General features: G+C 40.9%; 33 protein-coding genes, 1 long non-coding RNA gene and 10 other non-coding genes across 76 annotated transcripts; 15 read left to right on the top strand and 29 right to left on the bottom strand.

Annotated features, from left to right (window-relative positions):
- Nucleotides 1–13,585: 13,585 nt before the first annotated feature.
- On the bottom strand, nucleotides 13,586–119,878 carry LOC107226660 (acetylcholine receptor subunit alpha-like 1). Its single transcript, XM_046743041.1, is given in 8 exon segments — nucleotides 13,586–15,152; nucleotides 16,238–17,179; nucleotides 19,050–19,230; nucleotides 23,962–24,071; nucleotides 36,173–36,217; nucleotides 54,027–54,203; nucleotides 54,206–54,314; nucleotides 119,656–119,878. Coding segments are annotated over 8 exon segments (1,794 nt in total). The 5' UTR covers nucleotides 119,682–119,878; the 3' UTR covers nucleotides 13,586–14,948.
- Nucleotides 119,879–178,772: 58,894 nt separating this feature from the next.
- On the top strand, nucleotides 178,773–195,511 carry LOC107218677 (acetylcholine receptor subunit alpha-L1). Of its 2 annotated transcripts, none has more exons than XM_046742947.1 (8): nucleotides 178,773–178,879; nucleotides 179,700–179,917; nucleotides 187,744–187,788; nucleotides 189,769–189,878; nucleotides 192,037–192,217; nucleotides 192,318–193,011; nucleotides 193,851–194,080; nucleotides 194,160–195,511. In XM_046742947.1, exons 2-8 carry the CDS (start codon nucleotides 179,738–179,740, stop codon nucleotides 194,361–194,363), a joined length of 1,644 nt encoding a protein of 547 aa, XP_046598903.1. In that variant the 5' UTR covers nucleotides 178,773–178,879; nucleotides 179,700–179,737; the 3' UTR covers nucleotides 194,364–195,511. The 2 variants fall into 2 exon arrangements, with proteins under 2 accessions (XP_046598903.1, XP_015512113.1); XM_015656627.2 differs by having other exon boundaries at nucleotides 178,773–179,049.
- Nucleotides 195,512–195,890: 379 nt separating this feature from the next.
- Nucleotides 195,891–208,733, bottom strand: LOC107218675 (acetylcholine receptor subunit beta-like 2). The gene is made up of 12 exons (XM_015656624.2): nucleotides 208,576–208,733; nucleotides 208,104–208,261; nucleotides 207,957–208,001; nucleotides 207,637–207,746; nucleotides 207,246–207,426; nucleotides 206,990–207,146; nucleotides 205,788–205,915; nucleotides 205,526–205,701; nucleotides 201,426–201,578; nucleotides 199,145–199,269; nucleotides 196,790–196,902; nucleotides 195,891–196,179 (listed from the first exon to the last, which is right to left on the bottom strand). Exons 1-12 carry the CDS (start codon nucleotides 208,625–208,627, stop codon nucleotides 195,967–195,969), a joined length of 1,611 nt encoding a protein of 536 aa, XP_015512110.1. The 5' UTR covers nucleotides 208,628–208,733; the 3' UTR covers nucleotides 195,891–195,966.
- A 548-nt stretch (nucleotides 208,734–209,281) lies between these two features.
- On the bottom strand, nucleotides 209,282–212,811 carry LOC107218676. The gene is made up of 3 exons (XM_015656626.2): nucleotides 212,554–212,811; nucleotides 210,330–210,566; nucleotides 209,282–209,483 (listed from the first exon to the last, which is right to left on the bottom strand). The coding sequence occupies exons 1-3, from the start codon at nucleotides 212,636–212,638 to the stop codon at nucleotides 209,377–209,379; spliced, it is 429 nt and encodes a 142-aa protein (XP_015512112.1). The 5' UTR covers nucleotides 212,639–212,811; the 3' UTR covers nucleotides 209,282–209,376.
- A 2,766-nt stretch (nucleotides 212,812–215,577) lies between these two features.
- On the bottom strand, nucleotides 215,578–221,306 carry LOC107218674 (conserved oligomeric Golgi complex subunit 1). Of its 3 annotated transcripts, XR_001525575.2 has the most exons (9): nucleotides 220,882–221,306; nucleotides 220,427–220,594; nucleotides 220,022–220,310; nucleotides 219,729–219,930; nucleotides 218,173–219,493; nucleotides 217,214–217,493; nucleotides 216,612–216,830; nucleotides 216,340–216,434; nucleotides 215,578–215,826 (listed from the first exon to the last, which is right to left on the bottom strand). XR_001525575.2 is itself a non-coding variant. In XM_015656623.2 (8 exons), exons 1-8 carry the CDS (start codon nucleotides 221,151–221,153, stop codon nucleotides 215,710–215,712), a joined length of 2,868 nt encoding a protein of 955 aa, XP_015512109.2. In that variant the 5' UTR covers nucleotides 221,154–221,303; the 3' UTR covers nucleotides 215,578–215,709. The 3 variants fall into 3 exon arrangements, 2 of the variants coding, with proteins under 2 accessions (XP_015512109.2, XP_046600052.1); XM_015656623.2 differs by lacking the exon at nucleotides 216,340–216,434 and having other exon boundaries at nucleotides 220,882–221,303; XM_046744096.1 differs by lacking the exon at nucleotides 216,340–216,434 and having other exon boundaries at nucleotides 220,427–220,608; nucleotides 220,882–221,302.
- Nucleotides 221,307–221,524: 218 nt separating this feature from the next.
- LOC107218678 (tyrosine-protein phosphatase non-receptor type 9) lies at nucleotides 221,525–285,781 on the top strand. Of its 2 annotated transcripts, none has more exons than XM_015656628.2 (10): nucleotides 221,525–221,639; nucleotides 240,901–241,134; nucleotides 246,114–246,203; nucleotides 247,572–247,712; nucleotides 276,235–276,498; nucleotides 277,093–277,493; nucleotides 279,137–279,376; nucleotides 280,232–280,382; nucleotides 280,998–281,205; nucleotides 281,288–285,781. In XM_015656628.2, exons 1-10 carry the CDS (start codon nucleotides 221,529–221,531, stop codon nucleotides 281,515–281,517), a joined length of 2,070 nt encoding a protein of 689 aa, XP_015512114.2. In that variant the 5' UTR covers nucleotides 221,525–221,528; the 3' UTR covers nucleotides 281,518–285,781. The 2 variants fall into 2 exon arrangements, with proteins under 2 accessions (XP_015512114.2, XP_046600054.1); XM_046744098.1 differs by lacking the exon at nucleotides 221,525–221,639 and adding an exon at nucleotides 240,028–240,161.
- Nucleotides 285,782–286,597: 816 nt separating this feature from the next.
- Nucleotides 286,598–306,841, top strand: LOC107218680 (sorting nexin-27). 2 transcript variants are annotated; one of them, XM_015656630.2, is made up of 7 exons: nucleotides 286,598–286,930; nucleotides 303,679–303,816; nucleotides 304,177–304,401; nucleotides 304,788–305,098; nucleotides 305,653–305,891; nucleotides 306,277–306,558; nucleotides 306,651–306,841. In XM_015656630.2, exons 1-7 carry the CDS (start codon nucleotides 286,608–286,610, stop codon nucleotides 306,717–306,719), a joined length of 1,587 nt encoding a protein of 528 aa, XP_015512116.1. In that variant the 5' UTR covers nucleotides 286,598–286,607; the 3' UTR covers nucleotides 306,720–306,841. The 2 variants fall into 2 exon arrangements, with proteins under 2 accessions (XP_015512116.1, XP_015512117.1); XM_015656631.2 differs by lacking the exon at nucleotides 286,598–286,930 and adding an exon at nucleotides 301,885–302,031.
- Nucleotides 306,842–309,226: 2,385 nt separating this feature from the next.
- Trnak-uuu lies at nucleotides 309,227–309,299 on the bottom strand. Its single transcript has one exon. It is a non-coding gene; the product is annotated as a tRNA-Lys (tRNA).
- Nucleotides 309,300–317,060: 7,761 nt separating this feature from the next.
- LOC124295180 (basic-leucine zipper transcription factor A-like) lies at nucleotides 317,061–319,674 on the bottom strand. The gene is made up of 5 exons (XM_046744071.1): nucleotides 319,077–319,674; nucleotides 318,690–318,997; nucleotides 318,316–318,568; nucleotides 317,764–318,242; nucleotides 317,061–317,661 (listed from the first exon to the last, which is right to left on the bottom strand). The coding sequence occupies exons 1-5, from the start codon at nucleotides 319,256–319,258 to the stop codon at nucleotides 317,324–317,326; spliced, it is 1,560 nt and encodes a 519-aa protein (XP_046600027.1). The 5' UTR covers nucleotides 319,259–319,674; the 3' UTR covers nucleotides 317,061–317,323.
- Nucleotides 319,675–319,909: 235 nt separating this feature from the next.
- LOC124295179 lies at nucleotides 319,910–322,074 on the bottom strand. Its single transcript, XM_046744070.1, has 2 exons — nucleotides 321,150–322,074; nucleotides 319,910–320,444 (listed from the first exon to the last, which is right to left on the bottom strand). The coding sequence occupies exons 1-2, from the start codon at nucleotides 322,072–322,074 to the stop codon at nucleotides 320,026–320,028; spliced, it is 1,344 nt and encodes a 447-aa protein (XP_046600026.1). The 3' UTR covers nucleotides 319,910–320,025.
- A 5,702-nt stretch (nucleotides 322,075–327,776) lies between these two features.
- Nucleotides 327,777–333,756, top strand: LOC107218679 (eukaryotic translation initiation factor 2-alpha kinase). Of its 2 annotated transcripts, none has more exons than XM_046742954.1 (12): nucleotides 327,777–328,080; nucleotides 328,284–328,410; nucleotides 328,492–328,666; nucleotides 328,786–328,942; nucleotides 329,198–329,381; nucleotides 329,584–329,848; nucleotides 329,959–330,259; nucleotides 330,496–330,601; nucleotides 330,812–331,023; nucleotides 331,110–331,515; nucleotides 332,012–332,353; nucleotides 332,429–333,756. In XM_046742954.1, the coding sequence occupies exons 1-12, from the start codon at nucleotides 327,941–327,943 to the stop codon at nucleotides 332,636–332,638; spliced, it is 2,625 nt and encodes an 874-aa protein (XP_046598910.1). In that variant the 5' UTR covers nucleotides 327,777–327,940; the 3' UTR covers nucleotides 332,639–333,756. The 2 variants fall into 2 exon arrangements, with proteins under 2 accessions (XP_046598910.1, XP_015512115.2); XM_015656629.2 differs by having other exon boundaries at nucleotides 331,110–331,851; nucleotides 332,429–333,755.
- A 14,059-nt stretch (nucleotides 333,757–347,815) lies between these two features.
- LOC107220291 (39S ribosomal protein L43, mitochondrial) lies at nucleotides 347,816–350,261 on the bottom strand. Of its 2 annotated transcripts, XM_015658829.2 has the most exons (6): nucleotides 350,071–350,261; nucleotides 349,065–349,224; nucleotides 348,747–348,909; nucleotides 348,563–348,669; nucleotides 348,150–348,355; nucleotides 347,816–348,026 (listed from the first exon to the last, which is right to left on the bottom strand). In XM_015658829.2, exons 3-6 carry the CDS (start codon nucleotides 348,881–348,883, stop codon nucleotides 347,916–347,918), a joined length of 561 nt encoding a protein of 186 aa, XP_015514315.1. In that variant the 5' UTR covers nucleotides 348,884–348,909; nucleotides 349,065–349,224; nucleotides 350,071–350,261; the 3' UTR covers nucleotides 347,816–347,915. The 2 variants fall into 2 exon arrangements, with proteins under 2 accessions (XP_015514315.1, XP_015514324.1); XM_015658838.2 differs by lacking the exons at nucleotides 349,065–349,224; nucleotides 350,071–350,261 and having other exon boundaries at nucleotides 348,747–349,023.
- A 1,953-nt stretch (nucleotides 350,262–352,214) lies between these two features.
- LOC107220264 lies at nucleotides 352,215–353,788 on the top strand. Its single transcript, XM_015658795.2, has 4 exons — nucleotides 352,215–352,236; nucleotides 352,460–352,785; nucleotides 353,038–353,472; nucleotides 353,537–353,788. Exons 1-4 carry the CDS (start codon nucleotides 352,215–352,217, stop codon nucleotides 353,786–353,788), a joined length of 1,035 nt encoding a protein of 344 aa, XP_015514281.2.
- Nucleotides 353,789–354,676: 888 nt separating this feature from the next.
- LOC107220281 (aldo-keto reductase family 1 member B1) lies at nucleotides 354,677–366,485 on the bottom strand. Of its 4 annotated transcripts, none has more exons than XM_046743913.1 (6): nucleotides 366,157–366,485; nucleotides 364,933–365,014; nucleotides 364,071–364,356; nucleotides 363,517–363,917; nucleotides 363,131–363,279; nucleotides 354,677–354,926 (listed from the first exon to the last, which is right to left on the bottom strand). In XM_046743913.1, exons 1-6 carry the CDS (start codon nucleotides 366,288–366,290, stop codon nucleotides 354,890–354,892), a joined length of 1,089 nt encoding a protein of 362 aa, XP_046599869.1. In that variant the 5' UTR covers nucleotides 366,291–366,485; the 3' UTR covers nucleotides 354,677–354,889. The 4 variants fall into 4 exon arrangements, with proteins under 4 accessions (XP_046599869.1, XP_015514304.2, XP_046599870.1 ...); XM_015658818.2 differs by having other exon boundaries at nucleotides 365,948–366,299; XM_046743914.1 differs by having other exon boundaries at nucleotides 364,071–364,340; nucleotides 365,948–366,299.
- Nucleotides 366,486–366,638: 153 nt separating this feature from the next.
- Nucleotides 366,639–370,389, bottom strand: LOC107220305 (aldo-keto reductase family 1 member B1-like). 9 transcript variants are annotated; one of them, XM_046743921.1, is made up of 6 exons: nucleotides 370,255–370,389; nucleotides 368,865–370,067; nucleotides 367,906–368,191; nucleotides 367,417–367,817; nucleotides 367,055–367,203; nucleotides 366,639–366,952 (listed from the first exon to the last, which is right to left on the bottom strand). In XM_046743921.1, the coding sequence occupies exons 2-6, from the start codon at nucleotides 369,072–369,074 to the stop codon at nucleotides 366,916–366,918; spliced, it is 1,083 nt and encodes a 360-aa protein (XP_046599877.1). In that variant the 5' UTR covers nucleotides 369,075–370,067; nucleotides 370,255–370,389; the 3' UTR covers nucleotides 366,639–366,915. The 9 variants fall into 9 exon arrangements, with proteins under 9 accessions (XP_046599877.1, XP_046599878.1, XP_046599872.1 ...); XM_046743922.1 differs by having other exon boundaries at nucleotides 368,865–369,646; nucleotides 370,255–370,387; XM_046743916.1 differs by lacking the exon at nucleotides 370,255–370,389 and having other exon boundaries at nucleotides 368,865–369,195; nucleotides 369,436–370,145.
- A 42-nt stretch (nucleotides 370,390–370,431) lies between these two features.
- Nucleotides 370,432–372,904, bottom strand: LOC107220274 (aldo-keto reductase family 1 member B1). The gene is made up of 5 exons (XM_015658805.2): nucleotides 372,736–372,904; nucleotides 371,479–371,961; nucleotides 371,144–371,350; nucleotides 370,801–370,949; nucleotides 370,432–370,565 (listed from the first exon to the last, which is right to left on the bottom strand). The coding sequence occupies exons 1-5, from the start codon at nucleotides 372,805–372,807 to the stop codon at nucleotides 370,523–370,525; spliced, it is 954 nt and encodes a 317-aa protein (XP_015514291.2). The 5' UTR covers nucleotides 372,808–372,904; the 3' UTR covers nucleotides 370,432–370,522.
- Nucleotides 372,905–374,058: 1,154 nt separating this feature from the next.
- LOC124295125 (aldo-keto reductase family 1 member B1-like) lies at nucleotides 374,059–378,572 on the bottom strand. The gene is made up of 5 exons (XM_046743924.1): nucleotides 377,727–378,572; nucleotides 376,037–376,322; nucleotides 375,532–375,920; nucleotides 375,167–375,315; nucleotides 374,059–374,817 (listed from the first exon to the last, which is right to left on the bottom strand). Exons 1-5 carry the CDS (start codon nucleotides 377,796–377,798, stop codon nucleotides 374,781–374,783), a joined length of 933 nt encoding a protein of 310 aa, XP_046599880.1. The 5' UTR covers nucleotides 377,799–378,572; the 3' UTR covers nucleotides 374,059–374,780.
- LOC124295126 lies at nucleotides 376,337–377,685 on the top strand. The gene is made up of 2 exons (XR_006905031.1): nucleotides 376,337–376,791; nucleotides 377,551–377,685. It is a non-coding gene; the product is annotated as an uncharacterized LOC124295126 (long non-coding RNA).
- A 139-nt stretch (nucleotides 378,573–378,711) lies between the features above and the next one.
- On the bottom strand, nucleotides 378,712–381,708 carry LOC107220331 (aldo-keto reductase family 1 member B1). Its single transcript, XM_015658892.2, has 5 exons — nucleotides 381,548–381,708; nucleotides 379,980–380,462; nucleotides 379,674–379,880; nucleotides 379,389–379,537; nucleotides 378,712–378,899 (listed from the first exon to the last, which is right to left on the bottom strand). The coding sequence occupies exons 1-5, from the start codon at nucleotides 381,623–381,625 to the stop codon at nucleotides 378,857–378,859; spliced, it is 960 nt and encodes a 319-aa protein (XP_015514378.1). The 5' UTR covers nucleotides 381,626–381,708; the 3' UTR covers nucleotides 378,712–378,856.
- Nucleotides 381,709–384,832: 3,124 nt separating this feature from the next.
- Nucleotides 384,833–398,763, bottom strand: LOC107220339 (aldo-keto reductase family 1 member B1). 4 transcript variants are annotated; one of them, XR_006905030.1, is made up of 9 exons: nucleotides 398,582–398,763; nucleotides 393,222–393,389; nucleotides 392,788–392,904; nucleotides 392,219–392,608; nucleotides 391,950–392,098; nucleotides 391,595–391,866; nucleotides 386,887–387,013; nucleotides 385,674–386,165; nucleotides 384,833–385,486 (listed from the first exon to the last, which is right to left on the bottom strand). XR_006905030.1 is itself a non-coding variant. In XM_046743912.1 (6 exons), exons 1-6 carry the CDS (start codon nucleotides 398,654–398,656, stop codon nucleotides 391,824–391,826), a joined length of 942 nt encoding a protein of 313 aa, XP_046599868.1. In that variant the 5' UTR covers nucleotides 398,657–398,763; the 3' UTR covers nucleotides 391,535–391,823. The 4 variants fall into 4 exon arrangements, 3 of the variants coding, with proteins under 3 accessions (XP_046599867.1, XP_015514401.1, XP_046599868.1); XM_046743912.1 differs by lacking the exons at nucleotides 384,833–385,486; nucleotides 385,674–386,165; nucleotides 386,887–387,013 and having other exon boundaries at nucleotides 391,535–391,866; XM_046743911.1 differs by lacking the exons at nucleotides 384,833–385,486; nucleotides 385,674–386,165; nucleotides 386,887–387,013; ... (3 more) ...; nucleotides 393,222–393,389; nucleotides 398,582–398,763 and adding an exon at nucleotides 387,123–388,640 and having other exon boundaries at nucleotides 391,595–391,810.
- A 739-nt stretch (nucleotides 398,764–399,502) lies between these two features.
- On the top strand, nucleotides 399,503–404,129 carry LOC107224600 (E3 ubiquitin-protein ligase RMND5A). 2 transcript variants are annotated; one of them, XM_015664710.2, is made up of 7 exons: nucleotides 399,503–399,663; nucleotides 400,334–400,617; nucleotides 400,700–400,837; nucleotides 400,959–401,257; nucleotides 401,361–401,463; nucleotides 401,545–401,699; nucleotides 401,759–404,129. In XM_015664710.2, exons 1-7 carry the CDS (start codon nucleotides 399,513–399,515, stop codon nucleotides 401,838–401,840), a joined length of 1,212 nt encoding a protein of 403 aa, XP_015520196.2. In that variant the 5' UTR covers nucleotides 399,503–399,512; the 3' UTR covers nucleotides 401,841–404,129. The 2 variants fall into 2 exon arrangements, with proteins under 2 accessions (XP_015520196.2, XP_015520197.2); XM_015664711.2 differs by having other exon boundaries at nucleotides 399,504–399,663; nucleotides 401,777–404,129.
- Nucleotides 404,130–405,937: 1,808 nt separating this feature from the next.
- On the top strand, nucleotides 405,938–407,623 carry LOC124295178. The gene is made up of 6 exons (XM_046744069.1): nucleotides 405,938–405,948; nucleotides 406,034–406,105; nucleotides 406,204–406,762; nucleotides 406,938–407,070; nucleotides 407,169–407,261; nucleotides 407,394–407,623. Exons 1-6 carry the CDS (start codon nucleotides 405,938–405,940, stop codon nucleotides 407,549–407,551), a joined length of 1,026 nt encoding a protein of 341 aa, XP_046600025.1. The 3' UTR covers nucleotides 407,552–407,623.
- Nucleotides 407,624–407,633: 10 nt separating this feature from the next.
- On the bottom strand, nucleotides 407,634–439,502 carry LOC107224609 (synaptic vesicular amine transporter). 3 transcript variants are annotated; one of them, XM_015664727.2, is made up of 12 exons: nucleotides 439,370–439,502; nucleotides 428,540–428,672; nucleotides 423,726–423,926; nucleotides 423,448–423,601; nucleotides 422,507–422,649; nucleotides 415,494–415,676; nucleotides 415,273–415,374; nucleotides 414,850–415,024; nucleotides 414,206–414,257; nucleotides 413,898–414,081; nucleotides 413,134–413,267; nucleotides 407,634–412,588 (listed from the first exon to the last, which is right to left on the bottom strand). In XM_015664727.2, the coding sequence occupies exons 2-12, from the start codon at nucleotides 428,655–428,657 to the stop codon at nucleotides 412,517–412,519; spliced, it is 1,518 nt and encodes a 505-aa protein (XP_015520213.2). In that variant the 5' UTR covers nucleotides 428,658–428,672; nucleotides 439,370–439,502; the 3' UTR covers nucleotides 407,634–412,516. The 3 variants fall into 3 exon arrangements, with proteins under 3 accessions (XP_015520213.2, XP_046598892.1, XP_046598893.1); XM_046742936.1 differs by having other exon boundaries at nucleotides 428,540–428,668; nucleotides 439,374–439,484; XM_046742937.1 differs by lacking the exon at nucleotides 407,634–412,588 and adding an exon at nucleotides 412,785–413,041 and having other exon boundaries at nucleotides 428,540–428,668; nucleotides 439,374–439,484.
- Trnah-gug lies at nucleotides 413,392–413,463 on the bottom strand. Its single transcript has one exon. It is a non-coding gene; the product is annotated as a tRNA-His (tRNA).
- On the bottom strand, nucleotides 413,759–413,829 carry Trnag-gcc. Its single transcript has one exon. It is a non-coding gene; the product is annotated as a tRNA-Gly (tRNA).
- Trnak-uuu lies at nucleotides 414,667–414,739 on the bottom strand. The gene has a single exon. It is a non-coding gene; the product is annotated as a tRNA-Lys (tRNA).
- On the top strand, nucleotides 415,775–415,845 carry Trnag-gcc. Its single transcript has one exon. It is a non-coding gene; the product is annotated as a tRNA-Gly (tRNA).
- Trnag-gcc lies at nucleotides 418,701–418,768 on the top strand. Its single transcript has one exon. It is a non-coding gene; the product is annotated as a tRNA-Gly (tRNA).
- Nucleotides 418,846–418,916, top strand: Trnag-gcc. The gene has a single exon. It is a non-coding gene; the product is annotated as a tRNA-Gly (tRNA).
- On the top strand, nucleotides 418,994–419,064 carry Trnag-gcc. The gene has a single exon. It is a non-coding gene; the product is annotated as a tRNA-Gly (tRNA).
- Trnag-gcc lies at nucleotides 419,142–419,212 on the top strand. Its single transcript has one exon. It is a non-coding gene; the product is annotated as a tRNA-Gly (tRNA).
- On the top strand, nucleotides 425,028–425,099 carry Trnaa-cgc. The gene has a single exon. It is a non-coding gene; the product is annotated as a tRNA-Ala (tRNA).
- An 8,238-nt stretch (nucleotides 439,503–447,740) lies between the features above and the next one.
- On the bottom strand, nucleotides 447,741–449,809 carry LOC124294935 (odorant receptor 49b-like). The gene is made up of 5 exons (XM_046742536.1): nucleotides 448,830–449,809; nucleotides 448,638–448,737; nucleotides 448,445–448,540; nucleotides 448,196–448,351; nucleotides 447,741–448,115 (listed from the first exon to the last, which is right to left on the bottom strand). The coding sequence occupies exons 1-5, from the start codon at nucleotides 449,684–449,686 to the stop codon at nucleotides 448,065–448,067; spliced, it is 1,260 nt and encodes a 419-aa protein (XP_046598492.1). The 5' UTR covers nucleotides 449,687–449,809; the 3' UTR covers nucleotides 447,741–448,064.
- Nucleotides 449,810–450,980: 1,171 nt separating this feature from the next.
- On the bottom strand, nucleotides 450,981–451,790 carry LOC124295177. Its single transcript, XM_046744068.1, has 3 exons — nucleotides 451,450–451,790; nucleotides 451,274–451,373; nucleotides 450,981–451,091 (listed from the first exon to the last, which is right to left on the bottom strand). Exons 1-3 carry the CDS (start codon nucleotides 451,788–451,790, stop codon nucleotides 450,981–450,983), a joined length of 552 nt encoding a protein of 183 aa, XP_046600024.1.
- A 2,572-nt stretch (nucleotides 451,791–454,362) lies between these two features.
- On the bottom strand, nucleotides 454,363–456,077 carry LOC107224599 (odorant receptor 4-like). The gene is made up of 6 exons (XM_015664709.2): nucleotides 455,889–456,077; nucleotides 455,298–455,791; nucleotides 455,038–455,137; nucleotides 454,757–454,855; nucleotides 454,522–454,677; nucleotides 454,363–454,458 (listed from the first exon to the last, which is right to left on the bottom strand). The coding sequence occupies exons 1-6, from the start codon at nucleotides 456,075–456,077 to the stop codon at nucleotides 454,399–454,401; spliced, it is 1,098 nt and encodes a 365-aa protein (XP_015520195.2). The 3' UTR covers nucleotides 454,363–454,398.
- A 3,320-nt stretch (nucleotides 456,078–459,397) lies between these two features.
- LOC124294969 (odorant receptor Or2-like) lies at nucleotides 459,398–462,042 on the bottom strand. Of its 2 annotated transcripts, none has more exons than XM_046742762.1 (6): nucleotides 461,908–462,042; nucleotides 460,759–461,339; nucleotides 460,570–460,669; nucleotides 460,380–460,472; nucleotides 460,144–460,299; nucleotides 459,398–460,055 (listed from the first exon to the last, which is right to left on the bottom strand). In XM_046742762.1, exons 2-6 carry the CDS (start codon nucleotides 461,307–461,309, stop codon nucleotides 460,008–460,010), a joined length of 948 nt encoding a protein of 315 aa, XP_046598718.1. In that variant the 5' UTR covers nucleotides 461,310–461,339; nucleotides 461,908–462,042; the 3' UTR covers nucleotides 459,398–460,007. The 2 variants fall into 2 exon arrangements, with proteins under 2 accessions (XP_046598718.1, XP_046598717.1); XM_046742761.1 differs by lacking the exon at nucleotides 461,908–462,042 and adding an exon at nucleotides 461,726–461,789.
- A 1,192-nt stretch (nucleotides 462,043–463,234) lies between these two features.
- LOC124294968 (odorant receptor 49b-like) lies at nucleotides 463,235–465,935 on the bottom strand. Its single transcript, XM_046742760.1, has 6 exons — nucleotides 465,881–465,935; nucleotides 464,693–465,270; nucleotides 464,465–464,564; nucleotides 464,257–464,355; nucleotides 464,019–464,174; nucleotides 463,235–463,932 (listed from the first exon to the last, which is right to left on the bottom strand). Exons 2-6 carry the CDS (start codon nucleotides 465,139–465,141, stop codon nucleotides 463,885–463,887), a joined length of 852 nt encoding a protein of 283 aa, XP_046598716.1. The 5' UTR covers nucleotides 465,142–465,270; nucleotides 465,881–465,935; the 3' UTR covers nucleotides 463,235–463,884.
- Nucleotides 465,936–468,422: 2,487 nt separating this feature from the next.
- Nucleotides 468,423–470,572, bottom strand: LOC124294948 (odorant receptor 49a-like). The gene is made up of 6 exons (XM_046742631.1): nucleotides 470,244–470,572; nucleotides 469,453–470,030; nucleotides 469,227–469,326; nucleotides 469,047–469,145; nucleotides 468,814–468,969; nucleotides 468,423–468,741 (listed from the first exon to the last, which is right to left on the bottom strand). The coding sequence occupies exons 1-6, from the start codon at nucleotides 470,430–470,432 to the stop codon at nucleotides 468,694–468,696; spliced, it is 1,170 nt and encodes a 389-aa protein (XP_046598587.1). The 5' UTR covers nucleotides 470,433–470,572; the 3' UTR covers nucleotides 468,423–468,693.
- Nucleotides 470,573–471,350: 778 nt separating this feature from the next.
- On the bottom strand, nucleotides 471,351–473,897 carry LOC107224598 (odorant receptor 49b-like). The gene is made up of 6 exons (XM_046743338.1): nucleotides 473,622–473,897; nucleotides 472,515–473,092; nucleotides 472,289–472,388; nucleotides 472,101–472,193; nucleotides 471,875–472,030; nucleotides 471,351–471,790 (listed from the first exon to the last, which is right to left on the bottom strand). Exons 1-6 carry the CDS (start codon nucleotides 473,808–473,810, stop codon nucleotides 471,743–471,745), a joined length of 1,164 nt encoding a protein of 387 aa, XP_046599294.1. The 5' UTR covers nucleotides 473,811–473,897; the 3' UTR covers nucleotides 471,351–471,742.
- Nucleotides 473,898–478,314: 4,417 nt separating this feature from the next.
- LOC107224597 (odorant receptor 43a-like) lies at nucleotides 478,315–481,613 on the bottom strand. 3 transcript variants are annotated; one of them, XM_015664706.2, is made up of 8 exons: nucleotides 481,454–481,613; nucleotides 481,166–481,373; nucleotides 480,257–480,834; nucleotides 479,697–479,796; nucleotides 479,544–479,636; nucleotides 479,305–479,460; nucleotides 479,038–479,209; nucleotides 478,315–478,850 (listed from the first exon to the last, which is right to left on the bottom strand). In XM_015664706.2, exons 2-7 carry the CDS (start codon nucleotides 481,364–481,366, stop codon nucleotides 479,162–479,164), a joined length of 1,176 nt encoding a protein of 391 aa, XP_015520192.2. In that variant the 5' UTR covers nucleotides 481,367–481,373; nucleotides 481,454–481,613; the 3' UTR covers nucleotides 478,315–478,850; nucleotides 479,038–479,161. The 3 variants fall into 3 exon arrangements, with proteins under 3 accessions (XP_015520192.2, XP_046599292.1, XP_046599293.1); XM_046743336.1 differs by having other exon boundaries at nucleotides 481,166–481,613; XM_046743337.1 differs by having other exon boundaries at nucleotides 478,315–478,847; nucleotides 481,166–481,613.
- Nucleotides 481,614–484,597: 2,984 nt separating this feature from the next.
- On the bottom strand, nucleotides 484,598–490,261 carry LOC107224601 (ADP-ribose glycohydrolase ARH3). Its single transcript, XM_015664712.2, has 6 exons — nucleotides 490,090–490,261; nucleotides 489,775–489,932; nucleotides 489,104–489,322; nucleotides 488,861–488,973; nucleotides 488,441–488,669; nucleotides 484,598–485,594 (listed from the first exon to the last, which is right to left on the bottom strand). Exons 1-6 carry the CDS (start codon nucleotides 490,259–490,261, stop codon nucleotides 485,430–485,432), a joined length of 1,056 nt encoding a protein of 351 aa, XP_015520198.2. The 3' UTR covers nucleotides 484,598–485,429.
- LOC124295194 lies at nucleotides 486,620–488,296 on the bottom strand. The gene is made up of 2 exons (XM_046744230.1): nucleotides 487,494–488,296; nucleotides 486,620–487,339 (listed from the first exon to the last, which is right to left on the bottom strand). Exons 1-2 carry the CDS (start codon nucleotides 487,878–487,880, stop codon nucleotides 486,752–486,754), a joined length of 975 nt encoding a protein of 324 aa, XP_046600186.1. The 5' UTR covers nucleotides 487,881–488,296; the 3' UTR covers nucleotides 486,620–486,751.
- Nucleotides 490,166–554,712, bottom strand: LOC107224608 (dynein regulatory complex subunit 5-like). 6 transcript variants are annotated; one of them, XM_046744227.1, is made up of 13 exons: nucleotides 554,586–554,610; nucleotides 553,685–553,789; nucleotides 546,614–546,746; nucleotides 545,801–546,073; nucleotides 545,330–545,521; nucleotides 545,076–545,237; nucleotides 544,872–545,010; nucleotides 544,042–544,279; nucleotides 543,821–543,976; nucleotides 543,354–543,468; nucleotides 541,339–541,526; nucleotides 539,647–539,806; nucleotides 490,166–490,297 (listed from the first exon to the last, which is right to left on the bottom strand). In XM_046744227.1, the coding sequence occupies exons 3-13, from the start codon at nucleotides 546,658–546,660 to the stop codon at nucleotides 490,234–490,236; spliced, it is 1,734 nt and encodes a 577-aa protein (XP_046600183.1). In that variant the 5' UTR covers nucleotides 546,661–546,746; nucleotides 553,685–553,789; nucleotides 554,586–554,610; the 3' UTR covers nucleotides 490,166–490,233. The 6 variants fall into 6 exon arrangements, with proteins under 6 accessions (XP_046600183.1, XP_046600181.1, XP_046600182.1 ...); XM_046744225.1 differs by lacking the exon at nucleotides 490,166–490,297 and adding an exon at nucleotides 502,489–502,596; XM_046744228.1 differs by lacking the exon at nucleotides 490,166–490,297 and adding an exon at nucleotides 502,491–502,596 and having other exon boundaries at nucleotides 545,801–546,088.
- On the top strand, nucleotides 494,967–550,555 carry LOC107224606 (Kv channel-interacting protein 4). Its single transcript, XM_015664725.2, has 5 exons — nucleotides 494,967–496,620; nucleotides 547,217–547,286; nucleotides 547,368–547,438; nucleotides 548,581–548,853; nucleotides 550,127–550,555. The coding sequence occupies exons 1-5, from the start codon at nucleotides 496,456–496,458 to the stop codon at nucleotides 550,172–550,174; spliced, it is 627 nt and encodes a 208-aa protein (XP_015520211.1). The 5' UTR covers nucleotides 494,967–496,455; the 3' UTR covers nucleotides 550,175–550,555.
- Nucleotides 554,713–555,709: the final 997 nt, after the last annotated feature.

Here is a 555,709-nt window from a genome sequence, read left to right as displayed (position 1 = left end):
AATTAACAGACAAACAGACAGACTAGCTTGCGAGAAGGTAATTCTCGATGATTCGTTGTTTATTCAAAACAAGTATTCTTATAATATAGATATAGACCAATAGTTATAATGTATTTTAAATTTTTTTTTTTTTTTTTCTCATCTCCTTCTCCTTCTTCTCATGTGTTATGTACATATGTATATATATAATATCTCTGTCATTAAAGCATCGGTAATTACAATTACGTTAATATAACCATAATTTCAATAATGTAACAGTAATGATGATAACCGTCGTAATAATAGTAATAATAATAATCGAAATAATAGTAGTAATAACGATGTTAATAGGAATAATAATAACCACAATAATTATAATTGGAGTGGTAATAACAACAACAACGATTTAGCAATATCGTCGAAATCAATTGGTAAAGCGCCGATGCAGGTGTACAATTTCACAAATCGCATTAGCTGCAGTAATTTCGTGCATAAACAACTCGAAAGTAAATTTAATTATTTATGAATAATCGGCACTGTCTTACAGACAGGATTGAAAACGATATTTTTAACGGTCTCGCCGACAATCGGATGATCATACGACGGTCGATCGAGCACTTTTACCTGACAATAAAACATTGCAAATAGCGGTACTTGGAACTGATCGGCCGTCCCCATCATAATTACGTATAATAATGACACACGCTTCATATAATATCAAGTATTACGCTCAAAGCACCATGTACCTCTTTTTCCTCTCTCTCTCTCTTCCTCTTTCAGCAATTTCTCTTTTACGTATTCACTTCATATGTGGTATAATATTCACATATCTATTATATGAAGTTTATATTTATCATATCATAAAGTTTTCTTCGTCTCCTATTATTCTCGGCATGTTTCTTCTTTCTCCACATTTTCTCAGGTTTTATTCTTCGTTTACATCGATGATGCAACCACTTCGCGCTGTTATACACGTTAACAATTGTATACAATACATTATATCCTGCGGATGTTCGGTTTACACACATGCAAATTAAACACGCGGTGAAAATATTTAAAAGCCCTTCGAAGAACCAGCTACGCAACAATGAATTTCTTCTTCTCTTCACAGTTTATACGCACGAATGTGTAATATATATCTATGTGTGTATGTATAATTTCTTTTTTCATTCAAAGACAACAATTACATACGGTTGTGCTTTTATCGCGCCACGCGGAGCTTTTCCCTTCCAAAATTCAAATTCGAGGACTTATCAATCCTGAGAGAGAGAGACAATGGTTTTGGCGTTCCCGAGTCTCTCCGACAGACAACAGCTCCGACAACTACGATAACTATCGTCAATGTCGGCCGATAGTTCCTCGCTTATCTCTAGAGGTTGGTTTCCCGCCTGCCTTATTTATGCCCCGAGCCATCATCGCGACGAGTCTGCGTCGCCTCTCCAAGTTTCCGCAAGACATGGAATAATCTCAACGATCCGACATTTCACAGCGCGAACTCGATTTTGCATCTTTCCTCTCGAAGTTTTTCTCCCTCGATTTTCATCATCATTAGGTTAAGTTTCTTTACGTTTCTCATTTATTTTTCTTTCTTTATCGCGAGGTTTTCTTTTGCATATCCTCGCCACAAATTGTTACTCTGCATTGTAATTTCCCTGTATCGCACAACAATTTTTTATTTATTTACTTTTAATTTTACATCGTTAATTTTTTATTTATTTTTTTTTCTTCTTCTCCCGTCTTCAGTTTATATAATTGTACAAAGAGTTTAGTTTATTTCTTATTTTCTTCACATCTACGTTTATTCTTTCTCAGTATCCAAGTTTCGTTGAAAAGCCAATTTCCCGTTCGCTACAATATATATATATATATATATATATATATATATATATATATATATATATATATATGTATGTATGTATGTTTATATTATATACCCCGATGGTAATCAATTGTACAATTTTTTAACAGCAATAATATATTACTGTGCACCGGTAATTAAAATAACAGTTTTATACCTGGAACAATAACAATGTCGACAATAATAATAATAATGTTATTAATAATACTAGTAACACTAATAATACACAATAATTATAATAATAACGACGACTGTATAATAATAATAATAACGATAATAATAATAATAATAATAATAACAACAACAACAACAACAACATTCATTATTGATATATACGTACAACTATATGTAGAATACTGTACAGATTTATAGTCCTATATTTTGCCAGGTGAGATACGCTGCGTGATAAGCACAGAGTTTACGTCACTTTTCGATTTTCATGACTGGCATCTAAACACTTTTCAATTTCTCTCGCTCTTGAGATCGATGATTTACGCCCGTCGCATGATTATTTCCACTAATAAAATATAAATGGTGATATCAACGTAGGTTGACAAAAATGAAACTATTCGAGCATAAGCGAATGTATTTTTATTAGCTAGAATCCGAACGGACGATGAGAAGAAAAAAAAAAATGACACAGCAGGGTAAAAAATCACGCAGGCTTGTATTGGCCCACACATTTGCATAATTACAGCTAATTGATGTCGAGGCCTGAATGTTTGGATGTAAATTGATAATTCCACTATCGCAAGTTGATGCTGAGCTTTTTTGTAATACGATGATTACCGTGGCGTCTTATTCAGATTTGATTTTTACAATTGTCACAAGAGCAAGAAACTCTTCACATTTTTACCGAAAAAATTACATTCGCGCGATATATCGACTGGCAAAATTAGAGTTGGTATATATAATTATGTATAATATATACGTACGTGGCAACTATTACCGTCGAATAAATGAGTAGAAAAAATGTGGAACTCTTAATTACCCGTAATTTTATCGTAACGATATAAATATATGGATACGATAACTTATGTGTATAATATATATTCATATATATATATATATATATATATATGTGCGTACACACACACACACACACTCACATGTATGTACTTTTTGCCACTCCGTCAAATCCCCTGATCTCTCGGGAGATAACGGAAGAACGAATTTTTATTTTCATTAACGAGATTACTCATCACTCGCTTATACCTACACGATATAAGGATAGTCTTACACGATGTAGATATATCATATATTTATGTATGTCATATAATATTATATGTGTGTGTGTGTAATGGAGAAGAAGCCGGTTTTAACATCGGTATAGCTTCGGAAGTGTTCGTCACCCGCTGCAAATTGATGATACAATAATAATAGAAGAAAAAAAAGAAAATTTTGGCCATCCTACCGCCGAATATATCGCAATCACGTGGTAGAAAATGATGCGTAAAAAATTCATTGTATAATTATATCACGCAACGGTGTACAATATCTATCGTAGCTTGGATTTTTGCAAAGTTTGTAAAGGAACCAGCATCCTCGAGGCTGGGTGGTGCTCAAGTTAGCTGGCAGCAGTAGTAGTCTGATTGTCTTAACAATACTATCAATTTTAGCTTTATTATTTATTTGTTAGAGTCTATTTTTACTTTTCGTTTTTTTTTTTTTATTCTTTTCTTTTTTTTTTTTACGTTTTCATACAAACTTCCTTTTCATTTCTGTTTCGTATCTGCGTGATAATTAGCGTTATTACATACAACGCCTTTCGCTAAGATGAACAATTTTCTATTTTCCTTTTTATTATTCATATGTTCATTTAATCAAGTATTTCCTCGCGCTATATAGCTATGTCAATTGTTCGTGGTGCATGTGAAATCTTTCGTTATTACGGTTATGCTTGTGTACGAACTGCAGCGATCGGGATGCCGGATATAACTAGCTCGTGTTAGTTATATAATATTTGTATGAATCGTGGTGAACGTGATTGGTAAACCTAAATACATTTTATATTTCTTCACTTAAAACTTGTGTATTTGCAATTTTTCAGTTTATTTCTTCTTTAACCAATTAAATTTAATAATAATTGTGATTTTAACCTGTTTCATTTACATACTATATTTATCGATACATATATACCTATGTTAAATAGGTGCGGCGTTTACTCTTGTGTTCAGTAATTCTGTGATCCGTGGAAACTCTTGTTAATATATACATATACATGTGTGTGTGTGTGTGCGCGTGTGCAATGTTTTATTTACAGATTTGTATTATTATTATCACTATCATTATCATTATTGTTATTAATATTATCATACTCCTAATACTGCCATGTCTAATTCTATTATAATATTACATCATTATTATGTATTATAAATTCATTACGTTTCAGCCTTAGCTTTGTTTTCTTCTATTTTTTTTTTTTTTTTGTTTTGCTTTCTTTTCTTTCTTTTATTTTTTCACTTCATTCTCTTATTATAGCTACTATTCATATCATGACGCGTTACATCTATGTGCAGCTTATTCATCCAAAAAATGTCACCTGTTTCGCAATTCTCCCTATCAATAGATACGCGCATATGGTCGTTTGATCGTGAGCATCAAGCGAAAGTTTCCAATTATCGTATAGATTTATCGTATTGGATTTACCTGATCATTAATTATATTTATATTTGCCTCAAAAGCGGGAGAAAAATCGCGTCATTATTGTTATTCATAATTTGTTCTTCCTGCGTCAAATAAAACGATCACAAGAAGCAATTTGTTGTGTTTCTGATTGCGTTGAAAGGGCCTGCCATTTACTTTGATCAAACTGTATAATAAATATTACGTATATCCATTTGCCTCCTCTGCTCGTTGACAAAAATTTTAAATTTCACGTTGCTTCTAAGACGACTTAATGTTTTCGAATATACGTATCAGTCCAGCGTTGCCTCAAGATTTGAAATTATTTCACCTCGATTAGGTTAACAACTCGCAAGCTGCACTTGCCTATTCAGTGTGATAATTAAATAAATTCATTCTGTAAACATGCAGTGGGTATTTTCAATATATTATACGTATATTACGTTATTATTTTACAGAGTTTTTTTATCAACTAAAAACTGTACGTATGTATCATACTTCATCCTGATTTAATTATCATTTACAATCAATTATCGTAACTCAATTCCATGCATTAATTGTGCCGTTGTATGCGGTGTTTGGAAATATTTTAAAGAAGCTGGAGTTCTAATAATTATCCCTCCCCCTCCCCCCCCCCCCCCCCCGAGGGCGATCAGCTACACGGGTATAATTATTAGGATACGTAGTTCTAATTTACTTTTACTTGTTACTTCACGTCTATTAATCGGCAGTTTTTATGTAGCAAAAAATGTTTCTGGCCGTGCTTGAATTGTGCTTTGCGTTCTTTTTATGTAAGTATATCATATTTAAATTCTCGAGTAGGTCGGGGTAGAAATGGGTGATTATTTAATCCCGAGCGAATAGTTAAATAGTTCCATCAAATTATGACAAATCTTAAGACAGCTATATTTATACTATCTATAATTATTTATATTATATGATAACGTTATGTGTTTTATCGTAAGTATATTATAATAATATAATGATTCTTTAGTGCCGTAAGAAGAATGTGGTGGTTAGGTAAGCTGTGGGTAATTATTGGCGCAATTATCTCAAAGTTCGTTCAGTTTTCGCGTTACAACTCAAGGTAACTATACGTATATCACAAGCAACTCGGCACTTTAGCTCCTGATCGCGTTATATGCGTAAAAATAACAGCTAATTAATGTTGTGTAATTACATGCCGGTGTAGTGAAATTAGTTAATAACCACGCAAAAATTGAACGCGGATAAAGATTCGCGCCGCATAATATAGTGTAACTCCCAGGAAGACATTCGATAGTTTAAGTCGGTGGCTGTCTTTTTAATTTTTAAGATGTACAAGTAGGTATAACTTATGGCTTACGTATGTATACGTTATATAGCGATCGTGTGAACTAATTTATAATAATGTAAGTTATCGGTATAACAATATACGCGTAGGGTACAATTTCTTTACTTGAATTTTACCCCGTTGTCGGTAATATCTAAAAAAAAAAAAACAAAAAAAGCAGCATTTCAACGGTAATATTATATGTAATAATAATAATTAGCACGACGAGGTGAAGTTATCCGCGAATCACTCACCGCGCCAACGATGATAATAATTTATAGGGGTGCAAATAGTTTCGCGGGGGGAGCCGCGACTCGACGACTGCATTATACCGCAAACGCGGGCCGAGCCCCGCTCAGATTTCGGAAGTCAAGAGTTTGGTACGAAATTATTTTCCTGCTTATCCGAGAAACGCTGTGCTGTCGTTATATCGATCCTGCCGAAAGTCGGTATGAACTCGTGACGTTAAATCCACCATTCCCGAACCTATCCCGTGGAACGCTTCGTCTACCTTCTACGAAAAGGGCGAAGCGACGCGACGACAATGAGATTGAAATTTTCCTATTGCTCGAGATAAGAGCAAATCGCTTTCGCAAATTTTAGCAGTTACCGATATAATGATCCTCGATCTTGCGTCGTTATAATTTTTTCTAAATACGCTGCAGGCGAGTGTTGCACCTTGTTCGTCTCGGGTGAGCAGAAAATGCTCAGATATACCCTTAAAAGTAACGATTTAAAGCTGTGTCACCATATCAAAGAGGCTCGGCCCGAGATTTCAAGCATTTACGCGTTTCCTATTTGCGGCAAGGGGATTGGCCGATCATAGATATTCATCATCACGCAATTTAAATTGATTCGCATGTTACATTCGTTTGATATCTACCTATCTATCTATATACCTACCTACCCATCTATCTATGGATTTATCTATCTAACTATCTATCTATTTACCTATCTATACATTTTATATTTCTTTCTATGTATCTCATTCGCGCTCCACAGACAATCGATTTATTCTATTTGAAAATAGCCCAGCCCTCCAGATTTTGACATCCTCCTACAATTTAGAGGATTTAAAACGAAACTTCGATCACCCGAAAAGCCCAAAAAGTCTCTTCTACAATATTATAATTTCTTGGAGATACAGTATTTGGTAAAACCAAATCAAGTTGATATATGATTACCGATTAACGATAATTAATTGCTTTGTGTAAAATAATTCTAATTAACAAACAAATAATAAAAAAATATCGAAATCATCCAAAGAATGCACACCATGTGAATAAAAAGAAGAAAAACAATATTGAGGAAAACTGGTCAAAAACTTAAAAAATGTTTCAAAATACTAATCGTATGAATATTATAACTCGCACGCGAAGCAAGTTTCACCTTCTTGAATTGCGTCGGGACGGGTTTCAAATGCGATGTGCGTTTAAGCGATTCTTCCGGGTGCCGAAGAATTTTAAAAGTATCCTCACATTGCAGAAACTATAACCGACATGAATTTTTGTTTCTGGAATATTTGTATTTTTCCTGTGCAATGGGCTGAGCTTCGTTAATTGGAGATGATCTTCTTTGATACGTTCTTACAATCGCATTCATACGTCACAATATTATCATACATACTGCACTCAAGTGTATTTAACATATGAGTAACGGTACGTATAACATATACATATACTACATGTATTGGAGTGTTTTTTTTCTCTGACGTTACTCTTCGAAAAGTTAGTTTTTGGCCTCAAACGAAGCCCTGTGAAACCGCAACTCGGTAGAAAAATCTTAAAAGATGCCTCATCCGATTTGAATTTTTCAAACACTCTAACCGAAATATCTCGAAAACTACACAAGTTATGAAACTGTTCTTGGTTTCATTTCGTGGATGATTAAATGTTCTTTAAGAAAATGTCGTGACTACTACGTGACATTATATTTATCAGTTTAGAAAACGGGTGAGATAAAATTCACAAGCTAACAAGCATCTTCATTCGTTTATTCAATGCACTTTAAACGTTTGTAACGAATGCAAGATGAACATTTAGGTGTACAGTAGTCTGGACCTTTTTCATCGAAAATACAAAAACAGTTTCCCAACTTCTATAGTTTTCGAAATATTTTTGTTAGAGTGTTTGAAAAATTCATTAAGAATTTTGCTACCGAGTTCCGCTTTCACGAGGCTTCGTTTCAGGCTGAAGACCGACTTTGCGAAGGGTGCGTAGGAGAAGTAAACGTTAAAAAAAAAAAAGAAAAATACCACCCTATACGTATATATTATTAAACTGTTACAACGCGCAGAAATATAAAATACAAACTGAATATTTCTGTTCTTTTTAATGGTTTCCTCTCTTCTCGAGGTTATTCCTGAATGATAAATAAAACAAAGCTTTTCCATTCACGTCTAGCCTAGAGAGACAGCTATAAAGACGTGCGCGGGCGGGTAGCTTTACCTCGTCGCATATCGGTTACCGATTTATTATACTGTTAAGAATTAACCGGTTACCCGCGAACTTCCCACCCTCACACAGGAGGGACCGACACGGCGGCGGAGACGGCCCATCCCCTTTGCCACGACGCGACGACGATGGCCGCTTGAGAAAAACGGCGGGTGCTTTTTAGCAGCCTCGTACAGTCGCCGGGTAATCCGACGAGTAATTTACCCCTTGCGGTGAAACCGGGATGTTTTTAATTTTCACTCATGCACCGAGAGAAATTTCTGATTATGGCTGACGTACGATCTTTAAATATTTTCATTCTTTCCAGCGACAGAAAAATATAGCTTCTGAATACAAAATTGATATCAGCTTTTTACACGTATCTTTCAAGATTTCAAGCAATTTTTAACTAATTCAAGTGATTTTCAACCGATTTCTCTGGACTCGTTTCACACAAAGTGGTTTGCTATTTTAGGATGTGAATATTTGTCTCGCAACTATTGTGGTCGCATGAAGTTGGTACAACAATAAAATGATCTTGGCACCTCATTTGACCTAGAAAATATTAGGTACAGTTAACTAAACGGACAAATTGAATGTTTTTTAAGCAATCACAAAATGAAGTATTGGCAAATATAATTATACTAAATATTCGCTTTGACCATATCTTCCTGTAATTCTAAGAATACTTGGACAATATTCAAAAATTTCCTTTCACCTAATTACAATAAGTGAAATCTCTCCTCGGTGTGCAAATGCACAGTGATCGCGATAATTGTAAATGATTTCGCATCGCGGAAGACCGAGTTTGGTGTACATATACGAGTACGTATACGTACGTGAAAATGATGAGCCGGGCTCCCCTAACACGCGTGCATATTCATATATACCTACTATGTAATAATTTATACTCGTATAATGATTCAATATATGTTACACGTGAAATCGCACGCGCGATTCTTATAATTACCTGCATTCACCTCCGTATATTACGTGTCCACCTATGTCTACGTGTGTTAATTGTAAAATATATATATGTATATATACATATATAATATATATATAATATATATATATTACAATCGTTTATATTTTATCGCATGTGTACGCACGACCAACAACGCAATGGTTTTCTAGCTATGTACAAATTATCTGCATTATATTCGTACGGTAAGTGAGTGAGCGATGAGTGAGCTTATGGATGATATATTAAATGATGAGGGACTTGAGTGATTACACAATCAGATGCCCGCCGGAACTTCACGAGACCTAAAGTTAAAAAATTTGATTGAATTTCCGCTCTCCAATTCGTTCCCTCGTAATTCTCATTTCGAGCAGATTTTACAGTATATCGCATTATCAACAATGTAATGTTGTCGCGCATTGTTGTTACTGTTATTAGTATAATAGTAGCAGTATTAAAATTATTGTTTCCACTATCGTTATCATTGTTAACTTTTATTATTTTCATTTTTTACTCTTCTTTTTATTCCCAGAATTTTTCCGGCCGTAACGTTATTGAGGGTCACCGATATCGATCAAGAATGCGTTTCCCTCATATATAATATATATTTTATTACTCGGTCAGGGTAATTACCGTTATCGTCATTAGTATGATTATTATTGTTATTGTTATTATTATTATTATTTACTATTATTATTATTAGCATTACTAGTACATTATAGTATCGTTTATATTCATGATTTTTATTTTTATTTTTTATTTTCCATTATCCTTATAATTCCAAAAAAATGCTGCAATCGAAAAATAAAATGATATTGGAGAGATAATAAATGAGAGAAATGGCACGTAGAGTTACAAAAAAAAAAATCATATTACGAACGTTAAAAGTATAACAATATAATATGTATCCGATACGCAAATTTGTGGTCGTAAAAGGAGAAAAAAAAATTAGGCTCGCGTACAAAAGCCAACTGCATCAAATGTTTCACGTTCTATTTGTTTCGTGTGGTCGCGTGTAGAATACGAAGTTAGGGAAAAAAGGGGAATGAAAGAAAAATGCAAATACGCTGTGAAAATTGAAACGGTAACTTGGTACGAAGATTTTCGAATCACGATCGCGATAGATTAACGCCTTGCAGGCGTACCGTGTACAAAGCGTGGGAAAGATAATATAAAAATGTAACTGGACGGTGAGAGTAAAAGTATGAGAATATTTTTGCTATGATTCCGACGGTACAGGTTGTTGGATATGGAAACTTCGAAGAGATTCTTGCACTGTAACGTTTTCGTTGTAGTTTGTCGTGCCAAATTTTTTCATTGCGAAAAAATACGTATTTTACAATATTTTCAAGATTGAAGATTTATTTTCATCGAAAATTTTATTCCTTTATAGAAACCATTGATGCACAAGAATGTTTTTGAATTTTTCATATCCATCGACTCGTACCGACGAAATCATTCAGACCGTAAGGCGCAACAGTGGCCTTAAAGAATCCCAATAAAAATAATAAAAATGTAATTTGTCACAGATAATTTTCTTGACAAATTCTTTTCTTACTTTTCAATGATCAATAAATAATGTGCAATTAATATTCAGCGTTATGTTACACAATATACTGGGTAAAATACAACCGTACAAATATCAATTTTCACTAGTGTCGGAGGTATCTCCTTAAACTAACCAGGGAGAGAGAGACCAGAGCGTGAGGAATGATTATGAAATATGTGAAGGCTGTAAGAGGGGCGGGTTGTCTTGCCGAAATGAGACTAGGCGGCACCTTATTCTTGTGGTAGGAAAAAAGGCGAAAAAAAAAAAAAAAATAGGAAAGGAGCGTGGAGAATTTATGACCTCGAAAACACACAACAGATAGGAATTATGGTAAGGTAGAGTGAGTGCGCGCGAGAGAGAGAGAGACGCGGCAGAAGGCATCTGGTACCTGTGATACTGAACAGAATTTTTTTAGAAGAATATCCCCAAGGTGTTACACACGTTGTGGGATAAATGCGAATGAAAATGTTGTGGGAATGGCCCGAGAAACAGCCGGAGACGAGAGCCAGGTGTATCGACCACCGGAAATCGTAATTATAAGTGGGGCGCAACTGGGAATAAAATCGCTAAAAAATATTCTTTTTCTCGATAATGATTGCGAACGCGCAGTGAAATTCAAATTGTAAAAAATAGAATCGTTATCACGTATATGACTTGCTGATAAATTTTTAATGCCGAGAACTTCATTGAGGACCGTCTAACAATAAGTAACATATAAAATAGTATTTAAAATTGTTATTCATATCAGCATTACAATATTATACATAGTTGTCTTATCAGTGTTGTTATTAACATTCGATTATTATTATTATTATTATTATTATTATTATTGTTGTTGTTGTTGTTGTTGTTGTTATTTAACTTTACCTCCGTAATCCTTCTATTAATAACAATATTCAATATTATAGGATGTATTGTTATATCAATTCGTTTATATTTATTCAGCGGTAGCATTGCGAAGAATTGTTGATTAACCGTTTTTTCTTTTACTTGTCATACACCACCGCGAAATGATTTTCTTTCATTATATGAGATGTAAACGATGCAATGCGTGAATAATAGAACAATGTACATACTCAACGATTATTGTCACGTTGACGCGTGAAAATAATTCGTCGGGAAAGATGATTTTTATCTATTTACGCATATTATTATAATATTATTATGTATTCCGTGTGTGTGTGTGTGTTTGTGTGTTTTTAATATAAAAAATTTTATATCACGTACTACAATTATGGCTACTTAGCGATTGATTAAAATTCAAGGGTTGAATCGTACAACGCAATTTTGTGCATAACGCGTACACCTATAATTATTATTTATACTTGTTAAAACGTAATCAGAGTTCCCAGCTATCCATCTTTACACAATATGTATTATACCTGTCTATCAATTACCTTACCTAAACTTCGTACATGTCTGAGCAGCCTGGAATATGATTAGTAATTTTTTTTTTAAATTTATTTATCCATTATTATTCTTTTTCTTCATCTTACATTAGGATCATCATTACTTAATTAATACTTCATAGGTAATATATTCAATTAACATAATAACTTCCTTTCATTATTATCATTAAATACGTCATTTAAAGTATGTATGTATATCCGTCTCCATCTCCGTCCGCCCTTTGTCCGTTTTTCATTATATATTATACGTAATGTAATGTCCCCTGCATTCGTCTTTTACACAGCCCCAACCGTGTATTAGGTATACGATTTCCTCGCCGGAGTTATTCAAGTTGTATGCAAAGCAACTCCTCTATCATATCGTCCTCGGCTTCTTCCTTCCTCCCCTGCGACGCCCCGTCATTGTTGTCTTCGAAGAAATTATTACTTTTTCATCCGTAACGTTGTTCTGGTTGTTGTTGTTGTTGTTGTTGCTGTTGTTGTTGCTGTTGTTGTTACTACTTTTAACATTATTATCATTAATATTATTATTTTTTTTTTACCGTTATTAATATTATTGTTATTTTTTATTATTATTATTATCATTACTACTATTGTTATTATTTTTTATTTTTATTATTATCGTAGTATTTAACTATAGTAATTATTCATCCATTTATTCATACGTTATTAAAACATTACCGTACAATGTTATACTTTATTATATGAGCAAATCAATTTTCTTTATCACTACTTTTTCATTATACACCTATCCCAAAGATAGCTCGAACTCGATGATTTCCCAGGCGTCTTCTCGGCTTCTTGTGTTATGCGATCATATAACGCGACATACTCAAATCGTCGTAACATATCGTTGAGAATTGATTATAATTTTATTGGCAATCGTCAGGTCGGTAAAATATTTCTTACGCTGCACGTGCGACATATATTGCAGGTATCGCAAGCTTCGCAATTATATTTCAGCGAAGGATTCGTTTTTAGCTCAATCATGATCGTTTCGCTTCATCGGGTAAACCTGAAAAGCCTGGCATCAATAGATTGTCATCTTTTGTTCTCCCAATTTTGCAGTCCGCGTAACGAGTAGTTTTTCTCCACTTCATCTCTACGTTCCTTCCTGCGTTCTCTTCTATTCTTCCTCACATATACCTATCATCATCCACTTGATCGGCGCTTATACATTTATAATCGTATGGTATTGGTATTATCATTATCATTATTATTATCATTATTATTATTACTTTATTATTATTAATATTATTAATATTATTAATATTATTTATTTTATTACTTTATTATTATTAATATTATTAACATTATTTATTTTATTACTGATAGTAATAAGATGGTTATCGTTATCGTTATTATTAGTTTCATCATTATTATCATCAGTGTTATTCGTCACGTTTTTTTTTTTTTAATTTTAATTTTATTGTTATTAGTGTTATCGTTATTATTTATTATTAGTATTAGTTTTAATAACTATATTACTAGCGTTATAATTATCATTGTTGTTACAGAGACGAAAAACACTTTGCGCAGAAATTCATGGATCCAATCTCGTGGTATTTTGTTTCAAGAATGAAGCAGCGTCGTTCAATCAATCCGTTTTCACTTATCGAATATATGGGATATTCGATCAATGCACGGTGATCAACGTTGCAAGACCTTAAGGATTGGAAACAAAATAGTCCGAATTCATAACCCGAGGCTGAGGCGAATGAAAAGGTTCCATCATTCTACCCGACGGAATTCATTCGTTGGTATCGGGTAGTTGACCGATGTTACGAAAGCCTTCCGATCGAAGTGATTTCCGCCTCTGACGATAAAGAAGATGACAATGCTGAGGCAATTTCCGTGAATGTTCCGTACACTTCCGGTTGATCGTGCCGTGTTTTTTACATTATTTTCGTTATTTTATTTTGTTTTATTTATTTTTTTTCAATGATTTAGTCGTGTTTTTCATTTTTCAATTTTAGTTTCTTACGTATACCGTATATGTATATACCGTCTTGGCGAATCATTTTCGTCCGCGTCAGGTCGGTACATTCAAGGCCTTCTAATAATTTGGCACGATTCTCCCCTCATTGAACTGAAAAAATTGAGCGTTGAACGTTGACGAGTCGTTTGGCAGCGGCGAGGCCAGACCTTGTAGTTGCAAATCGAATTTTGGCAAAACTGTTTCGTTTTCCCACCTTTTAGCCCTCCCTCTTTCGCCTCTTCCCCCTTTCACGCCGTTTAAGGTATATATGTATTATATATGTATCGTGGAAGTAGAGGCCGTTTCAGAAATCGATACAGATGCTGCTCTAACGTTGCCTCGAGGCGATTTAATTCTTCTATAAAACGGCAGTTTAAATAGATAAGCCCCGTTGAAGCCAGGTCTGATCTCTTTGCGCGAATTTAACCAGATTTACAAAAATATTCGCTCGCCTCCGAGAGTTTGGCACTTGTAATCTTACACGTTTATAATCACGTTTTCAATTCAGGTATGTGTGAACGGATTCAAGCGAGTGTGCGCTAATGACCGAGAGAATATCGTTTAACGAACAAGTACCGACGCAAGTACGAAACGCGACCACGCAATTTCCTCGAGAGACTTTGCATTTGCAATAATTAAACAGCTGACAGATTTCTTGTTGTCCAGGTGTTGTTCGTCTTCGTTACACGAGCGTCGACGCGACGACGATTATTCTCCGCATACAACCGCTCTCCGCGGTTCGGAATTACGCAGCGCGAACAAAAAACCGAGAGGATATTTATCGCTCTCCGAATTCTTCAGGATACATCATCGCTGGCTTTGACAGCGTGGATTTTTCACGTTTAATCCTCTTCGGGGCCCATGTTCATCAGCATCATCTTCTTTTTCGCTATTTTACTGTACTTTATGTCGATGGGTTTCGTCGTGTCGTAGAGGCTCGGCGCCTGGAGTATAATCAGGGCGGTACCGAGGACACAGGCAAGGGTGAACAGCCAGAGGAATATTCTGTCCAGTACCATAGCGACGTATTTCCAGTCTTCTTCAACCTGGTAACAGACAACGAAGTACACTTGAGATATCCGGCAAAACGCATTGAAACACCACCTTTGACGGTGAAGGAGGTCCCGCTCACTTCTTCAATCGCATCTCAACTTCTACGCGTAATTCGAATTATGGTATTCAGAACGCGCCTCGCGGCGCCAAGTTTCGTACCCCTGAGACCCTGCCGGAGGAATTAAATTCCCACAGATGGATTTCAGTCTGTCATGACGACGAGTGCTCTGCTCACTTGCATCGAGTTTCGGTTGAAATACACGCACAGAACCGAAGTGGTGGGTAAATTTTTGGGAATTTATCGTTCTTTTATTCAAAATTTACGTATATACGTATACGGAGCGCTATTCGCGTAATCGATTTGATGCGGATTTTTCCTTTTTTCACAGCATTCTGTGACTGGTGAATTTGAAATTCGATTACTCGTTAGAAAATCATGATTTAAAAGAAAATCCAATTAACAATATAAGATGTGAAAGTAAAAATGAAAATTGGGATCGTGGCAACGATCGACTATCTAACAATACTGTTCACAAATATGAAGTAAGTCGGTCGAATTATTTCTGTTGACGCGAAATGATCGACGTTATTGTCAATAAAAATGCTTCCTATCGATTGATTCTATTGAAAAAAAAAAAAAAAAAATGTAACTAAAGCTTGGTCTACATACTTCTGGTCATCGAGCTTTAACGAGTTCCACAGTAACCCAAGAATTCTGTATATCTGCACGAAGTTATCCAGAGTTGGCAAAGTTTTACGTAATACGACAGGAATAGAGCAGTGCGTTTAATGAGTGTAAGTAAGAAGGATATCAGGTATATCATTACCGGATTCAAGATAACGCGACAGGGTGTAAAAGTTACGTTCGTTTTTTGTCCCGCAAAGAGTGGACTTCCGGACATACGTGACAGGATTTCTAATTTCCGTTTCCGTTACGGGTATGCGTTTGAAACTGGAAACGATTACCGCTCGAAAACGAGACGAGAGCCGGAAGATGATGGAGGCAAAGCGATCCAACGTTAAAAGCACAAGAGGGTTGACGTATAAGGTAGGAAGGGAAGCCGTCGGCTAGACTCACGCTTTCGAATTTGTCCTTGTTCTTGGCGTGTTGAGCAATGAATCTGGCGTCCTCGACGGTCTTCTCGATTTCCCGGATCATCGGCTTCTCGAAGGTCGGACTGACGTCGTCGTGGCCGCAGCCGGGACTCGCCGGGCTGAAGAGGTCGTCGTCGGCCCCGGGTAAAGGCAGCGCGGGATGAGGCTCGTCGAAGCACGGCCCCATGGTGGCGACGACGGCTATGGGGGCCGCGTCGAACCTCGTCGTTGGGACGGAGGGCACGTCGTAGTCGGCGCTGTACCTTTTCGCGCCGTACGGCATGTACTTCTCCATTTCGGCCGGTAGGTGAAAAACGTCCGTGAGAATGCCGTCGGAGGGTTTGCCGTCGTCGTCGCCCTCCGTCGGGTCGTCCTTCTTCGGCCTCTCGATGAGTAAAAACTTAGGCAACACTTGTATAAACACAACGCGCACCCACTTGGCCATCCTGTGCGTAACCGGCGAACGGAAGTTCACGTTCAACACAGCTATGGTCACGACGACTGAGAACGTCACTAGCACCATAGTGAACAAGAGGTATTTACCTAATAGGGGAACGGTTAGGGACGTCGGCGGTATTATCTCCGCGAGTAGTAAGAAAAACACAGTCAACGACAGGAGGATCGATATCGACAACGACACCTTCTCACCACTGTCACTCGGCAGGTAGAACACGAGCACCGACAGGAACGAGATACCCACGCAGGGTATTATCAGGTTCACCGTGTAAAACAGCGTCTTTCGCCTCAGTGTTATGTAGAACATTATGTCCGGGTAGGGCTCCTCGCAGCATATGTAAAACTTCTCGTTCCTAACCGCAGGCACTTTTATTATGTCCCACTCGACGGAGATGTAATAGTCCGTCAGGTCTATCCCCAAGTCGATGTCGTTCGAGTCTTCCGACTGCTGAAGATGACGGAGATCCACCTGCGCACACAAACGTTCCAATTTAGTCGATTTAAATTTCATTCGTGTAACAAGCTCCTCACCCTTCGGCTCAAAGACAACTTCTGCAAATCTTTGCGCTCCGACATCCGGCCTTCAGCTTCGCCCGTCGTCGAGTACATATACATGTATATATACGCCAGCCTTCGGTCCTTTACGCCTCGGAAAGGATTTCCCCGAGCCAATAGAAATGCAAAGGGTAACCTAACGACGTTTATATCGATGCAATTGAGAAACGGATCGCTCGAGCGATACGAATCTACTCTACGCTGAAAATGATTTGCCTCCGAAGAGGTGGCGCCGAAACGTTCCGGCAGCAGCCCCGCCCAGACGTCGCTGGACCCAGTCAGTCGGACCCCGCGGGAACCGGCATCGATCCCAAAGTCCTCGACCGCAACCCGCTATTGTTTTTCAAGAAAAAAGGTAAGCTCCATACGGAGGGCTAAAGGGAGCCGGGTAATTGTCAAAAGCTCTTATCACGATTCGTGAGTTCATTGTTTTAGATATTCTCAAGTTTGAAGTGAGCGAAGAAAATTCGGTTTTAAGGAAGAACGGATGCCGTTCTACACCTCTGAGATACAGGTCATTCCACGTGTGATCGACCTGACCGAAATCCAGATCCTTCCAAAACCGGTTCAAACTTTCTCAAATCTTTCTGACGATCGATAAGAGTGTGTGCGATCGTTGTAAATTCTTATTCAAACCCGTTTATACGTGTGTAACCTGTAGATTATCAGCGAAGAAAAAAGTTTCAGTGTCAATTGAATTTCGAAGTCATGATGTGCAAAAACATACGGATATCTCTGAAGGTTCATGAAAAATCAACAGAAAGTTAGTTTCTTAGGTTTGTCAAAAATTGTGCTACGAATTTCTTCCACTCTCGATTTTTCGTGAGATTGAATACATGTGTTATATAAATACGTAAGAATATTGTTCAACTAGTTAGTAAATTAAAGTTTTCTTATTTTTAAAAACTCTTTTAAGGGCATCCATATTTTTTGCATTTTACAATTGTCAAAGTTACCTGAATCATTTTTCGAGTTGTATAGTTAATTGAAACTCGGACATTGTCAATTTTCACGTATTCTAATCGGTTGTAGCTAGACGTCTAAGCGCTTTCGATTTATAAGTCTCCGAAAAATCAAATATCTCACGTTTCGCAAAATTTCAATCGTTCTTGCCGGAGTCGGCTAGTTTCAGTCAGATCAATTAGACGTTAAATGCCCCGTACAAACGTATCACGAAAAAAGAAAGAAACGTTTCAACTTAATTAAATCCACAGCGATTTTTCAGACCTCCGAGTAGCCGCAGAGCCTGCAGCGATAGTTCCAGCGCGTATTTTAAACCTCGTTTTCATCAGGAGTAAAAGCTTTTCGCGACCGACGTGAAAGAGCCGGTTACTCGGCGGCCACTGCGAGCCGGAATACGTGGCTGTATTTACAAATTATTGTCCCGGGGACAGGTAACAAGTTCACCGGGCTTACTCCGGCAGATTCGATCCGATCCGAAGGGCGACAACGTCGGATCCAATCAGCCGTCCAACCATTCCAAGTGGTCCGACTCTTCTCGGCTCTTTTCCGCCGTTCCCCACAGGCTGCAGAGGATGAATATATATACCCGACCCGCCCGCTTCACGGCTAGCCGGTAAATCTAGGAGAGAAATATCGCCAATCGACGACCTCGTCGCAAACTTTCGCAACAGCTGTGATTAACTCCTGCACAGTTTCCCTTGTCAATGTTTGCTCACGGCGATGAGATTCTTAACGCTGCCTGATTCTACACAGCGCACGGTAATTGTATATGGTACCTTTACGTACCATTCCCACGTCTGTTTTCGTGCGTATAAACTCACCGTGTAACCGTCGTACGTCCAGGAGCCGAACTTCATGAAGCAGGTCTGCTCGTCGAACGGAAAGTACTCGACGTCTATCTCGCAAAAGGACTTGTAGATAGCCGGAGGCTTCCAAACGACCTTCCCGGTGTGATGAAGAATCGCCTTCGTCATGATGGTAACCTCGTAGTTGCCGTCGGCGCTGAAAGTAAGACGAGTAGCTTAACGTTTGTCTTTTGAGCATCCTGCGGCGGGTACATGTTTTCCCCCGCGATCAGCCCTGGATGAACTTCGGGAGGTATAAAGAAATACGGCCACGCGGACGGTAGTTTCGAGCAAGAGCCGCACGCCGGGTAATAAGAAGTCAATAAAATCTTGGGTCACGTATTAAGCTTTCAGATGGTCTGCCTGACTGGGTCTCGTCGCGGATGGCGTTCAGCTGCAGAGGAAAAAAGGAGGGGGCCAAGGGGACGAGGTGAAAGGGAAAGGGGCGCGGGGGTCGAGCCAGGATCGATACGGAGTGTGGGTACAGCTGCGAGTCGGGGCCGCATCCCGCTATTCCTTAAAGCTGCAAGTGTGCTTTTTCTTTCCCTTTTTTGCAGTAAAGGGGCAGCGAGTCGAGGGGAAACGGCACGTGACCCAACCCAATTAAGATTGAGATGCTCATAAATTTGACCAAGTTATTACGCGGCTAAGTAAGGCTCGAGCTACCTATAGACGGATTGGTGTAAATCAAGCGGTGGATTTCGCTGTCGCAAAGTAGCCGTGGATCGAAAATTATACAGACTCGTGGTCTGCGCTGCTGCTCCGTGCCGCGGAGAAATTGAGCGTCCTTTTTTTGCAAAGAAATAACGAAAGGGAACGATGGTCGATGGATAACCGTGACAGTGCGCGATGCTTCGAAGATTGGAAGACGCCGGGTGATCCGCGTATCGGTAGAACGAACTGGGATGGCTCGTGGTGACGTCAGCATGGAGACGTAATTTAATCAGTACGAGTCAACGGGCCTTGGATGCACCGGTGTAAGAAATTCGAACGAGACGTGTATCGTGGAAGAATAAAGTAGCCAGTCGCGATACCGCAGTGCCGGGAAAAGCCACGCACGACCTGCACCTTCGGGCACCGAGCGATGCTGTAGGAATTTGACGTTCATTGAAATTTACACTCTCTTTACTACGACGCACGTTCTTAAGATACCGCCGAGTCGGATCTACGGAGCGACGGCTGGATTACTCGTAGGAAATTGGTAATTGGTGAAAATCATAAGCGCAGAGGGAAATTTCTAGGAGGACGATGGTACAATGTTGGAATTAATACCGCTCGTTTGTATCTCCTTGAAGTTTTCATCGGTCGATGAAGGTTGAATGAAATATCGGTACGCAGACGTGCGCGGCTTAGAGATAAAGTTAATTACCCCGAAAGAGTACAAATTGGCAATCGAGGGTAACCTGACACGAGTGAAGCCTCGAGTTTAACAGAGAAACGAAATTGAGTTTTCACCAACCGCCCTATAAAGCCTTCGCCGACAGTCGCTCGCCTCGGCAAAAAAGGAGTGTGAGCCTAAACTGAAGTTATTGATTTTAGAGAAGAGAGCGGCGTGCCGTCACGCATCTCCGAAGACAAAGATGGCTCGCAGAATCTTCCCTAGTTCGTATATCTTTCACGGATAAAAAGGTTTCAACCGTAGAGCCGATTGATTAGCCGCACCACTTTCTGCGATATCAGCGTCTCTTAAGCTTCGGTCCACGTTCGCAAAGCTTCGGTCGTGTCCGAACGAAAGTACCGTGCCAGCTACGATCCGCCTCTATATTCTCTCCAGGGGATGGACTTAAACACGAATAGCAACACGGATGACCAAACGCAGGTTAATCGGTGGCAAAAGTCAGTTGCCGCAGAACCTATTTCGAACTCCGGTTTCGGCCTATAACGTACGAAACAGTTCGTAATTGGCGAGCCCCTCGGACGTCCGAAGTCTAGGGTGCGTCGTACCTTCGTCAGAGATACGTAAGTGCGCCAGGCCGCGACTCGAGGCACGCCGTTTATCCATAAATTTTGATCCACCTTTCGCGGGGGAGAGTGAGAGGTCGAACGGAGCCAAAGGGTCCGAATAACCACCGATCGCCGTAGTAACCTTCTTCGCGTGACGCGGAGCTTTCAGCCTAGTCAGAGCACCGCGCCGAAATCAAAGTTCGAAGACCAGTGAAATGCAACCGTTTCCACATCCACGTGAGAATACTTCAAGGTCCGGCCATCCGTTTATCGAGTCTTGCGGGAATTCGGGTACTCGTGTAACCCGTTACCTGCACAGCCGCCGGTGAAGTCGAGGACCGAAAAACGCCGTGAGGGGGCGAAAGCACTGCACGTAGACAGCGGCGTAAGAGGGACACGCTCCTCGTTCGCAAGGCGGCGGCGTCTGCGGGGTTCGAGACGCGGGCGGAGGTCAGGAAGGGTGTAAAAGCTTCCAAGCAGCAACAGGGCGACTCCCTATTCGCTACTTGGTACTCGGTTCTTGGGCATATATTAGGCCACCGTCACGCTGTCCGTATCGCCGTTGCCGTGTACCAAGACAGATATAAGGCACGGAGTTCTCCTTGCGGTGCGCGTGGAGTAATAAGTTTTGCGTCTGCGTATCCATCCATAATAATAAACCGAGAACACGCTACGAGGCCGCGGAGTCTGCAGGGCTGTTTGTTACGGAATATCTCATCTTATTCAGGGCTCTTCTAGCTCCGGGCTCGCGTCGCGCAGCCCTGAGGCCCACGGACATTCTAAAACAGCTTGAAATTTACTTCACGTTTCAGCGTTTCGGGGTATAATAATAATATTATAATCACAATTAAAGCTGTAGCAATGACAATCCATTCGCAACGCATCCATATTCAAATATGGGCGTGTCCACGGATCGAAGCGTAAAAAGTCGAGATACAACGGATAAGTTTCAGGGGACATTATACCGGATAAAGGTTGATGTATTTGACTGATTTTTTTATTTCTTTTATTTTTTATCCTTTTTCCAGTCAAATATACGGGGTCTTATATGCTATCCAAACCAGACGACGGCTGCACGGGAAGGAAGTGAGGATCGATAAGTTATACTCTGGAAAATATTTCGCGTCAAGCTTCGAAGGGAGGACTCGCTCAATCCTGAAAAATCCTACGCAGTGCCTTGTAGGTATATATATATATATATGTATATGTATATATCGAGCACGAGATTCTTGAGGTCAGCATTTTATTCTCCGACGACGTCAGGCGCCGTTACTAAAACTGGGAAACGAGGCACTGCACAGGCCGCATTAGAGAAGCGAATGTAGAAGATAAAGAAGCGAGACAGAGGGTCAAACTGGTTGGAGTTGAGTGCGGGGCTTAGTGAAGTAGGTTAAGATTAGTTTACTTGTTACTTTTGCCTCGGAGCGAACCGGTCACTCTGAGAAGAGGTCGAAAAACGCGCATCCCCGGGATCACCGAGTGAAAGATGAGATTTGGATTTTTGTATTTCCTTCGTCGCGACGTCTCTCTTGTCGTACCGTGTAGGCGCTAATGATGTTTGCGAACCTGCTGCATGTTTGATGATATGCTCACGGTACGGAAGACGTCGTAAACAATTAAGGAACTAAGGTTTCCTAGTTCCGAGTGAAACAATTATCAAGATTTGCAGAGTCTGATGAGCAGGAGTGTCGGGCTAATAATTAGGCGGAGTTGGATTTACTCCACTTATTTAATCCAAGCTGCGGGAAATGTTTGCCAGCGGAATGAAAAGCCCCGGTATACGTCAAGTTTTGCAGTTCAACAAGCACAACTAGGCTGCATGAATTTAACCAACCAACTCCCGGCAGACGTGTCTATCGTTTTTCTGTTCACTCACCCAGAATTCTCCAGCTAGTGCGCAGGAGAATAACAGCGATGAAAAAATTTAATCACCCTAACGTTTTATTACAGCCACTTATATACCATGTACGAATGTTGTACGAAATCGAGGAGCGTGTAGAGTAATATACGCTCGATGAGACGCTCAAGGTTTATTGCGTTAAAATGTATACGGGAATACATCTCGCAAATAGATTCGAATATTGACAGAAATAAAAGACACTATCTCGGTATCGATGCCGCGATGCCACGGCGTACAGAGCATAAATGTAGTCCCGTGGCAGTAAACATTTACTCACTTTCCTCAAATTCCAACAGTCTCATATCTCAGACTACATCCCCAGACTCGATGCGATTCAAATACTCGAAGGTCGAGAAAGTTCAAAAATATCGCGACGCACTTTACACGCGTTGCTCGAAGGTCGTTTTAACAAAACCCCTAGATGCTGGAATTTCCCTAACGCCTTCGTAAGTGCTTCGATGCATCGGACGCCGCGTTTTCGTAAACTCTTATCGCGCACGCACAATGCGTAACAACAAGCGAGTAAACGGTTGTCTAGACCTGAGACAAACCAAGGAAAGGGAATAGGTAGTGTACCGAATCTCTGTTCGTAACAGCCGAGAGGCTTCTGACCTCCATCTTGTCTCCTAGTTTCTGAATAAGAAGCAGTTCGTAGCAACAACAACGGGGTCTAATCTCCCGCTACTGGGAATGACATAATAGGCATGTTTGGCTGGGTGTTATTGTTCCAAGATGCCTCTGTGCGAGAACAGTCGGAACCCTTCGAGGCAAAGTAAATTCCGAGGACGAATACACGCTGTTTGCATTGCTGACATAACATCGCCACCTCCGCGTTCCATCATTACTCAATTGTTCCGAGATCCAGAGATCCAGAATGCTGATACGAGAAGTCTGAGAACGAGCCTAAATTTTTTATCCTCGTATAGACTCGATGTTTGAATATCAGTGACATTGCGAAATAAGCAGAGTGATTTTCCCGCTTGGTCTTATCGGTCGGTCGAGTGATTCGAACGATGCATTGAAAGTAATTTTCTGGATACTCACTTGTTGTAAAGAACGATGTCGGGAAGCCAGATGTGCTCCGACGGAACGTGAAGAGTGTCCACCCCGCCATAATCGTCCGGATTCCACTTCAGCTTGTAGTCATTCCACTCCTTGAACAAAAAATATCGATAACGTTAATTCATCTCGAATCGTTATTTCTTTGAGAAATTACTCGAGTGGAAAACTTGAGCAAAACACTCTGAGACCGGTGGATCAAAAGTTGGCGTTTTTAGGCCTCAAACTTTGGATATAGTTCGGATGAAGAAGCAAGGGACAGATGAGCTGGATTAGAGAAGCTAAACTCCTATCTCGATCGCACGCTTTCACTTTTACTACTATATAATGTTAATTTGATTAATCTTGCGTGAAAATTGGAAAACTCTGGATCCAATTTAGTCGGTCTAAGCGAAAGGAAGGTCGAAGATCACCCTTAAAGATAACGAGTAAGCGCTTGTTTGAACATTTGCAAAAAAACTTTCTATTCGAAGTTTTACCCTCGATAAGAAGAAAAATTTTTCAAGATTCTCATTGGGATGGAAAGAGAACGAATATAAACCAGACGGCGTTCAATGACAGTCGATTTCATCACCGTTATACCTGCACTAACCTGAGCAATATCGAATTCCTTTCGAACTTCGTCCAAACATAAATTGAAATTGCGACAAGATTTGACTGACTTGAAATTTTTCTCTAATAGCGGGGTGAAAATTTTATCCGCACCCGATTCGAAGACGGCAAGTTTCGCCAAAAGCAGAAAATTCGCGAGTGAGAGTCACGTTATCACCGAATCACATCAGTTTCGAATACTCAAGAGGGGCGATGAAAGAAAAAAAGGCGAGGCAACCAGAGATTGTATTTCGAGCACATTATTTGCGAGGAAATACCGTCAGGCATCGATTTTCACATCTCCGTTTCTTTAATTTGGTACGCAAATTTGATCAACGAAATGAAACATACGGGGTTCAGGGCTGAATTTAACGAAGCAAGATTCCGTTTGCCTCCACATTCACATCAGTCAATCGTCCTAATATATGCCAGCCTAATTGACTGCCCATCTTGTTGACGTCGAAGGTTTCACGGTCGGGGATCCTCGGCCAGTTCACAAGTTAATTGATTTCCCAAATTCCTCGTATCGTCGTTTCGGCTATCTGGTGATTAATGTTCATTGGTAATGCAGAAAACGGGATCGGGTAGAAGTTTGCGGTCATTACACGCGAAGACTTTTGTGTATATTTAATCCAGTCGAGAGTCCAGCAAGAGTATTTCGAGCTTTCATGTTGCACACCTAGTGAAATTCATTCTCGATCACCGCGACTTTCAAGGGATGATTTTGAATTTTGAATCACAGAAAGGTTCCGAGCATTCTGCAAGGATTGGCAATTTTATTCGAAGAATTGAAGGTGGGGGCGGTCGGCGCAGTGCTTATCTCCCTTTTCGCAATTTTCGGGTGAAAATATAGGGAAATCTTGAGGGGTGAAGAGAAAAGGACGAAGGTAGTCTCCGGAGGTTGATCCTTGAAAATTCGCGGGCGGATGATGTAGTGGCCTACTTGGCTCGAGCGAGAAGACAAAGAGCAGGCGTAGGCCGCAGAGTTCGGGGACCTCGGATAACAAGGAGGGGGAGACAAGCCAATATTTGAGATCTTGATGGCGTAGATGTATTTATTTGTAAGTCTAAGAAGAGCCGCCGGAAGTCGCGGGGCCCGAAGTGACACCGCGTATATTACAAGCGGGGCGAGAACTCGGGTTCGCTTCGAATCCCTGCCTGCAGGACGGTTTGGAATTTCAAAGGAACTGATATCGTCCCGCTCACTTGTTGACGACGAAATCCGGATCGCAGAAAACTCGGCGAGAGAGCCGAGACCGAGACTGAAATGCGACGAGGAGGGCTGCCGGGGGCTGTGGGGTGGAATTTCGGCGGGTAGTTGGTCTTTATTGGCACACGGCGAGGAGCGCGTTTCTCACTCGTTTTCTCCTCAAGTCGCGACGAGATGTTTCGCGTCCTTTTGTCGTCCCTGGGTGAAATTCCGCTCAGTTTTAACCTGCGGGGTGATGAATTATTTTGAACGTTAGATCGGCTCGAATATCGACTGCGCGTCGAATTACCAATAGATTCAAATTTCAGAACAGAGAAAAGAACGCCAGGAGCGACTGGTGCACGTAAGGAATCCACGTAAAGACGGCTACCGTTGTTCTGGAACTCATCCTGTATTTAGATTTAGGTTCATGTGAGAATGCACAGATCGATGGTGGGGGGTGAGAATGTAGAAGAATCAGAGAATAGAAGGGTCACAATAACGAATTTTCACAGACGCAAAAATCTATTTCATAGAAGTTCGAAACGCGGAAAGTTGAGAAACTAATACAGCAAAATGTCAGAGTGAATAAGAATATTGCAAGTGAAAACGCAGATATAAATAATTAGCCGAATTCTGACGATTTTGTATCTTGGTTTCCTATATCTAATTTACCTTTCCAAGTGTCGAATTTTATGTATTTCGATTTTCTACACTTGAGGATTATACGACACAGGTCTTCTCATTTTTAATAAATTCGACGTTGTAACCCTTCGCTATTTTCTAATCCTTCTGTGCTCTCAGCTTCGTTCTTTTTGCAAAAGCAGTACACAAGCGGCGAAAGAAAAATGAAAGTACAAATATGGCTGAGACTTCTTGGTTACAGCGATTCGACTCAAACTGTATATACAATAGTTTAGATCAGCTTACCGGCTGCTTCGGAACGAACTATATTGCCAGTAGCTGATGGCGCTTCACTTTTCTAATACCTGTTCACCGATCGTTATTTATTCGTTTTATTTTACTTCACTTTACACCCCCGGCAGCGAGGCCGGCTGCTGCGGCGCCCCGGCTTTGGCCACCCAAAGGCGATATTAAACTTTTATCGTGGCTCTCGCTTTAAGTACCTCTCGGTAATAGTGATCGGGAAAATTTCCATATCTCTCAAAGCGTCACGCCTCCGATCTGGCTTATATTGTTAGTTCAAGGCACTCTCGACAGAGACCACGGGCCTCGGGAATAGCAAAACTATCTCCAAGTCTAGTCGGTAGTTGACGAGTATATTTCTCTGACCGTTTTCTATTTCACCTTCCACCGAACATCGTACAGTGAGGGGTTGACACCTGTCGGCCGGAACTCGTAAGGGACCCCAAATCAAAACTGACATCGCAATGTCGTACGCAATATACGGCGTATCTTTCGTAAAGTGAAGAAAAAATGAATAAATAATAAGCTCCGTTCATCCGGCGCGAACTTCCCTCCGTACTCGGTTATATATTTCCTAAAGCGAGAGTGACGTTGCTGGCAAAAGGAATATAAATATTGTCAGTAAGTGATAAATGAAAATTTGTTATAACCGTAACTGTATAACGGTGTCGATGTATTTCCGATATTTTTTTTCATAATCACGGAGTACAAAAGCGAAAGCACGTGAAAATAAATAAATAACACCGATATAATCACCAGAGAAAGGCTGATTGCAACGGCCAAGCTGTTTCGGCTTTTGAGTCCAAATGTCTAATGTCCCGGAGGGTATCGGGGTTAAGTCATTCCGAGATACCGGCCAACTTCTTCGGGGGAATCGCAAACTCGACCCTGTCGGGTCGTTAACGATTGGATCGGGAGCTCCGGCTGGTCTTGTTTCGAAGACTTTTCGGTCGCCGAGTTTAAGTGGCGCCCGCCTTAACCTGCAGGGTCTTTCTTGATTCAGGCTGTTTCCATTCGTTTATTTGTTTGCTTTCGCTCGCCTCCGCCGAACGATCCACGTCGAGAATTGTTTATCCTTCGGACGCTGGCTAGTTTGTAAAATCGACTGCGCAAAGCGCTGGAATAAGGATATGAAGCCTCTCGCGATTATCGACGAGCCAGGGTGATAAAATCCAACGCTGCGCAATGTTCACCACGATTTGAATCGATAATTACACAGGTATTGCAGTCGCGATTTAGACGTCAGTTTGACGCAAGGTCTCGTCGCTCAGACGGGTACACCTATAACGCAGGGTCCCCAGAGCCAGAGTCTAATTGACAAATTATATCCGCGTTGTGTCCTCCCTTGTTGCAGAGGGGCGCGAGAAACCGTGAAGAAGCTACCTAATTAATAAACTTACCCCTTCAGATGCTTAGCCCTAAGCGCACGCGTACGGTAAACGTGATTAATCGACCCTGTGCTTGATTGATCGAGACAAGGATGTTGTCGCGGTTACGTATGCCACATATCCTCCTCGTAGTTCCCCTCAAACGCAGTATGGGCGCAACTCAATCATTCAGAGATCAGAAACGTGGTAAGCAAATGTCAGAATTATCGCTTCCCACGTATTCTATAACGAAAATATCAACGACTCTGGATCGACCTGCCCGATCGTCGCGGATTCTTCCTCGTGCAGACCCAAATTCCGGCATCTCTACCCACGCTTTTGTCTATTCCCTGACTCTTATCGGCCTCGGAACCGTCACGACATTCCCAACTGATTCGGGAAGCTAACGAGTGTCGTTCGGGGGGAACGAATTCGGGGGCACGCCGGTGTTATAGAGGAAGAAAGCTCGCGGGGAATGCGAAATAGAACATGCCGGGAGGTAGGAACGGACGTAAAAACTTCTCGGTAGGTACGACGTGTTCGTTATACGCTGCGTGGGGGTTGAAATTGCGGGGGTGAGATAGCTCAGATCGGATTATATCGGTCGGGGAATCGCGCGGTGCTTCTCCGTGTTTTATACACGCGTATGGTATGCACGGGTGTAACTGCGACAGTCGATAAATTTTTACGGAAAAACAAGGAAACTAAAGTTTATTTACAGGGCTTGGCTTTCGACAGCCCGGCATAGGACGCCCCTTCTCTCGCAAAACGCTTTCGAATCCCTTCTTTCGCCTCGTTTCTTCCAATCCCGCCAATTTTCCCCCACCAGCCTTTCGAGATAAATGAAAATAAGCGACCCTTTTGCCGTTTTATACCTATGCGTGTGTATCGTACGGTACGTACAGTATCACGTATGCTTTACGCGCGATGTTCAATACGAAACTGGATATTGGTGATAATGAATCTAGAATATTTTTCGTTTTATATACAGCTTTCTTCTGACCGTTTTGTATTTCTTCATTCTTGTTCGGCAGAAAAAAAAATTAAATCGGTAATCGGATCGAGTTTAAAAGTTCGGAAAGAGCCTTGCTAAAGCGAACGCGAACGATCAACCAGTAGAAATATATCACGTAAATGTATAAAAATCGTTTCGCATCGTCGGAATTTAAATTGGAGTTAACGTGTATCATGAATGTCAGAGTTGAAAACAAATCCGGGAAGTTCGAACCGCGTGATTTTATTGCCGTTATTTGCATGCAAACAACGTTCGATGGGAGAGAAGTTTTATTTCCATCGATCATCGATCCCACCTCCACCAATGTTTCGTTACATACTTATCCGTGTAATCGATATTCGGCACGTTTTGAAATAAAAAAAAAAAAAAATATCACACAACAGCGCGAAGTGTGGCATCGAGCGTCACGTGATACGGACGTAAAAAAAGGACGGATAGAGGCTTCGCTTCCGCGTCAATGCTCGCAGGCAAATTCCGCGGTATCAGACAATACGGTTTTCAGCCGGTTTACGTACACCTTGTCTCTCCAAAAGTGAGATCCTGCGTTAAATTCCGGGGGATGAGATAATCTGCAGGGGAAGGACCGGGTGTTATTCCGCCAACTGCTACTCGCTCCGCGGCTTGTAGATCGTCTCGGCGTAGCTGCTGCCAGCTGCCAATTTCGACACCCGCGGTATCAGCGCTCGGTTTTTGAGTTATATGTATGTGAAATCACCGCCTACCGTTTATACCGCGAGACTCTTTCATACAGAGTTAATTTATCGCATATAGTGAACCCGGATGAAAACTTTCCACATTTAGCAGCCCGCTTCGTCAACCCTTGATTACGACTCATTGTCGGTCGAATTCACGAAGAGACTGAAACTACCAACTGCCGATACTGATCGCATCGAGCATTCTTTCTCTACAAAATTAAGAGCTGTCGCGTGATGAATATTACTTCCATGTTTGGTATTTATTTGGACCAGGGAAGCTGGTAAAATGATTAAGTATACAGATCGGGTTGAGTGAAACGGTAGAAAATATTAATCGAACGAGTTCTAGGCATGAGAACAAGGCGTTTTACATAAAACAAACTCTCGTCTTCGCTGTCGAACAAATATTATTACCCGGGGGTAAGAATATATTCACATATTCACTCATTTAGAATTCAAATGTATCCCGGCAGGCGTGTTGATTACGTCATAACCTACACGTCGTATCGAATTAACCGACACGTCACGGAGAGCAAAGCAACCCTCGGAACACTCAGATTTCGGATATTCTCGTCGTACGTGAATTGTTAATTTTGTGCGAGTAAATGAAAATATCAATCGTTCTAGTAAAAGAAGAAAAAAACAAGGAGAACGGATTCAGGAAAACATATTACATACGAATCGTTGAATCGATGAATTGTTAATTCGTATAATCTTATCTTCGCTTAGAGTTAGGGATCACGTATTGTATTTTGAAAGGATCAATAACACTGTTACAGACACGTTGTCACCTTGCACAGTTTTCACAACTTTAAGACTTAGGTATGTAAAGACAATGGCTTCCGTCTTGCCCCTTGGGTCGCAGTAGTAGGACGTACGCAATTCGACACTATTGAGATAACTATTCGCGGCGTGTTCGGTATTCAAGTACGCGTGCAAATGTGAACTAACCGCAAGCCCACGTTTGGCTTTTCGCGTCTCTAGTAGGTAGCTGTTGCAAATCTTCATAGTAAACTAACGAAAATAAAACATCTATGCTCTTGAATTTTGTCGAACTTTTTCTACGGTTTCTATTTCCTTCCATCAGCTGAAACGCTTCGTTAGGTTTTGCTTGCGATTGAGCTCGATGCTGAAATATCGCGAGAGTGATCATTAACGACGATTTGATCGATGCCAACTTTTCGTGACGACTATATAAATTCGCAATTAATTCGCAACACCTGAGTTTGAAACGCAGTGAAAATTTGTGCCCGTGATGTGCATCGCACCGGATCGAGTCGACGCGTACTCGTGAGGTAGAAAAGACGCAGGAAACTCTCGCTGCGGGAGCTGACAACGAAGCCTGCCGTCCTCGTCATACGTGAGTAACAACCCATATACTTACCTGTTATACGTGTAGTGTAGATAATGCTATTTATTACACTCCGTACACACGCTGAGACTGCCGTCAACGGCGACAATTGATTGGCAACAACGAAACCTTATTTCACGCTACATTGGCGAGCCCCTGATCGACGTTAACGATAATGCTTCAGCTACCGGCTGCACATCCTCGTAAAGCCTCTCGGTGTTCTCATCAGCCTGATATAGTCTTTCCTCGCATTTTCTCACGTATTTATTTACCGCAATGCGGTGTAATGCGAGTAATCAGAGACGCCGAAGGCAGGTAGAAATTGGCTACTTGTTACGAGCTGATATTTTCAGAATTCCTTGCCGACGAGTTAGACATCGCGTGTAAAGTTTAGAGTATAGGCGGAGAGAGCTGAATCTTACAATCAACTAGAAAATGATGAAAAGAATGCAGACACGATGCGCAATATAACATTGCTGCGAGATGATACGTAAAGTTCGATTCGGCGAGCTTTCGCGAAGACGCGAAGCCAATCATGGATGGATCGTACCTCGTAATTTTCGATTAGATCGGAATGCTGATGAAGTTTGTTAATTGGTTGCTGAATATGTATGCTTTCATCGTCGGAGTAGTCCGCACAGACGTAAATACAAACATGTTCAGAAACGTGTATAATTTTAGACCGGTTGAATACGGGGCTTGAATTATTGGAGAGTAAATGTGTATTTTATAGGCAGACCGCATGTCCTCCAGTTGGAGCAGCGGAGAACGGACTAATTGTCTCGGTTTATTTCCGAATCCTGCAGTGTTACCGGAGCCTCGGACGAATATTTGCATCTGTTTTAACCCGTATCAAACATAAACTCGTCCCCGCTCCTGTGGAAGCAAAGTATTATACGTGTAAGCTCCGCCTCGTCCGTTTAATGCTTGAAAATTCGTTAGCACCTCTTTCAATTCCGCCTCACGCCTCCCGCCGAGTGTCGTCCTGAAGCAATCATCTTTTAATTGTATTTCGTTCAAGCTACCTATTCAAAATCTTGATTATTATTGTTTCAAAATCTGCTTTTCACCCTGCCTCTTACAAATAGAATTACTCTTGTCGACTTTGTTGGTTCGTAAACGCCGTCCGTTCCTATTTCCTGTTCCTGTCTCTGCTTTTCTCCTCCTTCTCTTCTCTTCTCCTCTCCTCTCTCATTTCCTTTTCTACCCTCTTCTTCTCCTCGACTCAAGTTCAACCTAATATAAGTACACGGTGAAGGGCTCCGTGTATAAATTTTACTCAGCCTAAGTGAACTTAAGTTCCTCCCATTAAGGTTCGTTTAGCGCTACTCAGCGTCACTTTCGAACTCTAACTGCGTTATACTTCGTCTGTTTTAAATGGTAAAAATTTGATATTAATTCTTTCGGACTCGTGTGGATCATCATCCGACGACTCTAGCCGCGACCCAAAGGCGAGTACGTAAGAACTGAAACCTTTCACATTGTGGGATAAAAAGTATTTCGACCAAGTCGCGTGAACGGTTGTAGAAGCTGCGAAAAGCGCGGGATCGATCCTTGACTCAAAAAAGAAAGTTCCGGTCCTCTGTAAGAGGTTACGCTTTTCGTCGTTTCGTTGCAATTATATTATTTCACTCTCGCTTCTTCTTTTCCCAAAACTTATCTTCGCCGGCGTAAATCCTTTTCTCCGACACTCGGCATCGATATTGCTATCGAAGCAGCCATCGCCTGACGGGGCGAAAATTTTTTCCCCGAACACCGACTCGCTGATTCTTACCACACGTGAATGGATAAGCCTTCGTTTTTTTCTTTTTTCACTTTCATAAATTATACTCCGAGGTTTTCGAGATTCTTTGACTTTTATCCTTGGCAAGGTATTCTTGCTTTCTTTCCCAATTACGCTGTTTCTAGACTCACGGGAAATTTCACTCGCCGGATAATTGAGCAGACTTTGGAAAATGTAAAGCCTCTACGAGCGGTGCTGTCTTTACCGCGTTTCTCCATGACGAACACTGATTTAATCTGATTCCGCCTTTCTGAGCGGGCAGAGTATACTGTCAGTAAAGGAGTGACGCTTCAACTTAGTAGATGTAATAGCTTCTAAACATGATAATTCAAATTAATAAACATTCCAATACCTTGTTGTTTTGAAGAAATTACAATCTTGCAATTTTTCATGATACTATTTTATCCTCAATTGTGTTTTCAAGTAGGTATATTATCGTTGCCAAGATTTCGTTGAAAAATCTATCGACATAAAGTGCAGAGCGGTGAAATATTGATATGATAATTAAAAAGAGAAAATGATAGGTACGCTCGCAAACACACCTTGAAATTAAAAAAAAAAAAAAAAAAAAAACAACAACCAAATAAATAATAACAGAAAAAGAAAAAATACAGAAGCAAATGACGCGGAATATATGCGTTGGGCACCAAATTCTAAGTTCGAACGATACGAAATTTAATCGACGCAACAAAATAACGTGAAATGAAATAAAATTACTCCGTTAATAGTTGGTAGAGGGAAACGTGGAGACGTCGAGTGAAGACACAAACGAAAGCAAAATAGTAAATAAAACAGAGATTCATTCGGGGCTGGTGAGACTGATCGGGCTGGTCTCAACTACATATACTGCTCTCAGACTGTCCTGCACAAACAGCCCGAGAAAGTCGGTAACGCAGATTTAAAATATACCGCGTCGGCCGCGGCAAAGAACGCGGTGGAAGGTGTGGGGATAGGCGAGGAAAATACGACAAGTTTAAGATACCAGAAAAATAACATGATACAAGCGACTTACGATAGATTTTGCAATAAAATGACGGTATTTTACAAAAATTGAAGTCTGACGAGAAAAGTAGAAATTTGAGTCGTAATAACAAACTGTGTAGTATCATTTAGGTCTAACACGTTAGACGCGATAGCAGACAAGATAATACAAAAACAAAGAAGGATCTTGATATTTTGTACTGAATCATCAGTATACCTAGATAAGAGAGTTTTGAAATATTAATCGGAATATAATAAGAGGGAAAATATTCAAAGGATATAATGACACGATAAATGTTACACTAATGCAATGAAAAACCGGAAAATCTCGAGTGTTTCAATTCGGTAAGTACCTAGATGGCCGTTAGGTGGCTTGACACAAGGTGTCGCGGTGCTCAGCGGTTCCGCCGTATCTCTGTCGAAAGCTTTAGGGCGACGGAAAGCTCGGCGAGGTGCCAAGTTGAGCGTCGTCGAGGCGGGAACAGTTCCGATACAGTTCCGGTAGATGTGGCTGGTTTTCATCTCACCGAAATGCACCAGAGTGAAAGTGGTAACCATGTAGTTCAGGCCAGTTGTCATTACACATTCCGACAATAGTGTTGACCAAAAGTGTCGAAACCAGTACCGACTGACTGAATCGCATCAGCCTTGACCCAACTGGGTGTTCCTAATCAGCTGGTTGGCGCAGTTGAGCGGCAAACAACGGTAGTACCGTTATTAATGACGATGATCCGGAACTGATGATGACAGAGACACAGGTACCTACTTCCGCCGAAGCGCCAACCACCTGCTACGGATGTATCGACGACAGGATTTCGGTAACGGTAGAGCTTTGCACCATGTTTTCAAACTGGATACAGATGCAACGATAGCTCATCAGGTTTTCTTTCGCTGTCTTCTTGCACATCGCTGGTGGGAAGGTTAGGTTGGATGGGACACGGGTTCAAATGTAAGAAACAAAGAAATGTCAAATATTTCTTTCAGTTGTCAAGTTTTTACCATTTCGTGAGCCTTGACCTCCCGTCGTTTCTACTGGGAATTTGCGATAGGGTGAAGGTGGTGGTGGTGGTGGTTCGTAACATGCGTAAATAGAACGCAATGTTGCAATGTGGATGAAATTCTTCCCGAGGATATCCCCGGCGGTGTCGGAAAATGGATTAATGTCGTGGAAGACAAAGTGGCGAGGTATGTTATGGGCTGCGAATAGTCAGGCTCAAGGCTCCCAGCAGCTAAGGGCAGGTAGGATCGCATCTGGACGGGGATTCCGTACAAAAGAGGAAGAAGACTCGAAAGGATCCGGGAGTCCGAAAAGGGGCTGCCCCTCGGCATGCGAGTCACGCCTTCCGCGCCCCGGCTGATCTCGCTTCTTTTCTCGTCCTTTCTTTTCTCTTCTCACTTTCTTTTTTCTTTCTTTCTTTCTTTTCATTATACGTACCCACCTAGCTCACTCCGAATCTAAGGGACAATCGCTTTTCTGAAACCGCGGGAACACTTCGACATTATAATGGAAAGTGTCGATCCGATCCCACTTGACTTGTGGATTCGAAGCGATCGCTGGCACGTATAGAAGGAGGTGAATCTCGAACGAGAATATCGCCACGGTGTCACGGTTTCAAACTACGCGGTTTTTCGGCCTTAATCAGGTAGGTTGACTTTCACTTAATCGTGACCCTCGTATCCACAAGTCAAATTTGCCTCTCGCTGACGGAGTTCATCGATACATGTTGTTAGGCAAATTTACCGGTTACGTTATGACCGGTAAAATTGGAGAATAACGATTGAGTGAACGGAATTCAAACAGTAGTAGGAGGATTTTATGGATGTTCTGGCAATAAACTCGGCATACGGCTGAAAATAACCCGGTTATAACAACTGCTGAACATCGCAATTATCGGCTTGTCATGAAAAATTCATCTGATACGTCGTAGTAATAGTGTATACAGATGCGAATGTCTATCTGTAGCAGAAAATTTTTTCATCCAACTCCTCCGCCATCCATTAAGACTTTTCATTTTTAATGACTTCCGGTGGTGAATGCAATACGGTATAATAGCTTCTCTAAACTGTACCGGTGGGAAATTTTTGTTGACTTTACACCTCGGACAAATATGCAGTCAGGTTTGCCGATCGGCATCACTGAATCGATTATTTTCCTTTCCATTTGTTTTCTCTGGCTTTAAAACTAGATTCGATGTTATAATAAAGGAAATAGAGGTTTTAACGTAGTTCCGATAAATTCGATTACACATTATTTTGCGCTTAAACTTGATCGAGAAAAAAGATAGACAATTGCTTACCTGCTCCACCCAAACGTTCGTAGTCATGATCTGATTCTTCAAATTCTGCAAACAAAGAGAAGAAAAATTCGGGTTAGAAGTATTTGCGAGAAAAAGTCCATTTAGTCTGTAAGAATACAAGTGGAATTATGGAATATACGCGTAACTATATACAATCGGGAAACTTATACGCTTCAAGTTCAAGGATTCCTCTCGAAAAGACATTATCTGCACGCTGGGCTCGTAACCCTGACACCTCGGTATATATTTTTGAGATCATAACTCCAGTCGGCGTAGAAGGCAAGCGAAGATGGAACAAAAAATAAAAATGCGCATGATCAACGGGAGGAAAGTAAATTCTCCGATTTACGTTGAGCGAAGAGAAGGAAAAGCAATTAAACAAAGCGTAATGGCAACACGAATCGTCTACACTGCATCCCTAATAATTTTCCCACGTAGCTCGCAAAAGTTTGTGGTTTTGAATTTGACTCGAAATAATTGTTTTTTATTTTTTTCTTCTTTTCCGCTAAACTTCGCAACAATTTTTTATCCAAGTTTTCCATTTTCACGGTCAGTCTTTCCAAGGTTAATCTATCAAGGGTAAGCTGTAAGCTGAAAGATAATATAACACAGCACGGGAAGAAAAACCGGACGTTTGTTATCTCTCAACCTGTAGGATATGCTGCGTCAGGAATCACTGGAACCTTTGTCCTCCCGAAGTTGGATTAAGGCTAATGATGATAGTCGGGAAAAACGAGATAAAGAGACGGAGGATAAGAAGGAGATAAAATAATGGGGAGGAAGAATAGGAACTAATGTAAATATTTTACATCCGTCCTGGTGGACGGGATGATGATCGTGTCGGCTAGGCTCGACGATGTCCTGGTGAAAAAGTGCCAGTGATTACGGTGGCAGGTTCTTTCACTCTCTTCGGGAATAACAATCGGAGATGTTATAAGAAAGAAAGGCCAAGAGGCGACAGTGCTCGGGCGGAAAATGTCACTTGGCAGGACTCCTACTGATTGCGAGTCAACATCTCGGGGGTAGTGTTCCGAGGTCGCGATCCCACGCCCTCGCCGTAGGCGGCTTTGTACCGACGCGTGAAAAATAAGAACGCCGTTGGATCCGAGTCGCCTTTTCGCGAGATAAAAAAAAAAAATTCCACCTTATTGGAATTGTCGTTTTTTTCCGGCTGTAAGATTAACCTTTCATCAAAGCTCGATTTAGGCCGCTGTTTGTGTTGGTTTTATTTTTCGGCAACTCATTTATCGAGCATATGTATTATTTTACACCTACACAGTGAATTTGTCGTACGAGTATGAACAGAAGAACAGCAATAAGTGTAATATTTTGATGGAACTGTATCACGTCTTTGTAGCTTTAATCAACCGTAGATGTCGTTTTGTCATGCAGGATAAAACTTTAGGATGTACTAATCATTTGACTCGACATTGAGTGGGAAAATAGTGCGTTTCTTCATTCTCAGAGAAAGTATAGTTTGACTGTACGATGGCTGGTTTTGAACTGCTGGGGAGTGTCCCTTTTTGAGGGTGTTCCTTTGGGCCATATCACTTCTGTATACGTCATTGTATTCCACCAACTAATCGTAAAGAAAAAAAAAATACAGAAAAAATACGCGGTATAGACTTGTATGGAGAATAATTTGACGTCAACCCAACACTATCTGATTTAAAATTTCCGAATAAACCAAAAACATCTGTGAACTCTAGCACGACCATGTCGCTCGATCTGCGAATATCATACTGAACCGTTCCTGTTATTGTAATTGTTTTCCGTTGAGATCTATTCGCGTCAAATAGCTTCGTAGCAAAGTACGAGTATACTCAAGTTCAGCCGTTTCACCTAGGCGTCTCAAAAATTGTTGTACACGCAGTTGCCAAATCCGCTTTCACTTACTCTTCCCTTCCATGAGGCACGAATACCGCGTTACATGTTACGGACATATTGAATACAACCAGCAGGATTTACCTAAGTACATAAAAGGCAGAAGTATGAAATCCGTGTAAGCCATTGCAAAATCGTTAAGGCGTGATAAGATCGTTTACCGTAGCAGCAATCGGGTTGTTTAAGCTGCACTCGGTGTTGAAAATACGTGTCGTATTCGAAGGGTGAGAGAGTGTAAACTTGACGACGCTTACTGCGGACATAACCAATCCGGTCTGCGGCCTCTCCGTTGTACGCAAGCGGTGTAAGCTGGCGTGTATAAGCACACCCATATTTACCGTGTAAGAAGCGTCGCGGCGCCGGATGACGCGAAGTCGCCTGGTCCGCATGGCGACTGTATGGAGGCTAATGTTATGGAAATTGGATGTTGGAAGAAGACAGGTGGATGGATCGCGTACGGCGAGATCGTATCTCTCGTCTCTGCATCCGCTCTCTGCATCTCTGCACCGAGAAGCGAAAGACCGGATGACTCGACGGCTGCAAGTGAGTGCACCCTGCACCCCGAGCGAATAGCTATAAGAGATACACGCCGCACCTCGACGCGCATTCCCAGCCATTCCTCTGCACTTTTGCAACAAATTCTAAACCCCCCATCACCCTTTCCCTTCCGACCCCCACAGGCAGCCCGTCAGCCCTCCTGCATTGCCACTTATTCAGACGTCCCTGCGGAATTTCTAATTTGTTTTTCTGTCTCGCTTTTAAGACTTTTCAGAAAACTTCTCTGTGGACCTTATACAGCTTAATATATCTTGCACCTTCGTACCATTCGACGAGTAACACTGAATTTCTCTGTGTTGTATACTTTTGACTCGGTTTTCGTTTAACTTGGGAAGTCCTGAACGCCGCCTAAGATCCCGTATGTATCACTATAACGCGTCGTTGAGGATCTCGTATTTATTCTACGGTATTTTCCTACCCAATTTCAGAAACAAACACACAAGTCATTAAAACTCGATCGTACTATCGCGCTCGACGAGTTCCAAATTCCAGCCGGTTTTATAAAAGGATTGATACTGACACCCTTCAAAATCACTCGAAATTTCGGTAGTAATCAAAAAGTGTCAGTCTCGGTAATTCTGAAATTTTCTACGTCACAAAAAGTTTTTTGCCGTTTCTAGAAGCTTTTTTCCACCAAGTGCGATCTCAGAAACTGATTTTAACTTTCGATAGGTGAATAAACATTCATCGAATTCAGGACAATTTTATTGACATACTATATTAATTTATTTACCCAAAAAAGTTGAAAATAAGTATTGTATTATGATGCATTCATCGCACAAGCATGAAGACTATCGATACATAACATTTGTCTAAAACGTACGCGTGTTATGCATGAAGCCTGAACTTGATGACACCCTTTGATCGATTGCGCACTACCGAAATGAGTTTTGCATAATCTAATGCTGATTTTACTAAAAATATAATACACTGACTTATTGTACAACCTGAGTAAAGTTAAAAATATCGTAACCACGAAACCCGTTCGCATTGTATGCTCCCACATTGAAAGTGTTTCTATTTTTTATTTTTCTTGTCGTGTATGAATAACTTGCCGTTAAAAGGCGTTGCGCGAAAACTCGTTCACCGAAAAATTTTCCGTTTAGTATATTACTACAGTCAAAGTAATGAAGATCGACGACGTCTTGTATTTGACCTCCTTACCGGTGCCACAGTATAAATTACGGTGAACCCAAAGGCACCCTAAGTAAATCGCCGGCGATATGTGTACCAGCAATAATTCAAGATGCTTACCGACGGGGTATTACACGTCAGAATAATATTCAGGAGTGGCAAACACTTCCAAGATGCATTGATGCTTGTTTAATGCTAATATAGCAAATGAAGAGTCGCCTGATCCTCGCATGATATATTACGTGTACACACGTTCGGATGATATTAATTTGTGCTCTCCGAAAATCCTGAATCTGTACTGCTGCATGTTATATAATACAGGTATAATCGATCTGGCGAGTTTTCACAACTACGCCTTATCGCATGTGAGAGTCTCATTTATGCACGCGGAAAGCAATCGTACGTACTCTGTTCATCTCCATTTTTAAAATGACACGATCCGTATGAATTGAGATCGCGCAATTGTTATAATGGAACTCTAATCGTGGCTAAAAAATTCTAGAATAATTACGTCGTTCTACTTCTTTGCACTGTTACTATATATTCACAAGTATTATCAAGTACCTAGGAGGGAAGTTATTAAAAGAAGATGCGGAAACTTAATGACATTTTTTGAACGGAAGAGGTCTAAAAATATTTCGGGGCAAATTTCTGAACTGATATGCATCGGCTCATGTCAATAAACTTGAAACTTTGGACATTTTTGTTAATTGCCGGTACTTTAATGTTATAAACGTTGCGCTCCTTGAAGTGGCACACAATCAGCCGATTTCTCGCAGGTATAATTGCACGATTTCAAGGCATTGCATATCAAGCTGGTTCCAGCTTTAACGTCTACGGCAAAATGTCCCGCAAGACGTAGGCAGCATTTAAAAACTACAAGAACGCATTACGAACACATGTATAAAGTAGAGGAATGGGGATGAAAATGGTAGGAAAAGCGGCCAAGTGGTTTTGAGAGGCTGCCTGTATCCAGTGGTGGAATTTTAAACGCGACACCCTGCGTGGACGACTTGCGTCGACTGAAATAATCTGGCGCGAAAGAAATAGATGCACGAAAAATGTACGTTCGTTACCGACTTTTACTACTTGCCAGATTTTGTTCGCTATCGATAAGGTGTGCATCGACTACATTTCTTTTGTCACTTTTATACGGATAAAGAAGCGAATCGATGCTTACGCGAATAACATACCACATATATACATTTGTGTGTAGGTAAGCCCGCAAAAGAAATAAATATAAAATTTATCAAGTAAATTGACCAGTGTAAATCTCGTTTTATACGCACATCAACGTGTGAAAATCATATCTTGAAAGTATACATTGTTATACGTAGACATGACGTATATTCCAACACGTTCAACTTGTGCGCGAGAATTTACCACGCTTTTCATCGTAAAATATTTTTCACTGCTGTAAGTTTGTCTCTCTTATACTTTCCCTCCTCCAGTTTCATCAAATTTCGGAATTTGTTATTTTCGCAGCTGGTCAACGCACTGTAACAACTCGATCGTAAGGCGTGAATAGTAACCGACATTTCACCTTGGCTTTAATTCGTTGAAATTGCACCGCAGTCAAACCAGCGGTAATTTTATAGAGGAACTGAAATACTAGAATCATAGCAACTATATTGATTATTGCCAAGAACTGGATATAAATGGTAAATAAAAGGTAAAATTCTATTCATTCTCGATGATAACCAGTAGATTGGTACTTGCAAGTCGAAGCGCAACGCGTACGCAAGGAAAGACAGTTTACTTCGACGTTACATCTAGGATACAAAGCTCCTCTTATACTCGTATTTCCGTAGCGATTTCGAGCCAATCAATCTACATCCGTTAAAGTGCGAGTCTTCGTCGGGATGCGAAAGAGATAAATGGAACCGAAAAATCAACGTCATCCGTACCGTGCGGAAAACTATCGAAATCCAAAATCTAGAGGCATTAAGCGATTTTTAAATATCATCATAGCCGGGCTGTCACTCGATAGGGTTTCAGGATCCGACTCGTACATCGTACGCATCCTTCGGCTTATCTCAAAGCTCGTGGTCCCTTATCCAACGCCGGGCTTTTCCTTATTCCCGCAGATGCCGAGACAATGCACGAAAGAGTAAGAATTCGTTCCACCAAAAGATGTTCTTTTCTTCCTCATCTTCTTCTCCTTCTACCACTACTAAACGTGAAAGCGGCAGATGCTGATCGTCGCGCGTTCTCCTCAAATCGGAGATATAATTGACGATTATTGCGACAGGTCTTGTGTCGAATGGACCGGCGATTTGCTCCCCTGATGCAAATTGCCTCGAGTGCGTCAATAACGTTGAGAGCGTATATGGACTCTGGCTGCAACGATTATGGCGGGTGCATGGCTCTGCCATTATGTCGGTTTGAGTAATATCTACTCCGTTCACAGATTGCTCCGCTTGACAAATGACGAGGGTTATCTGAGGTACGTAACGCCGAATGCATGCGTTTTACGCAGACGACTTCAACGCACTTTCGGAAAGAATATACAGTGCGATATGTGTCAGGATATTCGCGTAAAACGGACATTTATTGCGAGTTAATCAAGAGATGTTGTCATCGCGAACTTTATATTATATGTATATACAGCTGCTTTGATTAGCTAGCTAGCTGCACACATTTCCCTACCATCATGCAATTTAAGGTAACGTCTACACCAGCGATCCGCTGCGGGAATACATACCTATACGTTCCTATACGTACCCGTATGCCGGAACGGAAGGGGGAGTCGAAATTGTGCTTCCGAAGGTATCAGATGTAATACCAGATAGCTGAACCGTTGAGAATTCGAGATTGTGTGGAGGATAAGAAATTCAAGTCTCAGCTCTGTGTATCCGCGTCGAATTTCGATATTCAACCCGACTACGTACCTACGTATATGAGATTTCCAAGCCTTAGAGCTATTCAACCCTACTTTTGGCGATGTTTGTCACTTTGACTCGGTCACGTTTGGGATTTTTACATTGAAAATGTTTGAGAAACTACAAGGATGACGCAAAAATTTTATGATTTAAAATGCAGGTTGAATGACGTAGTTGTGTAGGATTATCTTAAGAATGTTACAAAATATGCCAAACGGGGTTCGTAAATTTCTAATCTCTGAATTTTCTTTGTTTAAAAATGAAATAACGCGTAATTTCAGTTCAAACTGACCATGTGACAAATATGACGAAAATGTGTGGCGAAAATGACGAACGGACAAAAGAGATTTCCTTTTAGCGCAGCTTCAAGTTATTCGGAATTTCAATATCCCCGATCGTTAATTTATCCAGTGAAGGGACTTTAGGAAAAATCATCGGATACGTTATCGCAGCGAACGAATCGCGTGACTTTTCGAATCATAGCTACTTGAAGAAAATCTGAACAAAAGTGTACAGGCTCGTTATTTATTTAACCGAATTGTTGTATATTTGCGAAAACTGTGGGCAGATTTTTGAAGGTAACGTAAAGAAGAAAAATTTCTTCAAAATGCATATCATACAATACACAAGAAAAAATCAAATGAACTAAATTCACCAAGGTTCGTTAATCTTACGCGAAGTGACAGTGGAGAATGAAGAAGGGACAAGCTTAACGAAGGACGTCGTAAATAAGGTGTACAAAATTAAAGATCGTAACTTAATGCGGCTAGGATATTATTTTTCTGATTTATAGCGGCTCCCTTCTCGCCTTCGGTGTACGTCTACATGTTAGGTGCGCGTATCGCTGTACCCCTTATGTGTATAATATGCTTGCCCACCTACAGAGCTAGGGTGTCGGCATATATACATATCAGACACGCACGTACGCGTTGAAAAAGACGTCATTACGGAAATCAAATGCTGCATAACACATTTTCGTATGTATAATAATGAGTTGAAAAAAAGACGCGACAAATCGAAGAAGTAAAAGGAGCCGAATATGGAAATGGAGGAAGAGAAGCTCTTTGCAATGATCCCCGTAAGGACATGAAAGAAAATAATCTTATACCGATATCCACAGTGCAGGCGATAAGTAAATCGAACCTTTCTCGATTCGCTATAACTCTGCACTCTGGGGGCGAAGAGAAGCGCAGGGATAGATAGCAGCGATGCGAATACTTGTATGTCCGCAGTGGGTGAATCCGGCTGCTGGAACCGCATAATTTTTGTGTGGAATCGTACCAAAGCGAAGCCGTGCTGCAAAGGCGGGGAGAAAAAAATTCACAGTCGTGAATTTGATATTTATTCGTGACGTTATTGCAGCTTCGTTCTTATGTTTGCGGAGCGTGATTTTTTCCTTTCACCAGGGCGGAAGAGGCTCAGCTTCTAGGCTTTTTCGTGCGTCACTTTCTCTCGGAAAAGACGTAAGGTTATTTCAACTGAAAATCTGCATTTTTCAATCAACGAAATTTTCTCGTCTCTTCTCGCGTGTACGCATAGCTGGGAATACTAGATAGAACTTACCGAGAACTGACAATGAGAGTGTAAATTAATTCTTTGTACACGTCGTGAATCCAGCGATGCTTCGAAGCGTGAGAAGTGGGAAAGAAAAGGAAGGGAAGGAGGGGGAGAAGGAAGAAGGCGAAAAAGGGGAGGAGAGGAAAAAAATGTGAGAAATGGTGTGCCTAATGAATAATGCAGGATTGGTTTCATCCCCGGGACTGCGGAACGGACGGAGATGCCGACAACGCGACATTAAGGGGAGTCGTTCATAACGGGTATAACCCAGGACAAAGACAGATTAACCGCAAGAAGTAGAAAACTTTTAATTGCGTCAGCCGTCAGCCCGGGCCGTGCCTAAACTCCCCGCGAATACCGAGGGGCTAAAATTCTTTCGCGGGTAGGAAGAAAAAAACAAAAAATTTGAAAAATTTCACCCCCTTTATCCGAGCTCTCTTGATGGAAAAGGTTGAAAGTTTTGTCGCTCGCGAAAATATTTGCCAAATTTGATTCGATTTTCGAGGATTGTGAAATGAAAGTATGAGATGTCCTCTTCCTGTCAGGTGAACCATTTTCAAGAAATGTTAGACGATGCGATGCAGCGTTACATGTATTCACGATTGGCAAGATTGGGAGAAATTAGCTGTTAAATTATACTGCGCGATTAATGAAAAACAGAAATTCTTGATGGTATTCCGCGGTATTCAAACGAAATTTGAATATGGTAACGAGATTAACGTTATACATACGAAGCTTTTCTCCCTGCATGTATTCACAGTTACGAAGTTATACGTCGAGGTATATTAACATACGGCTAATTCGAGGAGACGACGGGCTTGGAGAATTATTACGAATCACTATGAATCGAAATTGGAAAAGTAATTGCTTCTTCCTACGGCGGGTGATTACATCTTCTTGTTATCCTTCTGATCTTCTTTCTCAAAAAGCGTGACAGGTCATCTATCGAGTACAGCATGAATGCGAATAAATTTGCGGATGCATACATCGGCACGTGCGAATTCAGACGTTTAAACATCGTGTGTGACGTACGCGTCTGTGGAAATACGAGGCATCGTCTCTGATCGGATTCATTTTCTACTTTCACGAGTAAGCAGAAGAGGATTCCAATCACCGGAGCCGGAGGACTTGCTATTTCTATTTCAATTTCACCGTTCCAATTATAAAGACGACCTCGTTTGCAAGAGATTTTCCCACATTCCATCGAGTTCTCGTTATTGATACAAGGAGAAAAAAAAAAAAAAAATCATTCCCGCATTATTCCAGGGAAATAAAGTATCGAAGAATTGAAATATCGGGAGGGTTCATGTGCGCAGAGTTTCAGGAGAAGACGACCGTGCGTTTTTTTCAGAATCAATCAACAATCCATTCCTCGCGAAATTAGGGCTATCGGGAAACTCGTAAACGTCTTCTGTGTGTAGGTGCGCGTGTAGGTGAAGGTACACCTGCAGAACGGACGAAGCTCAGGCGGCACATCGATATATAATCGCGGTCTGAAAATGGAAAGAAGAATTTTCACGTTTGTCACATATAATATTGCCGTACGATGCGACGTATTTTTAGACCATTTCTTCTAAAAATTTCCAATTTCTTTATCGTTATATTAACTTATTATTGTTTCTTCTCTTAAATGACGTCTTCTTCGTTCGATAATTATTTATTACATCTTCCGTCGCATCCCCTGTATATGCGTATATACGTACAAGTGTACCTGTAAGCACTTGGTCGAGTAACGAAAAAGTAAATGAATTTATTTACCCGGCGGCAGAGGAAAATTGGAGAGTAGAAAGTTGGTCGGTTTTTCCTGGACGGCGCGCGGACGCCTCTTTGGGAGGAGAAAACATATATCGTCGAGCTATCTATGTATACTGTATGTATATATATTCCGAAGCCTGGGGTCGTTCTGGGTTTTTGAAGGATTCTCTGGCTTCGTGGAGTCACATGATACTTTCTCTTTCAAAGACATTTTCATCCGTACATGTAGGAAATACCGTAACTTACGTGTGTGTATATTATACAGGCGATGTATATATTACATACATACATTCACCTACACGTACCTATCCAAATGCAATATGAGCGGGGATATCGTGGCGTTAAACTTTTTCATTTTAACGTCGGAAAAAGCATTGTTGTACTTCTTTTTATTCTTTCAAACTATAGCATGGGTTGCAGAGGAGTGAAAAAGAAGTTATACATAAAGAACAACGTTACAAATACGTATGACTGGAAAGGAAGGGAAGGAGAAGAAAGAAAAGATGTAAGATGGATTGACGATGTAAACTCAAGATGAAGAAATTCGTAATAAAGAAGAAACGGAAGGCAAAACTCGGCGAAATTTCATCTCAAGTACATCATTGTTGAATACGTGTAAGAGAACGTTCGGAATTGGGCTTCCTACAAATTTATATTATAATCAACGCCTTTAAGCCGTGTATAACAAGCTCTCCAGTTTTCAAACTCGTACGCCGCTTAGTCTTATATTATACAGACGGGATGGTTCGTCCGCTCATCACGTGCCGACGAGATCACGCAGGCTGCTTGTATCTAGGAGGGCGTGATTTGCGGATCCGTAAAAGCTAATCCCACAAACAGCCGAACCCTGCGGTAATAAAGCGATCTGTTTTCAAACCGAGGGATGAAAATTACGAGCACCCCGTCAATCCCCTTTCCGTCCTTCTTCCTCAGCGAAAAATGTCGATTAGACGGACGTAAGACGGTAAGACGCGTTGTCACTGGCCTTATTATTGCACACGATTACAGCGACGCACATCGTGTTGGAAATCTCACACCCATACGTCAAGGCATGCTTGCAATATACCGCCGCATACACTTCGTACCTGTATGCGTGTCACTCGTAAAAAATCTAAATCACCGTCACATTTTTTTCCTCCCAGCCGGCTCGCGTGACGCCGTGTAGCGAATATTAGTTTCATTATGCAAAGTTTTTTCATTGCCCTGATGGGGGTTTGCGTAACCGCGGTATAAGGTACCCGATGAATACATTATTTCACGCGGGTTTTATCACAGCCGAAAAAGAGGAGGAGTAGGAGGAGGAGGGGAACGAGCAGACCAAACTTCCTGCCACTCCTCAAAGACGCTTCTTATCCTCATCGTCATTGTGAACACGCAGGTCGTGTTTCTTTGCAGAAAACGGGTCGCAAACTGCAGATCGCATAATAGGAACCTGAAATGAATTTGTTCTTTGGTACTTTTTTTTTTATTAACATTTCTTTTCTCGTTCTTTAATTTTTTTTCTTTTTTTATGGTTTCAAATTTCTATACCGAATGTATCGCCGTCCTCGTCAAGCTACAAGTATAAATCCAATTTCTCATCAAACAAGTTGCGAACTTTTGTCAGTTACCGGGCACTGTCAGAGCTTCTTGATGTGCTTCTTGACGAGCGCTGTAAGTCGAGACGTTCCCTTTGCGTCAACAAGTTGGTCGACCACTTTCTCGGAGAAGCGCGTACCTGAAACCGTGCAATGCCCAACGATATTCGAAGAAAAAGTCCCTGAGGACTCGAACTGAACCAGATATGTCACAAAGTTTTTCTTACAACATTTTTTCAAATGTTTACCAAGTAATTGCATGTATAAGAGCTAAAGCTGTCTTATATAATGCAAAATATTAATTTCGACAGCGACAAGTTTTAACCGTAAACGAAACAATAATTACCGATGCATCCACTACTTTTGCGACTGACATATTTTTGTTTTTGACTTTACTGCATTTTTTTGTAATTGCAAATTTTCTTCACGCGTGGTAAATTAGACCGTCTATCTGTAGTAACGCGCAGTATAGCTTCAGTAACTTTAACAGAAAACTGTAGTAACTTTAATGGAAGACTGCGCCAGTCCCTCGACACTTTGCCAAAGTTGTAGTTAATCCAACAGAAATTTTTTTTTTTCCGTACAGACAATTTTTCTTTCAGGGCTTTTTACTGACTGGAACAATTGCGTCGGGAAAAATAACTATAAAATGTATAATGTGGTACAACTAGAATTATTCATCGGCAGATTGATCAATTTTTCGTTTAGTTGCACGTATCATATAGGTACAAGAATTTAATTAATCTCACAGCTTTTTTTCTAACGTTTTCGCTACACAGAAGGACAACGCGTATAACATGAATTCTAAGTTGTACTTGAACACTCCAAAAGAAATAGCAAATTAAAAACTGTGGAAACACTGCAAGAGTTGATAAGACGTTTGATTTTGAACTATTTCTCTACACTCTTTTTAATTATAATTAATAACTTGACACCTATATATTCATGGGTAACCGTAAGCCATGGAGAGAGAACCTCACAATTGCCACCCTAACCCAGAATTTCTCGTCGCAGGCCGAAATTAACACGGGTTTTCAATTTTCGACGTATTTATCATTCACCTGATAAGGGTTGATAATTTCAATGGTTTTTGGCGCTTCCGCTTTCAGGGTATTTATATTTGCCATGTACTCTGTGTTTTTCTGTATTTGCCCCGTGTACATATAACTTTCAGTCCCGCGCTCTTTTATACTGCCTTTTTTAATTTTGGAACCCCCGACGTTGTGGCATTCTTTCACTTTTTAATGAAAAAAATTGAATGGAGATTGGGGAAAAAGAATTTCCGCGTGTAATATGATAGCTGCACATATTTGCCTTCAAGATTCGAACGTTGCCCACGGACGAGTGGCTGTGATAAAAAAAAATTACTTCATGCGTGGTAATTAAAAATCTTAATTGAATTCAGTGAATGCGGACGTTCGGTTGACAAATTTTTGTTCCGGTTTTGTCGCCTTCACCTTCGCAGCCACTGAATTAAATTCTTAATTGAATGAATCACTGAAAATATGGGCTTGAATAAAATACGAAATACCGTGCCTTTTTTCTTTCTCTTCTTTCTTGCCAACAATACGCGTAAAGAGTAGAGAATAATTTTGGTGAAAATTAAGCCTTGAAAGCCGTCTTGGAATCGAGCAACCGAATCCAGAAGGACCAAGTGGATATAACGAAATGGTATTGTTGAAAAAAACTGGTTCAAAACGCTAAGTTGAAGCGGCGATTATTCGTTGGTGAAAATAATGAGAAATAATAATGTTATAGTAAAAACGAAAGCAAGGGATAACGGCACGGGGCGTCGCAATGCGGAAACTAATTAAAACCACAACGTTATAAAGTAATTGCTCAAAGAGTAAACAAGAGCGCGTCTCCTCTGCCGGGTGAACTAATTGTAAAATAATTATAATAATTAAATACTGTTTAAGATCCATGCGATGTATGTATGCAAGTAATCATGTACGTGTGTACATATATTTTTCGAATATAAGATGTAACGTTCAAAACAAGGAGAACGCTCAAGCCTTGGGTCGCGGAGCTTTCTCGAATTTTTTTTACAATCTCTGCCCGAAGACAAAAGAAAAACCTTTCACCGTATAATTATTTTTAATTCTCCTCCCGTTTATCTCGAGTTGCCAAAGTTAAGTTCCAAAAGAATTTATCCACCGCTTCGCCGAGCTTAACGTCATAAAAATCATCTTTAATTTCAAAGTAAGAACTTTCCGCGACGCTTCCAACGTATACACTTCTCAACTTTTGAAACTATTCAAAGTCGCTCACTTATGCTTGAATGCGTTTCGTATTATATACTCTATTTCAGAACTTAACATAAATTGAAGAGAATTCTCCACGCCTTTGGAAGATTCCGTTTTATACGTCAGAATGGCCTAACCAGATAACAGAAAATTTATTATCATTGCATTAGACAAAATTCCTTTCGTTGAGAATTTCATTCGGCAAGCCTACATCAAATTGAATCGAATATCTCTATACAGCGTATATACATGTAAGTTATACCTGCGTACACAACCGAACATACCGCGATTTTATCGCCTATAAAATCGACGTGTATAGCTTTACGATCCTGGAAGCTGTCTCTCTTTTTTCTTCCATTCCCGCCCTACATACACGCGACTATGTGTATGCGTGAGTGTGTGTTTTTTTTTTTTTTTATTGTCTTCGTTTTCCTTCTCTTCGCATCTCCCTTCTCCTTCCTTCAGGACTCAAAGACACGGCAGGCGCGTCGCAGCTTCGAGGGCCGGGAGAGGGTTGAAGGGTCAAACTTGTTCTCCGCAGGGAATCGCTTTGAAGCTTGGCACGAAGAGTGAATAGAAACGAGAAACGTTCGAAAAGCTATTTTCCACCGGAGACAGGTTGTCTCGTAAAACTTTGCGAGGCTAAGATAATTTATTACGCCACTCAGGATTTCTCCTGCAAACTCATATCCAAACTTTATATACATAACAAACATCTATACGTGCTTTGTTATATATTATGACTGCAATAAACACAGCTAATGTAAATACAAATTCACTGGATTGGAAATTCTATGCGTACAACTTAAACTTTACAGTTATAAAAATCCACCCGTCACTTGGTAAATTACACCACAGAACGAAATTATTCCTAGTCTCTTTTGTTATTTGTCCTTAAATTTAGTCGATATTTTCGTGCTGAAATAATATTCTCAGAAAAACATGATGTCTTATATAGTAAAAATATCTATTTCTCGGGGTGAAAATCGTCAACCCTTCGCTAAGCTCACGATTTTCAAGGAAAGGACGTCTACGCCTCAGTCTCTTCTCTGTCACTCCGTACGAGCTGATAAAATCAGAATGAGATACAAAGAAGGCTGCGCGTCCATCGCGAAATACGGAGAGCTAATAACGATAGGTGAAAATGTTATCGCAGACGAGTGAGTTCCGCGATGCAAATTACGGGCCCTCGGGTGCGTTACGGTGCTTTTAAGCTCGTTACGCCGGTTCTGATTACTCGTGGGGAGGATGCATTGCAGGTGGGTTCCACAAAAGGCGAGAATTTATTCGCTCGTGTGAATGCAGACGCGTGTGTGCGTGTCTGGCAAAAATTCCGGGTAAAAGTTCACCTCGATATAATTGGCGCGGCGCTTAGCTTGCCAATTCCGCGGACATAACCGCTGCATTTGAACACTGCACGATGAGATTTATCATTGGGCAAACAATGCTAGGCGGCGGAAAACTCGCGTACGTATTTTGGCACGCAAGTATTGAGCAATTATGTTCAGTTTCTGACCACGTAATTTTTTATCCGCTTTTAGAAAAACGATATAGATTTCAAATCTCTGAACTTTCGCCTTTCGATCATCCGTGGACACTGATATTTCGGAGGACCGATGATGAGGGGAAATTTCATCATCCGTACTGACCTCGGGGTTGAGACGGCATTATCAATTCAAGCTCGAAGTTAGTCGGAAGGAAAGAATTTTGCGACCGTGTAACGCCAAAAACTCTGCTTCGACCTCGGCTAAACGCTATCTAGATTTGCAACTTAAAATGTATTGTACGACCACCGCTACGGCACCCCTGTGCCATGGCGGTATGGCATGGGGTGGTATCTTGATGGGACTGCGCCACCCCGCGTGGAAAACAACCGCAGCAGTTTGCCTTGGCGTTGTTTCGTTGATATAATTCGCAAGGCCATTAATATGAGGCTTATCTGTACGCGAAGTCCGTGTTATATCCTTCTTTGTATTATCTCTTCTATTTCACGTGGTTTTTTTTTTTCGTTCTTTTTTGTTTTTTAATCCTTTTTACGGCTTCTTTTCTCGGGGATTTACTCTCATTTCTTTAGTTTATTCGTTTGGTCCAATGTAAGCTTTTTCAATTGCTCTTTTTTAAATCGACAATTCTTGTACTTCTCTGCATTTTTCTACTCTTGTAGCGATTTTTATCTCGAGATTTACAAACATGTTTCTAGAAAACAGGGGGATTCCGTTCAACCACTATTATAATTCTACAAGTATGGCGTATGTAAAACCCTTCTCGGATTACTCGTTACTGCTGATAAATTCAATATTCTATCTGTGTAACGTGCGAATGAAAATTTGCAAGTCAACTCGATTACCTTGTAATGAAATTCATGACCAAAGAAATGAAATGAAATAAAAAACCGTGTAATATTTTCAGAAGTACAAAAGTAGGTTTAATCGTATCTGCATAATATTCAGACTTTAATAAATAATTCAACTTCTTGTTTTACCCTTACGTATTAGATTGCGAAGAATTGACATATTTTCATTTCACACGCGCGTTCTGATATTTTTGTTCCTATTTGTCGTCAGTAGTCATCACCGTATGAAACGATTGGAGCTTTAGAAAATTGGCGAATGTTTTGAATAAATATTAACTATTATATCCATAAAGCTTGAGAGAGTAAATTGAGAAAATTATGAAAACGAAAGGGAAGTATAATCAAATCCAATTCTTTCGATGGCGGTTTTTCTACGGGGATTCGAAGCGCTCGGGGAAATCTGATGGAAATTCATTAAAGTACAAAGTTGATTAACCCAGTCGGCTGATGTTCGCCATTATGCCACGGATGGCCGGATCGGTTTCCCCTCTTCTGTTCTCCTACAACGGATTTGCATATAAGAGTTACGGTACGTCGCGCGAACGGCGAACGACGAGCGACGAGATGGCAAGCCTGCAAAAGTTAATAATATCGACATATTCCCTGACAAAGGAAGTTAACTTTAATAGAAAAAGTAAAGCGAGCTTCTCTGCTCGCGTTATGTAATGCACGTCACGTTTAAGCCGAAGGACGCTTTTTCATCTCCTCGCCCCGCGGAGCATTCGATAATTGCATACCTGCAGGGTGTACACGATTCGAATTAACACCGCCTTATCTCTGCGTACATATATATATATATATATATATATATTACTAAAATCTCTCTCTCTCTCTCTCTCTGAAGCTGCATTGTCATTTCGCGATCCTGTGGGAGGCTGCCCTCGGATTTTCCCGCAGTCGTGTATAATCCTCGGACGTCCAAAGGATTGTGGAATTCAGGAGGAGTGGTAGTAAAACTTTGGCGACAGAATAAAACATCGATTCCTTACTGCAAAACTGTAAATTAATTCTATGCAGGTTGGGAATAAATTGATGAGAAAAAATAAAGTCGAGGGGATTTACGCGCGTTTATTATTTCCCGTGGGAGTCTGCACGTCGGTTAATAACTACAGAACTAGGTAAGCGCCTTTGTCATATACTAGGATAATTTCTATGCCACCTTACCACGAAAGCAGCAACACAATAGATCTCTTGCCCATTATATAACTCGGTCACTCTTGCAGTGCAAGCAGCATCAACAGCAAGGACGCACATTCATGCTTTTCACACATATGATTCGTGTATGTAGGTACGCGATTCATCCCGTCTTCCTCTAGCGTACAAGCGTACGTGTGTCGATGGACCCACAACAATGGGATCCGGACAACAATGCGATGAACCTGGCATCCCACCCGCATGTTTTACACCATGGGTCATTTCTAATTTAACACGAATACACTATCGAATCAGTAACGAGTTGTTCCATCTTTGTTTCTTTTTCAATTTCTTTCTAATTACGCGCTTGAATCATTTCTTTTGCCTAACACGATCTTCTCGGTAGTACACACTAGTAACATTGTTCTGAAACTTAAACTAAAGATCTTTAGCTCCGAGAATATCCGACGCTTTTAAATTTATATTCTCGTTAACAACCGTCTATCTAAACATGAAGCTAGTCAACAAAACCAAAACTGTAACTCTGCAAGCAAGCCATTTATTTCTATGTTATATTTCTCTGAATTAATTAATTATCAGAATTGCAGGAGTTCACGTTGCACAAGAGTCAGTATTAATAATTGTGAGGCGGACGCGAGGTTGTTCTCGAACTTGAAGAGTTAGCGACGCGGGCTTGAGGCGGCGGTTGCGTCGGTAAGCATATAGCCGGAATTACGAGGTGAACGAGTACTCGACTCGAGAATCTTTACTTACTACATCGATCAGTTGGGAGAGCCGGAGGCCCATCTTGACTGTGAGTCGGTCGCTATTGTTGCCGACGGGGCGTATAAGGCGGTTGTAGTTAGAGAGGAGGTCATCGTAGAGTCGCTTGGCATCCGGGTTCGCCTCGGCACCCGGGATCGCCGGAACGAGGCACGACATCGCCATCGCCATCGCCAACAATCCCCCCAGCCTGGTCCACCACCGCCCCCAGATTTCACCACCGCCATCCCGACCGCCTGCCGACCAAACATCTCTATGCATCGTACGCCTTGTCCACCCCTGAAACAACCGATAAAAAAACTTTTGTCAAACTCGTGACCGCGGTACCAAATGCGGGATATTATTAACCACACCGGATCTTTGTGCATCAAAAACCAGTCACGGTATTCATTGCGCAAAGTATGTCGGAGGGGTGCGTTCGTGGAAACTTCAGCCTGAATTGCAATGACGATGAAACGAATTCTGGCAAGGGCCAAGGACGCTGTGCGTTACACGTATATTGGGGGACATATAAATGCGGTTCGTTATCGCGAGTTCGTCTCGCCTTTGGTTTGGACAAATTGAGGTTCGAGGTACATAACGGCAGGAAGTAAGGGTTGGCTGAAATTTCTAGGATATCTCTGCAGGATGCGGGGGCGGAGCTCAGCTTTGAATCAGCGGTGATTCATGATTGGATCCATTCTTGGAAACGGATCGCTGTAAACAATCTGATGAGCACCTGGTATTCGTGGAAAGAGGATATTAACTTAATTCAAATAACATAGAAATAATGAATAAGTAAACAGTGGGATTTAAAGACTCTTCAGGGCGGATCAGCTTTCACTTGAATTTCAGCTCAAGAAATATAATAACCCAGGGAAAAATTAAGCCCGGCTTTGGTCTATCGCTCAAGTCAGAATGGACCATCTTTCTCTGTTACCCGATGAAAAATGGATCCCTCTCGGATACGGCGTGTCGATTATAGGTATACACAGAAACGCGGAGTCGCTTCATTGCCAGGACTCGAGGTCCTCTCGCCGGGTTTCGGGCTTCCTTCTTATCTTCTGGAGTCGCCGATGGGGCCAACCGTTCTCTCCCGGAGATAAGACAGCCGCCCCCTTTTTCACCCCCTTGCACGGTGGTCATTACCAGCAACCCTCGATCCTCGCCTAGTTTCGCACCGCAGCAGCGTCTTTGTCCTCTTCGGCTAATTGCGAGAGAATTTCGTGCAGCGCATGTCACAATAGTTTCTCAATAGCGGAACTCGGATTCGACGCTTGTGCGGTGGAAAATCTGACCTGATCAATTTTGTGCGAATCGCTTTGCGCAAATGAATTTACATTCTTGTGACCTTGTTGCTTTTTCTTTAGTTATCATTGTACACGCTGATGTGAACGCGTTATTGCTAGAGTGTATTTCTTAGCCACAAGTGATCCTTATCCGTCTCGATTTTTCCAGCATTTTCAATCGACGTTTTAATTTGTCGCTTTAATATGTCGCATGTTGCCTGACTATTTCGCTACCGAATAGAGGGAATCCTTGTTTCTGTTACTGCCAGTTATACGGGGTTAAAGAAATAGCATATGAAATAAATGACTCCGTACACAGTATCGCGAATGATATATTTCAAGCGTTTCCATTATCCATTCGGCGAATCGTGGAATAATGAAAAATCGATTCGAAAATACCCTGCGTATCATCGTTAATGGGAATATTCAATATATCACAATATACGTGTACGACCACGCAGAATTATCCCCCTTGAGATTCTCCTTCGAAGAGTGCAGAGGATTTTTCCCTCAGCGACCGATTATTTTCCGTCCTGTCGACGGTCGCGAGGCGTCGACTTCAGAGTATAATTGTTTCCTGCCGTCGATGTATCTCGATCGTTGAGGCAGAAAGAATCACGCTCCTCGCTCCTCGTGTGCCGTTGCCTGTTGGATGGGCTCGGGATTCGACGGGTCGTTCGGGTCGGATGCAGGATTGATGGATGGTCGCGGTTCAGCTCATTATCGGTGCTATTATACCGACTTCCCTAGGATCGTTCGATCCTCTGACAAATGACAGGATATAGAAGCTGTCCTCCATCACTTAACCGAGTGGTCAACAACCCAACGAACAAGCTCATCTCCCTCTCTATCTCTATCTCTCTCTCTCTCATACTCTCTCACTCACTCTCTCTCTCTCTCCCATTCTCTCGAGAATTAACCGCTTGTTCTTCCGTGTATCACGCAACTGGTTCCTTTTTACTCCCCGATATGATCGTCGATTTCCCGAGTTACCGACTCCTGGTGATTCTTGCAGATACCACGGATCACTTGCTATTGCAATCAAGTCGAATTGCTATCATGTAACGAACGTAGTTCAGAAAACGTAATTCATTCTGATTGTGCCCAAGACAAAACGTGGAATTTTGTTCGGGGAAATAAATTTTTCCCCACCCACATCACTCGTCATTTAATGAATATTAATTGTTACATTTTTACTTCAACTATGCTTGACTCAATTTTCTTTCTCACTTTTATCTTTGCCCTTTGAAATACTGCGATCGTTGTAACGTTCTGCCACCGTTATAAATTATCTACACGTACAATGAACATATATTAATACAGTGGTGCCATAATCTATGTTGGAATGGTGGTGCACATCCAGTACACGTATTTACAGGTCCACGTTATCACTATGTGTTGTCCTGAATGCTTTGAATTACCTCTCAAAAGGCGTCCACTGCAGGACGTGTGGTACAAATGAAGGATTACCGATCTGCAAACAGGGCGCCGCAATAATGGGCACGTAATTATCGATTCAGTCTGATCTGATAGTTCCATACACCGATGATTCGCATGATTATCACATCAATACAGCGTTCAGACGGATGAAAATCCGACGGAGGTGAAAGGCCGACGAATTTCTTGAATTAAAGTTGCATTGGGTACCAAGCTTTCAAACCTCTAGACCATCGATGGTGGGTTATGATGATTTTCGAATTCAAGGGGTGTCTATTCTAGTACTTCAACCCCCGAAAATCATTCAATGGTATTCAAAGTTTCTTAGAGTAGGAATTTCGAGTAAGAGACCTCGGTAAATATACCAAAATTTTCAAATTTGTGGTCTTTTTACCCAAGTACGTGATCACGTTTAAAATTTCTTCTTTCGCTATATTTATTATACCTTTAAGAAGAAGTGGAATGACATTTCTGTCTACAAGTTTAAATTTTAGAATCCAGTATCCTTAAGTATAGTTGAAAATCAAACCGAGCCAATCGTGCAGCATAATTTAAGTCTCAATTCACAATTGGACTGGATAGATAATTTAAAATCGCTTCGGAATCATACGATTGATCAGTCGGAAAAAACAAGGCAATCAATGAACTCGGCACATCTGTTAAGAAGTCGATTTAAGCTTCGGCTCCAAGGGTGCGTGAGTAAAAAAAATATAGGGGAGAAATTAACCCGATGAAAAATGTTTATCGCGTCAAGCGCATAATCACAAATAAAACCTATATACAGATGTCACGGTGCAATTTATTTCTGTATATTTCCGTGAAGAAAAAAAATAAATAAAAAACGTTTAAATTACGCATGAAAAAAGATAAAAGTATCGCCTGCTTTACATGTAATAATATATTACTGTATCATGCGTGCACCGAAAAGCCGGTGTATTTTATGCGAATAATGCAAACTTTGAAGTGGAAATTACCGGCGTCTCTTTCAAAGCGAGCTGCCTGCGTGCCCCCGTCGGGGATTTGACCTATGAAAATGTAAGTGTGCCATATACACGCGTACATAGGCTCGTAAGGGGGATGAAAAAATTCGCCCTTACTTCACGGCTTATCCACATACTATATATGTAACAAATATATGCATGCACACGGTATATAATATACGTGTGAGTGTGTCTGTGTGTGTGTGTGTGTGTGTGTGTGTGTGTGTGTCTGAATAAAATTTCTCTTTGACGTTCGGCGACGATGGCGTTAGGCTCCCTCAACACGTTTCGCATCAGGATGTCCACTTTTTCGCTACCAGACCAATGAATATTCATATGGCTTCAGACACTCGCATATATATATATATTGTATATATATATATATATATATATATATATATATATATATATATATATATATATATATATACGCGGTTGAAAGTACGAACGCGGCTTCGCGGATCGTCATTCGAGGTGGATATATCCGCAGCTGGCGTTCGGATCATTGACGGAAGGATGAGTGGCGTTTGCGGTGGATGAAAACTCGGCTCGTCGCATCGGTGTAAACAAATTCCGTCTCAACGATATCCGGTTTCTAAGGGTGACTCAAGACCGATGCAGCAGATATTGTCCCGATATACCCGCGGTCATAATGAAATGTTCAATTGGATTTGTAACCGTGCACCTTGAATCGCAATCTGACTTCTGCTCCGTGCTCCGCGGTTCACAATGGTGGCTAATTCCATTGAGTTATGGAGGACCGTTTGATACGCCAAGACTACTCGGTTCCATCCAGCCGAGGCAATCTATATCATGTACAAACCAATCGCTCGTTGGCATCGACCACGTCGCTTCACAATACGGTGAACCGAGGCCGAGCCTTGTCGACGTTTCCATTCCCCAGACTAGATTCCCCCTTCCAAACCGTCAAACCGAGGCCGATCCGCGAAAGCTCGAACACCAAAGCTCGACGGGGGTTGTTTTCGAGGAACTATCACGCCGAGGTGTTTGTACGCACAGTTTCTGTGATCCAATGACGACCGTATTGCCAATGTGCGATGCAACACCAACTGCTCGAGGAAACCGGAGTTCAGCTGGTAATTGGGGAAGTCAGTTTTCGCACAATTCTGTAGGCGCCGCGTATAGATCGGTGGGTGAAACGGAGGGGACCGCGCTTCTAGTTCAAACAGACGACTTTGATCAGAGCAATTACGTCTAACGCTTACGGAAGTCAGGTACTGGTAGTTCGTCTGTCAGCGAGAGAAAGAGATGAGATCGAGGAGGACGTAGGTTCGGAAAGGGGGGAGGAGTTAGGCAAGTTTGCTAACTCAATGCTTACTTTGAGTGTACATACGTACCAACGTCTAGATACGCGGGGAGGAGATCCATCCGGCTCGCAGGACGCCGGTTCGATCGAAATCTCGATCTCAATCGTCTTTGCGGAACTTCGTCTGGGTAAGGTATGCGAAATGACGGCGTTCGTTTGCCGTGTACACAGTATGTGGGCAGATGTGATACGATGCGATGTCGGTAGCGGTTATCTCGCGTCTCATGCGACGCGTTAATTCCCCCAATTACCTATCCGAGTTTACTGTCACGTCTGGAAAAACGTTTGGAATTTTGCAGCGACGTCTTCTCTGATCTCCGTTATCTCGCTGCATTCTTCCGACGGATCAGCGGTACCCGCGAGCTTACTCGTCATCGATAAGGACACTTCGCCGCTGCCTCGCAAGCCGTAATAACGATTCACGGATGACAATATCAATTATAACGGTGGATCGTTAATAATGGAGATTAAATTTTGACGCGTTAAAAATTGTCGTTAAAAGTTTAAAATCTTATCGCTACAACGTTACCGTCAGCCAGGACGTTTCCTATGTATACACACACACACACACACACGTCGAAAGCTTCGGTGCACTGCGAGGTGAATGTGAAGGTTTGACTCAGCGAGCAGAGCATCGCCTCATTAACCCAATTAGCGACGTGGCTTAATGACACGCAAGTCGCTTTATCTTACACACTAACCTGGGTTGAGCTTTCAAATAAAGACAAAAAAAAAAAAAATTAAAAAAGAAAGGAATAGCCCCGAGATAGAATATAGCCTACAGGCGTAAAATGAACACGCCAGTTTCTGAAAATGCAATTTCATTCACTTTACAGACGTTGCTAGCTCGTGCCCTGTGCAACACCCGATTATGAGGCAACTGGCACGAGCTTACTTTGACGAATGGATAAAATTCGAATTTTTTCAAATCGTTGAACAGAAACAAATCGCTGCGATATGCCATTCAGAAGTTTGAACCCTTTACGACTCATTCTATATAACTTCGTCACTGATCGGAAATCGACGACGATCGTCGCGGTGGAAGTTATTCTAAGACTCGATCGGTTATCACGAGTTTGAAAGCTGAGAAATTGGTCTAATTTCTAATCTGAGAGTAACGGCTACAACATTTCGGAAAACGCAGTCTCTTCTTCAACAAGGGGGTCAGAGAGTGAATATTCGGCTGCAGTGGTACACGTGGCTCGTGGTAGTGGCCGTGTCACCGAGTCATTAATACGGGATATTCCATTCTCGGACAGGTTTTTCTCGGGGCGGCAGACTCTCACTCTCCAGGGGCAGCGAAGGTGGATTTGCGCTGAGCTTAGCCCGTCGTCTGACGCCCACGAGATTATACGTCAAATTCTGAGCCACGTTGTATAGCACACGTCTCGTCGGGCGTTATACGTTCTTCGGCTGTACCACTTGGTGACCGACTTACCTCACGGCGAGTTTGATATCCTACCTTAGTTTCCAGAGCGCGCCGTAGAGACGACTTTTAATTAGAAAGAAGCCCTGAGACGTTGTTGGAAATTTTTCTAAGCTCATTCAATTTCCTTCAATTAAACTTCATTCGATGACTGAAAAAAAATTTACCCCGCATCAACCGGGAACTCATCGTCAAAAATAACGATAAGAACCGATTTTCATTAGGTGCTTATTGCAATTACAAATTGCAGGTGAGATTTTGAGATTCGTTGGTCTTAAGTGCCCGATTATATCGATGCGATGGTTACTTTTAATCGCAACTTCAGGTTGATCTTCTACCCTTAAAATATCGTCAACTCCCGAATCATTGAATATTCAATACAACGACACGCCGCAGGCTCTTCCTCGTCTCGAAGGCCGACGATACGCGACGGCTTGCAGGACTTGAAACAGGAAGTTTTATCGCGCGCATTTCAATGAAAGCTCTCGAGGGGATCGCAACGCCGTTGCGTACCTGTTCAAGTCGAGCGGTTTTCGGGGCGTCGGCGTCGTCGCGAGGAGTGTCACCCTGTGTACTCTCTCGGTCCCTTCCTCCTCCCATTTCGCAGCGACAAAGTGCTCGGAATAAAAAGTGTAACGCACAGTTATGGACGATCGTCCTCGTTGTGGGTGGCAAAAACTAGCCACTACGGAATTCACTTTGCAACGACGTCGACCACTACGACGTGTCCTGTGATCGTTCCTTGACTTCAATTGACTGCGGCCCGCGGTACCTATCTGGTCCTCGAACGTAGATTCATATACGTACTTTCGTACTTGTACGTCGACGTGAAACACCTGCGTATAGGTGTATATCATAAGTTACGTGTATACGAAGCGTCGGGCTTTTTATACGTCTCTGAAGTAACGATAAGAGGGAATTCTCGGATGCAGCATCAAACTTGCACTTTATTATGCTGGCATATATAGGGATGTTAGGGGGTTGGTATCGCATCTCAAGAGCCACTTTATACGTAGGTACCTTATCGTTTTACGATCATGGCTGTGTAATTGAAAATTGTACAAGAATACACGACGCTTGCGGTCTGTTGTATGGAAGAATGTGAAAATCTCCTGATTCTGCTATACAATTTTTGATATCCTTTGAGGTGAACTTTGCGGATATCGAGTTCTGGGAACCGAAAGTTTGAGGTTGGTGTTTGCGCTTCTCCTATTACGATTTAATCGCCCCACGAGGCGGGAAAATTCGGGCTTGAATATCCGCAATCGGAAAAGGCTATTAAAAATATCGAGCAGAAAATGCGAAAGGGGCTACAGAGCGCCTCGCCGTCAGATCCAATTATACCGTGAGTTATCTCAAATTGAGCGTGACGTCATTCATTAAGATAACGGGTGTCGCGAGTCGTGCGGCGAGATATTCGGGTGCAGCCCTTACAGTACCGTAAATAACCTCGGCCCAGCCAGCCCGAATCGTCACAGGCATGCAAGCTGTATACACACAGTAACGTATTACCGGCAAAAGAGGGGGAGGGGGAGGGGAGGCAAAGAGGACACGAAGGGAAGGATTACCTAACCTGTATGCATATAAATCAAGGGGCTTAGCTTTGGGTCGAGTTAATTATAACGGTTTTGACACGCTTCGTTTTTGCAACGGTCCACAGCCTGGATGCTCAGGTAGTCACTTCTGTCCTATGCAAATCGCAGGGGGGGGGGGGGGGCAGGGGAAGTTTTTTTTTTCACTAATTCTCCCTTTTCACCTTTTTTCAACCCTTCAAGTATATCATATCACGTTTCATGTTTACACATCTTCAATCTGCCACCCCTTCGCCTTTCATTCTCATACGGTATACGTAATATATTTTTACGTCATACTGCGTGGAAAAAGTATAATCCCGACCAATTTTCAAGCTTATTATACCAACCTTTGCGAACATGATTCATCGACAGCGGACGCGTCGCGCTGAAAACGAGATTTGCAATTTCATACCGAACTTATTTATACACGTACACAGATTTCATTATTTTGATCAAAGAGCTCTGAATCAACTCTGGTAATCATCCTGGGTTTATGTCAATCCGATTTTAATAATTAACGTATGCAGCAGTCGATTATCACCAGATTAAATCTTGCGATGCAGTAATTTCAGAATAGTCCCAATTACTTTGTGGTAGCCTTTAAAATCATGAGCCGTAATGAGGAAACCGAATAAAATGTCATAAAAAAAAATTAACGAAGCGCTCTCTTTGTCAAATGTTATAAATATTTTGCTGCCATCGTAAATATGGAGGATGAATCGTCACGTGAGCTTTAGGATTGTATGTAATACGTGTAACGAGCCTCGCCGTTTTTGTCGTACGCGATCTCGCGCGTATTCAGATTAGCCGCTTATTTATCGCGTTTTTTTTTTTTTTGTTTTTGGTTGAGTTTTCAATTTTATTTTGCTGCCTCTGAAGTTTTCATCGGGGGGGGGTTGACAACGATGCTATATATTATACTTGATGATGAAAAAGTGGGGGAATGACCTTATGATATTATTTTTTTACAGACTGACATTGACGAGGGGTGGAAACACTAGGCGTGATTTATTCCTCGTGCCTCAGTAATTGTTTTATCCTGATTTTCAACACTGCATTGACCCATTTCTACTCGTACCTAGCCCCGAAACGTTGTAGAAAATCGTACCGAAGTAAAAAAATTCAAGTAAGCTTGGCCCGCGCGATGTAATTGATGAGATATGAACTTCTAGAATAATGTTCGTTCCTTCAATGCCGAAAATTATTAAACGACAAGCAACTAGAATAAACATAATGTTTTTTTCTTTTTTTTTCAACTGCGAATATGAAAACGACGAAGCGGATATTTGAAACGCATCGTTGGGCTACTGTGATAGTTTCAGAAAATTTATTAACCTCCTTCGAAAGCCGTGTAGGTGTAAAAGTTTCAAGTATACACCGGATGTATACTTAAGGGATCGAGGAGAGCTTCTTAAACTAGCTTAAAACGAGTTTCGAATTTAGATTTACCTGGAAACGAGCTTGCAAAGTTTCATCAAGTTTCATCAGCTACATTTGTCGTTGTATCGTCGAAAATAATGGAGGAGAAATTTTTTTTCCGACGCCCCTCACCTGCACAATCCCTTATCAACGAACCGAAAACCCTACATTACATTTGTACCCTCCGTAATCGCGGTACTCCCTATATTATAATTCTTCACCCCCACGGGGGGTGGGCAGAAAAACTAGGTAAGATATCCGTGCCGTAGTTTCAATTCTGGAGCACTCGAACCCGATCAGCTTACACGAATGCGATTACAGCAATTTCGCCAACAATTCGCGGAACATTTGGTATAATTATGCGCCCCGAAGCGCAGCTCGGCTGATCCGTACGGCGTGGCGGGTGCCAAGTGGCGAAGGCCTCCAAGCCGAGCAAACTGCATTTCAATATCACTGTGTTAAAACGGGTGTGTGTACGCGTCCCGCTCAACTTCAACTTGCCCGGGGTAACTCGATATCGTTACCCCGGTTACCGGGGGATGCTCGCTTTTCCCCTGGCGGTGAGAATTCCGGCTTATCGCGCACCCGGAGTGATGGATAGGCGACTGGCAAGGTATCGGTGTCGATGAAATCGCGCTACAGGGGAGCTGCTACACCGTTACCACGAGATACGGCTATTACCGTCGCACCGAGGTCTATTATTCGTTAATTAAGGTAAGGGGGGCCGCCTTGAGCCTACGGAATTAGGACCATTCTCGTTCGTTTAGTAAATGGAATCCATCTTCATTCGAGAGAGAATGTTTCACTGTTTTTCAACATTTCGCTGCCAGTTTCTCGAAGAAAGTCATCCCCGTATAGCTTTTTATGCGAAACAACGGTAACGTTTGGAGTATTTCCATTATGGATGTAACCACCTTTCAAAACTCATCTCCACTGAACCTTGTTCTCAGTTTCGCCACACGGAGAAAAAAATCTGAGAAAAATTACCCTGCTGTTACTATAATCGTGATGTAAAAGACACCTAATGCAGTTTTTATTGATGCGTGTTACAAAAATTATGGGTTTTTATGAAAAAAATTACTACCTTGCTTAGAAACTATGTATTTTGGCAGCACAAAATTTAAAATGTGAGGACGCATTTTTCTGATGCAGCACCGTAAAAATGTGGACCTTGTAATTTTTCATCTGCTCTCACAAAAAATTTACTACGCATTTAAAAAAAAATATCTCTCAGAATCATTGAATTTTAAATGTAATAGCGAATTTTTCAAATGCAGCACATTAAAAATTGGAGCTTTCAAATTTTTCATTTGCGACCGCAGAGAAATTTATGGTCTCATCGGAAATAAATTGAAGACAGCGGAGAAATTTTACCATGCTCTCTTAGCAAATGCTTTGAGGAGGGTGGTGACCGTCGATACAATGTTGCCATGCTAAGCCATGTTAAAAGGAAAAAAAAAGTGTGTGTGTCAGCTCCGACGCACGACTGGAGTTTGTTCCTTACGAACGATAATTATGATATATATTAGACTTGTCATGTCCTTAAGAAGGGCAAAATCGAAATTTAATGGTGTTACCCCCCAAATTGGTTCGTAATAATTCAAAAAAAATGTCGGAATTTTTTAAAATTTTTCCCTCCATATTTACCGCCCGCTAGGAAGCCTTACTTTTTCCCATAAGAAAAACATTGGTTTTTCGGGTTTTTTAATCGTTTTTTTACCGCTGCCGTAATTATCAGCTGAAAAATCGCAAATTCTCAGAAAATGTTGACAGTTATGTTACCTTTTTGTCCAATTTTTTGGAATTCGATACAACATTTTTGGGCTACATTTTTACTCTCTGCATGTTGCGAAAACGCGGAAAAAAGTCGATCGATCCAGCCCAAAAATGCGAGTATCGAATTCCAAAAAAATTGGCCAAAAAGGTAACATAACTGTCAACATTTTCTGAGAATTTGCGATTTGCGAATCATTTTGCGGTCTTTCACAGTTTAAAACTAAAGACTGGTTGGCCAGCCTGCGAGAAACAAACGAAGAGCTCGAGTGGGTGCCGAGTCGGCGGTGACCGAATTATCGAATAAGAAGAAAAGAAAAGATTCAATTTCTAGGCATGCAGGTTACTTTAAATCGTTTAAATACAACCCGTAATCACCTCACTGTTTGAAAAGAAAACAAATTTGTGCGTACGCGACGAGTTTACGATCCATTGATGCGGATCATAACATTGACGCGAGTTTCGAAGGACGCAGCGATGTAAACACGCTCGAAATGTTGACCGACAATCGGTGCTTTCCTATCAGTGTTCGACGGAAGCTGGCTTCGAACACATGTAGGTACCGAAAATTATTCTCGTACTACGTGACTGTACAAAAACGGGCCAAGTATATAAGTTCAACGATTTCTGTTACGTTGTATTACGTAATTGAAGGTGAATTTCGTGTCCCGAGTTTTCATTGTTTTGTGCAACTGTAAACCTGAGATGCTTCGAGAACTACTACATGTAAAAGGTGGAGCAGCCCAGATTCCAGGTAACGATACTCACTTTAATTATTGATTGATAATTCGATGTCGTACATTTGAAGCCGAACTTTTGTTACAGCGTGCAATGCGTGAATATTAAACTAGACAACGGTAACAATTAATTTGAGAAATGAAAAGCCGATTTGCTAAATTAATCCGGGCGTCCTTTTTCGTTCTACCGTGCAACTTCAGGTCTTTGCGAATTCGATTCTCGACTCTCCGCGTCGCGTGTCGTTTGTTTGTTATTTGTTTGTGCGGCCGACCTTCGGTGAGTGCGTAGCTGCATCGTTGACAAATTCAACTCACAATCAGTCCTTTTTGCAAGCAGCTACGACGCAAAAAGTGGAATCGAGTTTAATTATCACACTGCAGATTTTTAGATTTTAGCTTTCCGAAGCTTGCCGTTTTGAGACAAGAAAATACTCCGATAATATTCCGTTGCAGTTTTCTTTCTGATATTCTGAAAAAACGAGCCTTGCGGAAGGCGAGCTTCGTTTGACAATGAGTTCGTAATGCAATTGTAACGTGTTCATCAGTGAGTGGTTCATTTAGGCGGCATTCTTTTTATATAAAAATAAATTATCCGTTCGCTAACCGAATACGGAAGTGTGTTATTATTCACGCATGTCGTTACATGTTCGTCACTTCGGAGGTTTGTCTTTCGGTTAAACTTTATCGGTGTTCGGTCTTTGATTATGTTTTGTAAAAATGATCGCCAATTTTCAATAGAGCGTGAATTTATTTGGAACATGGAATACTAACAAAATGTTATCTCTTATCTGACTACAGGGACGAACTACATTTCAGCGTGATTGACCAAATTTAGCAACGATCCGAAAGAGTCGGCTCGATTGATTGATCTCAGGAGACGAGGTGCAAACTAGACGATCCCCTACAGTGAATAAAACCGGAAGGTACGTAATAAATATGATTCTTGATTACATTGTCGCTTTTGGTCGTAAATAGTGGTAGCTGTTCACAGGCCTTACTCATATATATTCGATACTTGTGTCTATTTAATTAGCTTTCTATCATTCATTTATGGAGTTCATTTATTAACACATCGGAAACCACTGAAATGTGAAAAAAAAAAAATTATTATTTTGACACACGCAGTTTATAGGGACATGAAATCTGATCCAAGTACGTACAATGAGTAACATTCTATTATATTCTTATCGCAGTGTAAAAAGTGCGACGCTTCACCATTCGACCTGATTGTGAGATGCTACGCGAACTACTACATTTCAAGTGTGGAGCAACCTAAAGGAGGTAAGAATACTCATTTGATTAATCGTTTGATTGTTCAAGGTGGCACATTTGAAGCATAATTTTAACCCTTGCGTAATCTGTAAACAACGGTGATAATTAATTCGAGAACTGACAATGCAGCTTTATATATAAAAATTAATTCTGGCCTCCTTTTTCGCTTTTCCAGATTTAAGCAGAGACATCCGAGCAACTTCTCCATTACTCGGCAACGTCGGTGAGTTTGCACGTATTTAGGTTACGGGTATTTCCCTGGTATTCCCCTGTCACGTGGCGTGGCGGTAACAATTGTTACACAAATCTTGGATTTCTTAGCTGCATGGATAGGCTCATTCGCGATCGCATCGTGCTTGACTTTCGGTCGAATAATTTTCGCTTCGCAATTCAATTAACCGTAGCTTACTTGAAGTTGGAAATTTTACACGTTGCTAAAAGTGGAATGAGCATCGCGACAGGTAACCATCGCTTACTCGGCACTAGCGAGATCGAATTGTGTTTCGCAACTGATGTAATAATCTACGTTTCAATTTACCGACGATGTCGTTTAAGCGGTGGTTTCACCTGAGGTTTTAACGTATTCAAATATTCACATTATTGTTGTATCGATAAAATTCCAAAGTCTGGCATAACGTAACGTAATCAAATTGCAAATCTTATATTATACGTCATTTTCAATATTCTAACATTCAACAAGTATCGATCAAATGCTTTTTTTTCTTAGCTCGCTTAGAAAAATGCTGATTGGCATACAGGATGTTTTTAATCACTTTTACAAAAGGTTGATGTACCGATAGTCTGCCAACATTTACTAAAATGATGCATACGATACTAGGGTTGGCGGAAAACAACCGCGATACTATATTCTGAGTAGGCAGACCACGATACAAAAACATTTTGCTCCCAACAGGTAAACAACGAAAATGTAAGTCAGTGACCACGGCGCGAATGACAAAGAATGACGTGTGTTGGAAAGAATGGAGAATCGTTTAGATCGAATATAGGTAACCGGGTAGGTAGGCGAACGTTTTGGGATCCGTCGCGAGGTTTGTGCGTGTGTGTGTGTGTGAATCTCTCTTTTCCGTTGGGTGGCTTCGTTGGGAAACAGGCGAGGGTAGGAAGGTCGCGATGTACCGTGATGTTACTAACTTTTGTAATCCACAGCGTCAAACGAACACAGAAATTTTCCCAAAAGACTCCGTATTCGAGTCTCTCGAGTATTTGAAAGCATTTGAATATAAACGAAATTGAATTTTCCATTTCTTGTCACTCTGCAGCTATTTTTCAATCGTTATTCAATTCAATTATTTAGTCATTACCGATCGTTATTCCATTCGATTGATTTCTGTGATCGTCCGAATGGGCAAAACGCATCTCTGGACCATCTATCGCGTTCCGTGGTACGCTAGATGGGGAGAGATGCTGAGCTCGAAGACGTCGCGTCGAAGAGGAACGCCGACCGTCACGCCACACAATATAGGTAATGCATGCCCTCCAACCTCCCTCCCGGACTTGAGCCGCATCTCGGAAGAACAATCCGCATCGCGACGTGTCGGATTCGAAAAGACGCGGATGCGGATTGGGTTTCTGCAGAATTTTGCGACAAGTTCTAGATATTTAAGGTAATTTGACAGGTAAATCGGTCGCGCCCTTATGCGCGTGTGAATTAATCACGGGAATCGGACGCGCCTTTTGCGCGATTATTAATAATCAGGGTGGCGACAAACCGGGAAAACCGGAAGTAGTCGGAGAATTTTGTCTATCGGGAAAAGTCAAGGATTCACGACGAATCATTGGAAAGAACGCACTTTTCTATGAATTGTTTTCAAACTTCGGCCGTGCTTTGTAAATTCAGCCAAGCTAAGTGCCAGAAATAGAATTGTACAATTTCTAATTATTCGTGTGAGACGAAGCGATATTATTTGCGTTTTTTAGATCCAAATTAATATATTCAAGATGTATATTGTACAACTCCCGGAGCTGTGAGATCGTAAAAGCTGCTCAACAATATTCAAGTTTCCTGGGAAAACGTCAGGGAGTTCTGAATTTTTTTACGGGAAAAGTCAGGGAATTTTATTTGAGCACAATCGGCGCCATCCTGCAAATGATCCAACGATCCAGTGTTCGAGGGATCGGTGGGATCCGGTAATCGACTCCATCCAGTGGTTAAGGTGTCCAAGGTGATCCCAGTGATCGAGTGATCGAGTGATTAGTCCGGGAGGTAACGTCAGATTTCGTTGCACAATTTTCACGAGCTTCATTTTTTTTGTCCGAGTTATCCGTGTTACATACAATAGAGTAGCACGAACGTCTTCCAACGCGCCCTTACGACGGGGGATTACACGAGGGTTGGTCTTACAGCAAAAAATGATGAAAAAAATGCTTGGCGGAATACGCGAAACTTATCGTAGGCATATTGAAACGTAAGATGCTTAGAAAATGTCATGTTCCGCCTGAATTCCACGACACAACTCGTCTTCCACCCGCATAAGTGAAGGAATAAAAATATTCAAAAAATATATACCCTCAACGATAAAATTGATTACAACAATTTTTTTTATAGTAACAAACGCAAACATAACAGTCCTGTATCTATGAGATACAATAGGACAGTTCGAAAAAGAGCCTCTTTTAGATTTCGCTCTTCTCTTAGATTCTTCCACTCTTTAACAAAAAAATAGCTCACGCGAAAGGGCTGGGCTGAAAAAAATTTTCTACTACCCGCTCAAGGACGTTGAAATTTCGAAAAGGACTATTTTCGAAAATTTCAAAATTGAGATGTCCTTAAATCTTTCTGTGACTATGTTTCGCATGACGAAACAATAGTTTTTATAAAACCTGAGATGCGTGCGATGTTTTTTAGTACCGAAACATCTACGTTGAAATTTGCGAAAACCAATTCTTGATAACTTTCAAATATTGCAGTGCATTTCAACATAGATTTTTCGGTACTACGAAAAACCGCACGCATCTCAGGTTTTGTAAAAATTTTACAAAACATAGCCACTGGTGGATTCGAGGATATCTCAATTTTGAAATACCTGAAAACAGCCTTTTGCGAAATTTAAACGTGGTTCAAGCAGTAATGACAAATTTTTTCTCACAATCAGTCCGTCTCTTTCGCGTGAACGATTTTTTTCTGTGAAAAAGTGTAAGAATATCGGAGCGAAGTAAAATATACAAAAATGCCTTTTCCGAAGCATCTTATTCTATCTTATCGGTGGAAGACTGTTACTTTTTTGTTTTTCACTATAAAAAAAAAACCATAGTAATCAATTTCATCCTTGCGGGTGGGAATCTTGTAAATATTTTTTTCCGCCTACTTATGTGGGTGGAAGACGGTATCGACGGTTGCTTAGAATAACCGGCTATCTCGAGTAAAGTTCAAAAACCGGCTATTTCACGTTTGAAATTTTTTGGCCGCAAATTAAATCAGTAGCACTGTCGGGCTGAATACGAAATTTGTCAGCGCCTCAAAAAATTCATACAAGTTTCATTTTGTGAATGTAGGTATTATATGTTTATCTACATAATTATAAATCAGAAATGAAAGTATAAATCACAAAACGGAGCTTGTATGAATTTTGTGAGGCGCTGGCAAATTTCGTATTCAGCCTGACAGTGCTATCAACTTAATTTGCGGCCAAAACATTTCAAACGCGAAGTAACCGGTTTTTGACCTTTCTCGAGATAGCTGCTTATTCTACGCAACCGTCGATATTCTCTAAGCTTCTTATGTTTCAATTAATGCGTACGATAAGTTTCGCGTACTCGGCAATACGTTTATTTTTTTAAATTTATTTTACTGTAATTGTAACCCTGCCGCAAGCCCCCGCCGTGAGGGTGATTTGACAGACGTTCGTATTAATATTATGTGTTACACATTTAACTTAAAAAAGATGAAGCTTGCGGAAATGACCCGCGAATCTTTGACGCTGCCTCCGGGACTAATCGAGTGATCGAGTGATCCAGTGGCCCAAAAATGGATGATCCGGTGACCCGAGTGATCTGAGTTCGGTTCGAGTGAGCCAGTTGAATCGAGTGATCCAGTGATCTAGTGATCGAGCAGCGTGGTGAGAGAATTTTAAAACCGGGAAAAGTCAGGGAGATATGATCGACCAAATGGAGAAACGTACTTTTTTTTCATAAAAATCGTTATCAATCTTGAACTATGCTTCATAAATTCAGTTACACCGACCATCGGAAATGGAAGCGTTCAATTTCTAATTATTCGTCTCAAACGAAGCAATGGTACGTGTTTTTTAGATCCAAATTAATATATTCAAGGTGCACAACCTCCGGAGCTGTGAGATCGTAAAAGCTGCTCAATAATACTCAAGTTTCGTGGGAAAATGTCAAGGAATTTGAAATTTTTTACGGGAAAAGTGAGGGAAAAGTCGAGGATTATACTTTAGTAAAATTGTCGCCACCCTGATAATGCGAATCGAACGATCGCGCTTTTTGCCTAGCGATTTCGTAAACGGTATATGAAAAAGTAAAGAACTTTCAATGTCTTAAGTCTGCAGCTCTTCGATCAATTTTTTTTTACTAACAACTGAGTTTTCAAGCTTCAATTGACCGCGCTTGTTGCGCGTCAGCTTGATAGTTTTTGGTTCGGAGAGAAAGCGCGGCGTTTCCAAGCCGGCGGCCAATTCACGGGGGTAAAAATCGCGGAGTGTGTAGTGATGGTGAAGAATCTTGGTGTAAGTATTTATGAAATAAATCTGAAATATACAGAAACACTCGTTTAACCGATCGTATTATTTTCTGTTTCAGGGCAACAAAACCAATTTTTTTAACAAATGCACTGACAATGGGAACTATAGAATGTTCAGTCGAAACGGATATTCACTGTAATAATTTAAAGCACAAAGGGATGTCGATTCAAAATATTTAGAATGTTTTTCATTCATCAATACAATTAATAATCGAAGCCACGAATATTAAAGCGCATATTATGTTGGACTCGATCCATTTTTTGTCAGTGTATGTAAGCTAGGTATATTTTTATCTCTATCGACATATGTCACTTATTATATTTTCCTCTGATCCAGGTGACTGAGTTTTATTGACTATGCTGAAAAATTAACGTTTCATTTCTTGGGTTAAAAAAAAAAAGGTTTGTGTGTCAGCTCCGACGCACGACTGGAGTTTACTCCTCACGAACGATAATTAAGATATATATCGAATAGAAAAAGAGGGTAAAGGAACGCATCTTCCAAAATGATAAGAGAAACAAACATATATCTGCAATTATTCGGATTATTTATAAAAGCGTCGTACATAAAAATACACATATCAATGCATAGAAGTACAAGAAAACGCTATGCGCCGTGCTACAGCACGGTAAAAATTTCTCCGCGCAGAAGAAAACAATCATGCTATAGCACGGTAAAATTTTCTCCGTGCATGAATATTTTTCTCTGGTTAATGCAAACAATATTGATCCTGTATGTCGAAGAATAATTTTGAAACCCTCCTATAATTTTTCTAACGCTGGCAGTTCTCATCACGTTTATTGGAAAGCACGGTAATATTTTCCAGAAATCTCTGTAAAAATTCTAAGTTTTTTCTCTCCGTACACTGGAGTCGATCCGGATGGAGTCCGAACGAGGTGGGAAGGAATTAAATATTCGGGATAAGTTTACTCGCCAAACGGCGCCGGCGTTATCCGAGTTAGATCGGCTTCGGTGATCAGAGAATAAGCAGGAATAAGCGGAAGCTTCGGGGGCCTGAAATACAACGAGATTTCATAAAACGAACAGCTAAGAGGTAGGCTAAACAGAATACGCTTGCGTATGCATGGAATACATTCTTTGCCCTGGTATTTTAATGAAAGATTCTCGCGCTGTTTGGGTTCGAAGCGTGTCGCGTATTCGCCACAGCAAAACACGTCCTCATTCCTTCTACCCCCGAAGCTCTGAAAGCAGGGGAAAAATTTGACCGTAAAACTCGGAGTTTTCATTTTCGGATTTCACATTCTCGGACCTTTTATCTCGTTCCCCTGTAACGCACTCTCAGCCGAGACTGTATACCACCCCGTGCCAACATTTTTGCATCAAAGCGGCTTTATCGTTGTCCCCTGCCTCGTTTAACAAACTCGGGAATTTTCCTACGTCCATTCGCGGCCTGTGTTTTACCTAACTTTTGTCCCTCCCTCTTTGATTCTTAGTTCCAATCGAGGATTTCAATCTTATCTTGCCACTGCGAATATAAATCTATAATTATACTCTGAAGAGGATTTTTTCTCGCATGTGTGAAATGTATGTAGAAATGTTTTTCGAAATCAACGATCAATGAGAGAAATTATTTGTGAATTGACGTTTCAACCATAATGGGGGGGAGGGGGGCTCATCAGACCTGAAACAATTTATTAATGAAACCGATTGAAAGAGAAAAGGAAAAGAATAGAAATGTAGTAATATGTGACTCACATTTCGTTACAGATAAACAGTATCAGTGCCAAAAGTTATAACTATATTTATATACATAAATTATAACTATATTTGTAGTACCCACTGCAATCGAATGAGAAAATTTTCACCGAAATTAATATAATTCTCTATTACATTCGACGATAACTCGATGAGAAACGTTACCGATATTCGAATACTATTCTTATTTCTGACCGTGCTCGATGGCGAGGCAATTCTGAAGCAGATAGAAAAGCGCATAGACATTTCGGATAATACCGCGTGATCACCGAATAACGACGGCGTCTGACAGCCGTGACATTACTGAAATAATGGACTTAAAACGGCTTCAACAAAACATCGGTACCTACACCTTTATTTATTTATTACACACCCTGTCGGAGTGTAACGAAGTCGATTTTATTCGAATCGGAATGAATATATCATTCCAAAAACTTGAAAATTATCAAACGGAGGTTCGTAGCCTTAATTTCGACTTTTGGATTTCGTTGTCATTCTTTGATTATCGCTAATGTAATCCGTCAAAATTTTTCTCACAATAAATTCTATACACTCTCTAATAATTTTTTTCGATTTCTTCGACATCTCTGCAAACGAATGACCAAATTCAGGGTGACTATACGTACGTAAAGTAGGTGCGTGTACATCGATTCGCCATTTGTTCGTACGATGTCGCAGTAATACATGATGCAGTATAGATCGTTAGGCCCGGCGGAAGCCTAGGTTTGCTATCGGATAACTGGCGACGAGGCATGCCGGGAGGACGATAAATCACGAAGTTATTTCTCTGGGCATTTAGCAGCCATAGATTCGCCGTGTCGATACCACACAGTTGTGTACACACGTGCCTAGAACTTGATCCCTCTCGGTGTCCTGGCCCTGCAATCTCTTTGTTGGCCAACCGACCAGAGCCTACGGCGTACCAACTTGTCTTGTTTGCAGTGTGTATGTACACAGAAGGATAAATACCGCCAACAGGCTTCATCAATTACCCGAATACTGCAGGACAGAACTGCAGGAGTAAAACAGGAGAAACAAAACAGATATCAAGATTCCTTAATTAAACATGCTCGGCATCGTTCGAGAGACGTGTTGCTTTTTTGCTTTTTTTTTTTTTATCTTGTTGCTGGATCGAAGCTTCGTTTCATGTTCACTGAGACCATTTCAGCAAAACTTGAGGGCAGCTTTATTCTCGAACGCTTCTACAGGCTTCGCGCATCTCGTTGCAGGTGATTATACGGACCACCCACATGGGACCGATACGTTTTGCGGAGAAGACTTTTTACCACCGTGTCTTGGGTATGTACACCATGTGTATGGACGTTGGCGGGTATGAGGTGTCGGGAAGACCAAAAGGAGTGAAAACTTTGTTAGTTGGTTACGATATTTGGCGAGCGTAGAAATCACGTACGACGTTCTCCAAAAGTTTCCTCTCTTGGCTCGCTACCGCAGCTGTGCGGAGGGAAAAGTTAACTTGAAAATAAACGGTGTTTGGGCAAAATTTGTGAAAAATTTTCTTCCCAGAGTTCTTGAATCTCGTATGCCGGAACGATTTTGCACAAATCCTTGAATACTTTTGCCTATTCGTACTGAATTACATATGATATTATTAAAAAATGAACGAAAATCTTAGCAAATAGAAAAATGGTTCACTGGGAAACCGTATGGAATTTTCGAGTTCTCTGAGGCGGTGAAAGAATTGCGGTGTTCAAATATGCTGCATAGAGCTGCACTGGCGACTTTAATGACGGCGACGAAAAGGCGGGACTGGATTCTGATGCGAATTGGTTATATGCGGTACTAGATTTCCTAAAGCTGTATAAAAATACAAACGTAAACTCGTTTTATTACGCAAACTAGCATTGGGTAGAGTTTCCATCTGTGTAACGCGAGTTTCTGCAGCTTTGGTTAGATGGTTATATTCGAAAGGAGGGTAATATATAATATATATATATATATATATATATATATATATATAATACGACTGCAGAATCTGAGTATATTTATTAGTGCCAAACTACAGTGTTTATCCGGCAAATATTAACTGCGACAAGTGTTTTTGTTTTCTCGGCCCTTTGCCGTGATGCGCTTTTACGTATAAACCTAATATACCTTTTGAATATATAATGAAATCGCGATGCACGGAGACCGAGTCCGCTTTTATCTTTGTAGTACGTGGGTTTGATTTACCGATCGTTTTTTACCACGGATTATAAAACCGGATATCCGTTCTCCGAGGCTTCATATGTCCCCTCGTATTGTTACCACGTTGTAAACTTTATGTATTTATTATATTCAAATAAAGATCTGGACATTGCGAGTTGTGACACCGAACACGTTTATTCTCTCACAAACGCCGGTATGTTATAACACGTAAGTAAAATTCGTTCACGTATTTGATAAGTGACGAAAAATTTTGCGAAATGCAAACAACTTTTTCTTTTGGGAGCTTATACTCCATTTAACATTTCCACGAATTTCTTTATTCGCGTTGTGAGGAACGAGGCAAATGGCGCAGAATCGTTTTCTCGTGCATGCCGAGATGTTTCAATGGAACTAATAAAGCCTGGCAAAGCATACAAAGAATCTGCCAGCAAAATAGCGATGATTCCGTCATCCGGAGAATCCAGCGAACGAGGTAGCTGCGCGATTGTTTTCATAAGCGGTATTTAATTTCCTGTAATTACCGTGGGGAGGTTCGCTACAGCTAGGCAGCTTGTCGTTTAGCCACCGCCTGATTACCGATATGCACTTATATCCACTGCCCAAAGTTAAACAATGCGAGCTTTTTCGTTTTAGGGCTTGAGCATTGGCAACGATCGTTGTTGCGTTCAGTGAAACAGCGAGAAGATTGAGGTTCGCTATTATTTTCGCTCAAGGAGTCGGGAAAATTTAAAAAGAGATAGAACAAGACAGAGAAGGAGAGAAGTAAGGGAAATGAATTGTGCAAAACACAGCCCGGAATATCGTAGGTGACGCGGCGGCGAACGGGTTGAAACCCTGCCAAGCATTGGCTTTTTTCTCAATCAACTGTGAGCCTGAAGAGGTTTGCTTGCTGCTGCAGCACTTGATTTAATTCCCTGGAAACTTTGAACGGGCGGAGTGCAAGCTACAACTGTGTGCACTGCACCGCTGCTGCTGCTGCTGCTGCTGCTGCTTGCAGTTCGTGGTTGGGTTGGTGCATTATATAGCTGAACGCCTGTTGGCTTTTGCTTCTTCTTCTGCTTCTTCTGAAACTTGAGTTACATCTCGAAATTGCGAGAGAATCGGAGTAAGACTGTGTAATTAAAAGCTTCGCCACACCGCGCGCCTTTATTAAAATCATATAATGGAAAAGTCGTTCGTGTCAGTTTAGCTGCAATATCTCTTCAACAACGAGCATCACCTGCAGCTCTATCTCTTCAATTTTTTTTCTCTCACCGATTATTATACTCACCCGCTAGATTCAATATGCGGTTGAAACTCTGTTTCACGAGAGAAATATTCTTCCTCTTTGCAACGCCTGTAAATTACTTGCTTCGTTTCATTTTAAAACTGCATTCAGCATAAAGGACGAAAATTGTCTTTTGGATTATTTAGCCTCCCCTGAAATCATTAGCATTTTTCACTGGGCCCTGTAACTTTGCGGGATTTCAATTACACGATGAGACGAATTTTCGCCATCTCCTTATATCCGGAATAGAAATAGACGAAGAAAAAAGTCAACGAGTTGGACGTATGGAAGAAAGTAGGTACGTTCTATTTTTTTCGAGATAAAAACCCGATTCGAGTGAGGAGGAGCGCCTTTCTTTCATCCCCATTCGCAATAATAAAAAACTTGGGTAATGAAATTCCTAAAGCGTTTTGAAACCATCGAGACTTTGCTTCCTGAATCATATCCTCGGCCTGGTTTCCCAAGGATTTTCCGCGAAGAAGGGATCGTATTAGCAATATACTTTATATTGTGCGAGTGTGTGTGCCTGAGGGACCAAACCGAGAAGCACTTGTCATATGGCGGCAAAAGTTCTTTGAGATTAGCCAGTGAGACGAATCGGACACACTGTCAGCAGGATTCCATTTTCCGCGATAAGACAAAGAGAAAGACGAAGAAGAAGAAGAAGAAGAGAGAAATGTCGAGGACAAAAGTATCAGCCAGTTTTCCCTTTGTTTCCCCGGACCAAAAAGCTCGGTGATATCCGGTTCTCGCTGACTGACTCGAAAATATTTTATCATCGTCGCATCCTAGATATGAGACTGTGAGAGATTTTGATGAAAATTTTTCTTCCGAGCCGCCTATTCAGCGATAACAGATTTCTTAGACGTCGTCGAAAAGTGGCACGGACAGAGAGAGAGAGAGAGAGAGGGAGGGAGGGAGAGAGAGAGATATATCGAGCTTTCGCCCGCCCAGCATCCACGAAAGGGTCACATATTTGTGGTTGAAAGTTAAACAGCGCGGGATCGCTAGACTTGTATTGTTCTTGCTGACCATGATCAAAATAGTTCAATTTTCACCCCATTCCAACAAACTAGAACTTGCAAACTGAGTCCCTCTTTGAACACGACGCGAAATAGTTTGTGGTTCTCTGTAATAAAGCTTACAATTTATCGTTAAATAAATACCGCCGTGCGGTGTACGAGCACTTTTCTTCTCATGAAACCTTTTCATTTCTTTCAATTATCTTTCACCCACGTGGTTTTATCTGTGACGATAAATACTGGACTAAATTTTCGGTTCACTAGCCGCAAGCTCGCGCGGAGACCCTGAAATGATATTTCTCCGAGGCGGCCGTTCCGTTGAAATCAGGCAAGAAGATATATGCCATCGAATTGCGGTATTAATTGTCGGTCGGTCGATATATGGCCGTCCTTTTAATCCACCTCGAAACGAAGAAGGATCACCTCGTTGCTGGAGTACTAAATACGGCTACCAAAATGCTGATCTAAAACTTATCGGACTTTCAGCGATATCGTCGTGCAGCGGTGATCGCGAATTATAGCTGACCAATATTTACGGCCTGGTATGTAGGTGTGCACGCAATACTTGGACCGTCTATTGCAGGTCGAACCGTTTTCCTTTTGGTAGGGCGTAAAAGTCGCGAGATCCGGTTGGAGCCGGAATGAAGACACGTCTCAGTAGGAACGTGATTAAGATATAGACGAGGTCTGAGCGAGCGAAGGTACCTCCTGGTCTTTCGAAATTAGCGATTGCTCGACGCTAGTTCAAGTAGAGAGAAGATCGAGTGAGACGGTGAAATACGAATCGAAGCTAGCACCGGCAGATATGGGGATTGGTGGCAATTTGTAGGGCAGTGATCGTCGGCGAAGGGCGAAGAGAGATGGCCCGAAGTTGCCTCGGCAGGACCCTCACGTCTCGACTCAATTCAGAGCTTGAATACCAAAAACTTGGCCGCCCCTTCGTCGAACTAGCAAGCCGGCTTTGCTGCGGTGGAAATTGTCCTTCGGAATCGCCGATCTGCGATTTCGGGGAGAAAAATGTTCCCGAAAAGTGCCATTGCTCTCCCTGATTTACGAATGAAAGCTCGCTTTCGCGGTCCGCGATAATATCCCTTGCCTGCTGGAAATATATCGAATCCTCGCAGGTATCGGGAAAGTATGAGCGAGAAGAAGAAATAAAAAAAAAAAAAGGAAAGTAAGAAATTACAGTATACGATTTCCAGGAACGGTTTCACTCTTTTCTGTCATTTGCCGCCCCGCGTGTCTCCTTTGTCACCCCATTGCCGTGGGGATCTGCGAACTTTGACCCTCAACCACTGGCGAACTTACTTACTCAACTTCCGCCCACACACATTTTCCCTGGGATAAACCACGGTGGTGAATAGTGAAGTAAAAAAGAAATATACGTAAAAAACAACAAACAGTACGAAATAAAATACGAATACGAATCGGAAAAGAGTAAGAAAGAATACGTCCAGCGACACAATTGTGCTGTTTCGTCGCAGTTTCGCGACACAATCGAAGTTTGTTACACAACTTCAACTTCAACTTATATTTCGATGCCAGATGGACAAGAAATATTATACAAAATCGACGAAGACGCCCGAGGGGATTTGAATACACTCAAATATCAACAACGGACATTGAAGCACTTTCTATATACTTTTCTTTCATTACTTTCCCTTGCCTTGTTTGCCTTCCATTTAATAATTGGAGTGTCAATCGCAACGGACTAAACGAGCAATTGAGATATAAAGTTGAAAAAATTCGACAGTTGCAGGATTACAATAATAATTCCTCCCTCTCTTGCTGAGCATTTTATACACCTGTAGTGAAAAAAAAATTATCGCGCAAGCAGGTCTTCCCATAATCTGCTTCACATGCATCTGATTATCAGAGTAAATGCTGTTGAAAAACCGCGATTAAAAATCCTGCGAATCGTGGAAGCGTTGAATAAAAATGAAATGCGGAACAGGTTGAAATTGATTTTATATACTACGAGCTAGCACTCAGAGGTAACATTGTCAATTTTGAGAGAAAACTTCGTGCCCCGCGGTACATTGGATTTTTATTTGAACAACCGGAATAAAAGAGGAACTTTGAACAGCGTCACCTCGTCAAACATTTCACTCGGAAAGATTTCCGGTATTCCGCTGGTATTCGATATGTTTTATGGGAAAATGAGAGCATATAAAGTAAGAAGAAAAAACGAAGGTAAAAAAAGAAGCGTCTCACCGTGAGTAGGAAACACGTTTTTCGACTCATCGTCAGCCGAAGTGCCAGCAGAGCGGAACCTGCCGACGCGATTTTACACTCTCGGTGAAGAATTATTGCAGAATCTGTGTCACTATACGCATCCTTCCAGCACTCGATACCCACGCACTTTTAAAGCAGGCTACTCACACATGCACATTTCCTGCACGCGAGCGGTATGCGCGCTTTTCGAGTCGCAGCTTCTCAACGGTACAGCGACGAAGGAGAGAAAAGTGGATGAAAAAAAATATTTCCCCAGCGTATCGGCTCGCGATACGTAAAAGATTCAATTTGCAAATCCCAACGAGTACCTACGCATCGATGCATTCGTAATAATGGGACCGAAAGTGGTTTTTCTATTTCCTTTTTTTTTCTTTCAAGCCAATCGATAAGGAAGATGAGACACAAATTCCACACTTCATCGGCTAAATTTCACAACTAGAATAATCGCAATTCAGACATAACCTGTCATTTCTTTAATTATTAGATTATTACTGTTTTCAGATAATAATAATACCTTTTCGAGTTGGAATTCATTTGAAGAGTCATTAAAATTTTACTTCATCGACAGATAACTATTTTACATATCGTTTTAAATTCAGATTGAAACTCTCTAAAACTTGTGCTCGAAGACTTTGGTGTGTGGACAAACAAACGGATGAAGTAAATTATTGCCTGAGTACAGATTGAATCGTATTTTCAATTATTCCATCATCGTTTTCCTGCGGGAAGTTCGATTTGTTCAATGAGCAAAAAATTATTGAATAATCATTTCAATGCATGTATCAACGCACGTAAACCATAGAATTGTTTTATCGGTTGTCCAGTGGCGTTCAACGGCGCAGAGGCGTATTTAGATGTAAAGATTATCATTTGACAGGCTGCAAATCGGCAGAACGGAGCGTGATCAGTGGTGACCGAAGTACATCGGAAGAGGGGGGGAGGGGGGGGGGGGGGGGAGGGGAGAGCGAAATAAAAGGAAAAGAAATAATAAACCCAGAGCAACAAATCGCTGTCACATTGTGGAAAAATATTTTTATCTCGGTGTACTCACATTGAAATTTACGGTAGCCTCACGGGATCCGTGTAATTATTTTCGCATTTGATTTGGCGAAAAAAACGTTGTGTAATCGATTACTTTTTCATACCACAGGAGGGTTGCCTCCGATAAGGCTCGAGTTTCGTCCTCATCGCGCGTACCTAAGCGTGTGCGGTTCGCAAACTTTTTGTCTATGAATACGAGATTTGCTATAATCTAAGCTGAAAACGATCCCTCGAATTTAGGTGACAGCTGGGCGCACACTGCGAGCACAAAAAACCGCGATCCGCGGTTTCGTGGAGGAAGGATCGTGCAGGGGACGGAAGAGGAAAATAGTCCGCAAATGGAAATGGAACGAACGAAATAAAAGGGGAATTTAGAATGCAGAAAACCAGAAGCTCGGAGAGTGCGCCCGACGAAAATCGTACGACTGTAAGTGAAAGGCAATTCAGTCCTGGATGAGAATCGATCGTTTTGTCAAACGAGTCTAACTAACTTTAACATGGCAGCTGCGGCTCGGTTCTGCAATTTTTTTTATCATCGATTTGGCTTTAATCGCGAACTGAAGAAAAAATGCACGGTCCAGATGCCCAGCGAGCCGCGAGGATCTCGTGGACGGATCGATATATGTAAGCCGAAGCGTAACGGCGACGTGAAGAAAGTGCCACGAGATCATCAATTGACGTTACTACACTTTGTGTAAGGTGGTGGGAGTGCCAAATTCGGCGGGTAGCTACTACCAGTGTAATGACCATCGCCACTTACCTCCAGTCAATTTCTCTCGCGCTTAAAACGTGACCTGGATACGAAAATTACGATCAATTTGCATGATTGATTACATCAGCCGAGAGCCACCAACACCCTGTATTCTCCTTCCGCGTGTCACGACTGTCAAATTTTTACGAACTTTGGCTAAGAGTTCTCGCAAAAATCAAGGTTCGATAGTCGTCGGATCATCGTATGGTAAACTCCGGGCAACAGCCTCGTCGCATGTCTTTGACGCAGAGTTAACCTGCAACACGGTTTACCCGAACCACACAACGAATAGCGATTACTACGAGGTTTTCAACCGGTACGTGACGAGAGCGGGCTTTTCGCACCTCGGTTAATTTCACCTATATTTGGATTATGCGGTATCAATGTTGGCCCAAGCCATGGCACGGTCGGACGCTCAACGACCTGCTGGGATTAGGCCAATCGGCACTTCGCGGACATCAGCTGGTTAAATCGCGTTGCGGTTTTCTGCACTGCGTCTGGCTGCTGGTCAACGTTCCCACAGTGATTCCAGCAATCACTCCGAGCGCTGAATTTGTATACCTATGGCGTCGTTGTCGCCGAGATCGCAGGCCACCCAAACCTGAAGCACTCCGATTTTGCGATAGTCTTTTACCAAGTACCAGACTGCGGCCAAAGCTCAGATTAGATTTTTCGCCTTTCCTTTACGGGCCGATCTTGAGCTCGATTTTCAACCACGTGCATGTACCTTGGAGTGTTTTCGTGCACCGGACTTAAAGCTACAACGAGTTTCGGAAGCGTCGTGATACATCTAACACCTGAGGACGGTCTAGTGGCTCGGAGGAGGCCCGGGGTTGGACTGGGATCGTGGCAGATGGGACAGAGTGCTTTTTAATTTACTGCCTCCAAGACCGGAACGTGTGCAGGTTGAATATTTACACCGCGATGTTCAAGGGCCAAGCAGCAGGAGTTGCTGGAAAATTTTTACTGCCGAAAAGATTATTCGGCCAAGCTTAAGCGCCGGCAAAAGGATGACGTGAGAAAAGTGTAGGGAATTGGAAAAAAAAAACAAAATGATTAAGGATACATTAAGTACGCATTTTACGAAACTTTCATTGGTGTGCTTGAGACTGTTTTAAGCTTCTGTCAATTACTTAATTTCGCGGTTTTTACACACTTTAAATTTAGTCTTCTTACGTGCGGGCCAAATTCTTCGCCCATATAAACGGTTAAGCGCCAGTTTTGTGCTTTATAAATTGAAGCAAGGTAACGAACCTTGGAATGGCAGGATTAAAAGACGCGAAGATGGGACTTAATGAATGGTTGTAATTAATTGACACATTTCATCCTCGTCGAAGTTTCTACAGCGTATACAATAATACATATATATATATACTTTGGGAAATTGTCATCGTTAAAAGCTTGCTGTAATAAAGTGAAACGTTAAATTTTATTTAACGAAAATTTAATTCACGACCGTGTCCCGACTATTACCAACGCCCTCTCATAATAATTTAATCGCGCGTCACGACTATGTACGCCTTTCATAAATTTCAATTGGATTAATCGCGCGCGTTTTTACGCACGATTAGTCGATGATGCACTGCCATTTTATCTGTCGCAGATATAATTGACCAGATCAAATTATCACGTTCTAGAGTTTTCACATTATATCTATTAACGACGTAACATTTCGTTGCAGTCGATGTATTAAGTAATTACCGTACATTCGACGTAAACTGCACACCCACTTGCGGGCAAAGTGTGAAAAAAGTTCATCCTCATTACTTTCAACTTCCTCCGTGCAGTCAACGTCGCGGCATTGATTCTACGATTCAAAACTTGCTCTGCAGGGATCGTCTCGCGTTCATCGTTGCATAGTTGAAAAAAATTTTTCACACATGAATAGCGACGCGATGTAGGTATAACCTCTGCAGCAGATATCTGGGTGCGAGGCTTTCGTTCGCCAGCAGCGATTGTGTAGATCCCATAGAGGAGAACGAAAAAAAAAAAAAGAATAAAAATTCCGTCGGTTCATGACCCATTTAGTATACGGTATTTTCTCTCCTTGAATGTATCTCACTCGGTTCGACGTGGAGGAACGGACAATGACCGTAGTGAAATGCACAAATAGATGTACATGTGAAAAAATAAGGTGCGAATACCGTATCAATATTCGTTCCCGTCTTTCCTACACTGTAACTTATCGCGGATGAGACAATTTCTCCCTGCGGTTTCATCCCGGTTTTAGGTACCGTCCTTCACTCACCGCGTGACGAAAAGTACAAGTGTCGGTATTTTATTGGGGGTAAAAACAAGTGACGAGATAGTGCGGGGAGAACGTAGTTGATGGTCCGAGAAAATATTGCTCGCGTTCGTGTCGTTTGAGATAAGTAGATAATGTATGGATAGAATATGGAAGCGCCCAGCGGAAGCCGAAGGTGGGCTCGGGGTTGTTTGTGTATAAGAAGCTGGCGGAACGTGACTTTCTCCGTAATAGATCGGGCCACTTTTCCCCGTTTTTTTCCCCGCTCGAGAGGACGAAAATAGCCCACGTGAGGCGTCACTGAGGGTTGTTATTTATCAGCGAATCGGTCGGTGACGAAGGAACACCGAAGGTGGAAAAATAATTTTTCATATCGATAGATCTGTTCTCGACAGGTCGTCGGATGTCTTGGATCAAAGTAACGTTTAACGATTCTTCGTTACCGTTGAGACTCGAGTTTTGTAAATTAATCGGATTGGTTAACGACCATGAAATTCAAGTTCCGGGCTGAAGCTGCGATCAAGTGGGGTATCCTTAATGATTTGAACCGGCGAGTTAGGCCCCCGCTGCCACGTGAAATGGAAATGAGGTTTCTCCCCTTTTTTTCCACGGCAAGAAAAGTGAAAAAAAAAAAAATCTAAATAAGTTTACCTTATCATTTCACGTAAACGGCGAACTCAAGGATCGTTACGACAAAGGCTTGAATTATGTTTCGTTAGCGTTGGTTATCTCTTCGGATATGACGGTACCTATACTCGATCCCATTTAGCATACAGCTAGCGATACAACCCTCGCGCTAACGAGATGATACGGCTTACTTGATCCTCAATTAACAATTCATGAGTATTTCGACGGAAAAAAAAAATATCTCACAAACCCTTTATGATTCGTTCTACTTACCAAACTGGCCGTTCAAGTTTCGCGTTACAAAATCTCTACGAAATTACGTTAGTCATACTATATGCAGTGCGGCGTGATAGTGCGAAAATCACCAACGCAGAAGGGAACAATCCTCGTTATTGCAGCCGAGAACTTATATATATATACGGCATGGATATCGGTAATCCGTTAAATCCCAGGAGTGAACGGCTGTATTATACGAAGGTTGTGAAATGCGGGCGTAAATCGTTTAATTTAAAAGCCTAAGGCAGATTAATTATTATTTATTTATACACGAGTCACGACGATTATTCGTACGTAGGCAAGGATGAGAAAAAAAGAGAGAAACGGAAAGAGGCAAAAGACGAAGATGAAGAAGAAGAAGAAGATAAAGAAGAAAAAAAAATACAGGAAAAAAAGGAGAAATGCTCGCTCCCTGAAAAGCGAGGGGTGGTGCGCTCCTTGCTGTCGCTCTTAACACTAAGTGGAACGCTTTCATTTGCATTCTTCGTCATGCATTTTTTCGCCCTCCAAATTCAAAACGGAAATTCACACAGCGGGACGCGCCTCGCCATGCGTCTATCGCTGGCGATCAATACACAAATAAGTACACGCAAACGGAACATCTCGAGATCCGTTTCAACGTTTATCAGTCAAAAATTTGCTCCCCAATTTTATTCTCTATTACATTGTTGAAGATACGTATAAAAAGCAACTCTTTAACCAATTTGCAAATGGTGCATTTCCGGTAAGAATGTAATCTTTGACAGACGCACGAGTGTGAAGATCAGGCAGGAAGTGTTTAAACGTTGGTGATCCGCGATCGCGAGAGGCGATGATTAGCTTTGTCTATTTCCACCTTTCACAGCTCCATCAAAGATCAAATTTCAGCCTTTATTTACTCCGGAAGCAATTAGCCGAAGCAGCCACGTCGTCTCCACTCTCGTTCAAAGGTTGAAAACACAGGTGCGATTACCGATGTTTCAAGATCAAAGAACTAACTCTGCGCGAAATTATCAGCCTAGCCGCAGCTCCCGTAGGAATTTGAGGAAAAAGAACAGGGTGGAAATAAAAGACGAAAAGGAACCTTGAGCCTCGGTAACGAACAACGGTCACCTCACGTTGCGTCGGGGGATGATGAAGCGGATCCGACCACCGAGTCTGCGGAACGTCTGCTCTGAAATTAAGAGCCGGTGCTAATTATTCCAGCATGGTTCTTTTCCCCCGCTGTACCGGAGGTTTAGTTGGAAGGTAATACGCTGAGTCGGAGTTATAACAGCGCGGTAGGTAGGCATTCTTCTCCATCGCTGCTTTGTCCGGAGGCGTCGCGTCGGGTCCGCGGAATGATGAAACAAAAATTCCGCAAAAGACCCGGAGAGACCCGTTCCAAGTCCAACATTCTCCGGCTCTCCCCGGGAACTCCCGCTCCAAAGCTCCTTGAAGGCTGCTAACTTTCTAATTACCCGGATTAGAAGCCGACAGCCGCTGACGTCGCGGCACCGTCTGCCATGAAACCACAATTTACCCAGCAATTTCATTTCTCTCTTACCAGTTATAGCTCAACGGCTCTGCAGCACGGCGCAAGGGGTGCGGCCGACTTTATTAGCACCCACCCACCGCCTATCCGCTAATAGCTGCCCGAAAGGTTCGCCGCTCGAATTTGGCTCACACCCCGAATCGGAATCGCCGATCGCCGAGCGTCAACCCCGACGGAGAAAACGGGATTCGAAACAGGTCGTCGCGGGTGAACGACGCCCGTAAAATCGCAATCGAGTTGCAAATATCGCAGATCTTGAGGCGCGCTATCTTGTCGGCGAAACTCCGACCGCGAACCCGCGTTGTGTGTCCGCTTCTGCTTTCCGCAGGGCATCAAATTTTATGGAATTTAATGCTCGTATATACGTACGAGAAGTTTGGCCGTATAATCGCGGGATCGGTACGGTTTCCGTGGTGTTTACAACGGTGGAAATTTGGCATGCGGAGAATCAGTGCTTTTCAATCGTTCCTTATCTTTGTTCCCGGCATCGATCCTGCTGCAGTAAGAATGATTATTTCTCTCGGTCAATTGGGCTCGTGCCGAATGAACAAGGAAAACCTGAATGCGAAATTCATGTCTTTAGCTCCGATTCGATGCGCTGTTTTTGCATCTTATTGAATACGATTACAGCTTCCAGTTGGAACGATGGACCCAACGCAGGGTGGAAGCGGCGCTGCGAGGGGGAGGGAGACTTGTTAAATTAATTCAAGTTATTTTGTTATTATCATTCACTTACTTATTCATTTATTTATGTATGGCGATGGAAATAGCGGGAACGTGGCCAGATATAGGTTCATTGAATTTTATGGGAATTTATCGAACAGTAGGGAAAATTAATTACCGAAAGCATCCACGATCAATATCATGCGAATCAATTCAATGAGAACGTTTATTGCGAGAATATAATAAGTATGTTAAAAAATAAGCGCTATCAAAAAAAATGCAATAAACAAACCAATACGATAGATACGTGGTAAATTCTTTCAAAATTAACTCGGTGTGCCATTATGTGCATCTGAAGGAAACTGAGAAGATGAATAAATGAAAATGTCAACAAAAAAAAAAAAGGATCCAATCGTCTCTTGGACGAAGACGGAGCCAGCCTCGAGGGATTTGGTCACACCGGCGAACCGATATCGTCGTACTGCAACTTTTTAAAATAAGAGGAAATATTAACGGGGAGTAAGATCGTCGCCGTCCTTCGTCGCGTCGCATCGGCGCCAAGTTTTTCTTCTCTCGTTTCTCGCTCATTAAAAGAAAATACGGACTCGCAGGTACCGATAACGATGCCTGCAGTTCAACCGCCTGCTGCCTTTCTTTCTCGCTGCGCATTGTTTAATAATAGATAGATGGAACCGCTCCTCGATACGTAATTAAAATATTTCACTGCTCACAACGATCTCTCTCTCTTTCTATTATTCGATGTTAAATATTATTACAAGCTCACATTATTTCCAACTTAATCATCGAACTATATTGAAAAATGGAAATCAGAAAGAATATACTCAACCTCTCTGAACGTTGTTAAATATATTTTATTCTGTTCTGATTCTTTCCTTTGTTTCGCTGCATTTACTTTGTCATCGGAGAATGAATTTATTTTCTAGTAACTCAAAGTTACAATATATGTATACATAATATCCATTTAGATGCAGTTACGATTGAAAAAGCTTCATTGTGGATAGAAATTGTTTTTTAGCATCAGGAAGAACCAGAATTCTTCCCAACCACAAGTCAGAAGCCTCGCGCTTCCTTATTTTTCATCACTTTCTCGAGAAAACAAAAAACATCGCAATCCGTCATACGTGCAACGACTTACTTCTCGTGCCTTGTTCGTAGTCTGTTATAAATTGCCGAAACTCGGGGCATTAAATAACGAATTCCATGACCAGCGACGCCGCCATTCAGCATCTGCAAGTTCGGAATTAATCTCTAAATAATCTCCTTCAACCGGCCACGTAAACGGCCGTAAAACACGGGGATTCAGCTGGTCATGCATCTGCTCAGATCTGCAAGCACGATACAGTAATACGAACGCGTAACAACTCTGTCCCGGCTTATAATAGAACAGCGGAATAATAGTTGTGCCAGCGTTTTGCAACAACTCTGTAATTTCAAAATCTGCAGTACGGAACCAAGCATCTGCGTTCTGAAATACCTTTAATCAGCTGCCGAGTTCCCGGCCGCCGCAACGCTTCCTCAATTGGCAGCCGCGATAAGCAGGAGCGGGGTTGAATTGGCGGATTTGAAAAGTTCCGAAAGCACCGAATTCCGATTTTTTTCCGGTGAAGCATAAAGTAAAGAAATCAAAACTTTGACGAAACATGAAAGTTTCGAATGGTCCGAAACCCGACGCTCAAAGTTTCGAAAAGGAAGAATTCCGAAAGGACAAAATACTGAAAGGGCGTAACTGCGGCAAGTCAAGGGAATATGAGAAGATTTAAAAATTTGAAACATCGAAATTCCGAATAATCGAAGCTTTTCAGTTCTGTGAACTTCTGGCTCGGTGAAATTGCACCAATTGGATCTTTCTTTGTTTCTGAATTTCGATATTTTTCTTTCAGAATCTTGGTAATTCTGAATTTTTGGTTTTTCCGAATTTTCACACCCGCTCGTTGACTAAACTACGCCGTGTGAGTATAATTTAATTTTTGGAATTTTACTCTATCGTAACTTGAATTGTCAGAACTTTGAGCCGTCGGGTTTCCAACCATTCGAAACTTGTTGTTCCGTAAAAGTTTGATTTTATTACTTCAAGTTTCGCTACCAAATAATTCGGAATTAGGCGCTTTCAGAACTTCGGAACTTCCACCGCGTCCGCCGATAAGCGCTTGCTAGTCTCACAGAATTCCGTACGGACGTGAATGAATTCCAGGAAATTTTAGTGGAAAAAAATCGCGACTGGCATATGTTCTAGCCACTAAAAGTGACCCAATCTGTCCGTGCAATTTTCCAGTCATTGCGTCAAACAACTGTGTAGAGATCCTTTGGGAATAGAGAGTTATTCGAGGATGTAAATAGACGGGGAAAACAAGCTAATTTGGATTCAAATTTTACGGGCATTGAGAATTAATTCGATACCATTATACAAGGATGCAGCTCCAAGCAGATCGCATTGATTCAACGCAATTACGAACAGAGTGCCGCCAACCGTCGAGCTGCCGAAACAGCGCTGGAAGACTGGGAGAATCCTGGCTGGTCACGCATCGGCTATACGCGGGTTTCGAAGCTAGGGACGATAATTGAATGGCTCGGACACGGCGGTCGGTGTTGACTCACTTTGCCATCGCCGAAGAATTCGAACAAAGATATTTATGCGCCGCTGACAATTCCGTTCGCACACATGCACACCGCCCACGCCGCTCTTCTATTACAGCTGAGCTTTTTTCGCGAATAATTTTATTCACCTCCTCGCGGGCTCTACGCCGTATAAAAGACCTCGTTTTTTTTCCACTCGAGAATGGCGACGTGGCGCCGTGCTGTTCGGAAAATATTATTTTCGCAAATGCGGTGTTGTGCACGGTTGTGAAATCGGTTATTCTAGGATAGACGACGGAACTCGAGCTACTCGCAAATGATACGCGGTCCAGTGCAGAGAAAAGTTTAATTGTAATGTTTCCTCATTTGAAAAGGGACGTGGCATCGGAGTAAATAAAATTCAAATAGACGATGTAATAATCTGTGGGTTAAATGCGATATATTCCGTAATTTTCAAGCCTTGACGTGAAGGATTGCTGGATCGCAGATTAAAAGCGGATTGATTGCCCACTCGCCCAATAAATTTGCAATAATAAAATTCCACAAAATCGAGCTTAGCAAATTAACAAAGAACAAGGTAGAAATTATGAAGTTTAACAGGATATTCTTCTCGTGTTTCAAAGGTGGTTTACGATATTACGGCACTAAACTTCATTCGCTGATGTGACTTTGCACGAGACTCGCAACTTGCTTCGTTGCGAAGCCTTGCCGGACGAGTGGGGAGAGAATAACTCGGTATATACGCCGATAAGAAGGCAGAATGGACTATACCTGACGGTGACAGCTGATGAGCGTTCCGAAGTGACAATAGGCCGTATTGACTATATACATGGAATAGGCTGTATATCTCGCACAAGATCACATTATTTCGATTTTATCTTTTCTCTCTTATCACTGACAACAGAGTTTTCGCTAAATAGCTATCGCGTATCGTACGTTAATACTCTTTGCGGTTGGTTTCCCACCAGCACGGCTCTCTGGTTGCTTAATAAAGTTTCGGAGCAAAACGTGCGCGGAATTGAAGCGTACAAACATTTTCGGATAAATCTGGACAAATAAAATTTTGTCGACTGGTAAATCAGGACACCTGTCTGATGTCAATGATATACGTCAATCAGTAGGTATATTTCGGCAATGTTAGCAGGAAAAATGTGCCCTTTTTTTTATTATTAACTGCTACGTGAATGAGTTCTCAAAGTATTTCAATAATCGATTTATACGAATATGCTGTGGTAACATACATGTTCTCATACAGAAGTAACAATTTATCGGAGAGATTTCTCCCGTGTCTCGTAGATAATCTTCCGTATGCAAATAATCGTTAATCATGACTGAAATAATATTATAGTAACTAATAATTATCATTTTCGCTCAATTGATATCCTTTCAGCGGTCAATATAATTTCTCTACAGCCAAGGCGTCGAGCGGATAACCTCGTAAGGTTTAAACCCCTGAAGCTGGCGGCTGAAACTTGAGAAATCTTTTCACGACGCGAGTTCCTTTGGAAAATGAGCACAGCCTGCAATTATAGGCTGCCCTGCATCGCGCAGGATTTGGTAAAGTGAATGAGACGAATCAGAGGTGAGGCATGAACTGGGAGAACCTGAAAGGGTAGCGGAGTTAAGCGAGAACCACACGGTACGGTGAGAGAGACGAGGAAGTCTGGCCTGGCGTTCGCAAACTAGTTAACTCTATCAATGGGTCAATTCAGTCGTCTTAAGGGTGCGAAGAACCGAGTTATACCAAGTGCCGGCTTCTCGGAAAGCTTGGCGAAAATTTCTAATTGAATCATCTTAGTTTACTATTGCCAATTACTCGATGGCCTCCACACTCCATCCTGACAATTTCATCGGCGAAAGATAAGACGCATACTTTTTCCTCGTCACTCTTTAAATTTTAATCAGTGAAAATTCACTGATTCCCGGTTACGAGAAAGTATACCAGAACATATGCACTGACGATTTACTGATTTTCACTGATTTTCAATGCATATACACTGATTTTTTCCAATAGTATACTTATAACCGGTTCATATTTAGCGAGCACGCGTGGTTGTGACATTAATAATTATTTAACTCCGTTTTGAAGAAATCAGTGAAATTAGTCGGTAAATCAATTTTCTGTTGACTGGTGCCAGACCCGGTAATTGCTTTCAACGCTTGACAGAGGAACATAAACGACAATGCTTCGGTTCATTTGAACCGTCTCCTTCGAAATTGAGATAAAATTTTGACGAGTTCGTCAGTGATTAATCCTGATGGATTCTATTTGGAGACTGATCGATCGGCTCGGAGAGTCAGCTTTGGTGAAATCAATGTAGAATAAGCCTCGCGTTTGGTCGAATAATAAAATCACTGACGATATAATCAAGCCGAGACAAGCCCTGACGGTAAGGCATGAAAGTAAATATTCAACAGCCAAGTGACCCACTGGCTTTAATACATGCTGTCTGCCACCGAACTTAATCAGCTAGTTAACTGCCAACGGCAGGCTGTTAAATTTAGAACCGGCCGCAAGTTTCTCTCTAGAGTAGCTAACGAGGAATTAGTGATCTCAAGTGCACCCAGCGGCGTCTTGCAACTGCAGGGCAAATATCAAGTAGCTCAAGTCTAAGGCAAAACGCTCCCGGAGTTTATAAGCTCGAAAACGTTGTTACCTTGCGCCGTTCCAACGAGGCGAAACATAAAAATCACGACGTGCGAAAAGTTTGTTTTGCGCCGTTTGAACTCTGCGAACGTAAGACGTAAGACTCTCGATCAAAGACGAACGAGCTTCACTTGCAAGCCCCTCGCGCTGCGTGGAAGACATTCTTGAAGCTTCTCCTTCCTCGGTTACGTCGTCTTGCCGAATGCCGGGATCAGCCGAGGGATGAACGACGGAAGAAAAATGAGGCTCAGGGGATGCGAGGAAGGGTATGGAATATTTTTCGTAGATTGTTTCGAGCGCGGCTCAGGGGGTGGGACAAAAAATGGACGGAAGTTGAACGGCGTGCTAGACGCACTGCATCTAGTACCACCCGCAACGCTTCGTCAAGGGACTTTCCGGCTTTGTGAGGCGAGCCGCAAGAACGAGCTCATATTTATCATCCCTCAAATTTTGCACATTCCTTGCCAAGTTAGCCAGCTTTCTCTCCAACTGCACATTTCCGTTCCAACGTCGAGGATTTCACCTATTTTCATTCCTGCGGATTTTACGAACGTACGTACATAGCGATGATCCTGACGAGTTATCATAGTTTGAAATTTACTCAAAGAGTTGAAAGAGTAATTCTGCTTCGATGAGTGGGTTTGGAACTCTCGGAATAGGTATGAACAAAATTTACTTAGAAATCAGAAGCCTTCGTCGTAGCTAAAAATCACGCGTTGCTCCACATTTTCAGTGATGCCCACCGATGAGCGAGTTCTTCAACTTATTGTCATTCGCTGTGCCGACGTCTGAGAAGCGGACAATCCGGAAGACAAGATTGTTTTATCGAGAATCAGCTCAGACACACCTTCGAAAAACTGAGCACCTTACCGTGTTTATTCCATCAGTGATCCGTTTACTCCCAGTAAAAGCCGTGACGCGTTGTACAATGTCTAGTATAAATCTATCCACTCGTGTTTAAAACGTCGAGAGGTATCCCGACTCACGGTTTGACTATAAATCGCGTTCCTGACAAGGTCATCAAGCCGGGTTCAACCCCGAGGCTATAGGGATGAAATAGGAATAGCGTAAAGATGAACCTGGATAACTCCTTGTTGGCGTTCGTGCGGCGTTGCTGACCCGAATGCCCCGGGCTATGCATAGTTTTACGAATATTTCGCCTTGTCGCTGCTTCGGAGACGACATTCTGCGGTGCGGTGATGTTGAGGGTTTCAAAATTACACCGGGAAAATAGCTAACGGTTTTACCGAGGCGGGAATGCCGGCTCGGGTTGCCGCAGTGGTATAACTCTTACGGAGTACCTATTAAGAGGACACGGTATACCCTCCTTACATGGATAATGTACCTATATACCCATAACGTAGTCTGCAGGGTCGGCAGGCGTTTTCGCCGGCCAGGGTACAAGGCACGCCAGGCTTGCAGGACTTGCTCGTCAAATCGTTCGATGAACGAAAAGCCGTTAACCCTGGTCCGATATAACCTGGCAATTTACATGGGTGTGGCAAAATCGCGCAACCTTTTATGTTTCAGTCCTACAATTAGATCAAAGACGTTGTACGGTGATGTACCATCGATCCAACTTACAGTTACAGTATTCGATTGGCCAAATGGTTGCAATCGTCTCTGACCACTAAAACGAAACACCAGAGTTTTCAGGGCCTTTGCATATTTCAGTGAATTTGTTTTCATTTCACTGAAGATGGGTGTCAAAAACTGTAAATCACACGATTAGATTCACTATATATTTTCACATTTACTCCGAGTAATTTGATTGTTCCAATGTCGTCTGAAATTTGGAAATAGAATTACTGGTAATTCGAATAACGAATCGTCACGATTGTCTAATTGACATCGTGTGCGACAGGAAATTTCCAGGCTTATCGACTACGTTAAAATTTTTAGTATCATTGTCAGTTTCACGTTAAGTAGTTAAATTTGCCTCGTGTTATCAATCGGTAAAAAAAAAATCAATCTCCATAACCGAACGTCAATTAAAATATAATGAGAGGATACGCGATTGCATACCGATAAAATACACTCAGTCAACTCACCCAGTTTAGCCATGAATAAATAATATCGGGATTAGCGATCACGGGAGAAAAAACCGAAGAAACACAATTCATCGTAAACTTTTCTCAACCAGTTCCGTATGAAATTTGTCGAGAAATTTTTTCCTGAAAAAATGGTATTATGTTCGGTTGAATAAAGTCGCCAGAGAGGCGCGTTAACCCAATTAATCCACGTTGGTATAATATAAACAATATAACCAGCGAGAAGTGTAAACTTGAAACGTATACACAGTGAATATTTCAGCGTGGTTTGGTATGGCACATGACGCATACCATCGCGGCATCTCTACGTGTAGTTTCATTTTTCGACTTGTGTACATACATCGCGAGGTGCGCTGCACCGGAGTCCGACCACACAGATACATCCACATTCAGGCACCGCCCGAGCTTCTATATTCTCTTACAAAAAGCTTCAAGAGCCCGCGGGAGTTTTCCGTCCTCCTCATTCTCGGCCCCGATAATCCCGCTAACTCCGCCTAGTCCTTTCAGTTTTCGTCTATGCCTCGTTCCCGGCTGCAGAGCTTGCGATGCGAATGCTCGAATGGATTCCCGTCCCTGATTAATTAGCTCTTATTCTGAGATATGACATTTGGGACTGTAACCTAATTTCAACCCTCTTTGGGGCAACGCTTTCAGCCTTAATCATTTCAATCTTTGATCAAAATTTCACTTCATAGGTTTCGTTTTATCGAAATTTTTATATCTCGACGACGCGACACTAAAATTCATCACCGTTCGTACAATTTTTCTTTGTTCTTTGATGTTGAGCAAAATTTCTCAATTAAACAGATATCTTCCCCAACGCTTTTTGTAATGCAAAAACTAAACCAATTACAAAATCGTGCGGCGACTATTTTCACATCCCTTTGATAATATCAATTTCTGCAGGTGCTGATTAAAATTAATTTTCACGACAATGGCTTGCCAAAGAAGCTTCACGGGACTCCGAATCTCGTCCCTTCGATAACGTAACGCGGTAACTTTCGTACAATTTGCATCCGCCTGTGCAGAGTAACTGATATTCAATATTACCACCGTGTTGAAAATATCCCTCCATCCATAACAAATTCTTTACCATGCATCTTAGGTGATACATTTTGACGAGTACCATTTACCGCAGTATCAAAGTCTGAAGGGACTAAACGAGTACTATACCTCGTCGCTACAGAAGTAATTACATGAAACTTTTTGTCGCTGCATTTTTTTCTTTTTCTTCTTCTTCCTCTCAGATTGAACCCTTGCAAGCTTTTACGCCGAGAAGCCTTCCATAAATTAGGTATTTCCATCGCGTGAATGAATTTTACACGGTCGAGCGGGTCTCCGAGGGGTAAAAAGAAGCTTTCCGCCTTTTATCAACCCTGTAGTATGTTTATAGAAATAGCATTTATTTGTGTTGATCTCAATCTGATTTGCATTCACTTTTTATAAAGCCGGGGCTTATGTATACTCGACGCTTATTACGTCACGCTCGGTGCCTGCGCGCGTGTGTAACTCACATGGAATTGAGAATTGGGAATTTCTCATCTCTCATTTCCGGACATATCACCAACGGAATACAAAATTTCATCTTACCAGTATGTAACGTGAATCGATAAAATTTCCTACCATATACCCGTAATATAGGCAAGATATTTCCACGCATCCTTTGCTGCAGGACCACGTTGCCGTGCTTCCAAGAATTTATTACCTCGTATAAATTTTCCCGTAGTGAACTGTTTTCCTGACGCCCTCTGTATGTACCGTCGCTACGGGGAAAGAGAGTATAAGAAAAAAAAAAAGAATAAACCTCGACGCTTCCTCCAAATAAAATCACTTCTTCAACACAACTCGTCTCGATGCCCTGCGCTTGGAATAGTGAACGCAGAATTCAACCGGTTTTTTTATTCTCGAGAAGGTCGAAATGTTTGCCTTCCCTTTCACCCTTCTTTTCCCTCCCTTTGCTGGTCTTCTTGTTTCTCTTGGTTTTTTCAAAAAACCTTTTTAGATAAATAGCCGGAAGTAAAGACGCTTCTTCAATCCTCCCTACGATCAGCTTCCGCTGTTCCTGTATATAAACCGTTCGTCGAAACCTCGAAATGTATCGAAAATTCGAAGCCGCCTGCACTCTCAACTAAATACTGTGAAATCAACCGTCTATCGACGTCGTAAACGGAAGACTTTCGATTTTAATTGACGTCTTAAACCGACGGCCGTACGGTTATTAGTTATACATGTACCTATTTCTAACTACAGGATGAAATGTTGGCGGTTTGGTACGGAGGTGGAAGAGGGATATTACCTGCGAGGTGAATGTTTAGCCCACGACCTAATTACAAAGGCTTACCACAACTTCACTCCCCCTTTTCGTTGCCCCACGGACCTTTGAACAGAACGCGTAAGACCGCGATTAAGATACGCCACGTACACTGCGACGAGAACTCGCCCTCATCCTCGTCCTCGTTCCAACCCCCGGTGACTTCTCGTCGAAAACAATTAACGACCAAAATACCTAAGAAACATTCATACCCACTTCTGTGGCTTGTTATAATCGCGCGAATGCTGTGTGTTGCTCTGCATGCATAAGTCACAATTTCTTTGGAACTGAAAACAAATGCTTGTGAAATGAAATTGAATCCTGCACAGCGATCTATCGTCTTTAACATCGATCAATTGGCTGAACATAGATTAGGTTTCAATGAGAAAATTACTTTTCATTAGATTTGCTAGCAAATAAGTTATCGCTTACCGGTTACCGGGTTTTCTGTTGTGAATTACAATTTTCAGCAGAATGGCTTGATTGTAACTGTTAAATATTGAATTACTTCGAGACGTCGCCGCGTTGGTCACAATTTAATAATTATCAGACCTGAAGAATGGAAAAATTTTCGTCGGTGAGAAATAGAATTCACGAAAGTTGTCATATATCTTCAATTTTCGTCAAAATCTCGGCCCCGCAACAGTTTCATAAACAATTTTTTCAATTGATACTATAAATACCTACTATATTTTGATCAATAATTTCTATGAAAAAATTATCAGCTATTAATAAACAGCGAACTAAAAGTATTTTACAGAAAACTTAAATCGAGATTCGTCCGACTGATTTCTTCTGTGAAATAAAATAATCGCAACGTTATCGAATCTGGTTTCTCCTTATTCATAAATCAGTGGTAATAGTTTACTATTGCCACGTGAGGTAATTATCGAGTTCCGATGGTGACACGCTTGACGAAAGACCGTCGTCGCATCTTTTTATTATTATTAAATTGGCTCTCGCGATGGTCGATCTAGGCCAATGGTTCGGTACTCGATTGAAATTAACGGCGAACAGCCGGGCACTGGCGGAACAATCTTTCGAAGTAGGAATTGAATTGGGTGACGTGATGATAATAGGGCACTGCGGGCCGGACATACGAACCCGTCAACGCCATTGTTAATCACCGCTTCATTCGACGTGCCAGATAATTAAACGAGAGATTCCGCTACTGAGTTCAGGGTCCGCTTCGTTCCCAGGACGAAACACAATACCGAAAAGGACCGAAGTTCGCCGTGTTTTTCTTTTGCTTTTCTCCTCTCTGCGTTTTGCTTCTTTTTCCAAAACCCCTCTTTCGCTCTTTTTCTCTCTCAACGGGTCCGAGCTCCAGAAATTTGCGGAAAGTCGCTACGCCAGCACTACTTACGTATACATATAAAAGCCACGGATTACGCGAGAGAAAGTTTTGAAAAGTTTCGTCTCCTCCAATGGCGGAGAGGGGCCAGCTCGAATTCTCTCAGAAATAATAAAACTCCGAAAATGTATTCGACTGCGAGTCAGAATTCACCATGCATGGATGGGCTGCGATATATGAAGGTTGGAAAATCGTAGTGAACATTGATCCGATGGAGTATAATATGTAAAATACGTCGTGTGTGAAATTGGAACCACAAATGAGACTGCCGCAGAGCTTTGTGCGTGGTTCATAATTCGGATCAAATTAGCCGGTCAAATGTTTTGATAGCCCGGGGCTCAGGGTAAGCAGATTTTTATGCCTCTGTAACCGAAATTTCACAAAAAACAAAAACAAATAAATAAATAAAGCGCATACGTTATTTGGCGGCGGGAATCAGTCAGCATCATTTTGGCGGGCCATCGCTCTACTCGCATTATTTGTCCGATCAATATTAACGGAATTAAACGCCACTTCAGCCGCGTAGCTTTGGCCTCCAGTCACCCGGTCAGACCTCGTTGTTAACCCAGAATCAGTTCGCAGCTATCAGGTGCCAGCTATACAGGATTACATCATCGATTGTCTCTGAATTCGATCAATAAACAGCTTATGCTCACCACTATTACGGGATCGCAGCATTAATCGCTTTATGCCTACTGTTTGCGAGGATTAACTCGCCGTCTGTATACCTGCCGACATAATGCCGACGAGCCGATGAAAGGCCTCTCCGCGTGGATACGCGAACAATAAGAGCTTCGCTAAACTTTCCCGACTTCGAGACGGGACCGAGAATTTCGATCATCACGCACGCGATAGAACTTGGCGGGGAATTGGAAACGAAGACGGGGATGATAGGAAAATCCACGCGGTATATTCAATGTACGAAGATGCAGGGATGAGGCAACGATGGAAAGCGGTTAAATATAAAAAGTATCCCCTTTCGAATTAACACAATCGACCGTTCAGATGTATAGATTCGCAAATTTTCACAACCTTTTCAGCCATCCCATACCCGAATACAGGTACTTCTCCAACGATACTTATATTCTGACCAAGAATCTACCGTCCAGAAGTCATTCGTTACATCCTAGCTACACGATGAACGATATTTTTTTTTTTTTTTATTTTTTCTTTTTCGCCTTCCAGAAACTAATTACACCGTGAGCGAAAGCGTATATTTCTTCCATCTGTCAAAGTAAGCTCATGGCCATCCCCCTCGGAGAGACGTGCTCGGGAAAAGGGTGCAGCCTATAGGTAGTCGTCTCGGCTGACGATACAGCGACGAGATAGGCGATGGCGGCTCGGCTCGACATTGCACACCAATTTTTTTTTTCTCCCCCCTCCCCCAGGGATTACGAGCGCGTGAAAAGAACTGGAGGAACCTCCCCCGCGGGTCGGACGATCCCGCGCTTATTTTCCGGCGTCGGAACCGTTTCGGGTTCTGCCCAGGTCAGCTCTATGGGAACGTTCGCGTCGGGAGCAGCTGAGAGAAAGAGATGTGGCCCGTGGCTGGGGAAAAGGAAACGGGAAGAAAAGAGCGTGGGCTGGTTTTAATTAAGTAAACGCAGAGAAGGAGCGAGTCGAACCCCTGCGCTTTCGGTCGTTAAGCTCGCGCGGATGCCCGGAGCTCGGTCGAGTCAAGTTTTACTCTTTCATCCCCTCGCATGTTATTTCCTCCCGGACTGCCCTCCCAAATGATACGATGTTCCGAACAATCCGTTATACGCGTTACACCCGTTCTCTTTGTGTCGGCCAACCCGGTCTTTATACCTCTCTCAATTTATCCCCGTCTCTGATTCTCTTCGAGTAATTAACCCCGATCTCTTGTATCTACACGGCCACTAAACTCTGCTACGCCTAAGCTCCTGCGCCCCTGAATATATTTTCTCTTCACGGATGTAATTGTTTTGAACGATCAAGCCGGCGCGGTCTCACTTTTCGTGAAAAAATCGGAAAAATAGTTAGCGTTGAAAACGGGGTTAGCAAAAAGAGTTGGGATTGACGCTTCGAGTGTCGTTATATTTCGTTGCTCAAGTGCAATTTGAGAAAGATTCAAGTGGCCGAGAATGTGTCTTCAGCTGGTCAGACATTGTCGTTATCTAATTGTTTGGTCAATCGAACAAGTATTACCGGTAACTAAATTTGTAGCTGCCATTCGAGTTGCATTTCACTGCACGCAATATGCACCGCTGACTTTTCCGTTTAACGAACTAAGCTTAATTGAAACGTCAGCGAACTTGACCCATGACGTGACACGGCAAATTGTTACTGATTTCATCGGGCAATTTTGACTCTATAAAATGATTCGATTAATTTTGGATCCCCTGCCGATGACAGGACAAGCTGCAAGTTTTTAAAGAGAATCAAATGTCGGGAGACTGGGAAAGGATCCTCCCCTTTTGCCGGTGAAAGAGAAGGCTCGAAGGGCGTCTTGATATCGATCCTGGTGGCGGTTGTTTGAAGCGGGGTTCAAACGATTAAGGGTAGGCAGGGCTGGTGGCGTGGGGTTGAAGCCTTCCCCAAATACCCGACGTCTGCCTCTGCCGCGTCTTTTGTAGCTCTTACCTCGTCAAAGATGCCTTCTTGAGCACCAGCACGCCAGGTAGGCGGGATTCGTTGCGTGCCCTTATACTTGCTCTCAGCCAACTGCCGCAAGCTCATCTACCCGGCAGTGCATACTTATCTTCACAGGATTTCGCAAGGAGTTGTCAATTCCCCTACACGAAATCTCGCGAAAATAAAACTGACCGCATTTCTATATCCCCCCCTCTTCCAGTCTCTCACAATCAGCAACGGGGTGAAACTTGCCACAGGGAAGAATTTGTCGACCGTTTAACCCTTTGAAGCCAATATGCACACCTTCGTTATTTGAATTTTTTGAACATGATTTTTCAATACATTATAATCTGTTGGTTTATGAACACAGGTAATCGGGTCGTTGAAACGCTGATTCGTGTACAACTAAAACGACAATAGCAGGATTATTTACGAACGAGATTCTTCGGTAGTGGAAAAGTCCAAATAAAGGAGCTTATTTAAAATACTACGATGTAACTTTTACCATGGAATAGACGTACGGTTGTTTGCATAATTGATTGTATTACAGGTCATAGACTGTAAATCACTTTTCTCCCATTTATGTGATTATTTTTCAACATGTACCTTTAAAATATACTTAAAATCGATCTTTGACAGTCGATCAATTCAACTGCATGCCGAGGACACCATCAAAAGTTTTAATGATCGTTGACCGTCTCGAAATGAAAGACGGATGTCTCAGCTCCTCCAAAATGCCATAAAACCTTTCAAACGATAGTTGCATTCATATAATTAATTCACGTCTAGCGATTTCACGCCTGATTAAATTTGGACTCTAAATTTGCGTCTTAGTCAATCAAATTGAACGATGAGCATGTTTCGGGAAAAAGTTGGTAATGGAATTGTGGCTTTCCAACAAGCACACAATACAACATAATTACCTTATTGGCGCGAGCTTGAAAAGGTAACTCTGTAATTGTGTTTCCGTAGTTCACCGACAGTACAGTGAAGTGTACGTACTGATATTAGTTCGTTTCACCTCGAATCTCTCACACCGTTACTGACCAAGGGACAAGTCCTGTTCAATCTCTACTCACTTATTTTCAGCCGTAACTCCGCGTTGCAGTTATCGACGCAATAGCGTTGAAGCAATTTATAAAAAGCCGCAAATATATCGTGTGGAGTGAAGAATAAACAAGATTCAAGATCCAGTTCCACTTCAGATCCACGTGGCACGTATACCTAACTTCAAATAGCTGTAAAAATTATCTACTCTGCTGTTTCCCATACGCGCTGAAGGCGAGAACATGGAGAACAGTTACCTGGAGTACAAATTGCTGAAAACCATTGCTGGCAGCACCGAGTGTTAATTTCTCATCGGTTTTTATCGAGAAAATGTTGTGTATCGAAAGGTTTGCTGATTAAATGAAATGAATCGGTGATAGGTATAAAATAACTGCCACTAGATATATTCAGCAATCATTTTAATCTTGTGCAATCCAGTGTGGCTATCCGTCCATTTATAGATTAAAAAAAGAACGTAAATGCCTGCAATTTAAATCCCAGTATTCCATGATACCCCCGGTCCTCCGCGAATGCTCTAATTGCCATTCACTAATTGCTCACTGAATGCGGATCGATCGAATAAAAAAATGACAACGGTCGTCGGATGGTTAATTGTGTTTTTCGCCTCATTATTCGTTGATATTTAAGTGCCTGACTTGTCAGGGGGGATATAAATTTGTGAGAAATGTTAAAAGCACTTTCAACTTTTTCTTCGAGTCGTTTACCGATCGCCGGTTCAATCTAACCAAAAGTTTTATCGTACTGCTTGGGTTGGGTGTAGGTTGTAGGTATAGCTGGATTCTGATTTGTTGAGAAATGTCTTTTCCCCGAACGACTGGAACCCTCTTGAGGAAGCCGAGGGAGGATGATTTGATGGATATAGGCCTGCGTGAGTCTCGACTATATGTGTGTATATATATATATATATATACACGTATATTATGTATATTGTGTGTGTATGTATACATATATACATATATACATACACATATATATGTGTGTGTATATATATATATACACACATTTATATATATATATATATACCATAAACGCTTGTACATAGCCGTGTGCGAACTCGATGCAAGATATACGGGCAAGATCTAAAGCCAACCGTAGCTTGCAGACGCTCAACCCTTAATCATAAGCGTGCCAAGATCCGGTATGTCGCTGCGGTGAAGTTTGGTCAAGCATAACTCGATGTTTCGTCGAGCATCCGGAGAGCTTGCAGGGCTCTCTCACCTTCGGAGGGGCGCCAGGCGGAAGCCAGGATGTAGGTTAGCTGCATAATGTAGAGTCGTTGTGCGCTCAGATCTCCCCGTACACTTTGTGTCCAAGCTTGTCCGGGCTTTGTGCTGTTTAGTGTGGAAGCGCCTTTTCTAATATTCACGAGCCGAGTGGCTTCCTAGGATGCCTACACTGTGCAGTCGTACCAACTCTCGGGCCAATTCGAACACTGATACGTGGCGCCACTCCGCCTTTCCCCACTTCGTCGGGAAGCCTATGACGTCGAAACGCGAGGTGAGGATGATATTCTTGAAACGTAATTTTCTCGACTAATTTTGAAAAAGCCGCTCGTACTATTTCTCTTTCGCACGTCGGTGAAAAGTTTATCCTTCTCATTGGCGGTAAGCGTGTTATATACCTAGTGTGAAATTGAGTTTCCTGCTTGCTCTTGTCAAAGTTATTGAAGAATCGAGGGAAGCTCCTCCCTTCCCGGTTATTGCCGGGGACTCTTTTTACCGCCTGGTATGCCTGCAACTGACGACGCAATAAAAATTGGAATTATTTAACGCGAGTGCGGTGAGAACGCGGGACGCGGGGAGGTTTCGAGTATAAAAAGAAAAGGGGCAAACTCGGGGGATGAAAGCTGTTTGGCTGCAGTCCAACTTTTTCATTGGCTCGCCCCGACACCCTTGATTTATTTTTATTTGTCAGGACGGATAGCTGTTACGCCAAGATGCCAATTGGGAAAGGTTATCGACGATAGAGATGCGCCGAGCCAGTTGAACGTGGTTTGGTTGCTCGTTTCTTTCCCTCGATATTTTATTTTTTTTACATTTTTTTCTTCATTCTAAGAGTAAAGTTCGACAAACTTTTGGATCTAATTTTTTTTATTTTTTTTTGTTTTTACCGAGAAGCACCGAATCGACTACGCGAGAGAGTAAAATCCTGTACATATATCTGCGCCAGGAATCTTGCGAGATACCAATGTTCGGAGTTCGCCACACAGTCTCTATTTGATTAACGTTTTATCTCGAAACAATTCAATTATCACGAGCCAAGATGATTTTCGTGAATCTGTGTTACACAGTCACACTTATCCTTGACAACCGATGTACAGAAGGTATACATACAACCGAAAGCTGGCGTTCCAAATCGTGGAAGAAATTCAGTGTCCAAGGGGAGCGCGTGTTTGATGACCAAACATCCAGCGGGTCTTCAGGGGCGGGATTTCTCGAGTTGATTTAAAATATATACGTTCACGTTTGTACGTACAGTGCAGGTCGCTGTCAGACCCTTGTCTTTTCACGGAACCTTCCGAAGCCTGGCTTGCCCAACGGTGGTTAGCGTTCAATCGGAGTCCAGTTAAATTGCCCGACGAAGCCGAGCTGCAGGGGTGAGAAAATCCGCGAGTAGCTCCGGGGGCAAAGCTCGGGGATCGTACGACGTGATTAGCTGGTCCGGTTACTTTTTATTAAATTCAATTAATTCCAAGGGATCACAGAGTAATCGCGAGATATCGACGCGTTACTCGGGGCGATAGTTGCAGCTTTTCGAGGCACTGCGGAGAGGGACTCCACTGCATCTGCACCGCAATCCGGATGGATCCTCGTGATCAAGTTACCCCCAGCTTCCGCCAAACCAATAACCGGATGGAAATGATAATTTCCTCCGCGACCCGATTCAATTTGTATCGTTTTCCCAGCCGGCAATACTCGCCGAACCCAATCCCGCACCGAAGCCGAACGACCGAAGGGTGGATTACGAACATCCATCGGATAGAGACGTGCGAGCTTGAAGCAGCCATCTTCCGACGCTTCGAGTCTTTCTCGAAATCACGCTACGTTGATCTTGATTAATTTCAACGAAAATAAATCTTAAGATTCACCGCTGGAACGGTGATGGTGTTGGTAAACTTTCCGCTTCCAATCTTCGCAATTGCACGTAATACATGTTTCTCGTGTTACTGCGGAGTTCACGACATTCCGAAACGGCAGCGACGAAAACCGTGATGCTTCTTCGGTGAATGAATCGTGAAAAATAGAGGGGAACGAAGTAATTTTGTGGGTATTTCAAGATATGCGGCGAAGATGTGGATATGTGTGCAGTAGTTAATTGCGCGCCATCGTCATCTCTTTACACTGCTGACGCACGTGTCTTTCGTTCCATGCATTCTCTCCGGTCTCTGTTTTATTTTTCAACCGTAGGAGAAGATATGCTGCGAAGGAAGAATCGTAAAAACCGGCAAACCGTATCGCGGAAAGCGCAATGGAGAACTGTAAACCTTAACACCCTGCAATTACGACGGCGATAAAAAGAAGTCACTGGCATGATTTCGTTGGGAGGGAAACTCTTCTTAGGATGATCTCTCAGACCGTTTAACGACTTTCGTATAGGAAATGACATTGAAAGATCGCGGCGTCAGCCGACCGTCGATCTCGGCACGAAACGAAGGGATGATATCTTTGCGTTTTCATTGCTTCCGTTTCCTTTACGGGCAAGTGAAAGAGCGAGTCGATCCTAACGCCGGCTACTCATTTTAATTTTCCTTAAATCCCAAAAAGGGAGACCGGCTCGCAATTAACTACAAGCAGCGAAAGTGTTAAGAAAATTTTAGAATGCGCCGCATCTTCGTCTGCATTGTTGCAGACTCTGCCATTCGATAGGTTCAAGATGGTTAAAGTCAAGGTGGTCAGAGCGAGTCAAATCCAATTTATCGATCCAGGTTGGAATAATTTCATTGCAAACTTGTTTCACAGTTTAACACCTTGTGCACGGTGTTAGGAAACGATTTACACGGCCACGTCAGAATTGCTTCTTCGCGACATCACGTCGAGCACTCACCAATCTAAATATAAAGTGCAATTATTGGCGTTGAACCGTAACCTGGTTTTCCGAAAGAGCGTTAGCTGCACGTCGATGTGTGAGATCCTGTCTCTGTGTAAACCGCGCCGCCCTGCACAGCCAGTATTGGAACCGAAGGTGTCGTCGTACCTTCGGCTAGGAAATACGGTAAGCTAATCTGTCAGCTTCAGGGAAACACGCTTAGCGCTGGTACATAGCCTGCATAGTGTACAAGCCATATCTAAGATACAGGTATTCGCTTGTATTGTATACATATGTACGGGGGTGGTGGCGCAGGGTGAGAAGAGTACGGAGGCTGGAGACATCTTGTCGCACCGCGGTTTATCTTAAGCTTTCCAGACGTCCTATAACTGTCTATAAAACCCGAGGATCGAAGATGCCGTACCTTTCATGTTGTTGTTTTTTTTTTTTCTTTTTTTACATTTTTTCTTTTCTTAACATCATTTTCCTCGTGCGGTTTTCCTTCTTATTATTCTTATTCACCTCAAAACCGCGGATCTCACTCACTCGATCAGCGAAAGTCTGGCAAGCGGCATGTATACTAGCGTATTTTTGAACGACTGATCTGTCTCGACAGAATTTATCACCGTGCAGTTGTGATAAGTCTTCAGACTGGGTGACTTGCAACTTTGTATCGTATCGTTGTGGTATATCAGATCTTTTACAGCTCGACGAAGTGGAAGATAGAGCATGGTGTCAAATCGGCTTCTGACTTTTTATTTCTAGAGGTGAAAATTATATCGCTTTGGTACCGCTGATCTGACGGAAAATGGATGCGCGTCAGCGAATAATCTCGGATTTTTTTATTTGGAATATGAAATTTGACTTTTAATTACACCCTCAATAAGCTCAATGAAATTTCACGACTCATCCGAAGGGGAAATGTATCTCCTGTTAAATTTCAACTCCAGCATCCTTTCCAATTATAACCCCGGTTACACTTCGCAGGATTCCACGTGTCTTGTCGTTAATAACTAAAATATTGTTGATTTATTAATTCGGTTTTGCTTTGAGCTGGCTTTACGATGCTATTCGTTGACACACTTCATTCCCGCCATTTCGCAGTTAAAATACACTTGGGAAAATTGATGCCTTCTTGCGGAAATCAGCGTGAGTGAGAATTCATTCGAGGAGGAATAATCCGGAGGCACGAGTTAAATTTTCAAGCAACCAAAAGATTCCGTACTTCAGCCGACGCAGCACCAACAATTTGGACAAAACACGAAAGTGGTTTTCGCCAAGTTTATAAATATTTTGCGATGCCTCGAGTCTTGTGGGGCTGTCAGGTCCAGAGCACACCGTGATTTGACAGATGCCATTATGCCTGGGTCCTGAGAGTTTACTTATGCATAAGTGTATATATATATATCATATTGCCAGGGGATACGAGAAAACTGCAACTTGGAGCGGTGGGGTATTCGGAGAAAGACTAAACTAGTTTATTCTCTAATCGCGAGATGTAACGTGTATAAGTTACCCAAATGCAAGTGTGTCTGCTTATGTAAAAATTGAGGAATTCTAAATATAACTTGAAATTTGCCTGCTCTGAAAAAAACATTAAAGGTGTAACAAATTTGCCTCGGGAAATATTCCTCGGCTGCATAATTTCGCTCGTTCGTTTCAACTGCATAAAAAATTCATCCACGCAAGAACAACGAAACCGTTGTAAAGTTTTACACGGAATATGCGGTGCAGACCGAAGGCATTCTGCAGCGCAGTTCTTGAGCTCAGGTTGAAAAAAAGTTGCGTCATTAAACTTTTAAGATATTTCATTCGGAACTGCCGTTGTTACAGCTGTTACCGGTCTAAGGATATGTCGAACATAAATACTCTTCCAGACGTCCGGGCTACCTAAGCGCCAACTTTTATCACAAAATAGCCATCGATTTATCCAACTTTTAGCGTGATCATAAAACTGCAAGTCGCTTTAACGTGTGTTTGAGACATTACGGATATAGGCAGCGAAAACACCTAGAATTTCTGTTCTATTTCCGTAGTGACAAATTTTGATTTAATGAAATGATTTGCGAATCTGATTCTCAACTCCTGTTCAGTTCTGAATCGAATGGAAAAATGTGTCGCTGGTAATCGATTGACAGCATTTCTACCCTAACTAACGGTCGACGGTACGTTATTCAACCATTCGTGGATAGTTGGGTTACTTGGTAAACAACTCGATTATACGTTGCACGAGAACTTCGTCTGAAGAGGAAAAAGTCGACGGGTGTCTGGAGCTGAGAACCCTGCGTAAGTTTGCAGTATCGAATTTTCAGCGTCATTGTTACCGGTTTATAAATCTGCGAGTGGCGTTGAGTGAAATTGCTCAAACCCTTAGAGTAGCTGAGCGTCGTCCCCGCGTCACTATAAGTTAGAAACTGGATACTCCGGATAAAATACAAGGATAGGTAAAGGGTTGGTTAGTGGGGAAACAGGCTTGTCAAGTGTTCGATTAACGCTCTTGATGTATCGCTGACGAGAACACCGCCCGACATCTGTTAAACGCTTGTCAATATATTTTACGAGGTTCGACGAAGCGTGGCCTACGTCTCCCCCTTCAAATTTTTACTCCAATCGAAATTTAGTCGGTCCATAAACCACTGGAAAAGGATTATTTGTTCAGGGTATCTACCTAGCGTGAGACTCTGCCCAGCTTCCTGAACGATTTGTTTCGTGTGTAAAAATATACGCGATTGCCATACGCTGGTTGAAAATAATTATGTCTCTAATTGTCTATAATTACTATGTATGTATTTTTTTTTTTTTCTTTCACTTGTGAAATGAAAGTTATATGTCGCGGTGAGGTTTTAAATACGCGTGATGTGCTCTTTGTCTGTATTTTTTTGCTTACTACCTGCACTGAAATTTGACGAAATGCCTTTATGGGTGAGATTTAAACTAGGAGAGAGGGAAATCCATGGTTCTTACTGGCTTTAACCCTGGAGTGGATGCAGAGGTAATGAAATTTCTGTCAGAACAAAGAGACATGGCGGGAATGTCGTTATCCTCAATTGTGGCTACAAATTTCCAAGAACTCAGAAAATACGAGATACTTGATTTGGAATGTTTTTGCTGAGCTGTTTACTAGCTGCTCGGTCACCCTAAGCTCTGTGATTAGCAAACATTTCTCCTCTTTTCTGCACAATGCGATATGTAAGTGGTCTGTGAAGTTGATCCAGTTTTGCCAAAATAATCAAGAAACGTCAAACCGTATGCGCAACTACTTGACCAGTTTGTTTAATTACAAAATTGCATTAAAAAAGACTGCGTATGTGTCGTCTATAATATTAATCGGCGAGTGTTCTAAAAAAAAGGGCTCATAAGTTTTTCAGTTAGCTTATTTCGGTCAGAAATTGGTTTTAGTGCCAACCGCTTCTGTTTGTTTATACTTAAACGTATCACGTGTTTAGTTGGGGCCAGAGTAACTTGGCATCGTAATTATTGTTATCGGTTGCTTATAGTGAACGAATTTAATCATCCTTCTGGAGTATTTATATTGCAATGACAATTCCTGGCCGTCATTTGCAGCTTCAAGGTAATTGGATGTCGTTGTAACGACGTGGCGGCACTGGGCGTCAGAATTTCTGTCGCACGCTGTCACGCTTCGCTAGGGTCATTCCGGTAATTCGCATACCTCACTTTATTCAAAATCACGGAGGGTTTCTCAGCCCCGGTGCAGAAGCTATTCGCAATTCGAAGTTTCGACCATTTTCAGAGAAAATTTTGAAGCTATATACAATATACCGTATACACGTACTCGGGAAAGTTTTCATATTATTCGAAACGAGAAAAATTTAAACAGAGAAAACATTTACAAGGAAATTGGGACTCGTCATAGCCGGAGTATTTTTCCGTAGAGGCGGTTGAGATATGAAAATACAGTCAACTCAATCTCGGAATGAAAATAGCAAGCTACAACTGTCCCCATGAAAATTCAAATATAATCATTCGAATTTTTTTCCCATTCAACCTAGCGAAAAATTGAGACAAATCACTCTGAGATCCCAGATATGACGAAACTCGTCCTCTCTTGCGGCAAAAAATATAAAAGAACCAAGGGAAAGTAAATAAATTGATACCGCTTCTTCATCAATATATACCTATGCAAAGCTTTGTGTTGGATATTACAATACCCGTGCATCTCAAGTGCGTCGAGAGCGCTCGTAGCATCTTCAGGAAATCGGAGAAATCTGTATTTTAAAGTCGCGGGGGTTGCTAAGCATTTCGTCAACCGAAAAAGTAAGGAACTGGATAGTGATGTTTTTATTTCAACTACTTGTACAGATTCAAGCAGAAGCAATCCGGGAGCATAATAATTTCGGGGTCAACAATGTGCGTATCGGAAGTTGGTCAATAAGTCTATATAGAAACTGAAGTAGCCTGAGACCGACTAAGTGATGCGATAAATAATTCCATACCTGTTCATCTCGACGGGATTCGAAGGACGCCATTTGTGGCTAAACTGCACACGAGGTCGGAGGATAAACGCCAGAGGGACCGCCGTTCCATCGGTAATTAAACTTCGGATGCTCATCCATCTTTGAGACGCCAATGATTGAAAGGGGTTACAAAATGGTACCGTTTTATCCATGCGATTTGTAATCGCGATTACACCGATGTACAGAGAATCGGAAATAACCCATTCGCCACTGAGAAAGTGTTCGGAAAGCTAACGGTTCTCTGAGAGAGGATCCCCCAGAGGCTGTTAATTACGAATTTCAAACTTATTCCTCTTTCAAGGCTGCCGTGTTCCTGACAAGTTGAACAATGAAATCGCAAAGTGCCCGGATAACGCCGCACCGTATCGCGGAAGAAAAGGAAGCATCTCTGAAAACGGTGTCTGTAATATTTTCAATTTTACCCCTGCGCGAACCCGAAACGATATTAATGGTCAAGTGAAATAAATACGCATCAGCCAAGGGCGAAAAACTCGCGAACGAAATCATTTACGGAAACATATGACAAGCGGAAGACTCGGTTCTCCGAAAACTATTAAGCATCGGGCGTAACGAACCCGAGATGTTGACCGGAGGGCATTCAGCCGTCATAGGTTGACTTAAACGATCCTAGGAGCGGGGGATTCTATGGTTAGTGGGCGGGTGGCTACCACAATGGGAGATTGTAATTTGCCGGCCAAGGATTGGGAAAACTGAACCGCTAGAGGAGGAGGTCTGTCTGTACCGTGACGCTGCCAACGCATGCGAGATTGTCCTCGAATCGGAAGAGGTGAAGGTGGGATTTTCCGAGCTCAGAGTGTCTTTTGTTCGACCTCAAAACTCATCTCCGGAGCCTGCAGAGACGACCAAATTTACATTGATACTTCCCACCTCTGTGCCGTTTCCTGAGGGGTGGTTATTCCTCTGTATCCATGTATCCAGTCCGCATCCTGCGGCGGACGGGGGGTGAGGACGGCGATCAGGGCCGCGGGATCCTGGCTCTTGGCGCCCCAAACCAAGGGGCGGTTCGCAGAACGCACTCCTCCCGTTATTACGGGGGTTGGTTCAGTGATTAAACTCTCACCGAGCAGCGGTTGAGGGTGGCGGATGCCTCCGCTCTCTCTTTCCTAGAGAGAGGGAAGATTCCAAAAAAGATGAACGGGGTAAAAGCTGGGGTAACCAAGAAGTGGGGGCGGTAAAGCTCGGCTGCGTTGGTAGCTAGCTGGCCTACGCGAATATTAATATGCATTGCGCACTTTCGGGGCGGTTCATAATCTTCCATCTGATCCCATTAATGGCGTAATGGCGGGGTAGGGTTCAGTAATAAAGGCCAAAAGAAACACTAGTCTCTGTGCGACCCAGAGAGTGTTTACGTCGTCTAAGCGACCCAAGGACAGTGCACGGATTTACCAACATTCATTTGACACACTGACGAAAGAAATGTGCAATGGGATTTTGACTGATTTTCGAAATTGTGTTTTGGCGGGGTAGATCGTTCGAAGGATTACGGAGGCAGTTGGAGACGGAACACTCTTTGGCACGAGCAGACGTACTCAAGCTTTCGAGCCTGACGTAGAGAAGGACAATGCCCTTTTTCAAGTAATTTCAGAACACGAAATGTTGGCCGATCGATGTCACGTTTTAAGTTCCTTGGAAGGTAAAGTTTCCTACGAATTCGGCAACTTTTCCGTTCCTGCATTATTTCCCGCAGGGGCGAAGCGGTGGTACATATCTACCCGTTCAGGCGAGCATCCTTTCAATGAAATTAAAAAAGAAAAGTAAACGAACCCGACTCCCTCGTGCGCTCACCAATTCGAGTCCGTCGCCGCCGTGATACTAAAGATCAAAGTATGCGGGTGCAAAGTGCACCAACGGGGACAGTGTTTTCGTGTTATCATGTACTGACGGTTGCTATTCGGCCGCGGGGAGAAACTCATTGAAACCAATGTTCAACCTGGAAGGGTTGGCAAACAATGTTGCAAATGGAATGAATAAAACAGAAGCCAAATAAACCGGTCAGGCGTAACGCATGGCCGGTCAAACCTTCGGTATAAATCAAAAACTAGGTGAAAGTTAATTTTTCCACGCTTGCTGAGTATAGCGGGGCTGTTAAACTTTTAAATTGCTTTTCTAAACGTTCAGGATTTATGGCTCGTCAAGTTCTACCGCAGGTATAAAAAACGATTTGCGTTTAAAGTGTCGGACTGTTGAGATTTTACGCAGCACGTGTGTGATATATCTCTACCGCAGCAATCAGAATGATTAATGATTTCCAACTCTGTTGTTATTACTATTATACGGAACAACTTACGTTAGCTCGGATAGGCGTACCTAATTTAAGTCGATGCAAATCTACACGGTGCAAGGACTCCGCGTGTTCCAAACTTCTGAAGCCAAAAGTCTCATTCGCGTTACTATGCGAACGCGAATCAATTACTCGCAATCGGGGCAAAAATCAAATTTTTTTTTATCAAGATAGGAGACGTTTAATTGACGAAACTATCGATTTTACCCGGTTCGTAACAGCAAGGTAGGGCTGAACATTTTTTCTATCTTTTCAAAACTGTGTGAGATTTTTTTCTTCGCTGTGGAGAAACGGGAAGAAACTGACAGCGAATTCAACGACGCTTCATTGAGTGTCATAGTCCCAAGTCCTGGATGAATTATAGTGACTCGAAAGTGTTTCCTTGTTGAGAAGAACCCTCGCGCCAAATTGCCTCTTCTCGCCGCAGGACGCGGCCACCACTGCCACCAGACTTAACTCGAAACACCACTGGAAATAACTCCGTCCTATACATGCTATAATATATTCTTATGATTCACAATAAATCATGAAATATATATTTTCTCCGGTATAGATTGCACCCGTATTAACTCCTTTGGTTTGACCCGTGCTGCGGATATTTTTAACAAGCAATTACAGCCCGAGTCGAGTGATTGAAACGGTATGTACCAGTTCGTCGCGTATATATACATATTTCGAACAAAATGTATCAGAGAGCAATAATTTCACGTTAGGTATATAAAGCTGCCGAAATTCTGTTCTCGCGTCGATATCAAGTTGGGGGGGAATTCTCATAATGCCTTCGCCTCTCCAATCAATCCTCAAATACCAGTTGAAATACGGTCCTTACCGCGTAATATTATTGAATATGTACTGATTTATTGTGTATGAAAATTGGCGATGGATTGGTTAGATAATGAATTATAGAATTATGCGACCTTACCGGGTTCACTTCAGTTGTGCGAATTTTTATAGCTCTTGCCAAATAATTGTACCGGCGCCTCGGAGGTTTGAAGAAACGTTACAATTCCGGATGTGAGATTAATTAGTGGACGGTTCAGGTTGCGGCCGTGAATACAGTATTGGTGACCCAGTTGAACAGCCTTGCGTTTTGGCACGAGCTGTACGTTTCCGGGCTCGGAAGCGTCGGAGCATAGTTTTGATTGGGGTTGCCGTTTGAATCCGTTCGCAAGCGTGCCCATACCTCTGGCGCAATGCGGTTTGGATCCTCCGGCGAAATAAAGTGTTGCCGGTGCTCGTATTGAAGGGCAGGAAATTCCCTGATCAAGGGAAATCGCATCATCAATTCGAGAGGGACGTGGTTTCGTCCGGGGAATACGCAGCGTTTCGAAGCTCACGTTCCTTCTGTATATCCGCTCTGTACTTCACTCCCGAAGCTGAAAACTCGCCGGAAAAAAGCTGCATAAACCGCGGCAACTTACTCGAACGCGAGGCGCGCTGTGCTGCGAATTACCGTGTTTGCTACACATTGACACACAGAGACTTTTCCCGAAGGTAAAAGTGCCGGGCTGCACTTCCCTAAGGCGGTTATAAAACGGCAAGCGTATGCCGCGTTGAAGCCGGAACGACGTGTATGGCATCTGGTGTTGCGCCGGTCCGATAAGAGCTTGCACGGAGTTGAGATGAGTGACGTTTGTCGACATGGTCCGGGCACTGAGAACAAGGCACGTGGCGTTTACGCGAAGCGCGCGAGTCCGACCGATACGTGCCTGGTATCGATCCCGTCCACCGGACAATTGAATTTCAACAGAAATTAATAATCATCGGTGTCAATGAAATTGTGACACGGGCAGCACGGATTTAATAACGTCGAAAAGGACGGAGATTACGACTACCGGGAAAATTCTACCCCTGCTCTGTGTTTCATTTCCAATTATACAGCTCGAGACTTGTTGACTCTGAATATACACAGCGGCGCGTTCAACCTGCAGGGTATAAAGTGTAACCGGATCACTAGGGGTGAATTATATTTTACCGTACACAAATAGACTATTCAGCTTTTTCCTTGAACCTTAGCTTTGAGCTTCTGAAACGAAATCCGAGAGGTGAATCGATGCGGTATAAGCTGCTTGATTGTAGGACCGAAATACTTTGAGACAACGAACGCCTTTATAGATCAAGGTATTCACTTTGCTCGTTCCCGGTATTTGCCCCTGAGATATTCGCATTGCGATCACATCGGAATAATGCGAAAAATTGGTGAATAACAGAAAAATCAAACGCTTATCTGGGTAAGCAGAAGTCAGCGTCACTGCGGCTCGTACTATCACATTGCCCGGCAAATTCTATCCTCGCGAATTTACCAACGTTAGATTTCCAACGCCCACGGTCTAACCGCTGCGATTTTCCGTATAGGTATAGGTATCGTTATCCAGTCTCAATTTATAAAACGTGCTTTATTCACGTGTAAAGGGATCCCTCAGTCTTTCGAATATCAGCTTTCTTGCCTTCAAAGTTGATGGAATAATTAGAATCAGAAGAATACTGTATAGTTGTTGTTTGAAAAAAAAACAAAAAAAAAAAAATCACACAGGCTGCAATGGAGGAGAGCAATTGTGATGATTCATTAATTACAAGTAGTTTCAAAGTCGATCGTCCCCTCAGTTATAAACTTTTTTCTCGTTTACTCGACCGAAGGGATAATCATTTGCTGAATTTGTAATTTACCGTACCAATGTCGTGTCGCATAATTTTCTAACATCCAATGTGCTCGTTACGTCTGCTCGAGCATGTCATTCGGCGAAAAAATGTCCCTGTCTACTTAACGAGCCAAAGAACGGTAAAGTTTGACAATTCTACTCTTGAGATCGGGAGGCCGCTTGCGCAAGGCTATACATACATATTACATGCCCTTCGAAACTCGAACGCGTGACGTAACGACGTGTTTCCGTAACGGAACGCTTCTGGCTCCAGCCGACGTTTTCATTTTTATTTCACTCGATGTCTTGGAATTTCCTGCGCTTCGAGGTCCCACCCTTTAACGTTTCTGTTTGCCACGCCACCGCCCCACGAATTCTAGGGACGCATTCTATTATTTAAGCTCGTTTGGTCCAATTGCTACGCGCCAGGCAGGCGACACCCGGACAGAAAGTTCACCGTCGTAAAACCGACAATAGAAACCCCTTGTCAGAAGATAATGGGAAATTATTTTCAACCTACTTTTCGGTATCGACCTTTATTCGATCCTTCTTTCGGCTCGTGGAAAAATATTCGCAGAATTTTTAAGTGTGGAAACTTCAACCTGAGCAAATAATTGGGTCATAAAATTTTTACGTAGGTATTACCAACGTAAGTAATATTCACTTAAACAATACAGACCGTACTATATTTAATCAATTTTTGATATCAGTACAGATTGAATTGCGATATTGAGAGTGCTTGGCCATTCGTCACGAGGTCACATAAACGAGGGGATAAAGATATCGTTGACAATTATTTGCCTGTAGACTTTCGGTTGAATGGATGAGAGGACTTTTATTGTCTGGTGAAATATTTCATTATCACGTTAGTAGGTGGGCACGATTTGCAAATGGATTAAGAATAAATCAGATCATGTGTGCGGATTATGAATTATTGATGTTCCCAGAGACGAGACCGACTCTATACGGTGCAGAAATGCATGAATATTCAAAAACATATATACCAAAACAACATCTGCAGCGAATTGTGAAGGGAAGAATAAACAAGTATGTATTACACAGCGAAGACGATGAACCCTGCTGCCAGACGCATGTTGGTGTCGCAAGAATCGGGGTCGGTCAAAGATCAAAAGCACAAAGGCAGCGATCTACCCCAGTTGACATCGTAACTTGACCAACCCCTTCTACTCATCAGCAAGCTCCCGATAATTAGCTTCTCTAAGCTACGTTCATGTCGGTAACGTTCAATGGTTTGGACAGTTCCCTACGCTGAATAGACGGGGCAAGAAGTAAAACAAGTTCTAACAATAGAGGACATTTTATCAGATGTGGAACTACACGTATAGTTTGGCCAACAGCACTAAATCCAGGGCTTTTTCCGAGGGTCCGAGATATGAACAAGATGAGTTTAATACAGTTTCGTCAGAGTCGTGAAATGCGCTACTGAAGCTTGCAGGTGCAGATCGGTCCTGATCAGTGCTCGGATGAAATTTTTTCGAACACTGTCCCACCCGTAGGATTTTTTTACCTCCACACATGAATCCGTCTCCGCGGGCTTCACTCTCACTCGTATAATCAACCGGATCAGTCGTTAAACAGAGACGACAATTTGATGTCCCCAGTCTTTCGACGCGATACTTCAAATGCTCGGAACAAACAAGGAAGACATAACCGTAATAAATAAGTCATACGTAGTCGTATTGTACGATACTAAACTGAGCCCTGCTGAGCAGAATGGGGACGAGTTAACTTCGCGCTGTTTTCAGCTCTACGGCAATTCTTAACTTTTGGTCGTAAATGGATGAAGGGAATGATTGTTTATCGAGGATAAAATTCCCCAACTTTGATTAACGGGCTCGGAACTCATCGACTTTAATAGCTGGCATACGAGTTATCTTTTTCACCGATGAGAATAATTGCTTGCCTTTGATCACCGGCTGGGGTATTGAAAAGGTGGATTGAAAAATAACCGAGGTTACTAGATAGAAGAACCTCATTAAATTCACTCTATTGATCGAAATGCAGATGTCCAAGTATCGCGGGCTTCCTTTGGGATACGTTACATCAAGTGTCATAATCAGGGTCTATTCCGACGTACAGGATCCCGAACAGTTATCGCACAAACCCGTTGGTCGTATGCGACTGGTTTAATTTGCGTCAAGCCGAAGCTCGTATTTTTAACGAAGGATATTCAGCGGCCCCTGGCTCGGCTGAATGTAAAACGGGTGACTGCGCATCCACCACCCACCTTTCTTGCTATTTTGCATCCACTATATCCCTGCAGCCGCGATAACAACCACGGTGCCGCACCTCTGCGCATTTCCGTGACACCTACACAATCGCCGAGTTCTCGGGGTCAGCGAACTTTGTTTACAAACAATGCAGCGGCAGTTTGTTCGCCCTGGAACAATCGCCTGCACCTGCGCCCTAACGGCCTCGGTTCATCTCTTCGAGTAGGGAACGTGTCACGCTTCTGCTACGAATGAGAACAATACCATTGACAGAAATTAATTCAAGACTCAGTGGGTGGAAGAGGGATGCAATTCTTTGGCTCCTTCTTAGACCAACGAATTTCAAGCAGTCAATATTTTTACACCTACAAAAAACGCTCCCGCAGAGTAGGGAAAAAGCTTTAACGCCCTGGTTCCTTTTTAAGTTTCTTACGACTCTGCCGAATCCAGCCCCAGCCTCCGGCCCATTTTTCCACTTGTTCGTATCTCTCCCCCTCCGGCTGAAATGTAACTGCGCCAAAGAAATGAACATGCTCCGTTATTTTCCCCTGAGGGTCCAATTAAAAGCTCCTTCGATACTTTCAAGTACAGATAGAAGAAGAAGGAGATTCATTTGCCTCTTTCCCGCTGATCGATCTGATTCAACAGCGCGGGTTTTGGGCTTGGCCACTGTACGAGACTTTCGACAAATTGCCATGGTAGAAAAGTGGCTGACGGTGAGAGGTAAAAAGACAAAACGAAGAGGTCGTGTGCCCACGTTCGACCGTGAAAGGGTCAAATGAGAAAATAATCATGTCTGAGTCCCTGCGACCGATGACAAATATCACATACTGAGCGACTCACGTTTATCCTCTCAACGTGCACGCCGCAAACTTTCAATTGACGAAAAACTACCCGCCCCAATGGAATCGATGAAGTGACTCGATGGCCTTGCTTTGACAGTTTCTTGTCGGACGTGGATCCTTCATCGGGGTTGAAGATAGTTTTATTATCGTTGGGGAATGCAAATAGATGGCAAAAACAGACAACATTCATTTGAAGGTTGAAACAAAACGGCCTCCATTTGACTCTCGATTAGCTGCGCAGCCTCGAGGTCTCCTTGGCTCGAGAGAGACTCGACATGTTTTTCATAAATAATGAATTACTTTAGGGGCAAAGTAAGGTCGTTGGTAACTAGATGCAAAGGTTGAGGCTGTTTAGCTAGAATATACAGTAAGTAAGGCGGAAAAGGGCGCTTGGATCTTTTGTGCTCAACGAAGCTAGATAACGGAATCGTTTTAAACGAACAACTTCTCTCCGCCATACAGCTGCGAAGTTTAGGTACACTTCCGTAAAGGAGACCACCTTGCCCGTTAAACGCGACACAATGGTCATAACCTCCATTATCCTTCGGTGAACATTCCTCAACCAGCACGACGAGTGATATCGTATTCTTGTTCCTGGAAACGCTTATTCCAACCGATTCAATTTCGTTTTGTGACCATTTCGATTATTACTTATTAATCCCACCGTAAACTTGAACGACGAAGTTCACGTGTCGAAGTTTGAACACAAGAGGAGAGGGTGGGTCAACAACGAAGACTGTGGAACGCTTGACTCAGCATCGAACAAAGGGACGAGGGTGACAATGACAGGACAGAGGGATTCCTCGTCGACTAGAATACCCTGAGCAATAGCTGCACGGTTGCACTACGTTGCCCTTCGGTCTCTCGCATCGGAAGCCAAGTTTTAAAAGCCGGAGTGATTCCTCGAGGGAAACGCAAACGGGGGGAAACAAAAACGAAAAGAAAAAGAGAAAGCGAGAGAGAGAGAGAGGGAGAAAAGGAAAAAGGCTCGCGTTAAAGAAGAGTGAGACGGGACTTTTACTTACGGTGTGTCCCCGACGGGTGGGCACATTGCCCGCGGGCGTCGAGGAATTGCCAGTGGTGAGCTACCGAACCCCCGGAGTCCTTTGGGGTGGGCACGGTTTCGTGCTCCTCGCCAAGGTAATATTAGCAGTTCGCAGCCCTCTCCTCCAATGACCACACATCCCTACGACTTTGTTCCCCCTGTAACCTCGTCGTCCTCGCTCTCCTTCTGCACTGTCCTCCACGCCCTCCACCACCCCCGCCACCGCCCGGCCACACTTTCAGGGTAAAAATACCACCACGGCGCCCGGAAGCCCCAGCACTAAACTGTTTGCTACCACAGCGTGTACTGCGGCACCCTCGAATCGACGCGTATCTTTGGCATGGTGCACTGCCGATCACTGTCTATCGTTGTTGATCAACTGATTTTCAAATTGAGATCGCCCGCTGCCACGTCCAAGTTCCGATTCCTGCAAAAATTTCGGATCGCAGAGTTGATTTCCTCACGGTTACTTGTTGAATAAATATTCGACCAAGATTATCCAAATTACATTTAAAACCGCACCGCACTCGAGTACTCGATTCACGTCCCGAATATCCGTAATCGGGATTCTTCTTCTCGAAATGCTTGTACTTCGAGAATCTCGAACGATGATATGCTCGTCTAATGTCACCCCCTGATGCGCAAGCACACTTCTCCTGGGTTATAACCAGGTTAGGAAAACAATCAACACTGCTACACGGTATCGGTGATGCGGTTTCCGATCGCGCACACAGAAGTCGCAACGGATAACCAACCGATAACCTCCGGCACAATATGATCACTTAACGTTGTCGACCCGGATTGCGGTTGGCACTAATTTCAGGATTTATTTCGCGAAGGTTCGCGACGTGTGTTACGGTTGTCAGCTATCTCTCGGTAAGAATATTCACAATCAGTCAAAGTTTCGACGGCGACGGAAACACTGTACCAGCCTTTCCCTTGGACGGCGCGAAAAACGGACACTCCCAACACATCCACGCACGTTCCGTCAGCCTCTCGTTTTTCACGCCTTTAACATAAACGGAGAAGTTAGGGGAGGGGGGTCGGCGCTGGATAAGCGAATTAACGGATGCGGAAAAGGCGAAACAACGACCAAACGGCCAAACGACCAAACCACCAGCCTCCTTGGCACTAGCGCTCCACGGCTCCAGCGCTCCAGCATCCCCGCCTGAACGTAGACGCAGCCCCGCCGCACAACCACCCTGCGCCCTGGGAGCCAATACCAAACCATGTGGAAGCCCCGACGCGAGACGTCGCGACGGCTCACGACGAGTCACGACCCCGTCCGAGCACGCCCGAGCCTCCCTCCCAACCCCAGTCGATACTGACAAGGGTGGTGCGAGGTCGGCTCGTCAGAGGGTGCTGAACAGGGTCGCCGGAATGCCGCTGCTGCTTATGGTGCTGATGGTGCTGCTGCTGCTGCTTCCAATGCTGATGCCGTGCCCTTGCCGGCGTCGCTGTTGCTGCTGCTGCTGCTGCTTTGGCTGTCGCTGCCACTGCCGCTATCCTGGGGGTGGAGAACTTCGCCCATGCCCTGGAGACTCGGGCGTTTCTCCGCTGCTCTCTCCCTCCTACGCATGAACAGAGATATAGGAATTTGCCCGAAAACCGTTCCTCTCGAGAATAGAATAGGCCAATTTATCACGAATCCATACAGATATTCATGCTTCGCGCATAACCCCTCGGAGTGGAACCCGCAATTACCCTGGTTAGGCTTAGTTTCAACTTTGTTTTGCTGCTTCCGTCCCACAACGCGATAGCTGTCAGCTCTCGGTTATTTTTTCACCATCCATTCAACCGAAAACTTGTTGAACTTCAGCAATTAACCATGTTACCTAATTATACGTCATAGAGATAAGGCGTGCCGTTATTTAGAACTGTTTCATTTCACTTGTATTTTCACGAGATAATATAATCAAGTGAGGTACTCGTGGTCCGCTCCTTGATACTTTCAACAAACAGCTCGTGAGTTTCATTCTCAATTACTTCATCAGCAAATTAGTTTCAATCAACTTAACTTGGGAAAAAGGTACCGAGTGTCTGAGGGCTTTTGTTTTATTTCTGATCGCTCCACCTCGCTTATTATCATTATCAGTGGAAGCTAACCACATAGGTAAAGAAGTTTGGTTTGCCAAGGAAAAAGGTGGGCAAAAAGTCTCTGGAAAACCACGCCGAAAGGTTGAGACAATATTGAATTCCATAGACACTGTACTTACAGACTATAGCCCACTTAATATTCTAAGAATAATTTAATCAATTTTACTGGATCACTGGATCAAACGTTCTACCGTAAAACTTTCATACTTTTATCGCGACGACTGTCCTTTTCACCCGGTGTCGCCTGAATTGACAGACAGAAACAGTTGCGACCGTAGGCGTATAACCTCGTACGAAACGCTTTGAAATTTTAGTAGACAACATTGAAATGGAACTCAACTTGTAAATTTCCGCGAGTGTGGGTTGTATATATTACATGCATGAAGAAGACGGACGCCCAAGAGGTGAGTCAAGGTACTTTTCTCCCGTCTTTCCTTCGGTGTCGGGGAGAAAAAAAGCTCTAGACATTATTCAACGGATCACAAGAAAAGTCATAACTACGGCAGGCACTCGACCGCAAAGACATGGCATACGTGTTAAGGATTTTTACGGATTACGAGGCGGAGAAAAAAAGGAACAAAGAAACTCCGTCGACCAGTGCCAGAAGCATCTTCCACGGTCGTGCGTCTTTACGATTGTATATATATTTCATGCAGGTACGGTATTATAATGCAAGCGGTGGATTTTGTCCATGGGTGCGCAATTTTTGTACACGAGTGTCTCACTCCGCGCGACTCGAAGTGTGAACAGATAAATTTTGTGCGAAGATAGCTATCGCGGAAGAACAAACATTTGGCCAGCTAGATTTCCCGACATTGCGGTTCAAGATCCAAGTTATTAGGGTTACTTTAACGGGAAGGCTGAACACTTACGGTACCCAGAACGAGCTTTGCAAACAGACCTTTGCCTCTTATCGGATAGCAGGACCTCGCAACGCATCCGATACTCTGGCTTTGGAAACGTAAGACCACCGTGGCCACGGGCGTGGTTCAATTGATCCAGATCTCACCGGTATCCTCGATTCATATATCTTGGGGAAAAAGAATCGTAATCCGATTTTGGGCCGAAATTCCCTGCCTCTACGACGAACTCACCGCGTTACCAAAAGTCAAGCGCGAGATATAAACCAAGCTCCAATGCGAGTTCTGAAGAGAAAAAGAAACTCGGCATCAAACGCCCGAAGCCTGACGTGAAATGAAGTTTGGCGTAACTTCAAATTTTCGGAATTCATCGGTCTTTGTTACCCTGAGCGGCTTTTTTAGAACTGCACGAAATTGTTTTCGTAATCTTTGTACCTTAGCAAAGTGAATCTCTACTTGTTGCTGTAGATCCTCTTGTTCGCCAGAAGCGTGTGATAATTCAAGTGGTCATTAGCTTAACGATTAGTATAGCCGTCCGGAAAATAACTGTACATTTTAGAGAACGCTCAACTTCCTAGTTTTAATTAAAACAGGAGAAATGAAATCCCTCCATTTAATTTGCCCCGATTTCTTGGAACTCGCCGTTTATCTGGATAGTATCCTTCAAGCGATATACCCGTACTGTGAATAAATCAGTGCTGGATCATTTACAAGAAATGCTTATCGCAAATCGTTGCTGGGCAATGACTGAAATATTTCAACGATCTTGAACCGTGAACACCAGAGTTTCAGGAATCCCGAGGGTAGAATGCGTGTCGAAGTTTACGCAAGGAAATTCTATCCATTCCCTGAACTATAATAGTTTGTTTCTGAGGTAGTAATACTCCAGCTCGGTTGTATACGGATGAAAAACGGAGCACTATTACAGAGAGATGCAACGAAGGTAGGTATGAGGATGAAATTCCGCGGCTGACTTAAGGCCAAGATACGTTGCTGCGGTTGAAGTTGAGGTTGAAGAATAACCGGAGTTAAACGGAACAGAAGTGAGGTCAGCGAATCCGGGCCACCGTCGCTGCAGGAAGAGGAGGTTTGGTTTTGGGGTTCGAGTGGATGCAGTGGATAAATAGAGGGATTAAAGAGGGCGGCAATCGTGGATGCAAATGCGCCGCTGAGTTCCGCCATGCGTGGCACCTCCACGCCGCTGTCTCTCACCCCTTCTTCGTCCCGGTCTCTCATCATCACTCCATCCGTCTCCCTCTCCTCCGGCACCAGTCGCAACCCACGGCGAACCCGATGCTTACGCTCTACGTAGTGCAAGTTTGCAAGTGTCGGTGAACCGCCACTGATAAACGTACTTGCACTTGTGCGTGACATCCCGCGCATTTGCCAATGCCTATCCCAAAACTTCAGCCTCCAAGAACCCTAATCCAGCTTGCCAGTCCCACTTCTGCACTTCGCTCGGCACACGCAAGCTTTCTCGTAAGAGTTGCTCTTTCAGGAATTTTATTTCAGTCGCAGGTTCAAAGGAGTAGATCGACAACTTTACTCTGACTATAAAAAAAAAAAAAAAAAACAAATCGTCGCCTATTCTATATCGGAGCAATAAGCTTTTCGCCTCGTATTATCTTCAATCTCGCAACGGAGTTCAAAGCCTTGCGCCCACGTCTCGTTAAGATAGTGAATCGTCCCGGTTCGGTTCCTCGTTTCACGGCATGGCATCCGGTATAATACCTCCATTCGTCAAAACTAAGTGCCCTGAAACTTGGAACAAAATGAAGACGTCCAAGCCAAACGTACGTCTCGCAAGCAGCCCTTAAACCGTCCCGTGATTGCGTCACAAATCTAAACAGAATTGATTCCCGGATCATTCTGGTGACTCTGTGATTACGAATACCGCTCGAGAGGCTCACATTGTTAATTGAAAGTACTTCCCGTTGAATTGGATACCAGCCTAACTCGAGAGAATTTCAATTATGGAAAACTCCGAGCAGCACTGCATTTTGAAAAATCGACTCCTGCTCCTCGTCGTGCGAAACACATTCAGAAGAATCGCATCCTGGGAACGTTTAAGTACCGTAAACACCACCAACGAATGGACGAAAAATGATAAAATATGAAGGACGAGAACCAAACGGAAAAGACGTTAGAGAAAACAAACCGCAAACCAGTTCATCAATATGTGATTAACACGCGTCTATTGAAAGTTGACGGAGTAAATATCCTCAAGATTTTACTGAATTGTCGGAAAACGAGAATACACATTAAAACAAATTCGAAAATTCATAATTTCACTTTTCTGCTTCACCTTTAATTTCGTGTTACTTCAATGCGGTGAGAGGTACGTTGTATCCGAGGGGGAAAAAATGGAAAGAAAGAAACGCGAAAGCCTAAAATGTAACAGCAGCACACAGCATTGATCCTTTCTGTAAGAGCTGCACCCAAGAACCTTTCCAACGTGGCACGAGATATTGAGCAGAAAGTCACGCAACGTGCCTGAAGCCGCCTCTGCACTACCTGACCTTCGTTACTAGCTGATATCTTCGACCCCGCTGTTCTCTAAGGTGAAAAATACGCTGTGCCTGCGGCAGACATTTCCGCTGCAAGACGTTCCCTGTATGTGAACGTGCTGAATGGACCTGTGCAGCAGTAAGAATGCAGCAGCTGCAGACTCTACACGGGTACGCGGTGCAAACCGTTCAGAAATACATTCAGAGCCCTCTCGGCTGAGTTATAATGTTCCAGTGAAAGCTTCTGATGCCAGGGACGAATTCCTAGAGTGCCAAATCCTTATCGAATAGTAATTTTCCATAAGCACTAGGAATTTTGGCGAAAAAATATTGGAATAGTGTAACATGATTAGGTACTTTTTTTCTATACCTACCTTATAAATCTTAAAATAAATTGACGTCATCATTTCTCGTTTCTTCTATGCAGCCAGAATTTGATTTATGGTTAATTATTTTCGAATTTTTATCGCATGATTTATATGCAGCAACAATTAAGTTCCTACTCACTTGGAAGTATATTTTCATCAGCTCCCACTCGTAATTTTATTTTGATGAACGTAAATCGGTTAATTTGAAGCGATAGCATAGTGAAACACGAGATTGAATTTGATAGCAAGGGATATCGGATTTTTACTTCGATATCACACGATACAGCTGAGCTTACGCTATTTCATTTTTATGAATTGTTATAGTGATATACGCTTCCCAGGTGTTTCATTTCTGCGTTAACTGAGACTATTTCTCATCCGTGTTCTCAGTTTCTAACGTTGCGAAACGGTATAACCCAAGAAGGCGAGTATTCGATCAGCTCGAAGTGACGATAAACAAATAGTGCAGTGATTACGATTCAAATATATCGATTTCAGCGTCAGCGTGTACAACAGGAAAATTATAAAACATTTCTCCAATTCTTTTCGGAGCGATGTGTCGGCTAGATAAATGCCTTGAAATTTGAACTTTAATTTTGTCAGCGTGAAATGTTCTATTATTTTTCATGTTTCGCCGGTACGACGATCACGCAAGACTAGACCAAGTCTCGATGAAACTGACGAGGTATTACTATCCCAGAGACCGAGTAAAATGGGAAAGTCCTTTCAGCTTCGCATCGCACAACATACACCCCTGGCAGATTTACCCTTTGATGTGCCAACGCGTGCGGATTGCGTTCTCGCAATAAACACAAAAACCAAGTATTCATCTACCAGCGAATACAAATGGAATACTCCGGCACCCACCCATCATTATTTGAAAACGCGCTGAATGTAAACTCTTTTCAGAGCTTTTAATCGGACTTACACGATCGCCGATATTTCATTATGATCGAGTAATGGGATGCCAATTTATTCAAAAGTGAATAACTCAACATCCGTAATTGCGATATGGGCTGGATGCGATTCGGTCACTGGTAAATGCACAAAAGCATATTTTAGATGCTCCAACAAAGTTGCAAGTATTACCAAAAGAGGATGTTAGAGTCTAACAGCGACCCCGCTCTCTTACCACCGTAGTCTGGCCACAAAGTGACTTTGACTACTGACCAGCTTTTAGGTAGGTAGTACACACGTGCAATTCGAGTCGTTTATTTACAATTGAGATTACGTATTATTCGAGACACACATTAATCTGTCAGAGGATGGAAAACCTCGCCAAAATTGACAAGCGTAAGTGTTGGATATCTCGTTGACTGGTTTTCTATGCATGCTGATATTAACTGCGAGACAAGATGTGAAACGCGGCGAGAACGGCTTCTTATACAGAGCCACGCCGTTTTCCACACTGATCAGCAATGTTCGACAGAGAGGAGATTCGGATTTGATGGTTCAACGAAGAAAGGAGAAAATCGGAAAATGCAAGAAAGGCAGCAAGGAGCGTGAAACGAGAACGGAATTTCGCACTCTTTTGGTGACGCGTACTTGCTCACACGCCATTAACCGAACGAAGTAACGTGACGTGAACGAAGTAATTAGTGTGACGTCACGGGAGGACCAAGCCTTCCTTACTGTATGTAGGGAAGTTGATGAAAGCTCTTGCACAAGATAAGCTGAAACCCTATTATAGTTTGTTGGAAATTGTGCGAAATAGTTGGTGCCTACAAGTTTTGGATAATAGTCTTTGCACCCAAGCCAAGTTCAAATAAACGCCGAGGGACTTCGGTCTCGCTTGCTTCCTTGCGAACCTTGATGTCTGGCTCCACATTCGAGTCGGCGCGTAAAACGACTCCGGCAACGCATAAGCTCGTAAACTTCTCACAAAAGGCTTACGCAGCGACGTAGATTACTCTTCATAGTCTAAATCGATGAAACACAGCCACGTGGCACTGTGCATGAAAAAATGTACCGCTGAACTAGGCGAATAGATTGGTAATGACAAATATGTTCATGGAGACATGAAATTTCTTTGACTTCTCGTGGAATTGGACTCGTCGAAGTCAATTTCAAAGAACTCTATGTATACGAGGTCAGAAAAGAAATATGGCGCTGCAATACTTTATACCGTTTCCGTTATTACGTGTGAGGAGTGAAGTACTTTCTGAGCCAGGTGCGTCGAGATGAAATTGCATGTCATTCAAGCAGCTCAGGAAAAAGCGTTCAAGATCTGTTTTGAAATGCTCATACATATTCTAACAAAGAGAAGAAGACGGGACCGTGAAAGGAGGAGAGGAAAAAAAAATTGAAATCCAGAGATAGGAGAATTTCCTCGGAACGAACCGGGATGAGGAAGATAATAAAGTAGTGCAGAAATGACTGGATTCTCTCCTCGGATAAATGGTATATATCTCCTGCTAAGCGCGTCGCGGTACCGTAGCGGTGAAATGTAGCCAAAAACGAGAAGCGAAGGAATCGGGCCCTGCAGGGCTTAGGCGAAATGAATAGCTGCGCAAAGCGTGCCCACGGAACGACTAGGTGCCTGTTTCCTTGGCCTCGGAGATACCCAACATCCACCCAACCGCTGTCGCAAGCGGATGATAAGACAAAAGTATGCAACGCAGTCGATCCCTGGGTCGTATGGATGCGAAGTGCCGGTGACGTTGTCACGGGTGTAAATAATTGTTTAGGATGCTTGTAATGAAAATCACCGACGTTGATGTTGAAAGAAGGAAGCAGCTGGTGGAAAAACAGAAGGAATAAAGAATGGAAGGAGAAGACAAGCGAGGCGAAATAGTTGAATGCGCTCGGATTCAAACAGCATAAAAGTCTTGAAGGATTTCTCGCTCACGCTTTTGCAAGAAGAAGAGAATATACACGAGGGTTGTGTCAAGGAGGTTTAACTGTGTCAAACGGCCACTCTAAGACTTGCATGTACACGTAGCGTGAAGATACAACTAGAGGGGACACTTTCGTTCCTTGACTTTTGAACACAGGGCAGGCGAGCTTATCGCTCGAATGTCAGGTGGCGGTACGCTTCTTGTCAGATTTACCTTGACATATTGCTGATCAGCCGGGCATGTTGTCCTATACCCACTAATGCCCCCTTCCTGAATTCATAACGAGTGATTAACGGCGCTGATATATCCAAGGGGCTTCCCATTCATCATTCAAGTGATTAATCGATTCCTATCAATTGGCGCAAGGTCGTCGCGGTCATCGTCCAATTGTCATAGATTGAATTCAGAGTTTGTTCGACCTCGCCTTCGTGCGGAAAGTTTTCCGTGTCGACAGCAGCAATGGCCGTTCGTGCAGCCGCTTGTCAGCGGTCAATTGCCACGTTTACGAACATTATACTTACACCTTAATGGTCTTTTACGTCGATGGCCGTCAAGCGGTGAACGAATTCTCCTCTTTACCGTTACCCTTTCTCGTTTGCGCGTTTGTCCGATAAAAAGGGGCGTATGAAACTGCAGCCCGGTATCCATAGCCAATGACAGAGAGCAGGTAAAATTCCGCTGCAGGAAGCGTGGTCAATCGAAGAGACAAGGACCACTCGGTCTGCCACAGTTTTCACGCTGCGGTGGTGGACTTTAACCGCATCAAATGGCGCGGAGGATTCTGCAAAATTTTGGGAAACTATCGTACATTTACAAACAAAATTGGCACAATGAAATTTGAATATTGTCCGATGTTACGCGAGTCTCAGGCGAGCTTTTTGTCACCCGCGTGTACGTAAATACGCACACGACCAACTCGAAGGGCGGTTCAGGTCAGTTACTTTCCAATAGTTCAACCGGCGAATCTACGGGATACCGATACCTGAGGGTTGGGATGAACATTTTTCACTCCATCGGATTGACCACTCAATATCGACATCGATAATCATTATGAACGGCGGAGCAACATTCCAGGTAACGTGCTATGCGAACTAAATCTCGTAAATTCTCTGCAAGCTGATATATCAGTCCGGTGGTATGGCGGTGAGCACCAATTTACGCAGTCGAAAACTAAGCTAATTTTTCTAAAATATTACGTCCAAATTTTTTCCAGCTCCGACATTCGTACTGGCAATTTTCACTACAATAATTTGAGCTTTTTCGTTGTTCTCAAACAAGCTGAAAACATGTTGACGCAGCAGCATAATCAGACAGCGTGAAAAAGCGCAGTCTTTTTCACCGAGTTACGAACGTCCGGGTACGTCAAGTATGGTAAGAGAAAGTGTGAGGCTATTTTTTCAATCCTGCCTTTCTTCGCGGGCCTCCTACCCCTTATGACTTAAATTCTCGGTTAGGGTAATTCGCTGCAGAATGATGCCTGGCTGTGCCTGTCGACCAGCGTTTCAATAACCAATCATTCTGGTTGGAGTAGTAGAGAGGGCTTTCGGTACAGGGACCTACGAGTACCTATCGATCGCTATTTGCGAGGTATTTCCGCAACGAGAGTGACAGAGAAAACGTAGAGAGGGACAGAGAGATATATAGATAGAGGAAGGCTTTGGCGAGAGAGAAATACGCGGAGAAAGAAGGAGAGAGGCGAAGGGATCGAGTGGCTTACGCTAATGCCACTACCGAAGCGATCTGGTGCCGGAGTAAAGGCAGCGTGCGACGGATTGCCGATGTGCGGGGAGGAAAACCCGTGCGGCTAAACAGAGCCGACACAACACAACGCGAATACCGCGGATCCATCTCGAGCCGCAACTTGTTTCTGTCAAAAATGGTGAAACAAGATTCGATAATTGTCATTCGCCGGCCGTCTCTTCCGGCACGAGCTTTTCGTCACTGGCTGCACTGCTACTCGCATTGGACAGGTTTGTGATTCGGAGTGATCGATGGATCGTAGCGCGTGTTACAGCGCCCGAGTGTAATTGTATGGTGGGCACTCAAAGCGGTAAGCTTGCAGCGATCGTCGGCATGAACGAGTTCCGATATTACAGCTGACCGGGTGAAAATGGAGGAGCGTACAGATGCGAAAAAGGAACGGACGCTGCCTGGACGAACACCATGGTCCGCGAGTTATCGGTAAGCCGGTATTATCCTTGGCAAGGACGAACCCAACGCGCCGCGGTGAGTCATGCGGTGGAAATCGATTCACCGTCGCCGCTCATGAGTTTGGAAATTCCTACGTACCGCTCATCCCCATTCTATGAACCTGGTTGCACCCAGCTACGTATCGTACCTGCGGACAGTTGCCGTTGACGAATGGCGAAATCGATACTATTGATCCGCGATACGCCACGAGCGGTGCTTCCGTCCTCCCAGGAGTCTCAGCTTTCTGGAAGACCGGGAATGATCGTATTTGGCCATTACGTACAGAGCGATCCTTGCGGGGGAGGATCGTCGAGGTAAAAGAGGGCGGATGAAACAGCTGAGGGAAACTACGGAGCCGAAATGCGGAGGTGAGACTGAAACTATAGTCGCGAATGTGAATGCCGATGTAGATGAGAGCACGTCTCTGCTTTACGAGATGACGTAAAATCTGGAACCTTCTTCGTAATGGGGTTCGCTGATCTCGCTTAACAATGACTCCTACTTAATTCGGTGGTCAGTGCAAAGGATCCGCCCACCTGATCGCGACTATCGAGAATCACCTTGCGGCGGATTATATCTGTGATGTGGGAAAATGTTTCTCAATTTCCACGAATAATTACCGCCTTTCAAACATCGCATATTGACTTTTCGTCGTGCCGAAAATGGGATGGGAAAGGTGAAAAATTTTCGGATAGAAAACCTGAGGATACGGAGGCTTTTAAACACTCCGAATTACTGAGAAAAACAGGACGAAGAGAATAACAAAGTTTATAAAACAAGTGAGCAGCTCAGCTCCTGATTCGATTTTCTCGGTGTTTATGGGCTCCTTCACTTTTTTGCCTTTCGGATATTGACTGGTACCGGGAAAACGGTTCAAAACGAGAACCCGAGGCGTTTGATCTCCACAGTTTCTCGGTTGGATTATGTTGAAAAAAAAAAGTAATAATAATAATAATAAAAATAAACGTGCTTCGGGAAAGAGTGCATTTTACGATCGCACTCGGCCATTATTTCATAACTCACACGACGCTAAGCGTCGAACCAGCGACGCAGGGATGATGGGGCGAGAAAGGCGAGTTGCCGGAGTCATTGATCTGTCAAATGACATTGGAACGTGGAAGTGGCATTGTTCGGCAACTTCCGGGAAAAAGTGAAAAATCACGTGCCTGTAGAGGAAATTGCGAAATAAAAATTTATCGATCACATTTCCACGAGACCTCGTAAATAGGCATCTGATTGAGAATTGAAGAATGGCAGTTGTCTCGGTTTGCACGCCGTCACGGCGCAATCGCAAAACTTGCTCTCACTTCTCAAGTAACTCCCGATGCATACGTGCCGGTGCGTAACACTCAAATTGCTTGCGTCTAAATGGTCTGAAATGTCCGTTTATTGCTCTGTCATCGGCGAGGCGTGGCTAGTTGCAGACTGCGGAAAGCTGCAGCTCGCAACGCTTCACAATTATGCATGCATCGTAGCGTCGTAAACCTTATCCGTATATAGTGGATTTCACAGGGAAGCTCCGACAAATTCCGAATTTGCATGCGCCCCAAATCTGCCACCTTTATTTCCCCATAAATAACAATTGTCTCGCAAAATTTCCGAGCCTGCTTGAAACATGTCGTATGGAAAGTTCACTCTGCGCCTGGTTAATCCAGAGGCCTTCAGGGGATAACGAATAGCCTCGACTCTCGGGGTACTGCGGAACAATTTTTTCCGCCCCTCATTAGTTACCGATCGTCCCGTGAAAACCATCAGTGCCCGTAACCATTTTCAGTCAAATTCCCGACGCTAATAGAAGTGGTGGCATGACGTTGTTGCTGTTGTTTAATCGACAAGAAAGATTTTATTACCTTTTACGTTATCATTTTGTCCTTTATCCGATTGACAAAATTCAAAACTCTAAATTATTTCAGCAGCTTTACCTGTAATAAATATGTTATATTGTATTAGATGTGCGTGTCTATAAATATAAGGCAGTATCTACTGAATTTGTTGTTTGCGCTCAGTTTTCATCTGGAACCAACAAAGACGAAGTGCCCATAATATAAGCAAAAGAGGCTATATACCTGTGTATACGGGAGCGGTGAACATTTACGAAATTGAAAATCCCCCTGGAAACGAAACGGCTGATAAAATATCGCTTCATCGCGTTCTTATCTTAAAAAGGATGGAAAAACAGAGAATCGCTCAAGAGAGAAAGGTGAAAAAGGGAACGAGAACAAGGAAATGATAATCCCCACAAGTAATTCAACATCGTATTCTACTATCAATGATTTTCGAAATTTTACGAATGGCCGCGAAAAATAAAATCGAAAATGATCCCAAATCGAATCAAAAGCATAAATGTGCCGAAGCGTCAAGCTTAAGAAAACATAGCGAAAAATTCGTAGTTTAATCGGCGCCTGGCAATTGATTATGCTCGGTATGTTAACCACGATTGTGTCAGAGTAAAAGCAATGAAAAAGCCAAAGATTCTAGTAAATACCCAACAAAACATGGTTTATCTTTTGAGAATAAATGTTCGTTGGACGAATTTTCCAAATTTTATTGAATAAATTTTACTATTAATTTGAAAGCGTAGTTCGAGATGAACGCCTAGCAGTCGAAATTCTTTGGTCACTTTTGGCCTGAATTTGATGAACTTTATGGCCATAAGTCAGATGCAGCTTTTTCCTAATACGACAATTTGCAGCACACTGATTAGCAGTTTCTCATGTTTTCCGCGCGTTCATTTACCATAAAAATTTTACATCCCTTCGAAAGTATCCATAAACATGCAACCGTTCGCTTTCGGCGAGATTTATGTACCGGGAAATCGAATACCTACATAAATAACAAAGGCGGTCTGATATGTAAAACGGTAGATTACCTGCAGTCGTAGATCGTTTTTCGCTGCCAGGCTCCTTGCCCCGAATTCCAGATTGGAAAAACGCACGTGGTCACGACTCGGCAAGAAGCTTGCGACGAAACGCAGGAAAAAGACGTCGGTACTGGAAAAAAAATATAGGCTGAGGAATGACAAACCGCGTATCCGACTGACGAGGTAATCAAATACGAAATTTTCCCAACGGGGCCGGGGAAACAGCGACGAATTGGCGAAGCGTTGGCGGATGAAAAAAGCGCGAGAAATTGAAGGCAGAAAAGTTTCTTCTCGTAGAAAATACAATAGACCGAGAGAATGCCAATATTTGTTGGCTACCATTTCCACACCCGTCCGCAACCCAAACGCGAACCCAAACCGCCCCCGCATCGTCGGCGCGGTTTCAACCTGCGGCTCAACGCCAAGGGAATTCTCACACACCTTGTCGGACGGTCTGTAATGGGTTGAGACGATAAGAAATATCGGTCATCATCAGCGCGTCGAATTCCCGCGTCTCGTCACTCTAATCAAATTAGACCTGATGATGAGAATCGATCGCATCTTTCTCCAGCGTTCTCATATATGTGTATATATATATATATATATATAATAATATATATAATATATATATTTTTTTTCCTTTTGTCTTTTTTCTTTTTTCGTTGCTTTACTCCCTTCGCAAACCTTCCGGTGATATATCTCAGGTATACCAAGACAATCAAGAGATACGAGCTATTCTTCGAATGGTAATAAAAAAATTTTACGTCGCCCGTTGGATGATATTGCCCACCTTCAATTTCGTTTCCACCTTCACTCGTACTCGCGGGTTACTTTAAATCGATATTCACACGTCCTCGGATGGGTATGATTATGATAAAGTGACTTGCTCACTTCTTAATTGAAAAAACATGGATTTGCTCTCCTCTATTTAACAGTTGCAAATTGGCACCAACACTCAAAGCTGAATCGTCGATTGGAAGCCACGTGGGTGATTTTGACGAACGTTTTGTTTTTCAACTTGCGAAGGTATACAAGGTGATAAAGTTTGGTGGTAAAATATGAAAATATCGTCAGGGATCCTACGAATAATTGAAAATGTGATAAATTCTTCATTAGGCTTACAGGTCTGCGACGATTTGATTCCTCGCATTGGTAAGAGTCCGAAAAATAAACTGACACATGTCAAGCATTTCTCATGCATATTTCGTTAAAATTTGGGCTCTCGGTCGTCAAAAATTTAAACTTCGTAATTTCGTATTTCAACCCCAGGCTACACCAGAAGCACAGAGCAGTGCGCTCAATCAATTTTAGCATGTTGTTCGTGCGACGAAATCAAGCACAGCGAATTCATCTTACCGCAATGCCGATATCTGCAACATGCACGAATAGTAATGACAAATCTTAGTACTGCTGGGGACGTGTGCGTGATGAGAGAAACGTGGCTTACGTTGGCTTACCCACGACTCAGACATCAGCCCCTTCGTTGTAAGGAAACTCGCGGTTAAATGCATCTCAGATTTTGAATGGTGTTTAGTGCCTACGCCCACATACACAGAGACACAGAGACACGCTTGCCGGAGGCAGTTTACTCCCCGTAATTCAGCCGTGGCCTGTTTATACCGAGGAATGGTCAGCTGGTACATTTCCTGAACGAAGATGCGAGCCAAGGGTTATTATTAAGACACGCCACCGGGTGAGGTTTTCCGTTATTCTATTTCCCCCGTAACTTTTCATGTGTCACCCGTGTAGGTATTGTACGTACAATACGAGTCCGAAAAGGAGTGCGAGGCAAACTGGCCGAGGACATGGAAATTTCCGCAAGTGACGTTGAAAAGTAGAAGGGCGTGTATTTAATACCACCGAGCATACAAAGTCGATACGGAACCGTGGCTTGATGAGAAAGGAAGAAAGGAGAGAAAGAAGAAAAAACGAGACAGGCAGTTTGGAATAGGGAAAAAACGACCCGGCGGTATGAACAGCTTGTGTGGTATAACAAGCAGCGATACTGTACCCGAGTTTAAGGGAGGACTGAAGGGATTTAAAGTCACGTGATACGGTAGCCATGGTGACGAGAAGGACGAAGATGATAAGAGGAAGAGCGTATAGGGAGGTCGGAGGCGCAGAGAAAATCAAGTGGAAATAGTACATAAATTGAATTACAAGTGTGCGAAAAAAATCGTGAGGGATTTTGAGAGGAAAAAGAGACTGTAGAGAGACAGGGTGGGGAGAAGCTCAGAAGCCAGTGAAATGATGCAATTGAATTGAGAATCGACAGAGTAGGAAATTAAAACGATGCTACGGTCGCTCGAATAAAAAGCAACAAATTCCGTTGAACGGCGGGAAAGCCTCCAGAGACGGGCCTCGATGATGAAGAATAAAAAGTAGAATGGAAATAAAAGAAAAGGAAAAAAACTTCACCCAACAAAGAAGGTCTTAAGAAGCGATGAGTATTTGTGCATTTGAGCGTTTCCAAGTAGCCGACCCTGCCGCAAATGCTTATCGTTGTTCTTACACGCTGCTCGACTTGTTTTATCCGGCCACTTTACCTGCGAATTGAAGAATAACAAGAGAATTGATAAAAGCAAAATAAAATTAGGTACGTTAAGAAAAAAGTTTAATGAAAATTACAATTAACAAGGCGCTTGATCGTCACGAGCCGAGAATTAATTGGTACCATTGAGAGTGAAATCCGATACCTGTGGATAAATGTTCGGTTATCAGCAACGCAGTTGTGTGCACCTCGGCATCTGCAGCGGTATACACGGTCGAATTTCAACTCACGTTGAATTATTGACGAAGGTTGGATCTCCGAGTACAAGCAGCGGTAACACTTCCTGCAGTGTGATAAAAATTTGTTACTTCGCCTCATAACTTTTGAGAAACGAGGCCAAAGTCATACCCAGCCACTTACACGCTTGGCTTTGGGTCGGTACTGCCACACAACTCGACTGGCCTCGGAAGACCCTGCCGAAGCATTTCGAAACTACACAACCGAGAGTCCGACGTCGACGTATCTCCTCCACGCGAACTGCGTCGGTGTACAAAACGCAGCCACTGCCAGCGTTAAACTGCGCAAAATGAAACCCGGTCCAATTCTCGAGGGACATTCAATCGCTTTTAATACACAGACAGGGATTCGCAGCTCGACTCAACTCGAGTATATACACGTGTATTTGTACATGAATATTCATGTATATGCGATTCGCTCGGCTTAATTCTTCTTTGAATGTTGCCACCAGACCCCGCCGCGCCTTACACGCTGCTGGCGAATCTTTTTATCTTGGCCTTCCGGCCGACTTGGAATCAAGAATCAATTGTGTCTGTGGCGTGGAGCCGGCTTGGCGCTTTACCTACAGCCACCGTCTTCAAAGTAGAGCCAACCCAAGAGCATTGCCTGTTTTCAGTCCTCTTTTCACCCTCCGTTGTATACTCGAGACGTGTAATTACTCCCGCAGGAGAAAGACAATATCTCGTTACTACGCGGGGATATTTATCAAGAAACTGGGCGGGCGAGCCTGCAGTATTATACATTATGTTCGAGGGACTTAGGGAGTTGTCGCGGATTGTCGCTATTTCCTATTTATTTATAATTATTCAATTCGCGGATTTCACAATAGCAATGATAACGTTGTCAAAACGGAACAGGATTATTATAAATTCAGGATCTTTCGCTGCGCGGGAGAGAAAGGAGTGTTTACTTTTCAACTCTCACTTCAATTCCCAGTGTTTTATTCAACTTCGAAGTATGTCGGGCCCTCGCTTAGGCTATCTTCCATCGCCCGTTACTGTTCCTGGGGAATCCTGCGGAGCCTCACGTACAAAAGGAATGATAAACGGTTTAGTTCCATATTTCAAGATAAGAAGAGGATTCGGTCGTGCCTCAATCTCCCCTCCTCCAAATTTTACCCGTATTTTTTATGAGCGGCGAATGATATTTAATCGCTTTGAAGGCTTACCTAAAATCGAAATATGATGAGTTGATCAATCGGTACTTACACTGTATCTCCAAAGCATCGAGTTGACTCGCGAATATACTTGAGTTCAATTTGAAATTAAGTGGAAAATTTACATTGCAAGGAAATGTGAATCGAGTTACTTTTGGGATTTAATGAACGTCAACGTTGCATGAATAATTAGACAATATCAATTCTGTATCAAATTTCTTACCCGAAATTGAGTTCAGTAATTGTTTTCAAACTTGTCGTAATAATTCGTTTATAAAAACCGGCCACTTTTGTGCTACTTTTTCTCGCAAATATAGGTATGTAATAGAAACGTAACTATTACCACTGAAATTTCGTGGCAGTTGATGTAGTTAAAAGGTAGATCAAAGAACAGATGGACTAATTTCTGTATTCCTGCTGTGTCATTTGGCTTTTTTTTCTCTCTTCATTCAAAAGTAGCTACAAAGTAGAAAATGCGATACTGTGTACTAGGCTGAATTTCTGCGACGAAACAAACCAACCAAAATTCAAGAAACAAGGAGTCAGTAAAATTGTGTGAAACGATAGAAAGTGGTACAACATCAGAGGTAGGTTTGCCCGAGGCTGATTCAGGGGTTCTCATTCGCTCTTTAAAATTCTATCTCCAAAAACGGCTTCTGATCTCCCAGTTCAATAATGACCGAAAAATTGTTCAAGATTTATTTGTTCAACATTAAAATAGGACGGTGCCGCGCAAGAGTAATCTGAAAAAGTGACCATCAATTTTATGTCACATCCGTCGTTTCGTCAACGATCAATGATTAGCTGAATCTGTGCACACATTGTTTCAACGTTTCTAATTTTTTTGTAATTTCACTAGAAAAAATGATGTAATATTCATATTCCAGGAAATAAGAGAAAGTCACTTTAGTCCCGTGATGACCCTGCATAATTCTTCTATATAATGTAACCAACTTTTGCAAGTAGTACGGAAAAGCTTTTACCTTGATGAATCTCATCCATATTTGGCACGGCAACGAGCACAACGTTTCAAATACTTTACCAAAGACGATTGGGTACTCAATAAATTTTGTAAAAATTCACGTGGCCGTGAGAGCTAAAAATACGCCCGCCAGAATTCACGGAGAATATTTGGGTTACGCTAATTTACCATCCGTTTTGAAGTCAAATTTAAATGGCGTAAATATTTGACGATACCAATAAACGTTTCGTCGCGTTAGTTGCCTGGTTTTTTTTTTTATTCAATTTATTACGACACTCGGTTTCGTATGCCAATGCTTTAAATGCATCTGCGAGACGGTAGTCTATGAAATTCTCATCATTTTCAGAAAAGGGTAGGTGAAAAAGAAGCAAACTATTAGCAGCAGTTGGTACCGTTCCAAGCTTTTGACTCCTCAACACGTCTCGAGGGTAATCTCGAAAGAAGTAGACCAAAGAGCTTTTGATCTTCGAACGGATACCGGCGTTTCTCCGGGCGATTGCCTTGTTGATATTTGAGCAGACAAAATGTGTAGTCGGAATTTTTCACTTTCTCCATCCATCCTTAAATCTCGAATAAAATAAATCAGATGTGAAAACAAGAAAATGCGCCCGTCTCGAAGAGCGGAATAGAACTCGAAGAAGAGGAACTCGCGCTTTCGATGTCACGGTGCTTAAGCAAACAAAAACAAATTCGAGCCAACGAATCGAAGCAAATTTTCTGACGAGCGGTACCTTTTCTTAACTTGCACGGGTTTATTCCCCGAGTTTCCGGATCATTTCCCACGGATCCACCTCGTCGGCCCAAAAATTCAGCCTCGCTTGAGATCAACGAATTTCCCTAAGACTTTTTACCTACCTCCAAATTAATTTCGAGCTGATAATATGCCCGTATTTGCATACGGCTTCGCTTTGCCGAATGCTAAATTGTAAATTAACCTTTGATTAATACGCAATAGGAACAGACGCTGCTTCGGGACAAGTATGCGTCGGTTCAAACTTTGAACAAGGTGAGGGTTCAAGCACCCGTCCAGCCGTTGCTCGAACCAACCGATGCTGGGAGTAAACCGGTGGCCATAGCAACAAACCAGTCTGCTACCGCCGTCACCCAAACTCAATACTTAAACCTGCAGCCTACGATGGGTCAAGCTTATCTAAACAACACCCTGCAGCCCGCCGCCTCCACCATATCTTTTCAGGCACGCGGGCGGCGATTATACATCAACCTATACCCACCTTACAAATTATCCGGAGGCAACGGGCTTCCGTTTGTAAACGAGCTTTAATTACCGTAATTAATTAACCGTTGAAATCCCTTTGTGATTTCATCCGCCAAGCTTCTTCTCTTCTCTCTTTGTCAAGTTCGTTCTTCTTTCTTTTCTTCTATGGCCATTACATGCTTTGTAACACTAACGTATGCTCACAATTTTACTATTCATCGTACATAGGAATGAATTAGTAAACGTAGATCGGGATTCGTCTGCCATGTAAGCTTAGCTGTACAATTTTTTTGTTAAACCAATCAGGCAGTCTATGGCAGTACTGCATTGATTTTTGTTGTCATTGTTGATTAACTTCACCAGTTTTCATTATTCTGTGCATCTGGAAAAACATCGTTCTGAATTTTTCTGAGATTGTTCGAGTTTGCAAGCTCTTAAACTAAACGCTGCGACATGTTACACGAATTCAGTTAACGATCGAAAAATCGTCGTTAAATTAGCTATTGTACGAAGGTGAAAATGAGTTTTATGTTAGAATCGAATGACTAAAATTTTGTTCCCGTTCGTGTTTCCAAATCGACGTCGTAGTCTAATCCAATTATTTCTAACTCACACAACAAGTTCCAAGGCCTACTTAGTGCACAAAGTTTCGATTTAGAAAACAGAACGAGAAGATTCAAGAATCCGATACGAGTGATTTGAATCGTGCGTGTGCTGCCACTCGAATAACCACTTTAAAAAGCTAAGGTTTTCAAAATATTTTTTCCTCTTGAAACGGACGTGCAATTTCTCCCGCGATCTCATATTTCCGATCGTAATCTTTAGCTGCAAGTGAGTCGAATGATGAATGAACAAAGCCAAAGTCTGATATATGCCATGAAATCATGGGAGGAAGTAATGCGAAGAAAGGAAACGAGTACTGAGGTAAAAAAGTAAGGAAAACTCGCCAGACTTCCAACTTTCAGTACGGAATACGAAACAAAAGAATACGAAAAAATATACGGATGAAAGAGGGGAGATTCAACTGCAGGTAATTGACCTCGACGAGATCGAAACATTCGTCAACTGTTTATACCGGGAATAATTTTCAAACACGAGGCCTTTCACCCTGCAGAGCATAATATTATTGTGCTTACAAGGAAGGTATCCAGGGATGATCTCTCCGATTTGATTTCTTTTGTAATATTTTATAGCAGACTAAAAAGTAAGCGACACGTATTTTGTTTTCTTTTTTTTAATTTTTTTGTCTTCTCTTTTGCCATTAAACGCTTTAAGGTGGTAAAACCACCCTCCGAAGTAAGGCATGTCAAGGGGTGATTCGGCAGTTTCACCCACAAGAACATAATATATTTTAACCAATCCAACCAAAAAAGTTTTCTCATAACGAGAAATGACAAATGTAATTTTCTCACTTAAAAAAAAAAAACATAACGAAAGCTGCCAAACCACCCCTTGACACGTCTTACTTTGGAGAGTGGTTTCACTCTCTTAAAGTGATTAATGGCAGATAAAACAAAAATATGTGTCACTTAGTTTTTAATCTACTATAACATATTATAAAACAAATCAAATCGGAAAAATGAATCTGGGATACCTTCCGTGTTAGTGGAATATCCTTACAGCCAAGTTATTATAAACTTTCGGCAAACGCAATGCATCTATTATCATGATAAAAAATGATGCAGATTTTTCGCCGGGTTGAAACCACCCCGCTAGCAGCAAAATCATCCGCAACTCGTGAGAGCGGCCGTGGCACAGAACACTGTCTCTGACCTCTGACCCCAGCGAAGGGGCGCCGTCTGGACGATGTGGAGTGACTAGAAATTATGCAGGAGCTGACGGTGTTCGGCGCTGAATCGTGTGTGATAGTGTCACAGGTGATACGGCTAGTAATTGCTGACGAATAACTGCGCAGTCCTCGCGTTGATTAATTAGAGATTGATGCAGTCGCAGAGGGTCGATTATCGAGTTGAATAATTGGCAGAATGACGAGAGGCGACGAAAAATATATTGCAAAAAGTGGGATGGAGTAGAGAGGTGGAAAATAAGGAAGGAGGAAAAAGCGTTGAAAGTATTTTCTTGCTTCTCGTCAACTTTCGTTCGAAGATATGTTCCACTAAACTGCACGGGAAATTCGCTTGCGGTTTTCACCGAACCGTGCAGGTCGACTATAGGGTGAGAAACTATCCCCTAGGTAGCAGGTCTGCTACCACAGACCGGCAGACGGTCTCACGGTTTGCAAGGAGAATTTCATTAGAAGTGAAACGGGACGAAAAGGACGATGAAAATTTCAGGAATTGCAGGAACGATAATACTTTCATCGGTAATAATCTTACCGAGAAGCTTCAACATCCCCGTGCAGCTTACACCCTTCTGACAAAGCCGTTTATATGTAGCGGCGTTCCATTCGACGTGCGCCAGGCGAGCGGAGCAAGCGAATCAAAGGAATTCTCTCAAGAAATCGGAGCATTGCAACGTTGAAACGGAAAGCTTTTCACTTTGAATACGTTTCCTTACCTTGCCGAATCCCGCGCGTCGAAATTGTGAATGCAGTAAACATTTTTTGCGTTATTCTGTAAACAGTTTATTACCGAAGCCGGTTGTTGCAGGATGAAGGTTTACAATCATGTCTACCTGAGTAACCTTACTCGCCCACACAGAATGAGAATATCTGTGTGAGTGTATTATAAACATTCTAGCTTTCGAGAATTGAGTTATTCGCAATTTATTGTCTCTCTTGTTCAATTTGACTTGAGTTGAAGATTTATTGATAACACTCGACTGGCCAGGTTGATGAGCCAGAGAGAGAAAAGGAATGTAGATATATTGAAGAAAGAGAATCAAGAAAAAAAATCAATCGAAACTTTGTGAACGGTGAAACCATTCGCCAACCATTACAACTTTGGAGTCAGTATACAATACCGAAGTATACAATAAACATTGAACACCCACAAATTCAAATCGTCCGCCAGTTTTGTTCGCAATCTCGAACAGTGTTTTAACAGATGTAGGTATAACGAATGTGAAGCTGCGCAGAAGTTCTGCAACGTTAACTGGACGTCAACTCTACTTTTTTTAATCGTCATTCATCGGGTCGGGAGTCGCACGATTTCCCATCCCTCGAAACGAAACGTTGGGATCGTTGCTCATTGATCGTCGTCATCCATCTTCGTTTCATTCACTTTCCACCATGACTTCATTACTCCTTCACCGATGCACATGGGGAGTATTCAAAGTTGATCCGTTTTTTTGCCGTTCTCTCAAGTTTACGCGGAATGGAAAATGGTTCGGCGGGTGCGAGTATGTATATGTATCCACTTCTGGCCCGAACTCCACACTAAACTTTGATGGTTTTGCAATTTTTTTTTTTTTTTCGTCTCTCGAGTGTCTTGGAGCATGCTTGGGAAAGTATTCTAAAAACCAATACAACATGCGGCGTGCTACGGTGCTACGGTGTGTAAAAACACATCGTTCGTGAGCGGTGTTGACTGTTTGGTGCCTGCCGGATAACAAGGAGGAGAGTGATATAGTTTTCCCGAGAAGAAAAACACGAGAGTCTATTATTATCGATCTTGAGTGGTGTGAATGGTGCGCTTGGTGGTGAGAGGCATCGTTTCTCAATCCTTCAGAAGCGCACTGTGCGTCGATGCTGTCGTAAAAGTTCAACAGTTCATCGACGAGAAGGAAAAATGTCGGAGAGAGGAGCTCTCTTTGAAATGATGGCCCTATCGGATCTCGCGTATTAGGTATGTACGTCGGTCGCCTCCTGAAGGGGATTCCACTAATCGACAAATCTACCCAACCACCTACAAACTAGAACCTACACCCACGCCTGCCGAGATATGGGTGAGTGTAACAAATTTGCCTCCTCTTGTTATTTCCCAGGCGCGTTGTTTAATAAAGATCGATGCGTCTCGGCCATTCCTTCTCGCAGCTCCGAGCTATCTCCTCTTATTTAACTCGGTAATAAAGTATGCTTCGTGTTACGACGCGGCAATACCCCCGTCATTCCAATAAGCAGACTTGAAGCGACTTCACGAAAATTGAAATTGCTTATTTATTGTTAACGCTCTACTCAGGTCTGAGCGCAATTATAAAATGGACGTGAGACACTTCTCGCTCTGGCAACATATAACAATGTCAAAATATTCTAAATTTGCATCGCATATTATATCTTTTCGGGTATGCAGCTATCGAGCTACCCGACCTTGTACCGATAATCGATCAATGTATGTAGATTCTCGAGTGAAACCCTCTGCCTATAAAGTAGATATCAGACCAAAGCATGCCACAGTTATAACAGGGTTACCATTTTTTTTTATTTATCTTGATCTGACTCCGAGATTTCCACGAATGCAAAAAGCAATGAGAGAAAGACAAAGCGTTTGAGAGACTCGTTGAATTTCATAACCATTTATCACATTCCTTAGACAGAAGATCAGAAAAAGTATAACGGAAAATAACTTTTCATTTCTAACATGGCTTTCGTCGAGTAAGTGCTTACCTGTCCTGTCCTGTACCTATATATATATATATATATACACATACGCATAATGTAACGGGTAAACTCTGATGTAGATTACAGAACAGGAAATGAACGAGACACGGATTGAAGAATGGAATCGAAAATGATGAAACAATTCGAAAAAAACAAGCAAGCATGAAAATAATTCGGACGCAATCAAAGTCTGTGCAATTCAACGGTATAGCTCACAGTTTGATTAAATTGACGTGTGCAAACGTGCTCGAGTGTCCATCTGCGGATGTCAGGTGGTCCAATTTTGTTCCAAACCCGGTCGCCCGGGTAATGATTGGCAGGAAAATGAAAAAAAACCAAGAGTTGAAACGTAAAAAAAAACATAAGAAAAAAAAAAATGAACAACGAACAACGCCAGCGTAAAGTAAAAATTGTGCCTGGGTAGCAAACGAGTAAAACGCTAAATTGAGTCTACGTGAAATCGATTATGGAGCCGGTTGTGCTCTGAACGCAAACTGTGGCGAAGTCGAGTGCATGCCTACCCACTTCAGTTTAATGGGTAAACAAAGACGACACACTTTATGCCGAGCTTTCGGTGGATGTATAAAACAAGCCATCAACCCCTAAAGGTTGTTTTACAATCGACTTTGCGGTCGTGAGACTCGTTAAACGAAAAACCGCCACGTTATATCTCTTCTCGGTAAAAGCCAAGACCAAAAACTTGCCTCTTCCTTCGCCAGCTATGGTGTGTATTTGTACGGATGTATGTACGTATATTCACATCCCGAGCTGGCGAGTCATTATTAATATCACTCAAACCGTAATCGGCGGGGAAGTGAATAGCTGCGAAGTGTTTATACTCCTCCAGGGTGTGGGTGAAACTGCTTTTTGTTTACGCAAACCGCAAGAATAATCAATCAGTTATTTTCTTGTCTGAGAAATGTTGAGGTATATTAGTCGTTGTCCAGTTCATTTGCCGAGTAAAGATCCAAGGATGGATCTTGTAAAAGAGGAAATAGATTGCGCCGTGAATCGTGAAACCTCAGTAACGCTGAAAAGCATCAAGCATAACGCTATTGCATCAGATTGTTCGATTGTTATTGTACCGGGTATTTTCATGGCGTAAGGGTGGTGCAATACCTCCGAATGGCGGGAAAGCTTGTCGGTAACCACCGCTAAAATACCAAGAGGATCGAGTCGAATTCAAACGGCAAACCACCGTGACGAGCAGCGATCGATTTTCGTCTGGATCCGTCTGATTCTCAGCTTTTCATCTCGTTTCGTATGCGGTGCAACGGGGACAGGGAGTGCAAACTGAGATTCTGGTAATTGAGGCTACATCGCCTTGCCATTCCTCCGCATCCCGATCCCCGCAGCCGTTTCCATCAGAGATCCAACGGATCCACTTTTTCCCGAAGCGCACTTTGCGATACGGTGAAAATTTTATTCGTCGGAAGATCGCAGCGCGCCAAATGATCGAAGAATATTCCCTTCGGAGGTGAAACGGATCGCTCATGACAAATGCAGGATCTGCACACTTTCCGGGCGTGTGTTCTCGAGCGTTCGATCGATAGTGGGGATAAATTATCACCTGCACGATACCTGTGCGATACCGCCGCCGTCACCCCCCCCCCCCCTGCGTATCTTCAATCGCGTCTTTTCTCGACGCTCGGAAGGAACTCGAGAGTAAATCAATTCCGCCAGGTATTTTACTGCCGGTTTATTCCGTAAGGAAACAATGAAACGATATCTCGCTTCTGAAACGCCTTACCGATTACACCCCGACTGCCAAACGATGACAGATGGTTCCGAGTTACGACCGGGGAACTAAAATTGTCTGTGGAAACTCAAGGCCTGCCTCGCGAGACGGTTAAGATTGTTGCTAAGCGGAGGGAAATAATTTTGCGGCAAAACCGCTTGGTATGCGACTAGATCGCAGGTCGGACGGTGTCACAGGCGAAGCACGTCTGGCCCCTGGCTTAGTTACACTCCTGGTATAATTGCTGCTAAATAATCACAGGGATGGAAACGCCTCGGTTCTAACGCGACTCGGCGACAGAAGGAGTGCCAGAATTCTTAAACAATGATGCGAGGCATGCAGGTGACACGCGTGCTCGAATAGTTGGAACAGAGCGCGTTAACTCTTGGGCAAACATCGCTGAGGGATCTTCCCACGTCGCCACTTCACGTGATAAGACTGCGAATAAAGTTTGAGGGGTATTTTTTATTCCTTGCCACGGTCTCTCGCCAGAAGGCTTTCCATAAATCGTACCTTTCCAAGCTGTTTGAGGCTGGTACTAGCTCAATAATTCCAACGGTGGCTAAGCGGGGGGAAACTTGGGTTCATTTACCCCCGAGATACGGAGAAATGACGTAGCTTCTTTGTACCGGCTTTCTCTTCTGCCTTCATTTCTCCTATTTCTCCTTCTTCTTCTTCTTCTTCTTCTTCTTCTTCTTCGTCTTTTTCTCCTTCGTCGAAAAACTTCGCCAATGCTCCCTCCCTGTTGGTTTTACGTGTGGTGCGACCGTCGTGATTAAATTCACCCTGCGCTACCACCGTATCTGCAGACGGAGCCGGGTGGGACGGATGGGCCGGGAGCGCCCACTTCCGCGATTACATTCGCGATCCGATGTAAAATTTAGATCCCAGCCTGCGTAAGGTCTGACCTCGAGTATTCCCTCGGCCGAATGCCTTTTCACTTCACGTCCTTAGGTATTTGATTTTTTCCAGAACTTAGACACAGACTTTTATAAATTCGATTCTTCCTCGCCCGGAAGGTTTATGATCGGAACTTTTTCAAGTGCGCTGTACCTACCATGGAACGGTATTTCTTCTTCTTTTACATCCTGCGATTTCTCCTTATTTACCTTGCACTTTGTCTCTCGATCCTTTGAAAACAATTTCCTGCGTTCAAGAGGTACGGATAAAAATTGCACGTTCCGTTCGGGTGTGATTTTAATTAGTGTCTGCCAGCTTATGGGCTGAGCTAATGGATAATTGTTCAGGCTTTGATAATGCAAAGAATAGCTGGGATAGCGTACTTATATAAAGGAAACTTTCAGTATGTACCCAGCGTAATTAAATTCCGTTTAAGCATTTAATTCAATCCCATGGTATTGTGCCAACGGCTGCCCACAGCACTCTATGCATTCTGTAACGGCGCCGTATCATTCGGCGGAGCACCTGCTGCATATCCAACGAAAATTAGCTAATTGCACTCTGTATTCACCTTGGCGTTATCTTGGCTGAAGGAAGACCCATCACCGCGTATTTGCGGTACACCGGAAATTGAATTTTGCAAATCTTAGCGGCAGCGCTGTTTCACTTGCGAATGAAAAGCTCCGAGAATTTGGTTAACGGCAAAAATGGCGGGCCTAGTTCCGTTGAGTAATTTTTTTCTTTTTTTTTTTTATTATTTTTATTCTCATCTCTCCTTTTTTTGTTCAACTTTTCGTGAGGTATTTTTCGCCCATCAGCGCTTCCTTTCATCACCTCGCCGAGGTTCGAGGGGCCTTGTGCGATGGTGAGACATACCTAATTAGACCACCGTTGGCTCCCGTGTTACAGACATGAGCACAAAAACGACCCCTGACCAAGATAAACCGAGCATCGCAAAGTGTGCTAATTAAAATAGTTTTAAGTTTGATGAAATTCCAGAGAAAATTGCGGTCACGCTGCCGCATGTTTTGTGTCAGGATGCGGTGTTCGCGCCCTTTATCTGCGACCAGGAGAGGGAATCCTGGCTTCGACGAAAATCAATGTATACGCGAATGTACGTATTATAGGTATATTTGAATCGTCAACGGGAATTCGCCGGAAAAATATAGCATGCACTCGATAAGCTGGTTATCACTTAGATCCACTCGCGAAATGCGGAATCCTCATATTGCACTGCACTGTAGGATCGTTCAGACTGCGGGTTGGAAACAATTGCAGAAAAGGAGGAGTCGCGAAGGTACTATCGTCCAAAGTCAACTCTATACAACCCGGCTCTTAACCTACTTTTCACAAACTGGATATGTAGGACGATCTCTTTCTACGGGTCTAAGAAAATTGGCAAAATTTATCATGTCCTTCGGCAACTTAGATTACATCCGGAAACAAAGCGGAGGCTCGTTCTTCTTCTCTTTTTCTCATCCATTCCTCTTCCGATTTACGTCGCGAGATCGATGCCGCGGTGATAATCTATCCAACAGCCGAATCTTCGCTTTCGCAGATTCTTCAGATTCTTACACGCACGTGCATCATTGATCGAACGACTCGACGCCGCGATAACGCTAAATCGCTTAATTGTGACTAAAAAAGATTTCACGAATCGTCGATACGCGGTCGCAACGAACTCGTCCCGATCCACAGTTACTACGGTTTGCTTTGTGGCTGGGGTATATTACTACGATTGTTCCCAACCCAACGGATAATTACGAATCCGTAATCGTGGATCTAGCAAGACAGTTACAATTATTCCAACAATCGCTACGAGAATTCGAAGGAAGCCCTATTGCTTCGTAGTTTGCATTCTCTTGTCCGAATCCGATCGTTTCTGCTTCTCGTGGCTGAATAACTTTGTCATTTTCTCGCTGCGGATCGTGGTAATGTTTAACGTTATACAGTCTGAGCTTTTGCTCAACTTCCTTACTTGCGCTAAGCCTTGTACCACATATGCGGCAATTTACCCGATTAATAGACCGATACGTTTTATCGTCAGTGTCCTATTGTCTTAAGGGAAGGAAATCTGATTAGATGAACGAATCTAAAGTAAGAATAAAAAAGGTGGAGGAGGAGAAAACTAAGGAAGTATTTCACTAGCTGAGAAGAAGGAATTTTCTTGCAGGTTCCGTCGAGAATCTAAATCTGGCCGAATCAGGTTATTTACGCAATACTTGAAGGTGAGATTTGAATTTAAAATCAGTTTGCGTGAGTATGAATTGTACGATAAAACTGCGTGGAACTGAATTGACGCCCAACGAACCGGAGGCGCAGCAATGTGATCAGAGGAACGCGCGAAGTTAGTCGTGTTTAAAAAGAAAATTTACATTCTCTGTTAGATGAGCTTCTCGCGTGTTCGAAAAACATACGCGCGGTTTGTAATCTATTTTTACAGCGATTCTCTTAATAAGCAGACTGTGACTTTGCGAGAATCTTCCGTGGAATAATAACATCGTATTTTTATCGTTGACTTTCAAAGCTCGGCTCAGATTTTCAACCTTTACTCTACCCGGGCCGCTAATAACGAAGCTTGTCACTGCGCCTGCTGATATTCAATTACCCAAGAGGGTTGATGCGGGGTTCTAGTATTATTCTCATCAACCATAATTACGAGTTGAGAAGCTCCGAGAAGTAATTGGGAAAAGCTGGGACCGAAGTTGGACAGGTATAGATATATAAGATAGGAATCTGTTCAAGAGTGATTTGACCCACGAGGGAATAGCCTCGACCCTTTTCATCGACAGTCAACAATGCAGACAAAAAGTGAGCCGTCAAGTCACTCGTGCATGCCACGATCCTTTTTATTCACCTCACAATATTTGCAAAAAGGCTTGAAACATAAGACCGAAGGGGTCTGAAATACCGCGAGGGCTTTTTATCCGGAATGGGAGTTGGCCTCGTTCGTTTGAGGCAAGCTTTCAAAATGGCTGCGAGCACACCCGATTTCTGGTTGCGCAGGTTTTGCGCGATACGTTGATGCAGGTCGGAAGGGGACTGGCTGAAAAGCTCCGAATTTGATTCCTTCCGCCATTGATCCGAGTCTGGGTTCACCTTTGGCACTCAAAGGAGCTTCGCAACTCGAATATACTTTCCTCATTTGCGCTCGTATAGCCGCAGTACAGTTTTATACTGCTTTGAAACGGGGCGATCGTCAGAGCGGGTTGAAACGGGACTGAACACTATCCCGGGGTTATGCCTTGCCAAAGCACCAAGGCACCTAAGCACCTCGCTTCGTTTTCCCGGGACTATCCGAGTGTGAATTCACTGCAGTCTAGTTTATTCACCTTGGTTTACTCGACTGTAGAAACGTGCAGTAACCCTCCGGCCAGCCACCCCATAAACCACCTCAGATTACGGTTAACGTTGATGGTCTTTGAGGGTAATTGATATGGACTCGAGGGATCGATGGTATTTGCAGCTTTATACATTTACAGTTGCATATAATCTTGGAACTTAGAATGACAAGTGAAGGCATTCGCGCCGGTCTAGTTATTCGAACGCGATGAAATAACCTGCATGTAGTAAAAAGAACTGACGTTTCCGTGTTTCTACGAGTTACGAGTTGACACTCGTTATCGTGTCTTAAGAAACTGACAACGGCTTATGAAAAATCTGTAAGAGGCTCGTGATTTTGGTACCGGAGTAAAGCTGGCCTTTCTGGTTGATACAGGCACAGCTTGCAGGGTGGTTATCTATCCCCAACGTTATCGCATATCCGTTCCTCGAAGAGCATTCGCGGGAAACATGGGACACGTGAACCCACGTCAGTGTCACCAGTTAATTACAGGGGCGAAGACGTCTACACATTGGGACACGCGTTTCTGAATGGTGTAGTAATAACCGAAGAGACGAGTAATGTCGAAGATACGCGCGCCTAGATTGGCTGTCAAATTCATATATCGCATTTTTGTACATTGATTGATCAAAGAATTGATACCGTTGAAGGAAATCATCTCGAAAAGTAATCTCGTTAATTAGAAAATTACAAAGTTTGTGGTGGGCTAAAAATATTCTGATTATAGGTACGTGCTTTGCATTTCAATTCGAGGAAAGAATTTATCTTGCATTCGTCACTTGTTCAAGAGAAACTGACACAAGTGCATGGAAGATAAACATATACGTAACACAGAGCTTAGATATCACTTGGGAATGAAAATCGGTGAATTGTATTACGATGGGGGGATTTTTGCACTAGTCCATGAAATTGTTTATTAAATTTAAATTTTTCCATAATGCACCAGAGTTCGGGGTCGTGTATCTCAAAGGTATACGTATATATACGTCAACTAGTTTGCGAACTTTGGCAAAGTCTAGCCAAAGTCCAGAGATCTCATGCAAATTTAGTTAGGAAAGAGTCACGCACTTCAATCAACTCGCAAATGATTTTCTCTGCCTTACCGCCTTCGCTACGGTGATCAAAGTCCCAGACACCTTGCATCAAGTGCTAATTTCATGGCTGCGCAAAATTACTTACAAATTCAGCGTCGCTGTCTAATACTTCACATTAATAAATGCATGCCACGTATCACAATTTCGCTCACGTTTAACCTTGGGGATGATGAATTTTCTTGAATAATTCAAACGACTTGTATCATCTCTTCTCAAAGGGTTACTCATTATCTTTGCCATTAACGAACCCTATTCGTTTTCCTACTTCGCTGGACGAATTTACAATTAATTTTCATGGGTGTGGAACTCCGTCAATCAGTTTCGCTGAACGATTAAAGAAAATTACATGAAATTAGCTGGATTGACAAAAAAGCTTAACTTTTTTTCAATAGACACAAGCGGATGATCGCGTTTCTTATCCTCAATAGCTCAGTTTAGTTTTTTAACAAATATGCAACAAAATTGTTTCGAATCTTCGTCGAATAGTTTATTTCTTTTTGGACACGATACCGATTATGATACATCTCTAAAAAGGGTGGCGTGGAAAAAAGTAGGATTGTTTGGCATTCGATGGAATTAAATACAGTTTAATCCAAATTGCCTGAGCTGGTGAAAAAAAATCGCCTAAAACATCCAACTCACTGTTACGTTGAGAATAAAATGAACATTTTCCATAAGTGGCATTCGTCCGTGACCAGTAATTACTAGAAATGATGTACAGCCACAGCCCGCTGTGCGGAAGGCTGTTTATTGGCTGTGAGTTGATTCGATATGTAACGTCTTGACAGATCCTTCCTATGGGAAATATCGAACAAGTTATCGGCGAGACTCTCGTTGGATCGGATTAGCTGACACCCGGCTAACTCCCTTGAGTTGATTTCCCGACGAGCGCCAGCGTCTAACTCAATGCAATCTTCGTTGGGAACAGTTAAGGTTGCCTGTACCGCCGCGCAGTGTCTAGGAAATAAAACCATCGAGCATTTCCTTCTGTTGCGCTTACTTTCTTCCTGGCAATTTTGTGCCCAGCAATATCCGCCAGCCGCTCGTGCTACAGACGTTAAACTCGAGGCGGTGACTGACGGTGAGAAATGTTTGCGACTAGGTTTATAAATGGCAAGAATACACAGCAGGGTCATTTCAAGACTTGGGAAACAGTGATATTTCATCCCTAATCAACCTTATCAATCTAACGAAATATCCTATTTCCTTAGCCGTAACGAGAATAAGGAAGGGCTTGCATTTAAAGTCGAATATGCCAGTGACAGATTACATCGGGTAACGAGATTCATCGGCGATACACGTCCGTGATGCACACGGGCGCGCACACACAACTTGGGTACGTCGGCTCTCGGTTTGCTCGGTGATCCTAACAGGCAGCGTAGACTTACACACGAGCATCCGACCAGCGGAGGAAACTCCGGTATGCAATTTACTTAGTTACAGAGTTTTAATCGGGTAGTCACCGCGCTCTGAAAACAAGGTATAGGTCAGCGCGCATGCAGATTCGCCGGAGTCTGTTGGAGTGTAGACGAACGGCTCTCGTACCTCACCAACTCGGACGAACCTCAAATTGACCGAAATGTTTTAGAGATAACACATCGCCGTTTGCGGAAGCGCTCGAGGAAGTGAAAAACCGACTGATAAATATTGACCGACTTCCGAGAAAACACGAAGCCTCTAACCGTCAATCCGAGCACTCGAGTTTTATGAAACTATCGAGTGGATTGCGGATCTCGGAAAAGTTTCGCACGAGTACTATAGAAGCAATTCCGAGGCTACGAGACGTTTTCTTATCAATCCATGTATGTGTATGCACATGCTCGGGAGTGCAAACACACGAGAGATTTCATTCGATCAGTGAACTGATCTTCCGATCTGTTTATTCCTACAACCTACATGCATGCCGAGAACCTTGCGTTCTAACATTTTATAGAATCCGCACAAGCCTCCCGGATCAGATATGCTTGATAGTCTCACGCCAGTCGTCGAGCCGACAGATTTCCTTCGCGTGCTTCGGTCCAATGAAAATCGAATATCGTCATGCGAAAAAGTGGCTCAGATGCGCGGAAACCTTCGTGTATCCCTGTCGTCTTGAGCTGCCGGGGTTCCGCTAAGTCATCTAAGACGAGCTTAACGGACTCCCAAGCCTCGCAGCTTTTTGGTACCTAAGGGCTGACTGTCACGCATTTTGATATCAGAGCTGACCCTGGCACTGGATAACCAGCCATTATCATAACCGTTAATGGGCAACACGCTTCGCTTATAAAGTAGAGCCGAGGCAAAAATGATGTCTCTTAAACGTTAGGGCCTTAGTGGTTTAACTGGTTTGCGCCGGCACGGGAACCGAATGGCTAACCAAATCCTGGGCGTGAGCCAGGGAGGTCCTTAATCTGGTCATCCTCAAAACAAACGACGTCCCTCGGCGGCAAAACCATTACCAAAACGGATCTAGTTCGGCAGTCGTTTGTTACAATACGATCCTCCACCACCATCTCGAATATCTACACATTCTGTTAATTTATGTCGGCATATGCACGAGGATTAAACTTACTTACTGGCTGGTATAAGTGCCCGGGGATTACTTCTCGATAAAGTGAAAGGCGGCTCCTGAAATTCGCATCAAGTATCCATCCTGCTGGGTAACAAGTTATTTACGTATTACACTCATACTCACAAGTTTTCCAGGCTTTCGAAGCAAGGAAGAAGGCTTCGAGGGGACGGGGATTAAGGGGAGTTGCCAAACCAGGCCAAAGTTATAACAAGTGGCTGTGGTATATGTATTATATGTATATATACACTAGTGCTTGTTAAACATTTGAAACGAACGGGACAGCGAAGGGAAATGAAAATTGGGAATGAAATTTCGGGAGAGAAGGTATAAGTCTGTACGTATCTATCTATATATATTATATATGTATATATATATCAATGTTGCGTCGAAAGAAGATTACAAAAATAGCACAATGGACCCGGTGAAACGAGGATAACTCGTTCACCGCCAAGGTATCAGGATACAACCGATAAAATAACCAACTCCGACGGATTTATGAAAATTGATAAATACTCCGGCGATCGCCTCACCGTAATTTATAAATCTGTACCGTTCCGGGTGCCGGAGGTCGTGCTACCGGTACCAAAACTTTTTCACATTATAATTCAAGCTCATCGTGACAAAAGTTGCGGTGCGTTAGTTTCTTTTTCCCTTTTAAAGAAAAGCTTTCCCTGTTTAGGAGGCGTGGTTCCATTTTCAGTTCACCAAACGTCTCTTTCTGCAGGACGAGTCGATGCGAAGCAGAGAACGACAATGGGACAAGTTTCTATTGCTCGAAAAACTCAGCATTCGATATCTATTTACGCATAACCACCAGCCCTAGATTTTTTCTCTACCCCTCAGAAACTCGTATATTCCATGAAAATCGACCACTATCCGAAACTCTATGCAAACTCCCGTGAACAGTTTCCAAGGCAACAATTTTGTTTCAGTTTTTATTGCCAATGAATACTAATAAAACTTGAAAATATCCACACAAGTGTGCATTACAAGTATTACACTATTTTTTAGTTTAGTAATGTGGAAATAAATCTTTGGCAGGTCGGAAGTCGAACGAAAAATTTTTAAAATGAAATGTTAGGATTGCCACTTTTGCATGCATGAGATCGAGAGCTTATTCCGACATACACGCGAGTTCCGTACACAGTGAAATACACGTGTACATATAGCTATATTCGAGTGTATCCAGTTCGTTTCCCTGCAGTAAAAGCATTAACTAACTCGTAACACAAAGTTTGTTTTACTTGGAGAGAAATTGGGTGGTAGAGAAACTGAAAAACGTTGTACGAAGGTAACAAGTGTAAAATCTGCTTAACAGGCGGGTGGAGTGCGACGATGCAGAAACTGTTCGAGGGAAGCCGAACCGGGGGAAGGTGGTGAAATAGACAGTCGAATCCGGGGCGGGAGAATCGATGCGGTTAAATAACGAAATTAGGAAATAAAATGCTTTGAAGGAGCAGATGGCGATGACGGTGGAACCGAATCGGTAAGCGATCATAGACACGATTCCATCTCGCGGACTCGCTCGACTTGGCCGAAATCCATCTGAACTTGATCCCGGCATTGCGGATCGACCGTTCCGGTTGAGTGCGGTATTGCTATTTATGCAAACGCTCGTTTACCTACCTGTTTCCTGATTAATTCTGTTGACATAACTTACCGGGGATGCGAAAGCACCCAGCTTGCGCGAACGCCTCTTAGCACCGATCAATAAGCTCGCAACGCCGACGAGTAGTATCGGAAACTTGTTGAATGTAATTGCGAGTGGTGCCGCTAATTATTCGCTGATTTCAGGGTATAAATAAGACGGTAATAATGATTGTCACGAAACGCCGCGTCGTATCCAAGCGTTGAAATAATCAAGGCTAGCCTTCCACTTGAGGGAATTGAAAATTTTCCTCATCACTCGATCTCTATTACCTGTTAATCACGTGACATCGCGGCGCGTTTCCACTTGCATAATCACGCAAGCTTATAACACGTGTAACAGCGTTACGATGCAGTTAAAAGCTGCGTTGAAAAAACACGGATCAAACACGGAAGACTTGATACAATGAGCGGGCTGGCGTTGGTTCGTTTAATAGGTAAATTTGATAGAAAAATTGCCGGCTCCTACGGGGAAGAGGAGGGCTTAAAACTACAGAATCACAGATACCCTGCACCCTCCGGCCGGCTTTACAGGCTGTGATGGTAATGTGCGCGTGGGCGTGTACAGGGTAGAAATGGGGAGACGAGCCGTGCTCCGGCATTCGTGTGGCTGCTTAGCGCTGAAGGAGGGTGTGAAATTAACACTAACCGGCATGCACGCACACGAAATTTTCAAAAGCTTTCAAAAGAATATGTAGTATTTTGAGAACAATTTTCACCCCGTCACCGACACCCAGTGAATTTTCTCGAACTTACGGATGACCGTTGAGCAACAATCGGTTAACGATTAGTGCATTAATTTTACAGCTTTCGCTTCTACGCCGGGGGTAGGAGAAAATTTTGCAATCGGCATATCGGCTTATCATGAACGTTGAACGCGGTAGCAGCTGCATCATGTTTACAATCATGAGAGGTGAACTTTTCACCCCTGCTATGGTGAAAAATTTTCCCTGCTGGAACCGTATCACGTTTTGCTGAATTGACGCAGTCCAATCAACGATTAACTCGCTTGCCAAGGGGTCGCGGGGCCTCTGTAACGATTGCTCATTATCAGCTGCAAAACATGAACGTAAAGAAAGAGGGAACCACGCGGAATTCACTCTACTCGTTTGTAACGAAATTTTTTAACGAAGACGAGATACTAAATCTAGACTAATTATGTTATGTAAATAACAATAACTCCGCTTGTTTGAATTTTGTGCGGAATGTATTCAAACCGGGCCAATCTTCACTTTGATATGCTCAAAATTCAAACCAGAACAAGCCACCGGACAAAACGGCAAACTAGAAGTAAGTACCATAAAATGCGATAAGAATAATACATTTCTGAAGTATTGGATCCTCGCAATGGGACGTTTCTTTTATTTGTTAAGCTGATTCTGATCAAAGTTACACAAAAGTCAATCCGTATCTGTAGGTTTTCTATTCCGATATAAGTTTTCGGTTTGCCATATTTCGATGGATAAGAGATTGAGCTCGGGTATGTGTGGAATATCGAGGACTTTGGAAACCTGACTAAATATACAATAAACGCTGTAATCTCAATACCGTATAATTCTGTGGAATTTCAAATGAAAAGAAGGAAAACCTGTATATCTGAAATCCTATACCCTTATTTGAATTCGCCACACCCACGCACACTCTCGTGTAACAGAGAGAATGTCAGTTTCACACTTCGAACGCACGCGCAACAACCCGTCATCAATTTTTATGCCAACTTCACATACAATCGACGGCTGCAGCTGGCTTGTTTCAGAATCGTTACCCATAGTAGCAGGTGTTCTGTGCACGAGATTACACGAGTATGTATCGAGCTTTGACGTCACGTCATAATGTACTGTTCATGACTCTCCGGATCCGTCGGCAATTATTTACCGTAATGCTTGAAGTGTTTACGATACGTGTTAAACCTACACGGGCGTTCCGTTTGGTTCAATTGGCACTGGCAATTAACCGTCCGTTCAATTATTCATTGTTAATTGTTTCGAAATTTGTCAGCGAATTGGGTACTAATTCAGTTATCCAATGATGAAATAGGAATCTCCCATAAAAATACGGAACATGGGAGTTGAAAGAAACTCAAAATACCGCACAGCGTAGGTATTATGTGATATCGGAAAGCGAGAATTTAGAATATTTGCATTCACCTAACGCATTTCAGGACTGTTGGATGATGTATATTGCCGCCTCAGAGGTCATAAACGGCTTCTTTTTTATCTCCGAATATCTTTCACAGTCAGCACGGCTTGGCGAATAGAACGCTGGTAACACGGATAACGCGAATAGACTTTTCCGCTCCCGTTCTGATCTCGGGTTTTCAGGTTTGCGAACGCGACGAAGACTTCCATGGAAAAGGGAACGGTGGATCTGCCAATAAAGTGAGTTACATCGAAAAAACCATTCTAACCGGCACCATGGGATCACTACGGAAGACGAAGCCCGTAGGCCACGTTCTGCTTGGTGGGACCGGATCGTCGAGGTACACACGCGGCTGTAAGCGAATGCCCGGGGGCCTTAACGGGAAAATTTGCCGATACCATTTCTTCGAGTGGACTTTACAGTGGCTTTCAAGTATTTCGTTTCAATTCTGAGCAGGGTGTCGTATAACGCCGGTGATCGGCGTCGGTCGATAATGGAAAATGACAAAGCTCTTCGTTCGCGGCACGGTGTTATACTCATGGCGAAATGACGTTATGGGTATTACCCATAGGTGCGATTTCAGAGCTTTCGGAGAACAACGATGGAAGGACGCGATTTCAACCTCGCCCAGTGGGCGTGACCAGAAACTGTTATTTTTCTTTCACACGTAGGGAAGAGTGAAAATCTATCAGAAAGAAGAGCGGAGTTGTACAAATAACCTGCGGTGGAGTCCTGACTGTCAACTTTGAATCTGCGGCGACACTCTCGTATCCGTATCTCGGGAAACCTTACCCAGGTGAATCCTTTCTGTGAAGCACAATAATGAAAAATGAAATCACGATGGTGATACAATATTTTCTATATCAACACCCAAATGCCTCTCAGCCACCATTTTTGACGGACTTGAACGTTACGTCGAGACCACTTCAAGAGGTGTCAGTCGGCGAATTGCGTAGAAGTCGATTAAAGCTGGTCCCGAATCAAAGGTTCACAAATTAAAGTTGAAAACTCAGGTTTGGGGTATGCAGATGATTGGTTGACACCAGTGATTAGTGATGGCGAAGAACTGTATAACAAGAAAAGTACTTACGATGTACTTAACGTAGATGTGATCCGTGATTCATTCAAAAAAAATTGGAGAGGTATTTTTTATCCCCTAATTTAGACGTTCAAAGGGAAAAGCACTCCCAAAAACAAGAAATGGAACCCCTGAGGATAAGAATACCCGACATATTATCGTCTGTTAATAGTGATAACGACACGTAACTGGTTTTGTAAAATACTTTTACGTAACTCGAGAAATCTCACACAATTGATTGTTAGCGGTAAAATTTTGGGGGAAGGTTTCTTATCCCTTAACCCCTTGTAGCCCCTTGTGACATTTCTGTAACAAACTAAATAAGATCCTACAAAATCCATACGGAAGGTATTAATGACAAGTCCTTGAATACTATTTATTTTAAAATTTGTGATTTTGGGCTACAAGGGGTTAAACGGCCAAATCAGTATCTGAAAAAAATTGGCGTCTAACGTATTTCTACAATTTATAGGTACACCATATCAAAGAATGAAGAAAAACTGTGCGACATAGTTCGGATACTTTGCTTGTGAGTGACTTCAGACATGGGCTTGAAAATTGGAAGAATCGCTATTACATGCTTCCATTTTCGAACCCGCAGCGTCCTTGTTCGAAAGGCGTGTTGGTACATTCAAGCATAAACGGATCTCGTTTGCGGTTTGCGGTAAGTGAGGGTCAGCGATCGTCCATAAATATGTACTAGCCTTTGGTCCCCTTCGCGTCAGCCGCATTGGAATGTCTCTCTCTCTCTCTCTCTCTCTCTCTCTCTCTTTCTCTTTCTCTCTCTCTCTCTCTCTCGCTTTCTCTCTGCTCTCCCTCTCTTAAATTTTACCACCCTTACGACATCGAGTCACCCCGAAGCTCCGGTCCTGAGCAACACAACCGCCGCCCGCGTCTTCTCACTATCCGCATATTAACGAAGCCCCAAAGGCTCAAGATACACACAGCATAACAAGTCTTTCCAACTCCCGCAAGGCCTTACGATGGCAGAGTGTCTCGGTCGCGAAGCGTCGAGAGGCGACATTTGGGCCGATCTGTATTTACTGTATATTTTAGACTACGTGAAGAGAGAGTAGAGTAGAGCAGAATTTATTGGGGGTAGTTTTATTAGAGAGAAAAAGGGCTGGGAAAATAAGATTGGGGGGGGGGGTGGTCCTTAAATTTTCACTTTTAGCAAATACTTTTATCAGTCTTCGTAGAATGGCAGAGGGAATACCGTGATTTGAAAAAAAAATCCAGAATCAATAAGGCTCTCTTGGTATCAACTATCCGTATTAAAAATTATACCGCGCGCATCATTGTCAAATAAGAAATGCAAATTTCACCATCGAAACAGACCAAGGATTATTTCTCTTTCTGAATAGTAAATGAATATTAGGTACTCTTTCCTCTCCCTCGGATCAAATTTTAAATATCTAGCCTGTATTTTTGGAAATCAGACATGAAAATATTTATTTCTTCGGAAGAAATTTGGACGAAGCGTAGAAACTGTTTTTCTTCTTGTTCTTCGTTCTCTGGTATTTTTTTCACTTAAGATGTATTAAGATTAATCTTAGATTTTTGTGTCATTTGTGCTGGTATGGATACTTGGATCGATCATTTCTTGAAACGAGTGACGGCAATAGTGTCATAATTTGTTGATTCTGCCGAATAAGTTCAAGCGTTCATGGCTTTGTCACGAATCGTACAGTAGAAATGGAGAAAAAAAGTAGACCCACCGAATAGCTTTTTCAAAAATTTTCGGCCGAGTATACGATGTGCTTTTCAAACCACCCGTTGAACACGGCTGCGGATTCGTGAATACTAAGTTGGAGGAAGTAAAGGCAAAGGTTAAGCCGGGCGCAACTGTTCCTCTGTGACTCGAGGAGTCTCGTATATTTAAATAAGTTTCTTATTATAGTTCATATATGCGCGGCGAACTTTGTCTCCCAAAAACTACATAATCACGTCTCATGAATGTTTTATCACTTGACCTATAAGAGGATGCCACGGAACGGCGAGGCGAAGGTTGTGGTGTTATCAGCCAGTTTCGGTGCCCAGGAAAAGAGGTCGGTGACAACTTGGGAAGCAGGAATGACAAGGGGAAATGAATTGAAATTTACCTGCCCGGTAAGAAAATAAAGTTGATTAGCTGTGAGAAGCCTGCAACCTTTCTCTCCGCCAGTCCAAGGAATATTAAGATTTATTTGAAAGATTTTTAAGAAGCTTTTTCGGAGTAATTTCAACTTGGGGATTCATCTTCGTGAAGGCGTGACGCTGCTTAATCCGTTCACTTCTGTCACCAAAGTATAACCACACCGCAGACACTTTCTCAGGGAATTGTATAACCCCGCAAACGGTCTTGGAGCAGGTTCGAGTTTAAATTTAGATTATTTTATTCAAAGAACGATCGGCTCATCTTGGTTGCTTTCCAAGTATTCCGTTGCCGTGTTTCACCGCCTTTGATCCTTGACTTCATTCACACCAATCGCCGTTCCATCGGCGAAAATAACCATTGAGGAGTTCGCCACTTTATCGATTGCGCGTGGGCGCATCTCGGTTGAAAAAAACTTGCCGATTTTAAAAGACGAACAGACTCTTCAATTCAGCTACAATATCTTCACCCTGCAATTTCAACTTTCCGCGAATATACCCCACATGAAGTTTTTTTCCTATACATATACATGCGGCCTCAAAAGTCGTCAGTCCTTCAATAACGGCCGATCAAAGCAGAGGCGGGAGCTCATTTTATCAAACGCTGTACGGAACGGACAAACTTTGTAATTTTCTCGTCGTATCTTGACAGACAGAAGTCTAAAAGTTGCCAAGTCATTTCTCAAAGATGATCTGCCCGTATGATGGAAACTCAAACCTCGGACGAGAATAACGAGTGAAGATGAAATTGACTAACTACAACAAAAGTTGTAAACTTTTTACACGTAGGCACTGATGATTGCTTTCAAGAATTTTCATATCCGTTCAAGTTGAAATATTGAGTTTGCGAAAAGAAAATACTTTTGTTTCATCAAACATTAATCGTCGTCGACTTTGTAGAATCTTGAAGAGTTGCTGGATTCACACAACGGAATATGATAAATGAAAATCTTACCGACGTCACTCGCCGAATGTTTATCCATATAGCCAAAGTTCATTTTAGGAAGCAAGAAATAGAGATCCATATTGATCTCGACAGGAATAATTAAGCTCAACTATGAAAGCTCTGATAAACACACGACTGAACGAAAAATATTTCACGAAAGATGAGAAACGATAAATCTGGAGTGTAGGTGTAATCGGTAATGATACGTCACTTACACCGATAACAGTGATAACGAGCATCGGCAACAGCACGAATCTGATGAGACATGGCCGGATATGAATTTGTCAATCAACCGAGACAAGGTCACGAGGCAAAAGCCGGAGGCAACGATATCGCGTAAAAATTTCTCCATACACCTATATCGAGTTAGACAATGAAATATTCAAGGCCGAAGGCCTGCAGCGAGTGCCAGGGAGGTTTATGGAAGATTAATTATTCAATATTACTGGGAAACTTAGAGGAAATCTTGTTCGTTCTTGGCGTGAACCTCTGCTTTTGCGCTCCCTCTCATTGTTAGCCAGGCGGCTTCAATTTTTAATCTCCTTACGCGAATGTGGCTCACTAAGCAAACCGACCCTAGAGGGCGAGGATAGCCTTAGGCATTCGTGTACGAAAATAAGTGTACAAAGTACGTACCTGCATGCATAAGAATCTCATTTTCATAAAAGTTTTCTCGGTCGGACCTGTTTAGCCGGCGGGTATCCTGCAACACTTGCATAGCCGCCGGAGTGAAACTCGGGCCAGCAAAGGAAAATCATTTTCTCCCGGAATTTAGATGCCGCCATGATAATCGACTTTATCAACGCGAAATTTTCTTGTTATGGAAGTCACGTTGGCTTACCGTCAAATTGGCGAGTCAATACTGCCACCAATTTTGTCAAGTTACAGGTGAAATTATACGGTTCATTATATTCGAACAGTGTTCAGAAGGTGAAACAACCTTACAGTCATCAAGACGAACTCGCAGGCTAATGAAGACGAAATAATTCTTTAAAAAATTCAATGCCGACTTGCAGATTTTTAGTTGAAGTTATCGATCGCTGATGATTGATTAAATCTCACGGATCGCTGAAAAAGTGAGAATCGACTAACGTGACTGATTTTTATCGCATGTCGAAAGAAGAAAAAAACATCGAATGCCCAACGGTCTCTTGAATAATCTAATTCTCATACCGCAAAAAAACACTACAGTGCGCGTGTGAAAGGTGGTGGATTAAATTTTCTCATTTTTTATTTTCTCCGTACCCTGCGAGGACGGAGCTGCCGGGAATACGTTTCTACGACAGCTAGGCATTTTAAAACCGCGAGAAGGAATTTTGCATACTCCCAGAATTACTCCAAGCGTATCTACTGCAAACTCCTCGTTCATGCGACAGCCTTCCTAATGGCATACTTTAGCAGTATGCACTTTGTACTCCTGGTAGGTACGGGTAACCGAATTTTATATTCGAAACGCGGTGATCTTCCGCCGTGCTTCTCTCGAATTATGGTACATACAACCTTGAAATTGTGACACATCGTTTCGTACGTATTCCTGTAAATGGCTTGAGGATAAACCCGCTTGAAACCATCCACGCTAGCCGAAGCCTCCGCCTCTCCAATTCGAAAGAGTTCGATTCCCTAAAAGCATTGCTGGACTCCAGTTGTTGCGTGAGAAAATCTCTTGTTAAAAAAAAATGTCCTCCTTACACTGTTTCAAGCTAGTCCTATAATTAATTTTCCAACTCACATCTTATTTCCCGATGATATTCCTACCGTCAAATGAAAGGCCGTTTGTTTTTAAAGTACCGGTCGAAGCCATCCAAGCGTACGAACATCTCTAGCGAGTTATAAATTAAGGAAATTGGCTGAATCGTCTCCACAATGCTGATCAGCGATGAATAAGCTCGTGACTCTCTTTGGAAGGAAGCTTAAAAGGGGAGGCGAAGGAGCCCGAGAATAGGAATGGGCAGCGAAAAGCCGAACCAGAGCGAAGTCGACGCCATCGCGTTGCGCTATCCTTACGGATACTCCACGTTCCCAACTTCCGGTGAACCGATTCCTCGATTCCTCGATTCTTCGATCCAAAGTACCAATCCCGTAGAATGGGACGACTCGGATATACCGAATACCGATAAGGTCGTAGACGAGCTAAAACGAGAATGCGACGTGGATCGCTGATGCTCTGCACTTGTAACGGTGAATTTTTTCAACTGCAACAACGCAAACTATTCCCATCACCGCGGCAGGCGTGCAAAAAGTCTCACGCGAACCGTAGATGATTATGAAGTGTGGTGCGAGAAAAACCAGAATTCTGCAACTCACTGCGGACAAAATTTTCACCGCTCGTATAACAGTGAAAAAAACGAATAACGAAAATTGATAGCTCGATCTGGTGAACTTGAAACGGCGGAAAAAATTCATTCTCCTAGGTACGATGATAAATGATAATAAATAATAATAAATGATAATAAATGATAATAAATGATAATAAATTAAATGATATCTATACCATTTAGAGTTGAATCGAAGAAGATCGGAAGCGTACGTCTTGCGGTCGGCTTGGGTATCTATTATTGAAATCAGCGTGACTGCAGGCTCGACGAGGAGCCGAGTTACCGGGAGTTTGCGTTTTCGATAACTCGACCCAGCGCCGGGCTGGCAGAATGACGCGAACTGGGGTGCGAGGGACAAAGCGAAATCCGAGGATTATGCAACTCGGTGATTTCCGAGGGCGCGCTGCCGCTGCATCGAATCGAGGAGAGGCAAGCCGTTCAAATATTATTGGCACTTGTGCGATATTCTCCTCATCCCATACTTCCTTACCGGGACTCCGGGAATAATATCAGCGCGCATTTTGACGATTCGGAATTTTGTACCCGCACAAATATCGCGAGATAATCACGGAATGCGGGAAATCCGTGCAGATCCGGCGGATTCCAAGACTCGGTCCGATACACCGACCAGTGATTCGGAATAGACCTTACTTAATGCGGGCAGTGGATTCCCGAGGGACGAAGCCGCGCGAATTCCGTATCAAAAACGATGCGACTCCGAATTTCGCGACCTCCCTTCGATTCCCGGGGAAAGTTGATCAGCCTTTCGATTCTTTCGGGGAAAGAAAATCGATCGAAGGAGGGTGTCTTTTACCCCGCGGGAGCTTTTTTCGTAAAAAATACACATCTCGTGCCTACCGGGTATAGAAATTTGCCACTTATAAGCGACTGGTGCGTTTGCTCCAAAAATCCCCGAAGCGTTGGGAAGAGGTTTTCAAATCAGTTCGGCACCCCGAAATCGGGGCTTAATTAACATTCCTCGCCAAAGGAGGGAAAGGGGCAAAAACTTTGCGCCCACACTCCGCAGTGAGAGAGTGGATCTCCGCTTGTCCGGGGATCCGTGTTCGGCACTTTCTCGATTCTATCCGTGCCCTCTGGAACACTCGGATAACTGTTTCCGCTCTTCCTGGGGCGATTCTGGAGAGGAAAAATGGAATGCGCGGTCTGTAAATAGCAGCAAAGTATCAGGGTACGAATTCAAAAAAGTGTCGAAGAAGACGTTTTTCTCTTTGAAATCGCCGCCCCGTCGCTTAATTGTCGGCCCTGATCTTTCTCCGTGTCAAATACCCGCATTGCAGCTGCTCAAGATATCCGCTATCCATAACGTCACCGCCATCTCGACAATAAAGCACGACTACGATCGGCTGTACCTACTTGGAGGAATTCTTGAACTCTGTAAAAGACGCACAAGGCGAGAATAAAAAGTGGAGAAAAAAAATAAGAAACGTACATACTTCGCGCGGGCAGACAGACGTATAGAAATTTTGAAAGCTTCTTCGGCTGGAAAATGAACTCGAGTATAGAATTAGATCTGGAATCCTGCCGGCGTATCCCCCGGTATCCTTAGGTATCCCGTGCGGATCTCCGGGTACGCGGGAACACCCTCAGGATTAGAGGGAGCTACGCTCGTACCGCGGGCGTCGCGGCGTCGATGCCCCTCGGCGCTCCTCTCGACGTCGCGCAACGCCCAAGTCGTAAGCGGGTGGCTTACACTCCAGAGTTCATTCCACCTCCACCGACCTCCCGATTCGGGCTGCTGCTGCTCCGGATTCCCGAACGACGAACAAAACCGTCTATTAATTTTCAAGGAATTACCCATGAAACGCGAGGACGCACTTTCCTACCAAATGCACGTGACTCGACTGCGTCGAGAAACCAAAGAATGCACACGGGTATCCGGGACATCGTTTGCCTCCGACGAAGTCCTTGATTACGCTAAATGGAAAGGGAATTGAAAATTCCACGTCTAATTGGAGAGCTTCAAAGGATCAGGCTCAAATTGATATCAAGTTATTTTTCCAACACACAATTCCGGTTCTACGAAACTCTGCGGAAGTTGGTAACACGAGTGAACGCATTTTTGTTTCATTGGCTCCGAGAATTATTGATGATCATTTGGCAATCATCGTCTCATTTCATATTCATTTCTGTATAAGTCTCTTTCATATCAAGCAGAATTGTCCGAAACGGGTATTATTTTAATACATAATGTTTCGGCGAAGATATTTAACCTGAAATGGTGAAAAATTTGCAAATATTCAACCACTTTTTGCTCTTTCAGAAATCCCTCTGTTTGAGAATATTTCATCAATGTTTCTTCGACTCATCTAACAGTGGATAATTTTTGAATCCCTGCATACCGACGTTTTTCCTTAGTCTGATTGTGAGCAATCGAATTGATCGAAACAAATTATAAACTATCCGAATATCCATCAAAGCGAAGAAAAGCACAGTTCATAAACCGTATACAAGCAATTAAATTTCACGGATTTCTTGATACATCATAAATGCACCTTAGCTTTATACCTTATTATTGTTATTTACGTTCCCAGCCACTCGAGACATTCCTGTGTGAGCTGAAACCGGCTGCAAGAGACGCGGCAGCGTACAAATTATCGAACATAAGGAAAATCATTCGGTTCTTGACTCGTGGCCGGTGTTATTTGGAGGAGCGACCGGAAGCTCCGGGCACCGCGTAGGACAAGTTGGGCTTGCCAAGCCGAGTCGCCGTTCCACCCTGCGTTTGCTCCCCCACATGGTAGTTACGGACTCAGGGATTCGCAGTTTGCTTTCTAGACTCCGCGAGGCGAATACCAGATTACGGATAAAACTTATTGAACCTGCAGCACGGGACGGAACTTGAGCCGCGACCTCTGCTTATCGCATTCAGCTACGTTTATTGCTCAACTTTCCCCGTCCTTTTAACCCGCCGTTACTCTGGCTGCTCTACTGCAGTGCCTGCAGAGTACGCGTATAATTGCCAGCTTCCTTCTCTCCCCGGTCGAAACATGGTCGGCATAATTTAAACGCGGAAGATTTTGGAAGAAAGTCTTCTTCCTCTTCGTCTACTTCTCGATTCCATCACCCGCATCTCTACGTCATCGGTAAGCCGCGTTACATTCGTCATGCTGTCGTAAATTTTCTCATTTACGCAGGATCCGCGACGCCGGTTCTTACAACCTCGGTTCCTCTTTTGCATGCAGAGGCGAGAATCTCTTCGAGAAAGTGCAAGGTATTTACGCCAGGCTGGAGCTAAGCACAGGATGTGCACGAAGAACAAAGCGTTTGTCTGAGACTACGCCATCCGGCAGAACGCGACAACTTCGCCGCGGGAGAGGAAAGACAAGGGAAAGACGAGACGGTTGACGTTTAAGATCATCCCCCCCATAAGCTTGGAGAAAACATAAGAAGCACGAAAATCCAATGCTGTTTACCTTCCTAACGAGCCTCGCAGATCGGTTGCTCATACAGCTGCTTGGGTACCGAGGAAGTAAGTTGGGAACGACGTATGTAAGAGTTGGCAAGGATTAACCCTCATTCCTTCCAAATGACTTTGGTCGACTCGAATTTTTTCCATTTTCCCGTGTATGAAAGAAAGATGTCCACTTGCAGATTTGTTGAGCGTATCACCCGTTGGTTCGACACTCACGAAATTTAGGCGAATCACTTTATCTTTGTCGAGAAAATTTGTCCCCCGGTAAGTTTTTCGTCCCGATTAAACGGGGAAAAGATGAACTAAAAAAAGTATGAACGAAAATCCGTCCGTTTGAAAATGAACTGTGAGAAAATATATAACAAAGCTTAGGATATTTTCTCGGCAGCTTGCTGCAGGACTCAATATCGAAAAGGATTCAATTAGTTGGTTCGGATGGCAGCTCGGATGCCAACTGAGCAGTGGAGTTGTTACAATAACCTGCGCACGCGGCGGTCCGTATATCACCTGATATTGCCCATGTATGTAAGCCATAATCCAAACCTGTTACTTACGGATGAAATTGCTGTTGACTTGCTCGTTGTTATGTACCATATTTTGCTATTGGAAGCGTAACGTTCCTGTCTCGGAAAAAATCACGCAGATTTGAATGCCTCGTGTTCGAGCGATTATCAAGGCTTTCGTCAAATAGCTGGCACACGCGATAGTAGAGGAAAATAATTGACAAGTATTTTTTGTTGTTCCCTCCATAACGGTCTTCTTTTCATGCATCACGTCGCCCCGCAAAAAAATTTCACTTTGTTTCCGGTGACACCGACTACCCAACCCCTTTTTCGCCAGTGGGATTTAGAGGTGAAGTTGTATCACGTATCTCGCAATACCGTTGGGCTAAGTACAACAGATGAGACTCCCTTGCCTAAGTCCATCCGGCAGGATCTTCTTGGACTACCCTGTCGTCCCTCGACTACGAAAGGCCACTCATTCTGCTTTGGTCTTTCGTATTGATTTTACGAGTCACCCCTGAGGTCGAATATTTCTCCCACGTAGCCCTTTTTCTGAACTTGGAATAATGGACAAATCCGGCCAATCGCACCAAGCCGCCATTACATACGACCCAGTGTTGATGACTTCATTGAAAGGTCACAGTTATACTTGATGAAGCTGAAGAAGCTGATGAAGATTGCAAGGCAATAGGAGTGTACGTGTGCAAACAATTAACGTCTCGAAATAAAAACCAACGCTTGCGAATAATCAACATCTGAATTGCTACAGCGTCACACCGCATGTCTAAAAAAAAAATTCGAAAGAATATCAAACATTGCCCTATTTTCATTCATGTGCTGAAGTCAGCAATTTGGAGTTCAGTACATTCCGTGTAGAATTTTTCTCTCGGAACAGTCGAAATTTCATGATTACATAGTGTCAGATTCATTCTGAAAAAGTCAGTGGAATGTCGTATGTACCACAGAATGACGATCTAAGTAATGTATATTTATGTGAGCAAACTAATTTTTCCTTTGTTATACTTATCGCGGCGATTTTGCAAAAATACGTAATACACATAATTTCCCGTCAATGGGAAATTGCATGCATGACCGCATTTTTAATACTGGTCAAGACACTTTGTCGAGACTCTGACCCGACAGTCAAGCTACATACGGTAAAAGGCCGAGAATATACGTGAAACCTTTACGGATAATGTATTGGTTCGATTGACCAAAGTTCGAAAAATCACATGTCCAATGACTCGTCCACTTTTTCCCAAGATAAACGATCCTCGTTTAAGCTCTATCGATGAACTGAGACATCGTCTTGGATTGAATTGAACTCTGCTGGATAAGATTTATTGCGTTGAATGAATTTTGTAATAATTTTACAGCGTGTAAAATACAGCCAGCTTGAAACGGACCTATATTTCACGTCAGAGACAGGTGACCTTCATACTTATCTCGTACATAAATTGTTTATCCGAAATCCCATTTCACCCGCAAGCTCGGGCTGGTGAAATTTCTCGAAAACGCTTCACGAGAATTGCAGGAAAGGACTCGATGAACGTTGAAATCTCCACCAAGTTCCTGTTCAATTATTAACCTTGTATTCGGCCCAACAATAAGCTTCTTACCCTTACTTTGATGGCCTCTCCGTTTATCGAAGTTAGTATCAATCTTGCCGCTCCGATCGATCGAAACCCTCAGGTTTCCAACCATGCCAGGGTCTTCTCTTCTTTTTCCAGATTCCGAAACGAATCCTGCTATCCGTCCAAGTATTTATACAACTCGATTACAGCATCAGCGATTTGTTTCTGTTTTTTCCAAGCGAAACTAAAATGACATACCATTTGACGATGAAAACGGAAAAACTGTTACCTCGATGAGGAGCGAAAACTTCAGGTCCAAATAATTTCAACGTAGCTGTTTAAGCGGCCGGCGTAATGAACTGTGGATACGCATAACTGGAGCCCTAAAAGTAATGGCGGTAATTAGGAATACCACGATAGCCGGAATAAGGCCGTCATTATGGCCCCGCACGAAGTGGTGAGATGGAGTGTCTTTTACGTGAGGAAATCTGCCTTCTTATCCCTCGCTTACTCCGTTTCTTCACTGATTCGCAATGCGGGGACTATCGAACCAAGCCGCAGGGCTGAATCCGCAGGCAGACCCAATTCTGAAACAAGTGCTGCATTTTTCAACGTTCGACGATAAATTATTGTGCTTGAATCGATCCTGTTTTCCCGACTTTCAAAAACGACTATCTCCCATTTTTTCAACTTTCAACCCCGCGTTAGACTGAGTCAATCTTACATTTCGCAAAGTCAGGTATACATTTAATCTACAGGTGCCACGTGTTACAGTTTCGACTCGACTCTCACTTCTCTTGTTTCCTAATCTCGTTGTGCAATGATAATTCGATTCTTTGCCTGCGTGTAAATCCGAAATAAACATGTGATAAGAATATTAGTTGCAACGTAATTGCATTACTCTTGGACAATACGTGATTTTGTAATTAATAAGTAGACGGTAATTACGTGGACTTCTACGAGCCCCGGTCTAATTAACGAAAGTTAGATTGTTAGCGGGTTTGAAGTTCGTCGGCCACAACGGTAATCAAAGCATTAAGCCGGCCCGAATGCATGTTTCAAGTACTATTATGATCTGTGTGAAGTCGTTGATAATGCGGCCACGTCAATGTCCGTGTGACTACCAGCTAAGGTGCTACAGATTACGCTGATAAGGTTTGTAATTGGCAGTAGAGCCATTGGTATGCATCAACGCGACACTCTATCGCCTCAGTGATTCACCTTACGGAGAGGAAATTCATCCCCGTTATTACCGTACGTTGATTTTAGTTACTCACACGGTGTTTAATCCTGATCGATTAAAAATAATTCTTTTCCGCCCATTAACACTCATCCCGATTGATCTGGTACGAGCCCGAGTTCGGAGCTTTTTAGACGACGATTAAAACCGATGCAACTGTTTTACTACACTTCGAGGCTGAAGAGAGGAAAGCGAAAAAAGTGGCACATCGTGAGTCACTAAATAGGATACAAGGGGTGAATTTTCCGGATGACTGTACGTCTTGAATAAGAGACGTTAACGAGGCCACTCGAAGCGCGAAGGGTTTTTCATGACTGTCATGACACGCTTTCAACGTCGAACTGATTACGTCTTGTCATTTAAGCTGCCGTCGATTGTGTAATATGACGTCGAAGCATGCATACGAAGAACAAAGATGTGCTATTACGTGCAGAAAAGAGAATAAAACTTTTCACTGTAGATATTCAGACATTAATACGCCAGCAAAAATCTTTCAAATCTTTATCCAATTGACGGACTCGGTGGTCTTACAGCAAAGCTCACAGTCCGCGTGACGAGTGTGAAAGAAGAAACTTTTTTGGTTATAGAGCAAAAGAAACAAAAAATTGTCACTCGTGTCCATTTATTAACACCTTTTTAGCTCGAACAGTGGGACTTTTTATTCACACAGACACGCGCTGGGTCGTTTCAAGAGACAAATTATGACTGGGATATGAACTCGCGGGCGTAACGGAAAAGCCGAAAGTTCCACTAGAGCCACCGACCCCAAGAAGCCGTGTGATTAATTGAATAAGAAAACGATAAAATTGAGATAGCGTCGGTTGTATGAAACAGCCTTCCTTTCGGAATGCTTTCAACTTTTTCGCTTCGACAGGTAGAAAGCATCGCAGGGAAGATCGAACAAGGAGATATGATTGTCTTTTGTTATCGTTCTTTTTTTTTCCTTCGTGTATATTTTTTTTTCTTTATCATGTGTAGGAAAGGAATAAAGGAAATTGACTATTGTCTCGAGATAATCTAATTCCTACTAACGTTGGAGGAAAATTGCTTCGCAAAGTGTAATTCTGTATAGAGAGATCCCTCGGCTATTGGTTTTTTTCGAACCTGTAAAAATCATATTCTGGTAATATATATTTAGGAGACGAAAGATATTGAAAGAGAAAAAACGAATTCGACCGTAATTTCTATCAACGTCATTTTGGCGTCGTTATATTATATTTTAAGTACAAAAAGAATAAGCAGAAGAAGACATATGAATTGCAGAGGTAAAAGTATCAAATGATTAACTAATTTTAACGTCATAAGTTTCCTCGTCACGTATATATATATATATATATATATATATATATGTATATATGTATCATATTATTCAGCCTGAGATTCACACTTTAAAACTTACTGCTGCAAAAGTACAAAGTTTGTCCATCAATCTGGAAAGCGCGCTCTTTACTTTGCTCACGGATCTCGAAGTTTATAGCTTTTTAAAAAGATTTCCCATCACTGCATTAACCTCTTCGTCGAAAGATTTTCCTCGTATTTATTAGACTGCACTTTCACAGATGTGTAGCAGATCTGGCAATTAAGGCAAACGGGATGAACCTCCTCTCCTCTAATCAGGGCGCATGAGATGATGCACAAGATACACATCCGATCCTCTGATGGAATAACCTTGATTAACGACGTGATAAATCATAATCATAAGGTATGCTTATCATTAAACGTGTTGCATGCATACGTGAATAGAAGCGATTTGCTCTTGACCACGAGCCGAATGCTGAACTCTGCGACCCTCGTTCGATGCTGTGAAATCAATTATTCGCGAGAAACTCTCCTTATCCACGCGGAGATAAGCTGGTAATCCAAGGAACGATGCACATTGCGTTTCACCTGACCCTTCAGTGGCAACCGAGGCCAGCTTACCACCCCATTATGCATGACAAACCACCACGGAGTCGGAGCTATCCGCGCCGTTGCTTTAGTAATACTCCGCACTCTTGGTGTCAGCAGAACTGAAGCAGTTTACCCCGGCGGCGTTTCTCCCCGAAGAACAATGGATGCATGCACAGGTATATATACTTGTTGTTGTCACTGCAGGTATTTTTCTTTCGTACAAGTGAAACGAAAATGCTGCAGGTTAATATGGAACGTGCATATTTTCGTTCGTACGTTGGAATTGGCGCGATGGATTTTCGAAAGATAAAGCTCCGAGGTTTTCAAGATTGGCAAGTTTGCAGTTCGTTAACCGTAAGTGGAAATAACTCGGTCTACGAATCCATGACCATTTGCCTCGAAGGGCTTATGGACGATGAAAAATAATAGTGCGGAAAAGTAACGTCAGTCATTATTATTTGTATACTATTATCGGTACATAGGTGATGTGTGCTCGTAGTGATACCATCGCGATTCCGAGATTTTTTGCCTCTCTTATTTCTGTGTCAAAGCTCTATGAGAATATCGTTCTTTGAAAGGTTGAAAAACATCCGAGAGTCGTTCTCGGGGCCAGAAAACACAATTTCCCCCCAATAAATCGGGGGCGGTTTGATGCTAACGTGATATCATCGAACTCGACGAGAATCGATTTCGCCGGTCGAATAGTCAAGATATTTACATTAGAGAAGCTGGCAATGCGCGTGGCGGTGGAAAGCTGGAAATTGCTTTGTGTAACCCAATGGTTGAGCATCAACCAACCGACCTGACGAGCTCCAGAATAGCGATGCCGTTGCTACGATGATCGCACTAGAATAAAGGAGCCGTTCGTGCGCTAACGCCTCTCGACTGATCTTTCAGATATTTACGTTTGAGCTGCGGATCAGAGTGCGCAAAAATAGATGTCGACCGCGCAGAGTAATTGAATGTGTTAATTATTTTGGTGAATGGAAACATTTTATAACCCACCAATCAATGCACTTGCGTTGAATGACCCTCACACACAGACTCACGCGCGTGCGAAAAGACACAAGTCGGTGAGCTTCGAGGGTAGAAAACTTTTTACGCTTGTAGCAAAGCTCGCAACGCGATGAGCGAGCTTTGGCAGTAGTACCATGACCCAAAAGAACCGAGAAAGAAGTAGGAGGCCGTCTTATCGCCTAAGCTGAGTAACTCCTATTCAAAAAATTGCCGTCGCAACACTTCCTCGCAGTTTCTTGTGAAGTATGGTACGGCGGCCGAGGGGGGGGGGGGGGGAAATGTTACAAGAAAATAAAAAGTAAAAATAAATTAAAGACAAGTCCAAGGACGAGGAGGAAAAAACGAGTTGCGAAAAGTACGCACAAGTCCACTTAAAGCGTAATACAGAAAATTATATGAAAAATGGTATGGAGTAAAAGAGAAAATAAAAATAAAGAATAAAAAAATATGAAAGAAAACTTAAGGAGAGATAAAAAGATAAAGAAACGTAACCAAACCAAGGAAGGAACAGGGATTTCAAAGTAAGCAGTCGCTGAGAGACGGAGAAACGAAACGAGCCAACGAACGAAAGTGTAAGATTGAAGTGAACTGTAGTCCGGGCGGAATATAAGGCCGGTAAAAGAAGTATAAGAAACGTAGCTTTACAGGCCAAAGGGAAGTCAGTAAGGCAAAAGCGTTCCAAGCCAAGTCTAGTGCGCCGCTCGAGCTTTTGCCGCCTCCAGCCTCCGGTTGCCCCCTTGCCCCTTTGCCTTGGCAGTGTACCCGGGTGATATTTTACATCCCAGTAGACGCCCTCCTCCGAGCCCCCTTCCCCCGCAGACCTCTTACCGCCTTTGCCCTCGGCCGCGTGCCCGTGATGCAGTAACGTAAAACACTGAAACAAAATGTATAAAGTGTGCGTCGAAAGTATGAGAAAAGTAGAAAACTCTGCGGAGCTGATGGCACCTAATTAAAACCGAGAGAATTGCGGCCGCATTACTCTACCCAACGGGCCTTCGCGATGGTCAGGCTTGAATTTCTGCGTTAATTCAACTTCTGCCTCGTTCTGAATCGAGTTCGAAACTCAGCGTAGCAAGATGAATAAACAAAAAATCCTAATTTCAAAATGAAAAAATAAAAGGAAAACACCGACCGAATTCCACTTCTGGCTATCTTCGTTCTTCTGACCTCTCTCGATCACGAAGGATCGTATTTCACCCGAGGAGATGCTGCGCACTTCCGTTCGAGATACGGATTTGGGATATTAACGAATCTGGATGATCTTGAGCTGCTGTGGCCCTGAGAGAGGAAGAAATAACACGGATCTGGATAAAACTCACGAGGAAGCGGTGCGAAACCGGCGGGTGAGTTTATACCATTGTCCGAATCGCACCTAAATCAGAGCCCATGGAAACAGGCGGCGGTAATCCCTCGAGGCTGGTTTATCGGCCTGCAGCTGAAACTCGTGGTGGAGTTTCTCTTCTTCCATAACCGGCGAGGAAATTTCCGTCTAGACTCCAGACAATGTGTAGGCTGTTTTATTCATTCAAATTTATATCGGGCGCTAGTTACTCGTCAGAAACTACGCGTAAATACAACCGTAACGGGGCACCGACACAGCTTCGAACACGCGCGACTCGCGTATCCTCCGCAGGTTCATCGGGTCGAGACGAAATTTGGTCCAGGAGGCTCGCTCATCGGCTCTCAGGGCTTCTTCGGGGATTTTGAAATACGATTCCGCAACGTTGTTTCCATAAACTAGTACCAAACGCTCGCTCGATCCGCTCGGAGCATCCCCTCCACCACAGAGCTTTTCGCCCTGAGGTAGAAAGCTTTCCGCTGCATCGGAGGCTGCAGGGTTTTCAGTCTGCGTAGAAGGTCACGTGACGCTATTTGCAGCGTCGTTTCGAAGACGCAAGCAAAAGGAAACCGAGATGTACCGTGGGGTGGAAAAGCCACGTTTTTGCAGGTTTACTAGTTCTTCTGTGTTCGCGAGTCTCACTCGCACGTCTTGTTCAACGTAAGGAAGAGGGGGAGCATGCTGTGTTGAATAAATTGAAAGTCTGGAATAGAAATTAATGGAGGGAAAGAAGAAAAAACCTTTCTGCAAATAATTTATATTCCCAATATTACCTTTTTACGACGGAGAAGCATGTTTTCTTCGACCTCTACATCTTTTTTCTTGCTGATATCCTCCTATTTTTTTGTGCGCCGTATACAATCGTCAAACAGAGTGAGAACACCTTTTACATTTGTCATCGCGGAAAACGACTATAGGAATAAAAAAGATTTAATCTTACTCAAGTTGGACGCGTATCGATCACCTCGTCACATCCATTGTGAATTCGACGAGAATTTCATAAAGCGAAGAATTTTGAAAAAACCACTCTACCAGTTCGGAGAAAAATAATGACCGGATGATCAAAAGCACAGTGAGGGTGAAGAATTGTACCAATTTCCGGGGAATCGTGAAAGAATCGACCAGTCTGCAATAATTTCGAATAATTTGTAAATAACCGCGTCGAAAAATGAAAAGTACAAGCAATCAGTGAACCGAGAGTGTTTTGGCTCTCCTAAACAAGCACGCAGCGTTGGGTGCGAACTTTGAACCTTGATCGTGATATTTTTAAAACTCCTTCGTCGAGTTGGAGAGCTGCCTGCTCCTTGAACCCTGAATTAGTGTCTTCGCGTTTGTACCGGCAGACCGTCGTCAAATCAGTTTATCCGATTCTCTTGAACCCCGCGGTCGTCTTACAGAAGATTACGTCTGACGCATGATGCCCATATCACGGATCTTCCAGAGAGCTGAAGGCTGGATTTCCCCGCCTTTTTTTTTTCCTACCGAGGGAAAATTTCACCCCGCAGTTCTTGCCAAAGCTGTGCTTCTCCGCCCGTCTATACGTGCCCTACAGGATGGCAAGGGCCGCTGTGTCAGAGGTCGCCCTCCAGTCCCAGCGACGCTTTAGGGCCGATGTACACGTACCTTTACGTCCGGGATAACTGCGAACGTGACATAATTAACGCCGGTGATACTCTTCCGCGAGCTATTCAAGATTCAGGGTTTACCAACTAGATGTATAAATCATCCCTCTTGATAGTTCTTGCACGGTTTTCACGATCCGTTCGGCGACCCTGTAACAGGAATTTGATCCGAAGTCGTTTTTTCTTTTCCTTTTTTTTTTTTTATATTCTCTTTTGTTATCGTATAGCTTTTCAATATTCGGGTTAGGTATAAAGTATGTCAGTATTCGGGTTACTTCAATAATTCTGACGATGAGAAAGGGTCTCTGCGTCGTATCGATTAGACCCACGCTTCGCTTCCGTCTCTTTCTTCCCCCTTTTTTCATGCTCTTATTCTGTTTTTTTTTTTTTTTTCTTGTTACCTTTCAACGAGGAAAACAAAATATCAGCCTGTCCCGGTATCGAGGATCGGTTTTTTGTTTTTGTAATGCTTTATCAAAGACCAAATCGCTAAGTCTGTATCCGAAATGATTTTGGAATCTTGAGAACGGGCGTAATAACGCGTATACTTAGCTATCGGTTCTCGTCTCATTACACTTTTAGTGTCTGATAATTTTTCAATTGCCTTTTTTCATCCCACCCATTAAAAAGTACATTCGTAATAAAAATATATATATTATATATATGTATATAAATAATATATAATATATAAGGCATTAAGGCATTGTATATATATGTATATATATATGTATATGTATTTACGGTGCGAATTTCTTGAAGAGATATGCTTTTCCTTAATGCCTTACTGCAATGCAGACGCCTAATTCTATTTGATAATCCTTACAGATGAGGTAAATTTAATTTGACCACGTCAAGTATGTCAATGTGAGTAATCATTTCTTCGACCGGTAAGAAGATTTAGCTTATATTCGTTACATGTTCGAAATAATGTAAAGAATGGTATCAAAAGTATAATACAGGGCTGTTTGTCAAAATGAAGAATTTACGAGACCGAAAGTAAGAAATTTTGTCAACACGCGTCCGGGTTGAATGATTTGAAAATGGTAGAATGAAAAAAAAACAAAAAAAAAACAAGATTTTTGATTAAATTAAGGAAAGTTTTTCTCTGCGAACGACAAACTCGTCGGCTACCAAAAAATATCAGGCAGAATGATCTGTAGGTAGTTTTAAAGGGCGCATTCCTTGGCGATGTAATAAAAGGGCCAACGATAAAAGGAAAGAAGCATAATCTCGGCGATTCGCGTGAAAGCCATCCCATAAAAATACGCATAATATTGCGATTTTCCCCTACAAGAATGTGATGAAAAAAAAAAAAAAAAAATGAATGAATGGATAAAGAAGAGAACAATATACACGTATTCATTCGCGTAGAATCGTTTTCCGTGATATCGTGTATGATTTTGCATACATATACAGTGTATGGGAGCCCATTTCGGATACTGCAGAACAATTTTCGGCATTCGGAATACATACCGAATAGAGGATATGTGGAAATTTCCTCGATCAGTATAGGTATTCTAGTTTCCGAATGTATCCCGACTTGATTGAATTCCAACGCTTCAGCTTATTCACGGTACATTGTACAGCCGCTTCCGTCGATCAGTCCCGACACGACGTTGAAGTCGACCTTTCACGTTTTCACTTTTCCTTCTCTCCACTCACAGTCTCATTTGAGATCTGTCCGAGTTCGGAGTCAGAGAGTCTTTCCTGCACCCTCGCGAATATCGTTGGCTGAAATCATCGTTCCGGTAGATACAAGCCAGCGTCCGATAAACACAGGGTCAATATTTGCTGACTTGTCCAAATGTGCAGATGCGGATTAAATACGGTGAAAGAAGTGATTTGTTTCTTTCAACGGAATAAAAGTGGTCGGTAAAACGACTCGTGTGATAAAAGAAAACCGCGTTCATTCGATTCGACAAAACGCTTTCGCTGCCATGCAGTTTGTTAAATTTAACAAAATATTTCCAGCGCAGCTGGGCTCAAGTTTTCCAATCCAAGCGTGCGAGCAGCGCTTTTTCGGAGAACACAGCGCCCTCCGATCGGCCAGGGCGAGCCCTGCGCGGGAAGGCTCAGGGTGCGAAAACGGCGCCGAGGACTCGGAGCGTCCGTAACGTCGGCGAAAAAGAGCGACTGCGCGGTTTATTGATCGCGCAGACTCGACGTGGGGCGGCAGTCAGGGGCGCCAGGGTTGCTGCCCGGCGCTGCCGGCACGTGGTGTCCAAGCGTCGCGACGCCCGCGACGTCTGCGCCGGTTAGCGCTGCGTCGACTCCTCGACTCCCCGACGAGGCTCCCCCGCCGCCTCTCGCAGGGCGATGAGGGCCTGCGTTCGCATCCCGCAGGTACGGACACCTCGATGTCATGTAGCGGGTTTAGGTTAGCTTTCTGCACAAGAGCTTTCACGGTTAAAACAAATGTCGAATCACTGCCCCGCGATCATCGCCCGAATCTCACGGAGATTTGAGAGTTTTTCAAGATACGGCGGAAGCTCCGAAAGGCTGCCGTTGTCTCGGTAAGTCAAACATCTTGCTGCGCCCGTCGCAAGCTCGCTTTTTCTCCTTACCTCGTTTGCCTTATACCTATCGAAGGATCTAACCTTCATTTTTATACTCTGCCCATATTTTCCCTTCGATCGTTCCTCGATCTCAGAAGATTTCATATTCAGCACGCGCGATGCTCGCTAATTTGTAGTCGGGTAGTTTGGAAGTCTGTACGGCATCGCGTTTGATACTCCTGCATGGTTCGAGGTGTTGAATGTCAACTCGGCGGTGCCTCTCAATTTCGCGATATTCACCCCTCGCTGATAATCGCCCGAGATACTGTAGTTTTGCCAGTGAATAGCATCGATTCAGAAAAACCGATTCAACTGCATCTGCTTCGACTAATACCTGCGTGTACCATTTTTTGGATCAGAATACTTTCGGGTTTCATAACGCTCTACGTTTCAGTGCGATGTGACGATTCGTAACACATTTCGTGTAAAGTTTCACTTCAATTTCATAGTGTCAAAAAACTTTGGTGAAAACTTTAACGCCGTATCGTGTTATTTCTAATCAATTTCGAAGCCCACTGTCAGTTTTTCTACCGTCAGCCGGATAAGAATTTCCGCGAGTGTGCCGCTGTACCATTTTTTTTTCATCTCATTCTCTTCTTCTTCTCCAGAAAGTGATCCGTAACGCGACGATTGATGCCAGTCCAAGATGCTGCGTCTCTCGATGCTGTTACTCCTGACGGTTGGAGCGTGCTGGTGTAATCCGGACGCTAAACGCCTCTACGACGATCTTCTGTCAAATTACAACCGTCTGATTCGTCCTGTAACGAACAATACCGACACAGTAGTCGTGAAGCTTGGCTTGAGATTGTCGCAGCTCATAGACTTGGTAAGTGAATTATGCTAACACGGTATCGAATCCCTGATATCCACATCCACCCGTCTTCGTCATCTGTTGCAACTCCAAGCTCCCGACGCTCCGTCGATCAGTCAATTAGTGACGATTCAAGCTCGGCTTGCAAAGCATCATTCAAGAAAAAAAAAACTTCCAGCTGAGGAAAAATCGAAGGAAGGTTCGAAAATACCGCGTTGTTTGCTCGGCATCCGCCGAACGCACGGTCGAGTAAAAAGAAAAATACGTCATACATCGAAATGCAACAACGGCGAACGTAGATTTGTTATCGACGTCTGACAATCAAGCTGAGTGGCTTTAATATCATACCAGCTATAACAAGGAAACACCCCGCGATGTGACAACTGCGATTAGTTAATTGTCAATCGCCGCGGTTCTGTTCCAGTCTTCTCTCGTCCAAATTTTTTACCCTCCGGTATTCGGATCCACCCCGGCCGCGTTTCTGGATGACACCGGCATTGTCAGGCTTTTTACAAGTGTCGACCCCACTTGATCGGGGAATCTCAAGTTTCCACAACCCTCCGATCAGGGGTGACAGGTCGAGACGTATTCGGGCCTAATTGGAATATCTCGCGTCTCGACTTGCCTTTGGGAAATGAATACGGGGTCTCGAATTTTTTCATCTACAAGGTTACCCACTCGGCGTTATATTGTGTCTAGGGCTCGGGGCTTTTCACTCAGCGTATTCTACATTCCCTGTCAAGCTCGTAAATCGCGAGGACGTTGGAGAGCTAGGAGAGCCTTTGAGTTTCCGGAAAAAGTGTCGTCGTTGGAGATGCGGACGGGACGGAATGAAACTGGGGATCAAAATACCTCCGCTATCCTTTACAAAACATTTGAATAAAATCTTACACCCTCATTCAAACCAGCCCGTCACCGTTGCCGTGTTTTACGCGACATTTCCTCTCCGACTCATTTGTCTTCCGAGCAGCGTAAGCCCGCTTTTATCCACCTCCATTCACCAAAATCTTCCAGTACTTGCCGTTCTCTTCGGCTAAGACTGGGCATGGAATTGTCGTTTGAACGGGAAATCGGTCAACCGCGAGTCTCGGGGGTGTCGCCGGTGAAACGAGCATACATGAAAGGGACATTCACCCCCGAGTAAGTCGTCCGCAATCCGCAGCGCGTTTTGAGAATGATGTTCCATGCCTCAATTTTCAACCGTGGAAAATGATTGAGCGGCATCGATAACCCTCAGCCCGCACCCTCACTCTCTGCGGAGTCCATATATTTTTCGGTGACATTGATGAGCTTCCCGGAAATGTCCGTCCTCCATGTTCGAGGATACTGTCCCCTGGGGATCTACGTGTAAGTCTCGAGCTAGTCGTGCATCGTTCGAATGCCTCCGATAACCTCGAGTCCATCTTTCCCGATACGCGGTGTACAAGCTTCCAGTAAGAAACGTACCCTCGATTTTTCACTATTAGTTTAAGATTATGGATATTACTCGAAGAGCAATAACCCCGGGGTCGAAGTTGCCTCTAACGCGCATCATCCACCCCTGTCTATGCAGATCGATGTGCAGCAAACTTAGTTCCTGCATGCGAAGGGAAATTATCTTGCTCGACTCGAGAATAAACCTTTAGATGATTCTGGTTTTTTTTAAATTATTTTTATGTTCCTTGAATTATCTTTCTTAGTATCGAGGAACGTTAACGTCTCGTTTTTCCAACCGGTTGAGGGATTTACTTCTATGGGCGAGTCCGCTGTATGGATTGATTGATGGATGACCTCAGGTGTACGGAGGATTGATAGCTTGTCACCGACATTCTAGAGCTTGTTTGTGAAAACCGAAGGTGCGGTTTTGCTAGACGCGACTACTCAAGCGTGTCGTCCTGTTGCTCCGTGGTCCTTTGGGGGTTTCAATATTGTCGGGGACAAACAACGATCACGGTAGAATAGAGGCTCGAGAATTTAAAGCTGAGCAATTGATAAGATCGAAAAGTTTTAAGTCCCTTTCAAACGGCTGAACAAAGACAACGCGGGTTATTTTTTTTTTTTTTTTCTCTCGTTGTCTTGAGGTATTCTTCTTGCTTCATCTTTTCGTTTGCTTTTTCGAAAGAAAAGAGGACATTTTTAATACACTTGAGTTGTACTCAAGTTTTGAAATATCTACCGATGGATGACTGTTTGCTAGATGAAAAATTCGCGTCGGAGAATTCGTGCTTCCAGAATGTATCATAACTCGGAAATTTTGTTTGCTCAATTCCCATTTACCGTCTGCACAGCCCGATATGTATATGGGGCGATAATTCATCGTCGCAATTCGGGAATAAAGATACGCTCGAGTAGAGTAGTATATATTTTATACATATGTATGTGTATACAAACGAAATATTTTAGACAAAATATCACGTTGGTCTCAAAGCAGTAAATTCAAACAAAATAAGATGAAAATACCCTTGTGCAAAACGACAGCAGCTGCTTATCGCGGAAATGGCAAATGCTGCGTATCTTTTGTACCTACAATGTACATTATCATCCGACCGTTTTCAGGAAACCCATAACGGCAATCGCATTGATGCAGTGACACCATTTGCTCCCCGCCTCGTGACTGAGACGATTTATTTATGAAGCCGGGAAAAGGTTGCATTCTCTGCTACCCGAATTTCGAAGAATGAAAGTCGACCACATTATACCTCGAATAAATCCTAGACAAGCGTCCTTCTTTCGGATCATCCTCTCCCTGATTGAACTTGGTCTAAATTTTTACAATTCTTTCTCTTCCTCGCAGATAGAAAGCATACAAAAAGTGCTCTCATCCGCTCCTTGCGCGAGGCTGCTAACAAGCAGTTTTTACGATGGCAGAAACTGCCGATAGTAGGTACATACCGAGAGAAGGAGAGACAGAGAGAAAGAGAGAGAGAGAGAGAGAGGGAGAGAGAGCGACGTTTAATTACTGGGTAGTGGGCAGTATTTCCAGTCTGCAATGAAGGCTTCCTGTTCACCCTACAACCCCTTTGTGTCTGGACTCCGCGAGCGTTGGTTTGACTCAGGAAATGTCAACTTTCGCAATCTCCGAACCTCGTGATCATGCGGCTTCCGGTTGCAGCAGCCGAAGAGATGAATAAACAAATGTGAGGGTCAATGCTCCGATCACTGTCCAAAAATTTGACGGAGCATCGCGTCATTCGCTACAGCAGTTCCATTATCTTCCGAGTTTTCTACCTTACGCTATTTTTCTACCTTTCGCCGCCTTTGATCTCTCTTTCGTTTCTCCACGGTGCCTATCGTATACTCGTTATTGGACTACGAATAACGCGTCGCAAAGAGTCATACGCACCCCGTGGCCGTGAAAAAAATTCGGCATATTTCTCAGGCTTGGCGTGTATTCTTTTATACGTACTTTAGTTTGCTCTTATTTATTGTGGCTGACCTTTGTTCTGGTTTAAAATTATTTTTTACTTATTTTGTTTCGTTAATACTTTCAATGCTTCAGATTGTTTGTACCTCATGTATGTATCTATGTATTTTAGTATAATAGTATATTAAAATTGGACGCGATGTAAATTCTGTTGCCCTTCCTGGGTTCGTCTTTCGGGTATTTTTATCATTTAATAAGTGAATAAATAAATTACACGCGTAAGATATTTCTGTGCCACTTGGTAAGATCCTGCCTTCGGGCTAAAAGGCCCTGTCAGGGATCAGATACACCGTGTCAGATCAACCGAGAGATATCATTTTCCAAGTTAGCTGAGCGCTGCGGTCGAAAAGTTTCATCCCCAATCCTTATCGATACACGCTATAATGTACACACACACACACACACATATGTATGTATAATATTACAGTGACATCGATAATTTTCATTTTTCATTTTTACCACCGCGTCGGGCGATAAATTTTACCGTGAGCATCGACGCGGAGTTCCTGGCACTCCATGCATCATCGCTCGATCGGGTTTTTCCTCCATTCCATTTTTTTTTTTTTTTGCCGTTTTATTAGCCGTGGCTTCGTAATATAAGGGGTACTCGTGAATCCGTCGCTTTCACCCGTTACTGCGAGCCTCTTCACATTTTCAGATATATTTAGCTAAGGCGTGCGTATAATTGAAAAATCTAAATCCCATAATTTTTGCCCAATATTCTTGAGCGTGATCTCTCGCATTTCCGACTGTACATATGCACGGGAAGTAAATCGTGATTCTTGCACATATCTATAAAAGCTCCCACAGTCGCAACGCAGCGGTAAAGCAGCTGCATTCTTCATTTTTGGCGAATTTCCACCACCTCGAGAAGGATACAAGATATTTAGACGGATTGTAACAACGAGCGAGACAACAGTCACTGCGCTACGCTGAAACGTTTATACCATCCTCTAAGTATTCTCTGTATAACACAATTATTCCCGGAAGTGAAATGCAGGTTTGCAGTGAATTGTGCGAACGGAAATCTCGGCGGTGTAACGATGTTACCATTAATTGCGGGAAAGCCTAACTTTCACCTCGGTTGACCAATGTTGACATTACAGCTCAACGCCACTTCACGGGCCGCTGCATCAGTGACCTAAAAAAGAAGGCGGACCTCGCTTCGCTCCGTCTTCTCGTAGTTGTATATAGGTGTATAGGTATATAGGTATATAGGTATATAGGTATATAGGTATAATACAAGTAGGTACGTATAAGTTACACAGCATGGAAGCAGAGATCCGTTATCCGGTTCATCCCTTAGCTCCCCGGCTGCACGTCTTGGCACCGGTAACTCACCCAATCTCTATCAATTACGATCTAATATACCCCCGGCATCGGTTATGTACTTAAGCAGGGACCCGCAACTCTGTTTCTGCCGATCTTCCCCCCTTCTTCGTCCCCTTTCCGCCTCGAAACGCCGGCGAGAAGGATTGCAGGGCCTCGATCGCTGCCGGTTAATTCAATTTATTGCTTTCCAATAAAAATCATTTGGATTCCATTTGCCTTCCGGTAATTGCAATTTGCAATTCAATGCTCGGAACAATAAACCGCGCCTACTTAAATGCGCCCCATTGTCCCCCGCCTTTCTCCCGCCATATTTTCCACCCTCGCAGAAGCCCGCGGCATTTACCAAGTTCCAATTTAATTACACCGCGGGGCCCGTAGTGCGTGCGTACTCGTGGTACCTTTAAGCACATTGAAAATTCTTCGGGTCAAAATTGGCTGGTCTTGTTTCCTCGACGTCTGTCCGAAGCGAATGTTCACTCGCAATCCGATCTTATCGTCGACGGCATGTTTCCCTTTTTGAGGTAAGGAAGATTGAAAAAAGAAAAGAAAAAGAAAAAACATTCTCACGGAATCGCGAGATTCAAAGCGTCGGACTGACCGGTTGCCAGGCTGGCACGACGCGATTAAACGCCGAACAAAACCACAGGCGAAACCCACGGGCTTGCGATACAAAAAGTGAAAGCATAAAAGAAGCGAGACGGGAAGAAAAGAAAAATAAACACGGAATACAGGGTTACCAGAGCGATTGTCAATGGGTGAGAGACCTGAAGAGCCACGGCACCGAGATAGCGGGGTCCGCGTCTTTCTCCTTTGAACCTTACGCTCCGGTACTTTGATTAAAATTCTCGCTTCGTGAAATTAAAAAGGCCCACCATCCGTAAAAGCTTTTTTCTCTTTCCGCTATTATTATTCCGTTAAACGATTCGATTACACCCTTCATACGCCGCGGTACCGACGCGCATTCGCCTCTTTGGGGCTTCTCGTTACTCCATTTGCACAAAATTTCAGACTCTTCTGTATATATGAATATACCCTTTTTCATTTTTTGCATACTAATGCTCACATTCACCGCACATCGTGCCTGCTGTCTAACCAAAGATTAACCCCTTGACCACCGAAGTAATCTGATAACACGGGCTACCACAACCGGGTTTTCTTTGACCGGGGTCGCGGGTACCTTTCTCTCCTAGTTTCTCTTTTCATTTTACTTATAATATCCGAAATTCCTATTCTCTGTAATCTTTGATGAGACTTTTTTCATACACATATGATCCTGCTCCATGTCGAATAATTTCAATGACAAAGAGTCAATCGAGGAAAAAGTCTAGATGAACCGATCAGAATTAAATGCCGCGAAATATTTAATTGTAGTAACTGATATTTGTTGACGTAACAAGACCAGACTTTTTTCTCTGTGTGACGTTAAACAGATACGGGAGAAGAAGGTGGATCCAAGATTACGCATAAGACATTTAAACAACTTCACGGAACTTTTTACAGTGGACGGATTTCACCTGCAGCGTGAATTATCTCAACAGCGGAGTAATCGCTTTGAGGAATGTATCACTCAAGGCGACGCGACGGTTTTACACAAGGCAATAGTTCATTACAAACATTGGTCTTGCCGCGAGCGGTATGATATTCACAACTTTTACAAGAACAATAAAATTCCACTTTGCCCGCCCCGAGTTAGGGTATGGAAGCTTGGTTACCCCCGTGGGCAACAGTTTTAAAGTTGAAACTTTCACGCCGCGCAGTATCGCGGTTCAAAGTATGAGAAATACAATATTTCAGAATTTTTTCTTTCACCCCACCTCCGCGAGTCACACAGGCAGGAATATAATTGAAGTTAAACAACGCCATTGCCCGCGGAGTGCTGGAAAAGTTGAGATTGAAAAAAAAAAAGAGAAAAACTATTAATCAACCTGAACGTTTTTTTTATAAACCCGGGCACAATCCGTTCGTCGGTAAATAATTACAACCGGGAATTGGAACCCCATGACAAAACGTAGCAAAATAAAAAACAAATGTAAAATATGAACTCCGTAGGTTCCCATTCTACGAAACCTAACGATCGATTGTTTTCGAGATAAAACAAGTTAAACAATCCGCACGGAGCCGGGTAATTTTTTAAACCCGTCTCTAGTCGTCGAAGGGTTGCAATTCGTGCAGCGTCGCAGCGCCTAAGGAACGCCTGCACGGCGTCGAGGGGACTTGACCCACTGACAGACGTTCAAAGCTCCGCAGGCGTGGAGAGCCGCTGGCGAAGAATTACCCACGTCGACGGGGACGGGTACATGCACCAGACAAGAGCGGCACTCGAGGCGCAAGCTTAACCCAAAAATTGGCGGGGGTGGCAGCCGGTTCCGGGGATGATGACGACGGGAGGTCGCCTCGGCCGAAGGTCGCGCCGGTAATTCCCTCCTAATCGCAGTGGGAGTCGTAAGAAGAAGAACTTATCTCTCCGAATATCTCGGGCGTAATTCAGAGGGTGGCGGGAAGTCGCCTGTAGAATTAGACCTGGGACTCTTTCCTTAAATTTTTAAATAAAGGAATTCGCACCATGCCTCTTCCGGCGCTGTTCGCTTCGGTTCGCTTCGCTTCGCGACCGGGACTCTGCTTATTTCATCCAAGTTTAACGGGCCCCTCCCCCGGCGGCCCCTTTCTTTCGATCCAATTTTACGTTAACCAAATTCCCCGCGTCCAGAAGGGACTCGTGTTACCGGGATGTGCCGCCGCTCGTATTTTACCGAGTTACTACGTCACGGTTTGCGATTCCATTCCTGCTGACGCGTTTAATTCGGGTTCCTTAGGGAACAACGGACGTGGCTCGCTTTCTTTCTTCCTGTGTATCCCTACCCCGGTGATATTCACGTGCGGATATACACTCGGATTAACAGTCTTTCTTTTGGCAAACACATATTTTTGGAATTTCAGCATCTTCCGCTGGTATTTTACTCCGTTCGACAAACCGCCTCGTCGAACTTGAACAAAGTTTCATGCACGGACTCTAAGAACTGCTGCAGCGTGGCTGAACCAGTTTAAACTGCAACCACTGATTTCAGATAACTTGGAATGTAACGAATGATTTCTTCTTCTGTTTCAGAATCTCAAGGACCAGATTCTGACGACCAATGTCTGGCTGGAACATGTAAGTTGAAGGATAATAAATGATAATAAATGATCTCCGCGGTTACACTTTTCGCATCGTCGGTGACCGAATGGTTTATTATTCACAATTTTCTTGTAGAAATTGCAAATACGGACAGAAAAGTAATATTGACTTGACACGTCACAGGGCACAAGGCATTGATAGACGACGCTTCTATTTACATCCTAAATGTGAGAACAGAGCTGAAATATTCGATTATGTAATGAAGTTTTAGCTTTATATCCGTTAAAGACAGCTAGCCTCAAACGTTCGGTTGTAATGACATTATTCGCGCGGGTATTGCAAACGAAATTTAGTCGGGAATTAAGAAAATAAAACAGTGGCGCTTCCCCGTTTCCCCAAGGAAATATCCCCAAGGATTCGTGTTACCCTCCGCCGTAAACGCGGGACATTTAACTAGACGATCTCTTGATCTGTAGCTCTCAAATGCGACACTCAACTCGTATATATATTTCGCCTTTCTCTTTCGGTGAAAAGTAAAGAAACTTGTCGGCAGAAGGAGAAGACGAACGGTCGACCGGAATGGTGGATTATGGGGGTTGTGGCGCTGCCTCCCTCCTGCGAAATGTTTCATCTAATTTATATTTCTTAGCGAAGAAGAGTGGCGAAGCTCAGCGGCTAGCAGCTTTCGCGAGGACGCTGGGTGGCAAATTTTTTATATCCAAGCATGCAGAAAAGAGATTAACGACGCTGCAGGACAACTTTATGTCACCGCAAGTTTTACGCGTAGCCGCGTCGCCTTATAGAAATAATTAGTTATACTTTAAAGTGCGGTAATTCTTTAGCGAGTAAGGCATTTATTTCACGATGATTTCTGTTCTTTGATTCGAATAAAAACACGTTCAAAATTAATGTCAGGTATTTTAAACAAACTTGAACTTGATTTCGCGGAAAAAGTAATGCGTTATACTTGATTGTTCGAACACAAATTGAGCTTCTTCTAGTCAAGTTATAGATAGAAAATTCGGAGTTTGAGATGAAATCAAGTTCATCGGCACAAAATCTCTTCGTTTACGAGCAGCTTAGTTTCTTGTGGATGTGCGAGGCCGTCGGAGGGCTTAAGTAGTGAGGTCAATGAGTGGTCGGCCGGCGTCTGCCGAAACGTTTAGATCGAGCCAACACGCGAAAGAATCAAGTTGGCGGACGGAGATAAGTTTAGTGCCGATTGCGAAACGTGGCACGATACCGTGTGCGATAGAATTTCCAAGATAGTCAATCTGCAGTTTGGCCGTTAATTGGAGCGGTGATAGGGAAAAAGTTCTGATTTACCGCAGCTCACGACCCTTGACCTCGACCCCATTCGAGTGAATCCCATACCAGAACGCTGTTTCCGGTGGTATTTCCTCTTTTGAAAATTAATACGGATGAATACGTGGCATGAATACGAGACCGGATCAAACTTGTCGTCGACGAAATCCTCACCATTCAGTCGAAAATACCACGGACTTGACGGCGAACGAAATTCAAGTAGTACGGCGGAAATGTGGTCAGCCAGTCTCAACGAGTCGCCGATACTCTGTACGCGTTTAAATGCGTTTTTTTCTTTTAAGAAGAACATAAATAAATTAAAGAAATTATGATCTTTGGACCGGTTACATTTATTAAGCGTGTTACATCTTAGCAAGAGAGTAACTCTCGAAGCGCGGCGAACCAATGGAGGAACCTGCACTTTATCGGGAAAGATTTACAATGCAAATAAATTCAAATTGATTAAGAATCCCTAAGTTTGCATGGAACTGGGTTAAAATATGCTCAATCTCGCCATGCCCCTGGGCTTACTGGACGTCGCGAGTGCATAGATCAGGCATTATCTAGGAGAGTACTTCGTCAAATCTGCACGGAGGCCGAGAGTAATTCAAGGCTCCAATCGACCGAACGTAGAATAGAAGCACCGATGACTCACTTCAACGTGAATTATCTCTACGAGTGTTCAGGACTGCAGGTTGCAACGTTTTTCAGGAATGGCAGGACCACAAGTTCCAGTGGGACCCATCGGAATATGGCGGAGTGACGGAGTTATATGTTCCAAGTGAACACATCTGGCTCCCAGACATCGTTTTGTACAACAAGTAAGTGTACAGCTCCGGCAATTATTCGCCCCTTTCTTTTCACTCCTCAATTCTACTAGTCCTCACGTCGAGTGTTCGTTGACCGCTTCCTCGACCAGACGCCGGTCTTCGGACGAGAGGGGACAATTAAACTTTTTCAACTCGCAAAGCTATGAGCTATTTTTGGCAAGACTCTACGAGGCATCGAGCTTCTCTTTCGCCCAACCATCGCGTGGCTGCAATAATTACTTGAAACGCGAGAAGCGCGGGGGTTTTCGATGGAAAATATCAGGTGCAAAATGCTGCTGACAAATGTGGGCGGTACATCTGCTTCCGAGCTCTTGTACTTCGGAAAAGTTCACAATTCTCTTGAACGTCGAGGGGTGGTAGGATTTTAACGGACCGCGAACGAGATCTGCCGAATGCCGTGCGAACTCGGTTGATTATTCAATGAATAAAACCATTAGCCCTGTGACGCAAGGTGGACGGTTGGAACGAACGCCTTGGCGGGAATAATTAAATTTGTCTTACCATATGGCGTGCGCAACTTGAGAGTGAGTTACCGGCAATTAAAGGTCCGTATACACATATACATTATATATACATAATATGCATGAAGGTAATTCGAAAATTAACTACCAACCTTCCGCGGAACCGTAATCCTAGAACGAAACTTTGCTAATCGTGAAACTATTCCTCCCAAAAAGACGAAGAAAAAGTAAATACAGAAATCCCCGAACTCGTTTGTGATTGAGGTTGCCTACCCCGGTTTAACTTCCTGAAACGGATGTAACGCCGTTCGCGCAAACGCGTAACGAGTCGCGACGATAATTATTACCATCCATAAATCGTGTAATTCGCAAACAGTCATTAGCGTATTTGCAAAAATAATCGCACTGCAGCAAGCTAACAGTTTACTCTGGTACTGATGAATCGTAGAATTCATTAACACTGCCGGGCATATTCTGGCTGACGTTACGGAAATTTATTTGTTCAAACTAAAACGGCATCCACGAATCCTAGCTCCACGCTTGTTAAAGTACCAACGCTCGTTATTACCCTCCAGTGAGATGAGCTGAAACAATCCCATTGGCTATCAAAATTGAGATGAAAGGAAAGCGGCTGTCAAGAAGTTCCCCTCTGAGCAGTTTCACCCCGGTTATCCCCTCCCGCCTTCCGACCGAAACAGTATCGACTTGTTATTGTCACATTATTCTCCAATTTCCTTTGTACCCGAAACTCGCTCTACCAGCTAACCGTCTTAGGTACGCGAAGGGAGCAAGTAGGGTCGTGATTCGTCGTTCGATTACCGTGGCGAAAGGAAATGAGAAACAAACAGACGATGAGAGGTTGGCACCCACCGTAAAAAGCAAAAAATTGAACCTGACTTCGGAAGGAACCACGTCAACTTCAACCACGATGGAGAAATTTTATTACCAGGTTAATTATAACCGGGTATATGTATTTTTTGTCGGTTTTGACGAGGGTTGGAGTTGCTTTTTGCAGTTTTGGAGAGAGCTGAGTAAAGGTGAAGTGAAAAACGGCAATGCGAACCGTGCTACTTTTTCGAGTGTAGATAGAAAATTTTTGGAATAACGTTAATCTGATATTACGGTTAATCCCTCTTGGCGAAAAACGAAGCAGTGGATGACTTTGGGTAAAAGAGTTTTTAGTAGACCATTAAAGACCTGCCTCTCACTCTCACTCTCTCTCTCTCTCTCTCTCTCTCTCACTCTCTGGCCGAGTAATATTTTAATTGCCCGCGGCGGTTTCCAGGTCATATTATACCTTCCTCTCTCCCCTTCCATCCTCGCCTCCTCTGCAGCCTGCCTCTTTGCTCACATACACGAGAGCATCCTTCACCCAGTCGATAAACTACAGCCAACCGGCTGGTTAAATCTGCAGCAGTCTACCGAAATACCAGCGTATGAGCAAACTGACTCCGCACTGTATAACAGTACAGACTACGGCAGAATATTGATTGATCATTATTTCTGTTTGCCCTGCGAGATATATACCGGCTGCTAACTGATTTATATACGAACATCGGCGGGTGTCGTCAGGGTAAATTTACACTGTCGAGTCGCCTCAAATATTGAGGTTAATCACGATAATTGTTCTCCAGCCCTGATCAACTTCCAACTCTGAATGACGCTCGATATCGACACCCCTTTTTCAGCGCCGACGGAGAGTACGGAGTGACGACGATGACCAAAGCGGTGCTTCATCACACCGGCAAAGTGCTGTGGACCCCACCGGCGATATTCAAATCCTCGTGCGAAATTGACGTCAGATATTTCCCGTTCGACCAGCAAACTTGCTTCATGAAGTTCGGTTCCTGGACCTACGACGGATTCCAGGTAAGAATTCTACGATACGCGGCTTCGCGGCTGGCTCGAACCAATTACTCTCGAGTCACCACCTTCATAGCTCATACCCGTTGTTAACGACATGCCGCAGATCGATCTGAAACACATTAATCAAAATATGAGCAACAACGTCCAGGTGGGTATCGACTTACGGGAGTACTATCCGAGCGTCGAGTGGGACATCCTGGGGGTGCCGGCGGAGCGTCACGAGAAATATTATCCCTGCTGCGACGAGCCGTACCCAGACATCTTTTTCAACATCACCCTCAGACGCAAGACTCTGTTCTACACGGTGAACCTGATCGTACCCTGCGTCAGCATCTCTTACCTCTCGGTCCTCGTGTTCTACCTGCCCGCCGATTCGGGTGAAAAAATAGCACTGTGCATCAGTATACTTCTGTCCCAGACGATGTTCTTTCTCCTGATATCCGAGATCATACCTTCCACGTCCCTCGCCCTACCGCTCCTCGGGAAGTACCTCTTGTTCACCATGCTACTCGTCGGACTATCCGTTGTCATAACGATTATAATACTGAACGTTCACTACCGTAAACCGAGTACTCACAAGATGGCGCCTTGGGTGAGAAAGGTTTTTATACGGAGATTACCGAAGCTGCTGCTCATGAGGGTGCCCGACGATCTTCTGAACGACCTTGCTGCCCACAAGATACAAGGCCGCGGTCGGAGCAGCAAGAAGAACAAATTCAACGCCGCTGTTGCTGCCGCTGCCCAAGCATCTTCCAGAGTCTCTTCTCCGGACTCGATGCGTCATCAACGACCGGGCGGTGAGTGATACGAGAAACCTGTTAATTTTGATATTTTCCATCGATGTATACCGCGCAGTTCCGTTACACGGTTGTTGTTGTTCCGAAGTTTCGTCTTCCCCAATCGGCAAGTCAGGATCACTCGGCGAAATGTTACGTACCATGGAAGATTAACGGTACAAGGAGATTGTCCGATCGTTCTTCAAAGGGCACGATAGACGACAGACTGTTTGGGGAAACTAATCCACCGAGCAATTGCCCGAATGAAATTCTAAACACCGCTTTAACAACTAGATAATGCCGGAACTTAGCTCGTAAAGTTAACCAAAACTTTGCTTGCCGTTAAACAACGTGCGTAGTCCTGATGTGACTTCATAAGGAAGTTCACTGTCTCTCTGGTTCCCCCTGTCTGCCTGTCGTGCGCATCAATCATGAAAATGAGCACCGTATCAAGATTAGCTCCGCGTTGAACACTCCGAGCTTTGTATATATGTATATTCTTCCACGATATACACATATACACATACACACGTCACACACGTATACATATTTATGCGTATTATACAGATATATACTTATAATATAAGCGGAACGTAGGGTTCTGCGGGGACCTTGTCAAGTTAGCTTCGGTAAGATATCACTTCTTGTCTTCTCGTAACAAATGGATCTCCTCTCCCCGACTTTGGTCCCTCGACAGGTTGCACGGACCTTAGTCTGTCACAAAGTTAAAACAGAACTCGAGGATGATGACAATCTTGATAGTTGTCAGAGTTGTCAAACGATTCGAAACGTCTGGGCGCCCATTTCCATAACCCGCGAGAATATCCATGGGATGTCTTTGAGAATCGATTTTCAAACAGGGTGCAACGGGCTCCACACCACAACGGCGCACAACAGATTCTCCGGTCTGGTCGGTGCCTTCGGCGGTGCCATCGGCGGCTACAACGGGCTGCCCTCGGTCATGTCCGGTCTGGACGAGAGCATGAGCGATGTCACACCGCGGAAAAAGTATCCCTTCGAACTCGAGAAGGCCCTGCACAACGTCATGTTCATACAGCATCACATTCAGCGGCAGGACGAGTTCAACGCTGTAAGAAACACCCGATCTTCGAACTCTGTGCAGTTAACGGCACCTTCGCGAGTAATTTAAGTGACATTATGTATTGCAGGAAGACCAGGATTGGGGCTTCGTCGCTATGGTGCTTGACCGACTGTTTCTTTGGATATTCATCATTGCCTCCATTGTTGGTACCTTTGCTATATTATGCGAGGCGCCAGCTTTGTACGACGACACTAAACCCATAGACATGGTTCTCTCCTCCGTCGCTCAGCAGCAATTTCTACCACCGGACCAGGAGGTCGCTCCAATCTAGCCGGAAAAACTATACTTCCGCGATTTTCAAACGCGCGTCAATCACGCTGGAATTATTTCTTTTGACCTCATCATGCTACCCATATTACGGTTTGCCATTCGTAGAAAAAAAAAAATAATATATGAATTTAGAACCAATAATTCTCAGACGAATCTGTAATAATTTGTCGAGTCAATGAAATCACTCTTAGAAGTTGAAACGTGATGTCTCTGTATTTCTTCGTGCTATTTCTTTCCAACATTTTTACTACATTCATACGTTTCGCATATCAGAATTACATTATTCAACTCCAGCTTCGGTACAATAAAGCACAGTTTTTTTTCACTAGGCTAAAGTTATCCTTTTAAAGGTGATGTAAAAAAAATCGACTTAGCGATCGATTGACTAAATAGAAAAACTTGTGATTACCTTCATCTAGTCGTTCTTGAAACTGATTCAGTCCCAGTCTCAAAGAAGTGAGGGATTGAGATGTCCGACGCTAGAACAGGAAGTGAAGTACCTAACTTGTTGCGTGGGCGTAAAAAAGGAAAAGCGATTTTTTTTTGGTAATAGGTTGAACTACACAATTGCTCACTGCAATGTGCGGATATGATGAAAGTCGATCAATGGAGAATTTGTGCCATCGAATCATGAGCTCTTCATTTGGTCTGTGCGTGAAAAATGACCCAGACACATCAGTATATAAAGAACGTTTATCGAGCCTTAACATTGACGGTGATAAATCGACGGTAGAATTATGTACGGGTTTACAAATTTTGAATATATATTCACTATTCAACGATATGGTTGTATGAAAAAAACCGAACGTCAGAATGAAACGGTGCCAATTACTATAAAAGTATTATTAATTAAAAAAAAAAAACTATTTCTTCGCGTGTAACGCAAGAAGGTATTCAATCGACTATCTCCTACACATGTACTCTTCGATGATATAAAATGACTTACGGACGGGGCTCAATTAGCGTAGTTGTAAATCTTGTACCTGCAGAATCGCAGGACGAGCGATGGTAAGAATGCGAACGGAAAATTGTAACGATAAATATTACAGTCTAACAAATGATCAATCAAATCTTTTCTATTTAAGCGTATACCTACTTCGTTAAGAATTCATTCTAAAACTATAATTTATTTAACATGTAATTATTGTTATTAAAATGATATCGTCTAAGAATGAATAAACATTGTTCGTAATTAGCTTTCGTAAATACCTCGAGTTTTCGATCTTTAACTTATTCTCTGTTTATATATATATGTCTTAAACTTTGTTAAATGTGCTTATATACATGTCCTAACACGCAGGTTGAAATTCGTTCATCGAAAGTATTCGATAATCAATAATAAGATTAAGCGTGATTGAAAAACTAATCGGTTTTCAGTGGAATTAAATCTACAGATAATCGAATAATTGATGAGTCAATTAAAAAATTACACCGAAATTCGTTTGGTATAATATCATAAACGCGTTTGGAGCTTGAGTGAGAAGGAAAAAAATCCGAGAAATTAGTTTTCTTCTTAATTTTTTTTTTTTTTTTATTGGCATCGATTTCGTTGCAGTTCTTAAGAATACAGTGATATTCGTTGATTACATTACGGGTAAAATTAATTATTCGTCAGGCAAGAAGACTTCGGGCGGAAGTACGAAATTCCCTTTACGCAGTGGAATCCCGGAAAGTAATTGGTCGACTGGTTTCCGCGTATCGTAGAGGCTGGGCGCCTGGAAAATTATACCCATGGTCCCGCCGATACAGGCCAGAGTAAAAACCCAGAGGAAGAATCTGTCCAAAACCATAGCAACAAACTTCCAGTCCTCGATCACCTAAAAACATAAATTTTCATTCCGTGACACTATAAATATGAAACTTATCAGGGTTTCGTTTTCGAATTCAAACGATTGCAAAAAGTAATTCAAATATTCCTAATTTATTATCAGTGTCTTTACTGAAAATTGGGCAGTTTTTTCAACGAAAGGGAAAAAAGAGGGTACCTACAATTTGTTTTGCAAAATCGCGATCAGTTTCGTTGAATCGGTAATCGATCCTGAAAGCGGGGAACTGCGTGTTACACGGGACTCAACAGTCAGCACATAAACGACGTTACGTACGGAGGAAATGAGTTGTTGGCTAAAGTGATAGCCTAGCTATTAGGTTTAACACGATTTAATAACCTGGCGAGTAAACAGCGCAAGAGAAAAGTTCCGAATGTAACTGACAGGCAATTTATAATGAGGGTTAGAAGCCGAAAACTTGAACGACCCTGCGAACGCGTCGTTGAACATTTTAATAATTAATGTCGACCCCCTCCTCAGCATTGGCCAGCACCCCAAAGTTTGAACGGAAATTTTTTTCATCCCCATTTGACCACACGGTAGAATTCAGTTTTTTGTCAGTCGGGCGCGAACGCGAAATACCTTCGAATTGCGTGCTCACCTCGTTGTCCTTGTCAGCGTCCTTTATGTGCTGCGCGATGAATCGGACTCCCTGGAGGGCGGATATGACGTCAGGAGATAAGTGCCGCGGCATCGTGTTCTCGCTGTCGGTTACTGGAAATAAAAACACACGACGCATGATCGATGATTCGAAGAAATTGAAAGTCTTGGTAAAATCCGCCATGCGGAGATCACTCGAAGATCATCTGACCCGACGCTGAATCTTCGACTCCTCGACGGAATTTCCGGCTCGAACGTTTGAGCTCTCTCCTGGGACCGCACGCCTCGATTCTATCCGATTGGCTTTTTCGGGGCTATTTAAATTTGTCGAACAAGTATTGGCACTCGTCCGAACCCTCGACTCGCACTCCTGGTCCTCTTCACTCCAGGGGGTGCTAAGACAAGGGCGGGCAACTTTTTCTTCCATTCATTAGATCGAGGCCCCCGCCGATTTCGAGAGGTTTCGCACCCTCAACCCCTTTTCCCGTCTCCCTCCAGGAACACACCACCATCGCAGAGGCTATATTAGGCCTCCCTCCGAACATGAAAGGAGCGGCGGAGGCTGATAAAATATTGAAACAACGTTCCCTTTAACCGGCGGTATCTTTATTAGCTACACAGTCTTATCCCGGCCTCCATATATTTCATTTCCGTGCTAATGCAGCTCGTGCGGTTATTTATTCAAAACACATCGCAGAGCTATTCGAATTCCAGTATCTTTCCAGGTCCGTACGTATACCACGTTTGCGAGGATGAGACTTTATCCGCGGTTATTTCGACTATCGGAATACCGTTGAGTGTTTTTTATCACGGTATAAAATTGACGTAAACCGACCTATGCAGATGTTCGAATAAACAGGATCTTGGTACCCAGATACGGAGGGTTTGCCGGAAATAGGGTTCGGCTTCTACCTCGAGTCTGGCCTAACGGTGTCGGGATAGTGACCCCCGTCCGTTTCCTATCATCCACTTTGTCGCAGGACTATCATATACGTCACTACTCGAGATCTTTTACGACCGATGTCGAGGTGACCAGGTTCAACACCCACGGGATACGAGCGCGGCGCGGGTGGATTTTTAAGAGGGAGGTTTTAACGCCTGAGAGTTTCTTTCTTTTATCCCGACACTTTTTTCTTCCCGCTGCCTTTGCTTCTACTTCTTCTTATTCTTCTTTTTCCGCCGGTACGCCTTCGACCCTCGTTCAAGGGGCGACGACGTCGACGCTTCGCTAATATACGTCAGAAAAATATCGTCCCCGAGAGATCTGGAGACAATCGCTTACATACCTGCTCTGTTTTAAAACCATCTCCCTCTATTCCTCCCTTCGTGAAACTTGGACTTGAAAAAGGAACCTCAAATATGCTACGCGGCTACGGTATTTTCCATTTTAATTCCGCTTGAAGGTTCCTTGGGAAAAAAACTTGACGGACTCTTTCGCAGTACCGTTACGCATTTTCGAATCACGTCTCAATAAATTCGAACCAAAGTTGCGTTGCGAGCCAGTCTCCTAATCCGACCATCAGTTTTCATCCTTTACCAATATCGCGGCAGAATAAAATATAATACTAACAATCGTAATGTCTATTAAAACAGCATCAAACGTAACTCTTACCCAATCCATTTTTCATTACTCAATCGTACTAAATTTGCTCTCGATGAAACGTATGACTCACGATCGTTTGACCTGCGAGAGTAGTTTTAACGGTCCCTGAAAATTTGACGGTTCGCATTAGCTGCATCGTCAATTGAAGTGGTCGACAACCACAGTCGAGCGGATAAACGACCGCGGTACTGCTGCTGCAGTTGATACATAAACCGCGTGTGCACCCAAAGCCGCGATGAAATTCAGTTTTTCAATCACGATGATCGGCGCATGAAACGGCGCGAACGAATAGAGGGATGGTTTTTTACGACGAGTCGCGCGTAGCTCAGCCCCGAGTGACAGGGTCGTGTCGACGAGAAGGCGGAAACGGGGGTGAATTAAAGGACCAGGAAATCAGGGGGCGGATTGAAAGCGGGCGGCTCGTACACGCGGTGCTAATTCAATTCGCATTCATTGTTTTGCCCGCTGCAAGTACACAGACACCGCCTCATTGTGCGAATTAAAGTCAATGTTATTCCGACCCGCCGTAGAAAATACGATTACGCCACTCGGTATTTGCCTACCATTTCACCGAGTGTATAGATACCCTATACACCATGTATGTTCGTGCATTATGAATGTACGTGAAGAGCTTGGGGTGATAAACAATTGCGAGGAACGAGTGCAAGCTGGAGCTGGAAAAAAATTAGCACAACGCGATAACTTGCGCTACGAAATTAGAGGCTCAGGTGAGATGAAAACCGCCCCTCTTACCGGAAGCGTGAGGAACGTGTCGACCCTCCTCGTCGAGGGCGTTCTTGTAGGCTGCGGCCACGCTCTCGAAACCCTCGGGACTACCCTTCAGCTCCGACGGGTAGTCGCTGATGCTATCGCGGAAGCTGTAAGCAAACAATACACGGAAGTTGGAAAATGATACAAAGTTTTGCGGGTGTATAGGTGGTAGCCGGGTAGCCGCTGCACCCGGGAAACCGATGCCGAGGCTGCACCGGCGGCCAATTTGCCAGCATTACTTCGGATGATAAATCGTGTTTGGTGAAGACCAACAAACCGGGCCTTCCCTGCCTCCTCTTTCTCTACAGCTGGCGAAAACTTTACTCGCCGCCCGATCTTCCCCGGGATCAAACTGATGTTACGGTTTTTCACCCACCGAACATTGATCTCAGGGCTGAGCCAGCCAGCTTCTTTTTTCCCGGTTCATTTAACACCTTCAGCTTCTTCACCTACCCCAAAACAGATAGCCGTGCCCACATAACTCAAACTGAGTTGACGGATGGACTGACGCTTGAACCCGGTCAGGTCGAAGAAAATCCTATCGCAGGTGAGGGTGAAAAAAATGAAAAAATTTATAGGTAGCCGTACAAATTTTTCTTATCAGTCAAAATACAGTACTGGGTAAAAATACTATCAATCATATTTTACAACGTGTCCACTAATAGTTTGAATCCGTTCAAAACTACTTTTTGTGTCGATTTTTTAGAAAGGAGATAAAAATGGGTTCCCATATTTTTCGTATTATTTTCATCTCATATCAAAAGAGTACAGATCGATTCACACGAATGCATGAAAACTAGAAGCTTCGATATCTCTGGTAACTCTCCCAAGCCACGTTTCTTGATATTTTATCCCAATTTAGTTTTTCATGTGACTAATTGTGCTTTTCTAACATAATATTAATCATAAGCTATTTTTGAATTTGTACAGAGCTAGGCTAACGTAAGTTTTACGCCGCGACTAGCCTCTTGGGTTTGCCGTTTGTCATTCTAGACATTAGCCAGATCGACTCTTGAGGTCCTTCGAGAGTTCGACTGGCGATGCAGGACTCGTGGGAACGTGATTGTAATGAGAAAATAATTCTTAGTCACCCCCTGCAAGGAGGGGTTAACCAATTTCCACCAATCACAGGTTTTACCGCCCCCGTACGAGTCCTCTGTAAAAAAATGCGATGGTTTCAAAGAAAGAAACAGCATCGAGAAGGTCGTCAAGGCGACATCACCTACGCAATCTATCAGAAATACAAAACGATAGAAAATAACTTCCCCTTTATAAAGCCATAAAAATACATCAAAATATCCTTGCAAACATCATCTTTCAAATTTATTAAACTACCTGTCTGGTAACGGTGTTGGTGGTCGGGAAAGGGGAATTTCTAATCAAAACTATCCGCCCCGAACACTACCCGATACATTTGTAAAATCCCCGCAACTGTATTATATCCCTAATTAATTAGGTCAAGGATGGCGTCGCCAGCCGTGAGAAAACGAGTAAATTCTTTTCCCCGCCGTTCAGCGGAGCGTTGGAAATCGATGCCTCCGGTAAACTCAACCGAAGGAAGAAGACGGTGTGGCCAACGGATCACCGGGGAACTATTATCTAGGAAAGTAACTCTTGGGACTCACTTTTCGGACTTGAAGAGCGATCGGGAGCCTCCCGCGTTAGGTGGAAAAACGGCGAATGAAGAAAATCTATTGGGCCAATCAACCGCTCTCCCTCTTTTTCTACGAATGATTCCAGCTGGTTTTGCACCACGAGGGACAGGGATTGCCCTCCGAGCCGCGTAATCGTTTCAGCACGAAAAACATTCTGTCATCTATGTTTTCGAAACTACCGACCGAAACGTCTTATACTTGATCTATGAGGATTGATACAGTTGACGCAAGAGTAGAATAGTAAGACTGCGTGGCAAAAACCAAATAAATCAGTTCAAACTGCGGACTGCCCAAGCGACCAGGACTCGAGATATCCAATGAAACCCTTTCCAAGATTGAGAAGATGGGATGGAAAACCGAGTGTCAAGATGCACGATGCGAGAGTGATTTAAACGATAAGCGCTCCTCTTTCCGCCTTGATTAATTTCCTGCACTTAATTCCGGCTTGAGCGTGCTAGACTTCCCGCCTCAAAGATTTTTCACAAAGCTGTAGACCGTTATCCGAAAAATTAACGGATTATCACCGAGATCCTGAGGGTCGAGGGTATCGCGAGGTTTTCAACTTTCCGTTTCCTTTTTTTTTGTTTTCCTCTTTTTCTCAGACCCACCTGCAGTCAATTTCGTTGGTGTATCCGTTGTCGATGTAGGTGTCGTCGTACTCCGGGGTGGAATAGGGGGTCCGACGCATCATGAGGACGCGGGGCATCCAGTTGAGAAAAACTCGCTGAACCCAGGGCGACATGTTGTGGGTCGACGGTGACCTGCGCATCAGAGAAATATCCGGTTATCCCTGCCCGCAAAATAACCAGAGTGTGTGAGAGAGAGAGAACAAATATCAGCAATACCCGTGGTTATATAATATCCGTCGGTTCATAATATCCAGCAAACTTTGAATATTATTCGCCTCACAAAGGCGAGCCTCGTATCTACGATTGATAAGCTTAACCCGGATCAAGGATATAGTTGAACGGCACTGAATGGGGAGAAAAGTTTTTTTTTATTTATGAAACTAGTTCGACTATGCTGAAAAATTCTGTGCAAACGGGACGTTACCTTGCAGAACCATAGAGCCATTATATTGTATTTAGTTTGCAAAACTCAAGCTCAACTTTTTCTGCATCGAAAATAATTCTCCTATCTCTGTCTCTCTTATTTTTTTTTTTTTAACAGGAATTTTCTTCCCGTTTGAATATAAAGAGATTACGCAGATGTGATTCATATATTATATATATATATATATATCTTTAGGTTCACAGGTACCTATAATACGCGATCGGAACGGTGAACGGTGGAAAAACTTTCTTTATTTCCTACCGCGAATCGCGGTATCAGGTGATTTCGGCTCCACATCGGTGGGGAAAAGGGAGGTGTGTCGCGAGTAAGAAACGGTCGACCTCATTGACCCGGAGTCTGAACCGAGGAATATCTTCTGGGTCAATGCGGCAAAACTCTGTAACTCGACGCGTTTGGCCCTTGTGGGCGAAAACTGGCGCCAGGTCAAGCTCGAAACTAACCGTCCGCGAATTTACAACTCCATAAAGAATCGCCTCCCTCGTCTCCTCAGTTCCCTTCCTTCCCCTCCGGGAAGAGCAGCTTTCGCAGAATTCCGGGATTCGCAATCCTGGCGTGTCACACGGGACCACTTTCCGGTCTCCGCCATCTTATTTCCGTCACACGTTACCTCAATATCCCGTCATCTGATTCGGGGCGATATTCAACACCGAATATAGCTATGCGGCGTTGGCTAATCTGGCGGAACTGATCAACCCCCAGAATCACCCCCTATTATAACGTCGAATTTCCTCCGCGCACGGATCGAAGCAATTTACGCAAAATTGCACCTGTATGAGTTAATACATAATACATACTCCTATTTTTATCTCGAGGGGATATTAAAATTCAATTCGAAACAATACCCGTAAAAATTATATTCGCATATAATCCCCTAGCAGGTTGAAACGTTCGAATTTTTTATAACTCTGGAATATAATTGCTGGAAAAAAATCAGGTCGCGAAACTCGCTACATCGCGTGTCTATGTATACGGGATACTTCCGAGTAAACGCAGCAGTACTTTGCATTGCCTACCACTGAAGGGCGCAAATACCGTTGAAACAGACCTGCCTAGTTATCGGTACGTAACGCGGTTAAAGCATAGACTTATAGAGATAAACTGCCGTTATTAAAAAGAGAGAGGACAGCTGAACCTCTCCGTTGCACGATCGAAACAGTGGGAAGCAAGCGCCAGGCCGGGAAAGCAGTAAGGCAAGCGGGGAGGTATACTTGGATGAGTTTTCATCGAGACCAGCAATGACAAAAAGTCACTTTAACGGTGTGAAATTTTCCTCTACAGGAAACATCCTGTATAGTCAAAGGAAAAGTGCGCTCTCGTATATTCTCGAATTTGCCGGTTGATTCAAAGCCGAAATCCGGTCCCAGTGCGGTTGAATCGTTAGTGGAGCGTCTTAAGCTTCGGAATCTACTTCATCGCGTCCCCCTCGAGCGGCGCACTACCCATCGGATAATAAATTACAGGCAGTATAACGTGTGCTGAGTGACCCCATGGGACTCGTAAGAACAACCGGGATCCCAGCTGGTTTCTCAGCTATGCCGATTCGGAGATTCGCCTGCAACGTCACGGACTCTTTACATTTACGTGGCTGAGGGGAGAGCTGATCTTGCTCCCCGGAATCTTATAGATTCCGCGATTCCACGCCCAATCTTACGCTGCACTTTGCGGTGCCGTGATTTACGAACCGCGGACGAAGGGGCGTAAAGTTCTCGGCCGCTTCGTGACTCGATCCGAAGTCACGGACCTACGAGCTGATACGCGATGCTTTCACGAGCTGGGCTCGAATTACTGTCAGCGTACTCGCTGCTGTAAATTTTACAACTTTGTTACAGGCACTAACTGTGACCGAACGAGTTTTCTCCCCTGAAGTGGCTAGGATGGTCGCCAAAGCTGCTAGTTGATTTCTAATTCACCGCTTTGTTGCGTGTCGGTAACGACCCTCGTCATGATACCGCCAATTTTCAAGTCCCGACAACTCTATCTACGATATACATATCAGTATGTAGGTACACGCTCACCCACCCCATCTGTATCTTACATTCAAGCGAGAAACAGTGTTAGTGCGATGCTTCCGGTTCGTAAACTTCGGTACCAAAAGATAGGGTTATACTTCGTTACGGTTTTCGAGGTGCCTCGGCCGCGCGGTACTTTACTGTGATGAAAATTTACGAGCAGCTGAGATGCCTCCGTGGCGAGCCTTTGTGGCTCACCCAAAATGGACCTGATGGTGAAACGGAGTTAACGTCGTGCCAATGAGGTTCACATCCGCAGCGATAAACCGCCTCGGTACTCCCGCATGCCTACCTAACGTATATGCATCGCGTAAGCGTGCGTGATGTATGTGGTACGATGTACGTGTACAGCGATTCAATTTCAACTATAACCGTGTTGGAGACAGATATCGTACCGTCTTTGATGTAAAGCCTTGACTGCGAGTGAAACGTACCGTTCAGACTAGAAAACGATGCACTGTACCTGGAAATTCGTCCGACATGCCTCGGACAATTCTGTAGCTCCGTACATTTTGATGTCTCTGACATTCGATGAAGGGGTGAACTTTACGTTATAACCTTGAGGTGGTTAGTTGCGTTTGATGGGTGTGAAAAATAATTATGCTTTCGACCTCGAGACACATCGGTGAAATCTCACGGAATGCTGAAACAGGGCTGACCGGCCAACGTTGCCCGTGATTAACAAAAGGGTGGCTAACCCCGTTCCGCCCCCAGCGCCGTTATCCTAACAGCTATAACACCCCTCCGTTGGGCAGCGGCGCTTATACCCGGACACCGGGAAAGGCTGGTTAACCACCCTCGGTTCTAACGGGAACCTACGTCATCTGCAAGCAACCCCTTTTCATCTCGTAGAGTTGTGATTTACAGGACTATCGATGGGTATAACACCAAAATGCCTTGCCTATATCGCACCGTATCAGCATTTTTAGGCTCATCCTCTTATCCGCACGCCCAGAAAATATTCTTTCGCAATATTTCGTTCGGGTTCGGTTAGTAGCTGTATAAGCAGGGGATCCGAAGACCCACGAATATAAAATTGCAACCTACCCATGACTCAGAGGAAATCATAAGCTGCTCACGAATCGTGACGAATTACAATTGGAAATAGTTTGAAAATTTTTCAATATCTTTGACTCTTCCTTTTTTTTCCGTTGGTACGTATATCGCGCAGTTAAATCATTTTCATGGATAATATTTAGAAGCAATAACAGTTAAGCGGACCATACGTCAAACACTACAAAGGGCGCCCGTCTCGCGATAAAAAGTCTTAAAATCCATTGTGAAAGCACTATAACGTAAAAGCTCCAGCCAGACGTTCATTCTCCGATTCGTTTATACTCCGAACGGCTCTCCGTTACCTCTTCATTCATCATCCTTCACCGTGGTCGATGTCTAGACCTTTCTCGTTGCGGCAGCTGTACGAAGTTTCAACGGTACGTGTATAAATCCACGTGGTCATTTTCTATTTTAAATTCTTCAAAGACTTCGATTTCCATTCATTTCCAGCTTAATTTTATATTATTCAATAATCTTTTACACGCGCATCCCCTTTCACGAGCAAAGTCGAGTGAGGATAAGTTGACGCGGTGTAAAAATAATTATTTCCAATCACGTCGTGAACTTACCTAAAGTGAACGTTGAGGACGCAGACGGTGACCCAGATTGACAATGTGACGAGTATCATGGTGAAGAGCAAGTACTTCCCGAGCAAAGGTACGGCCAGTGATGTCGGTGGTATGATTTCGGCGAGAAGTAGAAAGAACACCGTCAGTGATAGAAGGATCGAGGCGCAGAGGGCGACCTGTGCATACGAAAGTCTTTTCAAATTTAACACCTTCACGGAGTACAAGGATCGCTTTCTTTCAAACTGTTATTGGCCACACGTGCCTTTTCCCCGGAGTCACTTGGCAGGTAGAATACGAGAACGGTCAGGAACGTGATCCCCACGCACGGAATTATCAGATTTACAGTATAGAAAAGGGTTTTCCTCCTCATGGTGATGTTGAAGGTGATATCTGAAACACAAACAGTTAACAAATCGATCGTTGCCCGTAATCGAGGGCCGAACCATTTTCGCACAAACATTCCAAACAAGCTGACAAACCTCAGTTCCACATGCAGATACTGTATTTCCACTCCGAAAGCTCTGTTTCTGGTTCTCACCATCATATTTTCACCACTTCGTTGGAATAAATTCTAATATAGCACAATAACGATAACGACCCACTAAACTGCCCCCGAAATCGTTTCAGCACTGCGGGGACAACGCAGGGTACATTACTCACGCTTATAAGCGGCTAATGTGATGACATTAGTTAGCCCATAATGACGTCATTGTTATCAGAAATCAGGGAGGCAAAGACCACCGTTGCATTTTATCTGCCAGCTTATTGTTGGCCAAGAGAGATTGATCGAAGTTAAATAGACTCGGACGATTTACCGTAGGCCAGACCTCATCGCCGGACGGTCGGGTCACTTGGCCCTGAGGTCTCAGAACTTTGGCAAATCAATCGCTGTATTCACTTGAGATACATTGATCATAGCCAGCGGTCGAGCCTCCGAACAAATAGTGGCTTGATCATCGGTAACTCAAACATTCAACGCACAGTTAAACCAGCCGAAGTCAGAAACAGTTTACTGAAGATCTAGTCCGGGATCGAATAATCGAATAAATGAAAAGGTGCGCGTTCTCTTAATTTGTATGAACAAATTTTCGAAACATACTTGAACTACAATACGTTCAGAATCAAAATCCTGTATAATCGCGACCTTACAGTTCCCTTATTTTATCGTTTTGGATAATTAAAGAGGAAGGTATGTTGACCATTCTTGGATGCAAAAGAGACTCGTGGGTTAAGTTTCGCATGTGATCTGCAGACTTGTGATCCGTTTCGGTCGGTACGCCCGCTTTAATTTTCTGCAATTGCTTTTATAGTACAGCAATACTCTGCACGAGGAGCTTGAGGACTCATTTTGACTTCTTCCATGGGTTTCGAACATCGTCAAAAGAGACCAGACTTCACTACGGCCGGTATTACCGACCTGTAGGTCACTCTCGCAAGGAAATACGGATGGAATAGAATACCCACCAGAGTAGGGCTCGGTACAACAAGGGTAATACTCTTCGTTGCGAGCTGCCGGTACCTCGAGAATGTCCCATTCAACCGAAAGGTAAAACTCGGATAGGTCGATACCAACGTGCACCAAGTTGCTGCCAGAAATTTGTTCCATGTGCTTCAAATCCACCTGAAAGAAACAAAAATACAAAAATGGGATGTTACTTTTTCGTGGATGAAGCATGAAATGAAACCGTAGACGCCTTTGATCGATCAATCATTCTCTCACCTGCACACCGTTGTAGGTCCATGAACCGAATTTCATGATGCATGACTGTTCGTCAAAGGGAAAATACTCAACGTTTATCTCGCAGGAAGACTTATATATGGCTGGTGGCTTCCAAAATACTTCACCGGTGTACTTCAGGGTCGCCTTTGTCATCAACGTCACTTCATAATTTCCGTCTGCACTGAATTCAGAATGCAGAGCTTTAGAAATTTCTCCAGAAGCATAATCATCACGTACGTCAAGTTAACACCGACGGAATCTATAGTGCAGTCTTTACTGTTCGATAATTGATTTCACCACCAGGGTTAATCGCTATCGAATCTCAATAGCGTTTAATTGAAAGTGAGATAAATGGAAGAAAGGCACGTTTATACACTTCGTAAGGACTTACTTGTTGTAAAGAACGATGTCAGGTAGCCAGATATTTTCTGAAGGTACGTAAAGCATTTCTACTCCACCGTATTCGTCCGGATCCCACCGCAGCTTGTAGTCGAACCATTTCTACACAACAGTGAAACAGTATCATGATAAAAATGGGTTACTAGATCAGTGGAACATCGTAGCGAAGAGTAATTCTTCGATTGAGTATTCAAACTCGAACTATTATTGCAAAGACTTTCATATCTGATCAGTACAAGAATTGTAGGACAATTGCAACGTCGCTGGAACTCTCTCTTATCCAGTCTTATTCCAAAACATTTTCCCGCTCACCTGTTCCACCCATACGTTGGTAGTCATCACCTGGTTCTTCAGATTCTGCAATAAAAAAGTAGTCAAAATATCACTGCGATGTCACGACTACTAATGACCGTAATTCCGGCTAGAGCATCAAATGAACAAAAGACAAAAAAAACTCACCATTTCTATAAGCTGTGACAACTTCAATCCCAGCCACACGGTGAGAGTTTCAGTGTTATTAATAACTGGCCGAATGAGTCGGTTGTAATTAGACAACAAGTCATCGTAGAGCCGTTTGGTATCAGGATTAGCTTCGAAAGTCTTCACCACGGATTTTCCTAAGAAGAAAAATTGATAATTCATTTAACTGAGATCAGTGTGATAAATGGAAGAAACTCACGTGGATAAAATGACAGTTGAAATTGAGAACAAAAATGGAAATGATTCAACCCAACCATGCAGAGCATCATAGTTGATAAAACCAGTTGTCTATCAACGTCAAAACAGACGATTTAACAATCGATCGAAAAGTTTCGAATAGGTTTACTGATCAAAACAAAAACCAATCGCAATTGGTAACGTTAACCAAGATCGCGTTAAGTAATATATTCCGAGAAAATTCTCTCAGATTCTTCTTATGTGTCTTACTCACCGCTTGTTACGCTCAGGGAAAAGAGCAGCGCAAGAAGCAGACGTTCTTTCATCGTTGGCACCGAGGATACAAAATCACGAGAGCATTTCAACGTGCAGCCAAGATTCGGCGGCCATTAGGGGCGCAGCATCCCTCCGAGACGCAAGGTCGATAGCCGACGCTGGCGCCGCAAAACTTTCCGACTGATAACCTGACTCGCCTCTTTACGGCTTCACTTTGCAGCACATGCGCTGCCACTTTTCAACCCTTGCTTGAATTTCGAATTACCAATGTCGCACCCCTCGACTAAAAGCTGCAGCTCCCCTGCCGTTCAAGTTGCGCTCTTAAAACACCGCTGAACAAAGTCACTAGCAGGTGTCGACGAGAATGAGTTTCTGAAATATTCAACTTTTCACCCATTGAAAAAAGATTCGTCTTCTTTAATATTATGGCCGACAGTTTCCAGCTAGCGAGTCGGGAGAGATCTCATCGAATAATTTCTCTCGAATACCAATTATTATACTTGTATTTGTATATTATGGTAATTTAAAATATTCAGGTATCATCATTTTTCGATGCTGTTAAGTCAGCTCGAATCATTTACCCCTTAGATCTAGTTAAAATACTTCGGAATGTTCAAATTTCTTAACGATATTCTTGAGGTATAGGGTCGTTTTTCCTGCGCAGCATATTTATTGCAAAACAATGAAAATCAAATCTACAGAGCTGCCTTCAAATAAATAATGTTTTTATTCCGGATATATACAGAGGAAATATAGGTGGCGTAATAATAATATCGCTTGCGGTACGATATCGGTAAGCTTATCGTGACATGCCAAAGCGTAGAGCGCGGTTCCGGGGCACAAGGAAACGCTCCTTCGTCAGGAGGGATAAAAGCTCAGCAGCGGTCATAGGAGGCCTCGAAATACCTGGAATTTTAACGAAACACGTCTATTAAATACTGCACATTTGTTTCTGATACTTGGGTTTTATTTGTGACTCTTTTTTGGGAAACAAAATCCCCATCAAGTTTCTTACGGTTAAAAATTAGCACGCGGTAACGAAGGTGACAAATTTCTTTTACACGTATACGTTTATTGCTAGTTTCCACCCACGCGGGACCGCTTTTACGCGTGAATAATTACGAGCGGACAACAATGACATATTCAATCTCGCATGGAGGCTCGGAGGTTGGATCAGCCGACCATTATAATTCTTCTTCCCCGTCTAAGCTTTATTGTCGGTTCCCTCTTTCGATGCCATTTTCGTCCCTAAGTACTGTTATTAAGTACTGTTACCGAATATGCGGCATCGAGGATAACCCTCGCGACGATTAATCATTTTATTAATTGGCTACGAAACTAGAGTCTGAAAATTAGGCAGCTGACGTTGTATGATACCTACGGTCACGTGTAATAACCTTACCGCTGCATGACTTTGTTCCATATTACATATCGCATTGTTATTTCTGTACCTCGGAAAATATGATACGATACATGGATATAACCGTTGTAACAAATGAGTACAATGTTTGTAACGTGGAGGGTAATTTTTTACGTGCTAATTTAATTTCACAAAAAATGACGCAATAATATTTAATCACACCGGAAATATGATCCCCTCTGTAATTGGACCACTGCGAAAACTTTGTTCAATTTATCCTCTACCAGATTGTGAACACAAGGCCACATGTTAATCAATATTCATGTAACCTGTGCTGTGCGTATGCGTATCGATTTCTGCTATTAACAGTAAGAACAACGTGTAATGCATACTTTGTTTGTTTCGATAAGGAAGCCTTCGCGGTACAGAAAATCCTGAACGGGTATCCGGAGGGCTGACTCCTCGGAATCGTGCCACCGGATGATAGGGCAAGTAACGTTTAGTCGAAGGCCTAGACGGAGGAGAACTCGGCCACACGCGAAGCATAAATCGGCCACTCGACGACTCCTGTAACCGTTTGACAATCACATCCTCCGTTGGAACTTCCCAAATGATTTGCGGCGGTGAGTCTGAAAATTCAGGGTAAATGTTTGAGGAGAAGCAGTTTTGGAATTGATGAGCAATTAGATTTTCGCAATATCTCATGTCTTTAACAAAGTACAGATGAGTTATTTCTCACAAATATCAATATTGCGAAAGATATATTTCGCGCAATTTTTATCGAGTGGCGGTTTTGCAAGAATATTCTCGTAAAATCTTATACATCTCAACCGATCGATTTCGACCGTATTTTAGGAGAGTCCGTTTTATTTCAACTCTACAGTGACGACTCTGAAGGCGTGGAATGCCACCTGTTTGTATTTGAAAAGGACGGCGAACTGTGACGGTAAAACCGTACCGTCAAACACTCTCTCAAGACGCGCAAGGAATTCGTGAAAAGCTCCTAAAAATAAATCCTATAAGAATATTATTGAAGATTCTTTGTGGGCGTCAGACTCTATCCAGTTCTTTGTACTATCGAGCCTGAAATTTCAAATTTGGCTAAAAGAGCGAATCAACACCTTTGGCACACCTCCGTTCCAGCCCAAAATATCGGTTGTAGATGTCAAACCCACAACCTACATCACAAAGCACAGTTAAAATTCCCCGCAAATTATGATTGTCAAATTTCTCTACCAGCGTGAAATTTTATAGATATTTCACTTTCCCCTGGGTTCAACCCCGATTATTTGCCTCCGACGTTCTTTGCCTCTGTTTCCAGATGCAGGACTTCACAATTGAGATAAAGTTGGTAGTGGCACGGTCAGACCGAACAACAATGCGTTTCCCGAACACTATCTGTCACCCATTCAACACCTCACAGAACTGTCCATAGTGAAACTGGAGCGCATTTTATACGCGGCAAATCGTGTCCTCGCGGGGGTCAAGAAGAGCCATGTTGTCAGGACGGTTTAAATTATTACAGAGGATGAGAGAGCGAGGTTGTGGTTACACGCTAATGCAAGTCGAGATTATAAATAATCGACTAATTTACCCATCCTACACGATACGTAGCTACGTTGGCTCAAGAGTCAGTCAGCGACGCACTTACGGCGAACGGATAAATCTTAATAGATTGCGCGCACGGGACAAACTTACTTAGCTCGTATTACACGTTGTACTTTCATCCAAATATATCCAGTCACCGAATAAAGAGACGCGCGTGTTTGATTCGCTGGGAGTCTAAGATGCCGGAAAGTTTTTTCGAAACATCTCCCTTCTTCCCCTGTAGTTCTTTTCACCGGACACTTAGCTTAAAAGCGTCGTCACGGCGTTATATCAACAGCAGGAGTTTCGATTGATATCGAAAAGTCAGCCTGTTTGTATTGCAATTAAAACAAGGGAAAGAAATTAATTAAAAGTTAATTTTAGACGCTAATATTTGTACCAGCTCTGATTTCTATTATCTTGGTTCGACGCTGAATGAAAAAAAAATCCTTCTCTCTTGCTCAGGCGGAAAATAACAGACGATTGTGTGGTTGCTAGTGAATATTGGTGACAAGAGATTTTGAAGTCAGCTTTGCCGAACAATATTTCGTCACGACATCGGGAAAAAATAAATAAATAAAAATTAAACCTTCGAAATAATGTGTAAAGTATTATACGTGAGAATTCACGCGGCACGAAATTCGACCGATTATAACTCAGTACCTAGCCACTCTTCGCCACGTCTACAACAACTCTATAAAACGATGATGGAAAAGCTCGAGTTACAGTCGTCATCTTACAATAATTTCTTCCGGCGAGACAATTGGAGCACGCAAACTGCGCGTCGTGATACAGAAACGCAGAAAATTTTGATTAGAGAATGCACCGTCGGCGCTGAGTCTATTTTCATCTTCATCGCCGATATTAATGGGTGAAATAGAACCGGAATGCAGAGTCGGCGCGTCTGAAATGGAACGAATTCGTTCTACCGCCAGTGAGAAACTTGCAGGCGAATTTTCGTCGAAAAATTATACATCGTTCACGAATCTAAGGAAAAGTTTGTCGAGCTATTCAATGAACAGGACTCACCGTAAGGTACGTAGTACGGTTGGACGAATTCAAAGACGTGGCAAAGGACGAGGACTCCGAGGACGGGTATCAGGGCGTTCCGCATCTTGAATCGGCCCGAAGATGCTCGAGGAATCGAAGAGGAAACTGCGTGCAGGCCGAGCAACTGGTGTACAGAGGCCGAATTGGGCGAGAGGAGAGATACGTTTTTGGTCCGCTGAGGACGAGGACCGGTAAACTTGTGATGCGATGATTCAGACCGCGGAGGCTGAGACCATCTCGCACGTATGCCCGAATTATATATCAGAGCGTGGAGTCTTGCAGACAAAAGCGAGCAGCGCGCGCCGCCGTCCGGAAAACTGCCCCGCTTTCGCAATTGTCACCCCACTCCTTTCTCTGCGGTGGTTGCCCATCTCATCCCCCAAAACTTATCCCTTTTACAACAATGGTCAAGACCCTCGGAATCGGCTATCTTCGAGTCACGAGCTGGAATCTTCTGATCCCACTAAAAGCTCCCTCCGAGGGATTTTTCGCATATAAAAATTTACTTTGGAAATCCCGTTTACCCCGCACTGATACCATCGCGGATTTTGATTCCAAAGCAAGTGCCTCTTCGGGGAATATCAATTTTCTATACCGTCACTGAGAGGCTAGACTATGCGGAGAACGCTCTGTAATGCCTTCATCCTGAGAGTGCCGATCGAAATCTCAACCGTGCAGAATTCAGATTGACTGTTGAATCAAAGCTAGTAAATCAACGAACGGTCGAGACTCCGAGAAAATTTTTTCTGGTAAATCGTTTCAACGCTTTGGGAAAAAATTTAGCAATCGATTAGACGTGATTCCAGAATATTTGGAAAGCAAGAGGAAAATTTTTCTAGAATGAGGCCGCACACAGGAATTTCATAATGATATTAGCAAACGAAAGAGGAAACGAATAGATTAGATTGATTAGAAGTGTTTTTTTTTCTCTTTTTTTTCTGAAAACCACTGTACTTGCATATTTCTGAATTACAGGAGATGGCGCATAGTAATGAATTACTATGTCGTGACGAATTATTTTATCTCACAATTCGCTGTTATTCACAAAACGATTATCTAAGCTGATCGATTACTAGTGAGTTTTTGTAGGGACGTAGTACTTGAAGCAAGTGAATTCATCGTACTTTCAACTGTAGTCGAGTGGTCAGATTAACCAGATATAATTCGCGACATGTTTATAAAGAACTTACGAAATAATTTCAGTAAATTGATGACTAAATTTTCAGTTATATGTATGAAAGAAAATTTGATCTAACAATGCATTTGTCAGTGCTTAATACCGCCCTAGTAGCATTGACTTCAGTTTCTACAGAGTCGGTACAGAATTTCCCCCGACAGTGACTTTTTACCACCTGACAACAGAGTTGTGAGAGATTTTGAATAATGCAGATTCTGATATGGGACCCGCGGTCAAATGAGGAAGTAGACACATTGTGTCTGCAGTTACAGCCTTTAGGCAGACTTACCTCAGAATGCTTGTACTAATTGTAAGGCAGTAATCGAAGTATTTTCTAGTAATTCGCTCGAATTTATAACACGCAATGTATAAACTCTTGAGATTTTTTGAAAACCAGCGTAACTTAGATTTAGTAAAACTCAACGAAACATCAATATTTTTTCTATTTAAGGCGTTAGCTTGACGTTCCCGTTTTACGGTGAAATCACGTAACAGACAGGTAATCTAGTTGCGAGATCAGTCGATTGCGGGAACGGTGTGTTCATCGAAAAATAGACATTAAGTACCGAATTACGTTCCGCCATGCTTTGCAGTGATACAAGTTTGAATGGATCATAATTTCTGTATCCTTTGAATACATCAAACCAGCTCTCTGGTGAATACACAGCGGACTGCAGATTATATTACATGGCTGAATTGATGAGCCGAATTATAAATAGATTACATCAGATAAGTTTACACGCTCAGATTCATACCATCGAAACTGTGTTTCCAGTAAATTAGTTCTATAAAGACCTACAGATGTGTCTTTCACCTGGTTTTTTCAATTTGTTTACTTCTCTCCCTTTGCAATTCTTTCGAGAATATTTTCAAAACTGAAAAGCTTCCGGAGATGGTTGGGCCAGTTTTAAGAAGACTGGCCTATAAATACGTACCGATCTAATCCAATGGCGTAAATTTATAAGCTTTGACAAGGTTTAACAATGGCGATATTCTGACAGGGTTGTTAATTAATTACCCGGTTCAAAGTTCTTGCTCGACGAGGGTGACGCTTGCGTATTATATGTAGATACGCGTTTCTTCACAAGTTGAGGATATAATTCGAGGAACTTATGCCCATTCATACTCTGAATGGCCAAGGTTAGCCTGCGTGGTCGTATTCTTGAAACACCTGTCCAAGAATAATCACCCATAAATATTCTCGGCTTTCGTTATTTATTACCCGACAAGAGTCCCGAAATCAACATAAAATTAGCCGGAGATCATTTCTGAAAAATGTGTTCAAGGCAGATTTCACCAGGCTCACGCTATCACGTCTGTTCGTTCGATAATCGATCTTCTCGTGAATCTGGTACAATTAAGTACTCGTCACGAGAACTAATTGAGGATAAAGTTGTCCCGCGCAATATAGAAACCGATTTATTGCAGTTAAATTCAATAAATCGATTCAGAGGTTTACTAGGAATCAATAATCATTCGCCATTGCTATGCAGCTTGGGGGTTCTTAACACCTGGAATTTAGAGGTCGGCGTTTCTGGCTAAAGCCTAAGCTTCTCTCAGCTGCCAAGGCAACAGGTATAACGCGTGGTAAGCGTTCTAATAATTCGAATGCCAGTTATATCTGCAACCACAAGTTTATCCAGCTGAGCAGATATTCCGAGTAGTGTGTAATACGCGTTATAAAATTAATCCCTGAGATTACACGAGCTCTATTCGAACCGCGCAATCTAATAACCTGGCGAATATCTAATTTCTGGTAGACGAGGAAAGGGATTTGGCGAAAGGTAAAAATAGAAAGGAAGCTTCGAGTAAATGTGAGAATAAAATTCAACAACCAGACAGATTTATTCGAGATTATTTTTTCGACAATATCTGGACGATGCGTATATTTACAAATTTTATTAACACAAGCTGACCAGCCACTGTACAATACAGCTCGATATTTGCATTGAATTTTTCTATCCGGTACCGAACCAATCGGAACCCATGGCTCCGAAGAAGGCGGCAGCGCCTGACTTGATACTGGCTCCGGCAGAATCGGTCCTTGCGTGAGTCTTGGTCGGCGTTTTCTTCCGCTAAAATAATGAATTTTTACATTAGGTACACAGAGAACTTGAACCAGACCTGGATAGTCGGCAGATGGTCGGGATTTCAAACGTTAATTATACAAAGCACACACAGTGATTATAATAAACGGTTCAAAGTCGTTGGGAATTAAAAATTCAAATAGCAAAAGCGTGCGGTCGTGTTATGTACTCGCAGAGAGATTATTATCGCTCGGCGGTGACGGTTAATAAGGCGTGTACATACAGGTATGTATGTACATACACACAGCACATTGTCCATAATTGTAATTAATCCACTGTAATCGATTGGGACAATTAACCGGATTGCTAATAAGAATTGTTACTTTTATTGTTGTCGTTGGCGTTATTGTTATTGTTACGTTTGCAGAGAAACGTTTCTGTCTTCCGTTAGTCAGGGCCAAACAAACTGTAGAGGAGGCACCGACTCCCGTTGTAATTGGTTAACTAACACCAGACAACCGTGGGCGAGCATTAAATTCCCAGTTTCACGAGCTGGTCTACCTTGTCCATGCAGCGCCCTTCCCTCTGTTCATCACCCTATAAACGCCGCTGTTAAGCCAAATTTACGAAGGCAACGGGACTCGTAATGCGGTACTCTATAAACGCGAAATTATCTGTTTAGCTCGAGTTCCGGTTCGGTGTACTTGGCCTCACGCATAAACTAGCGTCGTAATTTGACCGACTAAAATTCACTCCGTTCTCCTAATTTTCCATTTCAGGCAAACTACGTCCGGAAAGAGCGGACTTGTTTCGTCACGTTTTTTCATGCCTACCATCGACTTGTCCTGCAGCGAGGCTATCGGGACTATTGGCACCGTTCTCGCCGGCGCTGTCACTGTCAGAGGAGGAAACCACGGAGCTCCGGAACAAACGGCCAGGACTCCTGGAGCTTCTGTTGCACCTTTTGCGCCGTCACCAGCTACAGGGTTCATCCGGGCTCCGAGAACGGAGAGCAGCTGCTCCGAGTGAGGCACCAGGTTTCCGAATATCAACTGGAAGACCAAGATGCTCAATGGTGATTTCGTACCAGATTTTTAACTCAACGCTAATTGCGTTTGTACCGAATCTGTTCATCGCGCGTGTAAAGGCTTTGCAAATTTTCCATTGTGTCTATGTACCCGGTTCACGGGGCAATGGAGATATATAATTCAGGTTCATGCCTTGGGATCCAGATAGGAGTGCCGGTTTCCCTTTCAAACTTATCCATCCGAGATGGTTGATTAATTAATTATGAGCTTTGAATGCGTCTGACACGGCGTAAATGATGCAAAAAAAAATATTGGCATTTTTAATTTTTAAAGTAAACAAAAGTCCAAAACGCGAGTAATGTAATTTTCGATGAATTGGATGGAAAAATTTTATCGCAATAAATTACCTGCGTCCTCTGAGCGCTCTTCTTTACGTTCGCGTGTATGAACGGATAAAATACGTCCAAATCGAAGGGATCGATCTTCGACTGAATGTCGTCGCATATTTGAGACGACTTGTCTACAAATTTTTTATTCTCTCGAGGAATCATTAACAGTGTGACGTATTTCGTGTCCAGCAACGTTTGCAGGGCTTGTTTCTGCTTCAAGTCGTCATTCTTCGATAACTCCGCGTAATATTCAAACAATTCCGTCACTACCGTGTCCACTATTTCGTGTAGTATTTTCCTGGAATTAGGCGAGTGTAATGAACCCATATTTTTCTTTCCAAATTCATCCACAAGTCTTGTCGACTCTTTTCAAAATGTTTACGTTATATTCATTTGATCCCGCAAGTCTGTTTCGGACAGATACATTTACCACCCGGCGTCTACAGTAACGCGGGTCCGAAAAAAATCGGAAGCTGACATTGGGACGAAATATCTAACGATCAAAAATCTCTTCAGCATAGCCCGAACTGAATCTTACCCTTCGTATAATCCAATTCTACTATTCATCCGGTGAACCAATTTTTATCAACGTATTCACAAAATTTTCCGTTCAAAAAGTTGAATTTTCAATATGAAAGTTGATGGAGTACGAATTACGCTTACGTAAATATTCTTTGATATTATACTGTGGTTTTTCGTACAATATTTACGTTATTAAATACCTCTGCGGTATAAAACCAGCTCATTTCAAATTTCATCAAAATTTGAGATTATCCGCAGATCGTATTACGCTGATAAAATTGAATACCTAATATCCTTATTATACATTGATTAGTAGAAAGTCAGTTGATCGAAATAGTCAAGCTCTTATTAAAAATTGAACCGATATTTCATACGAAGTTAAAAAATTTTCAATCACAATGCAACCAAAATTAATAGAGATAAGAAATAGCTTGCAAGCGTGCAAAAGTACTCACTTTGGCAACGTGTGAGGAATTATCGAATTCAAGTCTTTGCTAACAGCGGCCAGGAACTTCTGCACGGATATGGAAGGTTGGTAGGGTACCAAAATTTCAGACTTCATTCTTTTCCCTTCCTCGGCCTCCTCCTCGATCGTGACTTTCTCCCAGTCGCAAATCATTGTTTGCATTTTCAAAACGTTGAGAGACCTTGGCATAATTCCTTCCTTGTGATCGTGAATTTTCCGTTTGAAAATCTTGGCCCAAACTGTCCAAGCGGCGAGGCTGTCATCCCTCAAAGTATCGCAAATCGACTGCCACTTCGTGTTCGGTATAACGATACCCGAGACTTTCGAAAGGGTGAAACACTTGTTCAAGCTCGGGCAGAGTATAGTCAGTGCTTGGAAAAACCTCGCAGTCAGAATCGCGTTCACCTCCCGCTTTCCCACCTTCGCATCTTCGACGAGGCATTCATCCCTGATAAACTGTGACAATTCGTGTACCTTCTGCGTGCTTATTACTTGGAGTTGTTCCTGCACGATTTCGCGGTCTACGAACTTATTCAGAGTGCTCGAGATTTTAACAGCCAGGAGATCGGTCGTCGTCGTTGTCGACTTTTGACTTTGGTAAAGATAAAGGTGAAGATCCTGCAGCAGGTTGAGCAAATTTCTGTCAAAACTCTCGCAAAGTTTAGCCAAATTCGGAGAAAAGCCCCGCGTCTTCATCAGCAAAAGCCGATCGTTGTCGGCCCCGTTCCTGTTCAATTTTTGCGGTATGTCTGATGGGGAATCTTTCCAAATGTACCACCTCAGATCGTGCTCGGGATACTCGCATTTATCGTGGGCCACCTTGTTCAGGGTGTCGAAGAGGTCGGTCTTCAAATTGAACAGAGTTTCGTCCCACTTGATGCTCACGATTCCCTTTACACGCTCGGTCAGCAACAGCTGAAAGTAATCCCCCCAGAAATTTACCGTCTTTTCCAAAGATAATTTCTTGCACATGATTTCCCAATTCTGAGGAACTTCCAGGGCGAGAACCTCTTCTCTGATATTGTGTATCCCTTTGACCGACGTCACTAGATCAAGCAGTTTTGAGACCTCACGTTTTACAAAACCCTCCACCCAGCTGAGCCAGTTTGTCAAATTATTTTTTAACTCCGCTTCCGGAATTGGTTCAATCTCGCCCCGAGTTGACGGTTTGTGGCTCTTTGCGAATGGTGACAAGAATTTATCTGTCAAATCCCTGTCTACCTTTAGCAGGGACAAAGTTGTTGGCGCGTTTGAACCAGCTACTTCCTCTACACATTGCAACACAAGGCCCTGTTCCTTGCCGTTCGTCTCTGAAATCACATGGTCAAGATTCGGAGAAATCGTGATTCCTCAGCATGAATATTTATGAATGAATAGTATGGGTAGAGATTGTGGGAATGAGGTTTCAGAGGAAACATGACAAAAAAAAAAAAGGTTTTTTTATATAGTACGTAGACATTCTTAGAAAGATACAACAACTGATGTTACCGAACTTGAAGAATGACGAAAAATACGTCAATTCCACAATCAGGTAATTTTTCTTACCCACAAAACAGGAATAAAGCAGATCGATCACGTGTGTCAGCATCTTAACGCTCAAGCTAATTCGATTCCTCACGCTAAGATGGCTCTCGTCTTTTATTACGGCCTCGACGGCTTGGCTTCGAAGAGTAATCAATTTCTTCAACAACTCTGTAGATGCCATGCCATCCAAAAGAACCAGTGAAGCTAAACAATTGGCTGCTGACTGTAAATCGACAGATAAGATCCATATATTTTTATTCTTCATACTCGAATTTACTTTATACGTAATAATAATATATCAAATTGTCGCGTACCTCAACTGGGAGTTCAAGCGACTGCAGAACCTTATTACACCCAGTTAAAATTACATTTCTAAAGTGGCTTATGACGCCCCACTGTTTGAGAATTATCGGATACTTGGTAGCCAGGTCCGAATTGCCAACTTCAATCCTTAGACTGTAATTGATGTGCTGAGCGAACAAAAACAGTTGTGTGGCCAGTAGAAAGTTCTCCGTATCTACCGCCGACCATATTTGCTCCGGTATGTCCATCAGAATTTTGATTTGCATTACTATCGAGTCGTAAGCTTCATTTGACTTATTGCTACAAACGTTTATTAACTCACAAATGTATTTGGCATTTGATTTATAATGAGGGTACAAGAATTCGGATATTGGTGTCAACCTAAGTATCCAAGAATGATTTTGCGCTATTGTTACCTTTCCAACATCTGTTCCGGTGGATCCATTTTAAACCCGATGAGGTATTTCTGTTGCAACTTATGACAAGTCTCCTCCATGTTGCAGATCCTTGCTATAACGCACTCGGAAGTCTGCTTCATCTCTGCTATCGTATCCGCAGCTTCTATCAAATCTCGATATCGTTCTCTGTCAAAAAAATACTGGTATTTTGTTCTCAATTTGTTTTTGAAAATGGATAAGTCTATTACCTAAATATTCACTGGCAGGACAAATCATTTTTGTCATAATGAATCGTTAAGTCATCAAAATGAGAATATTAAAAAGAAAAACAAACTGTCAGGAATAAGCTGATGGTATTTTTTATTCGTGGGGAAAATCGGTAAAATTTTATTTGCATATTTATATACAAAAATCAGCTTAAAACTACTACGATTACAAATTGACACTACGCTTCTTAACCTAAAAAATCTCACCCAACAAGCGTACGAAGCTCGACTTTCTTTCGTTCGCTTTCATTTTGAATTTTTTTCTGTATCTGTTCGACTTCCTTAATCGTATGACCCTCGAAAACTTTTTTTATATCCAGCTCCAAAAGATTAACAACTGGCATTTTAAATTTTAAATACCGAACCCTAATTTTTGATTTTGACACATCAACACAATCCCAGCTGATATCCGAAACCATAAGACATGCGTTCCAGAGACCAACGCACCTCGAATTGTTCCTGCACCAACTAACTGACATTAGGCATCCGTGCCTTCATAGCTTTGATCTCTGTTGTCGGTTTGTCAGTCAATTGTGTCGGTACTAGAGATCGCGTCCTGATCTGCTACACCGGGAGATACGGATAATGATCGCTTCGAAATAATACCACACATTGGAAATTCACGTCAACATCTCTCGGCTGGCTCAACCTCATCTTCATGCAAAATGAATCATCGCTAATAAAGTTTGAAATCTGCGGCGCCGTGAGGCATTATCTTAGTCAAAATGTAGCGCCAATAGCGCTTAGCGGGAGTCTGCCGAACCTTCGATACAACGAAGATTTACGCTGCGAGTCATGCATCTACGTTTTCTTCATTCTTCAGTGCGGCGCGTATTGTAGACACAAATATCTCAATGCTAGTGTGGCGTTCGGTCTGCAGTTGGAGCCAGTCGCCGTTTGTGGTTGTGTTCTGTGTTCAGTGTCAAGCCAACATGGCGGCCGCGTTGACCGTCGAGCAGGAACAAGTAAGTGAAATGCGAATTGTTATTTGTGGAACGAGAATCCATCGCCGAGCGATATTTCATTGAGAGCTATGAGACTTCTCGCCCCTTCCCCGCTTCCACACGTATTTTCAAACTGCTATTCAACGTGTATAAATAACACCGCGAGTACCGAATGTAAACATTTCAACACCTCTTCCGCACGTCCGCGAGTTCCGTCAGGTTTGCTTGACAGCGGGGACTAATTTTTATTCATTTTTTTTTTGTCGTGCGGTGTATAAATAGCCCCCGTGAAAAGTGGTGAAATCCGCAATTCCAATAGACTCGTTGCGTGTCTCTCTCTCGAGTTATTTATTATTTGTTTACGTTTACAAATTAAAATCCGTGCTCGAAACTTCCGGGTGCATCTCAAATTGTGTATTAGGTACGGTAAATTCAGAGACGAAGAGACGGTTTTCTGTACCCGATCGTCGGTCCGGATCTTTGCATTATTATACACTTGCGTATCTTGTTTTTATTTATATGCCCGTCTGCACGTCGCAACGTAAACGTTACATTCATTTGCCACGTGTAAACACACTCTACATATATAAGTCTATAATATTCTCATCTCCGTTTCTCACAATTCATATACTTAATAAATATTACGTACTCGAAGGGAAACGGATGAAAAAAAATTTTTTCAAACCGCGGAATACGTACGCCTTACTTTCAACCAGGCACGCCTCGAATCTTTAACGGATAAAAAAAAGCACAGGATCGAGCCAAAATCTAGAGCGTTTCAACGACGTAACTGCATTCCATTATACAAACTCCGGCTGTTTCATCTGATATCAGACGAGATCTCGATCAACCTTCAACTACTTTTCAAAGCATTAAATTCCACCGCACATTCCAGTTTTATTAGGGCATTCGAAATCCTTGATTGTGTCACGATTTTCGCTGAAGAAGAAGTCTGCAATCGAATCGGGGAAAGAGATAAACAGCAGTTTATTAATTTCTCAATATTCGTTCGATCACAAACTCTACTTTTACTTTCATGGTACCATTTCTGTATGATTTACCCCAGTTTAGAGGACACGCAACTGGTTGCCCCGTTTCAATTTAAACTTTTTCATTTCTATTTTATCAACTGAATACTTTTTTCTTTTTTTTTTTGTCATTAATTCTTATACAAAGTACGTGCATAACGTATACTCTTGAATCAACGCCACGTTTCATCCGGATATACTCTTGGCTTGACGTATTACTCACATCCGTATGAACGTGTTCGTGTAAAGGGTATAACCGTATTTAACACACACGCCTATTTGCACGTTTTTTAATTTACGGACGCAGTGTCAGGCGAATTTCTCGAAGCATTAATACTACGTCTACATCAGTCGTCGAATTCCGTTTTCGTTTTTTTCCATTATTTTTCGTTAACTTCGCGTGAGTATGGAGAAGTAAAATGAAATCTCATACTTTTCGTAAACATTACACGGATTAGAAATCAACCTTGAAACAAATGTAATCCGAGTTAGGGGATAGAATTAAAATAAAAAAAAAAAAAAAAAAAGGTAACGAATCGGCGTACATGTTTTTCGCTGACGTTACTCCTCACTTTGTCAGCGTTTCGCTTCGTACCCTTCGTGTCGCAATTACACACCTTATGTTTCACGGTAAGAGATCAGCGGGATCGAATATTTGGGCGAATTATGACTAATTGTTATTCCTCGGAAGAAAGAGAATCCTCTGTGAACAGAGCGACGGTGAAAAAATGAAATCATACTAATCATAGGTACCTCGAAATTGCGAATAAAGACTAAGTGGTTGGCTGGTTCCAGTGTGTGGACGGAACTAAATTCCCGATTCCCCGGAGGCTAATTCGAGCCGGTCAATTTTTTTATATCATAGAGAGTTTATCGTTGCTGTCGTTATTTATTTCAATGCTTTACCAAGAATTATGGAGGAGGAGAAGGTATATTCGTACCGATCTTTGTAATTACCGCATTTCTTATCCCCGTTTGAATTATCTTTGCCGTATTATAATTAAGTCTTGATGAGAATGAAATGATATATAATTTGTATCGTATGTTTTATTCAGAACGAGAGGACGATCAAAAAATTTCTAGATAAACGTATGTCAGTGAGATGACTATTTCGAACGAGTGACCGATGTACAAACTTGGGCAATAATATATTATACGTAAACGGTAATACATTTATGTATTTTTTAATTCCCTTCCGCTACAGAAATATATAATAACAATTCGGTTATCGTTTAACGTTTCAAGTTAATCATACCTCAGATTTCAATTTCATTTAGTTGAGTTAAGAGGCCTTTGTTATCGTCAAGGAAAAAACTTCCTTCCATTTCGTCGAATTGATATCACGGTGTATACTTCGAAATGAGGAACAGTTCGAAAGAGTTATTCGTAAACAGCAATAATTTTTCTACATCATTTTTATTCAAGTCGTATAAATATCCATTATCATAATACCTTTGATGAAAAATTGTCCCACCTCTACTTTGTAACAATCATCCGACGAGTTACAAAAGTTATTAAATAAAAACAGATATCAACTTATGCGGACGAAGTCCGCGTGTTAAGAATAATCGCGATCCACGATACATTTTGTCGCGAGTCGAACGAGCAAACCTTTCTCGTCTCTTCCTTCTTGCTTCAATGAGTTGAATTGTGAATACATTGAAAATACCGGTTCGTAAATATTGTGCAAGGTTTGGCCGCCGCAGCGAGACATGCATGCGCCTCTTGATTAACGAATGCAGCGAGGGCATTGTGCCCTGAACAAGTCTGCTGATATAGCGGTGGCCAATCACCGACGTAGATCAAGATTCGATGACAAAAATGAAAACATCCTTTCGATTAAACCGAGTCTTGTCTTATCGCGTTTTACACACGCGTGTGTCTCTGTGCGTACATATATAGATACACGTGTGTGTACGTACGCATAGTCATGCATGCAGCGAAAGTGTTGTGGCAGCTTGTATGACGATAATATGAAATTTGTTGCGGATGTTATTTAATTATAATACACAATCTCTCTTTATGTATTATACCGAGGTTCGCATGCAGCTAGTTAGCTAGCTCTCAGGGATTCGGTATAATATATGCGCACGTGTATTTTACAGCCATTCATTCGTTCATTCGTTCGTCTAATTTAAGGTCACTCGGGGATCTTGTATCATCACGAAAATAAGCAATTATCACGCAAGTCGTATAATAGCTGTTGTACTTTCGCGCAGGTATAAAGAACAATGAAGAAAAAAAGAAAGAAAGAAAAAATAACCGCACACGTCACGAGATATAATATCGTTATTACAATTATTGTAATGCAAAACGAAAGGAACTTAAAATTCATCTTATCGTCATAATTTCGCTACCGAATTTATTAGTATTGTGATTTACAGTTAAACTTTTAACGAATTTAAAATTGCGTGGTAACAATTTCATAATTTTTTTTAACGAGTTATAAACTTTCCCCGCAACGTTTAGCGGAAGGAATTGAAACGGTATCCGAAACGTTGACCCTTCCCTTGGTTGATCGAATTATCGTACAATGGCTTCGCGCACCGTTTCGGAGAAATTAATCAACCGTATAACGCAAGCACCGTAGGTTACGGGTTACGTATACGTACCTTAATTCGTAGGACACTCAAATGCCGCGGGATCGAGATCCGAGCAATTCTCACCCGCCTCGCTCCTCGCAGCTATTACTTAATGAAGTCTGATTACGAAGAATAAACCGGACATTGTCTACTGGATACAGGAAATGAATACAGACGTGCCTCCGGCGTCACGCGAGCTTACTTACACATGTGACGAACGCATACAACGCATATCTATATGCAGGCGTCGATGGCGTCGTACTCACTTATACATATATATTATATATATATATACATATACAATCGATCTTGAAGAGTCAGTGCGTCTTAAATTTTTTACAAATTACAAACACGCGGATTCGATCACGTTGCTATATTATTCAACTATGTATTACGTATATCAATTATTTAAGCTTCGTGGAACTCAAATTAGAGGTTCGCACAGATCTGTCGAAATTCAATCCCTTTTTTTTTTATTATTTTTTTATTCATCACCTATCGTAGTCGAACGTTGAGAATGTACCAAATTTAGATTTTTTTTTAGATAAAGAGAAATGAAATTAAAAAAATAAACGAGAAACACAAGTACTAACATTGTAAACAAGGGCTCGGATTTGAGAAAACTATTGTTCGCAAATTCACCGATTTAATACCGCTGGTTTCTAATCGAAATCAATATTAATTAGTCCAATCTTGCGAAATTGAGTATTTAACGATATCGAGGTGTAAAGAAAAGTGTCCCAGTGGCGTTGTAGAGAATACTTTTTTTTTGAAAACAGACCACCGTGGAGTTAAATCGAAGAAATCTGTGCTAGATTTTTAACTATTTTGAAGGGATTTTATTTTAAGTAAAATATCGACGTTATATCTATACTCCAGTTTAAAACATTAATTTTTTTTCTCGCATTTTCGGAATAATATTCATTCAGCTTGCGAACGTGTGAATGATGTAAACGAGAAAGTGTCTATTCTTGACTCATCAATCTCCTACCGAATCGAGATATTATATCGTGTTTAGACTGTGATTTTGAAAAGTTGAATCAAGGTTAATGGAAATCATATTATTTAAAAATAGAAGAAGAGTGCACACCTGCACATTGCAAATAAATTGCAAGCACCTATAAAGTCTTCGTTTGAAAAAGATTATACCACTTGACTTGCACAACGCAACATTCAAGTCGCTTGAATCATCTATTTCAACGCGTACAGTAAATATAAGTTAACTACTTTTTATCCGATAGATAATATCTCGCGAGTGGGTTGCAGAACAGCTGCATGGAGTTCGGAATGTCGGTTATTCGGATTTCCCCCGTGGAATAGCAATTCGCCCTTTACAACTGGATGCGAAAACATATCATGCTTATTGCGTGAGCCAGTTTTTCGCAGAATAGAAAAATGACGAATCCCACGCATCGTCCCCTACAGACGATGGTGGTAATTTCAACGATCCGCCCGTTAATTACATTGTTCGTACATGACACACTAACTATATAAGTATAAGTAATGTTCGTAGGATTTGTTTCCAAGCGTATTGGTAAGCTTTTAACCTATCTCATAAGACGCGTCAGGTGAAAAGAATTCGATGCAGGCAATATTCGAAGAATAGAAATGTGAAATGCCGGCACCTCGTGTTGCCGATGCCGAGTCGAACCGACCTTGTATGTTTATTCAGTCAATCGCATCTCGGTTTGCTGAGAATGATGAGTCATATTATTGCAAAAATAAAAAATACACCTTGTTCACTTCCTCGTTCAACATTATAATTTGAGGCTTAGATAATCGAAGAATAACAATAATAACCTGGAGGAGTTATAATAATGATAATTCACGAGTACAAGTATAGGTATATAATTATTTTGCAACGTTTGTTTATATTAATGAAGGGAATTCGGACGCGCTCACAAATATCCCGATAGTTGAACAAACCGAGATCGATTTTGTTGTCACTCCTGCAGTTTTACTTAAAAGACGTCATAGTTCATCTTTCAATATACGCGTAATTTTCAGTAAATCTTAAAATTTGTCTAAATTTTCTCGAATCAAAAATGATGTAATTTTTTTCCGAACATTTTTTCTTGTTTTCTTTTAATTTGATGGTTTTACAGTGTAGTCAATAAATTTATGGACAAGCTTGAAATAAAAATTGGAAATCATATCGAATTTATTAATTCTTCAACATTTATTATATTGTATATTACTGTATTGGACGCGACAAAGAAAGTAACCTTATTCCGACATGACTAATGCTTCCGGAAAGCTGCACTTGTCGTATAAAGTAGTATTCAGAAATCAGCTTGCATGGAAACCGGAAAAAATGGTAGGAAGTAGAATTGTTAACTAATAATCTAACCTTGGAATTACGCATAAACTGAAGTGACGTTACACAACGCAATTATTGCAAACAATATTTTTTCCTACGTTGAAATCAATCGTGAAATCAGTTTCCGTTGCAAAAATAAACATTCCGACGCGCAGAAAGGAAAAACCGAGTCGCCTTCTAATTATGATTAATATTGCGAATGCCTGATCCGTAAGCGAGATAATTTTAGCGACCTTTCCATGTTACCTAAGAATAGTTGAGACGAAAAATGAGCAACTTGGTATTGAATTTTATGGAAGATTGACTGCGGGCGATGAATTGCGTATAATATATTTATATATATATTAAATATACGTAAGATTTTAATTTAGGCAAATTACGTTCATTGTCAGCCACTTTGAATTCGCGTTGGAATTATTTTTTGCGGACTCGCAGACGCCTTATTTGGTATATTTTTCAGCTAATAATACCGGGCGTGAAACTCCTCATTTTGCATTAACGAGGACGACAAGTGCACGTCAATTGAGACTTATTGATCTGTGCAGCGCACCCTGACATTGATCCCCTTCCTGCTGAAGTGGTTTGATTACTGCTCGCTCGTGACAGACCGCGGGTACGTTATACTATACCTATATGTATATCTACTCAAGGTGTACGGTATAGATATATGATAACCCTCGTAATATGCTGATTTTTATACAATGGTCTAGACGCCGCGAGATTCTCTCCGTTTGGGGGCGAGGTTGAAACTCCGAATTTGAAAAATTTCGAGAGCGCCATATTCGGATTTTCTTTTTTTTGGTGGCGAAACTTGAAGTAAAGAAATCAAGCTGATCGAAACATCAAAGTTTCGAATGGTCCGAAACCCGACGCTTAAATTAGTTGCGAAAGTGCAAAATGCCGAAAGGACCAAATACTGAAACGGCGCAACTCCGACAAGTCAAATTTTCGAAAGTGCGAAAATGAGAAAATTTAAAAATCTGAAACATCGAAATTCCGAACGATCGTAGATTTTCAGTTCTGTGAATTTCTGACTTGGTGAAATTTCACCACTTTGATCGTTCTTTGCTTTGGATTTTCGATATATTTTTACGTTCCTGGTCATTCTGATTTTTCATTCTTCTGATTTTTCATATACGCTCGTTGAGTAAACTGTGAGTATAATTTACTTTTTGGAACTTTGCTCTATCGTAACGTGAATTTTTGGAATCCGGGATTTCGGAACTTTGAGCCGTCGGGTTTCCGATCATTCGAAACTTTGTTGTTTCGTAAAAGTTTGATTTCTTTTCTTCGGGACTGGTTTGGAACTTCTCGAATTCGGAACTTCAACCTCGCCCCTTCGTCTGATGTAGGCTTCCGTACTCGTATCGATTAATTTACTACTAAATTTAATACCAGCTCTGATCAAGCCACTGTATCACTGATTTTCAATCATACGTATTTCACTGTTCGTCGTTTTCTTCCTAATACCAATTATTTATCACACTATCCAAAAATATTTTACTGTCTAGATTCATCGTTATTCCGTAAGCTGCGAAAGCAAATAGGTACTTATCTTTGTTCCTAATATCGCAATGATTAATGTTATGAACAAAAAATGAAATAAATACTGAGGATACATGTGGCGATAAAAGAAAATTTTTAGATAAAATTTCCTATTTGAACTTCCTCTGTAGTCGAGAAATTTTTCTCGATACGTTAAACAAATATCGTTAATTTATATGGAAAATGCGATTCCTGAGCTGACGTGGATTAATAATCCCGTTGATGGAAATATCACTTACGATTCATATTGATATTTTCGTCTGATATTTGCAGTTATTCTATAATAAGCAATTTTATCGAATTAAAATCACTCCCCGTGTTAAAATGTTTTAGTCACCTTGTGCAATCCGAAGATGAGCGGAAGGTATAGCAAATTCCTGTTCTGTAATCGGTTCATTTGAGTAAATTCACCTGAACCGATAATCCGTCGGTGCGGTACAAGTTGTACTGCACTACGTGCATGCGGTATGTATATAATACTGCATCAAGTGCAGAACTTTGCTTGATCCAATTTCTGAAGTATATTATATATCACATGCAAGTATAAATCCTTCCGAGGATTAGCGGCCATTGGCGGAAGTAATACAATATTCACACGTCGAATCGTTTTATTCATCCTAAGTACGTTGAGAAGTAAGTATTATAAATCATCCTCGTAAGCAGCTGTTTAAGTGTTCACAGTAAATTACTTTCCATCCATGCTCGGTTATTATACCCCACTGTAGCTGAAAATAAAAAAAAAGCACCAGCGGTTTTTACCACACGCGTGACGATCTCTGACAAAGGTGATAATTACATGGTAGCCGCGCTATTTCTCGGTGTAATTCGCCTCAGAACCGCGAAGTGTTATTTTATTTTCTATGTAGGCACAGGTATTATGTGTAATTGTAATTGCCCACAGGGGTTTAAGTCTGTTGATTTCTTTGCTAGAAACTATCAGTGACATCCGGTCCTATAAGTTACACAGCAATAATAACATTTTCGCTCGTCCCCGCCATCCGATGTTTACTTCATAACTATATATACAAATGGTTCTGCTGCTGAAAGTTTATATCGTTGAACGTACGCACAGTTTTGTCACAAAATAATTTCGGATTGAAAGCGTGAAGTAACTCTTTTTTTCAATTATGTATAAAAATTTCTCGAAATTTCACCTATATAATAATTTGATTATGAATATATGTATATTTATAGATCGGTTCTGAGCTCGAAAATTTGCACGCTCATCCAATATGCAGTAATAGTCGCAGGAAATGGAAAAAATATAAAAAAAACTCGGTAATCTGTGATAAAATTCGTTTGATATTTAGCAAAAAAATTTGCATATACGATCATTTGTAAAACCGTCAAATTCGTCGTTGATACTCGAATTTTGTGCGCATGTACCCAAAGTTCCGATCCATCAAGCACGATCGGTAATTAATAATTTCATTTCTGAATTTTGATGATAAATTTCTTCCAATTTCGGCAAGCGAGTGAAACTTCCTAATTATCCATTTGCGAGTACAACATGGCAAGATTATAGCTAAATATTGCACCGATTCGCAATGACGATATTCGCTATTCAGGAAGACTTTTCAACTGAGTTTGATCTACCGAAACTTTAAGCAACCACCTAAATAGTAAAAAAGAAAAACAATCAACCCGCTACAGTGCAATTTAAAGACTCGTGCAAGTTGCATTATCATTTTTATTAATCGGTAGCAATAAATTCTGCGTCGAAAAGAGACACGAGCGGCATGTTCATGCATTTACGCATGCCTTTATACTATATGTGCATATTCAATTGTTGATAATTGATCAAATTCACTCCGGTTAATTAAGTTATACCCGGCACTCGGTCTGTCGAGGCAACGACTGGGGTTCGGTGCACGGTGCATAAGATCTAGCTAGACGGTGCAACGCTTTTGATGTGCAATCAGCGGAACGCCGCGATGATGGCTAACGCGTTAGCCTATAGCCGAGGTAATCTTCTATCGCATCTACGTGGGTTGGGCAGGAACTCGAAGGTAGGTTGGTAGGTAGGTTTACAATACGGAAACGGTACGCGTCATGAGACGTGATCATTCACGGTGGCGCTATATTGCGAACTATTGCACGTGTACTGCAACCTAGTTGGTGATTCGCGTGTAATCGGAAGGCCAACGTCGCTTCTTTACCAATTTATCACGAAAATCTGTGGTAATCGTCGGGGATAATAGTGTTTTTCTGTTTTTTGTTCCTCGTTGTCCGGAAGACGCGAGAGGCTTATGTTGTTAACGTTAACGCAACGAAACTTGAAGGATAAAATCATTATCGCACAATTTTAGAATGATTTTTTCAAGAAGTCGGTTTTACAAATCAAAAGTACGTTTTGCTTATCACGGTGCACTCAATTTCACACATTCCGAAAGGTTCGAAGTAACGATTTTCTCCCCAACATGCATCGTTGCAGTAACGTTACTAACTTGAACCTCATTCGTTGTTACGTAACGAATATAGCCGGATTAAATCATGATAAACATTTTCGACAATACCTCGCAATATGAGTGAAAAACTAAACGCGTTGCCGATTCGATCCATGGCTTGAGTTGTTTATACATATATAACAGTACAAACAATATTTCGGCAGGTTGATGCGGAACACTTTGGCTGCAGAGCTTTTGCCTGCGTGGAAGTTTGAAAAGTCTCTTTGTCGTCGACGGACGACGACGACATGTCAATTCTAAAACGTCGACGTATGCACGGAGCCGTGCAGCCGAAGTGCATATATACGATGGTCCGTTCACGTTTTCTTTTTGAAAAGCGTTCGCGGTGAGCGACTCGTCCGACTCTTCTTCCCATCGTTGCCCGTCTTTCTATAACGGTAGTGGGTGGGTGTTTGACGCCCACGTGAAAACAGATATCACATATTATGGGTAAATATCTCTCGTTTACGAGGCTGACGCGTTCCTTCTCAATTATTCCACTCTATCCACCATGCGCACGAAGATGAATAAAGAGAAGAAGAAGAAGAAAAAGAAGCAGACAGTCTTCTTAACCCACCCCTCAAGTGGAAAATCTCCCTTTTTTTGCCACGAATAAGATATATACGCCGAGTTTTCCGTATGTGTGTGAATTCTTGAACGTTTTTGGGGGAAACATTTACCAAGTGGATCGAAAATCGAGTGGCGGATATCGAAAATTCGGGATCATAACTCATCAAGTGATTTTCATTGATTTTCCACCGCTCCAAATAATTTCCAATAATTTTTTGTCGTGTTTTCCCGTGACACTGTACACTGTCCGAAAACCGTGTGAAGTCAAAGGTAACGTTAAAAATCAGTAGAAATTACTCTAAATCAATGTCAATGAACTTACGATTCCCACGAGAATGGCACCTGGATTCTAACAGAATCTTTATGCCGGTTAATTTCGCGCAGTCGACGATTAAACGCAATCCCGGAAATTTGATGAAAAGTGCGAACTCTCCGGTGGGAATTTCCTCGCGATAATCCACGTAATGTACAATAATACGTAAATCAAATAGCGAATCGGCATAATCCTCTCGCAGCATAATCTTATCCTGAAACCTGAGAACCCCGTGCAAGCTTCCAGTCTCACTGACTGCGATGCCGAATATCGCCGAGGGTGAATTAGGGGAGAAGCTTTCAGAGCGTCGACGGCACCTCGGGGGTTCGAAAAGCTGCGTGGCTTCGCCATGTGACGACTGCAATCCAGCCAGTCGGTGACCCAATTGAAAACAATGGGCCGATGTCATACTTTCATTATTCTTTTCCTCCTCCGCTCGGATTCGAACAACGCGTGCAGTCTGCCTGCATTTAATTATCATGTGCCTGTAACGCGTGCATACTAATGTATAGCTAAACCCGTTTTCTATATAAAATGTCCAATGATCAACGATGATATTATACATCACGCTTTCCGCCGCAAACCGAGCTACGTCCGACCCTAACCATCGGCGATTTTGTTTATAATTATCTGCTATTAAGTGTGATGTAGAGTGTACAAAGAGGACATCTTTCACCGAGTTTTAGATTTTTTCGACCATGGGTTTGATTTTACTGCTCCGAAAAACACGAAAACCCGATTATCGAATCGATAGCCCCGATCGATTGGCTTGAAATATTTTTCATAAACAGAACAAGTAATTGAAGAGTGAGAAAAAACGAATGAAATATAAATTTGCATTTTTTAAATTTACATCTAATTCGATTTTTCTCACTTTTCATTTACTCGTGTCACTTACAACTTCTAAACTAAAAGCTTGTCCACTTCCCACTTGGTCTCAATATTTTCGTTTTATAACACAAAATGTAGGTGATTGATGTTCAATATTATTCAGAATGCGGACGCGAATTGAATAAAAAAAAAAACCTCCCCTATTTTAGATACTAAATTTAGAATTTTATAAAGAAACACGTTGTAAAAACTATTTTTGATTTCGAATTCCTACGTCTTTCCCAGCTTCTTCATTTAACGGATTCGTTGTCGTTTTTATCGTCAAATTGTATCTACTAATAACGCTCCATCTACATATATGCATAATTAATAGCAGCATTCTTATAATCTTGTACAACGTCATTTCCGCCAGGAATAAAAGCTCACTTCGATTACGATGTACGCTAATTTATGTACGCCGTGATGCGAATTATTATAGTCGATTGCTGACATTGTTGCGCAAATTTATTTACCGCATAGAGTACCTGGAAAAGAAATAAAAAATTACATATATAATAGTAGTAGTCTAGGAAATTTGATCAAAGTTTTTATACCTACTATATCTATGGAAATCTAATCTTCCTTGACAAAACATATCATCGTAGCTGCACTTTACCTACATAAGTTTTTCTTTCTTGATTTTTATTTTCGTTTCTCCTCTCTTTGCAAGTTTCGTACACAGGCAGGCATGACACGCAACGTACCCAACGAATTTCACCACACTTACACACTTACACACTTACACACGCGCCCGCTTACCCGAATTCGTCATCGGTGACGGTCGGCGCGCAGGAAACGGTTTTATCACTGAAGTCAAATCATTGGCTGCGGTGTTATTCTTTCTTTTTCAACGGCGATGCGTATTGTTGAATTAGATTTCTGGGACGAACGGTCATCGCATTCGGGACCGGGGATCACACCGAGCAAGCAACGGTGCGTTTGTCTCTCCCGTTATTGTAATACATTGACGACGTCTATGCCTAGTCTAATGGCATAAGTATAAATATGATATCGATGTACAAACAACGGACATGACTCGACATTTGAAAATAAATATATCTTTCCTACATCGCCGTTGCAGCAGCGACAAATCCACTTTGTTTACGCATAACGGTATATTTATATTTACATCTGTGATCTGTAATGCGTACGGGTCAATTAAAAAAAAAAAAAATTTAGCACGCGATTGCTGTAGAAATTTTTGCGGATTGTTTCTGTTTTCTCTAATTTAATACGTAAGGAGAAGACAGAAATTTTATACGATTGAAAGCCGATTACGAATTCAGGAGTTTTGTTATGGAAGTATGAAATAACCCCGAGGAAATAAAGTCGGAAAATTTTCAATTATTCACCATGGAAATGACACGGGGAATTCTGTTTGAATCGGAAATTCAGGCAGTCGAAAATTAAAATCAAATGTGTACCATAACGATTATAATTTAGAACAAAACGATATTCTTCTCACAAGTCTAGAACAGCTTTACCCGTTAAAATCCATTTAGATCAAACTAATTTCTTTTTTAATCATCGTGATTTGTATCACGAAATGTAAAATCATTCGTTACAGAGTATTAATTTCTATATAAGACGCCTTGCTGCGATAAAATATCAACCCATTTTTTTTTTTGGGGCAACAGTTTGACGATTAGAAAATTCCACGAATTTCTTATATTTTCGGCACTTCCTACGTAGATACGTCAGTTTCACGCGTACGCTTTATTTATCTTCAAGGAAGTCGAACCGCTACGTAATACTACAGAATTAATTATTATCGTTCGGTGTGTAATAAAAGGAATTCCAACTTTATCAGAGACCTTATAGTATCGCTCATGGAAATACAGAGAAGCGTTATACCTGCAAAAACCCTTGACTTTGAAAGGGGAGTAACAAAATTTAACAGGATGAACATTATACGTCATATGCACAATTTTAATTTAGTGTAATTTAATGTGAACAAAACTATAATATGTTTTCTCGCCAATGCTTTAAGTCTAAACGGAACAGAACTTGTGTTTATAAATGTTGCCAATCGGTCGATAATGAGTCATTATTATCACTAGGATGTTTCGGAAAAAAATACATGAGCGTTCTACGTTATGTGGAAGATCGCTCACGTGATTTTTTACTTTTTTTTTTGAATCTATGAAGAAACATGTCGCACTTGAATTATTATTTCTATCCTAACGTTCACATTCAACGCAAAGATCACGATCCATAACACAAAGATATATGAACCGAGAATTTTATTCTCCTAAAAGTTCGTATTAAATTACAACTATTTCACGAGATTGAATTAATAACGAAAGAGCCGTCAGAATTTGTAAGTGTCGATGTCCTTTGAAACGTAAGTTCATTTTATGATTGACATAAGAACTAGAAAAAAAATTTCATTCGCGATACTTGAAAGTGAAAAATCAGCTAAGCACGATCTTTCATACAACGTAGAACGCTCATCTTATGACAGATACCTTCTTTTAAATTCAAAAAACTTTTTAGGGGAGTCCTATGGCCGAAAATTGCAAATTATTCTTTTCTGTAACACCCTAACAGGTATTCACTTTACAAAAACACAAATTATCGTAGATTTCCATTATTATTCCATACAGTGTGTATATTTTCATACATCGCGGCAAAAATGTTCAAATATTTACAATACATGCATTCTTCGTAACGTCGTCGTGAAATCGATGGTATAAAATTGTCTATTTTTTGATTGTAACGATTTTACCAAAATACAACGTGTACAAGTTTTCTGAAAAATATTCATAAACAAATTATACTCGAACAACTAGTTTCTCGAATTGTGTTGTGTGACGTGACTTGAGAGAGAGAGAATTTTCGGGTCCATCCGATTCGCCGCCACGCTGTTGTAATTCTACTCAACAGCAAAGGTCATCTGAGACATGCGGGGGCCGCTAATAGATTTTCCGGTCAGCTGGGTTGTCCTGCGGTGTCCAGCGGAGCCGCCGGACGCTCGTCTCCGGGATTGAAATTAACCGAAAACTGACGATATTTAACGATCATCACCCACGTGAACGATATCGAGCGATTATACACAAAAAAGGTTGCCGATTCCGCTCCGTCGAGTCTGCGCTTGAAATTATCAGAAAATTAACAAAATTATCGTAGCATTAAAACGGTCGGCTTCAAAAGGCGACGATGAATCGTGTTGATAAATAAAATATAACATATTTTTTCCTCTTTTCGACCTAGTCAAGAAAAATTTTGCCACCTTTCTGCTCCTATTGTTTCTCCTGATCGCCTATACCCATGTATAATTATATAAATACGTTGATACATATGTTATTATACATATTCAGCTACAGAAGCTTATAGCACAGATCTTTAGGGAGAAAAAAACCTGTTAAAAAATTAATTATTAAATTATTTATGCGTACCTAGGCTGTATTAAAACAGTTTTTCCTATTTCAACCACGTCTTTTCCGTAATTAAAATCCTGGGATTATAAGTTAATGACATGACAGCTGTCTATACCCATGGTATGAAAGAGGAAAATATCGATGACGACGAATGAAATTAATATCGCAAGATTGCGCAGGATTTATTATTACTTTTCACCCCATACTGTATAATAAATTCAGGGTATTTAATTCCGGGAAAAATTTGGAGAAACTTGGATCCTGCAGGACATTTTTTTTTTTTTTTTGATTTTTATCCTATAAAACAACCTGAAATTCTCAACAAATTCCGGAGTCAATCAGAAAATCTTTCTGGCGAGTAAACTTTTCCGAAAAAAAAGAAAGAAAAATAAAAAAACTTGGTATGACCATAGGAAAAGGAAAACTTGTCTACAAATATTTAAACTCTTGTACGAAAAACGCGTGTAACTAATTGCAAGCTATTCAAAAAAAAAAAAAACAGACATCAGTGACCAAAACTACGACTGCTTAACAGCAGTGATTCTTTGATAAGAATAATTCCTCCAACACATCAGTAAAGGAATTGCTAAACTGCGCGTGAAGAGATCCGAACTTTTTAGGAAATTACGATTTCACATTTTAGTAAACTCCTTGAATTATTATACATGTATATATCGTGCAATTCTCTCACAATCGGCTCCTTAAATACTTCGCTATTCCGATCTTCTCTCCTCTACTATTATTAGTTAACTGGAATCGATAACGGTGACCCTCCGTCGACGAAAACCACCCTTACAGAATTCCTTAAGTCCTAGGATTTCAGGCTCCGTATACCCCTGGCCATTCCCTCATATATAATACATTATATAATACATTCCTATGTATATCTAGTATATCGAATATGTATATATTAGGGTGGCTCAAAAAATAAAATGTTTGTTTTTTCGCTTTTACCCCCTTAAATGTCGGCGTTTGATAGAAAAAAAGATCCTCCTAAAAGATGAGCTCTCTGGCTCACGTCTGAAAAGTCGCCTTTTTAATTTTTATTTCCCATTCATTTGTCATGGGAAAAGTTGACGTTTCGTTGAAAGTTAAAATAGCGGTAAACTGTTCAATATCTTTCAAGTTTGCGCATTGAACAGCTTACAAGTATTTTAACTTTTAACGAAAAGTCAAATTTTCCCATGTTAAATAAATGGGAAATGAAAATAAAAATATCGACCTGTTAAACTTGAGCTAGCGAGCCGAATCCTTTTGTGAAAATCTTTTTTTTCTATCAAACACTAACATTCGAGGGGGTAAGAGCGAAAAAATACAACCTTTTTCGATGTTCACAAGGATCAGAGGAATAATTCTGGAATAATACGATGCGATGATCAGCTAGCGCACAATCGGGGTAGATGAAAGGGGCGGTAGTGGGGGTGGTATATGCATAAGTCTATATATAATGTATGTATATACTACGTATACTGTATATATATAAATGTACATATATATATATACGTAACGCGATGATCGTCCGTCTGCCTGCAGCCGGCGGGTTTGCCGAGCTGCTGAAATGCACTTGCCTGAGCTTTGAATGTCTGCTTCCTTGGCTGTTAGCAAGGGTCCCCTGGTAGGGGAACCGGAAGCGGCGGGTTGGTCAGGGGCAGGGGCAGGCCGGAAGTGGTGCCAATATCCTAGGCACGCGGCATCCGAGCCACGGCTGACAAACGCGTTAACTTCAAACTGCACTCTATTGTTATACGTATTTTCGTTTTATCATTCAAGTTTATCGTAATATGAGCTGTGCTTGTTATACATATCCATAAAATGATCTTGATAAACCCATTACGTGAAATTCACGTGATTTGATGCGTATGTATTTATACAATGTGGAGTAATCGCGGAGTGCGAGAACATTTTTTTATCATATCTTTCAACCCAATTTTCTTGTTACCAATTTTCTTTGTCATTCCTCGTTTCGATGTAACGATGAACTTCGTTAGGTAGAAATATTGAAGCGGAAAAATTCTAAATTAAAAAAAACAAAGAAGAAGATAAAACAAAGAAAATATACCTTTTCTCATAAATTATATCGTTATATCGCATACTTAGAATTTGATTCGCGTGTCGATCAATTTGCGGTGCAGGAATCGTATTCATTATGCGTTTGATGTCGTAATAAAAACTTGCAATATATCGTCACTTCCTCAGAATTCCAGAGCTGCTTTGTGTACTTCCATATCAAACTCTTACAACTGCGTAAGTCCGACTGCGAAATGTCAGGAAACACGGAAAAATTTACGCAATCTTTTCTATATATATAAAAAAAAAAAAAAAAAAAAAAACTGCGGTTTAACCGTCATACCACATGTAAAAAAATATATCATCCTTTTCTTGGAACAACCATCGCCATCTTTTCCGCACGTACCATGTCAACCGAACTTCCTCTGCGATCCAAATATGTCGTATTACATCTTTTATAAGCATGTTGTATCGAGTTTGATTAATTTTGTAACGGCCATTTGAAAAATTCCTCAAGGCGTCTTTCAGTATTTGATTACTTCAAACATTTTCCGCCCTTCTGCAAAATAAGAACGTATTCAAAGTTACTTATCTATTTTTTTTTTTTTTTTTTCTTTCTCACCCTCTTCAGTCAGTCAGAAAATCTATCTTACGATACGAATTAACCGTCTAGCTAATGCAATAATGTCGTGCATAAGTGTGACGTTTTCTTAGAGAGGAAGGGCGGGGCTGTGTAACAATTTGGTAGACCGTTGCGAATGGTTCAATAAACTTTTAATCGAACTATTGTGCAAATTCGAGTAACAGTATTTGGCAGTCTATTTTTCTTTTTTCAACCTGCATCATCGTGTGTACGTACCTGCGATGAATTATATACGCGTCTGCTGCTAGAATCGAATGACTGACGAGCCAGTGAGCTGTTCCTGTCTCTCTGAAAACGACAAACCCACCGCATCATGTTCAGGATAATATATGTAGTGAGTGCTTACTGGTTGAGCCGTCAGTTGGACAGAGATAATCTACTCGGTCACACGCGTCCTCGTTTAAGTCATACGCGTGCGTTAATTTAATTATGAAAATTGTTTGAGTATATATAATATCGTATATTTTTTTGCCGATTGTCAATAGCTTCGATTCGCGTTGAGTAAGTTTGGAGGAAAGTACTTACGGATAAGTTAGGAATCTTTATCTTTCTGTGCAGTGCTAATATCGTAGAAGTATAATTATTCGACTATATCGGTATTATATACGCTTACGGTTGATTGTATGTATTTTATAAATATATATATATATATATATATATATATATATATATATATATAGAGGAAATTCGTACGTGCAACGACGCGACGTGAGAAACTGTTGTGTGTGTGAGCTTTACATTCCCCGGATGAGGTGGTGATAACGTTATGGAATATCTGAAATACCTTTACATCGTACTTATTAAATGCAAATTTCGCGTACAGCAAACTCTGCGCGATGTGAGTACCATGCCTTTTCAATTGCCGTACTTAAATCGTTGTTCAATTTCATCAAAATATAATAATATGTATACTTGTCAATGATGTGTAGAACAGTCTTCAGGATTTCTGAAACTTTGTTTTAATTCCAATCGGGCTGCTGCATAGAATCTAACCAGTTTTCATTTTATAACGGAAAAAATGAAACTCTGAAAGTTGGTCATTGGGTTTACTGCAATCCTCGGCTTTTGGGTACGATGATTAAAAAACAAGTTCCCTGTCGGTGAGAGAGGAAATTTGAATGTAAAATTTGGTCTATGAATTTATTTATTACACATATCTCAAAACAGCTTCGTCGGAAAACTTTGGTTTCAAAGTTTCTTCTATTTACATCGATGAATAATTCTTAAAACTTCTTTCGCATCGTTAATTTTAACCATTTCTTTTTTTTTCTGATAGCTCACTTTACTTGTGAAAATAATGACTCGCCTATAAACTTGTCCGTGTAATTTGACAAAATTGACTCTTCACAGCAATGTTTGACGTTCGTTTGATAAATATTGTTTAAACAAATGATATTTTCCGCGACAGCTGTTGAAAAAACCTGTCACTCTTATCTTTCGTGGTTATCGAAATCTCGTATCCTCTGCGAAATATCTGTTTTACCATAACAAGAGATTTTTTTTTATCCCGATTACGTTAAAAAAAAATGGTGTCGATTAATGAAAATTAACCGTGTATTTTCTTCCGGCTTCCACAGGCTACCAAGGAGTTTATAGAGGCTGTTAATAAATCTCGAGCCGGCCGTCGGGCCGGTCCCGTATCCTGGGGAACAGCCGTCAAGTTCCTGGCGGCGCGGAAGTTCGAAGTCGCCCGAGCTTTGGCTCTCTACGATCAGCATGAGGCGACGAGGAGACGAGAAGGTCTCGCCCGTCTAAATCCGACCCAGGAGCCTCTCCACAGCGAGCTTCGTACAGGGAAATTCACCGTCCTGGTGAGTGTTTTCCTCTTAACACACCCTTTTTTTCTCCATATCGGAAAAACTTTTCCCAGTTTCAACTCCAGCCGACCGTAAAACTACGAGAACAAACTATGCGTTCGATTACTGCCAAAGTCTCTCGTTCTCGAAGGGTTGCTTTGTCCTGCAGGACGTCTCACGTATTGAGAGAGAGAGAGAGAGAGAGATTTCTATTTTCCACCATTACAAAATTTTCATGAAAAACGAAAATTAGTTGATTAAACTTGACCTGTACAGAAAATCTGGTGTTTATTACTATTCTTTTTCATTATGGTTATTCATTGCGATGATGATTTGATGTTGGCGCCAGGGTAAAACTATGTTAAAGTATCAACTGAGCTGGAAAAAACACAGATTGAATCTTACGACAGCCGGAAAATGTAGTAGACATAATCACACTAAATATTTATACTGTAGTTGCACCAGATTTTCTTGCAATTCGAACGATATAACAAAACCGTTATTATTGTAACGACCCTCACTTTACTATACGTCGAGAAATCATCTAGCAAATGAAACAAATTGAATTCTCATCGGTGTGTACTCACTGGAAAAGTTGGAACAAGTTTTTTGATCCAAAGTGACAAGGAGACTCGTTGTTTAATTAACGCTGGACGAACGATCGAAGGAAGCAGCTATCTCAGTCATTATATCGATGTCTCTCTTTTTTTTTTCTTCTTCTTTCTTTTTCAACCGTGTACCAAAAACGTGTATGAAAGCCAGTTTCTACATCTAGGCTATTCAGGAAATTCTAGTTCTCGTTAGCATAGCACTATAAAAATAGGTAACTGATAGGTATGCGTGCATGTATGTCCCTAATGTCCTGCGTGTCCTCGTTTTCCCCACGGGCTAGAAACGCACGGTTGCAGACGTTTCCATATTGCCGGTACACACGCGCATTGCTCTTGGTTTCACCGTATCATATATTATATGTGTTATATTTTCAAACTCTTATAATTATTGCATGCGGGCAAATTTTAAGGAAATTACATCGAATTTACATCTCCACCTTTCTTTTTTTTTTTTTTTTTTCGGGCCCGGCCGAAACGTCGATTTTTATGTTCACGTTTTACAAATTATTAAACGTCTTCTCCTGACCGGAATCTCGACTAATTTCTCGATTAATCTTCAATCTACCTCCTGGTCACGAACTTCTTTCATAAATTCAATGCATCGAAACGGCTTCGTGGACGTCTCGTACCACCGTGATTCTACTTCATACCGCACATTTAATCTGAGATCACCTTCCTCTACAAATCACTCACAAACAAAGAAGATCTGGAACTACCGGAAGAAACTAGCACATATCAAAAACCAAATTTTTTCCTGAGGATGGTCGGCAGGGCCCGGCCGAAACGTCGATTTTTATGTTCACGTTTTACAAATTATTAAACGTCTTCTCCTGACCGGAATCTCGACTAATTTCATCTTCAATCTCCACCTTTCGTTTGTGATGTCGTGCCATGGTCTAAGATCGTCTCTTAACTTTGTCTATAAACAATTGTGTGGATTTTTTATATATCTTCGAATGAAATTCACGTATTACTTTTACTATTTATAATATATCTTATAACGTGAAAAATATTTTCGTGTCTTATATTCACCCCTCAACTTCATTTAGTTTTCAACTTTTTTGTAATCGTAGAGAGAATATTTCTATCATCTCTAGCATATTAAATGCAGTGTAAAATAAAACGCAAGAAATACAACGTATCGAAGACCGCATAATCGAATTTTGGATCCGGGTTTTTTTTGTTCGTGTGAAAAACTGACTTTTAGGTTCGCAAATATGCAGAGATTTTCATACACACGATGTGTACAAAGGACTTGGGTCGTGTACATAATAGCGAGTTGCCAAAGTGCTGCGACGAAACCATTAAAACACTTGTTTCCGCGGCGGCCACGTGAGATTCGCTAGCGGAAACTATACGCGTACTTACCTAGGCACCTAGAAAGCTTCTTTGTCAAAGATCTCGAGACTAGACGTTGAAAAAAAAAGTGTTATTAAACTACCGAGCCGTGTCAACGTGTCTGTGATACGTGTATGTTATATAAATACCTGTACATATTTCGTTAAAATTTTGTCAAATAAAAAAACGTGGAATAAATCGTGAACAGCAATCGTTATATACAGCGAATTTATACTCTTATGCTCTTTCAGTTCGAATAAACATTATTTGAAAGATTCAACGAAACACAGCGATAAGAATAACAATCTGTGTCGTTAAGTAAAACAACATTCAAACGAAAGGACCTAAAAATTTCGTACGATTTATTATTTATTTGGTAATATCGATAAAAGACTTTTGTTTTATACGCAAGACGCGCTACGAACGTTTTCTGTCTATAATAAGAAACGTCTGTGCAAAGTTTAGTTATATTTTTACGTGCTTGATCTTGATCTTTGGATACTTTAGCTAGGCACACAGTTCTTATTTCGTCAAACGGAAGTATTAAGGGGTGGACGTGTACCGGTTATCGAAACCAGGTGTGAACGTACCCTAAACTTGCATGCACACCCTGACAGAGGTTGGTTAAAAATATATATCCCCTCTCGAAATTGGATCTGTTGCGAGAATCAAGTTTCCATGCACGCACATATACAGGGTGTCTGACTGTCAGGGAAACCTGGAAAACCGGGAATTGTCTGGAAATTTGCACGCACCTGAAAAAACCGGGAAGTGTTAGGAAATTTGGATATGTTTCCTGGAATTTTCGTATTTCTTACTCATCTGTGTACGATTCTGTGAAATTGTGATAAGCGTATAAATGATGAAAAATATTGTTTCTGGAAGAATTTTAAGCATTGATGAATTGATGCTGAGCACTATGTAAAATTTATAAAAAAAAAAAATATACACAAGTATTAAAAACAGTCAGTGCTCTTAGATTGATGTTTTTACCTTCATGTTTTGAAATAATGGTTTATCCTAACCTTCCGTTAGTTTCTTAAAATCGCCGTGTTTCTTGATAATTGAGTTTAAGCAAAACGAAACTGAAAGAAAAACTGGACCATTTCAACTTACGGTATAGACATCTGGTGTCTAATTTTTAACTGATTTCCACGACAAAAAAGTGAGTTTGTTAGTAAAGTTAGGTTGAAACGAGTCGTGAAAAATATCTTTTTTCTTCTGGGCAAACCGGAACATATCATATAATTCGATATGTCATCAATGCTGGACACCCTGATAACCACCACAATAAGAGAAATAAAAGTAATTTGAAATATCAGACGACGCATTTAAATGATATGCAACCAAAAAAACGGCAAAACTTTGTTACATTCTCTCCGATAATTTATTTATCGACCATATTTATCTGTTTCTATGATTCCTGAGGTTTCAATTAATCGAAAAAGTTTCGTACAACTCGATTCTTACATACGTATATATGCAAGACAAAAAATTTTACGAGCTTTAGTAATTGAGGATACGATTTTCAAATGCGTTACATGTAGAATTAAACCATTCCTTTTATTTCATTCACCAACGTGTTTTTGTGAAATCCAAAAATCTTGTCTTTTTACGCGCGCGCGCGTGTCTGCAAAAGCAACGAAATGGGCAAGTGTCGAAGTAACGCGAGTCGAGTAAAACACCTTAGGTGTTAGTACACACATTCAGTCATAAACCTAAGTGCTCGTCTACTTTTAATCACTATGTACCGCATCAACTCCTCGCCAACGGCGGGCTTCCTTCGTCCATTTCTCTCCACGTATAAGTATACGGTAAGGCAGGTAGGTACCTACTCTTGGCGTCGCGACGCTCGACAGACTGTGTAATCTTTGACGGCTTTCGGCTTAAAGACGACCTATCAAAACAAGGGGATGAACCAGGGTTGAAGTCGGTGAAACCCTGCGTGTAAACGAGAAGTACAAGCTTAACTTTCCTACGACTAAGGGATCAAATTCGATCGAGTACATTACATGTATCAACGAATTTCAAGCTATGTGAAAAAAATTATTTATCAAATATTTTCATTCGTTATTTAATTATACTTAGCGGCGTCGAAGTTTTTCACTCTTTTAAACGCATGAACATCTTACGTGTTTCACGATATCATCTTTTATTATATTATAAATCATGAGTAAATTTTGCGGTTCAATTTTTATTCGATCCTCTCTTTCTGTGCTTTTTTAGCGGTGTGATATTGTAACTGCATAAGCCAATTTCTATACGTGACAAAAATCTTACACAATTATACGTGCGGTGCAAGCCGTACAATTGTAACAAGTATCCGGTGGTTTTGCGATTATTCAGTCTTATCATTGTGCATGTCATGTCGTAATTGTGATTAACAAAAAGACCATACAGTTGCAGATCAACTCGGTTCTCGGAGTAATTAGCCAGCTATAGATACGCTGTTGTATAATTAAATTACACTGTTTTCCAATCGATTTCAACCAAAAATCATTTGGCACGTTACACGTTACCCATAAGAGATATCAAAGAGTCGTTTATTACGATTTCTTTTCATTCAGCTCTGCTCAGAGACTTTTTTCCCGTAATGTGTATAATTGGAAAGAAGTTTCTAATAAATTATACCGCCCATTTTTTTTTTTCTCTAAAATATCGATCAGGTTTCGGTTCGATTTCTTTTCTTTCTATATATTTCGTCCGTGTAAAATGAAGATTATATATTGATTCAGGGATAAAGTATAACTCTTATTGTTAGGGTCAACCGTCTCTAGGGGGTTCTTTGAAGTTTTATAGACACTTCGGAGTTTGCGTTCCTTCAAAATTCATCACCCCTGGAACCGGCGTCGCGTTGTAACAAATCCTGAAAAGTATGCCCCATTTTCACCCGCCTCACCTATCCCTACCAAAATACATGTATAGTTTAGGTTTTTCATAATCGTCAAGGAATTTCAATTTTCACCAAAAGGATGAGAATCGAAACCAACTGTCGAAGGGTTAAAGAAAACTGTGTAAATATCCATTGACCGATTTTATTTTCAGCCAACGAGAGACGGGACGGGGGCTGCCATTGCGATATTCACCGCTCACCTTCATCTTCCACAAAACACAACGCACCAGACCACCCTTCAAGTAAGTGAATGCAAAAATCCCCCATCCGTGTACAATGTACACACGTATGACTATTCGGACACTCGTCGTTGAAGAATAATAACGGCGAGGAGAAAAAAGCCTCGACGTAAACCATAGCTTTTATACGAACGTCTGGAAACAGGAAAGAACGGGCGGGTATTCCCCTCATTTTCTTCCATCGTGCTTCCTTGTGCAACGACATACTCCAGACACTTTTTGTTCCAAGTGTTACTCGCGTATGTACGCATGCATGCATGCGGATATACGTATGTGCCTATGTGTGTTTATTCTTGGGTTTATTGTCTTAAAAACTCTATGAATATAAAAGTACCTCATGGTGTATCCCATTCGTGCCAAGGCAGCCGCGTCTTTTCAACACTCAGAGCTATGGCTAGTCTCCTTAAGATACTCGTCTGGATTGTTTATTGCCGCAAGTATCTGTAGATATCAAGGCTCCTCGTTTTAGTATCTGAAACGTTTTTAAGGTTCGTTCGGTATCAGCTGTAATTTAATGGTCCTTCGGATTATTAGAATTATCATATTTTAATACGTACCTGTTGATCGATACACAGATTTTTTGCGCCTTTTCCTCAGTCTGTTCAGTAACTTCTAATTGTCTATATATATTATATATTGATTCAATATTTACAAAAAAAATTTTTTTTTGTCTTCTTACCTTTTTTACACATTCTAAAACTTGGCAAGATCATCGATCTCTACGGAAAAAACACAAAACCTGAAAACAAAACTGGTCTCAAGTTATACTAACCACTTTCTTTCAACTTTTAGTTTTATAAATTATTCGTGTAAAATTTAATGGTCTAATATTTTTCTCGATTTTTCTTTACAAACATTATGAATCGGATATTTCATTTTTCTAACACACTAATCGTAAATATGCTTTATAATCTTTGGAATAAAGTTTACGAGGTAAAACTGATAAGATTTTCGAGTTTCAATGAAAAATATTCACTCATCGCTTGTCACACGATAAAGGCGTTATTAACGCTCGATAAATTCGGTTTTATGTACGGTTGATAAATTATCCACCTATTCCACAGTGCAGTGATACTCGTAAATTTTCCTTACGCGTATCAAACATTGAGCGTCGAGTTTTCAGCATTGCAGGAATCTGTAAAAGCGCTCTTCTTACCAACGCAGCTCGCTGCGTCCTCCGTGAAACTTTCCCTTCGCACAAACCAACTTATCGCTTCCGTCGATACTGCAGTGAATCCCACGATACGAAAAAATGATCACTATTATTCTTAAATATTATTTCCCACTGTATATCATTTTATCCTGTAAAAAAGTTATCTAATTTTTCTTTTCGCTTTATCCACTTTTCAATCTCGTTTCTCCTCGTTTCAGGGTGTCGTTTACCAATTGGATGCAGCCCTTGAAAGTGCGGAAACGCAGCGTCACGGGCTGGTATTTATTTACGACATGTCGGACAGTAAATATCAAAACTTCGACTACGACTTGTCGCAAAAAATTCTCACCCTGCTTAAGGTGAGTAAAAAATTCCACAATCCCATCTATCCGTACAAATATGTTACTTACTTCTCTTTACACCTATATACGCACAAGTTGTTTAATAAATCCCAAAAAAGGATTACCATAAAATAGTTTAAAGGTACAATAGCGGTACTTTTTTCACTGGCAAATTTCGATCCGCGGTACAAGTTGTTGATTCAAATTTCAGGGTGCTTGAAAATAAAAATAAAAATGACAAACAGAAAAACGTCCCGTCATAAAAATCAACCACTCGCACAATTTTCGATCGTCCCAAAATCGATTCTATCTTTCCGATCGTGAGTCAATGTCCAGTCGTTGTATAACGCATAATATTCTCCTCCGATCATTTAAACGTTAACTTTCACCCGCGGCACGTTAGTTACGCAGCGCACGGAATTACGTATATGTCTATAAGCATTTTGCCAAATATTAGGTGTGGTCACGGTTCTTTACCGATTAAGGCTAGTACAATAGAAGCTGAGTGATTCACTTGATCGTGCGTCGGTCGCGACGATGCTATCTCAAAAGAAAAAAAAATAAATAAATTCTACCCACTTGCGCTGCAACTTTGACCCCGAGATCTCTTCTGCAATCTCGCATCTCTTCTGTCAGTTTTCACGTCGTTTCTCCCAACACAAAATTTTACTTACAATACAGTGGTTGTTGTTTTTTTTTTCTTTTCTTTTCTTTTTTTTTTGTCCAAAGGATAGAAGGGAAAAATACTTGATAAAAATATGTCGCAACTTTTCCGTTAATCGTGATAAAATTTGTGTACATATTTTTATTTATTTTTTTTTCTCTCTTTAGACACAAACGTTTCCTGTTATACCGTTTAATGACTGAATTTATCAGGGAATCGACTCGAAAAATATGAAACGTGAATTTTGAAAGGTCAATTATAATTTCAGCGTCAGATATCAAGCTTACGTGAATATTTGATTATCTTGAAGTATATGCAGGTATTTATTTATTTATTTGTTTATTTACCGTCGTGCCTTCGTATTCTCTTGGTGAAAAAAAGCTGTCGCGGTATTGAGACAGGCAAGACACAATATGGCGTCGAGTGTCGTTCTATTCATAATGCTGAACGCAAAATGTTGGATGTGACGTATCCTACGTTTTATTATCATTATTATTCCGAATGTTGTTATCATTATTACCAGTCTTATTGTTGTTGTGTTACAACATGTCCGCCCATTTGAACCCACGCTGGTCGAGTCATCGTCCCGTCTTGATGAAATAAACATACCGATTTTCCTATTAATCATTAGGTCTCCTTTTAAAATTACTTTTACAAGTATCGCAAAAATATTTCATACTCGTAATTTATACTTGCTTTCTTTTTTCTTTGTACATAATTAAGTATCATAGTGTATAATATGCACAGTAATTTACGAATCCTGAAACTTTTTAATGCTCGCGTTAAGTATTCCTCGAAGCCCCTTTAATTGAAAACTTTTTCGACTTACAATTAGTAATTACATGTATGTGTATTATACGTGCCTGTTTACATCTCTCGACTTTCCCCATCAGACCGCGGATATGCTGCGTGGTCAACACCTAACGAATATAATCGTACACAAGCTTCTCCTTCCATATATATTAATTTTCTCGAATGCCTGTAATTATACATATATTCGCTTATAATAGGTAGATACTTTCAACTTTCGGCGTAATTGCAAATTCCGTTTCCGCCAGCTCGCACACTTGCGTCATTGCTGAAACGAAACCTAAGAAAAAAATAAAAATAAATAAAAATAACTTCGCTGCTTTGGAATCAATCCTGAGCTTGGTAAAATTGTCGGTTTATCCGAGCGCGGCTCGAATGACGGAAGAGTGAGAGGCAGAGAATGAAGAAAAAAAAAACAATTTGAAATATGAGGCAAGAAAAAAGATGTATATTATGTGATATATCAGATGAAGGGAAGCTGCGGGAGGATAAATATAAAACGAGATGCCAAGAGGGCGGGTGCAGGTCAGTGTTGGGTTATTAAAATTAATTAACGAGCGCACACGAGCCGGCCTACGCGTATGTATGCATGTGCATAATATCCCTTTTTGTTTTTTATACCTATACTAGGTACACAAGCGCAAAAGGCGTCGAGAGAACGTTTTCGCGGAGCTGTATTATGCCAATAACGATTTTCGTCATAACCGCGCGATACGGAACCGCGAATATTCTCTCCTCTCTCTCTCTCTCTTTCTCTCTACCTCTTTTTCTCTGCTCAAGGAGCCTGCGAAACAGGACCAAAACTGTACTCTCGGAGTATGGTGCAACCATTGGGCTCATTGCCAACAGTTGGTCCGTCGTTCTGCAATGTGACGCGACGACCTCACCTCCAGACTCGTTGCTTATACATGTATGTGTACATGTGTATAATAGACGACGAGCAGATCTAACTAACCCTGAAATGTGAATATATGGGAGAAATATGCCGTGCTTCGATGAAAACTGTAAACCATGTATGCCTTTCTGCTTTATCGAGACAGTTGTGTTGGTGTAGTTTGCGGTTTTTCGAAAACTGTACGCATATGAAAAAAGGAATATTTGCAAATCGCATGGAGGGGCGGTACGATGACCAATTGATAGAATAAAATTTAAAAAAACATTGTATCGAATTTTCAAAAATTAGCGAAAATATAGTTCGTAGGATTATCGAAACGCAGAGAGTCGCGAGTACGCGGAAAATTGAAAATATAGAAAGTCGAAATGAAGAAAGACAAAATTAATAAAGGTTGCAACGTATAACAGAAAAATTTAGAAATTGTAAACGATTCTACATTGTATTAACGAGACGATTTCTAACGATTCTACATTTTTAGCATTCTATACTCCGATCTTTCCATTTTTTTCACTCATCCATACTTGAATTTCCATACTTTTAAATTTTATTAATCTATTTTTCGTCTCTTCACAAAATTCTACATTTCAGCCTTTCTATGCTTTTGATTATTTTATATTTTCACCCCCTCCCCCTTTCTATCTTCTGAGTTATTTTGCACATATTGGGACACAGAATCATAGATATGCACAGATTCATCACTTCTCTCCGGCATATCTTTGTCATCTAATACGTTTCTATTAAATTCAATATACATATGTGTATAAAAGAAATATGCAGTACCGACCGTGTGTCAACTGTCTACCGTTTTATATATATACATACATACCTACTCATATCACAAGTGTACGTCTGAACTCTAAGCTAGTCTATATATAGACTCAATTTTGGCAGGAAGACCGTCTTCCTCTGACGAAAGCATTATATATATATGTATATATGTATATATAAATATATGTACACAGGTGCCGTCGTTCTCTGCACGTTCTGTGAGCACACGCGTATATATACACACGTATAACATGCATATAAGGTGCACCAGAATCGCGTCGCTTTTTTTTTGCATACTTATCTATGTAGGTATCTCCACTCCGTACTGCAGCGTGCAGCGTTAATTAGATTCAATTTCAAAATTCCCCGCATCAGCTAGTTTCGATTATTATATTATATTATACACGTATAGGTATGTACCAGATACCTACGGTATGCATCGTAGGTATGCAATTCTGCGCATTTTTCATGTAACCTAGAATGTACAATACCGACCTTTATGAAATTTATTATCAAATCCGGCTCGCGTCGAGCTTTTTTCGACGACACGAAACATTTCACCTATGCCCCGAACTACAATTTTATTCACTAGGTCGAAGCCTCTCCCACGCTTCGTTCATCCTTCTTATCCTGAGCTCTTACGATTAGCTACCGGTCTCTTTACTCCCGGAAGTGGGTTAACTGTTGTCGTACGATTATATTGTACCTACTCGGTATGTCTCTAATATCTACGTATACGGATGTGTGTATCTATGTATGTATACGGGCATGAAGGTACGATACCATGCTCGTTATAACAATGATAATACGACCAAGGTTTAATTTCAGGTTTGCTAGTTTCGTTGCTCTATAATTAATATGCGTATATTCAATTATTTTTATGTTCTAGATAACGAGTTTAAGGCATAATATGAACACGTGTAGCGTGTAACTGTTTAATACGTCGTTACTATATGTTATATGCTCGCGAAATTCTGTGCGAATACCTTTCCTCCGTATAACTGAAATAATATATGATCGATATTATATAGATTTACGATATATATATATATATATATATCGATATACTTCTTGCAGTAGAAATTAATTTAGTGCCTCTGTTCTTTTTTTTTTTTTTTTTTCTAACCAATCTTCGAACTTTCACACAGTTTACTGCACACATTATGCATCGTGTCGTGACGATATAAGGAATGAGGAAGTCGTTCTTGCAGTTTACGAAACAAATTTTATTTAAGAAAAATGAATAAATTTTAAAAAACTTGACAACGAGACGAAACCTGCGTCATCCGTACATAATGGCGACTTGATGTTATACGGCGATTTTTTATAGCTGAAATAAAATATTTAATCGACGCGTTACAACTGATAAATTATACGTTATACAGCCGATGAGAGAATTTTCCCCCTGATATTTTATACCTTCAAGTGAAAATATGCACGAACTGCAGATTAGGGTGGACCTTATATTAAATTTTTTCGAAATTTCATTGAGTCACCTTCCGAATTAGTTCGAAATAAGTAAATAGAAATCTCTTCAAAAGGGCAAGTAAAATATACACGTTTTTACTCAACTTTTAGTATACACATAATTATATATATGTATATATATATCTGATCCCGGAACAAACTATTTGCAATAAATCTATAAACGAAAGAAAGCAATCATTATTGATGCTTCTATTTACTAAAAATATCAGGATCGTCATTTGTGGATTTTATGTCAATTGTCCACTAATATGAAACTCACAAAAAAAAAAAAAAGAAAGTCAAATTCTAATTTGTTCCAATTGATGCGAATGCTCTGTAGCACAATGCTGATATTTTTTTTATTTTTTTTATTCAGTAATTATAATCAACGCTCACTGATTTCTCACTGTAACAAAATTGTCTCCCGCAAACAATCAGTCCCGCGACGAAACGTATGCTGAAGTTTTAGCAAAAAACGTGCGTGTATTTTAAACGGCAAACCGAAGGCGAACATTGTTTATTTACTTAAAAATTCTAACAAGTCCGAAATAAAAACCACCCCATCTCACACACTCAATTATCCCCGATCTTCAAGTTTTACCGTCAGTCTTTCCTCGCGGTAATGAAACATCCTCCTCGATCGGAGTCAGCTGGACAATTTCACCCTCTCTCTTCTATCTGCGTACAGGTATACCACCACCTCTCTCGTGCTATCGACTATGCCGCACTCGGTCCTCCGCGTTGCCTAGTCGCAATAGTAGTAGTAGTAGTAGTAGTAGTAGTGACGGCATGTAATAGTAGAAATAGAAGCGATGGTGGTGGTGGTGGTGGTGGTGGTTCTGCGCATGTCCCTCTAGCGAGGCATAACGCGCTGCTTTGCAAATAGTCGTCGTCCGGCGCTGTTGCGGCAAGCAGCTCACCATCTCTCTCTTTCTCTTGCCGCGTTTGGTTGTTTTTTTTTTTTTAGTTTCCACGTAACAAAAATCTAACGTGTGTCTAATACAACCAGCCGCTCGCGAAGCAATTTCGTGCATTGCAACAACGTGTAACTTGACAAGTTACCGTATATCGCAAAAAAAAAACAAGAAAAAAAAACATTAACAATCGTCCGTTGTCATTTTCTTTTTCTTCTTCACCTCTTATCCAATCGTTGTATCCAGTGCTTTTTTATCTGTTTTTTTTTTTTATTTTTTATTTTATTTAGTCTCTTATCATTTGCTACATCTTTCCATTCGTTTCGTTCGACTTTCGCACGTTGAATCGGTATTTTCTTCTTTATCTTCTCTTTTTGTTATTATTTCTTTTCTTTTCGTCACTCGCAAACTCGCGTTTATACGCTGCAGTTCGCGTAAATCTTGTCGGACGATTTCTTCCTTACCACCGTTATTGATTTAACGTTGTGTTATTATATCCTGCTACCCGGTGACGTTTCGGAAGTGGGGGGAGATAGGGGAGGAAAATCGTCATTACTCGGTTTTAACCTTACGCCCCGTTTATTCGGGGTGCGAACCCCTCCCCTATCCGTGTTGATTGAATTTTTGATTTCAAACACTCCGTTTCTGTTTTTTAAATTTCTTTTTCCGTTTCTATTCATCCGTGTATTTGTTTATTCATTTTTTTTTCTCCCCTTCGAACTGTTCATCGTTTTGTGCGGTGCATACTCAAGGATAACATATACCAGATAATCATCGTCACACGCTACAGTGCTAAACGGATTTTGGATTTCCGCCTTATCTTCGTACCTGCAGATTTGCCTCTCTTATTACGTCACGATCGCCGAGGTAATTAATTGCATGTAATTTTTTATTTTCCCTTTATCATCTCCTTCGGTAACAGCTGACGATCGTTAATTGTCCTACACTATTTATCTGGTTAAATTGTACTGCTCAATTTTCCAACAACTTACAGGTCTGCTTCTCATTTCATTGTTTTTTTGAAAATTGCGTGTGCGGTCTTCGTCAACGTTGAATAAAATAAAAGCTCATATATATATATATATGTTTATACATGTGCAGGGGAAAAAGTGATGAAATTATAACTCGGGCTTGAAAGTGTTTCATAAAAAGAAACACTCTAATTAATTAGTTTACCCACCCATTTCATATTTATCGTAAGCTACCAAGCCTAAAAGGCGCATTCACGATTCACGCGACATTTCATTCATTCTAAGCAGAGATGCGTAAAGCTATCGTTGTGTCGTATTCTCTTCTTTTCCCCCATCTTAAGAATTTTTTCATCCTTCACTTCTCATACACCTATGCATGCGAGAGATGAAAGGTATTTAATCAAATTTGTATATATAAGATATTTAAAGTATGAAAATAATGGCGAAAAAAAAAAATAGACACTGATTAATTACGTTCAATCTATAATAATTCTTGAATTACTCGACGATAAATAATGTCTGATCCTTACTGTGGTTCCACTCTGATTATTTCTTCGTATATAATTGTAGGCAATTTTCTTACGTGCGAAAATTTTTCTCTCATCTAATCGTCGGTATTCAAGGCACTGTATAAATCAAGGTGAATATTGACGTTTGATTTACGAATAAAAATCGAAAAAAAAAAATCATCAATTCATTCAAATTCAAACATTATATATTATAATTAGTAAAAAGTAATCGCTTTAATTTTGGACACCTGTAATGAGCGAAACAAAATGTACCTTACCTTGTATTTTTTGTCTCTTTCTTCTTCTGCTTCTTCTTCTTAATTCGTCGTATTACAGACGATAAATCCTTGTTCTTTGAATTGAGTTGAATACTGCATCCCGTGTGCCTCGAAACTAGGGTAATTCCCCGGCTCGTGTCGCAAGACTAAAAGACAAAACGACCGTTTCGCATTATTACAAAGCTCGAGCTCTGGCCCGAAACCTCGGAACGTAAAACAAGCGAACCTGTCCGATCGCAGGGTCACCATGTAAAACTGCACAATCCACCTTTAAGTTACATTTGTATTAATTGTAGGCAGGTATGAACATATACGAGCACTTTGTACGACACAGACACGACGAGATAACGAACCGCATTACGTATTCCACACGTACAAGGACGTTGGGCATATATTAACACATATATAGGTATAATAAAAGTAATCGTACGCTCTTGACACGCGGTGCTTGACAAGTCGATAGAGAGTCCAGCTTGCGAAAACGTGGGACAGAAATTTTAACCGCTCGATACGCAGGATTTTTATCAGAGTGCGAAATGAACGAATGAACGAATGAACGAAAGAATTTACAAATCGAGGGAAAAGAAAGGATTCATCAAGGATAATGTACGATATTAATGTGCATAAATTATTAAAATCGTCACGTTGGCTAAAAGTCAGTTCGTAAATCGATTCGTACGATATATATTTTTTACCTGTTTACAAACGGACGTTTAGAAAAATTATCGAAATTATTCTACAAAGGTGTACTATAAAAAATAAAAAAAATTCTTTTCCTTTCCAAATATATATCTATATATGTATGAAAGTCTGAACAATATTTTTTCAAACATATACTGTAATTTAAGAAACATTGTATGATCAATAGATTGCAAAAAGATACCGACACACATTTTCTTATGGTCGAAGTTTGATCAAGTTTAAATAACATTGGCGCTAGAAAAAAAACGTATAAGCAAAATTCAGTCGTTTTTCTAATTCGTTTCACTTTTTCTCTCGGCATATCTTTACACAACAAAAATACGCGGTTGTTATACGTATAAGAAAAAAACGGAAATGCATTTCCTTGTCCGCCTTGATCGAAATTGGGGCGAAACAAGGGGAGGGGGTGGGGGGTGAGGATGCGGCGGTCAATTCCAATGTAACATCGTTCCGTCGGACGTAGATTTTCCAATTTCCGGTCTCCCCCGTCGTATCGACGAATCGCTCAAAGTCCCATTGCCACGCCGCAGCTTAATTCTCAATCTCACTTCCGGTTGCCGGGTTAAGTTATTGTTGTAATTATTACAGTATTACAGGTATTACAATAACAGTATAATTTTTCATACACGTATATCAGCGTATGCACAATATATGTACACGTAAAAAAAAATTCTACGGTAAATAATATTCTCGTAGGTAACTAAAAAATAGGGCCGGTCATCCCGACGGCGGTCACGTGCCTCGACGTTGCTGCCTAATAATTATAATTATAAGGATAACCTTGGCTCTAGTCCGTCTTTGAAACGACCGTTGCGTCAGCTTCCGCTCGCTTCGACCAGGGATCGGGCATATAATGGATAATGTAAGGCGCTGAGTGGCGCGAGCACCTACGACGTTATACGTACTCCCGTAACGTTCTCGTACATTCAATAAATCCATTTCTAAGTTCCCCCTCCATTCGACTCGCTGGGGTATGTTTTTTTTCTTTTTCTTTTTTTTTTTTTTATGCTTAACCGTGCAGAAAACACACCGACTCTCCGTAACTTCCCGCTCTTCGGGCTCTCGGGAGATACGCGACGAATATACTCGCCTATGTAGACTTTCGTCGGAGTTTGAGAAATTGGAAAGCAATCAGGGTAAAGTTGAGGTAAAATACATATCTCGTCAGATAAGATCGGCGAAGTTACGGAGAGGTCAATTAATCTTTATGATGTTTCCATGGGGATAATTGTTTATAATTTTCTCTCTCTCTCTCTCTCTCTCTCTCTCTCTTCTTTTGCACATAATTTGTTCGTTGTTTATATTTTATCCTTCGCACGTAACACGTTGTTATGTGTTTGTGTACAGGTACAGGTATTTGACTTTTTATATTTTAAACGCACGTAATAGGCGTGGTGTTTTTGCCTGCCTATATCTCATATCGTGTATACTCGTATATATAAATATATTTCTCTTCACGTGTTGGTATACTTGCACGCGTCGAAGAGACAAGCTTGCGTGAAAATAACCGCGTGTTCAAACACCGTATAGCTCAAGGGAACGCGATCTTGACAGTCGCCACGCGCTCACAGCTGGTGGTTTATAATATATGTGTACGCAACAACGCTTCGCCATTCACGTTTGTTTTACGTTCAACCGAGAAACTCACGCGACTGCCGCTGATTATTACGATTGTCGTTATGATTATGATGATTATGATGATGATGATGATGATGATGATGATGATGATGATGATGATGATGATGATGATGGTGCAAACTTAGGATTCTTTTTTATTTTCATTTTAAAGGAAAGTTGCAGAGTAACTCGAACGCCCTATAATTATACATATACCTATGATATACTGTATCAGTGTGTATATATACAGTTTGCGTACAGAGTAAATTACTGCAAGGAATTTCCAGGCAGGTAAAAAACAAAAAGAAAAAAATCTTACAGAGATTTGATGTATATGTAAATGAAAAATCCTGCAGCGATTTTTAACAACATTATTCATTAATTTTTTAAAATTATTTTCAAGATCATTTTATACCTCACCAATTGTCATACTCGGTATAAAAATGAAATCGTTTTAAGAAGAATAAAAAAAATAAATAAAAAACGAAAATAGAAAATACATTGAAAGTATAATCTTATTGTATTATACAAATACAAATTTATCGTACAGTCTGTATAAAAATATATGTGTACGTATATATTTTCATCTGTCGTGAAAACGAAATTCTTGGACGTTTAACGCTGGTTAATCGGCGATAAAGTGACGAGCAACGACATTGTAAGTCTATTTAGAGGTTTACACCTATATCTGTACCTGTATTTATGGTATTCATTATCATATAGCTATAACTACGTGTATTATACCGAGGCTGGCCGCGAAACCTTAAACTACTTCTCCTTACGGTTTTACCAACGTCACGAGCGGAAGGAACGCAGAATGTAAAATATAATTTACACGCGAGGTTTATTTATTCCGCGTACGTAACAGCGAAACAATCGGATATATATTGTATGTACGTGAAGATGCAGACACATCCCTGTAATATGTGTATGCGTGTGTGTGTGTGTGTGTGTGTAATTAACCTCAATTAAAAGGGAGAAGGGAAGCTAAATTTCGTAATTTCCTCTGCATGCGTCAGACGAAAAATTTCGTAGATCAATTTTTCTACAGACGTGCCCGAAATCGCTAAGTAAACACGCTGCGTTTCGTGTAAACGTGTGAATATGTAATACCCTTTGTGAGTGCATGTCTTGTAACGTATGTTGTACACGATAAGGAGAGGGAAAGTTTAACGGAATCTGTAGTATAGGAAGTGCAATTTCACCATTTCCGTATATAAACGACGATCCTCGATTATAATAATATAATGTATAATTTATGTCCGTGCGTGCGGAGAGAGTTTCATCGAACACGTCAATTATCGGGGCTGTTAATTATACGTGTTTGCACTAGGTGTATACCAATTTGTTTGCCTATATTCACGACTCGTATTTTACTTATGTAAAAATACTGTTTTATTTTTTTTATCGTTTCACGCTATACGTCGCTGTGTATTGTGTAATATTATAATGTTTCTACTTCGGGGATCGAGATGTTGAAGGTCTCCTTTTTTCCCTTCGTCCTTCCGTAAACATTGTTTTTTACCTTTCTCTCACTTTTTACACTTAAATCTCATGTAATGTTCCGCCTTTTCAAATCTTTCGCGTTAATTCAGCAACGGAAATGCGTATAACAGTGCTAATTGAAGTATTATTATATGAGCGTACAATCTTATCCGGATTAATGAATCAACGGGTAGAAGAAATTTTATTGATATTTTTCTGCTTGTGCTTTATACGTATAATTATTGTGCAACGTAGGAGAATCTCCATTTTTTTTTTTCACCCACCGGATAAAATATTATTTAGGTGTATAAAAATGCAATAAATCTCGTTCTCAATTGTACAAATACCAGCAAATAATTCGCCTCAAGAATTAGACATCGAATCATTATCATTTTAACCAATTTTATAATCAAGATGGCTTGCGTCGAAATAATTGATTCTTGAACGTGCACATAAACCGAGATAAACCCACGTGAATATTTTTTTTTCCTACCGATTCTTCAACTTGTTGAAAATAGTATCTCGATCTCTCGTCCTTTCTCCCGTGCAGAGACAGCCTCTGAATAAGGAAACGCGAGGACGCGATGACGACTTAACTTCAAGGCTCGTGTGTACGTAAAATATATTCCTCTGAATATACGGTTATATTTATTCCTGCAATCTCTCACATAATTTCAAATATATCGGAATAATCCTGGAGTGAATCTAATCATCTGATTAAGAAAAAAAAAAAAAAAGGAAAGGAGAAAAGAAAAAAAAAAGAAAAGCTCAACTTTATGCGGTAATCGCGTCATATACTATACATACCTATATACTGGACGTTATAAAAATATCCGCCGAGTTGAGCACCGTCGTTTAATGAGAGGCTTTAATGGCCTCAAGTGGTAGGTACTCTAATATGTCAGAAAAACGCCCGGATTATTTTTGCAACGAAGAACTACGCGAACGCCGCTGCCCCGCGTCACAATTCCCTACGTTTTGCAAAAATCTCTGTTGGTAAATTTGTGCCTGTAACGAGAAGTTATATTTTTATAATTATTTTCAGTCTTTAGCACATTTTCTTTCCCATTTATCATCTACCTTTTACTCCGCCCGTCGTTTACTTGAGAATTTTTTCATATTCTAGAGATATAATTGATGTTTGTAAAAGAACACATTTGCACGAGCTTCGGATAATGGAAACTTTGGTAATTAACGTGTAGACGTTGGGAGCATTTGAGCTACATTAATATACGTACAACAGAAAAATAGAAGAAAAACGAAAACGTTTGAATTGACAAAAAGCGCGTCATTCTAGCTTGTTACGTACATATATATATATATTATACAACTAGATCCCGGAAGCGTTAATTCTAAAATTAACTCTAAACTAACAATGGAGGAAAAGTTGGATATGAACTAGAACACTGAAGTGGTTATTCTGCCGCTGCCGCTGGTGCGATGCCGATGATGAATCGAGCCGCGTGCAGTTTCATCGTAAACCGCAGTCGTCGTGAAACTTAATTTTATCATATTACACCACGTGCAGATATTATATCGTAATGCGTAAAAAATTCTACGCACGTTTTCACGTGTACACGTAAATATAACATAATCGTACCGAAGCGTGAAAATGCATAAATAAATGAAAAATGAAAAACAAGACGGGACTGCGAAAAGCGACATTCAGCAGCTTTGTATCGCTGTATTGAATAATTCAAAGGAAGTTTTCCGGCCTGGAAAAACGGCAGGAACAGTTCCTCTTCGTCCCACTCATTGTCCGACAAATACGGCGGCACATCGGGTCGCAAAAACCGGCGTGGCGCGTGGGCGGTAGGAAAAAAAGACAGGGTAAGATAAAAGAAACGAAACGAAACGGACGAAAAAAAGACGCGAGGCATAAAAAATTTACTCGAGTCGTATAGTCGTGCAGCAGCCGTTACCCAGGTGCTAGTAGCACTTTCAATTCCATTCTCAGGATGTTTCTTTTAGCGCAAGCAGGCTTGATCTATTCATACGTTGTTTTGCGGCTGGGCGGGCATGCATAAAGGGATAATAAAGGAGACGTTGTTGTAAGATGAGTCTGCGTCTAGGCCGGTTTTCTTCATCATTTTTTGCCGTCTCAAAGACGGAAATTCATACCTTTTAGACCGAGAGTCCTGCCGTTTCTTGATCTTCGTAGTAACGATTTGTTATACCATGTGATAATATAAAACATTTTTATTTCGTATAGCAGTTTTTAGAATTTTTAAGCAAAACGTTATTGCTTATCGAACGTGAAGGAAAGATGAATTTTCGTACATTTTATATAAAACTGAAGAGATGTTTTTCCTTATTTCAAATAAATCCGATTTCGCGTTGTTAAACTGGCTATAGAATGAACGAGAAAAATTAGAGGAAAGAAATGAAAAGAAGAAAAGATTATATCAAAGGTAATTTATTGGTATAAATTGACCAGAACATTATGAATATTTTATCGCTGATAGTTCACGCAGTGCAGACAACGATTTTTGCAGGATTTTTATATCCTGTAACGAATTTTTACGAGGTTGAAGTTAGCGACGTTATCGCAACGAGAATAAAGTTGCTGTTTTCTTAATTTTACAGTGACGTTGAAAGAACTAAGATTTCGAAATATGACTGTGTTTCATTTTGTTACGGTTTACTAAATTTCAGGCTAATTCAAAAATCGCTAATTAACGGTTCTTCCTCAGCATGAAATATTTCGACGCTTCGTTCTTACACCGAAAACTGTACATACACAACTTTTACTCAACCGCACCTCAGCAGGAGATTCTATTCCTGTGTTGGGTGACGTCTTGCGATTAACTTCGAAACCATTATCGTAGTAGCGGCTAAATACTTGTAAGGATGTGCCTGGTTTTTATGCGGGGTTCGTTTAGGATAGGTTATTCCTTTCAAGTTGAATGTAAGGAACTGTTAGCTGCACTGCTGCGGTGCACAAAGAGAAGAGAGGAGAGAGAAGAAGGATGAACCCCTCGTTCTTCCAACGGGAAGACTTGCAGGGATGATGATAGCGTGTGGTTATCCCACGGGTAACCTAGCAACTCCCTTCCGTCGCTCGATGCACGGCACAACCTTTGAAAAGGCAACGTCGAAACGGAATGGAACACCTAACGTAACCTAACGGCAGGATTTCTCGCATAATCCATTCAGGGGAGGGGAATTTCTTTTCGCTGAGAAATTCGATACCTGATGCATCCGCATTATGCAGAAGTACACGAGTGTGTGTAATGTAACGTATGAAATTCTCATTATCATAATATATTGTATATTGGAGCACTTTTTGTTTTACGGAAACGAAATAAGGGTTCGTTGAGCGATGAAGAAGTGACCAGGCCAACGGCAAAAATTAAAATACGCGTATCAGTTTAAAGTCTGAAACATATCTGTTTTTACAAGTAATGTTGGTTGACCCGGGCAACCTTACTCATTTTATAACACGTGATAGCTGATACATGTTTTATTTTATCTATGATGAATACTAGATCATTATAAAGGGGGGATTATAGACACGGATATCGCGTGTTTGATGTTACAAGGACGTATGCTCCAATAACGCGGATTTGATGGTATAACGGGGTAAAAGTTTTTTGGATAAATTTTTATTCGCAATGTATGCACCCAAGTTTTGCCCTCCAACGACGTAAGTTGCGAGTGAATTTATGGTTTTTTTCTCCTCATTCTCGGACAGTGTTATATTGAATAGACTTTGATAACGATTCGAGAGATCAGTCGCCATTTTTATGCAGGTTACTTACATGTTACCTTTTCGTGCTTCCGTATAAATGCGTCCTTTATGTTTATTTTATTTTTTTCACCGTCGCTTCCCTTTCACTTACAATGTGTCGAAAATAAATGTCACGGATATCCCTCGAAGCCTATGCCGGTGCAATAAGCGCCTCGTAATGATAAAAAGAAGGGAGAAAGAAAAAGAAACGTGAGAAAAAAAGCACACGCACACACAGTTTGAAAGCTCAACAGCCGTTGGCAACGGATGCCCCAGTTTTGAGGCTAACGATTTCCAGTATATCGGACTAGGCCTGCATAACTTTTTTTTTTTTTGTAACCTCGGTAAAATATGATGCAACGAACATGTTGCTGGACATTTTCCAAAAACACTTACTTTTTCTTACTTTTTGACAACAATATTCTCGGTCTTATGTAACGGTTGTACGAATTTTTCGTGTGGCGATTATCCGGGTCTCGGAAAATCGTGCGAAATTTGATAACGCTATATTATAAAATTACAGAGCGGCTCCAAATCGTAAGGTAAAATTATAGAAAAAATACAAAGACTCGTTCTTCGATTCGCTTTATTAGATTTATACGACCTTTGAAAAAGAAAGCCAACGTACATCGAAACAATCCAATATCCGTTTGGAACTTTTTAAGTCATATTTTCCGTAATATTGAACATGAATCGAACTCTGTGTGCAAGCAAAATTTCGCGTAGTTTCATTGGAACTCAATACAAAGAGTCTTCACATTTTTTTCTTCCAACTGTTAAACAAACTTTGAACTTTAATTTAAGCGCAACAATTTCTTTATTTACACGTATAACTAATTGTGAATGTTCCACACGTTGATTTTACCGACCGAAATTTCATTGGAAATGTTTTGTCAGTCTCAATATCACATATATAATATAGAATTGCCGATAATTCGTTATGTAGACACGAATAAATTTTGGAGTGAAATTCCAGCTCTTTGATAGTGTTGGGAGTATTTCTTTTTTTTTCTTCTTATTCATTAAAAAAAAAAAAAAAAAATCAAAAAATGATAATAATCTCTGGAATTTCAAAAGATGACGTTTTTTTTTCTAGCAAATCTGTAAAATTTAACTCGCCCTGATCTACAAGCAATAACGTAATTCTGATAACGGATTATCATGGAATTACCGAATGAATTCTTCACTTAAAGCTTCTCAGTGCTAAACTTCCTTTCTAAATATATCCGAGAATTGAGTTTTCTCGGATTTAATAAAAAAATACAACGTATATTTGTGTAATAAGAGAAGTTGAGAGTGCTTTTGAAAAAATTCCGCCACCAGGCAATGATATAACAATCTTGGAAAGAACGAAACGGCAAATCCCGGGTGAAAAAAGTGAGTGAGTTTTATACCGAGAGGGTGAACCAGATGAGAGCCGCCCCCGAAAGCCGGGGAAGCTCAGATCGATATAACGCTACGTCATTGTGGTGGCCGCAGAGTGACGTCACAGCAGTCTGCGAACGCAATTTCCGTGGATCTAAGAGTGAGAGAGAGAGAGAGAGAGAGAGAGAGAGAGAGAGAGAGAGAGAGAGGAGAGAGAACCACGAGAGGGCGGCGATCCTGTTTAGGTCGGAAAAGTTGCTCCGCAATTCTTGGAATCAACGTACGTTTCCTGCTCTTACGCGTCACGTGATTCGTTACTTATAAATACCTTATGTTATACCTGCACGTTATGCCAGATTCTTGGCACACGCGTGTGTGAGAAGAGAAGCTTATCGTTAGCTGTTTATACGCGAGCACATAAAACTTGGGGTTAATTTAGCGTCGCGATTCTCGAAAGGTTGTCGGGGTTGAACTTTGCCGCTGGGACACCGCAGGAGTAATAAATATAGGCGAGGAGCTTAATCTCGTTAGCCAAGAGCGTATACGTAAAGTATACACGTACGTATTACACGTGATCCTTTCGCAGTTTCCGTGATTCCATCCTTTTTTTACTTTATTTCCTTCTTTCATCATCGTTATACGTGTGTTTCATTTTTATTTATTTTTATTTCTTGTTTTTCATACGGAGAACCTCTTGTACGTGTGCAATGAATTTTCCGTAAAAAGCTGATCGAAGCTTCACACTTTGGTTGCCGTTTTACTATCCTATCTCGCAGACTAGACCCAAACTCGCGATATTAAGTTCAATCATACGATTCACAGGTAAAAACGTACGGTAGAATTTCAATCTTTCAAACGATTCGATCACTTGGCAAGAAAAATTTACACGCTTTCTCATTTTTCTTAACATGAATTAAAAAGAAAAGTAAAAACCGATTTATCTAATTAACCAAAAATCCCTACACCGGCTCAACTATGACAATTTACCATAAACGCAAGATGAGAAACGAAGGGTGGAAAAAAATTTCAACGATTAATATTAAATTCCGGGAACTCGTCAGAGCGTGTAATAATAATTTAGTAATAATATACATACACACGTCTTATTCCTCGGTAAAATTTCTCACGAGTGTTTCGTTTCTCTTGACAAGTTACGTTGGTAAATTTTTACCTCGAGACGGTATACGAAGAATTGAAGTTTACGAAATGCGCCGTTGGTGAAAACGTAGTTCAAACGAAATCTGCCGTAAAGTTTTTACGGGGGAAAGTTTGGACCGCGTTATACGGTAATATTCGATCCTGCCCCTTTTGATCTATTTCGAGCGTCCAGAGCACCGCGTACGTAACAGCTGTGCCATCTTTTTCGTATTCTATAATTCAATTTTGCAGAAATTCAATTACACCTATCCACGAGTATATTTCGAGCGCAACGTTACTTGATATTAAAAAACTTTTTTTCGCATTTTCTAATCTAGTATATTCATTATTATTCATACTACATCTTACTCGTGTGAATATGTGAAAGTGTCTCTGTACAAAATTATAATCGTTACAAGTTATCACAGCACATGCAAAATGCTTGATGTACAATTATCCGCGACGTGTGAAAAAATATTCTCTAAAGCAAATCTCAAAACGCGGAGATTTAGTGGAAACTCAACTTTTCATTTTCGAGGTGATTGCGATAACTTCCTTTTTTCTCTGAAAACGGAGAAATTTCAACTTGCGAAAACAAAAAGAAAAGAGAACAAGCTGCGAACCGAGTGAGCGTATAATTCTGTCTGCTTTCTGAAAATAACTACAATCGCGTACCCGTTTTTTCAAGCATCGAAATTTCACTTCAAATTGGGCCTCAACGCTTGTTTGCTTTCCTAAAAATCACGCTAAAAAGTATACACGTCCCGAGTTTCTCGGTTTCGCGGGTCTTGACAAAGGAATTTGGGGGGGAAAAACCGCGCGAAGAAAAAAGATTATTTAGAGAACAAGATAAAAGAATCAACTCCCGCAATTCGTTGCCGTATCTATAGATATAACGACGCTAATCTTTGACCGCGACGTCCTTAACATTTCGAGATCAAAGGTCACGAATCCCGGTTCTATTATTAGAAGAGACAAATTTCTTCGCGGCGTTTCCATGAGGCAAAGCACACCTTGCAGTCGGTAAGCATCTGGAGCATCCGCTTCAGAATCTGTCTTTATCTCTTTTCTCTCTTTGTTCGCACCGTTTGTCTTGTTTTTCATCAAAAATAGCCTGCTTGGACATTCCGATCTATACGTAATATATACATGCACACTCACACACACATATATATATATAGCTAGTGAGTCGTATTATACGTGTATACATGTATATACGTGTACCTGCCCACAGTTTCTGTGGTATTTAATGTTCCTACGAATCTGCGAATATCGGGTTGATTGTGAGCCAAAAATCAGTGATCAACAGCTTTCGAGGAAATGAGGCTAAGGTTTTAATCCTTTTTTTTTCTACGATTTTTCGTATATCCCTCTCACACGTAAATTGTCATATTTATTTATAAAAAAAACACAAACATGTGGATCGATACGTGTGTAAGTCATATCACGCCGCTAGTTATTATTACGACCTAGAAACAAAATAATCGGACGTTCCGTTTCTTCGAAATCATTATTCGTCAATTATATTATACCTTCATAACCACAGACTTGCGTATAAAAATTTATAATCACATATGTGGCACTGCACTTTTTATTGCTGCGGGGAAAACCCATTTTGTGCCCCAAAAATCGTTACCAGGAATACAGGTACATGTCATCATCATATTATAATTACGCGTTGTAATAGTTATGGGCGTTGCAAATGACCCTGAGAACTGGCGCTTTTCTCTACCGTAGGTGTTCTTGAATCGAGGTCCGGTTCCTGTCGGTGGATGACCAGGAATTTTGAAAGGCGTATACAGAACATGGACCACGTGCCAAGCTTAATATATTATACGTTTCACTTTGACTTGTCATTTGGTTCTTAAATCGCTCCCGATGTATTTATCGTGTAAATAGATATACATATTACAAAATTGACACCGTGATGACGTACTTCGCGATTACTTACATTTTATAAAGCGATTACGAGAAATTACTTGACGAATAAATTTTCATTATGTTAGGCGATTTCTCAATATTACAAAGAGTAATGTTGCAATCCTAAATGATTTCTCATGACTACCAACGATTACCTTTATGATTACCTAGAGGCAGAATTTTATTTCAGTATCAATGATTTCAGTCTGATTTCGGAGGTTATAAAAGAATTTGGAGGATGACAAAGTGATTTCGAGTGATATCGACGCATAAAACGCTTCGATGAAACATCCCTTCCGTATTACGTATCCTGCAGCTCGAATTCTAACATATTTAATCCGTTGCTGCCTCCGTAATGCACGAATGTTACGCGCGTCCCAGATTGCAGCAGACGACTGCACTGCTGCACCCGGTGACAAAACTTTCACACGTGGAAAATTGAAGCCAAACTTGATAGATATGCAATATATATATATAAATTCATGCCATTTTCTTTTTCTTCCCTTAACCACGTGTCCTTTCATCTTTCTTTCTTCTTTTCCCTCGTGATTCTACATTTTCCTACTTCCATTCTTAATCTTTACTGCACCTTCGACGGAACCTTATCACGTGGATCTAATTGTAAATATCGTGCAGCCATTCCGTCTTATTTCTTCATACATTTCATACCTTGCACTACTTCCACCGCGACAACTGCATCTCGGCGATATTCACGTATGTTTGCACTTATCCGTCCTTCTCCGGCCGGCTGGCTCTCGCTCCGTTCATAATTGGCTCCTTTGACCATTCGACCAGACGTCTATTCGCCTACCTTCTACAGCCCGCGTTTGCACAAGCAAATGAAAACCTCGGTCTATCGCCGCTGAAGGGTTGTCAAGCTTCAGCGAAAATCCAAACTATTATTATACTCGACCGTTTTCCAACTTTTCGCATTGTGCAGAGTTTCCATGGTAGGCACGTACCTATGTATACATATATATATACGCAGAGATAATCGTCCCATATAATGGACGATGAACTTTGAATGGAATGGGATGGAATGGAATGGAAAATTTACCGGGATCAATGGAGAAGCAGTGATAAGAAAATAAGTCTCGCGGGAGAATGGTTATGGATTTTATTTTTTTATATCGCAATTATTTTTACACGGATACTCAAGCTTAACGCTCGCTGTTATTCTCGCGGTGTTTATGAGTGTTGGAAAAAAAATCACAACTTGTAACCAGTGAATTTTCCGTTAAGAAAAATGTCAGGCAGAAAGAATAAAAGACTAAAAAAAAAACATTGCACCGTCATCGATTCAGCGCTGTGTTAATCGTGAAAGTCGAAATTTGGGGATGAAACAAAAGAGAAAAAAATCCAAAAATTTAAATACGAGACGAAGTTAAAGTATTGCCTTCGTGAAACGTTCTACTTGCGTACGTGACAATTTTAAAGCTGTTATTTATTTCTCAAGAGTTGTAAATCGTTGTAACGACAACAATAAAAATACTCTAGTGACTTTTACGGTTGCTTATAAAAGAAAATTTGCTACGTTGTATAAATTTTAATCGGTGTACCTTAACCCTCTGCATCTGCAGGCACGTACCTATCTGATACTAATAAAATGCAAAAATGGCCTACCCATTTCCACAGGTGAATAATATAATTTAATGTTGCAGGTAGTAACCGGCAATTTTTTATTTATTCATACTACTACGTATTACATATTCTGCCAGTTTTGTGAGGAAATAATTTCAGAATTATTTCACAACTTCATTTTTTTTTTTGTCTTGTTTTCATTTCACCGTCACACCGTAGCGGAGAGCTTTCAGCTTTATCTCGGCAGCTTTCTCGTGCCCCCATAAATATGAATAACAGTTGTAATAAACTGTGTTAAATGCGGGTTCCTTGTACTCTATGTCATCACGTTGGCGTCGCGTTTTGCACGTATTCTTACATATACATATTGTGTATAGTACATGTACTTATATGGCCTGCTAACATTCTTTCACTTTTTTGCCCTGCATCATAGAAAATACCAGAGACCTTCGCAGTTTCGCTTGTATAGGTATATATATGTATATATGGATATAGATATTTGTAGCGAAAAGATGGATAAAATAATAACAATAATAGCAATAATAATAATTTCCTCCTATCAAAGGCATCGAATAACCATATTTTGCTCGATATCGCAACTTGTAAGGAATTTTTTATCTATCCTCCTTATCCGTTTCAATTTTTACTTATATATTACATTATACAATATAGATATATTCTTCGAGTTATCTCTCTTGTCTCGATATTTCAACACCGTCCGAAAGCTTCGTTGTAATTTCTTTTACGACGTCATATCGCCGTAGGAATTTGCCCGGCGCGATTTCAGACGAAAATTTACTCCAAGGTTATTCCGACTTTAATATATTTTCTTGAGAAAACCCACAGTAAATAGGTGTAATCTTTTCTCTAATCGGTATACTTGTATTATATCGTGGAAAGAAGAACAATTTCTAGAATCGTAAATCTGCAATCAAGGTACCGTATAATTCGAGCGGAATGTGCAGATTTTCCAGTTTTTCATTTCGCCGAATCTTTGATGATACGCATAAACGTCTTGCGAGATTTTCGACGATGTCGAAGTTACCGTTACACATTATTCTGTACAACAATGAGTATTTTATGCATATATATGATACGGTGAATAGTTGACTTTGCGAACAAAATATTCTCGCACGCGCACGTAGGATTTCAATTTCTTTTCGAACAGCGATCGTCGAGGAACATCTTTTTCACAATTGTTTTCCCAACGATATGTATTCCGTCCGCAATGTTATGTAAGATAATAAGCTATAAATTGAATTGTTTTCAATTTGTTTACATATATACCGATTCTTGGAACGATTTCTGCATCATTGAACTGTGTTTATAAATTATACGCTTCGTGTATATGTTTATGTATGTGTATAGATTTCCAGGTAACTACAGAGTGACGACTTCTATCAATTTATGACGCAGCTGTATATAAGACAGATTTGTTTGAAGCATTTGAAATTTAATTGAATCGGCGAAATATAGCGGAACGGCGTTTTTTATTACTTTGTAACTTCTTGTCACGAAACGAAGAATAAAATAGTAACATTGGTAATAATTAAAATAACGAAAATCTTCCGATCAGTTCAAAGAAAATTAAGAATCTAACGATACTTTTATGTTTTTTTTTTTTTCAACTTTGTCATACCTACGCGGTAAGAATTTCAATACATATATGCGTATATCAAATAATTTGTTCATATGCATTTGCTAATTTATTGCGAAGAAATCAGCCTTAGAAAACATATATACGCAGTGATTTGAGAAGCTTCTTGCTTACGCTAGTTTCTGAGAAGAATCTAGTAATGATTAACATAAAATTTCAATTCTTAGGCCATAACTGCGTCGTCGTTCATTCATGAGACGACGACACCGCGCACGTCTGATTATTCTATTCCGATATGCTGACGCACAGATACGTCATTTTAAAAACATCGATGTCAATGTGTCTGTCAGTGTATGAAAAACCGCTGCGACGCATTCGCGTTATACGATCTGGTCAGATGATAGTTAAGAAGGAGAAAATGGTACACGGAAAAAGTAATTCTAACTATTCGATTCATTACCAGTACGTGGTTTGAAATTCTCCTGTTACATTAGTCTTTAATGTTTAAAGGGTGAGGGTAAAAATTTAGTTCAGAATTAATTACAAAGCGGTGTTTATTCATTATTCAAATTAGCACTCTTAACGAGAAAAATCATTAAGTCTAGCTAGTCGAAACTTGACGCGAAAGACGAATGGCGACTCATCCATACGGGGCAAACCGCAAAAATACAAGTCCGAACTACACACTTGGAAAAGTTTTTACCAAATATGCGATATAACATCAGTCGAAACGATATTAGCAAAGAACCGGACGATGAAGGTTCAATTTCGAGATTGATCTCATTTCACCATTTGTCTCAAATTATTATCCGAGCCCGGATTATTATTTAAATACACATTTTTTACTCAAATCATTTTCATTCATTATTTGTTCTTCAGCATAAAGTATGAAGTTTGACGCCAGAAAATTCAGTTTCTATTTTCCATATTTTATTTTTCTAAATCTATATCATATTTACACGTCTTGTATTTTTGGATACATATTTATGCGGTCCCTAATTATTATACTTGGTCCTTGTCAACTTGGGAACAACGAGAAGCGTACTATACTTTATAGTCAAGGTGCAACTTGTGGTGAAAAAATCGACCTACATTTTACCGGTGATTTTTTTCCCTCTGTCTCTCTTTGTCAGCAGAGGCGAAGGCATATTAACGGTCCCGCCGTGCACGCTTCTTCTTCCGGCACGATTGTACGTATAACGCAGCTATAATACCAACTGCCATTGCACACGTATACACCATATACCCACCTATGTTAGGTGTACCAACGTTACAGGTACGCGAAAGCAGTAAATACAGGCACGTATTAATTACGGTTGAAAAAACTTTCCTTATGCATCGCGAAGCATCGTGCACCATGCAACAGCATAACGCTTATTATAATAATATATATAAGACGCTTGTCGTTATTTCTTTATTATTCGAAGTTTACTGTGAATCGACGCCTGTGCGTAAATTTCGATCACGAAAAGTTCCGAAAGCGCCAAATTCCGAATTTTTTGGGTGACGAAACTTACAGTACAGAAATAAAACTTTGACGAAACATCAAAGCTTAAAGTTCCGAAGGTGCGAAAATGAGAAAATTCAAAAATCTGAAACATCGAAGATTTTTAGTTGTGTGAATTTCTAGTTTTGTGGAATTCCTGGTCATTCTGATTTTCGGTTTTTCTGTTTTTCTACACCCACTCGTTGACCAAACTACGCTACGTGAGTATATTTTGACTTTCGGCATTTTACTCTATCGAAACTTTATTTCTCGGAATTTTTCTCTAACGGAACTTCACTTTCTGAAACGTTGCTCTGTCGTAACTTGAATCTCGGATTTCGGAACTTTGAGCCGTCGGGTTTCCGATAAAAATTTTGATTTCTTTACTCCAAGCTTCGCCACCAAATAATTCGGAATTAGGCGTTTTCACGTACATTCCATTTCGAAACTCGAACCCTGCCCCCAACCTCGGATGCAAATTTCGATTTCATACCTACTTAATTTTTCGTTTCAATTTTCACTTTCACCCTACGATCATCGATTGTCGGCAATATGCGAAAAAAATTCGTCAATCATACTATTCCGCTGTTACGCGAAAGGATTATTTTTCCTCGTTGAAAATTGAGTTCACCGACGGTGGCACGATGTAACTTTTCCCATTACGAGGACTAGCCGTTGAAATTTATCGCGCTCTTGAAAACCCGCCGAACTACCAAATTCCATATCCCGGGTAACTGCTGCCCCCCAAATCCTCCTCAAATTCTTTTCTATCATCCCCAATGTCTGTTTCACGACGACGCGACCCTCTCTCGATCACATTCGCCGCAACACCTGCCGATCTATTAATACCGAGGAAGAGAAAAGAAACCCCTGCGACTGAGGCTTCGAGCTTAAGCTTCGGGCTTCGGGCTTCCTGCGTCAGCGGCGATTCGGGGAGGATTTTAACGTCGAGGAATAACGCGTCGAGAATTTATCGCCAGGCGTAATATCTCCGAAAATATATTTTTAAGGAAAACGTACCGTGATTTATATACGCTACGGTGCAAACACTATATTTCCATGCACCTCCGTATCAACTTTGAATGTATAATCTTTCAGTTGAACTTGTATCTTCCTAATGGAGGGAAACAAATACGTTGAATCATTGTTTTTTTTCTCTCTCTCTCTCTCTCTCTTCTATAAATACCAAAATCGTACAATTTTACCGGATCGCACGTAACTAACAAGATGAAATTATTTCTTAGCTCCTCATTTGCAGTTGATTGCAAAGCTTGGTTGTTGTATAATAGGTACGGGAAAATCCTTATATTTTTATACTTACATAATTAAACTCACGCGTGACATATGTGTAAAAAAAAAACATTTATCAACGCTATTGAAAATTTCTTCAGGACGACTATGACGGAAAATCTATTCACAAATGAAGATGTTGATTCATATATCCTCAAATACGGATAAACGATGAAATGTTTGTTGACGAAAAGATTGGGAGAGCGGCATGTGATCTACTTAATACCATGCGTTCGAATTTGAGGTTGAATAATTTCTTTTACACCTCTCACGGAGACATCGTATTAACAAAATTCAACTCAATCTTGACTCGAGCAATCCTTTTTACTCTCTGTAACCCTGATTTCGTAATTCTTTCTCCTTCAATTAACTCCTCCGCTCGGCTGTAAGCCTGCGATGCATCATCGAGTCAGGGACGAACAATCCTCGCTACTGAATGTGCGCAAAATACACCGTGTAACACATCCTGGCGCGTTACGTGGGCGTCCATGGTCCGTGGCGAAGGAGGCCTTCTTCCTCCGCCTGTAATGTCGAAGAGTAAACAACTTCGTTCAGGGATGGAAAATAAGCGTAAATACGTACACGCGTGTATGCATCTACAATACATGTATATACATGTATGTATGTATACCCATACAAACTGCTGAACCCAAGCTTCGGGGGTCGAAGCGCCGGCGTCAACGCGGCCGGGAAGAGGAACGATCTCTGGAGGGAGGAAAAGAGAGAGAGCGGGGTGGGGGTGGAGGAAAGCCCGAGTTCAGCTGCGGGGTGAGGGGTGGAGGTGACCCCCTGTGGCATTAAGCCACCCCCTCCCTTCCATCCGCCCCTGCGCTGCTGCAGGCCGAATCAATACTCGGCCAACTACCTGTTTACGCTTTGCGAGACCTTATATACCCCCGTGTATCTATGTATTCATTCGTGTATATGTATGCATGTACTCGACGGGGACGCGACACGTACGTTTTTCACCTATGCTTTTTTTAGCCTCCAAATATTTTCATTTATTTTATTCCGTTCGTTTAGTTTATACTACTTTTTTTTTCTTTTCTTTTTTTTTTTTCTTTTTTTTGCACCGTTAAATAAGGCTTCGACATCAATTTATTCTTCCGCATTAACGTGAAGTTAACGCAGTAGTCTACGTACGATAAAATATATGACGAATTGCGGTAATCAAAACGGATAGTAAGATGTAGTAAGTATTCTGCAGGTTATAGGTGAAGAAATTTATTTTCACGTTGCATCTGGTATTGTAATTTTAATAAGTATTCTTTCACTCTCGTGTCGTGACCCATTACTCAAAATGTAGATATGTATATCTTCCTGGAAACGTATCAAATGAATAACCGATACTCAAAAAACTTGTAACTCCTTTCGACTTGATAATCAGACTTTATATTTCGTATCACAATTTATTTAACTTCGTAGAACAAGGGAATGTAATTTTTACTTTAACTCTATAATTTTTTTTTTTTTTGTCGTTCTCTATCCTCGGCTAATCCGATATGGTGAATCTATGAAAAGAAAATTGAAGCTACACGCTGTGGAAAAAGCTCTCTGAAAGGATGAAAGGATTTTCTATGAATGGGCGTAGCTGTATCGTCGGCAAAAACGTCGTACGAGACTTCTTCGTAATCACATGATGTTAAACAATTTTTGTGAAAAAAAAAATCCGTATTTGACGGAGAAAATTGGAAAAAGTGTTCATTTATGTGTACAATCTTACAAGCCTCAATTTTCTTTATTATTTATAGAGACGGGTTTCCGTTTACAAAGTGAAACGAAATTCTAGCCGATAAGAAGGGTTTGGGCTAGCTGGTTCATGTTTCGATTTTACGTCAATTTATTTTTTCATTTATAATACTTTTCTTTCATTTCAATTTACCGATGATTGAATACACTTGAAGAAATTGGTCGAATATGTTGTACCTGATGGTAATTTATACCTACATCGTAAATTATTTTTCCACTTTGTGTAACAAACAAGTAAAGAGCTTAAAACAAAGAAAAAATCTATCTGTAAACAAACGCCCCGATCGATCTCGTTAATCAAACGAACCGTGAATCAAGCTCACTCCAATTCAACCCTCCGAGAGCTTTTGAATACATATTGTTGCGAACGATACTTCACCGCATCGACAAAATCGATGGTCCAATTTCTATTTACTTCCTTTGCCTCGGTGGATATAAATTCGACGGATCAACGTAATTATTCCACATATTCAAGTGAAATGAAAAATACACACGTCAAGCTAATGTAATCGCTTTTCTATTGAAAAAATTATTTCGCTTACATTGAATATTGTAAGAGCTGTGTTAAAAGTCCCGGTGTTAGTTAATCATGATAAATTGGGTGAATACAGATTAAATCACGTTGCAATTACTTTTTGTAAAAGGAAAACCTCGCTTCCGAGGGTAACGAAATTAAATCCGCGAGCGTATAAATGAAAGTTTTGCTGGTTTCTGGATCTTGTTTCAGTTTATTGATCGTCGTTAAATAATGATAGTTCCATCAATATTAACAAATAACAATTTTGATATCAGAAATTCTTGTTTGTCACAAGGTACTGTCAGACTCTGTATCTTCCTGGAACATAATATTCTGTCTTACATATATTCAACGGAAAAAAATTTATAAGTTCTGACCAAAAGTGTGAAATATCATTGCTGGCAAGTTATAAATGACTACCGTCTATAGAAAAATACTCGTCTCTCTCTCGAGTTTTTGGTAAATAATCTACGACGCGACCGAATCATCCGTGTTTTTCATATTTAATCAAATGAACTTAATCAGCTGATCCTCTTGGACGGCAGAACGAGTGAAAATGATAGAAATGCGGAAAACGTTGTGTAACGAAAAAGAGTATAACAAAAGAATTGTGAGAAAAGAAAAGAGCTGTCCTCTCTAGAGCGGCGCACGAGCAGCTCTTCATCTAACGCCCTCCTATTCAGGGTCACGAAGAGTACGCGGTTGAAGGGAAGTGAAAGGTCAAGTTTCCTCCCTAACCATCCCTGCTGTAATTAGTCTTCAGCAGCAGTTGCGGTTCTAGTGTTTCCACAGAAACTGCCAAAACTAATCGCTCTTCAAAATGGCGGGCTAAACTTGGGCTCAATCGAATTAGACGGGGGAAGTGAAGCCCTATCGTCGTATCGACTGTCACCTCTGTATCGTGAAAAAGTGTTCGTACCTCTTGACAAGTATTAGGAAACATGCGAATCGATCCTCTGTAATCATTTCAATGTCTATAAAGGTTTTTACAACAAGGTGTCAAACTCGCGGATAGTTTATTGATCATTTCCGGCATGCGAGAGACTCGCCTTCTAGAATTTTAATATATGTGGTTACTCTGCTTTCAGGGAGGATATCCGGCTAAGCTGAAGAAGGTACTGATAGTAACAGCGCCGCTCTGGTTCAAGGCGCCGTTTAAAATCCTCCGACTCTTCGTCAGGGAAAAACTCCGGGATCGTGTTTTCACGGTGTCGATACCACAGCTGACGCTTCACATACCCAGGGAATCTCTTTCCCGCCGTCTGGGCGGCACCTTGGAGGTTCAGCATGACGCGTGGCTACTTCACTGCCTTAAGTCAATGACTAACCGGGGCGGGGGTGAACTCTGCGAGGTGATAATTCGCACGTTACGCGTTTAAATTGTAAAGAAATCAAGAGGGTTGAAGAAGTGGGCGGACCTCGGGAATTTATACATTGACAACCAATCGATCGATTCGTTCGAGCCTTGTTCTACTCAGAAGTATGTTCGAGCTCCGTTCGCATATTTTCTTATTGTTTTTCTTTCTCATTAGAATCAATCAAGAGGAAATAACGTTATTCGCAATAACGTCAACCATTTCGTTCGGTGAGGAAAGGAGACAAACTGTCCAAAAATACTGTCCCCAGGTTCGAAGTGTCGAGCCGTTTTCGAGATATCGCGGGCAAAACATATGACACCGAACGAAATGGTTGACGGTACTGTTATAAAAATGTCTGTAAGCCCGCGTCTAATTCCTATTTCTTGGTTCTTACGATAGACAAAAAAAATGTGAACGAAGCTTGATCTATATACTTTCGATCGAAACAAATCATAATCCATTGTGAGTAACGGATTGTCGAGATACTAAGTCCCAAAATTCACCCTGCACTCTTTCGGCCCTCCACTCGAATAATACTTGTTATACACCCGCACCTCCTCAACTCGTCTTGGTAATTTTCCTCGTCAGGTTGCCCCCGGCGTCGTCGCCCCGTTACCCCCGACGCTGAAGATCCAGAATCAGCAGCAGAACTCCAACGGCGGACCGATCGGTAGTCCAACCAGTCCCCTTAACGAGAAGCTAAAGGCGAAGAATGGCGTCGCGAACAACAGCGAAATCGAGACCTCGAACGAGCACACGAACGGCGATCACTGGCCCGGAAGCGACGAGGCGCCCTCGCCTGTTCAACCCCCGTCTTCGGCCAGTTCCGGTTTCAGCGACGACGACAGTCTCCACGGTGACCTTGCACTTCAGGCCGTCTCGATGGAGCAGCTTATCGAGGCTGTGCACACCAGGGGGAAAGTCGGACTCGTCTCCGAGTACATGGAGATCAGGCAGAGACCGCCGGATGGCTCCTTTAACCATGCAAAGTTAGTGACTATACCTAGTCTCCAGTCTCGGCGCCTTCTTGTACACTTGGCGGCAGTGATTCTGACAATGAAACGGCTAATTTTTTTCAACGAGTCGGTTACGTTGGCAATATGCGGAATCAGACCGCAGCGCCACCGTCGGTGAATCGTGAAACAGGCTCAATCTTTGTAAACGTAACATAACCCACGAACGTCGAATTTAACTAAAAAAAACAAAATTCCACGCTTACAAAGATTGAGCCAAACGTAACATAATCTATGACCGTCGAACGTAGGACAAAAATACAAAATTTGACGGTTATGGATTGTGTTATGTTTACAAAGATTGAGCCTGTTTTGCGGTTGGCCGGCGGTGGCGCTGTGGGCTGATTCTTTGTTGCCAACGTAACCGACTCTTCGAAAATATCAACCGTCTCAGAATTACTGTCGTCAAGTGTTCAAGGCACCGGCTGGAATTCTTCACGTTATCTCATTGTCAGAGGATATTGCGTCAACTTGGGTTACGTATCCTCGGCGCGTCATCGAGTTCTTCTCGAAATCAATCCTCGGTAAACAATTTACGAGCGGATGTTCATCTTTCGTTATCGTGATACGCGATTATTATATGCCTGCGTTAATGCTGCACGGGTTGATTTAACGTTCCGGAGTCACGCTGTATCTATGTCCACTTCTTACACGAGTGAGGCTAAGATTAATCTTCTCAACGAATTCTTTGGTAATTAAACACCATTTCGTCTGCGATAATTATTCGAACTAACGGCTATTTTCATAATCGAACACGTTCGTGCTTTCGCGAATATGGAATAGCTATCAATTCAATTCTCGTAGTTTTCTGAGACAAATTGTGATTTAGAACGGTCGATCGACTCACTCAGGTGTTGCATTATAATGCCATTCGATTGCAGTGTGCTCAATTTTAATGGAACTTACATAAAGACGAATTTCCGATCACTTGTTTTGTCAAAAAATCAAACATTGAATTTTTATGTATTCATTTGTCGGATATTTTCTGAACTGTAAGGGTTCGATGAATTCAAAAAAATAGAATAGATTTTAGTCAAAACTGCAGGAAGAGAGACACACGTCAAGATTTTTCGTAAAAAATACGCATTTCAACTATAGTTTTGACTATAAATCTAGTAAATTCTACTCTGCACGCAGTGATATTCACCAATTCTAGCGTAAATTCAACTTCTTACGAAGCATATTTTACCAACAAAACCTGTTGTGTCCCTGTTTTTTTTTTTTTGCAGTTTTGAAAAAAATCTGCTTTATTATTCTCTCCGTGCACGCAGTTATTGCATTTTCGTATGTGAAATAAAACTACCTCGTCAAAAATTCTCGTGGTTTTAGAAATAAACAAAAAGAAACGATGCCACTGAACGGAGAATATAGGTTTGATGAAACTTATGTGATGAACCGTCGAAAGTTTGACGAAAGTTTTTTGCGGGATGCGGGAACCGCAGAAACCGCAACATAAGTAAAGGTGATAAGAAGGAGGGAAAAAAACCTGATTCTCAATTCACGACATGAGAAGCTTGGAAATATTTCCTAGAATTCTTCATGACGAATCGTTTCTTGTGAATGATTTACGCGTAAAAATACTTGGCTGTGAAGTTATATGTGAATTTTCTACTTTTCAGACTCAGAGCGAACCAGCCGAAGAACAGGTACACCGATGTCTTGTGCTACGATCACAGCAGAGTGAGTCTGTCGGAAGTGGAAAATGATCCATCTTCGGATTACATAAACGCGAATTTCGTCGACGGTTACAAACAGAAAAATGCTTTCATAAGCACCCAGGGTCCATTACCAAAGACATGCGGTGATTTTTGGAGGATGGTTTGGGAGCAGCAAAGCCTTGTCGTCGTTATGACTACGAGGTGAGTGGATTTGTCTTCATAAAATTTAACATAAAACGATCACGAGCACATTATAATAAAACGTTGACAGAAATTCATTGATTCATTGCGTTACGCAAGCGAAAATATTCAGCCGATCTTTTTATCGAATCGTTTCCATTTTGTTGTTTGTGAGTGTGTTTGAATCGTCGATATCTGCAGGAATAAATTTCGCCTACACAGGATAAACATGTACATATGTATATATACGTATAACGTAGAACGCTGCCGAATTTTTGGACTCTTTCCAAAATTTTATGCTGCACGCTTCGTTCGTTCGTTCTTTCGATGCAATTTTACTGACAATGAGTACAGTAGCAACAATTCATGCGAATGCTTGCAGCAAGCTTGTGGACATTAATCAACTTTGTATGTTTGTACAAATCGTTTGCAGTTTGCTCCGCGTTGTCTCGGTTGAGTAACGAGAAGTTCAACGTAGCGTGACATATTTTTACAATCTGTCCGCCCACACGAATCTCGCATGCAGCGCTATTTTTCGCACAGCTTCGTAAAGTGATATCCATTTGGTTCCGGGGAAAATTTCCTTAACCCCACCTGTACGCAAATCGATCAGCTAGGACCGTACTGCGTCAATACATACTTATTTTTAGAACAAACGTAAATAGGTAACGGCTATGTATATACGTGTGTGTGTGTGTATGTGTGTGTGTGCGTGTGTTGTGTGTATGTATGTGCGTAGTTTCGACGAAGTCGCCAAATTAACTTTTGCAAAACATGGCACGAGAATAACCCCCGCCCACGTTTTCTTGTCGCTAAATCAAGTTGCATGACAATTTGCGCACTTATTAATTTTTCAATTCGTTTTCACCTCGACAGAGTCGTCGAACGGGGGCGTACAAAATGCGCCCAATACTGGGGGCCCAAACCCGGGGACGAAGTTTCGGCTGGAGGATACACAGTCACTACTCTCGAAGTTGAAACGAATCCTGACTACACGATATCCATGCTCCTCCTCACCAACGACAAGGTAACGAATATACCCCGCAACACGTTTGTATGTAATCTGTAAACTCAAACGGTTCCTCTGGATTTTTGTTACGCGAACTTTCGGTACAAAATTATTTAGTGACAAGATTTTTATGAAAGAAATGAATGTTTACTTCAACGGAAATGTCAAAGGTTCTTTCTATCTCGGACTACCGTCGAAATAATATCGTGTCTCTCGTGTTGGCGAGTTTAAGCACTTGAAGAGCTTACGGCAGACCAGAGACTCTTAATACGGTACGTTACGATGTTTCGGATGAAGGATTCAATTGCCAGTGATAGAACCAATATCAGTTTACTTTGACAAATCGGAGAAAATATAGATTCGGTCACGTTCAGTATTTATTTCAGCAAAATTACGTTGTTCTGATTGTAAAGCTTCAAAAAACAGAACCCTTATCGTATGAAAAGCGGGAATGTTGTTTAAAAAAAATTTACAATCTCTCAAACCAATTTTACTAACTTCATTTTCCATGGTGATCGTTGCGTATCTTGAAACTAATAATTAGATATGGATAATACCGTTTCCCCAAACCTTTCATGTCTCTAAGCTGTGCTCTGAAAAAATATTATACAAATTTTTCTAAAATTCCTCCAGACGGACGAAACCAGGGAAGTGTGTCATATGCTGTATACAGCCTGGCCAGATTACGGTGTACCACAATCGGCGAAAGCCTTGCTACAGTTTTTATCATTAGTCAGACAACAACAGAGCAAACTTCTTGCTAGTCGAGGTGACACTTGGGCAGGCCATCCTCGAGGACCTCCGATAGTAGTTCATTGCAGTGCGGGCATTGGAAGGACAGGTAAATTTTCAAATTATTTGGTACTTTCTGCCTGCCGTTTCAATGGATATGAGTGAATTAATTCCAATATAAATTATTTCAGGGACCTTTTGCACCCTGGACATTTGTATATCGCGTCTCGAAGACACGGGGACAGTTGATGTCCGGGGGACGGTCGAAAAAATCCGAGCCCAAAGAGCGTACAGCATCCAAATGCCTGACCAGTACGTATTTTGTCACAGAGCACTCGCGGAGTACGCGCTATCTCGCGGTATGCTGAGTCCACAGCACCTGGCAATGCTACCGTCGACCGTTGAAGAGGATTCTGACTAATCTATAGCTATTTAATTGTATTATTGTGTAAGGCCCAACCTGTAACCAAACCCTTTCGTCCTGTTCCTCGACTCACAGGGTCTAACAAACAATTCCGGAGGAAAACGTATATTTAGGTAACGCGTTACTGAGAGCTGAGTGGAAAGTGCTGTTCCTGATTATCCAGTATAGAAGTGTACATTTTTCAACAATTCTAGATGCCATCACGAAGTGAGTTTTTTTTACATCAATTTAAAGACCATTTTAAATGGTGAACAATTTTTTCGCGGGTCAACGGGTATCTGGGGTGTTCTTTTCGCTCTGTCCCTCTCTTAGTTTTTTCTTTCTCCTCTTCTTTTGCGTCAGCATTTGTATATCCCACTACTTCCAGTACTCAAAAATAACCAACATATATTGGAGGTTTGTTCGTTGCTGCGATACGGTCAAGCCAACTTTCGACAAAGAAAAATTATCCGTTTGGTTATTCATCTTGAGATGAAAATATCCCGTAATTTACAGTAATTTTTCCAATCGGCGTTTTAAGCTCTATCGTTGATGATAATAGAGCTCGAAATTGATATTATGAATAGAAATGATTCATTTTCATTTATTGATTGGAAAATAATTGCAAAAATTAGAACCGTAATCTTGAAAGATGAGCGTAATAGAATTGATGCCGAATTTCAAATAAATTTTTAGGTTATAGAGTATTGCGACTGATGGAGTATAATGGGGATTTAGTAGAACAATCAATTGGACTGAGTGCAGAACATTTTTAAATAAATAAAACTAAGAGAAAAATTGATTAAAAGATAGGAGAAAAAGTATATACTTATTACATTGCGAGAATAGAAAATCTAAGTTAATATAACTTTGATGGCAGTGTATAATATTTATAACTATTATTCTAGACTTAGAATATGAAAAATGAATTTTTGTTGTATCAACTCAAATATTCGTACGTAATAGTACAATTGACACTTTCACACTTCAAGTGCTACCTATAAACGACGTGAAAGGTTTTACTTCCGTTGGTGTTCTTGCGTTCTTATCATCATCTACTGAACGCACATGCCTCGTTTTCATTCTAAGAAGTCACTTATAAAAACATATATTTCAAGTTCAGGACTGGGTTTGAGCTTATTTCTGTTGTACCTATTCTAAGGTCAAAATTTATTGCTAATCCATGGCGCATCTTCTTACGCAGTAGGACGATTACGTGAGATGCAAAAATAATATTTCCATCTGAAAATGTCAAGTAATTTATTGATTCACATCACTCGGTGTTGGGACGAGCAAGGTAAGATTGTTCAAATTTTGACAAATGGTTGAACAAGTGAACACGCATCTGAATCCTTTATTTTCGTGAAGATGTTTCTATACGCGTATGTAATTGATTCCTGAATCGGTGTATGATAAATCTGAGAAGTGAATCGTTGAAAATTTAATTGTGTTCGCCCCATTAATAATAAAGTAAGTTCGTAAGAATCTTCAAGTACCCTCAGGTACCAAATATGGGCATATTATTTTTAAACTAATGTTAATAATTTTGTGGAAAAAGAAACTATTTATTACAAATATTGATACGAGTCTAACGAAATAATTATTTCTTTGCTAAGTGATATATACACGTATGTATATTTGTATCTCTCGTATAACCCAATTTTCTTTTACAATAAGGTTGACTCTATCGACCGTTATTAAATATGTATACCAGTATTCCGTGTGCGCTGAAAAAGAACTACCATTTATAATTGATTATTATTATTATTATTATTATTATTATTATTATTAATATTATTGAATGAATGCGTATAAACGTGAATTTAGTGAGGTTTTTGCTGCAGCTCGATATTTATTCCTGGATGAGTTTCAAAACTGTATGAAAAATTCTCAATAGAGATAAATAACGAGTAGTAGTATAAAGTCTCCCGAATAGAATTTGATAAATTGATATCTTTCTATTTCCATTTATAACTTTTAACTGCTGTAATGTTAGTTATAGAGCTGGGTGTATTAACTGATGGTTTCCCGTTACTTTCGAATGCATTATAGTGATATTGCCTTTGGCATTGTTAATCGTTAACCGGAAGTCAGTAAAATTTTTGCCCCCAGCTTAGTGTTAAAATTAAAAAAGAAAATAGGCTTTAATCAAGTATGACGACTATTTAAAACAGAAGCAAGTGAAAAAAAAATATAGCATATATACCCGCACATATTGAGGTAAAATAAATAAACGATGTCGAGATGTACCCATGAACGAAATATTAAATGTACCATCCTTAATAACTAAAGCAAATCAGACACCCGAATCGTGATTGCGTCAGTAAAATGTAGAGGATTTATAACTGCTCGCAACAGATGTAAATCATGAAGTACGAGTTGGCTTCTAGTTAATTGTACATCTCTATAATCTTGATCGAACTGTACATATTATGCCTTCAATTACCGTAAATGTACCTAATTAATTTAATATATTTCAGAAAAAATTACTATCATTTACCTACCTAATTATTTGAATGAAAATTAATTAAAAAACAAAAAAGTTAAAAAAATTACAAAAACATACCTTTATAAATAAAACAATTTCATATTTTATTACGTCAGACCAAAAAGTAATTGAATTATGTAATTTATAGCACAAAATAATAAAGGTGTAATAATCTTTAAGGGTCTTGAACGTGAATTTTTTGTCTAGCGTTTAATACATCGTACCATATTACTACTACTACTACTACCACTACTACCACTACTACCACTACTACTACTACTACTACTACTACTACTACTACTACTACTACTACTACTACCATGTCACTAAATACCCCATTGGCTGAACATATAAAATTGCAGACGCTTTGAAAATCAATATATTAATAACCAATGAATAATAAACACTATAACATTGTTGTGATTTTGAATGTTGATTGTCATATCAATTAATTGTTGAAACAAAAAATGATTCACTACTCGAATATATAGTACAGTACCGTCGTTACTCATCACGCAAATCGTGATCATTTCTAATTCAATTTGTGATAATAATTAAAAAAGAAAAAAAATCAATAAATAAACCCTTTCTGAGCTCGAAATTATTTTTATCAGACTTCCGATATTTTTGCAATCTATAAAAATGCTATGGTTAATCAATACAAGTATATCAATATTTAACGTGCTTTATAAATTTTACCTACATACAGTATACGTACCTACGCTCACCATGAATTCAATTAAATAATACCTCATAATGACATGAAATTTATAACAGAAGAAAATCGATTAAACACACGTTCAAATATTTACGTATTCGGTGTGGGGTAATTAGCGTGTTTTCTTCTACCTCTTAGGCCGATAATTTCGCCGACAATTTAAGTTACGAACAATTAAATCGAACGATGAAGAAACAGGACAATTCATTTCATCTGTCTACGTCATTGTTGATTTCGGAAGATGTGTTCTGTTTTCTTTTTAACTTGTAAAGGCGTTATAAAATTGAGCGAGGAGTCTCTTTCCCATACCAAGAATGTGAGTATTTTATTGGCGACCGAATTACCGCACTACAACTTTAAGAAAAATCGCAAATGACTCCATTAGGTGTACGTATATTATACGGATTACGTATCATAAATGAAAATGATATTTAGACTAATTAACTATCTTCCCATTCTCTCTGTGTATGAATTACACGAGTAGATGCACGGAGTATAAACGGATATGCATATACAATAAAGATTGGAGTATTATCAAATCTCAGATAAAACAGAGAGGAATGGCTTCGAAATGACAATAACTCACAGTTATTACCCACCCATGCACGTCACGGGACATTATTATTTGTCCCACTGTCTCTAATTTCTAATTTCATGGGTACAAAAAATTTTTCATCGCGTTTTAACAGATATCTTGTTGTTCGGATCAGTATTGTGGATATAGAAAACAACTACTCCTACCTAATGCAATATAGAAACAAATTGAAAATTAAAGAGTAAAATGATGATACGCTGTTAATATTTAAAGATGCGTCAGCCCGATCAATACCCGCAATATTATAAATACAAAAATTAAATATCTGCCCGATGCAAAAAGATTATATAAGGTGAAAGTTACTTTGTTACTACATGCAAGTCAGATAATACACAAATAGAACTACACTGCATAAATGATAAAAATGCTACCTAACCGTATATAATTATTATATCTTAGAAATCTGTCTATACGCGTCGTTTTGTATGTGGATGTTACAAACTGTTGTAAATATTCTAAATAAATACTAAATCCGTAATAATATCAGTCCATTATTACTTGAATTTTATCCATAGTTTAATAAAAAAAGAAGTTATAATTGCGTTGTTTATAAAGTACTGTCGCGAAATTTTGAAATTATAGCGGATTAAATAAAAAGTGATAGAGGCCCTCTCTTAGCTGTAAACTGACTGAATTTTCATTTTATAGTCTTTATTTAAACACACATAAGTATTAAAGAACATGCTGGTTTCTAATAACCCAGTTCCTATGAACAAAAAATAACACCTCAATGCAATTCCTTGACACCCTTATTTTTGTTCTCTAATCGTTGGGGATCATTGATAGTTTAGCAGAATTTCAACCAGATTCGGAAGTAGCTTCGGCCGCCATCTCAAATTTATTGTTCAGGTCGAAAAATATCGATCGTAGAAAAAAAAAAAAAAAATCCTAGCGACCAACGTTGAAGTTAATTAAATATCCTACAAGTTTAGTTACGACAATTTTTAATCAAACGTTGAAAACGGACGAGTTATTCGACGAAAACAAATTCCCCAATAAATTCGACGTGGCTATCGAAGGTACCGCGGAACGTACTCGAAACTCTGGATTTAGACTACCAATGACCCTTCCTTCAACGATTAGAATAAGAAAATAGGGGTGTCGTAAAATTGTACTGTAATGATACGTAGGCGTGTATGAGAACGTCGAGAATGCGTTCAATTCGAATCAAGCGATCGAACGGCGCGCGGTTGGTCGGGTTCACCGTTTCGCCGTCAATTAGCGCCAGCGTCGCTTCGGCGTCGAATCGCGCATGCGCGATCCAGGTTTAGCCAAGGGGAAATATCAATGGGTGGGCAGATTGTAAGATGGCGGACTGCGAGTCGGAGGTGCAGCGTCCGTCTACGAGGGATGACGGAATGAACACAACAGTGACGATGATGAACAACGGGCGGGTGCCGCAGCACCCGAGTCCCTCGGTGAATCCCTCCGCGCAGGGGCCGCGGTGCGTTACGATATACAAAACGGAAACCGGGTTCGGTTTCAACGTGCGCGGTCAAGTCAGCGAAGGTGGACAGCTGAGGAGCATCAACGGGGAGCTTTACGCACCGCTGCAACATGTCAGCGCCGTGCTACCCCAAGGAGCCGCCGAGAAGGCCGGAGTACGCAAGGGTGACAGGATCCTCGAAGTGTGAGTAAATTAAAACTGAGTCCCTTTGACCGCTTATCGTTGTTACTCGGCTCGCATCGAAAGCCGACAAGCACCGTCTGTTGTTTTCATTTAGAACGGGACGCCGATTTGATTCCACAGCTAAGTTCGACCTTTCAAGGCTAAGGGAGCCTTTAGTAACGATTGTAAACCTCTGCTCGAAAATTATTCATTCGCTCTTGAAGGCGAAGCGCGGCATAGTTGTAATGAAATTCATTCGTCGTTGTCCGCGATGTTATTGTAACCACGCATTCTTTCAATCCTTGTTAATCGTTGCACCGTATACATATAGATACACTGATTTTACGGCCTTGGTATAGGTGGGCATTAGTTATAAAAGAAGACTGTCCCCCTCGGCTGCGAGGAGAGCGAAGATAACATATGTATATAAGCACAGCGTGCAACGATATCCGTTCGACTCGATGAGTTTCGTTAAAATAAGGGATCTCGAAACTTTTAACCGATGAGATGAACGAAAGCTTCGTTTCCTCGTCTCGTTGAATTCTTATAATATTATCTTTCACCGTTTCTCGGTTCACCTGAAGCCCCTTTTCTACCTGTCTCATTCCTTTCTTCTTATATTATTTCAACTTGCTAAACGGATCTGATCGTTCAACCGGCGTAAAATGATGTTTAGCTCGCCGAGTAAAGTAAACCGAGGCTGTACCGCACCGCGTTATAATTCGTACGTGCGTGTTGCACAGGTAGACTTTCTCGAATGATTTCTATCAAAATATACGGAATGTGTAACGACTTTGTAATTAAACTTCGCACCCACTGTCTTACGTCAGTTGCTAAACAACCTCATAGGTATTTCCACATTTCCTCCTCCTGCGGGCAGACAGACATAGACAGACAGCACCAGCACCAGGTTCAATGAAACGAGTAATATTTACCGTTCTCTCCATCTCCCTCTCGGGTTCACACAATTCCTATAAGCTATTATTCACCTGTGAAATCATCATCCCATTGGACCTCCGACCTAATATATGCAGTTAACCACAGCATCCAGAGTACAGTGTTCTCCTCTCAAATCAAATTACGGATTTATTTTCATACACTCAATGCCTAGGTCGGTATGCAGATTCGTAAATAAACGTAAATGTATCTACTATCGTGTGCAGCAGCAAGCAATGCGTGACAGACACGAAGAGCGAGAGTAACGTATAGGTGTGTATAATACACGTTACCTAACGACAATTATTTCACGTCGTTCAGCTTTACTCGCGGCAATTCATTCACGTCGTATCCCAGAGTAGGTACGTTGCACAGTTTGTACGGGGTCATCACTTGCATTCATTAGCGTTCCGTTATAATAATAAAAACGCGTACGTATCTGACAAACAAACAATATTCTTCGTCCCCTTTTTTCTCCGTTGATCTACGATGACGACAATTTACTCTCTCCTCTACTTTTATTCTCATAGGAATAATTTTCCGGGAACTCAGAGACGTTGACCGCTCGCTTACGTCACCTGGGTTAATTGTTGACAGATGTTTTTATGTGTATATGTATATAAATATGTATAGTATTATAGTATGGTATTCATAATATAATACAATATATATCTGTATACTATAATGTATAAAAGTACGTATCGATTTATCTCTACAGATGGTTTTTACGAGCTGTACATGTATTGTACAAACCATGGCTGCGGTCACACGCATTGCATACACACACTTTCCCATATCGATTGATTGATTACACCGGTAAACACGAATTTTGGGTCTCGGTTCTTTGTAGATGTCAAGTTTTCATTTCTTCCACGTAACTAATAAAAGAAAAAGTCATTTTATCAGATAATGTTTGCCTGTGTAGAAACCAGAACGATATTTCCGATTTTAAGAAACATTATATATTTTCTCAAACATCGATTATAAATAACAATTAAACAAATTTCAGTTTCGCACTGAAATCACTTCAAAAATAATAATTAATCACGGGTCAACAAAAAGTTTTAGGTCATAGCTATCGACCAAAAACTTCCAAGACTTATTTACCAACATAAAAAAGACAAAATCAAACTTTATAAGTAATAAATAAAGATTTCGGTTATTATCTGAGGCATAGAATAAAAATTTATTTATTTGAATATAATCTCAATAAAAAAAATATTATTTTTTTTGCTGACTTGTGTTCCTATCGAACTTATTCGATAATCACGAATGCATACAGCATACAGTACTAAATTATATGTAACTCGATGTTATTGCGGTAATTATCTAATAATAGTCCAAAGAATGTCGATCATCGCGATCCGAATCCGCCCCCACGGAAATAATAGGCGGCAGATTTGCGTAATCTGTTTTCGCATATACGTCGCTTTTCTGCCTCCTCCTGCATCATCGTCGGCCGTTGTAGGTACATATCTACATACGTACGTATGTCCATACACGCGGTATAAACAGATAAATTCGTATGTGAAAAATAAGTTTAAACGAAATCAATTATTACATATATGTATAAATTTATACGTTTAGGTATGTAAATGAACATACATTTACATTTAGGTAGATCTGTGCTGCTGCCCGTGTTCGTTTGTAATATAATCGACCGTTGCAGAGATTCACTGGGAGCAATCAGCGGTCAGCCTCATTCCTTTGCATCTACAGTTATACACTCTCTTCTCTTTCATCGCCGATAGAAGTCGCGCGTGTGTGTAAAGAAATCTGTTGGGTATACTCTGTACGTGTATAAAGTATAGATCATTCGATCTTTGCATCGTGTACCTCGTATCTAATCATCGTTGTTACTCCTGGAGTAATTCATTCGCCTCTTTTCTACCTTTTTCCCCGCGCCGACGGCGCTGTAAATTCGTCCATACACTTTGGAGAACGCGTTTCTCGAATTACTCCAACGATAAGTACCGGCTATGCTTCGCGAGAAGGAAGGAAGGAAGGAAGGAATGAAAGAGCGCAATGCAGCGGGAATTACACATCGTCGAGAAACCGGTCGACGGACCCCGAGTGACCGTCGATCCTCGTGGATGCTGCTTCTTGGTGCAGAGGTCCATGACCTTGCGAACGATCGTTTAACCGCGAGTCTCGAGGAGCCAAACAATCCGATCTAACGTACACTGTAATAGTCGTAGACAATGAACGAACCGAGCGCGGACAACGATTCTTCCTCCAATAATATGTACGTATATACCGAGGAGGAGGGAAAACGTGGTGGTCATGTGCGAGTATCCGCACAGGCAGATACACATGGCATTCGGTCTTTGGACGATCCGACAGCGCACCAGACAAAGATAGATAGCCAGGGGCATCTTGGGACCGTTTTAATCTGGAATTTAAATCCGTTTCGCCAACCGTCTTACTCCAATTGTGCTACACTGGGTCTAAGTTTGCAACGTTGATTGTTGGTCAACGATTCGTTTTTAGGGAAGAATCATGACTGTTTTCGCGACTCTTTAAGATTGCTTGAAATTACGAGGTTGAAGTTAGTGACTTTACTTTAACGAGACATGTTTAGCAAAATCGTTAGTTTTCGTCCTTAGGATTGTCTGAAATTCAGCTAGTAAATTTTAACAAAGGAAATATGTTCATATTTTAAAATGCCAACTCCTTGAAAGCCGTTCTAAAATTGTGCAACTATTTACTCCATGGATGTTTCGTTACCAACTTGAGGCTTGTCTGAAATTCGGTATCGAAACCGTGAATAAAGCGAAAGAAACCAATAATTTTTTTTACCAACTGGAAACTGGTTGACCGCAACCTTTTTCCAAAATCGCAATATGTCGATTTTATTTCAGTTGTTTTGATTTCACGTCAAGCTTTCTGTGTAACTTTGAACTCATGGTTGTTTAGTCATTTTTCAACTATGTCGCAAATCGCGGCTAAATACGATACCCACGTAACGTTACCGTATTATATTTACCTGTTATTGGAAAGATGAAAAGTACAAATGGTTGAATTGCATATGGAACGCGGTAATAGCTGTAACCGGACCACGAACCTTTAATCTGCAAATTGATATTCAGGTCATGCCGCAATCACGTTGTCAATCATAAGTGCTGCAGTCAGGGCACGGATCATATAATGTACGTATGCAGAAGGTAGGTACGGGGTCGATTCTTGCGATGCGGCGTACTTACATTAAACCTTGGTCGACCAAATTGCATGTGACACAATTTTTATGGGAATATAGGTATTATAACGCACACGTGCGGACGCTGCGAAACTTCGCGATGCGGAATTCGCTGGTCGCGGTTCATGTTTTCACTTCAAAGAGGTGCGACGTCACCTTGGAAATACGGTTTTTCGGTAACTTAGTTCCAGACATTTTAAACTCATCCAATATCCTTATTTCCCTCAAGAGAAAAACGGCGTCTTGGTGAAATTGAAAACAAAATATTCTTCAATTTTCATCGAAGTACTTTCTTTTCGTTTAATTTTTTATCATGCACGCACATTTTCGTCCGTTGGATTTATTCCAAACTTTAATCGTCTTGTGTAAAGTTTATTGCTGCGATTTCACGTAGTCAAGTTTCGCCAGAGTGAAATTGAAATTCAGCACTCAAAGGTATTTATAAAGATTTTCAACGACTCGTGCCGTCAATACATGTCCAAATATAATCACGTCTTTTTGCATTTTCCATTTTTGTGTCACTTACCACCGTTATCAACGGATACTTACAATTGTTTTGCTTCAATTATCAAATAATCATGTTCCCTTGCAGCGCGGTATATATCGTATAATAATATAGCTGCGTCTAGATATTGTAAGACGTGATAACGAAGCGTTTTTATTTTCTCAGCTGTCTTTCTTCTGGCATTTTGTTTTTTATAATATGCAACTGAACGTGACTGCTATCTAATCTAAAAGTAGTACTCCAGGAAAAGCATTAATTCACTCGAAACACTTAAGATAAACTATCCTAAGACAAACAAAATAATTCGATTCGAATCAATTGTGCACAGTCTTCCTCATTTCATTCTGATAAAATACAGCTGATTTCTACGAATTCGTCAACACAAGCAATTCAATTAACTGTATATCACATATTATAATTTACCGCATACAGCAATGCGAGATATCGTTCGATCGAAATGAGATTACAATTTCTTTAGGTATCTACGTTGGGGAATTCCGATTTTGAAATATTTCTCCGTAATTGTATTCTACATGTATATGTTTAACAACGACACGAGGCGATGACGTGGTGAAAAGAAACATACCGAACGTGCCTTGTACTTTATCGTGACATTGCAGTTCCGCATTCCATCGGCTCTTGAGATAAAACGGGTGTATGCGCGACAGCGAGGTCAAAGAATGTAGACTTTTTTCTTTAATGTTTTGTATTGAAGAAGGTAAAAAAAAACATATTTAACAGATAGATGTAAAAAAAATTAAAAAACTAAAAACGATGTACACGAACGGAGAAGGAGCAAACAATAATAAGGCGTTTAAGTATATGCTTGATGAAATTCTTGAAAATTTCTCACAAGCTATCGTCATTATTGTTACTATTATTAATAATAAAAATAATTCATAAGCCCGTCTGAAGGATGAATTGATGTATACGCGTGTTTGACAGGGGCTGCAGCAGTAATTACGCAGCGTTTATATACATGTAATTCGGTGTGCATATATATAACGTCCGTGGATGTGTGTGCCTATGTACTTTTGACAACGACTCCCCGCGTTTCGATAAAACCTTTGATAAACGATTTCATTGAACGGGTGCGGAGAACAAGGCCATAGCTGTGCTGATTTTAAGGGAACGAGGCTGAAGTTGGTAACGTCAACGTATCGAAACGTTGAAATAAAAATTACTATTTTGCATCTTTAGAATACTTGAAAATGTTGAATTTACTAAATCTGAGTTTGTTGATATGCTGTATTAACAGTTTACTTAATTTCAAGTTATCCTAAAGTTACTGAATAACGGATTTTTCCATAGATACGTAATTAAAATAAAGTTGCAAACTTCAGCCTGAGTTAAGGGCGAAGAACGAACGCGTTCAAGGCTCACCCGGTAATTCCGACGACACGTGTTGTTTTTATTCTTCCATTTTACCGCTCTTTTATTTTAAATATGCATAAAGAAATATAGAATTTTTCAAACTCTTATTAACGTGGGTTGATGAATTTACGACTGAAAATTTGATAAGGTATTCGCATGTAACGACGTATCGATGTTATTTTTTTAATTAAGAAACTGGGGTGAAAACATACAAGGTTTTACATAATCGTGGCGTCTGCATGCATCGAAGGGTGAAAAATTTTTCTATCAACTTAATCCTCCGTATAATTGTATATTATATATTAGAAGAAGATCTGCACACAATCACGGGAAAACGGAAAGGGGAAGTTCAAAAAAAAAAAGAAAAAAGAAAGAAAGAATCGCAACCTCGCATTAAAAAAGATTGACGTGTGAAATTCTGTTTTAACTTGATCGCGCAATTGCGGTAACCGGTGTTCGTATTAAAAATATAAATCGTATGACAGTGCGAACTTCACGGTTGGAATAAGGTTGAGCGTGTTGACCGAATGATACATCGTTTAATCTTTATTACGAGTAACGAGATAAGCGCCAAATTAAATAACGCCACTGATTCACCTGTTCAGATTTGTTTAACAGTTGACACTGTAAGAGAAATTTTTTGGGCTCTGCTGCTGAGGACAAATTCATCCGCGAATATTTTGGACGGATATTCTGAATCAGAAATTTTAACGAGTCAGAATTGTTCGGATGTTGTAATTAGTGATAAAAATCGCAGATAAATATTGCGTTTGTCACACGATTTCTCATAATCGCTCACCGCCACGCTTCGTCAGCGTCTAAATTTGCATTTTTATTTCTGGTGAAGAGGTGACGAGGCGGCAGTGTAGATTGATTGGGTTACATCGCATATATGACGTGTTATAAAATCGCAAAGTCCGCTGCGTGGCTGTATTTTATTCGCATATACATACAACGTGTAGTTACAATATTATACGCCTGCACGAAACACTTTCTTTCAAACGCAAACTCTGCACGTGTATATTATTACCTTGTAATTTGCGCTCCCATTGCCGTCTTAAAAGGTTTCAGATTTAGTATGTCATAACATGTACGGAAAAGCTTTTTTGCGTTACATGCGAGGCATTCCATCCCAAACCGATCCACGTCTGATCCTCACCATCGGCGATTTTGTTTATTTTCATTGAGTTTTAGATTTTTTTGATCACGGATTTGATTTTCACACACTGTACGCCATGCTTAAAAGTAATAAAAAATTGCCGATAGCGAGGGTCACACTTAGGGCGGTTTGGTGTGGAATGCCTCATATACACATCCAGAAATATAATAATATATTTTGCGGCGTATATTGGTGAAAAAATTACAAAGGTCCAAAGTTTGTTCGAGGCACGTCACGCGCTTTTCACCTTGCACTCTAAATATTTCTAACACCCGAAACTCATTGTCAGTAAGACTAGCTCTATTTCACTCATACCGGAAGTACATACGCATATACACGCATACGTATAATACCGAGTTTGCAATCAGACGTCCGACCGTTATTACACACACCGTGTTGTTTCGTAACACTGCAAAAACTCAGTTTCATCGCCAACATGCATGTCACTTAAATGCGGTACGCGAGATATATTTCTAACCGTAGGCGTATCCATAGGCGCATAATTATATCTATACCGTGGAGATGGTTATATTGATCTCGATGAAAATAACCCGAATAATAAATATCGACTGGTTAATTATCGATTCGCTACCGCTCCCTTATTTGTAATTATCCCTGAATTGAATTTTGCAACGTTCAACGTCACCGCAATCTTTTCCGGCTTCCGCAACGCTGTTTAACGTGCGAACATTTTTTTTTTCAACACTTTAACGTCAGTTAACATTTTTTCACTTCCAACAACCAATTGATTAGTGAATAACGTGTATGTACTATACATATATGCGTAATGTGTGATGCATACCTAAAGTAAAAAGAATATTAATATAAATTATTTGAATCGAATCGAATCGATCATCATCCACTTCTCGATGATTAATTATCATTGTATTGGCGATAATCAACTGCGCATTCATTATACTATTTTTAATGCAAACCGAACTGCAGTTTGCAGACGATGTGCCAATTGAAGTTTGCGTCATTTCCACCTCGCGGATGATGCATCGACCGCAGATATGTCGCACTTCTGACGTAGATATGAACGAAAAAAAAATCTTTCTTAAACTCTGAGCGGAAAATTTTATTTCCGCGCTTTGTTCCAGACGAGGATCTGTCAGTCCATTGTAGATAACGATGACGATGGTGTACGTATAATTTACCGTATTTCGAGCGTGTGTAACAGCAATTTTAGATTCCACGTTCGTGTAGAGAGAATTAACGAGCTTCGTCCCCTTTAATTTTAGGCTGGCTAAATCGGAAGCCTTCCCTTGAGCAATCGACGTGTGTTTGCGTAGTTTCAATTTCCGTTTGATAACACAGGGGAAAGAACTTTCCCTGTGACCGTGACTCGCGTATGTAACGTGCAGTACCTGCAAGGCATATATGTATAACCCGATATCCTCGCCTGACGTTTCTCGATTAACCTTCTATGGTATATTCTAGTTTCGTACATATGTATAAGCCGTAGTACGCACGTGAATGAGTACGTGACGCGGTTCTGCGTAGGTACGTACCGATGTAGAGGCTTCGATCGATTTTATAGATATCGCTGAAATACTCGAGATTTCAAGAAATTAATTGTTACGATGGGTTTCATGTTACAAAAATAAGATTAAGATGAAAAAAATAATGATAGATTATTTGATTTGATCGATTGAATTTTATATTTATAATAATTTGCTTGTAAAAAAAAATTCAATACATACTTAACCAAACCTTTACGGTCGAATGTCTTTTTTCTCGACCGTAGTAAACAACAGCTCTAATGCGATTATAAATATTTCATTGACCGTATATACATGCTTAGTAAATATAAATAAAGAATTTGTTTGATTCGATGAAATTTTTTCCGAGTGCCTGACATCTACGTGGGTGTATCCTATATAATGACGAAATGACGCGTGGGTGTTCATCGATTACCGCACGCTTTCCGACTTTCTGGGGTAATTTAACCCTGCACAGCTGCCGCAGAACGAACCGCGACTATAGTCCAAAGCCATAGAGATAATTAGAGCCTCGGGGATGGTCACGAACTTCGGTTTTTCAGTCGGTCGAATTTCATCGAAATAACCATGCAGCCAACGTACTATACGTATAATACGGGTGTAAGTATAGATGCGAATACGTCTATTACTATACGATTTTTTGAATGGAAATAATCGCGCCATTGATCGGAACGCCGGCTACACAAGCCACGTTTATTATACAGAGCATTATACCGCGAGCCTTTAAACTTGGACAATTACAGTTACGTCATGAATAAGAAAGACGGAGCTTCTATAACTGTGCCAATTATACTTTATTTAGAAATTGTTCGCGTGTATACACACGTATCTGTACCTGTTGTTTACGCCTTTGGCACGATGTTGTATCGGTGTCTTTCTATAAAAGGTGAAGCATATATAATCTCACGTATTGTGCAGAAACTGAGAAAGCACCGTGTGCGCGATTACCTAAGTAATCGTATAAATAAGTGAAAGGCGTATAAATTAACGTACTAAAATCTCGCGTTATTATTTAAGAATTATTCTCTGTGTAGTATCGAAATGTTAAACCGTCAATCTCTCATTCATATCAAATATAATTCAATTGTCTACAATTATGAATCATATACACGAGCTGCATATAAAATTTTTTCAAAGAACTCCGTCTCTGCATACGTAACTTTTTCCTATTGAGTTTCTCTCCCAATAGGTTGTTAATTGTAATAATATAATGTGGAAAAAGGTCTAGACATCCGTGAGGCAATTGAATTGTACTACAAGTTGAATCTAATGTAAACACAGAGTTATCATGTAAGAAACTATAAAACCACCAACCGGACGTTTCGACCTTGTGGTGTCTATAATTTCCGGTAAAAAAATAAAATGTAGCTTTATCATCGAATATCGAAGATTGTGTAAAATTCTTTGAAATAGAATACGAATTACACGATCATAGGAAAGTTTGAACGGCTTTTTTTGACAATATTTCTCGCACCTGAAAATCGTTGATCTTCACTTTTGGTTTACACACCGGTCAAATTTAACCGCTGCTCAATAATGTGTTTAGTGATGCGGCATTATATGTATATCGAATTATACGCATGGATTCTAGTATGTGAATAATCTGCAATTTCAAGTGCGAATTCCGAAGATGGAACGACGTTCGAATCGTGCATAGAAAAAAAAGTACCTCACAAATGCGGTTTACGTCACAACAATATATCCCTTGGTTCCTTGGTTCAAATTATGACGCTGCGGCTGGTAAGATATGTAGAATAGCATGTAAGCATAGATATAACAGAGTTTGTAGAACGCTATCCTATATAATATATAGATATATAGATATTTTTGATCGTTCAATAATTTACCGCCGTGTGGCGCTGATAAATGAAACTCCGCTGTCTAACTATATTGTGTAATAAAATTGGCATATAATGCCAAAAAGTAGAAATCTGACTTAACATCGAATTCTGTAATAATCGCATGTTACTGTACGATTACAACGAGAAACCGGTTAGTCGTTATTTGTATAAATAAAAAAGAAAAATATAAAATAATCGGACCTCCTCGGTATATTCGATTACTGACAGAGCAGAGAGATCAGAGAACTCTTGCGTCATTTTCTCAATATTCTCTCCTTGTGTAACACGCACGCGTGTATTATACATACAATGACCAGCCGTCCTCCGGCATCTTTGTCTCCTTCCTCCTTCGTCTATAAAATACCAAAGGCGTCGTCTTGAACGCAGCAAACTCGGCAAATTTTCATCCCCCGACGTTCGCTGATCGTTAACACAGATATCCCTCTTTTCACCGCGTAATTATTTCCTGAAAAGAGCTGGAAGGCTTCTTCGTATGCGGGTGGATAATTAGCTCCGAATGGCTGTAAATCACCTTGTTCTATGTACAATACATAATACACATGTAAAACATATGTATAAAAGGAGATGGGTGAATGTAATTTTGCAGAGAACTTGTTGCGAGGATAGTTGTTGAATATCATTTAGACGCAAGATTATGGTGCAAAATACTGCATCGAATACTATACAGTTAGACAACGAATCTCGGCGACAGACGGAGCGAAACCTGAAACTTGATACTAATGAGACCCCCCCGGATGGCCGTGCAGAAAAGAATAAAAACAAAAGAGCCGGGGTTGGTTCTTATCGTTAGCACCGCTACGCCGCCAGCGTGCTTTTACCGGCTTACAATCACTCGAAAGGTTTCACCTGAGTTTGTACAGCGAAGAGTCGGCCGAGCGAAGTGTGCAAGTCGGTCCCGAAAACTGAAAAATTACTGCGGTAAAAGATGGAGGATTTTTGAACTACGTTTGCCAAAAAGAAAAAAAAAATAATAATAAAAATAAAACTGCACGCGTCCAGGAAACGTCAAAAAAATTTTTAAACTGCAAGGATCAGAGTACTTGATAAAATAAATGAATTTTAACAGTACATGCGATTCAATTCCCAAAAGGTTTTTATAATCAGAAAGGTAGTTTTGTAGATTCAATATATAATTTTAGAAAAATTTCAATGCTTATACTTACTTTATTCTTATTTGGTATTCAACTGTTTGACTGTTGGTATTTAATACGAATGAGATTGAATTTGCATCTGGAATTAAAATTCAAGGTGATTTCTAATAAGAAACAAAGAACAACGAGGTTAGTTTCACCTGAAAATTTATAACTACAGCTGCTAAGTCGGAATGAAATTATTTATTTTTACGTGTGAGTCGTCACTCGAGGCTGTTGCAATTGATTGATGTCTCGAAAACTGTGCTATAAAGATAAGAAAAACAAAAACACGAATGGAGGTCTTTGGGTCAATGTTGCGTATATAAATTGATTATTTCGTAAGATGGAACTATAAATCAATACTATCGGAAATCTAGCGATCACACTATCCAATACGTGTTTTTGGATTGCGTTGATTCGTGTGACGATGAATGATGTCGAGATAAGCTCTGAGTTAGCTTTATGACGATCAGTGTATACCTACGTCTGACAAGAATTTGAGATATGAGTAAGATTATTCTGTCACAGGTAATTCTACGTAACCGAAACGAAAGTGTGTGATATATACTTACCTGTAACTGTGTATCTAAAAATCTGACGTCGTCATATTTATTTTCAAACGTTTGTCAGCTGATTTATATAAATTAGTTCCTTTTATTTTCACGTTTTTTTTATTAAATCCTTTGTTAATAATCTAAGGCCTTTTTTTCTGTTATACTCCACTTCATTCATCCGTCGAAAAATAGATAACGAGTGGATTTCGCGAAAAGCACATTCGAAGCAATAAACCTTGGAATACACCACACACATATTTTTTTCTTTCTTTTCGTAAACTCAATTTCCCTCCCGTAGAACTAATTCCTGTACAAGTAGAGAAATTACGAACGTGCATGAAATGACTTTTCCTTGTCTTTTGTTACACATATATGTATACACACAAATCTTACTTGTTGGCCTCATTTTTCTTATCACAATCTCATTTTTATCGCCCTATATACTTACAAATAAGGAAAGGCTTCCTCCGTCACCCGGAAGCGACAGATCTTTTCCTGCGGACAAAGCGTTCTTTGATGATGAGAGAAAATTATGCCTTGCGGCGGCGATTCGGGCGTCTCGGAGTCCCTCGACAATTGCGATCATACGCTGCAGAGATTCGTTAAGCTCCAAGCAATGCCAATTGCAAGTACTAAAATACATGACAGATTTTATCGACGTTTCGTGGCTGTAGAAATAATTCGCTAATTTAATCGCTGCAGCGAAAAAGTTTGGTCTTCATCATCCAAAATCATCCCCGTATCGGACATTCCACCCTTTGCGCAGGTAACTTGAAACATTTTCATCATAACAGTCTAGATTTGACCACCAAGGGATGGAATGTCCGAAACTGGGATGATCTTTGAAAATGGTAAATGAACTCTTCTGGCAACGATTAATTAACGTTGAAATCCTGTTTGAAAATGCCAACTTAATACTGTCCTTGACCTGCCGTTTTTAAAAATTTTTTTTATTATTTTGTCCTTTAATGGCTTGAGTGAAAAATTATTATCTTGGCTATCGATTATCTTATTTAATCAGCGAAAAAATCCGCTTTGTCTTTCCAACCGTTGTTCTGCATTGGCATTTCCAGCTTGTCGTGTATAAGCTGAAGGCTCAGCCTCTACGACACGCGTAGATCGTCGACGCCTTTTTTCTTTTTCCTTTATTTATTTTTTTTTTATTTATTTACTCTTATTTCGAACCGTGCTCCCCTCGTTGACCAATCGGAGAGTATAAACTTTCACTCTTGGAATTCAACGCGGTCGATCGTCGAGACCTTCGAAACCGGCGTCATACCCTTTCATTTCAATCTGCGATGTTTGAGGAAACACAACCTCACCGCGTATACAACGAACGACCGAAGAGAGTGTCCGTTTTGCTGTAGGAAACTAATTCTGCTTGTGGCCAGATTCCCGTCGTCTCACTTTTCAAACTTTTGTATATTCAAAAAGTTATACTTTTCCCCCGCAGACTTTTCGACGTTTCGCTATTCTTTATACTGTAATTCGTATTTTTCCGACAAAAAGTGTTATCTCTACGTGGAAACTTTTGCGATACACTGCAACGCAAACTTGCAATATTGAAAGTGTGCATGGAAAACTATACTGTGAATTATGTTATACTACATTAGAAAAAGTTTTTACTCCCACGCTCGTGCAGGGAAAAATATATCTTGATACTCTTCACTGAGAAGTTTGGTTCATTTTGTTTCTTTTCTTTTTTTTTTTTTCTATACGTCTTATTCCATTCGCAATTATCTTGGTCCTTTGTCACGGTGTAGAAGGATCTTTTTGTGAATTAATTATCTCGCGTCGAGGACGAACATTCAATTGCGTGATATGTATGTGTTTTTATATCGTACCCGCGGTCCTACTTTTCACCGATGCAGACCTCGTTCGGATGCTTGAAGATTTATGCTAATTTTGCAATCTCGTAGAGTTGGTAAATGTCACTTATTTTGTGATTTTTTTTTTTTTTTTTCACGACACTGCAATGTATTGTCTATTGAGAAAATTTATCGTTATTCGTAATATGTACTCGAAAGTGTCTTTACGATTCCATTTTTGAACAGATATATATATATATAAAGATATTTATTTTTTATGCAATTTTTTATAATCTCAGTCGACATTTTTTCATCAGCCAACTTGATGGAATTCGTGTTGCATGATGCAATATTTGCACTTTATAATACAGAGATAATATTATATCTGCTGTAGCGTTAATTTTTTTTTCGTTTCTTATAAGGTATTTTGTTTTTTCTTCTTCTTTTTCGTTAGCCTTTTGTAAAGTTCATCAAGTACACACAACGCAAACACGTACTGCACGAGTCGTGGGTGTATTTTTTCTCGAACTAGATATCGCAAGCGCGGTAGTTTATCTTTCTTCAGACACCTCCAACGTATATGTGACATTACACGCATAAACTTCGCAGTGTAGATTATACGAAATCGAGAGGGGCTCGAAGAGATGACGACCACTCGATAAATTCGTATTTCTCGTTATACGAAGCGCTCGAACATCTTTGTATGGAGTTATTCTAATTGTGGATGGAATTGTGTGTTGCGCTAATCCCACCCGTCGTCGTGGTTATCGCCTATCAATTCGGAGTCTCTGCGGTCGGTCGACGTTACGCGTATTCGAAGAGTACGTCGTGAGACTCTGTGCCAGAGTGATCCCTTCCAATCGATTGTTATATCTATGCGAACATCAATATCGATACAACAGCATATTTCGTCGATCGACATTCCGCGTGGTGATTAGAGGTAGGGAAAAGATCAAATCTATTAAAAGTAAGACATGCTGTCTTGTCACGTGACTGCGGTTCAGTACGACTGGGCGAAAAGCAAACGGCGATTGAGGCAATTGGATACTCACGTCAATGGAAATTTTCAACTTGACGTTATATCTGGGAACGAGTAAGTATATCATAGCATGTAACGTGCATGTTAGTGACGCGTCTATCGATCGGAAATTTTCCCACTCCCTTTCTTGTAGCAGGGCAGAGTTTATATTCATTCCTGTAACGTGAGTCTTGTATTATTTATTTATTTATTTTTTTCCTTTTTTTCTTGGTACTTTTTGAACTCGAATTTGAATTCAAACGTTTGTACCATATTATATCACTGACGATGATTTATACACACAACAACTGAAACACTACTTTGGGTATTAAGTTCAGTTATACGTTTCCGATCGGTTCACATCTGGATTTTGGAATATTTTGTTCGCGATAAACTTTGTCTAATAGTTTAACAAAATTTATTCGCGCATGTTTAAACACGCTGTAGGAACGTTATGCCGCCAGTTTATATACATAATAAAAAAAAACGAGAAATTTGTTTTGTATAAAAATACGAGAGGCGGAATATAAAAATATTAACAGTTTACACTGTTTTTCCTTTAATCAAATTTATTTTTTAACATTTTAATTTTTCTTTTATTACTTTATCTGCTAACGAGGAGTATTTTTCTGTTCTTCAGATAACTTTAATCGCCGCGCGGGGAATCCGGTTTTATTTTTGTATGCATAGTATAATTATATGTATATATATCCTACTGACACAGCTTTTTATTTGAAAATTGGTCAATATCACCAGACCATACTGTATAATCGTGACGTTTTATCGGATTACGTATGAGTTTCATTTTGAGATATTATCGAACAAGGACATTACAATTTGGAAACTCACGATGATTCTAATATATAATGTAAAATTGAAAATCATGAGTCGCTCTGCATGTACCTAATCATTTATTCTAACGTGACGCAAGAGTCTTTTATCATATCTCATCATCGCATTCAGCCAGTGTATATACATTATTGTTAAAAATGATATTGCGTATACCTATACCTCACCTTACAGCGATATCGTGCGAAGTTTAGAAATAAGGTACACATGTGCACTAACAACTGTCGACGTCAACCACCCATTTTATCTACAGTCGAGTCGGTGCAGTTGAACACAACACATATAGACGCATATCGCTTACAATGACATTGACCATCTGCATTCTCGCCGTTTATCCTGTACGCTCCTTATTAAAATTCTTATAACCGTTAACTCACGTATGACCTGCGTATTGATCAGAATTTTCGAGCTCTTTAATTCGGATCAGGCGATGCTCAATTCTCTATTGATGTGTCGCATAAATATTTCTGTCACGCATGTTTGAAAATTTATACTTTTTCATCCGAGTCTGCAATTTGCCATTGATTTACTTACTACTTGTATGATATTATTTTTACTTACTTATGAAACCGATTTGCCGAAAAATAATCTATGTACGTATAAAGTCTGTCCAATTTTATATAACCGACAATGAACATTTATACCACTAGCTTTTGATTCATCCATTTCCGATCATTTCATTTTGATGAAAAGTATGTAACATCGAGGTGTTGCAAATGTTCGTTTAGAAAAAAAATTGAAAATATTTTCAAGTCCCAGTTTTCCGGCCACCTTAATACGTAAGCACATTACACGAGATTCCATTCTTGTTCGTGTATATGTATGATACAGACGACAGCCGTAATTAAATGAGGCATGTTTACTTTGTTACAGAAATAACGTGAACGTCGAAGGAGCGACGCACAAGCAGGTCGTGGATCTGATAAAATCCGGAGGTGATGTACTCACCCTGACAGTTATCTCCGTCACGCCCCAGGAAGCTGAGAGGTTGGAGCCGATCGAGGACCTGAGGTGAGTCCTCGAATTTTCTCACCCTGAATTACTACATCCCGTCCTATAATTTCCTTCTCCAATTAATCAAATTTACCATGTACATTGTATATCGATCTATACTTTATTTTCCTTGTTATATTCTGAATTTTCTCGACAAGTCCGTAATTTATTCTTTAACAGTCCGCAAAAAAATTACCCCAGTGTACATATAATGAATCGTAAACGTAAGATGAATGCTTCAGAATTTTCGGCACCTTTATCGTAAGACTGGCACAAAATTGTAGACGAAGTTTATAAAGTAAAACAATTTTTGACTGTGCAGTAGGTAGGCTTTCGCTGTAAAACACCGTGATAATCGCCTGCGTTACCATTTTTCAGCTACGCGTCTGTCGACTACAGCGAAAAGCGATCCCTACCGATTAGCGTGCCGGATTATCACGTCCGAGAACGCAAGCACGAACGATATGTCGTCTTCAACGTACACATGGCAGGCAGGCATCTGTGTTCACGGCGGTACCGGGAATTCGCAGCTCTTCACATGGCCCTCAAGAAGGAATTCATTGGATTCAATTTCCCGAAGTTACCTGGGAAATGGCCCTTTCAGTAAGTTATTCTCATATTTCACGTAGTGGAAAAATTATTCCGTCTGATCGTCAATACTTTTTCAACATATGTATGCGAGCTTGCATCATTTTTATCGACGGTTGAACGAAGTCTATAAAGTATCAAAGTTTCAGAAATTCAACGGTTCAAGAATGTTAAACCTTGAACTTTGACGGATTAATGTTATTGTTATTGTTGTAGCATTCAAAGGTGTTTAAATTGATAGAAAAATCAGCACAGATATGAGACATGAAAAATTCCATGATGATGCGCTACGCTGAAACAACAGATCTCTTTGTGAACTCAACTGTCTTCCATCTTTCTCATATCTGAATAGACAAGTCAATTAGAATCGAATCAATTTTCATCAAGCACTTTGAATGCAGGTTGAGCGAGCAGCAATTAGACGGCAGGCGCCGTGGGCTAGAACAGTATTTGGAAAAAGTGTGCGCAGTTCGCGTTATCGCGGAAAGCGACGCTGTGCAAGAGTTCCTGACTGATCGCCTGGAAGAAGACGGTGACCAGGGTCCAGCAGTTGATCTCAAGGTACTTTTGCCTGATCGAGAGGTGGTCACAGTGACTGTGGCAAAAGCAGCTAACGCAAGGGACGTTTACGACGCCGTATGCTGCAGGGTTGGCCTTGATACGGACACAGCAAAGTACTTCTACCTCTTCGAAATAGTCGAGTACAATTTCGGTAAAGAAAATTTATTTCACGTTTACTCGATTCGTACCTGAAAACATACCTTTTATAGAGTTAATAAAGAGTTACGTTTTGGTAATGAAGATCACTACTTTCTTGTTTCTTAACTAACTTACTATCAGTTGATATTTCAACTATACGTACGTTCGACTTGACAAACTTGTGAAGTTAACTAATAGTTTTCTTTGTTGTTAAAGTTCATGTAAATTGGAAAAATCGACATATTGTCAGTACCCTTCAGAGTTCGTCAAGTATTTTTTATCACGATATATTCAGGGAACAAACTAAACTTTGAGTTGTTAAGACCTGAGACAGTTAGTTTTTTCCTAGCCGCCCGGATTACGTGACTAAACTCAAATTTTTCCGATTGTTCTAGTTTTGGATCATTTCTTTGATGAAGCTCGTCTGTTTTTGCCCCTCCCGAGTTATTTTATTACTTTTTCAAGAGTACAATTAAGCAGAAAATCTACTTTTCATAAATGAAAATAAGAACTCTTCGCCCAAGTTATGATTGAAGGAACTTTATACTATTTATTACAAAATTTTAGAACGGAAACTCCAACCACATGAGCATCCGCACACTCTCTACATCCAAAACTATTCGACGGCTAGCGCGACCTGTTTGGCGATCAGAAGATGGTTATTCACACTGTCAAGACCACTGAGTGAACAGTCATTGACTTGGATATTTTGGCAGGCTGTAGACGAAGTCAACAGAGGGCATATTAGTGCCGGCGAAAGATTGTATCAGTTGAAAGCTCTACAAGATGCATCGAGGAAACACGAAGTAAGGTTTTGATTGAAAGCTGAGTCGAAGGTTGAAGTTAGTAAGGGTAACGTAACGGAACACGCAAAGAAAATCATTATCTTACAACTTGAGATATATTCCGAAGGAGTTGTATTTGTTACATGTTTGTACGTGCTCCTTCATTATGATTTACTGAATTTCAGACAGTTCTAAATTAGCGAAATAACGATATTTTTCAGAAAATGCATTGTTACATTAACGTTATGAACCTTAATCTCGTATGTGGATTTAAATTTTAAGAGAGAAACAACGGTAGGAACTGTTTTTTTTATCAAAATTCACTGATTGTTTATACGTTTCACGCAACAATAATACACAAATTACGCTATTCTAAAAAATCTCGGCATTGTTAATATTGTTTCAGTACCTGAAATTGGCACGAGAATTGAATGGCTATGGCGATGTCGTATTTCCGCATTGTGCGTGCGATTCGAGAAAAGAGGGACATGTGGTGGCTGCTGTAGGTGCGGCCGCGTTCAAACTGCACGCGTGCAAGGAGGATGGTACCCTCGAATCGCAAGTTGTAGAGTTTCAATGGAATTCTATAGCTCGGTGGGAAGTTGACGAGGAAAGCATGGCATTTTGTTTTCAGTACACAAGACCGGACAATAGACCACCCCGTTGGTTGAAAGTCTTCACGCCTTACGTGAGTTTCGACTGATAAAAATTAGAGTATAGTGAAAAAGAGTAAATTATATATGCATATCGTCATGTGCTTCGTTTTGCATCTGTTTACAGTATACGTTCCTTTCTGACTGCTTCGATCGAATAGCGGAAGAAGCCAAGTGGGATGATCCCGGAGAATGACACAACGCCCAAGTGTAAACGGTTGGCTTTCATTGAAATATTACCCTAACATTAGATAATGAAGATCTTGGATATATAAAAAACAAAAAAAAAAAACACATTTGACAGACACGTAGATGATATGGTAAGGTATTGAATATGCCAGCACTTCGATTTACATTGGCCTATGAAGTTAAGGCCCTGGTGAACAGAAACGGTAAGACTTAATTGTTAAGAAACTTCAAGTATTTGATGCTGTGTTCGAATATATTCAAAAAGAACGTCGTAGTCGACCTCACTGTCTTTCGATCTCGGGATGATTGTTCCAGTCTAACAAAGTAGCCAATGGACGTAGTTCCACCATATTATATTTCTTTGTTTCATTTCCTTCTCATAAGCGTTACGTATAACTTGAATTATGGTAGTGTGAAAATCTAGATACATACCTCTTTCCTCGGAACGGCGCAAGTATTTTAATGTTCAGAATTGTCGTTACGGGGGTATAATTAATAATAACAATAATAATAATGATAATAATAATAATAATAGACTTTAGACAAGCGCTGAAGAACACCATTACCCATTACCGTTACCGTTACAAAGAAGATACAATATTAATATGAGGAAACAAATGAATGAGGGAATATATAAATGAATGATTAAATAATAAACAAATGAATACTCTTTCCTAATGAATATATATAAAATGAATAATAATAGTAATATTATTGATGGTAATAAACAGATTTTAGATGAAAATATGTAGCGAATGAATATATTCTAAATTGTCGTTAATGTTTTAAAACTTTATTGATAGTTGACACAGGTTAGTGAATCTGTGTGCGACGTAATAATGATCATTATCAATTATTAACTGATCACCTACATACTAACGTTGAATATACCTTGTAACTGGTTCGAAATACCTTACAACATGTTCGTTGAATTAGGTAGATAGGCATTAACACAATGGCCTATTTAAAAAAGAATATACAAATAAATGAAAGGGAAAAAACAAGAATTAATAAATTTTAGAAAGTAAAAGTCTACGAATAGTATACATTAAATTATTATTTATTATCGCCGCATAATAGGAACCTACACCTATACATGATATGATATCACGGGTAGCGATACTGTTAAATAGCTATTGCCTAGCTATTGCCAAAAGTCGCGGTTGCAATTTAAAACATTCAAGCATCTGCAATTATCTTTGTTGTTTTTCCCCGTGTTGATTAGTGATTATTTACTTGACATATACTTACACTAAAAGTTATACAAATGTTTTAACAGCATCTGCAGCAAGCTATTTCAAGTATTCTAATTATTTTCAAGTGAATTATGAATTTACTGATCTGACTGTAAATAAGATTTAGATAAGAGAAAAATATGCTATACGATTATCTTTATACAATAATATTATTCATTTTTTCTTTTTACTCCTATTTTTGGTTATAGATGATTCATGTTTGAACACTGTAACAGATGTTTTGTTCCTTTTTATAAAATGAAAAATAAAAAAAATAATTAAAACGATTAATAAGTAATAGTAAGATCGAATTCTGCTACGTGAGGAATCTTAGGTGTAAAATTTACGGGCAGATTTCTTGGAAAGCCTCGTCAAATTGTATGTATGTATTAAACATGAATCAAAGTGGTATAATGATGGTGATGTACCTACCTGAAAAATTCGATATGCTGAAAAATTCTTGTAGAAATAAGAAATTCCTTAAAAAAGAATGAATATTTAAAATACCTATGAATAAAGTAATATTAATATAATATTAGAAGCTGGAATAGTTGGCACACGTGAAAAAGAGAAAGATTTTAAATATGGTACAGAGAAATTATAATGTTGAGTATAATAACGCAAAAAACATCACCCATATTCCTGAATTATGAAAATTTCCATGGCTTTTTGTGATGTATTATTGAAAATATAATATTAGTATAATAATGATTAATTTACTCGTATAGTTATAGTTAGTAAGACCATATCATTATTATTAATATCTTGTAATTTAGAGACTAGTTATTACAGTGATAATAATAATTTTCTCCGCGACATATGTCGCGCCTTAATCGAGATAAATATTTATAATACATATACATATATAAATATATATTTCGCTTAATGGAATGTTTGCATCGTCTTAAAAGAAATTTTCTTCTACATATTTATAGTTTACCTCATTTATTCCTTCTAAATTGTAAGGCTTTGTGGTGCTTATTGATTTACAACTTATTAAGTTTCTTACTGTACCAACCAATATGTAAAGAACGAACAAATAAATAATTTTAAGAGATTACAAAACCTCGACGGTGTTTCACTCGCATTTTGGAAGCGGTTCGATAAAGCGTATACGAAGCTGCTACGCCGCACGTTGATCCATGTAATAACATGAATATTTCTCGATGAATTCGTAGTCCGTCTAAATACATTATTTCAAGTTCGTATGTAATCATTCTCATATGCGATGACGTTTCTGATGTTTCTAAAAACGTAATTATAATGCTAAAAAAATTCTCGCCCGAACAGGGACTTGAACCCTGGACCCTCAGATTAAAAGTCTGATGCTCTACCGACTGAGCTATCCGGGCGCTTATAATTGAGGTCTGATATGTGCTATTTTGTATTAAAATATAACGCATCGCACACGTTTTCTCGTTAAAATTATATTATACGTATTCATTGTCAATCAATCGAATGTATTGACATTCGGCTAAAACTACCATTGGCACCTTCTTGGTTTTGTATTTTAAGGATTAATAATACTTATATAATAATGTATTACGATGAAATAAAAACGAATGAAGAATTGAATGAAAATAAAGAAAGCAAATTAACATCATTAAAACGTTACTCGAGTTCTATCAAGCAAATGAATATTTTGCCTTGATAATTTTATAATCCATCAGGCGTAGAATCAATGAAAGTACTTTTACATTTTTTTTTTTTATTTTCATTCAAACCAACGATAAAATTAGATCCTTACAATGGTGATTTCCTAAAATAATAGTATTATTTTTAATTGTATTTGACTGCATAACCATTTGCCCACGACGATTAAACTAAAATCAGTTTCTGCGAAAATCCAACACTTATCATTAATTTTTTCATTTAGCTATCAAAGTATTAATTTTTTAAGAAAATAATGACATTGTAAGTTACTGTAAGTTTCTGTTTCTCACACTTGTCGGAGATAAATTTCGACTGGGTCTTTCAAGTAATGAAATACACATACTTCGCTACCCCTATGGTTGCGTATACAATAAACAAATGTATCAGATTATGATCAAAACATTCCTCCCTTTGTAGCAAGCACCAAAATCCTGCTTGATAAACGGCAATTTAAAAATCCGATCTTCTACTTAACCCCCTTTAGTCAGGATTATTTCAAGTCAACTGTAACAAAGGTAAAAGGGTTGATCGTCTAAAGGGCAGCCTTGTATCTACGTGCTACGTTTTGGTTGTATAATTGGGGTGAAAACAAGACCTGATCAGCAGCCCTTAAAAGCTTTAATGAATTGTTACATGTCGTGTCTAATTCGCAGTGCTTCGTTAAATGGAAGAACGACAATTTTTTTCGGTGTTCGTACAACCAGCCAATTCATGAATAGTTTGGAATTTTTGTTCACATCCACTAAAGCTATTTTTCTGTTCCAGGAGTTTCGAAACTACACAAGGAGGACAAGTGTTTTAAGAAGGCAGTTGATAAAAAAATAACGCTCTTCATTCCAGGCGAGTCTAACACACCATTACAACCAAAAATTATGCAAGTCTCGGAATTCTCAGTTACACTCTCTTTTCTCTGTTTCAGTGTTTCGAACATAGTTTCGAAGTCCCCGTCAAATTTCCACTCGTTTCGCTCGTAATATAGGCAATGGTTTGATTGCCTTCACTGTGCAATGTGGATATGGTCAGGAATTTGACAGTGAAGACCGTTCGTTGATATTGACGAGCTTCAAAGTTACACACAACGAAACGATAAGGAGAGGACATTGACGCGTGCGGCAGTCAATTCCTTCCTTGCGGTAATCTGCACGGGCTGATCGGCTGTAAATGAAATACTTGTCATTCTTTTCCACCCCGATGATCCACGATTCGAGAGCGCGGCGACACTATTAAACATACATACATACACACTCGTATGCAGAACAGAGAAGGGATCCACGTGCGAGCTGATCTGATCACCAGGACCAAAGGGCCAAGGGGATTGTTGATCTAATAGGGGGCTTAGGACTGGCTAGTGGCAATATATAATCCCTCTAACTGGCAACTAACATATTTGTGACGCTTAGGTGGTCGGTCATTGGCGTACCTTCTGGTGATTAAAAAATCGTCGTTGCGAAATGAAAATTGTTTTTCTCCGTAGGGGAAAAAGGTGCTCAGAGAGTCACCGTGTGTAGGTACGTAGGTATATTTTGTCACAACTTTGTTCCTGGTATAAAAAATGTCTTATGCCTATACGGGTTCGTCTGTGCGAAATTTGAATACGGAATACGAATACTCGCGAATGATCAATCTTCAATTGCTAATCCCTGTCTGCATTTATATTGGATTTTTAAAGTGTAATATATTCGGTGTATAAAAATCATGGAATCTCGACTGATGTCAAAAAGAAAACAAATTTACGGCGTGCAATTTGATTTGTGCGTTGACGGATTTTTTTCGAATTTCGAGGGTATATAATATTTCGAAGCATATACGCATACTGTAACCCGCTCTCGTGGAAAATAAAACATTTTACCAATAAAATTCAATGTCTGATGAAATTCTCGGGGAAAAGCGTGTTCGCTTGGCTACGCCGCTGCCGGCTGACAAAATCGTTCTCTCCCTTTACAGGGCAGCACGGAGTTGGGCTGCATCGCTTTTTGACTCTCCCCCTCCTTGTCCCCATTCTCGAGCACCCTCCGGGTGTAACGCTGACTTTTATTACCGTGTTTGATGTTACGAATGCGTTCAACGTTGCCTATGACCTCCCCCCTCATCCCTTCCCGGCCACCACCCTTTAACCCCCACGCTCGCGTATTCTATGCTATACGAGTGGTTATGCTTTTTACGCTGCATGCCTCACTTGCACGTGATCGCAGCAACGGGTTCGAACGATCGACCGTTTGGTTCAAGACTAGAAAATTTCACCGGCTTAACAGGTTCATTATGGCTCGAGAAATAATCGGCGAATGGCTGAAATTATCGTGAGTGTAATTGAAGAGAGCAGAATTTATCGATAAGTTTAAACCCATTTCTTGGACTATTCCGACAATGAGACTTACTTCGAAAAGAACAACCGAGATTTTGCTCAATACCGTTACTAGCTTGGTTGATTTTGCTTCTGCATTATCATTGTTGTCATACACGACCACCGAATGACTCGTTTTTTATACATTGCTAGTTTGCAGGTGGAGCTGTAACGAGTGGGGAACTCGGCGATATTAATTTTGGGGACAAATATATGAGTATAACCGGTCTCGCTCGAGTGCAGATCAGAATTCCACAAGGCAAACCCTTACCGCACGGCACGCAGGGAAATACATGGAAGAAAATGGGGATGCGCAGGTGCGACGTGAGGGTAACATACAAAACTCAAATATTTTGTCAAAAATCGACGTACCCTTTGCTACGGTTGTTAATATTCCTTCCATACGGTGATATGAATTTTTTTTTTTAATTTTCGGTAAGTCGAATTTCTTAAATTTTTGCCCGGCAAGTGAAGTAGATATTATTTATGTACGTGTAGAAGTACAGAGAGGGAGGTATTTGGAAATTGAAGAGTCGAACCACACGTTAGCGAATCTATTCAAGTGTACCTTTTTCATATTTGCAGGTTGAAAAAATACAATAAAATCCAGCGGTAATTGCGATCCGGGAAAATTAAACGGCTTTGTCATCGCGTCCGCCGGTTATGAATACGAATGCTAACTTCCTGCAAATTTTATTACGTACCTGCAGGCCACTTCTGTCCACTTTGTTAGGTTCCACTTGGTTTATCATTTGCGCATATTAAAACTGGCCCCATCGCAGATATCCACATCCACGTTTATACATTTGTCGCGCGTTTGTCCGTTGTGGTTGGTTACATCCAATTACACGGTTCCCTGATTCCACGCTATTCTCGCTAAAGTATTAATTGAATCGGGCAAATATTAATTAAAAACAAGTGTTCCACCGCTATCCTCTCTTTCCGCCACTTTATCTCGTTCGCGATCAAACAATGTCCTCCTATCATCCGTCTGAGAAAAAAATAAAAAATGGGAAACCTCCGTTTCTCCATGTCTTCTTACGCAATGGCAAGTAAGCGAACCAAATAGATGTACGTGCCTAGGACTCATAAAGCCGCAAATTTTCGAGTCAGTATTCGTCAAACATAACGTTCCATAGTTGTGGGGTAGAGGCTAAGGCAGCAAAGCATTGCGGCCGTGATCAAAGCATTCGGAGGGCATACCTCAGTCTTGAAATATTCCGGAATATCCGCTCTACGAACATATCTCGTATCAAACGCTCCTGCGTATTTCAAATTTCGAACGTGGGCTTCGAAAGGAAAGGCTGCAGATATTTGTCCACCTAAGGGAACGGAATGCCCGGCATAAAGCGTCCAGACAGGAATTTACTGTATTTTTTTTTATTAAATATATACCGCAGAAGTGACGGTCACATCTCTCGCTGGCTGCTGGAGATTAGCAAAAGTTGGACAATTTCAACTCGCGGCAAATTTTAATTAGCGCGAACTCAAAAATGAATGAAACAGGTTATGCTAAAAAAAAACGTGACCCTTGACCAGGTGACGAATCCTTGCGTATACTTTTTATAAAGCAGCGACAACCCTCGGTTATAAACCGCGAGCCCGTCATCATCTCGTAATATACGAAGTAAGTAAACGTAGTGTAGGTGGTATTAATTTGCAAGAGAATTTCTTGATCGTTTTAAACGGGCGGATTAACTGCTCTAATAATTAAAGCAGGCGTTCCTTAGAGGCGGAAGGTTTTAAGGAGGGGTGCTTTTACCAAGCTAGCTTCGTTAACCCGAGTCTGCAGCAAGGCTCGAGGAATTAGATCTGAGCTTTGCTTCGGTTCGCGTACGAAATTAAGACTGTCGCTAAAGGGTCGACTAAATTACTATTCAGATATTCGTTTTGTATTTGGCGAGCTACCCCCCTTTTACGAAGCTGCGTCTAGCCTCGCGTGTCCGACTCCATAATTACTTTGATTATACTTTATTACGAGCAATACACGGACTTGTGCAGTAGTCGCGGTCGTTTTGGTCGGACGCACGATCCGGTTTAACAACGGCAAGCCAATAAGCGAACTGTTCGTCAAATTCGAGCCACTTGTACCAGAAAGACGGAGTGACAGGGAATGAGATTCAGAGCTGAAGGGAATCAACTGTTTCAAATTGACCCGAGAGATCGATTTAATCGAACGGTGGAAATCACGTTAACCCTTTTCCGTGCTTTAACGAGTCTGACTCGTGATGAAGATTTTGACCCAAACATGAATATGACGCGCCAGGCTCGTCGACAGATAATCGGGCCAAACATAAACATCACGAGCCAGGCTCGTGGACATAAACATGGTAATATAACGGTCGGAATTGAACGTCAGTTCCTATCGGTACGCCACGAGAGTTAGTCACGAGTTACCACTTGGGCCCGAGTTTCGTCGAGCTAAATGGCTTGTGGATAATACTTATGAGGTAAAAAAATATCAATTCTCGATTCACAACGACGTTACGTTAACAGTATCAATTCTAGGGGGTACCGAAGCTCGAAGATGCGATTTCTACCTCGATTAATCCCTAGCCCAGTAAAAGCTCATAGAAGTGGTAGAGCTCCGGAGGAAGAAGCTCGAATTCGGCTAGTGTTATGGTGAGTCAGGTGAAACGTTGAAGAAAGATACAAAACTGTTCGAAACTCTCGGAGGAACAGAGACAAAGAGAGGGAGCTCGTAGATTTGGAGAAACGGGAGCCGGGGTGCAGAGAAAGAGGGAAGGACGCAGGTAGAACGCATCGCGTGGGGGTGAGACGCCACAAAGGCAGCCCCGGCTCTTTTGATTCGCGAGCTAATTGGAATGCCACGGATTCCTGGTCGCGAAGCTGACGGTGGGGAAAATCCGGGAGAGGATGGAAGGGCGGAGCTTATCTCTTCGGGGGGGTTGCGTTGCCCACCGCGATATGAGAGCTTATTGCCAGGATTTTTACCGCGGCCAACGTGCGTGGCACGCTCTGCTCTGATCTGCTTTGCTCTACTCGTTCGTTCTCGTTCGCCGTTATTCGCTGGAGTTAAGCTCCGTTTCCCAGAATCTTTTCCCCCGATGTATCGATTCGGTATTACTCGGATCTGCGATTCTCGATACCAATTTTCCGTGCTAACAAACGTTGTGTAAGTTTACATTTTACCTCCCCACGAACGATAATCACGTAACGACAATTTATCTTCAAATTTTTGTTGTGCTCCCGTTTTCTATGACTCGGTTCGAGCTTTGTTTAAACGTCGCGAATTGGACGGTAATTTTTCTCCAAAAATTCTATGAAAATTTTTTCATCACAAGAGAAATAAAATTTCAAACGTCAGCTAGAATTATCAATAATTATTCCGAATCAATAACACAATGTGAGTTCGGATGAATTCAAGGCGACACATTATACTCGTATACGTACAGGTATGATGCGGAAACAATAATATCCCATTAAACGAAAGGCTCAAAGTAGAAACTTGAAGTTGCGTTAAGCGTTCCTATCGTCGACAGAAACCATCAGTTTTTCACCAGCTCGCTGTTCCATGGGTATAAATTTTCGCGAATCCCCAGATTGTACAGGCCCGCAGAGGTTCTCGACGATATTGAAACGGCTTGTTTTTCTGTCTATCGAAGAATTCCATTGGGACAAAGCTAATTTATCACCCCTAATAAAAGAGGCAGTGACGAGCCTCACCCCGGCGTCGTTCAAGCGTCCGTCCGTCGGTCCGCTGTGTCCCAAACAACGCAAAAACAATTTGTACGCGTATACCTACATATTCTTCCCTCACGTCAGTCAAATTCCTGCAGGCCGGTCTCGTACCCCTGCTACTTGTGCCCCGCATTGCTCTTCTGCAACCAACCCCCCAGTCGCCAGACCGCCGCGCCCCTTGACCCCCCTCGCCCCTTACAGCGATTATTACCGCAGCGCGCAATAAATAATACGGACCAACCCCGTTACTACCACACCGTTAATATAATAACGATATTAACTTTAATTGTACAAAGCGCCGACAGCCTCGACGCGGAGCGACAGAGTTTCTGTACGTTATTAATATTTAAACAAAAGCGAAGGGAAGAGCTTGCTGGCGGGGGTCGAGGAGGGGCACGTATATATAGGGGATGGGGGAGGCGTTACGGAGCTTTTGTTTTAGCCGCCATGATACTCAGTCGCCTGTGTTCTCATTTTTGATAAAAAAAAGCAGCCTCTCTCATTATACGGAAAAATCAATCTTCTCCGGTCGCCGTCGTACAGTCGCGTAAAAAAAGCGTTTCATCTTGTTCAGCTATTCAATTTCTTCGCTTTTTCCCCGTCTACTGTCCGCGGTTAACAATTTGATGGATAATCGATAGTTGATATTATATACTATACCTGTAAGGTAAAAAGTGTATTCTTCCATTCACCGAGTTTGAAATTTCATCACCGATCGTAATAAAAACACCTAGAAATTTTAAACTTCTTCCGTAAAGTGGAAAACAAAACGTTGGGAGAACAAAAATTCAATTAAACTACATGTTTTTTTTTCTCAATGCACTGAGGACAGTACGATTTTATTCTTTGCGATATTTTGATCCATTCATCTCCTTAAATTTATATTTACAAAACATTTTTTATTTCCCACATGCCAGGTAAAGGAGAAACTTTTATGTACGATGAAGTGCAGTCAGATCAGGATTAATTTTACTCTGTAAACTTCATCACTATATAACATTATACAAGATATGCGTTATTCCTTTCAAACTACGGACTCTACACTCGTTATTCTATGCGTATAAAGTTGATACGCTATAGTGACAATGTTTGTTGTATAAAATCACGACGTCGCGGGTTGTTTATAAGGAAAATTTATCATACGCACACATATGAATGACAAAAAACAAAAACAGGATCGACGTATCAGTCAATCCATCCATCGGGAGTATCGTTACTATAAATTAGTCAGTGAAGTGACGACTGGATATTTCTGTACGACCGACGCATAGTTTACCACACAAACAGTAGAAAAAAAAAAAAAATGGACGCCAACAAACGACGATCACGTTAGTGCTAATTACAAAAAAATTTCAAACCAGAATTATATATATTTTTCCTTTATATTTATCATTGATTTTATGTTTTTTACTTCTCTTTTCATATTGTCGTATTTAATTTTTCAAAATCTTTCCCTAAATTCAGCTTCAACTTGCCGACATGAAACATCACGAGACGCGGTCGACCTTTCGTATCCTACATCAGAATCATCGTCAGAGGACTTTCGAGAATCAGCCAGACGAAGACAAACAGGTGACTATAAATTTTTTCCAACTATTTTCGAAGTTCATTCAACTCGTCCGCCATGTCTCGCACTGCTTACACGTCGGCCAAATTGAAGCAGGTGACCCCCTCGTTTAATCATGGTTCGTAATAACTTTCACCGCGAAAAGGGCTTCTGGCCGATTGCATCGAGTGCCGGGTCCTCTCCCTGTGTGGAACGGGACAGTCCGTGATGCTGGATCGTGGTTGACCCGAAGTGTAAGGAGCCAGCATTTCGTCGACGGCCAAATTGTTCTCGGTGTAGTCGTTGTACGCCGATGAACGCTGAGCTTGGGAGCGATGAGGTCTGCCAAAGTAAGGTGATGGTGAAGCCTCGTGAGTAGCCGGATCGCATCCCGTCCGAAAATCATCCAGCAAATTGTACCTCCTTGCGCAATGAGGGCACATTATCTGCTCTTCGGCCTCGCCGTCCTCACCTGCGGATCAATGGGATTATCGAGATGATTAGAATATGTCCGGGAATCCACTGGTCAATAGTATAGTAACTGAAGTGGGTATGAAAAGTGCTGCAGCGTTACCTCGGGGTCCTTTAATGGTGAACGCTCTGTACTCTTGGAGTCTGCAGTTTCCCTTTGTGGACGAGCCGACTTTAGCGGTAATTGGAGCCGTCGATCCTCCACAAATGGAGCATTTTCTCGTCGTGGCGTTTGACTGATGCGCGGGCATCATCAGAGACTCAATTTCTGGCTTAGCCATTCTGTGTCCTCGGATCTGCTGATGCTGCTGGTGCTGATGTTGATGATGGTGCTGCCGATGCTGATGCTGCGCTGGAATCATAGGTGAGGCTACTCGGTCTCGATTTCGATCCAGGGATTTTCTCGCCGAAATCCATGGCGGGATGCCGTGGTGAGTCTCCGACGTCCTTCGCGACGAAGATCTTCTCGTAGGCGTCAATGGCGGCGTTCGATCTTCGTCGGTTATTGTGTCCGCAGCATCGCCGTACGACGTGTCGTTGGCAATAATCGGCTGTTGCGGTTCCAAGTCACGAGAGTAAAACCTGAAACAATTTCAGTCTCGTGCAATCAAACGATCCGGGAACGATTCCGAGGACTGGTTTGCGGATAACTCACCTCGGCTGTTTTTGATCAGGGTACATTTTTTGAACTGGACTCTGCTGATGCTGAGCTTTCCGAAAATCGCGGTGATGCTCCGCGTGACGTTGATGCTGCGTCCTGAGAGTCGGCGCTTTCTGCACAAGCTTCTGTTGCACGCGATGTAATTGGGCCTGAAACGCGTCCGATTCGTCGTCAACCTCGTCGTCAGCTTCCTGCTCTTCGTAGTCCTTTTCGTTGAACTCAAAGGCCTCTTCCTGATCCTCGTCGACTGGAAAGAACGTAGCGCGTATCAAATCAAATCTTCCCGGCACACGAGGTACTTGTAAAAGTACCCAACGGAGTTGGTGCTCACATAAACATATAATGCAGAAACGACAAATCGTGATTACCATCGTCGGCAGCATCTTCCTCGGCATTCTCCTCGGCATAATTGATGCCCGTTTCGCCGTACTTCGTCTCCTCGTACTCCTCGGGTTCGTCCTTGTACGGTTTTCTAACAACGGCAACGTTGTTCGTCGTCAACAATTTGTTCCGGGCTGTTCGCGAGCTGTGCTGAGAGACCCTGTAAGTTTGATCCGAAGTGGCGACGTGTGGTGGCTTCGGTGGTACAGGGGTTTGAGTTCGATGTCTCGGTCTGTAGGTGTTCGAAGCCGAGTAGCAGCTCGTCACCGGCTCCGTAGCCCGGTACTCTTGCCTCCTGGAAGAATTACGCGTCAATATGAACATCCAAAAAACCCTCTCCACCTCAGGGCGCCCCTTTTGCTCGTCCGACGCACCTCTGCTCGTGACCACGCGGAACGGAATGCGTTGCTCGAGGATTGGCCTTCCAATAGGAATCACTGGCACCGGTTCCGTCGGCTGGTACTCTCGAGGCCCAGGGTGGCCAGTACGAAGCGGCGTGCCTTCCTCTGCGTAATTTATTCGTCGGAGATTGTGCGTCGAGGTCAACTTGATCCATGGTCGTTGATGGCACCGGTGACGGTTCCGTGTGCTCGCTGATCGTGTCCAGGGTTTCAGAGGGGTTGGATACGACGGTTTTCAATCTCCTGCACGCTATCTTGAGCGAATTTAGATACGCGGAGGTATCGATTAAATGCCCGTCACCGATCCAATTGGGAGCTTAATTGGGTTCTGAATAGATACGAGCAATCGTACTTCTTGGTACTCTTTTCCTGTCCGTTACAGCTGACACGAATTATTCGCGATGCGTTGATTAGTTTCTTTTCAACCCTCAGATTAATGTGATTTTCATTTACGGTGGGTTGTGAACGTATTTATCACACCCTTATGAGTTTGAAATTTGATATCTTTGTTTCTTCTAATACGTTATGGTGGATTGTTCAAGTGAAAATGCGTCACGAATTATGCCACACGTCTATACTGCACGAACCGATGTTCGTCGCGAATGAAATATGTATCGTACGTCTGTACGTGGGCTTTTTACAAACTTGGATTTAAAGTGTATTTACAAATTTACCGCGAAATGTCCGCTGTACATTTTAAGTCCGCACACTAATAATTGGAAAAAACTTTAGCCTCCTACTTTGTACACACACACACAATTTCCATAGGTACAAGCGAATCACTTGCAATCTTCCGATCACTACAACATGTGAAATACCAGTCACACTTTTCTTTCATAAAATAATCTCTAGGCGTCCGCCAACTTGGATGTCGTGCCTTTGGTAATTCGTTATTAAACCGAGTTAGTGAAATTTATATATTCTACGTGTTCGATGCACGGTTATTTTCAACCTCTCCGTGAAAATTCTGCCCGAATAATGCCCTGGGACAATCTGGCTTAAAAGCGTCTTGGCAGTCGGTATTTTCGTTGCTATCCTCGACTTCCTGTTCCGGCGAGAAATGTGAGTGAAGCTCGTGAAGGCGTTGGCTTTGTTGCTCGTGGTGCAGTTTCCTCCACTTTATACGTCGGTTCTGAAACCAGACCTTCACTTGCGCCTCTGTCAATTTTAACGCGTGTGCAAGGTAAAGCCGCTCAGGTCCAACCATGTACTGTTGTCTGGCAAATTCGCCCTCAAGACGCTCCAGCTGCTCGGCCGTGAAGATGGTTCGCACCCTCTTCAGCTTTCCACTGTTGACTGAGCCAGACCCCGAAGATCCGTTTTTCGCGGAGGTTTCCTGCCCTGGAACGTCAGAAAATATCGAAAGTGAGCTTTACCAAGAAAGTAACCGTGGGTCCTGAGAATCCATTCCTCGTTTAGGGGATGGAAGTAAGTAAAATTTTATGACCATTGCATTCGTATCGCCCAACGTTTCAAAAACACTCGGTTATAATACAGTGAGCTTTTTCGAAATCGAGGGTGAGACATCGGAATTTAATTATTATTTGACCTGTACATCCGTGACTCCGTGCTTGTGTAGATAAACTTTACAGCTTCTAATATTTTCGTATTGATGCTGAGGGTAAACTAAAATTTGTCAGATATTTTAATTTTATACAACGATGAATATACAGGCTAATTAAACAGCGGAATGATGATAACTCAATTAGCATTTGTTTCCAAAAAGTTTGAAGGGAGAATTCCATACCGGCGACATTGACTTTGGTAACATTCCAAACAAGAACTTGTACTATTTTGACAATGAAAGTTCAACCCAAACGTGTGTCTGAGGCCTTAACTTCCAAAACATTTCTCTTCTCGATGTCACGTCACGTCGCACTCGTTGAGTCCGCAGTGATAATAAATCGGGCACCACGTCGGCGATTGTGCACGTGTCAAGAGAGCGAGTGAAGCCAGTAAACCATGCGCACCATGCACCTCGGACAAGTGCACCTTTCACGAAACGTGTACAAATAGACACTGCAAATGATCGGAGTGCCAACGTACCTTGATGTCTTCTGTACGGGTGTTGTTGGCTTCGCTGCGATTTCTCCCGCTGGTTATTCCGAAGTCCAAGAATGGAGTCGATCGTGAACGACTTTCCTTGTAGCTGCTGCTGCTGCTGCGAATGCTGCATCTCGGTAATCGAGTGCTGATGAGGAAGAAGGGCCGGTAAATTCCGAGGTGTGATATCCGAGGAGAGTATATGGGAACGACGCATCCTTTCGATCGCCATCGCTTCGAGTTCGTCCCTGGGCTGAATTTGGGAACTTCTGTAGTCAGCGGCATCGAGGAAAGAACCGCCGCGGAGCCGTTCCAGAGCGAGTCCGCCGACGTGTGTGTCTCGCATTCGGTCCAGGGCGAAGTTAAAGTCCTTTATTCTATCGGGGGGGTTGCTGTACGCCTTTTGGAAGTTCATATCTTTGCTCCTTTCCAAGGGAAAGTGGATATTCTTCGTTCTGCCGTCTCTGCTCTCCCTCGGGAAGTGGATATCCTTTATCCCGTCGAAACTGTATATGACGTCCTTGCATTCCTTCGGTCTGCTCAAGTTCTGCGTGTACTCCTTCGTCGTGTCCAGCGATGCGTCGGTGTCCTCGGACCTGTCCAACGAGTAGCTGGACAGGTCCTTGATCTTCTCAGGCTGGAAGTCAAACTCTTTCGGTTTATCCAGCGCCACGGATAGGTCCTTCGTCAATCTCTCAGCGGCCAAACTCCCGAATGAAATTCCGTGCCGTCGACCGCCTTCCAAGTTGAAACTAAATTCCTTTGATTTATTTGGCTGTGATTCTTTCGCCTTGTTCAGTGACAGGTTCAGCTCCTTAATTTTTCCGTATTCCTTAAATGCGTGAAGTTGACTCTCCGAATTACTGCTGTTACTCCTGTCCGAAAGATCTTCGGCCGCCGAGTGCGCCGTCGGCTCATTCGCGCTCATCCTAACGTCTGGTTCCGTTTTTTCACTGTACTTTGACCGCAAGTCTATCACACTTGTATGATCTTTGTGAAATTTCAATGTTCTCACAGCTACGCAACTGTTCTTTCACTTAAAGGCACCGCGGAACCGAAAATTTTGAAAAATCTGGTCGCAGATCTCCTTGCGCAGAATATTGACACACATTTTAAATCTTCGGATTTTTCAACCCACGTGCAGAAAGCCTCGATCTTAGTCACATATTTCAGGCCGCTATCGTTCGTCAATCGAATTCTTCCTCTGAACCTCACGAAAAACCGTTAAACTATAAGTATAAATTATCCTAGAAATATTTATCACGCGTAAAGCATCGCTAATACGCTAAACCAAAGTCACAGTAGCTTGCGAATTTCACTTGTGTTTCACCTCAATGTCTTTTTTTCTCTCAAATATCGCGAATAATAACGCTTGCACGGAGATCGCTTCCGTCACTGTCCGAGGCTGTGGATTTTGAGCTAATGATCCCGTACCAACAGGGTGTTTGCCCCTTCTCCCCCAATCATCACCCCGCGTTCACCTCCGCAACCCCCCAAATGGACCACGTAATCCGGTGGTCAATATTTTTCCGCTCTTCCCCGGAGACGCGTAACTCCGATTGGTCGACGCTCCATCCCTTGTAGCGGAAAGCCACGCCTTCAACCCCCGGGAGATTGGTCTTACTTGCGAGGAGTCAGTTAGCTTTTTGCTTCCCGAGCCCCATTAATAAGCTTGCGGTTGGGTCTTCCGTGGGACGAACCCCGCCTTGCCTCTTACCTCGCGAACAATAATGTCATCCGCGTCTTAGACCTCCAGGTAATTAGGTCGCATTAGTTAATGATGATGAGGTTATATTACTGTGCTTTTCGCGAGTTCAGCGCCTGTTTTGCTATGATATTAATTTCGGAAGGGAAAGCTCTCGGTGTGCACCTCTTTCAAAATTATTATGGTTAAATCTGCTTTTTCGCATCACTTATATTTATCTGCTGACTTTTAATCTTAATCTTCAACGAGGGTTTAAATCGCTTTCGGTTCGTTTTTTTTTTTTTTTTGTTTCACCCTGCCAATACGAAAAATTTATCATTTACGTTTCACGTAATTATACGTATATAGAATTCAATGTTGTGGAAATAAAATTCAACTTCAACCCCATAGACTTGTGCTAAACTTGCACCAGACGCGGTATCGTTGCGGCGTATTCACTAACTCGGTTCTTGCAGGGTTCACCTAATTGCCCCCTGCTCATTAGCTCTTGACTGACGTGCAGGAATTTCAGTACCTCAGAAAACCACCCAAGGAGCTTTACAGTTGGGACAAGAGCTTAATTATACCAGAGTGTAGGTTAATGTAACTTTTTCGCGATTCGAATAGTTATACCAGCTGCAGGATGAGCCGCTCATTTTAATAGATACAGGGATTTTTTATTTATTTTTTAAATAAGTTGACGTTTTTCTTGCCTACAATTCTTATTTCCTACCAATTATCATTTATAAACAACATTTTTGGTGCATTTAACATTCATCGCTGTTATCACTAGACTGCAATAATCTGCGAGTACCTATTACGTAAAATTGTTCTATGAAGTGAAAATTGGACCATAAATTTCAAGTTTACGGTAATTGCGGCTTCGTTTCATTATGTAAGAAGCAAAGTTCACAAGTTCGAGTCCATTCTGGTGCTCGTAGGCAAACTCAACATCTTCGATAAATTTTCAGAAATATTCGAAACGGAAACCTCTCTGAATTAGACAAGGACCAGCCAGGGATGAATTCAGTGTTCAATTTTAACACCATTTCAACTGACGATGGCCAGAGAAACTTATTTAGCGGAGATACGAAACACTTTTCGCCCATGTTTCGACCCGTTTGCAACTATTTGCAATTCGCGCGCTTTCGGCGATTCAGATTATTAGTCCTTAGCTGGACTGCTGTAGATTTACAACAAATGTTTAAATTAAAGCATTCACAGGGGGCGGGGGTAAAGCCGAGGAGCTGAGCAGAGTGTGGAAGGCAAAGATACGAGGGGCCAAGAAGGAGGAACAGAGATGATAGGGGAGGCGAAAGAATTTCTATTGAAGCCGATATCCACCCTCGTCGCCTCCTGGCTCCCGGTTCTTCCCCGTTCGAATGACTTGCGAGTCACCCTTATTACGGACCTGGATTTATCGCCCGAAATTTCTGTGAGTATTTTATCCAGATAATTGCTTTGCTTTATAAGCGAATAGCGTAAGGTACTGGCTAACGAATAAAGAGCGACCGTACAGCTCGGCAATCGTCTTTTATTTGTGTTCCGGAATTCGGAATAAGGAAATTACCTGCCATTCCTGTCCATAACATCTCGCAGACGTGACTATAAATGAGAAAGAAATACCGCCCCTACAAAAAATATCTGCCCTGTCCGTCAACTTATTCGAAGTCAATTTCTTGCTTTTTTCAAGCACTGATAGCCCGAATTCCGTAGATGTTGTTTTTCTTCTACAAGAATTGATGTTCGGGAAACTCGTTGGCTTAACTTCCTAAATACTAGTTGAACATAAAATGCGCCGTGATGATTTCGGTGAGATTTTTCCCAGCAAAGAGTTATTTACAAAATAGCATATTTTCAGTCATTACGGTGGTATTAATAAATACTTTTATCTTATCCGCGGTTGTATTTAGCAACGAAATATCGAGTATCGGCCGATATAACTTTTGAAATTCAATTGCACCGTTTTGATTTATGCTGCGGTTATACCGCGTCGCGGGCACTTTTCTCTCAGTTACCCCGCCTTGGAGGGCTCTATAACCTTGGTTGAATCGCAAATCCTCGCACACTCTCGCGTAGGTACGTAGGTACCTACCTTACAGCCCCTTTCAATTCCATATGCGATATTAAACCCAGGGCAATTAGCGTAGGGGAGAACCAAACGGGGTGGGGAATCCCGGCTTATCATTGGCCGAAGGCTACCTTAACCCAGGGGTTGGACACGCCCTCTACGTCTCAATCCATTCCTTCCCTCTTTACCCCGTAGCCCAACGCAGCTTGCCCGGGATTGTGAGCTTCATATTTGCTGCCTTCGGTTACACTTTGGTTAATGGTTGTAAATGTGCTTGCATAACAAACGATTTTCGATTCGTTATATTTTAGTTACATAAAATTTTTCAAATGCTGTTTCTCAGTCGTTTCTCAAACATTCCTTGCAAGTGCCAAAGGCCAAAGTAGGTCAAGCTATGTTACCCATCCACTGCAGGAAAAAAAAACAACATATCTACGATGTTGTTTCGTCAACTGATAAGGGTATGTGATTCAAAGTTAATTTGTAGTACTTACATAAAGGTATCATGCTAATTTTATCGTTAAATGATAATGAATCACGATACAGACTACTGCAGAACATTTACTCCGGAGGTGTTGGACGAAACGAAACGATCGATTATATATAATTACGGATAGAACCGTATGCAGGCAGTTAGAGGCTGTCTCTTTACTGCTCTTTAAATATCATTAAATCCTGGGATTATGTTGAAAAACAAAAATTGCTCCTCAAGTCCTCGAAAAGTTCTGGAACAATTTGATTTATTCTGTAAAAGTTGAAATAATACAATTTTGTTCGAAAACTGAGACATTTTGTTTGTACTACGCGGCCTTCTGACGGAAAGTATAATTCGTCACGCCTTCGTAGCATATGCGTGATACCTACAGATATGTACATTTTTTTAATTCAACGCTTAGTCAACTCATGCTGTAAAAATTAATAAAAAAGATTAAAAAAATTTTTCTGCTGGGATTTTCTTGGAATCTAAATTCACGATTGTAGTAGGGACCCTGGTATACCAATGAAGACGTAATATTCGTATTTATTATGTAGCAACCATGTACTTTGTGTAGTGTTTGTGGTTACATGCCGTACCTCGGCTCCGAGAGTACAAAGAGAAAGTTTTTTTTACTTCACATTTTTATAAGCTTCTCCACCGTTGTTCCAACTCGAGCCACACTCTTCTTGCGCTCTCCGCCCTCTTATTAAGTGGAGTTTTTATTACGTGATTACATCCCGCTAGTGGTTGGAATGGAAACTTTTTGAAAGCCGTAATTTTCGAGACGCCGTTTCGAGGAATATTAGCAAAAAAGTTTTCCATCATTTTACTGACATATCAATATTACCTACGATTTGAATGATTTTTGCGTCCCGCAAACGGGAAAAATTGAGCGCGAGGATGGCTAGAATTATGAAAATAGAAAATGAATATACGAAAAAACTCGTGCTAATCTGCAAAATTGAAAATAATACCAACTATGATAAGAGTATTGTAATGTCCATTTACTGGTGCAGTTATATACAGCGAAATGTAAAATTGAAAATTTCCAACTCGGGTCAATGACTGATGTACGTGAGTAATCTGTTCTAACGAAGACCAGAATATTTGTCGTGCTGCACACCATTTTCGCAGGAAAACATTCTCCGCCATTTTAATATCCCGTATTGACGGTTCCATTCGCTGTACGCGCATGTTATATCGCGCATTGTAGACACGCATTCCTCTCCCTTATTCAAGGGTGAAAGCCCTGATTTCTCATTCCTTGAATGGTTTATGATTTTTCCCAATTTATCTCTGATGTTTATACCATAGGAGGGTACATCGTCAATGTATTAATTATGACGGAAGAACCACCATAGTTTAAAAACAAGAGTAATCAGGTAAAATTTTTTGAGTATTAGAGCGACGAAAGTTTGTCAGATTTTGAGTCATCGCAGAATTCCTAGACTTGAATAGTGTTGGCAATCGAGTAAAAAAGTGCACCACTAAAAGCAACCAAAGATCTTCTCTAAAATATCGAACACATTTTCCGAATGTTTACATACGTTCAATCAAAGATTTCAAAAAACATCACATGGTGCGCGTCCTGGAAAATATACACAAATTATTTGATTGATTGATAGTAATCTCGGGGTGTGCATCAACCTGAAGTTTACAATGATGCTGAAATTATTCGCATCTATATTGGGAGCACGATTAAACACACTTCGACAAAACAGTTTTCCAAAGCGAACAAAACTACATTGAAAAATTCAAATCAGTACTATCGAGGTATTGAACACGTCAATTTAATGGAAATCGCCAAGCTAAAAATAAATGTTGTTTTGTATGTTTACTCGCAAAATGATTTAAACTTACGGTTTCACTTCGTTGACTTTCCTTTCGCAACAGTAATCAATTCTTCTACAGAAAAAAATTTACCGAATATGATACTTTGAAAACGTTCACAGAACACTAACGTTTTAGGAAAAAATTCTTTATTTTACTGAAAATTTCTGGTTCATATTCACTGTAACAAAATGGCTATCATAATCAATTCTATATCGTTCTCGTGTAAAAATATTCTAATGGAAAAGAACATGTCTAAATGAACTATTAGCACATTTTAAGGCAATGAATTCTCGCTAAAATGAGAAGTTGGCGGAAAAAATTGATCGTCAGGGTCTTTTTCCACATACAACGTATGTTTAAATTCCAACGTTTAAGCGCGGTCGAAAGAGAATCTGCTTTACTCAGCGAGGGCTCAAGGTGTACGAGATACCAACCGAGCGTAGAAATAGTTTTAAAACTACCGGCAGAACGTTAGTCTACATCCTATTTTACCATCATCATACCAATCGGATCAACACAAGGCGCAACATGGTTTGTTGTGATTGGCGCATCAAAATGAGGATACCAGCCAAACCGAATGGAAAAGCAGGGTGATATTCTCGAGTGAACGCATGCGTATATTTTCGTCAGCTAAACTGTCAGATTACGAATAAACTTAAAAAAAACTTACGATCATTCCATGCATGATGGTATATTTAAATAATCATTATGTATTAATTACATAAAAAATGTTTGGCGAATTAAGAATAGGAAAGTCACTTAGCTTTATTATTTTACTGTTATTGACCTGCACCACTCTTGGTAACGATGTAAAAATCGAACAACTAACGTTTTGTGGTCAGGCTTCATCTGATAAGCCTTCCAGCAGGTAAAATTTTGAATCATCCTTCAAAATTCGTTGTATCAACAATATGTTTATCCCTTGTTCCTCACTTATTATTTCTAATTAACGATTAACATATGCAACGTTGACATGATGAAATAAGTTTCATGCTGTGATAGGTATTCAGCTTATGGCTAAGAATCTTTTGAGATTTATTATTTTTTATTTACTAACAACTTTGATTCCAGTCTTGTATTCGTCAGTACATTAGATGGCAAAATATCGGCACTCGATACGTCCCAACAAGGGAAAGTACAATGGTCCGTACAGTTGAACGACAGTCCGATGTTGTCGTCCAACATTCATCGACGAGAAGTATGTGATGAATCGATAAACAGTTATTACTTATCTATTATTTAAACCACTGGTAGAATATCCAATGAATTCTTGTTAAAGTTGAATAACAATGGTCAATGGGTCAGATTGATTCCATCACTGAATGGCGGCCTGTACAAATTTGACGGTGAAAATGTCGAGGCGGTGCCGATAAATTCTGACAATCTTCTACAGACATCGTATCGATATACCGACGATTTAGTTTTCTCTGGTGGAAAGGAAACTCAATCTTACGGTAAATTGGAGATCGGCTTAGTATTTTCATACATTAAATTTTCCTGCACGATCTTTACAGCTATTGAATCCTTGCGATTCATATCACATGATTTCAATACTTGGTGTATATCTTCATAGGTGTATCGAGTCTGACTGGGCAGATATTATACGAATGTAACATCAACGGATGCACCAACAAAACAGATGGGAACGATCAGATTGATCAAGAAGTACTTATTATTCAACGTTTTCAAAAGACCGTCAGAGCCATTGAACCTCGGACAGGTCACGAAAGGTAGTTGATTAATGCTTCAAAATTTGGGGTAAAAAATGTTTTCACATTTGAAATAATTGGCATAAGAAATATGGAAATGATTATGATTCAGTCACTTCATACCAGACTATTTATTTATCTCCTACTGGGAAGTTAACGATTGATTTTAGGTGGTTTTATCAAAATTGTTGATCTTTAACAATTGTACATGCAAATAATTTGCCACGTGATTTGTACCTCATTGAAAAATACGCACGATTGTACTTGTATCAACAGGTGGAATTTTAGCGTTGGACAGCATGTTCTATCTCTGGTTTCTCAGGAAGATCTTGACTGCCATGATGATGCACCGGCACCTTTAAAAGTGGATCTCAAATTTGAACTGAAAGTCATTGTCCCAGAGGGACGAATTTTGGCTGTTGATAAACTGCAACCAGATGCTGTATTATGGCAACATCAGGTCGGTACTGATGTTACTACATTAAACTCGTTTATAAATTCGTATAAATTAAAATATCCTTATTATATTATTAAGTTTCTTTGAATTTAATTCCCATTTTTCAGAAATTCACCATTCCTTTATGGTTGAATTTATTTTTTTACCTTCCGATGTGTGATGATTTTGATAAATACGTGAGCCTACATTTTTTCATTGCATGTAGTTTGATTCTCCGATTGTAAGCATATGGCAAGCAGATTACTCTACCGAATCCAGAACTTATGACAGCTTAAAACAAGTAGATCTGTTTAGTGGTTCCCAATGGATTTGGGGTAGTGAATCTTCACTAAGTCCCAGTATCTACTTGGGAATGCATGAGAAGCAGTTGTACATTCAGGAAAGCCAAACTCTTCACGAAATGTTAGATACGTCACCAAAAAAAGTTGTACATACACCAAAGTTTCCATGGCAGCCATATCCTGCTATAAGTACGTTTTTAATATACTTTGGAATGTTCTATTTTTTTTTTTCACGTTTTTGTCAACTTATCAAAATTTCAATAACGATTCGTGGCCCCTTATTTACCCAACTATTTCAGGCAATGCCGTGGCTATCAAAAATGTCGAAGAGCAAGAAGTAGGACAAAAAGTGTCGGGCTCAACAGATGAATCGCAAACCACAGCATTATCTGTTTTGTATGCTTCTTCATACGTCAATGGGAATGGCTACTACTTATACACAGATAACGATTTGCATTTGAAAGACAATAAACAATGTAATAATAGCACAACTCCTGATATAGCAACTGAAGGCATCGAAGAGCTCTCTCTCACTGACTACTTGAATGAAGGCGATGACACACCTGTGCGAGTGATCATAGTGTCGCTCTGGTATTGGTGGTAAGTTGACTTCTTATGTTATACTATACATTAAACGGCCAAAAGCACTTTTAAACCTCAAGTTCAGCAAGAATTTTGAAATCTAGAAATGTATTTCATATTTAATACATCAATAAAACTTCAAGTTTTAAACGAGCAAACACTGTTTGTGATATTAATTTGTACACTCCGAGCATTACTAACTAAGTGATACATTAGACCGTGTTAAACATTCCATATCAATCTTCTATTTCCAGGAAAGAGGTAGTCATAATATCTATAACTACTGCAGCACTTCTCAATTTTATGCTTACTCAACGACTTCTTAATGCTACGACACCTACGAGAGATGCAATACTACCGGTCAGTTAACGTTTATAACTGCAATTTTGATAAGTTAAACATAATTAGTTTACGAGACATATTAGACGATACTTTCTAGTGTGGGTCAGGGATTTAAAAATCACGCTGATTACAGAACTTGATAGATACATGATACCATGTGTGATTTTCAATCTAAGTGAATAATTTTATGATAGACATTCAACATTACTTATCAGTTATCTTATGCAGCCGTTGATCGTGGAACGGCACATTGAAACTAAAATAAATGACACAAAACTCCAAACGGATATCAGCAATGGCTCGGATTTTAAGTCACGGTATCTCACAGACTTTGAGCCGATCGATTGTCTTGGAAAAGGTGGATATGGAGTTGTCTTTGAGGCAAAAAACAAAATAGATGACTGCAATTATGCCATCAAACGGATCGCTCTACAAAACAGGTATCACGTAACCATACACGTTTTCATCTTGTATAAATATTATATATACAGTCATTAAGCAATGAACACTGATGACGTATTTTCAGCCGAGATTCTCGAGAACGGGTTATGCGTGAAGTGAAGGCTTTGGCAAAGCTGGATCATCACAATATCGTACGTTATTTTAATGCCTGGTTGGAATGCCCTCCTATGGGATGGCAAGAAGAACACGATCAATACTGGGTGGATAAACAAAAGTTTCCACCGTCTGAATTCTCTACAGGATTGTCTCCTGGAACTTCGAAACCTAGTGATTCTGTGTGCATCGATGTGCCTTCATCGATCGACAGTGCTTTTGAGGCGTATAAACTAGACGATCACAATGATGATAGTGATTCTTTCATAGTGTTTGAAAAGTCAAATTCAGACGAGAATAAAGAAACTGCAAGCATGATTGACCTAACTGAGGGTAAACATCCTATTGGAACATCGCATTTGAGTAACGATATTAAAGTTAGTGTTCCCTGTAATACTTATGGATCTTATTCAAAATCGAGCTTGTGTAGTAATGAAGCTATCAGAATGAACAATGAGAATGAGATAGGTAAAAGTGATAAAAAGCGTTCACTTTCATTGAGTTTAGATAATAAGACAAAATCAGTAAAACGTAAGCCGATGAAAATGTTTCTGTACATACAAATGCAACTGTGCCAAAGACTCAGTCTTAGAGAATGGTTGAAGCAACAAGTTGAACCAAGGAATACTCAGCATACTTTAAAAATATTTCGACAAATAGTGGACGCTGTTGAATATGTTCACTTACAGGGCCTGATCCATCGAGACTTGAAGGTACTGCATTCGAATATTAAACAGATATAAAGTCATGGTAGAACCAAACTAAAAATTAGTCATGTCAGCAACTATGTTACATCGATACTTACTATTATTTACTCATCAGTCGTTGAATTTTGTTTAAAATAACATACAATGAAAATTGCTATCATTACAGCCCTCAAATATATTTTTTGCGTTCGATGATAAAGTAAAGATCGGAGACTTTGGACTTGTAACCGCAATGACAGTTGGATGTGATGAAGTCCCCGATGAACGACCGGAAATAAACAAGTTTAAGAATACTGTACACACTGCAAGAGTAGGCACTCATTTGTATATGTCTCCAGAACAAATGACTGGCCAAGCTTATGACTACAAAGTGGATATTTATTCACTGGGCATCATTCTCTATGAACTATTAGTACCATTCAAAACTGAGATGGAAAGAACTATTGCCCTCAGAGATTTAAGAAAATCTATCTTTCCATCAGATTTTTCTTTAAAATATACTGCTGAGGTATGTACTATACTTCAATTATCGCGTGTACAATGAAATTATAGCATCATTATTGTATTGTTTATTGCTCAATAGTACAACCTACTGAAGATGATGCTAGATGAAAATCCGAAGAAACGACCGACAACGTTGGGTATTAAGGCGCGACCACCTTTGGCAAACGTACAAACTGCCGGCTCCCTTGACGTTGACCAAGAATGCTGGCACTTTGATTTACCTCCGAAGAGCAGACACTCTTCAGTTACTAGTAGTTCCAGTGGGGAGTCCTGGGAAAGTATCAGTTAAATATCTGCACTGTTATAAAACATTATTCCGCGGAAGAGATTTCCCGTGCTCACATAAATCCAAGGTAGGCAATTAAGGTCTGGCTGTTTACACAAAGCTCGCCAAGACACATGGTTTATTTGTTTTTATTTTTATTTTCGTTTAATTTTACATTCTTATGATAGTATGAATACATTGTACGTCAGAGTAAAGTATGAAATGTTCTTACACTTTATGTACTAAAGTATCAATTACACTGGTTTGAAAACTCATGTTTCATATAAAATGGAGACAACATACTTATTTTTATGCCAAAACCAAATAAAAGTAATCTCGTTACATTTTTTGTAGTCATTTTATAATCAATTGATCATGTATGCAGATCTTTGATAAAGTATGTAAATTGTCTAAATATAATTAATCGAAAACGAATACCTTTTTCAGAAGAATAAGAAGCTAATATTAGCATTTTTTGAAGATATTTATCCCTTTACGAGCATGCGTGTTTTAATTGATTTATTATATTTTTTTATTCGAACAAATGATAAAGACAGTATTTCGTGAACTGGTAAAGAATCCTTATTATTATTACTATTATTATTATTATTATTATTTATAGAACACCGCTATCACTCTGGTTGTGTGATTCTTTTTGAAACATGACGATACAATGATACATCTACATATAAATCTGTACTAAATAAAACACGCTATAAGTCTCGAAGGATTATTCACTACCAAAACAGAGCCAAGGTACTGTCACTTAGTCAGTGAACCTGCAATTCAATAAAATAATTTATTTTACGATTATCTGAGAATTTCGAATGTCTCTCTTGAATCCTCCGAGGAGCGGAAACCTAAGCCATTCGATGAACAATCCTTTTCTTGTTTCAATCATTGTCAGTGCATAATTTTTGTAATGTATTAATTCAGTAAATGAATGCACCTGCATTCCTACTGTTACTTATGGCTTAAGTAGATTCATATGTTTCATCAGGTTTTTGCCAAATATGTAAGGAAAAAAATGTATTTGTTTTAGAGCAAATAGTGAAAACAATATTTTAATAATGTAGGTACTGCAATCACATAGGTATACGTTATTTCTACTTTCTTTGATTATAAATAAACGTTATCATTTCATACTTCAAGTATTCACAACTTTCTATCTTTTCTTGTATATAAGTGTAGAGCTTATATATTATCTTATTGTTAAGTGCAGATGATTTTTCGTTCATAAACGATGCTCGTTGCAGACGACTATTCCATTTTTAACTTCAATTTATCAGATTGAAGACAAACAAAACTTGAAAGGAATTAGCCTTCCTTTTTTCTGATTTTTGAAGCCAAAAACTTGTCTGAGTATCGTATTGCAGGAGTCCTTATCCACTGATTCAATTCTACCCGCAGAAAAGCAAAACAGACGTTACGAATATCACAGGCCAAACCGAATTCGACGCGATTCTATATTTTTTGGCAAACCATTTGCTCGGTTGCTTACAGCGTATTTCGACTGCAAGCAATCTATTCCTATCGCCAAATTATGTCGGAATAGTGCATCCAATTATTTATTCCAGCACTTTTCAAAATCGCGAAAATTTTCGCCAAAAATGCGAAGGGCAAAGCCTTACTTTTTTCTTCATTTTTGGGGTCGAAAATTTTTGGTCTCAGATTCGATTTGTATTACCCTTTCCTGACTAATTGGACCACCAAGAACTCAGAAAACGCACTAAAAAGAGCGTGGGACCACAGCAGAAATATTGGGAAGAAGATCTTGCGTTTTTCAGCTGTAACTCTAGATCCGTTGATCGCAGCGTATTAAGACAGCGCCCAATCGATTCCTTGAGTAAAATCACGTCGATATAATGCATCACCAAATCGATTTCAGCGTTATGATATTCAACCAAAATTTCAAATCATAATTCGAAACGCCTCAATTTTTTTTTAGCGTAAAACTCTTCGTCTCGTATTCGATTTGTATTACCTTTTTTTCGATCAATTGGATCCCCAGGCACGCAAAAAACGAACTAAATTGTGCGTAGCAATATCAGCGGAAATTTACGAAGATTTTACCAGCAGCAGAAAAATTACGACATTCTTTCTCCTTCTTTTGGCTATAATTTTTTTCTGATTACTTGCAGCGGATTTGGACTGCGCGTAATTGACTTTTCTCGTAAATTTATGTCGGCATAGCGCATTAAATAGCTGATTTCTACATTATTGAAATTCTTCAAAATTTGCAATAGTCCTACTTGTTTTCGTGCAATAAATTTTCCGAATCTGATTCGAATTTCATGGCTTGATTTAGTGCATTCGGACTCTCACTAACGCAAAAATACATCATACGAAGCATCATAGGATTAACTGCTGAAAAGACACGAAAACGAATACTGAATAATCCTATTTTTCCCGTCCGTAACTTCTATTATGTTGTTCGCAGTGCATCGATACTATGCCGAATAGATTCCTCTGGCAAAGTTTCGTTGATATAGCGTCCAAATAAATTCATTATCCGCATGCGTAAGCGGGCAACAAATCTTCCATACCTTTCCGTAAGAAACGCGGTAATTGACGCGGGAACCAATCAACCGGTACATGGTTTCCGGTGCTTTGCATTCACTCTGCACAGTTCAACGTCAGCTTCCAAAGGGTGCACGTCAGAGCTTTTGACAGGTATGCACCTACGATGAATTACAAATCGCAATGACCCGCTTTAGTAACGATGTTAGATTGTATTGTGTAAATTTTATAACAAATATGACGTACATTAGGTTCTATTATTTTAACAATTATTATGAATACTGTAAAAATTACTATAGGTATAAGGCATTTGAAAATTGAACAATTACATTCGATGTGAAAAAAATGTTATACTCTAGCACTTCTTGTTTGGTACGAAGATGAGTCTGACTTCCAAAACTCTCTGATTGGATATTGCCAAAGATTTTTCAGCTTGGTCTCAAGGATGCGTATTGTTTACAATTCACTTGAATTCGAAAAGGATAAGCCAGTCTACTTTCACGTTAGCTTACTGTAGGGCGGCAAACGACGTTCGAATGGCGAAATTCGACGGCGTGCAAGTCTGTGCGTGCAAGCATAACCATAGCGTACTAAAAGCACTATTGTTGTGCTTTTAGAGTTCACCGAGTATCCTGTGGAACTACATTGGTTACGTGACGCGTTCACTGAAGAATATAAAGACAGTTGCTCTAATGGGCTTTGGTGTGACAACCGGAAATCGTCGTGCGCTTGCGCCCCTTGAGATGTTCCAATAGTAGAGAACTTATTGCAGAACATCAGAGAGTTACCGATTTCGACTTGATGCAGGCTGTATATGCGATCCATGTACAATATTAATATACATGATCCATTTACGATTAATACGTGATACATACTATAAATTTTATAATTTTCCAGGAGACAAACTAGAATATCCACAATAATCGGTTATAATATGAAAATAGGAGAATTATTCATGTCAAAATGGGAATCTATTCGACACGCGCTCGATGTATTCCGTAACATTATTATTTATATTTATTCCAACAAGTTTTCATTTGCTCTCTCGATCTTGAATTTTCGTATGCATAGAATCGAAACACTGTTTTAGGTGGTCGCAAGTGAAGTATCTACGTTGTGTAGAAGGGCAGAATTGTTTTTCGAAACGTGTTCGTATGGCAAAAAATTCAAAGTAACTTTAATACATCACGGATGCGCTAATTTTGATCAAGATGAAATGGATTCTCCGTATATCAGACAGTATTTAACGCAGTTTCGTAATTTAAAGACCTAAAAAGGTGATAGAGAGAGAGAACGAACGAAGCTTCTTAAAACTTTCAGTGTATTTTAACACACATTTGAAAGGTACGAGTAAAATTTTATATCATACAACTGTCGCAGAACGGCAGCGTTATTAGCTGACCCGTTAACTGAAGGATATATCTTTAGTCAACGGCTGACCATCGAAGGGCCAAGTCGCTTGATTCTGGAATCGGCAGGAAAGACAAAGTGCGTATTTCTTGTATGAAATGTGAAAACTAAAATCGTTATACATCACATGATATCATCATACGTCATACATCGTGCATCGTCATACATAGTATTAAAGTTCGAAACCAATGTTTGGATGCTCGGATGTTCAGAAAATGACGTCACCCAAATTTTTTTTTCCCTCGACGTCATCGATCTATAGCAATCGTCGACCGCCAAAATTCCTCAGTCTGGAAACAACCGCGCAGTAGAGCGGACGGATGAGAATCGCGCTCCGCAGATTTCGAGTACCGGGTTCTCTACCTCCTGGATTCTGCGGTCCGGGTCCGCTTCTTGGTGCAACTCGAGTTCCAGGACAAGCGCTCCGGGGTTCCTGTTTCATGTTTACGATGAATTATTTCAATTCATTTTTTGCGTAAGTTCAAATTCAGTAGCTGTCATTGCGCTAATAAAATTTCTACAATTTTTTATAATCTTCTTGTTAAAATGTGTCAATACAGAAATCATAATAATCCTTACACAATATTTTTGATGTGTTCTGATACTGCAAATATTTCTTAGTATTCGAGGTATAACCCGAAGTGAGTGTTGGTGGTTGTTGGGGGTGGTTGGCGGTGATTGGAGGTGGTTGGAGGTGGTTGGAGGTGGACGAGGAGGAGGACGAGAAAGAGGAGGAGAAGAAGGCGGACGAAGAGGACGAGGATGTGTGCTCGGTGAGTAAAACATTTTTATAATATTTGATAACAATTGTAATTATATTTCATCTGAAATATTTCAAACTTGTCATGTTTACAATAAAATATTTCAATTCATTTTTCGCGCAAGCACATATTCAGTAGCTATAAATGCGCTAATAAAACTTATTACATTATTAATCGGATAATTAATTCTATTAATCCTTACATAATATTTTTGCTGAGTTCGTATACTAAAAATATTTATTACTATTCAAGGTATAACCTGAGGTGGTTATTGGTGGTTATTGGTGGTTGTTGGGGGCGGTTGGCGGTGGTCGGAGGTGGACGAGGAGGAGGACGAGAAAGATGAGGAAACCAAGGTGGACGAGGAGGACGAGGATTTGTGCTCGGTGAGTAAAACACTTTTATAATATTTGATGGCAATTGTAATTATATTTCATCTAAAATATTTCAAACTTGTCATGTTTACAATAAAATATTTCAATTCATTTTTCGCGCAAGCACAAATTCAGTAGCTATAAATGTGCTAGTGAAGTTTATTCTACTATCAATTATTTAATTATATTAATCCTTACACAATATTTATGATGTGTTCTTATACTGAAAATATTTATTACTATTTAAGGTATAACCCGAGGTGGTTATCAGTGGTTGTTGGAGGTGGTCGGAGATGGACAAGGCGGAGGACGAGGAAGACGAGGAGAACAAGGTGAACGAGGATGTGTGCACGGTGAGTAAAACAGTTTGATAATATTTAATGACAATTGTAATTATATTTCGTCTACAAGTTTTCAAATTTGTCATGTTTACAATAAATTATTTCAATTCACTTTTGTAAGTATTTATGAATATAGCCTCTATCAATATTCATTGTTGGTATATAAGTTCTGGCAACGTACCTACTTTCTGTAAGAGATGTTGAAGATTTGCAACATAATTATGTTTCAGTTCTGTGCCCCACCTAGTGATCCACTAGTACATATCCTCCGACGTGACATCGCTGTGCTACGTATAAAGAAGAAAAGATTTATTAAGATGCAGATTGCTCCTCTCTTCTTGCCATTGTGCTTTCAGCCATTGTTGTGGTGTGTGTTTAAAATTAAGGACAGTATATAATATAGAATAACAGGTACAGCTACGAATATAGCACTACAATAAATCTTATAGAAATGAGCTCTCATTGAGATTTCTCTGTATTTATAACTCGACGCGAGAAGGCAAAAATCAATGTAATGCCATCCGTAAGGTAATTGGACTCGTATTTGCACTACGAGAACTCGTTGGGCATTTTGCGGTGAAGTTTGAAAAATTGTTGTACAAGAAATTAAATAACTATAAAAATGGATAAAAAATATTATCTCTAATTGTGAATGTAGCTAATACAGCTTTAACCGTATATTGATTATGTTACTGATCTGTTGTGACAAGATCGGAATTAGATAAGCTCTCTAAATACTCTTTTCTAGATTATTAATTTATATCATGTACATGTAAATGTATATGTCTTTAGTTTATACAATCACTGCACTAGGATTACCCTTGCCACGTTTTATTGTGCGTTTGTGTAATTTGTATATTATTAACCTTACGTTTTACACTATTTGCGACAAGTTGTGAGTGTTTCTAATTTCTTAGCAATTATTTATGTACATGTATGTGTATATATGTATATGTATACTTATGCATGCGTATATACATATACATATACAGAGAGGTATACACAGAGGTTTTAGTATATTCACATACGGATTTCTGTGTATAGGTATACTTGAACTAAAATATCCTTATCTCTAATACGGAGTTCTTCGTAATTCGCATTTGTTCTTGTAACCCAATGTCCTACATACGATGGCAAAAATCTAGATCCAACTTAACTGAGTCCCAAAACCCTGTTGACATAAAAGCAGCTGTTTGATAGAAATTATAGTTTATAGTTTACACAGCCCATTGCATGATATTCATTTTAAATACATATGTTTCAATGTATTTAGAAATAATTTATCAAATGTACAGAGGTCATGTGCAAATAATAAATGAATTCGACCGCAGTTTGATGTATTCATTGGAGCTTTAACAATAAATTTAAGCTTTGTTACTTCTCTTATTTTATTATGGATAATCAAAAACATTTCCGACTATTCGTGCTGTGGAAGCATGGGGATTAAACCAAATGTAGCAAAAGATTAGAAACAGTGTATGTAGAGTACGGGTATTTTTCTAATAATGCAAACACGTGCCGCTAGCTTAGTTTTGACACATCTAGAATACCACGCCTTGCGAATTAGCTTTCCAGAGGGAGATGAATGATGAATTTTAAGGACTGCATTATCGTTGTTGAATACTCTATGCCTCATGGGAAACGAAAATCTGTAACGATCAAATTGATGCACCGGATCATCGTCGACTTTAACTTATGAAATGTCCTACCATTTTCGAACACCTCCTACCTCCCCCTGCCACCTCCGACCATCAATGGCCACTTTCGACCACCCCCTATCACCTTCCGCCAGCGCCGACCACCTCCCACCATCCTATTTACCTATATTACTGGATTAGCTATGATATGAAAAGAGAAGAATTATTCATTTCGAAATGGGATTCTATTCGACGCGCACTCGATGTATTCCATAACATTAGTATTCATAATTATTCCAACAACTTTTCATTTGCTCTTTCGATCTTGAATTTTCATAGGCATAGAATCGAAACGCTGTTTTAGCTGGTCGCAAGTGAAGTATCTGCGTTGGGTGGAGGAGCAGAATTTATTTTTCGAAAAGTATTCGGATGGAAAAAAATTCAGAGTAACTGTAATACATCACGGATGCGCTAATTTTGAACGAGATGAAACGGATGCTTCGTATATGAGACAGTATTTAACGCTGCGTAGTGATTTAAAGACCTGAAAAGGTGATAGGGAAAGAAAGAACGAAGCTTCTTAACACTTCGAGTGTATTTTAACACACATTTGAAAGATACGAGCAAAATTTTTCATCGTCCAACTGTCGCAGAACGGCAGCGTTATCAGCTGACCCGTTAACTGAAGGATATATCTTCAGTCAACGGCTGACCATCGAAGGGCCAAGTCGCTTGAGTCTGGAATCGGCAGGAGAGATAAAGTGCGTATTTCTTGTATGAAATGTGAAAACTAAAATCATTGTACATCATATCATATCATCATACATCATACATCATACATCGTACATCATACATCATACATCATACATCATACATCATCATACCTAGTATTACAGTTCGAAACCAAAGTTTGAATTTTCGGATGTTCGGAAAGTGACGTCACCAATCTAAAATCGGCTAGCCGAGTTCCTCAGTCTGGTAACAACCGCGCAGTAGAGCGGACGGTTGAGAGTCGCGCTCCGCAAACTTCGAGTACCGGGTTCTCAACCTCTCGGATCTCGCGCTTCGGGTCCGCTACGTATTTCGAGTACCGGGTTCTCAACCTCCCGGATCCCGCGCTTCGGGTCCGCTACGCGGTGAAACTCGACTTCCAGGATAAGCGCTCCGTGGTTCTTGGTTCATGTTTACAATAAATTATTTCAATTCGTTTTTCGCGCAACCCCAAATTCGGTACCTGTCAGTCCGCTAATAAAATTTCTCGACTTCCAGGATAAGCGCTCCGTGGTTCCTGGTTCATGTTTACAATGAATTATTTCAATTCGTTTTTCGCGCAACGCCAAATTCGGTAGCTGTCAGTCCGCTAATAAAACTTCTCGACTTCCAGGATAAGCGCTCCGTGGTTCCTGGTTCATGTTTACAATAAATTATTTCAATTCGTTTTTCGCGCAACCCCAAATTCGGTAGCTGTCAGTCCGCTAATAAAATTTCTCGACTTCCAGGATAAGCGCTCCGTGGTTCCTGGTTCATGTTTACAATAAATTATTTCAATTCGTTTTCGCGCAACCCCAAATTCGGTAGCTGTCAGTCCGCTAATAAAATTTCTCGACTTCCAGGATAAGCGCTCCGTGGTTCCTGGTTCATGTTTACAATAAATCATTTCAATTCGTTTTTCGCGCAACGCCAAATTCGGTAGCTGTCAGTCCGTTAATAAAATTTCTCGACTTCCAGGATAAGCGCTCCGTGGTTCCTGGTTCATGTTTACAATAAATTATTTCAATTCCTTTTTCGCGCAACCCCAAATTCGGTAGCTGTCAGTCCGCTAATAAAATTTCTCGACTTCCAGGATAAGCGCTCCGTGGTTCCTGGTTCATGTTTACAATAAATTATTTCAATTCGTTTTTCGCGCAACCCCAAATTCGGTAGCTGTCAGTCCGCTAATAAAATTTCTCGACTTCCAGGATAAGCGCTCCGTGGTTCCTGGTTCATGTTTACAATAAATTATGTCAATTCGTTTTTCGCGCAACCCCAAATTCGGTACCTGTCAGTCCGCTAATAAAATTTCTCCACTTCCAGGATAAGCGCTCCGTGGTTCCTGGTTCATGTTTACAATAAATTATTTCAATTCGTTTTTCGCGCAACCCCAAATTCGGTAGCTGTCAGTCCGCTAATAAAATTTCTCGACTTCCAGGATAAGCGCTCCGTAGTTCCTGGTTCATGTTTACAATAAATTATTTCATTTCGTTTTTCGCGCAACCCCAAATTCGGTAGCTGTCAGTCCGCTAATAAAATTTCTCGACTTCCAGGATAAGCGCTCCGTGGTTCCTGGTTCATGTTTACAATGAATTATTTCAATTGGTTTTTCGCGCAACGCCAAATTCGGTAGCTGTCAGTCCGCTAATAAAATTTCTCGACTTCCAGGATAAGCGCTCCGTGGTTCCTGGTTCATGTTTACAATAAATTATGTCAATTCGTTTTTCGCGCAACCCCAAATTCAGTAGCTGTCGGTGCGCTAATAAAATTTCTATAACTTTACAATCTTCTCATAATCTTTTTGGTAAAATATGTCGATAAAATAATTACATCAAACCTTACACATTATTTTTGATTTGTTCTCACGCTGAAAATATTTATTAGTATTCGAGGTATAACCTGAGGTGGTTGAAGGTGGTCGGAGATGGACGAGGAGGAGGACGAGGAGGACGAGGATTTGTGCTGGGTGAGTAAAACACTTTTATAATATTTGATGGCAATTGTAATTATATTTCATCTGAAATATTACAAGCTTGTCACGTTTACAATAAATTATTTCAATTCATTTTTCGTGCAAGCACATATTCAGTAGCTATGAATAATCTTGTACAATTTATTATATTATTAATTAATTGATTAATTACATTAATCCTTACACAATATTTTCGATGTGTTCCTATACTAAAAATATTCATTACTATTCCAGGTATCACCCGAGGTGGTCGGAGGTGGACGAGGAGGAGGACGAGCTGGACGAGGAGGAGGACCAGGTGGACGAGGAGGAGGCGGGGTGGGTCGTGGGAGAGGACCTCTCCTCTCCTCAGAGGAGGGGAGGGGGAGGGGAAGGGAAGGGGGAGTGGTGGGCGGGGAGCGGGAAGGGACGGGAAGGGAAGGGAAGGGGCGGGGAGGGGAGGGTGGCGGGGCGGGGCGGGGGAGGGGGAGGGAGGGGAAGGGCGGGAGGGGGAGGGCGGGAGGGAGGGAGGGAGGGAGGGGGGGGGGGAGGGAGGGAGGGAGGGCGGGTGGGCGGGTGGGAGGGAGAGAGTGGAGGACGGATGTCGATGCAAGCCCGTTAGAGTTAATAGAGCAGTACACCCCCCCCCCCCTGCGCCCTCCCTCCCTCCCACCCACCCGCCCTCCCTCCCTCCCTCCCTCCCTCCCGCCCGCCCGCCCGCCCTCCCGCCCGCCCTCCCCCTCCCTCCCTACCCCTCCCTCCCTCCCCCTCCCCCTCCCCCGCCCCGCCACCCTCCCCTCCCCGCCCCTTCCCTTCCCCCTCCCCGCCCACCACTCCCCCTTCCCTGCCCCTCCCCCTCCCCTCCTCTGAGGAGAGGAGAGGTCCTCTCCCACGACCCACCCCGCCTCCTCCTCGTCCACCTGGTCCTCCTCCTCGTCCAGCTCGTCCTCCTCCTCGTCCACCTCCGACCACCTCGGGTGATACCTGGAATAGTAATGAATATTTTTAGTATAGGAACACATCAAAAATATTGTGTAAGGATTAATGTAATTAATCAATTAATTAATGATATAATAAATTGTACAAGATTATTCATAGCTACTGAATATGTGCTTGCACGAAAAATGAATTGAAATAATTTATTGTAAACGTGACAAGTTTGTAATATTTCAGATGAAATATAATTACAATTGCCATTAAATATTATAAGAATAATAATTAATTAATTAATAATATAATAAATTGTACAAGATTATTCATAGCTACTGAATATGTGCTTGCACGAAAAATGAATTGAAATAATTTATTGTAAACGTGACAAGCTTGTAATATTTCAGATGAAATATAATTACAATTGCCATCAAATATTATAAAAGTGTTTTACTCACCCAGCACAAATCCTCGTCCTCCTCGTCCTCCTCCTCGTCCATCTCCGACCACCTTCAACCACCTCAGGTTATACCTCGAATACTAATAAATATTTTCAGCGTGAGAACAAATCAAAAATAATGTGTAAGGTTTGATGTAATTATTTTATCGACATATTTTACCAAAAAGATTATGAGAAGATTGTAAAGTTATAGAAATTTTATTAGCGCACCGACAGCTACTGAATTTGGGCGTGCGCGAAAAACGAATTGAAATAATTTATTGTAAACATGAACCAGGAACCACGGAGCGCTTATCCTGGAAGTCGAGAAATTTTATTAGCGGACTGACAGCTACCGAATTTGGGGTTGCGCGAAAAACGAATTGAAATAATTTATTGTAAACATGAACCAGGAACCACGGAGCGCTTATCCTGGAAGTCGAGAAATTTTATTAGCGGACTGACAGGTACCGAATTTGGGGTTGCGCGAAAAACGAATTGAAATAATTTGTTGTAAACATGAACCAGGAACCACGGAGCGCTTATCCTGGAAGTCGAGAAATTTTATTAGCGGACTGACAGGTACCGAATTTGGGGTTGCGCGAAAAACGAATTGAAATAATTTATTGTAAACATGAACCAGGAACCACGGAGCGCTTATCCTGGAAGTCGAGAAATTTTATTAGCGGACTGACAGCTACCGAATTGGGGGTTGCGCGAAAAACGAATTGAAATAATTTATTGTAAACGTGAACCAGGAACCACGGAGCGCTTATCCTGGAAGTCGAGAAATTTTATTAGCGGACTGACAGGTACCGAATTTGGGGTTGCGCGAAAAACGAATTGAAATAATTTATTGTAAACATGAACCAGGAACCACGGAGCGCTTATCCTGGAAGTCGAGAAATTTTATTAGCGGACTGACAGGTACCGAATTTGGGGTTGCGCGAAAAACGAATTGAAATAATTTATTGTAAACATGAACCAGGAACCACGGAGCGCTTATCCTGGAAGTCGAGAAATTTTATTAGCGGACTGACAGCTACCGAATTTGGGGTTGCGCGAAAAACGAATTGAAATAATTTATTGTAAACATGAACCAGGAACCACGGAGCGCTTATCCTGGAAGTCGAGAAATTTTATTAGCGGACTGACAGGTACCGAATTTGGGGTTGCGCAAAAAAAGAAATGAAATAATTTATTGTAAACATGAACCAGGAACCACGGAGCGCTTATCCTGGAAGTCGAGAAATTTTATTAGCGGACTGACAGGTACCGAATTTGGGGTTGCGCAAAAAACGAATTGAAATAGTTTATTGTAAACATGAACCAGGAACCACGGAGCGCTTATCCTGGAAGTCGAGAAATTTTATTAGCGGACTGACAGGTACCGAATTTGGGGTTGCGCGAAAAACGAATTGAAATAATTTGTTGTAAACATGAACCAGGAACCACGGAGCGCTTATCCTGGAAGTCGAGAAATTTTATTAGCGGACTGACAGGTACCGAATTTGGGGTTGCGCGAAAAACGAATTGAAATAATTTATTGTAAACATGAACCAGGAACCACGGAGCGCTTATCCTGGAAGTCGAGAAATTTTATTAGCGGACTGACAGGTACCGAATTTGGGGTTGCGCGGAAAACGAATTGAAATAATTTATTGTAAACATGAACCAGGAACCACGGAGCGCTTATCCTGGAAGTCGAGAAATTTTATTAGCGGACTGACAGGTACCGAATTTGGGGTTGCGCGAAAAACGAATTGAAATAATTTATTGTAAACATGAACCAGGAACCACGGAGCGCTTATCCTGGAAGTCGAGAAATTTTATTAGCGGACTGACAGGTACCGAATTTGGGGTTGCGCGAAAAACGAATTGAAATAATTTATTGTAAACATGAACCAGGAACCACGGAGCGCTTATCCTGGAAGTCGAGTTTCACCGCGTAGCGGACCCGAAGCGCGGGATCCGGGAGGTTGAGAACCCGGTACTCGAAATACGTAGCGGACCCGAAGCGCGGGATCCGAGAGGTTGAGAACCCGGTACTCGAAATTTGCGGAGCGCGACTCTCAACCGTCCGCTCTACTGCGCGGTTGTTACCAGACTGAGGAACTCGGCTAGCCGATTTTAGATTGGTGACGTCACTTTCCGAACATCCGAAAATTCAAACTTTGGTTTCGAACTGTAATACTCGGTATGATGATGTATGATGTATGATGTATGATGTATGATGTACGATGTATGATGTATGATGTATGATGATATGATATGATGTATAATGATTTTAGTGTTCACATTTCATACAAGAAATACACACTTTATCTGTCCTGCCGATTCCAGACTCAAGCGGCCAGGCCCTTCGATGGTCAGCCGTTGACTGAAGATATATCCTTCAGTTAACGGGTCAGCTGACAACGCTGCCGTTCTGCGACAGTTGGACGATGAAAAATTTTGCTCGTACCTTTCAAATGTGTGTTAAACTACACTTGAAGTGTTAAGAAGCCTCGTTCTTTCTCTTCCTATCACCTCTTTAGGTCTTTAAATCACTACGCTGCGTTAAATACTGTCTTATGTACGGATAATCCCTTTCTTCTTAATCAAAATTGACGCATCCGTGATGTATTACAGTTACTCTGAATTTTTTTCCACCCGAGCACTTTTCGAAAAACCATTCAGCTTCTCTACCCAACGTAGATACTTCACTTGCGACTAGCTAAAACAGCGTTTCGATTCTATGCCTACGAAAATCCAAGAACGAGAGAGCAAATGAAAAGTTGTTGGAATATTTATGAATATTCATGTTACGGAATACATCGAGCGCGTGTCGAATAGAATCTCATTTCGACATGAATAATTCTCCTGTTTTCATATTATAACTAATTATTGTAGATTTTTTGGTTCGTCTCCTGAAAAATTATAAAATTTATAGTATGCATCACGTATTAATCCTAAATGGATCATGTATATCAATATTGTACATGGACCGCATATACTTTTTGGTCTCTGCATCATTATCACATCTGATCTATTATTATTTATGATTTATGTATTTATTCAACTCTCGGGTACCTAATAAAATATTCGTGTACAGATAATTTCGCAACCTCATATTCCTCCCTAATTTACTGTAACACTGCATTGTGATTCGTTATTTCTGATTCCTAAATATCCACTGCTATTATGTTACTGTCGATCAACGTTTGTTGACGTTCTACCTCCAATCTACATAAGTTATTTCTCGATGCACTTATTACGTAAAACATAGAAACTGGGTGAAAGTGATAAAATACATTTTATTAATGTTATGAGTATTACATCATTATAGTGTTTGTGTTATTAGTATAATTGAATATATAAGACTAACAATAAAGTCAGGTCTTCATAATTTGCATTGTTCCTTGCAAGCATCGTATTCACGCTTGTTCTTACAGATATTTATTACAACCATATTCCACACACTCGCAAGAAACGGTAGAGTAATGTGTATCATGAAGCGAATTGTGCATCATGACTCGTCAAAAAATCATTCACAGTTTCGAATATTTCCAGGCACACGTAACGGTTTTGAGCGGCCAACTCCAGTCTATATTCGGCACAACATTCTGGAACAACGGAAAAGAAAAATTGATCGATAAGAATGTGAGAATAAATAACGCGTGTATGAATTTGAACGAAATACAAAGTATCTTACTTCTTAGTTCAATTATCTGTTGTATTATTTCTTTCAGCTTGAAAATATCCGCCTCTATGTCTTCCAACAAACGCTTTTCGTTAGTTTGCGACATGAGTGTGCCAATTATTGCTTCACTGTTCGACGCTGTAACACTTGTATTGCTTCGCAAGATGGCGTTTCCGAGACACGTGAAAGCTGCAACGAGATCGCGATCGGCAACTACTGCCGCAGACAGTCTGAAGTTGCATCAGATAAGTCGGTACATTTTACTAAAATCCGCAAATGCTATGAAATCAGTGTTATTTGTTAAAGATTTTTGTAAAAATTTAATTGATTTTACAAGACACGAGCAACGGTAATAAATGTAATAATGGGCATTGTCTATAATATGTAATAATTGCACGAAAGTCCATCCGCTACCGACGTGACATTTATTTATTTCCTTTAAATTTCTTCACCTACGATACTTATGATATCTAAAGTTAATATTGTACAGTTCATATATTAAAAAACTATCCCGTTTCGTTCGCTCTTTTTCTTTCAGCTTCTTGTTGAGCTTTAAATATCTCCAGTAACTTTTCTGTGGCTGTTTGTTGTTCGGTCTCCATCTTGAATAACTTGGGCTAAGAAAAACATTGGTAATTAGTATTAACAAAATTTATGGGACATTCAACTTGATCAAGTAGTAGTTTTACTTAAATGCGATTTACGCAGAAAACTAAAAGTTCAAATATTTGTGTACATACATCGGGAAATTCAACCAGATTCTGAGCAGGGTCTCTAAATGTCCAAGGTGTCCAAGGTCCCTGGATGGAAGGATTATCCGTGTGCCACATTTTCCTAAGTCTTATAGCCGAAGTGTCACGTACTTGCGATCGCAGTAACCCCAACCATTTGTTAACTTCCTCCCGTGTATAATTTCTGCAGAATAGCAACTGCTTTTCTCCATTTACTGAAAATCAGTTAAATTTGTAAACTGGGATGATTGATTGAACCGTTGATTGAACCGTTAGATAAAAATAACAGCGATCATTATTACTGTCGCTCATTCCGCAGCAAATCATAAATGAAATTGACTTGTTACTTCGTTTCCATTCAATGCATTTGAAACAGAGAGCAAAGCGTATCTACTTCACTTACAACGTTTGCCAGGACTTACGGTATTCAGCACTCAGAGCAGGTGTCCTATGCCTCCGAGGTTTTACGTATACGACGATTCCCGGATTCTCCTTGGCGAAATTTACAAGATCGTGTTCGAGGAAATCTCTAAGAAGAGAAATATGAGGATTAAGAAAAACATCGCAGGTTAGGAATATCCACGGCTATCATAGGCAGATATTTACCGCACTCCACGGCTCGATCCATTGTTTTTGCAGAATTTTATTGTAACACGTTGCAGTTGGCACACGTAACGTCCAATACCATTGTTCAATGCTGCACGGGGAAACCCCGTTTTCATAAATAAATGCGAATTCGACATTTTTAACCGGTATTTTCGTCTGCACCCTGCAGCAATGTGCAACAGAATTCTGTCAGAGTGAACTGAGAAGTCTCAGAAAGGCTATGCTTATGTTTTTCGTGTCTGACTTACTAGCGTGCCATGTGACACAAAATGATTTGTAGTACTAATTTCAGATGGTAAGCATATGTCGGTAACCAACCTGTAATGCGTCACGAAAGCACTCGGTAATGCAGAGCGTATTTATCGCAGCAAATTGCCATGACTGGAGATTGTGAGTGTGTTCCGAAATTAGATGGCGGCGCTCAAAAGTCCCTAGGATAGAGACAGAGCTACTCCTTAGAGTATAAAGAGCTATTCACCTGAAACATACGTCAATTGATTTGTATGTACTTTATTTTTGTTATCAATTTTTCCGGAAATGATTTACATATTTGTAATGTTAGTCGATGTTGAACGTATTTGAGTAAATACGAACACATGAATCTCTTTGTACATATATAGAGAAAAATATAATTTATACTAGTTATCACTCAAAAATACATTGCTGTATCTTTGCTCCCTATTATCAGAGATTTTTGATTATCTAAAGTAGGACGTGTCCACATTAGTGCGTATTTAACCAGACTACTGTGCAACGAATGTAAAAAACTCGAGAAACTAACATTATTTGCTAATGTTTCAGTACTTATAATGCAGACGCAACTGATGAAAATCTGTCAAATCTTCCGTATCGTAATGATCTAGATTGCCGCACTTTTAACTGTTTAAAAGAAGCTATTCTCCCGGCAGTTTTTCAAATTATTCATAAACAAGGAAGTGTAATGGATTTTCTCTTTCGCAATTAATCGTTTGTGAAGAATAAAATTTTGGAACATCCATACATTTATTAAAACCAAAACATCTAAAGGTGCAGAATAAAGTTACTTAGAAAACAACTATTGAAATCACAGCTTCATAGGAAAAATCCAATCTCTACAAATATTTGTCGTACAGTTTCTTTAGTTCTGCAAATATCGCCGGTGTCCGTTCAATTTGCGCGGATTCACATTTAATTCACGAGACAATTGAAAAACATGGTAACGATATAACTACGCATTTAACAAACACAGCAAGCAAAAACGAAAGAGCAGCCCCCAACATAGCGAAATACGTTCACCAGAGCTAAAGTTGTATACAATCTAATGAAACTGACGTATGAAACTCACCTTCAATATTTCCAGGCTGTTGTAATTTCAATAATCATTATTTTCACTTCAGACACACGTTTGCAATTAGTGTATTTATCACTGATTTTTAGTTTGATTGGAATGCATCAATCAAATAACGCGAATTGCCTAAATTATATACAATCTGGTTTGCGGATCTGAAACACGTGTTTTCCTTGGCACTGCTCACAAGTTACTGGCACCGCGCTCCGCGCTCGGCTCGCTATATTTGGAATTTGAGGAAATATCCGCTTGGAGGCCACCTATAGGCCACCAGCGTTATTGGACGTCAAAAAAATTCATAATCTGCATTGAAGCCGAGATTATTTGTACACAAACGGATTGGACACCGAAAATTGAGATATTTTCACATGATTCACTATTTTCGTGAAATCAATAGGTACTGGTTGGATACCAACATGAGTTTACTATTGACAATTAGTTCTAAAAATACATTTTGCGTGAAAGGATGTTGCATTTTAGAGACGCAAAACAAGCGAGCACGTGGTATACTATCAGAGTTCCATGTGAATACTATCTGCCTATCCTCCAGCACCAGCTCCTGTAATACATATCAGGAATTTGTATTGTTTTCACTTTCGTTAGAGCTATAAATAAGAAAGGGGATCCATTCTACTTGAGTATCTTCAAAATTTCAATTTATTGAATACATCCTCTAAAACCCGATGTTAAACGATCATTTGTATGTATACATAATCATAAAAAAACCCAGCGATGGCTAAAGAGAGTGTAAAATTGATTCGTAAACCTTGAATACTATAACAATAATTCTACCACAGTCTTTTGAGTCATGACAATAATTACTGTATTGACGATAAGCACCGAATTATTCGTCGTTGGCTTATTTATTCAACTGCAATTGCTTTCCTACTCGCTCGCGAGAAAGAGTCAACTTGTACATATCTGTGGATCATCGCAGTCCTTGTTTTGTGCTATCCCTCAAGTGTTATCGAACCATAAGGGTTCAATAACGTTGCATTTGACGGGGGGCTGTGGAGGCGGGGAAGATGACGGAAGAGAGTTAGGGAGAAACTCGCCAGGCCAGAGGTGCAACGCATCAATGAATAGCAGCCCCATGAGCGCCCCACGCACTAAAGGTGCCATTACACATAACAATCGGCTTCGAGTGCGAGACTTCTGTGGCCATATGAACACTAGTCGCGAACCTCCTACGGTGGACCAATTCAAGATCTGAGAATTATAGATGCACATACTTGATAGATTTCGCCCAGGCGAAATTGTAATAGCTATTCTCATAGTCACATTAAAATCTAACGTATTTCAGTGAATTAACAAATGTCATTACAACCTGTATTTCTACGGCTACTCGAAGAAGACATGTGATGGGGGCTCACGCCAGGGGGGGCTGCGAAAAGCCCGTTTTGTTCCAAAGGTTTTCGTTTGCGATAACTGAAAGGCCTTCTACCTGCAACCTTGTGACATGGCCTGTCTTCTAATTTACTGTAGGCATCGATGCCTGGAATACCCGTTTGGGCACTTTCAATGCTTTCCTGTGGCGTGGTACTTGCTGCAGTAGTTAATGATATCTTGTCCTCGTCACCACCCCCATCCCTAGGTGTTACCATCACCGGATTATTTGATTTCCTGTTCAAACAGGATTGATATACTAGTAGCAAAAGATACATTGCGTCATTTTCACGAATATAGAAGAACTTCACGTCTCACCCGCAATTGATTTGGCAAGTAAAATCATTCTTCGTTCCTTTCGGCTCCAGATTTTAGATATTTTTGCAATTTAGTTTCTGCATTTAAATTCCTATAGAATTTTTCCTGAATTATCCATGAACATTTATAAATATTACCGAAAATATTTGCATTTGGTAATGCGATTATTTTTCACGCGGGACGTAAAAATAAAATGAACTATTTTGGGTACCGTTTGAAATGACAAGTGATGATTGGTTAACAGCTGGTACGGCGCATTTTTGTTTCGGAGAAAATCAATCAGCGTAGTTGGCTATGAAATTTTAAACATTTCGCGGTCAAAATGTCAATCAAAAACATGCACGATGTAAAAATTCAACGTAGGAGCTAATAATTAAAGAAACAGCGAATCGATAAAATTCTATTAGATAAAGAAAACTACATTTCAAAAACCAATCATGGCAACGTTACACTGCCGTTGTGAGTTACTAGCATTAGGGGTTGGGTAATACTGACATAAGGAAATGGTTGTTCAACATATCATGAAAGATTCTCTAACCTGACTTTTGACGTCTATGAAATTAAAACATTCGTAACCCATATCGACGTAGACTGAAATTCCAGCGAAAGCTTGGTCCTGTGATCTATTGTACGTACATTTATACTGTTCGAAATATGGTAATATTTGAAACGTACTTTTCAGCGGGGTGTAAATCTGACGTGCGAGTAAACAGGGAACCACCGGCAAAACATTTTGAAAATGCGGTGTCAAAGTTTGAAGAACGTCGCGGCAGCATGGTGCAACGTCAGCAGTTTCTCAAAAATAAAATCACCACCATGGAGAGATCAATTCCTGCTCTGATGGCCTATAACATGTGGGTATCGGGACAAAAATGCGCTGATGCACCACTGTGCAAGGTTAAAGAAATTATGGCTAAATTCTCGCCAACACCTGATCCTACAGACAAGCTGCTGGAAAATTTAAAGAATACCGTGTCTGAGCTAAATGCGGAAACTGAGAAACTGCACGTACGCATAAGCTCATTTTTTTTTTACCGTCCGCACTCCATTGGTAAAGTCGTACAATTTTCAGTGTCAAACAAACATTGTTCCACTTCATCTCATCACAGTTGCGCTATAATTATTAGTTTCTCTAGTTTCTGACTGGTCATATTCTCATGGCAGCCTCTCGGGCAATGTCTGTTGTATCTATAACCGACACGTGCATATTTTCTGTTAGGTAACAGGTAAAAGTTATTTTTTTTTTAATATTTTTTGTAGGGTAAAATAATCGACACGGAAATAGAGTTGGAAGAAAGCGGAATGGAACTGGATTCTTTGGAATCGGCAAACAACGATCTGACTAAACGAATAACAGACCTGGAGCATGAAGTAGAAAAAACTACTGTGCCAAGTCTTCATTCCATTCACTCGGAAGACCTCGTTTGTCTTTCGAAACTTCGCAAGCTTGGATCCGAGGAGGTGAATTTGAAGTGTTGTATCCGTGAACTGGAGGAGAAGGAGGTCAAGTTCCGACAGCAAATAGAACAGCTACTGACTTCGAGAGAATTCCAGAAGGACTCGGGTGGTAAAAAAATGGTTAAACGGATCCAGGAGCTCGAATCGACGGAGAGAAAAATGAACTGTGCGTTACAGACACACAAGCATAACATGCACCAACTTAAAAAGAAGCTGATGCAAAAAGAAAAGGCTATAGTAAGTACATACTCAATACTCCAATTGCTATCGGGTACATTTTATTGGCAACTCATAATTTCAGATTGAAATGGAAATGTGCCTTGGAATGGACGGGGAATCAAAAGGCTCGAAAAAGAACTCCATTGCCAAAAAAGACTGCAAGCAAAGTTCAAGTCAGAGTGGTTCCTGGCTGCCACATTGGATGGTTCCTAGCTGTTCAAAGGTTTCCGACTCCACAAGTTCTCCCAGAAAGGGATCGGAATCATCGTCTGGCGCAGCAGCATTCACAACTGACGCCGAAGTAAGCCGACAGAAAAATTCGCTAAGATCTTGAACCTAAAGAGTAACTACATCTACGAAATATCTCTCACACAGGGAAAGCTAAAGCGGTGCATCTGTCCTACTCCTGCTCCAGTCCCATGTTACGAGAAGCCTCCGTGTAGACCAAGCACTTCAAAACCAAGGTCATGTTGTATGCTACCAGCAAGTGGACCTCCGCCTTGTCCACCTCCACCTTGTCTTTTGCCGTGCAAGCCATCTCCATGTTCTCCTGTACCACGTAAACCGTCACCATGTCCACTCCCGTCATGTTGTAAGCCACCGTCCTGTCCACCACCGCCATCATGCGAACCGGTTAGGTGTCCACCACCTCCGCCGTGTGCACCACCATCTTGCAAGCCTCCAATCCGTCTGCCAGTGGCAGTCCGTTGTCAAAATAAACCACTTTGCAAGCCACCAGAGTGCCTTGAATCCCCAGCGTGTCGTAGACCGGACCCTCCTTGTCCGTACGTTTACTGTGGTCAGACTCCTTGTTCACCACCAACTTGTCCACCGGCGCCTTGTGACACTGGATCTCTCTGCCACACTTGCCAATCGCCTACTCCGTGTAAGGAGTGTCTTCCGTTGTCGGAACCAGGTGGTTGCCGGTGTTCATGTAAGGGAAAGTGCTCCCGCGGAGAATCCAGTGTTCCCTGTAATTGCAGTGTAACCCCAAAGTGCAGCGCTGATAGGGGTTATCAACCGGAAGGATTACCGAAACCTCCTTGTGGAGGAGAAACCGGCTGTTGGCTAGAAGAAGATAGTGACGAAGACTTTTGCGACTGTTGCGATTGCGGTTGTAACGACAGCAATGACTCTACTCCATGATTGTAATTTTCATTCAATGGAATGTCCTCACGATTGTTTGGCTCTCCAGAAAAAAATATAAATAAAATGTAACGATACCGTTTTATTTAGTCTATGGTTAAAATGTGGCACACGTCGATTTTTTTCACAATATACCATGATTACTACTAGTTGACATGCTATGGGTACTTAGGTCTGAATAAATAGGATTTGCTTCAGAGATGATCCTGATTAGAGTTACTAGTTGTATGCCGGCTGTCACGTGGCGCGATTGTTAAAACTCAAGCACCGGTTACTTCGATCGCCAATATTAATTCTTGAACGGATAGTATGGGCTCTCGTTACACCTAAAAATTTCGATTAGTAAAATTTACTATCCTGAAAATCAAATTATAAGTAACGACGATGAGACGATCCCGGACACTTATGAATATAATCACATGACTCGAGTAACTAGTTGCAATAAAAGTGTTTTGAATGAGTTTTATGATGTGGTAATAAAATACCATTCAAATTGATAATTAACTGGTTTCATGAAAAATTACACATCAATTTAACAGCGAATGATTTATGGGTCTTGCTCTTTATATATTGTAACGGTTTAGGCGTTACGTTAATAAAATATGGATCCGCGAGTTTACTTATTATCAAATCAAAGGCGTGAACAAAAATATCGTGATAAATGCTTTTAATGCAATATACGTGTTTCTTGTTTAAAGTCTGAAACAAGACTGTTTTTACAATAATATCGGTTGGCGCAGCAACCTTATTCTTTTTAAAGACATAAGAGGTTTATAAACGTCTTTTATCTATGCCGACTACTAGATCATTAAAGAGGGGGCAAAAGGGGTGATTTCACCCTTTGTAACACTACTCCCCCCCGAGGAAAAGAGTCGTCCCGACTCGGGAAAGTTAAAACAATTATAAAGGTGATCCAGTAGTCAGTGCTCAAAGGTGAGTTGGAGCTGTGGCTCTAAAAATTTAAAAACTCCCTTTTTTACTATCTGGCATTTGCCCACAGTCTCAAGGTAAACCACAGAAAACCTTGAGCAGATAGTTGAGCGTTAAATAATCTCAAAAATTTATGTGCCATGTTTTATAAAGGTTAGTGTTATTAAGTGTTATGTGGCTTCATGAATACAAAGTTTTCCGCAACGGCCCAGATTGACGTCGGGAAGAAATTCGATTTTCTTCATGAAGGATCCCTCCGAAACAGGTTCGGATGAAAACACCGAAACGGGAACCGACAATTCCAGGTCCAAATAAGACGAAAACAGACTTCTCTTCATATAAAATAAGGAAATCGTGGGGTGACTTCTTTAGGAATAGTTCACCCTAGAGTTTTGGAAGGACAAATGTGAGTGATGGTATAACAATTCAAATTCACTAAGTGAATTTGGGAGAATACTTGAATAAAGTAAATTGAATACGTATTCAAAAGAAAAGAAACGATCTTATCTGAATTATTTCTGCGTCCTTCTTCAAAATAAAACCACCAGTCATCGTCAGGAATCGGGGAAGATTGGAAGGAAAGGGCTGTGTCAAATAACCTGAAAAAGTGCTCACAAAAACTGACACTTAAGGTTAATAAAATGTGAAAATCAAGCAATCGCTCATCGACCTCGAAAAATAATCGTGACTCATTTCACATTATTCCTTAAACCAAAGCCTATCCGACACAAAACTCGATTCCAGAGAAGAAGTTTCTAGAAAGAAACAACCGAAGAAAACAAATTTCAAATTGATTAGCAACCCAGAAATAACAACCCATTATCAAGCTTCCGTAGTAAGAAGAACTATGTCAAAAATTCATAATTTAATAAACGCGGGAATATTAGCCCAAACCTTTGACTTTATTAGTTTAAAAAACTTGTCAGAAGAAGAATTAGAAAACGTATTCCAGAATCAATGGAAAAAAATTTTCTTGTGGGTTTTTCGATTTCCGAATCGAAGAAGGGAAAATTGGTCTTCTGTGCACGTCATGCTGTACCCGCAGGTAAATGGAAAAACAAACACAAGAAACAACCCCTTATTTGAATAGAAATTTAAATTGATTTTTTTTTTTTTTTTTTTTTTTTTTTTTTTTTTATTATTGTGAAAATTCCAGTCCTGAACATCCGCGAGGTGAAGTTGACCTACACGTAACCTTTCTGAAGGACAATACGACCTGCAACGTTTGCAAAGATAGTCTCATTTTCATTGCAAAACCGACGGAAGGCTGCTCCGAATGTGAAGCCGTAAAAATTGAATTAAAAACAATTATTAAAACCGCATACCACTTTCAAATTATTTAGTTTTTCTGTTCTGTTCAAATATTAAAAAAAAAATTCTGTTCAAACTGTTCAAATATTCTTAAAAATGTAAATAAAATAAAATTAAATTGAAAGGTTTAACTTTATCCGTGTGTCATTGCAAAACAGAAGCTAGAATAAACTTGATCGGCTGCAGATTCTGCATTGATAACCAAAACAGGAGCCGATAAAGAAGAAAAGGTTTGTTTTACTAGCCAATCTTCATGAACCTCATGGATAGTTCTGAGTAGCTCTAAAGAAATACTCGATTCTTCCTCACGAGAACGGGAACTGACTCGAGCGAAAGAAGTTTCTGGGGAAACTCGCAAATAAACAATCAAATCTACTCTGAGCTCAGGCGAGCGAATGAGAAGATCAAAATTTTTTGTCAATAAATGAGATTCGAAGTCGCGAAAATTACCTAACCTTCGACGAGCTTCTACAAAACAATTGCTACTGAATATCGATCTTTCCATCACCTTTACAGGCAATGAAGTCGTCTGCAGATGTCTATCTAACATAACCATTTGAGCGAAATGTTGAAAATAATAGCAATAACGATCTGGGTTCTGATACATCAAATCTAAAAGATTAATTCCGGCTACATTTCGATATTCTTCAAGAGGTTCTAAAAGTGTACAGACCTGGCGATCTGCTAAAAACCTCTTAGTGAAAGTTGTTTTTCCGCATCCGATATTTCCTTCAATAATAATCGTAAGCGGTCGAGTTTTACTCAAACGAATTCCGAAAGGTAAATTCTTCTCCCAATCGATAACCGACTGTAAAGAAGGTCAAATCGATCACAGTCGTCAAGGGTGTTCGTTTGAAGATCTAACCTCGAAGGATGTCCCTGGTCTTGGAGAGACTGTTCCAGGTTGATCCTCTTCAAAAGGAGCAAGACGATCCAAGTGAACCACTTTCTGACGCGAATGAGGAGATCTTCGGATTCTATAAACAACATCATTTATCCGGTTAACCACTAAGTAAGGGCCTTCCCAATTTCTTTGTAGCTTTGGACATCGTCCTTTCTGTCTTCGAGGTTGAAAGAGCCAAACAGAATCTCCAGGATTAAATTTTAAATCTCTGGCTCGAATATCATAACGAGTTTTTAATTTATCTGAAGACATAGAAATTCTATTCCTAGCAAAGTGATGAATTTCTTCTAAACGTTGTTGTAATGAAAAGGCATAATCTGTTTGATGCTGTCTTCGCACAGGAACAGGGCCTTTCTCTAAATCTGACGGAAGTCGAAGATTTCTTCCAGTAAGCATGAGGGCTGGCGTCTGTTTCGTCGTCTCGTGAATCGCAGATCTGTAAGATAAGAGGAAGAAAGGGATCCAGGAGTCCCAGTCTCTCTGATTCTGCTCTACGAAGGACGACAAATATTGTAGTAAAGTCCGATTCAGACGCTCTATCATGCCGTCAGATTGCGGATGCAAAGGAGTTGTACGAGTTTTTCTAACCCCTAAAATCTGAGTAACCTCTTTCATTAAGGTCGACTCAAAATTTCGGCCTTGATCAGTATGAAGTTCTAGAGGAACTCCGTGTCTACAAATAAATTCTTTAACGAATGCCTGCGCTACAGTAGAGGCTTCTTGATCAGCGAGAGGGACCACTTCTGGCCACTTAGTAAAATAATCAGCAATAACCAAAGCATATTTATTTCCAGAATGGGTTATCGGGAGAGGTCCAAGAATATCCATTGCTATCCTTTCAAATGGAGCTCCCACGTTGTAAATTTGAAGAGAGCTTTGTCCCTTCGCTCGAGGTCCTTTCTTTGCCGTGCAGACTCGACATCTTCGACACCAATCTTCAACGTCCATCCGGCAACGAGGCCAAAAGTAGAAGTTGCGAATTCTGCCCAGAGTTTTATTTGAAGCGAAATGTCCACCTGCAGGAGAATCATGATAAAGAGCAAGAATCTCCGGAACTCGTGACCTGGGAACCAAAAGTTGCCACCTGATTTCTTTCAAGTCTGCAGATTCCCATTTTCGGTATAAAATTCCATCAATTAAAAGGATAGAGTCCCATTGAGCCCAATAAATTTTCAAATCTGGCTCGGCTAAAGATATATCCTGCCAGTCTGGGCGAGTTTCTGCTTCTTTCCAAGACTTCACTTGATTCAAAGTGTCGTCCTCTTGTTGCGATTTTCTCCATTCCTCCTGGTTATTTTCGAAAGAAATCTTCCGTATTACAAGAGAGGGGTCACGATTTTTCTCTAATCGTGCACACTGTTTACACTCTGGCATTTCCTCGCAGGGTCTTCGAGAGAGAGCATCGGCGTTTCCATGATGAATTCCTGCTCGATGACGAATATCAAAATCGTACTGACCGAGCCTTTCTAACCATCTAGCTACCTGACCTTCGGGAGATTTAAACGAAAGTAGCCACTTGAGAGAAGCATGATCTGTACGTATCAAAAATTTCCTGCCGTACAAATAATGGTGAAAATGTACTACGGTCTTAACAACAGCTAAAAGCTCTCTACGAGTGACACAATAATTCCTCTCGGTTTTACTCAAAACTCTGCTGAAATAGCTTATCACTCTCTCTTGACCTCCCTGAATTTGTGACAGAACCCCGCCTATTCCTGAAAGAGATGCATCCGTATCTAAAATAAAAGGAATTTCGACCTCTGGATAAGCTAAAATCGGCGAAGAAATAAGATTTTCTTTTAATTTCTTGAAAGCCTCTTCGCATTCCGGGGTCCAGTCAAAAGGAATCTTGATTCCGGTCAAATGATGGAGAGGTTTAGCTATACTAGCGAAACCTTTTACAAATCTTCTGTAATACGTACAAAGGCCTAAAAAGCTTTGAACTTGTTCTTTATTCTTAGGTGTCGGCCAAGAAGAAACCTTCTCTATTTTGGATGGGTCGGTTTTCACACCTTGTGCTGAAACGATATGTCCGAGGAAGCCTACTTCTTTCTGGAACAGATGACATTTTTTCGGGCTCATTTTCAGACCTGCTTGCTTCAGCCTAGCGAAAACTTGTCTGAGATTTTGAACTTCTTCTTCAAAGTTCTTGCCAAAAACGATTATATCGTCTAAATAAACGAGGCATATTTTGCCCGTGAGCCCATGGAGAACAGCTTCCATCATTCGTTCAAAGGTAGCCGGGGCGTTACTCAAACCAAACGGCATAACCTTGAACTGCCATAATCCTCCTAAACCCGTAACAAAAGCTGTTTTTTCTTTATCTAGAGGATCCATTTCGACCTGCCAGTATCCGCTCTGAAGATCTATGGTGCTGAACCAAGTTGCACCAGCTATCAGGTCGAGTGTCTCGTCAATTCTGGGTAGAGGGTAAGAATCTTTCTTCGTTATATCGTTCAGCTTCCTGTAATCGATACAAAATCGTTTGGATCCGTCCTTTTTGTTAACAAGGACGATTGGTGAGGCCCAGGGACTAGACGATGGTTCAATAACATCGTTCTTTAACATGTCTTCCACCAGCTTCTTCACCTCTTCTCGGGCGTTGAGAGCAAGTCTTCGAGGAGCTTGTTTAATTGGTGAACTCTCTCCGACATCGATCTTGTGCTTGACAGAAGTACATCGGCCCTTATCACTACTATCTTTCGCAAAAGAATCTTTAAATTCTAGTAAAAGAGATTTAAACGATTCTTCCTGAGCTAAATTTAACGAAATCGAAGATTTCTCAACAAGGCTCCGTAAATGAAGAGGAAAATGTTGTTGCAAATCACCTTCCGACAGTTCTATTTCTCGAATTCTAGGAGGAGTCCAATAAATTCCATTCCTATTTGTACAAAGAGTTATTTCGCGATTGTTTGAAGCTAGTGAATTTCTCTTAGTCGAGATAACACAGTTATGAGCTGTAAGAAAGTCTATTCCCAAAATACCTTCATCCTCTATATCTGCTATAAAAACCTTATGTGGAGAGTCGATACACCCAAAAAGGTTAATTTGGACAGTAGCCTGTCTCAAAACCGGGGTCGTCTCTCCAGTGGCTGTTCGCAGAGAAAAAGAGGGAACAATTCGGTCATCGGATTTAAAGAGATCCGATCGAACTACGGTTACCTCCGCGCCCGTGTCTATTACCCACAGACAATCGACGCCATTCACAGTACCGCGCGCGTAAAGACCAGACTGTCGTAGACTTCTAATTAAAAACTGTTCTCTAAGAGGGCTTTCACTATTAACAATCTGCGATGATTTTCGCCCTGACAAATCATCTGAAACTAGTTTTTTGAGTGAGTTCCTGTTGAAGAACTCGATTGAGGATCTGCTTCCCCTTTTTCTATATTTTTCTTACGCCAATTATAAGAATTTGGATTCGAGCCTTGCATCGGTTTTCCACTAATTTTTTTAATTAGAAAACAATGATTGGCGTCGTGGCCTGTTTTTTTACAAAATATACAAGTCAAGCTAGTTTGACTTGTCACGACCACGTTTTTATTTATACGCTCGTTTCGACGGTTTTGAAAAGAACCTCGATTTCTTGATTTAAAATTGTTACCGTTATTTCTATTTTTATAATTTTGAGGTTTTGGCTCCTCCGAGTATTCAACACTCTGTCTTCCTGAGGTGTTTTCAGACACCTCAATCCGACGAAGTTTGCTTAACCCAAAATATTGCTTTCTCATTGCCTCCACCTCGAGGGCTTTGGCGGTTGCCTCCCGCAGAGAAGTGAGGCCCGACGTTCCAACGGCCATTTTAATTTCCGGATCATTAATCGCATTCAAAAAAGCTTGCGTTGCTAATAAGTTACGAGACGGCTCGTGATCCGGCAAAGCTATACGAGAAAGCCGTTCAATGTCCTGACTAAGAGACGCGAGGTCTTCGTCTCGTCCTTGTCTTCTTGTCTGTAACTGTGCCGTGTACAGTTTCGTTAAGTGGTCATTTCCATACCTCAACTTTAATGCAGAACTAAGTTTTTCATAATCAGAGATTTCTTCCTCAGACAACGCCGTTAAAACATTCAAAGCCGGCGTTCGAAGACAGGAGGCAAGACTGTGGGCCCTCATGGCGGAGTCCCACTGATTATGTTTAGCAATTGTATTAAACTGGCGTTCATAATCCGCCCATGGAATTTTTCCGTCAAAAATTGGCGGTTTTAAAGGATAAAGAGGTTTCTCATTAATCTGAGAAACAACCTCAGGAAATCTCGAATTATTTAATTGATTAAAATGAGAACATTGAGGCCGAACTTGAGTCAAAGACTCGGAAAAACCAGCCTCATTATTTACTCTCATTCTACTAATTGGAGATTCATCTACTCTCCTAATAAAAGGCACAGACCTTGATTCAGGAACATCCTGGGTTCGACCTGGATGTTGGACCTCCTGAACAGTAGGAACTGGAACAGGAGAGGGAACAGGAGAGGGAAGCGGAGTAACAACTCTGGAACCCTGCGGTGTAACAGCTGGTCCCTCAGTGCCGCTCATCTGATGAACGGACTGAAGAGCCGCCACAGTTGTCCGGAGCAATTCGTGTAGACTAGTCTCGGAACGCTCTTGAGCTTCTCTGTCTAGCCTCCGCTGCTCCAACTGAGTGGTAAGCTCCCTTTCTCGCTGTTCTCGTTGCTCTTGAAGCAACTGGACAAGTTGTTGTTGTTGTTGTCTTGCCGAATCCAGAAGCTGCCGTTGATAACGTTCGGCGGCTTCTTGTTGTTGGCTCATAATTTTTAGTAGGTCGATTTGTGAAACTGAGACCATCGTAGGGACAGGTAAAGAGTCCACTGAAGGTGCACAAATAGACTCGGGAAGCTGCGGATTTTCGGTGATAGAATGTTCTTCACCGCCACTTTCCCGACGACGAGAGCGTGTTAAACGACCGCTACTCATAGTTTATTTCACTATTTCACGCACTGAATCAACTTGATTAATAAGAACTCAAGATCCCGCTTCTGACACCAATTGTAACGGTTTAGGCGTTACGTTAATAAAATATGGATCCGCGAGTTTACTTATTATCAAATCAAAGGCGTGAACAAAAATATCGTGATAAATGCTTTTAATGCAATATACGTGTTTCTTGTTTAAAGTCTGAAACAAGACTGTTTTTACAATAATATCGGTTGGCGCAGCAACCTTATTCTTTTTAAAGACATAAGAGGTTTATAAACGTCTTTTATCTATGCCGACTACTAGATCATTAAAGAGGGGGCAAAAGGGGTGATTTCACCCTTTGTAACAATATTATGAAAACATAGTCATTAATTAAATTCCTCACATCCGTAAAGACATCCGGGAAATATGATTAATGCTATCATTGGTCGACGTAGAAAATAAAATTACATACTCTCGCAATGCACAAATTCTTCCACCGCAATCGAACGAGTTGATTAGCTCAATGTCTTCTTTGGAAAGTTCAAAATTAAAGATGTTGAAATTCTCTTGGATGCGAGATTTGTTCACTGACTTTGGGATGACGATATGCCCACGTTGAACCTGTGGCATAGTAGTAATTCATTAATCGTAGAAATTTCCTTAAGTCAGATTAACATTTTCATAGCGTAAAATTGAAAATCTCCGTAGTAGCGCGTGATGACTTTGATATTTAATTGATTCGAAATTCACGTTTTTCACTCTTTCTGATATGGCAGTATTATACAGTATTATGACTTATGACCCTACTCGATGTAATATTCCTTTAATAAAATAATCCCAATCTTTCAAGTATGTCACCTGATAACGGAGCACAACTTGAGCGGGACTCTTCTTGTACTTCTTAGCAATGCTTGTAATCTTTAGATCATCTAAAAGCTTCGGATCCTCAGGTTTTCCCCACGGTCTGTCCGGGCATCCTAGCGGGCAATATGCGGTTATGGTAATTCCCTTTGATTTGCAATACTCGGACAATTTTATCTGGGTCAAATACGGATGACATTCGACTTGATTCGTGACAGGCTTGATCTTTCCCTCCTTTAACACGCGCTCCAATTGTTCTTCGTTAAAATTGCTGACACCAATGTTCTTTGCTAATCCCTTTTCATACAACTTTTCCATGGCTTTCCAAGTATCGACGTAGTCGTAATCGCTGAACAGTATTTCGCCATTGACGCCGGTAGGTTGAAGTTCCTTACCCTCTGAAAAAAATGTGCGATTTATCTTGCATGAAACAAAACGTCAGTAATGGAGATTGCCTTTTGAAAGCAGAATCAAATAATTGCAGTACAGACTCTCGGCACATATGATGGTAAAATTATTTTTAAATAGGTATTTGAAGATCGAGTTAAAACCTTTGTAAGGTATTGGCCAATGTATCAAGTACAGATCGACATAATCAACACCCAAATTCTTCAATGTAGTCCTTATTGCAGGTTCAACAGCCTCTGGCCTATGGAAAGTGTTCCAAAGTTTGCTCGTAAGGAATATGTCCTGTCGTTTGATGACTCCTTCTTTAATTTTAGCTTGCACGGCTTCGCCGACTTCCGCTTCGTTGCGGTAGATAAAAGCGCCATCGATGTGGCGATACCCGATATCGATTGCATCCTTAACGGCTTGAGTCACTTCACCGGGTTTAGACTGTTGTTAGAATAATAGGTATACTATGTCATCATAGGTTATTGCTACGTTAATTGTTTTTTTGTTAACTCACTCGTAGCCAGTAGCGAAATTTGATTTATCATGTCTGTTGTTAGTGTGTTAAATTCCCAATTCACGCTCATTAATGCGCAATGTGATCCACTGAGAATAGTGAATTTGTAAAATGTTATTAAAGTTTCTCTTTACTCTAGTTTCTTACGAGTTAGGAATTTCGCACGCTGAGTAGAAGAAAAAAAAGAAAAATAGTACACGTTACGCGTGCGAGAATTACGTATTTCGCGCACTTGGATCCTAATGTACTACATTTCAAACCCATAATGAGGTAGAAATGTGAGATTAAACCTTATACAAAACCGTTGAATGGTTTAACCTGTTTGGTTAAAATTTGATGGGTTTCACAAATTTAGTACTAATTGCATATATTCACAACACAAAAATCAAATCTAGCCTAGGTTCTTGAAACAAGAAATTGGATTTATGGAAATCGATTGATTGTACTTTAACGTTCACCGATAACATGCGATAGTTATAATTGTATAAAAATTCTAAACTTACTTTCCAAGTTCCTAGTCCAAGAACGGGAATTTCCACTTGATTGTAAAATTTTTTCACTGGTACTGTATTCATCACGAAAAATCTGTGAAAATATAATCACCGATTCGAATTGATTGACACTGAACCTTTCGCGCGACGTACAACTGTAACACTGATATTTATGTACTAATCGGAGCTGTGACTAAATTTCGTCTGAGAGCTCCGGATATCTAACCGGTAATGGTTCAGAGATATGCGTGTGAGCTCTATTTGTAAGAAAACTAAACGTAAACGCAGTGGCGTAGCATGGATTTCAACCGCCCGGGGCGTAGGCCAAATATTTAAATTCAAAAGGCTCCAAAATTTACAGAAATCATAAAGAACTTTTCAGCAAGAATAAAATTGTTATTGTACATAGAACAGGGTATACATAAAGAAGTCATATATATGTTTTATAATATAATAAACATGGAGAATTATGGCTACTGTTTAGTACAGATGGTGTTGCCAGTCGCTAGAGCGAGCGAGATAACTAGATGCACTTAAACAACATTGTAAAAACAAAAGAAAAGCGCTATTTTGACCATTTTTTTTCCATGGAAGGAAAGGTGATACGATAGTAATTTTCAAAGGCAATTATTAGGCTTATATTTAAGTATACTCTAAGAAATTATTATCAACAAGTGTTCAAAAATGGCGAAACCAGACCCATTCCTGCGAAACATGTTGAATCCTGCGGCACGTAATTTAACTAATGCAAATTTGAAACTGGATAAAATCACTTAATCTACATATTAACATCTACAGAAATGCGTAGGGGATTTTGAAAATATTGATTATTGTGCACTTGGCAAGTATTTGAATGAAAATATCCAATTTTTGACTAAATAAGAGAAGCGTAAATTTGTTAATAAATAATGGTTAAATTAACTTATCAAAAATCCCCTACGCATTTCTCTAGCCATTAATATGTAAGTTTTTGTATTATTCTTAAATATATCCCTAATAACTTCCTTAAATATTATTATCTTCTTACCTTTTCTTCCATCAAAAAAATGGTGTATTTTTTAGGTTTTCACAGTGGTGTTATCCCTTAAAGAAAGTAGCTTCCCCGGTTCCGACACAGATTAAATAATAAATAGTTCCGTGTTCATTTTAATCGGTGCGATAAAAACATGAAAAGAAATGGTTGAAATTTTTATTTGAGATTACAAGATATTATTATTATTTATTGGGAAATTTTACCGCCACCAAAAAATAACCCCACTCGCTTCGCCTCTGCGTAGACTAGAAGAGTCACTGGATTTCTTCGACTTTTCCAAAACATGAACCTCTGCATACCGGGTTGCGCTATCTTTATAGTCCTTAGTTATTTGCATTAGCTTATCAAATTTGTTGCGCTGTCATGACCCACGTTACCTGGAAGCTCTATGGTCCTAAGGTGCCATCACCTATTTGGGCTTTCTCAGGTTTATTCGCTAGATTATTTTATGTAAAAATAATGTTGAAGCAAATGGATAACAATCACATAAACGATTCCTAATAACTAACCTTGGAACCGGTGAAAATTTGAGATTAGACAGAGAAAAAACTATTGTTAATATAGAGTAGATCCGGCAGAAGGAAAGTTGTTGTATTAGCAGGTACGATAACTATTATATTGCGATAGCTATTCACGGAAAACGATAGCGGAGATAACAGGTTGATAAGGGTAAGGCCACGCTGCGCACTCTGAAAAGAAATCTTTATTTCAATTCGCTTTCTTATGCAATGTGCGAACATACCGTACCATGTTCGAACGATTTGATATCAAATTGATGTTGAATATTTGCTAGCGCGAGCTCGGATAAAAATCTTGTACAAACGGAGAGGAATTTCATTAGAAACCACGCAATATAATCAGCAATACAGACATCGTAAAAAATATATTCACTGCTGTCTTGAGGTGCAACCGACTTGTGTCGTTGTTGGAAAGTGTTGAATCATTCGGCCCGGTAGTTGAAATTAATCCCTGAAGGGAAAATAGGGACTGTCGATGGCACTGAAAAATAAATTAGTCATAGATTCAAAATCATTGATTATTATCAATAGGGCGATTTTCAAACCGGAGGCGAATAATACGAGTTGTCGATCCTAGACTTACTCAGACATTGGGCAAAATCTTTTATTGCAGTCACAGGAATTGATGAGTTCAACGTCTTCCTTGGAAAGTTCGAAATCAAAAATATCGAAATTTTCTTTCAGCCGAGATTTTGACACTGATTTAGGGATGACGACATGTCCACGATCGATCTGAAAAAACCATGAATTCATCGGAACAAAACTTTCGTAATACGTAAGACTGCATTAGAATCAGTAGCTAAGTCACGCAAGGGTTTACGACCACCCCCAGATTTTATACTGGTAATAACTATATCTGTATTACTAAAAAAACTATTGCGCATAATATCGTGCGATGATTTTTATTACGTTAATAAAATATTCGTAATCGGGAAAATAAATTACTTGATAACGGAGCAAAACTTGTGCGGGAGTTTTGTTATACTTCTTGGAAAGCCTTATGATCCTGTTATCTTCCAGAAGTGTCGGCTCCCCTTTTTTTATCACTGTACTATCCGGGCGTCCTAATGGGCGGAACGCTGTTACAACGATGCCCTTGGATTTACAGTATTCTGAAAGCTTGAATTGGCCCAAGTAAGGCTGGCATTCGATTTGATTGGTAACCGGCTTAATTTTTCCGGCTTTCAACACTCGTTCCAGCTGCTCCTCGTTGAAATTGCTTACGCCAATATTTTTCACCAATCCCTTTTCGTAAACCTCCTCCATGGCTTTCCATGTATCGACGTAATCGTAGTCAGCGTATACAAGTTTGCCATTGGCGTCCTTCGGCTGGAAATTGCTGCCCTCTAAAAAATTCACGCGTTAATTCAACCGAACTTGGTAGTAGATCAGTACGATCAAGAATTAGATATTACGGTAACAATTTTAAATAACCTTTGTAAGACATTGGCCAGTGTATCAAGTAGAGGTCAATATACTCAACGCCCAAATCTTCGAGTGTTCGTCTCAACGAAGGTTCAACAGCACCTGGCCGATGAAAAGTGTTCCAGAGTTTACCGGTGATGAAGATATCTTCTCGTTTGATAACGCCTTGTTGAATCTTAGCTCGCACAGCCTCGCCAATTTCTTTTTCATTCGCGTACAAATGGGCACCATCGATATGCCGGTAGCCAATATCAATCGCATCCTTAACAGCTTGCGTCACTTCATTCGGTTTCGACTATTATCAAAACAAAGTGAATATAATGAAAACGGAACACGCGGGAATTCATAACTCGTTATGCACGAGGATAATGTATCATGAAAAACGAGAACGAGATGCCGGTAATATTTGTATTTCACATGCTGAGTAGATCGCTACCATTAAAATGAATGAAAACAAAATTTGCCGAATCACGGATTGTCACACGAAAATATTCCGTTTTTCGTGACCCAAGTGTCATGATGTAATTTTTATCCAGAAAACAACGGAGTATTCGATAAGCGATAATGTTCCATTTGAGCCATGGCTTCGAATGAAGTAAAATTGTTTAGCAAGTAAGGTGAAGCGGGGTTGTTGGTAGACTTGAGAAAAATTTATAAGATCACCCTCCAAGTGCCGAGTCCAATCGCCGGGATTTCCGTTCCATTGTAGAACTTCACTGTCGGTACTTTGACCATTCTGAGCTTGGGTAAAACGAACCGCGTGAGTTGAACTTTTGGTAACGAACCACGGCTGAATAATCAAGCTACTACTGATTATCGCGTGGTAACTCGGCAGTGCCTCTCCACTTCCTCTTTGCCTGAGGAACCAGAGACAAGTAGCTTAAGTACGGCCGATACTACTGATTTTGCTCGCTGGCCGTACAGCCATTTCCATTTTGCGTAATATCGAGTCATCAATTTCAACCTACAGCGTGAAAGGCTATCGGAAGGTTTCTCGATGTGCCTCCTGTACTCGATTCGCCTTTCGGCTTGATTGGTGAGACGTCATAAATCATTTCACATGTCCAGCTGCATTGTCCACGTGCTTCTGCTCCGCGCTCGATGTTTCTGAGTCTGCGCGTCTCATCCACGTAAAAGTGACGGAATGGAACGTCGTGGTTCGGGCATTGAACTATCATAGTTACGTAATCTACACCTCACGCCTCGAGCAGCTTGGTGGGATGAAGAAGCGCTTTCTTCAAACCGTAATTCACTTAGTGTAATTTTTTTTTCTTGGAATTATCTTTAGGATGCGTTGAACTGTAAGTTAAGTAGTGTTCACGTGTCTGTTCCCTAGTTCCAAATTTGCGAGCACCGATATCAAAGCTATTCCAATTTATGTCGTTGACTCAAAGGTCAAATTTGCTGACATAAAATATTTCTTTCAGGATACACAAAAGCCTGTATATCTTTAATATGTAATGACACTTGTCCATCCGAATTCAAATTGTATATATTTTTTGCTGCAGAACACGATAAGCGAGCAGTATTAATTCTTACTCAAAATGTCGGATGATTAAATCAGCGTCTCATTCAAGATCTTATATACTTTTGTATCCATTCGAATCCAGCAGAATCCTGTCTTCTTTTATCTGGTCTACATCTGGACCTATTCGCTACTCATTGTTAGTTATACAATTAGATCTGTATAAGTCCATCCCAATTCCGAGATCTAGATGAGTGTACAGTTTTGGATTAGACCCGGATTCATCTATATTCGACATTTTAAACAGCATTACGATATTACGGCATGTACAATAATTGATTAATAGACTGTATTTCACCTAAAATATTAACAATTTCTGACATAGATATCAGCCATTGGATCATTTATTCATTATGTTTATAAATATTGTAACTTCAAAAATATTATCCGCCACAGTAGAATTCCAGCCTATGAATTTCCCATAGTGAATTAAGTTGAGGCTCTTTCGTAAAATCGTAAATAAACGAGTCTTCTTTATAGCAATATTATCCGTCCTTCAGAATAGGATAAAAATTCGTCCCCGACTTCATTATGACTTATTCTTTCGCGTCATCATTTTAAAGAACCATGACACTTTAGGTCGGCTTGTTTCCATTTGGATTTCGCTGTTACAGAAGCATCATTTACAACAGGCTAGGACTGTATCCTGCGAATTAAAGTGTGTCACTTTTTCATCGTAGGCATTAACTACAGTCTAGCCGATTATCGTTTATAGACTATACGCGCAGACTGTACTGTCAGGATTATCATCAGGATAACAGTTTCCAATGAATATGTCGACGGTATAGAATGATCCAAACCACATAAGGTCGCATCAACTACCGCAGTCGTACCTCATAAATCATTTAACGCTGCAACTTTGACGACCCATTACACTTTTGGTTTTTATTTCAATCGCAGGTCGTATTACTGCATCCAATCAGAGTCTTAATTCTTGTCTCATTTACACCGAAGGTAGAGGAGAAGAGAATTGTTTTTAACAGACCAATGTCAATTAAAGCCAAAAAGGGTTTACGGTAGGTTCGTTTAATAAACAGTGGGTGCAGTCTTCTAAATCACACTCGATGATACAAACAATATAAATAGAATTGACGCGTGGATTTAGTACGGAATTCCGAATGGCCAGTATTTGTGAGTTTGCGCACTGTAACAGAAAATTTTCGAATACATAAACTTTAATAACCAACGATTGTAGAGACGATAAACAATCAATTAAGTCACTTGGTAGTGATTAAATTTCAATTTGTAAATTACGGTAAGTAATCTCCGATGATTCAAACGCGATAGAAATCGTTGAGATTCTACAATATAGCCGACAGTTGTTTATAAATTATTAATAGTTTCTTCACATATTCGGGTACTGGTATATAAATGCTAACCTTTTCATCGGAACACATCTGCCGTTGCAGTCCAAGCTCGTAATGGACTCGATGTCCTCAGGTGTCAACTTGAAATCAAAGACTTGAAAGTTCTCTTCGATTCGAGACTTTGTAACGGACTTTGGAATGACTACGTGGCCGCGATCGATCTGTAAAAAGTTTGTTCGTTCATTCTTTCTATAACGACGGTAACAAAAAATTTGACATTGAAACACAGTGAGAATCTAATCTATACTTTTTGCGAGTGACATAGTTACCGTCAAGCTTATCATAAATTATCAAAACAGCTGTTGATCAGAAATGAAAATTAATCAAACAATTATAAAAAAAAAGACGAATTCACCTGGTAGCGGATGAGAACTTGGGCGGATGTCTTATTGTACTTTCGGCCGATCTCTTTAATCTTGGGATCTTCCAACAGCTGGGGATCATCCGGTTTGGCCCAGGGTCTGTCCGGAGAACCAAGAGGACTGTAACCCGTCACTATGATGTTTTTGCTATTGCATAATTCTGATAATTTTAACTGGGGCAGATACGGGTGGCATTCGACCTGAAATCGGTAATGATTTGATGAAAAGATACGGATTTACGTCAGAGTCAACGGTTATCGCACATTTCTGCCGATTACTTGGAGTCGGACATTGATTGTGTAACACATCCCGTGAAGGAAATGCTGACCTGATTCGTCACCGGTAGGATTTCAGCGTTCTTCACGACTCTCTCGAGTTGTTCAGAGTTGAAGTTGCTCACTCCGATGCTCTTGGTGAGTCCTTTCTTGTTAACGTTCTCCATCGCCTTCCAGGTATCAAGGTAGCCAACCTCGCTGTACTTCACGGAGCCATCGGCATTAGACGGGAAGAGATTTGTCGGGTCTTCTTTGTAGGCAAAAGGCCAATGCATCAAGTAGAGGTCGAGGTATTCAAGGCCAAGGTCATTGAGGGTTGTTTTCAGGGCTGGCTCGACGAGTACTGGCTTGTGGAACGTGTTCCAAAGTTTGCTGGTTATGAAGAGGTCTTCCCGTTTCACCACTCCTTCGGCAAATTTTGCCGCCAGTGCCGCACCGACTTCCTTCTCGTTTCCGTAAACGTGAGCACAATCGATGTGTCGGTAGCCGATGTCGATCGCGTCCTTCACCGCCTGAGCAACTTGCCCGGGTTTTGACTGAAATTTTTCAACAAGGCCCAAATTATTAAAAGTGATTCTTACGTTAGCGGGTTCAGTTTTCTAAGGTATTTTTTACCGATAAAACGATATTTTTCGAAGCTGTGCTACATTCTACGAGATTTCTTACACTTCCAACTTCGATTTAAAAAAAAAAAAAAAATCCAAATCGCTCAATTCATGTGACGTTACAAATCTTCAAAGCTACACGGTGTAAATTCGCTCCTGTGTATAAGCCTATAAACGATATCAGGGACTTGTTTAATGGAAATGTCGATCAAACCGTTATTTCGCACGGAAGAAAACAGCATATTTGTTAGCCAAATACCAAATATTGATTATTCATATCCATATCCTACTTTCACGCACGTCATGGGTATTATATCAAGGTCACTTAAATTTCACAAAAATTCTTTCCACTTCAACTTCGATTTTGAAAACGTTAAACTTTGTTCGAACGATCTAAACAATTTAAAGAAATTAAATCCTGCCAAAAACTATTTTATTCCAATGTTTCGGAAATTGTTTTAAAGACTTCTCGAGATGTTTTAAATTATTGTCAAATATTTTTCCACCATAGAGTACGGACCAAGTCACGTTTATAAATTTTATGAAATGACTTTCTTCAGTCTAAGTACAGAATTAAATCCTGTTCGAATTTCCCAGATTCTCAACTTTCTCAATTTTGCGGATTGACCAAACATAAAAAATTGCCAACATTTAATTGTTCCATCGAAACACCCACGTTCAAAATGATTCATTATTATTATTCACCTTCCACGTTCCCAAGCCAAAGACGGGAATTTCCCTCCCATTGTTCAACTTCAATTTCGGCACTCTGGACATGTTGACTTGCCTAATACGTTGCAAAATTTTTAATCGACTAGCCCGTATCACTCTCAATCAGAGTACAGTACTCAACTGCGGCTGATCCCGGTGTTGCAAGGCCTTTTATCCGTTTCCCCGCCATCGAGCGAAACTGCCTGCTGTAGGTGTTTGTGCGGTATCTGTGCTTCGTAACAGAACGCAATACCCTGCGTACCTCCAAATTCGGTGATTACTCACCGAAGTAGCGTTATGGCAATTGTAATTGTTGTATCGGAACCTTAATTTATCGTAGCATGATGACTTGTCTCTGTCGCAAAAGCAAAAATATGCCATTTTCATTCCTACATTACAAGAAATTCAAAGGATGTAGAATAGATTATTCAGCTGAATGATGTATAATCACACCAATTTCGCAGTACCGAAAGTAAGTTTGAATAGTGTAATTTTTCATGCCCCCAGTTGTGCGTTAATCAATTAATTAATCGTGCCTGCAGCAATCGACATTGATAAGTATCCTAAATATGTACAGAATGATAAGGTACTATTTGTTCCGAGATACGATGAAAATTGCGTAATACAGAGATTCGTGCCTTGCCAGGAATTTCGCTGTTTGTAATTAGTTTTTTGTTTTCATTTGAAAAGTGTGAGCGTTCAGGTCTGAGAAAATCATTACTCGATTAGTACTTCGAATTTGTTGATTTATCGAAACCAATTATCCAGTTGAATATGAGTCAATTTTTCTTAAAATTCTTACCGCAGTCGTAAGAACACACTTTCATAACGTGTTCTTTTGCTTTATGCTTGCCCGTGCCATTTATCGATTAGAACGCGAATACAAAGTGTCAAGGAGAATCCACCCTACATAACTATTCCGTTTCTCCTGGATTATCGATCGTTCGTAAAAACAATTATATGACAATCTACTTTTTTATTATGTATATAATTTTGATTTGATGGCCTTTCGCGATTAGGATTATTGACAACGTTTTTCCATGAATCCAAGGTGTTTCCGGCGAACGAAAATGTCAAATTATCTCGTTTAGAGTATAACATTGTCACAAGTTTCTGTTAACACAATCACGTATTTGGGCCGAGTCAATTTATCGATCGACATAGGTGTAAGACGCGTATCATTCAAAGAAATGAACCGGGTATGAAAAAAATTATGAAAGTGTTGTTCAGAACAATCGGTTCCAATACAATTGATCAAATCACGCATTTTAGACGTTTCATTTTCACGTACATTTCAATCGATTGTTTTGAAAAAAGTTGTATCTCGAAATCTTGTATAATATAGGGAAAAATGGTTACAAGAATCTTGAAATCAGACAGTCTTATTGTTAGTTCATAATATCGAATAGAGACAATTTTTTAAATTAACGTATGTACGCTCATGCTTATTGAAACACAATCTGTGTCGATCTGATTGAATAAGAATTTTAGCTTATCTCACGATTAGTTTAATTGCCTTACTTGTATATAATAAGTGATATGCTTATTTATCATACAAAGTAATAACAGAATTCAATTTCATATTACAAAATCTGTACAAAAAGATATTTCAAGACACCGATTTCGAACTTTGGTTTCGGACTGATCGTTTAGCTGGTCGTTTTCTGGTTGTTTTCAATGCTGTGAGACGTCACAAGATCTCTATGAAGACATTTATAAGTGTCAACGTATCAATTTAATTGAGATAATTTCTATATGCTGCGCCGGCTCTATAATAGTTGTCGGCATACATGAACTTGATACAGTACAACCTCTCAATAGAACCGCTCACAGGCTGTGAGTGGAATACATTTCTCAAAATTTTGGTTCCCTCACTCCGACTACAAAAGCTCGTTCTCAAAAATTAGTTCTCAACCCTCTCAATAGTACCTTTATTGCACTAAACCTTTATTATACTAAATAGAACTTTTGTCGCGGCACTATTGAGAGGTTGTTCTGCATCAATCGTTGCAGCTTTCGGGCAGGATTTCGTCGAAATTCTACTTCTCGAATGGATAGTACGGGCTGTCGATACACCTGAAAATGTAATCAGTATTGGATAATGAAGCATGTGCGGTAGGACGGAGCGAAAAAAAATATTTATGGAGTTACTCTTCCCTGTACGCTGATACGTTGTATTATGAAATCCTGTAAGCCTATCCGAAAGAATTACTATAACATTCTTTGAATACAAGCTTTGATGAAGAATATCAATGACCATTGTAATGAAATTCAGGAAATGAATTATGATCGAGAAGTCTGAAGACGTGGTCAGTTTCAGGATTTTATGATACTACGTATCAGTTCGTACGAGGAATACAGATTTAGAAAAAAAAAAAATTTTACAGGAGAGAAATGAGCGAGATTTAACAAAAATATAGCTTACTCAAGCAGCGGACTTAATCTGACGTTGCAGTCAAGGCTGTTGATGAGCTCAACATCGTCTTTAGCAAGTTCAAAGTTAAATATATTGAAGTTTTCTTCAATTCGAGACTTAGTCACTGATTTGGGGATTATTATGTGTCCCCGTTCAATCTGTGAAAAATTTACAAGTCTTCAATTTAGGATTTTGAAGCAATGGCATAGTATTTCTGTCACGAAGACAGCACCATTACTCGATTGTAGTAAAAATAATCTTATCTTTGGGCGCAGTGATTCGACGAGTTTTTTAGTGTACGTTACATGTACAGATTTTATTTAACAGCCCTAAATTTACGATCCTTGATAACTAAAACAGTGCGAGTACATTACCTGATAACGCAGCATAATTTGAGCAGGAGTCTTTTTGTACTTCTCGGCAATAATCTTGATTTTCGGATCTTCGCTGGGTTTCGGTTGGCCAGGTTTTCCCGGCCCTCCCAATGGGCGATAAGCCGTTATAGCGATGCCCTTGGACTTGCAAAAATCGGATAGCTTGAATTGGCACAAATAGGGCTGGCATTCGACCTGGTTGGTAACGGGCTTGATCTTTCCCTCCTTTAGAATCCTCTCCAACTGCTCTTCGTTGAAGTTACTAACGCCGATGTTTTTCGTTAACCCCATTTCGTAAACCTTCTCCATGGCTTTCCAAGTGTCGACGAAATCGTAGTCGGCAAATTGCATTTTACCTTCGGCGTCAAGAGGATAGTTTCCGCTTCCCTCTGGAAAGAATTTATAGCTTCTTATATACCGACCAGATTTATCCTTTCAACTATTGAAATGTCTTATGAGACAGATCGAATTGGTCAAAGTCACGTAATTTTGAACTCTGAATAACCTTTGTAAGCTATCGGCCAATGCATCAAGTACATGTCGACATATTCAACGCCCAAGTTAGCCAAAGTCTTCCTCAGCATTGGTTCAACGGCTTCTGGTCGGTGAAAAGTATTCCAAAGCTTGTTGCTCAGGAAGATGTCCTCTCTTTTTATAACTCCTTCTGCAATTTTAGATCTCACCGCCTTGCCAACTTCCACTTCGTTATCGTAGAGATAGGCGTTGTCGATGAATCGGTATCCGATATCGATCGCATCCTTCACTGCTTCGTATGCTTTGTTTGGTTCTGACTGTTGATAGAATGACGTAATTAGTCATCAACGCGTAATTAGATATATTAATACACTTGATAAAAATTTTAAACGTAATATCGATTTTCGGGTAGTCCGCTTGATTCAGGTCTCATAACGCGCCGAATGCTCTTCAAATAAACTTTCATCTTTCTAAGCTTACAACAAAGCTTCAATTGCACATTATATAAGTAAATGTCATATACAGTTTTATATGAAAGTTTGATAAAATTTTCGGGATTTATACAAGTGACCTCGATTAGTATTATTATTATCTTGAAGCTTACTCGAAGAAATTTCGTTATGTATTCAATTCACTGAAGCAAGCAATTTATTCATTGTTTTATCATGTAATTCGAGGTGGAGTCGTGGCGAAGATCTGACGTTTTTATTGCATCAGCGTTCGAGTTTGATTTGCGAGGCTGCAAAGTGCAAACAATACCAAACATCAAAATTGTAGTGTTTTCAGGTACGTATATCGTCTAACAATTGTCGTAAATGTTTTAATTGTGCGTTGTAAACTTTACAATCGGATGTCTTGTATGCCCGCCATAATTACCGTCACTGCGACAATTTTGTGATAACAGTTTATTATACGGTGGTAAATTGAGCTCAGCCTTTTTCCTCGTATAAACACCTTGAGTCCATTAAACATGTATCGCAGTAATTCTTATTTCAGTCCTATTGTAAAGGATGAGGAAATGATATAGAATCCAGGCTCAGCAATTTCAAAATTCATTTTCGAGGGAATTATATAATTAGATTTAAAAATGGTGATTTAATATTTGGCACTGTTTCAACTTTCTACAATAGATAATATTGTACAGTGACTTCGGAGAAGGAGTTTCGCTATCGTTGGAAATTGCCAGCAATGCTTATCAATATATGTGATAAAATATGATAAATTTGAAGCCACGCTTTCGACTGTTCCGCAAATTACAGACAGTCATACCTCAATTTATCGACTCAACGTAGCTAATAGAAGTGCGATGAACCTTCTGATAAAAAAAGCTTATGTTTGTCCACGTGGACGTCTGAATGAGTGTTGGACTACAGAATCGATCATTTGTATTGGGAAAAAAAACGGAATTACTACTGTTGGTTGTTTTCAATAAATATGGAATATTATTGATTCCCGCTGCATCAGTGGGAGAATATCATACTGTGTGTTAGCCAAGTCCAGAGGTAAAGCATAATATAATAAGTTTATTAAGTTCTTGATTTCCAGACGAAATTTTAAAGAAGAGATCGATGTTGAATTAGTGATTACAATTCAATTTCAAACTACAAGAGGCTGCTGGAGGTCGGCCACTGGAAACGACTCCAGTTATACGAATATTAGTAAGTACAGATCTGAGTTTAGCATAATTAGAAAAATTCGAACAAATTTATGTGCAAATTTACCCGCCAAGTTCCCAGTCCGATGACTGGAATCTCTGATCCGTTGTAAAATTTCACTGTCGGTGCTTTCGCCATTGAAATATTGCGAAGATTTCAACTTGCGATGAATTTCTCGCGTGTGGATAACGACGTATGCACTTGTGGAAACTAAGTACCAAGTGCGTCTGAACTTCTTCTCTACCTCGGTGTGCCGGAGAATGCAACTGAATTGAAACGACGCAATGTTATATGCGTGGAATGTACGACCGTTCTTTTATCGCGCAGGCGCGGACCGCGTTCTTTCATCACAAATGAACCGAAATCATAAAATATGTTCATTTAAAACTCTGTGGCGCGTTCTGTACACGTGCCGCATCGGCGAGATATTCGTTGATAGTCGTCGGAAAATGAGAACATCCGACTTTAGACGAAACCAGAAAGTAATAATACCGGAAATTCGACGGTAAATATTCGAATTTTGCCACTTTTTAATTCTTAGTTGACTTTTTCTTCAATTTTTTGGGATCAAATAAATGGCCCGTTTTCTTCAATTGTTCAAACTATCATATTTTTAGTGTAAATAGAAAATTTTTTTTTTATACATTACTACACAGATTTGGGCACTGAGCGTATTACGTATGTAATTGATGCGCAGTGAATAAAGATTTCATAAAGTTGATTAGGTTCCGTCTTAGATAAATTTATTCGTTGATATTAGTCAATCACGCTACAAATACAACCACGAAATGATGAATATAAAGCGATTTGAAATCATCAATTGAAAATAAACTACATGTGTGATTGGGAATATATCGACTCAATTTTTCTGTAAAATGTTTTGTAAGTATTTATCATTTGCAGCATATATTATTAATGCGATATTGCTTTTATTTTATTTAAATATTGTACGAGTGAGGTTTATGAACATATCAAATCTACGTCTCATTCGCGACGTGCACGAAGAGAAAATAATTGTTTTTATTCGTTGACGGAAAAAAATTTATGTCCATCAGAATTTATGGTAATTTTATTTAATAAACGGTGGATGTACTCTTTGAATTTACACCCGGTAATACAAAGAAACAAAAATATATTCGAAATAGATATGACGTAAAGACTAACTATGCGTAAGGGTTAATTCTTCCTGTCCTTAATTAGTACGGAATCTGGAATGGCCAGTATTTGTGGGTCTTCACGCTGTAACAAAAAAGTTACAAGGATTAATTAATTGAATTTCCCTAGATCACGATTTTATGGAATTGATGAACATTTTTCATTGGGTTAATTCGATCATAAATATGGGTTTCAAACTGAATCACGCAATCTATTTACGCTAAAGGTAAGCGTCTTTGATTCGACAGTGTTTTCCAAATTCTCATCGAACTTATTGAGCAATTTGTGTGGCTGGTCATTAATTACGATGGGTTATATACCTTCGATTCGTGAATGGGAAAACTCTCGAACGATAACTTTTTCAAATGTGACGCGATCTTTGACACTGCGGATTCAACTTATGTTACATATATATAAAGATATTAGTCGCGTGGCAGACTCAAAATTCAAGTATCAAAGTCGTAATATGAGGTAATTAATTCGAAGATAATCACGACTTTTTAATGTCTAAGGTTTTGAATCATGGGTAGTTTTATCGTTTTTTACACGATTATTACTAACACGAGTACTCACTTGTCTAAGGGACAAATTCTGCCGTTGCAGTCGAAACTGTTGATGTACTCGATGTCTTCAGGTGCCAGTTTGAAGTCGAAAACGTTAAAGTTTTCGGCGATGCGAGATTTCGTCACGGACTTCGGAATGACTACGTGTCCACGATCGATCTGCAATTCGAACAAAAAAAAAAAATAAAATCACACGTCGGTCCAATTTGTTCCTTCACAAAAATTCTAATCAAACGCTGCGATCCGTAGGTCGACTTTCTTCAACCGATATATTTGCCGGAAGTGCAGTCGGTACCTGGTAGCGGATGACGACTTGGGCGGGAGTCTTCTTGTACTTAACGGCAAGCTCTTTAAGCTTGGCGTCTTCGAGAAGTTGAGGGTCGCCGGGTTTGGCCCAAGGTCTGTCCGGAGAGCCGAGAGGACTGTAACCCGTCAATATGATGTTCTTGCTTTTGCAGAATTCGGACAGTTTCAACTGAGGCAAGTACGGATGGCATTCGACCTGAAATCGGCATTAATTCGTTGAAGAGATACTGTCACTTACTTAAGTACGGACACTGAGTACAGACAATAATATAGCCGTGGCGAAGGAAATGCTGACCTGATTCGTCACCGGTAGGATTTCAGCGTTCTTCACGACTCTCTCGAGTTGTTCAGAGTTGAAGTTGCTCACTCCGATGCTCTTGGCGAGTCCCTTCTTGTTCACGGCTTCCATCGCCTTCCAGGTGTCGAGGTAGTCGACGTCGCTGTACGCCACGGTGCCATCGGGATTTGAGGGAAAGAGGGTCGTCGGGTCTTCTTTGTAGCCAAACGGCCAGTGGATCAAGTAGAGGTCAATGTACTCAAGGCCAAGGTCACTGAGGGTGGTTTTCAGGGCTGGCTCGACGAGGTCCGGTCTGTGGAACGTGTTCCAAAGTTTGCTGGTTATGAAGAGGTCCTCCCGTTTCACCACTCCTTCGGCGAATTTCGCCTTCAGCGCCGCACCGACTTCCTTCTCGTTTCCGTATACGTGGGCGCAATCGATGTGCCGGTAGCCGATGTCGATCGCGTCCTTCACCGCCTGAGTAACTTCGCCGGGCTTTGACTGGAATTGATGAAACAAATTCAACGTTATTGAAAGTTTAATTAATTAAACCATTGTTTAATGAGATAAGAGGAAACCAATGCGCGCGGTTCGCCGATTACGTTCCAATTTTTGATATTTCACAAAATATTTGCATATCATTTTGGTGTCATTACTAAAAAAATTGATTATCGTATCGTACAATTCGATAAATCAATATACCTCTACAGTCTATGTAACGATTCTCTAATTGTTTGTAAATTCATGTAGACAAGTTTCGAGCTGAATCGCATGGACTGAAAAGGCACTATTTATAATTGAAGGCTCATTCACGTCTGAATATCAATATCTACACCTGTACATAAGCTTGAATCGATTCCTGAAAAATTCTTAAAACTTCTACAAGCGGCGGCAGTGATTCGGGAATATTATAGGCACGTAAGAAACGGTTCAAAGTCAATGATAAAAAACAAATTTCTTGATAAGAATTGGTCGTAAATAAGTTACCATATGTTATTGGTAACGGCTTGTTCTCTTGACGCTAACCGTCTAATTACACTCGACACGAAGTAAACGAACGCAACGTGACCGCAGCCGAACAAAACGTCGCAAGTGCCACAGTATAAAGCAATGATAAAATGCACGCTTGTTTCAAAAAGCCGCGATATATTCCCGCCAAGATTTCGGCAATTACGCAACGTCCGAAACGGCGGTTAACGTTCTTTGTTAACGAACGCAGGATGGGAGCGATCGATTTTTCGCGTGTCCAAGGCAGAGCATCGTAATGCAAAACCCAACGAATTATTTCAAGGTCGACGCAGCGCCGCGCGAAGAGCGAAAGTCGAATATCCGCGTTGCTCGAATGTTCGAAATTACCGAACGCGCGTTCCTAAAATAAAAACAAATGAAAGGAGATGTTCGAAACGGTTATATAACCGCTGCGTGCACGTCGTACGCGTTTACGCTTGAACCTCGTGGCTTCGAATCGTGCTATTGATCTTCCGGCGGATACGAGAATGCTGCTAACCGGCTTCCTCTCCTCGTAGGCCACATTTCGAGAATAGCGCCGACTAATTGCCGTTTTATGCTTATATAGAATCGTTCACCTTCCACGTCCCCAGACCGAAGACCGGGATTTCCTTTCCGTTGTTGAACTTCACTTTCGGCACTACGGTAGGCGACATGATGGATCGCTAATTCGTTACGATAATATTCAGCCGTTGAACCCGTGTCACTCGGAGCACGATACTCGACTGTGGCTGACCCAGGCCTTCCCAGCCTTTTATCCAGCTCCCCACCATCCGGCGAATCGGAGTAGTTGTCTCTCTCGTACCCACGCTCTACACGCCCTCGCAGTCTCCCACACAACCAGATATCACAACATCCCCTGTATATCGAACGGTATTCAAATCCGCCCAACGCTTATTCCCTTGCCGGCGAGGTAATTTCGATCCGGGGTTTCGATTCCGCGACGAAAGCGGCTGAAGTTTGAAAAAAAAAAAAACACATTAAATCATTTTTATGGGTATGTTCAGTGTAACCTTACATTCCCATCGAATAAAACCATAAATTTTAATTCAATCGTCTACGGAATAGGAAATAATTCATACGGCGTCACGATCGAATTTGCTATCGGAAATATCGTATGTTGTACAGAATTACATGTGATGCTGTTTGCCGTATGATGTAACCGAGATTACGCAACGTATACAGCGATTTGTATAGAGCATGTTCAAAATAATTTTTCAAACCGATGGCCGGTAGGTCAAGAGGTTTATCACTTGTCTCACGAATTATCAAATTTTTTTTTGTTACCGAATAGCGGGTGTGGATTTAGATTTAAAAAAGCAATATTCTGTAAGCAGTTATTCAATCTGTTATAACGAGTATTTCTAATTTGACGATTCATTTAATTGACATAACTAGTGTAGTTTTTATTACACTCAAAGTCTCTGTGTCTCTGTTTTCTTTTCTCCATGCTTTGACATGATCTATTTATCACGTAGAACGCGAAAGAAAGCCACAAGTATATCCTCAGTGATTTAAACTCGAGTCTGTTTTTCCTCAGCTATCGATCGGTCACAAAATAAATTATTACTCACTAATTGTCCGTGTAGTTTCAACAGCGGTAAGAGATAAGGATTACAATGAATTGGAGGTGCATTTGGCAAACTGAAATTCACAACTATTCTTTACGTGTTACGATATTGTAACTTTTTTAACGCATTAGGAAGAGTTTCCGAATAAAATTAGACAACTGGAATGGAAAAATAAAAAATACGTTTTTGGCAATTAATACAACTGCTCTCAACACAACGTAATAAATAATACGTATATCGTGAGAATTTCGTTTTCATGTATTCCAAATACGACGCAATTTTCTACCGTGCATTCGTAATGCCTTGAATCGCGGAAAGGCAAAAAAGAAAACGAAATGTTACAGCAAAGTATTGCGAGCAGCGTACCGAGAAGTATGTACACAATTGTTGTTTGACGACCGAAATAGAAGAACGAGCAGGTTCTGTGTCGAAATACAATGTACTTGAGTATTTATTTATTTATTTTTTTTTCGCCCCGACATTTCGATGTGCAAGGGCTTTGTATATAAGCTCCTATAAATTCTAGGCGACGCGAACCTATTTCGGACGAGTAAATAGCGCTCACGGATTTGAGTGAGTGAATAAATACTGACATGGTCAGACATTCAAAGTCCAAGTGTGAGGATTTGTTTTACGCGATAAGGAGTTTGAACACTGTAAATTCGAGTATCCTCTGCATAATAGATCTCCGAAAGCTACTTTCCTCCTTATTGATTTTCGATAGTTGAATCTAACCGATCGTGGATAAATAGCATCGAAAATGATTACATGATCACTTCTTTAGAAGCGAATCACGAAGCTTGGAATTTGTTTCAAATTAACCGTTATAATATTATAAGTTGTTACTTCAGTTTCCAGGTACTCAAGAATCATACAAGCTTTACATTCTCGACGACCTAGTTAGCAGCAAACAACAATACTCGATCAATAAAATAAAATATATCTAATACGAAATTATACGTCAGTCATTATGTATGGCGTTGATGTATGTATCTCGAATATTTTTCTGTCCATAGAGTAAAATCGATATTAACTGACACGCGAGGAAATTAACGAGGTCTTGTTCCGGGACTGGAATCGCTGGCTTCACGATCCTTCGATAACATTTCACCGCCGAGTCATGCTGTAATCGAATGGAAAAAATACTTGCTGGTCTAGAAAAATGATTAAATATAGACAAATCTGTTTGCTATGTATCCTATGAACATATGTACGTTAAGATACATGACCCATTACGAGACACCCGACGTATCGCAAACGACTTCCAGATGCAACTGTTTGCTTGATAAGTTTTAAGGTACAATGTTCAAAGGTACTGATGAACACCATGTGCTACGTCTTACCACGCATTCGTTTATTGTTTATGCAACATGTCGTTACACCGGCAATGATTGGTGCACGCGATCTTCGTGAGGCTCGTTTAATTCACCTTGAGGAGGATCTATCTTCTCCATTTTCATGAATGTAGAGTGATGTGGCAAAGCTTCGATCATTCTGTTTCATTCGTTGATCACTTCATCCAATCGACCAAGAGTGCCAGCTTTCACGTCTGAATTAAACCATCTTACCTTATCCACGTGGATTGGCATTGGTGTCGCCAAGAGCCTGCCTAAAATGATTGAAACTTGGAATTCTACGGACTTTAATATCCTTATTTCTTTACGTGATAGGACGTGGTACCACCGGTTTCGATCCGTCCCGTTTTAACGCGGCGTTACGTCATTTGTGATTGATCGTCGATTTCAATGCGTGACAACTCAAAGGGGTTCACCGAAAAAATATATTCGAGGCCTAAGTTAGTTCCACCGAGTGAACGTTACTCGCGCGAATCAGTGGAATGAAATCCTTGAGCTTACAACGAGCGTTGATTCTAACAAAACCCTAATTGCTTTGCGGCGTTAATTTCTTCCTTGATTACATCAACTTCGCATCGCTACGTACAGTAACTGGTTACATCATTATGAGCAATGTGAACCTAACATAACAAATAATTTTTGCTTGATAAATAAATGCAAATCATTCGATTCCATCGATTCCGTTTCTACTGTTTCGCTCACTTTTTTTGGCAAGGAATGACAAGCCAAAAAGTTTTTCATCCCAACCGGGCAATAACTTACCTTTTATAGATTTTTAGGCATTTTCGCTTCCTAGGATCAATAAAATTTTTACAAAAATTCAGCCGACCTAAGCATTTGTGTACAAGAACCGCGCTGAACTGTAAAAGGATCGTTTTAAGAAAAATATTTCGCGTAATTAATCCCTAATGATGAAAAATAATATGGTTATTATAGGATGTGAAAAATTCTTTATTCTAAGAAAAAATAACTATGATTTAACGCGTTCGTTGAATGCGAAAACGAGTTGTTAGCTACTGTTTAAATGAGCGTGAATCTTCATCTTAGAACTAATGTATAATTGTACTAATAACAGGATATATCATACGCTACAAATCTAATAAAAGATATTTATACAAATGCATGCGTGATTCTTGATTAAGACAGGTGAAGATTTATGACCTAAGAGAATAAGAATCAAATATTTCTAGTAAAACCGGATATCCGTAAGAACGATTGTAAACAATTCAAATAATACGTTCATGTTTCCAGCACTCTTTTGATCGAACTTAAATCTACAGCGTAAAAAAACAGGGACTACGTTACCCATTGAATAATATCGACGTGATCAGCGCGGCTAAGATGGTAAAAACTTTTCAGAATTGGATGCTTGAACTTCAAATACCGAATTTGATAATTTGACTGATTCAATGGCTGAATCGTCGCTTTTTATCGAACAACGCAACTGAGATCCGATTTTTTTCTTCATTCTCCCGTTGAATTTATTTTTAAGCTCCGCGTGTCCCTTTTCTTAAGTATGAGAATTTTTAACCTCCTTGTAATTCATTCTGCGGATGATGTTATCCTGTGACTTCGGTGTCTCGATTGCTTCCTGTAAATGTCGCAATTAAGAGATAAACAAATACTCAGTAGCCGTATCGGATGATTGTGCTGACAGAATATGGGGATGATTTTGAAAATCATATCAGCAGCCTGAATCACTCCAAAAGTCAGTCTAGTGTTAATGGTGTTATGGGATCGTTCTATTGTCGGCAATGAATTATTCCGTGACACCTTACCTCGTCCGAAATCGTTATAGTTTCATTGAGGGTGATGATTTCTTCGAGAAAACTGACAGAAGGGGATCTTCCGCGACTATAACTTTCATCGAATTCCTCATCGACCGTCAAGGTCTCGTTGAGTGATGGTTGCGGATTCCATGGGGATTCGAAAAGAGTCTTTTTGATCGGCGTAATGTTATTTCTTTCAACTGAATGCTTGAAATTGGCGGTATTATTGCTTGAAAAGACGATCAACGGCTTATTTTCCGGCATTTTTACCATCTCCACTGGAGTTGTTGAAAATCGAATACACTGTGTGATTGGCCAGTATTTTAATCCGGTTTTCCTTGCTGACCACGTGAATCGCGGGTCGTCAGTCGCGTTTTTGTAAATCGGGGAAATCTCTGTCTGCAATTGGAGGGACAGCAGCCTTTTACGTGGAGTCATTTCACTCCAGTTATATTTTGATGATGACCAGTATGATATTCCAATTTTTACACTGTAAGGCTCCTGTTGGTAAAAATTACGAATACATTTTCTGATTGGCAGGTTCGGACAAAATAAAAAAGTTACATGAAAAATGTATGTGACTGAAATTTGCTGTCAACTTTGACATTTAAAATCGATAAAATGAACGTGAGTTAAATATACGTTACAGATACCGTAATTAATTGCTGTCATATTCACTGAACACGTATATTTTTACATATTTCCAACGTACACGACGGTTGACATTTTCTTCAGACACGTTATATTTCAGGCAACACTTATCATCGTACGTGTCACATACATTTATCGTTTTATCTGACGCACATGTTTTTCCCTGTAGGCGGTCATATAAACGATTACCAGATCGACAGAAAATGGACAACAATAAACAAGGAGTAAAAAAAACACGGTATGGTTGTTAAACTATTGGACAAAAGTCACAACTCATGGCTGGTTCAGTGTTGGTGAAAAAATTGCACCATTTTTATTCGCGCACATTGACGTGACGAACCATGCATCACGAGAATGTACGTAATGATGGTGATGATGATGAAGATTACATTTCCTCGACAGGCAACAAAGTGATTGCCGCACGTGTCCTTGGTTATATAAACGAGCAAGAATCATGTTCACCACGCGTCGGTCTAACGGACGTTAAATATGTGCTTGTGTGTAGGCGAGAACCATAAAACACGCTATTGAAAGGGACATTATTTTATTTGCTCTTATAATTCTTGCATACCTTTGAATACAGGGATTAAGAATCTCTGACGAACGAGAAATATTCCACTTGGCAATAACCGACGTCCTCCAAGATGTACACAAATCTGATTCACCTTCTTAAACGCTGTTTGGGTCATCTTCGTTTGCTAAAATCAAACGTAACCATATGTTCTGGAGCTCCGAGGCGGCCAGTTTGAACATTTTCTGTTCTGTACTGTACATTCTAAAACACGTTTAATAATATTACACCTGGGCGACAGTGGGTTTTAGTTTTATTTAAAATTTATAGATAAGCGAGGGTCTTTATTACAAAAATCACAGTACCTTGTATACGCACAAATTAGAAATAATCGTTATTAGACCAGTTGCTCTTTACAAAAGGTTAGATGAAATACGTCGACGATACATGTATAATTAGGTACATATTACTTCAAGGAACAATTAAAAGATACATTTTCAGTTAAGAATAAGGATAAATGAAACACAGATACATGTTTAATCACGATGTAAAATTAAATGGTTATTGGTAAAAAGGAATGGTCATAATACACTTGGATGAGCAAATGCTAAAAGCGGTTCGGGAATTATTCGAATACGATCAGTTTCGGTATCTTCTTTTCGGTCTTTGAAGATTTCACGTTAGTTATATCTTGTAGGGATATGGATTCCAATTTGTGTATCAAATGATAATCCTCAGCTTGTACCGACAAGGTGGACGCTTCTAAACATTCAGAGATCGTCGAATTTTCACCCTGCATTTTGTCATGTCTCCCTTTATCGGAACCAGTCGGCCGTTTACGAACTTGTTTACGTTTGCCAGCAGAGCTGAGTCCATCAAAAATTAAACAGTTTTCTTTGGACGGGAATGAAGAATGATTGGCACAAATTAGGCTACATTTATGAACGAAGCCCGACAACGTTTCGTTTCTAGATCTGGTATTGGTAGATTTTTTGGCAGTTGCGTCATCCTCGCACTCGACTTCAATGTTTGTCAGCGACTGATTGTGGCCCGAGCATTTCTCGACACCACGGTTAGGGTCAAGAGCGTTTCTTTCGGCCTCCAATTTATCATTTGAGAGCTTATCACTGATGCGATTGTCGAGATTTTTGGCGCATGGTTTTATGCCGACGTTGCCATTCTTCGGTGGCTGCATCTCGATCTCTTTCACGCCGAAAGACCGCGAATGATCCTCTCCTCCTTGCAGATATGAATCAAACGAGACCCGATCATCCGAATCTGGATTATTTTCACTGTCTTGCTCACCGGTCAAAGTCTTCTGAGAACAATCTAGATCTGAGATCGACCTCTGCACCCACGGTACCATCTCGATTGAACAGTTCATGAACCCAGAATCCTCAAAGTGAGAATTAACGAGCTTCGGTGAGGAGTGAATCGTTCTCTGGTTCCGTGCACAAGATTTTAAATTTTCCAATCCTTCTAGCATCGAAGAATCCGTTTCAGAAAAGGCTGGTGGTGAATCCGAATTTATGAATAACTCTCGACGTCGGATCGCAGGAGAAACGTAGATCAGCGAACCTTTTCTGTCAATTTGACTATTTGTCACATCGCGATTTGCCTCTCCGATCTCATCCACCTCCTCGATGTCGAGCTCAAATAGTTTCTCAATCGATTTAATGATCGGTTCGAACAGCCTTTTTCGTTGGCGAAAACTTGGAGCATTCGAAGGAAGGAAATCCAAACTTGGCGATCTAATTTCATTCCGACATGACGGTGTTATAGTCATGGAGGGCGAGGTTAGGACTGGCATCATGCTGCAATTACGGTTAGTTTGTGATAATTGATATTATTGTTTTGTTTACTGAATCGACGAACAGAGGACAGAAAATTTGTCCTACGAATAACGGTTCTATACAGATTAGACGTTATCAAGTATTAACGCAGTACCGTTCAATTGCGAAATAGTATTACACCCTATGTTTCGAAGCATTACGAAATTTGGTGGATGTATACGTAGTTTCCGTACGTTTAATATCTATAAATTTTGTCGAAACTTCAAATGTGATTCTACAGATAAGACGCTAATAAGTCAAGGGAACGGGTCGCGGAGCCACAGGCGTGTCGAGAGATTAGGGAAAATTCGATCGTCGTTGACGATTCTTTCAAATATGTATCAGACTACTCTACTAACATGTGCGACAACGATTAAATCACGCTTACGGATGGTACTCACAGTTGAAAAACTTTTTCCATAGCAAAGTTGTATAGAAAAACAGTTTCAGTACAGCGGATAAAAGTTACTCTCTTCGATAATCATGTGCGAACAGGGACACAGGAGGCTTATGAACACTGCTTGGGATTTATCTTTCCTCAACGGGCTATGGTGGTTGCGTTCAAACTTGAACTCCGAACTGCGAACCGTAATTGAGGTGGGAAATTCAAAAGTAAATAAACGGTGTACGAAGATATGTAGAAGGAAACTTTGCAACATTACAGACCAACGTGTAGCATATTGGAGTATAAAAGATAAAGTTGTATATGCGAATTACAATCCGTGCGGACTCTCGTAAAAATAATTGGCCAATTTTGCACGCACAGGATTGCTAACAATGAGCGAACGACCACATTGCCGTGGTTCCTGCATGGCGGTAGTAAAAATCCCTTGTACAGTCCGACCGACGAGTCGAATAGTCAAAGGGCCAGAGAATTCTGGAAAAAGATTCCGTTAGCAACCGAAGTAAAAGTAGAAAGGGCGACAAAGAGAAATGATGAAAACGAGAATAGAGATGTGTGTATAAGTATATAATAATAATTTTAGAGCGTGGGGTGGCATGGTGACATTTTACCACCAGGCATTGCAAGGAGGCTGGGAGCAGCAATTGCGTTAGATTACCGCCAATGAACGATGATTCACAACCGGTCGGAAATTTTTCTACATAGTCACGCAAGTGCATGTATAGGTGTATACAATATACAGATTGTAAAACATGACGCCGGCCACGTGGTCGGAGAGCCCAGCTTGCGTAGCCCTAAGCTCGAGCATTCGGAACTTTCCACTGGTTCGGTGACCTCAAGAGTGTCCGGTTAAGTGGTGCAGGCCAGTCTTTGGAACACTGGTGGCATAATATGCTTCACAATGTGTAACTCGCCGCACACTTGTGCCATGCCACTGTTACCACGTGTATACGTCATGGCGTTGCTCGTCATGGTAATGAGGCTTGACGTTGGGATCCCAGAGAGGATGTCCTCTCCCAGAGGATGTGAACGCGAGCTCTGCACCGTTGAACAGTAACTACGACTTGATACGTTCATGATGTTCGAAGGAAGTTCCGAGGGAGTCTGTTGCGGCTTTTTCAATTATTTCATCAAGCGTTTATTGTACCTTGTACTTTGAAATGGTGACCGCGAAACGACGCCTGGTGATATATTGTGAGACCTTTATCAAGGCTGCAACGATTCTTCTCGATTTTTGTCACACCACAGGCGACGGACATCGTCGATTCTGTATACCCAGATCAGAAATGAGAATGTTATCGATATCTTTGACATCGCAGAGGTCCGCTTATGCAACACTCCACGACATGCGATGAACGTCATCGACCGTTATCTTTGTTGATAAAGATTTAACGTATTTTGCCAGGGGTCACATCATTTTGTTTTATAATTAATCTTATCTGTGTCCCTGCGTTTTTTCGAAGCCGTACAGAGCATAAATTTAAATTTTTGGATTCTGTAACATAAGTTGACAGAAATATAAAATTTTAGGACGAGAAACCAGTTGCTTTGTGTATAAGTCGTGATAACGCACGGCATTGGTCTCGCGTTTATATGAAATGAAATGCTTATACTGAAACATAAACTGGAATGTCTTTCATTCGCATGTATCTTATGAAAAAAAAACAAACTATTAACAGGTATAGTCTAATTAGCCACTGGAGAATTGTCTGGCTAAAAACTAGACCTGCTAATTCGTCATTGCATCCTAGAAATGGCTTTATGTAGTCTTGTACTAATTGGAAACTGGTGCACGGACTTGTTCAAAGCATTACCGCACCTTCCCATTAAGTGTACACCTCATAAAGGTTGCATAGTGAGGAATGTTTACCATAGAAGAAGCTCTGAAATTATTATTTCAGTTTGTTTGTGGGTGGTTTTTAAATGGGAAAGCAATCAATTACAATCACAATGAAAAACCGAAAAAAATACAAGAATGTTTACAATGTCTGGTAGATTTTCTCATTTACTTACGTAGAAGTGAAGGAGAGAGAACTAATCGCGGTCAAAGCAAATAATTGAAAATTCCTGTACAAATGCCGTTAGTCGATAGATTTTTATAAATAGTTCACACAATTCTCGAAGAGCGCATACAATACTTTGAAGTTTGAACTATCAATGAAACGGACATTTGACTTTATCCAGATAATTGAACATTGTAATTAGACTGCCCTCTATGATACTGGCAGCTATGGTCAGAATAATTTTGGTAAATGCGCAGTTGGAAATCTATTAGAAAATGTATGATATATTTTGTACGGAAATTACTTCTTTACTCATGATAGTGTTCGGCATTCCTGAGCTCTACTTGCTAGTGATTTGAAATTTATGTACCGATATTGTGCAATTTTGTCACGGAACCGAGGTAAAATTTGATGTACAAATCTAAACCATAGATAACTGTTTGATTTTTGTTAGTAAAAGCGCACAAGAATGACCAACTACAGTTTTAATATAAACAAGATTTGTACATTACTAATTGACGTCCACTCACTGTCTGTGTTTTCATTCGCTAAAAGTGAAGCATCATTTGTGGAATCAGGATGTACCAGTTCGTAGTTATTGATTGAAGATATTTTCTTTCACAATTGACAATGTTTGTAATTTGGCACGCTAAGGAAATACTGCGATCTAGAATTTAGTTATAAAATTATGGTGTAAAAGAAATAAAATCAAATGTAGCAGTAGGGCTGCTTAAGTAAAGTTTTAAAACAGCAAAATCCTCAAAACTCAATACGGAATGGATATTCCGGATGACCAGTGAACCTGAAACAAAAAAAATCACATTCCAGTCAACCACTCCTTTATACGCGCAGATCGATTAACTACAAGTCAGGATTGTTAATTACTCTTCAACTGGGGTAACTCTAACGCCAATGTCGAACTTGTCGATTGTCGCCACCTCCTCGGGGGTCAGTTTGAAGTCGAACAGGTTGATATTCTCCTGGATGCGTTTCTTCGAGCTGGACTTTGGAATTGGGACGGTGCCGATGTCAATCTGGAAAAAAATGAGCAAGGTAAGAATCGTAACTTGAATTTCTCACACACTTTTCCTGTATCACTTTAAAAACCCCGTATCTCATTTGAAATATATTTCAAGTATATTATACCATCGTACCAGATATCGAAGCACGACTTGAGCAGGACTTTTGCCGTATTTCTTTCCTATCGCGACGATTTCCGGTTCGTCAATTACCACGAGGGGGTCGCCCGGCTTAAACCAAGACCTGCGAGGAGCGCCGAGGGGGCTGTAACTAGTTATAACTATTCCTCGGGCTGCGCAGAAGTCGCGTAATTTCTTCTGGTTCAAGTTTGGATGGCACTCGACCTGGTTAACAACCGGCTTAACTTTTGCCACTTTCAGGATGCGGTCTATCTGCACCGAGTTGAAGTTGCTGAGGCCTATGCTCTTGGTGTAACCCAAACGATGACACTCCTCCATTCCCTCCCATGTTTCCTCGAGCGGGATATCGACGAACTTTCCAGAGAATAAGTCACCGGTTGCTTCCTGTGAAAAGAAACCAACACGCTTTAGGAGCTCGAATAGTATAAGGCAAAAATAGTTCAAGCTCTAATTTAACGATTGGTAATCACTGTTGAATTATGCAGACGCGGTCAATTGAAAGTCAACTAATTTTTGGATAACAAATGAAGGAAAAACTATTTTTTTTTTTTAATAATCCTCACTTCGACTGAAATCGGCCAGTGTATCAGGTACAAGTCGATGTAGTCAAATCCAAAGTTTTCCAAAGATTTCTTGCATGTTTCGATGACATCCTTTTTTTTGTGCTTGTCATTCCAGAGCTGCATTGTGGACAAATAATTGCTGATTGTTAATGTAGGTATAGGGCGCATTATTTCGATCGATAATTTTGTATAGTTACTGAAAAGCGAATTGAGTCGTTTGAAGGTGTTGAAAGGGTATTTCGGGCCTTAATTACAGGGTCTAATATCATCAAAAATATTTATCTCATTCACGACGGTTACAATAATTGTAATTGTCACAAAAATGTGAAGTTAATTTTCCCAAACTACTTGTAACATATGATAATTTGATTCTTTGTCTCTCTATTTGAAGTATAATTTTTTTAACAGAAAATTGGCTCGTTTCGGTTTCTTACTTTTGTAACAATGTAAAGATCTTCTCTTTTGACTACTCCCTCGGAAATTTTTTCTCGAATTGCCTTGCCAATGACATCCTCGTTGCCATATTTCATGGCACAGTCAAAGTGTCGGTATCCAGCATCGATAGCATCTTTAACAGCTTGTTCCACGACACCTGGGTCATCCTGTAACGTTATAATTTAAATTATGCATACATTGTACGACCAACCACCAGTTCGAAGAAATTAATTATTTTCATTATATGCCCACTATAGTTAAAAATGGGTGAATAGACCATCGAATTTCATCGAATTATAGGTCTCAAATCTGCCTAATCAATTATGCCATTCTTTTTTATTGCGTATATAAGGCTGGCCTTGAAACTGCTTCATCGTAGTAGAGTAAGAGAATATGGGCTATTCCGCGTCAACCGGATCAGTCATCTCTCAGATATTTTTTTAATTTGGCATGTGGATTGTGTAAGGGGAGTTAGATTTTTGTGCCAAAGCGCGAATCTCATAATGCAAAATTCGATTTTTTATTAACAATAACAAATTAGACTCCCATTTTTTTCAAAAATTCATAACTTCGGCAACAAATTAGATACAATTTTTTTTTTTTTTTCAAATTACGCGGAAAGCTCCATAGAATTTAAAAAAAAATACGAAATGGTAAAAAAAAGTTGTTATCAATTGTTTATTTAACAATTAATTTTTCAAAGATTTTTAAAACAGTGACCGACACGATCAAAAAATTTTTTTAAAATTCTGACATGTTCCTTGAACTGTACTACAACCTGTGAATTAATTCCAGAGGGGTGTTTTTCTTCGTTTTCGAGTAAAAAATCATTAAAGGTGTCGATGCGCATGAAATTGCGGCGCGTCGAGTCTCTACGTAATGGCGGGCGGCCGGTTGCCGTCCACCGCTACCCCGCGGCGGCGTCGCGGCGTTATTTTAGAGTCATTTTCACGATGTAGGACATGATTGAAAAATCTGAAAAAAATACTGTACCTTCACAAGGCCTGCTCAAAGCGATAAGTGAAGTTTCAAGAATGTGTTTTTCACCGTTTTTTTATTACAGAGATTCGAAATTTGTTATGACGCATTATGATTCAAACATGAATTACGAACACAGGTCAAGTGTTGTTCCAGGATATGGAATACCTGCACCTGTGCATGCGTCACCTAAATCCTTCACTGTCCAGGTAGTCCAGGTAGGGTCACCACCTCGATTCCGCGAAGGGGTCATTTGGCTAAAGTCAGGTACATTGAATTGCACCTGCATTATGTTAGCCCCATTGGTGGAATTCAAGCAATTAGAAGAGTCGTTGGGTGGGTGAAGCACTATATTCCAGGATATGGAATACGTCCACCTGTGCATGCGTCACCTAAATCCTTCATTATCCAGGTAGTCCGGGTCACCACCTCGATTCCGCGAAGGGGTCATTTGGCTAAAGTCAGGTACATTGAAATGCACCTTCATTATGTTAGCCCCATTGGTGGAATTCAACCAATCAGAAGAGTTGTTGGGTGGGTGAAGCACTATTCTGAACGAGTATAAATTTCGAGCATTTCAAAATGCATAACATTCAATCGAATACCAGTGTAGCGATCAGTGCAATACATCGTCTCATTCTTCACACAAGTAATTCATTTCTGAAAGCAATGTCTACAACAGATGTGAAACGGTGCTGTAATCCTTTCCAAAGAGTTGGCCATAATTGGGTGCGAAATTTGGTAAAGCCAGTGACACCAGCATTACGGAAAAAGTTTCCGGACCTAGGAGAATATGTGTGCATGGATTGTCGAATAAAATTGTACAAATGCAACACAATTACTCCATCTGATAAAAACGAGGTAAGTGATATGAATCATAATTATGCGAGTGGTGACGATCTTGTTTCACCTTCACCAATTAGTGAACAGAGCAGTGTGGAAATGTTTCTTGAGAATGATATCGGGCAAGAATTGTTGTGTGATGTGAAAGAATTGTTTATCAACGCGAAGTGTGTCGCGGACAAAATTAAATATCTCACAATGACTCCTCGTAGTTGGTCCATCAGAGAATTGGAGTTACAATTTGATTGTTCATATAGAATGGCTCGTAAAGCTAAAATATTGCAAAGTGAGCGTGGATTTGGATCCTCCCCAGATCCAAGACCATCTCGCACTCTTTGTGATGATGTTGTCTCTCATGTAGTGGAATTTTACTGTTCTGATGAAATAAGTCGGATCATGCCTGGTCAGAAAGATTTTGTCACTCTTCGCGATGTGGATGGTTCAAAACATCAAGTCCAAAAACGACTTGTTTTGTGTGATCTGAAGGAAGCTTACGCCGCGTTCAAGCAACAGCATCCGAATGATAAAATTGGATTTACAAAATTCGCGGAACTCCGCCCAAAGCAGTGTATTTTAGCTGGACCAACAGGAACACATACAGTTTGTGTTTGCAAAATTCACCAGAATGTGAAACTTATGTTGGTGGCGGTTAGCTCAATTTGTCAGACATTCAAAAGAACGTACCACGATTTGATAAAACAGATATCGTGTGACTCTCCAAATCCTTTGTGCTATCTCGGTGATTGTAGTAGTTGTCCAAGTTTTGATATGGTTACACACGAAATGGAAAGTTTATTCGACGATAATTTCGTAGAAAGTATTAGCTACAAACGGTGGACTCATACGGATCGATCTGTTTTAGAAACGATCACGCAAGAAACGGAAACGTTCCTCGAGACGCTAAAGGAACAGACGATAGCCCTCAAGAAACATGATTTCATTGCTAAACAGCAAAGTGCATATTTGAAAGACAGAAAACATCGTCTACAACCAGGGGAGTTCTTAGTTTTGGGTGACTTTGCTGAAAACTATGCATTTGTTGTTCAAGATGAAATTCAAAGCTTCCACTGGAATAACAATCAAGCTACCATCCATCCTTTTGTTGTGTATTATGTTGAAAATGAGGACTTAAAGCATAAAAGCTTCGTTATCATATCAGAAAATCTACAACATAATACAGTCGCGGTCCATCTGTTTCAGAAGAAACTAATCGGTAAGCTTTTTGAGTTCTTCGGTAGTGAAGTTATCAAGAAAATGATTTATTTTACTGACGGTGCTAGTGCACAATATAAAAATAAAAGCAACTTCATTAATTTGACTCATCATTTTGACGACTTCAATGTCGAGGCTGAATGGCATTTCTTTGCAACGTCACATGGAAAAAGTCCATGTGATGGCATTGGTGGAACTGTGAAAAGATTTGCTGCACGTGCAAGCTTACAGTGGCCCAATGAAAATCTTATTTTGACTCCAAGGCAATTATTCGAATGGAGTGTGAGTGCATTAAAAAATATCGCATTTGACTTCTGCAGCAACAGCGAACACGAAGAACATGAAAAATTATTGAAGCCGCGATTGAACCAAGCAATAACGGTTGAAGGCACTCGACGATTCCATTCATTTTTACCTCTATCTATAAAAACTGTAGAATGTAGGGTTTACTCTTCCTCTGATGAGTCATTTACCCGTAAATCTATGCGCTAAGATAGCCATGTAAGTTATGACGAAAACCTTTGCTCACATTTCTAAGTTTAATGCCCAGTTTGATCAAAGATTAATAGATTGTATCCATAGAATAAGCGATTTATTTGTATGAAATATATAATTGTAAGTGCGTTCATTTCGCAGCTTCCACATATCTTCGGGGGTGATTATAAGTACTAAAATAAGTAGCAAGTTATGTAATTATTATCATTTATGTGCACTCTCATGGTGCGTAACTGTTATTTTGAATCTCTGTAATAAAAAAACGGTGAAAAACACATTCTTGAAACTTCACTTATCGCTTTGAGCAGGCCTTGTGAAGGTACAGTATTTTTTTCAGATTTTTCAATCATGTCCTACATCGTGAAAATGACTCTAAAATAACGCCGCGACGCCGCCGCGGGGTAGCGGTGGACGGCAACCGGCCGCCCGCCATTACGTAGAGACTCGACGCGCCGCAATTTCATGCGCATCGACACCTTTAATGATTTTTTACTCGAAAACGAAGAAAAACACCCCTCTGGAATTAATTCACAGGTTGTAGTACAGTTCAAGGAACATGTCAGAATTTTAAAAAAATTTTTTGATCGTGTCGGTCACTGTTTTAAAAATCTTTGAAAAATTAATTGTTAAATAAACAATTGATAACAACTTTTTTTTACCATTTCGTATTTTTTTTTAAATTCTATGGAGCTTTCCGCGTAATTTGAAAAAAAAAAAAAAATTGTATCTAATTTGTTGCCGAAGTTATGAATTTTTGAAAAAAATGGGAGTCTAATTTGTTATTGTTAATAAAAAATCGAATTTTGCATTATGAGATTCGCGCTTTGGCACAAAAATCTAACTCCCCTTACACAATCCACATGCCAAATTAAAAAAATATCTGAGAGATGACTGATCCGGTTGACGCGGAATAGCCCATATACAGGATGGGCCTTTCTAAACCTGGAAACAGGGCATAGATTTAGTTGCTTCCAATATCTTATACTCTACAAGTTAACCCGAAAGTTACAGTTTCCGAGAAGTAAATCACAACAAGAAGAATTCTAGAAGTCATATCTGTGTCGAATAATCACAAAAGGATGTTTATATCAGTCGGTCTATTGGCAAGACTCATCCGGTATAATGTTGGTTAATGAGTAGAGAATAGTGCCGTTGAACAATGAAACGGGATTTACATTTAAAAAACGCACAGGAATCGGCTATTATGCGTATGAAATTATCAAACAGTATATACAGTCATCGACTTTAATTACGTAACTAATTTCATTATCGTAAAGTCTACTTCAGATGCCAAGAAACTCGTCACTGGTTGAATGTTCGTCTCTTTCTTTACGTACACAACATTCCTTCAGTTATGTAATAATCAGCTCTACTCCGCACGTGTAATTGAGAACGATAACACTAGGTCATAAAAGAATATCCCAATCTCTCCAAGTTACGCTGTAGGCGGTATAGGATGAAAAATTAAATTAGATAGATTGATTGGTATGCACGATTTCACTATGTAGTTCTAGAGTAGATCATTGAGTAGAGCAATGAGCCTAAGTTGCGGGATGAATTGAAATTAAATAGAATAATGAAATTGCGTAAAATAGAAACCCACGGATGGAAAAAAATCAAAATACCGTTGCGAAGTTTATACCATATCAGACCTCAAGCAAGGGGTTGCGAAATAAAGATGTTATACGAAGAAAAATTGACGAGAAACAAGTAAATATGCGTGTAACATATGGCGTTGGAAAATCTTGCGAATAGTAGTTAAAACGTGATAAATATAACGAAAAAACCATGAAAATGTAAAAAATAAATACATGCAGATATAGCGACTTACGAGGCCTTGCCAGGTGCCAAGGCCAAGAACTGGTATCTTCTCACCGTTGTTGAGTGTTACACTAGGAGCAGCCATGGCAGAAGATCTTGATCAACTGGCTACAGCAGGTTGGTTACGAGTTATGGCGCATGACAAATTTCAGCTTGTGACCACAATATGTGTGCTAACAAAAAGACGTACAGGCGCCCACCGCATGCCAGCGTGGGGGTAATCAAGTCTGCTGATGTAAACGCTTATCACTTAAGTCTTCATCCATCCTGGGACTTATCTTCTCGTATTATATCACGGGGAGATGCCTATCGAAAAGAATTTATGATCAATTTAAGGCGGGCGTCTCGTAGATTGGTCTCAACTCTCTCACCGTCACAGGGTTGCAGAACGGTAGTATCACGTTATCAAAAACTTACTGTAAACTGATACAATCTTTCTACGTCCCTCCTTATCTCAGATTTTCATATGGATTGCGATTCAACTTCCACAACAATCTCATGCACGATCCTCCGCCCTTTCCTATCCTATTATTGTAACTGATAGCAAAGTGATAATGGATCATAGCAGGTTGATAGTTTCTAAAGCGCTTTGGAGTTGAAGTTTTTTACCGTAAACCGTATCTGGGAAACTCTATTTTTACAATACCATTCACGTTTTTGACTACGAGAAGTTTACTTAAAATGAAGCTAAAAAAAGAAAATTGTCACGTGTGAAAGATACAGGTAGCCAAATACGCGGTAGATCCAGAAAAATCTTCCGCTTTTCGATCGGTAAAAATGTCACGTTCAAACAGCGACCGGTCAGCACTGCGAATCGCGCGCTGTCTCGCGATTGGCGGCTACCTTCACTTCTGCAGACGTCACGTCCAATCGACGATGGCGTTACATTGGCGAACCAGCGCGCAGCAGCACCTTTGACGTCACACTGACGCAGCATCATCATGCGAAAAACAATAATGGAGGCTTGTAATGCTGTCGAGCGCGAAGTTGCCAAAGTTTTGTTGAAATTCAGTGCGATAGACGACCACGGTGAAACTGTGCTACGGGATTTGATAAATCACATCGAATCCATTAAAAAAGAGCTCGAAAACGGTGAGTTTCCTCCCTACAGCAGGCTTACATATCCTTAGAACATACAAACAAAGGATTCTCCTTCAGACGTTACCCCGATTTAACGCACATATTTAACCCGCCGATAATGAAAATCAGGCTTGTTGTTTTGCCACGAAAATTCACGTCGATTTATCAGCATAATTTAATCAAACAACGTTATATTTCACGTCCATGTCGTCGTTACCAACTGCCATCTCACTCCCGACACTTTGTTTATTTCCACTTTTTCTTACGTTCAGTTCGTCGCCCTCCTTCATTGTCAGATTAACACAATCAATCAATTCTGGTCGATCAGTAGAAAGTTTTGCAATCCAATTCAACGCCATTTCAACGAGCAGCTATTAAAAAACTGCGATATAACCTCAATAAAAGACGTTGTTGATCTACGCACGCAACTTCTGTCATAAATTTACAATCACGAACCGTAGATTCTCGAAATTTTTTGATTATCTTAGATGGTGTAACCGAATTTAATTCGATCGAGTTGAACTTAGCTGGAGAAAAATCTAGCTGTGAAATGTTTTCTTTTAACAAACATAGATTAAGGATGTTTTCATTTAGTAATCGTACTTCTTTTTCGGTGTCTTACTTATTGATAATTCTTAAAATTCCATACTTTATACAAAATTTGAAAATTCTTTACTATCAGGTCCACCCGATCACGAATTGACACAATGTCAAATACAAGTGTTAAATCAAGCGATGACCAAGGTCCGGGATACAGTGCAGCGATTAGCGACAGATCATCGCGATCTTCACAGCACAGTTTCAAAAGTTGGGAAAGCCATTGACAGGAATTTCATTGCCGACTTTGCTAGCACAAGTAGAGAAGATGTGTTCTCTGGACCTGAAAAAACACACCTACTCAACCAGGTTATCTGCCAGCATTTTTACAGACAGGGAATGCTGGATATTGCCGATGAACTCGCGTCGGTACGTTATATTTCATATTTACATCTACTTTTTGAGGTATAGATGAGAAATTTTTCACACAGCGTCTTTGTTTCACTTACAGGAAGCTGGAATCAGGACTGAAGAAGGCAGAAAGGAACCCTTCACAGAGTTGAACCACATTTTGGATTGTCTGAAGCAACGTAACTTGGAGCCGGCTTTAGAGTGGGCGCGCAATCACCGCGAGGCACTTCTCGCTCAGGTAAAACGAGTATTAAAGTCTTTCCAGGCACAAAACAAGAATCGAAATATCAGAAACAAAACAGATTGAAATATGTGCTTAATTATGGAAGAAATAAAGTGACAAAGTAATTACGTTTCAGAACTCGTCGCTAGAATTCAAGCTGCACAGACTACATTTTATAAGACTAGTCCAACAAGGTCCCGCGAAACAGGGCGAGGCAATTCTTTATGCCCGAAAAAATCTCACACAGTTTGTTGCACGATATGAGAAAGAAGTTCAGTCTCTGATGGGGACTCTTATGTATTTACCCAATGGAATACAGTCTTCACCTTATAGTCATTTATTAAATCCAACGCTGTGGCTTGATATTCACGATGTTTTTACTAAAGAGGCGTGTACACTATTGGGTCTCAGTGTCGACAGTCCACTCTCCGTTTGGTAAGTCCTGAAATTAATATTTATGAATCATAAGAACAAATCAGTACCAGACTAGTGAAAGCTGCTACATACAATCAGTTCTAAGATTATCCTTTTTGTGCAGTATAAATGCAGGATGCACCGCTTTACCTGCGCTTTTAAATATCAAACAAGTGATGCAGCAGCGACAAGTGACTGGTATCTGGAATGGAAAGGATGAGCTTCCTGTAAGTTGACGTATATGTGTGTAGTGTAAAGTCGAGATGTATATGAGATAAGATAAGGCAATTTCACCTGTTTCTCAACAGATCGAAATAGACTTGGGGAAGCAGAGCCGTTATCACTCTGTATTCGCGTGTCCAATTCTACGACAGCAGAGTACCGAAAATAATCCACCAATGAAGTTGGTTTGCGGTCATGTAATTTCACGAGACGCCCTCAACAAATTGACTAGTGCTAATAAGTACGACATTTGGATAAAGTAGCGGTATAACACACTGATATCAATGTCACTTTTTAAAGAAATCAATTTGTTTCCAGATTGAAATGTCCGTACTGCCCAGTCGAACAAAACCCAGAGGACGCCAGGTTAATATACTTCTAGACTCTAGTTAGATGTGATATATCGTATTTGTAATGAATATACTTTATGTTTCTCTCCTTAGTAATTTTACTAAATGTATAGGTTTACAGATACATCAGTTTTGTTCGTTTGATATGGCTGTAAGGGCTAATCGGAACAGTTATGTACACGTATTGTACACAAGGCTGCTAAAGACTTTGATCAATTTCCGTGGGATTTCCTTTATCAAACTCAATTTGCTTTGTTCTGTTTTTCTCGTTTTCTTAACCTATGATCAAGTTTAGAACAAAAAATTATTTGCTTTGTTCGAAACTTTGCCAATTACTCGTGTCAAGCATAATAGTTTTTCATCAATCCCATCTGTCGAGTACGAAGTTCAGTTGTTGCATCAGTACATGTTCAACAAACTTGTTTTTGCACTCACAAAACAAAGGGGAGAGATGAAAAAAAATTCAATGTTTGCCTGATTCGTTGGCGCAGATTATTTTTATTATTGTTCGGGTCAATTTTTCGTTCCTAATTGCGATACTCATTAGTTGAATATCAAGTCACGCACCACGACTGGATACTTTTGTTATCATTGTTATCGGTTATATTTTTTTTGGTGTTATCCTCGGAACCGAATAATGTTATTTATTTTACTGTATTCCATTTTTACTGTTACAAACACATCGTCAGATCGCTTATTTTGGTAAAGGAATGTCCCTATGATGTTGAGCTACCTATTAGCTATACACTTGTTTGTGTAAAATAGTTTTATATATTATAAAGAAAAACGAAAAACAGGAAGAAAACAAAGGTGTGAATTAAATCTAGTTGCGACATGGTATACTAATGGATCGATTCTAACAGCGCATTAGTTGAGTTGTCACAATTACGTCGTGTGATTCTTTAGCGTATCGATAATATTAACATTCATATTATACTCAAATCGTATCTGAATTCACGTAAGATAAATTCACGAAATACGATTTGAAGATAAACATACACACTGACAAGGAAATGTCGATCAGAATGAACCGCGTGGCATTCTCATAATTAAATTAAATCTATATATTCGTATGACGAGCCGTTATTGGGTCCTAAATCTGTAAACTGTATCAACTTCATCATCACTTTGTATTGCACTGGATATAGTTATACGTATTCTGGGATTTATAACCATAAAATCGTCCGAAGACGATTTTACGCGCCTCTGTCAAAGTCCCGATGATTGATTACATCAAAGTAACACAGTGTGTAATGCGATTTTTACTCGCAGATTTCTTAAGATTATCCCTGTAATACTTGAATACAATATACATAATCCCATAACCGACGGTTAATTAACGTAATGCGAGAAGATTACTCTCGCGAAATGTCGTTTTTAAATAATCTGTAGTCATATAAGGTATATAAATTGTTATTAAAACTCGCGTTCAATCACCTTAATCAGTTATTGAAGGGTAAGAAACAAGTTTTTACCAATTCAAAAAAACGATTGTAGTTTAAAAAAAAATACGCGGTTTTCAGCCGTCCTTGGGATCCTGGAGATTGTAGAAAACCATTCTGTAATCCACGATTCCTTAAATTTATAAGATAGTGTCCTGTAGACGTTTACTTTCGTTCTGAAAACTGTTCACAATTTAGTCTACTTGTTGACTTTGGAAGGTTTAATTTAGTCTGTTAACTTTGGAAGGTTTTTATCTTTCGTCCGGGACTATCACCTGATTTTGCGTTAGTACACAAATTGGCTGGTCAACCCTCAATTTCGAATTTCTAGTAATTCGCGGCAATGATTATTCTACTATTCTAATTACTATCATAATAACGGAATGTAGATTAAGTATAACGAATTATTATCAATATTCCGTATAGTATGAAACGATTGGGAGACATAGGTTACCTAGTATATAGGAGGGATTATTTACGTTTTAGTCAATTGCGCGGTTGAATAACAAATAAACATATAATGAAGTATTTATTTACTGCAATATATTATAGGTGAAGTGATAAATTATAACATATGTACAGAGCCATAGATTGAATCTGACATATTTAGGGCCACCGGTGTAGTGTGCCATTTGTTTGACATGGAAAACAGATGTCGATGGCCGCCTCGAATATGTTAGAATAAATCGTACTGCACGTGCATATGGATTTTTATTTTTTTATTTTTTTTTCGTAAGTAACATTAATTATGATTATACTAGGTAGTCAGTCGCTCGACGATCGGTTCAAATCTCTGTACACATTTTTATTATAAAAAGTTTTATATTATAGCCGATATCTGCCGAAATTTTTTCTCGAATAAAATGTTACTTATGAAAATGGAAAGAATTTTTCATCTTTCCTACCCATATAGAATAACATCTACACTATGAGAATATTAACAAAACTACAAGGTGAAATAGGTTCTTGGTATTATCTACACGGAGAGAAAGGATTATTTGAGTCAAGTAATATTCATACTAAATGTTATTGTCAATTGCGGTAAACACTATACTTACATAACAACGTGTTCGCTTTAATATTGATTCAAAATGCCTTTATTTGAGTAAAGAAACACGTTTCGGACGATTTGGAGATGTTTTGGACATGTTTCAGAAATTGATTTGTTGTTTTTTCCAAAATTTGGGTTTTTCTCTCAACGTTAGAATATTCCAGAAAACAAATAACGGCAATCGATTTATCAGAAAATTTTACCCCTATTTCATATACTTGACAATTATTTGGAGTGTAGTGTATCCGAGAAAATCGTAAAATATAAATCCGATAATCAACGGCTAAAACCGGCAAATTTATTGTTAATTGTTAAGGTTGAAGTGAGCGGGAAGTAGTCGAGGAACGTTGTTCGGTTTGATTTATTAGCGCCGTACAAAGTTTTACGGCCGAAGGGCGACCTACCTGCTTGGTGATCAGAGCCGAAGTGATAAGACTAGCCGCGCCCCTCACGCGTCTCGCTATTTTTCCCCCACCACCGCGCCGCTGGCCTAGAAGGTCTGCTGGTAGGGCCCGACGCGCCTTCGGCGGTCGCTTTCAAAAGTTTTCTCTCTCGCTCGCTCCTACGCTCGCCCGCCCATCGGCCCCGGATCGGTCTTGCGACCTCCTCGTGCCGTTTAGGGTGACCTGCATGGACTTGAGAAAAACGAATTTCCCGGGAGGTCTATAGCCTTCAAGGAGAAACTCCCTGAAGCTGAATTGGCGTTACGTACTCGATGACACGTATCATGTGTTCGAGCACGTTCGTGGGCGAGCGTCGAACCGCGAGAGAGACGCGCAACTTTTTCGGTCGCTCAAATCCACTAATTTTGAAATGACTATACGTTATTCTCGGAGCCAGTACTAGTACAATGATATTTTTGATGAATATATTCTCTACTTGTCTCAAAGCACGCGGTCTTTCTCTTACCTCGTGAACAAATCATGCAGTGCAACTGAATCAACCAGTTATGCCAAACAATTGCTCCGCTTGGATCAACAAAGTATTCGATCGATGTAAATTTACCGTTGACTAGAATCATGTACTTATTTTATTTCAAGTACCTAATTGTTTCTGTCAACGAACATGCCATTTCGGGTCACAATACATAAGCTGCAAATGAAATGATGTGTAGTTGACTCAATTTCGGAAACACATCAGAAGGTTCACTCGAATTAATACTTCACTCGGTCGCGACAAGAAAAAGGCTTTTCTTGAATTAAGGAATTCGCTTGACTCAATCATTCTGACAAACTAATTTTATCGAAATTGTTGAATTGAAGTTATTGGATTTTGAACAAACAAGGAATACTATTTTGTAATAAATGGACTCCGACGAAATTTATTTTGTTGGTTCAAGAATTCTCTCCTCTCCGTGAACTTTTATCACAATCTTTCCGTTCTATCGTAAGGTGATATTTGTTCAATGAGTAAATTACTGTAGCTGGCTGCTTTCTTGTATAACCCGACAACCCGCAGTCGCTTACATTGACCAAACATCCGCTAGGTTTATATAATGTATTCCATAGCAACAATTTGTAGATCTCACCTGTTCCATTGCCAGCCGTTCAACCGTGCAGTTCAGTTGTTCAGCTCTTGACTAAATTTGTTGCGAGGTTAACGTATCACTCAACTTACTGCAGACGAGTCTGCAATCATGAACAAGTGGTGAGCTATCGAGAATATTGTGCAATTTGCCGTTAAATAAACGCTCATTTGACATTATGAACCTATTTATTTCGTAAATTCACAGGAGAGAAACGAAATCTGCTACAACGAAGAGCAACAGCAAACCCGTGTCTAAGATAGCAACTAGAGTTAATTGGTGGGTTCGACATTATTATAGCGAGATAAGTCATTAGTTTAAATAAGAAATTATATTACGTTTGATGCATGACAGCTATGAATTTTCGAAAACCCTAGCGTAAAAAGTGGTAAAAACAGATCATCGTGGTCCGCGAATTCTGCACTGAATTTGATTCCACGCGATGATGCTGAATTATCTGCGAACAAGTCGATCCCTAAGGAAGCGAAGCCTGATGTAACGCTGGAATTAATTACACGAAAAAAAGCGACCGATGATCAAAAACTGAGAGTGGCGAATAAAAACCCGTCGTCGATTGACCAAAGTTCGACAACGCCATCCTCGGAAATATCGAGCAAGAATGATAAACGGGAGTTCGATGAGACTTCGCATAGGCAAAAATCTAAATCTAATCAGAAGAAAAAGTTTTTCGACGAGTTGATTCAGCGTGAAGGAAGCGTCGAGACGCTTTTACAGACGAAAAAACCGGCGAAGACAATTTACGACGTCGACGTAATGACACCCGACGATATTAGAAAAACTCTAGCTCGAATTGACGCCAACACGGCCAAGCCATTTTCTTTCCTTACCGACATTATCGACGATCCTCAAAATGAGAAGCGAAAACTCACTACGCAGGGTATTTGCGACCAGGAATTGGACCCAACCGGTATTGACGTAAGGTGTTAGGATTTTGCGATTTTTATATCACGATTATCATCGTTTCAGTTTTCAAATGTACTGTGAAAAGTTCGCATTCAGTAGCTCGGAAGAATTTGTGACAGCGCAGAAATGGTATTTGAAGAAAAATTCGTGTAAACGTTGGGGAAATAATTATGTTGAAATGTTTCAGCTTCAATTAGCGTCGCTAATAAAACGCGTCGAGCTAAATCGATCACTGTTGGAAAAAACGAATCAGCGAATCAAAGACGTAAACTTTATAACAGAAAGAAACAGGATGATTTTTTTGAGAGACATGAACTACGGTATGTCGAACGAAAATGGAAATAATAATTATCTCAGAGAGAAACGATGCTGCATGATTCTTAAAATCGTCTTCATTTTTTTTTTGCGCATTCATTAGACGAGGATACCTTTCTGCTAATGAAAGAAGCTGGCGACATAAAAGGGCCTGTCTCACCCGTCGATTTATCGTCGGTGTCTCACCCAGCAATAGGTAATTTAACCGAGAGTTTTCGGTGAAACTTATCACTTGACGCCTGCAGCTAGGCAAACGAATCAGTAGCTGCATTTGCATGTTCGGATGCACCTACAACACATTGCTTCAAATTAATTAACGATGTTCCAGACGAGCTTCAAAAGACGATGAGCTCGACCATCGAGATGTTGGAGTACGTTCAGAAAATGTCCAACGGAGATTTGACGTACGAAGAAATTCCCCCGAAGTTGACGGATTATTTGAATGCGCCGATCACAGTGGCCGGTGAAAATCTGCAAAATGATTAAGTAATGTAATTTTGTTGAAAATTTCATATACTGTACGTGGCATGTTTGAATAAAGTTTTTCAATCACTGCAATCACCTCGCGTGTGGTTTATATTGATTTATTTGCTTCAGCACATTTCTCATATATATATGTAGATATACATACGTGACATACATATACATTAAACTTCGGTACACATCGTATTCACGTGATTAGAGATTAGTTGCTCTGATTATTTTACTTTATTTTATATAATTTTTCGATCTGCAGTTTTATCATTCATCATTTCCAGTACACAGTGTCGCCGCATATTTCGTTATATCACGAATATGCTTACAGTTTTCAACATTTCAAAGCAGACGATATTCATAAATATTCTTGCAACAGTGATTATTCTAACAATGAGAATGAAAACAATGTCTAACAATAATACTGGTAACAATATACATTATACATAGAGTTCCCATGCAAGGTGATACCCGTCGTAAAATGATCTATTATACACATCATATCTATACATCGTTATACAGTTTTATCAAGGTAGTTGGTTACTATAAATATAATATCATGTATTATAATTTTAACGATAAGAGATCGCCAATCGTTTGAAGGGTGTTGTCAATAAATATAACAATTTCACATCAAGCGGATTTGGCAGAGCTCGGAGCTGGTGTAATTTTCGATGCTCTACATGAATAGAATATTATGACATGATATTTTAAACGCTGTACATGATTCGAAATAATTCGATGAATATACATAATCTTTTAAGAACACGCCTTTATTTATTACACAGGCAAAAATCGGACCCATACACCAGCTGGTTAAATATTACAATATAATATACGATTAATAATTTATTCACGCGATATGAATTACGGCAAATGATAGGCGACGGTTACTCAAAAGTGCCTTGCGGCTTTGGAACGAAAAACTAATTACAAACAGAGGAATAAAATAAAACAAATCAGGCGTAACGTGTAACAGTCACAATTGAAACAAGTAATCATTACATTATTATCGTTTTTTTTTCAAGCAAAGTGGCGAAATATCCTCCCAAATTTTAGTTACAAGGAGTTGTGCTTTTTTTTTTGCTTATTGTCGGTTCACAATAGCAGCCCTCAACGAGTTACTTCCACTTCTATTAAACGAAAAAAATACTCGGGATCAAAAATGATCAAACAATTCATCCTGTACTTTATCATGTGCGTAAGTAGGTGAAACTTAAAGAAAAAAAAACAACTTTGTCGATAATCACGAGAGTATTATTAGTAAAGTTTGTCCAATATCAATTGGTGATTATTTCTATCTGCATTATGAATTGGTAACCGAACGTAAATTTCAATAAAATTGCAAGTGGTATGTACATAATTTACGTCGAGGTATAAATGACATACGGAAATTTTCTTTTCCAAAAGAGAGTGAAAAAAAATAAATAAATAAATAAAAATTCATAACATTCGATGATTAAATTCTAAATTTTCTCTTGTATACCTCGCAAAAAAATGCGATGGTCCCATAAAGAGATGAAAGAATAATTAACAGCGCCGGGAAGCGAATACATACATACTGCGACGGAACGGGTAAATTTTTAATCGCTAATTATTAGTACAGTTATAGTATGTATATCCAGGTATCATAATGTACCTATTATACGTACGGATTTATGATTAATTTTACTTATTTTTACAACTAGTGCACGCGCGTTACTCCAAAAATTTGTTAGTTATTTCCTTGATTATTTTTTCTTTTTTTCTTTAACCCTTACAACTCGGAAATGAACATAACGCTGGCTACTGCTGCACATGAAGGACATTCTTTTCCAGATCAAATACAATAATTTATCACGCATACACAATTAGGTTACACTAAAAATCATAGTATAGGGTTATATATATATATATAAATACGTTCGTTGTCTTTTCAACTGCCCGCTACAACTCGTCTTTCTATACAGGGCCTTGTACCATTTGATTGCATCGGCAATTCGAATATCTAGCGATGGCAACATATTAATTTATTGCCGCATCAGTATAATATATAATTCACTTTACGGAATGATATAATTTCTTCCTTTCCGTTAGGTAGCAATGAATGATAAACATATATGTGTATAATAAACTAAGCATTCGCAACGTAGCAGTAATGTGACAAAAATTATTGTTAAAAGAAATCTTTGGAAACGTAATTTTTGCATAATTTTTGTCGATAAACACGGACAATGTGCAAATGAAAATACACTACGTATTGATGAAGCATGTTGTAAAAAATTATAATTTATGAACGAGTATCCGCATGGAAAAGTAGTGTAGATAATGCGGAAATGAAAGAAGAAGATGGAGAAGAATATACTTAGATAAGAACATTTCTAAAGGTATCTCAGCAGCAGTGATCTGATTATATGATACATCGTCAAAAATATAGTATGATCAATTTGGTAACGTATATATACGTAGACGATCTACGGAGTATCTTTACTATGAATACATCATCACCTCGGGGTATAATTATACAATAAACAGCCGCTCCGAGCCGAGCCAAGCTCATTGTGCCAGGCGCGAATAATTCGCTATTTTGGATTTTAAAAGCGTGCATGCAAATTTCTTCGATGATCAGACCAGGCTCCACGAAACCTCGAACTAAATTGACTCGCGTTATCGTACTTGGGAGTAGCCGCGCAAAGCGACCCCGTTTGATTTTCCAAACGAATGCAGCGCAAACACGGATGTGCGTACTAGCCGATAGTCTCCGGTGTAGTAATTCAACATTGTCTAATCCCTCCGACTGGCCCCTTGTGACTACACAACACGAATAATTCCTTTTAAACACGCATAATAACTTTTCGTTATACTCGAGACTTGCACAGATATTATTATTAAGCTCGTAGACACAGATTCACGATAATTTGATTCTCATTATACGTGGAATACATACCTGTATATAATATTACGCGGATAAGCATAGACAAATATTTAAACATCCGTTATAGACGGTGCAGCTACATATATGGAATGTCAGCGCGCAGTTTTGCACTAAGAATAGTTTTTTTTAACACACCGAACGATCATAAACATATATACGTATATCTATGACACGCGAGTATATTATCATAGATGAGATGTTTGTCGTGTATTATATAGACAACTTTCTATTCCTAAATCTGCACGTTCAATGAATACACACATTTATAGTATACATATATATATATATGTAATATTTAATATAGGTATAACGCATGCAACTGGTACTTGTAGTAGCTTAGGATCTCGACACAAATTTTTCTGCGATTATATGGGAAACAATAATTTTCCTTCTTGGACTTAACAACGCAATCTAATTAATCAATTAAGTACTGCGGTAAGTCTTGCATCATATTCAAGTTCAATGACTCAAATACAGAACAGACATTGAACAGAGATCGTAATTTTTCTAAGTTATACATATAGATATATATATGTATTAGCTAACGAATACTCATGTATTATACAGTATTACGTATAATATGATGTATTGCTTCTACGAACGTTCTACGGAGCCATAACTATTGCGTTTTATCCGAGACCTGCAATCTTTTCTTTCCCACAAACCCGTCGAGCTAGCACTGACAATCGCGACAGTTTGCGCCGCAAATACATTTTTATTACTTCTTCATCCGTAAAACTCGAAATATTCGAAAATTCGTCGAGCCTTTTCGTCATGCTGTGCGATTGAAAAAAAGGGAAAAAATTAATTCCTCATGACCGATAAGAACTTGCTGCTTCCGGAGCACTTGCGAATCCAATATTCGTTGCCACTTATTCAGAGGGTTGTATTTTTCGATTTCGTCTTTTTATCATTTTGATTCTCACACCAATTATACGAACGATTTTATAATCGTAGAATTTTGAGGACTCTTCATAATACCCAGCTGCTTGTGTATCGCCCGGTTTCCTTGCAGCCATTCAAGGAATCCACGCTGGGCGGTGCCTCTTTTATTTTTTCAAATTTTGAATAAACGAAAAACTTTCACCTCGTAAATAATTAGCAAACATAAGGATTTGTGCCGGAATAATAAATTTTGCTTGTGGTTACGTCCATTTCATGTTTACCGTCCTGATTTTTAATTATAGTAGTATATATTGTAATCTTGAATTACAACAACGATTATTACTCAACTACTGCATAAGATTTGCTGTCTTTTTTTTTGTATTTCAACATTTTTTAATTTTTTTACTTTTTTTTTTTTTTTGTGGAGTTTTACAACATTCGAGTTGGAAATCCTTGTTTTTTTTTCTACGATTCATCACATGTACCCTCTAAATCGTAACGATATACAGCGATATATGTTTTTACCCCATGCATATGTAATCTATTTTTACGAGAAGCTTCCTCTATGATAGATTGTTATTAATTTATGTATCTCATGTATGCTTTAATACAAGTATATCGTGATCGTGTCATCTAAAATTTTAATGTCATCTCTCTTAAAATTTAGTAAACCGTGCGTGGAGTATAATGCCTTGTATATATTGCACCGTTTTTGTTTTGAATATTGTACTTACACTATTGTAAACACATTATTATAGTCTACAGCTATTCTACCCCGAATATTTCCGCTACTTAAGTATCTAATCAACTACAGCTTTAGTATTTATCAATACTACAACTCATGTAATATTTGAATTGCTGAAACTGCATATATAATGTAAACCTTTATTATCAATTATATATAAATATGAAGGTATAATTTGATGCGGAGAAAGCGTATAGAATCTTTTTTCGAATCAGACTTCGAAATGAACATCAAACGAAACGAATCAAATGAAAAAAAATTTGCTAATTTCATAAATATGCAACGTACCTATATCCATTCCATGTGCATGAAACTCACGGTAAATCATCGTTGATGTATACGAAATAATTATAACAGTCATAGTCGAATCGATCGAGGCCGGTTCTTAATACATATACCAAGATCAATATTCGTGTAATAATTTACTACTAACCTATTGTTCACCATCCTCTTCGTTCTGGTAAGTTACGTATCGTACGGAAGATTTTTCACCAATAATTAAAGACTGAAACAAAATAGTGAGTAATTTATTTTTGTTATAATCGGTACCATCAATTGGTCTTAATTAAATACCAGTAGTTGGCAGAAGAAAAACAACAACAGATAATCACAATCATGTGTACTGACCTGAAGATAAGGTACGTGAGTAAGATAAATAAATTAAAGCAAACTGAAATAAAAATCAGAAGCACTTTATTATCGTACAGAAACTTGTATGCGGATAATGATGTATGTAAATAAAATACGTAAAATATAATGATGTCAACTGCCTCGGTAAAGTGCATTATTAAAAATAAGATAGTAAAAATATGTCGAACTCCGTTATCTTCTCCATTATTATTGTCATTTTCTCACTTCTTTCATAAAAACGTTGACGCGTATAAACTAATACGATGAACTCAGTTGAAATGTAGTTACATCAACTGAAGCAACTTAAAATCCAACTGACAAACCAACACTATAAATAAAATTGAAGGTAAACATAAAATGTGTGAAAAAAATCATGCATTTTTGGAAGTAAATTTGTAAATTTATAAGTCCGGTAGCTACCTTCTTTTCTTCTTTCGTCGGCGGTGCTCGCAGGAAGTACATGAGAGGAGCATACAAGAAATTCAGTATAGCAATACCGAACAGCATCCATTCGAATCCTATCGTATTTACTAACGTCCCGCTCAATGCCGGTCCTGGAAAATTAATAATATTAGATAAACGATAAGTAGATATGAAATGAAAAGTGCACAAATAGCAATGAGTCTGAAATAGGAAAAAAAAAAGTAAACCTCTGCCGTGACAATGTGATGTGCACATTGCCGTGACCAGGATTCGAACCTGGGTTACTACGGCCACAACGTAGGGTCCTAACCACTAGACGATCACGGCTACCAGAGGACTTGATAGCGTCTCTCAACGAATTGATATGAATGATAAACTAACTGAAGTGAACCGTGACAGCTCAACTTGGCACTTTGCATAATATGGATGCCTTTAAATTCAATACAGACGTTATTGATTGATAATTAGACATTATTCGAGGCAATACTGTTGACTTTTTACGTAAATATTCATAGAAGTTTGAAAAAAAAGGTATAATGTCGGATTTAAAATAGACAGACGTGGAATGGATTGCTTATCGTTGTAGTTGAAAGAATAAAAAATAGCGGAGATTAAAAAGAATTGCATCGGCCGGGAATCGAACCCGGGCCGCCCGCGTGGCAGGCGAGCATTCTACCACTGAACCACCGATGCTGATAACTTCGGTGTAACGTAAATGAAAATGTACAATGTGTAACAAAGAAGGAACGAAATCAACTCACCGATAGCAAATCCCAGGCAAAATGCGACGTCGCCAATAGCGTAAACGCTTCCATAAACGGCCGAGTGCCGGATGTCAACAAGGTAGCCGAGTTCCGGCATCATCGAGCTGTCAACCATCCCAATAGCGAATCCCAAACCCGCATTTGGGACTATCAGATGGTCAATTTTCGTGGCTAATGGGATCTGCGGGAAATATTACGTGAATTTTGACGTTAAACAAAATCGCGATTTTTTTCGGTCTTTCTCTATTAGCGTGCATTTCGTTCTTGCCGAAGCACGATTGAGGATTGTTTGGATATTTACTTACGCACATCAAACACACTCCGATAACAACGAGTCCGATCATTGAGGCGAGCCATCTGAAATAATAAACGGTCGAAATAAAAGGATGCGAGAATACCGTTTACAATTAGTCGTCTGAGGTGATTAACTCTCGAGGTTCGCAGAAATAAGTGAATTGCACAATTTCAGAATTTAAGAACACGGGTCAACAGTATAATAGTTGAAAATTTCAAATATCAGACTGAAAGTATTTGTTATTTTCAACCAAAACATACTTTCAGGCTCTTCTTAAATACTGAATTTTAAATTCCTGTAAACGATTCTGTATCAAACATATTAAATTATGAACAATGTAATAAAAATATAGATCTTACAAATTTCACGTACAATAATTAAATGAATTTTACATGTAGATTAGTCGATGAATGAATTGATGAACAGAATGAAATTTGGACAGTAATACGATCAAAAAAAAGAAAAAATTACCGCCCGAACAGGGACTTGAACCCTGGACCCTCAGATTAAAAGTCTGATGCTCTACCGACTGAGCTATCCGGGCTCCTGTCACTGCTGCGTTAAATGACTAATTTATGGCACTTTTTATCGGCTTTAAACTGCAAATCGAATTCAATAATATTGATAGATGATAGAGGCAAAGTAAATACGTACCTGCCCATTTTATGCGCTAGAGGTCCAAAGAGATTAGTTCCAATTAGATAACTTATGCTGGCAGGAAGAAACGTTGCGCCTTGTTTCCAACGACTCGCTCCCATCGTGTCCATCATCCATATTGGCAGACTCGGCTCTAGCATAGCGATACCCATGTTCGCGAATGTGATTGCGCCTGGAATTCACAAAAAGGTTTCTATATCAGTTTGGAATTTCTTGAAGGTATGCTGATTCTCGTTTCTTCTGAGATTTTCGAAATTGTCTATTTTTTACACCTGGGTAAAGTTGCAGTTTGTTTAAGAATGCATAAATCCTTTTATACGTTAATTATGCGATTAGAGAGGAAAGGAAAAAAACCATTGCGGTAAAAAAGTTACATAAATTCCGCACATTCGATTCACTCATAAATTCCGAAGAACCCACCTGCTGCGATAATGATGTAAGGGTCAGTGACGAGGGCTTTAAGGGATGGTGGATCGGCTTCGGTGTAGACGACCGATGGCTGCAGCATAAGTAGCTGCAACACTGATGAAATCTCGATTAATGTAAGTAAAGTAATTATTACATTACCGCGTCATAGTGAAATCATAAAATTCACACAAAATTGGTCGTGCGTTAATTTTGCGCATTAAATGACAACTCACAACCGTCGCCAAGGGCCAGTGCAGAGAGGACGAGAAACGGGGCAGACTTTCCGACAAATTCGTACATCACGCCGCCGAAGGGTGGGCCGATCAGCACTCCGAGGGCGAGACCCCCCAGAGCTATGCCCATTGCGTTTCCCCGCTCTTTGTCGTCTTGGTACCTTTCAGCCAGCATGCCCATGCCTGGAATTAAAGAACGAGCCCAATGTTACTGCAGATTATTATCGTCGTTGAGACTCGCAGATACTGGATAATGGCGTCATCTGGCGATCTGGGTATCAGCATCGGTGGTTCAGTGGTAGAATGCTCGCCTGCCACGCGGGCGGCCCGGGTTCGATTCCCGGCCGATGCAATTTACATTTTTATACTCAGTTACTCGGTTGGAGGAAAATTCTACATTCAGTGAATTTTCCAGTGATCTGAGTACCAGCATCGGTGGTCCAGGCGGAGTAATTGGTGACCCTCGATAATTTAGCCACCTGGGTGCAAGCTTTGTTCCAGAGTAGTCCCTGAACCGTGCCCCATACATTTTTTCTCGCAAGTTGTTGCTTGGGGATCATCCAATCCGCTACGTGATCCAGCAGGATGGCAGCGATCGTTGCTGTGAGGATCTTGTACTCTGCGTTCAGGAGCGCAACGGGGCGATAGTTCATCGGACGGTCAGGGTCTTCACTTTTGTATATTAGAATTATACGCGCTCTCACGTCACCCTCGCGTAGATGTTTCTCTCCCTTGATAAATCCCATGATGTTGTTAATCAACAAGCGCTTGTAAGGGGCGATGCGGAATTTGAATATTCGCGGCCTTCTTGGGCCACTAAAATGTCAGATGAGCGGAGACAGGTGACGCAGCGCCCAGTGGTGTTAATTGCCGATACGGTCGTGGTACTCGCTCGGCCAGCGAAAGGGGGGAAGATCTTCGGTGACAACGTGATCTCTTTCTCTTTCTCTCCGGGGACGTTGAAGAGACCAGTTGGGTGACAATCCATAACAACCAGAGAAGGAGGAAAGGGAGGGGAACGTGGACTGTATACCGTTGGCATATCCCGATCGATTTGACCACCTGACGAGTCCAAAAATTAATTCTCCGCCATCTCGCCATCCAAGAGTCCCTGGAGTTTAAAGGAAAGAGCCAACAATCGACAAAGCACGTGGTCAAGATAATTCGCCAAGACAATTGTACGCCTTGGCTAGCGAGTCTCTCGCTTTATCAAGGATATAGGTGTCGGAGAGCTGTGTGTCTGTATCGGTGTTGCGTCTGTACTTTTTCATCCGTTCGATCCAGCGATCGAAGATCGGCGTCTCACGCGAGTCGTTGCCGTGTTCATATGCGGTATACACGTGTCGATAGTGCTGTACAGTTTCCTCCGGGTTTGGCATTTTTTGTTCTGCTCGCGGTGCGATGACGTCAGTCGAGGGCTTTTCCGCGAAATTTTCCCGGACGGTGAGAGCTTTAGCTTGTGCCTTTTGCACTTCAATTTTCATTTCGAGTGCTCGTAGGCGTTCACTTCCTATTCGAATGAACTGAGCCGGGGTCATCTTTAACCTGCGTATGTAGCGCGCGGGGCTCTTCACCTTTATATCGAGCCTACCGTGGGATGTTATGTTTTGCAGGTCTCGTGACCGTTGTATTTGTTTCTTCAGCCGTTCCGCTTTTCTTTGTGTGTACACATACGCAGGTGGGGCTCTCTCTCGCTTTCTGCTCTTTCGTGACAGCGTAACTCCCGCAACGTATAGCGCTGATTTTAGATGTTTCTGTCGCGTCGATTCCGAAGATCGCGCTGTTATTATTCCATACATCAGCTCATCCAGTATGCAGTCGATTTTCTCTGTAAGAGTTTTGTCGATGTGAGAGCGCATGGGTTTTATCCTGGTTTTGCGCTTGCTCTTATTTGCTTGATGCCAGATCGCACGATATTTACTTCAAAATGTTTCTGAGATGGTAATGTGTGTCGGCGTTACGGGGAGAGCGTTAGTGAGCTCAATGTTTATGTTTTCTCGCTGTTGTTGTTCTCGCGCCTCAGGAATGTCCACCACCGGTTCGGTTGGCTCGGCTTCGTTGTCGGCGTCGCCCTCATCATCGATCCCTCTTTCTTCCGCTATCTCTCTATACTCTGACGCGATTTCACCAGTTTGGTAGTATATTTGTGGGAATTCATCGCGCAGTTTTTGAGCGATTGCTTTTTGAGATCTCTCTGGAAAGAGGTGGATTTTTGCCTGATCTTTGCAACCTTGCTCTCTCCCTGCGCGTTTGTATAGCTGTTTACTAGAATCGTTAGTTCGTGGGTCCATTCCAGGGGTCTTTTGTTTACTCGCCTCTCTTCCGTTCGCGATCGTTTGATGTCGCCTATTTCATTTCTGATTGCAGCTACTGATCTTTGCGCAGCGTATCGGGTCTTCAGCAGCCGTGATACTCTCTCGTAGTCTTGGAGAGTGCTAATTCCTGGATGTTGTTGAATGTGTTCTTCTATCACCTCAAGTTCGCATGGTTTCCAGGTCGCCATGGCACTTCACTCACTTCACTAGGGAATTGTAACGTGCGTCCTAATGCACCCACGAGTGTTATGTCGTTAAAATATTGTCTTTTACGAACTCAAACTCGCGTATGTAATCCACGTTTGTACGACAATTCCATCCGATAGGCTCCTATCGGGGAGCTCTTGGCCGCGGAAAATTCGACACCTCTTCTCTGTTCGAGAAACGGTGGTTCATATTTATTGCACATGTGTATTTACATATCCATTGAGGACTCTGAAAATAGAAGCAATTTCTTGACCTTGGCAAAAGGAATGTACAGTTCTTAGCTGAGTGAGTTAAATCCTCGGTAGCGAGTCGTCGCTGTAAGCACTCGCCCCAGGAGTACACAGGCTTTAAGGTATTTTTATTTGAGGTTCATTCGTCGCATCAAGATTTTCGCTGTTTCGTTGGCTGCTGTCAGGCCGCACTTCTCCAGGAGACGTTCGATGTTATGGACCCCCATGGCTTTCAGGATGTTAGATGCTGCCCGTAGATGTTCCGTTTCCAGTATCTGTCCCAATGCACCAAAGATTAATACGCCTAGCTTGGCAGAGCATTTGTACCTTTGGCTGAGTGCCTCGAGAAGGTTGTAGTCTCGATGTACTTGTGTGTGGTTCGAATCGTTGACGTAGATGGTTGAGTTTTTGCTCTATCTAACTAGGTTCACCTTCTCTTGAGTTTGGATGTTCTGGAGGTGGTTCAGTGGTAGAATGCTCGCCTGCCACGCGGGCGGCCCGGGTTCGATTCCCGGCCGATGCAATTCACATTTTTATACTCAGTTACTCGGTTGGAGGAAAATTCTACATTCAGTCAATTTTCCAGTGATCTGAGTATCAGCATCGGTGGTTCAGTGGTAGAATGCTCGCCTGCCACGCGGGCGGCCCGGGTTCGATTCCCGGCCGATGCAATTCACATTTTTATACTCAGTTACTCGGTTGGAGGAAAATTCTACATTCAGTCAATTTTCCGGTGATCTGAGTATCAGCATCGGTGGTTGAGTGGTAGAATGCTCGCCTGCCACGCGGGCGGCCCGGGTTCGATTCCCGGCCGATGCAATTTACATTTTTATACTCAGTTACTCGGTTGGAGGAAAATTCTACATTCAGTTAATTTACCGCTGATCTGAGTATCAGCATCGGTGGTTCAGTGGTAGAATGCTCGCCTGCCACGCGGGCGGCCCGGGTTCGATTCCCGGCCGATGCAGTTTACATTTTTTTACTCAGTTACTCAGCTGGAACATCTTGATTGAATTCTGCGATGCTCTGTGAATCAGCATTGGTGGTTCAAAATTGTTTATTGAGTAATATTCACCACATACCACCTACCTGGGCCCTTACAAGGAGTCATACCATATTTCCATGCTCAGTTATTAAAATTCGTTGGTGTCCGCGTCGTCATTCTCTGCATGATCATCTCCGCAGATGCCGTAGCTGCGCTCGTGGTGCACTTCTCCCAGATCGTCTTCAGCCTCTTCTCCGAGAATCCCAACACTGAAACTTTTTACTGTCGCCTGGTGTTGTGGCGTTTGCAAAATTTCTTCATATGATCCTCTTATTACCACAGTCAGCTGGACTGGGCATTTGGACTGGATTGGGAATTCTTTGCGTATCGTGTCTTTTTTATCCGATTTCGGAGTCTGATATTGTGGAGGTGTGATACGCGATCTCGAACACGTACACTTTATTCGGGCTTTTAAATATTACCAATTCGTCTCGTCTGTTGTGGAAGACGCTGGGGTCAGTTTGGATCCTCATCCCTGATCGTACTTTGATGTACCTCTACTCCCATTGAAATCTCACCTAGATTGTTGCTCTCCCGTATCGCAGTTCTGCCTTAATCTCATCTGGCACTTTTGTTGCTTCGAGGATTTTCGTGAGCATCCAGAACACGATTAAAACGTATCCGGACGTGAACGCTGTTTTGTCTGTTTGGCGGCCGAATCTACATCTTCTTCTATTCGTCGTGTTCACGCCAAGGTCGTTGATTTGTTCCTTCGTTGCTCCGTGTATACCAGCGACTATCCAGTCTTCCATCTTCAAGGAGGTCAGAGCTGGAAAGGTGGTGGTCTCAGCTTTCTCTTCTACTATTCTCAAGTAGTGCATAGATATAGCCCATTCATCCATGAGGTCTTGTTGGCTTTCTTGGGCTTCTTTGACCATGATACGACTGTAATCCGTGACGCATTCTGCGGCTCTCCACAGTGGCCACTGAAGCTTATATTTGGTCAGGACGTATTCAGCGTCTGTTATCGGATTTCTCCACTCGGCGTGCACGAGTCTCTCGTACCTGGCTCTCGTTACTCTTCTGCCTTCGTGCTCGCATAAGTAGGTATCCTTCCTTATGTACTGTAGCTCTGTTGAGGCCCAGTCCATCCTTGTTTGTTGGTAGGTATACGTTTACTCTCATGGTTGTTTTGTTGAGAAGGTGCTTGTCAATAAGTAATTTCCGCAGATCTTTGTCGGCTTGGAAGCATCTTTTCAGTGTCTTAGATCTTCTTTCGTTGGGATACAAATTGCCCATGATGTATACCACCGAAGGGAGGAGTGTCGAATTGAGGAGTTGGATCTTTTGTACTGGCGCAAGTTTGGAGCTCAGGATCTTCTTGATTTGGAGGTGCATCTTTTCGGTCGCAATATCCGTGTTGATCGGCGTGTCTCTCTGGAGTTGGTAGAGTCCTCACTATTTATATCCTTTCTAGATCCTCAGGACGCAGGGGATATCCGGTTGTTGCTGCTCCTCATCCTCTTCTTGCTGATTGTCATTTGCCTCTTGCCTCGAATAGATTCCGCATTTTCATCCATTGAGTGAGAAGTCCGAGTTCTCCAGCAGCGTCTCGCAGCACATTGGTTTATCTCTTCAGCTGCTTTTCTCGATGGGGCGTGGCACTTGACGTCATCCATGAAGGCTGCCATTTCCTGGTTCCCTCTCGATGTTTTGATGACTTGCCTATTGTTTTTTATGGCATCGATCACACAGGCTGTCTCGAGTACAACGAGGAGAGGGTTCATAGTGTTTCCGCAGTATACGCCCCTTTGGATGTATATGGGCCTCGTTTTTTATTGCCTACCTCGATAGTCATCGCGCACATCTTCAGCACGCTCTTCTCACTCTTGATCGTATTCCTCACTTTCCGATGGACTGGGAGCGCGTCTACGAGTCTCCTGAGCAGCCAATGGTATACAGAATCGTATGCTCTTGAGAAGTCGTACCACGTAGATCAGCCACTCTTCATGTATTTGACGATATTTTCCACGAGTAGTTTCCTGGCTGCGGAGAACGTCTTGTACATAAACACTGAAATTCCCTGGTTATTTGCCTTCCAAGACCTTGTGCCTTTCTTTCCATGTACGCAAAGTTTTTTAGTGCTGCGTGTTAATGCTGCTCTTACGTGAGAATAAGATGCCTGCTACATATATTGCTGCGTGCAAAGATTTCTTTTGTATACCTTCTGTGATGTTTTTATTTCAAGTAGTTGATTTTGCCTTTCAAGACCTTGTCAATATACCCGCGAATTGTTTTTATTCTGGATCGTTGAGCCTGTTGAGTGGTTTTTTCCATATAGTGTAGAATTTGTTACGGAAAGTCGCTGAAATGTCTATGTGTGTTGGTGGTACGGTGGGTGAGGGCTCCGTGTTGTCATTTTGATGATGATGACCTTCCTCTGGTTCAGGTACACTTTCTTCGTCTTCTTCTTCCTCCTCTTCCCCTTCCTCGTCTTCTTTAAATTCGAGCGGAATATCGCCGGTTTCATAATACACTTGTGGATAATCTCATAATTTTTGTGCCACGACCTTCTCGGTTCTTTCAGGAAATAGATCTATTATCTGCCTGTTTGTAGTTATTCAGCAGTAGTTTTATACCTCCCGGCGTTCATTCTGGTGTTGTTTTGAATTCCCACCTTTGGCCGATTTGCGCTCGTTTAGTTTCACCGATTTTTTTCTTGACTACGGCTACACTTCTCACTGATGCACACCTTATTTTCAGTAGTTGCACCACTGTTTCATTGTCTTCATTAGAGATGGTTCCTGGGTGACTTCGTATACATATAATCATCTATCATATTCAGTTCGTTTGGTTTCCACGTAGCCATCACTCAGTCTCACTGATCAATTTAAATCGAGTTTTTACACGTTCTAAACCGCCTGAGAATTTTTTCTGATATGAGTTTCAGTTCAATAGTGTTACCCTCTCATTTTAAAAGCTACTTCCTGTCGGTTTTCCATCCGGAAAATTTTGCAAACTAAGAATTTCCCACTCTCGAAGAATTGACGCGTCCATTGGGATCGATTCCTGGATAATCCAGCTGTTTCTATTTCTCATCAAATTGCACTTCTTTTGCCACAGATACCGTACAATAGGGAAACGGAAGTAGGAATGGAAATTACGCAATCATCACTCATCAGATAGCGATTTTCGTGGATTGTCATTTCCAAATCGAATGGAGTATTGCGGGGTTTAAAAACTGATACACCGATTTTATAGTGGCGATGGGCTTACCTGAAACACTCGAACAAGATGAACCTATGCCCTGAAGTGCGCGAGCCAAAAATAGGACGCTGTAACTTCGTCCGAATGCGAATATCAGAGTAGAGAGAAACATGATGATGAAACCGGTGAACATTGGAATGCTGTATCCGATTCTGAAAAAGAGATAACGATACAACGATCTTAACATAACACTCTGAATTTACATAATTGTTGCGATGCGAGTAGCAGTATAATAATCTGAATACATCCCGTTGAAATTAATTCGCGTGGGGTAGAAAAATGCGAAAGACCAAAAAGTCGACGGGTCGAAATCCTGAAAGTCGAACTACCGTCAGTTAAAAACGTAGAAAGACGATAAATACGAAAAGACGACTTGTGGAAAAATAGAAATTGAGAACGTAAAAATATATACATAGAGTTATACCGAAATATTTTCTGGTCTTTCTGTATTTTCCGGATCGTAATTTTGCTCCTTCTGAACTTCCATTGTCGAGCAATAATTTTTTTGGTTTAGCGGATGTTCGAAGTATTAGCGGATCTCAATTTTTCATTTCGGCACTTTCATTTTTCGGTATCTCCACATTCTGTGCTTTGGCCATTCGGAATGCCGACTGTTCTGAAAATACTTTTTCGGATAAAAGAGTGTTCGGTTAAATGAACTTTCGGGAAAACAATTATTCTACTGGGTAATTTATCGAAAATCCCAACTTCGATACGCCGATCATTCGTTGTTTTAAAATTCGTATCTCGAAAACTTCAGGTTTTCGACCAGTTGACTTTCTGGTTTTTCTGGATTTTGACACCCACCCAACAATCCGAACCTGTATTAACAAACACTAACAACGCTAAAGTGGAAATTCTCGGCTATCGTAATGCGAATTACTGCCATTGAAATCTTGCCACCTTGCAGATCTCAGTCATGTTATTAGATCTTTACAATGAACACTAACTTGTGTGTAAGTGGACCGACGATGGGGTTAGCAAGGAGTTGTACGAAAGCCTTAGAGGCGAACATCATCCCAACGGCAACGGTTTCTTCCAGAAGTTCCTTGTGACGCTGTTCGTTCTCTCTGTCCTTGAGTGAGGTCGCGTTAGTCATGTTACCTGCAATTTACAAATCAGAACATATCACAAGCGCATCGTAATCGTTATATTTTTTAAACTGACCACGGTCATGAAAAAGCTCTGATGCAAATGAGCAAACGAAATACAAGCGATTACTACTGACCAATAATATCTGCAGGTGTCGTGCTTGTGACCAGAAACTCTAGGGCGTTGTTCGATCCGTTATTTGGACACTGGCATTTTGGTGCAGGAAACGGGGTTGTTGTCGTTGTCGTTGTCGTGTGCTGTGTTGCTCCTTCAAGATGTTCACTAAGGGTTGCGTTCGGGTGCCGGATGTCGTAGAGGAATTCGGGGATTATGGGTACTGTGAAAGCATACAATGTTAATTTTACTCATCACGAAGATCAATCGATGCAAAGAGAAGAAGGATCATTTTATTTAAATAAGCTAAGAGACTAATTGTAAGGGCTGTTCGGACCCACTGGCGCCTTGGAGGGCCCAAGGGCTTCGGATTTCGATGTCTGGCCAGCAAAAGCAGCTTGAGATTTGAGAAAAATCAGATAACCATGTATCGTCTAAAGAGCCGTTTCTTTATGTTTATATTGCCTCTTCGGCACGATCTCTACGTCGTTTTTGAACCCATGATCTTAAGGAAACATAATTCTAGGTATTAGCGCTCCAATAATCCAATATCGATTCTGGAATACATATGACAGTCGAAGTAGGAAATTACAGAAGAAAAATCGACCTCGACTGGATACACGGGTGAGATTGTACCGCAGACGGAGAATCGATGCAGACTTCGCTCGACAGTTTTCGGGCTCCAAATCACTCTGTTTGTTGCCAAGCTTTACGATAAGATCAAGAAAAGATTCGTTTTTCGCACGGAATAAATCCGACAGTAACAAGCCTGTATCTGGAAATCGATCGGGAATTCGCGTGTGTCGTGTACACACATGTTATACGTCTACCTACATGAGCGTACATTGCGCGGATGCATGTAACATCTGTGATTATTTACACGTGTGTGCCTGGCTTACAGCATATCCCAATACACTTGCCGCGTCTTCTGCATTCTATTTATTACACGGGTCGACCGTGGGAAGCGTATCGAGTTTAGACAAACTGACGTGTTGACGCCTTTCCCTCGGCACGTTGTTTTTACACGTGCCATTTATTCCCCCGTCATTTTTATTACAATAGACTCATCAACGTCGAGTCGAATCCTGTTAGAAAAATCAATTGCCCAATTTCTAAGTAGGTATCAAGTATCTTCACGTCACCCGTGATCATAGTATAATTTTTACTTGTGAACGATTTTTCAGAATTACTTCATTAAGCCAATTGCGTCAAAAGTTGAATCACAGAATGTAAAAATAGAAACAAAGATAAAAAAAGAAACCTTTCACCCACAGTGATTCTCAGCCATGTGTGAAAAGCACGTTTCTTCGCCAGTGATTCTAACGGGGGTGTAACTCAGTGGTAGAGTGTCTGCTTCGCATGCTGAAAGTCCTGGGTTCAAATCCCAGCTCCTCCAATAAGGCATTTTTTTTTAAAAATTTTTTTATTCCCCCACACTTCACATCTAGGCTCAGCAAATACCCATTCACAAGTTTCACCGCGAGCCGCGGCTATCTGCCGATAATTTCATCATCGCTTTCAGGTTATACGTGTTTTGCTGCAGCTGCCCGTCATCGGCGCGGAGTTATAATTACACCGGGCGTGCCGTTTCGTGTCATTCACCTTTGTACACACTTGTAATTAACGATAATTCGTCGGTAAATTTTCAACGGTCAACGTTGACCGAAACCATAGTCGCAGAGTCCGTATTTATCACGCGAGGAAATATCGCCGTCCTTATCTTGTGTAGGTGGGTGGGTGTGAAACCGATACGACTCGTGCCACGAATCAGGAAGGCGAGGCGAGGCGAGGCGAGTTAAACCGCGGGGTCTGGGCTTCGGTGCGTCCCCTTGGCGGCGAAGCAACAAGTGGGAATGAATAAGTGATTAGGGGTATGACCGACCAGACGTGCAGCGATATGTACGTAATGGCAGGTAGACGTTCCACGGTACTTAGTTGGTGCTCGTCCACCCTTCGCAAATCCCCCATGCAGGCAAATGAGGCTCGTAAATATATAATTGCGGGTAACACGCAAGGCTCGAGAAATCCCTGCAAGTCAAACCGATCAGAGTTCAGGGGGTCAGTCGACTGAGCTGCAATCCGCTCGCAATCACGCAGACCTTCGGGAAATGATTGATGAAATGAGCCAATGACGTGTACTTCTGTTTCGATATAAAAAGACGTCGAATTCTCGACAGATCGAAACTGAGATCAGCGGACGAGGAACACTCTAGTTTTCCAAAGCTTCTGCGGAATAGCGACCGTTCGGAGTTTCGAACATTCGGAATGACGAGATTCCGCAAGACCGTAAGTCGAGGACCGTGCGGAAGGTATCTCTTTACGACCCTGACGAGCGAGCTTGGAGATTTCGATCGCCCCGATTTTTACTCGCGCGTACGATTCGTGGCTAGGTGCGTATAAATCAGAGTGGGGGAATAAAAAATCTTCCATAAAACATAGAGCAGCTAGGTCCATTCGCACCGATGCCCCCAGCATCTCTTGGGCAAGACTCCGTGGAGCAGCGGCGTATACAGCGGCACTCCATAAATGCATGACCACTTATCAGGATTGCCATGGCGTGACAGACCGCGGCCCATATGTTTTCTGCCTCGTTTCAGGGAAAAGGGAGCTGGTTCTAGTGCTTATGAATTAAACATACCGGTGAAAAGCTGGGTGCGAGAGGTTAAAAGCTGGCTGGGTAAAAGGAAGTTGACCGAGGGACAAACGAATGACCGCCCCGAGGGGCAATCGAATCTGAGAAACGGCATATTGGATTCATTGCTGAGAAGCGGCCATCCCGTAAATACCGAACCGTGTGCTTACACCTCGGCTGTAAGTGTGGAGTGGAAGTTTTCCCGTAAGAACGTGCGTAAGAAGGGGGAAAAATTGTTGTACTTATCTTCCTCTTTTCTTTCTTTTTTTCTTATTCTCAGCGAGAATCAATACGTTACCTTCAACCTTCTTTCCCTTTCCCTCTCATTACTTCGGCCGGCGCGCATCACCTGCGGCATTTTTATGGTAATTTTATTGTGGCTTTTATGGAAAGTTTTGCTTAGGACTTAAACGTGTCTCGCCTATGGCGCGTGAGCTGAACGAAGAGATTTTTAAAGGGAGCTGCTATTGTTATTCGTTCACTCGTGTATGAATTCTCTCGAGGAACAAACTTTCCTCCGATCCCGTCAGAGCCTCCAGGTATTTTTCATTTACCGAGTCGGTCAACGCGGTCAATTTTGACCCGGCAAGCCCCTGGTTCGGAAATTCAAGATCGCTTCAAAATTTCCTCGAACTTTCGTTAAAGCACCGCAGGAATTCGTAATCGACGTTTCTTCGAGCAGATGCACAATCCCTCCTCGAATAAAGATTCGCAGTTGGTATAAGGCACTCCTTGGGGAATATTCTCCGCCGGAAGAGGATTCCGTCGTAATCCCAATGAATCTCGGTCGGCCGCACGGTTATTAAGAGAGTTTATGGTGGAAGAACCCACGCTACAGCCGGTATACATGTATATACCCATATTGTTCTTGGTAATATTCGTTAATATGATTGCCAATTTTTTCCCTTCCGTTTCCGAGGCTGGTCCGTGTAATTAAATTCGATTTATTTTACATCCGGAACTCTAAACCGTTCTGGGATCATTCGGATTTCGCGATTACTGTTTAAGAAAGTTCCAAATCTTCGCTGAAAATTTTTGGGGACGTCTTCTGGCATACTTGTAGATTAAATTTATTTTCCTAGCTGACTGAATTATAAAAGCAAACGTATTTTCGGGTGACGAAGGTATTAGACACACTGTAGTGCAGTTGAAAATTGATACCGCTGTATCTGTTCTCGGGATACGCAACGTCTCGTTATAATACAAGTTGCGCTGCGCAAGGTGTCAAAAGCGAAGGAAATACGAATACGCGGAACCAGGTCGCAAAATAGAGACAGAGTTTCAGATGTACGTACATTCATTATACGCTCACGCGTTATTTTGAGAACAAAGGGAAATTCCTCCCTCGGTGAATTCTTGACCCAGTATAAGAATATGTCAAGCTGAAAGTCTTACCGCGATTTTCACTACGGTTTTCAGACCCTTTCAATCTGTTTGCAGAGTAGTTCGAAGACTTTGAAATCGACCATTTCACCGACGAGATAAATTTATTGAAAGTTCAGATTATTTTCCACCCCTGAGATCGTAAGACGCGATATCAAAGCGCAAAACTTGTACAGCAAAGCCATTATACTCCAAAACATGATTTTCAAAATTTTCGGGTTTTCGTCGAGCTCGTATACCGAGATTGAAGGGATTTAGTCACGTAGAAGAATCGACTTCGATACATCGCGCGAATTTCGGAAGGTGTAGACAGACTCGTATTACCAGTCGAGACAATAGTCGGCGAAACTTTTAACGAGCAAAACTGTACGAGACGCAGTTGTACGGTTAATTTACCAGAATTAAGTAATCCTCGCCGGAAGTCGTCGGTCTCTTTTGTCAAAGACATCGCGACTCCTCAACTTCCCAGGCACATCGCAGAGGCTGCGGTGCTGATGAAAAAGTCTAAAGGGGCGCAATTAACCTGCAGATCAAGGTGCGATCGCTGCCGTATCCGAGCTAACAATATCCGAGTTCTTCGAGTAGCGAAACGAATTGCAACAAAGTGGAATTGAGACTGAACCGCAATTATTGCGGCGCTGTGCCAGCCGTGTAAGCTAATCGTGCGAATTGCTCTTCACGTTTCAAGTCACGCAGACCTCGGTCAGTTCCAGATCTTAGTTACAGGCGTTAATACCAGAGTAGGTACCGAGTAATGAGATTGGCCAGATTTTCGGGGCGAATAAATCGAAATACGTCAAACTCCGGATGAAGGTACTTGCCTACAGTGGTGAGGAGCATGTTGTCGAGGAGAAGGGCGATGGCGACGATCACCAGGACGAGTCGTCGTGACTCCCTGCATCGTTGTAACCACCCACCCAGCCATCCTCCGCCGCCCATCCTTCTCCCGTCTTCCTGCGTAAAAAGAGAAACGAATTCAATAAAGATAATTAAGTCTTACGCTTAAGAACCCGGAGCTGCATCCGTTCTTTGTTCTCGACCTCTCGACTCGAGAAGAGATTTTTCTGCAACTTTTTCCTCGTAGAATAGTAACAACGTTGTTCGACGTACAAATATTAACAACAATGAAGAAATGCCAAGTTAAAATAAAATCTCATCGTATTTCCAATTGATCACTCATTTTGTACTTTTAGAATTTATCATTGTGTAATGACGAAATTCACGCTCGTTGATTCATTTAACTTGTAAGGTATACTATAAATTTCACTTTACAGAGATCGAATGGGATTAACGTGAATCCTCGTTGCTGAATATGAAAAGTTTTATAACAAAAGCGATCGCCTTTCATTCAATATGTTAGCTGAAACATGCAATGACGCGTATACGAGAAACAAACGGAGTTAGAGATTCGCATTTAAGGGCAAACGATCGGTTGGTACGGTGAAAATTAACTTGATCTAGAATAATTTGAGCACCCCGCAGGGAGTGGTTTTCTATACCTTGCGGTAGATTGGCTGTATTGTGTTGAACGTGGCAGTGGTACACCCTTCGATATTTACCCTTGGTAGACCTTGGAGAGTTTAAAAGAGGAATGGGGCGTCTGGATGAGATTTTAATTAAATTTTTGTTGGCTCGAGTGGTAATTGCTCGAAGCTTTTTTGACGAAAGCGTTCTTGAAAATTGTTCAAAGCCGTTCGTTGCACGGTCGAGGTGCAAATATTTACCGAGTAGTACGTCGCTCGAGTATGGTGTAAAAATACAGTTTTAATTGTGGCAAAGAATCCCGATGCGATCGTGACGACGGAGCGTACTTGTCGTTGTACCGCCTCGTTTCCGCCGAGGCAAAAGGGTGATATTCGAGGGTTGAAGGGATGGTAGAAAGATATCGCGAGAAAAAGAAAACCCCTGAAATACGAATAGTAAAAGATGATGTGACGGGGTACGATTACGTCTTGGCCCACTTCTCCTTCACGGCCAGAAAACTACCCTCTTCATTCCGACCCCGTTGCACGTTTTGAAATAAATTTATACACTTGACGCGCGACATGATTTTTCTATTAGTGAACGTCTATACTGCGGCTGGTGCATTTTTTTTCTTTCTTCAGCGTGTTAATGCCCCCTCTCTCTTTCTCTCTCTCTCTCTCTCTCTCTCTCTCTCGCACACCCACGGATACGTATGTATTCCCGTAACGAGGTTCTCGATGAGTTGGCAGATTGGCGGGTCACTTCATCATCCCAAGTCCGGTGGCTGTCAGTCGCAAGTCGTCGGAAACCTGCGCTCGACCCTCTCTTCAGATCGCCCCCTCCTTCGTATGCACACCCCGTGACCGAGTGTCAAGTCCACTGCCCCCGGCTCATCACCGTCGCGTTGAATCAGTGTTATATGATTATGTACAATCATTAATATCAGAATATACGTACGTATGTATACATACCGCAGTTGAACACTCAACGGGTTTTTACATCAAACTACGATACTTCGTTTTTCGGTTTCGTTCGCTGTTCTCCACTCTCGTAAGGTACCTGTCAAATTTTTTTTATCAACTTTTCCTCGGAAAAAACTTGAGAAACAATAAATTAACAACGAAACGTTCTTCGCAGAGTTGGCTAGACGACATTGCTAAAAAAAATTCTCGTCGAATGTATTTATCCGATCACGCGAGTCACGCTGCTGATCAAGTTTTATTCTAACAATTTTCACACTCGATTGTTAAATCACACATTCGGAACATTATTGACATGTCACACTTCTCTCTGATGCTGTACAAGGCGAACTGTTCCTTTCGTTATACTGTCGTTTCTAGTTCTGCCATTTGTACTGCTGTAATCGGGCGTTACGACATTTATCAGGTTAATTCCACCCACGCGGAAATTCGCAGAAGTTATAAACTGGTCAAGGTTTTGTCACAGCGCCTCTAAAAGTCATCTTAATTCAAGTCGAATTTTTCTGCAATAGCAACGATGAATAAATAATACAACTGTGTCGTATGTATATGTACATGTATACACACTTGAAGTGTTCCTCACATCTTGATACTCGTGTCTTGATTTTTTCATCGGTACAATTCCGACAAAAGCTTGCAGAACGGAGGACAATAAGAGAGCACTTTATAATTACTCCTCGAATGAGATGGCATCTGCAGTGATAAGTGTGGGGTGGAATAAAGGGCCGTTAAGAACGTGATTGTGTGCCAGGAAGCGGGTACTGCAGCACCCTAGGGAACATCCTGGCGAACGGGCTGATTATTATACCCGCAGTGTTCTCGTTCCGAGGCATCAATACGTGTCTCTACCTTACTTTTAATTTTTCTTTTTCTTTTTCCCCCGTTATTGCCGCGAAACGATTTCAGGAGGAACAATCAAAGAAGACACGGTATAAAGTATTGCGAGAATAGAAAGCGCAAACGTGAGTATAATATAAATGTAAGTATGCAAGGAAGAAACGCAACGGCCTGTTGAATTGCACGGAGGAATTATTTATAGCGACAATTTTAGACGGTGCTGTTGGTACATTGTTCCTCAGCTCTCAACTCGTCACGATTCAGGAATAAGAATTAGACGTTACTCTCGAGTAACGAAGCTGCGACGGTGAATATAAAAGAGGAGGGACGATGAAAGCTGTAATTAATACGGTTAATTGTGTTTCGCTAAACGAATGAATGGGGAAACCCGGGTGGCGTGGAAAGGCGCGATAACTTCGTTTTTAAGAAATCCTCCAATCTGCACACTCCTCCTTGCTTCCATTTCCCATCTCGCTTTCTGCACAATCGGACAGGGTGTTACGACACAATGGGAAGGCCTTGGAAAATTTTAGGAAAAAATCGTGGCCGGCAAGCAATCTGGAAGCTTGAACCTTAAATTTATTCCGCAGTCCTGAGTTACGACCCAAGTTGAAAATTTCCAACTTTCAACGGTTAATAGAGCCGCGTTATATCCATTTGCGCCAGATTATTATACGCCTCCGGCAAATAACTCTGTGGCAGGCAGAACTTGACTTACGATTGGATTAACCTTCGGCCATAATAATAATATCATGGTTTTCTCTCCATGGTCGCTATTACATTTATACACGCGGTTCTCGTCGTAATCCGCACTTCGCTACTTACGGGCATCATAACCGCCCGCCATGCAATTTCCACATGTAATTGTGTTTTATTTACATCTGATAATTGATTATTTTCATTTTCTATCAGAACTGAAAAATACCATAGCCAGCAAATCTATAATGTATGCAGTTACTGTTCCGTTTGATTGTGATTCACGCGATGCTACATTTTATTTTATACACTATTTCAATAATAATTTGATGTAGAGGCCTTACTTAAACGCATAAATACAGTTGAAAGTAAAGAATCAAATTTGAAGTGATAGTAATAATCAAAAATTGTAGTACTTACAGCATGAATTAGACTAGATATTTACGATAATTGTACCACATTTTCTGCTGATTCCAACAGTATTTCAGCCGTTATTGTAACGAACGTATCCGTTTTTCCAATAAATTTTCTCGTAACTGAGAAAAATTAAATTTTTCTCGACGTTCCCGTTTTTAAGCAAGGACGAAAAGTGTTTGAAAATATATAACCGCCGGCGGAAAATAAAGCACCCCCTCGAGTACTTGGAAAATTGTTTCCAGTAGCTGTGGTGGGAAGGTACGAACCTCGCCAGCTGGCTTCGGGGACTTTCGTTGGTGGCGGTTTGAGAGTGAAAGAAAGAGAGGAAAGTGCAGGAAGCGGGAATTGTGAATGACGAGAAAATTGCCGCTGAGTGAGGCAATCGCGGCCAATCTGGCTACGCGACAATGTTCAACCGAACCGCGTCCTCACAGCTCTATTTTTAAGACCACATTTAAGACCACTTTATGCCCTAGCCATTTTTCTTCAGCTCCCCGATCTTTTGCCTCCTCTAATGCCTTAACCAAGAAACGTTTCCGGTATTTTTCCCGGCACGTTGCCTCCGCGCCGCAGTCGTCACCGTGTTAGAAAAAAAAAATTCGTTCGTGTTTTACTCGGTTGCAGAAAAAAAAAAAAATAAAATAAAAATCTTCTCAGGACACGTAATCTGAAATCTACAGTGTGTAAGATAAATTCGTGAAGCGAATGGATGGAGAAAACGAATAATCGAATAAACTGGTTTCGGTTTTTTAAAAATCTGTACAAAACGATACAGCTTTTTCTGAAATGTTTGAGATTAATCAAAAAATTCCACTTGTCCTTCGTCTTCTTTGCAAATGATATTATTTTGAAATTTTCAAAATCTTGATTTGCGATTTAACGCCGCAACAGAAATGCAGGTAAGACTTGGGTATAAACTTGAGCTTGTAATCTGTGTTCAGAAGCTTATCGTGGCAAAAGCTTTGCCAAGCTAAGCTGTAGGGCTGTTACTCGTAATACAGATGATTGGGTCGTAAGCCAAGTGAATGGCTAATCAGTCCGGTGCATAAATTCTTAGCGCTCTTGTTTGACTTATCTGACGTTGCGTTGAAGCAGCGCCAAACTTCCGCGAGTGTCAATCGCGAGGGATGCAAACTTGTGTAATGAAACTAATTGACTGCTCGTGACTGAGGCATATTCGTCTGTCAGGATTATCTTCCCTCTGTCCCTTTGTCTGGCTGCAATATCTATATTCGTACACGTAATTAAACTTCATCTCTATGAAGGATGATGCGCAAAATGTTTCACCGTAGCAATTAGTCACAGACTGTTTGACGCTGGTTACGGCGGGCAGTTTTGGAGCCTAAAATTTGTCGGAAAATTCATCGCGCAACCCCTTTTGACTGCATAAAGAGGCGATCTTAAGCATATCCCAGATTCTTTGCGGTCACTTGCAAGTCCTGCACGCAGCGGTTGGAGCTCGGCTGGAAAAGACGGGGTGGATGCGGGCCGAGAGAGAATGCGAGAGGGAGCGAGACGAGAAAGAGGGAGAACCGAAGAGCGCTTAAAGGGCAAACTGTTGCTTCCAGCCTCAACAAGTAGGCCAGAGAGTTCGAGCCCGGGTTTTATTTGCATTCAGAACACGCGAAAACCATATTCCGATCGTACCTTTGACCGATCGAGTGACCAACGAAGTGCTTTTACCCTCATCCTCGAACTCGTTCTTCCCCGATTCAGCACCCTTGCCGACTTTCGCCAATATATAATGCCGGATTTCGGTGTTTCCTGTCATTTTGCGATTAAAAAGAAAATCCATGAAAACTATTTTCCTTCCATCCGTTGTACCGATATTAAACGTCGTCAAGGGCGCGGCGTTTCTTCCGAGGTGAAGATACAGCGTCTAATTCGCTTTGGGAAGCAGCCCAGCCCGCGAAGCGTAATGGCGATGCAGCAGCTACTGAGAGGGTTTGTAACGAAGTTAGTTGCATTTAACTCGCTAGTCACACTAGCTGTCACGTTTCTCTCTCTTTCTCCATCCCCTTCGCCTACCTCTCTACACGGGTATCAATGTACGCGCGAATCTACACCGACAAAGCACTCGCAGGCTCGTCTACACTTTGTCGCGCAATATTGCACCCTAAACGAATTACGTCGGCAATTACCTTATACCGAGGAGGCAACACTCAGCCTGCAGAAACCGGGTGTGGGAGAACCTTACGGATATTGTTCTCAGTACTACCTTCCACCCTCGTGTATGTATATACATGTATATTTATCGACGCCCTTTCCGCCCATCCTAGAGCCTCGGAAATGTGTTCAACTCGGATACTTTTTGCCGAAGAAACGCGTCAGGGTGAGAAAAAACGTAGGACCAAAACGGACCACTGAATGTTCGACGAAAGTATTTTCTGCTTCTCAATTTTTTCCACAACGAACGTGGGATATAAAAATCTGAAAATTTACCGATGTACTCCCCGCACATATCGTATTACGTGAACTTGATTGATCTCCTGTCACAGAGTTGACAATATTGGCTCTGGGCCACGCTGCGAAATTGACCAACGTGAGTTGACTTTGATAATTTGGAAAAAATGAAAATTCAGCTGCGTTGTTATCGTCGTGTAGTGAGGAACTTGAATTCTTTGCAGATTGACTAAAAATTGACTTTTCTCGGGAAATAATAAAAATGTAAATGTAAACCCGTACGTTTTTTTATCTGCCATGTATGTTCAATTGAACTTGACTCGGACTGGTTCTTCGAAAGTGACAAAAAAGAATTGTAAAAACGGTATATTTCGATTTGATTTTCACACTGAATACACAAACGATTTAATGAGCTACTAATTTGTCAACTACCGGAATTTGACGAGTGAAAAATAATCGGAAATTTTGCAACGTATAATCTACCGGTATACAGAAATTAAGCCTCTTGAAATCCAAGGCCAAAGAACACCAAGAAGTTCAATATTACATAATAATCCTTGTCTCAAAGTACAGAATGTCTCACACATTTTTGCCAAATACATTTTGTACCTGGATTTCCATGGTTGTGACAGATGTTTCGATCTCAGCCTCCATGATCCGTGTAACAGGATAAAGTTGATCTACCTCGATGCGTTCGTCAGGTCTTGCACAGGATCGTTATATGTTCGGATTTATGCACAATAATCACCGCACCCACTTTTAAAACGGACAATAAAATTTCACTCCAACTTCAAATGTCCTCGCGGGCGTACCTATTATTTAAGCTAGTTCAGTTTAAAAAAAAACTTATCGATTCGACGCCCAGACTACATAAACGAGAGCTCACGATCAGTCCGATCGTACGCAAATGAATTTATAGTTACTTAACGGCTTCCGCAGTCGCTATTATTGCACGTAGGTTTCTCTTTTACACCCCAACCAGTTTCTCACCCGAATAAACTGTCCGTACCTAAGTAGAGCTTCAGAAAGCGTGCAGAGAACGATTTGGTTCGCGCGCGTCGTCTCTGTATAATTCAACCCTGCAGCGTTGCATCTTTTTTTTCCCCGAGAAATTTGACTTCAGAGAAAACTGGTTCTCAGTTACCGTTGACGGGGATCCGGTAACCGTGTTATCGCCGGTAATTACACCGTAGCGAGTCACTTGGCGGGGGTTAGGGAAGGAGGCCTACCCGCCTCTTGGTCGCGGGACGGAGGTAAAGTACACGATGGGGTTATGCAGATTGCTTCGTAACTCTGTTACCGATCACCCCATTAAACTCACCACCCAGCCTAGGTGCACAGAGTTGGAAGCACAGCTATGGAGGAACGGCGAAAGAGAAGCAGCTCGTTGGACGTGGTCTGGTCGCGAACGGATGGTGCCAAGCGTCCGATTCGAAATTGGAAACAGCGACAACAGGGGTCGGAACGAATCGGCGAATTCGTCAGCGAGTGGAGTTTGTAACGACAGTGATACGAGTCGCAGATCGTCCCGACGATACGCTTCGCCAAGTTAATACCGCGGCGGGGTGAAACGAGGGGTTCTTTGAAATCTCAAAGCCAGAGCTGAGCTCAAAGCCTCGAAGCCTTTTCTCTCTTCTACCCTATCGTCTGGTAAAGTTTGCTCCTCCTCGTCTCTGCTGACTATGACACAAGGAAATGAGGGTTATCCACCCAGATCACGCCTCGGCCAACTCGGACCAGATATACGGGCTGCTCACCCTCGAGGCGGCCAACTGACAACGAGTTCTGCAACGACTCTGCGAATGGACTTCGGCGTAAGATCGCTTTTGAACAAGAGCCTGCAGAGCTGCCCGTGCAGCTGTCACTTGCTCCGAACACGCACACCAAGACAATGCTGATTACGTATCAAAAAGAGCCTGCGGAATGACGGTAAACGACGAATCTGTCGTGGCTTTGAATAGCTTTGAGATCGCACCAACCGACTTCGATGCTTGATCAATTTCGGCTTTGGCGGAACCGCTTATTCGTACTTTGATTCAATCGGCCGGTTGCTTCGAGCTTTGAAGATTATAGGAGAATGACGAACCGAGTGACCATCTTGCAATTTTACCACTGACACGTGCGTCTGCATACGTTTCGGTATATTATAGATAGACGATACACTGAGGAAAGCGTGCACGCGCACCGATGCAGGTGCGAAGAAGCAAGATCGATATTCAATTTAGGGTGCCAGCCCTGTTTTTGTAGCAGTGTCTCGAGGTCCACGGACCTCTTTATCTAACCGACCAGCTGTAGTCAATGTACCGACATAATCCTCGGCGCGTTGACACGGGGATGAAAATGGCGAAGGTTACGCCGATCCGAGACTTTTGACTTCGGGTTGATCGTAAGATTCACTGAAATTTAACAAAATGCCTTACAATAGTGTTTTCGCATTTCAAAGGCCACAATAATTTTGAAATAATCGTCAGATATCGCAGTGATTGCGATGTTCTTTTAAAAAGAAATTCACTTCACTTTATTCCGGCGCTAATATGGTATGAATACAGTTTATTTTCGAATGATTTCACGCGGAAAGTTTCGCAGGCGCCATTCGGAGTAGGCGGACGTAATCTTATGTAAAGCTCATGGTAGTGTAAATTTAAAAACTGATTTGCTGTGCTAGTAACGAATTTGATTCGCATCCGCCTTTAAACGAATAATGCGGAATTGAAAGAGAGAGAGAGAGAGAGAGAATCTCCAGGCACCAAGAGTTGTTGAAGAATGTTCACCCGCTGTGCTAAATCCGTGAATTGATCCTGATTCAAAAGCTTATTAAAGTTTGCACGCCGTATGAGTCTGATCGGAAATAAATTCCCGTTGGAATTCACACTGAACTAGACTAGGTTTAAGTTAACGATTTGATGGGTGGTAAACACGCGACTAATTATTATTAATCACTTGTGGCATGTCAAACGATCAAAGATTCCGTATTTGATCGTTTTCTTTCGTCAGTCCAGCTCGGCGTTCGAATTGAAACTGATTCTCGGATCTTCTACTTGCTATACGATGGCTGTTCGAAAATTGCTTTCAACTTTACGTCGGCCGCGCTTCAGCGTTTCCTGGTAGACTAATCTTGTGTTTATCAAGAGTACTTAAGACACGGCGCCTAATACTCTGAGTCCAATATTAATCCTAGAACGGTATCGTGATTTTTTTTTCACTATTTCGGTGATAGGGGGTGCAAATACGCCCCAATCTTGTAAATTCCATCGTATCATTAAGGGTTCTATGGGGTCTCACTTTCTTCGTTTTCTAACAAAGAATCACGTGGGTCAAACAGTTTTTCATTCAAGTTCCGAAAATGTGATAAACCAATTAGTAACCGAAACACGACAACGTAAGCTGTTTTCTTGCGGCGAAAAATTTACTTTCACGCGGGGTGTTTTTTCACCCCTCGTTACCGTTCTAGGATTAATGTCTTACAATTCTGGTTCACAACAGGCTAAACTTAGCCAAAATGCGTCTAAATGGCCGGACCATCTAGATTATAAATTTTGATTTTAAAATTCTTACGGAATATTGCGTCCTGCGCAAGGTTGTCTGTATTATTTTCTACCTTCCACTGTGTTTTCTAAAAACGAGCGGCGGCATTCCGTTAGGTTAGACAACCGCTTTTCCATGGCCGCTGTAAGCGCGTCAGCTGTAGCGTCGGACTGCCGAAGTTATTGTTCGTGTGCAATTTTCCTACGTAATCCTAGATCGTAGTATACGCTCGTAGGAAGTTACGAAAGTACCACGATTCGTGTTCGTGCGTCGCGCATTTCCTATCACAGTAATCGGATAAAAAATTAACACAAAACGCATTTTATTTCTACAATGAATCAACATTTTAAAATTCTACCATTGTAATATCTCATTTATATAACATACCCTTAATACGCAAGTTTGACTATTTGAAAACGAATGAAACAACCTGGCGGCGTATCCGTTATAGATTTGCGCCGAAAAATTGCTGGGGAAGACACGAAAAAAATATACGACAATATTTCCGGAAAATTACACGACTTTGTTGTTTTCGACAACCGCTGCGCAACTACGATTATTATTTATTTACAACGGGATAAACTCAGCAGCTAACTAGAGGCGTACCTTCCGTCTTGATCGTATCACGTGCAGGGCCCCCAGAAACTATTACACTTTTACACAAATTGCTCCCTTTTTTCGATTCGATTTTTAATTTCCCATAAAATTTTATTCGCCTTACGAGGCACAATATTTACGATTAGAATTTGCAATTTTTGCGATAATGCGACTCAAAAAGCATGCAGCTACACATATCCGTTACAAGTGTGGTTTCACAGTAAAAATTAATTCAATACAAATCCTCCTCGGTGATAAAAATAATTTGCTGGTCGAGAACGTTTTCGTGTGTGCATATAAACAACCGCAAAAAAATTTCCTTCAACAGCGGACAACTTTGCAAGATTAATGAACAGTTTCGCTAAACTGTAAGATCCACTTGACTATACTTGCAGAATCCTTGCAGTTACTGCAGCAAAATTACTCGCAGTCTCTGTATCAGCAATAAATGTACCTGATCCAGCGAATTATTTTTATTCTTGATTCGGGTTCCGCTAGATTCTTACCATTCGCGATCTATTCGATCTAAAAGATCAAAAAGTTCTTAGTCGGAAAAATTATTACCATGCCTAAATAATTCGAGCACGCGAGATTCAAGGAAGGAAGGAACGATCCTGCCTGCGGATGTTGAAGGATGTAACGATGAGATGAAAGAAAATTGCAGAACAGGGTGAAAATCTTGTTCTTTGAATGAGGGAAAGAATAAAAAAAAAAAAAAAAAAAGAAACTCACTTACAGCGGAGCTGGTCTCGTTGTCTCCCCAGGGAGTCGGCTTGCCGCTAGTCCTCTTCTCGCGGATGGCGCGGGTTGTTCGCGCGAGAGATCTTCGGCGGCGAGTGAGGCTGCATGACCCCTGGGTTTCGGCTCTCGCCGCGGTGCCCGTCGCCGTCTGCCACACACAGCAGTCTTCGGGCGCCGGTCGCACCTACGCCTCGAACACCCTCCACGTTCCGCCGCCCACGCAGGCGCTCTTTAACACCTCGTATCCACCGACGGCGGCGGCGGCGGCGGCGATCCTCATCCGATACAGAGGTCCTATTTTTGCGATATATGCCAGGATAATAGAATTCCCCGCGTCTTCCTGCCTCCGCGACGACGCAGGGACGTGGATGATGAGGATCCCGATGCCATGTTCCTCGGGATTTCCAAGATCCTACTTTCGGGTAATGTATCGAGGATCAGGACCCCTATTTTTCCTATATTCGCGTCGGCGATCTTGACCAAAGCTAATCCCCCGTGCTGGACGATGCCGCTGTGTGTTTATCCGAGTCATTCGTCGGGTGTGGGGGTCAAGGAGGTAGAATGGTCCGAACGATATACCATTGGCACAATGTTGGATATTCCAGAGTGCGAAAATTTAATGTGCACTGTTAAGCTTTCAATTGTAATATAAGAGTTGTTTCACCTTTTCACGTGAAATATTTTCTCCTAATAATGCAAAATGACGAATTGATTGGTTGGATTAAGAAAATTTTCGTTGGTCCGCAGAAAGGAATTAATTGCGGATTGCCAACAAAACATTTTACAAGGAAAGTAAATCCCAAATTCAGTTGACTGGAACGAAATTGATTCGAAGAGATCGATATTTATCACACCAAGTGCTAATTTTGTGGGTGTGACGTATTTGTTGAGGTAAAATTGATCAAATATTTCATCGACAGCTGTTAAGGAATTGATTTCATTAAATCGGCAGGAACATTCTCAATTCATCTGATATGAATGGTTCTTTATTTCGCAATGACTAGTAAACGTTTCATCTGTTGAAACACAATTTCCTTGTACGTGGAGCGTTGTGCTGAATCAAATAAATGTAAGTTAAAAAAAGATATATCTACTCAGTGTATGAAATTTTAAAATGTTGATTCTGACGAGTCTAAATAATATCTAGCATTTTAACGTTTCGCACACTTTTATCTTTCGATGTTTTAGAATTTCCCGTACTTCGACCTTCAGCATTTTAAACTTTTCTATAAATTACATCTTCGCATTGTGGAAAATCTGATACCGCAACCCTTCTAATTCGTGAGCGTTCTAATTTTTGATCTCCTCTTCACTTACCGAAGAATAATCAGACGTTTCAGCGAGGGGACTAGTTTTGGTGAAGTGATTATAACTATATAATCAATCACTGTGATTATTCCTTGAAAACTGACAGCGTCATCCGAAACGCATTCTCATTTTAGCTGACATGTCTGTCATCAACAATTGATAATGACCGTGACTTCAAGTTGGATTAATTCGATTTTCCAAGATCTCGAAACTCTATTATATGAGAAGCGCAAATTTTGATGCACATTTTTCAGACGCGGCGACACAGTTTTAACGATTTTATTAATTGCATCGAATAATGATCGTCTCCGATGCCGGTAATCTCGAACGTTCAGAACCCATTAGAGAATGTTCCAGTTGATTAAGCGGCGAGTCAATGAGCGTTTTGGTCTCCAAGGAATGTTCTTCGGAAGGTTGGAAGCGGAGAGATGGGAAGGATTGAGTCGAGCGAGGAGAAAGAGACGTTCCGGACCTCGAAGAATGTGCGATATGAGGAGGCGCGGCATTGAGACGCAGCGTTATTAAAACGCCACCACGTTCCGCCGAGGGGTTCACCAAGTGCTCCCTCAGGAATTGAAATGACGCCCCGTTCCCTATGCACATCTTCGCAATTTTCAACCCACGAATTTATAAAACGTGGTGAATATTTCATTGTTCTCCGGGACGCGACTTGGCGCGACTCAAAAACCAGCTACTCTAAGTAATTTCCCCGAAATTCCGACTGTGAGCGATGGATTAAAATAATATGACGATTTTTACCCGGTTTCCTCGACCTTGACCACAACTTTCGATTCTTCAGATTGGATGACGCTCAACGTGTTGCAACGCAATGTTTTTCTCGCCTTTTCAAATATCAATCCAGAGTTATCCCGAAGCGCGGAACCGAAGCTTTGAACGAATCCAATGCAATCCGTTGCTTTCTCGACCGGCAAAACTCGAGCCACTTATACCGGGTACGGCGTATAAGTCACAGGCTTCGTTGAAAGGCGTCACGTGCCGGCCATAAGGGGATCAAGGAATTACTGGAACATCAAATAGGAAGGCCCGGAAAGAGGGGGGGGAGGGATATAAATGGAGAGAGAGAGAAAGAGAGAGAAAAATAAAGTAGGGGAAAGGACAAATTCTACCACCTAGCTCAATAAAGTCACCGAAAAATCCTCATTGCTTTATCACAGTCATATCCTCGAAGGGTCGAGAAAATGTGACCGTCGATATGGAGTGAACGCAACTTGCAAATTTAGGCTTCGATTCTTCGTAACCGCTCTGATCTGATTGAACTGTCAGTTATGTCTTTGCCGACGTGCGTTTAAATAATTGACACACAGGGAGATGTTAATCGAAGTTAAACCCTTTTTCGCAACACCTGTGGAGCAAAGAGCGGGGAGAAAAACATACAGAATCCGCCAAGCGAGCGAAGGTGGCGAGCACTTGTTGAATTTCGAAAGGATCGCACATCTCTCAAGCAACATATTCAGAGCAACTTGTTGCTACATGTATACTCGCAAGATACTGCTGCACGCCCCTTGATTTTAAATCCTGATAATTTTACAGGAAATTCTACGTATAACGTATTCTGAGTGATTTTAGCACGTAACAGCCCAGGTTGGTTAGGTACTGCTGCACGGATTTATACACGTATGATAATATGTGATTTCCACTGCATCGTCCATGCAGGAATAATTAATTGAATGCTTGTTAATCGCGCACGATGGGTCATCACTTTCCAACTCAGGTTGGAGCTCGACTCGTCTTAACGATCTGTGACACAGGGGTTCAATGCGTGTGATTTGGCGTTGAATTCATTTGGTAAAACTTGCTCTCACGATGACTCGCCTCATTGAATCGTATTTGCTGACTCTGTCTATTCCGTAATGAGTTACATTCAATTAATATTGCGTTTCGACATGTGTATGGTATCTTTTCTTTTTTTTTCCGAATCTTGAAGAAGACCCACAGGTTTTATTTGTAAATAACAAAACAGGCCACACGATTACAATTATATTTCCGTTCGAGGTAAAATGACGGAACATTAAGTTTGAATTCGAAGTAAATAATACACGGTACAAGGATTGCAGGAATAATTATTTCAAGCTCAACTTATACTGATAGCGGATCGAAGAAATAACTTAGAAAGAAAGACTGAAAAGAATGAAGAGTACATAATGAGTAATGTACTGTATAACGAGAGAAGCGATAAGGGAGGAGCCCTCTGGGAAATAATTCCGCGTTAGGGTTTATTGACTTGAAAATCTTGACTTGTGAAATAATATGCTAGAAGGATTATTCCATAGTAATGAGAGACAAAAAAGAAAAAATAATTGAGATAACAATGGGAATGGCAAAATAGTGCCTAAGTTTGTGGACGTACGATGATCTGACCGAGCTTAATTAAGGAGGTACGAAATTCTGCCGTCGATTCCCGATACATAAAGAAATCTTAGATTGTGAATTCTCTAATTAATTTCCTAGCGTTTCTAAGACCGAAAGAAACTGCGAAAGTTTTATTCTGGACCAGCTCGGCAGCTTCGTGTACTTCGGGAATAAAATCGATTGGAGCTATCTTGGCAGTCGAACTTTTTCAAGCTTAATTTAACACGAACTGTGAAGATGTTTAATGACTTTTAACGGGATTTTGAAGATGTGACCGGCCATAGTGATGACCGACTTCTGAAAGTGAAAGAGAAATAATTACGGTAGGTACGTTTAGGTAACCGTAGATGTTCGGAGACTAAAGGAAAGCAGAAGTGCAATGTATCTGAATTGGGAAAGACTCTTACCTGCACGAATCAGAGTCAGTGCCAGGCTCCGTAATCCAGATGGCTTCTTTCAAGTCTCGGGATTGCCAGGAATGTTTGATCTGATCAGCCTAGCGACTTGATCCATGCTCGCGAACCAGTCACGTGATTCCGTTCAGATGTTCATCTCTGGGGAAGCAAATCGTATGATTACATCGCAGAAGATATGAAAACGGGGTTCATACGAAATTGGTTATGTGTTGCATTACTGTGCAGCTGTCAAATTTTATACTAGGGTAAAAATTACGATCACATTACGATTACGAGGTGCCAATTAGACGGAAGAGGTAGCTACAAATCGATTTTGACACAACTTCTTGGGCCCCAAAAATTACAAGAAATTATACGACCAACCCCTTTCTATTTTTTCAAAATTTCTACCGATTCTTGGAAACCTTAAAACTGAGTTTTGATCACCGGTGATTTGGTTGTACTAATGTTTAGAGGGAGTCAGACACCCACCTTATGAAACTGCTTATCTCACTGCTCTTGAGAAAAAAAAGTTCTCCGACGCGTCACAGAGAGTATTTTGCCACTTTAACACGGTATTTTGCGAATTCAAGAACTAACGTATTATTTGATTGCGATGAACAATTAGTAAAACTTACGATTTGGTGAGTTCGGCAAAACTTCATCGGCCGTAACAGATTTCGTAAGTCATATGAACAAACGTAAATATTTGATTTCGGTATTTGTAAACGTTGCTGCGTGTGAAAAAATATTGTTGAAAGAGAAAAAACATTTTTCCCAGTGCACTTACTTCCTTAAGAGCATCTTGCTCGTAGCCCATTGAAGAAGTCGACTGAAATTTCCATGGTAGGTATGTCAAGTTTGAAGAATCCGGTCAAACGGGTCCGAAAAGGCTTTAGCGTCGAATGACGTTACGGCGATGTAACAGTTTGTTGATTAAACAGAAGCAAGTGATTACCCAAGCAACATTTCTGGATGCCAACAAAGTCCGGGTGATGCGTTATTTTTCAAACCCACTTCGACGTCCGGCTCACCGGGTGACGAATTGCGAAGTGATTCCACAAAACTCGAACAGTGTCGAGAACATCCTCCATACAATGGCGAGTTGGGATAATTATTTCGAAACGGGGCCTGCCGAGTTTAAGTCTTACCGGAAGGGAGCTGGGCTAAAGGAGAGAGGAGGAGGGACTCTAATTGTAAGTGAATCCCCGCTAATTAGTCATTCCGTTCGTGAGGCGAGTGTCATTTGCGGCGCTTGTCTCAGTTCGCAGAGACGCTGAGTATACTCGAATCGAATTTAGCAGTGAACTCTTAGATCATCCCGAGTCTCGAAGTTTGTCACTTAGCTCGGGAGACCGTCGTTCCAATTAATCGCAATCAATGACCGTTCAGAGCCCGGTATTTTAGCCGTCACACACGGTAAAATCGAATCGCCAAGCTCTCTATTTTCATAAATATCGCCGCGCGTACCTGCGGCTCCGGTAATTGGCGGCCATATCGGTAAGCATGGAGGTCGCGGGCGCTGAAGAGCACCGTCGAATTAATTGTACGAGTATATAGCAACCGCTGTACGGGTGTGGCTGAGAGGCGCAGCTGCCGCGGACACCCGTCACACCGACGCTTCCTACTATCCCGACGCCGAGCGTCGCGGTACGGCACCATAATAAAGAGATTCCTGGAGATTCCGCGAGCACGCGAGGTCCTCCAGTTAATGAAATCTATTGCCAGCTGAACCGCAGACGATGAATACCGAAATTGAATCGTCCATTTTACCGCCCTCTTCTTCGCCGTTCCTTTTCCCACATTACGACAACCATTTACCTCACATCGGAGCACGGAGGGAATCATTTCTGGACGGGATGCCTGGCTCGTGTTTCTTACCGGGTTAACAAGCGCGTCGAACCCCGAAGCGATACCGCATGATTTATTCTAAGCCTAATTGACAATCGTCCAGTTTCGTTATTATTTTGGATTATTCATGGCAGATTATCCGCCGTGAGGGTCCAAACGTTTCAAGAACTTCATCGAAACGGTCCGCGCAGTAAAGCCGGGTGAAAATGAGGGAAGAATTGGAGATTTTCAGGTCGAAGGTATACCTACCGACTGACAATAGGATAGAGATTATAGGACGAGCTCGGGCGTCGACTAGACACCGGCGTGAAAATACAGGGGAATTCACTTATCCGGTAATTGCCACGGAGGTGGGATACACTCGCCTTATCTTTCCCTTTCGCCACCCACCGTCAGCACTCTCTTATCCCTTAAGTGGCAACAAGTGGGGGGACTCTCGTACCTCCTCATTGTCAATGTCGCGCGTCAAGACTTCGCCAATCCACCTCTACCACCTCCGCTTCCGGCGCCGACAGGGTTTACTTTTGGCGACATTCTGACATTTCGCGAGCAATTATCTGGTAATTAACTACAGGTGCGGTGATGACCTGAAGCCATGATTGCACCGTCCTTAGCTTTAGACAGGTTGGTCCTTGGATCCTCGACGGACATCCATATCAGGCAAGGAGGGCGCGAATCAATGGATTTCGTTTTATTGCCCAGGATAGAAGCAGAAGCAGAAGCAGACCGAGTCATTTTTCCGAATCAAGCCCGGCGAGGCCGCAAATGCTTCGTTGTTATCATTTACTGGCGCCTATTCCGCCGCCCGGGAGGGTCGATCCATCACTACTGTAGTCACTGGCTATCTCTCTGTCTTCATCTTTATTTATAATCTCACACTCCCCGAGCGCAGGTTTGTTCATCCGTATACCAGAAGAATCGTCCAAGAAGAATTGGATCGACCTGAGAACAGCCGACCGTCTTTCTCCGTTCTCGCATGGTTTTTATCCAAAAAAAAGGGACCTCGGTTCATGAAAAGCAATGAACTATTCGATTCGCCAGCCCCGTCCAATTTTATGCCGCGTTCAAACCTTAGATATACGCAATTCTCAGTCCAGTATTATATACGTATAGTGTCAGAGAAACGTGAGACGTTTATTTCACCTTCACCTTCGCCAGTCGAGTGATCATCCTCCGCTAATTCCAACTGGTTAATGATTCGAACGCTGCCGCACGCATAGCCCGATGTGTCTGCACATCCTGATTTGTGTACAACTGCACATAAAGCTACGCTGCTGCATACTTACTACCGTATAAGACGTGACTGTCGATAGCTAGGCCAATCGGAGTCTGTAGTTATCTCGGAGGACTGCTACTGTAACGAGTGAGCGTAGCAACTTCTTGCGGACCAAGACGTGGCTTTTGCGACTCGGGCCAATCGCCGGTTCTTTTCATATTCGCATAACGGACGACGCTGGACAATCGTGGTTTTTGTTTTTTCTTTATTATCATGACTTCGAAAACCAGTGTGGGGAAATCGTTCATGAACTGCGGGCTTTTCTGCAGGTAAATTATAATTCGCAGATGAATCAAGGAATGTGACAATGATATTCGGTCAGGTTCTGGAAAGGGTGGTGAGCACTTCTTCTTACCAGATCTACGAATCCGTCTGCCAAGGGGCGCCGAAAGGATGATCGATGCTCAACCTAAGCCAAGAGCTACACTGAAAACCTCTCTTCCCCCAATAATTCTTTCGAGCTATTTTCCGAGCCAATTCATCTCGACCTTCATTTTCCAAGTGCCAATTTCCTACCTCCAACTGTGAGGAGTCACACTTACGCTAAATAAATCAGATGGATACACATTCAACTTGAAATACGAAAATATCCCTCAGCGGCTTTACAGCGATTCTTCTCTCGGTGAAATATCACAAGTTGAAGTGACGCAAAAAAATTTCCAATGACGGCTGATTCGATTGTCTGCCTGTTCGATAAATTTTTATTTTTCACTTCAACGACGGATCTTCTAATTCGCCATGTTGTGTTGAAGGATTCTCTGTAAGTCTTGGAAAATCGTAATACTTTAAAAATGACGGTGCCAGACAAGTTTTACCCTGATTTTCTTTTTCGCAAATTTCTCAGCCTTCTATGGCCCTGATGCAAGCTGATTTACTCGTTCACATCGCCTTTATCCCGTGAAGGTCCCTGATCGACAGCGGAGATTCCTGGGCTTTTTGACTTTACCGGCAACCTCCCCGTGAAATATTCACCCTTGCAAGCAAAACTCCGTGCCCAACGTTGCAGGCATCCTCGTAGCTTGAGCTACCAGCTGTTGAGAAAGTCATAATTTTGTGATGAATGTACCGAAAACAGTGAACCTTATTGTTAGTTTTGAACGAAATAATGTATTTGCCTGCAAATAAACTTATAGATCGGAAGAAATAAATTCGAGTGAAAACAATCTTTTCGAGTAACGTTTATAACCTTCGTCGTCTCACTTTACAGATATGCGAGATCAGTGTTAGTGAGATATGCAACCATTTTCACGTCTATTACTCAGCTTCGGCAAAAGGACCATCGCCATTGACGTTTTGAATGACTAGTGAATCAAATATCGTAATCGAGATTTGACAGGGCTTCACAGTTCGTGCGCAGCATGATCATGAAAGTGAAAAAAATATTTAAGAATTGGAAAATTTACATAGCACATGTATTCGAATTGAAATAAGCTCAGTAGATTGTTTTTCGTCGGTGTATCGAGTTTGCTGATTACAGTTGTTTGTCCTAATTGAGTGACCTTAGCACCGTGAAAAAGGAGACAGCCGATGAAACCATCTGAAAATGAGATACAGCGAGTCACAATGGAGAATGACTTACAGTTTAGATTCCATAGGAAATAAAGACGAGACACAAACCGATGCAAAAGTTTCCAGGGAGAGGTACATGAATTTTCCAGCTGTCAGTCGGACCGGCTTTTGAGCTCTCAGGATCACAATTTGAATAGATTTTTGAAGGTCACTTGGCCATTGATACCACGGGACAAAGTAAGCAGCGTCTGCAATTGCTTCGCTCTTTTTGAGCCAAGAGTTGTTTTTACATGATACCGTGGAGAAAACGATAATTTACTCAAACCTATGATTTACTATTTTGGTCGGGGAATTTACCTCTGTCATCAGATCGTGCGGTGGCCAGTTGCATATTAGGAGTTGAACCACTCCAATGACAATTTGCGAAGAGTACTTGAATTTGTCCTGGTCATTCTAAAACAGCATTTTAAATTTTTGCACAATTCATTCGGAAACGATAAGTAAGAGACACGAATACCCGTCGACTTTCACACTCAATTTCGTGACTTACCCCGGTCAATTTGAACCCAACCGCTGATAAGATGTAAGTGCTCCCGATAAGTTGCGTGAGAAATATGATCTTCGTTAATCGTTCGATGTGCATGCATATTCTGCAAATGAAATTCGATTTATCAATCATGGTGTTGGCAGTTTATCATTCTCGATTTCTCCGATCCTTGCAAGGAAAGCAACACAGACTCACTTGAGAATTATTTTGTGATAATTAAGACAAGACCTAAGCTCAGACGCCACTGATGTTTCTACAGGATTGTTTATTCCGATTTCCAACCTGGAATCCACTATTGCTTGGTTATAACGGTCACAGGTACGAGGAATGATTATGTCGCTCTTGTCGTTCATTTGAATCTTCATCGATTGTGCCATACTCCTGAATCGGTTCCGGATAACTCTCAAGTGTCCGCAGACGGTTGTTATCAAAAGTGGTCCAGCCATGTCAACGCCGACACAAGTCACACCGACATTAAGCATACTAAAAACCTGAATAAAGTAGAGAATTTCGTAGCAGGGTGACTGATTTACCTCGGTAAAAAAGGCGTAAGGTAAACTTCTGGTCGCGTTTGAGTTACTGTCGTGTAAATGGACGAAGAGTGGCGCGATTGTGTAAAAAAATATTGTGAATATGCACTGCGACAAGAAGAAGTAGGTGAGGTTTTTTGCGCCTTTCATTAGCGAATTGACACATCGACGCTCATCATCGGATGCAGTCTTCCACAGATCGTCGAGGGTCCGCAATATTTTATGCATATCACCTCGTAACCAGTAGGCAATCAGGTAACGTACAAGTCCTCCGAAAAGGGCGATTATCAAGGCGAGGGACTCGATCGCTGTCTCCAAGAAAGCCGCGTGAATAAGAAAGTCGTAGATATAGGCCGAAGTGTGAAGTATCAGTGCGGCGCCGGAAATGATGGTCAAGCTGCAGCTGAGGAGCGTCTTCGAGGAAATCTCATCGTCCATCGGAATGGTCCCGGAAAATTTTAACAGGGCAACATTCATACGAATGACTTGACTAAATGATTCCTCAGTTTTGGCTGTAGCCATTTATAGCTTTGTTAGTTGACCAGTCAGTCGTACGGCTGATTAAAAGACTGCAAAATCGAAAAATCGTGCGTGAATGACGTTTGAGTGATTATATTCACCCGAAAAAGCAAGACTAGTTACTTCCCGATTGTTCGAGTCTGACTGATGCTTGTGATGCCTGTTGAGAGATTGAAATCACGAGCACAAATAGCCGGAACCGATCAAGTATTCGATTTGCGCATGCGCTACCCCTTCCACTCGAATGTTTTGTACTTTTCGTGGATAGAAAAGTATCTGGACAAGTTACTGGAATAAGTCAGAAGGTTTCTGCCTTCTTTGCAACGGCACGATACTGCATGAGGTACCGTAAGAGGGGGCGTGGGTAATGAGTGCAGAAAATTGTATCATCACTAGTGGTGCACGAAGTAAAAAATCAAGAAAGAGACAGTGATAATGCACTTTTGCGGATGAAATGGAAAAATTGTATTTGCAAGACGAATACAAATGGTAGAAACGAATGAGCACCAGTAGTTGATTCATATTAATTTCGTGATTTCCCGTGGATATAAGAATATGTTCTTATTCATGCTGCAGTAATAATTTGGAATGGATATGCTGAAGGGAAAGGTCTGGCGCAGGTGTGTCATTTTTTATTCACATGAGTTTGACTGCGACTGGAATCGCTGAGCTTAGAAAAGCAAAAGCCTGGGGCGTTCCTCAACTTGGTAAAGTAATGTGTGGGTGGGCGTTCTGTACCGATCGGCCCTGTGCGCAAAGTTTGTTAACTGCAACAGTTTGCCCAGTGACTGTGTATTTTCTTACATTGCACGGGAATTCGCGAACTTGCACGCCTCAACATGAATACCAATGACTTGAACTTTCGTGAAAACTGTCAATTAGAAAAAAAATCAAATATGATTCAAATTCTTACAGATCCGTTCACAGTTTGTAACTATAAATATATGTACGCTATTTAGATGGCAGAATAGATGGTCCTCAGCAACATGAATAACGACATCGCAGAAGAGATGATCTGAAATTAAGCTTCCTTGTATCTCCATGACCCGCTTATAAGTGATCGTGATATAGTAACTTACGGAGGCTAAAGTTGCCAGAGAGTATGTAACAAATTTCCCAGCGGTTAAGCGGGCGGGACGTTGGGATCGTGCCATCATAAACAACACCATGTTTCTGGTACGAAGTGAACAGCGGTACCATGGAATTGCGTAAATCGATTCAGTCACCGTGGTGCTCTGCTGGGAAGAAGTCAATTACCGGACATAATCGAATCCCAAAATTACTTGGCACGAGACTATCATATACTGACTTCGGTGATGAGGCACTCCGCTGGCCAACATGAGATGGACAGTTGACCAATGGCCAATAAGAAGGTGCTGAAGAATTGGAAAATTTCTGACCCATGCATCTGTGGAAAAACAAACGATACTCAAATTAGAATGACTTTTATTTTCACTTGGACTACGTTAAATGTTTTTTCCATAAAGAAAAAAACCACAAGTAGAGGAAATACGTATAGTTGTATATGGTGGTTGATTAAAGATCTACAAAAGATGTAATCTAGCAATGAAGGTCATGGTTTCATCTCACCCTCGTCAGTCTTGCCGCTGAAATACCCAACATGTAAAGTCCGCCCACAGCTTGCGCCAAATTGGCGTAGCACACAGCGTCCTCCAATTGCGCGCAAAAACTAGAGTTTAGAGAAAATAAACAGTGTGAGATAACCCGATCAATCTGCGTGGCAGTTTTAAAAATTTCACACGTACTCCATTACGATTTGGTGACGCAAAGTGCACTTCCTCAGAGTTTTTTCAGCACATTGATCTATGCACCGTTCGCCGTGTTTTGACTTCTTATTGGCAATATTGGCCAGCCAGTTTTGGATTAGTTTGAGCTGCCCGCAAGTGTGTAGAGCAAAAAATGGACCGACGAGATCGCAGCCGATTATTGAGCAGAGGCAGACAGAAGTCGAAGCTGATTGGATGGCGAAGATAATTTCATATCTTGGAGACTCTGAAGAGTCCATGTTTATTTGGTATGGCCAAGACCTGCTACTGACAACTGCACCCGGTATAAGCTCCTTGATTATGGGGGGAAATATCCACATGGTGGCTCCAACCACTTTCGTTAGGCACAAGCCAAGACTAAGCAATCTTGCTCGATTCGTCCATACAGAAATGATTCTCAAATCGATCGGGCTTGCGTCCTGCCACAAGGACTCACACGTCGACATCAGACGTCATATCTTGTTGCGATTCCAGGCAATGAAGATCATTTTAAATCCTGCTGCAAGTACTCCGGCCACAGTGTTCAATGTGTCGATTGCCTTGTCTCGGCCAAGATTCTGCGCCTCAGATGAAAGAGCGTAATGATTACTCAATCAACTGCTGAGGTGTCATAGCAGCGTCAAGCGTGCCCGTGCCGTAACTGCTGAAAATCGCGAAGTGGCGTCATGAAGTTATTCAATGTTTTTTGTTGTTTCAGGTGAATATTTACTTTTGCAAACATTTCTTCTAAGTATTTTTGAGGTCAAGGAATTTCATTATGACCATAAAAAGTTATTTTTTCAGTGCATTCGTACAGTTTTGAGGCCTCAAAGTTGATGATTATTTGATAATTTTCTTAAATGTTGTCATAGAATAAACTGTCTTCATTTCTTCCGGAGGTATTTTTCTTTTAAAAAACATGAACAATACTCTTGCAATTTCCAGAATTACCAAGTAATTTTTCTAATATTAGCTGGAGTTATACCGTACATTAAATCACATTGACTAGGTGATTTTTGAATTTGCGTATTTCAATTCAAAAATAGTATTGTTCAATGCTTTTCGAAATCAAAATTAATCCCACAGAAAGAAGATGATAGTTTTTTCTATGACGCCATTTCAGAAAGTGGTCCAAAACTCCTCAACTTCGAGGGCTCAAAACTTCATGAACGCGTGGAAAAAATAACTTTTTATGGTCGTAATGGGATTACTTAACCTGAAGAATACTCAACACACATGTTTTCAAAAGTAAATAATCACCTGAGACACCGAGAACATTGAATCGCCATTCTGAGCAGTTACGTTACAGGGGCGATTGATGCCGCTATGACACATTGGCAGTTAAGTGGTTAATGGTGAAATTGAGTGACTTGACGAAAATCTCAATCTCTTTTTTTTTATGCAATAGTCGAGCACTTACCGTAGAGAGCATACAATGAATGACTGGGATGATGATGCTACTGACGCACAAAATTGTGAACGCAGTTAGGAATATACTGAGTCGTTTTTTCCAAGTGGTTGGAGGTCCCTTCAGAGGAAGGATGCCGAAAAATTGAAGAGAAAAGTTGATTATACGCGCCAGATCGTTGAAAGATTCTTTTTCCGGCATTGCTGTTATCGAAAGGAGATATTGACTGCAGACACCAGGGAGTATAAACGCGCGAATGATATGACTGCGAATAATTCAACGATGTGAAGTCTCTTCGGTGGATTAACAGTGCTAAATGAGTTCTGTTACTTTCTACTGCAACGTCGATCAAGGTTTGCTTCGAAAGGGCAGAGGAGCGTGATGCGAAGTTTAATTACTGCATAATTTAATGAATCACCCCATTAGATAATGACTTGTATCGTTAACTGAAGTAAATAGTTGACGAGTTATCCTAAATATCTCACGCAAGTATATAATTATTTCTTCACTATCGAAGCTTAATTGTGAGATAAAACTAATCAACAACCTACTGCTGGAATTGACACCGTGAATTAATGTGACGGTACAGAAAATTGTCACGTGTACTTGAAATTTTCAGGTGATGCCATTAAAAAAACTCAACTCATTCATAGACAATGATCTTGTCAAAAGGCTATGTAAAAACAGTAATTGCATAGTGAAAATTGCCGCGTTGTTTACTACAGCAATTAAAGTATCTTTCCAAAGACATTTGTCGGTTGGAAAATATCGTCTACACATTACTTTTATTTCAAGTGCTACTGCAAAATTAAATTTATTATCAAGTTGATCGATTGATTTCCAACACAATATTCGGATAATGCATCGTTACAATACAGTGGAGGTTGGTATGTAAGGAACTCGAGTTTATTAAAATTTCATTGCTCTGATTTTCGATCGATGATGATGCATCATGCAGACATATACATTCACCCTAGTATTTAGCTGCACGACTCATTGTCACTTACCCTACTATAACGTTCATTATGTACCGTTATGTGTAAAATGGACGAATTGTTTTTGCAAGACGAATACATATTTTACCAACGTTTCGTAATTTCGTTTCGGCATAAAAATATGTTCTTATTCACGATCCAGTAATAATTGGGAATGGATGCTGGTAGCAAACGTTTGGCGCAGGTGTGTCATTTTTTATTTCCATGAGTTTGACTGCGAGTTGAATCGCTAATTATAAGCTTAGAGAAGCAAAAGCCTAGGGCGGCCTTCATAACTTGGTAAACTAATCCGTAAGTGGGTGTTCTGTGCCTATCGGCCTGTGAGCAAAGTTTGTTAACTGCACTTGTGGCAGCTATAGATAAGACAGTATGCCCTGTAGTGACTATCCTTTTTCTTACACGGCACGGGAATTTCCAAATTTGCATGTCTTAACGTGAATACGAACTTTTGTAAAACCTGTTAATTGGACAACACAATGGAATTACATTCAAGTTCTTGGAAATTCGTTCGGAGTTTGTAACTATACGTAGATGTATGCACGTCATTTACGTGGTAGAATAGATGGTCCTCAGCAACATGAATAATGACATCGCAGAAGAGATGATCTGAAATCAAGCTTCCTCGTATCTCCATGACCTACTTAAAGTAATGGTGTGATAGTGACTTACGGAACCTAAAGTTGCCAGAGAGTATGTAACAAATTTCCCAGCGGTTAAGCGGGCGGGACGTTGGGATTGTTCCATCATAAAGAACACCATGTTTCGAATACGAAGCGAACAGCGGTACCATGGAATTGCGTAAATCGATTCTGCCACCATGGTGCTCTACTGGCAAGAAACGAAGTAAATTAATAGAGATAATCAAATCCGGTAATGCCTTGGCACGAGACTATCATATACTGACTTCGGTGATGAGGCACTCCGCTGGCCAACATGAGAGGAACAGTTGACCAATGGCCAAGGAGAAGGTGCTAAAGAATTGGAAAATTTCCGATCCTTGGATCTGTGGAAAAACAAACGATACTCATATCAGAATGGCTTCCATTTTCACGTGGACCACATTGAAATGATTTTCGATGAGAAAATAAGTTCAAGTAGAGTGTAGTTGTGTATGTCAAATCAGGTATGTGACAGTTATCAGACACCCATGACAGATGCAATCAGCCAAAGAATGTTTCATCTCACCCTCGTCAGTCTTGCCGCTGAAATGCCCAGCATGTAAAGTCCGGCCATAGCTTGCGCCAAATTAGAGTAGCAAACAGATTCCTCCAATTGCGTGCAAAAACTAGAGTGTAGAGAAAATTAGCAGTATTAAATAACTCAATCAATCTGCGTGGCAGTTTTAAGAACTTTACACGTACTCCATTACGATTTGGTGCCGCAAAGTGCACTTTCTCAGAGTTTTTTCAACATATCGATCTACGCGTCGTTCACCGTGTTCTGACTCTTTCTTGGCAATATTGGCCAGCCAGCTTTGGATCAGTTTGAGCTGCCCGCAAACGTTTAGAGCCAAAAATGGTGAGACAAGATCGCAACCAATTATTGAGCAGAGGCAGACGACAGCGGAAGCTGATTGAACGGCGTAGATAATTTCATATCGTGGAGACAGTGAAGAGTCCATGTTTATTTGGTATGGCCAAGACCTGCTGCTGACAACTGCACCCGGTGTAACCTGCTTGATTATGGGGGAAAATATCCACATGGCGGCTCCAACAACTGTCGTTAGGCACAGGCTAAGACTAAGCAATTTTGCTCGATTCGTCCATACAGAAATGATCCTCAACTCGATCGGGCTTGCGTCCTGCCACAAGGCCTCACACGTCGACATCAGACGCCATATTTTATTGCGATTCCAGGCAATGAAGATCATTCGAAGTCCTCCTCCAGCTACTGCGGCTACAGTGTTCAAGGTGTCGATTGACTTATCGACGCCAAGATTCTGTGCCTCACATAAAAAAACGTAATGATTAATGGTGGAATTGGGTAGCCCGAAAAAAATCTCGTCGCTTCCTTCTATGTACAAGTCAAGCACTTACCGTAGAGAGCAGGAGATGAATGACTTGAACGATGATGCTACTGACGCACAAAATTGTAAAGGCAGTTAGAAATTTACTGAGTTGTTTTTTCCAAATGGTTGGAGGTCCGTTCAGAGGAAGGACGCCGAAAAATTGAAGAGAAAATTTGATTATACCCGCCGCATCGTCGAAAGATTTTTGTTCCGGCATTTTTATTATTCAAATGAGATATTAACTGTAGACACCGGAAAGTATGAACGCGCGAATGTTATGATTGCTGATGATTCATCAATTTCAAGTCTCTTCGGTGGATGAAGAGTGCTGAATGAGTTCTGTGACTGTCAGTTGCAACGTCGATGAAAGTTCTCTCCGACAGGGTTGACGAAGGAAGGTGATGCGAAGCTTAATTGCTGCATAATTCAATGAATCACCCTATCGGATAATGACTTGTGTCGTCAACTCACCTTCTCACGTAAATAGTTGACAAGTTATCCTAAATATCTTACGGAAGTATATAATTATTCCTCCACTACTGAAGCTTAATTCTGAGATAAAATTTGACAACATCCGATTGGTAAAATTGATACAATGAATGGATGTGACACTGTGGCGGTGTCGTAAAATTGTCAGTTATACTCAAGATTTTAAAAAGATATCAGTGAAACAACTCATCTTATTCATAAACAATGATCTTGTTAAAAGGCTATTCAAAAAGGATTCATTGCGGATTGAAAACTTCCGCTGTACTTGTTTAATACGGCAATTGAAGTATCTTTCCGAAGACATTTGTCGGTAGAAAAAATATTGTCTACACATTACTTTTATTCCAAATGTTGCTACAAAATTACATTCATTATAAAACTGATCCAGTGATTTCCAAAATAATACTCGGATAATAGATGATATAATACAGATAACGATGGTACGTAGGGAACTCGACTTTATTAAAAATTGACCAGTTAGCTTTCTACAGCAACTCTCAATTTTCTTCGCGGACTCGAAAGAGAAATTAATGGTTAAATTTAATATATCGTATTTTTTACCATAAAGACCGTTGGTTATATACACACGCATGACTATGAGCCTTGGATTGTACAATTTTTTCAATCTCCTTTGTTACAAATTGTATTCAAATAAATTCGGTACTACTGTTTCGCTAGTTGGATTACATCGCACTTGAAAATAGAACTTTCCCAGCCAGAAATAATCCCAGAATGATTTTTGCACGGCCATTGGACGGCTTCGTTGAACGGAACAAAGGGAGTAGTGGAATCGGACGAATTTTGCAAAGTGAATAGCGAATCGGTTCGAGTAGCAATCGCGGGGAACTCGGAGGGAGATGAGCTGCTCCAAAGAAAGACAAACCTGAACTGAATTTTGTGAGCCTCATGCACGGTACCTGCAGAAACTTTGGTGCGGACTTCTACAGGCGAACTTATTATCCCCTCCACGCCCTTTCCAGTATTATACGATTTTGGCGGAAACTCTCTCTGCATGTGTTCGAAGCTCCGCCCTGCGAGCAATTGTCAGGTCGGCAAGGATAAACGGTGAGCAATGATTCATGCGATCAGTGGTCATGCGAATGGTGATCACAGTTGCACCATGGGCGCCAAAGGCCCCTCCCTTGGACGTATTTTTGACACCATTCTTGTCATTTCAAGACCCGCATTTTGATTTGTAGTTCTCGAATCAAATTTACTTTGTCGTCAACAACTCGATATGCGCGTGAATGAAGAAACGCAACTTTTTGCAGGAGAAGCTAGTGTCTCTTCTCGACTTCACGAAGCTGGATCAGTGAGTTGTGAGCGGGAGCGATCTAAAAGTGCAAATCGATTAGCCAAAATTTCTGGCAAGTAAGGCTATGAGGTTCATAGGTACACAGTCACTATATAATTTATCCGTATAGTGGGATAATGGTAGTAAAAGGACGCCGGAGTCTTTTTATTGAAACGATTATCAGAATTTTTCGACTTTTTATAGAACTCGCTCTCGCGGTCGATTATATTCCATTATTGTCAGTATGCAAACGCTCTATCTCTTAAAACCCAGCCATTAGCTGAGTTGTGTGTAAGAAGACCGAGTTTGGATCATTTGAAAATCATGAAAATATACGTGATTTACACGCGTGTTATGATTCAAAGTTTGAAAATGTTGAATTAAAATTCATATTAAACGGAATGCGATTTGAAACACCGGATAAATTTGGATTTATTAAGCGGGCTGCCGTTCGAGATCGAACGGCCAGGCGCAAATAAAAGTCAATAAAACTATTTATGGGCACGGATATTTTCGTAATCTGGCCATATAAGATATCTCATACCGTTCTAATTTACTCCAACATAAGTTGTCACTGCAGACATGTTTCTCAATTTATTGAAATAAGCTTACAGTGATCGTGATTTTTTGTCGACTGAATGTTCTTATTCGTTTATCAGCGCGGCGAGGGATTCAATTATTCAGACTTGAGCTCATCTTAATGTATCCATCACGTGATATGGATACATTATACATTTCATTGCAAGTATCCATTCACCTCGTGCGGAATGGAGTAAGTATTTCACGCTTCACGTCCACATCACGAAATTCACTTTCGGTAAAATTTCACCTTGCTCTGCGTAGCAATTATTGCAAGGGCGGGATATCAAAACGAAGATACTTGCAGGAAATAGATGCGGTTTGTAATTGTAGCGCTGGATTCTCCACAGCCTTGTAACTGTACCGACATTACGTAGATACAACGCAAGAGAAAACTCGTGAAAGAGAAGCGCCGGACAATATCTTTATTCATTATTCACCAATATGTGACCACACCCTGTGGATACTCTTTCAAACTCTGTAAGGGCGACGAGCACTTGCTTGCTTACTTTTCGCTGAATAATAATCATGGAATACCCAGACGTGTAATTCATGCAATTTTTTGAATACGTGGCGCGACCACGGAGCTCGTATTGGGAATCCACGCATCTGTCGATCGTGGCTGATTAGTATTAATATCGCGGAACAAAAAAAGAAGAAAAAAAAACAAGAACCGAATCGTACCATCGCCCTTTCGTCGTTCTTAACAGTCGACGATTTCATTATGCAACATGCATTATGTCTATAGTTTCCGTGAATATCCGCGCTTCAACTCAATTCAACACGCGATGGTAAGACGCCATGCTGCGTGCTTCGTTCTTTGCTTGCTCAATAGACCGAGGATTAAGATTGAGAATTGTTTTACCTAGGAATAAAATAATGACTCATTGTTTTGAGAAACAATTCTACCAAACGAATCATCTGCACTGCACATCTTTATTAGTTTTGGTTTTCGGGTGTTTCGAGGGCAGTATAACTTATTGTGATTATCTCGCACATGTCGTGCTACTTCGCATATGTGATACAAAAAGAAATTGGTGATTTCTTTCAGTTATCTCGCCGCGTTAGATTTAAAATAAGTACATGAATTCTTATGCAAAAGTGTCTGTAAATGATTTCAATAAACATTCAATACTATAAAACTTTTATTTCAATTCCGTATTGTGACATCGGCTCATAAATTATTATCGCAGATCTACGTTCTGCACGCAATTTATACTTCTTCATTTCTAAATCTAAGATACCGATTGAAGAGGATCGTTGAATTGAATCGTATTAATTATTTATACGCTGCGTTATGCTATTGAATTCGTACAACTGCTTCTCTTTGATGCAAAGAAATGGCATCAAAAGAAATCACACTGATTCTCGAACAGTATTTCCCGTCACTCCCTGAATTTGCCTCTGCCAAATTCAAGTATTAGAAATTGAAAACTCGAGTACAGATGTTCCGCATATTTTTGAATACTAATTTGTTTCACAATATTCTCATTCGTCCATATTGTTTACACAAGAAAATACGTTTTTTTAATTCATCAAACATGTTTGCCTAAATAAGAATTTACCCCATATACGAATGTTGTTTGACAAAATTCAATAGGCTGCGAATCACTGGATAATGTTTTAAATCGAGTGAAATTTTTCGAATAAGAAGTATCTCGAAATATCTTGTCAAATAAATACCTATTTTTTATTATTAAACCCCTTCTCTCAGTGCCGCCATGTTAAGATATTCCGACCATAAATACGAGTACAATTTCAATTTATGCATGCAAGATCCGTGATTCATAAACTGCGGAGGACCATGCAGAACGATATACCGCTGGATGTTATCTGAAACAAATTTCAATTAGACGTTGACATGGCTAAAATTTATGAAACCCATTGAACAATAATAAGTTTTAGACATTGCTCGACGTACAGAAGAAAAAGCCTCCAAGGATAATGGTATGAATTTTCCCGCGGTGAGTATCGCCGGGCGCTGAGATCGTGCGATCAGAACTACAGCCATAGTTTTCACCAGGGGCGATCCATCGTACCATGGGACTTCATAGACCGCATGCGCTATTTCGGTGCTCTCAAGGCGATGGATGAAGAAAATTGATATTTGAATTTCACGGTTTTATACCTAATAGCCAACCATACGTAGGTACTCACTTCATAAGAGAGAGTATCCGATGGCCAACAAGAAAAGAAAAGCCCATTGATGGACAAAATAAATGTTGCAAAGTATCGAAACGATCCCGAACTCTATAACATATCATCCATTATCTGAGAAGATGGTCAATTTGAGTAGGAATTTTTGAAAAAAATATTTTTGTTAAGCGTAGAGCATTGTAAGCTTCACCTTTGTGAAACTTGCCGCGGAAATTGCCATGATGTACATCTCGGTGACGATTTGTATTAGATAATTATACCGAATCGCATTTTCCAGTTCGGTACAGAGTCTGTAAAAAAAAAAAAAAAATTGATTACGAGTAAAAAAATTATCAGCAAGACAGTTGTTCTGAAATAATTTTGTAGAAGGAATTCTTACTCCAGAACGATTTGATGGCGGCGGACGCACTTCTTAAATCTCTCCTCGAGACCATCGTTAGTGTTTCCTGTCGTTTGGCTGTATTTTTTTTTCGACAAATCATCTCTGAGCCAGCTTTTGACAAGAGCGAGTTGTCCACACAGGTACAGAGTTAATATCGTCCCGGTCATGTCGCAAGCAGCGATGTACGACATGCTGCAGAAGCAGCATATCACCTGAACGGCGAACTTGATTTCATACTGTGGACTCGGAGTTGAATCCTCTTGAGGTGTGAATGGGTAATATTTCGCTGTGGAATTTTCAGGAAATGAGAGCTGTTGGAGCGTCGCAGCAACGACGAACACGCTCACCAGACAATTTGCGGCACAAAAGTAAATCGTACTGATAAATTTAGCCCGTCTGATCCATGTTAAAATTATTTTGCGGTCTGCGGGAACGGATTGATTCCACAATTCTTTGCAGGTAGTAAATAAACGTGTGATCCTATGACGATATATCGCAACGAAGATCGATCTGATTTGCCCCGTTAAAACCGCCGTCACGAACAGCATCGCTTCGAGCAAACCATCCGTGTTGTAATTCTGCATTGAACAAAGATAGACGGATCGTTTCTGGACTAATTATTGACGAGAGATGATGAAAAATAACGATATCGCAGAAAATTTTCAAATACGATTTTATAAACTGCAAATTTTCGGCAAAGTACAGCAGTCACATTTCAGAATTTCAATTGGCTATGCGTTAGCTAATCAGTGTTTGGTCAATTATAAGATCGCTTTCATACATTGTTCAAATCATCAATTGGTAGTAAAACACATTTTTGTTTCTATCAATCTATCAATCTAGTAATCATTCGGTACTTTTGGCTCAACTTTGACCAACCAGTTAACAATAGCATGAGCTGAAGCAATATAAAAATACTGTATAGAAACTTGTCAGAAATTAGCATTTTTAGTTTACAGCTTACTCGGAACAATATGAAATTCATTTGAGGTACGAGCACGAAGAAGCTATGCAACATTGGAAATACTGCGAGGGACTGACTGAGACATTTTTTCCACAAAAACGATTCACCGCTGATAGGAAGAATACCCGAAAATTGAAAAAATAATTTCGCCAGCCAAAAATGATCCCAGAAAGATTCCTGACCAGACATTATTGCAGGACTTCGAATATGCGCTGGAGTTTAGTCGAGGAACCGTATAATTTATTGCTATAACGAGCAATAGTGAGGAGAATCCAACTGTCGAGCCGAAGAGCTTTACGACAGATGAGTTGCTGTCAAGAAAGGCAAACCCGAACTGAATTCTGCGAGCATTGGGCGGACAACGCCTGGAAGAACTTTGGTGCGGACTTCTGTGGGCGCAGTTATTATCCCCTCCGCTCCTCTAACGGTTTCGCATATGCAAAGGAGTCGTTTTTTGCGAAGACTCTCGTTGCTAGCATCCCCGCTAGCTCCACCCCGTCAGCAATTGTCAAGTCGGCACGAACGAACAGTGATAAAGCAATGAATAGTTCACGAAGTTGCTCGAGACGGCGTCGTTTCCCTAGTCTAGTCGACTTGACGATGATAATGTAGTGACATAAGTTGGACGAGGTAGAAATCCGAGGAGTTTTCTTCGCCACTTTTTAACGCGGCTTTCAAAGACGAGACAACTGAAGATATCATCTGAAAGTTGATCGTTATTTTTGTAAATGGAGGATGATATAATAACAGCTGAAAGCTTTTAATTGGAATGAATTGTTAATGAATTCGTTTCTTCTTGTATACCATCCCCATTGATGATTCCGTAAACTTATATACCATGATCAAAGATTGATGCAGATTGATCGTTGGTTTTTGGCTACATGGAAAACACACCCAGTCGTCTCAGGATCGATAGTGTCTATCCTGTTAGTTATAAGCGAGCGTTGCAGTCTCCGTTGAAACTCTTTTCTTTTCAGTCTTCTATCAGCCAGCCATTTGTATCAAAGCTGATACCACTGAACCACTTCTTTCCGCTCTTTCGTTTGTACGACGCTTTAATTCCGTCGGCTTGATTTCATTCACGGTTTTCGTCAGCAATGTTGTCCGCAAGGATCGATGATATCCATGTTGAACGTAATTGGAAGCAAAAATTCAGACCGAGGGCAAACTTCGCAGACCAACGGTAAGAGTTGCTACCGCGAAACGCGGACCGTCGAGTTTTGTAGGTGCGCTTATTATTTCCTATGCATCGCTTGCAGAATTACACATGCAATACTAATGGTGGTGGTGAATACTTTCTGCGCATTTCTTCGCAGTCCCACCCTACGGTAATTGCTAAGTCGGCAAGGATGAATGGGGAACAGTAGCTAAGTAACCAATGGTCGCAAATTTTTCTAGACATTTCAAACAAACAAGCATTCGGAGTGAAATTAATGAGAAAAAACGTCCTTGCAAACTTACGAGAACTTTGTCAAGAAATGTGAGTTTCATGTTTACGGTTAAATTTATAACTGCAGCCATTTACAGTTGTGTATTTTAATGTGATATGCTTTTTAGAATGAATGCCTTACTCAACTCTTGACAACCTTTTGAAATTCTAGCTGTAGTTAATCTTCCGCTTAAATATGATGAAAAATTTACAATTAAACATACGACGAAGCATCTGTTGTCGGCGATCACTGATTGGTACTAGGTACGGTTATCAAAAGAAATTATATGACAGTTACACTCTCGATTAAATCGAAACGGACAATTATAATTATCGATGTACACCTGTACCTTGTATTATGGAAATAATTTTCACGAACCCTCGTGATTTTAATCTATTCTGCACTGATCAACTGCCTTGTCTACTGGCTTGCGTATTGTTTTATTAACAAACGGATTGAGGTGCACTCCGTCCTAATGACGCAATCAAAAGATATTAATGAAACGCGACTAATTCTGTGAAGCTTTGTGTTATTTTTTTTATGCCCAGGTCATATTTTAGACTGAAAAAATATCCGAGACGTTGAACTCTTCTAACGAATCGGTAATCGTAGCTCGTTGCAAGAATTTTTATTACGAGGATGAAACTGTTATCAAACTGGCACATACCCATGATCGAAGGTACAGGTGCATATTACTGCTAGGCTTGAAATACACCATACATAAATTACTCAGAAACTGCTTAAGACCATGCAAAAGGATATGCCACTCGATGTTATCTGAAAGTAATTTGAAAATAACTGCGTGAGTGAACCATGATTAGAAATTACACGCCGTGCAGCATAGAGGCAAAGGTATGACTTACAGAAGAAAAAGCTTCCAAGGACAACGGTAGAAATTTCCCTGCGCTCAGCGTTGCAGGACGCTGAGATCGCCCCAGCATAATGATGATCACAGCTCTTACGGAGAGTGAGGCATCGTCCCATGGGACCTCGTAAATCGCCGTCGCTATATTGCGACTCTGGAAAAACGGCGAGAATTGAAAATGCAATACGGCTGCAACGTTGAGTGGAACGATATCGATATTGTTCAATTGAACTCACCTCTACAGAAAGAGTTTCCGCTGGCCAACAAGAAAAAAAAAGTCCATTGATTGCCAACAGGACTGTTATAAGATGCCGCAAGGACCCGAAATTCTGTAACTGCAGGTGAAAAACGAGGCTTACGTCAAATGCGGAAAGTTTCTGTTTGGTTTTTACGATGAATGATGCCATCTTATTCGAGAGAGACGGACGATATTTGCTAGTTTACCTTAGTCAGCTGCGCTGCCGAAATTGCCATTATGTACATCTCAGTGACGAGTTGTATCAGATAATTATATTGATTTACGTCTTCAAGCTCGGCACAGAGGCTACGAAAATTCGGAATTTTGATTATATCTCTGGGATTGCGATACATCTGAATCGTTACTCAAGCAATTGGTGACCTGTTATTTCGTGTTTAACTTTGAAAGCAATGAAAAATAAACAGAATACTTACTCCAATACAAGTTGATGGCGACGGATGCACTTCTTCAACCCCTCTTGGAGACTTTCGTCGGTCTTTTTACCCGTTGGATCGAGCTTTCCCTTTGCAAGCTCTTCGAGCCAGCTTCTAATGACGGCCAATTGTCCGCATATGTTGAAACTCAATATGGTCCCAGTCATGTCGCAAGCAGCGATGTACGACATGCTGCAAAAACAGCATATCACCTGAACAGCGTACTTGATTTCATACCGTGGACTCGGAGTCGAATCCTCTTGAGGTGTGAACGGATAAAATTTCGTTGTGGAATTTTTAGGAGATGAGCGCTGTTGGAGCGTCGTCGTCATGATGAACACCGTTACCACACAATTTGCGGCAAGAAAATACACCGTGCTTATAAATTTAGCCCATATGATCCAGGTCGAAATTATTTTGCGATCTGCGGGAACGGAATGGTCCCACATCGACTCGCAGATGGAGTACAAGCGTGCAATTCGAGACCGATACGCAATAACAAAGAATGATCTGAGTTGACCCGTCAACGCTGCGGATACGATTAGCAAGCCTTCGAGGATGTTGTCTATGCTGGGATTCTGCATGGAAAACAGTTTTTTCGTTATTGTTATTTTGTGTTATTGTATACAAGTGGCTTGGATATGTGATAAAATAACCTCGTCAATTCGACAGTTACATTTTCGTCGTCAATAAGAAATTTTGCGAATTAGTATTGTCAATTCTCTGAAACCATTGAATCAGTTAGACTTCGGAACCTTACCAGCTGATCGTCAGTAAGTCGAATAAGGTAACCTGCATAGTAAGGCAAAATATGTCAATATTGCAAATAACGAATATACAAACAAATCGAGCGAGTGTTTTAAGTACTTTATCTTATTGATTGTTCAATGAATTTCATAAGCATTGATTCACCATTTCGATTACACACGAGATTTAATTTGTCAACTCGCCTTTGACACGCATCCCTAGAGTAGCAAAATACTCGAGAAGTACTGCGAGGTTTCAAATAGTAGGGAATTGACAATATTCTTTTAAATGTTAATATTATTGCAAAAGTAAAAAAAAAAAACTGCTCGATCTACAGTTAAAAATTGATTAAAATCAAGTAGAAGGAGTCACTATTCGTCAGGATGTGCAACTTTTCAGTAATTGATATTCAGAGTCTACAACAACCAGTTTTTAGCTTACACGAAAAAGAATGTATTGAAATTCTGGAATGAGCGTACTAAAGCCAGCCCACAGTGGCAAGGTTGCCAGAAAATCGGTGAGTCTCGATTTCCAGAAAGCAGATGATCCACCGATAGGAAGAATGCCCGCGAATCGTAGAAAGAATCTCGCAAGCCAAAATTCATCCCAGAAAGCTCTCTGTGCAGGCATTACAAGACCGCGTTGTTAGTCGTTACACGTTTGCCTTTATCTTGGACCGCTACGATTTTACGAAATGCAATGCAGACAAACGGAAACTCAAAGCAATGATGTAGTTTGCAGGAGAAGAGTTGCTCCCAAGAAAGACAGGCCCGAACTGAAGTGTCCAATTCATACGCACCGAGCTTGCAACTCGTGTGTTGCGGACTACTCGTTATCCCCTCTGCGCTCCTTCCAGTATTGCATACGTGGGACTAACGATTTGAATGAGAACTTTCTCTGCTTGTATCTGTAATCCCTCCCAGCCAGTCATTTTTCATTCGCCAAGGATGAACACGGGAAAGAATTCTTCGCACCAATTTTGCCTCAATGGTTACGTTGATGACGAAGTGTAAAGTTCTAGCCGTAGAGCAGCCCATTATTATTGAATATTCCACTTGCGTGAATTTGAGAAACCTCATCTCTCACTTGTCGGTATTCGAAGATTTAAAAAGAATGTAGCTCCCACCAAACTTGTGGCAGCTATAATCGTTGGCGTTCCGTTTCAACGTTCAATGTGTCCGTGTCTATATTGATACGTAAACTAACGACCCGTCTAATTGAAAAAATTTGGTATTGCAGTGATATGTGCTAGTAACAAATAAAGCTCGAAGGTCCGACCGTTGGCTGCTGTCAGACGCAGATAAAACCAATCAAATTATCAGATTATGGTTTAAACCTCGTGAAGCCAACAAATTGCTGATCCGTAGAGGAGATGAAAATTTTTATATTCACTCGATAACCACCAATTGCTGAAACATGATTAAATTAATAGACAAATGTTTCACCTTTTAAGTTGTACAGCTGTAAAAATATTGAAAAATAAAAATGAAAAAAAAAAAACATGAATACAACAGAATCAAGTGACGATAGGAATGGCAACTTACATATTTGAATCGTGTAATCAGAAGGGTGAACCCAACACACGATCTCCTGAATAATAAAGAACGGAACAGACATAAAATGTTTGCGACTCTTTTTTCGTGCTGCTCACCCTCTGCTCCGACATTGGGAATTGAGACATCTGTCGCTCATGACTAATCAGAAGTAATATCGCAAAAAAACATTCGACCATCGCCGCCCTCTATTCGAACTTACAATTGCCGATGCGTTTCTCTGCCGAGTCCCATGCCGGACATATCGTGAAGTTTACTCTTCCGCCACTCTCACTCCACCCTACACGCTATGCGCAACCCTCATGCAGCGTTAATCTTTGGTTTACGGACCGGCCCAACTCAACCACCCTAATTGTAGACGTCTAGGTTATCGATGGTTCTGATGTGGTATAACGTATTAGACTTGCGCGTATCGGGCATGGTTCATTTCGATGTGCAACTGCACCCTGCATTATGGGCTTCTTGCACGAATACTTGTGCTATGACTCCAGCCTAGACGTTGCGCTGCTATACTGTCTGGATGATGGCTTCCTTAATTTTTTTATAACAACTGCATTGAGCACACTTCACCCTGACGGCAATTTGAAGATGTTAATGAAATAGTGAAGCCTGTATTCCTCGTTAGATCTTCAGATTACATTTCAGACTGAATAAATAATCGAAAATACATATATATGATCGAAACACAATTGACGAAGTAAATCCTTTCTAACACCTCGGAAGGATCGATAATAGTTACATATTCGAATATTTTTGTCAGGATCAGATTGTTTATTAACGACTTATAGACTCGAATATTCTTTACCAGTGGTTTAATTCTGCACAATTGAATAAATTCACTGAGAAACGATGTTGCTTGCTGCCTAATTGTAGATCCAAGCGTAGTAAAAAATTACAATAAAATAACTTGGATATTGGTACACTCCTTGCGGGGAAACGTACCTGAGAAGCGCCAGCGATATTAAGACTCTAAAATTTATATTGAATATGAAAAGTGTGAATTTCCTTACCTTTTCTGCTTTCGCCTTTTACTCGAAACAATATTTTTTAAAACAGCGTACATGGAATCTCAAAATTTATCCGTCCGATTGACTCGAAATTTGGACAGATCCTTATTATAACGTTATTTATCGAATGACTGGATGATTTTAGACATCATTCATTCATTCGTTAATAACAAATTATTAAGATCATTTATTTTGTCGAAAATTGAACTCTTTTTTATCAATTTACACAGCCTTTTGTATATGACACGTGGCAATCTTGAGCTTTAAGTAATTAAATTTAGACTTCTGTTTATCAACTATTATATTTTACACGGTAAAATACTTCTTTGAATCAATGCCTCAGCATCTAATAATCGACGTGAAGCCTGTTTTCTTTTCGTATGCCAAGATGGCGTTTTTGAATAAATAAATACGTCAATACACGAATCCTTAAAATAGTTTTACTGTCTCGTGAAAGCCCTCAACAAATAATTAGTAATCGTAGCTCGAAGTATATTCAACAGGATCGTTGAACTTTTGCGCCCTACTAAAGGAGAAGGAAATTTTAGCGATTGTTAAACGAATCAATTTTTCAATAGTTACCCAGACATTTCGAATATCTTTGATACTTGAATATTTATTACGACGTGACGTCAGCACGATTAAAGGTACAATGCTCTAGTGTTTAATGCGAAATGGACTCTTGAGAAACAGTTTAGAAGCTGCTTAAGAGCATGCACAAAGATATGCCACTGGATGTTATCTGAAATTATTAAAAATATTATAACATCAGCGAATGCGAGTCGAAAAGGAGTAGGGTGAAAGTTTCACTTACAGAGGAAAAAGTTTCCAAGGATAACCCGACGAATTTCGCGGCGCTCAATGTTGCCGGCCGTTGGGATCTTGCCAGCATAACGGCAACCATAATTCTCTCGGAACGTGATCCTTGATACCATGGAACCCCGTAAACAACCTGAGCGATGTTACTGCTCTGAAAGAATCGAAAAAGAAAAATACAGAACAGTAACAAGACAAAGCCGGATAGTTTGGACATTGCTCAATTCTCACCTCGACTGAGAGAGTATCCGCAGGCCAGCAAGAAAAGAAAAGTCCATTGATTGCCAGTAGAAATGTTATAAGGTGCTGCAATGACCCGAAATTCTGCAACTACAGATAAGAGACCAGGGCTGAGTTGAACCAAATGTCTTAATTCTTCAATTACATTGAATAATAATCGCTATAGTTCACCTTTGTAAATTCAGCTGCTGAAATGGCCATTATGTACATCTCAGTGACGATTTGTATAATATAGTTGTATTGATTGACATCTTCCAGCTCAGCGCAGAGCCTAAAAAAAAGCAGAATTTTGATTGTTTCAGTGGAATTTTGAAGAATCTGAAATTTAGGTAAATCAAGTACCAAACTATTTTTGTATGTACCAGTCCAAAAGCAATCGACAAAATAAAATACTCACTCCAATACGATTTGATGACGACGAATACATTTTTTCAACCCCTCCTGAAAACTAGCATTCGTATTTCCATCCGCTACATCAAAATTTTCTTTCGACAGCTCCAAAAGCCAACTACGAACGACAGCGAAGTGTCCACACATGTTGAAACTTAGTATAGTCCCAGTCATATCACAAGCAGCAATGTACGAAACTCCGATGTAAGTGATGATAGTCTGAAGCGTGTACTTGATTTCGTACTGCGGACTAGGAGTAGAATCCTCTTCGGGGATAAACGGATAAAATTTTGTGGTTGAATTAGCAGGAGCCGAAATCTGCTTTACTACCGTATTCAGAATGTGCATGGCAACCACACAATTAGCACCATAAAAGAAAACGGTACTAATGATTTTGCCCAGCTTGACCCAAGGCAACATTATTTTACGATCTGCGAGGTCGGCCTCTTCCCACATCGTCTCACAGATTAAAAACAAGCTCATGATTCTATGACGATACACCATAACGAAAACCGATCTGAATTGTCCTGTCAAAACGGCGGATATAATTACCAAAGCTTCGAGCAAACCATCTACGCTGGGATTCTGTATCAAAAAAGGGCTTATATAAATTTATCAAAGGACATAAAACAAAGCTTCTGTGTTTCATGCTGCGCATTGACGCTGGTATTTTTTCTGCACAGAACTACAGCAAGAAAAAACGAGAGTAATAAGTAAGGTCTCAAGCCTGATCGGAACGGCTTAGGATTTCCATTATAAATACAAAAAAAAACTGCATATTTTCAGTCTTCATCTTACTTGACAACATATGTATTGTACTTCTGGGATGAGCAGATAGAAGCTGGCCCACAGTGGTAACGTTGCTAGAAACTCGGTCAGAACTGACTTCCACAAAGCGGATGATCCACCGATGGGAAGAATGCCAGCGAATTGCAACAAGAACTTGGCCAGCCAAAAATGATCCCAGAAAGCTGTTTGCCCCGACATTGCTAGACTGAGTTGTGAATTGTCACACTTCTGGCTTTATCCGTTACGAATATTTTATTGAGAGATACGGCAAATGGATATAGAAAATGGTGATGCTGTCCGTAGGAGAAGAGCTGCTCCCGAGAAAGACAGGCCTGAACTGAAGTGTGTGAGCAATACGCGAAGAGCTTGCAACTACTCGTTGTATTCAGGCTACTCATTATCCATCCCCTCTACTTTTCTCCTCGTATCGCATCAGTGAGACAAATGTTTCCAACAAGTGCTTTCTGCGTTTGTATTCGTAATCCCTCTCTGCGAGTGATCGTCAAGTATCAGCCATGGGTGAACAGGAAACAACGACACGTACTCGCGGTTTGCATTGACGGTTACATCGACGATGAAGATTTGTGTGATAAACAATAAATATTCCCAAACGAGACAATCAATATCGCTTTCAGTGTTCCGAATCATCTTGGAAGATGTTACGTTGAACGCTGAGGTGAAAAAATAACTTCAAATGGAAAAGGAAAAGCAGGTTTATCTTGCTAATTTATCATCACGGTATTAGTGATAACTGAAAAATAATCATGATCAAATTCATAGTTTGACATCGTGTATAAATACCCAGAAATAAAACGAATATAAGCAAGGGTGAATGTGGCATGGATGCAGAATTCTGTTGCTCTTTAGGCTTTCAATGCGGCTGGCAGCTAGCGACCTCAGATAGTAATAAACGCTCGCACTTCTGAATAATAATAAATGAAATAGACGTCGAACCATGCATTTTTTTTTACATAGTCCTCACCCACCGCTCCAGCGTTGGGAATCGAGACACCTGTCGTATATGTGACTGATCGGTAATGATATCGAAAAAACAGTCTACCATCACCACCCTCTCGTCGGGCTTACAATTTATTATCGATGCGCTTTTTCGCCGTGCATATCATTATACTAGGATTGGTTTTTGCGCCACTCGTGCTCTGGTTTCTCTCTACACGCTAGGATCAACCCCCGTAGAGCGTTAATTTTCGATGTTACATACCGTCAACGGTTACTTTTTTCGAACGAGTTCATGAACATTGAACAATGGAAACACTTTCGATTGTTTGTCAAGTTTTATAGTTTTCATAAGCAAGGAAAGATCATTTGCTATTTGTTAAGTTGTTCAAATTAATTTCGAGTGATTGTGAATAATAACAGACGATAATTGTAGACATTTCGAGTATTGGAAATAATAAAAAAATTTATTGTTATCTCGATTTATCTAGTATTAACTACAACGCGGCAAACACTGCCTGCCTAACGTTACGTGTAAAAGAGACATACAATACTCAGATATTCAGCAAGACCATGCAAAAGGATAGGCCGTTTGACGTGATCTGAAAACCATTTTGAATAAAATTGTCACAGGAATAAAATTGATATTCTATATCGAACGACATGCAAGTGACGGCTGAACTCACGGAGGAAAACGTCTGCAAAGACAACTTGATGAAATTTCCCGCGCTCAATGTAGCAGGACGTTGAGATCGCGCTATCATAACCGCTACCATGGTTTTCTCACGAGACGATCCGCGATGCCAGGGGACCTCATAAGCTGCCTGCGCTATCTCAGTGCTCTGGAAACGGTTGGAAGAGGAGAATAACGGTAGTATCAGAGCAGATTCGATAGTTTCCAACTATACTCACTTGACAGGAGAGAGTGTCCGCTGGCCAACAAGAAAACAAAAGCCCATTAATCGCCAAGAGCAATGTTGAAAGATGTTGGACCGATCCAGAGCCCTGCAACGATGGATGAGAAAATTTACTTGAGCCGGGGTCGAAATTGTCACTCGTTGATTACACCGGATTGATCCGATTTTTTTTTTTTTTGTCACCTGTGAAAGCCTCGCTCCCGAAACAGCCATGATGTACATCTCAGTGACGATTTGTATCAGGTAGTTGTATCGAATCACATCTCCTAGCTCGGCACAGAAGCTACAAGAGAAACGTCAAGTAATGAGGACAAAATTGTACCAGATCAAAATTCTTGCGCAAGGAAGAAAGTACCAGTTATAGTCATGCAAATAGTTTTTTGGATGGTAATTGGGATGAAATACCTACTCTAATACGATTTGATGACGACGAGCACATTTCATCAACACATTTTGCAGATTTTGGTCGGTTTTTCGGTCCCTTGTACACACATTTTCTCCCGAAACGTCGGCGAGCCAGCTTCGGATGAGGGCCAGTTGTCCGCAAATGTTAAGTGCTAGTATGGTGCCAGTCATGTCGCAAGCAGCTATGTACGCTATTCCGATGTAACTGATCAGAACCTGAGTAGCAAACTTAATCTGATATTGTGGAGTCGGAGTGGAATCTTCTTCAGGGGCGAACGGATAGTATTTTGTTGTAGAATTTTCAGCAGATGAGAGTTGCTTTACCGCCGACGTCACGGCGAACGTGATCACCGAACAGTATGCACCGCAAAAGTAAATTGTACTTATGCGTTTCGCACGCTTAGCCCAGATAAAAATCACACTGTAATCCGCTGGAACTGCCTGGTTCCACATCGTCTCGCAGACCAAGAACAAGCGTGTGATCCTGTGGCGGTATACAACAACGAAGATTGATCTAAGTTGGTACGTTAAGACCGATATTGTGATCAGCACTGCTTCCAGAAAACTGTCGATGTCGGGACTCTGTATCAAAAAGTTTGTCGATACACGTACTTAATGATCGAGACTCCAAGATCTGACGTAAAAACGTCAACGGTTAAGTTCTTATATTCTGTCGGTGCTCTCAGTAGAGCCGCTCTCGGGGCTGTAGGGGAAGGTGATCTCGCTCGGTGCGTTACCCCCTCCGCCCCTTCAAGTAAAATACATAAGCACAAAAAAGTAAAACGTTTTTTCAAACGTTGATACAATTTCAAAACAATTTTGTTTCAAGTCAACACGTGATAAAGAACGTTGTTAATTCCGATTTCTCTTCTGGAATCCAACAAGCCTCGTGATAAGTCTACAGTGGGGGTAACGGGTGAGGTCGGATTAGGAAAAGCGGCCCGACTTAGAGGATCGACTGTTTTATCAACCGGGGATAAAGTTTTACCGGTGACAGAAAAAATGTCATCTTCTTACCTCAACAACGCTCGCATGCCATGCGATTGGAAAATTTCTACAGCATAAGTAAACGAATGCTGAACAGAGCATAATACAATCATCTTTTACTTACCTGAAAAAATATGTATTTGAATTCCGGGATCAGTATGTAGAAGCTGGTCCATAATGGTAAAGTTGCTAAAAATTGGTTCAGAAAAGATTTCCATAAACAAGACGATCCACCGATGGGAAGGAGACCAGCGAATTGCAGGAAGAGTTTCGCCAACCAAAAATGACCCCAAAAAGATCCATGGCCGGACATTGCAGGGTTCCCTATTACGTACCCCAAACTGTATGAAATGTGAGAATAGTAAGAAATGTAACGATCAGCGCAATTTCACAGTGTTGGCAAACTTGGCCGGAGGATTGTTGCTTCCGAGAGCGGCGATCTCGAACTGAAGTCTGAATGCCATACGCACTGTATCGGCAGAAGCTTTCGTCTGCTCGTCTATGGGCGCGCTCATTATCCCCTCTATTGCGAACTTTGCAGAATCACATCTACAAATACAGTTGATTTTTGCAGACATTATCTATGCTTGTGTTCGTAGCCACGCCCTGCGAGTAATTGTTCAAGCAGTGAGGACGGTACAGAAAATAGTACCTCAGGATAAGTTTGCCACAGAGGTCGTATCGACGATGATTAGCGATGCATGATCGCCAAAGTGAATGAATTAACGAATAGTCGGAAATTTTTATTGGCATCGTGAAATAAGCACTATCAGGAGAATCGTGAAACTTATCTATAATCGTATCTGATTTGTCTTGTGGAAAAAAAAATTTTCCTACACATCTGTGGCAGCTTTCATCAAAAACTAAGTTTACGTAGTTGAATCTGCAGCTGCAGCCTCTACTGTGATATTTCACAAAGTGAGGTGCTTTCCTAAACGAACGCTTTCACTCAAGGATGCCTGTTTCTTGGTATTCTAAAAGCAACCAGCCCTTGGACTTCGACTATATGACAATATTATCCGGATTAACCGGCCGAGATCGGTTAACCATCAAGAATGGTTGAACGGTTTAACCGATCAATGGGTAAAATCGGTTGAAAATTGACAGTTCGATAGTCATTCTTACATCTAAGCTAACATTCATCAATGTGCAAGCACAACATATATTTTGTGTGTGATTTCTACAAACATTCTTGAAATTCGTGATCTTATTTCACTCCGACGCTACACTAAACATCTACTGTCTGCTGAATTGTGTAAGTTTTTGATAACAACTGTTAAGCCCACCACGATTGTTGGCAGTTTGATCGCGTAGAGCTTGTCATCTTTTTTGGCGCTTATGATGTGTTTTTGAATAACTATATAATAATAATAATAATTATGTTCATCTGTTAATGCAGGAATTATTAAAACATATTTTACCAATCGCAGCCTATGTGAACACCTGGGAAGGGTATGCAATCATAGCTTAAAATGCCTTTATCCGAATGAGATCCATCACGATACTTCTACCCTCACTACGATGAGCAGGAAACGTGGAATTTTTAGACGAATTGATCTGAAAATCATCACCTACGGATATTCCGAATATTTCACAACAATATTATAGTGTAACTCACGAACAACAAAACTAAACGACGATGGCCAGTTCAGCTTTGTGAGCTGGACTGCGGAATGATCATGATGTACGGCGATGACTTGTACCAGGAAATTGTGCTGACTTAAATCTTCTACCTCGATACAGAGAGTGCAAGTACCATGACATAAAATTATTATGTACCATGTTATTTGTTTTAATCACCACAGGCTGATATCTCAGAATCAAGACAAAACACGAAGAACCGTTGGATACAAAATCGTTAGGGTTCAAAGAGGAAAATAATTTTGCTGTGTTACATTCGTCGCGAGTAGAGCCATTATCCACAGGTAAGAGTTGACTTGGTTTCTTTTTCAAATGAAATGGTACATTTCTTCTTTCAGAATCTAAAAGTACATCTAATGCTGCATGACGAAGTACTGGAATCCATATGTTCCGAACTTGATGGGTTATAAGATGCGAACCGGGCAAATTGGTTCGGACGGTGACGGAAAGTATCGGCAACTCATCTTTACCGGAGAAGAACTCGAGTATCGAAATATATAATATGTTGGATAAAATCGTGTTTTTCAAATCTTAATTATCTGTTCTTTGCTGTGCAATTTTTTGAACTTTCAACTTCAGGATATTGTTATCAGTGAGTTGAATTCAAATTCCATTCACTCGGGAGCGAAAATATCTTCGAAAAAAATTAGCAACATCGAACACTGAAAATTAATCAATTGTAGCCCACTCTACTCTTCTCATAATTTCAGCCCACTTAATTCAGGTCAAAATTATTTTGTGGTTATACAAAAATAGTCTCAAATATCATTAAAGTTTCAAAAAGGATTCATGTTGTTTCTTCATAATCATCAGGATGTGATAAAAGATATCGACAGTTCGTTAGGTTCAGTTTTATCGCTTACCATAGGTATCATTTCTTTATAGATATTTACGCACTTACCAACGATTTCCCTCATAAGTTTTTTTCAATTCTTCCAGACCATAGATGCAGCAGAATTTCAAAATCTCCACGGTTTGATAATGATCGAAACTTTGAACTTGGGTGCGTACTATTTTTTATCCTCTCTGCACCCCTTGCAAGATTGCATTTGCGATGCAGCACTGACGATATTGGTGAGTACTGAATGAGTTTTGTAACGATGTATCCTATTCCAAATAAATAGTGAGAATATAAGGTCTCAGCGGATCAGAGTGAGGCAGTCTTCAAATTTCTATAAAATTAAATGGTGTTAAGTGTATGTCAACTTTTTTCCGTGTATTTTTCTTCATTGATCTATTTTATTTAATGTTCAATCGTTATCAAATCGTTAGAGTATGTAACTGTGATCCCTGCTCAGAAAGAATGATCAAGTTGATGAATGAATACTCCCCCTAGACACATTCATTTCCTTGATCACTTGCATCATACGATCAGTGTTCACGAACTTGGAATTATGCCTCGTCAATAATAACAACGCTTACGCATATTTCTGTAACTATAGTGTACACAATATACATCTCTTAGAAGAAAACTTTATCACGCCAACGAATAGATGTACAGAGATCGAAAAGTACAACTTTTTAAGTGTGCACTTGCAATGCTTAACCGTAATAAGAAAATGCACCTGATTTCTTGGCGTTGGAAAGGCCGAGACAGCGACTGCTGTGTCATTGTTGCTTATGCAGCAAAGATACTCCATACTTGACAATGCCACTCGTTTGCAATGGTATATCAAATACTTTGTTTCCAGTGAATGTTTCGGTACAACAGAATTGATTGAGTGTACGCGAATGCCGAATACACGGATTTGGGTTGGAAATGGGACAAACCTCCGCGAAAAGTTTACTGACATACTTGGAAGTTCATTGTTTGTGACACGCAATGGGCTGTCGTGATTCGAAAAGCTTGAAAGTATTCGCGACTTTTTTCGTGACTATGGTCAGGAAACAACTTGTATCAGAGCAGCGACAGGTTTTTGTTATAAACTCACCCGAAAAATGTTAGGCAGCTATGCATACAGAAATTCAGAAGTTTCCTTGCTTTAATTCTCACCGCCATTTTCAATGGTTCTTCATTATTATAAATATGATATTTATTGTAATACAACACTATTCTGCAAAACTTTCATAACTGTTAAATTCTAAAACTCAATAATTAGCGATTCAAGACAAGTAATTGACACTACGGATAAGCAGACTTTTCTAAATCTTTTTCCGAACTTGTACGGACGAATGAAATTCTCCGATTACGCCGGATCAGCCAGGATATCTTCGAAGAAACTCTTTTCGTAAGGCGGATGAATTTCCCAAAAACCAACCCTTGGCTTGAGCAGTGATCAAGTTTTTGAAGCTTGAAATATATAGGTATCCTTCTATGAGTATAAATTTACCCGAAACATAATTTCTATTTTTAACTCGACCGATCACGAAAACATGACTCAAAAATTGCGTGCAAATTAAAAGTTCTTTAGAAAATGTTTAAAATTTTACCATCAGCATGAAACAATGTTAAGTCATTGGAAGCCATAAGACTTACTTTGTTCAAATTCATTTCCTTTACATACTATGGCAAAAGCCTATTAAACTATGACTAATGCAATTTAAGAATTGCCATTAACGTACTGCATCAAACGCATCATTGTTGTAAAATCATCGATTATTAACAAGTTTTCGTTAAGCTCATACAAGTGTGCAAATTGAATTCGCAATGTTGATAATTCTGAAAAACAGTAAAAGTATAATAAAAGCTTAATCGACGATTCTTCCCCCTGGTCGTAATGTCGAAAGCAAAGAAGATACACGGTAATTTTTTCACATGTCGAGGGTGAGCTTTACATATAGACCCCTGGGGTTTTATCTGCTTAATCATTCAAGCATACGAACCGTTCGTCGTATTGATTGTGCGGTGAGTCTCGTGGCGTTCAAAGACACTCCAATGCACATATTGGCAGGTTTATCACGTAAACAAATGCAGGGGAGGATATTGTATGCAGCTAGACGTATCGCTTGGCACATCGTCCGTGTCTCACGGCATCGTCGCTGGAGCGATTGAAATTTCAGAAAATTTTAGTCATTTTTAAAACATCATTTCTCTATTACAGTAAGATACACGTCGAATTTCTAATCTACTAACACATGTCAACAAACCGAGTATATTTCTGCTTTAAAAGAAATTTCTCGTTTTTTTCTGTAATTATTGATAATTATTGCAAGGCTAAAATATGTCCACACTGTAATTTTTAGAGGAGTTACAGTGTGCTATTTGATACTTTTTGTCACCAACTTGACGCATCTTTATCTTCGATCGGTCATCACGCCTTCACTATCGATCTAAATACGTATTACGACCATCGATCGCCGTTGTGCAATGATTAGACAAAATCTATGCACGATGAAGCCACACAGTTGTCAAACATAGAAAAGGAATCAACTTTATTAGTATCGCTGAATTTTCTTCTCGTCTACTTATCAGACGGTTGAAAATGTTGATTGAGAAAGCCAGATCCAAAATAAGCATAGCTCTAATAACATAGCGCAATAAACGTTACTCGTTATTAGCATAAATTATGGAAAAGTGACTGGTCCCTTAAAAATTTTTTAATCGTTTATTTCCGTATATAATAAATCAATCGCAATAATATTATGAGCTTAGCGGTAATAAATTGCTCCATTTCAAACTACAGTTTCATACTCAGTCAATTTTGAACTTCCAAATTTTAATTACCATCGTAAACGTGCACAAACTTCGAGTTGGAAGTTGGATTTACATCTGCTAAAAAGAAAAAGAAAATTAATGAAGCTTAGAAAGATTGCCCAGTTTAAAAAAATTATTTTAGGAACATCTCATGACTCCTATAATCCATAACTTGATCTGTAAAGTTTTGCATCTAATTGTAAGCGTCTAAGCGCACTCAGAAATTTCTAAGTGTTTCCAATGACTCGTTAAAAATATTACTCACTGATAACTTAAGGTGCTGCATTACAATTGCTCGTCATTTTACTTATGATACGCGCGAGTTACTCGTTGCAATACTGAATCGATATCCACGATGCGACGTTTCATTGCAGCATACCGTACCAGATTTAGAAGCTAAGCAAAATCATGCAGCAGGATATACCGCTGGATAAAATCTGAAATCAATTTCAATGGCACTGTAGGACGTATCGATGAAAATTCAAACCTTACGAGGGTTGGACAGTCGACAAAGTGCCGCGGTGTTACTTACAGAGGAAAAAGTCTCCAATGACAATGCGACGAATTTTCCAGCGGTGAGTTTAACGGAACGTTGAGATCGCACCAGCATTATCGCAACAAGGGATTTCTCAATAGGTGAAAAGCTGTACCATGGAACTCCATAAACTGCGTGTGCCACCTTGGCGCTCTTAACAGTATGGCGGATGGTATTGAAGAACAAATGGCTTTTGAATCTTCTACCAATAATGGGTTGAGCTTACGCGTACTTACTTCGAAAGAGAGATTATCCGCTGGCCAACATGAGAAGTAAAGTCCAATGATTGAAACTATAAGTGGTCCTGAGAACCGGTACGATTTCAGATTCTGCAACGATTATGTATCCTTGAAAAAGCTCCGATTGCTCAAATTTCAAATCAATTTTACCTTCGCCAATCTTGCGCCTGATATTGCCATTGTATACATCCCGCCAACGATTTGCACCAAGTTTATGCAATTGACTATTTCTTCTAACTCGGCGCAGAAACTGCGGACATTCAAAGCTCTTTTAAGTCCCTCGTATCAAGGAAAAGAAAACAATGGATTGTCAAGATGGAATATTTTTTTGTCTGCTCAACTTTATTTGCTCAACCCTTGGCCAATAAGGTATCAATAAGTAAGTGTACCAATTATTGACCTTTTTGGGTGTTAATGACGAAAAAATAAATTTCCAGTGTCTGACCCTCTAGCAATTGGTTTTAGTAATCGAGAAATTCACAATTTGAGCCGTCAATTTATAATTTTGGAAAATAAAAGGGTCAACAAGTGGTACACTTACCTTACAATTTTTTTTTAATATCGTAAGATATCCTTCGAAGTTTTTTTTACGCAGTTGTGTCAGCGGGGAATTTCGACAACAGTATACGTCAATACGATGTTGAAAATACTAGCTGGGAGAATCGTGAATATTTATAACAAGATGAAAGAACGAAAAAATATATACTTACTTCATTACGACCTGATGACGGTGAATGCATTTTCTCAACTCTATCTCAACACTGCCGTCGGTTCTTCGTCTCGGCTCAATTAATTCCTTCTTCGAAATGTCCTGAAGCCAGCTCTGGATGAGCGCAAGTTGACCGCAGAGATTTAGAACCAAAAGCGTCACAGCCATGTCTGATGCAGCTACGAACATCATTCCAAGGTATCCGCTGATGATCTGAAGTGCGTATTTGATCTCGTACTGCGGGCTTGGCGTGACACTTTCTTCAAATCCGAAGGGGTAGTGGCTGATCGTTGAATTCGGGGCTAACGATAGCTGTTTCACTACCGAAGTCAAGATGAACAGGGTCGACGAAACCTGTGTAGCCCAGAAGTAAATAGTGCAGAAAAATCTCGCCCGTTCAGCCCAGGTCAAAATTAATTCGTCGTATTCCGTAACAGACTCGTCCCACAACTTTTTGGCAATGGTAAACAGTCGGATGATCTTGCGGCGATGAATGGATATGAGAATTGATCTCAATTGTCCGCCTGAAACGGTGATCACGACTATCACGGCTTCGAGCAATTCGTCCATGTTGTCACTCTGCGTCAGGGTAAAGGATTCTTATGGTTCAGATTCGTAACTCTTTGAATTCTCATTCTTTTCGCAAACAGATTCATTGGTAGTGGAAATACCGATCAACGTTAGATCTTTCAAGATTCTATATTTCGTGATGCTGTATCTGGATGAGATTGTAGATCGCTATTCAACGAGATCTGGGTTACTAACGATTTATAGTTGATTTTGTTATTTCCAAAACCATGTTCATTTTCAACATACCTTGGTCCATTATTTTGTGATTTAATTTTTCTCCAACGAAAGATTATTTTGTTTCGATAGAAAAGCTGAACTGAATTACCTGTTTTTTGCTCACCTTAAAGAGAATGTAATTCAGTGGTTGTATCAGTACATATGAGCCATACATCAGTGGAGAGGCTACAAGAATTTCGGAGAGAATTGATTTCCACCAAGATGAGGGTTCGCCGATGGGAAGAATGCCTGCGACTTGAAGAATCAATTTTGCTGCCCAAAAATAATCCCAAAAAGATGGCCGCATTTTATAGTCCATGGGCATCTCGAGACTTTCACAAAAAAAAAATGCTTTCGAGTTATATGGCGAACTGCTGTAAAACAATTGTAATAATATCAAGAAAATACGTACTATCCAGAAGCGAAATTTTTGTACGATCGTGATAAACTTTACGAGAGACTCCAAGTTACTTCTGAGACATGCAGGGCTGAACTGAATTCTGCAATCTGTTTATGCACGAAACCTCGAGGAACTTTCGTGTTTCCTTCGGCAGGCATACTTGCAAAAGATGCATTATCCCCTCCGTGCCGCTAAATCGGACCGTCACACTTGCAGAATTGCGAATTTTGGTCGAAACTTCTGCTGATTCCTTCTGCCTTCTGGCCCGCGTGAAATTCCCAACTCTACGAGTAGAAATAGGGTGATGATTGTAGTTATGACATGCGTATACATTATAGATCTAACTGATTGAAATGTACAATAATGGTTCCTCTCATGTTAACCAACAGGTAGAGCAAGATTGCGAACATAAAAGGTTTGTTGATGCAGTATAAAGGAATTTGAAGAATACTACATTTTCTTTTTCACTAGTAAAATATTTTTTTTTTATCCATGCCTGCATTAATATTTATTTCGCTGACCCATTCAAGCCTTTTCTTTGCCTCGTGTACAATGACGTAGATGCATGCCATTATGTAATGAAAAATGAAATGTTCAGAGATCTTTTTGCGACGTGTCTTAACTGTTTCAGATCCTGATTTCATTTAACTGGCGATGTCTGCATCTCGATGACAGTAATTTTAACGATTACCTTTCCATTCGACGTACGAAGAGGGTGGATAAAACGAAAGCGTCAAATTTCAGCTATCGGAATGGTTTCATTACCTTTATCGCAATTTAATCCTACACTAGACAAAATGAAAACAATTCCTTGACAAATTACGACTCCCGGATTAATTTTCAGTAAAAATTCAAAGATAATTCAGAGTGTTTAACATTGAAAATCGTTTAGATTAATGAAGAAATCTTAAGTTTCAAAATTCTTTATAAAATTCGTAACTTCAGACACAATTTTTACAATTTTCTGTACAGTAAGTCGCTGATTTATCTTTTTCATTTATTCTACAAAGTGTATTTCCGAAAGTTCAGATTTCTTTGACGAATTAAGTCTTCAGAATATTTTTTCCAGCAGAGAATGGTTTGATTTGTGACATGGATACGGTTTCTAAAATAAGATCTCGTCGTCTTTACATCTCAGGTATTGCATGCTATCAGTTTACGTGCAGATTAGCAAAATTGCGATTTCAAGCTCTCACTACCGAAGCGATCGTTCGAAGACTGTAAATAAGTTTGGGAACAATTCGCAGTACCTAACTGATTAAATGTTCGATGCTTTCCTCGAATGCAGCAACAACACGCGGACTTTTGATGCATTTCAGATTTATGCAATTACAATTAATTGCTCGCTACTGCATGAATAAGTACGAAGGCAGCTCCGCGAAGCAGAGAGGGGAGAATTCATAATGTCATTCTCTGATTGGCCAGTGCTTACTATTGGCTCAGGCAAGCGCAACATATGCGCGAATCTCTCAAAGGTGGGAGTTCATCGCGCAAATAAAAGTCAATCGTGGAACACTGTGCAGCTGCAAAATGGCGAGAAGCAATTTGCGGCCCCGGTTTATTCCACATCACGGATTACTGCCATTGCATTTTCCTACAGAATGAACCAACGACCGTTTCTCAGTTTATCGTTCGTTGTTTCAAAAGATAATTACTATTCGAGTAGACTGAGAGAAATTTTTAGATCCGGTTACCACTCAGTCATTAACTATTTTCATTTTTTATCACAATAGAAAAATATAGTTCTAGGTAGAAAATGAAAATTAGTTTTCTAGCTGTTACCGGAAAGTCTAGTATCCGTTACTATTCTTTCTCATCACGATCAATGTTACTAGATTTTCTTGCAACTGTTGCGAAAATTCAATGCTTGTGCAACAATAAATTGATGTTAAAGCCTTGTTTAACTAAAAAAGTAGAGTAAACCGAACAAACTAATTTTGCGTTGCGATTACCAAACAAGGATCGACGATAGCGCGAAATGATTACATGTACCTCGTTTTTCGTAATCCCAACAATATTAAAACAGTTTTTTTTTCATCGATATCTGTTTTACTGAATTTTTCTAGTTACCGTAACAAATCAAATTTTTTTCAGTGTACCTATACAGTGTACAGTCACAGTCAATTAATCGGCGACGGTCTGCCTGGAAATAATTTATCCAAAATATACACGTGCCGCATGTGATTATAAATTTTCAGAAACTTCCGATATACTTGTATAGTTCAATTAGGGAAATAGCGCGGCTGTGGAAAAAAAAAATATTGACAACATCCAGTCAACTATGCGCGATGTTTCCGTAGCGTAGAATCCGCAGGATTGTAACTGCAGTGTAAATTCTAAATTCCAGTGGGAGCTGATGTATAATTGAATTGAATAATTGCACTTACCCAAAACTTAATCAATGACGGTGCCATAAATTTTGGGTAACTTTGCAGAAGAAAAATGATATTTGTTGATAAATATCGTCGAGGGTAATAAATTGTAATTTTTGTTGCGAATATAATTCCTTCTTACGGTGCGATATAGCCATAACGAAAGTTTTTATATTGCTTCACAGTTTCGCGTGATATTCATATTGAACGGGCATAAGATACGAGTCTATTATTGTTCCTGAAAATAAAAGTACACAGAGTAACTGCGGCGAAGCGTTTCACCCTGTAGTGGTATAATATCGAAAACAAAAGAAGAAAGAAGAGATAGGTTTTTTGCAGGAAAGACTAGGGACTATCTTTAGATCGATCGCTGAGGTTTTACTCTATTATTTAAGACTACTACATAGAGTCGTTGGTCATATTGATTACGGATACGCGATGTGTCTTCTCGTGTAAAATAAAGACGCTCTGCAGCTTGTTCATGAATTCAATTTTCAGAAACAATGTAATTGAACGAAAAACTGCGTAAACACACCAAATTGCGTAAGCGAGACAAATATTGCCTGGAACATGCCTATAAAATCCGGGTTGCAAGAGTTCGCGATGCGTAAGAAGGCGGTTTTTGATTTCACTTCTAAGGCAATTAGAAACGGCTGGAATATATCAAAGCGTATAAAGAGTCGTCCAGAAATTACGTTGCCAGTTGGGGATGGAGGTCGACCGAAGTAACGTGACCTTTCAAAAATGCGCAATTTGTATTTTAGCGACCTTGTTTTATTGTCAATGTTCTTTGAATATGAAAATATTACTTTCACCAAGACGACAACGTTCCTTTGGGGGATGGAGGGAGGGTTAAAAAAAGGTTCGAAACTGATAATGCAAATTTACGGACGGTTTCTAAGATTTTTTCGGTCAAACTTGAAACAAATTCACAAGCCAAACGTTCACGCAAAACTTTCGATTAATATTGATTTTATGCGTCATTTTATTTGATTATTATAAAAAATGACGCGAAGTTTCTTTGTATAAAAGTTTATACAATTCATCGTACTGTTATTTACAATTGTAATTACACACGAACAAATGTAACAATAACCTGAAAATGATATGCATTTATTTTTAACGAGAACGAGCGAGTATAGAATAATTTTTATTCAACAATAATAAATGTACAATGGGAGGAATTGTCACCGACGAATGATTAAATGGAGATTCAAAACGGATCTAGTAGATTACGTTTTTTTTATGATATCTTATGATTGTTCAAATTATGAAAGTCTATTGAATAATCTGTGGAATACCACCTTACTCGTCAGTTATAGCAAAACAAGTATAATCATCAGTCCGTAAAAATGACATAACTGATTGCGAAGTGATCCGTTACTCGCGGAGAATGAATTAAATGCGCGCTATACAAGTCGTAAAATACGGTATCTAACAAAGAAACTAGTGCATAAGAACGATATTTTTACAACCGTATCAAAATGACGTCGAAAAAATAATCAACGGTCGCGCCAATGATTTGTTGGTCTGAAGTAAAAAAAAAACCCGTTTGATTTCAATTAATATGAAACGGCAGAGTCGATTGAGCACTGTAGCATCTTGTTATTCGTTTCTCAAGCGGTGGCCAGGTGGAAGAGTTGATCAGCAAGTTCCCTGAACTTGTCAGAAGTCTCACAGTGTTTTAAAATCTCTGGACGAATCATCTCCTCCCCGTAAAAGGCGCCCGCAATAGCGCCAGCCATGCTGCCGATCGTATCCGTATCGCCGCCTAGACTGATCTGGAAACAAAAGACCGAGATCGATTTTGTACAGGAGAAACAATGCAGAAAAAAGAATAAATCTTTGAGAAATACAAAAATATTCAAATCACAAAGTGGAATTGTAGGAGCAGGAAATGGTGAAAAGCTATTCAAGTTTCAGTGAACCGAACTTGTTGCAAATTACATTTCTTTAGCTGGTTCATTATCGGCCGCTGATCCATTGAGTCGAGCTGCATTCGATTCACTGTTCTTTAATTGTGTTTCACCGAATAGATTTGGGCAATTTTTTCCTCGATACCGCAAGTTTGGCAATTTCTTCAAAAAACGGTGAAGCTTTACGACTTGACTGCAGTTTTGGGAAAGATAAAATATGACTTTGCGAACCATGTGAATTGCGCAAGACGTTGAAAAAAACAGTCGTAATATTGACGGTAAGTGATAAGAAATCTTACGCCTTTGTCGGTTTTCGCAAGTTTAATTCGAGACGAAGTAGACACTGGGCGTTTGTAGCGCGTAATTGTCGGTTCAATAACTAAAGAGGATTTTTTAGGTCTTGACTTAGATTGCTGAGAGACTATGGATCTAGCGTTATTCGGGCAAAATTGGCTTCGAGGTGCCGCTGTGTCCTCGATCTCACGACTGGAACATTGCAAGCGAGCTTGTTGACCTGTACCAGCGGTTACTGCAGCATTTCGAGATTTCATCCGTTGATGCTGTACGTGACAAGATTTGCCATCTCGAGGCGACGAGACTTTCCGACATTTACCTCTTTCGCTGATTTCTGGTCGCAGTAATCTGATGGATTGCTAAAGTAACACCAAATATGAACGACGATCCATTTCCGGTTCTCGAAATAACAACATTTTTTTTAAATATTTGTAGTAACAATAACAATACTCGATTAATAAATACTGACATACTGTTTCAGGTTTATGTAATCGATAATCCGTGATTACTTTTTTGATATGGTTTTGAGCTTGCAGAGCTGTTTCCACATTCATTTCTCTGAGTTGAGATGCGATAGTGTTAGCAAACACGTCGTGTTCATCGTACTGTGCCGAAATCGCCACATTTTTGGTTTTCGTGCACGTTGCATCGTCCGTTAATAAAGAGCCTTGCTTTTTGCAATAATAATGTTGTTGCAGTCTATTGAATAACGTGTATAATCGCGTATACTATCTACCGATTAATATCACCTTACTTTCCAAACTATTCCACTGCACTCCACACGAAGTAAGCTTTTTTTCAGGAATGCAAGTGTAATCCGCCCATGTCTCACAAACAGTCGTTGAAGAGGATTTTTCAGAGAGTAAAGAATCGCTGTACAAACTGAACTGAACACCTGACTTTGACAGGTTTGAAGCACTATTTTCCGAACAATAATCGGACAACGGGGAATCCTTGTTTCGCGCAGAATTAATCCACGACATCAGAGGCGAGCGATGTTCTACTCGCGAAGACCTGCACGTGGTTTTATCTAGCAGAGAAACGGCAGTATTGCGATGACGTGATATTGAGGTAGGCGAACATGATGGACTAAAAGTTTCGTCCTTGGATTGTGGAAGCCAATTTGTACGGAGGCATTCCTCTTCCGACACGGAGTAAGGACTTTTGTCTTTACGCACATCCTTGCTGTTTGAGCAATGCTCTTCGCTTCTCGGGTCTCCTGCGGATGGTGGACTCAAATTGTCTAAATTAAGACTTTTAAGTATGCGCTTGTAATCATTGAGACCGACGTTCCAGCCCATGCTACAAATCGCATCCTGCAAGAACACGAGTCATCGTTATTTGTAACTATTTTTTCGAAAAAAGTTTACTTTTCTCATCTTAATTCAATTACGGTCTCTTCGCACCAAAAATTTCACCTATTCTAAAGCGACACGGATCGCCAACAGCCAATGCACAGCGTGTACTAACGTGTAACTCAGCAGATTCATCGTAGTCCAAGTATCGATGAAGAAACTCGTGCATGACGGTGAACCAGGTCTGTTCCGGTTTGTGCATACATCCGGAAACTTGTCCGGTAACCGATTTTATCAGCTCGTTAAGATATAGACGCCGAGTTTCTCGAATCTTCATCATAACATCGGTGAATGTAACACGTGGCATATTCAAACTTTGGTGTATACTTCGATACGCGCGATGTCGCGCAATATTGTCTGCATAGGCAGGTATATCTTTCCTCCATAGACATGGTGAATTTTTATACAATCGAACAAGTTTGCAGATGTCGTCTTCCGACCATAGCGCTTCCTTGCGAAATTTCGGTTTCAGCAAAGAGTGAACATCATCACACCCATTCATTTCATTTTGACGACTTAGAATGCTTGGAAATTAAATTGAAATGAATTGAGATTGTAAAAATACACGGTAAATTCGGTGCATCACAGTAATTTTTTTTTTGTTCTTTTTTTTTCTTAACCCAAAATTAAAATGTCAAGACATTTTTCCTTTTTAACTGACTTTTCATCTACTGTCTTCTTCATTGTTACTTGATGTTGCTCCTATTAATATATATGGTGTATTATTTTGATTTCCTGAAATAAATGATGCCACAACATAATTCTCTTTTCATATTCTTTCAGTGCCTAACGCTTAATAACCAGACTTTTTGCCATGTGCTATGATCTTGAGGTGTAATACGTAGAGTTCAAATACCGATTTTTTTACAGTATATTGATCAGCAGCGATTTCTTGCGTCAGCAAATTTTGGCTTCCCTGTCTCTCAATAACATTCAAAAAACCGCAGTTATTGGATAATCATAGAATGTAACTAAACATGTAATACATGAACACTTATTGGATATTAAAAATAACGGGGTTATAATATTCCACAAAGGGATTCTCGACTCTGTTTCACTCACAGCATATTGAACTGTTCTTCTCAGTGGATTTTCCGTCTGTATGGCTGGTATGGGTTTCTGAGCTTTGAGAAAGCAATAAATTGCTGTAGGCACAGAATGAAGTGCCGATACATCGTTTCCCAACTGATGAACTACTTTTTCATCATGAGGCCCATCCCCGTCTTCGCAGATTAGATTCCTCAGTAACTTCAATTGAGTTTTGTAAGGAGATGGGTCAACCAAACCTAATCTGCAAGAGTTTATTTGAGAATCTCCATTTACAAGTGCCATAGTTTTGCAGAATTTATGAAACTGTATTTACAGTTATGGAAATCTTTTTCGAGTTTTGAACACGTAAATTCTAAGCATTGTATAGGGTATTAACACGTGATCGATCAGTAATTCAGTATACAATTTTCTGCTAAATCACCAGTCACTCACCCTTCTTCATCAATTTCAATTTTGTCCATTTCATTAATTAAGTTGTCAGTAAACTTGCAGGTATCCAATTCTTCTTTAGGATCTAATAAGAGGCTTTGTTGAATAGCAATCGCCTGAAAGTACATTATGAAATACAGTAGTGACATAATCAAGATTAAAAAACTATCTGTTCCTACAATAAAAAAAAAATTCTAAGCTCAACTTTGAGCAGTCATTCTAATTGTATAGATTTATTTTATCAACCTGAAGTATTGCTCCGTCGACTCCAGTTTTGTGCGTATGAGTGATATGGGACTGTTTCCTGGCTGTATCAACCATGAGCTCAGAATTCTTGTAGTAGAAAAGAGCAATTGGAGCGACTCTCATCGCGCCACCATTACCCAAGGAACCTTCGCCGTTGAACTGCTCCCTCGCAGGCCCTAGTACATCAACGAACTTGTTGTTTCGAAGTTTATGAAATACCTATACGCAAACGAAGAAAAAAAAAATTGATGCTACACGCATATTCTTGTGTAGTAAGAAACATAAATGATCCAAGTTCAATTGGACATATGGAAAGTTTGGTAAAATTTTTCGGACGTTTTTATTTATCCAAGATAGAATTCAATTTTGGCACAGGATCGCGATGGAAACAATGTAGACTGTTACAATCGATGTGATATGAACTTACGAGTCTCATCTTCCTCACTGTATAGGATATTTGCTCTTAACGATTCACTGAATGTTTCAGAACATCGCAAAACGATTTTGAAGCAACACACTCTGATTTTCCATAACGAGTGTAAAATATTATGTATTAATCATATGTCCTGACCGCCACCTACTGTCGTGCATTTTGCTTTCCCTAGGGAGATCCTGTATCGGGATCAATTTTACAAACTATTGTAATATTCCTGATTATAATTAAAACTCACCGTGGTTACACCAGCTCCATAGCCTCGGTTGGGTTCCAGGTAGTAAGACTTGACAAACTTCTTGGCCATGTGTGTCTGGTCGAATCCTGTGCACTCGATCAGAGATTCGGCAACGGCTCGAGTCATTGCAGAATCGTCAGTGAATTGAATAACAGGCGCTGCAAAATTGAGAATAACACGAAAGATGAATCAGCAAATAATTTCCACCGATATCATTAGAGTCTGACGGTCAAATCCGGAATATATTCATTTAATTCGGAGAAAGAAAGTTATCTAACAAAAGTTTGTCACATTGGGTTAGGTTGTTTTTCTAACCTTTAAAATGCGGCCCTTGCAGCTTGTCGAAAGACTTTTGAATGACCAGCTTCATACCAGCGCTAAATAGTTCGTCCCCTTCGTAAGCGGAGCCGAGGCAATCACCCATCAACGCGCCGAGCAAGGAGCCTCGAAATTTGCTTTTCAACAACAATGAATCCATTTTACCCATCGCTTTTCGTCGGCACGCGTCCTACCGCTTTGACAGCTAGCAGAAGACAAGCGGATGAATCTTTCGTATGCGTATCCCTGAATTCGCCCTCTTATAACAAGTTCGTAGAACTAATTTGCCGCGTAACTGGATGGTAAGCGTGCATTGGTTACAGACAGTAGATAATGCAGAGCGCAGTTACCATGACGAAGTATTACTGTACTGGTCGAAGCAAAACAAATCACGAACTTTAACGACCGATGTTGTTAAAACACAAATGAATATTTTAGAAACTTTGTACTCCCAAAATTGACTACAAAAAATTGTGTATCGTTTATTAGTGAATCTTCATCGCGGGGCAGAAACCGGACTTACCAGAGATGATGAACTTTGTAAAGTAAACTCACGCATGAAAGAATGTATAAAAAAAAATTAAACAGGAGTGCAGAAAAGCTTGTCAGCTGATCTGTGATCTCTTACTGGAATGATTAATTTTTATATATTCTATCAAGACTTTATTATCAAAATGCTTTATTAACGTGTCTAAAATGATGAAAAAACCTGCACTTTCGGTGCTTTCCGATCAAATTTACGTACGAGGGAGACAGAGAACAGCAAATTTTTTAATCGATCTCTGGAAGAAAAAAATTGGATATGGATCGATTTAGTTCACCTTCCTCCCATATTCTTGCGGGTTACGTTGGATTGGAGTTCAGGTGTGGATGTCGACTACACAGTACCTATACGAAAACTGAGCTACGCGCAATATTGATGTTTCTCCTCATCAATAATCATTGAAAGATGAGTCACGAATGTCAGTACCTGCGGTATCGGGTACGGTGGTTGGCTTTCAGCGGGTAATCAATTACTTGTTAACGAATATTATTATCGAAAATTATTGTCAAGTGTCCAAGTTACAGGTATGGTATCGTAAAACATTGGCGCGTATAAATAGAAATCAGGATAGTTTTCGACCAGCTTGTAAATCATCATTATTCTCGGTTGAGTACCTGCACGTACCAAAGTATGTTGTTCGTATTACATGTCGCCTCATGACGTGTTAAGTGAAATCTATCTTGTTAGTGTTACCCGAACCCCTAGATATGCGGTCTTACATTGGTTTGTTATGTTAACTGGATTTCACGCCACATGAGCGGATCTAACTTAATTTGTAGGATCCTCTTAGAAGATGATGATGAACAAGCAGGTGGATGTATATTACAGACAGTTGTCGGATGCTGGATTACTTATTATACGGTTGGAATCATCAATTAATCGACGAAACTGTGCAGCGTGAGTGGTCGTTAATCCCCTGAATCTATAATATTGGGCGGATTATAAGAACCTGTTGCCAATTAGAGAGAGGAAGAAAAAATTGAGTACCCACTTACATCAAATACCTCTACAATAAAAGGTATAGAAACTCTATCCTATATCCAAGTAGACTACCGGGATATATGTATAATTCACAGGATGTTCGACTGACGCGATGATCGATAAGCATCGCATGAATTATGTAATGCAGTTTAACTACCCAACCGCAGTGAGCCGCGATGAATGTTTCCACGAACTCGGAACGTAGTAAGAAATTAGAAATGTCTGCAGCATACAAGGGTATAGGAAATCACGCAGGTATCTATTCATAAGTAGAACATTCAGACTTTGAGAAGCTACAACCGCCATTACCGCAGCATCCACATTAGAATGTACATCATAAGCTTCATTTCGTGTCTCGACTTCAAGTTCCAGCAACGGAATTCTATATAATATTTCTATCGCTTGATCTTCGTATCTTCGGACTATAGCGGAGTTGTTAGATCGTTCTGTGACGATTCTATAACAATATTCCAGCCCGAATTTGAAATCCCCTGTACTCCTGAATATATGCATGCTTCCGTTTCTCCTCGACCCATCGCAATGTCTCATTAAATTGCTTTCTCCTATCGCCCTATCTCCCCTCGCTCGGCCCGAAGCTGACTTCTAGTGAAAAACGGTCGACAGAGCTCTCGCAATCTTCGAAATGGTTCGAAATATCTCCGCTGGCCTCGGAGTTTACACGTGTCGTGAACAAATCCCATTCACTATACTCACGTGAAACGGGAAGTGCTATGGAAATTTAAGTACGTCGCACTCTAAACGAAGAGTCTCGGCTGTAGAAGTCGCAACTGATTAGTTAGTACTGACCGGTTTTTGGACAAACCTTTGAAAATGTTGAAACATGGTAAACTGCAGCTGTGTATGATTCGAAATAATTAGTCCTCCACTAACCAACCACGGCAAAGACCGCAAATCTGGGATGAAAAGTTAAATCTGGGGGTGAAACCGGTGCGTATAAAACCAAATGTGTTAGCATTGATTGGGCGTAACAACATTTGGATTACTACAATTAGCGATCCACCATTCGTTACAAGGTAGAGCTTTCTAATGAATTTTTTACACCCCGTAACTGTGACTCGAGCCTTGAGGTTTGTACACGCCCTCTCCCAAAAACTACAGAGTCTGTATACCAGGCATCCAGCACTATTGTATAACCCGGATGCTTTCGACGCGGTGATTAATCACCGTTATGCATATAGGCTTTTAATACCCGGCGTCAATAATGATTTTTTTTATCGGATTAAATTAATTTCTCGCTGAACAGCCTGCGCAGCTCGCACTCTGAACTTATAAATTTTAATATCGGGGTGGATTTTCTAATTTTCATAACCCACTCACGCAGGTTGCAGACGACAAAGTAATCGCTAGTCGCACTTATTCAATCAAGTTCATTCAAATTCTTTTCCTTGTTTTTATTTTTTTCGTTCCCTTTCCAAATCCAAGGTACCATTTTCTCCTTATACAAAAGACGCTGGCCTTAGGGGTTTTCAATTTCGCAAGAGATATTCATCCACGACGGAGGCCGGATATAAGGTACAGGGTTCGAAACACAACGGCGTCCCTTAGGCAGCCGTGCTTAGTGAAGAAGAGCTTTTTCCCCCCTTCACAACCCGTATTGTTGACCCTGCTGACGAGGCTGGTCGAAACAGCGAGCTGCGAGAACGGCTCTCTAAAGTTGAAGGTTTTTGTCGTATTAAGAGACCGAGATCGAGAGACGCGGAATCTCGCTGTATATTATTAATATAATATAATGTATTGATCATTGGCGAGCGTAGAGCGTTGAAATCGCACAAGTTATTTTTATCGCCCACGTATATCTATACGGCAACTTTCGCGCTACCAGTTTTACGACGACTGAAAACGAACGCTTTCAGCAAAGACTTATACTTGCGAAAGCGAATTTGGTTTCGGGACAAATAACTCAGGATAAACGAACTATCAGGAGACCTCGGCGGGATTCGGGATCGGGGGAGGCACGCCTGCTCCCGTAGGATAGATCCGCCACCCCGACTCTGTGTTTCGGGGTGTTTTGGCTGCTTGGACCGAGGAGGGCGCGTCGATATGCCGCTCCGTGTTCCTTTGGTCCTGGGGGATTGGTACGGGTGGAAAAGTTAACTTTTCCGCATCCCGTAGAACGAGATTTAACCGCGATTGGATACTCGTCCGTGAATAAGAGGGTCCGTCAACTATTTCGAATTTTCGCACCCCCTGAAACTCGGACGTACCTACCTACGCGCAAGCTCGTGATTTTTACGCCCGGATGAGTAAGGAGTTTGCGAAATTCTCCATGAGAAATCCCCTACTTTGTCGAGCTTCTTGTTTATCGAAACACGCGTAATTTGGGATGGATTTTTCAGGCTCAATTACCACGCGATCAGGAGTCGATTATTTCGCTTCAATACTTCTTTTTAGATATGTTTGGTGAAATTATAAGGGACATTGTTACGTGAGAATAATGTAGAATACAATGTGTAATAAAAGTAGAGAAAGAGCTTTTGAAATGAAAAAAGTTTGTATCGTCAAGAATCCAATTAACCAAATCCAAGTGATTAATGTTGAGTGACCAAAAGTCTAGCAAAGTAGCCACCGCTGCGTAAACACGATTACTGTGTCATTTTAAATATAATTTCAAGGCTCTCACGTGACTCTTTCATCTCAAGGTAAATATCCGAGGACCCAAAGTATATAAATATATAATACATATATACGGACAAATGTTCATATGTTCCAGCGACGAATGTGTCGAGCTTTTATAGTTTGTATCATCAACGGAAATGAATTTCATTACCACGCGTCTATATAGGTTCTGCGGGTTCTGCGCAAACTGATCGATTGATCGCAGACTTGTTTCAATTGTTGCTTCGAGCAATCGATCGATCGATTAACCGGTAAAACAATAAATAAAACCGTGATACGATTGATCGATGAATCTCAGAGGCCCAGGTGTGAACGTATTCTCGACGGTATAAAAACCAACCAGACGAATCAACAATTGAAAACGCATCCGATCGGATCCTCTTCGTCCCCCGTAAGGCAGGGATGAATGAGACGTGCAAGGTCGTCGATAGACGATAAACTGGTCGCGTGAGAATCGCGTTTCCAAGTATCAGAGAAAAGTGCTCGTTCCGCGCGATCCGATCCGGATCGCGGCTGCTCTTGACTGGAGGCTGCGGGCCGGACGGAGCGCGGGTGCCAAGGCGACGGGAACACAGGGCTATAATTCGGCTAGGTAGGAAGACGGGGCTCGGCGCTCCGACGCTCCGGCGCTGGGTAGGGCGTCGAGGCGATCGAGGCGTCCGCGCGAGGTGCCCCGCGAGCCGTCGTGGTGGGGAAAAGCGTCGCGACGCGCAACCCGGGCAGCCAGTGTCGTGCCCGACGCGTACCTTACTCCTCGATACCGGGCCCGGTACTCGGAAATCACATGGCCGAGGGCCTGACTGCCGATGTCACTCGCGCCGAGTGATAGCAGGTGAACGGCGAGGTCGTCGGCGACCCGGGACTCGCGATTTAAAGATTTTTTAAAAACCCGCCGAGCACTCGAAAGGAGGTGCGACGAAAAAGCTCGCGCGTTGCGTCGACCGTTCGCAGTCACGTTGCGCTCCGTGCGTGACGGTCGTGTTTCGGTAGTGCAGCCTCGAACTGGTCGGACCCCCGGACGCAAGCGAAAAAGCCCCGTCAAACGGGGGGATGAAATCTTTCGCGGAGACTAGCTCGTTAAATTTTTTACGCTTCTCGTCTGATTTTAGTCATTGAGGATAAATCCGAAGTGGAGGACGTACGGAGTGACAGCTTTCAGCCGTACAGTGACGTTTTCAACCGTATCGTGATCCGAGCTTTGTATTCTCAAAGTTTCACAGCCACTGAACTACGGACCAAAGAACGACACGCCCACAAATATTGTTATCTAAAATTTAGGGCTCGATTATTTTTAATCAAAAATCCCACAATCAAGCTGCACGTTCAATAAGCTAGCCAAGAGTTCTGCAACTGCTCGGATAAGATTATCTTGACTTTAATTGATCTCTGTAATCAGTGGCTACAAGTTATGGATTATGCACAGCGTGGAAAGAGATTGGTTAAAATTTTCGAAGCAATCGGAGCTGTGGCAAATATCCAAGAATTGTGTTAAGGGTGCGGCGTAAATAGACGGATAAAATTTGACACCCGAAGGAGATAAAAAAAAAAGGTGAGAAAAGTTTGCAGAGCGAGAGACCGAGGAGAGGCGATAAACCGAAAGAAGGTACAATTCACCAGGCGATTGGGCAGCTGGGTGACAGTTCGCTGGCGCGGAAGTGAAAACAAATGAACATCGCGTGTCTGCGTGGCTACCTTGAGTCTACCTTATTGTTTGCAAACCTCTCTGGCAAATCTATCGGAGTCTAGGTATTCTAGACTCGAGTAGCTATCGGTCGAATTTATCGCAGTACTATTAAGGTAACGAATGGGTACTTCGAAGAAGAATACCATCAAGCCGCGTGCTTCGGGACTTTACGACAACTCCTCCATACAGATACACGTGTCCGTTTCGCGAAGGCAATCAAGGTACGCGAACGCCCTTGACAAAGCTGACACCTTGACTGTTTAAAGAATTTTAACGAACCGATCTGATGTGCCACTTCGGTTATCCCAATTGCGACAGAGGTGAAGAATCACAGCAATTGAACAGTGATCGTCGACGCTTCGACAAATCTTAAGCTCCGTTTGTGGATCAAAGACCGGCAGCTGCAATCTCGTGATTCGTTTCCCGGCTGCGATCTCTCCTCAAGTTCAAACCATGTCGAGAGGATCGTTGGTGCCTTGAGGAGGATCGACGGAGGTGTAACGTCGACGAAGAGAACATGGCCACACCGCCAGACTCGCCTGGACCGGAAGAGGCGCTCTTCGAATTCGAAAGCACGCGAGCCAGGCAGCCAACGACGAGGCCGGTCGCCCTGGAGGAGCTTCTTCGTCAGACGAAATTCACCAGGCAGGAAATACGCGTCATGTATCGCGGATTCAAGCAGGTAATTGCACGCACTTCGGACGTCCCGAAGAAGGTCTTCCCCCTCCGCGTAAGAATCTCGAGTAGTTGACGCGTAATTTCGCCGCCTAGGTTCAACCGGGGATCTAATTCGAGGGAGAAGACGTCGCGAGATTAATAGAACGGCCGGACGCCGTCATGTCCGCGTGTTTGCCGTACGACGGCGTATAGACTGAAAGCCGGTGTCCCTTCCTCTGCTTCGGGTGTCCTCTGTCCATCGAGTACAGGGGATACCGAAACTGAAACAAACCATCACCGCTTGGTAGAATAACGGGACACTTAAGACTGATTTACGACGGTTTAATTCGTGTTGCTGGTGGGAGACTGCGGTTTTTCATAGTCGTACTTAACGCTCAGGGTAGGCTAGGCCAGTGGTAAATATTGACTCGGGGAGAACTTTTCTACCAACGATAAAACTCGGAGACCGAGTGTGAAATTCCACCGGCTAATGTAATCGCTAATTTTAATGCTGCATCGATCTTTTTTTTGTTTTTTTTTTTTCTAGCCTTTATTCTTTCCTCCGAATGATCTGCACTTTTCATTGACAACGCTGTACCCGATGAAAAAATCCCAGGCTTGTAACCGAGAATCGCTTCACCCAGTATGAAATTTCAAAACACATCTTATTTATAATAAGAGGAAATAAGGAAGCGAGTCTGCTCGCAGCTTTCGTTACAAGAGAGACGACGAGCACTGATAAGTGTAGTCGGAAATCTCACAGCGGAATTTTCGTGCAGTATTCGGATAGGTACATGGATGAATTTTCGCAGGCTCACCTTAGGTCGCTTCTCAGCCGACGACTGATTTTCAACACGATTTTCGTTCAGAGAAGAAACGGCGAGCCAGAGAGTGGCGGCCTGTCGTCGCTTGGCACGTTTCCCTAATTCGTACCGGAATCACGTGGAAGCATGCGGACATGAAAGAAATATTCTCTTTTCATTCGTCGCGACATGTCGCCGGTGAGAAAAGTATGCGTATAAATTTAAAGCTCAATCACTACCGTTCCTGCTTTTCAATTTCCATCGAACGGTCCCTTAAGGTGAAAGCTTTCGACGACGCGACTATTACTCAAGCCTACTATTACTCTACTTTGGTTTTCTCACGAGTCGTCGTCCGTTTCGTACACGTCCGTTGATGTTTTCCCCTCTGTCTGGATCTGATCCTCCGTCATTTCGTGTATAATCGTATTCGAAAGGTCTTACGAGGTATACAAATGCGATTCTATTCCAAGCGACCATCGCACAAAGCACTCTCTACTCAGAGAGTTGGGCGAACGATGTATTTCACTGTTACATTTACACGGTTGAAATACGACGTAAAGAAGCAGAAAGAACCCCAGGTGTGCAATACACAGTGTATTCCGGGACAGCGGTAGCCAACTTCAGACTCTTTTATCCGCACCGACACACAGCCGCGAAGTATGTACTCTCAATGAACTCGGAGTGTAAATCATCCGATGGTAGCCGCAAAAAAGTCCGCGGTTCTGTTGACGCCCCTCTCGAAGTTTTGCAGAAATTGACCGAGCCAGATTTCGTTAAGACGAAGCGCACCCGGTACTCTCGCTACAATATCTGTCGTCCAACCCTTATCGCAGGGTTCCGGTTAAGTATCCCCCAGACTTGTGGATAGTATCCAGTGTGCCGTTATGTGTCATTCTCTTTTTCCACCGTTGACACTCTTTGGCTTTTGTATTACACCTATACACCTTTTCTTATTTCGCATCTTACTTCAAGACTCTCGACGATCCTGAAGACGGACGATATTCAAAGACCTCGCGCCATTAAACGTGCGGAATATAAAAGTTGACAAGAATGAAAGGTTATACCGAGCAGTTATGATCTCGTCCTCTATGCTCGCGTATAAAGCTGCACGCTTGAGATTTCCCACTCCTCGATGTTGTCTCGGAAGCTGAGACGAAGTGTCACTGCAGAAATAATAAAAATATCTTGGATCTTCGATGTGGTAACCGAATGGAACATCGTGAGGAATGATAAATCGGTGGGTTTATTGAGAACGGGGAGAAAAATTTCCATCTTCGTTTAGCGCAATGTTTATGAAAATAGCTTTCCCAGTGGTAGCGAACGATGATGAATGGTTCTAACGTTTCCCAAACAGCGGAGACTTTGTACCTACCACAAGATCACAAAGACCCAGCTGCGATCAGTCTGTTTCCGAATTCGCGACAGCTGATTACAAACCGAGAGAGGCTCGAATCAATAAATTTTTCACGCATCGCCTTTCTGAAATAAGGCGCAGTTTCGGTAGCGTTGCGGAAACACATATGTGACTTTGAGTAATTGCCCTGGGATTACGCCGCTTGGATCGACCAGTACGCGAAAATTCGGTATTCAATTTGGCTCCCCTGCTTAATATACACTCTTGTTTACGAATGAATAATTCAATCCGTTCATCTGCATTTTCAAACTCAAAAACGACGCTCGACGAAGATACCAGTGACTATACATAAGTATAATAACAAGCCGAGACGTTCTCGGCGATCCTCGAGGTCCTGGAAGCACTTTGCAGGAAATATTACGAAATTTACAGCTCCTTGGAACAGCACGGAAATACCTGCCCTTAAATTATACCTTGGTATTGAAAATGTCTCGCATATCTGTGTCTTTACTTCGTGTTTCTTTAGTCGACAGATTCTTTGAATTCCTTTTGTTCAAAGCTATAATCAAGCAACTATTATTTTGATGTATACCCTGAGAATGACTTGAATTTTATTTAACAACTGTTATGAATTAAATTGTACAACTGGGTTGTGTAATTTGCATTGAATAAATATTTTCTGACATTTTATCTATATATATATCTATATATATATGTATATATATTTTTCCTTTAGTCGCGAACTGAATTATCGCGAAAAGTAATTATGCAGCGTAAAATACTGAACGAAAATTGACCTTCAAATTATTCTCATTCATCTGCTATGCCAGCTAGCGTATAAGCAAGGTGTGGATACTCGGGGTCTCAACCCCGATCAAAACTGGGGGTTCGGTAATGTTTATGGCTGGGTGAGTTTCCGAGTTTAGTTTACGAACGGCAGGTGAAGGGTTCGCATAAGTTTCAATTCGGTGTAATAGAATATATGGCCATATCCTCAACTGTGATCAAAATTTTACAAACGTGTTGAGGCTGATTTATGAGAAGTTTGGGAGGACAAAATTCGATATAAAAGGTGAACACACAGTCTTAACGCGATTGATTTGAGAATTAGAATCAGCTCAATTCGCCGTGCTACATTATTGGATTGCTTATCGTTGAAATGAATATTGGCAGAGCCGTCGATACACGACAATAAGATTCTGTGCGTTAGAATCGATTGAAAATAGGGTCGTAAGTGGATAAATTGGCTCCGTTTAGAGCTGAAATTTCATAGGATAATAGACCCGGATGAGGGGTTTACAGCAAATCCAGCTAGACGTAAATCGCAGTGTCCAACTTTTATCACGCGATTACCAAAGCCGTTGGAATTGAGAACGTACAGTTTCAGTGTTCAGCCGCTATTTCAAGGGGATATATACAAATCCCAATTGTAACTGCGGGAAATAATCCAAGAATCAGAGCTTGCGAAAAATAATCACTTCACTTTTCACAGATTGATTCGATGAAAAATCTTCGAAATTCCTCAATATCAATCATCTGTTTCGTAATCTGATGTCAATCTAGTTTCCCGCCAGTTGAAGCGTCGATCGACTTGTTTGAACAATCATAGTCAAGGGGATGAAAGATTCAGCAACGATTGATCTGATTTATTGCGAAAACTGTTTCTACATCGACCGGTGCATCAACATATCAACGAGAGGCGAAGATTTACGAAATCTGACAGCATCATTGGGGAGCTGGAAAAACTGCGTTGCTCAGAATAATTCGCTGTTGAATGTACAATTAATGGCAAAGAATGATCCGTAGTTATGAATATTTTCGCAATTATAAAAGATTCGTAAGTTTCGTACTGGCGAATATCCAGTACAGAAGACTCCTTGATCGAATCGATCGAAAATCTCGCACAATCCATGCGATTTACTGTAATATACAGCAATGTTAATCTCGAATAAATAACTCTACTCTAGCCGTTATACAAATAACGGTTGCAAATAAATAACGAATTCACGTGTCCCGCTCGTTCGCGATGATGGAAAAGTAATGTTAAATTCGGCGTAAGACCGCAGTGACGGGCATCCGTCGTATGGCATGGAAACTCTTTTCAACAAGTTAATAAATTGACCGAGAGCTCCTAATAAATTACCCGCTTGTCAAACGAATTTTACAAATCGGGGTCGCCTTCGCGGCCTGACGAAACCGCGCTCCTTGAGTCTAAAACTTTCGGCTTCGGTCACAAGTGCTAGAAAAAACAGAAACCCAAGTAAAAATTGGCATGGAGACGGTCTCTCCTTCTCGCTTTAACCTTCTCTCCTTCTTGCTCTACCTTGTCGACTTAAATGTACAAGTAGCGACTTCGGAACGTCCGTTGCTGACGGATAAGTTCGTATGATGGATTACTTCGTCTATCTTTCTCTAGTTCGTTATTAACTCGGCGAACTCCATCCTCTCCTTCTCTCTTTCTCTCTCCAGCACTCGTTTTTGCTCTCATTCACTCGTTCCTTCTGCATTCATCTCTGCGTAGAGAGAGAGAGAGAGAGAGAGAGAGAGAGAGCGAGAAAATGACGAAAAAACCCACTTCGAATTACCGAATCGACGGAGGCTTCGATCTTTCAGAGATTAAGTGGAGAAAGCTGAAATAAAAAATGAAGTCTATCGGAAAAATTTAAAATCGTATATCCAGTCTTTGATGTGATCGATCGCAACGAGAATAGCTAATATCTGCAGCACGGCGATGTTGCTGGTAGAAACGAGGGAAGAGTACATAGTCGAGTCTATTCGTAATGAATATTATAAATATCGTCGATATGTCGATATAAAAAGCACCTGCGCGTGGCCAGATTTCTTTTCAGTTGCGTATTTTTTCTTTCGTCATAAATTCACCGTTTAGTATGTAACGCATGTTACGTAATGTAGGATTGCATATTGCATTGGAGTAAAATATTTGGAAAAGATCTATAAATTCCGTCTAATAAAATAGAATACAAAAAGCTTTTGACCGTAATTGGAGGGAATGATAGTAAAAATTGTACGAACGAACTCCAGCGAGGTACCTAAATCAATAAGAGGTATGTACAAGAGACTTGTGCCAAAAAGAGAGAAAAATAATTAAATTAAGGCAAGAGCGAAAAATAGATAAGCTTTTCGGACGGGATAAGGTCGAGAAAAACAACGACTGAGAACTTGGATGAAAGACAAACCGACACAAAGAACGTAGACTCAAGTTTACGGTTAATCCTTTAAATTATGTAGGATCTCTTTCTTTCGGCGAAACGAGTTTCATACCCCCGGTGGTTTCAACAGAGAGGAAATAATAACTATACGAGGGAGACGTGGAGGGATTATGATTAAAACGAGAAAAGTAGCCACGTGCGCTTGAACAAACGAGCGATTTGTTAAAAGGGAAAAAAGAAAACAAAATCATAAGTCGTACGTATCGACACCGTTTTCCAGAGGTTCAAGTTCACCTTTGGTGAGTAGATGGTGAATTTTAACTCCTTTTCACGTACGAATTTTCGCGAGTCCTGCAGATGCCACGCGACCAAAGCTCGAAGTGACGAGTAGAGAAAAAAGGGCAGAAAAATAAAAAAAAAAAATTGGAGGAAAAGGGAAGAACAAAAAAATACGGCGGACCGTTTACGTTGTAATTCTTAATTTACGGCAAAGCTCAGGATGTGGTCTGCAAGGCAGAATGGCCAGGCTGTTATACAACGAGCACCTCACGTCTCCAGCGAACGCCGGGCGTCAAGCCGCTTATTATCTTTTAACTGAAGAATCCCCTCAGAGATCTTGAAGATTCAAAACGCTTTCACGGCGTGAAAAGCGGTTATGCGTCTGTAGCTGATACCTACGGAGGAAAAAGAACTCGTTTACATTGGTTTATATAGTTTTTACCCCGTACGCTAATTGTACTGGAAGAAAATAAGTTTCAGTGCTGGTGTAGAGACGGAAAAACGATTTGTCATACGAGTTTGAATTTTCCAAGTCTAAATAACAGGCTTGGTAAATTGGGAAGTCCTCTTTGCATACAATTTGCAAAATCCTTGTTATTACAGTCAGAGTTTTTGTTCTGACAGCTAGTATTCTCCCTATCTCCATATTAATTTAATACGAAAATTTGCTGGTCCGTCGAATTATTTTTTGCACAGTATTAGGATCGTTTGCAATGTACGGTATAGATGCTCGAATTTCGTTCCTCCAATGGGCTGAAGTATCTCGAAAGAAGTGAAAATAAAGGAAGCGAAAATCTTGGGCTCAAATCTCAATCCTAAGTACAGCTGCCACGAAGCCGTTAAATTTTTTCATTCGCAGAATAAACGGGACTTTATGGTACATCGTGATTAATTTTATGTTTTTTCATATCTCTAAAATCTTCATTGAACATCTTGGACTACACGTGAAGGTTAAAATTTTACCAAGTTTCAGCTTTTTCCACCCCTTTATCAGCGACTTTTCACTACAGTGAAACTCCCTTCGGTGAAAATTGTTGGTTGTTAGTTGAAGATAAACAGACGCGCGGCGTGTTCGGCTGGCCTGCGATGTACTTTTGTGGAAATTTCCACAAAACCGCGATTAAAGTCATACCCACAGCGTTCCGACCTCCGACCAACAACCTCCTCTTAGAATTCCTCGAAGTTGGTGTAGCTGCCCTCTGATCCAAGCCGCGAGTAGCTCCGTGTGTTCTAAATTACACAAGATCTTTTCCATGTGAGTTCCAACAAACGAACGATAATTGTTATACTCGCTTTTCGACTGTGCACAGGAGTCGAAAATTTACCAACGAAATTAAACTCGCCACTACACGCGGTGCGGCTTTTCCGTGTCGTGAAAAAGACTCGCCAGTCTCGTAACCAGACGTATGAATATTCAGACGAACCACGCGATTTCCATGTTGGATATAAATTAGCCGAAGGCACAGGCATACTCGATGCAGCTTGTAGATACGAGGGAAAACTCGCGTGTCCGTGAAATTCCAAGATCAACGTTGAAAAACTCTCTCAATACGAGAAAAAATAAAAAACAAAAAAAAAAAAAAATACCGGCCCACTCTTAGCGAATCGCAAAACAATATCAGCTATCACGACTCAACGTGTTGTATTCCCCAGGGATATTACAGGGCTGAGTGAACATTGGAACATAACAGACAGTGCCAAACCGGCCGTAAGAATTTCGGCAGTAAAACCCTGATGGGCAGTTTTTGGTTCAATTTTCCGCCGTTTGGATAGCCGGATTTGTATTTATCTTTTGCCCTGTATACTTAATGCGTTGTATATGTAGGTTTGGAAATAATGCAGCGTGTTATACCGTCGAGAGAAAATACGAATTCCAAGAGCAATGGCTGCTGAATTCCATCCCTGCACATTCGTGCATTCGAAATGTGAATTTCAGACGATGGAATCTACCCCCATTATTTCTATCATCGTTCAGAGATCACCTCGGTGGCAGAAGCGTCATTTTTACTCAGAATTTATGACCCAGTTCATAAATCTCGTTCGCTGGAAGCTTCCGCCTTATGGAAAGCGAGTGTCGTATCAGGCCAGATGATGAGATTGAAAAGCGGGGAAAAATACAATGCTGCAAACGTTGATGTGAAACACGGTTGATCATCCGCGTCGCTCTGTCTCTCTGATTCGCGGTGTAGGTACCTACGTTCAAGGTGCAGCGGATTAATTTACTCGTAGCTGGTAGATATAGGAAAGAAAGAGAAAGAGAAAGAGAGAGAGAGAGGGAGAGGGAGAGAGGAAAAACCTAGACTGGTGGCGAATAAAAAAATTAAATAAATTTTAGAGAGGCATCTCGCACCGGCTGCAGAGTACTTCCTTTGAAATTTTATACACACTGCAGCTGCTAATTACGGACTAATTACCCGTTTAAACTTTCAAATACCAACGGTGATGAAGAATTTTTTTTTTATACGATTTACCGGAGCAACGTGTCTATCAGTCCGTTTCAGATCAGAGCAATACACGCTATCCTTATATTTTATTTTTTCGCTGCAACAATTAAGTGTAAACGTTAGTTTCTACCGAAATAAAAATCCTCCCGAAGTATAGGATCTTCAGCTCAAGTCTGAGGATTGTCTCAATTCATGTAACTCTTTCTCATTTAAATGACGTATACATATAATAATGCAATGAAAATAATATACGAATTTCAGTTTCTCCGCGGGATTTTCATAATAATTCTGTACAAGCACGGTTTGTCGGTTGGACTGCAGGCTTCATTTTTATCCAAGTAAGGCGATATTTCTATTCGTAGATTCTGGAAGCTGGAATATTAACTTTAGTTCACCATCTTGCTCAAAGGGTACCAAAATATTACTGATTTTGCTCATATCTGGTTTCTCGTTGCTCCAATTCCATTATATTTACACGATTACATCCACATAAAACCGTATTCGCGATTTTGATCAGCGAATATAGGGATGTTCTCAGGATGCGAGAGTGATCTGCGTGTCAGGCGCTGTAACGGTATTTTCTAACACAAGAAATGTTTCGTTCATTTTTAATCATTCATTCGTCTATTCATCCATTCGCAAGAATAAAATACGCCTTTTCTACATGTAAAGTTTAATTTTCAAATTTAATTCGATAATTTTTATTCGTAGTCAGATCTTACTTTTCTTTATTGCTGTCCAAGTACGCTCGATAGTTTTTCGGTGAATAAATGGGTAGATATTTTAATGACAGATTTTTTCAAGCCATTTTGCCACGTTTTCGTTACAGAGATTTCATTTTCGTAGATGGCTTTTCACTTTTGACTCTTATAAACTTGTTAAAACTGTTATGTTTCCATTTACAGTTTTAGCTTATCTTATCTCGAGTCTTCGGTGTGAATTCGACTGCTTTTCTCATTTTTATTGACGCATTAGACGCGTTACTTGAACCGTTACAGCACGTCGCGAGTCAAAGGGAATCAGGCGAAAGCCGGCCTCGCGGTATTGAAAAATTGCGAATTTTCCTCCGCGTCAATATCTCTCTTCCCCCTTACGCAGGGGGAACTTCCCTCAGCGAACAAACCCATCTACCCCACAGGATGACAAGTCCCCTTTGCACTCACTCTGGTTACATATTTAGAGCGAGCGCTTGTCGATGGGTGCAGAGTGCGGCGGATACGAGAGAATGAGCAGGCATCCCATCGATGTAAAACGGAGTGGATTGCGCGGGAGGGTTGCAAGAGTATTTTTTTCTTTTTTTCTTTTTTTTTTTTTGTTAAAAATTTATGATGCGCCGGTGAAATGGATGCACGGCGGAAGCGTTCTTCCCCTCAACTTTTCAACATTCCTGTACCCATCGGTGGGCTGTAAATGTTCCCGAACGTCTGTAGTCGTGACTGTTTTAAAATTGTTTAGCAGTCGAATGGCTTGATTGATTCCGGAATATTACGGGCGATAGTCTCGACTACCCGGGCGACAATATGCCGTAGCCTGCTCAATAACTTACGCGATTTCACGGCGGCGTCGATAATGGTTGAAAGCGATCGGGCGTTCGGGGAGAGAAATTGCGGCACGGTCTTATAGGTGTCTGGGTTATACCTCTATAACGCGGATGAGTTACGACAACGCTACGTCTCCCCGAATGCAGTGTCGCCGAGGACATGTTTTCGAGCCCTTGGATGGGAAACGTTCCTGATCGATAAGGCAAACACAGAGGCCGAACGCTATTGTCGCGGTAATATTGGAAGTTTGAAAAATTTCGGGGAGGAAAGGAGGAAACGTCGGGAAATAACACGAGCACAATTAATCGGATCGGAATCATTGGGATCGGATTCATCTTGCGTGCAGGTTCTGATAGTCTGATGGAAGGGCAAAGTTGTTCGACTATCGTCATCGATCTCGTCGAACCCATAGTTAGTCAATGTCTGGAGCCGAGAGTCTCGAGGATTGAGGGCAGATAGAAAAACCAAGAAGTAATGAAGAAGCAGGAGCAGCAAAAACAAGAGTAAGATGTATAATAAGAAAAAAAAAAAAAAAAAAAACACGGGTTGCCGAAATGACCGCGAGATGTACGAATGTGGGAAAAATACCAGGGGGTGTTCAGTGCTGATTGAAATAAGTGCAGGACTGAACGACCCCATTTCAGAAGTATATAAAGAATGAACCCTTTCTCTGCAATCACTGAGACTAAATTTAACGCTTTGCCGGAGAATCCAGTTCAAGGTAGGGCAACGAGACTGAGGTTTTTGGCATTTTAATGCCGTCGACAAACCGAGGTCGCTGAAAGACTACTATTATCCGGCCATTAGTGACCCAACCTTAAAAGCCGGGACTGTAAGAATAATGTCTCGCTTTGTGTACCCTTACTTCGAAAACCAGAAGCGACGCTGTTACGAGTCTTAAGTGCGGATCAGGACATACCAAAGATCGTCGAACTTCCGGTCAGGAATGAATGGTGAGAGAAAACCTGGCGTTCATTCGATCCTTTGACGGTGACATAAGAAACAGGACATGAGAAAGATCGTTTCATGTGATAACTCGACTTGCACTCGAATGTTTTTCGGCACACAGTATTTGTGGGAATTCTGTGACTGTAGGGCTGACCGATCCGATGAAATATGAACGATGAGGTTATTCCTGTACTGCGTGCGAGATGGAACCCTTTACTATTAATGGCTGCTCGGCAGCACGCGGTATTTTTCTTTTATTACCAATATAATTCGTGTTTATAGTCATTTTGATTACTATAATACACACATATACGCCCCTCCGTCATTTATTGATTTATTCATTTATTTATTTCATACCGGATTCCTCCCTCTCCCATAAATTTCAATCAACATATAATATACCATGAAATTTCCTTACGCTCTCGCCATTCGAAATCTGAGCTTATTTTTAAAACGAAACAGAGGCAGGATAAGATAAAACGCTTTGTCAAACGTTCGTCCCTTCGAGTCGTGAAATATTAATCTCTCCTTTTAATTAACAGCTTGCCTTGGCTTGGCCGCCTTACAGTCGACGTCCCGTTATCAACGTGTACAATTTCGGCAGTTATCACCTGCCGGGCGAGTGTTATTCGCACTTCGTGCCAATTACGCATTCAATGAGATAAAATGAAAAGAGTAAAGACGTGCAATAATCGGGAAGCCAATGTCTTCGCCTACTTCATTTATTTCCTATTAATGCTCGTCGCACTTTCAGCGTGCCGGAATCACTTCGAATCAATTTTATCATTGCATCACGGCGCGGCGGCGATCTCATCCAACTCGTTAACAATTGATATCGACAAGCTGCAGTGGTTACACGTATGTACACGTATGTACAGAGATTGCACGAAATCTCCTTCAACAACTTTTTGGCACGGTCTCAATGCCGCACGGACCATTACAAGGCGCATTCAATACACCAGACAACAAACGCCATTGTTGAATAGTAGGTACGTAGTTGCAGGGTGCAGTGTGCATGCAGGCATGCATGCGTCCGTGTTCCTTCCGTGCAACGCTGTGATGTATGATAACCACCTGAATAAAATAGTATGCAAGCACACAAAGTCGCCGTCGGGCAGCTCGGCAAAGCGAAAGAAGAAACGGAATAAAAATCTCGCGACCCTTGCTATTCCAACATCGGACACGACGCGGGAATTGAAACTTCGCCTTTAAGAGAATGAGTCTTTCATCGAAACGAGTCACATGTCAATTTGACTACGAGCCAAATATACACATGCATCGGAAACAAAGCAATATAGATACATCCATTCGATAAAGTAACGATATTAAAAAAATAAAATAATAAAGACACTGAAAATGGCGGCCATGGTTATCAGTAATTTTCGTGCAGGTCGAATGAATCGCCGTTCGTCCGTTTTAACTCTAAATGAATTATTTTTTACCGTTTTACTCGTTTATACGCATCAAAGATTAATAATAATTCGCCAAGGAAATCTTGTTAATATAATTTCAGAGTGTACAAGTAGAAAGATAATGCTTTGGGTAAAGTTTCGTGCTGAAATCTTTGGACCAACTTAGATAACAAGAACGAAGACAACCTAAGCAGCGGCTTACGTTTGCGAATTGTTGAAATTTGCAGGGACAATTCTATTCAATACTCGGTTTTCATTTCTTGTAACTCGCGATTTCCATCGCGTTAATAGACCATTGCCTCGCTTTTAACAATATTCGGAATAAAAAAAGAACACTCTGAGTATGAAAATTGGCGAACATTGCGCCAATTCAAATATAATATATATGGATCGAATATAAGAATCCCTAAAAAAAGTTATAAGCTTATGATGAAGATTGCAGGGATGTATAGATACCGAAGTTCGCGCCAACTCACTTTCTGCAACCAACGATAAACTCCATGAAAGATTGGCCCAGATCTTGATAGTACGAGTGAAAATTCAACCTTCTTTATTGAAGAAACAAAAAAAAAAAACAAATGGAAAAATACTGCATCTGTATTTTTAAATTGTAAAATCTGCAACTGCGAAGAGATGGAGGAACAAGGAGAGAGAGAGAGAGAGAGTGTGTGTGTGTCGGGAAAATGATGATCTATTTTTAGCAATACCTGGATACACACTCTCCATGCACTACCGAACAACTCTGCTGCGTTCGCTCGGCGTATTTGTATCACTGCGATCAGTTGTACTCCGTGCTTTTAAATCTTTCATCAGTCCCACAGTTTTTGGCTTACATACATCTCTGTCCCCCGAAATATGTTTGCGCAACGATAACGCTTCGTATTTCCGTATTTATTCTCTGAAATCACGTGGTGCGTGTAATATTGCAAATATTTTTGTAATTGCTTCGTTTGGTTTAACAGTAATTATGTAGTATACACTCTTTATTCAATAAAATATTTATCCAATTGCGTAAGAACCATTCAATCACCGCGCGGTTATAATTTTAGGAATTCGATTGATACGCGTGATCTTAGACGATTAAAAGGGACTTGTCCAATTTTGAATCAGTTTTCAGACCTTCAGCTTTCATTTTTGCAACACAACGTGGCGTACGAATGAATCGTTGTTCCTTGAAAATCTTGACAAGGCTGAAACTCCTCTGCGAGTCACAAATTTCGTATTGATCGCGCATTGACAGCAAACATGTAAGGGTACCAATGCTCGTTCGGAAAAATGCGATTCAACTTTACTACCGTTTATTCGGTATAATATTAACAGTAAACGTGCCGCGTCAGGTTCCTTCAGAGATAATCTGCAACCGGACGAATCGCGGAGGATAATATTTCCGGGCTATCTGTACAGCGGTTCGCCCGCGCCGTTAATATTTACGAGCGGCCCTTTCCGCCATCAATGTTTATACCCGTGCCACGCACATTTCCTATTCTAGGCTTGTACGGTAATAAGCAGGGCTGATAGCGGCCAAGTGTTGTTTATAGAACAAGAAGATTCGAAGCGTATTTCCTCGGTGAGATATAAAATGAATTGAAAATTAACAACAACATACATTTTTGGCAGTCAAAGAGAAAGCTTTTGTCGTCGAAACTGGCTCCTACGAAGCGCGGACGCAACGCCAAATCTGCAAACTGAAGACAAGCGAAATTGGCGGGAATTATTTCCACGACTAATCGAGCGACGTGCAAATTTTCTGAGACACTGAAATAGATCCCGACGACATCGTACAGTTTCGGTTAGTAACCCCGAACCGAATGGTGTTGTACATTATAACCCAAGCTATGCGTTCATCGCGTTACAACTTCCATCGCAACAGAAAATTGTGTCCAGCTCTTGGAATCCACGCGTAAGTTTCGCTCCTTAAGAAACCAAGGAACGAATGCCGAACGACGTTGAAGAAATGCTGGTTTTATAGATATATAAAACGAAAGCCGTATAGGGTTGGGATTGATCATCGATCGTCAGTGGAATCGGGTATTTGGTATTCTGGAATTAGCGCTTGTTTGGAATCAACACGGATTCCGAACCTTCTACAGAGCTGCGGTAACACATCTGGGATAAATGTTGTTCCTGAAATGAGCAATTCGATCAATTATTCCTGAGGACTAAGTAGGGACCGCTGGCAAGGGTTGGCCATACCAGTCATAGCACCATGGTATGCTAGTCAGTGTGTTAGGGTGTTTCGTTTGGAAGTAAGACTACGTCGTGTCGCCCCTGCCTGAAAAACTTGTTGCGAATAGCAAATAGGAGTGAAGCAAAAATTATCCTCGTTGAAGGATATTTCTTTATTCCAATCCTTGAGTATCCTTCTAGGAGGGCCAAGTTTTACCACTTAAATTACGCTAGGGTGATGTTTCTTTAATTTTTTTTTACTGTTAATATTCACCAGTCAGATTTATTAATGACGCGGACGAAGTCGATGGTTTAGTAATCGAAAACGTTTGAAGATAAATTTTCACGTGAAATGACATAACTTTTAAGCCGTTTAAGTTACACTAACTTGTCTCTAGAGATATTTTTACGGAAAATTGAATTGACTTGAAATTTTTTGCATCGTTCTCTGTTTTAAAGTCGACGGATAAGCTAACGAAAATGTTTGAAGTTAAAGTTTTACAAAAAATTGACTTTCGAGTCGAGGTTTATAAGTTTTAAACTATTTCAGTAATAACGGATTGCAGGATTCCGTTCAAAGAATTCTTTTGCCCAGAATTTGACTCTCTAGAATATGCTTCCAGGATCAAGTCTGTGTCATTTAATACAGCTAAGTGGCAAAAATTGGAAAAAAGAGATTAATCTTCTAAAATTGGATTTGAGAAACATTTTTTGTTCTTGCTACTTACAAGTTTTTCAGGTGAAAGTGTAAAAAAAGCAAGGTTACTTCCAAACGAAACAAAGTCTAGTATGCGTGCAGACCGACGTGAGTCTGTCTGGAATTGCGCCGCGGTTTTTTCAGTACTTGAATGAAGCAGAAAAAAAGGAAAGGTGTTTAAAAGTGAGGTGGATAAGTAATTAAACCTCGTAAACTTTAGCGAAAGTGTGTTTGTGTTGCGTTTCCTTCGTAAAGCTTAGCGCAGGTTGAGCGATCGATTTGCGTGGAATTAAAAAAGTTTCTCTTTCGAAAATGAAATCATAGCTCATCGGTCTCTAAACTCGTGCCATACGACCGTAATATTTACGAGGAATCGGCGGTATTCAGACGTGGAGAAAGGACAGCTAAGACGAAGAATTAAAACCGAGAAACAATGGTAAATCGTAACCACCGCCTCTGCGAATAGGAACGAAAAACGAGCAAGAGTTTAGAAACGGCGAGAATAGACGGCAACAAAGGCTTGCCTCGCTCTCTGCAGCCATGGCGGCAAAGTTAACGCTTAAATGTAGGTATCCAGGGATGATAGAGGGTCCGGAGAGGATCACGCTGCCTGCGCTCTTGATCCCTTAAAATAAAGCATTTCGCATTAGCGCGGCGTTTTTACTTTCACGACAAAGTAAAAAGTTTCATCGGTTTGCAAAAATGGTTAAAAATAATATTGCATGAAATTGAACGAAATATTTGAATTCTAGGAATCAGGCGTAGAAAAAGAAAAGAAAAAAATTCGGTAACGTTTGTCAAATATTGCCGTAAAATACGTCGGTGTGTGTTTTTTTCGATTCAAAGAGACGTAAATTTACTTTATCTTACAAATTGTCTTTGTGCTTACTTTTTCGTTGAACCGAATAATGAGATTTCTTTGAATCGGGAAAACTTTTCAATTTCGCCACATTTGATCTAGCTGGCTAAACCTTTCTCCGCGTGTTTTCAGCCTAATTAGTTTGAATCTTAGAAAATCATTACAGCCGGGTGAAACGTTTGCAAATCTTTGAAAAACAATTGCAATTTTCCTCAAGCTATTCGACATCTCTGCAGCAAGAATGTTAAACTCGAGATGAAACAGAAATCAACGAGTGGTCCTCGGCTCGTAATTCTGTACCCTCTTAATTTTCCCGGTGAAGATGTGTTTGAAATTCGGCACGTTTTTCAGATATTGTAGAGTGTCTGCACGCACGTGACGTAAAGAACGAAGGGTAAGAAGAAATTCCTCGCAAGGATAGGTGGTGGTACAAAAACGTGCGAAGAGCAGAGGAGAGGAGAATAACCGTGAAAGAAAAATACGTTCCCTTCGGTGGAACGGGGACAAAGTAGTTGGGTAATTAAAAACAGCGAGGGTGGTGAGGGGGGCGAAAAGCACACGCAGGGTTCTCGCCGAGGAGACGGGACAGCGTAGAAATTAAAGGATCTCGCCAAGGGCGCGACGCGGAACTTGAAATGAGAGATATCCCGTTCAAGGAAACGTACGGACGACTTTTCCAGACCTGCACGGTGAGTTCTTTTCTTCCACGGCAAGCCTCCTACGAGGGCTCTTGACCAGAGACTTTGCGATGAGCGCCGTCTTTCGACGCCCTGGGTTCGTTTGCCTGCATTTTCACCTTACTCTGCACTCGAGTACATATTCTACATGTATAGGTACACGTGTTGGTGGGTACATACGGGTTATCACGTGCTAACGAGCCCAGAGAGAGAGAGAGAGAGAGAGGGAGAGAGACAATTAAAGAGTAGACGGGGACGGCATTGATTTTTTTGAATTATATTTTCTCTTTTTCATTCGCTTATTCGATGTACATTGCAGTTTTTCATCTCTTCTGCACGTGTCGTAAGATTTCGCGTGTCTAATGGTATAAAGATGTGAGCGCCAAACGGCGTGTAAATATATTTTTCGCGGCATTCCATACGAGAAGCACTCAATACCCATATCTGCACTAAAATTAGCCGGAAAAATAAATAGAGGTAGAAGGCCTTATGTTTGCTGGATACGCCCATTCAGCACCGGAATATATTGTTACAAAGGGTGAAATCACCCGTTTTGTTCCCTTTTAAATGATCTAGTAGTCATCATAGATAAAAGACGTTTATAAACCTCTTATGTCTTTAAAAAGAATAAGGTTGCTGCGTCAACCGACATTATTGTAAAAACAGTCAGTCTCTAGACTTTAAAAAGAGAGCTTGTGTCCAAATACATCTATTTTCTTTCTAAAATATTCCTTGTTCGTGAGACTTCTTTGGCTCGGCGTTCGCTTAAATCGCACAGAGAACTCTTTGATTCTCTTAGATCTTTCGTAATTTCCCCCCCGTTGTAACATTGGTGTCAGAAGCGGGATCTCTTCTGTGCCATTTGAGTGGATTTTGAGTGTAAAGAAGTATACAAAACAATAATGCAACGAACTCCTACGTTGAGAGCATCACGCGCGGAGCGACGAGCTGCCGGACGCGTTTCATCGTGCCAGCGTTCTCCTGAACCAGCGTTTCCTTCCATTTCTCGTCGTTCGGAAGCTGAGGTTCAGCCCCAGCCCCAATTAGCTCTCTTGGCAGAGCTCATCCAGGGAAACCAAGATTTGCTGATGCGTCAGATTCAGCAGCAAGAACAACATCAACAACAGCAACAACAACATCAACAACAGCAACAACAACATCAACAACTGCTACAACAGCAGCAACAAGAACAGCAGAATCTTCTGCACGAACTCCTCACGCAACAGCGTCAACAACAAGAAATCGTGTCTCAGGCGCTGATCGGGATCCTGCAAGGTTTGCAGAACCTTCAGGAGCGGCCGCAGGAATTCCCGATACGCCCAGTTCCATCCCCAGGTAGAAGGACTTCTCTTCCTTCAGTCCCGGTCCCGGCAAGGAGGACCTCTATTCATTCAATTCCGGATCAATCAAGGTCTGACGCTATTTATGGGGGAGGCGAAATTCCCCCTGTTGCTAAAAATTTTCCACCTGCTCATGTCTCGCAACAAGCTCAGGTTAGCTCTTTTCCGCGATGCCACGATGTTCCGTCACGTGATATTTCGGAAGTAGTCGAGCCTCCTGTCGCGTCGTCTCATCCTAGCGTAGATATTCAGGCAGAGTTCTTGGCCTTTTTAAAATCACGCGGAACTGTCAATGTTCTCCCTCCGCAGACTCAGAGCTCGTTCGGACTCAATCAGGTCTCTGTACCTCCCGCGAGTATTGTAGAGTTGCCCTCGAAACAATCGAATTTGAAGCCGGGTTCGTATGACGGTTCGTCTGCTTGGAGTCTATACGAACGTCAGTTTAACATGATTAGTAAGGTTAATGGTTGGAATCCGTCCCAGAAAGCAGCTAATTTGACAGCGTCTTTGTCTGGTCCGGCTTTGGTAGTTCTTGGATCGCTTTCAGATTCGGATTCTGAAAATTTCGATAGCATTTGTGCGGCTCTTAAACTCCGGTTTGGCGAAGAACATCTTTCCAAACTTTATTTTACTCAGTTCGAAAATAGACGTCAAGGGCCCAAGGAAGATTTAGCCTCTCTCGGAAATGACATCGAACGTCTCGCTCGACATTCTCTTACTGATTGTGCAGAAAAAGCTAGAGATCAGATAGCTCGGGCGAAATTCATTAATGCAATTCGGAATCCGGAGCTTCGGTATCATCTGAGGCTCGCAGCTCCAACTTCTCTACATGAAGCAATTATTAAAGGCTTAGAATTAGAAGCCATAAACGAGGCGGATTTAGGTTCGCGTCAACTTCATCGTTTGAGCCAAGCTGAACCTTCAGAAAATTCTTCGTCCCGTCCTTCAGTCAATCAGCCTAGCTCAGATTCTCTTCCAGGAAGGAAAAATAGTGGTTTCTCTCGTTACAATAGATCAAACTCCAATCGGCCTGTCTCAGAGTGCCAGTTTTGCGGCGTAAGAGGTCATATCGCGAAGAATTGTTTTAAACTCGACCGTCAGTTGAAGACTGCGGAAGATTCGTGGCGCAAAAATGCCTCCAAGAGGGCTCCCTCTAATTCGGTTTGGGCAGCACAACCTTCTGTTCCTCAGAATTCGGGAAACTAGCTACCGATGTTTCGAAAGGGCGGATATCATCGGTTTCTTCCAAGTTCCTTAGCCCTATTGCTTCGCAGTTCGTGGTTAGAGGCCTGCGTCGTACAGGCCTATATGCTAAAGGTTCCGTTAACGGCCTAAGTTGTTTGTGGGTGATAGATACTGGAGCCGAAATTTCCGTTGTTCGTCCTGATATGATTTCGTCTCTTGCTTCAATTATTCCTTCTGTGTCTATTCGCACTGTTACCGGAGCAACTACCCCTGTAGTAGGTAAGATGGTCGTGCAGGTAACAGTAGCAGATTGTGTTCAATCCCCACATGAAGTTCTAGTAGCTGATATAGAAGATGAAGGCATTTTAGGCGTAGATTTTCTTTCCGCTCACAACTGCGTCATTTCTACCGGGGATTCGACTCTCTGTTCTGGTTACCGTAAAATCAACCTCGAAACGTCTAGGTTTATTAACTCTTCTGAACAGAAAGAAACCCTCTCGTCTTTGCGCGTTTTAGAACATGTGTCGGACTCTTTAGTCGTTCCTTCTTATCTCACGGAACTCTTTACTAGGTCTTCTAAAGATTTAGATATCGCTCAGACTAATAGTCTCGTTTGTCTTTTTAACGATTTTAAAGAGACTTTTGCTAAAGACTCTGCCGACATCGGGAGATGTACCATAGCTAAGCATTCGATAGATGTAGGGAATAACGCTCCGATTAAACAGGCAGCTAGACGGCTTCCTTTAAACGGTCGCAGGGAAGTTGAAAAATTAGTAGAGGATATGAGAACAGCAGATGTTATTGAGCCGTCTTCTAGTCCGTGGGCTTCTCCCATTGTCTTGGTCAATAAAAAAGATGGTTCCAAGAGGTTTTGTATAGATTATAGGAAGTTGAACGAGATCACCAAGAAAGATGCATATCCGCTTCCTCAGATAGGAGATACCCTTGATTTAATTTCTGGTGCCCGTTGGTTCTCTACGATTGATTTACAGAGTAGTTATTGGCAAGTTGAAATGAATCCGTTAGACAAAGCGAAAACAGCTTTTGTCACAGGTTTAGGTGGACTTTGGCAATTTAAAGTTATGCCTTTTGGCCTTTGTAATGCACCAGCTACCTTCGAAAGAGCGATGGAATTCGCCCTTCAAGGTCTGACTGGCAAGATTTGTTTAGTTTATCTCGATGACATCATTGTGTTTGGTAAGACTTTTGATGAGGAATTGGAAAATCTTAAGCAGGTTTTTAGTCGTTTATTCCAAGCTGGTCTAAAAATGAGTCCCAAAAAATGTCATTTTTTCAAAAAGGAAGTAACTTTTCTCGGACACGTCGTTTCAGCGGAAGGTGTTAAGACAGATCCTTCTAAAATAGAAAAGGTCTTGAATTGGCCTCGTCCCGATTCAAAAGAAAAGGTTCAAAGTTTCTTAGGACTTTGTACTTATTACAGACGTTTCGTTAAGGGCTTTGCTTCTATAGCGAAACCTCTCCATGCTCTTACAGGAATTAAAGTTGTTTTCGATTGGACTCCCGAATGCGAAGGAGCCTTTGTTCTCCTTAAAAAATTATTAACTTCGTCACCGATATTAGCTTATCCCATCCCCGATTCTCAATTCATCGTAGATTCTGACGCTTCTCTCTGTGGTATAGGTGGGGTTTTGTCTCAAATTCAGGATAACCAAGAGCGCGTTATTAGTTATTTCAGTCGGGTTTTGTCTAAACCGGAACGCAATTATTGTGTTACCCGTAGGGAATTATTAGCGATGGTAAAATCTATTTGCCATTTCCATCATTATCTTTATGGAAGGAAATTTTTGATTCGAACAGACAATGCTTCCTTAACTTGGCTTCTTTCGTTCAAATCACCTGAAGGCCAAGTAGCTCGATGGTTGGAGAGGTTAGGTCAATATGACTTCGAAATTAAACACCGTCCCGGAGTTCTGCATGGTAATGCTGATGCACTTTCTCGTCGTCCGTGCGGGGAGGATTGCAAACAGTGCTCTCGTTTAAATAAACAGCTAGATCCCTCGCTTAACGTTCGTCAAATTTTTCTCGTTGAAAATAAAGAAGACTGGATCATCGCCCAGGGGAAAGATTCAGATCTCCTCCTAGTTCGGAATTGGAAATCCACAGGAGTCAGGCCTCAGTGGGAAGAAATATCTTCTATGAGTCAGTCTTTGAAAATTTACTGGGCGCAATGGGACTCCTTGTTTCTCCTCGATCAGTTGCTTTATAGGAAATGGGAATCACCTGACTCCAGGTCGGTTCGTTGGCAGCTTCTGGTTCCTAGAGAAAAGATAACCGAGATTTTGTCAAGCTTTCATGATTCACCTGTCGGTGGCCATTTCGCTTCTAATAAGACTTTGGGTAGGATCAGAGAAAGGTATTTTTGGGCTCACTGCCGAGCTGACGTTGAAAATTGGTGTAGAACTTGCACGGTTTGTTTAGCCAAGAAGGGACCTCGTGAAAAAGGGAAGAGCTCTCTTCAAATATATAACGTAGGAGCTCCATTTGAAAGAGTCGCAATGGATATCCTAGGCCCTCTTCCTCTTTCTAGGTCAGGAAATCGGTATGCCCTGGTGATAGCAGATTATTTTACAAAGTGGTTAGAAGTAGTCCCAATTCCGAATCAAGAAGCTAGCACCGTTGCTCGAGCTTTCGTTCGAGAATTCGTCTGTCGTTACGGAGCTCCTCTTGAATTACACACAGATCAGGGTCGAAATTTTGAGTCAAATTTGATGAAGGAGTTCCTTCAAATTTTAGGGATTAGAAAAACTCGTACCACCGCTTTGCATCCGCAGTCTAATGGAATGGTAGAAAGATTGAATAGGACGCTTCTTCGTTATCTTTCTTCTTTCGTTGATCAGGATCAGAAAGATTGGGATGAGTGGATTCCCTTATTTCTTTTATCGTATCGCTCTGCAATTCACGACACTACCGGTTTTTCTCCAGCTATGATGTTGACAGGTCGGGATCTTCGACTTCCGTCAGATTTAGAAAAGGGTGTCAATCCTTCCGTGGTTTCGTCCCAGGTGTATTTTAATTCCGTTTTCCGTAAAAAATTGGACGAGGTTCATGAATTCGCTAGGAAAAGAATTTGTATGGTCTCCGATAAGACTAAGGATCGTTATGATATTAGAGCTAGAAATTTAAAATTTGAGAAGGGAGATTCCGTTTGGTTATTTCAACCTCGTCGGCAACAAGGGCGTTGTCCCAAACTCCAAAGTAATTGGGAAGGTCCTTATTTTATTGTTGACCGGATTAACGACGTTGTTTTTAGAATAAGACGTTCCCCTCGTTCGAAATCTAAAGTCGTTCATCTGGATCGCTTAGCTCCTTATCAGTCAAGAATATCGTTTCAGTAGCTCTCTGAAGGTTAGAAAGTTCGTTGACAGGTCAAGGTTAGTTCGATGTTGTTCGATTCGAGAAATTTTGATACATCGATTTCTTTGGCTTGAAGAGTGTTTCGGTTCTGCGCTTGAATGAAGTAGTGAACGTTTGGTCGATCCTCTCTTATTTTTCTAACCCATATGTCAGTTTTTGTGAGTACTTTTCAGGTTACTTGACACAGCCTTTTCCCATCCAATCTTTCCCCGATTCCTGAAGATGACTGGTGGAATTATTTTGAAGAAGGACACAGAAATGATTCAGATAAGATCGTTCCTTTTCTTTTGAATACATATTTAATTTATTTTATTCGTGTATTCTCCCAAATTCACTTAGTGAATTTGAATTGTTATACCACCACTCACATTTGTCCTCCAAACTCTAGGGTGTGCTGTTTTTAAAGAAGTCTTGGATTCAGTCACCCATTCCTTTTTCCTGTTTCCTGTGCCGGTTCTCAGAGGGAATCAGCCTTTTCGTTGTCTAGGACTCAGAGTTTTCCCAGTATGGTTTCCCGCCTCGTCGTACTCATCTGTGTTTGATTCACCGGACTATTTTCCCTGAAGAGGAATGAATTTTCTTTTCGACGACGATCCGGATGATTTTGATGTCTTCAAATTCATGAAGAACTCACTAACTCACCCTTAACACTTACCTTTATAAAACAAGGCACACAAATTTTGAATTCAATTGAACGCTCAACTATCTGCTCAAGGTTTTCTGTGGTTTACCTTGAGACTGTGGGCAAATGCCAGATAGTAAAAAGGGAGTCTTTTAATTTTTAGAGCCACAGCTCCAACTCACCTTCGAGCACTGACTGCTAGATCACATTTTTTTGTAATTGTTTATCTTTTCCGAGTCGGGTCGACTCTTTTCCTCGAGGGGGAGTAATGTTACAAAGGGTGAAATCACCCGTTTTGTTCCCTTTTAAATGATCTAGTAGTCATCATAGATAAAAGACGTTTATAAACCTCTTATGTCTTTAAAAAGAATAAGGTTGCTGCGTCAACCGACATTATTGTAAAAACAGTCAGTCTCTAGACTTTAAAAAGAGAGCTTGTGTCCAAATACATCTATTTTCTTTCTAAAATATTCCTTGTTCGTGAGACTTCTTTGGCTCGGCGTTCGCTTAAATCGCACAGAGAACTCTTTGATTCTCTTAGATCTTTCGTAATTTCCCCCCGTTGTAACAATATTTTTATTTACCACATTTGTAAATGGTATAAGGTTATTTTTTCCGTAAACGATGCAAAAACCTTCGAAACATTAGAATTTTTAGCGATTTCGGTAAGAATGTTTCAAGTTTTTTTATTCTCTCAAAAAATCGTATCGAACGTAACGGTTTAAGGTGGCATCCGTCAATATTTTTTTTCTTGTAAACGCTTTGAAAACCTTTGAAGTGTAAGGATTCGTAGATCTCGGAAAGAGTGTTTGAAATTACTTGTTTTCTCAAAAAATAATATCAAACGTACCATGTGTGTCAAGATAGCATGCGGGCACATGCGACCTTACACCATTAGGGAACGTGATTATTTTTCATGGAGTTCGTGATGAAAGGGCGTGACCGTCGGTACTTACGATCTTTTACCGTTGATTGATCCATTTTTCAATTTCAACGTTTTGGAATATGTCCTCATGTTTTTCGCGTGAATACAAAGGTGGAAAAAAATACGGCTCTTTACCTCTACGCGTGGTAAAAGATCGTATAATGGGGTACATATCATTATACCATTAGACACGCGATATTATAACTCTCGTAAATTCCTTCGTTTCTAATTCCGTTAATTTAAACCCGTTAATTAATTGCGTAATTGGGTGTGTGGATCGAGTTGATTTCTTTTCAACGATAAATTCACCGTCCCATCTTCCGATCGACGATATTAATTGTTCGATAAATACCTGCAGAAAAACGACGAAAGCTGGCTTGGTAATATGATTTTTACTTCTCATTTTCTGAGTAAATTCGGGATGAGAAAATATTACACGAATTGATTCGAAGACGCCGTGAGCAGCTGATACAATAAGAGCGGGATTAAGATTGAAAAATTAGCCTCGTTCGGCATGATAATTTCTCTGTGGAGCGTTTCATCGGGCTTTCCGCGGCGGATATTAATAACGTGCCACGGCCTCCGCAAATCAGAGAACTCGACCACCTGTTTATATCCAGGGCTCCGGTTCGTCTGCCACTGCTGCTGTACAATTTGACCTCACCGCATGATAATTTTCTCCGGGAATAATTATCGATCGAAATTACCGTTGTTCTTTGCAAATTCGTTTATCTGTGGAAAAATTCGAACTCGAAGCAGGGCTGGAGAGGAGGGAATGTTTAAGTAAAAAAAGTGACGGATATTAGCGTCTCTCCCGATCTGTTTCCCCTTTTAATTTATTAATAACAAGATTTCGGGTTAGCTTTGCAATCGAGGTCGTAACGATTTCAGGTACAAATTCGAGAGGACTCCGCCTCTATCGATCAAAACTGCAGACCTTCTCATTGAAAACTTTCCTCGATGTGATTAATTGTTTAATCAGAGTTTTTCGATAAGCCGAGAAAACTTTCGCACAACTTTGAACAAATAGGAGACACCGTGGAGACCGTGACCACTGAGAAAATCCGTCAAAAATAATCCTCCAAAAGTTAATCAAACTTAACCGCAAAAGCCACCGACTCGATGACTTAGCTGGATTTAACTGTGTGCGCGAATGAAACTTTGTCGTCTTTATTTTTCAAAAGTCGTCCACATGCTCCTTTGAATTAACGACGATGATATAACGATATCGCAGAAACGAAACTGGAATTAATAAATTGGCAATTGTTTCCTCGCTGCAAAATAAAGATAAGAAAGTAAATATCCGGACATTTAGATCAATGTCAAGATATACGATCGATTCGGGTTTATTTCCGCGGTTTCGATTCAAAGATAAAGAAGAAAACGGCACAGATGCCGCGAGGCCGGCTCTTGAGTAAGAACAATAAATAATACCAGATAAACGGTGGATAATTAATGAAAATTTCCGAGAACCAGATGCAGGGAGGGAGTAACGCGGCGTGCTGTGAATTCGTGGGTCGTGAGGGACGGAGTAGGAGGTGAAAAATATGAAGAACAATACCAATTACTCGGCGCACGACGAATGATGATACCCGTTTATAACGCTCCTCATTCCCTATAATAAATCACGCCCCGCGAGTCCAAACAAACTAATCTGTAGGTATGCGGACCCACACTCGACAATTTGAGAAGAGGATTTGTAATAAGACCGGTCAATATGATTAAACCCTGCTGGTTTTTCGTCCGATTCTAATGTTTTTTGGGTTTATTTTTATCACCGTAGAGATCTCCGGTGATCGCATAAAATAAATTTTTTACAAACGATATTTGTTGGATGTTTTTCAAACAGTTTGTAAAAATCTAGCTAACGAGCAAAATGAGTCCAGAAACATTAGAATCGAATAAACAAACACGAGGGTTTAATCATTCCGAACGTTCTCGCCGTAAAACCTTTTCTCAAATTGTATTTTATCTAAGCTTCAAGGCATTTGAAACTGCTTGGATTTGTTTCCGTTACACGTGAGAAATGTTATTTCATTCCTGTCCACTATTGTTGGCTCAAATAAGATTACTGGAAATATTCAAACCGGTCGTACTCTTCTCCTAACTTTTTATTCAGATAATTAGGTCGATTCATTCTTAATAAACAGTGTATCTTGAATAGTAAACAAAAAAATAAAAAAATATATATATAAACCAAAGTCGATCCGGTTAGGTATACAGGTATAATTTCGACACTAGCATTATACGGATACGGTAATCAAGACCAAATTTACAATTCGTGGCGTATAAAATTGCCCTTGGAATTATCTGACGAGAGTAAAGCGTGCTATTTAGATTCGCCCCATTATGCGACTCGGTGCAACGCCATTCGGTTTATTTTCGACCAGCCCACGCCGTGGAAAATAGCGTAACGGGACGTCATAAGCGCCTGAATAGAAGCGCGTTGTGTCTAATTATACGTAATAAGTGCAGCGCGCATCGTGTTCGATATCCGTGCGATACATTGTTGGTAAATTCGTGTGCAAATAATTATTCTATAGCTGCAAGCTTCTCAGGGAGTCGGAATTAACTGGAAACTGCGCACATTGCACGGCGATATTACAACGCGATCGGTGCGCAAACAAGCGAGATTGCGAGCCGGAATGCAAACACCTGCTGCAAAATTCACGTACGATTAGCAGAATTTAATATGACTTATCTCCCGTGCACACATACACCTAGCTCGTGTAACCTGCCTATCCTAGTTCAAACACTCGGTGGTATTTAATCCCCGGAAAGTCGACGATCACTGCTAAAAAGCTCTCGAGGTTTCCGGTGACGCAGTTTTCTCTTATTGAAAAAAAAACGAGAGAAGAAGAGCAAAAAGAAATAAAAAAAAAAATTTGTCACCTAATTACAAAATACTTTATTCACTTCATGCGAGAACAGTCGACAAATAATTGTTTTTAACGTTGAAAATTTGCTGTACGTATGTACAATGTAGCTGATTTCTACGAACTCGCATTAATTTGAAACTCGTAATTACGGGACGGCAATTAATCGCGGACAGCTCGACTCTGCGCGTATCTGACTCGTCCTCGAATTTCGAGTTAATTTGATTCGATATCGTCCCGGATATCCGAAGTGGATGGATTCGCCGAGTTGCCGCTGGCAACTGCGAGTCGCCCAACTCTGCAGATAAGCAGAAGCCTATAAAATTTTCATGTGTATGTGTAACACGTACAGTGCCGAATATACGAGAGTGAGAGAGAAAGAGAGAGAGAGAGAGAGATAGGAAGAAATAATATCTGCAGCCCCATTATTTTCCGGATGGAGATATTGCGGGTACGCGTGAACAAAGGCGGTTCAAGGCGATGATCAAACTTCCAACTACTTTGCCAGAGGGGGGGTGGTGGTGGTGGTGCTGCTGCTTCTGTAGCTACACGCGAAGTAATCTAACTTGTTACCCCCTCCTCCAGGCCCCGGCATCCGACTTATAAAATGAATTTTATCCGACGAAAGTTTTGATCGTCGCAGTGTAGATAATGCAGCGATAAGAAGTCCTTCCTCAAAGAGGGTTTTGAACAATTGAATGGAACAAAGAGAGCATGATCGTTTTCAATTAAGCGAAACGTTTACGCTAATTCATGATGAAATCTGACCGCGGTGCGTAAGTAAGAGAGGAACGATTCCGGGGTAAAAGTAAAGTGAGATAACGGGAATCGCAGACGTTATACTTAAATTATGCGAGAAAATTTCTTCGTACACCGAAACGGTCTCATCACTTACCTATCACGCGTGTTACGGTGCAACGCATTTAATGGATCGAAAAACTCAGCGGTCGCGAAAGTTTGGCAGAACCATCCTTCAAAGAGACGTTCCCTCGTGTCACGGGCCCGTTCGGATCTGGAAAGACGACCCTTGAGCTCTGCGATTTTGAAATTTGAATCTAATATTATCCTGAAATTTCAGCTAAGCCGCCCATTCATTCCGAACGCGAGCGTGTCGCGAGACTCGCGAGTGTCTCAGTTTTGAAACCGAATCGTGTAATCCCAGAGGGCGCGGTAGGAAGACGTCTAGTACCTGGTACTCTATGCGAACACGATCATCTCGAAATGACGACGAGTCCTCTTCACGCACAGAGTGGGCCTCGTCTCTGCGATAAAGCTCCTCGTAATGTATAGCTATATGTGTTTCTGCACGCGGGGGAGAAATTCGCGCAAAAGAGCCACTAGAGCGGCTCGGAGCGAGGCTCAATCTAATCGGGAAACCAACGTCTGAATCATTCGAGCGTGTCATTTTAGAGCTTTCTTTGCCGCCAGAAACAACTCGCGTTTGAAGTTCTCTCCTGCAGCTTTGAAATTCCGAATTTGTCTCGTTGCCAAGAGAATTTGAAATTTCCTGAATGCGAACCTATCGTCAACTTTTCATCGATTCTTGTAGCGTGAATTACGCAGAGTTTTCATCCGCTGAACTTAACAATTTTGAAAATTCCTCCAAGGTTCGATGTTTAGAAATTAACCGCGAAAAGCTGCGAAGATGTTTTCAGCTTCGTTCGGGAAGGTAGAAAAAAAAAACGCATTCATCTCAATTCGGGAAAGGTTACAAATCACATTCTGAACCACGGTACATTTCGGTCGCCTCCAAATCTACGGAGACGTTTCGAAGACCTAGCCGGCTCATTCCAATATATTTCACGGCACGATCGTCTTGCTCCTTCGTTTCGAGATGCCAGTTACTGCGCGGTACGGTCCTTATAATACAATTCGACGTCTACGACCTTTTCCCGCACCTGCCGATGACGTCGAGGTTTCCTCAATTTCCCAACCAAGGGCCGAGTGGCAAATGGCCCAATCAGGACCACGGCAGTGTCTTCACAGCGTTTGCGAAAGGTGAAAATCCCAACGAGAGAATCAAATTTCACGGTTTGACCCAGTCTCCGGAACCAGGTCGCGAGGTATCATTTCAGGTCTGGTTTAAGGTACCCTGAGGTGCCCTTTATCTCCAAACGAGGGACAAATCAAAGCGTAGTGTGAAATTGCTGGTTGGAAATATAACGCACGCTCGGAAGCAGCTCGAGGAAATTATCTTTCCGTGGGAAAATTTTGGTCCGTAGGTAACCTGGCAAAACGAGGGTTGTCTGGGAGGCCGGATGTCTACGTGCACACTGAGTTAATGGGCACCTCGAGCGTAACGTGCCAAAACGCTTATCCCGACCCGTAACCAGTTTACGTCAACGTTTTGCCCTTCGCCGTCATCACCAGGGCCACCCCATTGTTTTATAAATTGAGCGTCCCTGCCTTGCGATGCACGCTCCTTAAAACCGTTGAACTCTTTCTGTTCTCTAAGCTGTTACATCGGATCTTTGGCCTCCGTCGCGATCCTTTGTGAGAATCTCCTTTTGCCCCGCGTCTTGACTAAACGTTTCTTCGCCTCTGTTCTGGCTAAAACGAGGAACGGGTATAGAAACTAGGCCGCTTGTTGGAGGAACAATAGGGGCGTAATTGCTGCGTGCATGTTTGCGTCCAGCGTAGAAAGTGCCATTTTGCCAAACAGTTCGCCATTTTGTGCGACTCTTCTTCCGCATACCTGCAATTGCGCGTTTCCATATATTGCACCGTAACCGGCTCCGCTTTGTACCAAGTTCGCACTTCTCGTTCGTAACCAGGATGCGAGTAAATGACAGTTGTAAAAAACCTGACGTTTCTCTTAAACGTCTTAAGCGCGGTGTGAAATGTTGATGGATGAACGGAATGTCGGTGAAAGTAATCGATCCAACGTGAAGATTTTACCATTTCGGATCACGTGCCTTCAAAACACGCGAGCAAATCATGTCGAAGGAATAGTAGTCGGATAGGTTGTACGAATAGCTTCTTCGGAAAGAAGAGATTAAACTTTCTCGGACAAAGTATTTGCCCGCAGCAAGTAATCCGTCGGGGATTCACTTATAGATTGAAAATGAATTGGACTTTGTACCCGGGTATAATATGTATAATTCGCATATACCGAGCGTTTTCTGTGAAAGTTCCCGCCTCGAAGACAAGACATAAACAACCGATGCGACATTTGAGGGTTGTTTTACCGATTCGGAAAAGATGTTATCCGATTGGCACGGTCTGAGTCCACCGTAAAGACAAACATTTTCAAAAATTCCAGCACAGACGTAAAATCCATATCGTAGGCTTTGGCTGCCTACTTTTACAGAAAACACCCGGTGTAATAACGAATCTCGGCGAGATAGTTGGGAATTCTACAAATTTCACAAAGCATTCCTCTTCGGGATACCAAAAATTTTTACCCCTCCTCCTCTGATTAAACCGATGCCAACATATTTCATCAGGCTTCGAACATAACCCGCTTATGTGACCGAAAAAAAAACGAACGCTTGTAAAATCTCCGGACGCTGGAATTTCGGCTATGGGGAAAACGAGACCCACGCATCCTCGTTGCGGGCGGTTTATTGGAATTCTCAAACTATGGCCGAGACCCCCAAAAGCATCGGAGGTTTTTCTGCCCACTTCTGTGAACCGGCCAATAAGTGATACACGCGCCATATGCACAAAGGCATAATATATCTTATTTGCAGGATAATCGCCACTCGAGGCATCCTTCATACGCTGAACATTGATGCTGGAAAAATTCTTGGCTCGCTTCATCCCCGTTTGATTACCAATGAACGGGATACAAGTATTACAGTGGCTTTCGGGGAACCCGCGAAGCTACTAAGAATGACGCCGAAAATTCCGGAGGGAAATTCTTGGTCGGAAAATGTGAAATTTGAATATTCTAATCCTCCGTGGAACCGCGCTTGGATGAAGTGAATTTCAATCTACGGCCGCGGGTCAAAGGTTAGTCGCGGTTACTGGTTACAGGCACTGGCAGTTGCGTGTACTTTCATTTTTTCCGCCTGTGATCTGATTAAAAAATCAAAGAGTGTGAGACTTTGATCTTTTTGCGAAATTCGTGGCAGACCGCAGTTTACTCTGTGAATATTTATTTTTCGTTACGTCTCCATTTACGTACGGCGACTTACCCTAATCGTGGTTTTATACCATTCTCGTGACTGATTCTCGATAACTCTGATAAGATCTCGGTGTTCATAATAACACGGTTCTGCTCGCCCAACAAGGTCGATGCCACGCCCAGGTAATTTAGGGTAACCCGTCATACCGTTTCGTCTTATTTCGAGGAAAAGCCTCTCTGGCTCTCGACGCCTCTTCGAGGAAAGCGCCGAGTGCGAACATTTCCATCCTCTTTAGACGAGGAGCCCTTTTATAGCCGTGTATAACACGCATCTATAGATAGGATACGTTTCGCACCGCAACGAAGACGTACGCTTGGTCCTACTTTTTGTGCACATCGATTCTTAACGCGCATCGTTTCGATCTGCGCGCGAGAAGAAAAACGCGTAAGACCCGAAGTGGACGGATTCGTTTGATGCTTCGTGGTCCGATTTCGCGTTCTTTGAAATCGTTAGGAAATATCAATTGCAATTCATAAATTGGCAAAACCGATTTATTTCCACGGAGAAAATGGTTTGTTTCTACAGCGTTGACAGCGTGGCGAATAATTTCGAGGGGAGCTGAAAAGGTGCGGAAAAATACAACGTACGTAGTATTCGTACCAACTCCCAACGAGCTTTCTGACGAGTCAAAACGGCGATACGACCCGCCACACATATCGTACACACGAGGGGGAAGGAAAATCCTGACGCAGGGAAAATTCGCGGTCGACTCAAAGGATGAAAAATGTCCGTTCTTGGTATTTAGTTTATGGTGAAAAGCTCTTGACAAGCATGAAATTCGAGCCAATGGACCGCAGGACGTAGTTGACGACGGTTTAAAATTCAAAGTCAATTAGGTATTCAGGTTACGGTGCGGTTCTTGAGCTTTGAACTTGACTCCTTACGCAGCTCGCTTCTCTCTACACAAGCATCTACTCGGTGCTTATTTATCTCTCCGTTGATTTTCCACTGATAACGGACGTTCGCAGCTTTCGTAGTTTTTGCCCGCTGAGTCGAAAGAATGAATCGATTACCAGGAACGAGATGAATAAGATTGCAGTGCCGTATGAGTGGAGGAGGGCCGAGAGGGCAGTGATTTATAGAAACTGACCGGAGAAATTCAATATCAACGAATGGTTCAACAAGTAAGAAAAATCCACGGGCTATAATATCGCGACGAGAGTAACAGACTCTCCAGCATCTCTCTGTACGTATGTCTTACTCTCTTTCTCTCGTCGGAGAAGAAGTTTAGTTGGGATACTGCGAGGCTGCGAGATATTGAACATATACGAATGTATATGAACAGCGAGATATTCTCGCTTGTTATTTAATAACGACAGAGAGCGTCGCGGTGACCACAGGATTAAGCTGCCGTTGCCTTTCGCTTTTCGCAACGGTCAGTCGGATGGATCCGCTGGCTTAATGCGAGTTCAAAAAAATGGGAGGATCATTAAAGTACTAGATAACGCGTTTTTTGCAAATTTTTGCCTCCCACCTCTAGTGATGACGATTGGTAACGAATGGTTGTTTTGCCCACTACTGTTTTTTAACGTTGGCTAATGCTTTATCAAATTTATTGACAAATTTATTCCTACTTCATTAAATATTAATTATTCTTAATTATTACTACACATTAACGTGTTCACTAAAACGCAAATTCATTATTCATCGAGTATTAAATACACTATATATTGTCTTTTTTCTTAAATATCTGCAATAAACATTATATTTTCTAAGATATTATTATTGAGCAATTCATGGATTATTAACACCTCCTTTTAAAGACACTTTTCCAATCATTCTCAAGCAAGAAAATACGTTCTCGTACAAGTGTAATAATTTTTTCAAATGTATATTTTAATAGGAAAATTGAAATTTTAGTTTTTCAACAAAATATAATATTTCATAACTGATGTACGCATACCTGGAATGCTTACCCGTGTTTTAGCGTCAGCTAATACTCGAATGGTCCCTTAAGAAATAATAAGTCCAGTTCGTACTCGACCCAGAATTTTTCCACGACTGACGATGAGAATTATTTTCCTCCTGCCTGTGAACGTAACCAGTGATCTTGCGTAAATCTAGGTAGACGAGCTACCGAAGACAAAGTAGTAATCATTCTCCGAAAGAGTCTTAACGCCTCGAGACTCCGAGAAGTCTTCTTCCCTCTTTTCCTCCCGGCTTAACCATTATCGGCGTCGCTGTATCTTGGCGAGGAGCGAAGTTCATTTCATCCACGTCTGGATGAAATAATGCTTTCGTAGAAATAAGTATAGATGCAGGATGAGTCAGAGAATATTTCCGAATGAGTAACTGCACTTATTTTTATTGTTTTTTCGTAAATTTAGAATTTTACGGTGCAATTTGGGTCGTCGGCCCTGCAATGACCAGCGTCCGATCGATTCTTTGATACAAAATTTATTTCTCGCATATCTCAGAGAATTCGTCCGTTGCTTAAGTTCGGTTTGAATGATCAAATCGATCTTGTATCAGTTGTCATTTCGGTTGTCTGTAGATTCGAATTCGTATTAACCATCGTAAAAGATGGAATAGATTCCGTTTACAAAATAACCAAATTACGTATTCAAATGAATTTTTCTCATATATGTATCATTCGCGATTTCTGATCAACCCCTAAAATATTCCCTCTCGCATCAGGCACATCGCCCTTTTCAAATCGAGCGTGCGCCCCGTCGCGTCGTCCGACCAAGAAAACCAGGATGCAACGAGTTATATTCCACGAACATAGACGATCAGGCGGTGAAACGGCGCGTTTTGCCGCGAGTCAGATATGCCGGGCAAAAGATACGAAAACTCGTGGGTTATATGATAAGGGAGCGAAGAGAGAAGAATCGCGGTAGCGACGTATAAGTGGAAAGGGACAAGAAGAATGAAAGGTGGTCGTATACACACACGCGTCCATGGTACACGTCCCAGGCGCACATGCGAGATGAGAGCAAAGTGTGTTCTGAGAGGAGAAAATGAATGGAGGGGTCGGGGGTAGGGAATAGACGAGAGAGGGACGGAGCAGAAAGGGGGGTGAGAGGAGGCGAGAGGGGGATGCTGGGCTCTATCGATCTCCTCTCCTCCGAGTATGACGTCATCAAGTTCTCCCACCACCGCCGCCGCCGCCCCGGCACCCTCTTCAATGGGGGCTGACACGCAGGTTGGTATATGTGTGTGTGCGTAGGTATAATCTGGCCATGGGGATGACCTTCTGGCTACAGGACTACCAGCAGAAGCCAAGTGGGCGGACGGTACTTAGGGCGAGATCCTCGGCTCTCTCGATCCAGCTGTAAACTCGACCGCTGGGAGAAAAACAAACCCGTTCTCAGGGCGGTTCGTTGAGACTCGGATGTGTACCCTTGGTGCCTTCGAACGATCGGAAAAAGGCGGTTATAGGGCCGGCCTGTGGGGAGTTACTCATGCTTTAGTAACCAGCAGCCGATGTCGAGTAGCCTCTTTTATAACAAGCTCGAGATATCTTGATGAATCGTGATGTAGGGTTAGACCCGAGGTTTCTGACCATTCCTGTACCGAATTTCACACTGGTTGACTGATAAGTTTTCAAATATCCAATTACTCAATTTCACACTGAAATCCGACCTTCAACAGCTACAGGATAGAAATGTCCAACAATTGATTGTACAGTTTACTGATCAGGCGTAATGAACATGCGACCAAAAAGGATATATCATAAATAAATACCGGTAGCGACTTTCCGTGGCTGAATTCCGTAACCAACGTCCCTCAGGTTTTGGTTTTTACTTCGCGGATAACACTTTGCTGCTTTTTGACAATGTTCGCGTTTCCAAGGTCGATCCATTCCCTTCCGAGGTCACCCACCCCTTGGACTCTACCCACGGTATCACCGAGAAACACAATGACCCAATTCTCCAACTTTTCCCCAACGTGCAGCTGTTCTCCTCTCTCTCTCTCTCTCTCTATTTCGTTTCGTCTCTGTCACATCGTCGGGCAAACGCGTGACGTCATTGGTGCGTCACTACAGCCGTAGATAAATGGTTTGGAACACGATCCGTCCTTGAAGAGGATCGAGTGAAATAAGAAGACGTTGCTAAACCGGAATCGTGACGTCATCTCAACGATTGCTTCACTGTTTTTACAAACCTGTGTATTTCACGTGCAGAAAATCACTCGAGAGTATGGAATCGCGTTCCGCGATGTGAAATCCGACCGAATCTCCTGATGAAAAAGTTGGGAAAGGCGAGGAAAAACCGTACGAAAAATTTCGAAGAATTAGAGATGATAGTTAATACAGAAGAAACAACGTTGCTGCTATGTGATGCAGAAACGGATCTAACCAAACGGAATACTGGATCAAAGGGACCAAAATTCAACAATCTTGAACGTTTTGACTATGAAACCTTTTCTGAAAATGTTGATAATTTGGCTTTTGTCATGAGAGTTTGCTCAGGTTTATTTCTATTACATATACTAACGATGTTTTATCATTCGAGTTCACTATCAATGGAAGAAATCGATTGCTAAAGATGTTTGAAACGGTTTTTCAACTTTCGATTTACACGCCCGGCCGATTCAACCGTAAAGAGTTACTATCGGTAAAATAAATTTCAGATTGGCCATACTTTATACAGTCTGATTCAAGACCAAACAATACCCGCTACTTATTGATTAGAAACAGACTTCGAAGTCGGGGCTTGCCTGATTGTATCCAAACTTTCCAAATTCGGTAACAAATCGCCGAACGGTCTTGGGCGTGGATTACCATTCGAGATTTATCGATTTCCGCCCCAGGATTATTGCGCAAAAATTTAATGTAGAAAAGCGCATTGGGCTATCTCCCAAATGCGAATCGTTTCGCATAGAGAAATCGTCTTATGCAAAACAGAGCCGCAACGCGACGTGCAGGAGAGGAAAATGTAGTCAACGACAAGGCGGTCCGAATTGCAACTTCGGCGAGGAAGTTTATTCCGCGAACTGTGTCTCTCCTTAAACTTATCGCCACGTATAAGCTGCAGCCAGAAGTACCTGCCGCAACTTTGTACGTGTAATAATCCGAACAGCTGACGCAACGGACTCGTATCGAAACTTGATAAGAAATTAACAATCGCCTTTGAATCGCTGAATAACAGAAGTGGCGGAAGATGTTCAAGGTGGACCGGGTGTGAATTCTACTCGAAACTTGAGTCAAAGCTTTATTTCATGAGATTTCGTTGCAGCAAAACTTTGTAGCAAGTCAACGAGCGCCGTCCGAAGATAAGTTGAAAAATTATGGAAAACGAGGTGAGATTTTATACCGCAGGAATGAGAATTCTCGAGACAAGCTTTGTTCTGGCCGTTGAATTGTAACTTGGCGGATTTTAAAAGGTCATATTTTCCGGCTGAAACTTGATCCCGGTACGTTATGCACTCTGGCACGAATGTTTAAATCGTACGTAAATTTTACAGATTTCGTTTCCCTTTTTACGCGATCCTCGTGTTATATTTGAGAAAGGGGATCGGGGCGAGTCCGCGGAGCGCATTCACGACGATGCGGCAAGCGTATGGATTTCGTGAATTTTTGAACCTTCAATTTGTTTGACTGAGTGGGGAGGTGGCTGCGAAGGAGAGAGAGAGAGAGAAAAAAAAACCATCCTCCGAGGGTCATTTTCGCTTTTTAGTGCAACGGACTGCGAGTTATGACGGACATCTGGCCGTTGGACGATGGGAAAGTGAGGTGAGGGGGGGATGTGAGGGCGAGGGAAAAAGAAAAACTGGGTAAATAAACGAAATGAACTTCGCGAAGCGTGAAAAATTTACCGCCCAGAAAATAACCCCAATTTTCTCACCACTTCGCAATTACACGAGGAAATATCACATCCGTTTCGCGGATATTATATATATATATATATATATATATATATATATATATATATGAATTTTTGTTTCCACATATTTAATAGTTTTAGGAATAGAAAATAAGATGCCTGTTATAATATGAGCCCTTGATGTTAATATTTCGTGCTTACTAAACGCAATTTTCCATTTTCCATTTTCCATTTTATCAACGCGCGAAAGTAATTTCGGTTATTTCTGAATTTTTAGGCTCAGTAATAAGGCAATGTACATAAATGTCCGATACATATTTCTGCAAGGAATCCAATTCTCTACAAAAGAGATGTCTTATAATTTTTTAATACATCAACACTTTTAAAAGTTACTCAAGGTTACAGTTGAAATTATCTAAAAATTCGTGTTTTTTTTCGAGATTCACTGGGAAAATACTAGACTTGTCACAAAATATTGTGGATATTTTGTAAAGCATTTCAATCGTTATAAAATCATCTTATTCAATTAATATTTAACTAAAGCAAATTTATTTTTTGCTAAAAAATGGTTCATTTAAAGTGGAATTGCGTATATTACATATTATTAGTTGTAATAATTACAAATTAATTTTACTTAAATTGAAAATTAATCGAATGACATGATTTTATAGCGGTTGAAATGCTTTACAAAAAAGTCTACAACATTTTGTGACACGTCTAGTATTTTCGCTGTTAATTCACCGAATTTATCAAGCGCATTTTTGCTGCAATATCGCGCCGTTTCAAAGAGTAAAACGATTATACCTTGTTCCACGCTCAGCAGCTGCGAAATACTTGCGAAAAATCTACTTTGTTATTCACTTCATCGTCAAGCTTTCGGATGGTGGAATGCGTCCTGCACACAAAGGGAAAAGTGCGCGGTACGCATGAAATATTATTAATTTTATAAAATTAAATATTATAGCGCAATCGCCTGCAATCCCACATACGTCACGACGAAATTGGCATCTTTTGCCTGAGGGAGGGATCGGAAGTGTAAAAACACAAGAAAGGGTAGGGCTGGAGGGAGGTAAAGGAAAAAAGACGAAAAAAAAAATAAAAAAATAGAAACAAAAAAAAAAAAAAAAATCACATAACGATGCACGGGGGTCAACGTGGTAAAATATTACCAGGGTTTGTTTTGTCACGAGATCGCTGTAGGATACGTGATACAATAGGTTATATATATAGGTTAGAGGTATACGTGTTCGCAAGCCTCTTTTTTCCCCCTTAAATTATTCACGAATGCGTCGCCGATTGAACAAGATTGCTATTTTTTCGCATTTTTCCCCCGTTTCTGTTATTTCGTTTCTATTCTCTACTTGTATACATCATTTTTTTTTTCTTTTTTTGTAAATTCACTTTTCTTCTTGTACCGTCTAATTTTCCGTGGTGTGGAAATTATTACACGTTTCACCGCTGCGGGTCAAAGGCGAGTGAAAATTAGGCAGAACATCGACACCGTGATGACAAGTTTAATTACGTATGTATGAATAACAATACGGTGAATTATCGGCTGCGTTTCAGCTGGCGAGAAATAAAGGGAGCCGAATTATGACATCAGGAAGGAAGTGAGCTAGGTCAAGAACATGACGCAACTTCCTGATGAAAGAAAACTCACATCCGACGATAAGCCATCACTTTTCGCCTCGTGAAATGGTGCCGCCGGTTGTTTGATCGCTTTGTGTTTATTATACGGATAAAGAAACGCGGCGTCACGTCAGAAAAGAAATTTCACTTCCATATATATATATATATATACTGGGTGACAATTTTCTTTTGATATTGAATTCGGGGTGCAATAATATTTATATGAATTACTAGGGGCTTCGGCGACTCTGAGCTTCGCACCTCAAGTTCGAATGTGCTTCGCGCCTGACTTTTTCACGACTAATAAAGCTACCAATTATCCAAAACGACGTTAATTGCAATCCGAGAAAGTAATTGTAGGGATACGCATTTTCCCTCGCTTTATTCAGTAGCTTCAATAACTTCGCTAAGCGACCATTTTCACCCTCGCCTGTATATTTAAGCGCAAATCGTCCGTAATTTCCTTATCCATATTCGTTGGGTACTAAATAATCCGAACGATAAAAAAATAAATGTATTTTCAAAACTGCGATTGCGATAATGTCCCGAACAGACAATTCCAATAATCGAACATTTTTATGGTTATTCTTTTCATTTCACTGGTTTCAATCACTTTCTTTTTATGATACTAATTTTTCTCAAACGGAGGTACAAATTTTTATCCATCAGGATGACACGTGAATAACAGCTAAGGAAGGGGACTTTAAAAAACTAACTTCGTAGCGTTGTCGATGCGTCTTAAAGCCGCCAACATCAAAAAAATGAAAAATTACCCTTAACGTCAGCGTATATATATATATGTGTCGCTGAAAAATCGTAGAGATATTTCTATTTTCACTTTTGTAATACTTATTTACCTTTGCGTCTTATCGTCGAGTATGATCTGCGTGTATAATGCGCGCAGAGAAGGAAAAACGGAATTTTCAGCCATTCCAGAGAACGTGGGCGAGTCACGCGTGGAATTCGTAACATGTAATCTAATCTAAAACAATGAAATTATTCCACGCCCGACACGCCGAGTAGTGCCTATCAAATGAATATCTAATTAAACACGAGAATGTTGTGCCTCGGTCCGTGTGACCGAGACCGAGAGTCCAGGCTGACTGGAATAATGTGCATACCTTATACCTTATACCTACGCGTATAAAGACCTAAAGTGGCATACGACCGAAGCCAGAAATCTACTTATGAATTTATTATACTTATATAACACGGCGATGCAACGATTAACGTTGCGTCGTAACACGTAGTCGTTCTCCAGTCTGATTTCATTTGCATGGTGGGCGGTGTTCTTTCTATTCCGCAAATATTTTTCCACCCCGTCTGTGAGAATTAATTACTATTTAATTTCTGGACGCCGGACGGCTCGATATTATAGTCTTTGAGACGAACTTGAAATCGACCGTTAGAAACTCCGACGCGGAACGTACGTTGCGCAGTCGATGATCTCGATCCAAGACCGAGTGGGAAATTTTTATTTCTTTCTTTATAAAGTCATTGTAACGTGACTTGAATTTTTCATGCCACGCCTGCATCTGCATTTCTGATCGAATGAACAACCAGTTTGAACCTCATTGATTTTTCACAGGATTTTATAACTGTATGATCCTTAAATTTCGAGACACGTACGGTCATGATTCAGATGAGTGTGTATAATATCTCTCCCTTTCTGATTCGAGCTGTTTCAAATTCACACATTCGCATATCTAGAACGGTAGACATGTTTGAAAATAACGGGAGAAAAAATTGACCGATATTCGTGTTTGGATCGAGGTTTAGAACGCGAGAATATTGTAGAACTAGATCTGGTCAGTCATGCATGTTTTTGCTGTTTTTAATCACAATTCGCTTTGTTTCCAATGCAATATTCAGACCCTGTGAAAAAAGAGAATAAACCAAGAAGGAATTGTTAGCGGTTCACTTGAACCTATGATTTTAAATATTCCACAGCAGTAATTAAGCGATCCAACGATCACGGAAATATGTTCACACAAATCGCAGGAGGAACTTGAGCGTTGAATAAGCCCTCGCAAAGCTGTAAAAAAACGTCAAATGTAGCCAGATTGAAAAAATCCCTGAATATCTCATTCACACAAATTGACAAAAAAAAAAAAACAGAGCCATTTCTCTGTAACATTTCTGAATCACGTCTACTCGACGCGTGATCTAAGTGCACGGTATCAAGTGCACTAAAGGCACAGGTGCTAGATCAGAGGGGGCGTAAAAAGGCACAAGCATGTTATCCGACATGAATAAATGTTTAGCCAACGTTGCGCGAATCGCACGAGTATCGACGTCCACGTTTCTCCAGTGAATAATTGACGATTCGTGCAAACTGCGGGGGCGTAGATGTTACCTGTACGAATAGATTGCGTGAGTCGATATCGCTGCGAATGGGCAGCTGCTAATATTTCCGATGGGGAAACGCAACCGCCGAATGCTATACCCGTAATGGCACTGGGTCAGTGAGCCAAGGGAATTCGCGGCGTCGAAAGATCGAACAGTGATTGCGAGCCCGCTGAGGCAAAAGCAGCACGCGATTCCATATTCCAATCGGAAATCCAGACTACAATTCCTCCGGAATTTCAGAACCACGCGGAAGACTTTGGTCGATGAGAATTCGGTCGTATCGTTTCTCTGTTTTCCAATGTCGAAATGCTTCTTTAACGAGAAATCATTCGTCCGACTTTCTTTAATTCACAGTTCCTTGATCATTTTTTTTTTCTTCTTTTTTTTATTCCTTTTTATGTTTTAACAGCTTGAGACGGAGAAAATCATTTTTCTAATCACCCTAAATACCGGAAAAACTAATCAATTGGTTCGGAAGTAATCTAATTGAAAAGTTAAACGAATATTCGGTCGAGTTAAAAAATCAAAACCTTTCGTTTATGTTTTGCAATAAAATTTTTCCATCATTTCACTCTGTACGTTTTATTGAATTTTTAGGAAATTCGTCTAGAGCTTCGTGTACGACCTTTACAATTATTTAATGATTCTATTATTGTCAGTCATGTTAAAGTTGTTCGCGTATTGCAGTTTTAGGATTCTATCAATTTGATGCACACGATTAAAAGTATAACGTAATTTTTTTCCTGAGAAATTCCAGGAGAATTGAATGTTTCACGCATGAATTAAAGGTCGCACGTTATCTACGTGAAAATTTGCTATCAACCGGTATAAAGTTCACCAACATTTTCGCTGTTTTGAGTAAAATTCATTTTTTTACGCTCGAATTTTCGACGGATTTTAAATCTATGTACAATAACCCTGATGAATTTGTTTTCTGCCCGAATTATAGGTCAACTCTGTTGTTTTTCGGGGGTTTGTAAAAAATACTAAAATCATGAGAAACGCATGGGAGGGGTTATTTTTGTTTTCTTGCGAAATAAAACTGCCAATATTATGTTATGAAGTGTGAGAATTGGTCGTACAATACTTCCCAACCACGATGACATACCTTACGTACATAGGTATTGTACATATATCATACACGTAGAAAAGCGTTTATAGGATTCGTCAAGAATGGAAGAAGAATAGCGAGAGGAAAGGAGAAAGAGAAGAGGTAGAAGCGAATGAAATTGAAGTAAGAACGGAGGATCGTTTCCTAACGATTTTCCAAATTATAAAATTTTATTCGACGGAGAAATAACCGCGAGACGAACGGGAATAAAGAAAGACGTAAGGAAAGTATAAAAAAAAAAAAATAGTCTTCGTATACCATAAATATAAAGGAAAAAAAATATACGCTGGGCAATAACGCACGGCAAAACGGCAGCTCGCCGTTTACTGTTCAGTAAAATTGTCTTCTTTCTTGAATTCGATACCGTAACCTGCTGTAGTGACGTCATAATATAGATATACATACACGTAATCAGCAGCAGCGTGAGGCGTAGGTGAAGTGATTTGAATAGAGCTCTCTGGTCGCGAGAAAAATAAATCACCTGAACGTGAAGTTTCTGTTCGGACAGAAAGAGAGAGAGAGAGAGAGAGTGAGAGGAAGGGAGGGAGGGAGAGTGACAGTGCGAGACACACAAAAACGAGGAACTTTACGCCTTTTACAATGGGTGTATGAAATACTGACGGAAGTCATAATTGCCTTTGTAAGGTTCAGCTATATGAGTACATGATTTGATTCAAAACACGCTATAAACCGATTTACACTTCTGGAACTTTAAACATATCGCACCCGTTGATTTGCAGGGCGTATGAAAAGTTTACAACTTTTTTCCTGTCAGGGTGGATAAAAAGTATTAACTACATCCACAATCGGGGTTAATAAACGGTTGGAATAACTGCTGTCGTCACGACTTGTAGAAAGATGCATAAAAAAAAAAAAAAGAAAAAAAAGTGGCACAATATTCATTTTACAGCTTATAATATTCCCTTCTACCACTTTATACCACCTTCAAAAGAACAGCCAAAGTCGTTCTTATCCCGCGATAAGATCACAACAAATCAACGCGGTCGCCATACGTGTTTTCGCAGCTGTGATAAAAAGCCGGACCGAAACATTCCGCAAAATTATGTAGATCAAATTTTTCTCTAGGGATTAACTTTGTCATGGTGAGAATAAATATCTCAAAAAGTTTGACTCGTGATTTCACGTTGCTACGGGTCTTTAATAATTGTGTATAGAAATACGCACGGTTTTTATTAAAGAAATTTGATGTACAAAGTATTATATAACGGTTTCATCAAATTAAAAAAGACGCAGGTATTTATCGGGGTGAGTGACTTGGGTGAATTTGGAGACAGAGTAAAAGTAAAATGCGGAAAGTATCTCGAAACGGGAATTTACAGAACTAATACCTATTCCCCAGGGAGAATCGCCGACCTTAAACGCGAGCTTACCGAGGTTCCGGGGCTTCGTTGGCGGAAACTGGTTCGGTCGACAAAGTTTCTTCATTGGTTGCCGACAAGGTCATCGATGAACTTCCGACCTTCGACCTGCTCGCCGAATCGTTACGAGACAATCTCTGGGCATTCGAATCGTCAACAGCACTCCTGGACCCTTGATTGAAAAGATTTAAAGTCAAGGATACAGAATCGTTGGAGGCTCGAGAGATTTTAAAATCAGTCGTGGAGGATTTCGAATTTCAGACAAGTGTTACATTTTTTTGCAGCAATGCATGAAAACGACCATTTTTTAAATTCTCAAAAACCGTATTTTCTGTTCCAAATATTTCTAGACCGGATTCATCATAGACAGATTTGAAAAATAAAAGTTTAGAGATTTTTTTGTACATTTTCAGACCGCTTAAACAATATTTCAGTATCAAAAAAAGTGCTAAAAAAATGGAAAATATCGGCCCATCATGGGCCTGGTCTTGAAATGTTTGGAACAGAAAATACAATTTTTGAGAAGTTTCTGCGACCGTCAAAAAAGGTGATTTTCAATATCACTTTGAATATTTATAAATAATTGACCGGTTGAATAAAAAATCTGACAAAATTCAGTATACGTTTGAAAGCTAGGGCAATTGTACAATAAAATTTGACCAAATCAAAAATGGCCAGGGTTAGACTTTGGTCAAGTTCGCATGAAATTCCCCATAAATTATGTTTATACTCGTTAAATCGCGAAATACGATAAATGAGATTTAGATCGGTTGACGCAACTGTAACTTAGACGTTTCCGTTTCTTATATACCGGAAGAAACTTTCGTGCGATCGTATCTGAAGGATATAGAAAATCTGCGAACCGTAGAACGCAAACGGAGAAAGAAATATCCGGACGCGAGATAAGAAGCAATCGTGAATTTCGCGTGACTATAGCGGCTACAACATCATTATCAGAAGCCTCGAGCGAAATCTCACAGTCAAAATAACGGCGTTCATTTCGCTACTTTCCCTTTATTATCATCCTTCTTCTTCTTTACGAGCGATTTAAATTTTAGAATATTAAATTGTACAGCGAGCAGCTTATTTTTTTTATTTTTTCATCCACCTTGATAACGTAAGAAGAAAAAATGGGCTTTGTCGTTCACGCCGATTTTATATACCGAAATTTTCTACCGCTTGCATATTTGAATTTATCCAGTAATCCAGTTAAAAATCTTAGCTCAAAATATCGCGCGCAATATCCGAGAGTATAACAATTCAATGTTTCACGCGAAACACTCCATCGTATTAAACACCATATAGATAGAAAAATAAAATTGCATTCATGCGTCATATCGGATAAAAGCCACGAGTTTTGCAACCAACAGAAATCTTCAAGGGTCTTCGAATGACTGTACCGCGGAAAGCATTAAATTTTCCGTACGAACAAAGTCTGCACGATTGATCATAAAAAAAACTACACCTCCCAAACACTGCACTTCCAAATATGTCCTGCACATAAATCGGCCCGTTGAAAACTTATCGCACAAGAGAAATAGATTCGAAATATATTTTATAATACATTACTAGTTTGAGAAAATTTGTTTTCTTACGCGGAATGAATTCACCGAGCTTTGTAATAACCTCAGTGAAATCCCTGAATTATTATACCAGCGAATTATATGGAAATAATCGAGGCGCATCTTGTCGTCAATAATTTACCTGTCATCATCCTAGAACGCGTTCGGAGATTGTCTTGGAATCCAGCAGGAATTTTGGCAGCTGGGGAAATTTGCATCGACGTATAAGCCGGCGGAACGGCGAGGCTGACCCCACGTGGATACGTACTACTGGAGCTCATTCTGCTGGACATTTGACGTGGCCGGTTCTGTCTGTGAAATTTCTTGTTTCTGGGAAGACCGATTTTCTCCTTAAGAATTTTTCAACGTGTCTTGTACATGCACAGCTAAATTTCCGACATGGAGAATCCTTGGCTGATTATAATTATTATACTTATTGTGCAACTATTGTGAAATACAGTCCAAATATTGACCTGGAAATTTAATTCAATCAACAATAAATGTATCAAAATAATACGTGTGAATGATTCTAGCTGACATAGTTTGGTATGCAAACCAAAAAATAACTGGAAATAAAAAATGACAAAATCGAACTTGTCTACATTCCCCGTTTATACTCTCTGCACAGACCTTTTTCTAGTTGGGATTTTCTCGGCATCAGCTGTAATCTTTTTCCGTAAAGGTACGGATCTAGGTGAAAGAAATACTCGGTCGTACCGACGGTAACTCAATTTCTAACCCTTTACAGAGGGCACGTTGAGCCGTCTGACGTCATTATAAATTATCTGTTACGTGCGAGGGTATTTATTTCAAAGCTCTCCGACAACGCGGAGGTGGTTGATGTTGTTTTATAGCGGGAGACAAAGGACAATTCCGATCGAAATGTATGAACCGGCGAATGGATGATTGCGACAATCGGAATTGAACAATGCGTCGAGTTCGTTCAATCGTTACGTCGAACAGAAAAACCAATTAATTTGTACCCCCTCACTGCCCGCCATACTGTAGGTTTATTACGGTTCGAAAATTATATGGAATTGAGGCGACGTCGTAAATTCCTATCGCAGTCCAATTACGTTAATTACGTAATTTCTTGCTGCAGGCGCAATTGAAACTATTAAAGCGATCTCGGACAATTAAAAGAGATACAAAAAAAAAAACCAACGAAATGTTTAATTGGTATGGTAGCAAGCCCAAATGGCAAAGTGGATTTTCACCACGACGAATAGTCATATATCACAACCGATTTACGGTTGAATATCCTGCAGCGAGGGTGGCTTGAATCCAAACCGGCCTCATTATTTACTTATCATGGCGCTCAAGCCTCACTTAGAAAGGTACCAAGCCAGCACACTTTGTCTCCGTCCAAACGTTTTTTATTTTTTTTTCATCTATCACTCAAGGGTTTTAAAACCCCTGAAAAATCCAAACAATCATGGTGTTCGTTGGTTCGTTGGTTAACTGTAGAAACAGGTAATTAATTTGTCGCGTAGTAAGAATTTTCTCAATTAAATTCGTTGTTCGTTTTTTTTTTTGTTTTTACAATTTATGGTGAAACGGCTCAGAATTGAATCCTCATTCTTTACCTAAACGGAGCCAGGCTTTCAACACACTGACGAGAGACGATGGAAGAATCTCAATCCGTTTTTCGAGAGCCTCGAGGAACAGCGTCGTTCGATCAATCGAGACTCGTGCTTTTAGTCCTTGAACCCGAGAAAGGCCCTTTACAGCTTGATCTGACAATTTAGTTCGGACGGTCCGAGTATTTCGATTTTGCGCTTCGAGTACAGGATAATCGAATTCACGTGTAGCAGAGATTGCTGGTGATAAATACGTCGTCATGAGACCAGAACGAAAATCCGGCTACTTGTACATTATGCCTGCTGCTCAAGTCAAGCCTCGTTATTTTGCGACAATTTGTCATTCTTCGGGGTGGTAAAAAAAGTCAGGATAAAACATTGAAGGAAAAGCCGCGTAGCCGTGGCACAACTGGACGTCTGCCAAAACGAAGATTCATCGTCCTGCAGAGCATGGCCTGCTTCGAGATCTACATCCTTATTCCCCCAGGTTCTAAGACTTGGCAGTTTTCTTCAAACCGGACCGCGATACGTCCTGAAAATTATTCCCAAGACCAACGGCGAGTGCTCATCGTCTTACCTTGCGACGGACTCGCTGATCGTGTACTCAGACTTCTTGGAAAAATTGCACATCCTGACGTCGAGACCGACGATGAGGTTGCAGGAGGTCACCGCCACTTCGAAAGCTTCTCCAGCTGCAACGCAAATGAAAACATCATCCGAATTGTCTCGTTCGTCGTAAATTGTCCCTGCGTCGCGAGGCTGCATCGACTGGAATACCGGAGCCAAACAAGTGAAATCCTGCAATTCCACGTGATTGCCGATCGACTCGTGAAAGCATCCACGTATTTCACGGAACATTTACGATGCTTTAGAACGCGGGATCGTCAATTGTACACGAAATACGCGGACCGACAAACAAACAGCTCCGATTGGCTTGTGTACCTAGATATATATTCCGAAACGTGACGTTCCTTCTAAAGCTCGCGGGTTGTTCGACTTTCGCATGGCGTGCAGCTTCTCGTCTCTAATGTCCAGGTTTCTTACCGATCGGTCCAAGCTCGTTGTTCGACAGGTCCAATTCGAGTGTCGGCGATTTTACGTAGCCGGAAGCCAAGCATTCGGCCATGTTTATTCCGCCCTCGGTGGTCAGGCTGCAACCGCTGATGTTCAAACTCTCGAGAGTCTGGTGGCGCAGTATGACTGGACAGAACGAAAGCCCGGTAAAAGTGGTTGAATTGGCCAAGTATTGAAATTTTTCGTCTTACGTGCACAGATATGATTGCCACCAACGTCCGTCAGCGGATTGAGCCGCAGATTAAGCTCCTTCAAAGGCGCGGACGACTCCTGAAGCAGTCCGTGGACGATGCCTTGAGCCCCACGAGCCCCGATGTAGTTGTTCGCCAGGTGAATGATCCTCAGCCGTTTATTTATCGTTAGATATTCACCGACGGCCTGGGCGCCAAGATCGCCGAGTTTGCAGTGCGAGAGATTCATTTCTACGACCTTTGGTGAAAGAAAGTAACTGCGACGGTATCGCTTGAGCGTAATCAGCGGTAAGCGAAGAACGAAGACGGAGGATCGATGATTCCCGGATAACGTTAAACGCGGCATTTAAAACTGCAGGAAAAAAGGCTCTGGGGGTTGAACAGCCGAGATTTTATCACAAATCGAGTATTCGCCGGTATTATATTGAGCGAAACACGCTATCGCGGCGTTATCGCAATCCGCGGCAGTTTGATGACGGTGAAAATAAAATGAACAAAGTTCCGTTTTATTTTTCGTTCCCCCGTGGTTTTTTTTCTACATCAAATGGAACAAAGATAACGCGTGGTACAGCGGCTGCTGCAGGGAATAAACGATGCCCAAAATTGGCGGCGTCGACGCGTTTAAAATTCAACCGCAAGCCCGTCGCTTGCATATAATATTGTACCGCAATCGCATTAATGCTAGGATTCGGCCAATTTTCGTGCAGCTTGTTGCAACTTTGCAGACAATTATATTGGGTTAGGTTAGGACGTGCATCCCTAACCATCGCAAGCGCATAGAATCGGCCTTCATTTGATCAGCAAACGCGTATATATACGTATTCCCTTACCGTATTATTGACCGCCATTCCATGAAGCAGAGCCGCAACACGATGGGAGTCGAGATTGCTCCTGGTAAGACTGAATTTGGCCAATCTCACGCTGTTCTTGATACCAGACCCGAGATTCTTGCAGTCCTCGACCGAAAATCTAGAGAGAGAAAGAAATTTACAGAAAAATCTGATCGAGATAGATTCAGCAGCAGCAGCACTCACTTAAAGTCCCTCCAATCGAATCCGTCGTTCATGTAAATCAGTCCGAAGTTGATGGACATTTCTGTGAGATTGGGCAGGCGAGTTATAATTTCATTGAAAGGTATGTGATTCGGGGAATCCTCCTCCTCCGATATGCACTCATCCGCTTTATCCGCCGGCGAGCTGTAAGAGATTTCCTTATCAAAAGCTCGGCCCATTAGCCGGGGAAGAGCCTTTGTGGAGTGACACGGAACCGGGTAAAAAATCGGACTCACCTGCTCGGTACGAGCGAACGAATTTTCAACATGAATACGTATTCTTTGCAGAGCTCTATAAACTCGTTGCAGGACTCCTGCTGACCCTTGAAAAAGGTCGCCGGAAGGCTTTCCAGATACTCCGAGAAATGTCGTTCGACGTAGAGACGACGCCACGAGCCGCCATGATCGTCCGGATAGTTGTGCTCCCATCTTGATCGCGATTTGAACGGTGAAAATAATGCGATTCGGAAATTATCCGGACTCGAGGTGGTGAGAACGCGTACGAGTGAACGATCGAAGAGTTGGATTAATTTTAGAAATTCACATTCTCGACAACCAATTATTCAAATCGATCCGGTCTGTTTTATCGATATTTCTTTTCCTCGACGCTAGGCAACCCAACATATACTCCGTCGTTTATTTTGAACCACCCTATATATACCCGCTCGAACTATTCCCAAAGACAGCCGCCATGTATCCCATATCTACCTGTCACTGGCCGCACGTTTCCAGAAGACCTCGTCAGGTATCCACTTGATCGTCAGCTCGAAGGGAAGATTCGTCGGCAGGAGTTCTAAGAGCAGGTCCCGATCAACGGGGGTCGGCAACTCGTCAAGGATAGGGTTGTCCTGCCAATGCTCAACGAGGACGTGCATCGCAAGGACCTTAAGTTCAGGCACAATGTTCGCGTCCCAGTTCTCATCCTCCGGCCTGAGAGTTCGCTCTTGTTCGTTCGGTAGCTGAATCGTTTGCTGTGAACATCTGCGGCGGGGTCAACTGAACATCAACGAATGAATTATTTCCAACGCGACGATTGGAAACGGGTCGCTAATTTCGAACGGAAACCGGAACGGAACGCCCTGCCATGCGGCATTATTTCGCGCGGCTAATTAATCATCCGACTCTACGTTCTACGCCGCGTTATTTGACTTCCGGTTGACTCGCCGTAGACTCCCACCCTCCTCTGGTCGAGGGCTCTTCCTTTTTCATTTTCTCCGTACTCCGGCCGGCAGCTGATTACCTACGGAAGCTAGTTCGTCGGCGTTTTTAGCTAGGCAAGTATACTTCAAAGAGTACTGGCGGAGTGCGCGCGAGAAGAGCCGTGGCGAAAGAGAGGAGCGCCGCATTAAAATGTATATTACTCTAAGAATTCCTCATCGTCGCGCCGTCTCTGCGTTTTTTTTTTCTTCTTTTTCTTACTCCCGCTCTCTCCTTCTCACTCTTTTTCTGAGATTCTAACCTCGGATTAAAGGATTAATTTCCGAAGTTTAAATACCACCGAGGTATACGTAAGTCGCTTACCTGTAAGTTTCAAACACGTTCCTCGAGATTGTGTAGGGTATCCTCATCGTTTTGAATTTCAATGGCAATGCGTAGATTGCGTCAACGTGTCACCGAGTCAAAAGGCAGCCGTGTTGTTGCGGACCTTTTTTATCTGCAGTAAGTGAAAAGAAAAAGAAAGAAAGGACATTAGACGACTATCGAATATCCCGCCACATTTTATTCCCCCATCCGCCGCTGTGTTCAGATTCATCCCCGTTTTACGACGAAAGCAGAACACGTCAAAGACAGGAATATTTTCACCGCGGGCCAATACGCCGATCGGAAAACAGCGGATGAATAACAAATGGTTTGTTAGACACGAAACGACGTTTCATTCAAGCCCGTTGTATGCGCTGTGAATGGCGGGTGAAGGCAATTAGCCAATTAGAGAGTATTAATTGTACATATCCGATGGGTGTTTGACGTTTTAATTGATTAAAGAACGTCAATACATCGGTGTATATATATTTCGCGTTCAACGTATCGATAAAAAGGCAAAGGCATCGGCACACTTTGAATTGTAGGATCGTGAAAACTACCCCCTTCACGTAATAACGATCGATTTTTTCTATTATCTTTCAGGAGTGTCCCGAAGGAGTGGTCCACGAGGACTCGTTCAAGGACATATACGCCAAGTTTTTCCCGCACGGCAGTGAGTTTTTCAATTGCATTAAAGAAAAACCCTCCTGTAATAACCCAATCGGTTAACGGAGTGTGATTAATCGAATTACAGACTCGAGCCTCTACGCCCACTACGTCTTCAAGGCCTTCGACGTGAATTGCAACGGAGCCATCAGCTTCAGGGTAATTAAAAATTTTAATTAGACAAACCGACCCCCCGTCCTACCCATTAGCAACAGTACACGCAGCGGCTAACCGGGAAGGAAAAACGAGGAAATAAATTACGGATAGAGGCACCTCGAGTCATCGGCGTGTGTAACCTGTAAACATCAGATGTCACGAATGCGCGATAAACGTGACGTGTATCTGTTTGCCTGCGGCTGATCGATTAACCGTGTTACATGTGTACATCGACGCCTGTAAGCTTCCTGCACGTGAAAGCTCACCGACTGGACAGCTTGTCTTATCACTAGCTATTACAGCCGTTACGTATCACCTAGTCGGAAGGACTTCCGCCCGTCCGGAACCCGAGATTCCGTTTAGGTAACGAGTTTAGGCTAAACGAAGGTTCCCGCAAGGATCGGGACTCCGGATCCCTCGCAGAATTTCAGAGAAAGAATAATACAAAATTGTCTCTTTGGATAGGTTGGGGACTTTCGGTGGCTCAGAAACTGAGCCCAGCTGTCGGTTATCGAATCCTGCGAAACTCAATCCGCGGAAGATTGAAGACTCGGCAAAAATTATCAACGCGGAATTGAGAATCTCTGCAGCACCGTCTCTTCCTCCTCCCTCTGTTCATCCTCTCGAGATTTATTTCCCCTAGAATTAATATACCGTAGCAGCTAATCCCCCTTCCCCCTTTCGATAAGGAAATCGATATTCACCTGGCTCGCACGTCGGACACTTATATCTCCTAGCGGCGGTAATCATGCAGGTATATGGGCGGGAGACGTTCGATCAGCCACTTTAAACCCCAATTTAGATCCCAGCTGGTTTGAATTTCCCTGATGCCGTTTTATTATCGCTGCTGCAGCGCTCGAGTGTATGTCACTCAGCCGTCTCAACATTGGTTCGGAAGGATCCGGAGTAGGTGTAAACCAAAAATTTTCAACCGCCGTGTCGAATGAAAATTGTCAAAACTCTAAATAAACAAAAGAAAAAAAAAAATCGAAGACGGCTTCTTTTCTCTCACTCCGAATAGTCGAGCTCAATAATCTAGCGTCCGACGCGATTGACCAAATTATTACAAATGCGAACCGCAGCCACGTCCCGAGTCGCTTTGTAACGTCGATCCTCCGGCATCACCGTAAGTTCGATAATTGCAGGACCTCTTGGTCACTCTGTCGACCCTCCTGAGGGGCAGCATATACGAGAAGCTGAGGTGGAGCTTCAAGCTGTACGACATAAACGGCGACGGGTGCATCACGAGGGGAGAACTTGGCGAGGTTGTAACGGCGGTTCACGAACTTATGGGAAGACGGCATCAAGTCGACGAGGAACGAGCTGCCCGCGAACAACTCGACAGAGTATTTAGAAAGCTCGATCTGAATCAGGACGGCGTCATCACGATCGAGGAATTCATCGAGAGCTGCCTTAAAGTAAATATTATCATTATTATACTAATATTTATTTTCTTTTTTGTTTATATCATTTTTTCAAACACGCGTACAGAGTGATCGCACAGGTCTGCAACCAAAGAAACTGCACGGGTTTTTTGTTATACTGTTTATTGCGGATTCTCATTCACCGAAACCGGGAAAAATACCGACTCAAAAAGTTCCATCGCGTCAAGTTTTTGCTTCAGCTCGTGTTTTTAGTTTCATTTGGAGTGAAACTCCCGTTTCATTCGAAATCTGGTATCTTATTCTTGATTATAAAAATCCTATGCAAAAGTGGTTTCTTACTTCCATTCGATATGTATTAAAATGAGACTCAAGAATAAATACAAACAGGGTATCAGAAAATGGAAAGCGGAAGCGTGTTCGGAGTGGTATAAAAGAGAAGAAGAAAAGGTTTCATAAGCGAAAAGAATGAACGCGGAACGTTAAATACATATCATAAAGAAATTGTTTGTTCAATTTTATAAGAAATATTGTTTGTGTCATTGTAATTAAATTTTCATTTCATCTTTTCATTATAGGTATGCTTTTTTTCATGCCAACCCCTTGTATTTGGCGAGAATACTGTGCGCGATGAAGAGAAATGGAAGTCATTTTTGGATTCAACACACTCGAAAACTTTAAATATATCAAAAAAATTCCACGCATCTATAAAAAAATGTTTTTTGCAGACTTGTGTTGTCTATCAACAGAACAGTCCGTCGTCTGCTATGGGTGTAGTAATGCGAATGCACTACAATCCGAGAACAGTTATTTGCCAGGGTAACCAACCGTCACGAAAATAGCCTAAAAATTATTAAAGATTCACACATCGCGGCGACCTGTAATCTGAATTTATGACTATTGGTCACCCTGACAAACAACTCTCGAACATTCTGTCGATAGATAATCACTCTGTATATCTTTCGTATACTCGACTCGACTGAAAATATTAAACTTTGATATCCTAACGCGGAATATTTCAAACGAAATTCATGAAAACTGAACAAAGATTTCACATTTCAGGATTTTCAGTAGTTTCAAATATTCTTTCTCCCTAAAATGTATACATAATTTCAGTGTTTTAATTATTCAAAGATACGTAGACGTTTACTTCTCATCTTTAACGCGCACACTTGAGAAGATTTATAAAATTTCATTGCGATCATTTTTCACCCAAAATCATTCGAATCATCTGTAAACCGGCGATCGATAATTTGTCATTTGATATTTAAAGGAAAGAAAAAAACATGTTTGGCAATTATCTTTCAAGGACGAAGTGATCACGCGATCCTTGGCGATGTTCGACTGTGAGCTTTGATCTCCGGCTTCCCCCGTCGCCGCGACGCCCCCGACGCCCCCGACGCCCGTAACGCCGCCATCGACGACGCCATCCCAATCGCCGGCACCATCGCCGCCACGTTATTCCCTGCTGCCCCCGATCCCGCCGCTACCGCCACCGCCGCCTCCGGGTTACACAGCCCAGGATCACGAACTTTACCTGCTCCTTGCAGCCCACTGGTGGGACCAACAGGATACGCCGTTATTTTGTTAGGAGTTCGACCCGGATCGCAACGTTCGTAGATACACGTATAAATCACCGTCTAGGTGATAAGAAATTTGCAAATAAGTTGAAGAAAAATAAAAAAAAAATAACGTCAAAGGACACGCAGAACTAAAAACGAGGTGTGCGAAATTGTGTGAAAAAACAGAATATATACTGGGAAAGAATATATTGTGGAACGATACGTTATACGTGCGCGGTGAAATTTTATAAAAACAACTGTAATTGCAGGTAAGACGGAGATTTTTAATTGACACGTGTACGATAACGATTCGCGATTTAAGATTGCACTGGTATTATCACACCAGTCACACCCGCTTAATTTTCGCGCATCGTCGTTTGATACAAAAATAAAATATGTAATAAATCGATACGATATAAGATCGATAGTGTACGATACGTTATACAGATTTCGGTAAATCATGTTTACTACAATGCCGTGATACGGGGAAAAATAAACTTGAGGTGCAGAAACGCAGATATTTTTGCGCGGTCGATGATTGTGTCATGTACCTCGTTCGATTAGTCAAGATAATATTATATGCATACGATTGGCTGTAGACGTTATGTTATCTGGATTAACAGATGATGTGCATTCGTATAATTACTAAGGAATAACAAGACTATGAATAAAGAAAATTACATATAAATTCTATCGACATGCATACATATATATGTAATATATATACATGTATGTATAAAATATGTAAATACGGTAATTCCTGTCTTAATGAGAAATTGAGTGAAGAGTATGATGCGTCGCAACGTTACCAACACGACTCGTCGTACATTATTGAAATTGTAATTAGAATCCTTTTCCAGTATTCGAAATAAAAGAAAAAAAAATTATATATTCACACCTAATTTAAAAGAACAGTAATCGTACGCTTGCGACCTGCACATACGATATAGGCAACATACTTTTTGAATCATAGAAATAACATTTAAATCATTTGCGATATATTGACATTTTTATCTGTTCCTTGGAAATTGTCGCGACTCTATGACGTATGTATATATATATCACTCCTTTCTGAATCTGAATCTGAAAGGAGTGATAATTTATCGGTAAAAAATCAATTACACTGCAGGCACGCGTATAAATTTATCACGCGTGCGAATTATTAAGAAGAATTATCTGTCGCGGTCCCGCGGCTGCAGCAACGGGTGTCAACGGGACATTCTATCGATTCGTATTTCCCCTCGGGCATGTACAAGGCATACGCGGTACGTACATAGCTACATCCCTCATGCATCGTTGCGCTCTACGGAGTGTCGTCGACGTAGACATTACGCATACCTTAATACATAAGGCGCGTAAGATCGACAAGGAAGTATAACAAAGCCCCATCGCATATGTACACACACGCCGTATTCAAACAAGCAAGCAATATATTTGTACGATACATACCATGTTGTATAAAAATGTAGATTTTATCATAGCAAGTCGTTATCATTGGTATTACTGTTATTGTTATTTTTATTATTAACCAGACACAGAATACTGTCATACCAAAAACCAATATTTGTGATTTCGGATTGTTGAAGACTTTCTACACAGTGTGCCTAACACCCCGTGTATAAAGCTCTGAGCGATGATCTGGTGCAAGTTGCACAATTTTTAATTTCAAGTAAGTGCGAGACTGTTCAGAGTTTTTCTTTTTTGTTTTTTAATTTTAATTTTTTTTTGTTTTCCTCTTCTTCCTCAATCAATCGATTTGAATCGAGCGATGTGAACGAAATTTGGGCTGATTTTTTGCGATCTTGATATGTATCAGACTTGTAAAATATAGTCGAATATTTTTTGTTTCTTACCAATGCACGTTGTTATGTTGTTTTTCGCGTCGATCCTCATTTTAAACTCGAAATAACGTGTACGTTAATTCGTGAAGCAAGGAAAGCGAATATGAAGCTTGGATTAACGACACATTATACAATATCTATACAACGGTGAATAAGATCGGCATATAGGAATAAATCGAAGAATATGTGTAGGTGTATATACGGTAACAGTTAATATAGTAACGGTTGTGTACGTAAATTTGCACTGCTTGGTAACGCCGACACGTGGAAAGATAACGAGTTGTTCGACGTGAGTTCGGACAACGAAGAGAATCTGAATCGAATCTCGGGGAAAAAATATTAAAATATACGCATACGCGACATTGTATATGTATATTATACGCGGCTGTGAATTTAAGATCGTCCACACTCGGCAAGAGACGTTTCAACATAATGCATGTACAAGAAACGAATAAGTATTTCATCCAAGGTGTACGGACGGTACACGACATATTGCATTACGATATGGTAAGAAATTACATGAATAAACGTGACAAAAAAAACACACACACACACACACAATGAAAAGAAGATACCGAAGACAAAGCATGAAAAATAAAAATACAAAAACTCTTCCAAGTGCAACGGTGCGCTTATTGTATACATAGTGCAGTTCAGTTATCCTATGTATGAATTATTATAATCATCATTAGGTATTATATTATTTATCACCGATATAGTCATTAAGAAATTGTAAGAAAATCGACTATGGAAATGAAGTAAAAACGACAAAAACTAATAATAATAAAAACAATAATAATAATAAAATAAATAAATAAATAACAAGATACGAATAAAAGTTTCGTAGAATTTTGAAAGTCACTATCGGATTTTAGATCAGTCTCTATTTAGTAAAGTATCCAAATACGTACATAGATATCTCCGTGTAAAGGAAAAACATGATAAGAAATGTGATTAAAAATTTAAAAAAATCACATTCGATGGGTACAACAAAATTGTGTACATTAATCGTCGAAAATTAACGGGATAGTGTGTAATAAATACAATTTTGTATATAAATTGGTTGGTACTCGTACGATGATACACACATATGTATAGAAGTATATTCAGATAACGGATAAATTACGCAGCAATTTTGTGAATAGAAAATAATAAGGTAAAAAATGCGTATCGACATCAAACATTCGTAATGCAAGAAAATAAGGTAAATTAAAAAACATACGTCAAGTGTGAATTGGTTGAATCGCTGACGCTGACGAAAGAATGGATCGAATTTAGAAGATTCGGTCCATCGTCGTCACTGCGCGTGTCCAACAACGCGATTTTACAAACGATCATCAATATCCCACAGGGAGGATACGAGGCTTGCAAGGTATGTCCGAATGGAATAATGCCAAGATGGGGATAAAACGGCCCATTCTGCAGCAGAGTCGTTACTATTTGTCAAAATACCGATAGACTTACCGCAGTCTCGGACCCATAGACGATGGTGATCCAATTTCGTTCTACGACTGGACGGGAGCGTCAGGCACACACTCGGGACGTAAGATTTGGGCAGTCTATTTACCCCTGTGAGAAAAATATAGAAACGAACGATATGAGGAGCTAGGTTGAGATTAAAGTTGGAAAGCTCTTAGGACCGACGCCATGCTCAATTTTGTTCTTTTTCTTATGCAGAGACAATTTTACGTTTGTACAATTTTTGTCCTTTAATAATTCCACTTCATTTTACCCTGAAGGAAATCTTTGATGCGAAATTCATGAAGTAGGGTTACACATGTACGCTAGTATCGCACGAGTTTGAAGTCAGAGTAAGGTGAAAGTAACTAAACGTGGAGATAAAAATTACTATTTTACAACTTCGAAATATACCATTGAAAGAATTGAGTTTGCAAAATATACAACGGGTATAATATTGGTTTAATATTGTAAACGTTATATTACGGTTTAATTATTTTCAGACAATTCCAAACTCGCGAAATACCGAGTTTTTCGATAAAATGTATCGTTGTAATACAAGTACGAACAATAACGTTACGAACTTCAACTTCACTGCGTATAATATACTTGAAAAACAAACATGGCGTTCGAAATAATTGCTTCCATATCATTGCGCACAATTGACGGTGATCTAGATCCGGAGATTTGGGAGGGATTCAAGAATTCCATTTAATAGCCTGCGGCAAGGTTGCACAAAATGCGCCATTCGAGAAAAACACTTGTACATTTTTTTCCCTATTTTGTTTCTTTCTTTTGTCCAAATATGAATATTGTTCGAAGCGAATGCAGCCTGATTTTCCGGTAGCTTTTATGGACGCTTTACTTCACAGAGCTTTATTTTCGCAATTACCAAGACTATACGGACCGTTTGCTGCAAGCAGACAGTCGAGCGGTAATTCGTGGATTTTCCAGCGCGTTCTGTTCCGTCCTCGTTCCTTCTGGATCCCCTGGATCCTTGTACCGCAGGCTCCGCTCTGTAATCCTCGAGATCGTTTTCAACGAGACAACTAGACAGGAAATAGTCGTCAAGGGAAAGAGTCCCCGAGCTGTATATTTTCACCGTTTACGTCGTTGCTGGGTAACGAATTGATGCGATGCCACATCACCTGCGTAACAACTCCGCGCGCATATTCGATAAGGAAGGTGTAGAAGATCGTGCATAACGAAACAATAAAAGTTACGTGAAAATTATACATATAAAGAAAATCGCCGTCACCGACTTATTGATCGTAAAATCATATTGGTTTTCTTGACCGATAAAAAAATAAATAATAATAATAATAATTTATAATACACGATACACGAAGAATTAAAATGCGTAGTACCTATTACTGTAATAATATTGAGAGTCAAAAAAGTTTTACACGCGATTAATTACGTACGTACAGGTAATTGATAATTAATTGATTTTACAACCTTAAATATAAATTAATTTTCACACAGCTGACCAATTCGAAGTACCTATACGAATTTACTAACATCTAAGCCGAATACAAAGTAATTCCGAAATTTAAATAAAAGTTGAAAAACAAAACACACGCATACAACAATTAATCACAGCCTTGAACGCTTTTCTGATATATCTATGAAATAATTCATTACTTTCACAACTAAGTATAACAAGCGCCGTTTTTGATATCGATCGCGAGACGCGAAATTTTTTGCCCTAAAGAGTTTTTTTTCATTCAACACGAGAGATATTTTGTACACTTTTTTTTTCACTTCTTCATTCTGGAAGACGAATCGGAAGCGTGCGATTATTATATCCGCACAGGATATGACTGCACGGTAACTTCATCTCTTTGTAAAGATGAACAACTTTTTTCTCCGTACAAAGGAAAAAAAATATTGTAAAGCAACAAAGTTTTACAAAATGGCAAAGGACTATATAATTTTCAACTTTTGACTACAAAACTTTTCAAGTATTTACACCGCTGGTGACAAGACAGGCATATACATCGCATAACTATAATCTATGGCCAAGGACTT

Source organism: Neodiprion lecontei, chromosome 6, assembly GCF_021901455.1.
Source record: "Neodiprion lecontei isolate iyNeoLeco1 chromosome 6, iyNeoLeco1.1, whole genome shotgun sequence".
Classification (NCBI taxonomy): Eukaryota; Metazoa; Arthropoda; class Insecta; order Hymenoptera; family Diprionidae; genus Neodiprion; species Neodiprion lecontei.
The sequence above is the reverse complement of the archived record's forward strand: the minus strand, read 5'-3'. Positions and strand labels throughout refer to the sequence as shown.

Bases quoted from the DNA above. Each gene is read 5' to 3' on its own strand.
- LOC107224609 (XM_015664727.2), bottom strand. From the start codon at position 428,657: ATGGGCGGCGGAGGATGGCTGGGTGGGTGGTTACAACGATGCAGGGAG. The intron at 423,927-428,539 runs GCAAGTACCTTC...ATGCTTTCACAG, and splicing joins CATGCTCCTCACCACTGTAG to TACCCATAATCCCCGAATTC. The intron at 422,650-423,447 runs GTTAGTGTTCAT...TCTCTTTTTCAG, and splicing joins GTCGGTCCACTTACACACAA to AATCGGATACAGCATTCCAA.
- LOC124294935 (XM_046742536.1), bottom strand. From the start codon at position 449,686: ATGGCTACAGCCAAAACTGAGGAATCATTTAGTCAAGTCATTCGTATG. The intron at 448,738-448,829 runs GTGAGTCTGTGT...TTTCATTTGCAG, and splicing joins TATCACAAAATAATTCTCAA to AATATGCATGCACATCGAAC. The intron at 448,116-448,195 runs GTTTGTGTCTCG...TCTCATTTTCAG, and splicing joins CCCTGGAAACTTTTGCATCG to ATGGTTTCATCGGCTGTCTC.
- LOC124294969 (XM_046742761.1), bottom strand. From the start codon at position 461,779: ATGTTGCATAGCTTCTTCGTGCTCGTACCTCAAATGAATTTCATATTG. The intron at 461,340-461,725 runs GTAAGCTGTAAA...TGTTCAATGCAG, and splicing joins TGAATTTCATATTGTTCCGA to AATTACAACACGGATGGTTT. The intron at 460,473-460,569 runs GTGAAGCTTACA...GATATGTTATAG, and splicing joins CCGCGGCAAGTTTCACAAAG to AGTTCGGGATCGTTTCGATA.
- LOC124294948 (XM_046742631.1), bottom strand. From the start codon at position 470,432: ATGTCGGGGCAAACAGCTTTCTGGGATCATTTTTGGCTGGCCAAGTTC. The intron at 470,031-470,243 runs GTAAGATGAAGA...TTTTTGATACAG, and splicing joins TACAATACATATGTTGTCAA to AATCCCAGCGTAGATGGTTT. The intron at 468,742-468,813 runs GTAAGTGAAACT...TAATAATTTCAG, and splicing joins CCTTGGAAACTTTTTCCTCT to ATAACATCCAGTGGCATATC.
- LOC107218674 (XM_015656623.2), bottom strand. From the start codon at position 221,153: ATGTCAGTTAGTTGGTGCAGGAACAATTCGAGGTGCGTTGGTCTCTGG. The intron at 219,931-220,021 runs GTACGCGACAAT...GTCGATTTACAG, and splicing joins CGCTTGAACTCCCAGTTGAG to TCAGCAGCCAATTGTTTAGC. The intron at 216,831-217,213 runs GTAATTTATTGC...TTGGTCTTCCAG, and splicing joins AGAGCGCTCAGAGGACGCAG to TTGATATTCGGAAACCTGGT.
- LOC107224608 (XM_046744226.1), bottom strand. From the start codon at position 546,660: ATGAGGATACCCTACACAATCTCGAGGAACGTGTTTGAAACTTACAG. The intron at 545,011-545,075 runs GTGAGTGCTGCT...TTCTCTCTCTAG, and splicing joins TTCGATTGGAGGGACTTTAA to ATTTTCGGTCGAGGACTGCA. The intron at 544,280-544,871 runs GTAAGGGAATAC...CTTTCACCAAAG, and splicing joins GAATGGCGGTCAATAATACG to GTCGTAGAAATGAATCTCTC.
- LOC107220281 (XM_046743913.1), bottom strand. From the start codon at position 366,290: ATGCAAATAACTAAGGACTATAAAGATAGCGCAACCCGGTATGCAGAG. The intron at 364,357-364,932 runs GTAAGTTTAGAA...TTCTAACAACAG, and splicing joins TTGGACTAGGAACTTGGAAA to TCTAAACCCGGTGAAGTGAC. The intron at 363,918-364,070 runs GTTTTAACTCGA...CATTTTTTTCAG, and splicing joins TTGGCCAATACCTTACAAAG to AGGGTAAGGAACTTCAACCT.
- LOC107218678 (XM_015656628.2), top strand. From the start codon at position 221,529: ATGCTAGTGTGGCGTTCGGTCTGCAGTTGGAGCCAGTCGCCGTTTGTG. The intron at 246,204-247,571 runs GTAAGTGAATGC...TCCTCGTTTCAG, and splicing joins CGCACCAGACCACCCTTCAA to GGTGTCGTTTACCAATTGGA. The intron at 280,383-280,997 runs GTAACGAATATA...AAATTCCTCCAG, and splicing joins TCCTCCTCACCAACGACAAG to ACGGACGAAACCAGGGAAGT.
- LOC107218680 (XM_015656630.2), top strand. From the start codon at position 286,608: ATGGCGGACTGCGAGTCGGAGGTGCAGCGTCCGTCTACGAGGGATGAC. The intron at 303,817-304,176 runs GTGAGTCCTCGA...ACCATTTTTCAG, and splicing joins GAGCCGATCGAGGACCTGAG to CTACGCGTCTGTCGACTACA. The intron at 305,892-306,276 runs GTAAGGTTTTGA...ATATTGTTTCAG, and splicing joins ATGCATCGAGGAAACACGAA to TACCTGAAATTGGCACGAGA.
- LOC124295178 (XM_046744069.1), top strand. The intron at 406,106-406,203 runs GTGGGTTCGACA...CGAAAACCCTAG, and splicing joins ATAGCAACTAGAGTTAATTG to CGTAAAAAGTGGTAAAAACA. The intron at 407,262-407,393 runs GTAATTTAACCG...ACGATGTTCCAG, and splicing joins GGTGTCTCACCCAGCAATAG to ACGAGCTTCAAAAGACGATG.
- LOC107220305 (XM_046743921.1), bottom strand. From the start codon at position 369,074: ATGATAGTTCAATGCCCGAACCACGACGTTCCATTCCGTCACTTTTAC. The intron at 367,818-367,905 runs GTTATTTAAAAT...TGAATTTTTTAG, and splicing joins CTGGCCAATGTCTTACAAAG to AGGGCAGCAATTTCCAGCCG. The intron at 367,204-367,416 runs GTAATTTATTTT...TGGTTTTTTCAG, and splicing joins AAGTTTTGCTCCGTTATCAA to ATCGATCGTGGACATGTCGT.
- LOC124295179 (XM_046744070.1), bottom strand. From the start codon at position 322,074: ATGAGCGCGAATGAGCCGACGGCGCACTCGGCGGCCGAAGATCTTTCG. The intron at 320,445-321,149 runs GTACGTTGGCAC...CTGACGTTCCAG, and splicing joins CCCGTACAGAAGACATCAAG to GGCAGGAAACCTCCGCGAAA.
- LOC107224601 (XM_015664712.2), bottom strand. From the start codon at position 490,261: ATGGGTAAAATGGATTCATTGTTGTTGAAAAGCAAATTTCGAGGCTCC. The intron at 488,974-489,103 runs GTTGATAAAATA...ATGTACTTTCAG, and splicing joins TCGACGGAGCAATACTTCAG to GCGATTGCTATTCAACAAAG. The intron at 488,670-488,860 runs GTGAGTGACTGG...AAACTCTTGCAG, and splicing joins ATTGAAATTGATGAAGAAGG to ATTAGGTTTGGTTGACCCAT.
- LOC107220264 (XM_015658795.2), top strand. From the start codon at position 352,215: ATGGCAACGTTACACTGCCGTT. The intron at 352,237-352,459 runs GTGAGTTACTAG...CGTACTTTTCAG, and splicing joins GGCAACGTTACACTGCCGTT to CGGGGTGTAAATCTGACGTG. The intron at 352,786-353,037 runs GTACGCATAAGC...TATTTTTTGTAG, and splicing joins CGGAAACTGAGAAACTGCAC to GGTAAAATAATCGACACGGA.
- LOC107224597 (XM_046743336.1), bottom strand. From the start codon at position 481,366: ATGCCCATGGACTATAAAATGCGGCCATCTTTTTGGGATTATTTTTGG. The intron at 479,797-480,256 runs GTAAGTATATAT...GAATGTCCGCAG, and splicing joins CGTCATCAGGTCGTAATGAA to TTTCTGCGCCGAGTTAGAAG. The intron at 479,461-479,543 runs GTAAGTACGCGT...CATACTGTTAAG, and splicing joins CGGATAATCTCTCTTTCGAA to AGCGCCAAGGTGGCACACGC.
- LOC124295177 (XM_046744068.1), bottom strand. From the start codon at position 451,790: ATGTGGATATTTCCCCCCATAATCAAGGAGCTTATACCGGGTGCAGTT. The intron at 451,374-451,449 runs GTACGTGTGAAA...TCTAAACTCTAG, and splicing joins CGTCACCAAATCGTAATGGA to TTTTTGCGCGCAATTGGAGG. The intron at 451,092-451,273 runs GTGAGATGAAAC...GTTTTTCCACAG, and splicing joins CAGCGGCAAGACTGACGAGG to ATGCATGGGTCAGAAATTTT.
- LOC107220274 (XM_015658805.2), bottom strand. From the start codon at position 372,807: ATGTCCAGAGTGCCGAAATTGAAGTTGAACAATGGGAGGGAAATTCCC. The intron at 371,351-371,478 runs GTCAGCATTTCC...TACCGATTTCAG, and splicing joins TCCTACCGGTGACGAATCAG to GTCGAATGCCACCCGTATCT. The intron at 370,566-370,800 runs GTTAGCATTTAT...TTTCTGTTACAG, and splicing joins AGATGTGTTCCGATGAAAAG to TGCGCAAACTCACAAATACT.
- LOC124295180 (XM_046744071.1), bottom strand. From the start codon at position 319,258: ATGGATCAAGTTGACCTCGACGCACAATCTCCGACGAATAAATTACGC. The intron at 318,998-319,076 runs GTGCGTCGGACG...TAATTCTTCCAG, and splicing joins CCGCGTGGTCACGAGCAGAG to GAGGCAAGAGTACCGGGCTA. The intron at 318,243-318,315 runs GTGAGTTATCCG...AAATTGTTTCAG, and splicing joins CCTGATCAAAAACAGCCGAG to GTTTTACTCTCGTGACTTGG.
- LOC107224600 (XM_015664710.2), top strand. From the start codon at position 399,513: ATGCGAAAAACAATAATGGAGGCTTGTAATGCTGTCGAGCGCGAAGTT. The intron at 400,618-400,699 runs GTACGTTATATT...TTTCACTTACAG, and splicing joins TTGCCGATGAACTCGCGTCG to GAAGCTGGAATCAGGACTGA. The intron at 401,700-401,758 runs GTACGACATTTG...CACTTTTTAAAG, and splicing joins AAATTGACTAGTGCTAATAA to AAATCAATTTGTTTCCAGAT.
- LOC107218677 (XM_046742947.1), top strand. From the start codon at position 179,738: ATGCTGCGTCTCTCGATGCTGTTACTCCTGACGGTTGGAGCGTGCTGG. The intron at 179,918-187,743 runs GTAAGTGAATTA...CTTCTGTTTCAG, and splicing joins TGTCGCAGCTCATAGACTTG to AATCTCAAGGACCAGATTCT. The intron at 187,789-189,768 runs GTAAGTTGAAGG...AACGTTTTTCAG, and splicing joins CCAATGTCTGGCTGGAACAT to GAATGGCAGGACCACAAGTT.
- LOC107220339 (XM_015658915.2), bottom strand. From the start codon at position 389,079: ATGGAAAAAGTTTTTCAACT. The intron at 388,641-389,059 runs GTGAGTACCATC...CCGTAATTGCAG, and splicing joins ATGGAAAAAGTTTTTCAACT to CATGATGCCAGTCCTAACCT.
- LOC107220331 (XM_015658892.2), bottom strand. From the start codon at position 381,625: ATGTCGCCTACCGTAGTGCCGAAAGTGAAGTTCAACAACGGAAAGGAA. The intron at 380,463-381,547 runs GTGAACGATTCT...CATCAATTCCAG, and splicing joins TCGGTCTGGGGACGTGGAAG to TCAAAGCCCGGCGAAGTTAC. The intron at 379,538-379,673 runs GTACCGACTGCA...TTCGAATTGCAG, and splicing joins AAGTCGTCATCCGCTACCAG to ATCGATCGTGGACACGTAGT.
- LOC107224598 (XM_046743338.1), bottom strand. From the start codon at position 473,810: ATGTCCGGCCATGGATCTTTTTGGGGTCATTTTTGGTTGGCGAAACTC. The intron at 472,389-472,514 runs GTAGGTATTTCA...TTTCTCTTGTAG, and splicing joins CGTCATCAAATCGTATTAGA to CTTCTGTGCCGAGCTAGGAG. The intron at 472,194-472,288 runs GTGACAAAAAAA...CCATCGTTGCAG, and splicing joins CGGGAGCGAGGCTTTCACAG to GGCTCTGGATCGGTCCAACA.
- LOC124295194 (XM_046744230.1), bottom strand. From the start codon at position 487,880: ATGAATGGGTGTGATGATGTTCACTCTTTGCTGAAACCGAAATTTCGC. The intron at 487,340-487,493 runs GTTAGTACACGC...GTGTTCTTGCAG, and splicing joins ATGAATCTGCTGAGTTACAC to GATGCGATTTGTAGCATGGG.
- LOC124295125 (XM_046743924.1), bottom strand. From the start codon at position 377,798: ATGGCGAAAGCACCGACAGTGAAATTTTACAACGGATCAGAGATTCCA. The intron at 376,323-377,726 runs GTAAATTTGCAC...TTCTATCAACAG, and splicing joins TCGGACTGGGAACTTGGCGG to TCAGAACCAAACAAAGCATA. The intron at 375,316-375,531 runs GTAATGTACTCG...AATTTTTCACAG, and splicing joins AAATTATGCTGCGTTATCAG to ATTGAACGGGGACACATAAT.
- LOC124294968 (XM_046742760.1), bottom strand. From the start codon at position 465,141: ATGTGGGACCATTCCGTTCCCGCAGATCGCAAAATAATTTCGACCTGG. The intron at 464,175-464,256 runs GTGAGTTCAATT...CCGTTTTTCCAG, and splicing joins CGGAAACTCTTTCTGTAGAG to AGTCGCAATATAGCGACGGC. The intron at 463,933-464,018 runs GTAAGTCATACC...AATTACTTTCAG, and splicing joins CCTTGGAAGCTTTTTCTTCT to ATAACATCGAGTGGCATATC.
- LOC107218679 (XM_015656629.2), top strand. From the start codon at position 327,941: ATGTTTGGCGAATTAAGAATAGGAAAGTCACTTAGCTTTATTATTTTA. The intron at 328,411-328,491 runs GTATGTGATGAA...TTCTTGTTAAAG, and splicing joins CCAACATTCATCGACGAGAA to TTGAATAACAATGGTCAATG. The intron at 330,602-330,811 runs GTCAGTTAACGT...TATCTTATGCAG, and splicing joins CGAGAGATGCAATACTACCG to CCGTTGATCGTGGAACGGCA.
- LOC107220291 (XM_015658829.2), bottom strand. From the start codon at position 348,883: ATGTCGAATTCGCATTTATTTATGAAAACGGGGTTTCCCCGTGCAGCA. The intron at 348,670-348,746 runs GTAAATATCTGC...TTCTCTTCTTAG, and splicing joins GGATCGAGCCGTGGAGTGCG to AGATTTCCTCGAACACGATC. The intron at 348,356-348,562 runs GTAAGTCCTGGC...ACTGATTTTCAG, and splicing joins TGCTCTGAGTGCTGAATACC to TAAATGGAGAAAAGCAGTTG.
- LOC107218675 (XM_015656624.2), bottom strand. From the start codon at position 208,627: ATGAAAGAACGTCTGCTTCTTGCGCTGCTCTTTTCCCTGAGCGTAACA. The intron at 208,262-208,575 runs GTGAGTAAGACA...TTTTCTTCTTAG, and splicing joins TTCCCTGAGCGTAACAAGCG to GAAAATCCGTGGTGAAGACT. The intron at 207,747-207,956 runs GTGAGCGGGAAA...ACTGTTGTGTAG, and splicing joins CCAACGTATGGGTGGAACAG to AAATGGTTCGACTACAAGCT.
- LOC107224606 (XM_015664725.2), top strand. From the start codon at position 496,456: ATGGCCACACCGCCAGACTCGCCTGGACCGGAAGAGGCGCTCTTCGAA. The intron at 496,621-547,216 runs GTAATTGCACGC...ATTATCTTTCAG, and splicing joins TGTATCGCGGATTCAAGCAG to GAGTGTCCCGAAGGAGTGGT. The intron at 547,439-548,580 runs GTAATTAAAAAT...CGATAATTGCAG, and splicing joins ACGGAGCCATCAGCTTCAGG to GACCTCTTGGTCACTCTGTC.
- LOC107224599 (XM_015664709.2), bottom strand. From the start codon at position 456,077: ATGCCGGAACAAAAATCTTTCGACGATGCGGCGGGTATAATCAAATTT. The intron at 455,138-455,297 runs GTCAGAACACGG...TCTACACTCTAG, and splicing joins GCCAATATTGCCAAGAAAGA to TTTTTGCACGCAATTGGAGG. The intron at 454,459-454,521 runs GTAAGTCACTAT...GCTTGATTTCAG, and splicing joins CTCTGGCAACTTTAGGTTCC to ATCATCTCTTCTGCGATGTC.
- LOC107218676 (XM_015656626.2), bottom strand. From the start codon at position 212,638: ATGCGGAACGCCCTGATACCCGTCCTCGGAGTCCTCGTCCTTTGCCAC. The intron at 210,567-212,553 runs GTGAGTCCTGTT...CTGAATTTTCAG, and splicing joins ACCGTACTACGTACCTTACG to ACTCACCGCCGCAAATCATT. The intron at 209,484-210,329 runs GTATGCATTACA...TTAAAATTCCAG, and splicing joins TCCTTATCGAAACAAACAAA to GTATTTCGAGGCCTCCTATG.